The following is a 480,674-nucleotide window of genomic DNA, read 5'->3' as shown; positions in this document are numbered from 1 at the left end:
GTTATGTTTCAACAGTATTCACTCTAGAAAACGACAATGTTGTTGAGGAGAATATTGAGATACAGGCTACTAGACTAGGTGGGATTTAGGTTCACAAGGAAGAGGTATTAGAAATCCTTCAGAGGGTGAAGATAGATAAGTCCCCTGGGCCGGATGGGATTTATCCTCGTATCCTCTGGGAAGCCAGGGAGGAGACTGCCAAGCCTTTGGCATTGATCTTTAACTCGTCATTGTCTACAGGAGTAGTGCCAGATGACTGGAGGATAGCAAATGTGGTTCCCCTGTTCAAGAAGGGGAGTAGAGACAACCCTGGTAATTATAGACCAGTGAGCCTTACCTCAGTTGTTGGTAAAGTGTTGGAAAAGGTTATAAGGGATAGGATTTATAATCATCTAGAAAAGAATAAATTGATTAGGGATAGTCAGCACGGTTTTGTGATAGGAAGGTCGTGCCTCACAAACCTTATTGAGTTCTTGGTGACCAAACAGGTAGATGAGACAAAACCGGTTGATGTGGTGTATATGGATTTCAGCAAGGCGTTCGATAAGGTTCCCCACAATAGGCTATTGTACAAAATGCGGAGGAATGGAATTGTGGGAGATATAGCAGTTTGGATTGGAAATTGGCTTGCTGAAAGAAGACGGAGGGTGGTAGTTGATGGGAAATGTTCATCTTGGAGACCAGTTACTAGTGGTGTACCGCAAGGGTCGGTGTTGGGTCCACTGCTGTTTGTCATTCTTATAAATGACCTGGATGAGAGCATTGAAGGATGGGTTGGTAAATTTGCAGACGACACTAAGGTCGTTGGAGTTGTGGATAGTGACGAAGGATGCTGTAGGTTGCAGAGAGACATAGATAAGCTGCAGAGCTGGGCTGAGAGGTGGCAAATGGAGTTTAATGCAGACAAGTGTGAGGTGATGCACTTTGGTAGGAGTAACCGGAAGGCAAAGTACAGGGCTAATGGTAAGATTCTTAGTAGTGTAGATGAGCAGAGAGATCTCGGTGTCCATGTACACAGATCCATGCAAGTTGCCACCCAGGTTGACAGGGCTGTTAAGAAGGCATACAGTGTTTTAGCTTTTATTAATAGAGGGATCGAGTTCCAGAACCATGAGGTTATGCTGCAGCTGTACAAAACTCTGGTGCGGCCGCACTTGGAGTTTTGCGTACAGTTCTGGTCACCGCATTATAAGGAGGATGTGGAAGCTTTGGAAAGGGTGCAGAGGAGATTTACTAGGATGTTGCCTCGTATGGAGGGAAGGTCTTACGAGGAAAGGCTGAGGGATTTGAGGCTGTTTTCATTAGAGAGAAGAAGGTTGAGAGGTGGCTTCATTGAGACATATAAAATAATCAGAGGGTTAGATAGGGTGGATAGGGAGAGCCTTTTTCCTACGATGGTGACGACGAGCATGAGGGGGCATAGCTTTAAATTGAGGGGTGAAAGATATAGGACAGATGTCAGAGGTGGTTTCTTTACTCAGAGTAGTAAGGGAATGGAACGCTTTGCCTGCAACGGTAGTAGATTTGCCAACTTTAGGTACATTTAAGTCATCATTGGATAAGCATATGGGCGCACATGGAATAGTGTAGGTTAGATGGGCTTCAGATCGGTATGGCAGGTCGGCACAACATCGAGGTCCGAAGGGCCTGTACTGTGCTGTAATGTTCAATGTTCTTTGTTCTATGTTATTTAAGTTATTGAAGTCTAAGTCCTATCCAGTTTTAAACTTGACCTATTTAACTTGCATGATTGACAAATTTAAATCTAAATAATTGAAAATCTACCATATTTGCCAATATTGTCTTCTGCAAAATATTTAGGGCATCTAGCCCAAATGATTTGATCAATACAGAGTTATTCTTTCCTCAACAAAAGTCACAACAGAAGCCTTGTTGGCAGGTAAATCTGTACCTCCTCTCTTAGGTTCTAATCTCACTTGATTCCATGGGTATGAATAAAATAGTCAAGGCTCACACCTCCATATTCTTTTAACCATTTATTTTACCAATTAATGTACAGATGCCAGTACTCTGCTCACTTCAGTTTCAATCAATATTTACACTTTTCCTTTTTACCATCCTTAATCTCAAACTGTCCTCATCCCTGTGAGCACTCAGGTGTGTTGCCAACTTTGAAAATGATCATTCTGCCTGTGGTGATGCCTTGACCCCAAAGATGCGCCTATTGTACAATAATAAAAATAAATCACATTTATCAGAACAGCCGGTGTGACAACTTAAACAATTCCACTGGGTCTGGAGGAAAAACAGAATAGTAGCTCATTTCTGATGATTGACCATTCATAAACTGCTTTTGGGGAACAGTCATTTGACTTCTAATGTCACCTCCATAAATCCGTAACCCTTCAGGTCACATTCATCCTTGAAGGATTAGTCACAACCTGTTTCTGTTCAAGCGATATGATTCAACTTCTATTCTACACTCTCCTGAAATTGCTGTCCTTGTACTTTTAAAGCTTTAAGGTGCAATATGTGCCATAGTGCAACGAGAAGAAGGAGCTGAAAGCTCAGCAAATGCTTCTGGCATGGTTGGTTTGATGGACAATGTTAGGATGCTTGGGTGCCTGTGCTGAGACAGGGGAGTCCCAGCAGGTGCTGGATGCAGCCTGGCCGACACTGTCATGATCGTAACTAATCCTTCAGGCTGATTGGACACACTGTTCACCAATTTGGACCATGCTGGTCCATTCAATGCATTTGCTTGACACGAGCCAAAGAACAATTGTTTAACTACAAGAGAAATCCAGAAGAAAAGGGTGAAGGACCAAATGTGCAAAGGTGTTATTGCAACATGCCTGAAAGTAGTTTGGAGTGCTTTTGGAAATTTTGTAGAGGGTTGTTGGATTTTCACAGGAAATGCAGACAATTTGGTGATTAATCCACACAAAACAAGTATGGGGGCTGCAGCTGTGGTGCATTAGAGAGAGGCTTATTCGATCTTCATGCCAGTGACAGGAGATTGTGCAGATGGACCCGCATTCTCAGTGCATCTGCATGCAAATACACCTATAAGCCACACTGTGAAATCTTTCATCTGAGTCCTACAATAACTGAGCTGATCTAAAACCTCCCTCAGTGAGCTGGCACAGGAAAGTTCCTTTAACCTTGACCTTGCTGCAGTTTACAAATATCTGATTCACCATACACAGATCTAATTCTGTACTAAATTCCAAAGCATGTGCAATGCCAGTGTCTAAGCTAATGACTGCGAGTGTCAGATTAAGTAACCAGATTGTTTTAACAGCTCTGTGCTATTGCTCTCTTTAGGCCCCTTAGAGCTACAGTGATGGAGTAGGTGACACATTCAGGATAGCTCAAAGCCAGAAACCAGAAGGTGAACGCTGGGGTTGAAGACTGAGGTGACGGACCCAGGACTGCATCACTTGTATTTGAGCCACCATCCAGACAGAGGATGTGGGTGAATGCAGGACAGAGGAGCATAAGATGGTAGTAACATGTGATAATCTTTCATGTCCTCAGTGAAGTTAGATGCTGTGAACTCTGTCAGAGCTGGACCCATGATCCCGGGAAACAAACTCTCCTGAAGCACACCGGAAAGCCAGGTATTCTCATCGCCTTCAGGCTTAGCTGTTCGGAGGGAGTGGTGCAGGTTGAGCGATGGAGGCTTTTCATGAGGGAGTGAGATGCATGGTGAGCAATGGAGAATTCATGGATTATCCTTCCTGGGTATCTGTAGATTCCTCTGAGAAGGACTTACATGGATCGGTAGCTCCCATTCCTCTACCCACCTTCAACCCTAAGCCATCCATGAACCTGAGATCCCTGCCTGTGCCCTAGTGCTCCAATCACCATGGTTAGAATTTCAGCAGGCAGCTGTAGCAGAAGTCTTCTCTGGTTTAGTGCAGCTACTCTTTAGAGGACTGTATTGTCTTTAAGAGGAGCTTAAAGAGGAGTAAACTATCAGAATGAAACATTACCTGTGAACACTGCTTTGCTCCTTGTTGAACACTCTGACAGCCATTGGCACTATCTCCCCTCAAACCTACGATTCTATTGTATAATTGAAAAGGCAGCATGGAATTTGTCTGCTGTCTACCTTTACTGTGATAAGCATGACAAGGTTCCAAAATAACTGTGCAGATTCATTACAATCTTTGAACAAAGGATGAAAGCTGTTTAAAATAAATGTTTTGCATCCTGCTATTCTCAACAGCACTATCATTTTTCATTCTGTCCAGCTGTGACATTGCTCCTACGACAATGTACCAACAATTTCGTTATCACTTGTATTTCTGTCCTTAACATTATCTCATGTTTAAACTGTAGCATCTCAAGCATTTTACATACCACAGGATCAATAGAATACAATAGAAAGTGGAATCTGTGAAATATGGGCAACGGAGATTTCTGAGGCAGAATGGGGCAACTAGTGTGGTAAGGCTCACCAGATATTGGGAGCAAATGGCTCCATCTTTTATGCCTCCCATTGTGAGATTCTTGCTAGGTTGCAGTGAGATGCCATTGATGGTGATTAATGCTTGTTAAATGCCTTGTTAAGAGCCAAACTCTCATCATTATTATTCAACCTCCCATCCTACTAAACTAATTAGACATGCTAGATGTCAGAAAATTCAACGAGGAAACCAGACTGGGTACCTGGTGGATTCAATTTGCTGTTTGCACCTAATGACCTCAGTACATGACCATTGCCATCCGACATGTGTCGGTCTCATGGAACCTTCATGGTACCTCTTCAATTAACATAGATTCAATGTTGCATCAGAGATAATGGGAACTGCAGATGCTGGAGAATCCAAGACAACAAAATGTGAAGCTGTGCTGGAGAATCCAAGAACCCAACACCATTCATGACCTCATCACCTCAGGGGACCTCCCACCCACAGCCTCCAACCTCATTGTTCCCCAACCCCGCACGGCCCGTTTCTATCTCCTTCCCAAAATCCACAAACCTGCCTGCCCTGGTCGACCAATTGTCTCAGCCTGCTCCTGCCCCACCGAACTCATCTCCACCTATCTAGACTCCATTTTCTCCCCTTTGGTCCAGGAACTCCCCACCTACGTCCATGACACCTCCTCCAGGACTTCCAATTCCCTGGCCCCCAACACCTCATTTTCACCATGGACGTCCAGTCCCGATACACCTGCATTCCGCATGCAGATGGCCTCAAGGCCCTCCGCTTCTTCCTGTCCCACAGGCCCGACCAGTCCCCCTCCACCGACACCCTCATCCGCCTAGCCAAACTCGTCCTCACCCTCAACAACTTCTCTTTTGGCTCCTCCCACTTCCTACAGACTAAGAGGGTAGCCATGGGCACCCGCATGGGCCCCAGCTATGCCTGCCTCTTTGTAGGTTACGTGGAACAGTCCCTCTTCCGCACCTACACAGGCCCCAAACCCCACCTCTTCCTCCGGTACATTGATGATTGTATCGGCGCCGCCTCTTGCTCCCCAGAGGAGCTCGAACAGTTCATCCACTTCACCAACACCTTCCACCCCAACCTTCAGTTCACCTGGGCCATCTCCAGCACATCCCTCACCTTCCTGGACCTCTCAGTCTCCATCTCAGGCAACCAGCTTGTAACTGATGTCCATTTCAAGCCCACCGACTCCCACAGCTACCTAGAATACACCTCCTCCCACCCACCCTCCTGCAAAAATTCCATCCCCTATTCCCAATTCCTCCACCTCCACCGCATCTGCTCCCACGACAAGACATTCCACTCCCATACATCCCAGATGTCCAAGTTCTTCAAGGACCGCAACTTTCCCCCCACAGTGATCGAGAACGCCCTCGACCGCGTCTCCCGTATTTCCCGCAACACGTCCTTCACACCCCGCCCCCGCCATAACCACCCAAAGAGGATCCCCCTCGTTCTCACACACCACTCCACCAACCTCCGGATACAACGCATCATCCTCCGACGCTTCCGCCATCTACAATCCGACCCCACCCCTGTCGGCTTTTCGGAGAGACCACTCTCTCCATGACTCCCTTGTTCGCTCCACACTGCCCTCCAACCTCACCACACCCAGCACCTTCCCCTGCAACCGCAGGAAATGCTACACTTGCCCCCACACCTCCCCCCTCACCCCTATCCCAGACCCCAAGATGACATCCCACATTAAGCAGAGGTTCACCTGCACATCTGCCAATGTGGTATACTGCATCCAGTGTACCCGGTGTGGCTTCCTCTACATTGGGGAAACCAAGCAGAGGCTTGGAGACCGCTTTGCAGAACACCTCCGCTCAGTTCGCAACAAACTACTGCACCTCCCAGTCGCAAACCATTTCCACTCCCCCTCCCATTCTTTAGATGACATGTCCATCATGGGCCTCCTGCAGTGCCACAATGATGCCACCCGAAGGTTGCAGGAACAGCAACTCATATTCCGCCTGGGAACCCTGCAGCCTAATGGTATCAATGTGGACTTCACCAGTTTCAAAATCTCCCCTTCCCCAACTGCATCCCTAAACCAGCCCAGTTCATCCCCTCCCCCCACTGCACCACACAACCAGCCCAGCTCTTCCCCTCCACCCACTGCATCCCAAAACCAGTCCAACCTGTCTCTGCCTCCCTAACCTGCTCTTCCTCTCACCCATCCCTTCCTCCCACCCCAAGCCGCACCCCTATCTACCTACTAACCTCATCCCACCTCCTTGACCTGTCTGTCTTCCCTGGACTGACCTATCCCCTCCCTACCTCCCCACCTATACTCTCTCCACCTATCTTCTTTTCTCTCCATCTTCGGTCTGCCTCCCCCTCTCTCCCTATTTATTCCAGAACCCTCACCCCATCCCCCTCTCTGATGAAGCGTCTAGGCCCGAAACGTCAGCTTTTGTGCTCCTGAGATGCTGCTTGGCCTGCTGTGTTCATCCAGCCTCACATTTTGTTGTCTTGGATTCAATGTTGCATGTTGGGCACTGGCAGCTATCATTGTAATGTTGCATCAAGGATACTATGCACTCTCTCTCTTTCTCTCTCTCTCTCTCTCACACACACTCACACACACACAGGAATGGACCAGGCTGCAGGTACAGAATCTTTGCTTATTATCTTAGCTCTGAGTCTGCAGAATTCTATCCCTGTTTTGCCTTTTTGTGCTTCACCTGCTCAGCCAGAGATACCAGATTCATATTACCATTGTTTTGCTGTGCCGTTTGGTTCAGACACAAAGCCAGGAAACTTGTCATTGTTGCTAATAGTTCTGAGTCAAAGCAATGGAGATAGCCTTTGCTCAAGGGACCCCGATGATAATAAGCCAAGTTAGTCTCCGATACCAGTCCAGGCCCTGCTCAAGTCAGAGTCAGCATCCCCTCCCCATAAGGGTTAAAGAGCTTGATGTTCCTCAACTAGAATCCACGTCACTCAAACAGAATCCACAGACCACTTTGTGAGCAGATGCAGAGGACAGGTTCATTCTGATAGGAAGCTAGCAAACAAAACTGTTGCATTGATGATTGCATCCACCTACACGGAAGTTTTGCAGAAAGATTTGTTGGACAAATGGAAGACATAGTACCAAAGAGCTATTGAAGGATGCATATCAGTATAAAGGTTAAAGCACCTTACAGGTCTTGAGTACAAATATTACGGTTGACACAAACCCAAAAAACCCCAAACACATCAAGACATGTGGAATATGTGGTCTTTTGAATGCAAACTGGGCATTTCATTTTTGCAATCAGGTTAACAAGGTATGTGGCAGAAAAGGACATTAGCAGAGGAAGTGCATTAGAGTAAAGCCTGATACAGCTACAAAGAACTACACACCATTCCAAACAGACCACAGATAAGGAATACATTTAAGTTATAATAGTGACTACAATGGTATCCATCAGTGACATTTACACAAAGTGATTGAGAAACCAAAATCTGGCAATATGCGCAGTGAAACAATGAGTGAGACAAATATGTTTCACACTGTCAATCTCATAGAAAATATCAAATAAGATCACACAATCCAATTTTATTTTTTTAAGTTCAAATTACCTGCCCTCAGAAAATGGGAAAAAAATCTTTATTGGCTAAGACTGATATGGGGTAAGTGCCACTACCTTACCTTTGCCATGACCTTGAACTTGTAAAAATCCGTGAAAAGATTCACGTGTTACAATGTAACAGAAACTGCAGCTGACTATTCAAGAAGTACTTGCAGAACCTAATACATGAATATACAAATATATAAATCTGGGTCAAGCGTAGGGCATTCAGCCTACTAAGTATATTTCAACATTCATTAAGCTCATAGCTAATCTGATTGTATCCTCAAATTCACATTCCTGCCTACCCTGATAACTTCTTGATAAGCAAGTGGCTGAAAGGTATCTCCCTCTGTCTTCATAATATTCAAGGACTCTGCTTCTACCACTTTTTCAGGAAGTGTTTCTAAGTCTAAAGAACCACTCAGAAATGAAAAATACACCTAATTTCTGATTCAAGTGTGTAATACCTGATTTTAAAATAGCGACCACTAGTTCGAGATTCTCTCATAAAAGGAAATTTCCTGTCCATATCTCCCGTCACAAGACTCTTCAGGGTTTTTATATATTTCAGTCGAGTAGCTTCTTATTCTTCTAAAGCCTGTCCAATCTTTTCTCATAAGTCAATCTATCCATTACAGATATTAGCCTGATAAAGCTTCTCGAGCTGCTGCCATTCATCCCTAAACATGGTGTCCAATATTGTACACAGTATTCCAGATGTGACCTCACCAATGCCCTGCATAGTTGAAGAATAATCTCCCGACATTTGTATTCAATCCCCTTCATGATAAATGATAACATTCTGTTACTTTAGCTTACCTAAGTACTTGTTGTACTTGCAAACTAATGTGATTCATGCACAAGGGCGCTCAGATCCATCTGCATGTCAGAACTCTAAAATCTCTCAGCATCTAGATAATATGCTTTTTTAATCTTCATGACAAAATTAATAATTTCACATTTTCCCACATTGTACTCTATTTGCAATATTACTGCCCACTAACTGATCCTGCCAATGTCCTTACATAACATGCTTGTATCATCCTCACAACTTACTTTCCGATTTGTCCTTGTGCTGTCAGCAAATTGGCAACCACGCTTTCTGTCTCTTGGTACAAGTCATTAATATAAATTCTAAACATTTGAGTTCCCAGCACCTATCCTTATGGCATTCTACGTATTACATCTTGCCAACATGAAAACGACCAATTTACACCTACTCTCTGCTTCTTATTAGCCAACCAATCTTTATTCATGATAATATGTTATACCAACACATTAGGTTTATTCTCCACAATAGCCTTGATGCAATACCTTATCAAATTCCTCCTGGAAATCTAAGTACAGTACATGGATGGTTTCCCCTTTATCCACAGCACTATACCTCCTTAAACAATGTCAATAGATTGATTAAACATAACTTCCTTTTCCCAAATTCATATTAACCTAGATAAATTCAAGGTAATTAAGCAAAGAGCCTTGATATAACTTTTTTTAAAATAACAGCTTAATAGATAAGGGAGAACCTGTGAATGTGGTATAATTGGAATTTCAGAAGGCTTTTGACAAAGTCCCTCATAAGGGATTAGGAGACAAAATTAAATGGGATTTTGTGTAATATAATAGGCTGGACAGAGAATTGGTTGACAGATAGTAAACAGAAAGTGGGAATAAAGAGACACTTTTTCGAAGTGTCAGGCAGTGACTGTTGGGGTCATACAAGGATTATCACTTGAGCCTCAGCTCGTCACTATATATATATAAATGACTTAGGTGAGGGAACAAAATGCAACTTTTCCAAGCTTTCTGGTGGTACAAAACTGGATGATATTGTAAGTTATGAGGGGAATGTAAGGAAACTTCAAAGTGATTTAGAGATGTTGAGTGAGCAAACAAATGGCAGATACAATACAGTGTGGCTAAATGTAAAGTTTCACACTTTGGTATAGAAAACCAGAAAGGTAGAGTGTTACTTAAATGTTCATACATGGGAAATATGGATATACAAAGGAATCAAGGTTCCCTTCGTACCAGTCAGTGAAAATAGGCAGGCAGGTGCAGCAAGCAATTAGAAAGGTAAGTGGTATGCTAAGTACTTTGCAAGAGGACTTGAGTTCAGAAATAGGAGTATTACTACAGTTATATATAACATTGATGAGACGACATCTTGAGTATTGTGTGCATATAACTGCCACAGACAGTGCAGCAGAGATTAAATAGTCTGGTGCTGGGTTTGGTAGAACTGTCCAACGAAGAATGATTGTTTTGACAAGTCTTGTAATCATTGGTGATAAAGAGATATGAGGAGGATCTGTTTGTATAAAAGTCTAACAGGCCTGGACAGAGTAGATGCAGGCAGGATGTTTCCCTGGCTGGGGAGTTTATTTATCTTTATTTGTGCTCTCCCTTCATTTGTTTTGTTTCAAATGCTGCACGAAATCAGATATAGATCCTTTAGTTGTACACTTTTACTGTCTTTGTAAATCCTCATCTTATCTTTAGGTTGACTCTTAACTTCTTACTCTCAATCCCTCCACGTCACTTTATCATTTCTTGTATGAATGCTATTTACTTTGGACTTGAGTCTACTCTTTGATTTATCTGACCTCTTGCTCCCATTATTCAGTTTGAAATCCTCTCTATGTCATATGCAGTTGGCAAGCACACTGTCTTGAGGACTGTTCACATGGAATCCATCCCAGCTGTACAGATGACACTTTCCCCCGGATTGGTGATATTGTCCAATGGACCCCGAGGTTCTGCTTCTTAATTTGGCACCTATCTCCTCATACTGACTGTGCAAAATCTCTTTCTTTATCGTGTCTATGTCATTGGTACCTACATGGATCATGATGAGTGGATATTCCCTGTTCCAATGTAAAGTCTTCACCAGCCCTGAGCAGATGTCCCAGACCATCCTACTGATATGGGCACACCCTTTGCTGTAAAGAATAGTGTCAATCCCCCTTCACTAGACAGTTCTAGACTACCATTACATTCCTTCTCACTAAGCCCTCCAACTGCCATGGTCAGTTAGTCACCCACCTCCTCCCACCATTCTCATACAGACAAGCTGAACGTACCTCGAAACTGTTGGAAAGTTATGAAAGCTGAGGCTCATGCTGTTCTCCCCTATGTTCCCGTGCCTACCACATTGCAGTCACACTCTCATGGCCCTAAACACTGACCAAACCAGATGATCTAGCCCTGAGAGGTATGACCGCCCCCGGTACAAAGAATTCAGGCAATCTCCCTCCTCTCCCCACAGAGTTGTAGCTCAGCTTCCACTTCAAAGTCTGAGTCAAAGGCTTTTGAGCTTCCAACACTTGCCAGAGACTATGTTTTTTTCCCTCAATCAAACTGGTATCCAGGAACTCCCACATGCTGCATTTGTGATACATCATCTGTCCTGTTTTCTTAATGTGTTCTAAAGAACAACCTAATTATTGTCTTCAATTTTATATTTAGTTACAAACACAGAGAACACTAGAGAAAATTCAACAGATCTGGTAGCAACTGAAAGAACTGCAGACCTTAGAAAGCAAAACTGAGAAAGGGTCACTGGACCGGAAACATTAACTCTGATTTCTTTTCACAGATCTGGTAGCACCTGTAAAGGGACAGAGCTAACATTTTGAGTCCAATATGACTGCTTCATAATTGAAAGGTGTTGTGAAATGTTTTTACTTTCTTTTAGCAGAGATAGAGGAAGAGCAAGAGGACAGATGGCTTGGAGATCCTGTGCAAAAGATAAAGGGATTGTTAATGGTGGGGGGAAGAGAAAAAGTGCTATAAAATAAGTGTAAATTGTGGTGAGAATGGGTCCTCTCTGGCTGAGTAAATAAGACAAAAACGAAACAACACTATGGGGAGGACAGAGCAGGGGAATGGAGAATGCAAGGCAAATGGACGACCAACATCAGGCAGTCATTCTCTGAAGTTGTAGAATTCAATATTGAGATATTGAAGCAGTAAAGTGCCTAAGTGGAAAATGAGGTGGTGTTCCTTGCATTATGTTTTATTGGAACATTGCAGCAGCTTCAGGACAGAAATGTTAGCCCGAGAGCAAGGAGGTTTATCGAAATGGCAAGGAACTGGGAAGTCGAGTCATTTCTACAGACAGAACAGGGGTGTTCCACAAAGCAGCTCCCAGTCTGTGTTCGGAGACTGCATTGTGAACAGCAAACACATTTGACTAGATTGAGACAAGTACAAGTGAACTGATGCTTCACCTGGAAGGTGTGCTTGGGCTTTGGAGAGTGAGAGGGAGGAAGTGAATAGGCATACGTTACACTTTCAACAATCACATGGTAAGGAGTGCAAAGAGTGATGGAAGAGTGCACAAGGGTGTCACAGAGGGAACAGTCTCTGCAGAATGCTGACAGTGAAGGGGAGGGGAAGATATGTTTGGTGGTGGCATCTAGGGGGAGGTGCAGAAAGATCCTTTGAATGTGGAGACTCGTAGTGTGGAAATTAAGGACAAAGGGAACTATATCATTTTCTGGAAAGGATGGGAAGGGACAAGGACTGAAGTGGTGAGATGAGTCAGAAATAGGTGAGGAAATGTCAATTTCAACGTGGCTCGTCAATTGGGGAAAAAAGGAGGTCATGTTGCAGGCAGCCCAGTGAAGGTGGCATTATTAGAATAGATGTGACAGAGTAAATTAATTGATTTCAACTGTCCTCTTATCCAATGGACAGGTAGAGTCAAAATTACCCATTTGTCTGACCAATGCCATTCAACTTTATGTACGGATTTAAGGACTTTTTAAAACTCTGTATTAACCCTTAGATAGTTAAATTCAATGAAAACTTACAATCAGAGAATCCTGACTATGGGAGCAGGCCATTCGGTCCATCGAGTCCACACCATCCCTCCAAAGTCAATCTCACCCAGACCCACACCCTACCCTAGACACCAGGGACAATTTAATGTGGCTAATCCACCTAACCTGTACGTCTTTGGACTGTGGGAAGAAACTGGAGCACCTGAAGGAAACCAATGCAGGTACGGGGAGTTTGTGCAAACTCCATATAAACAGTCACCTGAGTCTGGAATCTCACCTGGATCCCTGGTACTGTGAAGCAGCAGTGGATGACAGGTGAAATTGTGAGACTAGTCAAGAGAAAAAAGGAAGCATACATGAGGTCTAGGCGACTGAAGACAGACGAAGCTTTGCAAGAATATCAGGAATGTAGAGCGAATCTGAAACAAGGGATTAAGAAGGCTAAGAGAGGGCATGAGATATTGCTGGCAAACATGATTAAGGAAAATCCCAAAGCCTTTTATTCATATATAAAGAGCAAGAGGGTAACTAGAGAAAGGATTGGCCCACTTAAGGACAAAGAAGGAAAGTTATGCGCTGATTCAGAGAAAATGCGTGACATTCTTATCGGTATTCACCAAGTAGAGGGACATGACGGATGTTGAGGTTAGGGGTAGATGTTTGCTTACTCTAGGTCAAGTTGACATAAGGAAGGAGGAAGTGCTAGGTATCCTAAAAGACATTAAAGTGGACAAGTCCCCAGGTCTGGATGGGATCTATCCCAGGTTACTGAGGGAAGCGAAAGAGGAAATAGCCGGGGCCTTAACAGATATCTTTGCAGCGTCCTTAGACACGGGTGAGGTCCCAGAGCACTGGAGACTTGCTAATGTTGTCCCCTTGTTTAAGAAGGGCAGCAAGGATAATCCAGGTAATTATCGACTGGTGAGCCTAACGTCAGTGGTAGGGAAGCTACTGGAAAAGATACTGAGGGATAGGATCTATTCCCATTTGGAAGAAAATGGGCTTATCAGTGATAGGCAACATGGTTTTGTGCAGGGAAGGTCATGTCTTACCAACTTAATGGAATTCTTTGAGGACGTGAAAAAGTTGATTGATGAGGGAAAGGCTGTAGATGTCATATACATGGACTTCAGTAAGGCATTTGATAAGGTTCCCCATGGCAGGCTGATGGAGAAAGTGAAGTCACATGGGGTCCAGGGTGTGCTAGCTAGATGGATAAAAAAACTGGCTGGGCAACAGGAGACAGAGGGTAGTAGTAGAAGGGAGTTTCTCAAATTGGAGACCTGTGACCAGTGGTGTTCCACAGGGATCTGTGCTGGGACCACTGTTGTTTGTGATATCTGTAAATGATCTGGAGGACGGTGTAGGTGGTCTGATCAGCAAGTTTGCTGATGACGCTAAGATTGGTGGAGTAGCTGATAGTGAAGGGGACCGTCAGAGATTGCAGCAGAATATAGATAGACTGGAGAGTTGGGCAGATAAATGGCAGATGGAGTTCAATCCGGGCAAATGCGAGGTGATGCATTTTGGAAGATCAAATTCAAGGGCGAACTATACAGTGAATGGAAAAGTCCTAGGGAAAATTGATGAACAGAGAGATCTGGGTGTTCAGGTCCATTGTTCCCTGAAGGTGACAACACAGGTCAATAGGGTGGTCAAAAAGGCATATGGCATGCTTTCCTTCATTGGGCGGTGTATTGAGTACAAGAGTTGGCAGGTCATGTTGCAGTTGTATAGGACTTTGGTTTGGCCACATTTGGAGTACTGTGTGCAGTTCTGGTCGCCACATTATCAAAAGGATGTGGACGCTTTGGAGAGGGTGCAGAGGATGTTCACCAGGATGTTGCCTGGTATGGAGGGTGCTAGCTATGAAGAGAGGTTGAATAGATTAGGATTATTTTCATTAGAAAGACGGAGATTGAGGGGGGACCTGATTGAGGTCTACAAAATCATGAGGGGTATGGACAGGGTGGATAGCAAAAAGCTATTTTCCCCAGAGTGGGGCCTCAGTTACTAGGGGTCATGAGTTCAAAGTGAGAGAAGGAAAGTTTAAGAGGGATATGCGTGGAAAGTTCTTTACACAGAGGGTGGTGGGTGCCTGAAACACGTTGCCAGGAGAGATGGTAGACACAGACACGTTAGCATCTTTTGAGATATATTTGGACAGGTACATGGATGGGCAGGGAGCAAATGAACACAGACCGTTAGAAAATAGATGACAGGTTAGACAGAGGATCTTGATCGGTGCAGGCTTGGAGGGCCAAAGGGCCTGTTCCTGTGCTGTAGGTTTCTTTGTTCTTTGTTCTTTCTTCTAACCACTGAGTCACCATGCCTAACAATTAGTTCTGAACTAATTAGATTTGCAGAATTCTCAGTTGACCATAGTGAGATGCTGTGCTTGGAATGCATGGCCAAAAGGGTGGTGAAAGACATTTCAATAATGGCATTCATAAAGGAAACTGAATAAATACTTGAAAGGAAAAGAAAATGACAGTGTCATCATTTAGAAGTAAAGTAAAATTTATTGAATAACTTTACCATAGATCAAACAAAAGCTTGAGGGGCTGAATAGGTTCATTTGTGCAGTATCATTCTCCAATTTTGAGGTAAATGTATATAAGTGGTATTGGATTTCTCTCCCAGCTGACAGGCCAGAAGTTAAATGATTTAACAAGACAGTCAACTCCATTGTACTTGTAATATGCAAAGCCTGCTAATAAGCTTTAATTTCATACAACAAATGTTAACAATTCAACAATATGCAAATATTCAATTACTGTCTCAAAGCATTTCATTCACTAAAAAAGGAGACAGTCACTTTTTTAAAAAACATTTAATATGTAAATCATGCCCATATAAACCAATTTCCTACCCCAAACAAAAATGCCAGAATCTTAAAATTAGAGCAAGACCATTCGGAAGTGAAAAGAAAATTTCAATTACAACGATGATGAAAATTGAGAAAATTCTGTTCCCCTTCCACCGCCTAAATGCTCTTGACCCTGATTCAAATGAAATTTTAAGAGTGAGATTGAGAGATATCATTGGCTACGAAGTAAAGACAGGTAAATAGATTTAAGCTGTAGATCAGTGGCGGTCTAATAGAATGGCAAGATAGTTTCAAATCTGAATGCCTTTTTCTGTTTCTAAGTTTGTATATTTCCATAAGTATTTTCATCATAACTCATTTATATGTCAATGTGCCTACTAGGCACATTTATACAAAGCTATTGCATTCAGCAATGTTTCCTGGAGAAGGCTACAATGGGCTCAGACATCTAGTTGTAGTTAAAAAAGAAAACTGTCCTGTGATTAATGAATAGGAAATTTCCAATGAGCTGTAACATGTGTGTTCTTTACTTGCTATGAAGCCACCTATTATCCTGCTGGTTGAAATATAATGTAGCTTTATGCCTCAGTTGGGAGTCCTGCAAATGAAATTTAAGGTTTCTCATTCAGAGCATTTGTGATTAATAGACAAGTTCAGTATTTCTGTTTTGGCAATATTAACTTTGGAAAACTTAAATGGAAAACAATTAATCAGACTTAATGTCTGGAAGACTAAGTTACTAATGTTGTTAACAGTTTTCTCTCATTTACTGTCTCTGTCATCTTTAAACCTGTTGTCACTGCTCTTCTCAAATAAACTTTGACCACACCATCTTTAGAAACTTATCATCCTATCTCCAACTTCCCTTTCCACTTCAAAACCTACAAAGTTCCCAAGTCTGTGCCCATTTTTCTCAGAACTCTATGTTTAAATCCCCCCAAATAGATTTCTGCTTCTATCACAAATGACAACCAAAATAATTGTGACAATGGTAAACCGTCCCTCCATATCCTTCTCAACCTATTTGCAGTCATTGAGAGAATTGACCACATCATCCTCCTCCAATACTCCTAATGGTTGTCCAGCTGGCTGGCACTGAACTTGCCTGCTTTCATTCTTACCTCTCAGATTGTTGGCAGAGTATCATTTCTTCCTTAGCTTCCACACTGTTACCTATGGTGACCCCAACCGTTTATCCTTGGCCTGCACTTAATTCTCATCCACGTAATGTCCTTTAATGAAGTCATCTGGTGGCGTGCATTAATCTTCACATATATGCTGAAGAAATCCAGCTCCACCTTACCACTGCATCTCTTGATTTTTCTGCTGTTACTAAATTATTGCAATGTCCAGCATAGAACTTCCTTCTTTTAAGGATTTGGAAGATTGAAGCCATTTTCTTTAGTCCCCAATCCGAGCTCCATTCCTTTGCAACCTAATTGTAGGTTACACACCTACAATTTCTCCCACTCACTTACCCATTCATTCACACACTCATTCACCAACACAGTGTGAAGCTTTCAAACTCTGCAAGAATACTAATGCAGTAAACAAAAAGGGTGTGTTTTGTCTCTCCCAACTTAAAATCCCATGCCATAAAGAAGGACTTTGACCAAATTCAATTGAAACACTACGCATTTCTGAAGAAATCAGGATTGAAAGACCTAGTCAAAAGTACAGAGCTGCATTGGGCATAATAAAACAGGAACAGAAGATGAGGACGAATGTAAGGTAATCAAGTACAACTTCATAACACTGTCTGCTTCCCACAGTTGAGTGTCTGCTTTAACATTCATCAACAATCAGCCATGACCCTCAGTATATTTTCCATGTTAAATGATTTTACTGGATGAAATTCCAATCTATTTCATGAAAGTGGATACTTTTACAGGATAATATCATGAACTCATCCTGACTCGTAATGGTTGTTTGTTTATGAGCAAACTAGATGGAAGTAACACGCAAGGGACAAATAACATAGTTTAAACTTCAGTGTTGGCTACAATAGCAAACAGAAATTTGGGACCAAAAAAATGTTTTGGTTCACTATCCAGCTTTTGAGCCAACTGCAACTTACAATAGTTCACTGTGAAGAAATTTGTTTAACCTCTTTGTATAATATACTATCTCTTTGAATGTAGTGCTCCCAAAGGGCATGCTGGTTCACCAGTACTATCATACCCCCAGGCCACTTCCTAGAGCTGCAATTAGGCCTGGGGTTGGAGCAGGACTATCCACATGCAACCAGAGAGTGGTCAATATAATTCATTGAAAGGTTGATTGAGGATGCCAGCAGGAATTTTCCTGCTGGACTCAAGGTCCCTGCAGGCAGCAAGGCAGTTTAACTGCTTGAGCTGATAGCAGCATGCCCAGTGTGAAAAGGAATTCCTCCTGAAAAGCTTGAAGACCATTGGACTGCTCTATAACGGGCTTTCCCTACATCCCATTCCCTTCTTCCCAAAGTGGTGGTCTGTATTGCAAAGCCTGTTTCTCTTAACTCTAAAAATTGTGCAGTTATGCAAAACCCTAGTTAGAACACTGCAAGGAGCACCACACCTTAGGAAGGATGTCTTCAGCCTAGAAGGAGTTCAATGCAGGTTTTCAAGGATAATACCTGGACTTCAGAGTGTAAGTTATGAGGACAGATTTGACAAATTAGTCTTTATTCATTAGAGTTTAGAAAGCTAAGGAATGATCTATTCAAGGGTTTCTGGATATTAACAGGGAAAGGCAGGATGGATAAACTATTCCCACTGTTTGAAGATTCTCGAACCATGGGGGCATAGTCTACAAATTAGGGTCAGGCCATTTAGGAAAGATGTTAGAAAACACTTTTACATGCAAAGAATACTGGAGGCTAGGAACTGTCTTCTTCAAAAGGCAGTCAACGCATGGATAGACAACTAGCTGATTGGCAGAAGGTAGAGGGTAGGGATAATGGCGTCTTTTCCAGAGTGGCAGCTGGTAACTAGTGGATTTCTGCACTAGATAGAGTTGGGTCCTCAGCTATTCATGTTAAACATTAATGACCTGGGTAAAGGAACTGGGGGCATGGTTGCTGAGTTTTCATATGACACAAAGATAAGTGGAGGGGCTGGTGGTGGTGAAGAAGCTGGGAGACTGCAGAAAGGTTTGGATAAGCTAGGAGAGTGGGTAACGAAATGGCAGATGGAATACAAATGTGTTAACATGTGAGATTGTGCACTTTGATGGGAAGAATAGGGCATAGACTATTTTCTAATTGGGAAAATGCTTCAGCAATTTGAAGCACTAAGGGACTTGAGAATCCTGCTTCAGGTCTATCTTCACGTTGTCAGGTAGGAATACAAATACAATGTTAGTGTTCCTAATTTTGCTCCTATATCTTATAGTATTATGGATGCTAACTCCATTGTTAAATGTAAATGTGAGGTAGGCATTTTTTTAAAGCAAGGGTATCAAAGGGTAGGGGACCAAGGCAGGCATATGGAAGTAGTTATTAAATGGTGGAGCAGGCTCAGGGAGCTAAATTTCCTACTCCAGTTCCTATGTTTGAGAGAGCATGCCTTCATAGTGAAGTTGTCTCTCTGTCTCTCTTACACACAGACCAAACTTCCAAACTAGCAGTTACCGTTCTAGTGCCTCAGCTTTATGAGTGTGTCTACTGAGCTTAATTGGACGGCAAGCCCAATCTCTGACCATAAATTGGCCAGATGTGGGAAAATCATTGATCGTCTGTTGCTCACATTGTGTTGGCTTCTGACCTCAATTTGAGCTTGATGGCAGGGTTCAGGAGTCCATACAGAGCAAACTGCCTGTTGTGTCAGACTTGACACTTCTGCATGTAGTTTAATCTGAATGACAATATACAAAATATTTAAGTTTTAGTGATCACAACATTTTGTAACAATGATAGAAGTGTATATAGCAAGGTTTGAATTGAATTGAATTGAATTGTGAACAGCTGCATACAGGATGCTGGGTATGAAATAGAACCAACTTCCCTGTAATAGTCATTATGGCTGAATAATCCGCGTAGATTTGCTCATGACACACAAATATTAGGGTGAGCTACTAGGTGACTAATGGACTACAAGGAAGTTTACTCCATCAGGAACCCCCATTATCAGACAGCAAAACAGCAAACATAGAGTACCAATTTTTTGGCTTTGAAGTCAGCTTATTCTATATTCAGTGATCCAGGCTGACCTATGATGTTAGATCTGTGTGCAGCTCAAACCTGATTCTCCTTCAGCAAAACCCCTATAAGGAAATACCAAAATGCTACATAATATATTGCGGAATGAACAAGGAAAAGGTAACACCTTGTCGGCATTTGAATGAAGCAATTTTCATTTTGGTTCTCAATGTTTGTGCTGAGCACCAGATTGCTGAGCATCAGCTGTGGGCGTGCATAAAGTTCATTTTCCCATCTTAATACATAACACATTAGCTCAGTCTCATGACCTCTGTCTGAAACTTTGTTTGCTGCAGAGGGTGGTCCTGTAGCTTCTAAATGAAAGAACAATTTGTAATGTTGAATTACCACCCAGCAGACTTCTACTTAACATTCTCCTCCACTGGAGAAAGACTTGAGATTACTAACTAATAAAAATCATTTCCCATTTTATACATTGTCCTACAGTGAGGTAACACTGAGGGTCTATATCAAGGAATATTTTTCATTGCAAGATGAATTTAAATTCCAGATTAAAATCTGTTCAATTACACTGGAAAATGAAAGAATTTAACACTTGTAATGCATATAAATTTGAGGAGACACCTGACCTATAGCATCAATTCTGAAAATTGGAACAATTCCTGATTGAGCCCAAAGCTAAAACTCACCCGACATCGATCACAATCTGCCTTAAAGCTCTTTCTGGATGAATATAAATAGCACAGAAAACATGATAGTTCCAGGTTGACATTTTCTCTGCCACAAATTGAGGCTTTTTCTCCTTTAGCTGATAATGCCAATGTTTCTTTATAGAAAAATGGCGCACAAAGGGACAGTAATCTATAATTGTTTTGGCTAGGTTAATCTAAGTGTAGTACCAAATATCGCCAAACTGTAAACACAGCAGGATTATTACTATTACATCTGGCAGTTTACTCCATCAAGATCCTGACAAGGAAGGGGCTCATTTTATCTTTATTTCTCAGTGTCCATAAATTGCATGATATGCAGTCATTAGATGCATTGATGGCCTAAGCACTATCTGTTCGAACTTCCTGGTCCCTGAAGCAATAGGAGGTACAAAACGATATTGTCAATGGATAATGGACAATATCATTTATGATTCTATACTTGTGGTTCTGGATCAACTTCATGTTAATAGAGAGGAACCTCTTTTTGGTTTATGTGACTTTATTGTATGGATTGTGCAATTTAGATATTAATATTTGGGAAAAAAATTGTCATTCGTGCTACTGACTATTTTTAATGGGAAGATGTTGAAATTATTACTGAAACAAACAAAATTTCTATCAGTTGAATAATGGATCTGACCACTACAAATTGAGTTTTGAAACTTATCTCTAAGATTTGCTCAAAAACGTCCAACAGCCCAAGCATTCAGAGAAATAGGCACATTCAGTGCTCCATAAAGGAACAGTTCTTGCTCTGAAGGTAGTTTCCATGTCTGCCACCAAGAAATTGGCTATCTTTATCAATGATTGCTTGGGGAAATCAAAATATCCACATACAGGTTTCCTCAAACATATCTGAACATATTATGTTTGGTCCACATATGAATGACGGTGTAAGCTTGTCCCTACTTTGAACACCTAGGTTCTAATTAAATACCTCCTTCTATTCTCTTCCTCTTCCTCCAGAACCTACAGTGGAACCAGTAGGGTCATCATTAAAGTTTGCCACCATTTCAGGCCATTTGGACATCAGCACCAGAATGCAGCTTTAAGAAGATTTCAAAATACTTTTATAATGAAAGGAAAAGTAAACATAATAGTAAATTAGCGACGATGTTTTTGGATCAATAAACATGGTCTAGCCTTAATTATGAAGTAGACAGCCATTTTAAAATAGATCCTCATAGGATTGAATGGACCTAAAATGCAACAGCTATTTTACATGTGCCTTGAGTATCTACAGCCCTCAAGCACTTCAGAAGCATTGAGATAACAAAGTGTGGAGCTGGATGAACACAGCAGGCCAAGCAACAGCTTAGGAGCACAAAAGCAGATGTTTTGGGCTTAGACCCTTCTACTGTGTTCACCTCGCTCTCCACTTTGTTATCGCGGATTCTCCAGCATCTGCAGATCCCATTATCACTCACTACAGAAGCATTTTTGGCTCTTTTACTTTCTTTTATATTTGAGTGAGGTGGACAAGCATACTTAAACTTGTGAATTTTGATGTTATTTTTAATGAACATATCAATGTAATCTCCAACAAATATATGCAAGCATAATTGCAAATAACATCTTATTAATAGTAGCTATATTTTTATTAGATCTGTGAGAAATGATGACAAGAGTGCACCATCGCCTTGTTCCACAGGAAGGTATCATAGAATTCATAGAATGCCTATGGTGTGAAAACAGGCCCTTCGATCCAACAAGTCCACACTAACCCTCAGAGCATCCCAACCAGACCATCCCCTATAACCCACCTAATGTACAAATCCCTGAACACTACGGGCAATTTATTATGACCAATCAACATCGCCAGCACATCTTTGGACTGTGGGAGGAAACCCGAGCACCCGGAGGAAACCCACGCAGATACAGGGAGAATTTGCAAACTGAACAGACAGTCGCCCGAGGGTGGAATTGAACCCGGGTCCCTGGTACTATGAGGCAGCAGTACTAACCACTGAGCCACCGTGCCGCCCAAAGGTATGTGTGTTCATTCAATTGGATTAAATAAGACCAGTAAAAGAGAACACAAAATGTTCACAGGAGTGATTAAATCAGTTTGTGTGGCCAGCATATTGGATGATACACAAAAAATTTATAAAGTACTGCTTGTACTTCAAGATTTTTTCCTCTGGAAAATGATAAAGGAGAAAAATTTATTAACTGTTTTAACTGCAGACATTCATTAATCAACACGATGCTAAATAAAAGGCTCAGTTATGCTAAAGCCTGATAGTGTTGGCCAAGCACTTAGTTGGAAGTTTGAATTCAATAAAAAAAAGCCTTGAATTAAAAACCTAAGCAAATGGTAACTATGTAACCGTTGTTAATTGTTGTTGAGAGATATTGATAGGTTAAATAAATGGGTAAAAGGTTGGCAAATTGGGTATGATGTGGGAAAATATAAAGCTTATTCATTCTGGAAGGGAAGGAAAGAATGGAGTGCTACTTAAATGGAGAGAAACCACAGAAAGCTGCACCAGAAAGGAACTTAGACACTGTGCATAAAACACAGAAAGCTAGCTCACAGGGACAGCATGTAACCAGGAAAACTAATGCAATGTTGGCCCTTATTTCAAGGGGGTTGGAATTTAAGAATAAGGAAGTCTGATTGGAAGTGTACAAGGTGTTGGTGAAACCACATCTGGAATATTGGGATAACAAAGTGTGGAGCTGGATGAACACAGCAGGCCAAGCAGCATCTCAGGAGCACAAAAGCTGACGTTTCGGGCCTAAACCCTTCATCAGAGAGGATGAAGGTCTAGGCCCAAAACTCAGCTTTTGTGCTCTTGAGATGTTGCTTGGCCTGCTGTGTTCATCCAGCTCCACACTTTGTTATCTTGCATTCTCCAGCATCTGCAGATCCCATTATCTCTGGAGTATTAGGCACTGTTTTGTTCCCCTCATTTAAAGAATGATATCATTTCATTGGAGGCAGTTCAGAGAAAGTTCACAGGGGATGATCCCTGATGTGGGTAAATTGTCTTATGAGCAAAAGTGAAGCAGGTTGGAACTCTATTCACTGGCATTTAGAAGAATGTGAAGTGATGTAATTGGATTCTTAAGGGGCTCGGCAGGGTTAATGCTGAAAGGATGTTGTCCCTCACGAGTGCGTCTAGGACCAAAGAGCAAATCTCAGAATTAAAGGACGCCAATTTAGATGAGGAAGAATTTCTTCTGTCAGATGGTTGAACGTCTTCAAAATTCCTTACCACAGAGAGCTGTGGGGCCAGAGTATTGTGCATATTTAAGGCTGAGATAAACAGACTTTTGATCAGTAGGGGAATCAAAGGTTAGAGGCGCAAAGCAGGAAAGTGGATGAAAGGAATACTAGATCAGCCATGATCCTATTGAATGGCAGAGCAGGCTTCAGGGGCTGATTGGCCTGATCTTGTTCCTATTTCTTCTGGTCCCTCTGGAAATACTATACCAGCCACTCAATACTAGTTTAATAAAGTAAACTTGTGATATTTGGAAAATAAAATTTAATGTTTGTTTTACTTTGTGCAAATAGAAACATTTTTTCCGATGAACCATAAATTACTGGAGGTTAAGCTCATTAGGCCCCGGGGTATCCAATTTAATAAGCTTAGCTTTATTGACTCAATGTAGGGACCGTAAACTCACCCTTTATACAGGGAATTGCCGTTCCTGTCAATTACTGATGCAATTTTAAAAAGAATTCTTTCCATTTAGCTTATTTCCGAAAGGAAGAAAACAATTCAAGGATTTTCTACACAGTTTTAGGACCTGCTTAAAAATGCAATTAAAGCTTGCCTCTCCTAAATGTTTAATGTTTTAATCACATTGAAAAATGTGAAAGGCATCAGAATTAAATTTTCTACTGAATCTAAGAAGGGAAACTGAACTTCTAGTGATTTTGGAGGTGCTGTTTGTGATTGTTGTCCAGTAAGTTACATTTTTATGTTACGCTCCTTGGGTTTGGTGTTCTTGTCACATAAATAGACTGTGAACTAGAGTCAAACAACATCTAGGTGCATTAAGCAAAAAACCCTTTTCAACGTCCTCTGGCTTTCATTATGGTTTGAGCCACCAAATAATCTTGACTCTGTTAGATTATCTGCACTTCAACTTATCAAGTAGTGACTTGTATTCTAAACTGACATGCAAATTTATTTTTATTAAAGATTTATTTGACATTAAAAATGCAAAAGAACAATGCTCCATATGAACAGGCTGTACCAAGCCTTCTAAATGTCAATAACAGCAAAGATACAACTCCTGCACAGACAGCAATTTTCAACACAAAGTTATTATTAAACGCAATTCCTCCCTATTCATATGCACATCATCTGGTGAGGTTAATAACCTGTGTGTTTCAGTCAGGTCGTTGAGCCTTTGATGCCAAATACAGCATTAAATTTGGCTACAAAGCTATCTATCAGAAGAATTACAAAGAAAAATAATCATGTTCCTCTCTTGAACCTGAGGTAGGTCATTGGTATCCATAACATCTCAATTAGAAAGGAAGTATACATGGAAGAGCTTAACCTTATTTCTGGGAAACCCTTTAATGTATTTTAAACAATCTGAATAGTTTATGATTGCAGGAAATTAACACTTTCCAAACAGCCTTTAAGGTCATTGCTGGGGCAGAATATTATTCAGAACCACACATTTCACAAGCGTTAGCATATTTCATTATCTTTTGTTCCAGCTGGGCCAAGCTACAGATGTGAAATAATAGCTTTAGCATACCAGACAGAGACATACATAAATTCTTTGCAGACTGATGAAACAAAAACCCCACTTACTAAAAAAAAAATTTGTGTGTGTTATGGGCATAGAAACTGGAATAGGTCAATCAGCCCTTTGAGCCCACTACTCCATGTAACATGACCATGGCAGAACATCCAACTCTGTATCCTGTCCTAGTATTCTTTTCATACCTTTTGATCCCTTTAGCCCAGAGAAGGATATCTAACTCCTTCTTGAAAACATTCAATGTTTTGGCCTCAAACACATTCTGTAGTAAAGGATTTCACAGGCTCACTATTCTTTGGGTGAAGAAATTTCTCCTCGACTCAGTCCTAAATGGACCATCTTGTATTCTTACACTGTGACGCTTGGTTCTGGACTTCTAGTCATTGCAAATATGCTTCTGGCATTTATGCCATCTAGGCCTGCTAGAATTTTATAGGTTTCTATGAAATCCATGTTTGCTTCCCCCTCACCCCTTGTTCTTCTAAGTCTAATGAATATATTCTTAACTAATCCAGGTTCCCTTCATATGTTAGTTCTGCCATCCCAGGAATCATTCTGCTAAGTCTTTGTTGCAATCCCTTCATAGACAGAACATCCTTCCTCAAAAAAGTAGACTATAACCTGCACAGAATACTGCAGGTGCGGTCTCACCAAGCTCCTGTATAACTGCAGCAAGACATCCCTGTTCCTGTACTTGAATCACCTTGTTATGAAAGCTGACATACCATTTACCTTCTTCACTCCCTGCTGCATCGACATGCTTACTTTCATTGACTGATGGACAAGGGCACCCAGGTCTCATTGCACCTCCTCCTTTTCTAATCTATGGCCATTCAGGTAATAATCTGCCTTTCTATCTTTGCTGCCAAAGTGAATAACCTCATATTTATCCAGAGATAGTAGGAACTACAGATGCTGGAGAATCTGAGATGACATGGTGTGGGGCTGGATGAACACAGCAGGCCAAGCAACATAAGAGGAGTAGGAAGGCTGCTGTTTCGGGCCTAGACCCTTCCCCTTCCTGCTCCTCTGATGCTGCTTGGCCTGCTGTGTTTATCCAGCTCTACACCTTGTTACCTCATATTTATCCACATTTTATTTCATCTTTCACACATTTGCCCATTCATTGAACTTGTCCAAATCACACGAAAGCATTTCTGCATCCTTCTCACTGTTCATGCTTCCACTCAGCTTTATATCACCTATAAACTTGGAGATGCTACATTTTGTTTTCTCAAATAAATCATTAATATATATTGTGAATCAATGGGGTCCAAACGTTCATCCCTGTGATACCTCCACCAATCACTGGCTTCAATTTGGAAAATGACTCATTTATTTGTGCTCCATGTTTCCTGTATCAACCATGTCTCTATGTCAGTAACCAATCCCATGCACTTTCGTATTGCATGCTAGTCCCTTACATGGAACCTTATTGGAAATCTTCTGAAAGTCCAAGTAAACCACATCCACTGACTCCCACTTATCAACTCTATTAGTAACATGCAAAAATTTCCAGTAAATTTGTCAAGCAGAATTTCCCTTTTGTAAATCCATGCTAACTCTCTACAATCCTGTCACTGTTTTCTAAATGTTCTGCTATTAAATCTTTCATAATCTACTCCAGCATTTTTCCTCCTACAGATGTCAGCCTAACCGGTCAAGGGAAGGTCAACTAGTTACAATTTAGGTGTAACATTGGATGTCATAAAATTTTATTCAGAGGTTCCAATCAACTTTCACAATAAACTATTGGTCTGATACATTATTGCTCTGTAAGGATTGCATTTGTAATTATTTCACTAAGAAAGTAGCCGTTAGTCCGCCAGGCAACCTGGTGTATTTATACCAACGATGGGATTATCTACTGGACTCAATAAAATGGAGAATTGCATAGTTAATTGTGAGACTAGGGTCCTGAATTTAAACAAAGTAAATTGCAATGATGCGCAATGTGAGTGGGCTGTGATAAACTGGGATAAGTTACTTAAAGGGGTGATGGTGGATAGTCAATGGCAAGCATTTAAGGAGTGCATGGAGGAACTGCAACAATTGTCCATTCCTGTTTGGCACAAACAGAAAATGGGCAAGATGGCATGACCCTTAGTAACATTAGGGATAGTAATGGGTCAGAGGAAAGGGGCGTAGATGTTGGTCTAAAACAAAGGCAGATCTGAGGATGGCAAATAATTTAGATTATAGCAAACGAGTTCAAAATGATGGATGAAGACGACAAAGTAGAGTACGCTTGTGGGGAACATGCAAACTGTAAAAGCTACTACAGGTATGTGGAGGGAAAAGGATTAGTGAAGACAAATGCCCGTTACAGTCAGAAACAGAGCAAGTTATAATGGGGAGCAAAGATGGCAGACTAATTAAATACATATTTTGGTTCTGCTTTCATAAAAGGAGGGGAGTTGCAACCGCCTAGTAGTGTTATCGCTAGACTCAAGAGACTCAAGTAATTTCCTGAGGGCTCAGGTTTGAATCCCATTGTGGCAAATGGTAAAGTTCGAATTCAATAAAAATTTGGAATTCAGAGTCTAATGATGACTGTGAAACTATTGCCAATTGTTGAAAAAGTCCATCTGGCTCACTACTCTCCCACAGGGAAGGAAATCTGAAAACTTTACCTGGTCTGGCCTCCACGTGATGCTGGACCCACTGCAATATGATTAACTCTTAACTGTGCTCAGGGCATCAAGGAATGGGGAATATATGCTAGCCAGCAATACCGGAGTAGCTTAGTTGTAGTCAACTTCTTCTCCACTCTCCTGTGCACAATTTACCATCATCCTAGCTTCAATACAAGAAGAGTTTACACCTACCAAGGACATAGTAACTACAAAAGCCACGGGATTGGAGGTAAATAGGAAAAATTAGCCTTATTCCAATGAAGAGCTGGAAGGTAATCAGGAGGCAGGGGCAGAAATATAAAAGGGAACATGAAGAAAAGGGGGAATTATCGTTAGTCTCAGGTGGAGACTGCAAGTCTCTTACAAGGACACAGAATTAAAATCTTGTCATCATTGCATCAAACACAACTACGCAAAAAGGAAACAAAATGGCTTTCACCCTATGTAGAGTGGATAGAAGAGGTTACTGCTTCTCTCTTCGGGGGCAGGATGCAATGATTTGTGCATGAGGCCCTGCTTGGGGCAATTGTTAATCAGCATCCCACCCAGATGCATCTTTGGAGGGTCAGTGCGGACTTGATGGACTGAATGGCCTCTTTCTGCACTATAAGGGTCCTATGATCAGTGGCTTTGGGGCTTCTGTCAGCAGACGGGTACTGAATGAGATGCAATGCAGTCCCTCACGATAGGCAGCAGGTTGTGAGAAATTGTGAGCAAGCTCCTTTTCACCTTTCCATCATTGGTTCACCAAAAGTTTCAGAATTCATATAGACCACTAAAGTGCCCTGAAATGCTTTGAGCATCCTATAGAACAGCATTTATACTGAGAGAGGGAGTGCTTTCTGCAGCTTATCCCAGCAGGCCTATTGTATACTTCTCAGCCTTGAATGACAATGCACTCCTTGAAGACAGCGACAGAATGAAACATTGCCAACAGAGCTGTGTGGAATATCACTGCTTCTGTGCTCCCACTCACAGGGTTGGTGTTAGCGTGGATGCTTTGTACAGGGCAGAACCTGGCTCAATCCCACACAATAATGGAGACATTGATGATGCTACAAACAAAGTGCACCGCCTTAGGCTGCGTGATGGTTCAAGTATCCTGAACACTTGAGGCCATCTGCATTCAGGGAGATTGCTTGTGAGAGATGAGCAATGCCTTTCATTATTGAGATGTCTGAAAAGGTGGCTCATCTCTCAAACAGTTATAACATCTCCAGATATGACAGGTATCAAGAGACAAAAGCAGATATTTTCAGAGAATCAGTGAACATGTACATACAAAGGTGCAGGATTCTTTTATTCATTCATGGGATGCAGGCATTGCTGGCTTGGCCAGCATTTATTGCCCATTCCAGAAGGTAATTAAGAGTCAATCACGTTGCTGTGCGTCTGGAGTCACATGTAGTCGAGGCCAGGTAAGGATGGCAGTTCCCATCCCTAAAGGGCATGGGTAAACCAAATGGGTTTTCCAACAACGACAATGGATTCATGGTCATCATTAGACTCTTACATCCAGTTTTTTTTTATTGAATTCAAATTCCAACATTCTCCATGGCAAGAGTCAAACCAGAGTTCCAAGAACACTACTGGGTCTTAAGAATAATATCCACTGATAATTCCACTAGGCCTTTGCCACCCTAGGATTAATGTCTCTCTGTTCAACACCATCAACCAGGGCCCTACAATTAATTGTGTAAGATTCTTCCTTGTTTGTTGTATAAAAATGCAATACTTCGCATTTATCCAAGTTAAATTCCATCTGCCACTCCTCAGTCGATTGATCCAATTGATCAAGATCTCTTTGTAATCTTGGATATCTTCTTCATTGCCCACTCGATCAGCAATTTGGTTGCCATCCATGAACCTAGTAATAACGTCTCCTATATTTGCATTCAAAAAATTTAGATAAATGACAAAACAAGGGTTGACCCAATGCCGATCCCTGTGGAACTCTTCTGATCATCACTCTCCAGTCTTAAAAACAACCTTCCATCACCACCCTCTGACTCCTACCTTAAACACAATTTTGTATCCAATTGGCAAGTTCACACTGAATCTCATGTGATCTAACTTTATTAATTAGTCTATCATGTGGAACCTTATAAAAGGCTTTAATAAGTCCAAGTAAACAATGTCTACTGCTCTGCCCTGATCAGTCTTTTTGTTACTCCCTCAAAAAGCTCATTCAAGTTTATGAGACATGATTTCCCTTGTACAAAATCAAGCTGACTATCGCTAATCAGTCCTTCCCTCTCCAAATGTACAAAAATCATATCTTTCAGAAACACCTCCAACAATATACCCACCATTGATAACAGGCTCACAGGTCTACAGTTCCCAGGCTTCTCCTTACAGCCTTTGTTAAGTAAAAACCAGTTTACGAACTGTCTCCGATAACCTGCCCACTGCTTCTGATCATTTCTCTGCATTTTGATGAGGCCATAAATGACAAAGACCAAGGGATTGTCTTCTGTCTGAGGCTAATCAGGTGCCTGGTCTTTGGCAGTCCTCTTAGTGACAGTCACCTTATGTATTTCTTCCTGATCATCTGCAGAAGCACGCAAATGATGGTTCTGAGTGGATGCAGGTGAAATTCTTGCTAGGTTATCCTCCACAAGTTGAGTGGCTTCCTTCTCAGAAAGGTGAGCCTGAGCTCAGAGTGGATGGCACTAGTTTCCTTCTCACTCCAACTATTGCGTTCTCATGTGGACTGGCCAGGTCACAGTTGGAGAAACAGGGTAGTGGGTTCCTATTTTGCACCGTTTCTTAAGTTTGAATGGGTTGGAGGGCTTAGCGTAAGGGCCAGTTCCCAGCTTGTAGCATGTGAAGTGCTGTGAAGCTATGGTTCCAGCATCCTGAACGTCACAAAGTTGCTGCATCATGTACACCTCCAATTCTCCTGCTACATAATTCCCTGTGATGGGTACAAGAGACAACTGTTGAATAATTAATGAGCAGAAGAGCATGAGGAAAACTTCCATGGGTAATAGTGGGCCACTGGTATGAATCCTACCCAAACAGACGCTTCACTAAAGAATGGGAAAATTCATCCCCTGGCTTTACACAGGGGCAAGTTGAGGATGGTGGGATATAGGAAGTGGTTGCGGAGGAGAACTTTTTGTTGATTTTTCAGCTTTCTGTATTTTATTCTTCACAGACTTGTACTTTTCAGGATTTGTGATCGTTGATCTTTGATTTATCCCACAACTCAGTATGCTGCAGGAAATGTTGCAAAATTAATAACCTGGGGTTTGAAGTTCATTTAAAAATTTACTCAGCCATCCATTTAATTTTCCAGCATCTGTTCCAAAACCTATTCATTTCCGAATTAAGGTTTTAATCGCAATTCAAATCTTCCGTTTGTTTCATCTCTTTATCGCAAACACCAATCTCATTCTATTTGTGTCCCCTCAGGAAATTAATTTCTAACTTAATTAAGGAAAACAAAAGCATTTTAGTTAATGACAAGCTTCTAATGAAAATAAACGAGTCTCAATCCATGATACAAATTGGGCTCAATCGATTCTGTTAATCAATTTGCCACGCATGACTAAATAAACTGTCAATTAGGGGAGATGATGAAAAGCAAGTCACAGAGTAAAAACCAAAAAAACTATGGATGCTGTGAATCAGGAACAAAAACAGAAAATGCTGGTAAAACTCAGCAGATCTGGCAGCATCTGTGAAGAAATAATCAGAGTTAATGTTTCAGGTCTGGTGACCATTCCTCAGAGTCACAGAGTAGCATCGGTACAGATTTTTCCACTAACACAACAATGGGCTGGTGGCCTGGCAGTTATTTAATATAAGTGGCATAGCAACTTCAGATGAGGGATACGTTAACGGTTAAATAATAAAATCCAAAAGTTTTTGCCTGAAGTACGCTGCTCCACAGAAAACTACTGTTTGCTGTTTCATCCTCCATTGAAATGCGTTGAATTGCCTGAGGTGGCTGTCCTTGTATACTAGTGAGCTCATGACAGATATTTGAGTCCAGCAATCTGAACATCAAATACCTTTACATTATATCATCATTGTTGATTACTGACATTCAACTTCTCTAACACTGAAAATAAACTATTTCAAGGGAGTCTAATTTATTCAGGTTTTATTTATTATAAGCATTTTCACAAATATCAAATTAAAACATTTTCTAACCTTCTTTCTTTCTCTCTTAGCCCAGTCTTTCTTCCTCCTCTTTGTCGGTATGTGATTTCAAATTGAAGGCAGTAGTATAGTGATAGTGTACTTATACTTGTAACACAACGGCTCAAGCTAATGCACTGGGGACATGGGTTTAATTCCCACCTTGGCAGTAGAACATAGAACAGTACAGCACAGTACAGACCCTTGGGCCCACAATGTCGTACCAAACTTTTGCCCTAATCCTAAGGTCTACCTAACTTCCACCCCTACCTTATACTATCATGTATATGCCTATCTAACAGCCACTTAAATGCCCCTAATGAGGCCAACTCCACCAAGCTCCCCAGCAATGCATTCCATGCCCCTACCTTACTCTGAATAAAAAATATACCTCTGATGTCTCCCTTATATCTACCTCCACTCACTTTAAAACTATGCCCCCTCATAATTGCTACCTCCACCCTAGGAAAAAGTCTCTGTCTATACCTCTGATCAGTTTGCACACCTCCATCAAGTCACCTCTCATCCTTCACCATTCTAAAGAGAAAAAAGCTCTAGCTCTCTCAACCTTTCCTCGTAAGACCTTCCCTCCATTCCAGGCAACATCCTGGTCAATCTCTTCTAAACCTTTTCCAACATCTCCACATCTTTCCTGTAATGAGGCGACCAGAACTGGACACAATTCCCCAGATGTGGCTGAACAAGGCTTTTGTATAGCTGGAGCATAACTTCACAGCTCTTGAACTCCATCCCTCTGTTAATGAAAGCTAACACACCCTATTCCCCTTAACAACTCCATCCACCTGGGTGTCAGCTTTCAGGGAATGTTGAACATGAACCCCAAGATCCCTCTGGTCCTCTTCACTGCCAAGCATCTTTGCGTTAACCCTGTATTTTGCTTTCAAGTTTGCCCTTCCAAAGTGAATCACCTCACACTTTTCAGGGTTAAACTCCACCTGCCACTTCTCAGCCCAGCTCTGCATCCTATCAATGTCCCTTTGTAACCTTGAACAGCCCTCCACTCTGCCCACAACTCAACCCACCTTTGTAACATCCGCAAACTTAGTAATCCCACTCATCCAAATCATTTACAAAAATTACACATAGAAGAGGACCCAGAACATATCCTTGTGGTACACCACTCATAACTGAGCACCATGTTGAATATTTCCTGTCCACTACCACCCTGTGTCTTCTAAGGGTCAGCCAATTCTGAATCCAATCTTCCACATTTCCTCCTAGCCCATGCCTCCTTACCTTCTGCATGAGTCTACCATGGGGAACCTTATCAAATGCTTTACTTAAATAAATTGGGAAATTGAATTCAAATAAGAAAATCCAGAATTAAAAGCTAGTCTCAGTGGTGGTGCCCATGAGCTAATGCTGTCAAAACCTAGTTGGTTCGATGAAGGAAATCTGCAACCCTTCGCTGATCAGGCCTGCACATGATTCCTGCCACATGGTTGATTTTAAAGGGCCTAGCAAGCCTCCAGTTGCACCAAACAATTACAAAACAAATAGTCTGTTACGCAAACCCAGCTCTCTGTACTAACAACATGGAAAAGAAAATTACACCAAAATTGTGCAATCTGTCTCATAGACTGGTCAAGCAATTGGCTAACAGTTTTAATCATACATTAGAGAAAACATTCCAATACCACCATCATCATCCCTGTGTACATCTTATCTCACCAGTGACTGAGATAGCTGCACCCTGAAAGATATAAATGCTAGTTGGGGCTGTGGCAGATCACGAAGGAATCAACAAGAGAGAAAAAGACACTTGACCCTGTCCTAGCCAGTTTGCCTATTGTATATGTGTCCATCCATGACATTATCAGTAGGAGGGATCATTGCACACTGTGATTGTTGACAAATCTGTTTGATACTGTGGCCATGAAAAATGAAATCATTTTCAGAACAATCTGACTCATCAAATTTGGACATTCATTAGGTGCTGTGGGCCAATTTTGGCTTCCAGAAGTACCCGTGCCACTCAAATAATGGGCACTAGTGATCCCAACTTGTTGCCCAGTACTTCCACAAATCATTCCATGTCAGTTCAGGAATACAAGGTTTCAGTGAGTACTTTGTAAAACAATCGTTTACTTATAAGCCAAATGCTGATCATTAATCCATAGATAAATTCAACAGCAAGAAGTAAAACTAGTAAAATTGGCATAATCCTGCAAGTTATAAGCAGCAAAAAGTAGGTGCATGGTGTGTTGGCTTTCATTGGCAGGGAAATTGAGTTCAAGAGCTGCGAGGTTATGCTGCAGCTCTATAAAACCCTGGTTAGACCACACTTGGAATATTGTGCTCTGTTCCAGGCAGCTCATTATAGGAAAGATGTGGAAGTGTTAGAGAGGGTGCAGTGGAAATTTACCAGGATGCTGCCTGGACTGGAGGGCAGGTCTTATGAGGAAAGGTTGAGGAAGCTAGGGCTTTTTTCTTTGGAGTGAAGGAGGACAAGAGGTGATTTGATAGAGGTGCACAAGATGATGAGAGTCATAGATAGAGTGTATAGCCAGAGAGGGTGCAAATGACAGTTATGAGGGGGCATAATTTTAAGGTGATTGGAGGAATGTATAGGGGAGATGGCAGAGGTAGGTTCTTCACACAGAGAGTGGTGGGCGTGTGGAATGCACTGCTGTCAGTGGTAATGGAGTCAGATACTTTCGAGACTTTTAAGTGACTCTTGGATAGGCACGTGGCTGACAGTATAATGTAGGGCATGTATGGTAGTTTGATCTTAGTGGGATAATAGGTCAGCATAACATCATTGGCCGAAGGGCCTGCACTGTGCTGTGCTATCCTATTCTATGTAAAGAGGGACATTGTTTATTTTCCTCTTGAACTAATTTGGACTTTTCTTCCTCCTATACCACTATAAAGCCACATTCACAGACCTTTTCTACATTATTTGGCATTTGGTTGGTCATCCTCTCAAGTCATGCTTTGGATGGTAGCAATTTCAAAAGATAAAAGAAAAAAACGTATTCATGGAGCGTAGCTTCAATCCACGCACAGCCCCCATTTGACAATGGCCCACAATCCTGTCTATCCCCAGAGAATCAATGTAGTCTGTATAATACTGTGCTGAGCAGGTACCAATCAAACAAATCTTTCCCTTTTAAGTATTTCCATCACAATAATGTACTTGTGTCCAATCCATTGTAGCTCTTCAGCACATTTGCTATAAATGCAAAATATCAACATCTCAGTAGCTTTACAATATAATGCCCATAAAAAATGTGTATTAGTCTAACATAAGTGCTAATATTGTATACTTGTTCATAGTCAAACCTGAATTGAACTGAAAATGTCTCGATCACAATCTGTCCATAGTAATGAAATCCACAGTAAATGTTAAATTTATTAACTTCTTATATTCAGCTGTACAGATCCTCAACTATTGGAATTCCTTGCCCAAACTTCTCTGCCACTTGGACAGTCCATCTCCTCCTTAACTAGTTTCCTTTAATCTGACCTCTTTAACACAGTTCCCCTTTCTGTACCCTATAATGTAATTCTAAAAAAACTTAATGTTGAGCAATATTGAGCTCCAGATTTGATGAAATCGTATAGGTTTTGGATTTAGATAGGAGTTCTACACATGCCTTCCAATAGTTCAGGATACAGCTTTTGAAAGTCAGTAATAATTACTCATGACAGAAATGTAAATTTTACTTTTATTCTATCATCTTGATAACTAAAATAAGTTCCTGTTCTGGTTATGTGCACCAGTGATCTATCCTCTGACACTGATCATTAGTCAGGCTCTAAATTCAATACAGACAAAAGAGAATTAATGGCGTTAGTAACTACCTCAAACAACACTTACCGTGTACTTCATACTAACAGAGGTAGCAAAATACCCAGAGGTGTCAACAATGGCAATGAGGGCAAATTTCACAATGATCTGTTTTAGTATCTTTAAGTGGCTTAAAGTGAAACTGTAACATGGCTTCTTAATTGGGTCAAACTCCTGAAGTTAGCTTCATGCTGTTCTCTTCAGTACAATATTTAGTTTTTAGTGGTTACACAAGTTCCTCCTTTGACCAGTGTGGGAATTTACAAAGTGGCCTCAAAATTACCCAAAATAACCTCACCGTTTAGGCAACTAGCTTCCTTATCACAGTTCAACATAAAAATGACGAATATTGTTACTTTGTCCTTTGATTTGCAATTAACCCTCTGACATTATAATAAAGCAAGTTTCTATGTGACTTTGTTGATACACCAATAAGTAGCTTTCTTTGTCCTTATTCTTATTGTTCATTGCAGTACAGTAATGAATATTTCTATGTCAGCCAGTTACAGAACAACATTAACCTACTTTTAAGAATTTGAAGGAAATTGATTTAGTAACATTCCTCCATATTTTCCATTTGTTTCTATGGGCAAAAGTTGGGACAAACAATCTGTATTATAGCTGCAGTCAGTAAAGTATATAATCATTTGATAACTTTACCAGGAAAATGTTCAACATAGCTTTTTATAAAGAGACATTTTCCTGAAGTAGAGCCAGAAGTAATGTAATGTCATCAGCCCATTTACTATAAAACCATTTCCAAACAATTGGCAGCTCTTTGTTATATTACTATCAGAGTATGTCATTACTCCACAGATTGTTTTAAAGTCATAACAGCTACGCCACAATTTGAAATACATGGTTTAGATTGGTTTTAGACATTATCTGGCCACATTCTGAGCCACAGACAGGTTTGCATTCACTATACTATTTGTACAAGTGTATATTTCAGTTGTCAATGTGGGTCAGTGTTAGTGCTCATGCCCAGATCAAGCTGATTGTGGGTTCAAGGCCCACTCCAGAAACTAACCACATATTTTCAGTTGACTCCTCATGCAATAGTGAGGACCACACTGCACTGTCAGAGGTTCTGATTTTTCACAAGAAAAAAGTTAAACTGAATTCCAACCTGCCCTCTCAGATGGTCATAAAAGATTCCATGGCACTATTTCAAGGAGAGCAGGACAACTTTTCTCAATGTCCTGGTTATAAATTATCCTCATTACCTTGTTGTTTGCTGCGTATAAATTAGCTGCCATATTCCCCATATTGCAACTGTCACAATACTTTTAGGGACAAGATCATTGACTATTTTAAGGCAGAGGTGGATAAATTCTTGACTGACAAAACAGTCAAAACATATTGGGTCAGTCAAGTCTGGAAATTCTGAAACTGATGTAAAGCATCAGAAGGATTGTGGGTGCAAGTGGGAAGGACAAGGGAAAAGCAAACAGAGTTGAGATAGGAAGAGAAGGGATCCGTGGGGCAGGAGCAGGCCAAAACAATGGGTCTTCCCTGGCAGTCCTGTATATGGATCTTGGAAAGGAGGTAAGGGCGAGTTGTGCAGGGTTGGGAGATTATGAGCCTTAATGCAGTAGGGGGGAAGCAATCGCTACACAAAATAGGATTATGACCAGTGCAGACACAATGGCTTGGTGTTCTATGGAGCAGTCATGGTCCAGTAGAGGAAGGAGGTGGTAACTGAAAGCTGGCACTCAGCCTCTGCAATGTAGAAGTCAGTACACTAGACAACAGTAATAGCATCAACCTTGCCAACAGGCTTAATAACAAAGTCAGGGTTGGATCTGAAAGCATGGAGTGCAGTCAGTTCAGAAGGAGATAGGTCTGAGTAGGTAAGGGAGGGGCAGATAAGTTAAGGTGAACAATGTCATGTCTACCATACTCAAGGAACAGGTTGAATGCAGGTAAAAGGCCAGAGGGAGGAATGCAGGTGGAGGGAGAGTGTTGAAGGTGGGTGAATGCATCTGTGGGACGCGGAGAGGTCTATTATCCAAAGAAACAGATACAGGCAAAAGCCATGGGAGAAGATTTTAACATCATGTAGTGGCTGAAATCATTAAGTTGGGAGATCAGAGGAATAAAACTAAAAGGTTTGCCAAGTACATAATGTCAAACATCAGACAGTAGAAGGTCAGAAGGGATCTCCATCTGTTGTTTACTTCATCCCCATCCCCCACCTTATCTTTATCATCTACACTAAATCTGTTCTGAAAGAGGGCCACTGAACCTGAAACATTAAGTCTGCTTCTGAATTCACAGATGATGCCAGACCTGCAGAGATTTTCCAGCAACTTCTGTTTTTGTTCCATTTATCCATGCCAAAACCTTCTTTCTTATCTAGCCAACGTTTCCCCTGCCTTCTGGACTCTCATAGTAACGTTTCAACTTCTAATTTCATCTCAGCTTCACTCCCCTCTGAAGTCTCCACTTCCAGCTTCAAGTCAGAGACAGTGCACAGGGTCTTGTGGAACAGGTGAATTGGCCTTTGGGAGATCAGGCTTCCCAGGCAATTTCCAGAGAGGTTGGGATCCCAATTTGCACCTTTAGTTGTATGAACAAATTTGGATGATCTAGAGACTGGAAAATTTGCCCCCTTATTGCCACTGATGAGAGAATCCAATACAAGGGGGCATCGAGTAAAAATGTGAGCAAGACCAATCTGAAATGAAGTCAGGCTATACAGGATAATGATAAGCTAGAATTCTCCCTGACAAAACGAGATGAATGTTAATACTTTTTCTTGACATTGCTCTTACTCATTAGATAAAGATCAAGGCGTCAGACACAAGGGATTGGCTAACAGAAAAATAATTATTCTTATTTATTAAGGATTTGAGAAGTTGGGTAGGTGATGGCCTAGTGGTATTAACGCTAGACTATCAATCCAGAAACCCAGCTGACGTTCACAAACAATGTTCCAGACACCACCATCACCATCCCTGGATATGCCCTGTCTCACTGGCAGGACAGACCCAGCAGCGGTGCTGCACAGTGACATACAGTTGGGAAGGAGTTGCTCTGGGGGTCCTCAACATTGACACCGGACCCCACGAAGTCTCATGGCTTCAAGTTAAACATGGGCAAGGAAACCTCCTGCTGATGACCACATATAATCCTCCCTCAGCTGATGAATCTGTACTCCCCATGTTGAGTAACACTTAGAAGAAGGACTAAGGATGGCAAGGGCACAGAATGTACCCTGGGTGGGTGATTTCAATGTCCACCACCGAAGCTGGCTTGGCAGCAGTGCGACTGATCGAGCTGGTCGGATCCTAAAGGACATAGCTGTAAGACTGGGTCTGTGGCAGGTGGTGAGGGAACCAACAAGAGGGAAAAACATGTTTGACCTTGTCCTTACCAATCTGCCAGCTGCAGTTGCATCTGTCCATGACAGTATCAGTAAGAGTGACCATCACAGAGTCCTGGTGGAGACAAAGTCCCACCTCCACATTGACAATAACTCCCATTCTGTTGTGTGGCACTATCACCGTGTCAAATGGCACAGGCTTCACAAAGATCTAGCAACTCAAGACTGGGCATTCATGAGGCACTGTGGGCCTTCAACAGCAGCACAATTGTATTCTAGCACAATCTGTAAGCTCATGGCCCAGCTTATCCCCCACTCAACCATTACCATTAAGCCAGGGGGTCAGCCCTGGTTCAATGGAGAATGCAGGAGAGCATGCCAGGAGCAGCACCAGGCATACGTGACGATGAGGCATCAACTTGGTGAAACCACCAAACAGGATTACACGCACGCCAATCAGCATAAACAGCAAGGTGATAGAAAGCTAAACGATCCCGCAACCAACAAATCAGATCTAAGCTCTGCAGTCCTGCCACATCCAGTCATGAATGGTGATAGACAATTAACCAACTCACTGGAGGAGGATGCTCCACAAATATCCCCATCCTCAATGATGGAAGACCCCGATACATCAGCGTAAAAGATAAGGCTGAAGTATTCACAGCAATCTTCAGCCAGAAGTGCCAAGGGGATGATCCATCTCAGCGTCCTCCAGTGGTCCCCAGCATCACAGATACCAGTCGTTAGCCAATTCGATTCACTCCATGAAATATCAAGAAACAGTTGGAGACACTGGATACTACAAAGGCTACAGGCCCTGACAACATTCCGGCAATAGTACTATAGACTTGTGATCCAGAACTTGCTGCTCCCTTAGCCAAGCTGTTTCAGTACAGTTATAATATGGGCATCTATCTGACATTGTGGAAAATTGCCCAAGTATGCCCTGCATGTAAAAGGCAGTACAAATCCAAACCTGCCAATTACCACCTCATCAATCTCCTCTCGATATCAGTAAAGTGGTGGAAGGTGTCATCAACAGTGTTATCAAGTAGCACCTGTTCAGCAATAACCTGCTCAGTGACCCCCAGTTTGGGTTCCACCAGGACCACTCAGCTCCTGACCTCATTACGGCCCAGTTTCAAACATAGACAAAAGAGCTAAATTCCAGAGGTCAGGTTAGAGTGACAACCCTTGATAACCCTTCGACCGAGTGCGGCATCAACAAGCCCTACCAAGGCTGGAATCAACAGATATATCGGGAGCAAACACTGGTGTTGGAGTCATACCTGACACACAGGAATATGGTCGTGGCTGTGGGAGATCTATCATTTCAGATCCAGGACATCTCTGCAGGAGTTCCTCAGGGTAGTGTCCTCGGCCCAATCATCTTCTGTTGCTTCATCAATGACCTTCCCTCCATCACAAGGTCAGATGTGGGGATGTTCACTGATGGTTGAACAGTGTTCAGCACCATTCATGACTCCTCGGATACTGAAGCAGTCCATGTTCACATGCAACAAGATCCAGACAATGTCCAGGCTTGGGCTGACAAGTGGCAAGTAACATTTGTGCCACACAAATGCCAGGCTATGACCATCACCAATAAGAAACAATCTAATCACTGTCACTTGACATTCAATGGAGTTACCATCACCAAATCCCCCACTATCAACACCCTGGGGGATACCATTGACCAGAAACTCAACTGGACTCACCACATTAACAGAGTGGCTGCCAGGGCAGGCCAGAAGCTGGGAATACAGTGGCGAGTAACTCACCTCCTGATCCACATAGCCTGTCCAGCATTGACAGGGCACAAGTCAGGAGTGTGATGGAATACTCTCCACTTACCTGAATGAGTGCAGTCCCAACAATAAAGAAGAAGCTTGACACCATCCAGGACAAAGCAGCCAGTTTAATTGACATTACATCCACAAGCATTCATTCCCTTAACCACAGACTCTCAGTACACACTGCTACTGCTATCGACAAGATGCACTGCAGAAATTCATCAAAGATCTTCAGACAACGCCTTCCAAACCCACGACCACTTCCATTTAGAAGGACAAGGGCAGCAGATAGATGGGAACACCACCATCTTCAAGTCACTCATCATCCTGACTTGGAAAGAAATCGCTGTTCCTTCACTGTCACTGGGTCAAAATCCTCCCTAATAGCATTGTGGCTCATCCCACAGCAGGAGGCCTGCAGCATTTCAAAAAGGCAGCTCACCATCACCTTCTCAAGAGCATCTAGGGATGGGCAAGAAATGCTGGCCAGCCAGCAACGCCCACATCCCATGAAATGAATCAAAAAAATTAGTTAGTGGAAGTATTACGTAGTCAAAGAGCTTGTACTGATGTTTGAATTGGTAGCTTCTTCAGAACAAACTGCCATCAAATCCAAACTGTGTTTCATCTTCCGTCTGATGACCACGTGCCAAAAACAAAACCCACTTAAATGTTTACCACAACAAGAAGAATGGAAACTTTCAATAATGAGGTTGATTTACGGTACCAGCTGTAAAGCATTGGCCCTGGCAGTTAAAGCTTGGTTTTGTTAACGAACTGTCAGTTATCATAAACCATACTATTCACACAATTTCATGTTTTTGAGCAACTTGAAAATTGCTCCATAAAGAATAGAATGTGCCTTAACCCCAATAAATGTGGAAATGATGACTTAATGTTGCTCGAAACAAACCAGCCTCTCCCAATCTGTCGATGAATGATGCTACAATCTGACATCATAATACTGTCAAACAGTTAAGTATGTTTATTCAGACATATATGAAATAGGATACATATCTCAGATATATTGTGAAAGAAACTTGCAGCAATCTGTGTATGTTTCAGAAGCTGAAACACCATTGCTTCTCAAAAATGATCTTATCACTATATGGATAGCAAGAACTGCATATGCTGAAGTCAGAGTTAAGGGTCCCAATCTGAAATGTCAGCTTTCCTGTTCTTCTGATGCTGTGTGGCCTTCTGTGTTCCTTCAGCTCCGCACTTTGTTATCACTACATCTTTTGTTTAACTAGTATTGGATTATAGGGCATCTGCACTGTCAGAGAGGCCAAAAAGCACCAATGCCAGTCCATTGCAGCTATTCAGAAAAGGATGCACAAAGTCATTCTTAGAAGAAATTAACATAGTTAGCCAGATCCCCTACAGGATTATGACCTAAAGCCACTCAAAAACAAATACATCTGACTCTGATCCTCTTACACAGATCACTCCAAACTTCACTAGACAAAAACAAAAACCAAAAGAACTGCAGATTGTGGAAATCCGAAACAAAAACAGCAATTGTTGGAGAACCTCAGCAGGTCTGGCAGCATCTGTGGAAAACAGAGTTAACGTTTCAGGTCCAGTGACCCTTCTTCAGAACTGTTAACTCTTATTTCTCTCCACAGATGTTGCCAGACCTGTTGACATTTTCTGTTTTTCGTTCCAAGCTTCACTAAGCATTACCTGCAGACATCTCAGTGGCTATCAGCAAAGGAACCCAAAATACCCAACTGAATTAAAATGTACAGTGACAAGGCTAAAGAATAACGCAACACTATACCTCAACCCCATATTCAAAAAATCCTCAAAAGGTATAAAACTTTGAAAGCTGATAAAATTTAATTTGCTGGATGGGCTAACAATCAATTTGGCACTTTGTTGTGGAATGTGTTGAGCTCCTCAAATTGAAGCCACACAAATCTAGGCTAGTGTAGAGTATTCCATCACACTACTAACTTGTGCCTTGTAGATATTGGTCAGGCTTTGGGAATCTTGAAAAGGAGTTATTCACCACAGAATTCTTAGTTTCTGATGTACTCTTGTGGTCACAGCAATTATTAAGCTACTCTTGTTTAGTTTCATGTCAATGGTAACACAAAGTATGTACTCAAAAGAGATTCAGTGAGATGGTCAGATTCTCAATTGTCACAGCAATTATTAAGCTACTCTTGTTTAGTTTCATGTCAATGGTAACGCAAAGTATGTTCTCAAAAGAGATTCAGTGAGATGGTCAGATTCTCAATTGTTGGAGATGGCTGTTTTGTTGTAATATTGTTGAGCTACTCATTGACAGCTGGATTTTTGGATGTATCTCTCTCAAGGAGACGCTGAGGGTGCTGGGCCTGGCTCTCCATGCCAGCTGCCAACCTATCCACGGATACAGACAGTCACATGACTCACTGCACTGCTGCAGCTTCAGGACAATGACAGCCATTGCCTCCCACATCCCTGTCTGCTGCTCTTGTTCCTCCCTGTGCATCTGGGTGAAGTCCCCGATCGCTGACCCCACAGGAGCCTCTCCTGTCTGGGACAGAGCAGGTACCTGATCTCCAGAAGGTTTCGGAGTGCCAGCAGCTTCAGCCAGCTTGGGATTTGTTTCAGAATTTGTGGTGTGGGAGCCTGAGGGGATTGATGAGAGCAAGTGAGGGACATTGCTGCCATCAGTAACGAAAGAAACTTAGCTTGAACATTGGTGGGAGGTGTAAGATGTGGCAGAGATAGAGTGAGTGTAAGGTGGCAGAGAGGAGGCATGTGGCACCTACCCTGTCATAGCAGAGGAGGCCATTGGCATTCTTATGGCATTGCCATTCCCGCAGACAATGGTAGGGCACTGACCCAGATGCTGACCTTGGACCAGCGTGCTAGGGCTTTTTGGTGTGGTCTCTATACTCTGCACTTGGCCCTGAACCTAGACATTTAGGTCCCTGTTTGAGAATTATGGTGTCATCTTTCCCTCTTCCAACAACTTGCAAAAAGATCCTTAGGCAAGTTTCAGAAAGCCAGTGCTCACCCAGGTGCATAGTGGCGCAACAAAGAATGGCATGGGCACAAGGGATGCCTGTGTTTTGGAAGAAACCTGCTGAGAGGCAAGTCATTCTGGAACAGGGTGTGGTAAGACAGGGCTCAAATCAAACCCGAGGGACACCATGGGGTTAGATAGTTAATGGAGCACGTTTGGTGAGAAAACTCACAGGCCACTGGGGTGAAAAAAACTCTCCAAAAATTCAATGCAACTTAGACTTACCCAAATAAAATACAAGCTTCAGCCCTTTATCTCTACCAGTAACTGTGGTTCACAATACAGTGAGTAAAATACGATGTTCTCTCCCACAGTTAACAAACTGGGTAACCATCTCTGAACATCACACGAAGAAAGATATATCCAAATAATCATAAATAATAAATCTCTCCTGTATCCTTTGAATTGAATTGTAGAGTCGATGAAAGAGAATGAATGATTGAGAAAGCTTTCTCTTTTTCTGTTGTCTGCAACAAAATTAGTAAATCTATTCTTGATAATTGGATGTAAAATTTAATCAGATTTTGCTTTCATCTCAAGGGTGTTGGAAACAATATAGACGTGGAAGAACTGTACCAGAAATTTTTGACATTGTTTTTGCTAACAATGCCCTTAAAATAGTACAGGTCTCGGTTGGCATCAAGTGTTCTTGTTTGGAATTAATGAAACACATGAAGAGTGCTGGAAGACATCTTAAGCCATTAATATTGAAGCTCTCCAATTTGTACCAAGGATTTCATTTAGGCATTAAACCAAAGCTTTCAAATCATTAAAAAGAAGCTTTCGAAGATGTGAAACTTTCATTAACTGAGTGTGGCATCAAGGAGATCTAGCAAAACTGGAATCAATAGGTATTTGGGACAAACTCTCCAAAGTTTGCAGTCATGCCTGACATGGAGAAGGACGGTTATTGAAGTCAGTCATCTCCAGGACACCTCTGCAGGAGGTCCTCAGGGTAATGTCCTAGACCGAGCCATCTTCAGCTGCTTCATCAATATCCTTCCCTCCAACATAAGGTCAGAAATGGGAATGCTCAGTGACAATTGCACAATGTTCAATACTATTCACAACTTCTTAGACACTGAAGGAGCCCATGTCCAAATGCAACAAGATCTGGACAATATCCAGGCTTGGGCTAACAAGGGGCAAGTAACATTTGTGCCATACAAGTACTGGGCAATACCCTTGTCCAACAAAAGAGAAGTGCCCCTTGACGTCCACAGTTGAATGCTCCACTATCAACACCTTTGGGGTTATTATTGACCAGGGCCTGAACTGGATGGGTTATATAAATACAATGGCTACAAAACCAGGTCAGAGGCAAGATATCCTATAGCAAGCAACTCATCCACTGACTCCCCAAAGCCTGCCCTCTATCTGCAAACACAAGTCAGGAGTGTGAGGTAATACTCCCAATTTACCTGGATGAGTGCAGCTCCAACAACATTCGAGAAGCTTGACACCATCCAGTCCAAAGTAGCCCGCTTGATCGGTACCACATGCATGAACATCCACTCTCTCCACCACTGGTGCTCAGTAGCATCAGTGAGCACAATATACAAGAGGCAGAAATTGATAAAGCCTCCCTAGACAGCAGCTCCTAAACCCAGGACCACTGCTCTCTAGGAGGACAAGAGCAGCAGACTGAAGGGAGCACCACCACCAGCAAATTTCTAAAGTCACTCACGAATCTGACTTGGAAATATGTCACTGTTTCTTCTCTGTTGCTGGGTCTAAATCCTGGAATTCTCTCCCAAAGGGAATTGAGAGTCAACCCACAGCACATGGACTTCAACAGTTCAAGAAAGAAGCAATCACCACCTCCTTGAGGAAAACCAGAATGGGCATTAATTGCTGGGCCAGCAGCTACACTCATGTAATATGAGAAAGAAAATGCAGTACAAAAAAAAACCTTCCACTCGACATGCACTAACGCTCTGCATAGGTAAGTGCCACTACCTTCTCTCTGCTACCTCACACTCGCTAAGTCTACCACCAGTCACATCAACCACTAGGAGACATGGCCTACCCCTCTCACTACTGCAAGTAGCATCTTTCCTCAACAGCTCACATCCAGCCCATTTACAAATTATTAACTCTGCATGCTCTTTGTACTTCCTGTTCAATCACTCAGGACATCTCACCATCTCTCCTGACAGAGGATAGACCAGGCCCTGACTGATCATAGTTCGTCTTGGCTGGACTAAGGACTTTCAGACATGGTCATTTGGTTGATGCATAAGCAGTGTATTTGCTAAGTAAGCTGCCAACAAAACCCTGTAGGTGAGAGATTGGCACAGCATAATGCTGTACAACAACATATTTGCCCCTTGGCTGATCAGTGTTCTCAAGCATAACAAGGTGCCTGACTTTATTTCTGCGCTAAAAGGCAAGGCAAGGCAAGGCAGAGGTGCTATGAGTATCCAAATAAATGCAAATTGAGGGAATGCTAAGAAAGCAAGCTAAGTGTCCTGAGATGCACCCTGTTCCCAATGCATGAAATGGCCTGTCCCTGTGCACCAAATGACCTGGTAGTAGCATTGCAGTGGAAAGTGTTGGTAAACTTCAAAGTAGAGTGATGAAGTGCTGAACTCTACTGTAAGTTTATCTGAATTGTGCCATGACACTGTGGTGAGGCTGGCACGTTATTGGTGCTGACTTCTGTGGATAGTGGGCACAAGTAGTCATTACCCATAGAGCCCCGAGGAGTGTTGGACTGACCATGGAGTCCCAGAGAAGATGACAGCATGCTGCCGTTATCAGCAGCATTCCGGCTAATTTACTTCCAACTACACGGAACCGGAAGTCAATGCTGTGAATGGTGTCAGCACGCTGGTTGCTATGCTGTGTCCAAGCAGAGCTGAGAGGAAGCATTAGCTACTGGGTTTTCAATCTGACTCTTAAGTTTAATTTCATACCAACACCTGGGACAATAGTAACCTCCATATAAATGAGGTGACATTAAGCAATAATAAGATGTTAATGCAAGCAACAAAGCCTCTTGCTCCTAACTACTGAAAACCTCATACAATCATTGAAGCTTTAACTGAAAATCTCATCCTTTCTTCTCAATACTGAGAATCTCTTTTGTTTCTCCATTCTCACCATATTATCCCAGCTTTCTTGTCATTGCCCGTGTCTTCAGATGCTGGGAAAGTTCCACCCATAAAACCTAATAAAACAATAAATCATAAAACCAACAAGCATAAAAAAATTTATGAGAACCATTAAAAACATCAGAACCCTCATTAGTTCTTAATTAGCTGCATACCTCCCATTACTTCACCCTAATCGTGTTGAATGCTGGGCAGCCGTCCGATGTTTGTACAAGAGCTTTTGATGCTGCGGTTGAGTTCCAACTCACTCATCAATGGATGCCTCATGAAATGTGCAAATATCTCAACAACCCCATCCCACTCCTTCACACCCCCAACAATTTCTCGCTTCCCTTCTCTCTGTCTGTCTCTCTTTCTCTATAACCTCCCTCCCTAGCTCTCTGTCTCTCTCTCTCTCTCTCACCCTCCTCTTTCTTGCCCTGTTAATTCCTGTGGAAAGTGCCACCGAGGTCAAATTCAATAATGGCCATCATTACCAGCACTGTTGCCCCAGATTCATTTCACAGATGTTCTAGATTACTGCGCAATGACTCTTTGCAGTTCTTTCTGCAGGATAAAAAAAATGCTGACTTCTTCAGTTCAAACTTCATGCCCATTACCCAAGCCTCTGACACCCCTTACAATTCCTGCCCTCCCCAGAACGTATGGCATAGCTGCTAGCCTGAGAGCTGGGCCACGTAGGGGCAGAATCGGGATGGGGGTGTGGGTGACCCGTGGCAACATCTGGGATAGGATTGAAGCTAGGAGAACAAAGGGAACATAATCCAGTGGGATCTCAAATTTAGGGTGGAAAATTGGAGGGAACTTTATGCGGGACAGAGGATATTTAATTTTCAGGCCAAGTCAATACTTAGTAAAATTGATTATTGCTTTATAATTCTTATATTGTTCCCACAATTTCCGTAAATTCCTCTAATGCTTAAAAAGTCTCCTGGTTGAGGATTAGGTAGGCAATGAGATTGACTGGATACATTAACTTGGGAGGAAGAGCTAGTGAAACCATCAACAGAAAGAGGTTATATAGGGTAGCTGCCATCCAAAAATAGAAACTGTTAGAAACTAAAATGGGAGGCATACATGTTCACACCCCTAGTGCCCTCTCAAACTGTCTACCTGGTACACAACATATTGGTGGCACAAAAAAATCCATGGCTAATGGCTTCCAAATTCAGAAGTCACTGCAGCATATAGATCTGTGAGCTCCAGGTAGAAGGGAAAAAACAGTACAGGATCACTAAACTGGAATGTTGCAAAGGAATCTGGGTTAGTGGTGACTGTAGCTTGTTGGAGCCTTTGCTAGGCCATGTCAACTAATGAGGGGAACTTAGTTGAATTTGTTTGTTTTTGTTCAGCATCTAAACACAGAAGATAACTGAATTATGTTAGCCGTAAATGTTTATGTGCTGTGATATTCCATTTGATGCTAGTTGATGACAATATTGCCAGTTGATAATCACCTGGGGTGTCAAATTACAAATTTGTAATTGTTCAAGTGCAATTGATATCAAACAACAGTTAAATATTTGCATGAGTGCAAATATGATAACACAAAATCAAGGATCACTTGAATGATTTGTTTTTGAATGCAAATTAAAGCTGTCGAAAACAAATGCCAACAGTTCTTCTACACAAGGAAATAACCATACTCTTAATTTTGAGCAAATGCCAAAAGATACAAATCTGTGAAAATATATGTAGAAGAGTCACATGGTTAAAAAAAAACAAGTGTGATACAGAGAATCACTTACCTTACAACTTGATTTATCTGGATGAAAATGACACCATGAATAGCATTTTGCAGCAAATCTCAAACAGGCAAAAAAGATTTTTGCAGCATCTTGCAGTCTCCATTAGGCTATTACAGCAAACTCAGTCCATCTTAGATGCTAAAGTAAACCTTTGTGATCCATGAACCCCAATACTGAGCTTGACTTTCAACCTTTTATTCGTGGAGGACTCTTAACAAATGACAATTAACCAAATAAAATCATACTGCCAGTTAGTGGCAATGATCATTTTGTACAAGAAAAAATCCAAATCCGGTATGTAAGAATTTTGGAAATGCTTTTGTTATGTCATTTCAAAATTGATGTTGCTCATTATATTAATCACATCGAAATATCTATTTTCAGGAACTCAGCGATTCAAATAAATTGATTTGTTTTCACCTTCCTTTTCTTTCTCCTTTGCCTGTCCTATCTCTGTATTTAGAGTTATAAAGTAAAACCCAGGAGACAGACCCTTTGGTCCAACTCGTTCTTGCCGACCAGATGTCCTAAATTAATCTAGTTCCATTTTCCACCATTTAGCCCAATTCCCTCTAAACTCTTCTTATTCATGTAGCCATCCAGATGCCTTCTCAATGTTGTATTTGTAGCAGCCTCCACCACTTCCTCTGGCTATTCATTCCATACACATACTATGCTTTGAGTGATAAAGTTGCCCCTTAAGTCCCTTTTAAATCTTACCCCTCTCATCCTAAATCTATGCCCTCTAGTTTTGAATTCCCCTACCCTGGGTAAAAGATCTTGGCTATTCACCCTTTCCATGTACTTCATGATTTTAAGGTTACCACTCAGTCTCCAACATTCCAGGCAAAGTGACTCCAGCCTATTTAGGCTCTCCCTACAGCTCAAATCCTCCAACCCCAGCAACATTCCTGTGAATACTTTATACACCTTATCAAGTTTCACTTCTTTCCTTTAGCCAGGAGACCAGAATTGAATGCAGTGTTCCAAAATAGCCTCAATTTCCTGTACAACCACAATATGGCCACCCAATTCACCACTCAACTGTACTCAAAGCAAAATATTCTGTATTCTGTAGATTTGTGTAGCCTCCATTTCATTCTTAACAAATAGATTTTATTTCCATGCACAATTTGCCCACATTTTATAACAAGTTTAGAATGAAATTATAATAATGTGGTTGCTCCATAACAACATCTATTTACCTAGTACTTGACTAAGTTGGCTTGCCTGATTTACTTAGAAAAAAATTCTCAACATAGCTAAAAGATCAAGCCTGAAGGAGTTAGTGGCAAAGGAGACTTCTGACTGTTATTTCAGATTGAGAACCTTGATAGGAGGCGCCGCCAATGGAACAACAGATATAATTAGTAGCTTAGATTAGCTAGAATTTGTTATTTTTGACAATCTAACCATGGGAATGTTAAAAATCATTTTGATAAAATACTAAAAAATAATTAAACACCGCAATATTGGTTCAGCAGCTTTAAAAGTAGCTGACAATTTGTTGGTGAGAGCGAATAGGTAAGGAAGTGCATCTTAAACGTTGCATACTTGTTTATTTACAGTCTTGAATATGGAAGGGACTAAGGAAAGCCTAAGGGGGAGCATACTGAAGAGTGAATAAGGAAACTTCATTTAACCCATTTCTTCCATTTGGCTTTGAACAATTATGGGTTTTCCTTCATCTATGTTATCTTATTGTGGAGGGGAATTACATTTCAAGAAGTACAAACTGTCATCTTAAGTTCTGAAGTCAGTTGAATAAACACAGTAATGTGCTTATGAAGTTGTCATAAAATTGCAATGTAGAAATGTTAAAAAAAAACAAACTCAGTCCATCCAATCCATACCATCACCCAATTCCATTTCAAGCTTATTGTTTATAATCGTCCACTGTAAATCAGGGTTTAGCGTATTTTTTTTCTTTCTGGATGAGTAATCAATCCAGTTGCCTCAGGAATGCTTCAAATAAATCAATATTTATTGCACCAGATGGCAGGCTATTCCATAAATTATGTTATTCCTTAAATTACGTTAAGCCTGTGACTTTACAACAACCTGTAGAGACTTTTTTTAAACCCAAGTTGTTCATATGTATTGTAGATTTCGACCCACTAACTATAAAAGAATGGCAAGTGAGCCATGGAAGGGAACTGAGTGGTGGTGAAATTCACATGCATTTGCTACCCTTGTCTTTCCAAGAGCTAGTCTCTAGTTTAAGGTAGTGCTGGGAAAGAAATGTTGGTGAGTTGTTACAGTACATCTTGTATTGTACACAAGATGTGGGAGAAGAGAGCGGATGTTTTGGTTGTTTATTAAGTTACAATCGAGCAGATTGCTTTATTCATGATAGCACAAGCTGCTTAGGTCTTGTTACGTCTGCACCCAAGCAGGCAATGGAGAATAATCGATCGCTTCTTCTATGTCCCTTTGCATTCTCTCAACTTTTTCTGTTTTGAACATTTCAAGGGAAGAACAATCAAATTATATCAAATTACAGAGAGTTGTGTAAGCTCTCCAAATTTTCTGATCTTTAAAGCTGGATCATGTCATTTTTGGTTTTACAAGAAGTTGGTTCAAGAATTTAAAGTACACAGATAAATGCATATATCCTGAATATACATTTCAATGTCAGAAGAATGAGATGTACACTTTTGATTTATTTTAAGATAATAAAGGAAACCCATCTTAAAATTTTAATGAAGTAGAGAAGACTATTTTCTCATCCTCCAGTTATCATGACAGCAATGCAACCCCATGCAGTTAATTTGCAAACTGTCACATTGGACTTTATTTCAGAATAAATGTTGTCACACTAAAAATGGGTTCTAACGTGACGTCCAACGAGAAATCAGTTCTTTGAATTTGCTTGTTTTCTTTTTCTACATTAGCAGCTGCAAGCCATAATTTTAAAAAATGCATAAAATCACAAAATGCAATTCACCATTCACTGAGATGCAGAGAGTGGAAAAGAAAACAGACCCTCTGGGTGTACATAGGTAACTTTTGTTTTAATTACATTATACATTTGTTGATGTATGTTCACATTTCACCATCAGCTGTGTGAGTGAATGTCTGCATTCGAAAGTACACAGCCTAGCCATCTTTAGTGGTATGTGAGGTTTTATGGTCCAAGCTGTGAAGTGAACAGCTCCCATATCTTGTGCAGATTATGACAACTTGAAAGTGATTGCTTGCATGGCAAATTGGTTGAGGCACATGAGGTGTGTTTGCTGCATATGTTGTGTGCACACTATAGAGATATATGTAGCACAATAATGTGTAGCAATGCAAGAGTAGGAGACAATAGAACATGAGAGCAGCAAGCCACCAGGCAGTATAGGTGCTGGGGGAGTCTTCGGTGATCAAGGAGTTTGACGAGGTGGCTGGGGCAGTGCTGGGGGCAAGACAGTGCATGGTGATTGAGGTGTATGCCCGAGATTCAGGGGGTAAAATGGAGAGATGAAGACTTAAGTAAGAGAGTTTGTTGGGAAGGTGGGGAAGATGAAAGCCACGGGGAGGTCAAGGCAGAAAAGAATGCCAAAGTTTGGGAGGTCATGGATTGTGAAGCTAAATCTGTGTCTCATTCCATGAAGTAATAACTGTATCACCCTCTACCCAAACCAAATCACAAGTGTGCAATCAAAATGAAAGATGGTTGCTCCACACCCTGTGTGAGTGGAGTAAGTTTCACAGAGAGAAGCAGCCTGTACTGTTTTGTGATATGAAGCTCATCAATGGCCAATGACATCAAACAGATACTGACAAAGTCCAGGTCAATGATATCTGTTATCACCTACTTCTGTATATGGACCTTATGGATTGACTATATGTCTCTTGGCTACAAGCAGTCTGACCATATCATTCAACATTATCTGTTAATCCCAGTAATGGCTGTGAAGCAGAAGTAATGTTAGGTGCTCACTAAGGATTAGTCCTAAAAGTTTCAATCACCTTTCAAAGCTTTACAGCTCACAGAAGGTGTGGGAGTGTACTCACTTCATGCTTTGATCTACTAAGCAACCTTATATCTTTATTTTAGCTGCAAAGCTGCTTTTCTTGGTTAATATGTGGTTTTGGACACAGGGAAGAGGTTCTAATTTCTGCTGCAAAAACAATCTCATACTGTATTTGCGTCCAAATGCTTGAGCAGCATACATCCGAATATGGTCAAGGACGTACAAGATCAGTGTAAAGCCATCTCAGTGGCCTCTAGTCAAAAGATTCATGTCCCAGTGTTTGGATGACAGTGTTTAAATGTTTTTGTTATGTGCTGTGACTGCTGAGTGATCTTTACTGAGGTGCTGCTTTGTTTCGGACTCATTTGGCATTCTCCACCAAATCCATATACAAAAGCTGGAATTATCTGTGTGACCACAGAACTGGATGACGAGTTCAGCATCTGGAAGCCCAGGACCAGGATCAACCGCCAACAGTTGCGCAGAAACCTCCTTATGAGGAATTTCCAACCCTCTGAGCCCTCATGATATGGCAAGATGCGGAGACCCATAGCCATGTCTTTCTGGAATGCCATGCAGATGTAAGATGGACACTGGCACTAGACACCATTTAGAGATGGAGGTCAGACCAACCATCATGATGCCCATTGTATCTGTATTACCTGAGGCCAACAAAGCCCATTCAATGCCTCTTCCACAACAGGCTCCCACATAGGTCATGACTGGGGCTTTGTTGCACTATGACATACTACAGTACAGAAGATGCTGCTTAATTGTTGGATTCTCTGCTACAGATAAGTGGAGGATACGTTGAGGCTGTGTGACAGACAATTAAAACCCATGAGAACCTCAGCATTGTACTGAGCAGGAAAATAAGGGCATTTGTAAGACAAATAGCACCCTCAACACAGTACCGAGCAGCAACATTGCCCAAAGAAACATGGGCAGGTCTTCTTTCTCAAGATCATTCATTGGAACTGAGTCACAAGAAGTCATCTTTCACTGACTGTAAATATTTTGATGCTGAAGACATGCAGCATCCCCTGTAGAATCACAACTGCAAAAGTAGCTTGAAGATTTGATCATCTCAACCTTTTTCTGCCAGAAGTTAATGCTATAAACTAATGGAAGCCTTTGCAACATTCAACCGTGATCAAGGTGCAACGAATATAGGCTCTATGTGAACGACAGCTATCATGTAAACAAGGTCAGGCACTGGGGATGGTTAGTCTCTCCACCATCATTTTCTAATTACAGCTAAAATAACAGCTGTTCACACAGCTGATGATAAAAAGTAAGCATATTCTTATAAATGTGATTACTTATTTATAAAGTCTCCTCAGAAGGTTCTCTTCTGACCTCCACAAAACTCACTAGAATTGATACTCAGAATTTTTTGTAAAATTCAGCCCCCGGGGCAAAATTTTAACCAGCCTCCAAATGAAGTGTCGATGGTAAATGTGGAAAAATACGATGACAGTAAGAATTCTGCTTCTTGGCAGTGAGAAGAAAATTCTGATTTTTCCCTTAAGGTTTCAATGGTGTGGTCAGAATTTTGCTAAAAAGCAGCTATTACCTTTATTTACATGCATTTGTATTTCATTAATGCCACAACTAGACTCACTTATATGCAGCTTACAGTTTCTCCTTTCCTCTCCCGAGAAAGTAGACAGAAACAATGCCCATCTTAAATGTCTGAGTGATTACATAGCAGATGCAGCTTGCTGCTTGCTTCCCTGGGCCTCCAGTTTATTGTCCCTTCACCATATTATTAAATACTCATCAGACAGCATTCTCCTGCATCCATTATCCACTGAAGTCAGCATGAGCAAACCAGCAGTCTCACCATATTACAATTGCTGATATTAGACTAACTCAGAATCCACATCACCTCTGCAGAACTTCACTTTGGAGCTCAGGGTACCTTCAACTTTGATGGTCTTGCCAGATCACTTTGTGCCCAGAGAGACACAGGCATCTCATACATCGACACAGCATGTACCTTATGGGTCTTAGCTTCATTTCCAAACATACGCTCACTTTGCTCCCAGTTAGAGGCTGCACACCTCTGTGGATTGCATACCATCATAGTCAGAGTAGTTGTGAATGATAAGGGAGTGAAAGCCATGGAGGGAAGATGTTGCATTCAATAATAGGGTTGGAAGCCCGTGAGCATTGGTGAGGTTTGTGTGCAGTGGCAAAGTTAGAGTGAATGTGAGGTAACAGAGAAAAGATGGAAGCTTTCACCTTAGCAGAACACAGAGAATCATTGAAATTACTCCTGGCAACACTGCATTCAGTTTGACCCAAGCGATGATTTGTCCAGGCTAGGTGTGTCTGATAGCTTGGCCTCCTCTGGTCATCTTCCAGGTGCAGAATGACCCTTCTCTCCACCACCATGAGGACTTCTCAGTCCCTATCTCGAAGACGGGGTATCAGCTTCCTTTTCCAAAAACAGCATTCTGGCTCCTGACAAAACCAAACACTGTTATGACCCACTTGAGAAAATGTGCTGAATTATTCCTGGTGTCAGCACAAAAGTTTAATCAAAATTTATGAAGTCCCCAAATTATCAGTCAAAAAACATTGACCTGATCATCATACCTAAGAAGAACTATTGTTAATTAGAAATAAGTTTTAGCCATAGGCAAGCAAAACTATTACATGCATTTTTCCTCATTGAAATTCTAACCCCTGTTTAAGCTCCGACACACACGTATAGAAAGACATAGTAAACAAAAATAAAAAATTGTTTTCTGGGTGGATGGTCAAAATGAAACTGGGAAACTCATACCAACAGCTCCAACCTACAGTGTTCAATGAGATGCGCCTTATGCTTTCCTTGACTTTTTGTTATTTTATCCAATTTCGACAGTTACTTTTTCTTCACAGGACAATTGGTACACTAATTACAAAGTCTCTTGGTTATTGGTTAAAGAGCAACTGGTGAAAGAAAATTACTGCCTTACTTTAGGCTTTAGGTACTTATAACGGAAAGCGATAGTGTCACGGAACATATTCTTCCAGCAATCCAGAAGCTTCTAGCCCTCTATCATAAAGCCCCATGTACTTCACCCGCCCATAACCCAATTAGAGAGCTGTCATCATGAGTATCCACAACCGGTCACAGTTGCACAAACCAATTAGCAACCTGTTACCGTCCAAATCACATCCTTGCGCTGTCTTATCTCTCCTGCCCCACTGTTTGCAAAGCAGAATTATGAACATAATTTACATGAGTTCCAGTGAATTACTTTCACACTGCAGCAATTCTTTCTCCAGCGCTTGAATTTAATAACAGTCCTTTTCAATTTTAGTGCATAATCAATGTTAATTCCGGACCAAAGAGATATCATGGCATCAAGTCAAACATAAGCAAGGAAACCTTCTGATAACTATCACTTACTCCCCCCCTAATTCCATAACCTGGCCCACAGACAAAACCAGCCTGGATAACATGTCAGTATTCCTCCATGTTGAACATTAATTAAAAGAATCTCTCAGGGTAGCAGGGTATAGAATACGTTTTAAGATAAATCACCAAGTGTAGCTTGGTAGCAGCACTACTGACCAACTGACTGAGTCATAAAGGCCAGAGCTGCTAGACTTAGTCTGCAGCATGTGGTGAGGGAACCAATGAGAGTGAGAAACCTACTTGACATCACCAATCTGTCACAGATACATCTGTCTATGATAGTATCAGTGGGAGTAAACATTGTGTAGGCCTTTTAAAGATTATTGTGCTTTTCCAAGTAAGAGAAATGAAAGGGAACAGGAATTGCCAGATCACTTTGTGCCCAGAGAGACACAGGCATCTCATACATCGACACAGCATGTACCTTATGGCTCTTAGCTTCATCCAGGAATTCCTCAGAGAACTGGGCCCAACCATCTTCAGTTGCTTCATCCTCCAACATGAAAACAGAAAATGGATGTTTGTTGATGAATGCACAATGTTTAACACCATATATCATTCCTCAGATATGAAAGCAACCTGTATCTATACACAAAAGACTTGGGCAACATGGCAACATCCGGGCTTAGGCTGATAAGTGGCAAGTAACATTGTCACAGAAATGCAAACCAAAGACATCTCAAACAAGAGAGAGGGCCTCATCAACTCCATTTGATAGTCAATGGCATCACAATTGCTGAAATTGCCATTATCTATAAGGGCTACCATCGACCAGAAACTGATCTGGGCTAACCATACATGTACTGCAGCTACAAAGCAAGTCAAAGGCTGGGAATCCCGGTTGCGAGTAACTCAGCTCCTGACCACTTAAAGCCTTTCCATCATCTACAAAGCACATGTTAGGAGTGTGATTGAATACTCTCGACTTGGCTAGATGGGTTTATCTTCAACAACATTCAAAACGTTCAACACTAATCAGAACAAAGCAGCCTATGTGATTGACAACACATTTGCCACCTTCAATATTATGCCCCTTCACCCACCGAACACAGTGACAGCAGAGTGTATTATCAATAGGTTGGACCGCAGTAACTCACCCAGACATTTTCAGAAGCACCTTCCAAACATACAACAACTACTATCTATAAGAACAAGAACAGTGTATCCATGGGAAAATCACCACTTGCAAGGTGCCCTCCAAGCCACACACCATCCTCACTTGAAAATATATTGCCATTCCTTCACTGTTGCTGGCTCAGAATCCTGCAATGTCTTTCCTAACAGCTCTATGGATGATCTTCCAAATTAAGAGCAGCAGTGGTTCAAGAACGCAGCTCACCACTACCTTCTCAAGGGTAATTAGGGATGGGCAATAAACGTTAGCCCAACCAGTAATACTCACGTCCTGGGAATGAACAAACAGAATAGGAAATATGGAATGGACACAAAGAAAAATGAACAACTACATATGGATAGTCTACAGTAAACCAATTGAAACACTAAATCCTTCAGATGATGCATTACCTAAAAATGCTGAATGATTTCTCCAGCAATCCACACAGTGCTCAATCTGATAACAGAAGCTTCTGGTTTCTATGATGCAAGCTAAAACCATTCATAAAATTACAAGGCTTTAGTACAAGAATTGCAGGACTGCATCACACTGGTTACAGTTTGAAAGAGAATTATATTGTTAGATTCGGATTTTTTTATAGATTTATAGAAGGCTAGGGAGAAGTGCGTGTCTGTACTTAAAGAGAAGCCCAATATTGAAACTTCTTGAGCCTGTTCCCTTTCATTTCTCTTACTTGGAAAAGCACAATAATCTTTAAAAGTGATGCAGAATCTTTGAGAGGATGATTAGATGAATTCTAACTATTGATTTAAGAGAGTTAGATTAAAAATGAGGACCTCACCATCAGGGGTCAAGATTAAAATGTTACAATTTGAAGATTAAACTCTCTTTATTTTACAGAACATAAACCGCAATGACCTCATTAAATGGGAAGTGATACTTAACTGTGGCCCTCTTCTTATTTGTTTGATTTTGGTCTAAATTATCTCTCATACCAGGACAATTACAAACACAACTTGACCAATAAGGAGTCAAGCCTTCTTTTGATGATATTAAAGTGAATGGTCCAAATTGGCAGAAAACTCAGTTTTCTGCCATTACATCTTCCTTCATTAATGTTGTTTATTTTACTGCGAATGGAACGTTACTATAAACTGTAAGGCCTTAAGTGTTTAAACTAAAGCAGCTGATGCAGTAGCCGTTGCCAAAAACCATGTGATAACAATGACAAACTTAATTGTTTTCGAGCATACTAGTTCTACAAGAGTGAGTTATTTTTTAAACACTGTCTGAAAATATAAGGGTTGTTTGTCTTTCAATTTCATTGATATGGCTCCTTAATGCAATAAAGGAGGCCTGGACTTATAGTCTTTGCCCCCATCTAAATCATATTCTTGCAAACTTAACAGACAAAGGCAACTACAGATGGGCAATAAATACTGAGCCAGCCAACCAGCAATGCCTGTAGCATGTGAACAAATATGAAAGAAAGAAAGACAGAAAGAAAACACATCACAGAAATGGCCAAATACATTTGGAAGTTTGGGCAATTCATTTTTTTTTGGGAGCGGGTAGATGTTCTTCTGTCCTCGCTTTACGCTTTTTAAGACTCTGCAAATTGTGCAAGTTCCATCTCAACAAGCTACATACACAGGAAGAAGTTTCTGCCAAGCTTAATCCTGCCTTTTTGCCTCCTTCACAGCAAAGCTGGTTCGAACAGTTGATGGGTTGCCACAGCTGTCATCAACTAACTCAATATCGACCAGAAGTTGAAAGAAGGAAGTTGTGGCCTGTACAAGTTTAGTACCACAACACCCAGGAGAATACCAACAACGGAAGAGTAACTTTTAGTTTTCAAATGCAATTCCACTGCAAGGTTACAATTGATTTTTAAATGTAAGGTGCATTTTTGTGGAAAGAGTCTCTGAAAATTAGGTATTGTATGTTAAAAATGTTAGTGAAAGCAATTTTTGTTATCAGCAACAACTTTTGAGTTCATTTAAGAATTTATTTCATTATTTTCATAAGAATTTGAAGTAATTTCACAATGCAAAACTTTATTAATGCTGGAAAAATACATTTTGTCAAAACTTTTTGTTTTATACTGATCAGGACAACTTGCAAGAATGCCAATTTCAAGGAAAATCAACAAATTGCATGAGTGAAGAGTGACTGGTTAGGAACATATTGTATTTTAACTTCATTACTGAGTGTAGCAATTGGCAGTTAATATTCTTGTGACTGAACAGCGACAGGTTAAACATGGCTATAAACAAAGAGGGGATGAGAAAGGAGAATATATTATCTGGGGGCATACAGTCCAGGCTCCAGTACCATGTGATCTGATGACAGTATGACAGAGCTCCATTCACACATGCTCAGTAGGTATCCCTAGAACATATGTAAACATCCCTTGACTCTACAGTTAAAATAACACAGCCGGGATGTTACACAATGTGTTCTCACTCAAAAAAAAAGCTGCTTGCATAATTCAGATCACCTTCAAGCTTGGGGTCGATTCATATCCCATGCCTTGGAGTGTAGTAGAGTAAGGAGCGTAATAGAAGTTCAATTCACATCTCAAAACCCCAATAATATGTATACCATGGTACATCACTTCTTGGGAGCAACTATATATTATCATTTCAAGAAAAATTGTTTCCACGTGAAAGGTGGAAAATAAAACCATCTCTGCAGGATCTACACTTTTATTACAAAATGCTAGCTTATTTCACTTGTAGTGTGGTACAATTTGAAGAGAATACCAGAGCAAGTTGAGAGAACAGATTATGTTATCAACAAAGATAACATAATTGCTGCTCTGTTTTATAATATTCAACACAAAGACAAAGATCCACTACCTAAACCACAAGAGATGAAAGGCAATACGAAAACAAAACACTATGAAGGAAAGCATTCGCCAACAAGACTGCATAGATAAGCTGGTCAGATGGGCTAAAGATTGATAACTGAAATATAATCCTGAAAAGGCTGAGCTGATGCATTTTGGGAGGACTAACAAAGCAAAGGTTGCATAATGAATGGTAGGACCCTAGAAAGTACAGAGGATCAGGGTGCCTTGATGTCCATGTACTTAAGATGTGGGGCATAACAGTTTATATTAGTTGAGGCACCGAATACAAAAGCAAGGGAGTTATGATGAAGTTGTATGAGACATTAGTTAGGTCACAGCTGGAGCACTATGAGAAGTTCTGGTTCCCACACTGTAGGAAGGAAGTGATTGCAGTAGAGAAAGTGAAGAGGAGATTTGTTCAAGCAAAGACTGGCTAGATAGGAAAACAACGTGAACCTTAGACCAGAGAAGGTTGGGCAGGGATCTGTTTCAAGCACAAAATAATTCTGAAGGGTGTAGACAGGAAGAAACTATTCTCCTTAATAGAGGAATCAAGAACCAGAGGAACGTATATTTAAGAAAAAGAGCAGAAGGTTGAGAGGTATTTAATGAATAACATTTTCACCGAGAAGATTGTGGGTGTCTGGGACTCACGGCCTGAAAGGATGTGAGTGGCAGGAACCATCACAACAATTAAGAAATACTTCACTGATCACTTGAAAGGCCAAGACAAATAAAAATTAAAGGCCAAGTGCTGGAAAATGTGTCTCAAACAGGCGCAGAGATGATAGGCCAAAGATCCTCTTTCTGTGCTGTAAAAAGTCGATGACTATATGAGTAGGAATCTCCAAACTCAGAAATAAAAGCAGAAAATGCTGGGAAGACTCAACAGGACCAACAGCTGTTATGACAGAATTTGTAGTTAGTCATTGACCTAAAATTTTAACTCTCCACATTTTATCCGGTCTGTTGAGTGATTCCAGCATTTTTGTTTGTCATCATTGAAAATTAAGTGTCTTTTGATTTGTTGTCAAAGGCATTTGAATGTCCACAGAAATCCTTTTTAAAGATGTCAGTGTAGCTCGGTTGGTAATGTTCTCATCACTGTATCAGAAGATTGTGGGTAAGTCTCCTTCTTGGAAATGAATAAACATCTAACTTGACACTCCAAAGGCATTCATTTGTTGTCAGAGGGATTTACGCATCACTGGTGGTGCAGGCTTTTGTGTGACATGCAAAATAAGGCTCTGTCTGTCCTTTCAGATGGGCACAAAAAGATCCTATGCTACTCTGTTGAATAAGATGAGAGAAAAATGCTTACCCTTCATTGACAGAGGGAAACATTAACTGGTCATTATTACATTGCCAGAAAACAAAGTGTGAAGCTGGATGAACACAGCAGGCCCAGCAGCATCTCAGGAGGACAAAAGCTGACGTTTCGGGCCTAGACCCTTCATCAGAGAGGGGGATGGGGAGAGGGAACTGGAATAAATAGGGAGAGAGGGGGAGGCGGACCAAAGATGGAGAGAAAAGATGATAAGTGGAGAGGAGAGGAAAGTGGGGAGGTAGGGAGGGGATAGGTCAGTCCAGGGAAGACAGATAGGTCAAGGAGGTGGGATGAGGTTAGTAGGTAGGAAATGGAGATGCAGCTTGAGGTGGGAGGAAGCGATTGGTGAGAGGAAGAACAGGTTAGGGGAGCGAAGACAGGCTGGGCTGGTTTTGGGATTCAGTGGGTGGAGGGGACAAGCTGGGCTGGTTTTGTGAAGCAGTGGGGGAAGGGGAGATTTTAAAGCTTGTGAAGTCCACATTGATACCATTGGGCTGCAGGGTTCCCAAGCGGAATATGAGTTGCTGTTCCTGCAGCCTTCGGGTGGCATTATTGTGGCACTGCAGGAGGCCCATGATGGACATGTCGTCTGAGGATTGGGAGGGGGAGTTAAAATGGTTCGTGACTGGGAGGTGCAGTTGTTTATTGCGAACCGAGCGGAGGTGTTCTGCAAAGCGGTCCCCAAGCCTCTGCTTGGTTTCCCCAATGTAGAGGAAGCCAGACTGGGTACAATGGATACAGTATACCACATTGGCAGATGTGCAGGTGAACATCTGCTTAATATGGAGGGTCATCTTGGGGCCTGGGATGGGGGTGAGGGAGGTGGTGTGGGGGCAAGTGTAGCACTTCCTGCGGTTGCAGGGGAAGGTGCCGGGTGTGGTGGGGTAGGAGGGGAGTGTGGAGCGATCAAGGGAGTCACAGAGAGAGTGGTCTCTCCGGAAGGCAGACAAGGGTGGGGATGGAAAAATGTCTTGGGTGCTGGGGTCGGACTGTAGATGGCGGAAGTGTCGGAAGACTGACCTATCCCCTCCCTACCTCCCCACCTATACTCTCCTCTCCACCTGTCTTCTTTTCTCTCCATCTTCGGTATGCCTCCCCCTCGCTCCCTATTTATTCCAGTTCCCTCTCCCCATCCCCCTCTCTGATGAAGGGTCTAGGCCCGAAACGTCAGCTTTTGTGCTCCTGAGATGCTGCTTGGCCTGCTGTGTTCATCCAGCTTCACACTTTGTTATCTTGGATTCTCCAGCATCTGCAGTTCCCATTATCACTCATCATTATTACACTGCCACTTGTGGGAGTTAGCCAATTTGCAAACAGCAATCATATTTCCAACATTACAGCAAAGATTATGATTTAAAAATGCACCATTGGCTGTCAAATGCTTTGGAACTTTTGAAGCTGGGGATAGGTGCTATGCAAATAAAAGTCATTTTTTTTCTTTAACAACTCCTCAGTGCAATGTTTCTCAACTATTTGTTGAAACCACAGGCTAGGTTTGCATCGCCCGTTTGTCAATTGATGCTCGAGCAAAAGCAAAACAAGGTGTGTATTGTACAGGTATTTGAGGACAATTTGGGCTAAAACTGGCTGATAACTAAGCAAAAAAATTGCACAAAAGGAAACAGGCAGAAGTTCAGGTTCAATATGTTTCTTTCAAAGGGAATTAAACTTCTGGTGTTTTAACATTTTTTACATACCAGGAACACCTCATTTCCTAAAAGAACCACTCCATCATTTGTAGGAAAGTATCTCAGAAGATTGGCAGTAAGTATCGTTTGGTATTTTATAAACTTTTCCATTGAGACTACTTTCAGATGAGCCAGTCTGGAAACCTAATCCCCACTCCAGTCATTAACTTTTCTGCAACCTTTCTTCACAGTCTCACTCAGTGCAAAATAACTCTCCATTCAATCCAACAGGATATTTTAAGCTGTTTCTGTTCACTTGTATTTTGTTTTACATTACTGTCTCATTCCAAAATATATTCACAGAGGCCCACAGCAATTCTTGTTCCACAGATATTTTGTGGAATCTGCACACTGCAGCTTTATGATCACCTTCTTAAAAATTAAGCACAGCTACCAGAGAGTTTGAATGAAAATATAATCAGCTCTCTAGTCAGTGAAAGCAACTTCAAATCATCTCTCCCCAGTCACAAGAGATGGGATCAGACCATTTTTTTCATTCATTTCAATTTATATACCTAAATAAAATTCTATCCACAAATGAAGATGCATATTGTCTGAATTTCATTATTTATTTATAACTAAAACTGAGCTGAGGGTCAATCCTAGGACCTTGGACTCATTTCAGTCATTTCTTACTCTCTTCTGAAAGAAAAAGGAGGAACTTATGAAGTGCCTATCAGGAACTCAGGTTGCCACAAAGTATCTAGTTACTTTTGAGGTGCAGACATTGTTGCAATGTTGGGAAGTATATGGACCAATTTCTGCAAATCAAAGTCTCAAACAGCACAGATATAAAGGATCAATGAAACGGCGGTATTATTTCAGGAAGTAGTCATGCTCAGGACACCAGAAACCACCTACTATTCTTCTGCAGCATGAGATATTTTCTGCCCATCTGAGAGAAAAAAACAAATTCCTTGTTAAGCTTCTTATTGCAAAGATGGTATATTTAGCTAACTGCACAACTTAGCCAAGCTTGATGAACTTAGAATAACCAAAAATATCTAAACTGAAATTAACATTTATCAAACGACAGTGAAAACTAATCTACTCAATTAGGTGTGAAGGACCGTTCATTTCCTCTTTCAATAAGTCTTTTCTTATTGGAGATAAAAGACATCACCCACAATATTATCAAGCTTGGAAAGAAAGAACTCAAATACTGGGACACCCAACCAGCTGTATTTCAGGGAGCTGCTTTTGGCAGAGCAGTGGGGAAGGATTTGCAATAGGAATGAACCGGAGAAAGCTTTCTGTATTTCAGCCTCTCAAGAAGGAAAGGTGCCAGTAACAGAGCTCATTGAAAAGAACAACAAGGGTACAAAGGACAACTAAAATAGTAACATAAACAATTTTAACCTCCAAGGGCTCTCTAAGGATTTTAAATTGTGTCTTATTTAATCCTCCTTTCATAGTGAATACTATTCCCCCTAACTTTGTACCTGTGTGTACGCATGCTTTTCATCAGGTCATAGCATTATACCGCACGGAACCACACACTTCATACCAACTCATCCATGCTGACCAGATATCCTAAGTTAATCAAGTCCCACCTTCCAGTATGTAGCCCATATCCCTCTAAACCCTCTCTTGTCATGTCCCCATCCAGATGCCTTTTAAATGCTGTAATTGTACCAGCCTCACCACCTCTGCTAGCAGCTTGTTCCATACACACTCCACCACCTGCATGAAAAGATTGCTCCTCAGGTCATTTTAAATCTTTCCCCTCTCACCTTGAATCAATGCTCTGGTCTTGGACTCCTCTAACCTAAGATAAAAGATCTTGACTATTCACCATATCCATGCCCCTCATGATTTTATAAATCTCTATAAGGTCATCCCTCAGCCTTATTTGCTCCAGGGAAAATAGGCCCAGCCTATGCAGCCTCTCGCTATGACTCAAACCCACTAATCTCACCAACATCCTTGTAACGCTTTTCCAAATCCTTTTAAGTTTAACAAAATCTTTCCTATAGCTGGGAGACCAGAATGGAATGCAGTATTCTAAAATTCATCTCACTACTGTCCCGTACAACTGCAACATCACATGTCAACTCCTATACTCAATGCACTGACCAATGTTTACCAGGATGATTCTGGGGACAGTGGGACTGACGTTTGAGGAGAGATTGACTACGTTGGGATTGTTTTTGCTGGTGTTCAGACGAATGAGGGAGGGAACTCATAGAGACTTATAAAATTCTAACAGGACTGGACAGGGGTGCTGCAGGGAGGATGTTCCCAATGGTGGGTGTATCCAGAACCAGGGGGCACAGTACAAAGATTCAAAGTAGATGATTTAGGATGGAGATGAAGAAACATTTCTTCACCCAAAGAGTGGTGAGCCTGTGGAATTCATTAACACAAGAAGTAGTTGATGCCAAAACATTGAATGTATTCAAAAAGTGGCTAGATATAGCACTTGGGGCAAGTGGGGCCGAAAGTTATGAGGATAAAGCAGGAACAGGTGATTGAGTTGGACGATCAACCATGTTTGTGAAGAATAGCGGCGCAGGCTCAAGGGGTCAAATGGCCTCCTCCTACTACTACAGAATCCCTACAGTGTGGAAACAGGCTTTTTGGCCCAACAAATCCACACTAATCCTCAGAGCATCCCACCAGGGCCCATCCCCCATAACGCACCTAATATACACATTCCTGAACACTATGGGCACTTTAGCGTGGCCAATCCACCTAACCTGCACATCTTTGACTGTGAGATGAAACTGGAGCACCTGGAGGAAACCCATGCAGACTTGGGGAGAACATGAAAACGCCACACAGACACAGTCACCCAAAGGTGGAATTGAACCCCGGTTCCTGGTGCTGTGAGGCAGCATTGCTAACCATTGAGCCATTACATTTCTATAAAGGCAAATGTGCAAACACCTTCTTTCCTACCCTGTCTACCTGTGACTCCATTTTCAAGGAACTATGCATCTGTGCCCCGAGGTTCCTTTGTTTGGCAACACTCCCCAGAGCCCTACATATAAATCCTGCCCTGGTTTGCCTTTCCAAAGTGCAAGACCTCACATTCATCTAAAATATACTCCATCTGCCAGTCCTCGGCCCATTGGCCCATCTGATCAAGGACCCATTGTATCCTGAGATAATCTTCTTTGCTGTCCCCAACACCATGAATTTTGGTGTCATTTGCAAACTTACTAACAATTCCTCCTGCATTCACAGCCAAATCACTGAAACAAATGATGAAAAGTGGAGCATCCAGCACTGATCCTTGTGGCACACCAAGGGGTCACAGGGCTCCTGTCTGAGAAACAACTCCTCACCACCATCCTCTGTCTCCTACCTTCAAGCCAATTTTGTATCCAATTGGTCAGTTCCCCCGACCCCCCAAACACCGGTTTCCGTGTGTTCTAATCTCACCATGCAGAGCTTTGTTTAATGCCTTACTCAAGTCCATATAGACAAAAGGCCACCACTCTGCCATCAATCTTCTTTGTCAATTCTTCAAAAGCTTCAATCAAGTCAGTGAGACATAATTTCCCATATACAATCTAATGTTGGCTATCCCTGAATCAGTCCTTTTGCCTTTCCAAGTGCATGCAAATCCTAACTGTCAGAATTCCTTCCAACAACTTGCCCATCACCAATGTCAGGCTCACCAGTCTGTAGTTCCCTGGCTTTTCCTTACCACCTTTCTTAAATAGTGACACCATATTAGCCAACCTCCAATCTTCTGGCACCTCACCTGCAACTTTTGATGATGCAAATATCTCAGCAAAGCACACAACAATCACTTCTCTAGCTTCCCACAAAGGTCTGGGATACTTCTGATCAGATCTCAGGGATTTATCCACTTTTAAGACCTCCAGCACCACCTCCTCTGTAATACAGGCACATGGATGTATCGGTATTTATTTCCCAAGTTCTCCAGCTTTCACATCCTTCTCCATCATAAATACTGAGGTGAAATACTCATTTAATATCTCACCCAACTCCTGTGGTTCCACCTGTTGATCTTTAAGGGGCCCTATTCTCTCCCTAGTTACCCTTTTTCTCTTAAATGTATGCATGGAATCTCTTTGGACTGTCCTTAACCTTATTTGCCAAAGGTATCTCATATCCCCTTATGCCCTCCTGATTGCCCTCTCAAGTATACTCCTACTACTCTTACTCACTGAATCCCTGCTGTCTATACCCAACATATGCCTCCTTCTTTTTCTTGGCCACAGCCTTCATTTTTGTAACTATCCAGCATCCCTGAGCCTACTGGCTTTGTCCTTCCCACTAACAGGAACATACTGTCTCCGAACTGTCATTATCTCAGTTTTGAAGACCCCCTACTTTCCAATCGCCCTTTACCTGCGAATAGCGTCTCCCAATCAACTTTTGAAAGCTCTTGACTATTATCGTCAAAATTAGCCTTACTCCCTTTTAGAGTTCTAACTTTTAGATCTGGTCTATCCTTTTCCATCACAATTTTATAACCAATAAAATTATGATCACTGGTCCTAAAGTGCTCCCTCACTGGCATCTCAGTCACTTGCCCTACATTATTTCCAAACAGAAGGTCAAGTTTTGCTCCTTCTCTAGTCAGTACATCCACATGCTGAATAAGAAAATTTTCTTGCATACACTTAACAATTTCCTCTCCGTCCAAGCTTTTAACACTATGTTATTCCCAGTTAAAAGTTAAAATCTCCTACCATTAAAATCCTATTATTCTTACAAATATCCATGATCACCTTACATATTTGCTTTCAGTTTCCCACTGAGTATTGGGAGGACTATAATACCATCCCAAAAAGGTGATAATCCCTTTCTTATTTCTCAGTTCCATCCGTATAACTTCACTAGACATTCTTCCAGGAATATCCTCCCTCATTACAGCCCTCATGTAATTTAACCAAAAACGCCACTTGCCCTGCTCTCTTGCCTCCCTTTCGATCCTTCCTACAGCATCTATACACTGAAACATTAAGTTGTCCATCTTGCCCCTCCTTGAGCCAGGTTTCTCTTATAGCTATGATATCCCAGTCCTATGTTTCGAACCATGCCCCGAGTTCATCTGCCTTATCTGTCAGGCCTCCTGCATTGAAATGTTTAATTTATCAGTCTTCCCTCATTCTCAGATAATAAAATGTGAGGCTGGATGAACACAGCAGGCCAAGCAGCATCTCAGGAGCTCAGTTGGCCTGCTGTGTTCATCCAGCCTCACATTTTATTATCTTGGAATTCTCCAGCATCTGCAGTTCCCATTCCCTCATTCTCAGTCTTGGTTCTCACCTGCCTTGATTATTTAACTGGTTTCCCTTCTTTACAGTACCAGCTTCTGACTTACCTCTTTTCTCATTCTTTCCTTGGGCTCATCCTCACACCGTTCCACCCCCCAACCCCCTTACAGTTTAAAGCTTCCCAAGTTTCCCCAGCTAATTTCCAAGCCAGATTATTGGTCCTCTTCCAACTCAGTGCAATCTGTCCTTATACAAATCACTTTCACCCCAGAAGAAGTGATCCAAAACTTGAATCCCTGCACCCTGCACCAGCTCCTCAGCCATGCATTCATCTGCTCTATCCTCCTATTCCTACTCTCAGTGTCACATGGGAGTACTCCAGAAATTACTATCCTTGGTAAACTAATTTTTAACCTCTGTATTCTCTCTACAGAACTTCATTCCTTTCAATGCCATTGGTAACAACATGTATGATAACCTTCTGCTGGTCACTCTCCCCTTTCAGAATATTCTGCACCATCTCTGAGAAATCATTCGACCCTGGCACCAGGGAGGCAACACACCAACCTGATATCTCACTGACGGCCGCAGAAATGTCTGTCTGTGCTCCTGAATAAATAACCCCCTATCACAATCAATTGCTTGGAGCCTGACATACCCCTCATTACAGTACAGCCAGCCCCAGTACCAGAAACCTGGCTTTCAGTGCTATATTCCCCTGAGAGGGCATCACCCCCTACATTTTCCAAAACAGCATACATGTTTTGAGATTGGGATAGCCACAGGAGACTACTGCACTACCTACCTACCTGTCCTAGCAGTAACCCATCTACCCAATTGTATCTCCTGAGATGCTGCTGGGCCTGCTGTGTTCATCTAGCCTCACATTTTATTATCTTGGATTCTCCAGCATCTGCAGTTCCCATTATCACTACCCAATTGTATCTGCAGTTTTTCTACCTTCCTGAAACTGCCATCCATCACACCACTGGCTCCTGTAAATGCCTCATTGCCTCTAACTGTCGCTCCAACCTATCTGAGCAATCCAATGTCTCGATTATTTTTTCCAGGGTCAACAGATAAAAGAACTGTTCTTTCACTCAGGAAAGCCTTGCAATTGGCGCTTTGCGGTTAAAATAGACTCAGAGGTATAACCTCATGCTGAAAAGAACATTAATCTTTGTAGCCAACTGAAGAGATTGACAATATGAACACCGAATCCCCTCACCACCAGTTTGAATTTTTCAGGGTAACTGTTTGCCCCTCCTTTCCGAAATCCCATTTCACCTTCCTTCCACAATCTCGTACAAGCTGTTGCTCTGGGAGTGTATACCCCTTGCATGCAGACCTGCTTCATGTAGCTGAATGTATGCTAAACTGTGAGTATTTAGGATTCTGTAGTAGCATGCAAGATTTTCAATGGTATGTTGGGCAGAGAGTCAGAATTAGACCCTTACTGACATTGCAATACACCCACTCTGCATGTTTCCACCACCTGCATGGAATTTTCACTCTACTGTCATTCCTAATGTGGAGCAGGTTAAGCCAGAAGTCAATGAGAGCAGACACCATTTCACTCCTACATTGATTCAACCTTCAGGTTCCCACAGAACCAGAATCAGTAGTGTTACAGCGCTGAATTTTGTGACCAAAATCAGTAACAGTGAGATCATACATTCTTCACATTTTACTCTAATCAACTCAAATGTTATAGACTAAGGACACTTAAATTTCAATAATTGTGATGTCTTAAAGAACAACTTCAAATAATTTGTGGAAGTCAAGTGATCATGTTATATCTCCAGGGTTGTCTAATATTTTGTAAACTCTCATGAATTGATGTCAATTGAAGGTCAACTGTCTAGGTCATGTTTGACATGTTGGAATTTGTATATAAAAAGCCAGCAGACTAATCTGTTCCTGTGGAAAGTACTGTTTTTGTTCATCACATTTTTCCCTGTCCCTTATTATTTTGGGTTCTGTGGCCACAAAATTCAGCTCCACAATGCCTAGTTGTTTGATGCTACATTTACCATTTTATCTGCAAAAAATGGCATATGCATCAGATGTGCAGAATATTGGTTCAAGTTGTCTTGGATGCCACTTTCGGTAAATGTAGGAACTGGTCACTCGAAGTGCTCAGGCTGAACAGATCATCACCTCAATCAACATAATTTGACACCATTTCAGACAGTTTGTAGCTCAAGACTACAGATTGTTTTAATCTCAAATGCAGGAGGTGGTGCCATTCTAATGTGATTTGACCAGTAGTCTATGTAAACATTGCCAACTGTCAGAAAAACTTACCTGGTTTCACTGTTGTCCTTTAGGGAAGGAAATCTGCTGTCCTTAACTGGCCTGCCCTACATGTGATTCTAGACCACTGTAATGTGGCTGACTCTTAACTGCCCTCTGGGCAATTGAGGGTGGGTAATAAATGCTGGCCTAGCCAGCAATATCCTTATGACATGATGAATAATAATAAAAATGTTGAACATGTACTCAACAGTAGGAACGATATACGCCATTCATTCCCCAAGCACACTGACCTCTCACTCGCACCAATGGTTTTTCAAAGGATCATCTACTCCTGATTTGTCAGCTACTGGCTGACTCTTATTGCATTGTCACATTCTCTTTGGTAATTTCTAGAATTGTTTGAAGTTAATAAAACCCACAGGAAGTGGTGATACTTGTGGTGGACTTTGTTTTGACTTCAAGGATTCTACATAAATCAATATGTTCCAAGGTAAGTGTACAATAGCACATGATCCTCTTAGAATATAGCAACACTGAAGAATGAACAGGGTCAACAGTACAGTCCTGGAAGAGGGAAGCAAAGAATAAAGGCTCTCAAGAGGCAGTGAAATCCAACTGGAAATTCAGTTTGCATTTTTCCCATCACAATCTCAGTGAGGAGCAATATATCGAATGTTTCTTCCTGAAATTTCATTTGCTGCAGACAGTATTACTGGTGGCAATCAGTTTTAGTGCATCAGACTCTTTCCGGCCAGGACAGATGATATGTCCAACACCCATCTGTTCATCCTCCATCTTTACTGTCAAAAGCTCACAGTGACTCTGTATTTCGCTCTCATTTTCCAGTAGGAAGCTGGCAGAGTGACTATTCATAACACATGGTATCACTGATTCACGTGCATCACTTTTTAGGAAGGGAAGGCAATGACCTCGTGGTCCTATCACTAAACAATTAATCCAGAGACCCAGTTTATGTTCTCAAAACCCGGGTTTGAATCCAGCCACAGCAGATGGTGAAATCTGAATTCAGTAAAACAGTCTAGGATTAAGAGTCTAATGATGAATATGAATCTATTGTTAATTGTTGAAAAAAAAACCATTTGGTTCACTATTGCCCTTTAGGGAAGGAAACTGCCATCCTTACCCAGCCTGGTCTATATGTGACCCCAGAGCTACAGCAACGTGGCTGATTCTTAAAAAGCCCTCTGGACGATTGGAGATGGGCATAAAATGCTGGTCTGGCCGGAGACTTCCTCATCCTTTCAATAAATAAAAAGCTACAGCAATTGGGACATACGACAACTGGAAAGGATCCCATTCCCTCAATGTACAGCTGAAGAGTGACCATACAGTTTTACATTGCAGGTCAGTACCTGATATCCTTGCAGAAATCTTGCCTTCATTCTGTGCCAGCTGTATTTGTGCCACAATCGTAAACCAGTGGTTAGTTTCTGAATAACACTATCCTGAATGAAAATGTTGTTGGTGACTCTCGCATGCAAACCACACACATGGGCAGCGCATATGTCATGAGAGTCACGCTGTCACATGAAATTGAATGATGCTTCAGCAATGTTCACTCTGCTTGGGCAGCTCTAGAGAAAGACTCCTGGGTGCTGCACAGCTTTGGTAAAAGCAGGGCAATGGAGTTTGAAGAGGAGGAAGGGAGGAAGCAACAACCCACAGTCTAGTTCAGACCAGAGTGTCAATGATCAGCTCATACAGATGTGATACCAGTAACCACGTGCCCGAATCACCATTCATCGAAAAACTGTTATTGGGAATGCAAAATAAAGACCAGCACAAAATAAACATTCCACAGCTAATATCTAAGTCAAACTGCCTAAATTTCTGTGCAAGCATCTTGCTTACTTTTGATCTTGCTTCCTTTGCCTAAACTAGTGCTCGTTAGTGCTCGTAACAGTGCTTCCCAAAATGCTGTAGGATAGCTAGTGAATGGTTGCAATTGTCAATGAGTGAGACTGCAGATGTTCTTGTAGGATGCCCAGGAGCAGTTACAAATGCCAGGCTGTGCACTGTACCACCTTGGCATGGGTAACTCCATTTTGAGCTGGCTGCCTGTCCCATTAATTTACTCGGGGAAAGATATATGGGCTGCTTTGGCATACTGACAATCCCTTCCAATGCTGATAGCTTGTTTCCACAATAGCAATGCCTAAGCTTGCAGGCAATACACTGAATTTTCATAAGTTCAGTCCAAGCTTGCAGCATTAGATGTGAGGTAACTTTTGCTTGTACTGCAATGGATGCAGAGTCTTCCAGCATCAGACAGTGCATCAGGGATGAGACCATGTACTAATGATATGGGTCATGATGGCCACATTGGAAAACTCAGTGCGAAGCCCTGTGCTAAGTCTCTCTGCTCTTGGTCAGAAACTGCAAGTTTCCAATGCACCAAGTATTTCATTGCGCAGACCCACAAATATTCTTCTGTAGTCTGCCTATCAAACAACTCAGAGTGTTTTTGCAGCAACACTCCTGTGTGACCACACCATCCAATCAGCTCACATCTATTATATCCACATCTCCTGCTCTGGTTGCACACCATCCAGGCTAAGTACACATCACCACCTGTAAATTTCACCTCTACATTACTCCCTAATGTGCATGCAGTTTCTGTATCTGAGCTAGTATGAGAACAAAAAGATACTGTTTCTTTTTCATCACTGTCTTCCTGATTTTTATCACTTGCTTTTTCAACCACTGTCTGGCTAGATTGCAGTTCCTGGGTATCCAAAAAGAGAAAAAGTGTGAGATTGCAGTAAGAGGGATGACTCAAAGCAAGACATGCACCTTTCCCCAATCTGTAGACTGTAAATCAGAGAGGATGATAGACTGAAAGGGAAGTGATGAGTATGATGTATAAAGCGCAAATCTTCAATACTTACAGTCCTGCTCCTTGCCAGAATCTCAAACATGGTAGCTAGCAACCACCATATTCATGATGGTCAGGAAATGCAGTTGTGCCTATCCCCCACCCCCTTCCCAATTAGGGAATACCTCATCTCTAGTTATTTGCCACCTTGCGCTACAAGGGGCAGGAAAAAGTCAGCGAGTGTGTCGGGGTGATATGGATGAATAGCTGGCAGTGTTTACAATCTGTGAGACATGGGTGCGACGTTTGAACAGTGCAAAGTATATGACGGTGGGGTAAAACTATTAATGGAGGTATGAAACCTGAACAACATGCGGAGCTAATGTTGTTGCTCGGGTATGGCATTTGAGGATGTGGTCACTGACCTTGAACCCTCCAGGTTTTTAAACTTCTTGTGACACTGCATCCTGACATTAGGTCAGATTCCTGAGTTTGATTTTCAATTTGGAGTCGGGGAACCATACCCAGCCGATTTCTGTTTTTGATCCATCAAATGCAAATAGCCAATATGGGCCAAGGTGAGATGAGCATCTGATTAGTGGTGCCAAGTTTTTCCAGGTGACTAAAACGTTTGTGTGCTGCCTACATCCGAATCAAAAGGGCAGAGAATAATCTCACATCTCAATCTCAGTTTTTAGCCCCATTTGATTATGAACCTCTTTTTATTAAGTTTCTTGTCACTATGATCTCTCCTTGGATATCATTGAACTATAGAATCTGGAGTTTGTGCAGCAAGATGAAACCGAAATAGGAGATCAACCTGAGGAACTTGTTCATTGGTACAGCAAAGTCAAATTCCCAATCCTAGCTCCTATTTATTGTGCTCTAATTTCATAACTGTTTTGATTTTAAAACTACCAAATTATTTAGCAATACAAGAGCTATTGGCTAGCAATGGCTGTACACTTGAAAGTTCACTGAAATAAATACTATTTAACTAACTCACAATGTATGCAAAATTGCTTGAAGTTAAACTGGCTTTGTGTTTAAGAAAATGCTCACAAACACTAGTGAGGAATTAATATTAATATGCATTAGTAGGGAGTGTAAACAGCAGAATTTTCATCCACTTCATAATTTTAAACTTACCCAAATTTAAAGCAGAAATAAGTAACTATTCTAAGGGTGAGCTTTCATTTTTACTTTATTCTCGATCTCAATACATTATTCAGTCATGGATTGAATCTAGTTTTTTCTACAGCCACAAATTATAATTTTGTAGAATCCCTACAGTGTGGAAGCAGGCCATATGGCCCATCAAGTACATGCTAACCTTCCAAAGAGCATCCTACCCTATCCCTGTAACCCTGCAGTTCCAATGGCCAATACACCAAGCCTGCACATCTTTGGACTGTCGGAAGAAACTGGAGCACCCAGAGGAAACCCACACAGACACAGCAAGACCATGCAAACTCCACACAGGTAGTCACCCGAGCGTGAAATCAAACCTGGGTCATTAGCACTGTGAGGTAGCAGTGCTAACCACTGAGCCATCATGTCATCCTCTTCTTGAAGTACATTCTATCGCTCCCTCTGTATGCTTGTTCCCAACTCTCATCAATAATATCACAGGAAAACTACTGCGAAGGAAGCTAATGTTTGCCTTGCTTTCCTCTAAATTCCTCAAGTATGCAGTTGCCTCCTAAAATCTGTGTCCATTTTATCTGGACCTACCACTTGAGCATACATGATGTGAGTCACTTCTCTATAGGCCATACCTTCGGTTGCTAAGACACTAAAACCCTAAACTGCCATGACAAAATTCTACCTTTCAATTTTCCTTTGGTCCTTTAAGATATTTGGTCAAAATACAAAATGTGCCCTCATGTCTACTAAAGTGACTTGATGTTAAATTTTGTTTGCGTATGCTGCTGTGAGACACTTCCAGGCGCTCTGTGACATTATCACCCCTATATAACTGCAAGCCCTTGTTGTTGTTTATTAGGCGACAAAAAGGGCAAAATTCGTAAAACTGTTTTTCAGCAGGGCTATCACTGCATTTTGAAATATGTAAATATTTATGTAATTTAAGAGTCAGTCATTGGAAGCTTTCCCTATCGATGTTATCATGAATTACATAACCAAATTTGCTAATGCAAACATGCAGTTGTCTCTCCATCATTAGGTTTGTGGAATTTAATTTTGTCTATTCTGCAAATCAAAAGTCATCAGTTGTTAACAGAGATGACATATTGCTTTCTTTTTATGCCCTACAGCTTTAATGGCAGCAGCCCTTTAATTCCACCAGGACTTATTTTCTATCTGAAGACAGATCTAACTCTACAATTATTTTAGCTAAAATAAATACAGCCACAATAGGAAAATGAGATTCGAGGCAAAGGAAGAACTCAATTACAGAAAATGTGCAATAGTTTTATCTGTTTGTTTTCAATTTTCAAAAAAAAAACTTTCCTTGAGCAAATCTTTCCTTCCAAATGAATATTGTCTTTATGTGCACTTTCAAAATATTTGCTTCTTGAATTGGATTCAAACAAGCAGGTGAACCAGCATAAGAGATGCTTATTTTCAAATGCAAACCGGTGTGAAGCCACAGCTTTTTGTCTGCACTAGCTTTCTCACTGCACTTTCAGCAGCATTCAACAAAGACATTTTTTGAAAACAATTACATCATGTCACTGGTAAAAGGTCAAAAATAATTAGTTTTAAAATGTTAATTATCCTGATTCCAAATTTTAGTTACAGCCATTTGAGGTACGTCTTACTTGGAAACACAGTCCTGAATAAACCTTGGAAGATCTTTTATAATTGACAAATAGAAATACGACTGATTCTTATCGGCTGACTATAAACTCTACAAATCAGAATGAGGAAGGAAGGAAATGGAGAAGTACAGGACTCTCTTACTCAAAATATGCTCACAAAAGTCAGTTTAAAGGGAGAGTTTAAAAGTTCTGTATTTACACTGAGAAAAACAAAGTATTTGACTGCTTCTCTGCCATTTGGCAGATTCTGATGATGAGCAGCAGCAGTTGGCCGGTGTTTTTTTTTATTTCAAACTTTCAGACAATGATTAATAACATGATTGCCTTGCTTGAAGACAGTTGAAGGCCAAGGGCAGTTGAACATAGCCCAGTATCAAAAACGATGCATAGTTTGAACTTTGCCACTCATTCCTTGTTCAATGTCACTCTATCAGAATCTGCCAAATGTGACAACAGTAATTTACCTTGAAAAACAATATAAGTACAGGAGAACTTCTAAACTGTCCCTTGTTTTAGATTCTTGCGAATATTTTTGAGTGGCCAATTTTTGTGACACTCTTGTTTGCCTTGCTGTGTCAAACCAGTCACATCAGTCAGATGTGTCTCGCACCATCACATTTACCGAACTCTAGCCTTAATGGCGGCACAGTGGCTAGCATTGCTGCCTCTCAGTGCCAGGGACCCAGTTCAATTCTAATCTTGGGGAATGGTCTGTGTGGAGTTTGCACCTTCTCCCCATGTCTGCATGGGTTTCCTCCAGGTGCTCTGATTTACTCCCAGTCACAAAGATGTGCAGGTTAGGTGGACTGACCATGCAAAATTGCCCATAGTGTTCAAGGATGTGCAGGCTAGGTGGGTTAGCCATAGGAAATGCTAGGTAGGGCTATATGTCTGGGTGGGATGCTCTTCAGAGGATTGGTGTCGACTCGAGGACCAAATCACCAGCTTCCACACTGTGGGGATTCTATGAATTAAAGCCACAACGAGTGACCATGTACACACTGATGGACAGTCATTCTATATAGAAAGATAGGGTGAAAGCGGCAGTATTTTCACAACTGCATTCGTCACTAGTTCTCTTCACAAGCTGGCAATCTCTTCTACTTCCGAACAAGTCTTTTCCTGTTCTAGAAAGAATTGTTACTTTTCACAGAACACATTCGATCCCATTAGGCTGACTAGTATAGTATTCTATGATTTTGATCAATTATAAATCACACAAGTTTACTTCGCTACACAATGATCCCACTTTTCCACTGTTAAGCAATAGTGAATAGAGTTTGTAACAGGAACCTTCATCAGCTACAATAACATCAAATGCGTAATGTTATGCACCGAAGGAAAAGTCAATATGTATGTTCCTATTTGTTTCATGAAGTATTTTCCTAGCTTTAAGTGACCTGTGTATTTCTGATTATTAAGGATGACTAAACCTGGGGTATTGACAAACTTTGATAATGATATTTCTGGTTTATTATGCTTTCTTCACATTCACCATGTGTCAACACTTCTTATTTCTGCTTTTATATCTATTTGATAACACTCTGTCTACTGGAGAGGCAGATACAGCAAAGAAGATCTGTTTCATTAACACCTAGTGTTTGGAAAGAGATTGAAAACAGATTTGGTAAGGTATTCTCCTGGGAATAACAGCATTTGGCAGCGCAGACTGACATTGCAACCTGTTGATGTTTATAATTAGGGATCTGAAAGTTGCCATTCATACAGAAGGCATTGTCTCATAGTGGGACCTCCCTTTCACTACCGCTTACGATAATAGTGATCGCTGATTTTTACAGGCTCATAACTAGCTTCTGCTGACTCTGCAGTTCAGTCGATGAGTTCCCTTATGTTATATTTAGCGTTGTATTTGACAAGGCATTGTATTTCAGCCTTATCCACCTATGACTGAAAACTCAATTGGCAGCCTGTCTGCCTGAATTCGAGCTGCCCTGTATTGAGAGTATGCTGGGGGCAACATGTATTGTTTCGGAGTGGAATTTTTGCACCTATCCAGAAGGATTTCCTCCTTTGGGAGTTGTTGGCCAGTGATTGGCAGCCAGCTCTGAAGTCCAAGCAGCACCAACATCGGTCACTGCTGGAACTACAGGCAGTACCCAAGAAAGAAGACGGATTAGAGACATAAAAGTGAGCTGAAATTTACCATGTCACCCTTCTCATCCAATGTAGTCCAGCTCTCTCACTTTCCATAGCCAGAAGTACACACCTCTGCAGGGAATTCCCAGGATCGCTGGAGCCAGAATTGTTTTGGACTCCTCGCTACGAACCCGAAGAAGCATTGCCACCCCAGAGTTGCCCTTCTCCGCACACAGTGGCACAGCAAACACAGTTCAACCCCTCTCACAGCACATGGGTTGCATGGCTGATACTTTCTTGCATATACAATCGCACACACAATTATGCACAGATCATTGTTTAAGTGCAAGGACAAATTGCCCACTTGTCTTAGCCATATCCAATCTGATAATTCTAAATCACTGCTACTGTGGTCTCAGGGCCCATACAGCCCCGGAGCTTACTATTGTTCAACATGGGACCAACTCATTCAGGGAAGCTGTCAATCACTTCAAAAAATTCACTTTATTCATCCACACCAAAAACAAACAGAAATCAAGTAAACAGAAGTTGCATTTGCCTCTCAGAACAGAAGCAAACTGCTAGCACATTGACTGTCAAATTGTTGGTGTTCCCTGGGTCCAGCTGTCATCTGCTGGAACCAGACATCAGTCTAGTTTCGTTTAGAATGCACCATGATGGTGAAGGTGATGTCCCTTCTCCTTTAGTCATTCATGCGATGAAGTCATCACTGACCATTCCCCTGACAATTAACAATGGATTCACAGTCATCATTAAACTGTTAATTCCAAGCATATATTGAATTCAAATTCTGCCATCTGCTGTGGTGAGATTCAAACCAGGGTCTCCAGAATGTTACCTGGGTCTCTGGATTAACAGTCCAGCGATAATACCACTAGCCCTTCACCTCCCCTGCACAAGGTCCTCACATTCCTCCACTGAAGACTTCTGCTGCTCTCCTAGCTCAGCAGCATCCATCACATCCTCTCTTTCTCTCTCCACAGCACCACATGACTGTACTATAAAACCATCCTAGATCAACGCAAGCAGTGGAGCCTAATCTTGAGGAGGCCGATCACTTGCTCCACCATGGACTTGGTCAAAGAATGGGCTGCACTGTATCTGTCTTCAGACTCAGTCAGGGGGTTGCATAATAGAGACATTGGTCATGGTCACAGAGGATAATCCAGGTCACCCAGTAACCATCCTTATAAGCAGATTTGCCCCTTGAACACAACAGGAACATAAGAGTTCTTGAGGATATGGATATCATGGCAGCATCCAGTGTACCGGATAGAAACTTCTAAGAAGCGGCACCAATTAGCATAGATGATTTGCACTTTGATGGAATGGAGGCTGTTTCTGTTGATGACCTCACATGTGTTATGATATGGCCCTCTCTTTGAGATGTGTGAACAGTCTACAACAGCCTTCCCCTGGAGGCCGCCAGCTACATGGCTAAAACTTACTGCCTAGGCCATAATGTTGACTTTGTCACAGGGAAGTGAGGTAAAGTGCTGTGATCTGACACAAATTGCATTGGTAACAGTCCCCTCTGACTCCTTGGAAAGAGCCAGTCGCATAATAGTTCAATGTAGCTGTCACCTTGATGGCCACCCATTCCTTCATGTTGCATCTTCTGCTCCAGTAGTTGGCACAGTTCAGTGACAGTGTCCTGGGATAACCTCAGCCTGAGCCACTGCTGTGCCTCATTTATCCTGAAGAAATGGCATCAAAGATGACAAACTCTGGCTCTTTTGCACATCCTGAAGGGACCATCAGCTGTGACCTATTCACGTCAAGGCTATTTGTGTACCACTGGAGGTTGTGGCTGTCCTGGACTTTTTGGTGCATTGGTCACATTCCTGTGTGTTTTTCTTGCGCTCCAGCAATGGCAATGATAACCTCAGCTGTGGCTAAATCCATCAGCCATGTTTGCTACAAGCATTAGAATCAGGACAGGTCCTTCGCAAGGTGAGCAGTCACCATTCACATCACTTAAAAATGACATTTTAAAATATTCTCCATAGGAGAAGTATATACTGCTCCTAATTCTTACGTTCTTGCATGCGTCTATATGAACCGGTGTTGTAATTTAGCAACATGATCCTCAATGGTCTCTACACACCAGCTACCTTGTCCTTGCCTAGAACAGGGTAAAACAACAGGTTCTCAAACAACTACATTACTGCAGGATAAAATGGATTCGGGGAATTTTCAGTCTGACCCCTGAACATACATACAATTTACGGATAGCAGGTGGCCATTCAGCCCCACAAACCTACTCCATAATTGATCTGATTGGAACCTTAAATCCACATTGTCCCCAGGCCTGACAGTTTTTCATGCTCTTGTTTCACAAAAACCTGTTCACTTCTACCGGAAAATATTCAAGGACTCTGCCTTCACCATTTTTTCCAGGAAGAGTGTCCCAAAGACTCACAACCAATTCACAGCAAGCATTTTTCCCACTTGCTGTTTTAAATGGGCGACACCTAATTTTTAACAGCAATCCCTGGTTCTAGACTCTCCCTTTAGAGGAAAACATTCTTTCCCCAGTTAACCTGATGAGACCCCAAAGGCAATCGGAAATGAATGAAAGACAAAAAGTGATCACCAGATAAATCACCCAAAATTGCTTGTATTTGCGTGAAGCAACATCAGCCTGCTCCAGGGAGGTGTCCAGATTGAAATATTATTTGCCAGAATCAAAACTACATTCTTATTATGTCTAGATAAAGTTGAGCTTTCTTTTTCTCGAGGCCTTGATTGTAAAACCAATACAGACCTTCAGCTTTTCTTCAGTCACTGGGTATGATCCCAACCATCAGTCGGCTATTAAGTATATTAATACAGAGTTGAATTAACACCACTGATGTTTCTTTGAGCAAGCACCCCTGTGTAATAACAGTCTGGTCCAACAGCTCAATTCAATTTGAAGGTCCATATTCTGCCTAGGATTAGATCTTAGGCTGTGGCTGTCTAAGGCCCTGGTCACATTTGGTTTATTGTAAGCCGTTTTGGGCCCTGTATCTAAGGAAGGATGTGCTGGCCTTGGTGGCAGTCCAAAGGAGGTTTAGTAGAATGATCCCAGGGTTGATGGCCCTGTTATTTAAGCAGTTGAGGATTCTGCGTTGTGCTTAATGGCTTTTAGAAGGATTGAGGGAGAAATCAGATTGAAACATACGGAATCCTGAAAGGCCTCGATAGAGTGGATGTGGAGAAGGTGTTTCCACTAGCAAGTGAGGCTAGGACCTGAGGGCACAGCCTCAGGGTGAAGGGGTGGCTATTGAGAACTGAGATGAGGAAGAATTTCTTCAGCCATAGTGGTGAATCTGTGAAACTCATTGTCACAGAAGGCTATGGAGGCCAAATCATTGAGTATCTTTAAGACAAAGATAGATAGGTTCTTAATTAGTCAGAGAATCAAGTGTGACAGGGAGAAGCAGGAGAATGGCGTTGAAAAACATATCGGCCATGAATGCTAAGCAGTGAAAACTATGTGGGCTCAATGGTTTTATCCTGCTTCTATGTCTTATGATCATTTTTAAAATTTACAGCTTTAGTGTTGATGACGCTTTCCATTAGTATTAATTGACTGTGGTGTACAGAAGTGAAGGCTGATTTGAAGTAGTCATTTCAAACCAGTCTTATCCTGGGGATTCCATCTGAATCTTGGCTGAGGGGATGCTTGAATGGTCCTATGCAGTCCTCTGTCAGCCCCTGGTTTCTTACAAAATTGAAAATGATTTGACTTTAGTTCTTATTATTATCTACAGTTTTCTTTCCAGCCGATATTGTTGTATCTGATAACTGGTTTTGTTCTAGGTACATTACCTATCCTGGCCCTCCTGAGAGGGATTTTCTTTTGATCAACAAAACATCTTTGAACTCAACAATAATTATATCTTTCACAGGGTCATATAGCCACATTGGCTTTGTTCTGTCTTGTTTTCCTTTTACTTTGGGAACAGTGATTGGACATAATTGACTTTCTTTAGCATTAGAGTTCTTTTAGGATGTTTCATTTTGTATCTATATTAATGTTATCACGCCTCCCCCACCTCGCAAGACTTCCATGATTTTTGTAAATGCAACCTTTTGAAATCTGGAATGAGCATATTTTATTGGTAATTTTTGTTTGATCGAACTGAATCTATTGATCTCCTGGTCAATGTTACTCTACATCTGCACTAAAAACTGAATCAGTCACAAAAGGGGGTGAATGCAGGTTTAAACATACAACGAAAAGGTATACACATTGAGGACTTCAAATGGTATCTGATATATTGAATCACAATTCAGTTTTAAGAGGGTGGAAGCCAGGGTTCTGTTTGCCCTGTTGTGATCCTCTAGAAGCTTAGTAACAAGATGGTGAGGGCCAATAGGTGAATTTGAAAGAGTGGCAAACCTACACAGAGTACATGGAGATCTACTGCGCAGAAAAATGCTCTTTGGCCCATCGTGTCCATGCCAATCAAAGATAATCATTTAACTCTCTAATCCCTTTTTCCAGCACTTGGCCCATAGCCTTGCATGCCTTGGCATTGCAAGTGTACATCTAAATGGCTCTTAAATGCTTGCTGCCCCCAACACCCTTTCAAGCAGTGGGTTCCAGATTCCCTCCATCCTCTGGGAGAAAAAAAGACTTTTCCTCACATCTGCTCAAAACCTCCTGCCCCTTACTTGAAATCTCTGGCTCTGATCATTAATCCATAGACCAAGGGAAAAGTTTCTGTCTACCTTATCTATGCCCTTCATACATTTTACACATCTCAGTCATGTCCCCTTTCAATCTCTTCTGCCTTTCGGAAAACGATCCCAGTCCATCCAATTTCTCCTCAGAACTGAAACTCTCCAGCGCAAGCAACATCCTAGCAAATCTCCTCTGCATCGTCTCCAACGCAACCAAATCCCACCTTTGATGTGGATTCTAGAAGTGCACACTTTCCTCTTGCTGTGGCCTAATTAACATTTTATACAATACCAGCATAAACTCCCTGCTCCTATACTTCATGCCTTGACCAATAAAGGTAAATATAATATATGCCTTCTTAACCACTTTATCCACCTTTACTCATACTTAAGAGACTGATGTACAAGCATGCCGTCATCCCTCTGGGCCTACTATTCATCGTCTATTCCCTTAGCTAGTTCATCCTAAAGTCACAATAGTCCCAGGAGACCATAGGGTTGCTCTCTCATTAAAGAGAGATGACTGGTAGTGGTTTAATGTGTCATCTCAACTTCTCCCCTCACCTGAGGCATAGGGGAAAATCCTTCATGGTAAGGTTGGCTGATGTGGGAATTGTCCCTCTAAAACCTTCATATTCATGTACCCATCCAGATGCCTTTTAAATAGTGTAATTATATCACCCCCTCTAGCAGCTTGTTCCATACATGCACCATTCTCTGCGTGAAAATGGTGCCCCTCAGGTCCCTTTCAAATCTTTCCCCTCTTACCTTAAACCTATGTCTTTTGGTTTTGGGCTCCTCTACTCTGGGGAAAAGACCTTGGCTATTCACCCTATCCATGTCGCTCATGATTTAATGAACTTCTGTAACGCTAGCCCTCAGTCTCCGATGCTCCACGGAAAATAGCCCCATCTATTCAGCCTCTCCCTTTACCTCAAATCCTCCAATCCCAGCAACATCCTTGTAATTCTCTTTTGAACTGTTTTAGGTTTAACAACATCTATCCTAAAGCAGGGAGACTAGAAATAAATGCTGTGTTCTAAAACTGGCCTAGCCAATGTCCTGTATAGACATATGTCCCCTACATCCCAATTCCTATACTCAATGCACTGACCAATAAAGGCAAGCATATCAAACTTCTGCACCACCCTGTTTACTTACGACTCCACTTTCAAGGAACTACAAACTTGTGCCCCTAGGCCTCTGTTTGGCAACACCGTCCAGGCCCTGGTTTACCTTTCCAAAATGCAGCACCTCACATTTCTCTAAATTACACTACATCTGCCACTCCTAGACTCATTGGCTCATCTGATCAAAGTCCTGTTGCACTCTGAGGCAACTTTCTTCACTAAATTACCAATTTTGGTGTCATTTGACACCTGGGGCTGGAGAGGGATGAGACCACAGAAGACTTTGAAAAAAAGAATGAGGTGTTTTACAATTGTGATTTGCTTAATTGGGATACAATATAAGACATGTATGCTGGGGAGTGATGGTTGAATGGGACTTGACGCAAGCATAAACATAGGCAGTAAAGCATTAGGTGAGCTTTTGGAGATGCTGAGTGAAGAATGAGGTAGACCCAATAGGGGTACATCAGAAGACAACAAGGGTATGAAAGTTCTGATGAAGGGTCTAGGCCCGAAACGTCAGCTTTTGTGCTCCAAAGATGCTGCTTGGCCTGCTGTGTTCATCCAGCTCCACACTTTTGTTATCTCGGATTCTCCAGCATCTGCAGTTCCCATTATCTCTGAAAGGTATGAATGAGTGTTTCAGGAGTAAATGTACTGAACTGACATGTGACAGCAGCCCATCTGGTCATTTCATAAACTACATTTGACACAGTGGATTTTTGTAATATCTGCAAGTGCACACCCTTTGCAGAAGGGCCTTGAAATCAATTAAGAAGTAAAACGAGCTTGATAGATTTGTGAAAACAGAACGCCAACAATCTGTTGTACAGAAGAATTACATTGTGTATGCCTTCAATCACAACCCAAAATGACCACACATTTTAACTGTAGGGCCCTGGTCACTTCAATGCCACAAGTTATGCCAGCTCTGGTGGTGAGATGCAACTTTTGTTTCTAACCTGCAGATCTCTGTGCTGAGCTCTTATGAGATGGAAGATCTCCACTTTTGGTTCCTCAGGGCAGGAAATAGCTGTTGCATGCAATTCTTCCCCTTCCTGTGTTCCTTGCAGGGCCAGCATAAACAACAAGGATTACACAATATCACTCAAATCCTGCGAAAATGTAAACATCTCAATGTGATAACAAAAATAGTTAGAATTCCAAGACAAGTTAAAGGAAAACTCAAGATCAGCCAAAGTGATTTCTGCAATTCTCATGTAGCTATGAAGCGTTAAGGTAAAAGAAGAAAATACTGCGATGTGAAATGATGGCAAGAGAATGACAATGAAGGGCCAAGAGAGAAAAAAGATAGTAGGAATACATCAGCAATCAGGACTAGATGTTACAGAGATAATAAAAAAGAATTAAAGGCTCTGTATCCGAATGCATGTAGTATTCATGATGTAACTAAATTGAGAGCACACAACGAAGAAAATAAATATGATCTGATAGCTCCTATGAAGTCATGGCTTAAGAATGAGAAAGATGGGTTTGTGAATACTGAGAGGTAGTGGCATTTAAGAAGATTTGGAAGTTAGGTAAAAGGTGACAGATTCACATCGTTAATCAGGGATAGCATTTTCGCAATAGTTCAGATTACCTTGTATCAGGAGGAGATCAGCATATTCTAGTTGTGATGTTATTACAATGATATTGCACTTCATGTCTGGACTATACTAGAGGAAGCACCCGGATTGATCCAAACAATGAAACTACAATTTCAACAGCCCCATTGTTTGCTCCAGCACCACTCTGGTCACAGCGTGTGCACTTAACTTGGTGAAGATACCACACTGGTTGACTAACCAAAACATTACATCAAAAAGAGACAAGTCAACCATTCAACTTGTTGTTGATTCTACAGAATTCCATCAGAGCATGTACATGACAGATGACGAAGCACAGTTTGCCTCCTCACTCAGCACCTTTGGAAATTTCACAAGTGATGGGACACTTTTGGCCAACATTCACCCCCTTTTAAGTTTAAGTTTTAAGACACACTAACTTCTGCGTTCTTGATATGCTGGTGTTAGATTTGCAAATACCAGTAGCACAACATAAATCAATTGTCAACACTACATGAATCCTAAATATGCTCATTCCGCATGCATTACAATTGGACACAAAAGAAATTGCAAATGAAATGTAGCTGCAGTTTGCAGGAAATAGCTGTTGCATGCAATTCTTCCCCTTCCTGTGTTCTTTGCAGGGCCAGCATAAACAAATGAAAATCACACTGACTCCACAAACCCTGCACACTGTCCCAGTTATTTGCCAGTTGTAGTTAACATCTGGAAAACACCAGATTAATGCAGAGAATGTAGCTTGTGGTGTACACCATCAGCACTGAACTCAAACTTTTAGTTAAGCACCCCCACCTCTACCTCCAACCTGAGCTTCTATTCCTTTTTACCTCACACAACCTCGACAGTCCATTTCATACTTCCCCTGCCCCCTGCCCACCCAATCTGGAGACCCACCACATTGACCTTTACCTCTTTGCTGTGCTCCCTGCCTCCTGAAACCCAATACTTACACGTTAAAGACACCTACCCTAGTCCTCTATGCTGCTTCTATGGAGGCCATAGTGGTGGTCACTGCCAACAGCGCCCTCTCTGGTAGATTACAATGCCTCCTGATGCTGTTGTATCAACCTTTCGTAGCTTAAGTTTCGTCCTGCCATCATCACCTCCACACTTAGTAGAACAACCACCCAGTTTCCAACATGTACGGCATTTAATTGAACGAATGCGCAGCCACCACGTACTGGAGGTGTTAGACTGATTCCTAATGTGCAGCAAACTATTCCACCACCACTCCCAGACAGATGTCTACTAATGAGCAAGTACAAGGGGTCTGTATGTGTGTGCTAAAGACAGACAAACACCACAGTACTGACAACCTTCAGGTTCTGTATGTAAGCACGCTTGAACTTCAGACGTGACATGGCATCACAAAACAAGGCATGGATGCTGCAAGCATTCAGATCAATGCTAAGTGAGAGAGCATGAAGACCGTAAGGGAGCATCCCCGAGATTCAGCCTGGTCCAGTCCACGAGACTGCTCCCTGTCCTTGCAACAGTCTTGTGGTCTGCCTTACAATTGTAAGTCTGTGCTTCGTAAACATCTTGGAAGTGGATTGCAGAGGTGCATTAAAGAAGGGGTTGGAAGATCTCAGATCCCGATGTTCCTGGATTATGGTTGCACATGGCCAGTGTTCGTGGATCATGCCAAGATCCTGCTGCTTTGTGAACAACTCGGAGGCTCCTTGCAACCAGCAATGAGGTGAAGTTAAAGACCAAAAGAACTGGGGATGCTGTAAATCAGGAACAAAAACAAAGTCGCTGGAAAAGCTCAGGTCTGGCAGCATCTGTGGAGGAGAAAACAGAGTTAACGTTTCGGGCCCAGTGACCCTTCCTCAGAGGTGAAGTTGCCAGGTACACACTGCAATTTCCCTTTGTTTGGCTTATTTACTAAGATGGAATAATTAATTTGTTAAGTTGTATCACTAATAAGGCATTTAGCAAGCAAAAATTCCTCCTGAATCTGCAACTCACTGTTGCCTAGCGAGAAACTCAATTTGCAGTCTGGCAAAAGCACAAAAGATGCAATGAGTTGTGCCTGAGTTGGATGGGTGTCACTTTAGTGCCATTCTACTACAACTTACATCAGTGACTTAGATGAGGAGAGTGAAGACATGACAGCTAAATTCATAGATGTACGCAGAAGTATTTATGTAGCTCACTGATAAAGCAGTGACCTACAAACTGATTAGAAAACAGCTTATCTTGTTTTCAATTGTTGAAGCCTATGCACAAGGTACAATTGATGAGGTGTGTTAAATGCCAGAAAATAAGTCGATATTCAAAATACTGCTACTTGATTCATCACTTGATGTGGAATTTATCTTGTGAGTTTGTAACAACTATAGTCAAAATAAATAAATATGCAGACAACTGCTTACTAAATTCAACTATGCAAACATATTGGAGTAGTTCTGAAGTCAGGAGAATCACCAATTCAAAGGTGTGAATGCAAAATGAATTAGAGGATTCAACATGGAGCTATAACATTAGAGGTTAATTTTCCAACTATTTGTTCCTGGTATCAATGACAACCCCCAAAAACAAACTGACTTGATCTCCTTCAGTCAGATCTTTGATATTTTCTTTCACTGAAGATGTTCTGCTCATCAGACTATGCTTTTCCCAGGGATAGATTGTTATCAACAAATGTTCCTCTGGCATCCAGCTCTTTATCTCTTTTTGGGAAGAGGATGTGTGATTTCCACAACAAGCTGTCAGGCGATGTTATTCTTGGCTCAATATGTGCTGAAAAGCATATTTGCTCTTGTCCTTACCTCTTTCAGGAATCTTGTCATGTCTTTATTCTTGCATTTGAATGCAATACAGTCGCTAGGGAAATGAGATTTGAGGGATGATTTTAGCATATTCTGTCAGGCAGAAATGAAGTCATTACTGCCACAAAATTGCAGCACTACACTTGCTGCTAAGGGGCCATTCCAATCTCAGCTGCTGCCATTATGCTTGAATTGTAATTTGAAACCAGTTTCAAAACACCATATTCCAAAATAAGTAGCGTGCAGCATTAGAGAAGGATGGCCCAGTGACTGAAATTTGAAGAGGCACTCACTTGCAGGTACTCAGGCTAGTGAATTCCACACTGGAATCAACTGGCTCTATTTCATAAACCTATCCATTCCAACTTGCTGATTCTCATTTAAATTTGCCATTAAACCTTTATGAAGCTGGGGTGCCAGACTGAAATCACCTTAGCTGCTCAATTACAGTGGAAGGAAAAGGAATAACTGGAGTACCTTTAGGTCAGGAAATCTTGAGGAGTTGCTATTAGTGCTATGAGGTGTCCATGCAGGAATTGAATGACTGGAAGGTGTCGTTAACCTCCCCACAATGGCTATGAGCCTAGAATTCCCAGTGGAAGCAGGCCATTTAGCCCATCAAATCCATAATCTATACCTATATTCCTACATTTCCCTTGGCCAATCCACTTAGCATAGCCAGTCCACTTTAATCTGCACATCTTTCGACTGTGGGAAGAAACCAGAGCAAACCAACACAGGCATGGGGAGAATGTCTGTGTGGATTTTGCACATTCACCCCAGGGTGGATTTGAACCTGGGTCCCTGGCACTGTGAGGCAGCAGTGCTAACCACTGAGCCATTGATTTAGAGTTAGTGAGCTCTAGTTTTCCAGTATAAGTGCGTCAGAACACTATGTTTCACCTGAGAGGTTGGCTTTTATGAAAAGGACTGTGATTTACCTTCCCTGCTAGTCGTACATTGACTATGATGGTCAAAGTGATTACAGTCCCTAATATTTTCACCTTGGGCTCTTTGTAAATGGCAACAGGGGAACATGACTCATTTTAGCTGTTTACAGTGCAAGTCACTGATGCCTTATTTGCCAATGTTAAAGATTTTATCAAATATTCCCAGATGACAGTAGTCAACAGGAAAGAATGTGTGTTTTATTGTATTTGGAGGTTCCCATATGTTCTGACAGTTATTGGCTGTGTGAACGTAACTATCAGGCTACATCTTAATAAACCAGCAACTTTCACGAACAGCAAAGAGTTCTACTCTGATCACCATCGGCAAATTGTGCCATTTTTCCATGACTCCCTGGCATCTTGCAATGATATCCATGTACGCCAGCAACCCCTCACTCTTTTACCATACTCAATAAATCAGACGCTGTTTGCTTGGTGTCTATTTACACATGGAACATATATACTATTATATAGGCCATGTACTTCTGCTAAACAAAGACACAATCAAAGTTACAGGACTACAGGAGCGATCAATAAGCTGTTGTGGATTGTTCATTGCAGCAGAGCCTTGCAATGGAGCTGCCTGGCACATTACATCCAAAGTGGTTGTGAAATGAAGACAGTTAATGGATCTATCACAATGAGACCGCATTTCCTATTGAGAGGATGATGACAGTGAGGAGGCACCGTGATATTACTCTGTTTGCAGTTCTGAGTGTTCCAGACTGAAATAATTCACACTAGACCCATATTTTACTAGTGCAATCAGCACTTCCTAGGTGTTGATTCATCTTGTTCAGCAAATGGCAAGATCCAACATGGGCATTGGTAAGACAATTGGAAAAATAGGGTGAGATCAGCAGAACTGAGATTTTCAACATCAAGAAAGTCTGATTCTGCAAACGAGTTTTGAACAGTGAGAAAAGAATCTTGCCAGTGTGCTGCAAGACAAAAAAAATCTTTCATTTGCCATTATAAGTTAATTTCACATCATTGATGTGTAGTTTCCTATTTTCCCACCCATTTAAGAGGAACTATGCATCAAAAATTCATGACATGAAAGTCAAACTGGGTACCTGGTGCCATCAGCTTATTGTGCACTCCTTCAGCTGCACTGACAGCCCAGGGTGCCCTCTATAGGAAATAACCACCAACAGCCCCTGTGTACAGAAGTGTCTTTCAAACATGTACCAGCCTCACTGCACAATCAGCATATATCTCTGAGCCACTTATAATCAGGCTCTGCATTTCAGTGCTGCACTTTGGAAGGTACCGACATCGTTCATTGTAACGTTGTTGACACACAGGAACAGGCACCTATTGCATGGATTTGACCTGGGTGTACCTTAGGGTTACTTGCCTGCTCACTTAGCACTCATTTGTTTTGGGCCTACTTGGATGCTCACATCTTAGCTTTACTGTGCCTTGCCTTGCACTTTGCCCTTCAGCCAGAGCTTAAAGACTCTCAGTATTTCTTTCTTGCTTGGATTTTTGTGCAGGCAAAGTCAAACAGGTTGTCATAGCTGTGATAATGGGAACTGCAGGTGCTCCTGCGATGCTGCTTGGCCTGCTGTGTTCATCCAGCTTCACACTTTGTTATCTCAGGTTGTCATAGCTGTCAGCAGATATCAGGCAAAGGGTATGTTGCTGTGCAGCACTGGACTATGTCAATCTCATATCTGCACCAATGTACATGGCAAACACACTGCATGTGCATTAACTCAATTGTCAGGACTCAAAGTCTAAGGGTAGTGATTCTCAGTCAAGACCCTTCAGTCAGAGAGATCCATCAATATCAAGAGGGCAACACACCATCCTGGAGCCATATCTGCAACTGGAGGAGTGCCTGTCTACTGCCCTCACTGACAAATCCCCTCCCACTACTACCCTTCCTCACTTCCTCTCCCCTCCTGAGCAGCTGGACCTCTCACAGTCACAAGCTTGACTCTGGCTGACCTCCACAGAGAGACCTGCCCCTGCCTCCATTTACCAAAGCTGAGAAAGAGTTTGTGAGCAAGATGCATGCTGGGGATTTCCTCACTACTTGCCTGATGCCATTCTTCTGTCTGATAGTCACCAATTCCCATGTGTGCCTGCACTTCCTGAAAAGGAAGGGACGACCACCTCCAGAAAAATGCTGTCCACAAACCTTTCAGTCTCGTGCATGCACTATCATGCCCCACTGCTGCACGGAGTGTGAATTGTTTCAGAGCTCACATGGTCAACCTGACCACCAGGTGGATCTAGGATTACCCACATAGGGCTGGATGTGAAAATCACAGGCCTGAGTTCCCAGACAGACCTGAATTAAATAGAATATGGCGAATCAGATATAAACGAAGAAAAAAATCTTGCACATGTTTATGGTCTGAGTCCCATTCAGATCAGTTTGCTTCTCTAAGGTCTTAACCCTCCTCATTCCTCACACGGTAGATACACTGGATCTGCTCATGGTTCAGTGCCAGGTCTGTCATCATTTTTGATGTAACTTGGACTTGGGATTTCAGAGCACAATTTTAAAAGTTGTTGATAGCTCAACACATGGGAGCATTATAAGCAGATGAGAGTTATGAACTTTAAGAGGAAGTAGTCAGCCTGGTGGAACGGTCTTGTGATACATTTTGCTAAGAAGAATGAGCTCAGGTAATACAGAATAAACGGTACAATTTTACAGAAGTTCCAGGAAGATGAAAACATGGAGGTATTAACAAACAAATTTTTGAGGGTGGCAGGACAGATTATAAAGCAATAAATAAAACCGATGGAATAAGTTTCATTGGGCAGGATGTTATATTAAATCTGTAAAAGACATTAGTTTTCACCCAGCAGAAATATTTCATCCAACACTGGGCATTATACCTTAGGAAGAATCTGAAAGCACTGAGAATGCAGAGGGGATTTACTGCTATAATTCGAGGGATTAGTTGTGAAGAGGGATTAAGATTGCAAAAAATAAATGGAATAATTGGCTCTCTCCTCCAAAGAGAACAATGAGATTATTTAATAGAGGTAACTAGAATCTTGAAGTGTTTAGATAGAGTAAATAAAGAGAAACTGCATTCAATAGCTGATAGTTCACTGATTAGAGGGAACAGCTATGACACAATGCCTCTGGTATTTTTATCTATCATGAGAAAAAAAGCTTGATATGCAACACTTGGTTAAGATATGCAATGTGCTACCTAATAAGGGTGGTGTAAACACATTTAATCGTTACTTTTAAAAGGGAATTTGGTAAACATCTGAAGGAGAAAAAGATAAACAGGAAGATGGAGAAGAAACAGGAATGGAACTCGAACTAAATAAATGCTCTTTGACAGAGATGGTAGAAACTGCAGGTGCTGGAGAATCTGAGATAACAAGGTGTGGAGCTGGATGAACGCAGCAGGCTAAGCAGCATCAGAGATGCAGGAAGGCTGATGTTTCAGCCAAGACCCTTCTTCAGAAATGGGGGAGGGGAGGGGAGTTCTGAAATAAATAGGGAGAGAGGGGGAGGCGGATAGAAGATGAATAAAGGAGAAGATAGTTGGAGAGGAGACAGACAGATCAAAGTAGCGGGGATGGAGCCAGTAAAGGTAAGTGTAGGTAGGGAGTTAGGGAAGAGATAGGTCCGTCCAGGGAGAACGGATAGGTCAAGGGGGCGGGATAAGGTTAGTCATTAGGAGATGGGGGTGGGAGGAGGGGATAGGTGGGAGGAAGGACAGGTTAGGGAGGTGGGGACAAACTGGGCTGGTTTTGGGATGCAGACAGGGAAGGGGAGATTTTGAAACTTGTGAAGTCCTCATTGATACCATGGGGCTGCAGGGTTCCCAAGCAGAATATGAGTTGCTGTTCCTGCAACCTTCGGGTGCCATCATTCTGGCTCTGCAGGAGGCCCAGGATGGACATGTCGTCTAAGGAATGGGAGGGGGAGTTGAAATGGTTTGGGTATGGGAGGTGCAGTTGTTTAGTGCGAACTGGGCATAGATGTTCTGCAAAGCGGTCCCCAAGCCTCCGCTTGGCTTCCCCAGTGTAGAGGAGGCCACAATGGGAACAGTGGATGCAGTATATCACATTGGCAGATGTGCAGGTGAACATCTGCTTGATGTGGAAAGTCTTCTTGGGGCCTGGGATAGGGGTGAGGGAGGAGGTGTAGGGGCAGGTGTCGCACTTCCTGCGGTTGCAGGGGAAGGTGCCGGGTGTGGTGGGGTTAGAGGGTAGTGTGGAGCGGACAAGGGAGTCACAGAGTGGTCTCTCCGGAAAGCAGATAAAGGTGGGGAGGGAAAAAATGTCTTTGGTGGTGGGGTTGCATTGTAAATAGAAGAAGCGTCAGAGGATGATGCATTGGATCCGGAGGTTGGTTGGTTGGTACTTGAGGACGAGGGGGATTCATTTTTGGTTGCTATTGCGGGGACAGGGTGTGAGGGATGAGTTGCGGCAAATGCAGGAGACACGGTCAAGGGCGTTCTCAACCACTGCGGTTGAGGCGGGTGGGGGGGGTGGGGGGGTGGGCAGCGATGCTGCGGCCCTTGAGAAACGAAGACCTCTGAGATGTACAGGAGTGGAATGTCTCATCCTGGCAGCAGATGCGGTGGAGGCGAAGGAATTGGGAATAGGGGATGGCATTTTTGCAGGAAGGTGGGCGTGAGGAGGTGTATTCTAGGTAGCTGTGGGAGTTGGTGGGCTTGAAATGGATATTGGTTACTTGCTGGTTGCCAGAGATGGAGACAGAGAGGTCCAGGAAAAAGAGAGAGGTATCAGAGATGGTCCAGGTGAACTTAAGGTTGGGGTGGAAGGTATTGGTGAAGTGGATGAACTGTGTGAGCTCCTCGTGGGAGCATGTGGCGGCGCCATTACACTCATCAATGTAACGGAGGAAGAAGTGGGGTTTAGGGCCAGTGTAGGTACGAAAGAGGAACTGTTCCACGTAACCTACAAAGAGGTAGGCATAGCTTGGGCCCATACGGGTACCCATGGCTACTCCCTTCGTCCGTAGGAAGTGGGAGGAATTTCATCTAAGTAACTGAGGAAGAGATGGGCTTTAGAGCCATCCTACAGCCAAAGCGGGTGGCCATGGGTATCCACATGGGCCCAAGCTATGCCTGCCTCTTTGTAGGTTACGTGGAACAATCCCTCTTCCGCACCTACACTGGCCCTGAACCCCAACTCTTCCTCCTTTACATTGTTGAATATGAGGAGCTCGAACAGTTCGTCCACTTCACCCACACCTTCCACCCCAACTTTAAGTTCACCTGGACCATCTCCAATACCTCTCTCTCCTACCTGGGCCTTTGTCTCCATCTCTGGCAACCACCTGGAAACCGATATCCATTTCAAGCCCACTGACTCCCACAGCTACCGAGAGTACACCTCGTCCCACCCACCTTCCTGCAAAAATGACATCTTCTATTCCCAATTCCTTCGCCTCTGCCGCATCTGCTCCCAGGATGAGGCCATCCACTTCCACACATCTCAGATGTCCTCGTTTTACAAAGGCCGCAACTTCTCCCCAGTGGTCGAGAATGCCCTCGACTGTGTCTCCCACATTTCCTGTAACTCATCCCTCACAACCCATCCCTGCAACGAAAACCAAAAATGAATCCCCCTTGTCCTCACGTACCACTCAACCAACCTCCAGATCCAACACGTCATCCTCCGACACTTCTGCCATCTACAATCCAAACCCACCACCAAAGATATTTTTCCTTCCCCACCCTTATCTGCTTTCCGGAGGGACCACTCTCTCCGTGACTCCCTGGTCCGCTCCACACTACCCTCTAGCCCCACCACACCCGGCACGTTTCCCTGCAACCGCAGGAAGTGCTACACCTGCCCCTACACCTCCTCCCTCACCCCCATCCCAGGCCCCAAGACTTTCCACATCAAGCAGATATTCACCTGCACATCTGCTAATGTGATATTCTGCATCCACTGTTTCCATTGTGGCCTCCTCTACATTGGGGTAACCAAGTGGAAGCTTGGGGACCGCATTGCAGAACACCTCCGCTCCGTTCGCACTAAACAACTGCACCTCCCAGTCCCAAACCATTTCAACTGCCCATCCCATTCCTCAGATGACATGTCCATCCTGGGCCTCCTGCAGCGCCACAATGATGCCACCCAAAGGTTGCAGGCACAGCAACTCATATTCTACTTGGGAACCCTGCAGCCCCATGGTATCAATGAGGACTTCACAAGTTTCAAAATCTCCCCTTCCCAGTCTGCATCCCAAAACCAGCCTAGTTCATCCCCACCTCCCTAAACTGTCCATCCTCCCACCTACTCCTCCTCCCACCTCAAGCCCCACCCCCATCTCCTAACAACTAACCTCATCCCGCCCCCTTGACCTGTCCGCCCTCCCTGGACGGACCTGTCTATTCCTTAATTCCCCACCTGCATTCACCTTTACTGGCACCTTGCAGCAACCTCCTTCTGTGCTAAACCCAGAAATATTCTGGCAAAAGCTTGGGAACAATTTATGATTTAAATATGGCTCACTCGTTGATCTTCACTTTATCTTTGAAACATAGTAAACTTTCACCTTTGTGTCGTTTATGAATAAGTCACTCTGTGGTCTTCAAAAAGATGAAAAGATCTCAACTTCATACAACAAACAGAATCGCTAATTGACAGACAACATTTTCAATTAATATTATCCACAAATTTGGATAGCAAGTTTCAGAGAGCATTTCCCGACAACCTCAATGATGCCTCACCATCTCTAATTGCTTGAACCCAGCACTTCCTCAACTTATCAGCACACTGCTGACAGAAGTGAACAGGTTGATTCGGGACAATTACAGCGTGAGTATTTTGTTGTATCAAAGATGCAATCTCAGCAAATCTTGGCTGTTAAATGTAAACTCCAATTCCTTCGCCAAGGGCACAAAAACATTGGTGATCATTAGCCTATTAGAAAGGAATACCCACATCTTCCATTTAATGCGATCCACAGAAATAACAATCCAGTATCTCACCCCACTTTTTTGCTAAATGGAGTCACTCGAATATTAATAATATTTTACACAGTATCCATTTGTATAGAAATCACCAACAAAATACAAGTTAATAAAGATAGGAGTGAAGTCTTCCTCTTGCACCAGAACTTGGCAGAGGAAACATGAGAAATAACCTCAAAGTTTATGCCATTCATTCTTACAGACCTCCCCTTGAAGTTTGAGAAAATGAATTGGAAGACAAGCCAGAAATTGTCACCCGCTTCCCCAAACCATACAAAATGTTAATTTTAAGCATTTGAGAGAAATACTAGTTAACAGTGTTAATGGTGCTTTCTCTCTGTAGGAATTTAGTAGAAATTGATTCTGTAAAAAAGGTACAACAATAGTTCTTTGTATTTGATTTGTATTATGTATGTGGGCACTATCAAAAGTGAAGCTGCTTTGATTTCCCACTATGTGGCCGAGCTGGAGTTCTGCCGTGTACTTCAGAATAAAGGTTTCACTGAATTAAAACTGTGATCTCGTTGTTTTTGCAACTTCATGTTATTATGATTGTATCGTGGTCTGTTTTGTTTCAATTTTGAACATGGTTTGCTGTATAAACGTTTCCCCTTGAACCATTTGTATGGTTGCAGTTTAGTGCTGTGTCGGTTCCATATTAAAATGGAGGTTAAGGCCACTGTGAATTCCACGTTGACACTGAAATGATTTTCTGGGATTCTGCCAGGACTTACTAGCTGGTTGGATTGTTCCATTTTAGCTAGCTATTTATTAGTGATAGGTATAATTATTTTTAAGGTGGTGTTCATCGATAGAGGATATGTAACCGTTTCAGTTTAGATCCTTTACAAATCAATTTGCTTCATTGATTTTATTAACATATTGCTTGATGCAATGGATTAAGTTGAAACAGACGGAGCTGTTATTGACAGAGTGCAATGACAAATGAAATACTTTATGCCGCTTAAATTTTACTTCAGAGCTCAATTAAATTAAAGACCAGTCACTCAAGAAGGAATGTTGGTAGGCTGCCCATATTTATACTTTTAATTAGACAGATGAGCTACAATGAGCTTTAAGACACAATACAAGTCGGTCCAGATTCAGCCTAATTTTGTGAGCCAGAGATGAAGCTGAATGTTGCTTATCCATTCTATATGAAATATACATTTAATTAAAGTGATGGAACCAAGAGTTACTTACAAGGCCATCCTATTAAAATATTTCTATTTGAGTACAGCACCTCAGACACAATAAAAATGCCCCAAAGTACTCTGCAGGAGTGGACTTTAGGCATAAAATGACAAAGATATGAAGCAGGAATCATTACAAGAAGCAACCATCAACTTGCTGTAAAAGGAAGGTTTTAATAAGGAGCCAGAGTTCCAGAGCTTAGGGTCTGGTTTTGGATGAACTCTTCACGAGGAATGAGTTAAGATACTAGAACTTGAGATTTGATGGTATTTGCATTTGTGGAAGACAGAGGTGAGGGATCTTACTTTCTCTATTGAGTTGAGTGCTGCTGGCAAGGGTAGCATTTATACATTCCTAATTGCCCTTCAGAATGTGGTGGTAAGCCATACCCTTGACGATGTGCAGTTCACATGGCAGTGATAAACCTACAGTTCTGTTAGGAATGGAGTATTGATCCAGCAACTGTGCAGAAAGAACTATATACTTCCAAGTTAGGAGGTCCTGTGAGTTGGACAGAAACCAGTAAGAGATGACATTGAAACTTGGAAGTGGTAGTGGTTCTTGTCCTTCTCAGAGACAGATGTTACTGATTTGGAGAGTGCTATCACAGATGCCCTTTTGTGTTGCTGTGCAGTGCAAGTTGCATTTGGTTCACACTGTTGTCACTATGTGCCACTTGTGGAGGAAGCGAGTGTTCAAGATAGTGAGTGGACAATCAAGGAGAACATTAAAGTAGTTAACTTTGGGGGTAGTGAAAGCAAGATTGAGGATTTCAGCAGAATGGCCAAGGTAGGCACGGAGACAAGAGACATGGCAAATGTGGAAGAAGGTGTTCTTGATAATAGAGATGTCCAGGGGCCAGGAGCTCAGTTCAGGTTAAAATACAATTGAGCGTAATAGGAGTGAAATTTTACAGATGTTAGAGTGTTCTATAACCATGCACTTGCAAAGGACCTCAGTCAATTAGGGACCCTAAGGGAATTTAAATAAAGTTGATTTAACAACAAATCTCTGATCCAGTCTCCTGCCCATATTTATGCAATCAACAGTGTATTTGGGTTGATTGTTTTCTTAACAAGCTCAATTGTTCACTAATTATTTAAAAATGGCAGGTGGCTATCAATTTCAGTGCTTATCTGCTTACACTTTAAAGGGGCAGGGCGAAAGGAGGTTGGTGCGTTGATCAGCTTCATATTTTACATTGCTCTCCTACCAACTAATACATGCTTATGAGGGCCTTCATTAAATTCAGCCTTTTATATCAATAATTAATAAGTTCTTTAGTGACACTTATTAACTGCAGTACCATTAAAAGAATGGACCTTTGTTCAGTTTGCCTATTCTTCCAGCTTTTCTTGCTCCTCCTTCATTGTTAAACTTTACCTTACTGTCCGTGGTGTTTCTATTATTTATTGCGAACACACTTTTTTCATTTTATATGTATAGATTAGACATTAGATTAAAGAAGTGATAGTCCATTTCATTGTTGAAGGAACCAGAGGGGTTCCAAACTTTTGCATTTCTCCAGACCTCCCTTTCCCCTCACACCTCATGTTATAATGAAACATGATGTTGAAAAATGGAGCTGTGCAGCTGATACTCGAGAAGTCTGGAGGCCAGACAATATAAGACTTAAGCCTCAAAACTCTTATCTTAATAACAATGTGATGAGTTTGGCTCTCTGCCACTTTAACATAAATTGAAAAATGCACAACTGCATAAATATCACTGATTTCATGGAAAGAGCCATAAATATTTATTCCTTTCTTGAAGACAGCTGTCCAAACCATTGTTCCCACATTTTAACTTCATAACAGATGGAGTTTACAAATCTGTATTTCTGCAAGGGTCAGTGCAGGAGAGAGCTTTCCTCTTTCCTCAGGACCGCCAAGGGAGATAAAATCACCAGCCTCTACCAAGCTGGTCTGAAGTTGCCACCTGGGATATTAATAATCAACAGTCCAGGAGAATGTGCAACATTTCAGGAATAAGGTCATTGATCTTCCCTACTCTATGAGGGTAAGTGGTACCTTTTTCTCCCCCTCAGCTACTGACCAAGCCATCAAGATGGCAGCGCAGAAGGACACTGCAACCAGAGTTCCTCCAGTCCTTCTGTTCAGTCCCCACTTTCTTCTCTATTTTTTCTCCCTTTCGGTGTTTTCCCCCCCCCCCCCCGCTGAGGTAGACCAGGCTGGTAGCTTGGAGCGGAGTGGGCTGAAGGCCCAAGTGGTGCGGTGATGGCCAATGGGCCACAGACTGCTGCAGGTGGGGGTTGGTTGGTGGGCTGAAGGCTCAAGCAATGCAGGGACAAGTGGGCTGGAGGCTCGAGTGATGCAGGATGGTTTTTGGACTGGGACCCGGCCCGAGTGGTCAGCAACTTGCGAGTCCATTTAAACCATTTGTGGAAGCACTCAGCACTGATCTCCTGCAGGCCCTTTGAAAAAAGGCTGTAACGCTAGTCTTTATTAACTTTATTTCTCATTTTTTCTTATATTGTAAGTAAGTGTAAGTAACATAACGTTTGCCTTTCTTTATTTCCCTGTTTTGTATCTTAGATCTGTACCTAGATACTTTGAACCTTAGATGGTGCCATATGGGGTGACATTTGTAAAATTTCTGTCTGTGTTGAATAGCAAGGCAGGACAGAACTACTGTGAGCCTTTAAGGTCAGCCCCAAGGGACAAAGCATAAAAAGGCAAGGCAAATATACGAACAAGAGTAGGTCAGTCGGACTTCGAGCCTGCTCTGCCAAGTCATTGGAAAAGCTTTAAAAAAGGAGCAACCAAAACAAGCTGCTGTTAGCCTCTGATAAAGGGAAGAAAAACACACTTTGGACTGAAATTTCCAGCAAAGTCAAAGGAGCTACCTGAAACTAAGCTTGGGATGGAATCTTATTGGGGTCTAAGCGATGTGGGCTATGGCGAGATACAGTGGCAGAATCATGTGAGAATTCCAACAAGGCTTATCACAGCATTGGGAGCATTTTGCTCTATCTTTTATACTATTGACAAGCTGTGTGGTGTGCTTCTTGCTAGGTAATGACAAGTTTCCGATTAAGAAGGTCAGCTTTTTCATTCAAGAAAGGATTTAACTTCAGAGAGAACTGTTCAAATAGAAATGGATGTAGAGTCAAGAAAATTGTTCAAGAAGCATTAGACGGCAAGAAAGTTTCATTCAATGCCGAATGTTCTACAGAGAATATTGACTATACAAAATGCAGTAACCTATCTGATCAGAAAAGAAAGACCGCTCACCAACAATACACCATTTGTGAAAAATTCAACGTAGATTCCTAAATAATCTCCTACTACAGAATGCTGTCATTGTCGCTGTTCAAACATTCTACATGGTTGAAGAAGAAACTGTCCAGCCTTCCACCAATGTATTCACTATGAGGGGAAAAATGACACTTCAAGGTTTTGCTACAGCCTGAAGAACAAACCAAGTGTCAAATCAAATCATTTTCAACCCAAACGTTAGACGACACTTGGAATATTGTGTTCAGTTCTGGTCACCTCATTAGAGGAAAAATGTGGAAGTTTTAGAGTGGGTGCAGAGGAGATTTACCAGGATGCTGCCTAGGCTGCAGGTCACATCTTATGAGGAAAGGTTGAGGGAGCTAGGGCGTTTTTCATTGGAGCGAAGGAGGAGGTGATTTGATAGAGGTGTATGAGATGATGAGAGGCTTAGATAGAGTGGATAATCAGACACTTTTTCCCAGGGTGGAAGTGACTATTACAAGAGGACATAATTTTAAGGCGATTGCAGGAACGTATATGGGAGATGTCAGAGGTAGGTTCTTCACACAGAGTGTGGTGGGCGTGTGGAATGCACTGCTGGCAGTGGTAGTGGACTCAGATACTTTAGAGTCTTTTAAGTGACTCTTGGAAAGGCACATGGAGGATAGTAAAATGTAGGGTATGCAGGGTAGACTGACCTTAGTAGGATAATAGGTCAGCACAACTTTGTGGGCCATAGGGCCTGTACTGTGCTGTACTGTTCTCCGTTTAAATCTGCAAAAAGTATCTATAAAAACATTGCAATTTTGTTTCACTCCTGCAGTTGCATCAGCACATGGTCCTTCAGCAAGTTTTGTTAATTTGATTCAAGCTAGCTGAGAAAATGGAAGATAATTGACTTCACCTCAAGTGTTCCTGTATCCGCTAATAGATTTGCTGGCCCTCCCTTCAATAAAGATGGATCAATTCAAAGACTTTGGAAGGTGTGCAAGATACAAGGAAAACGCACTGCAGATTTTGCGAGAAGATGTAATCTAAGTAATGCATCTGAAAATGTATAAACACTAATTAATGTTTGTGTCATGAGGCAAAAGCAGCTTGGGGAAGGTGTTGTTTTAAGATAATGAGATGTTGGAATACCTTGTCATGAAATCATGGAGCAACACATCATTGTGCATAAAAACCACAGTGCAAATGAAGTTGGAACAGTTTTAAAAACCAATGGAAGAAGTACATTGGAGTGAGAGACTTTCTGGAAGACATGGACACATAGATTCTATTACCTCGAGACTATGTGAACATGTACACTCAAAATAGATAAATTAATTTAAAGTAACAATAAGTCAGGGTCTGTTTAAGATTACCATGTACAGTATTAAGTATAAGAAATATTATTACTTTGAAAAATAAACCTGAAGATTGTCCTTAACCAGTCTGTGACAAACCCAAAGCACATCATCTGGCAAAAAAAAGCATACCACAAATGACCTTGCATGAAATACAGGAGAGGTTTATGGTAATATGTATCTTTTCATTTTTATTCACTTCTGGGAGTTGCGCATCACTGGCTGCCCTTAAGAAGGTGGTGATAAGCTGTCTTCTTGAACAGCTGTAGACCATCTGCCGTAGATAGACCCACAATGCTATTTGGAAGGGAATTCCATAATTTTAACCGAAAGACGGTGAAGGAACAGTGATGTATTTCCAAGTCAGGATGGTAAGTGGCTTGAAGAGGAGCTTGCAGGTATTGGTGTTCCTATGTATCTGCTGCAATCATCCTAGATAGAATTGGTTGTAGATTTGTGAAGTACTATTTAAGGATCTGAAGAAAATTTCTGCAGTGCATCATGTAGATAGTACACACGGCTGCTTCTGGGTGGTGGAAGGAGCAAATGTTTGTGAATATCATGCCAATCGAACAGGTTACTTTGTCCTGGGTGGTGTCAAGGTTCTTGAGTATTGTTGGAACAACATTCAACTAGGCATGCGGGGATTAGTCTATCACACTCTTGACGTGTGCCTTGTAGGTGTTGGACAGGCTTTGCAGAGTCAGAGGGTGAGCTAGATGCTGCAATATTCCATGCCTTTGACATAGTATTGTAGCCATCAGATTTATAAGCGTAATCTGGTTGACTTTCTGGTCAAGTGAAACCCCAAGGATATTGATCGGGGGATTGAGGGATGGCCATGTCATTGAATGTAAGGGTTGGTGGATATACGGTAATATGACCTTGAAAGATGGCTTCCCTTCTATCATCATAAAGCCTCCAGATTCTGAAGCTTATTTCTTATGAACTTCTGATCCACTTCAGAGTTATTTTCTTCTTCCTGACTGCTTCGGAGACTGCTAAAATACACTGTTGCTGTTTCAAGCCTTTCTTTTTTGAATGACCTACTTCTCTCAGAAAGAAACCTACATACAGTGGTCTTGCAGACAGTTCTTTTTCCAGCTTTTTTTAAGATTCTAAATTTTATTTTCACATGTAAGAACACATCTGTTAAACCATTCCTATAGCAGATGGTGAGAACCAGCAAGAATGAAAACTTGTTTGTTCTCATCCTCACCAATCTACTTCTTGCCAATATTATCAGTCTGCGACAATATAGATAGTAGGGACCACTGCACAGTTGTGGAGACAAAGGTACTCGACAAACATATGGATAATAATGGAATAGTGTCGGTTAGATGGGCTTCAGTTTGGTTTCACAGATCAGCGCAACATCGAGGGCCGAAGGGCCTGTACTGTGCTATGTACTTAAGTGTTGCCACACATAGCACTGTCTTAGGTACCTAGATATGATAAAAAGCTTAGGTACAAAGTAGTAAGAAAAACAAGGGTTAAAAAGTTAAGATAACATGGTGTGAAGCTGGATGAACACAGAGGGCCAAGCAGCATCAGAGGGGCAGGAAAGCTTGACATTTCGGGTCAGGACCCTGCTTCAGAAAAAATTTTTCTGAAGCAGGGTCCCGACCTGAAACGTCAAGCTTTCCTGCTCCTCTGATGCTGGTTGGCCCACTGTGTTCATTCAGCTTTACACCATGTTATCTCAGATTCTCCAGCGTCGGCAGTTCCAATTATCTCTCTTAAAAAGTTAAGCATTAATTGTCTACTATTCAATGAAGTAAATAAGTAGGTAATAATTTATATTAAAATCTTTCATAGTTTAAACTAGGAAAATAAAGGAATAACTTAGAAGTTCAACAGACGTTTACGAGTCCTCCACTTATTGATTGATTGGTTTATTGTCATGTGTACCCAAATACAGTGAAAAGTTTTGTTTACAAGTGGTACAGGTAGATCACAGCAAGCAAAGGATGTACAGGTGCAAAAGACTTAGAGGCTCTGCTGCCTGTTTTCAATGCCCCTGCCACAGATACTGTCACTGCTACTGAAACTGCGGCCTGTCCAATCTCTCCTGGTGCCTCAGAAACACGTTTGGGCAGGATCTACTCTCACGCTAGCTGAGATATTGCAATGAGCCACCAAGATACCAGGTTGGGACCTGCCAAGATTCCTGACTGAGGGCTGGCTTTTTTGGGGTTTCTATCTGTTGCATCATACTCACCTTGTTTCTGGGCAACAACCCATTTTTTCCCTTTTCTGTTCGTTACAATCTGAAACCCTGAAATATTCACCTCAAGTATTTTTGGAATGGCTTCATTTAACTGCATGCAGGTACATTTTGATAGAGGCCTTCACCACTCATAGAACCCAGAACACGAAACAAAGTCTGTCTTCACTTCGGAACACACAACATAGAAATAAAAATCAAAGTTAAAGATTTACATGGACTGTCTACTTTAGAGCGCAGATTTCTAAATAATCATAAGATATCACAAACCTTCCTCATAAATACTCGAATGGAGAGAAAGGAAGCACAATTTGTATCTTTGTTGCATTACAATGCCAGCTTGCTCTCATAAAATAAGTTGAAAATCACTTCAATATTCAGACTCAATGTACCAACAAATTGTACATTTTAACCCTGGGAATAATACATGCTTGAATTGAAACTTACTATAGTGCATTTAATATTGTCATAAATAGTCAAGATTGATGACATTACCTGCTCCAATTTGGAGGCATTACAGTATGCACTTTCAAGATAATTATTTAAGATTTTGTGAAATATTTTGAAGTTTATTGCATGTGTTTTCTCTGTCCAAAGCAACAACTTCAGGGCATGCAAGAGTAGAAACCAGCTTTAAGTTCTGGGATGTCTTTCAGGAGGAAATATATAGTCAGCGTGATTTGGCGAAATTACAGCATTCAATTATTGTGAAAGGACAAAACCGATCAAAGAGAAGAAGCACTTAAGCAACTTGTGACATTATTCACAAACAGACAGACTGCAGTTAGCTTTCATAAACATAGCTAAATGTTAATACAGTAAGACTTGTGCTACACATGCTAATACTCGAAACAAAAATAACCATTGTAAAACTGTTTATTGATTCAACTAATTTGATATAATTCCATTTTTAAAAAAAAAACAGGAAATAGTTATGCAAAAACAAGACAGTTTAGTAATTGTGGGCCTCTGGCCTTGCATTGGCCACAGCTGCACTTATTCAGTAACCATGATGTTGTAATTGCAGCTTCCTTATCTTCACAGCAGGACAGTCCACTGAGTGTTTTTTTTCTCCAATGCCTGATTATGAGACAAGTTAATGAGGCTAACGTACTTAGGACTCCAACTTTAGTTGCTTCATAGATTCTAACTATTTACATTTTCCAAATCCTCAGAGACTGCCTGCTGTTTCAATCCTTCATGTTAGATCTTGAAATATTGAACTAAAAAGTTCTGAGTGCCAAAAATTAAGTTTCAATATTTTAGTCACTAAATTTTACAACAGCAGAAATATATACTTCCTTGTCCTATTAGATCACGTTAATTTTGTGAATGGCCTTTTCAACGGTTTATGATTGCACTGTTAACAAGTAAAATATAAAGGGTTAACACAACTGAACTCTTTTACTGGCCCTTATGATATATCTCTCAGAATCTGTCAATTATTTAACTTGATGAGTTAAGAAACTGCCCTGTGTCACTCACAACCTCTTGAGCGAGAAGCAACATTTTCTTAAAAGTCTCCCAATAATCCTCAGCAGGGAATTGTGTAAGGAATAAGTTAATGCTTTCATTTCCTTCCTCCCATATTACACTTTTCACAAGATTCAGCTAAAAGTGCCTTGCAGTGGACAGTCAATTACACAAACACAAATTTTAGAATTCCACAATGCAATGGCATTGATAAATGTGATGCATACCATCAATTCTACTGAGTGAAATCTTCTTTCTGAATCAAGGGCCCCATTGATGTGCCTGGAAGTGAGCTCAAACTCAGAGTAAGTGACTAAAAGCAATTGCACAAAAAACAGCCAATTGGATTTGCAAAGGGAGGAGCCCCAACCAGTCACACGGATGGGGATGTCACCAGCTCATGATGGGAGTAATCATCATGGGAGTCAAAGGTCAAAACACCACATTTAAATGGTGCCCAGGCAAACACCCACTCCTTTCAATCCAGTAGTATTTATCACTTATTTGCAAGGATTTTATAATTATTATACTAGCTAGCACTTATACAGCAATATTTCATAAGGTAATCAAAAGATCTTCTGAGGTCCTTGTTCTTGCTGAAATTTGGATGCAATATGAGTGTTGCTGGTCTATCTGGAATTCAATTGCCCTTTCTCTCCCTTCTGAAACCGTCAACTGACTCTCAGAACTCTCAGGCAACTATCATTAATCCTAACATTTACTTTCATCACTGTCAGTCAGGCTCCCAAAGAGCACACTGAAACTGCCACCCACTATCCCGGGCTGACCAACAATTAACCTCGATCTTATCACTATCATCTTGACTTGCCGCTGTTACCCTCAACTCTCTAGACCTCCCAATTGACCCTCCTTTTATTTCTTTTGATGTTTATTCTCACAGTCATGCTTGACTCACATACTGTGGACATTGATCTTCCCTGTATAGTCCTGCTGACTCTGTCTTTGATAAGCTGAGTAGGACATTCCAGCTGAATTTCCTCTGTTGGCCAGCTCTTCCCCTTTCTGTTCTTATCTCTTGTGGTTTTTCTGCTATCTAAATGGAGTCAAGTTATCTAAAGGGGAAGTACAACGAGATCTAGGTGTTTTTGTACATCAGTCAATGAAAGCCAGCATGCAGGTACAGCAGGCAGTGAAGAAAGCTAATGGCATGCTGGGCTTCATAACAAGAGGAATTGAGTATAGGAACAAAGAGGTCCTTTTGCAGCTGTACAGGGCTCTGGTGAGACCGCACCTCGCGAATTGTGTGCAGTTTTGGTCTCCAAATTTGAGGAAGAACATTCTTGCTATTGAGGGAGTGCAGCGTAGGTTCACGAGGTCAATTCCCGGAATGGCGGGACTAGCATACGTTGAAAGATTGGAGTGACTGGGCTTGTATACACCTGAGTTTAGAAGGATGAGAGGGGATCTGATTGAGACATATAAGATTATTAAGGGATTGGACACTCTGGAGGCAGGAAGCATGTTCCTGCTGATGGGTGAGACCAGAACCAGAGGGCACAGTTTAAAAGTAAGGCGTAGGCCATTTAGAACAGAGTTGAGGAAAAACTTCTTCATCCAGAGAGTGGTGGACATATGGAATGCTATGCCCCAGTAGGCAGTGGAAGCCAACTCTCTGGATACTTCCAAGAAAGAGATGGATAGAGCTCTTAAGGATAGTGGAATCAAGGGTTATGGGGATAAGGCAGGAATAGGATACTGATTGTGGATGATCAGCCATGATCATCATGAATGGTGGAGCTGGCTCAAAGGGCCAAATGGCCTACTCCTGCACCTATTGTCTATTGTCTATTCTTACACCCTGCCCTACAAATGCAACTTTTAACATTTTAAGTACATTACCTGGATGGAACAGAGAATGGAGACTGAGTCAACCTGGCATGGGAGATGAATTACAGCCAGAGTAGGACTAATATGAGGAGAAATTGTCTGATATCAGGGGGTTGTGAATCTTTGGAATTACCTATCCCAAAGCCCATCAGTTGATGAGTATATTAAAGATCGAAGCCAATCGAATTGTGGCATTATGACGATTGAGGAATGTAGGGATTGGGTGTAAATCAGACTTCAGAGAGATGGTCTTCTTCACTGATGAAAGCAGTTCAAAGGACTGTGTGACAATTCTTGTTCTAATGACTTTTGTTTTTGTCACTTGGGCCCTTGAATCTTTATTGATTGATAAGATGCAGATCTAAGATAACTTACCAAGGGTGGTTCCAAGGCTCAAATCTTTACTTTCAGACATATTTTCAGGAAGCAAGATCCTTGAAGCAAGTTGGGCTGAGATGGAGTGGTGTGGTGTAAAATCCAATTTACATTCCGCTTATATAGAGCACCAGTGTGGGGCTGGCATTCATCTCACCTTTTAATAACAGTATCATTGATAAATAACACCTTATATCTGAGGGGAGTGAAGGGGGTCTTGTACAGGAGGATGTATATTTTAAAGGTGCCATAACAATCGCAGTGCTTGTAGTTTAATGGAATGATTTTCACAATATCCAAATGGGTGTTGGTTAAGATTCTTTTCTCTTAGGTGTTGAGGAGTCAAATATTACACACACACCACCTGCCCTGTTGTGGGCTGGTCTTCTCCCAGAATGAGAGAAATGGAGAGACTGAGTGATGTGAAAGCAAGTGACATGGCTATTAGTGTTGGTGTAAGTGGAGGAAAGATAAATACCACAGAGGCCATGTAGTGCAGTGAATGTGGGAGGCTGGGTGGAAATCACAGTGAGTGAGGAAAGACACTGAAGGCAAGAGTGAGAGTGGCAGAGCATGAGGCTTGGTAGAAAGTGGTGGACCCTGTCAGAGAATCAAAGCACCATCTTCCCTCTCCCTGATATCTTCACGCTTTGCCTGTTCTCAATCAGGGCATCTTTGGAATGATCCGGGTACACATTGGCCTTTTAAGGTGGGGTAGGCGCCAAGAATGCTGGTCCTGTGGCATATGTCAGTTGAGAGGCAAGATCTTTCAGGAATGGTGCATTGGTGAGACGGGCTAGTATAGGATATGAGGGATGCAATGTGTATCAGGTAGGTAGTTAATGAGGTAAATTTGATAAGATTTGGCTGTACATTTTAATGAGTCCCCATGATGAAAAACCCTCTTTAAAACTCAACACAACACACTTAGTCAAAATACGTTAATGTCCAGCCCAAAGTTTTTATGGTAAGGGCGATGGAGTGCAAAAGTGGGCATGTTTTACTGCAGCTGTACGGGATCTTGGTAAGACTACATGTGGAGTGCTGTGTGTTATTTTGGTATTCCTCATTTGAAAAATGATATGATTGTTTTGGAAACAGGTCAGGGAATGTTTGTTCAACTTATTCCTAGAATAAAGGCATTAACTTATGAAGAAAGGTTGTATAAATTTTCCCTCTCTCTGTTGAAGTTCAGAAGAGTGAGAGGTGATCTTATTGAAACATGATCTTGAGAAGATAGGATAGTATGGATACTAGGAGAATGTTTCCTCTTGTGGGGATGACTGAAACTAGAGAGACTTGGTTTAACATAAGACATGCCATTATAAAAGGAATCTTAATTGGAAATGAATGTACAGATCATACTGGAGCCTTATTTTAAGGTATGCTTTTCTGTCAGTTTCAGCTGAGTGTGAAATTTACTCCCTGGAAGGTAGAGGAGGCTGTGCCTTTAAGTTTATTCAAGAATGAATTGTATAGGTTTCAGTTGACAAATAAGTCCTCTAAAGTTCTGTGTCATCATCTGTTCCTAATGCTATGAAGATTGCTTTGTCAGGGGCACAAATTTTGGATGGAATTTTCAACCAAGGCCCTCTCTGTATCCATCAGTAGCAGTGAATATAATATGATTGAGTTGAGGAGTGTGTGGAGTATGAGGGATGGAGACAGTCAGATCTCTTTCATTATAACAGGGATGGAATCCCATAGCATTAACATTAGCCCTTTTGGACAGGCTGACACAGCCTCCAGTCCTTGGTTGCCTATGCACCTTTCCCCCTATTTTCCTGGTATTTTCTCTCAAGGCAGACATCTTGTGCAAGGAACTTGCCTGTGCTCCTGCAGTGTTTGGTCAATGTTTGCCCTTCTTCAACATCACTAAAATGGACATTATCGCAATTCTATTTTTTGTGGAAGCTTGCTGTATGCAAGTTGGTGGTCACATTTCTTATATTCTAACTTTGCTAGCACTTACAAGGTATTTAAATCGCCGAGAATGTGACTGGAGATATCCTGGCATTGTGAACAGTGCCATATAATCGCAAATTTCACAAGGGCGGGAAAGTAAAAATATCTTGGTATCCTTATAAACAAATTCTTAAACATGACAAAGCAAGTTAATATGGTTGTTGAAAAATGGTTTGGGTTATTTAAATTTGTAAATGGAGGAACATACAATCTCTTCTTGAATTTTATCTTCTGAGAACTTTATCAAGGATTCAGGCTCAGGTGAAATGTTGCAGTTAATTCTGGCAATCACATTTGAAGAATTGTGAGGGTCTTAGAAAAGATACAGAGGAGGTTTACCAGAGGTTACAAGAATGAGGGGCTTCGGTTATGAACAGACTTTGGAAAAGTTGGTCTGCTCTCTCTTTGGAAGACAGAATGTTAAGAGGTGACCAGCGTGAGAAGATGAGAAATTTTGACTGAGAAAACTATTCCCACTTGAGAATGGATCAATATCCAAAGGTAATACATTGAAAATCAGTGGCTCAAGATACAGAGAGAATGTTCAAATTTGTCCAGATTTGGAATGTTCCGATTGAAAGTGTGGTGGAGCTGATTTCATAAATAATTTTAAAAGGGAACTAAACAGGTTCTCAGATATGAAAATCTTAAAGTTATGGGAAAAAAATAGGTTAGTGGAACTAAACACAACAGGTCTTTTTGACAGTCGGCACTCGTAGGTGAGCTAAATATTCTGCATTGTAAGTCTCTCAAGCTTCCATTTGAGATTAAGCCTTTGTTAAAAGATTACTTTTCTGAATACTGAGTAACAGGAAACATTATCAAGTAGCCATTGTGTTTAAAAAGAAACACAAGTTTACGCGTGCATAAAAGTTCAATTATTTTCGTTCACTCAACAAGAACATTAATTTTTTTTCTGGTGTTGCCTCCCCACCTCTCACGCAGTGCTGCAACTCTAAAATCTCCTGACTAATCATAATGAAAAATCTTTACTGAACCCCACGTCATTCTGTACCAAGAAGTGGTGGTTAATATAAGGCAAGGTTATATATTTTACCCATCCATCTACAGTTACTTCATCAGTGGTCATCCTTCCATCTTAACAAGTTAAAACCAGACTCCAAGCAGGGTCCTCCAACCTGTTACTGTTCCAGATGGGGTACTCCAAACTGTTGAGCTCCCGGATGAGCAGGGATGAGCTGTCCATTTTTATTGTTCACACGGCCACTCTTTGTTCACACCAGGATTAACTCAACTGGATCCCTTTTCTTGTGATACCTTCCTCCCAGACTCAAATGGACTTATACTTTAAAAGGTGCCAATTTAATCATTCTTTGTTGAAATAACATAAGAAAGTAAGAACTAGGAGCAGGAGTAGGCCATCCGACCCCTCGAGCCTGCCCCCTCATTCAATAAGATCATAGCTGATCTTTTTGAGACTCAGCTCCTCTTACGCGCCTGCACACCATATCCCTTAATTCCTTTTCTGTTCAAAAATTTATCTAGCCTTGCCTCAAACATGTTCAGCGAGGTAGTTTCAACAGCTTCACTGGACAGGGGATTCCACACATTCACAACCCTTTGGGTGAGGAAGTTCCTCCTGATCTCAGTCCTACATCTGCTTCCCTTTATATTGAGGCAATACCCTCTAGTCCTAGTTTCACCTGCTAGCAGGAACAACCTCCCTGCCTCCACCTTATCTAGTCCCTTCATAATCTTATATGTTTCTATAAGATCTCCACTTATTCTTCCGAACTCCAATGAGTATAATCCCAGCCTACTCGGTCTTTCCTCATAATTCAACCCTCTCGACTCTGGAATCAACTGAGTGAATCTCCTCTGCACCCCTTCCAGTGCAAGTATATCTCTTCTCAAGTAAGGAGACCAAAACTGCACACAGTACTCCAGGCCTCACCAGGACCCTATACAGCTGCAGCATAGTCTTCCTGTTTTTCAACTCCAATAAATAGACTGAGTTTATTTATTACTACATGTAAGAATTAAGAGACACACATATACACAGTAGAAATAAGTGGTGAGTGTGAAAGAATAAAAGCTGACAAAATGTATGGATCAGTCTTTGAACTGTTAACAAAGCTTCAATGGCTAAACATTGTGGCTGTTACTATAAAGGTTACTATTCGCAATGGCTTTGGTAACTGAATGACTGACTTCACATACCTTTGTTTTGCAGGCTGTTTGAGTCTCTGTGGTTCTGGTTCATTTCAATTGTGACTGAGTTCCAGCATACAGGCTGGCCGTCTTTTTGTTGGCCTGTTTCCTTTTTAACCAGTTTCCTTCACTCAGTGTAAGAGAATGTCTTTATCTGCGACACAGGGTTAATTAGGTAATAGTTCTTTGACTGTGACTTTCACAGTACACAGACACTCAAACCCAGCTTGGCCCCCATAAGACCATATAGTACTACTGGTACACTCCAGAAGAGGTGAAAATAGCTGTTTGACCCTTGTCCTTGTGTATTCTTGTAGTCACAAGAGATCACAGTCCAGTCCACTAACAAAAACTCTGGAATTAAGAGTCTAATGATGACCATGAATCCATTGCTGATTGTCAGAAAAACCCATCTGGTTCAAGAATGTCCTTCAGGGAAGTAAACTATGATCCTTGATAACAAGGTGTGGAGCTGAATGAACACAGCAGTCATTTTGCAGTAACTTGGCAATGTTAATCACCATTGTAGCACTGCAGTAGATTGTTCACCCTCATCTGCACTACTCTCCTGTTCTGAGGAGGGTCCTTCAGGTACGGGCTCTCTTTCTCACTTCCATCCAGGCTGCACTGGACAGACAAGAGACCTTCTGCTGCCATCCTGGGCAATGTGACTTTCTAGCTTCCCCAACAGCCTAGAGGAGAGCCTGCATTGAGGAATGACGATTGTATTAGCCACAATGAGACATTGTTGATGCTGGAGAGAGAAGTTAGGCTTCCCACAGTGTTGAAATGGTGTCAATATCTCCAGAACAACTGCCAGACTAAAATCCTAGGTTCTTGCAAATGAATGCTTGTCCAGGTCCCTTTTAAAAAAGCCGCCTAGACTTTCAACCTGTGAGGTTAAAACAGGAGTGAAAACTTCCTGCCTGCCCCCACCACCTGATTCACTGCACTCTTTGCCCATGTTTTGCTAGCATGTGATCACATGTGGTCAGCCATTCTGCCTGCCATGGTAGTGCCACTCACTTCCCGTCCTGGCACCAACAAACTTACTACTGGATAGAATGATTAAATTTAGAAGAGGTTTGGTTTTAGTACTTCAACAGTTTAATCAATAACTACGTTCAGTTTTAGGAATGCACAGTTTTGCTTTGTAATGTGCAAAATTGGTAACTTGCATTATTTCATCCAAGATATTAGGTGAAAAAAAATTGACACAATCAAAATCGCTCTTAATAATTTAACTTTCAGGCTGAGCATCTGAAGTTCCAAAATCCTCACGTTGCTTGTCCCAGCTGGTTCTGCTTTTATGTTTCAGATGCTGGCATTTCTTTGAAAAACAATGCTTCATGTTGTTTTTATTAAAGTTGGCTGCAAATGTTTGAGTAATGTGATGTAAATCTATGATCTTAAGTTTGGCACAAAATCATACATCTGCTTGACTGCCACATGGGGAACATTTAATTTTGTATATGTCATAATGCATTGCGAGAACTTATTTATTATATCCCATAATGTGCAAATATCCTCAGCGGTTACCTCATTGGGAGGACTAGTTCAGGATAAAAATGGTACGGACATTAAGTTTCCGCTCTGATCTCATATATAAGAAGACTAGTCCTATTAGATTCTATGTCTGTTCAGCATGACCTTTGCAAATTGGTTGAGTGCTTATTAGATATCCATACATTATTTATAAGTAGTTTAACAAAGAAGGAAAATGGTTTCACAAGCTAAAAGTGATCTCTTTACTCTTGTCTATACTTAGATGTTCAAGTCAGATTTCAACAAAACAGGCCGCATTGTAAATGGATTTATATTTAAAATGATATGATTCAGTAAATCATGTTAAAGTCTTGAAAAACGTTTTCAAACCTCATGGTTGTAAAATAGGTTTTATCAATTCATTCAAGGATGAGTCACCTAGCAGATTCTGCTGATTTAAAGAACAAGTTATTCTGTTGTACCTCAGGTTAGGAAGAAGCTTTGAAATTCCGGTATTTCTATTTCTAGAGCCTCACAAGGTACTGAATGAGTTAGATCTCTAACAGAAGTGAAAATGTCAGATACTACTTACATGAGGCTGAAACAATATGATATAGATCATCTATAGTGGAAAGTTCAAATGATTCATTATATATCCTCTAAAATAACAGTAACCTTTCTGTCCATCTTGAAACATTCGGAATATCAACCATTGCTTTAAACAAATCTGCATAGCATTTCTGCCACACGTCAGTCTCTGAACAAACACTCATGTACTTAGCACAGAGATCTCTTCACTGAGGCTATTTCAAAACGAAAAATGGTTCATATTTTGCTGTAGAAGGAAAATTACAATGACAAGTTACTTTCTAAAAGAAACAAATTATATAACAAATTGCATCCTCTATATTTCTACTAGTCTGTGAACATTTGACAACATGAAAATCTTTGCTTCAGCACTCATAACTTTGCCAAACATCAGGCAATGCATCAATTATTCTGATGGATCAGAAATATATGAGTGTGCTCTTCCAAGTCAAATGATCAGCATCGAGTAAACAATCTTTCTTTACCTTAGAACAAATTAGGTACCAACATTATTAAATAAAATTTTCTGGAATGGACTTTTTTGTTACAGTCAATGCACTTAGTTGAGGAATTATAGCTTTAACTGCTAAACATTAGCTGCTTGGCCTGTGCAAATTACTTTGCTGTCTGTATGTAATGGAAGCAAGGAACAGCAAGTGACATCTAACATATCATTCTGTCTTTTGGGTTTGATACATATTTGTTAAACAATTTACAAAGGTAGAAAAAGTATCCCTTCTACTGAAGCCAGACTATATAATATTTCAGGGCCAGCGGTGAGGTTTGAACATTACTGCCTGGTAAGTCAACAACCCTTCAACAGATGGGACTGTGGAAAACACATGGCTAACTCATGGCAACAATTCACTGAAGCAAATCCAAATCTTATTATTGCTTTTTTTAGCTTTATATAGAATGTACCCGATGTCCATCCTCAACAATAATTCTATGCAGCTTTGCATTACTGTAAAGAATCTGTTCTACGAGTTTACATATTTCTGTTCTAACTATGGTCATTGTGTTATTTTTGTAAAATATTCCATCAAGTGTTTGTAAATACTCATTCCCAATAAAAAAAACGGATTATGTAACATAGCAGATACATTGGGCAAGGGCATTAATACAAAATGAGACACGGTATGTACTTCAAGCCCAATATTCAATTTCATTAAAGCCTATGGAATTGAACATTTCACTTTCTGTACACCAGACAGCTGATGTGATTCTGCCTGTCTTGTCCATTTTAAATTTCTATTGTTGAAACCCAATGTACTCCTATTGTTGCACATTACAACTTTACATCCATTCAGGCCAACAGAAATTTTAATGTCTTCCTGTTGCAGAAAAAGCCTTATGTACCATGACGTTAACATTCTAGTTAGTGACTAGTTTGTGTTTTGGTTCCTCTGCCCTCAATATTTAGAACACTCTTTGGTCTTTTGTGGCTCATCTCTACCAAAGACTAACTAAGATCTCACTTTGGTAGATTTCTGCAAAACTCCTTCATTTACACTGTCAGACTGCCTACACTGTAGTGTAAATATCTCTTTCTCTGGTACAGGCTGTTTGTTCATTCTCATTTCTCAGTTTGCAAAGCATGACTGCTGATGGCACTGTTACATCATCAAATCCATCAGTTACCATTACTCTACACCATTTGTCATCCAGGAATTGTTGGCAAGGCCAGCTTTTCTTGCCCATTCCTAACTGTCCTTGAGAAAGTGCTTTGAGTCACTTTCTTGAACTGCATCAGTCCGTAAGATGTAGCCACTGTGCTTTTAGGAAGTGATTTCCACCTGTTGACCCGGTGGTAATGAAGGAACAGCAATACAGTTCTATGTCAGGATTGCATGATGCTTGGAGGAGAACCTTTGGTATTTTCATGCATCTGTTGCACTATCTAGATGGTAGAGCTCAGGGTTTGAAAGGTTTCCTCTAAGGAGATTTGCTGAGTTGTTACAGTGCAACTTATGTACAGTATAACTGCTGCTGATGTGTGCCAGAGGTAGAGGGAGTGAATGTTGAAAGTGACAGATGGAGTACAGATCAAATGGGCTCCTTTATTAAGATGTTTTTGTATTTTTTGAATGTTGTTGGGGCTACGCTAACCCAGATAGATGAAGAATAGTCTGTCATTTTCTTAACTTGTGCCTTGTAGATGACGGACAGGAACTGATGAGTCAGGAAATGTATAAGTTGCTGAAGAATTCCCAGTCTCTGAATCTCCCGCTCATCTAGCCATAATATTTATAGGGCTTGTCCAGTCAAATTTCTAATCAATGGTAACTGGCAGACATTAATAATCAGGGGATTCAGTGATAGTTGTGTCTTTAATTAACAAAAGGCAATGGTTAGTTTGTTTCTAGCTGAAGATGGTCATTGTAAGGCACTTACGTGTTGCAAGTGTTACTTGTCACTTACCTGCCCAAGCATTAATGTTTAGCAGATCATGTTGCATGCAAGTATATTTAGCTTCACTACCTGCAGAGTTGTTATGAGGTTGCGTACAGTACTTGTGAATTGGAAGGCAGGAGGTTAGAATTTATTTATAAAAATGACAGGAGGGAAGAGTGCACAGTCTCTTTAAGCGATGATGTGCTTTTGTAAACTTGGAGATTTAGGCAAAAATGTCTGCAAGCAGCTGGAGACATACAGACAGTTCTGAAATTGAAACATATGTATCAATTTGGCTATGTGGTTGGAAAGCTAGACATGTTTTGATGTTACGGCAACTAGCTTGAATATCAGTAAAGTAATTTAAAACAGGCACTTAGAGACTGAAAACGAATTGAATTTTAATCTGATGGTATTGACAATCTGGGACCAACCCTATTACAAGAAAATTGACAGGTCACTAACGGTATATAAGAAGAGGTTTTTTGTTTGCAAATCAGGGTGAGGGTGAACTGCCATCTGTGGAGTAAAACTTTGGTTCTCACAGAATTCTTTAAGCTCTCCGATTAAGCACCATCTAAAAGGTACCATGGCACTCTTAGCTCATGTTCCTGGCATCAGAATTCAATCAAGAGGGGTGTTTGGATACCAGAATTCGACAGAGAATGGTGTTCCTCGCTCAGGTTCAGCAGAGACGGCATGGAGGATTCTAGAAGATGCATCCTGACTGTAGTTTTGAGAGTCTAAGTTGTAATTTTTGTTTTTATTACTTTGGCTTATATAAGTGGTTCTTGTATTTATTGGAACAGCATACCATTAGAATTTTATTTTACTTGGGATTAGCTGGTAGTTAATGGGGAATTGTCCAGTTTGATATTAGGTCTGTTAATTTTTCACTGTTAAGAGTTAGATAAATAAATCGTTACATATTGACAAGAGAGTGAGTGAAAGGATTTCATTTCATTTAAACATGCCTTTATAACAGGTTGGGAGGTGAAAGGCAGGTTGTACTATTTTTCCCATTTCCTTTAGCAGATTACAAGATGAGGCAAACTTCTCTGGATGTTTCGGTTTTAATTATCAGAGGGTTTCGAACTCCACACCCTAACGGAGTTACAACTGATGTTGAATATTATGCATTAATCAACTAACACCACCTCTTCTGACCTTCCGGGAACAGATCACTGATAAGGAATTATGAACCTTGAACATTTCCATGAGGAACTCTGGCATCACTGTCCTGATACTGTCGTTATTATTTTCATTTATTATTCATTCATTCATTGAAGGAGAGAACCAACATTAATTTTCCAGTCTTAATTGCACAGAGAAGATGGTGGTGAGCTGCTTTCTTGAACTGCTACAATCCATTTGGTGCAGCTTGAACACATTACTATTAGTGAAGTAGTTCCAAGAATTTGACTCAGCAACAATGAAGGAATGGCAATATAATTCCAAGTCAGGAATGTGTATGGTTCGGAGAGTGACATGCTGATGGTGGCATTCCCACGTATCTGCTGCCATCCTCTTTCTCGTGGTCGAGGTTGTGGGATGGAAAGTGCTATTGGAGGAATCTGTCCGAGTTAATGCAGGGCATCATGTAGATGGTATGCACTGTTGCCATTGTGCATCAGTTGTGAAAGGTCTGATTGTTTAAGCTTAGAGCTTGGGTGCCGGTCAGATGGATTTTTTGTCCTGGAATGCGTTGAGTTCTTCAATGCACTTGGAACTTTGCCCATTCAGGACAATGCAGAATATTATGTCACATTCCTGACTTGTGCATGAAAAGTTTTAGGGAATCGGTAGGAGAGTTGCCTGCTGCAGAATTCCTAGCCTCTGAGTTGCTTTTACTGCCACTGTGTTTATGTAGTTGGTTCAGTTCAGCTTGTCATCAATGGTAACACCCAGGGAATTGTTAGTGGAAGATTCAGCAATGGTAATAACCATAGTTGGATTCTTTTTATTTTATTCATGATGGTCATTATCTGGCATTTGTGAGGCACAAATATACATTACCATGCATCAGCCCAAGCCTGCTTCCTGTCTAGAACTTCGTGCATATGAACACAAGCTGTTTCACTCTCTAACGTGTTGCAAACAATGCTGAACATTGTGCGATCATCAGTGAACATTCCCACTCTGACCTAATGATGGAGGGACATTAGTGATGAAGCAGATGAAGATGGTTCGGTTTGGGCACTACACTGAAGAACTCCTGCAGAGAAATGCCAGGCTAAGATCATTCACCTCCAACAACCACAAGCATCTTCCAATGTGTCAGGTCTGATTCCAACCAACAGAGAGCTTTTCCCTGATTTCCATTGACTCAGTTTCTCTCAGGCTCTTTGATAACATAATCAGTCAAATGTAGCCTCGATGTCATAGACACTCTCACCTCATCTCTGGAATTCAGCTCTTTGGTCCATATTTAGACTAAGGCTGATATGAAGTCAGGAGCTGAGTAGCCCTGGCAGAGCTGAGCTTTAGTGAGCAAGCTATTCATGAGCAAATGTTATTTGATAACATTGTGCTGATGGTGTCTTTCATAATTTGGCTCATGATCAGGTGGTAACTGTACCGATTGGATTTGTCCTGCTTTTCTAATGTGCAGAGGACATTACTGGGCAATTTTCCACATTGTCAAGTAGATTCCAGCTTCATAGCTGTGCTGGAACAGCTTGAATAGGAGTGCAACTAATTTTAGTGAAGAACTCTTTAGTGGTGTTACTGCAATAGTTTTGGGAATACTGACATCGTAACCAGTGCCTTCAGCCATTTCAGGATATTATGTGGAATTTACCAAATTAGCTGAAGGTGACCAAATTTGAGGCTGGAAGCCTCAGGATAAAACAGAGATGGATTATACAATAGGCATTTCTGGTGGAAGATGGCTGCCAATATGACAGCCTTGACTTTTGTACTGATGTGCAGTTTGTCCCCATCATTAAGGATAGGGATCTTTATTGTACCTTCTCCAGAGAAACGTTTGACTCTCCACCCTGATTCAAATTGCATGTTGCAAGATTGCAGAACTTTGCTTTGATCCATTTGCTGTGAGATTGCTTAGCTCTGTTGGTTGCTTGCTGCTTCAATCGTTTAGTATGCAAGCAGCCCTATCGTGTAACTTTATCAAGGTGACACTTCATTTTTAAGTACCACTATTTCTCCTATAACATGATAGTTGTGTTCTTGTGTGCCCTCACCCTATAGAAAATCACCATCGAAAATTGTGTTACAGGGATATCGCTATAGAAAATCACTGTACTGAGAATAGAACATTCATATTATCCAAATAGCATCACTTTTCATCATTCATGTTACAGCCAATTCGTGTTAATGAAACAAGTATTATAGCAGAGCTACAAGTATAGCTAGAGCTATTCCTAACATACACTTACACGCTCCTCAATGAATCAGGATCGACTATTAGAGGAGGAAGATTATTGTAGGATGACAGTGAGATTGATATTTTGTGATTAGCTCTAACAACACAAATTATATTCTTTAATTAACCTAACATTGTGTTATTTTGCTAATGTAGACTTTAGGAATTTAATATGATGTGACTCTGCTTGGTTTCAATTGAGAAATGCATCATGGGATTTCACAGAGCTAGATTGTGAGAACTTCCAACTTTTGAGATTAATTGAGCTTCTAGCTGCCTTTCTCCTTGAATCGTCATTCAAAAGGTTTAGTGTTATCAATAAAACAAAGCTGGAAGGAATTTTACTGGAGGAAGGGAGAGAACAGCCATACGAGGTATGTACTACATTAGCCTTGTTTTAACTTATAAGGTTTTAGAAAAGAAGCAAGCATGTTTGGCTAAATGTAACTTTCATGCTGTTTGCTTGATGATCAACAGATCAGTTTGGATAGTCACTATGAGAACATTGGTCAGAAGGACAACTACCAAAAATAGTCTCCAAAGTCAAATATTTGTCAGAAGGAGTTAGTCATGAAGAAATGGGATGATTATAAAGGAAAGCAGGGAAGGCCAATGGAAAATATATAAGATGGAGAAATGTACAGAATGAGACACAGAAAGTTAGGGCCAAGAATAGCAGTACAAAGATGCAAAGCGAGGAAATGCAGTGTAACTTCAAACAGTGGATCCAAGAGTAAACATGTGCCTGGAAAGAAATTACAAACCACGAAAAGAAATTCTATTGATAGGAAGGGGAAGTCCAACAGTCACCATCAGAAAAAGATGAAAGACAAGATAGAGGATGCATTATAACAAGGACTAGAAATATCGCAAAAACCAAGATTACGACCAGGAGCAGAAGCCTATGTGATGAGAGGTCTTAGGGGCCATGAACAGGCTAGAAGACAAGTTAATAAAAGATGCCAGACAAAGCTGGGCACAAATTGGGGTGCACACAGAGATGCCAGATAAGGGTCAACAAGCCCTGTCACACAGGTGAATACACACCAAGAAGGAGTCCCTTGATGGGAATTGCAGATTTTTGGCAGCAGTGGGTTCGGAGCTTGGACTCTTGGAGGTGTTGGAAGGCCTGGAGCCTGGACTCTTGGAGATGTCAGACAGCAGAGGGGCCAAGGACGCCTGGGGCATTGGCATCATCATTGCTGTTCCCAGAGTGGGACTCCTTGAGGGCCTGAACACCTTCCAGAGCCTTTGCAGATGTCCTGAAGCAGTGCTTGAGACCCAATCCGAACAGAAGATCTTCAAGTAAGAGACAGTAGGAACTGCAGATGCTGAAGAATCGGACATAAAGCGTGGAGCTGGATGAACACAGCAGGACAAGCAGCATCTTAGGAGCAGGAAAGCTGATGTTTCGGGCTGGGTCAAGGCCCGAAACATCAGCTTTTGTGCTCCTAAGATGCTGCTTGGCCTGCTGTGTTCATCCAGCTCTTTTTAAAATAATTTCTTTTTATTTATTCTGTGACTCAAAATAGCCAAATTATGGAAACAAAACAATACTGTAACTTCAAGATATACGTGACATTAAAATAGATATGGGACAATAAAAATAATTTTATTCATTCAGTCATTCATGGATCAAGTGCCACTTTGCATCAGCAATTTTATTTGCAAAATATTAAACTCATTACTAATAGTCAGAGTACAGCCTCACAAAAAGATGCAGCGTCTTCCAAAACTGATATGGAGGAATTATGAAATCTGGTTGGACAGCTGTAGTGGCTGAGTTTGCAAACAAGGCCAGATGCCAGTTGTGAAGTATTAGACTTTAGTACCACTATGAAAAATATTATTTGGGCATACAGAGCTTTGAAAATTTAAAACTGGAACATTGTTTGGAAATTGAGAGATGCCAGGAACATGAGAATCGTTTTTTTTAAGTGATGTTTCTATTGCCAATCTCCAATGTGTTCTGAAGTTGGAAAGTATTTATAAATATTCTTACGTGAAAATGAGGTAAATGTTGTTGATTGGCTTGGGAAGCTAAAAGGATTGGTTAAAAAAATACTTCAATGCTGGAGATTCTCGTCCTTAGTGAAATGGTATTTTCCAGGAAAATATTGGAAGAAATTCTGTAAAGGGATTCGCAACATTATCCATGGAGCGCTAAATCACTGTGAAATAACGTGAAGTCAGTGAAATGTGTGAAAGAAAAGAGACTGAGAATCAATATTGCCATTTTAAAACATGATGGAGAATGGAGAGATCTCCAAACTGAAATAGATGGATTGCGGTTGGCACCGATCTGATTGCTTCCTACATAAAACAGCAAATTCCATGAAACTTATCGATGTATAGATAAAAGGATGCTCATAAAATGTAATATGCAAAGCAAGATATGGGAATATAACCTGTTGTCATTTTGTGCTTTTTACATCTAAAAAGAGAAAGATGAGTTTGTTATAATCTAATATGATCAGAATGAATTTCTGGGACCTTAGGGAATAAAGGGATTAAATGATCGATGTATTAATTAACCATTGATTGGGTGCGATAACAAAGGTGTAGAGCTGGATGTACACAGCAGGCCAAGCAGCATCAGAGGAGCAGGAAGGCTAACGTTTTGGGCCTAAACCCTTCAGAAAGAAGAAGGATCTGGGCCCGAAACATCAGCCTTCCTGCTCCTCTGATGCTACTTGGCCTGCTGTGTTCATCCAGCCCTACACCTTGTTATCTCAGATTGTCCAGCATCTGCAGTTCCGACTATGTCTGAGTTAATTAGGTGCGAATTGTTTATATAGATTTGTGAGGTAAGGCAGTGACATCATTGGACTGATAATCCTGAACTTCAGGCTAATGTTCTTAGGGTATTTGTTCAAATCTTACCAGGGCAGATGTGGAAATTTGAATTCAGTATAGAACAGTCTCATGCATTTAAGTAATCAGTTTCAAGTATTGTAAAAAAAAATCTGGTCCATTTACTTTCTTTAAAGAAAGGAAATCTGCTATCCTTATCCAGTCTGGCCTACACTCCATATCCCAGATCCACTGCATTGTGGTAACTTTTAATTAGAGATGGGCAACAACTACGAGCCCACCCAGTGATGACAAAATCCCAGTGAATATGAAATAAATATGGAGAGTCGATAATCAGTAGTGTGTGAGTTATTGAAGTGTGGCTAGCTGAAATAAAGCTCTCTGATAAAATGTGTGGACTTGAATGCTGCCTCAATGTAATTTAATCTCTGAGTAGATCAAGGATGAGCCATGATTGTGTTGAGTGGAGGAGTGGACTTGCTGAATGAATGTCCTCCTTCTGCTGTCATTTTTTAATGTATTTGTATTTGGGACTATTTATCTTGAAGAGGCAAATGTTAAGAGGAGATTTGATAGAAGTTTTCAAAATCCTGAGGAATTGGGACAGAGTAGATTGTGAAAAACTTGCCAATTGTAAAAAAGAAACAGAGCACACAGTTCAGAAGTGTTTAGCCAAAGATGCAAATGTGGAGAGAGGAAAGGAACCTTTCTACACAGTAAGGAGTTAAGGGAAGTGCGGTCGAGCTAGCATCGTTTGAGGCATCCAAGGACGAACTGGATAATTGTTTCTATTGAAATAATGTGCAGGGTTACAGGAAAATGACAGGCTCTAAATGAAAGCGCTCTGTTAGCCATTGATGACACAATGAACCAAACTGCTCCTTGCTGCTCCATATTAATTCCGTCGAGTATGGATATGTTTCAAGCTCCAGGCTGAAATGGAGAGCTCAGAGGAGACCTACGTTGCTGTACTCATCAAGAACCTTATATCTTCAGTTTACTGAGGAACAGCACAACCAGCTGTATTGTCCATTCAGTTTTAAATTGTTCTAAAATGAAAACAGGAAGTAAATGGGGACCGGAGATTACAATTCTGAGCTATTATACGGTGTATAATATCTGAAGTGCATGCAGCAGTTCAAAGGTTTGAAAAAATAATTTATGACTGCATGTTTTACAGATTACAGTGTATTTTCAAGCTTTCATGATTGCAATGCCAGTGTTTTACCCTTTTAATGGTTGCCAAAGAACCAGTGCTTTGTTGTGAAATTCTCAACACTTTCTCAAGTACAAAGATTACAGATAAATGGTTGACTCCTGTTAGTGCAGCTGTACAGCTGGTTTACAGTGTCTCAGGGCCATCTAGTTAGTGAGGGCTTACACTCATCTGTCACACATCTGTGGGTATTTTTTAAACATCATTTACTTATCAGTGCTGTCTGTTTTTCTTAGAAATAAGCTAAATTTCAATCAACATTTGACGCAAAATACTTAATAGCATAATCTGACTAAAAAAGATTGTGGCAGGCTGAACATCACTTGGCCACCTAATTGCAGAAATACCCCAAATTAGCTGAAAATGAAATTACGAAGGGGAAAGATAAGCCAAGACACTTGGTAAATAACAGCCTGCAAGCAAAATGATCAATCTTTGTAAATTAGAAGTTTCAGTTGCTTGGAGCAGGAACCTTTTATAAGCAGATAAACAGAGGGTAATGAGTAATTCATCTTGTGGGAATGGTCAGTGGCATCTATGCCTTTGCCCGAGGATCTTGGCTGTCAGAGCTGGTTTTAAATTTTAGATTAGAAACTATTTGATCCCATCCACTTATTAAAAACCTGCTTTTATTTAAAAGTCAACAAACATTTGGGTCATCATGTGAGGGATTGACCGCTGGACACAGTGCATTATTTGCAGTCACTACCACTATTGTGAATATTGTATTGTGAAAGGTGAAATGGCATTTTTTTTAAACCATAAAAAGCAGAAAATGGAAGAAACATGCAGCAAATAAAATCGGCATCAGAACTAATGAAGACAGTTAATGTTTTGGATTGCAGTCTTTTGTCAGAAATGATAGCCAGCTTTTTTTTGAATTATGAGAGCAGAGCACTGGAAGAAATAAGGTCAAGCGTGATGTGCAATTACATTTGCAGAAGTAGCTAAAGTGAAGAGAAAAAGAAACTTACATTGATGTAGTGTCTTTCATAAACTAAAAATGCTACAAAACGCTTTACAGCTATTGAAGTACTTTTGAAATGCAGTCATTGTTGTAACATACGAACCTGGCAGTTAGGTTGAAGGTTTAATAAATAAATTCACAGAATCGGAGAATTGCCCACAGTGCAGGTGAAAGTCATTTGACCCAATGACTCTTCTCTCTGCCAATGAGCATCTCACTGAATGCCATTCTCCTGCCTTCTCCCTGTAACACTGCACATAGTTGAAAAGAGACAGAGACAATCTAATTCTCTTTTGAACAATGGATAGAATATGCCTCCATGACACTCTCAGGCAGTGTAATCCAGACTCTAACCACTTGTTGCATGGAAAAGATTTTCCTCATATCCCTTCTTTTACTAATTACTTTAAATCTGTACCCTCTCATTCTCAACTCTTTCACAAGTAGAAGCATTTTCTCCTCATTTACTCTGACCAGATCTCTCTTGATTTTGATAACTTTGGGCAGATCTCATCTCAGCCTTCTATTTTCAAAGAAAATTCCCAGCTTCTTCTATCCAACTTCATTCCTAAAATTCTTGGAAGCATTCTTGTCGAAGTTTTCTGCACTTTCTAACGTCTTCACACCATTCATGAAGAGTAGCACCCAGAACTGGATGCAATATTCTAGCTAATGCTGAGCTAGTGTCTTGTAAAAATAATGTCTAGTTCATCATATGTTCTTGAACTCTGTGACCGTATTAATAAAGCTCAGGAGATTGTGTGCTTTAATAACTGTTCAAGTTGTCCTTCCATCTTTAGTGGCTTATGCACAAATACACTCAAGTCCTGTTTCTACACTCCATTTAGAATTGTACCCTATATTTTATATTATCTCTCATATTTACCCTACCAAAATAGATCACCTTATCCTTCCCCACATTGATGTTATCCGTTACCGATCAACTCATGTATCAAAACTTGTCTACGTTCCTTTGAAATTCTACGTTATGAATTGTGAGAAGGATAATGCTTCCAAGTTCTGTATCGTCCACAATTTTTTTTATACTGAACCCTGTATCCCAAAGTTTAGACCAACGTTTTGAATACTTCAGTCAGCCTTCTCTTTTCCAAGATGAAATCTAAGAGGAGATTCGCTAATATGATTGTATACCAGGACGAGCAACGGTCCCAGCACTGACCTCTGGGGAACCCCACTACAACCCTGGTCTCCTGCAGGAAAAAATTAGCAACTAACCTTGTTTCCTATCAAATCAACCAAATTTTGTCAGTGTTGCTACTGTCTCTTTTATAAATACAGAGGAAGAGGTGAACAATGCAGGACCAACACTGCAGCTAAAACTGAAAGAAGGCGATTTTAAAAGATACAGATTTTAAATTTCAGACAGTTATACAAAATGCAATGTCAAAGTGAAGTAGAAAGATTAGATTGGACTTACCTAAATACTTGGTTCTCTTTAACATACCACCAAAGCATTTCCCAACAGATGCTGTTGTATCCATCCCAGCCAGTGAGAACGGAGTAGGTCGAGGACAGATGAAAGTGACTTTGGGAAATTTTATTGCCCATTTGTCTGGCTTCCTTGGGTAGCATCAGAAAGAATAAAAACTGTCACACTTGCGTCGAACAAAAATTATGTCTTATTTCTCTCTACTGTGACCTCCACACTCCAGTCACGTTCATATGGTTCTAGATTTACTCCAAAGGAATGACATCTCAGTCATTGCTATCTTCTGTGTCATAGATATTGCTAAATTTTAAAGACTTCCTCTTTAGTTATTCTGCAAAGACTACTTGCTGTGGCACACAGGTTGTATATGAGCATTCCTTCTGCAAAAATGGCATTGGGCCTGTTTGAGAGTGCTATTTTTGTGCTCAATATTTTTCCCAACCCACCTATTACAGTTAGTTGGCCTGGGTTATGGATTCTTTTCCTGTCTCCCCTTCATTTGTATGGCCATCTTTCTGCTTTGAAATTCAGTGTTCTCCATTGAGTCAGTTCAGGAGTATGGATCTCCCTGTTTCCTGAATCACATTGATTTTGCTTCCGCTTCCTAGCCTCAGCTTGTTTACTCAGGTGAATTGCCTTTATTAGATTTAAATCATCTCTTGATTACAAATATAACAAAGCATCAAGACTCAAACAATTCTATCACTGTTTTTTTTAAAGCAGCCACATTCACAGCTCTCACCAAAACCAGACAGATTATTTATAAATGCATCAATGCTTTCTCTTTTGTAGGGAGCTCTGGTCTGTGCGATCGGTAACGCTGCCAGAACTCTCAGGCAGCCGGGATCACCAATAGGTTCCTGGTTTGACAACAGACTTGGGTTAGTAAAAGTGGAGTAAAAAAAAAATCAGGAGGCGGGTGTTTTAGGGCAAAGAATCTCTGCATTTATTAAATACAAAAGGCATGTATCTCACAAAAAATGAAAAGGCAACAAGCAATAAACAGGGAAATAATACAAATGTGAATAAATCACAAGAGCCAACAAAAAGCTGTAAAATAATGAAACTGACACTATTATTAATGATTGACACAGGCCAGTTATAAACTAACTTGTATTTTTTGCACAGACATTTTTAAAAATCAGACTTCCTGAGTTTGGAGCGCTTTACACTGTCATCAACCCACCTTCCCCTCCCTGCTAGGCAGGTTGGATCTAAAGGAAAATAAGCTCTTTGGAAGACTACATCATGTAATACAAGGGGTTAATTGTAACTGATATTGTGCTAATGAGACAGTGTATATCACCACATGATGTCATGCAATATCACAATGATCTTGCTCTCTTGTAGAACCTCTTGGCAAGATTAAGTCATAGCAAGACGTTTCTTGCTAAAGTTTGTCTTTTTCCTCATAAGTATTCTGTATTAGCACGTTGACACCATGTAATATTCTTAGTTTTAATGAGTCAAAGAAAATAAGAATTTCTCGACCATAACAGGAAAGCTTCCAGTTTGTCCCAGGTCTCAAACAAGCAGCAACACAGATAGTTTGGTGCTGAAAATTTGCACTGCATCAGGCCTGACTGTGAAGTTGAAAAGTAAGCAGGTCTGTTGTAGGAGATGGGTGCCTGTGCAGATGATATGCAAGCCAGTGCGGGGGTCCATGAAGAAATCATCATGTACGATGATGTAATAAGTCAACATACCAAAGAATACAATAGTCGAGCAAACTAAATTAACATGCTACTCCAATTGCAAAAATCCCTGTCATTTAGAATACAGGACCAAAACCCTTGGATTTTTAACAGAACTTTTAAAACAAAAAGAAAAGGCAGCTGGGCTATGCTCTGTAATACACAATCATGGGGCGAGCTGTCTGGAACTGTGGTTCAGTCAGAAATCCTATTCATGCCTCAGCTCTGAAGAAACAATGAACCAGACCTTTGCACTGGAGATAAAGAAGTTTTGAATTGCAGCTAGACATTCCCACTTGCTGTTGCTGGTGCTTTGGATGATAGGCCTTCAGTCTGGGTTGAGACCACTGATGCGGTAAGACATGTTGTGGATGCATTGGATGATAACTTTTGTTTTCTTCCTATTGTTGCGTTTTGCAAGCAGGTTTTCACCTCAGGATGGGTCAGAGGCCTTGTGCTGTTGATTGGTCGGTGGCTCTCGGAGGTCATTGAATGTCTGGTCTGCAGGTCGTGGTCAGTCGCCAGTGTTTGTAGGTAAGTGTAGGGATCATTCTCAGTGTGGTAGCTCTTTGGAGTCCCTCTCCTTTCGGCAGCTGCACTGAATTGCTTGAGGCAGATCTTCTACTTTCCCTCTCGATTTCCTTTTCTCTCCCACTAGATGAGATTGGGGCCGAGAAACTAAGTTGTAGGTCTCTTATCTTGGTGCCAAATCTGGCTTTGGCAATAGTATTACTGTTGCTCTTCTGGAGGTGAATTGGCTTCCTGATCTTTAGAGGATGTGTAAATGGCTTTCAAAATCGGACGTGAATAGGTTTCCTGATTGTTCAGAGTAAGTGTAAATGTATTTCAATTACATGTTATGTCTGGTGTTGTCTGATTGAATATTAATTGAAGTTGAATGCCTTGATACCTCTGAAGAGTCCAAGATGTCTTAAGATGTTGTCTTAGGTCTGGTTCATTGTTTCTTCAGAGCTGAAGCATAAATAGGATTTCTGACTGTATCATGGTTCCAGCTCGCCCCGTGATTGTGTATTCCAAAGCATAGCCCAGCTGCCTTTCTTTTTGTTTTAAAAGTTCTGTTAAAAATCCAGGGGTTTTGGTCCTGTATTCTAAATGACAGGGATTTTTGCAATTGGAGTAGCATGTTAATTTAGTTTGCTCGACTATTGTATTCTTTGGTATGTTGACTTATTACGTCATTGTACATGATGATTTCTTCATGGACCCCCTCACTGGCTTGCATACCATCTGCACAGGCACGCATCTCATACAACAGACCTGCTTACTTTTCAACTTCACAGTAAGGCCTGATGCAGTGCAAATTTTTAGCACCAAACCATCTGTGTTACTGCTTGTTTGAGACCTGGGACAAACTGGAAGCTTTCCTGTTATGGTCGAGAAATTCTCATTTTCTTTGACTCATTAAAACTAAGAATATTACATGGTGTCAATGTGCTAATACAGAATACTTATGAGAAAAAAGACAAACTTTAGCAAGAAACGTCTTGCTGTGACTTTATCTTGCCAAGAGGATCTACTAGAGTGATCATGTGATATTGCATGACATCATGTGGTGATATACACTGTCTCACTAGCACAATATCAATTACTTGAGTAGTGAAATGTGGCTAATTAGTAGATGTTGAAGATTGCCCATCTGCTTTTATCTCCTCTTCATAAGGAAATCATCCTTCCACATTGGTGATACAAAATATAGGAAGTGCTTGTTGTAAAGGTCACTGCTGAGAACATTTTGGCTTCAGCTTCCCACTGCATTTTGGCCCGTATGCAACTGTACTGAGTTGATAGGATTCAGTTCCTTTAAGAGCTTCTTGATGGGCTCTTTTAACATAATTGTTTAGTCTAATGTGAGCACAAGGAACACCAGATACTTAGAGTGCTCAAGGATTGTGTTATCCTACTGTCTGAGGTTTTTGCTTGGCCTGACAGCTTATTAGATGGGAGGCTGGTGCTTGAATCTTACAAGGATTGATGTTCAAGTCTGGTAGTATGTTACAAATAGTCTGAGTGGGTTAAATGTCCTGAAATCTTTCAAATTCCTTTCTTTCCAGCGATTAATAGGATTTCTCATACCAAACATTGCACTTAGTTTAAAAAAAACTCACATTATACCTTCAGAAATGACGACTTCCACACTCATTACTTTCACAGGCAAATCATACTGTACAGCTTTCCGACAGAATCTGGGTGCTTAAAGTAATTTCATACACTATTAGACACATTAGCAAAAAAGAAACAGAGTCTAGTTTTGACAAAGATGTCAACTGAGTGTTAAAATTATAATCGCATATATTGGCTCTTGGTAGATTTAAGTGCACACTGACCAGTAATGGAACTAAACAGGAATCAAAACAATCATAATACTCATCCCAATCCAATCCCTTTGAAGTCCATCAATTCTGTCATGAGATCATAGCCAAGAGATACTACAAATAATGCATTCACTTCACCCGTAAATTATTTGTATATCCATCCTTTGTTAGTTGTTCAATGCGATAAGTCTTCAGTTTGTCAAGCGAATATTTCTGGAACACTTTCATCGGTTTGGATGTGACTATTAACTACGTAATTCTGTTTGCAAGATCTGCATTTGAAAAAAATAAAGCTTCCTCTGCATCTGTTTACAATGTGATCTATGGATTCTATAGATTTCTGTCTAAGTCACATGAACTCTAGTTGAGAAATATTAAAATTTAATCTGGCTTTCTGTTGGTTTACTAAAGTTGACAAAAGAGATCTTTAAGATCATCAGCTGTTACTCCTGATGTGTGGAATCTGTGCAGACTTTCATTCCCAGTTGCTAACCAAACCTTAATGGTTTGCTTTTCTTTGTTGGACATATATATTTCAAGAAACCATGGCTCTGAATGCTGTTTAAATATTTTGAATTATGTTGTTAGGTGATCTGACGTGTTCCAATATCAATGAGAATGTTTTGTGGACATTTTGACAATCTTGCCTTTCACTTTCCTTGTTTGCTAACAATCCATCACAAACCCCAATCATTTGCTTTTTTCAAGTGAGTTAAGTGGTCTCTCAGTATAGATGCACTTAGTTATCAACAAGGTTTGCTTTCTACTGTCTGTGTTGTAAGAAACAAAGTCATTGATGGGTATTTCCTGGACTTTAGCATGATTTAAGACTGTCAACTATCTGTTTCACATGTGGATTAAGAAGGTAAAGTCATCACAGTCTTACCAGACCACAGGGCTGCTCTCTCATTAGAGAGAGATGACTGATGATGGTATAACCGGAGGGTCACTACACCTCAGGTAGGGGTAAGGTTGAGGAGAGCCCTTCATAATAATCTCAGCTAGTGCACAAATTGAACACACACACACACGTATATCACTTCACATTACAAACCAGCCATCCAGCTGACTGAGCTAAACCAAAACACAACCAAAGGCTAACTTAGGTAACAAGGTGTGGAGCTGAATGAACACAGCATGCCAGGCAGCATCAGAGGAGCAGGAAAGCTCGTGTTTCGGATCTGGACTCTTCTTCAGAACCCTTTCTTTTTCATCCAGCTCTACACCTTGTTAACTCAGACTCCAGCATCGGCAGTTCCTACTATCCCTCAGAGATTAACTTACTTGTCGTTCAAGTGAACTAGGTCTGCAATCATAGCATGATGTTTTTTTTCATGGTTTGCCACCATGTTAATGCAAAAGTGTCGTGATATATCAGCGATTGATTGATTGACTCTATGATTTAGCTTGTTTTAAACAGTAACACGTTATAAAGTAATGAAGCAGACATTACAACAACCAACTGGTTTTTATGTATGCAGCTTATAGTCTCACAGTGGACTAACTGCCAGGCAGAGTTACATCATTGTATAACACATGGAGTCCTTAAAGGGGAACTCTTAAAGGCAAGGTGCAAATTCAACAATGACTAACAATACTAATAGTTCTGGCATTTCCAAGGATTATAATTTGGTCACCCAGATGTTACTGTAAATATCATCGCTGAGGAAAGGATGCTGAGCTGGTCATGACGCAAAATGTGAGCTGGGTACCAGTGCTCCACGTACATAGGATCACCATAGATCATAGATTCACTACAGTGCGGAAACAGGCCCTTCAGCCCTGCAAGTCCACACTGACTCACAAAGTATCCCACCCAGACCCATCTCCCCAAAGCCCAACGAATTTACACATGCCTGAACACTACGGGCAATTTAGCATGGCCAATCCACCTAGCCTGCACGTCTTTGGACTGTGGGAGAAAACTGGAGCACCTGGAGGAAACTCACACAAGCATGGGGAGAATGTACAAACTCCCGCAGACAGCCATCAGAGGCTGGAATTGAACCTGGGCTCCCTAGTGCTGTGAGGCAGCAATGCTAACCTCTGAGCCACTGCGACATAGGATGTAGAATGTTCACATTCAAAAAGTACACTATTGCCCAGGTAAATGTGCATCTGGGAACTTTTGATTCCCATCAGAAGTATGTGCTCCACTAAATGTGTGGAAAGCATTTTTTTTTAAAAGAAAGAACATGTACAAATGTTTTATAAAGGTATAGTTTCCATACTTTTTATATATGATTAAAATTCACTTAAGGCATTCTTGGTTTGTATTAAATGTGGTGTGGTGCTTCAAGATGCATTGAAAATGTGAGTAAACTTACTTTTCCATTCTTTCAGCTATGAACATATTTTCCTAGATAACAAAGTGTGGAGCTGGATGAACACAGCAGGCCAAGCAGCATCTCAGGAGCATAACAGCTGACATTTCGGGCCTAGACGCTTCATCAGAGAGGTTTTCCTTACATATTTTCCTTACTTGTCCTCATATTTTGACCTCCCAAGCTTTCTCCATCTGTGCAGTTTACATCCTCTGCGTTTCTCCAAGATTGCCTCTGCTCTATGGCCTGCCCCTTCTCTTTGTTGTGCATCATCTGGCAGGATCTCCTAGGCAACGGCCAATAATTTAGTTTTCCCAATTTTCCTGCCACCGATTGTCCCAAAACACATGTATGAAGACTTACAAAGAAGAACCACTAGCTGTAGCTGACAAAGTCATTTACCACATTCAAAAAAATGCACTTTCACTTGAGGGAGAATAGCAGTGTTTTAAGTTCCTTTTCAAGGGAGACTATTAAAATGAGAAGGAGATGTTAACCTTACAAAGCTCAGCAATGGCAGTTTCCATCTCAGGTGTGTGTGGGCTGCAGCTTGCTGCACCTCCTTTTTTGCTCATGTTGTAATTTGGAGGGGTATCTAACTTTATCATGCTCTAGAGTAGAAAAAACAACGGCTGAATGTTTAACAACAAAAATAGAAATTGCTGGAAATGCTCGGCAGGTCTGGCAGCATCTGTCGAGAGAAATCAGAGGTCCAGTGACCCTTCTTCAGAACAGATCCGAAATGTTACCTCTGCTTTCTCTCCACAGGTGCTGCCAGACCTACTGAGCTTTTCCATCAATTTCTGTTTTGGTTTCTGATAGCTAGCATCTGCAGTTCTTTTTTTTAAATTCAATGTTCGCCGCACTTGGTGTCATATAGATTATTGATGTGGACTGAATAAAATTAACGAGAAACAATGATTCATACAAACGTTAAAGCACATTATAAATGAGTGGGTGCAAGTCAGCAGTTAAAATAAAATTCAAAGTACTCTGCAATTTAGTTTTAAATTTTTAAACAGTAATAGCTCCATGAATCTCGAAGTGAAACTCATTGAGTACAGTGGGAGCCAAGCAAATATAGTATTTTCTGTGTATCCATTGTTGCTTGGACATAGCAGATTATTCTCCTGAAATGGACTTTATTGCACATTTTCCCTATGGACATAAGTTCCAATTTTGTTGCCTATGGCTTGAAGAAAGCTTGGTGAGAAAGATGAAGCTGGAAGAACAAAAATTCAGACAGACGAGACAAAAGAAAATTGTACATGTTCGAGGGTGGAAGTCAAAATATTAATAATAGCAGCATTACTGCTCATGATGACAGCTGTTGAAAGGTAGATCTGGAACATGACTATATGATTGCTAACCTGTACACTTATATTTTTCTTTAATTTTGTCAAGTCAGATTAAGTTTGCAATAAGCATCATTAACCTTTGTTTAGGGCTTAAATTAAATCACAAGTAAGATGCTGATAATACACAGATCTTTCCTGAAAAGCGCACACTGCTCTCCCTTTGGGGAATGAAATACAACTTTGTACATCTTGTTTTTTCTTGGCTGTTGTTCTAAATCACAGAAACAAAGAAAATGAAAGACTTACATTTATGCAGTGCCTTTCACAGCCACCAGGCATTGCAAAGTATTTTCCCACCGATAAAGTAGTTTTGAAATACAGTCATCTGTTGTAGTTCAGGGAATACCACATCTAATTCACACACAGTAAGCTTTCACAAAAATCAATCTGCTAATGACCAAATAATCTGTTTTGTTGATTGATTGAGATATAAATATGCTCTTCTTCAAAACAGTGATGTTGAATTCTCTACCCGAAAATGGTAGATAGCATTTTGGTTTAATATCTCACCCTCAGTATTGCACTGAAATCTCAGCAGTTTTTTAATGAATCAATTTCAGCAAAGGAACTTGAACCTATGACCCTGAACCTATGACTTCCTGAGTGTTACTAAATGAAGGACATGGCAATGTAAACATGAGCAATGTGCAGTAAGATATCTAGATCATTTACACAGGGACAATAGGTAGAATTGGAGTATTTCTGAAAAAAAGAAATTTTGTCAAAGCTTTCATCTTGGACCCATCAGGGCAATTTGCAAGAATGTCAATTCAAGGGGAAAACCAATGTGCATTCTTCATGAAAGGACAGGCCTGATTGGTTGGTAAGTGGACTCATGCCTATGGTAATTCTGATTAGTTGAGATATTTCCATGGAAAATGTACAAACTAATGAATAATGGTAAGCTAAACAGCCAGGATTTAAGTTTTAAACAAAGCAGGTTGACTGATGTTTTCAGGGCAACAACCTAACCAACAAACTAGCAAATGGTTGTCACCTATTTTGTTGATTTGAAACAAGTGCAGTGCATGTACGTGCTCTCTCTAGCTACAAAGACCAAGGCCCTGGGCATTACTACATGTAGTTTCCCGCACACACAATGGTGGCAGCCTGATAGCCCAACCAAGAATCCTAAATAAGTTGAGTGATTCTTTGCACACACAGGATTATCCAGCAAATGCCATCCAATTGTAAAATCATATTCAATGTTGGACACAGCTTTGTGATTTTTGCAAGCTTAGGCTAATTGGGTACAGTCAGTGCCTAGCCTGTCACAAACAGATGAGAGGATATGCTATTTGATACAATCCACCAGATGTTGGGAGGTAGAGTCTACATACCTGGCATCACATCAACACAAAATTGTTTCCACATTAGTCATTTGTGTCATAGACTAAGGGCTGAGTCTTACTTTTGTTGGCGAAGAGTCATGTTATTAGAGTTTTTAGAGGATTTTTTGCCACGAGGCTTACTGAGATCTCTCATTTTAACCTACCAAATTCAGCTCATTAACTGCTTACACACTCACTGTGGCACCGCTCTCACCAAATTCTAGCCCTACCTTACCATGTGCCTTTCCAGAACAACTTGCCAGTAGGGTATCTGCCAATAGCCCTTGTATCCATGCTATGAATAAAAAGCCACTGCCAAATGTTGGCAAGCTAGTGTTTTCCCTCACCAACAACATAATGATACAGAAGCCACAAAATCCACAAGGTTCATGGCACATAACTGATCTGGCAGACACTCCCTCACACACAAACCCTAGTGCCTCACCTGAGAGAGGCTGTTTCCACACTAGGCCTGACACTTTACTCCATCACAGCTACATCCCTAAGCTTCACGTGTTCAGGAAAAGGAGATCACATCCTGAGATGCTTCTGGGCCTGCTGTGTTCATCCAGCCTCACATTTTATTACAGTGAGACACTACCTGAATGAGGATATAGTTTCGGGAATTTAGAGACAATGTAGTAATTCAGTAGAGAGAGATAATGGGAACTGCAGATGCTGGAGAATTCCAAGATAATAAAATGTGAGGCTGGATGAACACAGCAGGCCAAGCAGCATCTCAGGAGCACAAAAGCTGATGTTTCGGGCCTAGACCCTTCAGAGAGGGGAATGGGGAGAGGGAACTGGAATAAATAGGGAGAGGGGGGGAGGCGGACCGAAGATGGAGAGCAAAGAAGATAGGTGGAGAGAGTATAGGTGGGGAGGTAGGGAGGGGATAGGTCAGTCCAGGGAAGACGGACAGGTCAAGGAGGTGGGATGAGGTTAGTAGGTAGATGGGGGTGCAGCTTGGGGTGGGAGGAAGGGATGGGTGAGGGGAAGAACCGGTTAGGGAGGCAGAGACAGGTTGGACTGGTTTTGGGATGCAGTGGGTGGGGGGGGGGGGGGGGGGGAAGAGCTGGGCTGGTTGTGTGGTGCTGTGGGGGGAGGCGACGAACTTGGCTGGTTTAGGGATGAAGTAGGGGAAGGGGAGATTTTGAAACTGGTGAAGTCCACATTGATACCATATGGCTGCAGGGTTCCCAGGCGGAATATGAATTGCTGTTCCTGCAACCTTCGGGTGGCATCATTGTGGCAGTGCAGGAGGCCCATGATGGACATGTCATCTAGAGAATGGGAGGGGGGAGTGGAAATGGTTTGCGACTGGGAGGTGCAGTTGTTTTTTGCGAACTGAGCGGAGGTGTTCTGCAAAGCGGTCCCCAAGCTTCCGCTTGGTTTCCCCAATGTAGAGGAAGCCGCACCGGGTACAGTGGATGCAGTATACCACATTGGCAGATGTGCAGGTGAACCTCTGCTTAATATGGAATGTCATCTTGGGGCCTGGGATAGGGGTGAGGGAGGAGGTGTGGGGACAAGTGTAGCATTTCCTGCGGTTGCAGGGGAAGGTGCCGGGTGTGGTGGGGTTGGAGGGCAGTGTGGAGCGAACAAGGGAGTCACGGAGAGAGTGGTCTCTCCGGAAAGCAGACAGGGGAGGGGATGGAAAGGAAAAATGTCTTGGGTGGTGGGGTCAGATTGTAAATGGCGGAAGTGTCGGAGGATGATGCATTGTATCCGGAGGTTGGTAGGGTGGTGTGTGAGAACGAGGGGGATCCTCTTAGGGCGGTTGTGGCGGGGGCGGGGTGTGAGGGATGTGTTGCGGGAAATGCGGGAGACGCGGTCAAGGGCATTCTCGATCACTGTGGGGGGAAAGTTGCGGTCCTTAAAGAACTTGGACATCTGGGATGTGCGGGAGTGGAATGTCTTATCGTGGGAGCAGATGCGGCGGAGGCGGAGGAATTGGGAATAGGGGATGGAATTTTTGCAGGAGGGTGGGTGGGAGGAGGTGTATTCCAGGTAGCTGTGGGAGTCGGTGGGCTTGAAATGGACATCAGTTACAAGCTGGTTGCCTGAGATGGAGACTGAGAGGTCCAGGAAGGTGAGGGATGTGCTGGAGATGGCCCAGGTGAACTGAAGGTTGGGGTGGAAGGTGTTGGTGAAGTGGATGAACTGTTCGAGCTCCTCTGGGGAGCAAGAGGCGGCGCCGATACAGTCATCAATGTACCAGAGGAAGAGTTGGGGTTTGGGGCCTGTGTAGGTGCGGAAGAGGGACTGTTCCACGTAACCTACAAAGAGGCAGGCATAGCTGGGGCCCATGCGGGTGCCCATGGCCACCCCCTTAGTCTGTAGGAAGTGGGAGGAGTCAAAAGAGAAGTTGTTGAGTGTGAGGACGAGTTCAGCTAGGCGGATGAGAGTGTTGGTGGAGGGGGACTGGTCGGGCCTGCGGGACAGGAAGAGGCGGAGGACCTTGAGGCCATCTCCATGCGGAATGCAGGTGTACAGGGACTGGACGTCCATGGTGAATATGAGGTGTTGGGGGCCAGGGAATTGGAAGTCCTGGAGGAGGTGGAGGGCGTGGGTGGTGTCACGGACGTAGGTGGGGAGTTCCTGGACCAAAGGGGAGAAAATGGAGTCCAGATAGGTGGAGATGAGTTCGGTGGGGCAGGAGCAGGCTGAAACGATGGGTTGACCAGGGCAGGCAGGTTTGTGGATTTTGGGAAGGAGATAGAAACGGGCCGTGCGGGGTTGGGGAACAATGAGGTTGGAGGCTGTGGGTGGGAGGTCCCCTGAGATGATGAGATCGTGAATGGTGTTGGAGATGATGGTTTGGTGCTCGGGTGTGGGGTCATGATCGAGGAGGCGGTAGGAGGTGGTGTCGGAGAGTTGGCGTCTGGCCTCGGCGATGTAGAGGCCAGACAGGTGAAGGTGTGCTTTTTGCTTGATTTTCCTTTGGCACATATATTGCAAGGAATTTTTATTTTAAGAGCACAATACATTGAAGCCTAGGATTAGGGGTCCAGCACAAAAGATTGACTTCACAGGTAAACCATAGGTTAATTGATTCGGTGACAGGTACTAATTTGTCTATTTATTTTAGGCTACTTTCAGACTGAAGATAATTAGGGGAAATATTTACACAATACAAAGACTAGTATGATTTTTATAAAATCAAATAAAGAACTATTTAATTAATATGGAGATGCTGGGCCAGGTGATGTGTTATACCTGCTGGTGGGCCCCATGGGTGTTCATTTTGACGATATCTGAAACGAGTGTTGGTTGCTTGTGGAACTCTGGCTCAGAGTTGATGAGCTGGAGTCTGAGTTTTGAATTCTATGACACATCAGGGCAGGGGAGAGTTACCTGGACGCTTTCTTTCAGGAGGCAGTTACACTTTTTCAAATAACTGTCATGAATTCTGTCATTGGTCAGGAACAGGAGGGTTTTAACTACAAATTATACAGGTCGAGGCAACCAGGAAGTAGTGCTGAAGCTGCACCAGCCCTTAAGCTTGTCCAACAGGTTTCAGATCCTTGCTCCTTGTATGGATAAGAGCAGGAGCTAGAGGGAGGATGAGCAAACGCACCATAGCACTATGGCACAGGGGCCCATTCAAGAGGGGGGTAGAAAAGAGAAATGTAGTTGTAATTGAGGGTAGTATAGTCAGGGGAATAGTCACTATTCTCTGCGGCCAGGATCAAGAGTCCTGAAGATGTGTTGCATGGCTGATGCCCGGGTTCAGCTTATCTCATCTGAGCCAGGGGAATGAACCAGTTGTCATAGTCCGCATAGCTGCCAATGATGTAGGAAGAAAGAGGAGAGGTTCTGGTGAAGGATTATGAGCAGCCAGAGGCTAAATCAAAAAGCAGAACCAAAAAAGGCTGTAATCTCTGGATTTCTCCCTGAACCATGGGCACATTCGCACAGGGTCAACAATATTAAAGAGGCAAGTGTATGTCTCAAAGATTGGTGTGGGAGAAAGGGGTTCAAATTCATGGGGCATTGGTGCCAGTACTGGGGAAGGAGGGAGCTATTCTGATGGGATGGGCTCCACCTGAATCATGCTGGGGCCAAAGACCTGGTGAAGGGGTGGCATGGTGGCTCAGTGGTTAGTACTGCTGCCTCAGAGCACCAGGGAGCCACGTTCGATTCCACCCTTAGGCAATTGTCTATGTGGAGTATTCACATTCTCCCCATGTCCACACGGTTTTCCTCCTAAAATCCAAAGATGTGCAGGTTATGTAGATTGGCCATGTTAAATTGCCCATTGTATCCAAGGATGTGCAGGCTAGGCGGGTTAGCCATGGGAAATGCAGAGTTAAAGGGATTGGGTCTGGGTGGGATGATCTTTAGAGAGGTGGAATGGACCTGATGGGCTGAGAGGCCTCCTTCCACACTGCTGGGATTCTATGAATTGCATAACTAGGGTTGTAGATAGCACTTTAAAGTAAATACCGGAGGGGTGGGTTCAGTGGCATGGAAAAGATTGAAGGGTAGGGTGGGTGGGGGTGGGAACAGCAGAGGTTATTGAAATTTCCAGAACATGTGAAATGGACAAAGAATATGGAAGGGGTCAGGAACTTAACTGCAGGCACATCAGATAAGGGGACAACTCTGGAGAAGTCATTGCAGGGCTGAGTATGTTGCACTTAAATGCTCACAGTATGCACAACAAGATAAATAAGCTTGTAGCACGATTTGAAACAGGCAGATACAATGTTGTGGGTATCAGAGATGTGGCTGTAAAGGAATCAGGACTGGGAACTAAATATCCACAGACAGAGTCCTGTTGAAAGGACTGACAGATGGGCAGGGGGTAGGTTGCCTTGTTGGTAAGAAATGTAAAGAAAATCGTTAGCAAGAAGTGGTACAGTGTCAGATGGTGTAGAATCTGTGTGGGTAGAGTTAAGGAATGACAAATGGGAAAAATAAAAGCCTGATGCCAGCAGTAGTCAGGAAGTAAAAAAGAAAATAAATCAGAAAATAGAACAGGCATGTAAGAAAGGCAGAATTCCAATGTTTATAGTGTATTTCAATGTGCAGGTGGATGAAAAAAATACCAAGTTAGTTGTGGGTCTCGGGAAAAGGAATTAGTGGAATGTCCATGAGATGTATTTTTTTTGGAGCAGTTTGTGGAAGAGCCCACTGGGGAACAGGCAGTCCTGGATTTGTTGATGAGTAATGAAGCCGACTTGATGGCAATGGAACCCAAGGGGGCAGTGACCATAATATGATAGAATTCACCCTGCAGTTTGAGAGGGGAAACGCTGAAATCAGGCGCAATGGTATTACAATTGAATAAAGATAACTACAAATACATGGAGGTGTTGGCCACAATTGATTGGATCAGAACCCCAACATGGAAGACAGTGAAGCAACAATGATAGGAGTTTGAGGATAATTTGGGAGGCACCACAAAAAAGCATCCCATGGAGAAGGCAACCATGGCTGACAAGGGAAGTCAGGGACAGCATAAAAGCAAAAAAAGAGAAAGCATATAGTGTGGTCAAGATTAGAGGGAAGCTAGGGGACTGGGAAGCCTTTAAAAATCACCAGAGGATAACAAGAACTATAAGGGGGAAGAAGATGAAATGTGAGAGTAAACTAGTTAGTGAGTTTTTTTTTAATTAGGTATCTGAAAGCTAGGAGAGAGGCAACGGTGGATATTAGACCACTGAAAAATGAGGCTGGAGAAGTAGTAATGTGAAACAAAGAAATGGTGGAGGAACTGAATGTGTAATTTGCATCAATTTTTCACAGTAACAGACACCAGCAGCATACAAGAGCTTGAAAGAAGTTAGAGGGTGGAGGTGAGCATCGTAGCAATCATTATGGAGAAGGTGCTGGCGAAGCTAAGAGGTCTGAGGGTGGATAAATCACCCGGACCGGATGGGCTACACCCCAGAGTTCCAAAGGAGATAGCAGAGGTATTGGCCGTAATCTTTCAGGAATCACTGGAGTCAGGGAGAGTCCCAGAGGACTAGAACATAGATAATGTGACACGTGTGTTACAGAAGGAAGGGAGGCAGAAGTGAGGAAACTATAGGCTGAGTAACCTGACCTCAGTCACTGGTAAGACTTTAAACTCCATGATTAAGGATGATTGCAGAGTACTTGGAGGGGCATGGTAAAATAGAGCTGATTCAGCATAGCTAGGGGATTGGGGGTTGTGCAATGTGATCACCGTGGGTATCCCTTGCTCCACCAACAGTCAGCACTGAAATGTACACGAGTGCTCAAGGATGTAGGAGTTGCAGTAACCACCAGAGTAACAGGCACAAAGCGCACGTATAAAGTGGTGACAAGTGACTATAGATCACCTAAACAGTAATAAAATGAACCCCTTCTTGCTGATGAACTCTGTAATGTTGTGATGTAGCCCTCAGCGCCATGTATGTGAAGTCAATAGCACCCTGTACCTGGGAACCCAGCTATGTTCCAGAAACCTACTGCCTGAGCTTCATCATTGACCTGCTCTTGGAGCTCAAAATGAACCAGTGTGGCTTTGCCCACATGGCATTTAACCACTGTCCTGTTGCATTGTGAATGCCCAACTGAGAGATCTCACACAGGTTACTGCCATTCCCTAGGCTGAGCTAGTCGCTTTGAAGCCTGAAGTAGTTTTCACCAGCACAGCCACCAGGAGGCGATGGGCTCCCACTCCTGCAGCCCTCAGGTCATTCTCAAGCATAGCTTGGCTAGTGCCCTGGGACATACACAACCTGTGCCAACACTGCGCCTCGTTCATCGTCAGGAAATGAAGTCAGGAGCAAAACCCTCTGGTCATTCTTCAGACCGACACATCCAAAGGGGCCCTGAGGCTGACACCACTCCCTAAGGTCGGTGATCCTCAGCCTCCAGTGCTGCTCCCAGGTTTGCTATCAGTCTTGGCCTTCCTACAACTGCCTTCACATTCTCAGGAAGGCAGCCACAGCAACTAATCTCCCACGAGCAGCTGTGTGCAGGACTCTCACTGGAAATGACCGCTGTTGGCAACATAAGGAGCAGAACAGGTTCTTTGCTCTGAAAGCTGGCAGTGGTGGCATTCCTAGCCAGTGAGGACTGCACATGTAGAGTGACATACAGTGCCCTGATACCTAAGGAAATGTCACTATCCTTCATTCAGCTTCAGCCTCAGCACATGCACCAAACTGGTGAGGGTGCTGTATGAGACCACTAACCAACATATTATGTCAAAAGGGAGTATCTCTGCTGACCTCATTCCCATCCCGGCCCCACATCAATTGTTCGACCTGTCATTGCATTCAGTAGAGTCAATTGTAAAAATAATATGGCAGATGATGATGTGATTGTCTCCACCTCCCACTGCATCCTGGGAAGTTGGCTTTGGCCAGCATTGACCTCTTTCTCAGTCATTGATGCTAAGTTCAGTATCATTGAGATGCCAATGTCTGATTTGTAGGGAGAAATGGCATGGTATAAATTTCCTTTAACTACCATTTGAACTTGACGTTGTTCACTCTGTGTGCATTGTAAATGGATGATGAACTGATTGCAGCTGCACATTGCAAGTGTATGCTTCATGTATTTGCACCTTCAATGTTCTAACATCTAGTAAATGAGGAGCCTGCACTTTCACTGACTCTGCCCACCCTGAACATTGCCCAAGCGTTTTCCCGTTGCAGTTAGCATCTGGTGAATAGCAAACAATGGCAGGAAATGCAGCTCACAGTGGACACCATCAGCTCTGAGCTCCACTTGGTCACGAGGATCCCCTCTGCCGCCCCCCCACACCCAACCAAACCGTGTATATCCATGATACCTTTCAACTGGCACTAGCCCGGAAGTCCAATTCCACTTCTTCCCACCCCTTCCTCCCCAAATGGAGGCCCATCATATTCAACGTCCTCTCCAACTGTCCTCCTGAGTTCTGACGTTACACCTTAACGATGCCCCCCTGGTTTTCTGTGCTTCCCCGGCAGAAAGCAATGGTAGTCACTGTCAGTGCCCCTCCCACAACCTAACAGATCCGCTGATGCTGCTCAATCTAGGTCCCTTAAACTTTGAATTTCCCCTGTCACCGTCACTGTCCCACATCAACACATGCTTCTTCCTTTACTTCCCACCCATGCGCCCCAGCTTTGTCTGCCCATCCATTTTAGCAGCAATCACCATTGTCCCTACAGACCACTGCCCCTGCACCCTACTGAATGATCAATGCACGACCTCCCTGGGCTGTATTAATCCTAGAAATTTGACCAACTTCAATGAGCAGCCCTTGCACATAACTGACTACACCCCTGACCTCTGTTTGTCCTCTGACTTTTAATACACAATTCCCCAGATGCTGGTGACAACCTGGCAGGACTGTCCAGTAAGTACCCTGGACTATATTCACACTGATCTCCTGTCTGTGACCTGCCTGGTGAATGACTGACTGTGGCAAAGGAGCTGGACTGTGGGTGGCTGCGTGGGAGGAGAGTGCCTGTTTTAAGACTGGGGCCCCCTGACCAACAGCACCCCCTCCTTGACCAGCCTGAGGATTAGGTCCCACCTACTTATTGACATGGCTATTTGGTTGTCAGAATATGCCAGTATGTTTGCCATACAGGCAGGTGGCACCTACCATATGTTTTAGACCGACGTCTTGATGCGCTGTACAGGAAGATGTCCTGTCCCCTAGACCAATCCATACTGACAGACTCAACAAGCAGCCTATTTGTGTGTCTGTGCAAAAATCACATCAATACAACAGCACCAACGGCCTTTAGACCCAGACCGAAGTGCCAACTTGTCAATATGCAAGGCATGGCAATGCATGGCATGGCATAGATGCACTAAATGAGCGAGTGCTAGGAGACCAAAGAGGCAGTCCTAGGGTGCAGTCTGGTCCAGTCCATGAGCTGGGTGCCTGTCCCTGCTTACACACAAGTCCTTGCAGCAGCCTTTTAGTGATGGTGTCTCATAATTCCTTCAGTGCAGGTCTGTGATTCCAAAGCAGACTGGAGAGGTGCAATCAGGATCCAGATGTGTTGGCAAATATCATATCACAATTTCCGTGGGTGAGGAGTGTGTTTTTTTTTTGGGAGCCTGTGTCCTGAGGTAATGTTGCATGGTGAGCAATATGGAGGCTCCTCATAGCCACCAGAGAGTTCTGTGTCAAGAATTCTCAGCATCCAGTTTGCTTATACAGCCATTAGCGTACAGTAATCCCACGCACAAAATATGTACCTCACCACTGTCTAGCAAGAATCTCATTGTAAGGCCAGGAATGTTCTCAGCTACAGTGAGTTGCTCCCAACATCAAAATAAGCCTCACCGGACTGATTCTGCCACAGATCTCACTGTAGTCCACATCATCCAGTCCCCCTGTAATATTCCACCAAAATTACCTTTATGGCTTATCTACAATACCTGTAAGTGGCAAAAAGTAAATCACTCATGTTAGGACAACAGAGTAGCATGAAGCATTTGCTTACCTGTTGCTCAAGCTTTTGAGATGCCCTTTCAAGGTAATCTATGCTAGTTTGGGCTCTTTTCTGGACCAGGAGAATTTATCTAAACAAATATTAAGACTGAAATCAATCACTTTTCTCAGGAGTGCTTTGGAAAGCTGTTTGTGCTTTCTATAAGAATTGAAAATGATTTACCCCATTAAGATAGTTGACCTATTGGTCACACTTAGCAGCTGTATCTCACTTAGTCCCATTTCCTAACTTATTCAGCTGGAAAACCTAAAATGTTTGCTGTCACAATGACGAGACCTTCTAGCATTGTGCTCTAAATTGCAGCTTCCAACAGCAAAGCACCAACAGCTGTGCTGGACTGAACATCATTGATGAATGCCCTTTCTCCCTCACTCATGGCTAAATTAAATCATGTCACAAGCACAGTAAAAGACAATACTATGCAACAAATGCCAGTCAGATGAAGGGAGCTATTGTATATTCAAAGACTTGCTGTAGTATACTTAGGACCCTGATGTCCACTGACAAAGAAATAATTAAAATGTTGGTGTAAATATCTAATTAGATCCAGCTGCATGAGTTTAACTTTAGCATGTGAGCAAAGAATCAATCCTAATATTTCGATTGATGTAATGAAGGGAAAAGGATTAATTTCTAAAAGGCCTGAAGGAACTCATTAGGAAACTATCATTGTTTCATCAAGCTACATTTCACCTGTGTGTCAAATTCATGGAATTGTTTGTATCCAGGAAAAGTTACGTTGACTTGTCAGTGAGAGGTTGAGAGTTCTTTTTCCTCACAATGTAAGAATAGCATAATCTTTCTCGATCCCTGAAGCGCTCTGAGAGAAAGGAGCAGGCCTGAGGTTGTGCTTTACATTAGTGCTGAGAATCACAGAGGGCACTACAACAGTGCCACAAGGTCATAACTCGGGAGACCAGTATGGAAATAGAACGGAGAGCTTAAAAATTAGGGCTTACTTGATCAATTAAAATTAACTTAAAGAAGATAAATAAAGAAGCAGCTGGGGAAGAAAAGGAAGATAAATGGAATGAAAGGGACCTTTCTCAGTAGGCAGTGATGGAAATTGTGAGATTGAGAGAAAGGCTGTGCCAACGATTATTGTTTGTTACGTTTATATTCTTCTGAGTGACAGCTGAGGCGTGAATGTCTAGGAAACTTGAGAATTTGAGTTTGTTTTTAAAACATGCTGTGTGTATTCTCTAGTATTTCAGATACCGTCAGGCTTGAACACCTAGCATTCTGCACAAATCGCAAATATAACAGTTAACTGCACTGGATGATTTGTGATCTGCCTGAGAACAATCTATTGGGTATGGTATGGATCTCCAATGTGTGGATGAAAAGTTGACTTTTATAGATGTTCCTATTCTGCCCTCTATCTGCCAAATCTGGAAATGATACTCTCCGGTGGCATTTCCAATGTTGATGAGAATAATTATTTAATCTTTACTCCTACTGTTCTCTAGACTCCTGTGCCAAGATTTGTGAAGATCCCAGTTGTGATGTTATAAATGCAATGCAGCATTTGACCCTCCAATAACAGAGGAAAGTTTAATTAAGACTTATTTAGAGGATGCCATGAAATTGTTTGCTCCCAATAACTCTTGACAGAGCCAATAGAGCATTGATCTTGCTATCGAGAAACACCTGTTCCTGTCTTGACAATGTCCATGTTCCTCTTCCTCATTTGTAGGTGGCACACCATTTGACATTCCTTTCTCAAATTCATTTCCCACATACAACAGATTGCTAGGATCAGTGTTCTAGCATTAGTAGCAAAATTCTATAATGAGGTTCTTCTGTTGTTGTCTTGGAAAAGCATTGTGAATATAGATTAGGATCTTTAAGCAATCATAGTATGAGCTGTCTATCTTCATGATTGGAGATTCCATCGTTTTAGATGCAGCAGTATGAAAACAAGCATATTGTTTCAAATAAGTTGGTGGAGAAAGAACTGTGTATCTATATCAATTCATAATTCACTCAGAATCCCTACAGCGTGGGAACAGGCCATTCAGCCCAACAAGTCCACTCTGCCCCCCCAAAGAACATCCCACCCTAACTGATTCCCCTACCCCTACCCCTACATTTCCCCATGTCCAACCTAACCATCCGCAAACACTATGGGTAATTTAGCATGGCCAATCCACCTAAACTGCACATCTTTGGACTGTTAGAGGAAACCCACACAGACATGGGGAGAATGTGCAAACTCCACACAGACAGTCACCCGAGAGTGGAATCGAACCTGGGTCCCTGATGCTATAAAACAGCAGTGCTGGCCACTATGCTACCCCTCACTAATTCTATAAGATCTCAGCTTAAGTTCTTGAGTACACTTCTATGTGATAAATTAAGTTGCATTAGCCTATCTCCATATTTTTGGGAGCTACAACCAGCTTTTTAGTCAGCTACAGCAACTACAGCAACAACTTCAATTGGTGACAGTTGACACTGAACCATATAGAGAGAATGTTGGAATGAACAGGATTATAGAAAATTTTATTTATTTAATCATATTTAATGCAAAAGTCATGATTAAAATACCAGTTTGAATACCTTCAGTGCCTACACACCCACACTTCGCCTTTTTAAAGATACAACAGCTCGTAAAATGTTTGTGGTGTAATAAGAATGAAATATTAAAGCATTTCCATACCAGATCAAATCCTTATTCAAGATCTTGTTCAAACAGTTTTGCATTACCTTCAGCAGGTTGACAAAGAAAGCTTTTGAGTAACAACAGCAGTTTAACAGCAGCAGTAACGACTCATGCTGCGAGAGGAGGTTTGCTTTAGTGTGAAGGGGCAATGTTTAAGCCTAAGAAGGATGCAAAATTATACCCAACACTGGCTCAGACATTGGTGAAGAATATTGACAGGTTCAGACAGAATATTGCTGCAAAAGACTGTTGCACACAAAGGCATGACTAGCCAAGGCATTGAAAAACAAATAGGGCATGAGAGTTTGAAAGTGTGTTGTTGTCACTCTCTGGGGAGCAAACCCAACTTCCTAGTCTCACTGTTAACATCACTCACTCTTTATGACTGTAAGGGATACGTTCCACAACAGTAGCATAAATTATTTCAAAAAATACTTGAAAAAATTTGTTTAACCAAAAGCGAGTTGATATCCTTAGTCTGTTCTATTGTGCACACCATTACTTGATCTATTTAAGGATAACTTCCTCTAATTTTTCACGTGTCATTTCCCTCATGCCTGAGATGAGTGGTTATGCATTTGCTGCCATAAGTCTTAAGGACATGCCAAACGCTCATGACTTCTCTAAAACAGGTATGTTATTTTGGCCTTGCTAATTACTATAGAATCCCTCCAGAGTGGAAACAGGCCCTTTGGCCCAACAAGCCCACACCAACCCTCAGGGCATCCCACCCAGACCCATCCCCATACCACCTAATCTACTCATCCCTGAACACTATGGGCAATTTAGCATGGCCAATCCACCTGACCTGCACATCTTTGGACAGTGGGAGGAAACTGGAGCACCCGGAGAGAACCCACGCAGACATGGGGGGAATGTGCGAGCTCCACACAAACAGTCGCCCGAGGGTAGAATTGTACCCGGGCCCCTGGAGCTGTGAGGCAACAGTGCTGACCACTGAGCCACTGTGCTGTCCACGACAATTTAAATTTAATTCAATTTAATTAATTAAATTTAATTACTCTGGCTCATTTTGACTGAGAGCCTCATTAACCCGGCATCCTGCATTCTACTGGGGTTACGAACAGCAGTGTTCCCTGTTTAGACTAAACAATTTCTCTACCCTTTAATGATTACATCTTTGAAAGAAAGCTATTTGGCTGTTAAAGAGAGAGAAAGGGCAATTTTGGAACATTTGGAATGTTGATTTCTATGGTACTGTTTCCAGTGTGAATTATGATATTGTTGTCCAGCTGATGCGTAATACATTTTCATTTAGTGTTGATCATTCCCATAGAAGAAATGGATATGAAAGAAGCAGCAAAATCATCAATATCAAGGTCAAACTGTGCAGAATTTTTAAGAGTTTTTCAGAACAAAGTTGTTCTTAAAGAAGGAGGGTGTGTAAACTCTTCTTTATATTATTATCTTGGATTTTCCAGCATCTGCAGTTCCCATTATCACTTTTATAAAAACAATGTTGCCTCCATTGTGAATCCACTACATAGCCTTCCATCTCCTCACGGAGAAGAGTCTGTTCTCTCCCAAAATCTTGGTCCACTCCATTATTAGTGCCAACCCCACCTTCTTTCTGATAGCACCTTGAAAATTTTACCAATGGAATTGGTAGATTTTTAGACAAAAGTATTAACTCTTCTTGAAACCTAAGGCAATAAATAGAGTTGGGATACAGATCAGTCATGATCCAAATGAAGGTATATTTTTTTTAAAAAATTGAGGGACTGAATGGCTAACTCCTGATTCCATGTTACAGTTCTCTGGGTTCTGAATTTGATTTTTTCTTTGACTGCATTGTCTGCAAAGTTTCTTAGTTGAAATGAATGTGGTTACATTTCAATAAAGGCAAAGAAACTGTGGATGCTGGAAATCTAAAACTAACACAGAAACTGCTGAAGAAAAACAGCAGGTCTGACAGTATCTGTGGTCATAGAAGCAGAGTTAAGGCTTTGAGTCCAATATGACTCGATATGGTGTAGTTCTGAAGAAGAGTCTTACCGTCTCCATGCAAGTTTGGAGGGCTGATGGACCTGTTCCTGTGCTGTAATTTTCTTTGTTCTTATTTTCTTTGTTCTTTGTCTCATATTGTTAACTCTATTTCTCTGTCTACAGATGCTGCCAGATCTGCTGAGTTTCTCTAACATTCTCTGTGGTAACAATCCAGCATCTTGTAATTTCACAGTAGGGGAAGTGCAAGAGCTCCAGATGAATTTGGGATTACACCATAGGGGGGCCAATGATAAGTATGCAGTGTCCATCATCCTTATAAATATCGGTGTACACATCCACATTAGCAGGCCTGAGATTGGTCATGAATGTATTACGTGGTAATAGTGGGGAAGGATTTATGTCCTGCTGCACCGAGCATATCTTATGTATGTTAAGTGTGTTAATGAGATCCTTGCCCCAGAATATAGTGTCAGAATGTATGGGAATCCAAGATGTTGTAACATTTGGACTATTTTATTCTGTTATGACCAATCTTTGGATAGATTTCTCAACTTTTTCCAATTCCAGGCACAATACTCCAGATTGTTATTCTCCCAGGTGAGGACAGATGAACTGCCTCCCTATCTTTGTTGATCTGTCCCTTGGTCAGTTGCAACAAGAGCAAATTAATTTATGTTTTAAAATGAGCCAATGAAATTTGGTTTCCTTGAGTCAACAAAAGAGTGAGTTTACTATTTTCTAAACATGAAAAGATACAATAGAACATCGTGTACACAGTAGAACCTAGAAATGAGTTTGAATTGAAGGTGAATGTTGAAAAAAATAGAAAAGCCAGTCTCTCAGTTCTGTGAAGAGTGGGTGGAAAAATTTTTCATCAGTTAAATTGGGTGATACCAATGGCTTTGATGTTTCGTTCTTGAGCAGCCAATGCAAAGTCTTTACAGGTTAACCAAAATTATTTTGCCCTGTTTCCTTTTGACTATGACTGACTTGCTGCACTCAGAGCAGAAGAGTATTCTTTTCTTTTATATCTGCAGATCAGAGACTGTCCTCAATGGCTGTCCTCAAGCTGTGACCTTCACAGCACTTTAATCCACTAACACAAATAACTGAAGGATTGCAATGGTTTTTAACCCCTGTTTTATCAATTGCAGGAAAGATAAAATACAACATGCCTGCAGTTTGAGACATGACCTGCAGGCAACAGTTTTCTACTAAATTGAGGGAAAGTTGCCAGCACCTGGTTAAGATTGCAAGGGATCACAGTCCAGGTCCCTAGTGACTTGCCTCTCTCCCTTTGAAGGTTTGCTGTTTGAAGTTCCTTGGGCATCTTCAGATATAAACTCCCAGGATTTTTCTCCAGATAGCCACTAAATTTATATCCACTGTCATCTTTTGGCTCTATGTTCTCAAATTGTGACTGGCAGGAACAGGGAATAGCAAGAAATGGATCTTTTTCTGGGCAGGAGGCAGTGACTCGCGGGTGTACTGGGCCCTAACTATTTACAATATCTATAAATGACTTGGATGAGGGAACCAAATGCAATATCTGGCAGTTTGCTGATGGCACAAAACTAGGTGGGATTGAGAGTTATGAGGAGGATGCAAAAAGCCATTGCGTCAATCTAGACAAGTTGAGTATGCGGGAAAACACATGGCGAATGCAGCAGTACATTGATCAGTGTGAAGTTAGACAAATCAATGTGAAAAAGTGAAAGGCAGAGTATAACTTAAGTGGTATTGTATTGGGAAATGTGGGTGTACAAAAGGATTTGGAAGTTATTGTACACTAGTCAATGAGAGTAGACAGGCAGGTACAGCAACTAATTAAGAACGCAAATGGTATGTCGGCCTTCAATGCAAGAGGATTTCAGTTCAGATATACAAACACCTTACTGCAATTATACAAGGTTTTGATAAGACCATTCCTGGAGAATGGTCTCTGTGCCTAAGTGGTGATACACTTGCCATAGAGTGAGTGCAGCAAATGTTCACTAGGCTAATATCAGGGTTGGCAGGATTGTCGTAAAAGAGAGATTGATTCAATTGAGTTTGTATTCGCTAGAGCTTAGATGTATGAGAGGGGATCTGATTGAAACATATAAAACTCTAACAGAGCTGGGCAGACTAGAAGCCGGGAGTCTAGAACCGGGGGTCTTAGCCTCAAGATACGTGCTAAACTATTTAGAACTGAGGTGTAAATACTTCATCACTCAGATAGCGGTTAACCTGTGGAATTTCTGCCACAGAAGGCAGAAGTCACTGATTAAATTTGAGAAAGAGATTGATAACTTTCTTTTAAAAATTCGAGGCATCAAGGAGAAAGAGCAAGAATATGGCATTGAGATAGGGGTCAACCATGATTGCATTGAAAGGCAGGAGGGATTCAAAGACGCAAATGACGCCCTCCAACTCTTGGTTTCTACGTTTCTTTGTAAAGTGCACATGTTGTAATTTAAAGTTCAATATGTACATAAGTACTTTTGAGATTCAGATCGAAGTTATGACAATTCCACTGACTAATTTAATGTCTGGGAATTTCATTTGAAAGAAAACAACTTTAAATAGCCAGGACCCTTTGTTTTAAAATAGCAACAGAAGCTACCTACACCTCAAGGTGGCTAAATTCCACAGGGAATTGCAAAGTGGAAGTGAAAAGAGCATTGTTACTAAGGCTGCAGATACTTTGCCAAAGCACCAAGTTTAGACAATGACCTTCTCAAGGTGTGACTAACCCCTTTCTATCTTGATGGAGAACAGATCATTCAATGGCTGAGACATTTAATAATCAAACACTTTTGGCTTTTACCACAGGTCACTGGATACAAAGGACTCGTTGACTGTCATTGTTGGAGACAACCGTTTAACTGTAGTGCTTCTAACAACAGGTATCTGAGAATCCTGATGGGACACCTACCATCCAGGTTACATGCCAGTCACACGACTAGAACCACTTTTCAGACAAATTGTGAAAACAACAGGAAAGCTGTTGCTTAAACAGGAATATCCTGGAGTGGCTGCAGATAACATAACAACATCTCTCTCTCATTCTGGAAATCAAGTCTGGTACCATTTCCCTGTTTCATTTTTCAAGGATAGCAATGTTATTTGAAAGGAACTTTAAGTGCTGTGGTCCTCAAGCTGAAAAAGGACAAAGTCCAGTTTCAAAAAGACTTCCTCCAGAATGACAACCAACTTACATGTACCACAACACCACTGGACCTCAACATCTCTGAATTAAGATCAGAATATAATTTATTTTACTTGTGGACTTTACCTTTATTTTCCCAGCTCCTGCTTCTAACGTGTTCTGCTTTTCCAAGCAAATATGTGTGCATGTCATGGATGTGGGATTAGTTTTACCTTTCTAATAAATCAAATAGTTTACATGAATAAATTTTTACAATAAAAATAACTCCTCATTTTTGTTATTTTGAAATCTGGCTGACTTGTTTCATCATTGCTTCACATAGTCTAGTTCATAATGAATTGAAAAAAGTCATAGCTTTTTAAAACAGAAGTTAAACTGTTTGTGACCAACCTCAGAGCAGAAGAAAAAGGAATTCATTCCTTCCTTTAAACTTGGGCTGTAACAGTAAATAAGGGTGCTGAATAATTGGACTAATTGCCTATCTGGATCGTTGCTCCTGAATTGTGATTCATCAAGTATATTCTATGTCAGTTATTTCAACATTTCTTTCAAAGTGCTTTTGTGTTTCTGAAAAGAAAATTGTGCACAACTTCTTACTGATGCACGCCACATGTCATTTGTACATTGGGTTATATGATAGGCATTCCACACTCTACTGCTGTGTTCTGAACAAATAATGGCAGGATCAGTGAAGTTTATGCTGTGTAAAACAATGTAAGTATCTGCTGCTTGTCAAATACAAACTTGCCCTGCAAAGAGTTCTGTGATATCAAACAAATGATGAAGGGAGTCTGTCTCGGCCTGTGACAGAAGAGGATATTTGTTCTCAGGCATGTATAGAATTTTTCTGAAGTAGGAACTGAAATTTTACAGGGGCATATCGTTGTCAAGATGTCCCAAAATACTTCACAGCCAAGGGGTTTATCATTTTTTTAATGGCAATAGTGACAGCCACTTTACAGAAAGTAAGCCCCAACAAAGACCAAACAATATGATTGAGCAGTAAACCATTTTTAAGTTGTGATGATTGAGTAGGCATATGCTTTGAAGAATGCACCAGATCCTTCATGCTTAGCTGATCAGACAGACAAGGCCTCATTCTAACAACTCTCCAAGAGATGGCACAACAGCTCTCCTCCAGTATTGCACTCAAATATCGGCCCTCTTGATGTTCCCAGGAGCGTGGTGATGCAGTACCTTGTTTAGTTGCATGTGCAATTGTAACATGCTGCACCCGAGAAAGGTTCAATGCCCTGAATTTGCCCACAATAACAGTAAAAGTTTAGGGTGACTAACAACTCTTTCAGAACAGCTCACAGTAGACAACGTGTTCCTCTACTTTTACACTACAAATTTATATCTGTAGAGCAGCGCTGCTGCTGCCTGGCATCATCTTCGCAACATAAAGACAGCATGCAAAGCACTGCCTCTCAAACATTAAATCTGAACAAAACATCCCCACTCGCAATTCTTCAGCAGTCTTTGTGGCTGGCATAGAAAATACTTCCATCTTATGCATAACAATTGCATACTCTAGCACAAAGTCCAAATTCCACCCAAGATAATGGTGTAATCATCCTCCACATAGACTGGACATTGAGGTGACTCATTGCTATTTGTTAATACTGTGCTAAATTTGTCAATTTTTTTATTCCAAAATGTTTAATGCTCTGTTAAAATCACTGGTGTTTACAAAATAGGCTTAAAGTTATAATTTTCACTTTTAAATACATTCTGTTAGTGTCCTACTTATTTACAGCAGAAAGCAAATCCTTTCATCTGCTTTTACATCATAACCTAACTTCAAGCATTCAATAAAATTAAAATAAAACACTGCAGATGCTGGAGATCTGAAACAAAAACAGAAATGGTTTGCAAAACTCAGCAGGTCTGACAGCATCTGTGGGAAGAAAACACAGCTGAGACACAGCAAAAGAGTGAACTGAATGCCACAACTCAGGTAAATGTGGTCATTTTAAGAAATGTTATAATTCTAAAAATGCAAGTGCTAAAAATTAAAATAAGATCCAAAAAGTAGGAGAATCAAGACCAGAAATGTTAGACATCCTCAGAGATCAATGGGACAGTAAATATAGGTCAGTAAGTCTTTATATAAATTAGACACTGCACATGAGACAGTATCTTGTCTGACAGATTGAAATGGTCAAAACAGGTCAAGTTAAACCTTCATCAGTTAAGCAGCAAGTTCAATGAGAACAAGTTTGAAAGGCATTGGTGAGATCATAACAAGATTAAAGTATAACAGCAGAGAAAGAACAGAATCACATCAGAAGCAGAATTCACATTTTATAGAATCCTAACGATTCACTTCTAGCTGGTCAGCATGCTCAAGATTAAGGCTGATCCATTGTGTAGACCAAGTTGTTAAAGGCGATAGCAATACAGATTTCAGAAAAAAATTTCCTAAATTAGCTTCAATTCTGGATAATCTGAAAAATGAGTACTGCATTACATGGCAGCTATATCTACTAATGGATTTTGTGAAAGCAGCAATTGAAAGAATACAACAACAAAGGTAATTTCATCAATTAGCGTGCACACTAAATTTTTTCTCAGATATGGTCACTATTCCTCAGCCAAATAGGAAGATCTGAATTTGCATAGATCTGAAACAACTTCAGCTTAGAGAAATTGACACAGAACATACTGTTCACCAAATCACATGCAAACTGCAAATTCCAGCAAGAATCATTAGACTAGAAGTCAAGATTGTTAGCCATTCTTATAACTTCATTTAGGTGGTGCTGTTTTACTTCACTGGAATAGCACTAGCATCTGAAATACTCAAGTGAGCATAGAACATAGAAGATAGAAAAGTACAGCACAGTACAGGCCCTTCGGCCCACGATGTTGTGCCATGGAATAATGCTAATTCAAAAATAAAATAACCTAACCTACATTCCCCTCAATTCACTGCGTCCATGTGCATGTCCAGCAGTCGCTTAAATGTCACTAATGACTCCACTTCCACGACTACCACTGGCAAACTATTCCATGCACTCACAACTCTCTGGGTGAAGAACCTCCCTCTGACGTCCCCTCTATACCTTCCTCCTAACACCTTAAAACTATGACCCCTCATGGCAGTCAATCCTGCCCTGGGGAAAAGTCTCTGGCTATCGACTCTATCCATGCCTCTCATGCCTCTGAACATGTCTAATACATTCCAAGAAAGAAAGGAACAGGGTGCTACAGGGATGATCTCCTCATACACAGTTCTGCAAATAACACAATTTTGGAGTTAGAGGCATTCTGAAAACATTACAGGAAACAGGCTCAATGCTAAACAGTAATTGTGAATTTGCAAAACCCATGAACAAATTACCAGGTTACATGTTGTTGATACATAGAAAATGAAGGTGATCAGAGAATTTCATCAAACCAAGAAAATTGCAGAATTGCAATAATTTTCATGAATGATCAGTCCAGTCGAGAAATTAATTCTTCACCCTCCTGTCATCAATGATCTGTTGAGATGAGATCACCAGTGGTGCTGGAATGTTGATCGCATAAATTATTTTGAAAGCATTAAGTAAGTTTTAACTTCCTTAACGATACTAGCACATTACAACCCACGGTTACCAACAATAATAGGACTGAATGCATCATCTAATAAAGAATTTGGCGCAATATTTCTACAAATTCTGCAAGATGGTAAATAAAGGCTAATATCCTTCAAGGTCCCTACCATAAAGTGAGAGAAGGTATGTCACTGTTGAAAAAGATGCCAGAGGAGTGACTTGGGTATATGAAGGATCTTTGGATCATGCCAGAATAAGGTGTTCAAGATTGGAACAGGCAATAAACATGTAGATTTTTTCTCAATATAGAAAAGGTTGCAAGAATGCCACCATATATGCATGTGAAGAGCGATGGCTCAACAACTCTGTATTGACAAGATTGCAGTGAAAATGGATAATATCCAACTTTCATCATTTGACTTTAATACTGAGATAGTCATGGACTGAAAACGGTTTTAAAATGGTCTAATACTCAAAATGGCTGTTGTGATCATCTGAGAAGTTTGAGCTAAGGACTTGAACCCATCTGTAAGCTGTGATCAGTCTGAGCTGACATTAACTTTGTTATAAATGGGCACTAAATCTCAGAAATGTCTGATTCATATTTCTGGAAGATACACGTTAAGATGAAAGGTTGTCCGTGGAGTTTAAGTATGCTTGTCAGGAATACACAAATGGATCTGGCAGAGACGAGGAAAAATGGATTTTTGAACAAGAAGTGGAGAAACACTTTTTCTGTCTCTCTCTCTCTCAAGCTCAAACACAGATGGTGGCAAATGTAAAGCAACTTAGAACAATAGAAGGGTAGGAAAGTCACCATTTTGGTTCCAGACCCTTCTTCAGCCCAATTCTGAAGAAGGGTCCCGACCCAAAACATTGATTTTCCTTCTCCACTGATGCTGCCTGGCCTGCTGTTGCTCCTTCAGCTCCACACTGTGTCAGACTCTGACTCCAGTACCTGCAGTTCTTGCTATCTCCTTAGAGCAACAGAAATAATTAATTCAGAATTCTGGAAGATTTACAGCTGCTATTATGGAAGAAACAAGACAACAGCTAATCAGTTGGACTCAAGGTGTATTCTTACAACTCAAAAATTCAAAATAAAACCACAAAGTACAACTATATTCATCTTTCTGTCTTTACCCAAAACAGCTCCCAATCAGTCCACCCTTTATAAGCTTGTGTTTCATGTATGTTTGTTTTAACTTCCCACTTTTTTTGGTGCGGTTGGTTATAAAAGTCTGCTAACTCTCCTTGGAGTTGACTTTCCTTATTTCTGGTCTGGTTATTAAGTTTAATTGAAGTATAATAGGGAGTGAGTGACTCACAATATTCCTGACATGGGAGTATCTGACAACAAACAACAATTTGCAAATGAGCTATTTACAGAATTTTCATGTGAACATAGATACATTCATATAATGATTTCAGCAAACTACCTATAAGCAAATGGTGAAGCAAAAGGAGGGGCCACAGTAGAATTCCTGAAGAACAATAATGACATTGATTTGTCTCCACTGTGTCACCATCGCAAGATTAATTGTCACCAGAAGAATTGCTAATGGGGAGAAATCCACAAACGCAGCTTAGATCATCGTCCAATAAATTAAAACCTCATTTTATCAAGGAAAACTGAGATTAAACAAGAAGAAGTTCAAAGATTGAAACATATCAGGAGCTTCAGTCATTGTCATCAAGCAAGAGCAGTGTCAATTCTTCAGCCAGAAATTCAGTACAGCCCAAGAGGTACAGCAAAAAAGAAATTGTTGTTGAGGAGATGGAATAGCAAAGATCGTTGATGAAACCATCATCAGATGTTTTAAGGAGAAATCAAAGAGCCTTCATATCGTTAAGAGAGAACAGTACGATCAGGGTCAAACTACTTTGATCGTGAAGAAAACTGAGAAGTCACTGAAAGTTCCAGATAAGACAAGGGAAAGTGCACTCAAACAGAGCAAACGGAAAGTTTAGCAGATCATCACCTTTAGATATAAGTACAAACCAGATCGGTGAGAGTTATCAAGCTGTCCCTTTGACACTTTTGGGGCAATATTGTAAGTAAAGGGGGAAAAGAAAGAATGAGGAAGGATGAAACGTGGTATGGTCTAACATGGTTTAACAGCACGAGCCTATGGGATCACGGTGTAAGGATTATGTAACATTATATGACTAAGAGGGAACCAGAGAACGATCTCATGGAATAGACACTCTGAGCTAGTTTAGATCAATAACTTTATACAATGTTGGCATACGAATAAATAATTCTTATTAAAATATACATAGTCAACTTCAGAATTGTTTAACATACAACAAGACTCCCTCATTGCACCGACCAGAAGATGAAACACCCAGTTCAAGCAAGTAATACGTAACTGCGTCAACTACCGTATTCAACACTTGGGAATTGAGTTCATGTCTGTGAAATAGATGCAGCTGTATGGGATTTCTAGGCTGTGACTTTCTTATTTTGGGGGCTATTTAGACCATTGGATCAGAAGACCATAAGATGTGCGAGCAGAATCAGGCCATTTGGCCTATGGAGTCTGCTCTGCCATTCGATCATGGCTGATACGTTTCTCAACTCCATTCTCCTGCCTCATTGCTGCAACTCTTGACACCCTTATTTATTATTAATGTGGAAATACAGATGTTTATACAACTGTAGCCATCTGGTTTTTTTTCTATTTTACTGGCTGCAGGCAAACAAAACATTCTGCGGTTGTAGGTTCCAGAATTGATGATGCAGGAGTTAAATAGAATTGGTGGTGAATCTCACTTACTGTCACAGCTGTAGTTTGTATTGAAGTTTAGCCAAAGACTGAACTGAACTTTGAATAAATGTTGGAGGTTTTAAAGAGCTGCCATAATTTAGTTTTTAGTTGTGTGTTTTTTTGAAGCAAAAATGCTTTCAGTTCCTTTCTCTTGGTAAAATTGTTTCTTTTATGAAAAGCCTGCCATTTATTTGCTTATGAATAATTTTATATCAATTTATTTGTTTTATCTAACACCTGCGACAGAAACAAGCCACGAGTATTCTGTTCCAAAAATAAATTAACAAATCAAGTACACATTAGATTCTATGACTTCATATTTAATTTTTTGGCACATTTTTGTTAACAATTTTTCACTTTTTCCATCTTTTCAATTCAGGAGCTGAAGTTTTCTGAATGAGAAATGTACCTCTGAACCTTGATTTATGCAAGCTAAAACTAACTGCCTTCATCCCAGACTTACCTAAGTCAAAAAATTAAAAATAGAACATATTCACTCCATGGCCACTTTCATGACTAAGGTTAAAATGGAGCAGGATTGCACGATTAGCCGCAAACATTCTACGAAGCTACCTTATTTAAAATAATAAGGATGCAAGCACAAGATCATTTTGAAAGGAGAAAGGAAATGAAAGGCTATCATTTCTCAATGGGTTGATGTTTCATTTAACTTTTTAGAAAGACGACTAACATGGGGAAGTAGCCAAAACTATTCTGTTCAATGATAAAATATTCTGTGGTCTACTGAGGTGCACCAGAGGAGACTAGTCATATTAAACCGGCGTTGTACTTTCATAGCTAATTCACTGGGCAGCATCCATGAGCAATGAAAGTAGTTGTGAATGACGGGCCATTCCTTTAGAGCAGTATCAATGTGAGGTTGCCCACATTTTGATGGTATCATTTTGACAATTTTTTTTAAGAATTGTGTAATGCTACATGGTGTTATAATCCTTCAAATTTGCAAGCCAAAATATTATCCAGTCATAAAACAAATTGTGTGGATGGAAAAATTGTGCGACGCGACACATATCTGCTGCCTTTTGCAACTCCAAATTGAAATTGCATCTGAAACCCAAGTGTAATATCCTTCTACATTTGGAGTGGGATAGAGGCTGACTATTGTGGTAATGGAATCTGTTACTCCTAAACACTCAGTGTGTAGGGATTAAATTGGAAGATGACAATATTTAAGCAACAAGAAACGATAACTAAAAAGTGGCTGACAATAAATGAAGTAGATACTTAGTACATTGTGCATAGTTCTACTCATACTAGGCAAAGAATACAGTGGCACTGGAGTAGGTGTTAAGAAGATTTACACCAGAATAGAGTTGCCAGCTATGACTAAATATATTCTTGGAAGGATCACGATGATTTGGTCCCACATTCTAGCCAACAGTCAGCCAACACATGAATCTTTGCAGGACATTGCCTTTATACACTATCTGAAAAGTAGCAAAGGGGAATGAGATTCCATGGCGAAAGGGCGGGGTACAGTCCACCCTCGGCTGAAAAAGTGGATCTTGCTTAATGTTCTATCCTGGCAAGGGAGAAACAGAGAGTTGGTGTTCCGGGCATGGTTAATGTCTGGAGATATGTCTGGTGGTACTAGGTCGTAGACGGTATGCTTGCAGTCAGAGTGGGATATGGTAGGGTGGGAGATGGAGGATCCTGGTTGAGAATAGCACGGTCTCATGGGTGGTGGGGTGCAGTTGGGTTTTGAGGAGGCAAAGTTCTGAGTAAGGAGTGATTTTGGGGCCTGGATGATTGGGTTTCCAGGGGCAAAAGTGGGAAGTCAACATAAACATCAATGGGTTGGCAGGAAGTGGGAGTGCTGGCAGCAGAATGTTCAAAAATGGAAGGGGGCAACAGGAATTAAATTGAGTTTGGGATGTAAGGAACGTAAGAATCTCACTGCGTGACAAGGGAGAGTCAAATATGTTTGTTTTAACAACCTATATAAATTACACCATCTTGGCTGTTATTATGCCGGCATAGAGCTGTTCTGGTGCAACCCGTCTTGAAGAGCAGCTGTCTATTGTTCACAGGAAGGTACATTGACGTGCTTTCAAAGTATGACCCATGTGTAACATCTTCATGCAAATAAATGTTTGGTTGTAAAGTGCTGTCCTGTGGCAACACACGTGAACGTTACCATGGTGAGCATACTGTTTTATGGGGAGGCCAGATGGGGAGCCTACCTAGAGCTCGTGGGGAAAGTTGGATGAGAAAACCTCAAAGAGAATGATAACTGTCTTCACAAATCTCCTGAACCTGAGAGCGGTGTGGCAAACAACACCTTGCCCCCTACCTGGCTTCCTTGTAGTTGTGGAAGATGCAGTACAGATGAAGGCAGAGACAGCAGCAACAGCAGGAACGGGCTGTAGTCCAGCATACAGTGATACAAGATCCACAACAACAGGGACTATTTCGACAATGAGCACTGGCCTGGAAATGAATGGGACCTGGGACGTCAACGTTGCGGCCATTTCAGACACATGGATACAGCAGGGACAGGAACGGTTGTTGCAGGCTCCGGGATTTAGATGTTTCAGAAAGATCAGGGAAAGTGGTAAAAGAAGGGGAGGTTTGGCATTGTTAGTCAAGGACAGTATTACGGTGGTAGAAAGGACATTCAATGAGGCCATATGGGCTGAAGTTAGAAACAGGAAAGGAGAGGTCACCCTGTTGGGAGTTTTCAAGAGGCCTCCGAAAAGTTCCAGAGATGTAGAGGAAAGGATAGCAAAGATGATTCTGGATAGAAGCGAAAGTAACAGGGTAGTTGTTATGGGGACTTTAACTTTCCAAATATTGACTGGAAATGCTATAGTTTGAGTGCTTTAGATGGGTTAGTTTTTGTCCAATGTGTGCAGGAGGGTTTCCTGACACAGTATGTAGATAGGCCAACAAGGGGCGAGGCCACATTGGATTTGATACTGGGTAATGAATCAGGCCAAGGTGTTAGATTTGGAGGTAGGTGAGCACTTTGGTGATAGTGACCACAATTCAGTTACTTTTGCTTTGGCAATGGAAAGGGATAGGTATATATCGCAGGGCAAGAGCTATAGCTGGGGGAAAGGCAATTATGAGGTGATTAGGCAAGACTTAGGATGCGTAGGATGGGGAAGGAAACTGCAGGGGCTGGGCACAATTGAAATGTGGACTTTGTTTAAGGAACAGCTTCTGCACGTCCTTGATAAGTATGTACCTGTCAGGCAGGGGGGGAGTGGTCAAGTGAGGGAACTGTGATTTACTAAAGAATTTGAATCTTTTGTCAAGAGGAAAAAGGAGGCTTATGTAAAGATGAGGCATGAAGGCTCAGTTAGGGCGTTTGAGAGCTACAAGTTAGCCAGGAAGGACCTAAAGAGAGCTAAGAAGAGCCAGGAGGCAACATGTGAAGTCTTTGGTAGGTAGGATTAATGAAAACCCTAAAGCTTTCTAAAGGTATGTCAGGAATAAAAGAATGACTTGAGTAAGATTAGGGCCAGTCAAGGACAGTAGTGGGAAGTTGTGCGTGGAGTCTGAAGAGATAGGACAGGTGCTAAATGAATATTTTTTGCCAGTATTCACAAAGGAAAAAGGCAATGTTGTCGAGGAGAATACGGAGATACAGGCTATTAGACTAGACGGGACTAAGGTTCATAAGGAGGAGGCGTTAGCAATTCTGGAAAATGTGAAAATAAGTAAGTCCCTTGGGCCGGATGGGATTTGTCCTAGGATTCTCTGGGAAGCCAGGGAGGAGATTGCAGAGCCTTTGGCTTTGATCTTTATGTCGTCATTGTCTACAGGAATAGTGCCAGAAGACTGGAGGATAACAAATGTTGTCTCCTTGTTCAAGAAGTGGAATAGAGACAACCCTGGTAATTATAGACCAGTGAGCCTTACTTCGGTTGTGGGTAAAGTGTTGGAAAGGATTATAAGAGATAGGATTTATAATCGTCTAGAAAGGAATAATTTGATTGGGGTAGTCAACACGGTTTTGTGAAGGGTAGGTCATGCCCTACGAAACGTATTGAGTTCTTTGAGAAGGTGACTAAACAGGTGGATGAGGGTAAAGCAGTTGATGTGGTGTGTATGGATTTCAGTAAAGCATTTGATAAGGTTCCCCACTGTAGGCTATTGCAGAAAATTCGGAGGCATGGGATTGATGGTGATTTAGCAGTTTGAATCAAAAATTGGCTAGCTGGAAGAAGACAGGGGGTGGTGGTTGATGGGAAATGTTCATCCTGGAGTTCAGTTACTAGTGGTGTACTGCATGGATCTGTTTTGAGGCCACTGCTGTTTGTCATTTTTATAAATGGCCTGGATGAGAGCGTAGAAGGATGGGTTAGTAAATTTGCGGGTGACACTAAAGTCGGTGGAGATGTAAACAGTGCAGAAGGATGTTGCAGGTTACAGAGGGACATAGATAAGTTGCAGAGCTGGGCTGAGAGGTGGCAAATGGAGTTTAATACAGAAAAGTGTGAGGTGATTCACTTTGGAAGGAGTGACAGGAATACAGAGTACTGGGCTTATGGTAAGATTCTTGGTAGTGTGGATGAGCAGAGAGATCTCGGTGCCCATGTGCATAGATCCCTGAAAGTTGTCACCCAGGTTGATAGGGTTGTTAAGAAGGCATACGGTGTGTTAGGTTTTATTGGTAGAGGGATTGAGTTTTGGAGCCATGAGGTCATGTTGCAGCTGTACAAAACTCTGGTGCGGCTGCACTTGGAGCATTGCCTACAGTTCTGGTCACTGCATGATGGGAAGGATGTGGAAGCATTGGAAAGGGTGCAGAGGTAGATTTACCAGGATGTTGCCTGGTATGGAGGGAAGGTCTTATGAGGAAACTTGAGGTTGTTTTCTTTAGAGAGAATAAAGTTAAGAGGTGGCTTAGTAGAGACATGCAAGATGATCAGAGGACTAGATAGGGTGGACATTGAGAGCTTTTCTCCTCGGATAGTGATGGCTAGCATGAGGGGACATAGCTATAAATTGAGGAGTGATAGATATAGGGCAGATGTCAGAGGTAGGTTCTTTACTCAGAGAGTAGTAAGGGCGTGGAATGCACTGCCTGCAACAGTAGTAGACTCGCCAACTTTAGGGGCATTTAAATGGTCATTGGATAAACATATGGATGATAATAGAATAGTGTAGGTTAGATGGACTTCAGATTGATTTACAGGTCAGCGCAACATCGAGGGCCGAAAGGCCTGTACTGCACTGTAATGTTCTATGTTCTATGAATCTGTAGGTGGTACTGCAGCTACCCTCCCCTTAGAGAGTGACAATGTAGAAGGTATCTTGGGACGTACATATATGAGTACATGAAATAGAAACAGAAATGGATTATTCGATTGCTAGAGCCTGCTCCATCATTCAATTAGATGATGGCTGGTCTGTTTGTGTTTCAGATTCTATATTCCCCATCTACCCACCAAAACCTTTGATTCAATGGCCTAACAAGAATCAATTTACTTCTGCCTTTAAAAATTTCAATGATCCTGTCACTCTACATTTTGAGGCAGAGTTCCAAAGATTCACAATCCTTAGAAAAAAAAGTCCTCAGTTCTGCACTAAAAATGTGATTCTTCACTATAAGACAGTTCCCCCTTCTCCTGTACTAACCCACAAGAGGGTTAATCTTTTCTGCGTGTACCTTGATAAGACAATTCAGGATTGCACACTTTTCAATCAAATCATCCCTCACTCTTCTCAATTCCAGTTCAGTGAAAAGCCAGATTGTAAAAAAAAATGTTCAAGCCTTGAAGAAAAATAACACCCTGTAATTTTTAGAAGTTAGATGCTGCTTTCTACTCTGGACTGATATTCTAAATTGTTGCTGAATGTCACTTTGTGAATGCTTCAACTAGACGCACATTTTCATCTTTTTCTGGAAGACAGGTTCCAAGTCACAGCCCATAAAATATAATACTAACCTTAACACCCATGCTTTGCACTTTGGAGACTACAATCTCAGGCATTCAGTGTAATTGTCAACAATGTAATGTAATACAACTGCAACTTAAAATATATCATGTCCAAAAAAAAGGTCTTTATCCCCTTTCACTTTAGAAGTGCAAAGGAAGAGACCAATATTTTTCAGAAGACATTTGTATCAGATGTGCTTTTCTGGCTTGGCCAGCATTCATTATCTATCCCTACTTATCCTGAAGAAAGTGGACTTGAGTTGTTTTCTTAAACCTCTGTAGCCCTTGGGAAGTAAAGGACATCTGTACTGCTCACTCCAGGATTGTGACCCAGTGACAGCAAAGGAGCATCATTACACTCCATGCTAGAGTGATGTATAACTTGAAGGGGAATTTGGAGTTGGTGGTGTCCCCTGTATATACTTGTTTTTTCTTTCAAGAGGAGTTGTGATCAATTGTACGACTGGGTTATAGGCCATGATTTTAATCAGCTGGTGGAACTGGAATGTCAGAATTTTCGTGGCATTATAACCCTGCCATTATCCTTGTGTTGCCGGCTGGTGGGATTTTTATCTACAAGCTATGGAAATGACCTGGAATCAGGTCTGAAAGAGCCTTACTCACTTTGATAAAACGTCAATCCAGTTCTGCAGATCAGTACCGAATCCCATCACATCCTGGCCTCTTACTACAGTCATCCTCACTTCAGCACCACTGAACCCCTTAAGCTCCCCTTCCCCTGCTTCATCCATTCATTGCCTCAAATCCTTCACTCCTTCTCACATTGTGCAGATTCTCGTATCCCTCTTCATCTTCTCATTCTCCATCCCTTTGCCTTGTTTCATTACCCTTCAACACCCCTTAAACCCTCCAAACCCCATCCCCCTTACCTCAGACTGTCCAACACCTACTTGTCCAATATCCACTTTATAAACATAATTCATGAACCTATAATAACATATGAATGCTAATAAATCTGTCAAAATAAAAACCATCACTTCCACAGGCATTGGAAAAATGAGCACCTTCTTAGACACCATAAACTTTTCAAAATAAACAACCGTACAATCCCCAGGACAGCTATTTAAACAAACTACACAACCACAATCCATCAATGCATTTGACGAGAGCTAAAATCTCAAATATTTTTGTAAGTTTTCAAACAGCAAACAAATGGCTTAGAGATAATAGGAACTGCCAATTCTGGAGTCTGAGATAATGAGGTGCAGAGCTGGAAGAACACAGCAGGCCAGGCAGCATCAGCGGAGCATGAAAGCTGACATTTTGGGTCTGGGCCCTGCTTCAGAAACTGTTTTGTAAACCCATGGGTACTCTGATCATTGATCTCATACTCAGCTACATTTTCCACATTGCTGACTGTAGAATAGTGCTTAATTCAGTGGATGACCTATCCTAACACATCCAAAGACTTTCCCACTTTTACAATGCTATCCTTTCCCTGATATCTTATCAGATGTCAGACATAACACTCTGACAATCTCATTAATTAGTGATCACTTGCCTTTGCCAATCACAGTGCTATCACCAATTGCTTTACCAAACACAAATATAACCCTGGCTGCAGTATTTCATGATGAATTCTAAAATGGGTGGTACCTTTTTTGACTCATCTTTTAAGCTCTTCCCAACTCTCAACATTTCCATTCATCAGGTGTGATTTATGAAGGCCTCCAAAATATGGTGACCTCACTGAGAATTGTCAAAGTTCTGAAATACCCAAATGGCTCCAGCAACTTTCTTACAACTGGGAGTTGGGTTCTTAAACGGCTTCCTTTCCTGCTCTGCTGAAGGTAGCGAGAATGAGAACCGGAAGCAGGATGTCAAATCCATACACCGGCTATTGATGTTTCCCCTGCTTGACCCCATGGCTAAGTCGTAGCCCTAATTTCCAAACTGTTTAGTATTGAAACATTGAGTCTTAGAGATTACAGTAGTTTTCAGGTAAGCCAATGGATAGATAGACTGAAATAAAACTGTATATGGCTTTCCCTTTGTGAATCTCCTGGTGTTGGAAAATCAGTTTTTCAATACCAAGGAGTACCGAAAGAAGCTTGTGACCCCCCGAACATCCTCCGTTACTGGCAGAAGGAAGAGACACAAAATGAGACAAAAATATTTCTTCAAGAAATACCAGAAGTTCTGTTTTCCTTTAAAAAACTAAAGTACTGTTTTAATTAAAATAGCGCAGCTTCAGGATATGTGGAAATTGGCAAGAAATATTACCAAAAATGTTACCAGGGAATTCTGCCGTAATAAATCTGTCAAAACCAAATGGGTTTCTCAGAAGTGAATGCATTCGTATTATACAAAGCTTTTAAATTGCAGGTAAATTTCAAACTGTTTCTGACTACTGCAATAACCTTTGGTAACTTCAAGCGCAATTCAGCTTCAGTTACCTTACAGGTATCTCTGTATTATTCACATTCGAAGATAAATATATTCAGAAAATACTCCTGTGGGGCAAATATTTTGTTTAACTGTAGCAAAAACACAAGAATTTATTTTGGAAACCCCCTTTCCTCCGTAATTGTCTAATTAATGCTCTGTCCAATTTGTAGTGAAAATAAAGGCCAGAAACAGGGCTTGGAATGAAAACAAAGAACATGAGAAGGTTGTCAGATCTAAAATATAATTAAAGAATTATTACAAAATAGCTATGAAGGGATTATAGGATTTATTTCTTGTTCTTGGCTCTTGAAGGCTAATTCGTTTGAACAGCTCCATTTTAATCAACTCAAATGTCTTAAGTTATTTGATTTTGTTTGCTTGAAAGGAAAATGTCAATTTGAACAGAGTTAGAATTCAAGCCTAAATATAATATAAAAGCAAGTATAGGTTTTCAGCTTAAGTTTGGTTTGCTAAGAAAGAAGATGTGTTAGTATGTATAGTATAGGAAACATTAGCCATTTTCTGAGAGCTACACAAGTCAGAGCGTGGTGCAGATTTAACACCTAAACCTAAGTAACAAAGCTGTTACACAGTAATGGTTCAAATAATATGCATACTTTTCAAGTTTATCACCTAGACGGTGATATCCAGGGCTGACCGCTCACTCCTTATCAGATATGTCCAACTTTCACCCAACTGCTGTCAAATAATTAATATCAAAACCCTGTCAAGCTATAAGTGAATAGAGTCGTTTATTTTCTTTCCTTCCACATTTTCCATTCCTGTTGAAGTTTAGTAAAACAGTGTCATTTGGTAAAATAGAGGTACCTGTAATGGAGTTAACAGGATAATTGAGGCAAAAGTTAGCTCGTAAAGGAATTGAAACCTGCATGATTTGTACACAAGCAAGGATTGTTGCAACTTTATAAAAAACTTCAAAAGGTGGCCCAAGGTGTATCTAATGAACATCATGTCTTTCATTCTAACATTGTGCTCGATGATGAAGGTATGACAAGCAGTATATGATAGACCTTCCCAATCAGCCTAACAAGTTCTTAAAATCACAGGAGACAAACAAGTTGCCTTAACTTGCAGAACTGCTGGATGTGATTACACACAGCTGGAGAGATCTACAGTTCTTCAAGGAATTAAATTTTTTCTTGTGGTTGGATTATGGAACTGGGCATGAATTGATGGACCACAATTTCCTGGCCTAACTGAAAATGTGATGCAACTTTTGGCAAAACCATCAAAATAATCTGAACAGGATGAGAATTAAGATTAGCCAATTCTGTGGAATGTAATTGATGCTAATAACAGATTTTCCTTCTCAGAAAAAGATTTATAGCATTGCATCTATTCACTGATTCAAAAGTAGAGTGGATTATTTTGGTCAGCCTAAAGCAAGGCTGTGTTTCAGAAAGAAAGATATGAATAACGAGGAGAGAAAGTATAAAACAACATAAAGTGAGAAAAATAAACATTGGAAAAATAAGATCTTCTTCTTTGGACTTTGCTTATTCTCACAATTTATAAACCTGATGAGCCACATTATTCATGACATTTTGGCATTTTAAGAAATAGAATATGCCTCCTTTTAAGTGCTGAAGTAATGAAAAAAATGACAACCAATTCAAACCAATTTGTCTAAGGGAGCTCATTACAGAATGACCTTTTTTCCCACTTATTTATCTCTTCTCTCTCTCTAAGCAAGCTCTATTTTGAACAAGCTACATGGTTTACAACACCCACTTTTAACAAGCTGGCAGATCCTTGCCTGTGAATGCAAGTTTCGGCTAAGTGCAAGTGTTCATTTGTATCTCATGTGGCCATTCTCTGCCCACATATTTTTAGTCCTTGGGAATGTAGGGTTGTGAGAGGAATTCAGATGAGGTGAAAAAGATATTTTACTTTCCAGATTTCAGATTGTGCCGTCATAATCATGGGAAAACTGTCAGCTATTTGTTTTATTGCAACTGTGCAACTGATAGCAAGTTGTGTCAGCCATCCATGTGCAGTTAAATGGGGAAATCCAAACCCTAATGTCAGTGGTTCTTTGCCCCATTAGAGAGTGCACTGTTAATAAAAATCTACACTCACATGATTTTTTACTTTTTATGCTTTTAGTATCACTGTAAAAGTCTTTAAAGTATAACGTTGTATTTTTCAGTATTGAAAGCCAAAATTACATTGGAATAATGACTTTGACTCTGTAAAAAAACTGACTGTATATTTGTGGAATGCCAAAGTCCTGCATTTTGATCAAAATTATTATAGATTTTTAATCTTTCTTTAATTTTATTTTATTTCAGCCTCTTCCCGTGTGCATATGTAAAGCATGCATGATAATTCTTCCTGGTTTGCTGTCTGTTAGATTCCTTCTCTACAACTGGTTGCTTAATGTTGTTGAACGCATCACTGCTACCAGAGGCAGGAGAACTGCTATTGCTTACACAGATTGAAATTAATGTCTGTACCACATAGGTCGCTAGAATTTTGTTGACTCTTTTCAATCAGTTCACTGGGAAGCACCATCATATTGCTGCTGACCACAAAATCTAAGCCCTTACATTTTAGTTTTTGCATGAGGTTTTCATTAAAAAATGGTTCAGCTGTAAAATATATTTTCATAAGAAAAGTGGATAGACTTGTCAAATTTGCTTAAAATGTACTGTAGGGTTCTTTTTAAACCAAATGATTTATTTCTGTTTTCCTACAATCTAAGCATAGTGGACAAAGGTTCACTGTAAATCACAGTTAAATGATGGAAGAATAATGTGGGAAAGATCATATTAGCATTCTTACTGCATTACAGATCATATACTGTATTTGAAAGTGTCACTTTGGCACGCTAAAATATTTGTAGTTCAACTTGTATAGTATTCAGTTCCAGTTTTGAAGGTCACGTCTTATCAAAATATCAAAGACTATTGCTACAGGAATTAAAAAATACATTACTCACACAAATCTGAACAGATCTGGTGCTTACCTGTTGTTGGTTTTGATACATTTTTAATCAACCATCAATTAATTATTTGCATTCGATTCAGTCACACAAAATATGTCCCTTTAGATGAATATATTTTTAATATTTCAAAAGTGAGACAGAACAGAGGTTTTTGTTTGTGTGAGAGAGAAGCATGAGGCAGGGGTGGTGGAGAAATAGTTTAGAAACAAGACCTTAGACAGGAAACAAAGAAGACAGTCCCAGAGTGCCAATCTGAAAGGTGAGCAGTTGTGGAAAGCAGAAATTGGCACAAGTAATGATTTTGTAAAAAATGAAAAAAACCCATGCCCAAATTGCTACAAAACAAGACTTTTTTCTCTTTTCCCAACTCTTCCTCAAAAATCAGCTCCCTCCTCCTCCATTGCTGCACCTACACCGCAAGTCCTTCTTGTAAAACTTGACTCCTATTACATAGATGTTTCAGTGCGAACACATTGCAAGAATTAATCTGCTCAGTTTGCAGTGTTCCAGCTTTTCTCCCAAATTTGTTTTAATTAGGAGAAAATCTGGATTTACATAAGGACACATGCACCTACTTGGCTTGCAATTCTGATTGCAGTGATAAAAACTTACATAATTCATCCACAAATTACCATTAAATATTTTTGTGAGTGATATGCACCATATCATCAAGGGCAGGGAGACAGTGGCATTGTGCTAATATCACCAGACCAGTAATGCAAAGTCTCATTTTAGTAGCACAAACAAAAACATAAATTGCTGGAAAAGCTCAGCAGGTCTGGCAGCATCTGTGGAGAGAAATCAGAGTTACCCTTCCTCAGAAAACTCATTTTAATGTTCTAGAAACACATGTTCAAATCTGACCATGGATGCTGATGGAATTTAAACATAATAAAAGCCTGCAACTTAAAAAAAAGGTCAGTCTAATGGTCACTATGGAACCATGGTCAATTATCATAAAATCCATCTCATTCACTAATGGCCTTTAGTGAAGGCATTCTGTGCAGAGCTACATGAAGGCCAGGATAGCAGATCACCTTCACTAAAGAGCATTAGCGAATGAGATGGATTTTATATAATTGACCATGGTTACATAGTGACCATTAGACTGACGTTTTTCTTTAATTACAGATTTTGTTGAATTTTATTGAACCCACAACAATTTCATTAAATCTTAACTGCTATCTGGTAATTATAAATTGCCACTAAATGTTGGCCTAGCCAGTGACACTCACATCACATGAAAGAGCAAAAAGATAAAATATTTGGTTTAATAACTGCTGACCATGCTAGTGGTGCTCCCATTCTAAGAATGAATTCAAAACACCTACAAATAGCAAATTTGCTATAGTAATAACAAAATGTGGTGGAGAAGTGGGAAAACTATTGAATAATAAATTTTATCAACCCATTCACAGCATGGGAATTGTTGATGTAAATTTTATCAAAGTTAGTAAAAGCTTTATTTTCCTTTGCTGAGGGAGATGTGCTGATGTTATTCATAGTCAAGTACAGACATTCTGACTGTCGTTTCCATCTTGTTTGTGGTCATGTGATTGGCTGCTGCATTAGATTGGCTGATTAATAAGGGTAGGTATTTATTTGTTTCGTATCCATGGGCTTTAATGACTAGTTCTATATTTGACAGCAATAGGCATGTTTGATTCATCTTTAAACAAGGTGCTGGTCGGTTCCTCACAACCTGCAAGCGCAGGTTTCTATCTGTGAGAATGTTTGTGAGAAATCAACATGAGAAACATTTCACGTGATTTGTTTCATATGCTGGTGAACATTTTTTTTCTGCTGGAGAGCTAAGAAGCTACTTTCTGAAAACAGTCAAGAAGCCACTGGCACTGTAATCAGAAGCCAACACATTTTGTCATTTTAAAGTTCTACTTCCGGTAAACTGTCCATTCCGGTATTGAATGTCTTGTGCCAGGTTGTTTTGTGTGGCTGCAACTTTTTTTAAAGGAAAGCTGACCCTTTAACAAAACTTTTACTCCTTTTCACAGTGCAGATGCTCACTGTGAGCTTGGCAGTGAATGCTGCCACTCAATGGAAATCTGAGGTACTGCTGGTACATTTGCCAATTGAGGGATTTGCACCATTGGAAGTCAGCTTTTGAAATGCCATTTATCTAAATTAATCAAGTAATTGGTTCAGTGGGTGCCCCAGCAAGGCCTGTGCATAATTACATTACAGTGGTGAACACAACACCCTCATATGTAATTACTCAATTGTACTTTTCGTCAATCCTCATTGTCTTCTTCTGCAGATATATTGGATCCTTCATATTGACATTAGAAAATTTTTCAACAATTATGCTAGCTTAATTGGATTTTTTACTGCTTGAGAAATATTAAACGATTGTAATTATAATTTCAGCTTGATTGTTTTGTTTATTTTACTACTGATGAAAATGTCACCTCCCTCCAATTTCTTCTCAACTGTGACATATCCCAAAAAAGCAGGAGAAAGCAGAATAACATGCTATTTTATTTCTCATGTACAGGTGCTTAACAGTTGAAATATTTAGATGAATAGAAGGGTGTTCATTGATTAAAAGTAAGACAGGACATCACAATTTGTAATAGTGCGGAGACTAGACATGTTCATCTGGGATCACTGCATGTTACTGCCATGATGTATCATCCTTTCAGAGGCTGCAAACAAGTTTGCAATGTTAAGAGTTTTTAAAACCATCACGTGGGATCTCAGCAAGGGATAGGTTTTCTCAAATAATGTGATGATTTTAGCATTAAATACTAGGATGCTCATGATAGACAATTCAAATATTTATATGTATGTCTCAACTCTGCATGGATACATAGAATCAAAAAATGTAATGAGTCTCAAACAGCTTCATCACCACCATCACTACCATCCTGCTCAAACCCATCCTTTTCCAGCAGTCATGCAACTTAATTCCCCTTCAGAGAAATCCAAACTTGAAGCGAGTAATTGAAAGCCATGATAGAATTTGCATTGCCTTTAAGTAGAAATTTTTTCCCAATACTAACCATTTGCTGTGCAAAGAAGTTATTCTTCATGCCATGAGATAGTAGGAACTGCAGATGTGGAGAATCTGAGATAACAAGGTGTAGACCTGAATGAACACAGCAGGCCAAGCAGCATCAGGGGAGCTGGAAGGCTGACGTTTCGGGTCAAGGCAACCATTGAGGTTGTTCCGCCATTTGATCATGGCTGGTATGTTTCCTAATCCCATTCTCCTGCCTTCTCCCTGTAACCTTTGATCCCTTACTGTTCAAGAACCTATCTCAGTCTTAAATATACTCAATGACTTGGCCTCCACAGTCCTCTGTGGTAATGAGTTCTACAAATTCACCATCCTCTGGCTGAAGAACTTCTTCCTCATCTCAGTTCTAAAGGGTCATCCCTTCACTCTGAGGCTGTATCCCCAGGTCCTAGTCTTCCCTACTAGTGGAAACATCTTCTCCACATCCATTCTATACAGGCCTCTCAGTATTTTGTAAGTTTCAATGAGATCCCCCCATCGCCTTTCTAAAATCCATCAAGTATAGACCCAGAGTCCTCAAATGCTCCTCTTGTTATAAGCCCTTCATCCCCGGGATCATTCTTGTAAACCTTATCTGATTCCTTCCAATGTCAGCACATCTTTCCTTAGATAAGTGACACAAAACTGCTGACAGTATTCCAAATTCAATCTGACCAGCAGCACCAATCGTACACCTTTGTTCTTGTGTTCTAGCCCTCTTGAAATGAATGCTAACTTTGCATTTGCCTTCCTAGTTGCCAACTAAACCTACATGTCAACTTGAAGAAAAACCTGAACTAGGACTCCAAGTCCCTTTGTGGTTCAGATTTCCAAATCATTTCCCCATTCAGAAAAAACAGTCTATACCTCTATTGTTCTTACCAAAGTGCATAAACTCATGCTTTCCCACATTGTATTCCATCTGCCACTTCTTTGCCCTCTGTCCTAGACTGTCCAATCTCCTCTTCAGTCACCCTATCTTCTCAACACTACCTGTCCCTTCACCTGTCTTTGTGTCGTCTGTAAGCTTAGCAATAATGCCTTCAGTTCCTTTGTCTAGATTGTTACTGTATGACATGAATAATTGTCCCAACACTGATCCTTGCAAACTTCATCAGTCAGCAGCTGCCATCTTGTGAAATACCCCTTTATCCCCAACTCTCTGCCTCGTGCCAGTTAGCCAAACTTCTGTCCCTGCCAGTACCTTGCCCCAAACACTCTTGGCTTACTTAGCAGCTTCTGTGCCACACGTTGTCAAAATCCTTCAGGAAACCCAAATAGTTCACTTTCACTGCCTCTCCTTTGTCTAACTTGCTTGTTACCTCCTCAAAGAACTCAAACAGATTTGTTAGGTTTGACCTTCCTTTGAAGATGCTGTGCTGATACAACCTTATTTTACCAGGCACTTCCAAATAACCTGCAATTTCATCTTTAATAATGGACTCTAAAATCTTACCAATGACTGAGATCAGGTTAACTGTCCTGTAATTTCCTGCCTTCTACCACCCACCCTTCTGAAACAGGGGTGTCGCATTCACTATTTTCCAGTTGTCTGAGACCCTCCCCGACTTCAGTAATTCCATGAAGATTGCCAAAAAGCTAATTCATTCATTCAATTTATCACCAATGTCTCCAAAATCTCCTCAGCTATCTTTTTCAGAAATCTAGGGTGTAGTACATCTGATCTGGGTGGTTCATCCACTGTTAGACCTTTTAGTTTCTCCAGCACCTTCTCTTCGGTGATGGCCACTACACTTACCTCTGCCCCTTAAATCGGTTGAAGTTCTGATGTGCTGCTGGCGTCATCCACTGTGGAAACTGGTGCAAAGTACAGATTCAATTCCTCCGCTGTTTCTTTGTTCCCCAGCCAGGAAAATTTTTGCTTGATTAATGATAAAGAGAATTAGATCACTGGTAGTCCTGAATATTTTCTCTCAAAAGGAGGGAGAAGAGGGACTGTTATCAATCAGGATGCCCACTACAGTCAGTCAGAGCAGTGTCTGAAATCAGACAGGGGCATGAACATGATCAGTTGCTTTAACCAATCAGGGTCAGGGTTCCTTACATGTACCGTCCAGGGAATGAGGCACAATCAGTCCTGCAGGTCCAGTGCAACTGGAGGAATAGTGATGGGTCACTCTATGAGTTGCATTGAGTTCTGTCAAGGGTCTTTCCAAGACTGTCAGTGGTGAGCAATGATCAGTCCAGAGAATTTTTTTACTGTAAGTCAAGGGATAGGTTATCAGAGTGGTGGGAGGCTGGGGAAATCATATGCGGAGATTGCTGGGTGGAGATTGCTGGGATGCAGAGCGGACAATAATTGGGAGTAATTCACTAGAGACAAAGAATATCATAAGATTTCACTGCCCCATCAGTTTCACATGGTAGTATATCTGTTGGTTTATTGCAGTACAGTATAGGCAGAATACACATGCTTAATCATTGTATTCTTTGCTTCTGACAACTGCAAGATGCAACAAGGTGATGGGATGCACAATAAGGATCTGTGGGGCCACAGCATTGTACCAAGTAAGAAAGGCCATTCTTCATATGGATCAGCACCTTCAGCATTCTACAACTCTGCAGCCAAAGAAACACAGAGAGGACTTCATTGTGAACTGCATTCAATAGAATGGAGTTATATGTCATCATCTTTCACTGGCTCTAAATGTTTTGATTCTGCATAGATCAGCATTGCCTGTATAATGCTAACTGTAAGTGCAGCTTAATGTAATTATATCTTTATGCTTTTCATGCCGTTAAATAAAAGGCTACAAACTTGTGGGACTTTCACAATATCCAATGCTCCTTCAATCAAACATGACAAATTTTCATGCTACAATGGGTAATGGAAAGTTAAACTTTCACTCAGACAGGGTTAGAACATTATGTGGTGCTAAGGATAGCTAGCCTCTCTATGCTTACTCTTGTTTTAGCTACAATGACAGTCACTTGCAGAGCTGCTGAAGTAAACATATGTTTAAAAATGCATTTAAAAGGAAGTTTCACGCATGTCACCTATGCACCCTTAGAAGATTATTTTTCTTTCCCTCCCATTATACTGTGGTACAATCCCAGCATCCACAGCTAAGATTCAGGAAGCCTGTTCTATATTGTAGCCTGTTAGTTTTGGAGATTTAGGTCAGCATGCAACAGATTTGGGCTGGCCAGATGTTTCCTTGGAGGTCTCTGTATCCTGGCTGTCTGAGGTCAAGGAGGTGACTCTTACGGAGCTGGCCATTTCACCGTGCAGGGACGTTCCACAGGTGGTACCTGCAAGGCACAAGAGAGAGAAATTATGAATACAGAGCAAGCAAATGGCCTGGAGATGCAGCTTGGTCTACTCTATGAGCTGGGTGCATGTATGAATGCAATGAGGCCTTACTGCAGCATTACAATGATAGTTGCCATTGCACCAGAGGTGCAGCACTAAAATGCAGAAGGGTATTGAATTGGATCAGAGTTGTGCCATGCAGTCTTTTAGATGGTGTATCATATTAGGTGTTAATGTCCTCGGACATAGGGCTCACAGTTGGTGCCTATGGAACATTCTTGAGATGTTGGCACTTAATGTCCAACACAGGAGTCATTGGAGCAAATGGCAAGCTGAAGTTGCCAATTACCTGCTCTGGCTTCCAGGTCAAGAATCTTCTTCATCTCGCCAAAGAGTGTTTGGTAAGACAGGAGGCTACAAATTAGTGAGGTGTGATGTGCGGTTAATAACTTGATTAGCAAGCAATAATCCCCTTGTAGGCAACTCACTATTACCGAGCAAGAATCTTGTCTCACAACAGGAACTCAGTTAAAAAGTGCAGAGAGTTGTTCTTGATATTGAGATAGCCTTTACTGGAGTTGCCACATTTCTCACCATAGCGCATGTTGTTCAGGCCTCATAAGGCTCTCCACAGTCAGTATATTTACCTTATTGAACCTACTTCAAATTGCTGACATCTCTTTCAGGTTACCCCTTGACTTCCTCTTTTCTGGAATTAAAATCTGAGCCTGTTCAGCCTTGCCTCATTGTTATTATCTCTCTATTTTGGAATCATTCTTATAAATCTATTTTGCACCTTCTGCTCAGCCATTGTAACCTCTTGGTATTTTGATGACCATTATATTCTAAGTACGGTCTCCACATAAGGTGAATATAACTTCTCTGTTTTTCAGTATATTTCTCTAAAAATTAAGCCTGTGGTTTTATTTACAGTCTTACAGCCTTATTAACACCTAGTTCTATTTACAACATTAATTTTCCAAGAAGGACATGATCTTTTTATTCTTCCTACCAAAATGCAAAAGCTCTCAACTACGAACATTGAATGTTAGAACTGAAGGTTTTCAAGTCTGGTAAAGTGCAGTGGATGAGTTTAAATCACCCCTGAAAAGATTTGGGTGAATTCAGAACTTTAAATTTTGTTGATTGTAACCAAGAAAATTTGTAATTTGTGATATCGATTATATCACAGTTATAACTGGCCTATTTTTAATGTTGTAGTGCCTTGTTCATTTATTAATCAAAAAGAGAGAAAAAAAATGTGGGATTACATATACCAACAGAATGTTTTTCTGATCAGCCATTGTTACATATTTGATATTAAGAATGGATTATCCCGTAACTTTGCTTTTGGAGTTGTCTGAAGCTGGACTGATTTTTCACAGGTATACTTGACCTGTAATGCTTTTGTAGGATATTCTTCGAAACAATTTAATAGTTTTCGTAAGCTTGAGAAATAAGTTGTTAAATCCAAAGTGAGTGAAGTTTGGCACATAGTCTCGTCCTAAACCATTTTTTTTGTAATTCTATAAAGCATCAATCATTTTTTCCCAAAGTCTGCCATACCATCAGCATCATTGTTGTGGCTTGTCACCTTAAATGCAGACCGCTGGTTGGGAAAAAGAAGTGGGAATTTCAATTTTCATTCAACCTATTAGATAATATTCCATTATGTTTTTTAAAGAAGGCATGTTAAAAGAAGATAAAGCACGGTATGTGAAACAACTGCAAAAGAGTTGTTGACTGGCTGCATCTGTTTTGAACTTGATTATAGTCCCACTGCCAAATAACTGCAGAGGCTCAGTGGTTAGCAGTGCTGGCTCACCATGCCAAGGACCCAGATTTGATTCCACATTTGGGCAACTGTCCAGCACACAATGGGCAATTTAGCACAGCCAATCCATCTAACGTGCACATCTTTGGACTGTGGGACAAAGCTGAGGCACCTGACAGAAACCCACGGAGGCACAAGGAGAATTTGCAAACTCCACAAAAACAGTCACCCAAGGCTGGAATTGAGCCCAAGCCCCCGGAACTTTGAAGCAGCAGTGCATACTACCATGCCTCCTTACAGCTGAGCCATGCAAGTCTGGGGAAGATGTTATATTTATATGCCAGCTGACTTCACAGTTTGGGCTATGGCTCATGATGAAGATTACTGCTAATATCCTTGTTAAATGCAGGAAACCATTGGGCTCCCCTGTCCAGTGTAGGAGAGAAAACACTTCCTGGTTTAACTGGAATAGTTTATTGCAGAGAACAAGATGTAATTTATTGTTTGTTAGCAGCTAGTAATAGGTTCCATTGATGCGATAGACCTTGTCACAGAGCTTTGAGATGGACTTTGAGAATTTGTAGGCATTCCCATCTGTTTAGTACCTCACCACACCTCACTGATAAGCAGTTGCCTATTCTCCTACACACCGGATAGAAACTCATACTCACTGTTGACTTCAAGGTCTGCCAGTGAGCGGTGGACAATGATGTGGACAGTAGACTGCAATGATGCTGTCAAATTCCTTCATTTCAAGCTTGAGCTGTAAGTGAAATGATCTGCCTCGAAGGGTGTGAAAACTGATCCAAAAGTAACTTGCCTTTGGATATGAGGTAGATATTTGAAATGGGAAAGAATTGGAGGACAGCAGGGAGAGAGCAGGAGAGAGGGACAAATGAAATTGCTCCTTTGAATAGCCGGAGCCGATAAGGAACGCTGTCTCATCTCATGTACTTTGTCAGTATGTTGTTCCATTCACTTGATGAGGACAGTGCTGGCTGGACCAGCATTTATTGCCCACCCTCTTATTGCCCCCTGGTGGTGCTGAGCTGCTGCCTTCAACCACTTCAGTACTCAAGGTTTAAAGGACCTCCACAAGGGTCTTTTCCCTAGGGTGGGGGATTTCAAGACTGGCGACATATTTTTAAGGTGAGAGAGGAAATATTTTAAAAAAAGGGGCAGTTTTTTTTCATACAGTGGTTATTGTGTGGAATGTGCTCCCAGAGGCAGTGATGAATATGGGTACAATTACAACATTTAAAAGACATTTGGATAACTACAAGAATAGAAAAAAATTGGAGGGACATGGACCAGGAGAGGGCAGATGGGACTAATTTATTTTGGGATTATGGGCAGCATGGACTGGTTGGACCGAAGGGTCTGCTTCTGTGCTAAGTGACTATGACTCTAAATGACCACGATTCCCAACATAAAAGTCAGAGTGGGTATCCGATGCCTCCAACTCACTGCTTGCTTCACTGGGCTCCAAATTGGTCAGCAGTCCTCAAATCTCAGCGTATACTATACGGTAGTACATGTCTTCAAAGCACTGTTCTTCATACCATAAGAGAACGTCAATATTTATTTACCATATGGCTTTCCCTTTAGACTCAGCCATTACAAATCATCAGCATAAAAACCCATGTATTTTCTTTCACTAATCTACCCTGTTCAATCTTAAACTAAGATAAATGTATAAGGCAGAAGATTAACTTATGATTATAGAAATTGTTTCCAAAGCAATTTCAAATCAGAATAACAAAAAAAGAAATGTGATGTGATGTATCAGTTTGTAAAACAGTTTTCTTCTCTGTTAGATTAAAAACAGCTACGAATTAAGTTATATGGAATTATAATTAATATATTAAGCACAAATACAATGACATAAAATGATAGTGTTGCCACTAATTTCAAGTTTAAACGTCTTTAATATTGCAAGCCTATTGTCCAACTCTTTCTGTTTTACCGAATTATAACATCTAAACCTAACTAATGTCTTTGTGGCACCATTTGTATATAACATTTCTGCTCAAGTGCTATGATTACGCTAGAAATGGAGCGATGATTATGACTGCAGAGGATCTAAAATTGAAACCCTGCTTTTATAGACTGTGACACATTAATTAATCCATCTCCCAATGTTTCAGTATCTCTTGATGAGATGCCACATATTTCAGAGTGTAATCACAGATTGATGGAAAAGCAACAAGACTTGTTACTTAAAAATTCTGTGAGAAAAAAAAGTCTCACTAGATGATAGCCCTGTTGATGACAACTTCCATCGCTTTTCTGATGATCGAGAATAAATTAATGGTGCAGTAATTGGCCAGGTTGGGTTTGTCCCGCTTTTAGTGCACAGGAAGTAAGTGGGCAATTTTCCACATTGCTGAGTAATTGCCAGTGTTGTAACTGTACTGGAAGAGTTTGGCTTGGCGAGTAGCATGTTCTGGAACACAGTACTATTGTCGGAATGTTGTCAGTGCCTGTAGTCTTTACAGTATCCCGTGCCTCCAACTATTTCTTGGTATTGCTCAGAGAAAATCAAGTTGCCTGAAGACTAGTATGTGTAATGCCAGGACCACTGGAGGAGGCCAAGATAGATCACCCACTCAACACAGTTGGGTGAAGATTGCTGTGAAAGCTTCAGCCTTCTCTTTTGCACAGATAAGCTGAGCTCTTCCATCATTGAGGATTGGGATACTTATGGCCTCTCCTCCTCCAGTGAGTCATTTAATTGTCCACTACCACTCATGGCTGGAGGTGGCCGGACTGTAGAGCTTAGATCTGATCCCTTGGTTGTGGTATCACTTAGCTCTATCTGTCACTTGCTGCTCATGCTGTTTGGTACTCAAGTAGTCCTGTTAAGTGGCTTCACCAGGTTGATACCTCATCTTCAGGTATGCCTGGTGCTGTTCCTAGCATGCCCTCCTGCACTCTCATTTGAACCAGGGTTTATCTCCTGGCCCGATGATAACGGTTAAGTGGGGGATATGCTGGGCCATGAGGATACAGGTTGTGCTGGAGTGTAATTCTGCTGCTGTTGATGGCCCTCACAGAGTTGCCAGATCTGTTTGAAGTCTGTCCCATTTAATACAGTGATAGGGTCGCACAAAATGATGGAGGGTATTCTCGATATGAAGGCAGGACACTGTCTCCACCAGGACCGTGCAGAGGTGACTCTACTGACTCTGTCATGGACAGATGTATCTGAAGCTGCCAAATTGGTGGGAATGAGGTCAGGTAAGTTTTTTTTCCTTTTGTTGGTTCATTCACAACCTGCTGCAGACCTAGTCTGGCAGTTAAGTCCCTAAGGACCTGACCAACTTGTTCAGTAGTATTGCTGCCAAGCCATGCTCGATGGTGGGCATTGAAGTCTCCCAGCCAGAGTACATATTGTGCCCTTGCCATCCTCAGTGCTTCCTCTAAATGTTGTTCAACATGAAAGAATACTGATTCATCAGCCAAAAGAGGACGGCACATGGTAATCAGGACAATATTTCTGAAGAGGGGTCCCAACCCAAATCGTCAGCTTTTCTGCTCCTCTGATGCTGCCTGGCCTGCTGTGTTCCTCCCGCTCCATACTGTGTTCCTCCCGCTCCATACTGTGGTATCTCAAGATTTCTTTGCCCATGTTTAACCTGAAGCCCTGAGAATTTTTGACGTCAGGAGTCAGTGTTGAGGACTCCCAGAGTAGCACCCTCCCGACTGTAAACCAATGTGCTGCCAGCTCTGCCGGGTCTGTCCTGCCAGTGAGGCAGGATATATCCAGGGATGGTGATGTTGGTGTCTGGAACATTGTCTGTAAGGTGTGATTCTGTGAGAATGACTATATCAGGCTGTTGCTCGACCAATCTGTGAGACAGTTCTCCTATTTCTGGCACTAGCGCCCAGATGTTAATGAGGAGAACAGGGTTATATCTGCCATTTTGCAGTGCCAGGGTCGATGCCACTGTGGTTCATCCAGTGTCACTTTTTTTGTTGAGACTTTGTAATGATTGCTATGACTGAATGATTTACTGGGCCATTTCTGAGGGTAGTTGAGAATTAACCGCATTGCTGTGGCTCTGCAGTCATATGTCAGTCAGACCAGACAATTTCCTTCCCTAAGGGACATTTGTGAGCCATATGAGTTTTTTGACAACAATTTCATGGTCATTGGCAGATACCTAATTGAATTGAAATTCCACCATTTGCCATGATAGGATTTGAATCCAGATCCAGAGCACTAGCTGAGTTTCTGGCTGAATAGTCTGGTGATAGTATCACTTGACCATTATGTCCCTGTAAACCGAGGGTGAGGTGACCATTGCATGCAGTATTTTATATCCTAATTGTGAGAAACACAAATTCATAGTTTTCAAAGATAAGGAAACACCAATTCATCCTCCTGTACTTAATTGTCTTTTCATGCACCTGAAGCAGCTAATGAGGCACTTAAATCCTCCTAACTTTAAACTGGTTAACAATGTAGCTAGGAATTGTTCACACAATAATTGCAACAAGCTGGTATCATAGAGGAGGCTCTGTAAGTATTCATGGAGCTTATAAATCTGCATTTTGCCCTCTGTGTGTACCAATACAACACTGGCCATGCCAATGTTGCAACCTTGATATGGATACCCAAAAATATAAAAGGAAAAACAAATGTGAGTACCAATATCACTGCAAAATAGTGAATAAGCTATAACTGCAAAAACTGTTTTTGCTCTGAAAGATAAATGGTGTAAAGCATATCGCAAGTGAGACGTTAGGAAAAAGCAGTGGGATTGTACAAGTTCCACGACACATGCTGTGACGAGATTGGCCTGTAGGAATGCACTTCCATGGACTAAATTTTTACTTCATTCATTACAAGGCTGTTACCTTTCAAAACAGAACTTAAATAGTAGGAGGGCCACACACGTCATCCCCTCAGATCTTAAGGTACTCATGCTGTGTGAGAAAATTGTTGGATTGGTTTAAAAGGGAGTCATTAATGTGCGAGAGAATTACAAAACTGCACAGAACTCAAGGGACAGGCACAGTAATCAAATGCTCAATGGGCGAAATGTTCATTTTTGACAGAGACAGGAAGTGGTGGATCAGCCATCCATTATACATTCCATAGAATTTCTCTATGTGTACTTTTGCTATTGGTCATTTTCTGCCAACACAAAAAGGAGGATTATCCTCTGAAACTTTCACAATTTGTTAAATAAACCTTTCTATTTATATCAAATATGCAAAAGACATTGTGATAACAGACATTCTGATAATATTGTGCACAATGGGATATTCCCCACTTGCTTGAATAAGTGCAGCTCCAAAAATAATCAGAAGCTCAACACCATCGGCCACCTTCAACATTCATCCCCTTCAACACCCATGTACAGTGGCAGCTGTGTACCATGTATGATAGTAACTCACCACGATTCCTCCGACAGCACCTTGCAAATCTGCAAGTTCTACCACTTTAGAAAGACAAGCACAGCAGACGCACTGGTACACCACAACCTCCAAATTCCCTCTAAGCTATACACAATTCTGATTTGGAAACATGTCTTGAATTTAACCAAAAATCGGCCAAGAGTCAATTTTGAGGAGTTTCTCGGAGGGTTTTTCTCTGTGAACTCCAGTGAATTCCATCACATTGTTGCTTCTATTATCTGCTGGAATTGTATATCATTTAAATCCTGTGTGGCTCGTTGTGGCCAACATTGCACTGCTCTGTTTTGGTAAAGATGATGTCCCTCCTGCTCAAAGTCTTCAGCTTCCCTCTCAGATGACTGATTCTGCTCTCTTAGCTCTTCAACACCCATCACACACCCACATTTCCCAATCCAACTGTGCGGAACGCAAATGTTGGGATTATGTGGCACACTGTGCCTGGACTGTAATCCATGGCCATCAACCACCACCTCCCACGTCCCAACTAAAGATTGCTCCGAAACTTCAGATTCTCATCTTCAGGAGGCCTATCGCCTGCCCAAGAAAGCCATGATGAAAGATCAGGCTGCATTGTATTTACACTCAGCCTTGATCAGGGGTTTGTGTAATTGAATCATCAGTCATGTTTGCAAAGATTAGCCCTTCTTTCTCAGCAGCCATCTTTGTAAGGTATACTGCTCTTGAATGGAAGCAGGAAACTGAGAGTTATTGAGGATATAGTTATCATGACAACTTCCAGGGTATCTGGAGCAGACCTTTAAGATCTGGCAGCCACCGTCACAGATAACCTGTTCACTAAATGGTGACTAAATGGAAGAAGCTTCTAATGATAAAGTCAGTCACATTATGACATGGTGTTTACAATGTGATGTGTCTACAGTCTGTTGGTAAAGCCCACTGCCCAGGCTACAGCATTCACCTCGTCACAGGGAAAGGAGATGAGGTAGTGCTAGCCCAGGGCATACTCAGTCTGTAGCAGCTCTGCACCTCATTTTGAGGAACTGACCTCCATGGAAGAAATAAGCCTGGAACTCCTGTACCTACTCTGCATCCTGTGAGGGCCATCAGCTGTGAAGCTTTCATGCAGAGGCTACTGCTGGCCTCAGACTTGCTGGAGAATTTGCTCCTCCTTGATTTCTCTGTGTCTTTGTTTCACCTCAGTGATGGTGACCATAACTCCTGCTTGTGGCTGGATCCATTGGCCATGGTTCCAATGAATGTGTATGGGGAACATTAGAAAGAAAACAGCACCCTAGTAGAGGCAGCAGTCAATATTCACATCACGCACAAATGAGTATTTACCGTAATCCTCAATACAGTGGGGCATGGAGGACTCTGACAAGGTGGGCCATGAAGAAGCTCTAAACAGACATTGACAATAGAGGACCTTATTCCAATGAATGTAACATGTCATTATAAGTGCATGAGGATCTATCAAACCTTGTCAGACAAAAAAAAATACTCCACCTACTCCCAGTGTGGTGGCTACCACTTTCCATTGCCATTGTGCATTTGTGATTGGGATTTGGATGGAGGGAAATACAGCTAGTGCTTCACAGTGTGAGTATCAGGCTTAGCCTGTCAATCGGAGTGGCCTCTCCTTCTTCCTTTCTCCTTTGAAATCTCTGATGACCCGGTCAGGTTTGAACTTCTGTCTCATCTCACCCAAAATTTGTTGAGGTTGGCTGGCTCGCCGAGTTGGTTCCTTGTTTCACAGGCGTTTTGTTACCGTGCTTGGTAACATCCTCAGCGCAGACTCTGATGAAGTGTCGGCGTGTTTTCCCGCCTGGCTTTTAAACTCTAGGGACCGTTGAGGAGGATTGCCTCACTTCTGTGTTTTCTTCATAGTGGAATGTATATATTTTTATAACATTTTTTATATCACCCAATATTTTTACTTACCTGCTCATCTCCTCACTGACCCCTTGATACCCAGGCAATACACCTTGATTATGACACAATGACCCCCATTAAAGGAAGGTGGCAGTAGCCATTATAGATTCTCCTTCAGAATCCCTTGCCCCTCAGTGCTCTGTTGTCTTCCCCACTTATGCATTCAGTTGCACCCCCCCTTTGTAATTATTATCCAGTCTGCATCCAAATATGTTGCTTCCAATCTCCACAGTTGACTTCCCCAGCTTGTCCAAGCAATGGGCTTCCTTTTTACTTTCAGTACTGGATGAACTATGGCCCTCTCCCTCAACTTTAATAATGTGTAATCCCTGATCTGGACCACCCCATTAGAAGACAGATTGTGTCTGAGCTCCTGTACTGAGATCAGATACTGACTTTGATTGACTGGCAGCTTGATAGAGCTGCACACAATGGTAGCAATTGGCTTGAGAGTACTTCTGGGTACAATTCTTTTTCCCCTTCATCTAGGGATTTAAACATTAAGCACCCCCAGACGCTGTCCATTTTCAATCTGTCAACTCAGTGAAAGAAGCTCTGTAGTCTGCCTGAAACTTATTGCTCTTCCAGCCCAAACAGATGACCTCACCCAAATGTTATCGACTGCCACATTCTAAGGTCCAGGGCTACATACTGAGGGATGTGCTAAAGCTTGGAACAATCACTGCAGAGGCACAAAGGGAAAAGGTGTTGTTTGATTCTGAATGTCTCAGTCAGAGCAGTATTAGTAATACTCAGATTCAGGTTTTAGATGGTTCTAGGTGGTGCATGGGCACGGGGAAATCAAGGACAAAAAACTTGAAGAAAGGAAGTTCATACTTCATTTATGAAATATAAAATGATTTTACTGTATTGCATGTTCATATGTCGAAAGTTATAAAAATTGCATTTTCACTTCTCCAGTTCCAAAGAAGAAACATATTGGACTTGAAACAATAACTCTGTTTCTTCCCCATCCTAATGAATATTGCCAGACCTGCTGAGTTTCTGTATCACTTTCTAACCTCACTTCATGCCTCTAGAATCTGCAATATTTTACAGGCATTTATTTATGTTTTAAAAATACTTCGTCTTTACCAGTGGAACTATAGCACAAGTGAATGCAAAAGCTAAGTATATGGCTCCCTCTGGTGGTAATGCATCTATTCGACAACAACTTATTGATCCACTGTGAAGTATGCTGAAGATTATGGTAGAGCTCACAAAATGGTTCTTGATTTTAAACACAGCCACCCAACAATATTAAAACATAATATAAAAAATACTAAATTTGCATGTTGTCAGATTACTAATTTTGCTTCTACCTTTTTCAGATGTTTTCTCCACTTTGATACTATGCTGTACACTGAGCTGGAAGGTTAGTTTTCAGACGTTTCGTCACCATTCTAGGTAACATCATCAGTGAGCCTCCGATGATGATGTTACCTAGAATAGTGACGAAACGTCTGAAAACTAACCTTCCAGCTCAGCGAGCAAACTCACATCCAGAAACTCAACCTGAGCTACAAATCTTCTCTAAACTCGCTAACTGTGCTGTACAGTACACCGTCTTTGAATTAAGAAGTTACCAAGACAACTTACTTCTCAATATCTGCCGTATCTCTCTGTAGTTATTACTGCTGATGTATGGATGAACTGACATAACCTGAAATATTTTATTATTACATTGAACTTTTCAGTAGAAGTGGTTGAATTCTTTTTTTTAAATGGATGTACAGTTCAGAAATGGCTGTGAATATAATCCAGTGACACTGTCATGAAAATTTCTGTGTGGATTTGCCCCAGTCTCAAGCAAAACGCTGAAAAGTCACACTTGGAACAGTGTCAAGGAATCAGGGAAGAGGAGGAGATACAATGCAAAACCCTGAACTATCTCCTGTGTGTTACATCAAAAGAAGCCAAAAGACATTTCTCTGCCAGGAACACACAAGAGGAGTTAAATATAAACTATACAGGTGGTGTGCGTTTATGTTAATTTAATGTTATATTGATTGTATGTTAGTCTGAATTTGTAGAGTTAAAGTGCTACTACACTGTTGCAGTGCTAGTGCTAGTGTGTTAGATGTTGAAATGCCAGTGTGATAGCTTGATATTATGATGCTATTATGCTAAAGTGTTACTGTGGTGCTAGTGAGCTAGTCAAAAGTCACAGTTCAGAGTGCTAATCTCATGTGGTAGAGGTAGAATTCCAGTGTGTTATTGTAGTTCTAGTGTACAAACATGTTCCTGTAGTGCTAGTGCACTATTCAGATGTTATAGTCCTTCTCTGCTAGTCTCATCATTTTGTGGAAGTGTTTGAATCTCTTGTTATGCTGCTAGTAGGCTAGTCTCTAGTTCTAGTGCCAATATGTTTGTCTGCTTTAAAATGCTTGTCTGCTAGTCTGATTTTATAGTGCTGGAGTACTAGTCTGTTTAGATAGTGCTAGTGACTTGTGTGATTTTGTAGTGCGAATGTGCCGGTCTGATCTTATAATGTGAATGTGCTTGTCTAGCCTTATAGTGCTAGCCTGCTGGACTGATGTTGTATTGCTCGTGTGTGAATCTACTGATATGGTGCTGGTGTGTTTTGGTAGTGCTAGTATGCTCATCTGGTATTACAGTGCTAGTGTACTTATATGATGTTATAGTGACTGTGCAAACCTAATGCTATAACTCTAATGCTGTAGTCTCAATTTGTAGTGCTAGTATGCTATAGTGTGAGTGTGCTGGTCTATTCTTATGGTGCAAGTTTGATAGTCTGATTTTGTACTGCTAGTGTGCTCATCTGATATTATAGCACTAGTGTGCTTCTCTGATATTCTAGGGCTACAGTGCTAGTCTGATGGAAACTTTTGAGAACATCTTTCGAATGGAATTTAGCAGGACACACCATTCCTTTAAATATGGCCATTCAATGCACTGAATTCAAAAGCAATGGATTGTGAGCATATGAAGGAATCTTGCTTCATAATCTACCATCAAAACAGACAACATTTCTTATTTAGCAGAGCAGCACAGAGATTTAAAGGTCAGCTGAATTTGTTTTTATTTAAAACGGTTCTAAACTGAGCAACTCTGAAGAATGGTGACTGGACTCCAAACGTTAATTCTGCTTTCTATCATAGACGCTACCAGATTTGCTGAGTTTCTCCAGCAATTTCTGGTTTTGTTTCAGGTCTTTGTTTATTTAAATAGATGTCTAAACTAACTCCTTGGCGCTCCAAAAATGTTGAATGCTAAACACAGTAACTTGCTGTGGTCGTGATATGATAAGCAAGTGATCCCACAGAGGCTTTGACTGGGCTGCAGGAAGTGCTGACACTGGGCTGGAGCTACCACATTTCGATTCACGCTTTGAAACTCCCTCCCTGAGCGGCGCAGCCAATGGGCGCTGGCTGCTGTTGGGCGAGCGCGGCCTTCTGGGAGTTGTAGTCCAGGCTCCCGCGGCTGGAACTACAACCCTCGGGGTTGGGTGGGGGCGCGAAGGGACACAGGCTGCGCATGCGCCTCTGCTGAAGAGTCTCAGGTAAATGGGGGCTCCAGGTAAAGGTGGAGATTGGCTTCTCTGACCTTGATGTCGTTAGTAACGGTGACAGGGAGGCAGTAACACAGCGGGAGCCCTGCAGGGGAAGGGACTAACTGGCCGGTTTGAAGTTGACGATGGAGGAGGCTGAAGAGAAGTGGTGTGAGTTGGAAAGTTCACTTTGAGCTCCGACAGTGTTTAAGAAGCTCCATCCAGGTCAGGCATGTCGAGGGGCAGGTTCATCATCACCTTCATTAAAGGCAAAAACAAACGAGGCAGGGAGGATGAAACCCACGAGGAACAGAAACAAGACATCTGTAACTTCGAAGAGCAGCTGAAAAGGGGTGAGATCTCCGCCTCTGCCATACCAGTGACCTCCAGTGGACCAGGTGGGACTGCTTCAGGTGTTTCTGTAACCAGGGGTAGCTATCTAACCTTCCTGTAACTAAGTTAGTGTTAATTTAGCTCCTAGTCAGACAGTTGTGGATTCACAGTCACATCCCAGAGATGGGAGAAGGAAAATTTAAGTCCTGGAATCACTGTGGCACATCTGTGTTTCAGGGGACTATGTGGATGGCACAAATTAGGAAAACCAAACATTTTTTAAAAAAAACTGCAGCTGATGGAAATCTGAAGCACAAAATGAAATTGCTGAGCAGATACATCAGGACCAGTTGCATCTATCTGAAGAAGACCTGAAGTGTTGACTCTGTTTTCTCTCTACAGATGCTGTCAGTCTTGTTGAGTTTCTCCAGCAGTTTCTGTTTTTGTTGGCACATGTAGAGAGGTGGTCACACTGAAAGTTAGAAGTATGCAGGCAGTCTACCAAAGCTAGGCAAGAGGTGCAGGAGTCCTCAGAGTCTTTTATGCTTGCCAATTATGTTCTGTTTTGAAAAGTAGTGAAGGTGATGGTTCATTGGCCAAATGTAGTCAGAGATGAGTCTCTGCTATATAGAGTGATACATAAAAGAATGAAAGGGCAATATGATAGGGGATTCCATTGTCAGAGAATCAGAGAGATGTTTTGTGACACTAAATATGATTTTTTTTTAACATGGTATATTAGCTCCCTGCAACTGGATTAAGGTGTGATTAGTAAGTTTGCAGATGACTGTAAATTGGTGGTATAGTAAACAGTGAAGGTTTTCTAAGTTTAAAAAGGGATCTCAATCAAATGGGACAGTGGGCTCAAAAATGGCAGATGGAGTTCAATTTAGATAACTGCAAGGTGTTGCATTTTGATGCAACAAACAAGAACAGGGCTCAATACAAGTAATTGTAGGACTTTGGGATGTGTTGGTAGAACAGAAGGACCTAGGGATGCAGGTACATAATTCTCTGAAGTTTGTATCTCACATAAACAAGGTGGTTAAAAAGGTGTTTGGCATGCTTGCCTTAATTTCTAACTCCTTTTGAGAACGGGATTTGGGAAGACATGCTGAGGTTGTACAGGACAATGCTACAGGACATTGTCTTCTGAAATACTGTGTCCAGTACTGATTGCCCAGTTAGAGAAAGGGTAGTATAAAGTTGCGGAGCAGTTAGAAGAGATTTATCAGGTTGTTGCTGGGTATGGAAGGCTTGAGCTATCCAGGAAAGGCTAGGATTTTTTTAGGTGGAGCACAGGAGGTTGACAGGTGACCTTTTATAGAAGTTCATAAAGTAACAAGAGGTGTAAATAGAGTTAGTGGTAATTGTCTTTTCCCTGGGATTGGGGAATTTCAAGACCAGGGGCACATTTTTAAGTTGAAAGGACAAAGATTTGAAAATAGATATGAGGGGGACAATTTTTTTTTTTACACAGGGTAGTTCACATGTGGAATGAAATTCCTGAGGAAGTGATGGATGTGGGAAGAATTAGAACAATTAAAAGACATTTGGATAAGTATGTGGAAAGGAAAGGTATGGGCCAGGAGCTGGCAGGTGGGACCTGTTTGGTTTGGGATTATGTTTGGCATGGACTGATTGGACCAAGGTCTGTTTCTGTGCTGGTATGACTCTCACTGTGCCAAATGCCAAAGAGCATAAGAACAGGAGGATCAACTGATTGAATGAATATGTGGCTGGAGAACTGGTATGGAGGGGGCGGGGGGGGAGGCGGGCAGCGAGGCTATCCGATTTCTGAGTAATTGGGACTAGTTTTCAAGTTAGTGCTGTTTGGTTAACTAGTAGGCAGTTAACCAAATTGGAAGAAAGCAAAGTTTGTTACAGAAAGTAGGAAAGTGAGCACAGTATGTCAGAATTTTATGTTTGAATGTGAAGTGGTTCAATCTGAAGCAAGGGTGTTAAATTTGACTGGGAAGTTATGAAAATGTGAGACAGGCTGGGCTGGTTTTAGAAACTACATTCAAAGACACGACTGTATCTAGGATTGGACAGCCTTTAATGAAGTATTACAAGGCTTAAAGCAACCATATGTTCTTTCAAAGTGCAATAACTGCAAGCCAGTCAATTATAGCTGTTTTTAAAAAAAAGTTAATGAGCAAAAAGAGTCAAGGATAAGGCTTAGAAATGTGGCCAGAAAGTCAGAAATCTGATGATTGTGAAGTTTTCAGAACATAGCAAAGTAAACCAAGAAATTGATAAGGAAGGGAAGAATAGAATATGTACGTGCTCTAGCAAAAACATAAAAGTAGACTGTAAAAACTTATACAGGTATGTAAAAGCAAAACATGTAGCTGAGATGAATGAGTGTTTGTTATAGACCGAATCAAGGGAATTTTATAATGGAAAAAGGAGGAATGTTGGAGAAGCTAAATTTAATACTTTGTGTATCTTTGCACTAAGGAATTACCCAAAATTAGATATCCAAGTAACCAGTGACTATGAAGAATTGAAGGAAACTAATATTAGTGTAAAAGTTAAACTATCATCCCCATTAATTTCTGCAGTATAAGTGCCCAAGAATTGAAACCTACCTCCTTTGATACCCTGGGATATAAGACTGTAGACAGAATCCATGCTTTCATGATCACTTCCAAAATTCTCTTGATTTGAGAATGATTCCTGTAGATTGGAAGCTCGTCAATGTCATTGTACTATTTAAGAATGGGAGACTACAAACCTGTCAGCTCTATGTCCATAGGAGTGAAAATGATAGAATCTAACATAAAGGATGTGATAAATGGATGATTGGATAAAAATGATGTGGTCAGGTATAATCAGAAGATTTGAAATGGAAAATGGTGTTAGACAAACTTGGGTTTTTTTGACTGTTTCTGACAAAATTGATTAAGACAGGTCGATGGGTGTAGTGTACTTGGGTTTTCACAAAGCTTTGGATCAAGTTCCCCATTGTAGGTTAGTCAGTAAAATTATAAACATGTGGGATTTCAGGCAATTATCTAGGCATGCGTTCAAGATTGCCTAACGGGCAAACAGTAGGAATAAATGGGTCATTCTCATGTTGGTAGTCTGTGACTAGTGAGGTACCGTGAGAATTGTGCCTCGAGCCCCAGCTGTTCACAATATTTACCAACGCTTTGAATGTGGGGATCAAATGTAATGTTTCCAAATGTGCAGGTGGTACAAAGCTATGCATGGGTGTGTGTTGTGAGGAAGGTGTAAAGCAACTTCTGGAGGATTTTGACAGGCTTAGTGAGTGGGCAAGAACACGGTACATGGAATTTCATCGGAAAAATGTGAGGTTATCCATTTTAGTAGTAGGAACAGATGCACAAATATTCCTTAAATGGTGAGTGTTGGTGTGCAAAGGGACCCGGGCATCTTTGTAATAAGTCACTGAAGGCTAATATCAAGGGACAGCAAATTATTAGAAAGCCGAATGAAGTGTTAGTCTTTATCACGAGCATTTGAGCACAGGAGGAGAGAAGTCTTGCTTCAATCGTGTTGGAGCTTTGTTAGACTGTACCTGGAGTACTGTGTGCTATTTTGGTCTCCTTACTCAGGAACAATGTTATTCCCATGGATGTAGTGCAACAAAGGTTCACCAGACTTGATTAAGAAGGCAGAATGGGCAAACTGGGTGTGTATATCTGGGGTTTTCAGAAATAAAATGTGATCTCATTGAAACCAATGCCATACCTGAAGAAATAGACAGAGTTGATGCAGGTAAGATATTTTCTCAATGCAGACTCTTAAAGCAGGGTTCATAATTTTAAAATAAATAAAATAATATTTGGGGCTCAGATGAGGAGAATTTATTTTACTCAAAAAGTTGTAAATCTTTGGAATTCTGTACTGCATTGGACTGTGGAAGTCTTTCCCTATATGTATTTTTAAAGTAGAGTTAGTAGATAGTTAACAAATGGAATTAAGGGTTATAGGGATGGGAGTGAATAAAAGGTCTAGAAGAATTTAATCAGTTGTGATTGTATTAAATGGCAGTACAGTTTGAAAGGGTGAATGGTCTGCTCCTCTTCCTGCGTTTGTAACATTCCACTGCAGTATTGATTTTAAGTGGTATAATATCCAAAATGGTGTCTTTTGAATGAGATATTAAACTCCTATCAGCCCTTTTGAGACATGATTTTAAAAAACCTTGTAGCATTGATGCTTTTAAAGAGGAGGAGCAGGATTATCTTTGGCTATGTTGTTTAATCATTATCACAAAAAGAATCGTCCGTCCTTGTCACTGTTGTGTTGCTGCCATATTTTCTATGTTACAATTGTGTTTGCATTTTAAAAGTACTCTGATTGTAAAGTGTTTTCTACATGCCCTAGGATTTATTTAAGGTGTTTTAAAAATACAATTTTTTATTTATAATCCAGGCTGGTAATTCAGTTCGTGACTAAGATAGTGCTCACTATTGGAGGTGCTGTTTTTTTAAATAGATGAAATTTTGAAGCTGTCTGCCTTCTGTCACTGAAGCAAATTGTGCCAGATTTAACTGAGAATGCTAGTTAGGCTAAAGCGAGCACTACTCATTATTTATATAAACATTAGACTTCTAACCACTAACTGAAGCTACACACAAGTTGACCAGTGGTCCAAGGTTTGTATAAGTACATCTCATGCTGAATCACAGTTGCCACGTAGTGGATAGAGTGAAGTTTTTGTGTTTGTCATAGATACAGAATAAATCTTCCAAATAGTTTATCCATTCTGGTCTAAGAACACTTTTTAATAGTGTAATATGTGTTATTTCCTCCAAGACACCTCTCTTTTTGAATTGAAAGTTGTATTAGTAGCGTTAGAGATTTAAAGACTTTTTTTTCTCATTATGCTTTTCCTCTTTTTTTTATTCTTAGCTTCACTAGCTGATTTGGCACTTAGTGTACTGGCTGGAGTAGTGAACCAGCAATTATTCAGTCTGTGGCTATAAGCTATACTGTGCTTGCCCTGTTCACAGGAGCAGCAGGTGCTCAGGAGAGGGTGTTGTGCCATTTGAACCTTTGACTGACCATACCCTGCTGTGTAAAGTGTCAGTAGCTTTCTGGTCAAGTGTAAATCCAGTGGACCGTACCACTAAAGCAAAATCTGGGCTATTATGCTTTGCCGTTTGTAGGAGCTTGCTATGTACACATTGAGTGTTGTATTTCCCAATATTACAAGGGTGACAGCATTGTCAAGAATTTAATTGGCTGTAAAGCATTTTGGGTACATGCAATATAAATCTTTCACTTTCCTTTTTCTCTTCCTTAATTTATTTCTCTCTTTTTTTTTTCTATTGAAAACCATCGAAAGTACCAAATGCATCTATTGTCATTTTCTGTGTGGTCATTATCTGTACTGTCAATATATTCAGCCCCTGTTGCAATCCATTTATTGTGGTCATTATTCTGTGGTCACAATTTTTTTTCTTTCATGGTGTTGATACTGGCAAGGTAAATTTTAAAATCTAAATAAATCTACTCAGTGTTTATAGTAACTGAGCATTACAATAACTTTTCTCCTGCTACTTCATTCTGATGTTGTAAATTATTGCACGTTACTTGATTTGTTTTTATATGTATCTATATGTCTATTTTTAACCTCTGGAAAAAGTTCTCATTACCACTGAATTTCAATTTATTTGTTTATTTTTAACTTTATAAATTCAGTAATGTAAGCAACTTAAGGCAAAGCATTCCTTCCCAATTAATGAGGAAATCACTTATTTCTTCTTATGGTAAGAAAATTTCTAAAATGAATTCCCTTTCATTCTTTAAATAGCATTTCAGATATTTGTCTATTGATTTGAAATAACATATGTTTAATATCTTGCAAAGATCAAACTGGTCAACTAGTTATTTCCTAACACCAATTTCTTTAAAATCTTTTATTTTTCCTGTTACTGTATTTGTTTTGAGTACATTTAAAACAGGTCACAAAAATCACAGAATATTCAAAGCACAGGGAAGATATTTTTACCTTTTTTTTCCCCCCTATGCTGGCTGTCTGCAGTATTATTTTAACTAGCCCATTTCCCCCAGCGCTCTTCCATAGTATTACAATTTCTTTTCTTTTCTTTTCAAGTACTTACACAGTTAACTGCATTTGTCTACACAACACTGTCGAGTCATATATTCGAACCCAAAGGGTTTGCTGTTTTTTTTTCTTTAAAAACAAAATTTTCGCTCATGGCATCTCCTGGTCCTTTTGTCAGTCCCTTTTTAAATTGGTCTTCTAGTTCTTCTCGTTCGTTCTTCCTGTAAGCGTTTCTCCCTAACTACTCTCTCCAGACTTCTCATGCTATTCAACATCCTCATCAAATCTCCTTTTCAACATGTCTTTGCTGAAGAACAACTCTAATTGTTCCAATCTATCCACATAACCAAAGTGCCTCAACCCTAAGCCAATTCTCACAAATCTTTTCTACACAGCTTCAAAAGTTCATTCACTTCTTTCCTAAAGTCTGGTGTCTAGAACTGGAGACAGTACTCGAGTTGAACCTGAGTTAGTACTTCGTAAGGGTTTGGCATAACTTTTCTGTCTTGTACTTGTGCCTTTTTAATGAAGCCCAGGATCTTGTGACTTTTCATTCTTGTGACTGTTACATTCTCAATCTGCATTGTCAAATTCAGCAATTTGTACTTGCATCCCCAGTTGTCTCTGTCTTGTATCCAGTTCAGCATTGTAACCTTTATGTTGCTGCTCCATGTTCTTCCTACTAAAATTCAACATTTCACACTCCACTGCATTATCTATTAGGAAGAACTCAGAATGATGATTATTATGAAAAAATGTGTCATGCAAGAGAATAGATGTGAAGTATTGAGGTGTTGTATACAAGAAGTTATGTATTGTAATGGGGATTGAGGGTACGATGAGATTGTATTTCATTACCCTGATTTGCCTTTGCAGGAAGGTGTTCTATTATTCATGTGGATCATTTTTATGGCAAAAGTGAAGTTTGTCAGATATACTGTAAAGATCACTCCTTCTTCTCCTTTGGTTTTGTATTTTACATATGCAGGAATGGGCTACATTTGTTACCTCCTTTTTTATGCGTGCTTTGCATGAAGTCATAATTGATGTGTCTGCTGCGGGTCTTACTTATGTTTGCCACAGTTAATTATATGCCTACTGAATTGTCAACTTCATGAAACCCAGTAGTGATGTTTCAGTTTAGTTTCCTCAATCTGTTATGATTTGTACCAGGAGACCTTTCACAATAGTTATATCCATGTTGCACAGAGATTCTCTCCATCTTGCTGAAGGAGGCTACTTTTTCTTGTTTTAACTTTAAACAGGACCTAGGACTCAGTGTGCTCATGAGATGATTTGGTGAACTCGTCTGGAGAAGTCATTGTGTCTGACAGTGTGAATGAGGTGAATTTCTGTATTCTTATTGATGTGGCTCTTGTGGTTGCCTTGTTAGTTTGATAACTAAGCACTCTGACACCACTAATATGAAATTAAGTTTCTGATCACCTTTGGACCTGGGTGATAAATCTCTTGAACGTTACAGTAGTGGCTTAATATTGGCAGAGCAATGCAGTAAACTAGCATGTCCCTGTTGCCAAAAGTGCCCTGTTTAAACTTTTGCAAATTTGAAAGAAGTTGGAGCATTGCACATGTGTAACTGTTGGAAAACTTTGTAGTGACATGTAAGTATGCATTTATATTGCAAGTGTACAAAATTAATTTGAAGAAAGTTATACTTTGTGCTGGCAATGTGGCTCAGTGGCAGCACACTCTCCTTTTTTAAGCTCAGAATGTCCTGGCCTCAAATTGCATTCTTGAAATTTCAATGCAAAAATCTTGTGCAATCCTATGGGAGTGCTGTGCTGTCAAAGGGGCTGTCTGGTGCATGAAATGTTAAACTGAAGCCAAGTGTTCCTGGAGATGGACATAAAAGTTGTCATGATACTATTTCGAAGCAGAACCCTGAGCACTCTCTGATATCCTGGCCAATATTTCCTCCTAACCACCATCCTCGACACACATTTATCTGCTCCTTTACCTCTTTTACATTTGTTATAGTGCAACTAAGACTACACTTCAAAAGTGTTGTGTATTTGCTTTCGGACCTGCAAAGTTTGTAAAAGGCATTTTATGAATTTTAAATGTTTATAAGCTTGCAGTAGAAATCTTAAATGGGATTTGACCTGAATTTATACCAGTGAGAGATATTCACTGTATTGTCACATTTCAATCAAATCAGTTTCAGTATGTTTGGGCACCTGGATGCTTCATGTATTTAGAAAACAACAACACTTCTCCATTCCTTGGTTTTCAATTATTTATGTTTGCTTACTTTTGAATATGCATCCTAAATGCTTGGACTACTGTCTTAAGTAGCATAGTGAAATTTTCATTAAGATAATGTAAACAGAATTTTACAACCAGTTAATGATTGGTGGCCATGATGTAAATCGTTGCTAAAGTACTTATATATTGTCTCAGGATCTTGGGATGTGATTAATGCTTACTATGACATAGTTGAAATTCTCAACCTACACCTTACCAAGTTATTGTGGTTTACCACCTCCAACTTTGGACTTGTGCAGTACTCGGTGACAAAAGCAGCCAGTAGAACTTCCCAAGAAGCTAGTATGCCAGATTTGGATTTATTGAGCCGAAAGCATTAGCTTGCTGGTGCATGGCATCATGCCACTCAGTGCCAGGGACCCGGATTCGATTCCAGCCTTGAGTGACTGTGTAGTTTTCATGTTCTAGCTGTGTCCTCATGGGTGTCAGCACAATGCTCCAGTTCCTTCCCACAGTTCAAAGATTTGCAGATTAAGTGGATTGTCAATGTGAAATTCCCCGTCTAGTGTCTAAAGATGTGCAGGCTAGGTAGATTAGCAATGGTAAATGTAGGTTTACAGGACCAGATGGATTGGGAGACTGCAATGACCTTCCGAACAGACTTGGTGGGCCGAATGGCCGCTTTCCGCACTGTAGTGATTCTGTGATCTTTCTGTAACCATTATGCGCAAGAACACCAAGAAACTGAAGTCATCATGCCATGATCTTTAAATTTAATTTTTTATTTGTTCACCAGAAGTGGGTGTTGCTCGGCAGTGTTTATTTGAACATCTCTGCTTGTGGAGAGGGCATTAAAGAGTCATCGGCATTTCTGATGGCCTGTAGTGATGTATAGGCCAGACCAGCTAAGGATGACAGTTTCCTTTCCTAAAGGAGGGACGTTAAAGGGCACTAATCCATAAAATGAACCAGACTGGTTTTTACGACATTGACAGTGATCACTTGGTCACTATTTGGGGCAACTTTTTATTCCATGTTTTCATTAGATTCAGATTTCACTATCTACCATGGTAGCATTTGAACCCATGTTCCCAGATCATTAACCCTGGGTTTGAGATTACTGGGCCAGTGACATTTGTCATACACCACTACCTACCCTTTATTGGGCGGAGACATTTGTGTTTGGTCTAACTGTGCTTTTATTATTAAGCTTCTCTTTGTGTGTTTGCAGCAGTGCAGATTTAGAGGAATATGGGTCAAAAGCAGGCAAATGGAACTAATTTAGTTCAGGAAACCTGGTCAGTATAGATGACTTAGACCAAAGGGTTTGCTTCTGATCTATATAACTCTGACTGTCTAACTTGTAATTATGTAAACACAGTTGAAGATAATATTAGAATGACTAGATAAATATTCTTGACTTGGATGTGTTGTAATCGTTTTCTTCCTTAAAGAATGAACTTCAAATAAAACTCAATTTTCTAAACTCAATTAACCATTACATGGAAATCTGTGTGGTGAATTGTTAACTGAAGATAATTTTATGGAATTTGCTGAATAAACAGTAGGGGGCTCTAGGTCTCAATTCTGTTGTAAAACTACAGGAAACAAACCGGCCCAAATTTTGTAGTTAAAAATAAGCATGAGACTAGATTTAGCCATTGTTTCTAAGAGAGCAAGTAAATAACCAACTTTGCTTTTTAAAATTTAACTCTATGAAAACAGAGCTATTCCAGTGTAGTAATTAACCACTGTTTGTGTCCTTAATACTTTGAATCTTCTAAACCACCTTCTCCTCCTTTTTATGGCTTCATCTAGATTACTGCAGCCTAACTATCAGACACCCATACTGATCTTCAAGTCAAAGGATCAATTGACACAGATACACAGTTACACATACGTCATTTCTTTTTGAGTAGAAGTACTTCACCTGGTTTATCCGTAATCTATCTTCACGACATTGTCAAATTAAGATGGAATTTTAAAAAAGCGGTTACAAAAGCAGTGACTTTTTAAAATAGCATTTCCGTGTTAAAAGAAGTTGACACTAAGTTAGTAATTGCAGAGATCTGTGATCATAAAGCTCTTTCAGAACTTCCACATTTTCATTGACTTTACTCATTTTGATTGATAAACAAGATTGTAGTAATGATTTAACTCTGCAAGGAAGCTGGTCTGCCAGCTAATTGAATGATAGTTGTCTGTGTACTATCCGTGAGCACAAACACATGTTCCATCTCCTTGTATCCTAGTTGACTGAATCTGGACTTTTGTTGCAATAATATTAATGCCTGCTCCCTAATTAAGGCACATCAGACAATGCTGCCTTATTTTTCAGCTTCCTTTGGCTGCAGTTGTTGCTTTCCCTGAAAACCCTTGGATGCCATATATCTACAATGATGCCTCATGAGGTCAGCTGTACTTGTCATCCTATTATGAAGTCACTTTGAGCATATTAATTTCATACTTGATAGCAAATTAATAGTCTCTGTACAAATGTTGACATCTTACCAGTTTGCAGTGTAATGATGCAGCATCTTTGACTATGCTGCTTAGGAGAAAAACGTTTGTTATATTACATCCCCATTGAATGTGGTTTTTTTAAATTTATTCTTGTAAATATTTTCTTCAATGCCACTGCATAGGCTATGAATTTTGCAAAACTTGGATTCTCTAAATATTGAAATTGCAAATTATCTAATAACGTATAAAACTTTGTCATCACACTGGCTATTCTGTGGTCCAAGTGAAGCTTTTGAGGTTCAAGTCTGCTCCCGAGCAAAACCCAAACAAGAATCCTTTCTTCCAGTAGCCTTGATGCTGTCCTGTTGGTCTCTTCCTCAGATTCATTTCCACAAAAGTAGCTTGTTGATGTTGAACCATATAATGCTGTGGAACCACTAATGAGGGGAGTACCTTAATATAAACAACATATTTTTGTTTTTCTTGGCAAATATTTATTTTCTAACGGGAATTAGCTAATTAATGTAATAGTGCATTACTTTACTGTCTTGGCATGCATTCTGTATATCAGCACACAGCAGTAGCATGAACCTGATGTTGAAGTAATAGTGGTATATTGTCAGTGGTGCTGCTTGACATAGAAGTGATGATGTTCTTACAATATTACTGTTCTTGCCCCTCTCAAGGTAGAGGTCATTGCAGAAGAAGAAGGTGCTTTTGATGTAAATATATTGTTACTGTATGTGTTATAGATCACACCAAGTCCCATTTGCCCATCAGTCACCCAGTCCTTGTTGTGTTACATTGTCTGTCTAGTAGCATTTCATCTAAATTTCACATCGTGTTCACATTGTCTAGTTTCAGTCTAACTATTCAGTTGTAGCCAGAGAATTGCTTGCAGTGTCTTCTCTATGCACTTCCACATGGTTTTCACTGGTGTCACAAAGAAAGGAGCAGGAGTAGGCTATTCAGCCCTTCGAATTTGCTCTGCTATTCATATGATTATGGCTGAATATCTAACTTAACAGCCTGTTCTTGCTTTTGCCCCATATCATTTGATTTCTTGAGTCCCAAGAGCTATATCTAACACTTCCTTGAAATGATACAATATTGGTCTTGACTGTTGTCTATGGTGGTGAATCCCATAGGCTCACTACTCTCTGGATGAAGAAATTTCTTCTCATCTCAGTCCGAATGGCTCCCTTTCAGTATTCACATTGAAATAGAGATGCAATGGCCCAGTGACATTATCACTATACTATCAATCCAGAAACTCAGCTAATGTTCTGGGGCAGATGGTGGAATTTGAACTCAGTAAAGAATCTGGAAGTAAAGGCCTAATGTTGACTGTGAAACCATTGTCAATTGTTTGGAAAAACCCATCTGGTTCATAGATTTCCTTTTCCTGAAGGACATCTTTACCTGGTCTGAAGAGCATGTGACTTCAGACTCCCATCAACGTGGTTGAGTCTTAACTGCCCTCTGGTCAATTAGAAATGGACAACAAATGCTGGCCTAGCCAGAGACATCCACATCCTGAGTGAATTATTAAAAAAAATACAGTTTCCCCCTGCAAAATAATATGAACAATATATATCAAATTCCATATGTTCACTAATAAGCCATTGCTGTACTTCACTTGCTGTATCTCTCAACTTCCTCACACCTTCCTTTACCCTAATTTGGTACCCAAATGTTGGGCAAAAGCAGCATGCATGGAGATTTCTTCCAATTAAGTATTAAGAAGACTGAAGTCAATGTCTTTGGTCCACACCATAACCTTCATTCCTTAGTCACTGACTTCACTCCTCCCCAGGTCACCGAGCCTGAGCTAGTCTCTTCTCCAACATTAGCTCCTGTTTGACCACAAATGAGTTTCCCACTCCAAGTTGTCTTCATCGCCTGTTTTCACCCCTGCAACGCTGTCCATCTCATCCTCTATTTTCACCTGCTGATAACCTTTATCCATGTTTTAGTTTCTTCTAGATAGAATTCTTCTGAGGCTGTTGTGGCCAGCTGAAAATTTTCCCCCTTCAGAAACTTTAGTCATCCCAAACTCATCTGCCTATATTTGGCCTTGTATCCATTGCCCTGGTGTTCACTGGCTTTGGATCCCTGCACAAAAGTATTTCATTTTAAACAAAAGAAAATCTCATCCTTTCAAATCCTCCCATGTCTTCACTTCCTCCCTACCTCTTTTAACATTCTCCAGTTCTGAAAACCTTAATTCTTTGCATTCCTCAAATTCTACTTCCAACCACTGGAGACCAGTGACTGTTTGTTTGAAAATGAGCTAATTTCTACAGTGCCATTGAAATAACCAGAGAACAAAGTTTCACTTTTTAAAACTGTTATTGTTACAAAGTAAAGTCAACCAGGGTGGCACAGTGATTCAGTGGTTAGCACTGCTGCCTCACAGCGCCAGGGACCTGAGTTCGATTTCACCCTCAGGTGACTGTGTCTGCCTGTGTGGAGTTTGCACATTTTTCCCCGTGTCAGCATGGGTTTCCTCCAGGTGCTCTGGTTTCCTCCCACAGTCCAAAGACATGCAGGTTAGGTGGATTGGCCATGCTAAATTGCCAGTAGTGTTCAGGGATGTGTAGATTAAGTGGTGGATTATAGGGGGGATGCTCTGAGCGGTGGTGTGGACTTGTTGGGTCGAAGGGCCTGTTTTGATACTTTAGGGATTCTATATCTAATTCACACATTAATAAACAAATCAGCTAATACATCAAGTTAAAAATGAAAGTCTTGCATGAATTTAAGACAGCCAGAGCTAACCTTTTTTAAAAGGAGATAGTTACTTTACCCCATCCTTCTGTCCAGTATGAAGCACTGAAAGGACGATCTCGGTCACTCAGTTCTCCAGAAGAGGTTCACCATTCCCTGCCCCACCTGTTCAAAACTTCTAATAGCCTGTGAGAATAATTCCACACTCCGAGGTTTTCTGGAAATGATGATCCTCAACAGCTTGATGCTTCCTTCAGATCTCAACAGACCCGATGATCCAAAATTCCAGAGACGCGCTATCTGATTCCTTCTAAACTGATTAGTTGACTCTCGTAAAACTCTCTTCCTCTATCATTTCCTATGGAGCAAGACAGCATTCCAACTTTTTTCTCTTCATGCTTCTCAGCAGCAGCTTTTTCTCAGTTTTGTGATTCTGTCAAGTGCTATAAACTGCACTTCAGTACCTCAATGGGTTTCTATTTGAGTTTTTCTCTCCCCTTCGTTTCCATCTCCATGGCAACCTTGAGCTACATGAGCATGTCTTCAAACTGAACTGGTTGCCACGAATTCACCACTCTCCCTTTTCAGCCATGTGCTTTACCTTTTGTGTTAAAAGGAAATTTTGAAGTGTAATTGTCTTGTAAAGTTCAGTGTTCGTGACACCTTCTAATGCCAACTTAACTCTTAAGTTTTTTTTTAACTTCACTGATCCCTCCAATTTCCATTGCTTGCACTACAGAGCCAATTTTACGATTCTTTTGATTCTAATGGCATGAATTCTTTCCACTTCTTCTGATGGTATAAGATGATTCAATTCTAACAACTTGAAGTTCCTATCCCAAACACACTCTCTTGGCTTGGACACTTCAGAACTAGAAAAGGACTTCTGCTGAAGTGACTAGTTTTTTCTCAACTGAACTGCGCTAAGCTAAAGTCTGTTCCCGTGTTGGGAGAGAAACTGTTCTCTTCTCAACTGAACTCATGATTTCCTATTCTGAAGTCCAAAAAAAAGCCAAAGGCTTAATATTTTAACACTACCTGTCATAAATTCCAAAAATATCAATAGCTTTTCCACTAACACCTGTAGGAGTGGTGTGCCAGGCATGTGACTGCAGTCATATTTCTTCTTGGAGCTGACATGTTTGGGTCACGTTTCAGAATGACTGACTTTCTCAATTTTACTGTGATCGATACCTTCCTGCTCTTGGATCCAATTTGTATTTTTTTGTTCTCCATCTGATTGTTAATAGAGTCATACAGCACAGAGACAGAATCTTCAGACCAACCAGTCCGTGCCAAATATAATCCCAAATCAAACTAGTCCCACCTGCCTGCTCCCGGCCCATATCCCTCCAGACGTTTCCTATTCATGTACTTATCCAAATGTCTTTTAAACGTTGTAATTGTACCCGCATCACCACTTCCTCAGGAACTTCATTCCATGCTCAAACCACCTTCTGTGTAACAAAAAAAAGTCTGTCTTCTCGCCTTGAAAATGTGCCCCCTATTCTTGAAATCTCCCATCCGAGAGAAAAGACAACCACCATTAACTCTATCCATACCCATCATTTAGTTTTAGAAGCTTTTTTTTAATCAGGTCACCTCTAAACCTTCTGCTCCACTGAAAAATGTCGCAGCCTATCCAGCTTTTTTTTTTGGTAACTCAAACCTTCCATACCCGGCAATATTCATAGACAGTCATAGAATTCTTATAGTGTAGAAACGGGCCATTTGGCTCACCAAGTTACACCATCCCTCCCAGATCCATTTCCCCAAACCCTATATTTCCCAAGTCTAACTCGACTAACCTGAACATCCCTGGACACTATGGGTAATTTAGCATGGCCAATCCAGCTATCCTGCACATCTTTGGACTGTGTGAGGAAAGCGGAGCAACTGGAGAAACCCACGCAGACGTGGGGAGAATGTGCAAACTCCACACACACAGTCACCTCAGGATAGAATCAAACCTGGGTCCCTGGTGCTGAGAGGCAGCAGTGCTAACCACTGAGCCACAGTGCTGCCCATTCTGGTAAATCTGTTCTGAACCCTGTCCAGCTTAATATACTCTATATAACTGGGCAACCAAAACTGCACACAGTATTCCAGAAGAGGCCTCACCAATGTCCTGTACAGTGTCAACAGGACGTCCCAACACCTACACCTCAAAGAAGTGAACCATGAAGGCAAACATGCCAAACACCTTTTTAACCGCCCTGCCTATGAGTGATACAAATGTCAAAGAATTATGTACCTGCATCCCTAGGCCCCTCTGGCCTACAACACTTCCCAAGGCCCTACCATTAATTATATAAGCCCGACCCTTGTTTCTTGTATCAAAATGCGATACTTTGCATTTATCTAGATTGAACTCCTTTTGCAGATTTTTCAGCCCATTGATCCATTTAATCTAGATCCTTAGAAAATCTTCTTCACTATCCAGTATTCCACCAAATTTGGTGTCATCTGCAAACTTACTACCCATGACCTTTATGTTCTTATTGAAATGATTTGTACAAATGAGGACCCAGAATCGATCCCTGTAGTACAGTGCTGGTGACAGGCCTCCAGTTCGAAAAGCAACCCTCCACCATTAGTCTGTCTTCTGCCATTAAGCCAGCTTTATATCCAATTGGCAAGCTCACCGTAAATCCCATGTGACCTAACTGCTAATTAGTCTATCATGCAGAACCTTGTCAAAAGCTTTACCAAAATCAAAATAAGCTAATGTTTATTGTCTTTTCCTTGGTCATGACTGTGGTGGAGAATGACACCACTTAGACAATCGGCCTTGCCTCACTTTGTAAAACAAAGTTTTACAGTGAGAATGTATCTGAACAAAAATGTTGAGTTCAATCTAAAATTTATGGCAAAATTTGAGGTGTTTTAAATGCAAATTACTTGCGCATCTATATTTTGAAATTGGGACCAAAATACGATGGCTGTAAGAATTTAGTTTTTGTGTGAAAAGCTGTATAATAAAGATTCCAAGGATTGAAATTCATCTAGCAGTATGTTAATGAAGCCATACTATATCTGCCAGATTCTGTGAAACAGAAGTGAATGTTGGGCATTACATTATAAAGAATAGCTGGCTGATCCATTATGGCCAGGAATGAATTATTACCTCCAAGATCTTGTCTTCTAAGAAACGAATTCCTTTGAATTTTGACCATCTTCGATGGATCAAAAATTATGGCATGACTTACCTTAGACTTAGATAAAGATAGAATTCTAGCTTCTGGTTCTGAAACTAATTTACCTATCTAAAGGGAGAGTAGCGGGAGTTTAAATATGTTTCATTTTTTTTTTTCAAAATTCAATTTGGGTTATTTTACTGAATGGGTGAAACTTCATGTTTAAATAGATGCTGTGCTAATTAGACACACCTATTTTGGAAGTCAATTTTTAGCATGTAATTTTGATTCTAATTACTGACTTTCATAAATTGAACTTGCACTGACACCAAAATAACTGCAAATGTCATGGAAAGGTTTGTAGGCTGCATTGTCCCACTTCTGTTGATTAATAACTTGTATTCATACACAACTTTTTATTTAATATCAACCTGGAATAGTAGACTGTGTTTTAGCGGCAAGAGTATCATGTGATAGTATTTGATTAAATCAGTAATCCAATTGATGTCTGTATTTTGTTCACGTCAAAATTCCTTGAACTTAAGAAAGTAAGGGGTCTGGTTGGGATAAACAGGAGAAAGTTTTAAGTGAGGACGATAGCATCAAAACTGCAGGTGAGGCAGCGTCTGAAGTAATTCATTAGTAAAAATATATTGTGAAAGGGGGGGGCCTTAAAAATAGAAGGGAAAAGTCAGGTAAAATGTGCAGCCTAGATGCATGGCTTGTATCTGGACGTGGTTTGCTAATGGGTAAAAGTGACCTGTCATTTAGCAAAATAAACTCTTCCCAAGGTTATAGGCCTTGCATAATTCACATTGTTTTAGCAAGACGACAGAGAAGTTCCAAGGCCATTGTAATTTTGCACAAAGTTCAAGTCTGAATTGTTAGCTATGCATTAGCCTATGAGTTCTTGGAAGTTTTTGAAATAAAAGCTTTGTTGTCTTAGACTCTTAATGTACATTTCTGGTGTTGTTCAAACTTGCAGAATTCCAGTCAATCTTTTTTCCTTTTGTGGACAAGTTGAAGCTGGATTGGATTCTCCTTTTATGTTTAATGCTGTAACATTATCTTGGCACATTGCATTCTCTGAAATCTTACTCCAACTAATACAAGAACAGACTTGAATAGTAATTTGATTTTTTTAAATTTAAAAACATATCTACGAATATTCTTGAATGAAGTTACAATGGTAGATTTTATTTCTCACAATATAAATTCAAATTTGAGGGACAAGTGTGGGAAATGCTCTGATGAAATCCATTACAATTTTAATAAAGAAGGCTGACATTCTCTAGCAAGACATATGGTGGGGAAAAATGTATATTAAACAAATTGTTATGTAACTTCAAGAACACGGTTGGTTTTTTGTATATGTAGCTAATATCATATATGGCTAAATTAGAAAATCACAATTTTGTAATCCAAGTTGCCACTTCACTAACGGACCAGCTCGGGAAATTTTACTGATAAACCTGGACACAATTAAATATGCTTAGAGATGTTGACTTGTTCATCCGCAACTATAGTTGTTAGGCCTTCTTTTTAATTCATTTGAGTTATTGGGCTCACAGAACAGGTTTCAGCTGATAAAATGGATTACATTGTCTCTATTACTGTGAGCCTTAACAACATACCAGCAGTAGGCATGAAAACATTGGCTTCAGAACCAGCTGTTCTTCAATCCAAACTGTTCCAGTACAGTTGCAATACTGGCATCCACTGACAATATGGAAAATTGCCCAATTATGTGCCACCCACAGAGACCATATCCACCCATGCAATTGCGGTGCAAAAATTCTGTTCCAATCATCAGCCAAGCATTGGAAGGTGTTGTCAGTTGTGCTACCATTGTGGCATTTATTCTGCAATAACCTGCTCTGTATGGTTCCACCAGGCCTGCTCAGCTCCTACTCTCATTTCTTGAGATATTGCTGAAAAAACTGAAATCCAGACATGATATAAGAATGACTGATAGCAAATGCAGTCACCTCAATGCAGTATTTTACATGAGTATGTCATCAAGGAACAGTAGCAAAACTGGAGCCAATGTGGATTGGGGTGAGTGGGGTGAAATTCCACACTGGTTGGAGTCACAGCTAGCTCAAAAGAAGATAGTTGTGGTTTCTGGAGGTCAATCATTTCTGCTCAAGTCATCATTGCAGGAGTCCCTCAGGATAATGTCCGAGGCCCAAGCACCTTCAGTGCCTCAATCATCAATAATCTTCCTTTGTTCATAAAGTCAGAAATGGGAGGTGTAGCCCATTCGTGATTCCTCCGATACTGAAGCAGCCCATGCCCAAATGCAGCAGAATCTTAACGTTCAGGCTGGAGCTGATGTTTGGTGCAAATGTTGTTTACTACATCAGTACCGTGCAATGATTATCTCCAGTCAGAATCTAACCATCTCCTCTTGATATTCAATGGTATTGTCATTGCTGACTCGCCACTGTATATATTCTGGGATTTAGCATGGAGCAGAAACTGAATATGGCCCACTGCATAAATACTGTGGCGACAAGAGCAGGCCAAAGGCTCGCAATGCTGTGGTGAGTAACTCCCTTCCAGACTCCTCCAGAGCTTGTCTGCTGTTCACAAGGTACAGTCAGAGGTGTGATCATATAATCACCACTTGCTTGGATGAGCACAGCTCCAACAGAAACATAAGATCCCTGATACTGTCCAGGGCAAAGCTCACTGCTTGATTGGTAACTTAACGGTTTCACAGTTTAGTCCCTTGCTGTCAACATAGGAGGGACAATGTGTGCCATCTACTAGATACACTGCAACAACTCAGCCAGCCTCCTTAGATACTCTCAGTTGTGGTGACTGGTAAGAAATGAACAGCAAGTCTGTAGGAACACCACCATTAGCAAGTTACAGTCCGAGCCACAGGCCCTCCTGTCTTAACTGTATCATTGTTCCTTCACTGTCACTGGATCAAAATTCTGGACCCACCTCCCTGATAGTCACTATGCTCCAAAGAATGCAAAATTTCAAGTAGGAAACTCACCTTCTCCAGGGAAGTTACAGCTGTGTAAGAAATCTTGGCCTGGTAATCAACAGTCCGAATACTGTGATTGAAAATGGTGACGGTAAGGACTGCAGATGCTGGAGGCTACAGTCCATAAATGTGGAGCTAGAAAAGCACAGCGGGTCAGACGGTATCCGAGGAGTAGGGAAGTCAACATTTTAGGCCAAAACCCTTCGTCAGGACTTGAAAGTAACTATTTGTTTGGGTTATTAGTGTGTGTCTGTTCTTTTTCATGCCGCTGTAAATGCTGTCCTAAATCATTGGATGTGGGAAGGAGCAGTTTCCTCCCAATGTGCCTTGGAATATTGTTGATGTCTTGGTGGACACATCTGTGATACTTACGCAGGATATTTAATTTCTGATCACCAGTTTTGACTGAATTGATGCAAAATTCACGTTTGACAATGGGATAATCAGCTAGCCGGAATGATGCAGACTTGATTTTATGCAGGGGTCTAGTCAGAACAACACTTAAGTAATGTAAAGCCTGCTGAGGAACACGTCTGTTGAATAAGCCAATATACCCATCGTGGTCAGCTCTCCAATCAACTATGGATAATACTGCCACTACCTAGTGCACGTTGACTGCATGAAGTCTCTCTTGATATTCTGTTTCAGGAACCTCCAGCAGAATTCCCCATGTCAGAAGGGTCAGGAAAGGGTGAACATTAGTAGTGGGCGTGCATGCAGGTTGGGGGTTGTCACTGCCACTGGGTGAAGTGGTGTAGCGTTGGAGATTGACTGCTGTATTTTAAAGCAATGAACTGATGAACTGGAGACAAAGCGGCTTGTCTTTAGTTCATGGCATGATAAAGGGACTGGGCTGGGCTGGACACGTAGCCCAGCAATTTGCTTCACGATGGTGCAAGTTCCCACATCCCCAATGGAACCAACATCATAATGCAAAAGTTCCAGCAAAAATTTGCTAAATAGGCAGGTTAAATTGCAGTCAACATTCATTGTACCTCTCCGACTGTGACTTGAAGACCCAGACTTCTGTGGTGTCAAAGAAATTCATACTTCCCCATGTATTGTGGCTCTAAGTTTATTGGGGGTTATTTGTGATGGATAATGAAAGATTTGATAAATTCTTCTAATTCTGCTTCTTTAAGTCCAAATACTCCATATCTTCACAAATACAATAGATGATGTCATGGTAATTACATCAGCTAATGGAGTTAGAATGATAGAAGATCCCCTGATTTGTGGCTTCCAGAAAATCTTGAGTCCTTAAAAAAAATTGTTTTGACTCCTTGGCCTAATTACTGTTAAAACATGCATTGCTATTGTTTAGAGAGGTGCCCCCACCCCTGCCAAAGAAACTGCAAGGTTCTGATCATTTTAATTTTATCACGTAATTGCTTATTACTCTTAGCACACTAATATTCTGTGCATTACATCCATAAAAATGTTTTAAAAAGCATGAGGTGTGCGTGCGTGTACACATCCTAGCTGCGAGACTGGAATTTTGGTCTGAGATCTCTTTTTCTCTTTCTCTTTCTTTCTCTCTCTTTTTCTCTTTTTCTTTTTCTCTTTCTTTCTCTTTTTCTCTTTCTTTTTCTCTCTCTTTCTTTCTCTTTCTTTTTCTCTTTCTTTTTCTCTTTCTTTTTCTCTTTCTTTCTCTCTTTTTCTCTTTCTTTTTCTCTTTCTTTTTCTCTCTCTTTCTTTCTTTTTCTCTCTCTTTCTTTTTCTCTCTCTTTCTTTTTCTCTCTTTCTTTTTCTCTCTCTTTCTTTTTCTCTCGTTCTTTTTCTCTCGTTCTTTTTCTCTCGTTCTTTTTCTCTCGTTCTTTTTCTCTCGTTCTTTTTCTCTCGTTCTTTTTCTCTCGTTCTTTTTCTCTCGTTCTTTTTCTCTCGTTCTTTTTCTCTCGTTCTTTTTCTCTCGTTCTTTTTCTCTCGTTCTTTTTCTCTCGTTCTTTTTCTCTCGTTCTTTTTCTCTCGTTCTTTTTCTCTCGTTCTTTTTCTCTCGTTCTTTTTCTCTCGTTCTTTTTCTCTCGTTCTTTTTCTCTCGTTCTTTTTCTCTCGTTCTTTTTCTCTCGTTCTTTTTCTCTCGTTCTTTTTCTCTCGTTCTTTTTCTCTCGTTCTTTTTCTCTCGTTCTTTTTCTCTCGTTCTTTTTCTCTCGTTCTTTTTCTCTCGTTCTTTTTCTCTCGTTCTTTTTCTCTCGTTCTTTTTCTCTCGTTCTTTTTCTCTCGTTCTTTTTCTCTCGTTCTTTTTCTCTCGTTCTTTTTCTCTCGTTCTTTTTCTCTCGTTCTTTTTCTCTCGTTCTTTTTCTCTCGTTCTCTCTCTCGTTCTCTCTCTTTCGTTCTCTCTCACTTCACCCTCCCTTTCCCTCTCTCGGCTTTCTCTTCTCTCTCTGGTTCACGTTCTCTTCTTTCACTCTCTCTTCTTTCCCGCCCTCTTTTTTTTTCCTCTCGCTGGCTTCACCCTCCACCCCACGTGCGCTCTCGCTCTCTTTCCAAAACGATCTGCTGCTTGGCCTGCTATGTTTATCCAGCTCCACACCTTGTTATCTCGGATTCTCCAGCATCTGCTGTTCCCATTATCTCTAATTATTTCTCAACTTGGTTATTGGCTACTGCATTTAACATAAAGGACTGATGCATTCTGCTAAACTATCAGTTTGCACCTTGCCGAAAGAAGAATACTTCGTCTATGTTCCAGTGGTTGTAATTCTGTTATGTTAGCCAGGAGATTACGCCCTAGCGTATTTTAATGATATTGCATGAACATGTGAGGAACATTCTGTGCATATGTCATCACCATACTTGTCTTTCTGGCTGTCAAAATGTGTATGGAAGCTGTGAGAATGATGTTGTATGCCTCTACTGCCTCTAAACAAGTGTTAAAGTTTCTGTTCAGTTCAGTATTTGGCTGCAAGCATACAGCTGTTGCATATGAGGTCATAAAGAAAATGGTAATATTTCTTGGAAGCAACAATAAACAGATACATAATTTTAACAGATCATTTGAAATTTGATGTTGCTTAGAATGTTAGATTGTTCCCAAAATTGGAAGGACAGTCTGCTTAGAGAAGCTCTTTGTTTCAAATCTTGTTTAGTCAGGTTTGAGAAGGCAGAGTTAGATCTGTGTCAAATATATAACTTCCAAAGGAACATGCTGGAGTTGTTGTTCTATTTTGCATTTTACTGTACCTGTTTGAGTCACTTCTCAGAAGTTATTAGCAGCTAAGTACAAAGTTGAACAGTCAGTTGCCAGAATTTCAGGCAAGTCATTGAGCTTTCCAGCTCAAATTTTGGGAGGAGTTCAGAACCTAGTAATTTCCTTCCAGAGGAAGTGACCGCACAGTGTTGGTATGCAATCTTAGCAAAAGAGTCCTTTCTGTTCAGCTCAGGCAGAAAAAAACAGGCACAGATTGGGCTGGGAAAAATGCATCACTTTACTGTAGTCCCAGTAAAAGACCAGCAAAAGTCAGATTATGAAAGCTTTGAAGGTGTGAACTGGGTTGATTACAGAGAGGCTGGGTACAGTTCAGGAGACCCAAATGATACAGTGAGCTCTGATGGTAAGTTTGAAAACTTTGAATCTCTTTTCTGCTGCTCCTCTGTTGTGCTGTTTTGCCCTTCCCTCCCTCTCCACCCCTGCCAAACAGCTCCCAAGCTATTTACAAACTGACGATTGATAACATGAAATCTAACAAAAATCGTGCCTAGATTGCGTGGTTTCTTTCTTCAAGTAGGAATATGTTATCTATTGTTTTAGAAGTACACTAAAAGCAAAATCACATTCAGCAATCCGTTTTGTTATGTAGTCTGCGGTAAACCTGGGACTGAATTCAAATGAGATCATGACTAGCTTCTTTCTAATGAAAGTGGCATCTGAAATAGCAATATGAGCTTTAGTCTGTCTATAAGCCAAATTAGCTGTGATTTTGTACAATTTTTTTAATGGTCTTTTATATTAACCAAGCTTTATGTGCAATTAAAACAAAAGGGCTAAAACTGTTATCTGTGGAGGAAAATGTTACTACTCTATTCCACTTTGTTAAACAGGAAAATGTGCATTTCTCTTAAGATCTGCGAAGTTGAAATGCAGAAAAACAGTATACCCAAGACTTCACTTTAGAGCCAATTAAGTACTTTGAGATGTTTTGTAGTCTTTGAAAATGTACATAATTTGCAAGTGTGTTTATAAGCTTAATGAAATTCAACTTATCAATTTATTTTTATGGTTAATTTTAAAGTTATAAAGGAACCTGTGGCCTTTTTAAATTTGGTAACAGACTGTGTCTGTCTGCATGAGTAATTTATTTTTCTTCAGAAAACCTCTATTTAGTAGTGATACTGTTGTTTTAGCATTGCATGAATGTTGGTTAAAGCTGTATTCCCTTGGTATAACAAGAGTACACGATATTTTAGACAAGCAGATTGTGTATTTTAAGTACAAGTTGATTGCAGTGAAGGCATTACTACCATAGAGCATGTTATGTGTGAAGTCACTTTATTAAGGTCAGATTTCATTCTTCTGAACTACATGTCTCTGGTCTATTTATGCAATAACTGTGATGTGTGTATAGTTGATTTCGATGAGCCACACTTTATCACAGCTCTTCTCAGTGAAGATGATTGAGTTTTTTTTTCAATAATGACTACTTAGTTTCTGCAAGCAAGATGACATCTTGCTGAAATTCGCAGTTGACACCACAGTTGGCTAAGTAACCTGATAGTGATAAGGATGGCTGTTGATTGGAGGCTGATATTCAGCAGTTTGGTAGATTATAGGGAAAAGTGGCAAGTAGAATTCAGTCTGGAGAATTGTGAGAACATACATTTTCGGAAGAGCGAGCAAGGCAAAAGGACACAAAAACGGTGAGGGCTTTGAGAAGAATAGAAGAAATGAGAAGTTTTGGAGGTGCACGCCCACACGTCCAAGAAAGTGGTAGGACAAATAGATAAGGAAGTATATAGAACACTTGGGCCACAGCTAGAGTTTTTTGTGTAAAGTTCTGATCACCACATTACAGGACAAATGTAATATATTGACAGAATGGATTTACGAGTATGCAAACCCTGGCAACACAAACTGCAGATATGAAGAAGGATTGATTTGGCCAAGGATGTTTGTTTTTCTGAGAACAGAAGTTTGAGAGGGACTCAGTTGAACTGTATAAAGTAATGAGAAGCTGGGAAGCTGTAGACGAGGAAGACTTGTTTCCTCCAGTGGAGAGATGCGTTACCGAGGGCACAGAATTAAAAAGATCAGTGGAAGACTTAGAAAAGGAAATGATGGAAAACATTTTCACCCAAAGGGTGCTAGTTCTCTGGAGTTAGTTGCCCAGTTTGGTGGTTGAGGTGGAAACCCTAAACTAACTTAACAGGAACTTTGATCTGTACCTGAAGCATGTGACCTATAAGTCAATGGACTAGGTCTTGGTGAGTGGGATTAGAATGAGCATCTAGTTTATTCAGCCAGCTTGGATCAAAAGGGAAAATGGCCACTTTCTGTACTGTGACTTTTATTTTTCTATGGTTCTAATGTCAACAGTTGGCGGATACATTGTGGAATGAATATTAACCAGAAAAATGGTAGAAGCCAGACATTTTTCTCAATGCCATTGGACCTGCCTCCCTGGGAGGGTATTTAATGCCATTGGGTTGAATGTTTCATTTGAAAGACAACACAGTATTTTCACGGTCCTGCACTGAAGTTTTCACCTAGATTATGTGCTCCTTCCGGGAGCGGAACTTAAACCCAGAACATTCAGATTCAGTGCGAATGCCACCACTGGGTCCTATGTTTAAAAGCATGATCATCATTAATTGGTGCAACCTGTTCTCCAAGTAATGAGAAGTAACAATTTTTTAGTGAATTTTATTACCTGCTTTGAACCAGAATGATTCCTCTACATCCTGTTGTTCATCTTGGGGCAGACCCAGTCCCCTGCATTCTGTTTTCTTTTGCTGTCTGCTTACCTCCCTACAGCCTGGTATCTTGTCTTTTTTTTTGTTCTTGAAGAAATTCTCACACTTTGTAAAAAAGCCCTCTGTTTTTATGGACTTTGTTTACCTATTCATATAAGAAGGCCATTGCTAACAAGCCTGGTATTTATTGTCAGCCAAGCAGCGTCAGAGGAGCAGGAAAGCTGACGTTTCGGGCCTAGACCCTTCTTCAGAAAAAAAGATTCTTCTGAAGAAGGGTCTAGGCCCGAAACGTCAGCTTTCCTGCTCCTCTGCTGCTTGGCCTGCTGTTTTCATCCAGCTCTACATCCTGTTATCTCAGATTCTCCAGCGTCTGCAGTTCCTACTATCTCTGGTATTTATTGACTATCCTTTTTGCTTTCTTAACTCAATTCTTCATGGGGTCTGATCATCACAAGTGATCGGTATTTGTTGCCCTTCCCTGTTTGCTTTGAATTGAATGGCATGCTAGATCACTTCAAAGAGCAGTTATGAGTAGAGCACATGCAGTCCAGACCAAGTAAGGATGATCGATTTTTCTTTGCTTAGGAGCATTAGTGAACCAGATGGGTATCTTTTGAAAACCAATGGTAGTTTCCTGGTCACCGTTACTGAGACTACCTTTTTAAATTCAACTAACACCATTTGGAATTGAAGTTTCACCATGATGGGATTTGAACCCAGCATTATCCTGAGCATCTGAATTACTACTCCAATGACACTATCTGTACATCAAACCCCACCCCATTGTGCATAGGAAATTAGTGCTGTGCTGTCTTCTAAAAGTAGCTCACTTGCTGGATTGTTTTGGAGGAAGTTGACAGTCAACTACATTGGTTGGGTCTAGAGTTAGAAAAGGTAAGGGTGACATCTTTCCTTCTCTAATAGATATTTGTGAACCAGATCATTTTTTACAACAATCTGGTAGCTTTGTTGTTACCATTACTTACTAGAGGTTCACTTAATTCATGAAATTTAAATTGTCAAAGCTTGATTCATTGGATGAAAGAGCTGCCTTTTTCAAGAAGAGTTGAACAAATAAGGCTTGTATTCACTTAAGTTTAGAAGAATGTGAAATGATCTTATTGCACCATAAGATTGTAAGAGGTCATAACAGGATGTTGATGGGAAAATCTAGAACTAGGGAGTGTAAAAGTGAGCTGAAATAACTCCACAGGGGCTGATATCCTGTCACCAAATTACCCTTTATTTACACTTGGAATGTCCTTGACACTGATCCACCTTCCTCTGAACTAGTTGAGTGAACAGAACCCCGGACACGCCAGTTTATATCTGCCAGCTAGGGATCCCTGATCGGGGCTGTTAATTTGGTCCAATCAGGGGACATCTTTTCTATAAGATCCACCTGGCTGACCTCATTACAATTACCATATGAGGCATCACGTTTAAGAGAATTATTGTTGTTTTTTTCCCTGAGGGCCTTTTAATCTTGGAACTTTCTACTTAAGAGAGTGGAGGTGGATAGACATTGACTGCATTCAAGACTGTATTGGACAGACTTTTGACTTAAAAGGAAGTTTCGGTTATGAGGGCTGCCAGGAAAGTGGGATTAAGGCAGGAATTAGACCAGCCCTGATCTTGGTAGGCTTGAGCGGTCAAATGACCTACACTTCTCCTAATTCAAACGCTCTGCCATGGTGGTGTTTGAGCTTATCTCCAGAACAATGCCCAGGCTTCTGAATAAGAAGCCGAGTAACGGTGACTAGCTACAGTATCCTGTAATTACATGGATCAAAGACCTTTGCATCACAATCGAGAATGTTTGTTTGTTTTTTTTTCTGAATACCCTGATAAATTTGAGAATTGTAAATTAATTTGGTATCTGAATAAATAAATTGAACACATTTTGTTTACATGCCTCTATTTTAAACTTGGAATAAAGATTACTTTAAAACGGGATATTGTCACAATTTACTTGTATGAAAGGAGTTGAATCATCAAGGAATGTGACAGAAACCTAAGCTGTCAATTATTATCCTCGTCCAAGGGTCATAGATATTGATTATAACATGTAAACCTGCCAGCAGGCTCTTTTCTTGATAGAAATTTTTTTACAAACTAAATAAAATGGAACTAGTTTGTGTTTAAGTGCATTCTGCTGGTGCCTGTAGACTTATCTTTTGCTCTCGCACCATTCATGTAATCTGTCAACTGAAATTCAGTTAAATTACCTGTTTTGTATTGGTATGATCAGTTTTTAAATCTTTATGGGTCAAAAGCTGAAGAATGACATAATGTAATATAACAAAGTGAGGAGCTGGATGAACACAGGCCAAGCAGCACCTTAGGAGCACAAAAGTTGATGTTTCGGGCCTAGACCCTTAGTCAGAAACCCTTTTGTGCTCCTCTGATGCTGCTTGGCCTGCTGTGTTCATCCAGCTCCTCGCTTTGTTATCTTTGATTCTCCAGCATCTGCAGTTCCCATTATCTCGAATGACACAATGTACTTTGACTCACAGATAGTTTGATGACCCGCAACATAACTGTTTTCACCCAATTTCTAAAGCTGTTTAATAATGTGTCAAGATCCACAAATGATATCACACAGTCCATAAAAATGAATTTGGAGCAGTAATGGTAATGCAAGCAGGATCTGAATAGTGTTTAATGAGTTGTTAGTGGCTGTTGGTTTGACTTTTTTTTAAGACGCTGCATATAAGTAGCCTACAAACACTTGTTCAGAACATTTTTCTCTATCTATAATTTGCACACTCTATATTTCACTTTCATCATTTTTCTATTATTTATAAAATGTCAAATATCGTTGATCCACTCACATGTTTATATTCATTCTCGCAATCTGCTCATATCATTTTTACAAGCTTTCCCATCAGAGAGAAACTTTGTAAAATAACTTGAAAGGTGTGAATTGTTGATAGGTCAGGGACTAAGTTTCTTAAACTCGAGCCATTTTTCTCTTTTTTGCTTTTAATTTTCAGAGATCACACATTTTGATTTCTTTATCATCTTCTTCAATCTTTTCTTGCAATTCCTCAAATATTCTGATTTTCACTTTGACTTTCATTTAACATCCTTTTTGGGAGCAGAAATAGGCCATTCAGGCCTTTTAATTGACTCAAGGAAGAAGCCTAATCAGTTTTTGTCTTTATTCTAACTTCATCTACCAATCTCAGTTCCATAATCCTTTAGTATACTTGCCTAGCAAGAATCTTTCAATGATAATGGGAACTGCAGATGCTGGAGAATCCAAGATAATAAAATGTGAGGCTGGATGAACACAGCAGGCCCAGCAACATCTCAGGAGCACAAAAGCTGACGTTTCGGGCCTAAACCCTTCATCAGAGAGCTCTCTGAAGGGTCTAGGCCCGAAACATCAGCTCTTGTGCTCCTGAGATGCTGCTGGCCCTGCTGTTCATCCAACCTCACATTTTATTATCTAAGAATCTTTCAATGTCAGTTTAAGATTTTTGTTTTTTGCTAACTGACCTTGAATAGCTTCTTGGAGGGCTATTCCAGATTTCAACTACCCTTTGTTTAAAAAGATGTTTCATGACCTCACTTCTGGAATGATGTACCTCTAATAAGGTTATACTATATTGTTCTAGACTGATTCAGAAGTTAAAATTCTTTAATACTCTGAAATACTTCATTTTGCATTTTGATGGCCTCTTACACTTTTGTATTCAAAGGGTTACAAGGCTAGTACATACAAACTATTCTCAGAATATACTCTGGTTTCATTCTGGTGCATCTGGCTGCTTTCTCCCTTTTTAGGCAAGTTATCCTTCTGGAAGAGTGGCACCCAGAACTAAATGTGAAACTCCAGATGAAGACTAACAAGAGCTTTGTACAGCCGTAACAAGATATGAAATCTGCCTCGTTGTAATCCAATCTTTTATAAGATAAAAGTCAACATTCCATTAGCTACTTGAAAGATTTTTTTTGTGCTTGTCTGCCAATTCTTTACTTGGACCTTTAAATCTTTCTGCTTATCCATAGTTCCTATATTCTCATTATTTGGAGGTGTTCATTCTGGTCCTTTTATAATGTGGATTCAAAGTGAATGGCTTCTTAGATTCCCACAGTGAATTCAATCTGCCACATCTCGCCCACCCACTTAATCTATCAATATCCTTTCACTCTCATCTGCAATGTTTACAGTCTCACCTGAAGTAGCAGTATTTTTGTCTTCAAGCTTAGATGTATGACACTTTTTTTTGTTTGATTCAGTGAAATCATAGTTAAATATATAGTGAGGAACTAAACCCTAATACAGATCCTTAGGAAACATTGCTAGTCAAATTCTGACAAATTGAAATTGTGCCCGTTGTCCCTGTTTACCATTTCCTACGTCTTAATAAATTTTCTCTTTTAACAAATGGGTGGTCTTCACCTCCATATGCTGCCATTTTTGTTAAGTCTTTTTGTGAAACTTTGTATATATGAACAACATCCATAGACATGTCTTTTTGGTTTTGGGTAACCATGTGTCTTGTTTTTAAAAAGACAGTCCCATATTAAACCCTAGGGGCAAGAATCCTTTTACCCTTTTTTCTGCCTTCTGATACCTACTGCTTTTCAAATCATCCAGTTTTTCGTCAAAGCCCTTTTTTTCGAATACATCTTTGAAGCCATGAAGACAAAAAAAATCACTGTTTATGCCGTAAAGACAGATATTTTGTTTTGGAATATACTGCAGTTTGTGATGAGTTGCTGGGGAAAAAATGTCTTTTTTTAAATTGCTTCAATTGAGAAATATAATTTGTAATCCTGCCTTGTGGAGGAAAGACAGGGCAGACTCTACCGAGGAACAGTAACCGTTAAATTGTCAGTAGATACTACTGTTATTATCAACATAATAATGCATTTTTTTCCTTTTTTAAAATGGGGTTTGAATGTTGATACATCATACTTCTAACCATTTAGAATTCCTACAGTGTGAAGCAAGCCATTCAGCCCATTGAGTCCATACCAACTTTACAAAGAGCATCCTATCCAGACCCACCCCCACCCCCACCCTCTCCCTGTATTCCCCATGGCTGTCCCACATAGCCCACACATCCCTGTACACTATGAGCAATTTAGCATAGCCAGTCCACCTAACCTGCACATCTTTGGACTGTCGGAGGAAACCAGAGTACCCAGAGAAAACCCATGCGTACATGGAGAGAATGTGCAAACTCCACACAGACTGTCACCCGAAGATGGAATTGAACCCATGTCCTGGTGTTGCGAGGTAGTGCTTAATCACTGAACCACCGATCAATTGTCATGTGAAGTTGTTTGAATACAAACACTTTTACCACGTGTCCTGCATTTTATCCTCGTTATTTTCTCAAAATTCAGCTAGGTTTATTATAACTTGCCCTTTACAAACCTGCGTTGTTTTAGACCATGCCATCAAATAAATGTTCATTTTACTACATTAGACTTTGTAGTTATCCAGAGTTGTGTAGATTGTGCAGTTGATGATTTTAGAATGACATTTTTCACCTATTAATGATCAGCTTCGTGACAGAATTTCACTTCTGTTCAAAACATTGTGGCAATACAGCTTCCTAATTATGTTCATCTTTTGCATTTTACCTGCAGTCTGACATGTAACAAACCTGAGGTACTCAATCCATGTAGGAATAAAGTCACACCAATTCTACTATCTATCCTGGCCATGTGAGCTCAATAATTTCAAAACAAGTTTTTGCCTAGTTAGATATTTAAATTTAACGTGGTACACTTTAGCCAACTTTTGAAGAAGTGATACATGTATTCCCAGTTTACTTCTAAGCAGCTTTATTTCTAATCCAGCATGGTAAAAGTATTTAATTGGATGCTAACTTTTCATTTGAGTTAAAGTATTTGGTACACTTTAGTGACTCTTTGCATAGTTTGCACTTGAGCATGTGAACCATTCATAGTTTAATGGCCATAGCTGAGAACTGATATTTTCTATATTAAAATAAATTTATACTGTAGATGGAGTGCCATTTTAGCAAACTCTTTGCTAGTATCTGTTCCTGTTGTCGGTGGTGCTGTTGAAGTTGTCATCAGCATCGAAGGTATGGTATTGTATTAGATGCAGAAACTTCTATTTTGTAGTTTATAGTATTCAGATTGGAAACCCAGCAGTCAGATTGTGTATTCTAAACTTTCACTTACCACTTTTCCTCCAATTAAAGTTAATATCAAAAGTAAGGGTTTCAGCAAAATATACAAACACTGATTTTTTAATTTGAATTCTGTTTTTATGCTTTTTGTAATACCTGTAAATTTTAACATCTTAGGGACTTCAGCTTGTCTCTCAATCCTCAACTTTTATGGATTAATTTTATCCTACCATGATTGGGAGAACTTCTGAGTTATTGAATGCAGTAACGTAGCGAGTGCATTATCGGAATAGGAATCCAGAGGCTATGACTTTAGCTTTCATCGTGCTAGCTATAGAATAAAAAGCTGGTATTAATAATCATGAAACAACCAGATCATCATTAAAAATCTTCTGATTTATTAATGTTCTTTTGCGGGTTGATATTTTGTGATAATTTCCTTGTATAGCCTATATATGATTCCAGATTCTCAGCAATGCATGTGACCAAATGGCCAAGTAAGCTGTCAGTTATACTAAAACTGTCGACTGAGTAAATCTAGATCAGTCAATCTAGTCACGCAAGAAGACAATGGCATACCCAACCTAGTCAACCCTGCATAGTCCTTTTTAATAACATTTGGGGAGTTGTGCCAAAAAAACGGTCTGTTTAGTTGAGCAGCAAATGATATAGCCATACATACAAGAATGATAGATTTCAGACAGTATTCCTGACCCGTCTTTCACTATGCATGAGAATGTCATGTTCTTCTGGCAAGATTAATTTGTTGGAGCTGACAGTGTAGTGGTATCAGTCAGGAGGGCACAGCTTATTGAATGTTTAACATTAACCCTGCACCATGGATGTTGTTTGAGTCTTAAAGCATGTGGCTGAAAGACTGAGTTATTGGCAGGTGATGAGTGAACTGTCACAAAGAGAATCCTTCTTACTCACCAATCAGTCTGCCACAAATCCATCTGCCCGTGCTAGTATTTGGAGGAAAGATCTTAGCATGCTCCTTTTGTTTTTGAAACATACTTCTGTTGTTACACGGGTAGTCCCTGTCATGTTTGACATCGTGTAAAATTTTTATTTTAATTTAGAACAATATATAGTAGTGAAGCCAGGGGATCAGTGAAGTGCTTTAGGCCATTAGCAACTGTGGAATAGCATTCAATATAATCTGTAATCTTGAGGAACCAAATCACACCCTCTACACTAATCAAATCAGGGGTAAACATTTTGTTAAATAAGGAATGCAAGAGAGTAGCATGCCAGGTGGGCCTGCAAATGACAAATCAACACAACATAGGACTCCATGCAGAAGCAGTATGCTAGAGGTAGCTAAACAGTTTGGTAACCACCAGATAGGCCAAAGCTCTGTCAACCTGCTACATTCAATCATGAATGATTAAAAAAGATTAAATTTCTAACCAAAGCAGTTTAATCAAGGCATCACATATGACCCCACCGTAAATGATAGCAGAACTCTGCATTTTCTTTTTTTAAGAAAAAGTGAAGCATTTCCAGCCATTTTCAACCAAATTTGGAATAGAGTAGTAATTCATTGTATTTTTTGTAAAAAAATCAACTGACAATGAAAAGAGTTGAAGTAGCCATATTCTATCTCACTGACTTATTGTTGTGCCTAATCAGTATTCAGTAAATTCAACTCATTCCATGTGATATGGAGAAACATCTGAACACACTAAATATAGCAATGAATGTAGCCCTGACAATATTTCAGCTGCAGTGCTGATGACATGTATTCCAAAATTAATTACCCATCTAACCAAATTGTTTAGTAGAGTTAACATGCTGGCATCTGCTCCACAGACTGGAAAATTGTCCATACACGTGCACAAGATGCATCACCAAAACTGCCCTACTAGCCTGTTGTCATCAAGAAGATATGGTTACCAGGGCTATCAGCAGTATACATTCACACCATTAATATAGCACCATTGAGTATGTTTGTGTTCTGCCAACATTACATTCATCCACAGACTTCCTAAAGGCTTTTGTCCAAAAATGAACAAACAGCATGAATTCCAGATGTCAGCAAAATGACATTTGATCAAATATTTTATTAAAGCTCTCTAGTAAAACAACCCAACAGCAATTGAGAAAACTCTCCACTGGTTGGGGTAATACCTAGCTCAAAGTTGGTTGTTTGTCAGAGGTCAATCATTTCGGTCCTTTGAAATATTGCTGCAAGAGTTCCTTAGGGCAGTGTTGCCGGCCCATCTATTATCAACTGCTTCATCAATATGCGGTCGATCATCAAAAGATCAGAATGCTAATGGTTAAGCAGTGCTCAACTCTTCAGAATGAACCATTCTGCCTGCTTATAGCAAGATGTAGACAACCTTTAAACTTGGGCTGCTAAGTTCACAAGTAAAATTTGTGCCGTACAAATGACTATTTCCGATGAAGATCTAGCCGTTGTTCCTTTTTTAGTTAAAAGCATGACCACAGCAAATTTCTACCCCACATCAAAACCATAGCCTGCGGGAAAGTGGATAGGGGTTTATCATTTAACATAACTTGAGCAGTTGATTACACAGGATCAGACACTGAGTATTCTGCAGTAAGTAATTCACTTCAACCTCCAACTCCACAAGCCACAGTCATGATGCACCATGGTAGCAGTTGTCAGTGCTTAAAAAATCTACTGCAGCAAGTTCTCTGACAGTGCCTCCTAAACCTATGACCTTCAGTCACTCAGAGTTTGCATTTTACATATGCATTTGCATGCTTCTCTCAATTTTGTAGCATAACTAGACCCTATTTCTAAGGTCCGAGGCCTTTGGGTGGTGTCCAGGAGGAGGGGTTGTGTTGGAAGTGAGGGAAGGGGTCTGTAGAGGGAGGGTTAGGCTCATGGTTAAAGTAGTAAGTGCGGAGGCGAAAGCCTCCTACCCTCCCTCGACCTCTTCACCTCTAAGTGCCGTCGAGACATCAATCGCCTCAACCTATCCACCCCTCTCACCCACTCCAACCTCTCCACCACAGAACGTGCAGCCCTCTGGTCCCTCCATTCCAACCCCAACCTCGCTATAAAACCCATGGGCAAGGGAGGTGCAGTTGTAATATGGTGCACTGACTTCTACATCGCTGAGGCCAGATGCCAGCTCTCTGACACCTCCTCATACTACCCCCTTGATCATGATTGCACCCCCAACCACCAACCTGTCATCTCCCAAACCAACCACAACCTCATCACCTCAAGTGACCTCCCACTCACAACCTCTCCACTCCATCATTTCCCAAACCCGCACCGTCCGTTTCTATCTCCTTCCCAAAATCCACAAACCTGACTGCCCTGGTCGACCCATTGTCTCCACCTGCTCCTGCCCCACTGAACTTCTCTCCACTTATCTCAACTCCATTTTCTCCCCCTTGGTCCAAGAACTCCCTACCTATGTCATCACCCACGCCCTCCAACTCTCAAACTTCCAATTCCCTGGTTCCCAACACCTCATCTTTACATTTGGGTACACACAAGGGCCCAAGTTATGCCTGCCTCTTTCTAGGGTACTTGGAACAATCCCTCTTCCAAAGCTACACTGGCCCTATTCCCCACCTCCTCCTCGGTTACATCGATGACTGTATTAGCGCCTCCTTGTGCTCCCATGAAGAGCTCTAACAGTTGATCCACTTTACTAACACCTTCCGCCCCAGCCTTAAGTTCACCTGGACCATCGCTGCTCTCGCTCTCGCTGGACCCCTCTGTTACCAGCTCTGGCGTCCATCTGGAAACCGATATCCATTGCAAGCCTACCGACTCCCACAGCTACCTAGAATACACCTCGTCCCACCCACCTTCCTACTAAAAGGCCAATCCCTATTCCCAATTCCTTCGCCTCCGCCACATCTGCTCCCAAGATGAAGTATACCACTCCCGGACACCCCAGATGTCCTCATTTTTCAAGGACTGCAACTTCCCCTCCATAGTGGTCCAAAATGCCCTCGATGCGTCTCTTGCAACTCATTCCTCACATCCCCTCCCCTCAATAATATCCCCCTTGTCCTCACGTACCACCCCACCAACCTCCAGATCCAGTGTATCATACTCTGACACTTCTGCCATCTGCAATCTGACCCCACTACCAAAGACATTTTTCCCTCCCCACCTTTTTTTTAATCTGCTTTCCGGAGGGACCACTCTCTGTGACTGCCTTGTCTGCTCCACACTCCCCTCCACCCCCACCACCCCTGGCACTTTGCCCTGCTACTGGAGCAAGTGCTACACCTGCCCCTACACCTCCCCCTTCAGCCCTTGAGAAGACCTTCCACATCAAACAGATGTTCAGCTGCACATCTGCTAATGTGGTATGCTGGATCCGCTGTTCCCGATTTATGGCCTACTCTACATCGGGGAAACCAAGTGGAGTCTTGGGGACTGCTTTGCGGAACATCTACGCTCGGTTCGCAACAAACAACTACACCTTCCCAGTTGCAAATCATTTCAACTGCCTTTCCCACTTCTTGGACGAAAGGTCATCCTGGGCCTCCTGCGTTGCCACCGTGATGCCACCCGAAGGAGATGCAGTTCCTGCAGCTTATTTCGCTTGGGAACTCTGCAGCCCAAGGGTATCAATGTATTCTTCACAAGCTTTGAAATCTCCCCTACTCGACTGCTTCCCAAAACCAGCCTAGCTCACCCCTGCCTCCCTAACCATTCCTCCTACCTCTAGCACCACCCCCATCTCCTACCCACTAACCTCATCCCACCTCCTTGACCTGTCCATCCTCCCTAGACCAACCTATCCCCTCCCTAACTCCCCACCTACATTCACCTTTACTGGCTCCAACCTGGCCTCTTTGACCTGTCTGTCTCCTCTCCACCTATGTTCTCCTTTTATCCATCTTCTATCCGTATCGCTCTCGCGCGCTCTCTCTCCCTATTAATTTCAAAATCCCCTTTCCCTCCCCCACATCTGAAGAAGGGTCTCAACCGGAAACGTCAGCTTTCCTGCTCCTCTGATGCTTCTTGGCTTGCTGTGTTCATACAGCTCTACACCTTGTTACTTTTGTTATTATTCCTCTTTTCTATCTTGTACCTCAAGTGGCACCATAACAGCTGACATTGGAAAACTTTTCATTGTACCCCTGTACTTCTGTACACATGACAATAAAGGATGATCTATTCTATTCACCCTGACTTGTATCATTGTTTCTGGATTTTGAGGCAGTGACAGCTTCACCTAGTGCTGCAGTGATTCATGAAAGCAGCTTGCCATCACCTTCTCGAGGACAATAAATGCTGTCTTTACCAGCAGAACCCACCTACCATGAATGAATAAAAGAAAGTTATACTCTGTTGGTAAAAATTTTCCAGTTTTCAATCTCTGCATCAATAGTATTAATTGCTGTGTCCTCTTTTCCTATGGGTATTTGAGTTTCTCTGTTTTTTTTCAAAGGCTATAAAAGACACAACTGATGGAATTCTTGAAGCATATACTTCAGACACATAGGGAATATATGTTGTTTTTGCTGTGAACTTTTAGAATAATAGAAGGATCCCAGCTCACTAACAGTAGATTTATTGGCTGAGTGTTTCGTTGTATACAAATTTATTTAAGGGCGTTTTATCAAGTATTCTTTAAGGACCAAGAGGCATAGTTTTAAGGTGAAAGGACAGATTTTTTTTAAAAAATGAGGCGACAATTTTTTTTTACACAGGCTGGTTTGCATGTGGAATGAAATTGTGATTGAGGTGGGAAGAATTACAACCATTAAAAGACACTCTGATAAATATGTGGATAGGGAAAGTATGGGCCAGGAGCAGGCAGGTGGGACTAGTTTAGTTTGAGATTATGTTTGCCATGGACTGCTTGGACCAAAGGATCTGTTTCTGTGTTGGTATGACTCTTTTAAAATTGTGCACATTTAGTAGCTGCATTCTTCCAGTTCAGTCCAGGAGAGCATATTGGAATGCTGTGCACTTCAAATTGTGCAAATCTGTGATGTGTTTTCTGCTGGACCATACGATTTCCTTTCTCGGACCTTTTTTTTCACTTTCCCCTTCATCAAAGATCCTGTGATTCCACACTCTGTACTTGGAAGTCTTCAGCCTGCATATTTCTTATCCATGAACTCCATAACTATCTCCAGTGATTCCAGACTTCAAGAACTCCTTCTTGGTGTCTGAACAAACCAGAGGTCCCTCTTCTACTGTTTGTGGGCCATAGGAAACAAGTTTCCTGAAAGTTACAGTATGGCAAGATACTGAGACTCCATTTCAGTATTGATCACAAATACCTTTTCAGTAACCTCTTTTCATTCATAGGATATGAGAATCTGTGGTTAGGCTAGCATTTATCGCTCATCGCTAATTGCCCTGGAGAAAGTGGAGAGCCACATTCTTGAATAACTGCATTCCTTGGGCTGTAATTACCGTGCTGTTAGGGACTTGCAGGATTTTGACTCAATGAGAGTGAAGAGGTGATGCAATGGTTTCATGTGAGGATGGTGTGTGACTTGAAGAGGAACTTCCAAACGGTGGTGTTTCCATCATCTGCTACTTGTCCCTCTAGGCTGTGGAGGTCACAGGTAGGGGAAGTGCAATCAAAAGCACCTTTTCATGAGTTGTCTTATACACACACTGTCAGTGTGTTGATAATGATGCCATTAAATATTGAAAGGGGTGAATGAGGTGCTAGTCAAGTAGTCTGCTGTCTCCTGGATAGTGTCAAGCTTCTTGAGTGTTGTTGGAGCTGCACTCATCCAGGTAAGTGGGGAGTATTCCATCACACTCCTGATGTCTGCCTTGTCGATAGTGGACCAGCTTTGGACAAACAGGAGATGAATTACTGACTGTCGAATTCCCAACTTCTGACCTTCTGTTGTATCTGTAATATTTTATACAGCTGGTCTATTTCAGTTTCAGTTTCAGTTCTGTGGTAACCCTCACAGAATGTTGATAAATAGGTGAGGTTGAGCAATGGCAATGTTAATGAAGTCAAGAGAAGAAGGCTAGCTTCTCTGTTGTTTTTGAGGTGGCATTTACCTGCTATTGTGGAGGGGTGAGCGTGATTTAGTTATTAATCTGCAGGTTTCCTTGCCCCTCTTTGACCTGATTCCATGGGACACCATGGGGTTCAAAGACTATGCTGATGAATTCCAGGCAACTTGTATCCATTGTATAGCATTGTGCTGCTATCTGCATTAGATCTGTCTTGCCAGAGTGACACTATATAACCTGGAAGGGTGATTTGAGATCTGGGCATTATCTGTAAGGTACAATTCCATGAGCATAACTGTTGTTACTTGACTGGCCTGTGGGACAGATCTCCAAAATTTGGCACAGGCTTCCAGATGCTGGCAAGGAGATGTTTAGCGGATTGACATGGCTGTATTTATCATTTCAGTTTATGCTGCCAAAATCGATGCCTGTTGGACTATCTGTTTTGTTCCCTTGTTTAGATCTCATACTGATGTGATACAGTTGAGTGGCTTGTTAGCCCATTTCAGAGGGCAGTCATCCAAATTGTTCTGAGAGATAATGGGAACTGCAGATGCTGAAGAATCCAAGATAATAAAATGTGAGGCTGGATGAACGCAGCAGGCCAAGCAGCAACTCAGGAGCACAAAAGCTGACGTTTCGGGCCTAGACGCTTCATCAGAGAGGGGGATGGGGTGAGGGTTCTGGAATAAATAGGGAGAGGGGGGGAGGCGGACCGAAGATGGAGAGAAAAGAAGATAGGTGGGGAGGTAGGGAGGGGATAGGTCAGTCCAGGGAAGACGGACAGGTCAAGGAGGTGGAATGAGGTTAGTAGGTAGATGGGGGAGCGGCTTGGGGTGGGAGGAAGGGATGGGTGAGAGGAAGAACAGGTTAGGGAGGCAGAGACAGGTTGGACTGGTTTTGGGATGCAGTGGGTGGAGGGGAAGAGGAAGAGGGGAAGAGCTGTGCTGGTTGTGTGGTGCAGTGGTCAGTTCGTCCCCTCCTCCCCCCCCACCTATACTCTCTCCACCTATCTTCTTTGCTGTCCATCTTCGGTCTGCCTCCCCCTCTCTCCCTATTTATTCCAGAACCCTCACCCCATCCCCCTCTCTGATGAAGGGTCTAGGTCCGAAACGTCAGCTTTTGTGCTCCTGAGATGCTGCTTGGCCTGCTGTGTTCATCCAGCCTCACATTTTATTATCTTCTATCCAAATTGTTCTCTTGTCTCAGGTCATATGTAGGCCAAACCAAGTAATGACGACAGATTTCCTTCTCTAAAGAACATTCATGAATTGGATGGATGTGAAATTTTTGAACCACAAATTAAAAACTAAGTCATTGTTTAGGTCATTTTATATTCACTCTAGCACTTGGGCGTCACTGGCTGGCCATCATTTACTGCACGTCCATACAAGCCCTTTAGAAGCTGGTGATGAGCTGCCACCTTGAATTTCTGCAATCCATGTGTTGTAGTTTGACCACAGTTCCCTTCGGGAGGAAATATCTGGATTTTTGACCCAACCACCATATTTCCAAATCAGAATGGTAAGTGACTTGGAGGGAAATTTGCTGGTGGTCTTGTGTGTCTGCTGCCGTAGTCCTTCTAGATGACAGTGGTCGTGGGTTTCAAAGGTGCTGCCTGGAGATCTTTGGTAAATTTTTGCAAGGCATCTTGTAGACGGTACACACTGCTACTGAGTTGTGGTGGGTACGGACATGGCCTCAATCAAGCAGGCTGCTTTGTCCTGGCTGGTGTCAAGTTTCTTGAGTGTAGTGGGAGCCACACCCATCCAGCCAAGTAAGGACTATTCCATCACACTCCTGGCTTGTGCCTTGTAGATGATGGACAAGCTTTGGAGAGTTGAGAGGTGAGTTACTTGCTGCAGTATTCCTCACCTCTGACTTGCTGTTGTAGCCACTATTTATACTTGGAGAGTTTCTGGTCAATGGTAGCCTCAAGGATGCCGATAGGGAGGATTTAGTGATTGTGTTCGTGTCTGTGTCTGTGTGTGTCGCGCTCGTGCTCTTTCTCATACTGCAGCTCGCGCGCGCTCATTAGAGATGGTCATTGCCTGGTATTTGTGTGGTGCGATGCCCAGGTCCCATGAGTGAACTTAAAAAAGGCTGCGTTAGCATTTACTCATTTAGCACCAACCTACTTCTGTGCGCATCTCCACCTTGTTTGGCCATGCTCTGCCAATTAGTGCAGTTACATAAGCACGCAATCTGCCTTGCTGCTAAGCAGCTCCCAGTATGGGGCACATACCTTGCTGTAAGGCAGTGTGCTACACTGATTTCACACCCACACCATGAGCCAGCAATTTACACAGCGCCAACATTCTGCATGTGCAGAAAACAGGCAGGAATGGGCTGCAAGTGAATTCTATGGAGACACTGGTTAGTCAGGGGTCTTGCACAGTAAGTCAAGGGCAACTTCCCGTACTTGGGACTTGGCCAAGATCAAGTTGTGGGGGCCTTGGTTAGGGCATCAATGGCTCTGTCTAGGGAGCGGGATGCAATTAGCTCTGGCGCATTTAGTCTCTGGTTAGGGTATATGCAGTCGGGGAGATGCGTAGGCTTTAGTCAGGAGCTGGACATGTCTTTCCTGGAGCTTTCCAGTGATACCAGTGGAGGGCTGGCCCTTGGGAACTGAGGAGTGGTAATCAGAGGTTAAAGTGTGGCCACAGCTGTGGAATTGAGCATTGGCAGCTTAGCCTTTGAGATAAGGGCTGCAGAGTCTAGAGAAGACACTGAAGTTATGAAGGGGTCATCAGGTGGTGGGGGAGAGCATAGATAAACAGCCCCTGAAAGGTCTATCATACAGACACATAGGTTGTATGCTCCCTGGCCTATTCTACAGCATTGACCCTCACCGTTTACGACACCTCCCTGGCACAGCCACTGGTGGACAAGTGTGTGGCAGGTACACAGTTGCTCACAGAGGGATCCCATCACTAGGGATCTTCATCCAGGATGGCTAAATGTGTCAGCAACACTCAATTGCATATGTATGTATTCTTCCCAATGCTTGCAGCTTATGTGGTAAGATCTCAAACTGATCCATGAAGACTGTTGTATGCCCGTTAACGGCTGCTGGATGGTGTAACGAAATGTTGTGCACTTAGCTATGGTGACTCAAAAGTGCATGCATGAAGGGCTGATGTGGCACAGTGGTAGTATCCTATGTCTGAGCCAGGGGGCTCGGTTTCAGCTCCCACCTACTCAGGATGTATGCAATTACATCACTAAACAGGTTGATTTTAAAAATATCTGAGTTAAAGTCAATCGTTTATGTTCACAATTCCAATAATAAGACATCCTTCCTTCTTCACCTGTGCCACCTAAGTGCACTCAATATATTTTCTTTCATTCTCTGTCACCATCTTTAAGAGCACTGTCTGTCTGGTTCTGCAGTTGATATGGAAGGAGCCTGCTCTGCTGTAGAGGCTGTTGACCTGGAGATTTAGCAGGGTGCTGGAAACACTTGCTTTTTTTTTTCTTTTTCTTTGTCTGGGTGAGCCGGGTGAGCCAGATATGCCGAGAGTTGCCTTGTTCTAGACAAGTTGACCATCCTCAGGCGGGGTGAGGTGGAGGACCCAGCCGCCACTATACTGTCCTGAATGCAAACTGACAACGGGTTAGTGTATGGTTGCTCGTCTTGGTGGCTGACTGCTAGCACTGTGCCGCTCCCTTGTGAGGAGGATTTATCTGGAAAGGGATCCCATTCCCCTGTCGATATACCTTCCATCCTAGGGACTATTGGATGATGTGACAGAGCGTTGATGTGTGCAGCTCTCCAGCCATCCCAGAAGGTGCTGGACCTGACTCCCACTGACAACCACCAACCAGTTATTAGAAGAAGACAGATGATAGCTTTCTCAACACACAAATAGAGGTTCTGGGAAATGAGGACTATTGCATCCCAAATGCCCCTGTTGTTCCTCCCTGTGCATTGTCTCTAATCCCTGATTGCCAAAAGTACAGGGTCCACTCCTAGGAGTTAAGCAAGTGTATGGTCTCTAGCTGTCCTCAGAGATCCAGTAGCTTGGATGTTACTTTTTTTCAGTCAGCGACAGGGGAGTTGAAGTGAGGTGCTCACCAGATTACATATTCTCCCTTCCAAACACTGCAGTTCCCACCACAGTCAGTATTTGGGCTGGTAGGGGATGTGGGAGGCAACTCTATTGATGCTTCTTCTGACACCTCTGTACTGTCATCCTTGGAGGTTGAGAATGGGGCTTCTATTGCTGATTGTTCCCACAACTGCCCTCCCCCTCCCAGAGATGATACTGACCTGGGTGATTACTTTTGTCCAAGCTGGCAGGATTTCATGGCACAGCCTCCTCTGCCTACCCACCACCAGGAGAAACAAGGCATCACCTTCACCTGCTCTATTGACTTCCAGCTGTGTTCGTGACCAAGCAGGGCAGCTATGAAGTGCCTTTGCTCAGCCAGGCAGACTGCCATTTTAAAAGCTGGTGTGGGTGCAAGGGATGTAAGTGTTTTGTTGGATATCTGGTAATGACACGTTGTGGGAAGGCCCTGTATTAAGATGGTGCAGAAATCATACATGAGTGACATACATGGGATAGCCAATTAAGAAGGTGAATTTTTTAAGAGAAGGCAAGAAAATGCACTAGTGCTCATGGCGACAAATCCTCCAAAAACTCATTGCAACTTTGACTTAACCAATAAAACACAAAATTTAGCCAATTTAAAATGCAAATGTTGTCTTATATCCTCCATTTAGAAACCTATCCATTCACCAATACTGTTTTCTATACTTGGCCAACTTGTTTGCCATATTTCCGCACTGCCTTCTATCAAGAAGTATCCAACATAGCATCCTTTACTTTTAAAGATACCTCTGCACAATATGCACCAAATATCTATTGTGCAATTCTCTTATTTTCTCTTTAATATTGGATTTCAGCTACTTTTATCAGTGTTCATTATTCTTCAGTTTTTTTTTGTCTTTTGTCTTAGCATGAATGAATAGCTAACTGTATGCTACAGAAAAGCAAGTTTACTTTACCTACTTTGATAGCTTTTAAGATTGTGCTTGGAACTTAATCCCTAAAATTTTACGCAGTAGTTATCTAGTTGTGACTTGCCTTCAAACTGCACTGTTGATCATAACATTTGCTTCATGCTTAAGTGTGGAATTAAGTTATGCATTCAAGTTCATTACAAAAGCTAGGGAAAATGAATGAGAATATGATTTTATAATGTTTTTAAAAGTATATTGCAGACAGCACTGATCATATTTGTCTTGATTTTCTATCATTAATTTTGCTATTTATATTAAAACAAATCTCTTTGTTATCCTGAAAGTAGTTGCTTGATAAATTAGTTGCAAATCTGTCTGTGGGCAGATTTATTAGTTGAAATTTTAGCACTTTGTGTCAGCCAGTATAGAAGGCTGCAGCAGAAAAATAGGTCATTTGGCCCCATTAGCTTGTGTCCTCCTTTTTCCATGAGTCTAATTCTGTTGGTCTGCTTACTTCCCATTTCATTTAATCATTTTATTTTGCAAATGTGTATCAAATTTATCATTAAGTATTTGTGATATGTATCTTTTAGAGAGATTTGTTCTATTTTCCTCCTCTTGAAGAGTGGGGGTGTGGGGGGGGGGGGGGGGGGATCTTGTCAATCTGGAGTCCAGCTATCTACTCCATGAGGAAAAAAAGAGTAAATAGCTTGGGGCTTTTTTTAAAAAAAAGAATAAAAGAAGACTGAGTGGGTGGAGTGACGCAGACCTCTGATTGTAGTTTTGCTTTCAGTTGTTGAAGTTCCGGTTTTTGGAATTGAAGCTGCTAGATACAGCCCTTTCTCTGTCCTGGCAAAAAGAAACCTGTGTTCTGTCTCTGCTGCTGTATTCATTCTTTTCTTTTGTTTTGTTTTCCTTTCATCTGGACTGTAGGAAATAGCAAGTGAGGGAAATCTGTTTTGCTGAATTTGCTTTTGCCTAGGGTGTGTTTATGAGATGCAGCTTTCTTGGAACAGTTGATGAGTAGTAGTTAAAATAATATTATTTTATTTAGACTTTTAATAGAGTTAAAGTTATGCTCATTTTTGTTTGTATTTTAACCATAGTGTGTTTTGCTTAAAGGCTTATATTTTGGCCAATTAAAATCACATCTGGAACACAGCACCTTGCATTTGCCTTGAAATAAGATAAAAGTTAGGATCTAGGCTATCTCCATGATATATTTTGAGAGGTTTTGGTCTGGTCCATAGCATGCTTTCCTGACCCTTACTGCTGGAACATTTCATACTAATGACTTATTTTTTGTTACCTCCCATTTAACTTCTGATAAATATGTTATGTAACCTATCAAACTGCCATTTATTGCTTTCTAATTATCTGTTATAACTTTGAAGAGCTACATCTGGTTACCCATAGGCTATCTAATTGGGTGCATTGGCGGCTGCAGTGGTGGGGAGAGAAATTCAGAGTTTCCTTCTGAATCTGTGCTGCACTTTACTTTGCTGTCAAGGCATTCAAAATTACACATACAGCAGCATTATAATCTTCCTAGATTCCTGCTCAAGTTGAACGATTATGTACTGGTACATTTCTTTCTTTTTAAAAGTCGAAACCTCAGTTTTCTGTTGTTCTGGGACTCATTGAATGGCCCCACTTAAAATGTTGTTGTGAATGTACATGTTGTTTCCTTCTTATTAATTGCAAAATATATATTTCTGTTTCTGCGATGATTGATTGCATCTGCTACTTACTAAATACTTCTGTGTCATCTCTTCCATTTTTATGATGCAGATATCTGCCTAATCTGTAAAATTTGAAGCAAAATGTGTAATTTTATGTCAAATATTCTATAATTCCCTTGCCCTCAAGTAGTAGCTTGCCCTCTTGATCGCTTGGGAATTCTCAGTCTTTAATCATGACTTCCTGTGATTGTGACTTTAAGAAAGCCTTATTGATTTCCATTTTGCTCATTTGATTTGTGTAACTTATAATTTGCATAGAGTTATTCTGCCTTTCTGCTTTGTCAAATGAATGCTAAAATAGCAATGATTAATACTTAAAGGAATGAATGCCTCAAATATGCTCTAGACACAAGTTCTCTTTTTCAGTGCTTTTCCAAAAAAAGTACAGATTTCTTTATCTATTTAATAGTTTGAATCCACTTACATTATAACTAGCTAGCTGTAATTATAAGTACACCATGCATTCTACAATGCTTGCTCAGTTACAAGCCACAAGTAAAATTGGAGTTCTATGCAATACGCTTCTTCTGAATAGATCACAAGTCTGTGTTGGTAACCAAACTCCTCCTCACTCGGTCGGGGTTTGGGGGGGGGGTACACTTGAGAGAATTTGTGTTGAAGTTGAGGCAAATATTTCTGAGAGTGCAAGCTATACTGAATTATTTCATAATTTTAATCAAGTTAAAATGTTTTGTGAACAATTCTGTTTCCTTTTGAGCTGTTTATTAACAGTTAAATATTGATTTTAAAGGAAAGAAAAATGTACTGTCTTGGGGAATTGATTGGCAGCTTTCCATCTCATGGGATAATATTTGCTCCTTGGTATGGCTTGGGAGACTCACTCCAGCATAGTTGTCTTTGCGACACCTGTTGCAGGTTAAGACAACGGTTCATAAGGTGTAGGATTCACCGGCCACTGCTTTCCCTGTCCCTCTTCTCAATCAAGTGAATTTTGTCTCTCCTCATTTCTTCTGACCAACCTCCACCTACAACCAAACAGTCAGCTTCCAGAGATCTGAGCCAGCACCAGCCATCTGCCATTTGCCTGCCACTGTCCACTGTTAACATAGCTTGCTTGTTATGAAGGTAAAGGTTTAAGATCTCAAGGTCTGGCAAATTTGTGACTATTTCCTATACCCTTCAATCACTGCATTCAGGAGTAGTTGGATTTTTATTCTGTGATTTGTTTTGATTTATTTAATACTGTCTTCAATATATTTTGCATTTTCAAAGTAGAACTTCCTCCCATTTATATGTAGTCAGCAGTATGACTGACTTAGTCAAATTACACACTTTACAAATGATAGCCTATCATTTGTAAAGTGTGTAATTTGGCTTCCTTTTTAAAGTCCGTGAAAGCCACGAGCTTTTAATGTTAGCTTTGAAAGGATCTTGCAATTCATTTTCTAAACAAGAAATAATTCTTTTTTACTCCTTTTCTGTTAGTGTTTGGTTTTACTGTGATATTTACTTTGGCCAAATTCATGACATTTTAGTTCAAAGTAGAATGTGATCGTGCAGCTGCAACTGGAAAACAACAGAACCAATGACAAACTGCAACGATTGTAAACAACTTTCCATTATACTGTGTCTGCTTCGATAGACTTCTGCAAATAATTAAAGGAAGAAAAGCATAAGCTTCTTGGTGGAACTTTTAGCATCTTTTAATAACTTTCATTATGGATTGCTTTTAAACTTTATCAAATGACAATGAATTAAATTCAAAGTTTTGGTGAATTCAGGATAAGTCGTGGGATTGGATAAAAAAGTAGATAAATGATAAGAAACACTTCTCATTAGAATAGTTATGACAGATTTTAAGGGGAATACAGTAGGCTCCATTATGAAAGTGATTTAGATTCAGAAACTGGAGAAATTAAGTTTGGAGTAAGATCCCCGACATTGCCTGTTTTCAGTCCAAATTGTTCAGATTTAAGCATCTATTAATTGCTGGACCTGGCTGGACCCAAGGACTCACTGGTACTGAATGTTTTGTAGGTCCCTTGAGTGTAGCCCTACTGTCGGATAGAGTATAAATTGAAGAATTAATGGGGACTTGGAAGAAAAATAGCAAATTATTGGTGGGCAATTTTAATATTTTTAATTATTTAATTGAATCAAATTGACAAAAGTGAAGTGCGAGATGAATTCATAGTATATTTGGCAAAGTTTCTTAGTACAGTAAGTTCTGGAACCAACTGTAGAATAGGTTGTTCTGGCCCTGTTAATATGTAATGAGACAGGATTAACAAAAGATCTCATTCTAAAGGATGCTGTCAATAAAATTGATCATAACATAATAAAATTCCATATTCAATTTGAGAACAAGAATTTTACCTCCAAAACTAATGTCTTGTACTTAATATGATTTCTTGTGTTTGAAGGCAGTTTTGACTAAATTGGAATGGAAAGCTAGGTAGAGAAGCAATGGCAGGCATTTGAGGTAATGTTTAATTGCGAAGATTTATTCCTTTGACGAAGAAAGATACTGTGAGTAGTTTTAGTCCCTTGTTTAAGAAGATATCATTTCATTGGAGCAAGCTTAGAGAAGGTTCACTAGGCTAGTCCCTCGTATGGAAGGATTGTCTTGTGAGCAAAGATTAAAAACTGGACTCTACTCAAATTTAGAGGAATGAGATGTTATTTTAACATACAGAAGTCTTAACTAGGTAGACAAGATAAATGAGAGGATGTTTCTCCTCTTGGAACAGTCAAAGACCAGAGGGTATAGTCTCAGAGCAACAGTCAGCAGTTTAAGACTGAGGTGAGGAGGAATTTCTTCTCAGAGGGGTGTGGGTTTTTTGGAACTCTTTGCCACAGAGAGCTGTGGGAGCAGAGTCCTCGTATAATTAAGGCTCAGATACATAAAATCTTGAGCAGTAGGGATTCAAGATTTACTGGGAAAGAGCAGGAAAGTGAACACGAAGAATGTCTGATACAATAAAATGTGAGGCTGGATGAACACAGCAGGCCCAGCAGCATCTCAGGAGCGCAAAAGCTGACGTTTCGGGCCTAGACCCTTCTTCAGAGAGGGGGATGGGGTGAGGGTTCTGGAATAAATAGGGAGAGAAGGGGAGGCGGACCGAAGATGGAGAGAAAAGAAGATGGGTGGAGAGGAGAGTATAGGTGAGGAGGGGATATGTCAGTCCAGGGAAGACGGACAGGTCAAGGAGGTGGGATGAGGTTAGTAGGTAGGAGATGGAGGTGCGGCTTGAGGTGGGAGGAAGGGATGGGTGAGAGGAAGAACAGGTTAGGGAGGCAGAGACAGGTTGGACTGGTTTTGGGATGCAGTGGGGGGAGGGGAGATTTTGAAGCTGGTGAAGTCCACATTGATACCATTGGGCTGCAGGGTTCCCAAGCGGAATATGAGTTGCTGTTCCTGCAACCTTCGGGTGGCATCATTGTGGCACTGCAGGAGGCCCATGACGGACATGTCATCTAAAGAATGGGAGGGGGAGTGGAAATGGCTTGCGACTGGGAGGTGTAGTTGTTTATCGCATCCCAAAACCAGCCCAGTTCGTCCCCTCCCCCCACTGCATCCCAAAACCAGTCCAACCTGTCTCTGCCTCCCTAACCTGTTCTTCCTCGCACCCATCCCTTCCTCCCACCCCAAGCCGCACCTCCATCTCCTACCTACTAACCTCATCCCACCTCCTTGACCTGTCCGTCTTCCCTGGACTGACCTATCCCCTCCCTACCTCCCCACCTATACTCTCCTCTCCACCTATCATCTTTTCTCTCCATCTTCGGTCCGCCTCCCCCTCTCTCCCTATTTATTCCAGAACCCTCACCCCATCCCCCTCTCTGATGAAGCGTCTAGGCCCGAAACGTCAGCTTTTGTGCTCCTGAGATGCTGCTTGGCCTGCTGTGTTCATCCAGCCTCACATTGTATCATCTTGGATTCTCCAGCATCTGCAGTTCCCATTATCAATGAAGAATGTCTGATTGGCCACAATCCTGTTGAATAATGGAATAGCGGATAGTGAGTATTCAAGAAACAGGATAAAAATGGTAAGCTGATTCTTTCAAGGTCTTTGTTACTTAGTTAATTCCACCAGTCATGATCCATCATGATGCCTTTTACTGCAGCTCATATTTTGTTACATTCATGAAGGCCCTCCTTGGGTAACTTGTCAGTATTCTTTGTCTACTTCCATCTGACCATGTCCAATGTGGCTAGCCAATCTATTGCTGAATCACGTGCCTATGTCTGGGAGGTAAAACATGTATCTTGCCAGGCTGGACTACCTCTTTGTAAAGGTATGCATTGGCTGCTTTTGGCACGTTTTCTACAGCACTTTTTCATTTGGATCTTGATTTTTCAAGCGATGCCCAGGGTCTTGCTTCAGCAATACTGATGGAAGATAGTCAACTTATGCCATCAAACGTTATTTTCCATATCTTGATGGCATAGATTGCTTTTGATACCATTACAGACATGAACAGTCACAGCTTCCTGGTTATGTTGATAGTGTTGGATGTTCAGTGAAACCATTGAAAGATTGCTGTTTTGCCAGTCCTTCTATGCATGTCAAACTCTGTTGCCCTCCTGCTCACGGTCTTGAAGAATCTCCTTCCTAGCTAAGGGAAGTATATGATGTCCCTCTATAGGAGCAAATGGTGGAATCTGTGTATTGAAAATAACAAATGCTGAAGATCTCAGCATGTCAGTCAGCGGCCATGGAGAAAGAGCAAGCTAATGTTTTGAGTCTAGATGACTCTTCCACAGAACTGTGGAAGGGCAGCATTTACACTATAGTTTTAGAGGGGAGGTGGGGTGTAGAGTGCTGTTGGATAAAAGATGTTGATATTTTGGATTAAGTGATTGGAATGTGAGAATGGCAGAACAGTGATGTTGAACGAGAAAACAGTCCCATTGGGATGGGGGGGGAGGAGAGAGACGACATGTTGATAAAGAATGAAACAAGTAAAACTCGAAAAAATGGGTGTTGGTTCACAATTTCAAGGTGTTGAACTCAGCACCCATCTGGACTTAACGCCTCGTCTGATGATTTAGATGTTGTTCCTCCAGTGTGCGCTGTGATTCACTGGAGCACTGCAGCATGCAGAGGACAGACGATTGGACATGTGAGCAGGAAACTGTGTTGAAATGACCAGCTACGTGAAGGTTGGGGCCGTGCTTGCTTACAGGCCAGAGGTGTTCTGCAAAGTGATCACCCAGTCTGAGTTTGATTTCTCCACTGTGGAGTAGGCCACATTGGTTGCAGCGAGTATAATGCATAAGATTGCAAGAATTGCTGCTTCACCTGGAAAGACAGTTGGTTTGTTCTTGTATGTTCTGTTGCCTGAATGGAATGCAAGCATTTTTGCCATCCATTCATCATGGTCTTGGTCCTGATGCATAGATTGACTTTGGCATCAGCATTACTGCTCTCAAGATGGTGGACATGGTCATGGCATGCACCATTCTCCAGCCTAAAAGGCAGTGTTGCCTGAAAATCAAGGTCCATCAACCAGTGTTGCCATAAGATTCCAAAAGTCTGTACCTACTTCCTGTTCCACCATCTTCCTCATGGTGAAATCAATACGCCACAGGAAATGAATAGAAAGAGTATGCTATACTCCTGTGGTAATTCTGATGGAGTTTATGATGCCCTTGCTGGTTTTTAGCAGCAGCTGGAAGCATTCAAAACATTAATATACAGTTCCAGAAATCCATAGGGTAGAACAGAGTGCCTGCCAATAGATGCCATGAGAATTAATTAAATTAATCATGGAAAGCAAGGAAATGCTAGACTGGTAGAAGAGACATGAAGCAAACGAAGAATCAAAATATAGTGGAGTATGGGAGTGATGAGCTTAAAAACAACCATCGTCTCTGAGGAAAGCTTATAAGGAATGCTAAGGGAATTAAAGGGTTGATGGTTTTCAGAAACTGATGGACTGCATTCTAGGGGCTTACAGAAAGTTGTCAGGATAGTGGATATATTACATAGAACGTAGTACAGTATAGCTCAGGAACAGGCCCTTTGGCCCACCATGTCTGTGCTGACCACAATGCCTTTCTAAACTAATCCTATTTGGCTACACGTGGTTCATGTGTCAGTCTAAATGCCTTGGTTGTAATTTTCCAAAATGCCTTCCATTCTGGATGGCCCCAGTAGACAATAAAGCTGTAAATATTCATTTGTTAATACAGAACTTGAGTATTGCTGGGAAAAGATATTTTATCAAAGGTTTTTTGATATTGCACTAATCAGGATAATTAACTCTACTCCTCCTGCCCGGCAGTTAAATTTTAAACCAGGCCTGTTAATTAACTGCCGATCTGCATTAATTGGTATACTCCCCATGGCAACATTTTCACAAATCAGATTCCACTTACCAACTAATGAGTCCACTCCTCTCCACTCCTCTCCACTCCTCTCCACTCCTCTCCACTCCTCTCCACTCCTCTCCACTCCTCTCCACTCCTCTCCACTCCTCTCCACTCCTCTCCACTCCTCTCCACTCCTCTCCACTCCTCTCCATGTTGTTGATCGTCCCCTTGTGTTGTTGTGTTGGTATTCCCGTGATCGTCTCCTGATGAGTCATAGTCATTCAGCATGGAGTCAGAACCCTCCGCTCTGCGCTGACCGGACATCCCAATCTGCCCTAGTCCCGTTACCCAGCATTTGGCCCATATCCTTCTAAACCCTTCCTATTCATGTTAATAAAATGTGAGGCTGGATGAACACAGCAGGCCAAGCAGCATCTCAGGAGCACAAAAGCTGACGTTTCGGGCCTAGACCCTTCATCAGAGAGGGGGATGGGGGGAGGGAACTGGAATAAATAGGGAGAGAGGGGGAGGCGGACCGAAGATGGAGAGTAAAGAAGATAGGTGGAGAGGGTGTAGGTGGGGAGGTAGGGAGGGGATAGGTCAGTCCAGGGAAGACGGACAGGTCAAGGAGGTGGGATGAGGTTAGTAGGTGGCTTGGGGTGGGAGGAAGGGATGGGTGAGAGGAAGAACCGGTTAGGGAGGCAGAGACAGATTGGACTGGTTTTGGGATGCAGTGGGTGGGGGGGAAGAGCTGGGCTGGTTGTGTGGTGCAGTGGGGGGAGGGGATGAACTGGGCTGGTTTAGGGATGCAGTGGGGGAAGGGGAGATTTTGAAACTGGTGAAGTCCACATTGATACCATATGGCTGCAGGGTTCCCAGGCGGAATATGAGTTGCTGTTCCTGCAACCTTCGGGTGGCATCATTGTGGCAGTGCAGGAGGCCCATGATGGACATGTCATCAAGAGAATGGGAGGGGGAGTGGAAATGGTTTGCGACTGTGTACCCATCCAGATACCTCTTTTTAACTATGCCTGCCTCCAACACTTATTCCCCACACACGCCACTCTAGAACATAGAACATAGAACAGTACAGCACAGAACAGGCCTTTCAGCCCACAATGTTGTGCCGACCATTGATCCTCATGTATGCACCCTCAAATTTCTGTGACCATATGCATGTCCAGCAGTCTCTTAAATGACCCCAGTGACCTTGCTTCCACAACTGCTGCTGGCAACGCATTCCATGCTCTCACAACTCTCTGTGTAAAGAACCCGCCTCTGACATCCCCTCTATACTTTCCACCAACCAGCTTAAAACTATGACTCCTCGTGCTAGCCATTTCTGCCCTGGGAAATAGTCTCTGGCTATCAACTCTATCTATGCCTCTCATTATCCTGTATACTTCAATTAGGTCCCCTCTCCTCCTCCTTTTCTCCAATGAAAAGAGGCCAAGCTCAGTCAACCTCTCTTCATAAGATAAGCCCTCCAGTCCAGGCAGCTTCCTGGTAAACCTCCTCTGAACCCTCTCCAAAGCATCCACATCTTTCCTATAATACGGCGACCAGAACTGGACGCAGTATTCCAAGTGCGGTCTAACCAAAGCTTGAAACATTTATCCCTCGGGTCCTTTTTTTTAATGAAGCCTTTCCCTATTCTCTTCTCTAGTTTTGGAATCCTCCACCCTGGAAATGTTTTAAATTAATTCAAGTCCTGGGATCATGATTTGGTCACTCCTGACCCTCACTGCCTCCATAATGTTCAATGCTGTGCTTCCTTGCTGTTCACCATTCCGTGAAGGAAGATGGTGAGTTGGAGAGAGGCAGTGAGGGGTCACGAGAAGCAACCAGAGAAGAAGCGAGTGGGGTACTGTGCCTTGTACAAATTGATATCCCTTTAGCCACACAGAGGTATGAGGGAAGGAGGGAATAGAGTATTGACCCCAGTAGTCAGCCATGATCAAAATGAGTAGTAGAATGGGCCTGAGGAGTCCAGTGGCCTACTTCTGCTCCCAACTCTTACATTTCTATGATTTAGCAAGTGTGGGAGGCAGAGTTGCTGAGGAAGTAGAGTGGAGTTAGAGAATGAGATGTTGAGTGGCGCTGCGAGCAGTATGACGGGTGGGGAGTTATGGAGTAAGGGTTTCTTAGGCAATAGTGCACTGTACATATGCATATAGGCCAAGTCAGAACTATCTTCCAGTTTTAGTTGTGCATGGATAATGTCAACAACGCTAAGAATCTGTGCCAGTGAGATGGCTGTTCCTAAGTTTTAGCTGCTTTTTTCAACTGTGAACTGTGCTTTGTTAGTCACTGAATGCAATTGAATTCATCCTGTGACAGTTGCACTATTACTTTGTGAATGTTTCCATCAGCAACATAATGCTTGATGACAGAAACCAAATGAATGCCTGGAGGATGATCACACTCAATTATCTCCTGTGAAGAGGCAGATTAGATAGAGAAAAATGTCTGGAGGATAGAAATAAATGAAAAATGGAATCAACAAAATGTGTATTTATCCTTTTAAGAGAATCAGTGTGATTGTTAAACGTGCTCTATATGATAACTCTAAATCTCTGATTTTAAATTTTTTTTAAGTTAGAGCAGCTGCAAGATTTGTCATTGTAGACTTATTGTAAAAACAGTCGTGCCAAAGTCTATTTAGTCTCGTCTCGTCTATTTCCGGTAAATGGCAACTGTACAGAATTGCAGTCTGAATCATTTTTGCGCTCCAGAAAATATCATAGAAGCAGGGATTTAAAACACCAAGGCTATAAATTTTAAATGTCTGTCCTGATTAGTGACTGTGAAATTAAATTGCAGATATTCAGATATTGTTGCAGCTTTTGAGTCAACAAAGATTGCAACTAGATGGTTACAAGAATAAGGATTTGAAGAAAGCAACTCTCTTCCTATCCCTCAAGGTTGCAAAATCATTACGGCACCATTGTGCTGACATTTTCGGATTCGTGCTTTGCAAGTAAATAACATGTTATTGATGCAAATGTTCAAACAGAAACTGCATAGTTGTCAGCAAAAAAACTTTCTGAATTTGTTGCTGATTTTTTTTCCCCATTACCAGTAGCCAACAGATTAAAAATGTTTTGCATATCTTTTACAGGTGCAGATTTAAAAACAGCAGACAAAGTAATGAATATTTAGTACTAGGAATTTATAAATGGATAGCTCCTTGCTCTGGTTCCTCGAATCATAAATCTGAAAGAACTTTTTGAGCGACCTTACTAGTACAGATAATATATAGCCTGTGCTCAACAATGTTACAAAGACTTTATATTTAATATTGCTCAGAGGGCATACGCTTTGAAAGATTGTGGAAACTGGATTTATTTGAAGTTTTGTTGAACTGCCTGCATTTGAGACATCTGAGCAGTAACCATTGAAGGAATAATCTGGAGTTGTCAGTGCAAGCTTCAATAAACGCAAGGCTGAGACTAGTGATTCTCTGGACATAAAAATAGACAATCTTGGTGCTGAGATAGTAGGAACTGTAGATCTGCGATAACAGGATGAGCACAGCTGGCCAAGCAGCATCAGAGGAGCAGGAAAGCTGATATTTCGGGCCTAGACCCTCTAAACGAAACAACAGCCTTCCTACTCTTCTGGTGCTGCTTGGCCTGCTGTGCTCATCCAGCTCTACACCTTGTTATCTTGAAGCTGAATTGAATATAAAAGTTTGAATGTTAGCTTCAACTCAAGCAGGACAGAGGATGCCAACCAGCAGGTTGAGTTGGAATGGCTATTTAGGTAGGTATTTGTGAACTAACAGCTATCGTGTGAAATTTTTAGGAGAGCACCGCCAGAATGGCTTCATTCTTGCCGCAAAGCTTTAAGATAAAAAGAAACGTTTTTTTTAAACTTATGGGCAATTGGATTTGGTTAGAAAGCCTCATATTGTGGTAACTGACAGTGAATCAAAGGTCAAGCTGAAGACAGAAAGCTGGGTTGATGCAAATTTTATAGCTGACCTGAGCAAACTCACCAGGACCAGTTGGGCTTGTGGAAAGAAAAGCAGAGTCAATGTTTCAGGTCAGTTCTGAAGTAGGGTCACTGGACCTGAAACGCTAACTCTGCTCTCTCTCTACAGATGTTGCCAGACTTGTTGAGTTTTTCCAGCAATTTTTGGCTTTTGTTAGCCCACGTAGAGAGGTGGTCATAATTCACGTTAGAAGTGTACAGACAGAGAGGGAATGGGCGACTACCAGGCCGTCTACCAAAGCTAGGCAAGTAGTGTGGGAGTCCTCCCATGCCAATTGTGTCCTGCTGTAGAAACTGGTGAGGGTGATGGTTCATTGGTGGCGTGCAGTCAGAGATGAGTCTCTGCTGTATAGAGGATTACGTAAAGATATGATCGAGGATTCCACAGTCAGAGGATCAGACAGATGATTTTGTGACGTTGTGTTTTACCATGGTTTATCAGCTCCCTGCCTCCAGGATCAAGGGCCTCATAAAGCAGCTACAGGACGCCCTTTTGAAGGAGAAAGAATCAGATGGAAGTTGTGATCCAAACAGCATAGATTATGGAATAAGGTGCTGATTCTACACAGATCAGTTCTAGGTTCTCTTTCAATTGTTATGCCTATGTAAATGGTTTGGATGAGAATATAGAAGGCATGGTTAGTAAGTTTGCAGATGACACCAAAATTGGTGGCATAGTAAACAGTGAAGAAGGTTTTCTAAGCTTACAAATGGAACTCGATCAATGCTGTAAATCAGGAACAAAAACAGAAGTTGGTTAAAAAGGTGTTTGGTATGCTTGCCTTCATTGTTCAGTCCTTTGAATACAGGAGTTGGGAACACATGTTGAGGTTGTACAGGACATTGTTGAGGCCTCTGCTGGAATGCTGTGTGCAGTTCTGGTCGCCCAGTTGTAGAAAGGATATTGTTAAGCGGACAGGGTTCAGAAGAGATTTACCAGAATTTTGCCAGATACGGAAGGTTTGAGTTTAAAGAAAGGCTGGACAGGCTGCACATTCACTGAAGCATAGGAAGTTGAGGCAACCTGAGAGAATTTTATAAAATAATGAGGGGTGTGGATAGAATAATGGTAGTTGGCTTTTCCCTAGATGGGGGATTTCAACCCTCGGGTCACATTTTAGGTGAGATGAGAGATTTTTTTTAAAAATTGAGGCAAATTTTTTACGCACAGGGTGGTGCGCCTGAGGAAGTGATGGACGTGAGTGCAGTCACAACAATTAAAAGACATTTGGATAAGTACATGAATAGGAAAGGTTTGGAACTACGTGGGCCCAATTGCAGGCAGGTCGGGACTAGTTTAGTTTAGGATTATGTTTGGCATGGACTGGTTGGACCGAAGGGTCTGTTTCTGTGCTGGTGTGACTCTATGAACTAGACTTTTGAATGCAAATGTACAGGTAGATGTTAAGCTTTGCCTGATTGGATATCAAAAGGGGTTGATAGAGCTCAGGCAGTTGAATGGACAACATCAATTTCGTTATTGAGAAGTTTATGGGTAAATTGCTCTGGGACAGCTGTTTGATATATTCCTACAGGCTACTTTGTTTTGCATTTGGATTCCTACTGAACTGAGGCAGGCAACCAAAGTTACCATCAAGGCCCTGATTAGCTGTGATACTGCTGACTGGGAAGCACACTGACCCCTCCTTTCATTCCATTGGGAAATGACCCATACTGCAGAGGTAACTTTGCAGCAAGTGGGGGGCCATCAAAACCTCCAAAGCAGGAACTGATGCCAAATACTGCCACTGAAGACTGTCTTTGCCCTGATGGCCTGGCCTCTGAATTTACTGACTTTAAAAAAGTCCTGTTGAGGATACCTGCTTGCCTCAGCAATGCCCACCTGTCCTGCTGAAAATCTAGAAATAGACCTGCAGCACTTTTTTTTAAAAAATTCATTCACAGAATGTGAGCATTATGGCTGAGCAACAAGGATATTAGTGAGCTGGATGCATTTTATAACCATCAACAATGGTAATATGGTTGCCATTTGAGTAGCTTCTTTTATTCCAGATTTTTGTTCATTTAAAATTTCACTATCTACCATAGTGTATTTCAACCCATCATCCTGATTTCCACCATCTACAAGGAATGAATCGGGAGTATGATGGAATATTCTCCATCTGTCTGGATGAGTGAAGCTCCAAAGCTGTGTGAAAATCTTGTCATTATACTCTACAGCCTGTTTGCATCCCATCCACCACCTTTTCAACATTTAGTCCTTCCACAACTAATACAGAGCACACTATATAGAGGATTAAGTGTGTTAACTACCTGAGGCCTGCTCAAAATCACTGTCCAAACCCATGACCGCACCATTTCGAAAGGAAAGAACAGGAAATGCATGGGAACACCAGCACCTCCACTTTGCCTTCCAAGCTATACTTCATTCAACCTTGGAATTCTATTGTTGTTCCTTCACTGCTGGATCAAAATTCTGTAAAGCCTTCCCTGACAGCACTTTGGGTGTGTCTAGAACTGTAGTGATTCAAGAAGGCTACTCACCACCATCTTCTCCAGGACAATTAGAAATAGGTGATAAATGCTGACCTAGTCAGTAACACACTCATTTCTATGAACAAATAATAACAAAGTAAGGTAGGAATGGAAGAGATATAAAATCGTCTTACTGGCAGCGGGAAAATTGATTACTTTCCAGCAAAATGACAAATGCTACACTGGCATAAAGGAGGGAAATTGGGAAGAGGAGGAGGAGGATGAATGATCAAACGTAGTACTTTAAGGTAAGTATTAAATTAGGAGAGGAAGATAAAGATTTAGAATAGTTTATGGGGGGTAATAAAGATGGTCGGTTGCAAATTCCTAGCAGCAATAATGTTTAAACCCATGGTTACAGTCTACTTCAAATGTGAATTTTTTAATTGCTTTGAACACTGTTGGGAGTTAGAATCTATCTTTGTGATCCACTCCTCCCTCAGTTCAGTAATGGACTGGAGCCAGCTGCATGACTACTTTTGCCACCCGTTGAAATGCTTTATTTCTCCTTTTTCCAATTCTGCATATTGTACAGTAATTTTTATCCTAGTGACTAGTACAAAGCCATCTGAATGTCCTGTCAATGGCAAACCACTCTATCCTTCCATGTCTGGAAGACATCAAGAAGCTTGACACACATCTGATACAGCCTGCTTGTTTGGCACCACCTCCATGAACACGCACTCCTGCTATCACTCAGTAGTGGCAGAGTGCATCACCTTCAAGATACACTGCAAAAATTCACCAAGGTTCCCAAGACAGCACCTTCCAAACTTATGACGATTGCCTGTCTAGAAAGACAAGGGCAACAGATACATGGGAACACTACCAGCTGCAAATTCCCTTTCAAGCCACTCAGCATCTGCACTCGCAAATATGACTGTTCCCTCAGTGCCACTGGGTCAAAATCCTGGAACTTTATCCCAATGGCATTATGCATTTTTACAGAGAAGGGTAAGTTAAATGAAAGAAAATCCCTGATATTCTCCCTCTAAGTAACAAAGTAACTATTTATTTAACCTTAACTGTGAGCAAATTGACAGAATTCCTAACAAATTGGAGAATTCCTCCCAACTCCTAACTATTCCCTAACTGAACAAAATTATCGTGGTATGCTGTTTCAATAAACATAAGTCCCACTTACACAAACCCAAGTAATAGGAAAATAAATTAAAATGTAGTCTGTCAAAGTCTACACACCTATCTGCTGCTGCCCTCAAGTCATAAACGCCTTTCTTCCACTGATCTGGCTGTCAAGGATGTTTTCTCTGTGGAGTGTTCAATGAGGACTCTTAGCTAGAAGTGCCATGGTATCTTTTATGGATAGATGGTGCTTTCTTAGAAAGCTTAGCAATTTCTCGGGAGAGCTAGATGCTTTGTTCTGGTGGGTTGCTCTCACCCCGATTTTCAAAATCCCTATCCTTATTTACATTGGTTGCCATATCAACCTTCTTACAAAATCATTGGTCCAAGATTGTAAAACCATCAGATTTAACTTCAGTCGCTAAGTGCTTGGTTTAAATTAATTGGCTGATTCCATCTAGTTGCCAAAACGTCAAAATAAACTGAAGGTTTCCAATCACCGTATCCAATTGATACGTTTCAATTTCAGAATTGTCAGTACCTTTCGGCTGCTTACAGACGCAGTTTCATTTAAAAATCTCTAAGCTTAGAAAAGTTCATCGCCTCTTAAAGGGCCGACACACTCTTCTCCCTAATTCTAGTTTCTTGCCTTTCAATTCACGAATACTGTACACAACTTTGTAACAGTATGTACCTCCACGAATCGATCTGTAGTGAATCAAGAATGCAACTCACCAACGCCTTCTCAAGGACAAATAAGAATGGACAATAAGATCTGATAACTGAGATTCCATTGATTTGGGAGCCGAATAGAATTTCTATGATTGTTTTTCTGCTAACTGAGCTATAAAGAATGCTAAGAATAGGAGAAATTTTGATCTAATTTATGATAGCCCTCATTTTAAATGTACTCCAATTTTCAGCAAATTGTATTCCTCAGTAATGGAAGTAATCTAACTAAATAAAACTTCAGACTTCTCCCAGAACATCAGAGAAAGAGATGTAACCACTGAACCAATCCCAACTTCAATCCTAAACAAACTCCTTGTTTATATTATGTATCAAGCCAGCTGAACATTCCACTTTGATTCCCACTTGAAGAGTTTTCTGCAGATTGTTCTAATTATTTTAATCAAAAGCAAACTCTTGAATATGCATGAGTTGGTACTAAAAAATTTACTGATGTCGTATTACAAAGCCCTGTTAGACTGGTTCTTAGCTTGTTGTTTCAGTTCGTTAGAAATGTCATTTTAAAGTAATAAGTCAAATTCAACAGAAAGATCTTTAAATAAAGGGCTTATTTACAACTTGGTGATAAACATGTTACTATTATATAATGGATCTGTTAACTGCTTCAACTTTTCTGCATTTGTCAAATTTTCATGTTGATTTGTTCTTGATCATTTGTGAAGTGATCTTGTGATCTTATGAAACATAGCTGTAAACTTGTTCAGATTGTTGAGAAAACATTGGACTGATGTTGATTTTGAAAAGTATGAAATTGCATAAAACTATTTGATAATGTTAGACATGGTTTCTGAAAAGAGCCATTCTCAAGTATCCACACTGTAACCTATAGGAATCAAGTTACATGTAAATGTTTGCAGAACGGCAAAGATAATTGAGCAAAATTAAAGAATTTTGATTGACCCTTGTGTCTTTACCAACTTCGGTCTGTTAATTTGCTTGAATCATCTTCCAGCTGCAGAGCCCTTGTGTAAGGGCTTTTTTAAATCTTGGGCACTGCACAAACTTGCCAACTTGCTTCGCACCAGGTACTTACTCTAATCCTTTTAAAAGAGTGAAGTGAATCATTCAGACTGCTTTTTCAGGGTCTTTACTCCGCACATCCATTAGTGACTGCAGTAGATTATTCTAACCTGCAGTCAATTGAGATTTGTTAATCTTGAATCCGTTGCTCCCCGGTTTTGTGCTCACAGATAAAATCAAATAGTAACAAGGTGTGGAGGTGAATGAACACAGCCGGCCAAGCAGCATCAGATGAGCGGGAAAGCTGAAGTTTCGGGTTGAGACCCTTCATTGAGGTGTGTAAAATCATGAGGGGCAGAGATAGGATGAGTGCATGTTGTCTTTTTCCCAGGGATGGGGAGTTGAAAACTAGAGGGCATAGGTTTGAGGTGAGAGAGGATAGATTTAAGAAGGATCTGAGGGGCAACTTCTTCATGCAGAGAGTGATGCATATAAGGAATGGGCTGCCAGAGAAAATGGTTGAGGAAGGACAATAACAATGTTTAAAAGACATTTGGATAGGTACATGGATGCGAAGGGTTTGGAGGGATATGGACCAAATGCAGGCAATTGGAGCTAGCTAAATTGGTAGCAATTTGTAGGAGTGTCTAATGTCTTTTTTTTCAAGGAAAAGCTGTACCAGTGAGTGAAATTCATGGCAAACTAAGACACTCACTGCGTAATTGTGTTAAGTGGTAACTCAAAGAATGATGGGAGTTTTATATAGGAGGATGAAGTGTGTCTGTTTTTATCTGGTAACGGGGCCAAAGGTCGTTATTCATGATGATGCATGTAGATTTTTATTTGTTTGTGTAGTGGGAACAGCAGACTTGAAAATCTTGTCATAAATTGACTTAAAGTTAAATTCAAAATTAGAGGTCAGGCTTCTGGAACTTTAAATATATTATAGATTAGAAATCAGGAAAAATGGATTAAGTGTCTCTTTGCATTGGCATCTTATTTGGGAAACATTAGTCCATTGCTATTAATTAAAAAAGGGCCTCTAAAAGAAAATGCTTTCCAAAACTGAAGTGAAGGAATTGTAAAGTCTCGTTGGATAGCTGGAATCAGCTAGGCACCCTGACAAAGCCAGATGCCCGTTTTGAAGTATTAGACTTGAGTACAACTGTAAAAATACCCAAGGTGGAAGATATTATCCAGATAAACAAAACACTGAAAAAAATTCAAGATGGAACTTATTTAATATTTCCATCATTAAAAGATGGCAGGACCCTGAAGCTTTTCATGTTTTTCCTGAAGCTTCTTACGCAACTCTCTGTGGTTAGCTCATAAGTGCAGGAGGGTTTATCAATTTTCTTGTGGGAAAGGGAGTTAAATGTTGCACTTTTTTGGGAAGCTTAAAAAGAACAGAACAGTAAGAAAATGTATCTTAATGAAGGATACCTCCTGCTCTAAGTGAGGTGATGGACATGGCATTTTTCTTAACGAAAATATTAGGAAGAAATTCTAAAAGCAGATTCAGCAGCAATACCCATTCGGTATTAGATTAATGATAAGTTACAATAGGATAACATATGCTCAACTATATTTGTGAATGAAAAAGACAAAATTGATAATACAGTTTTAAAACAGTTGGCAGAAAATGGAACAATCTCCGAATTTGTAATGGGTGTTTACCAGCAGTTGATTCTTTGATTTGTTTTACATAGAAAGCAGCAGATTCTATAGAACTGTTGAATATACTGGAAATAGGTGCTTGGAACTTTAATGTGTGAAGAAAAACTGTGAATAAAATGTTATAATTAATGATTTATTAATTGATTTATTTCAAAACAACAAGAGAAATTTATTATATCTAATATAGTCAGAAAACATTCCTAAAACCTAAAGGAAAGACTTAGTAGCCGATAAACACACTACTTAAGAGTTAGAAATAGTAAGAACTGCCGATGCTGGAATCGGAGATAATACAGTGTGGAGCTGCAGGAACACAGCAGGCCAGGCAGCATCAGAGGAGCAGGAATGTTGACATTTTGGGTCAGGATCCTTCTTCAGAAATGATTTGTTTTTGTTTTGCCGCCTTGTTTTGTTCAGAACTAGGTGCCAATTTTAATTAGCTGGTTAATGGTTGAGAAGAATTGCTGATGTGAGCAATTTTAGAACTATGCTGTCATGTAATAACATAGTGTAATGTTTTGACCATAATGTAGCTTTTGTCATTATTTGCAGTTCTAACTGTAGACTGACAAATTCCAAATTTACCATGATGGCAGAGCAACCTTCTCCGAATGGAAGTATTTTGAAAATTTTAGCTGAAGTTAGTCACTAACGTTTTTTTTATTGTTGTTAGTATGAGTATGAGTAAATGGGAAGGAAATGTTGGATGTAATAAAACCTAGTCACTTCCTTTTCCGGTCAGCAGCAGAAATTACTTGAGCAAACAAGAAATAATTTTCCAGTCTTCCAAAGTAACTGTGTTTTGCCAGCAAAGCTCAAAAGCTACCAATATTTAACTGTGTATTTTTACATTATTTAAAAAATACACCAAGCATAAGATTCTGTTAGTATGTATTTTTTGTACAAAATTGAAATGGGCTGACAATCTTCTAGCAATCATAGATTTCTGTTTTACTTTCAATGAGAAAGCTCCAACTTCTGAACGTTAGCTGAAAGATGAGCTATTGTGGATGAAAAGTCCAATTAGGTCTGCCCCACCAAAGATGATGTTTGTCTTAGGCCTAACTTTCCACTTTGGTGCCCACTTCTCACATTCCTTGATTCTGAGAGACCAGATGTTTGTTCAGCTCGATCTTAAATATATTCAAATATACACACCATCATTTCAAACTTTCAACCCTTTGGGGAAAGAAGTTTCTTATAACCTTAGTTCTCAATGACTGACCCTTATCTTAAGGATATGCTATACATTTCTGACCAAATCCAGACTAGCCTCCAATCACTCTAAGTATAGGTGACTTGAAGTGAGCCTGACAGATTGATTAGGATATTGCATGATAAGTACAAAGTTGACAGTTCACAATAGCATTGGTATACAGAGATAATGGGAACTGCAGATGCTGGAGATTCCAAGATAATAAAATGTGAGGCTGGATGAACACAGCAGGCCAAGCAGCATCTCAGGAGCACAAAAGCTGACGTTTCGGGCCTAGACCCTTCATCAGAGAGGGGGATGGGGGGAGGGAACTGGAATAAATAGGGAGAGAGGGGGAGGCGGACCGAAGATGGAGAGTAAAGAAGATAGGTGGAGAGGGTGTAGGTGGGGAGGTAGGGAGGGGATAGGTCAGTCCAGGGAAGACGGACAGGTCAAGGAGGTGGGATGAGGTTAGTAGGTAGCTGGGGGTGTGGCTTGGGGTGGGAGGAAGGGATGGGTGAGAGGAAGAAACGGTTAGGGAGGCAGAGACAGGTTGGACTGGTTTTGGGATGCAGTGGGTGGGGGGGAAGAGCTGGGCTGGTTGTGTGGTGCAGTGGGGGGAGGGGATGAACTGGGCTGGTTTAGGGATGCAGTAGGGGAAGGGGAGATTTTGAAACTGGTGAAGTCCACATTGATACCATATGGCTGCAGGGTTCCCAGGCGGAATATGAGTTGCTGTTCCTGCAACCTTCGGGTGGCATCATTGTGGCAGTGCAGGAGGCCCATGATGGACATGTCATCAAGAGAATGGGAGGGGGAGTGGAAATGGTTTGCGACTGGGAGGTGCAGTTGTTTGTTGCGAACTGAGCGGAGGTGTTCTGCAAAGCGGTCCCCAAGCCTCCGCTTGGTTTCCCCAATGTAGAGGAAGCCGCACCGGGTACAGTGGATGCAGTATACCACATTGGCAGATGTGCAGGTGAACCTCTGCTTAATGTGGAATGTCATCTTGGGGCCTGGGATGGGGGTGAGGGAGGAGGTGTGGGGACAAGTGTAGCATTTCCTGCGGTTGCAGGGGAAGGTGCCGGGTGTGGTGGGGTTGGAGGGCAGTGTGGAGCGAACAAGGGAGTCACGGAGAGAGTGGTCTCTCCGGAAAGCAGACAGGGGAGGGGATGGAAAAATGTCTTGGGTGGTGGGGTCGGATTGTAAATGGTGGAAGTGTCGGAGGATAATGCGTTGTATCCGGAGGTTGGTAGGGTGGTGTGTGAGAACGAGGGGGATCCTCTTGGGGCGGTTGTGGCGGGGGCAGGGTGTGAGGGATGTGTCGCGGGAAATGCGGGAGACGCGGTCAAGGGCGTTCTCGATCACCGTGGGGGGAAAGTTGCGGTCCTTAAAGAACTTGGACATCTGGGATGTGCGGGAGTGGAATGTCTTATCGTGGGAGCAGATGCGGCGGAGGCGGAGGAATTGGGAATAGGGGATGGAATTTTTGCAGGAGGGTGGGTGGGAGGAGGTGTATTCTAGGTAGCTGTGGGAGTCGGTGGGCTTGAAATGGACATCAGTTACAAGCTGGTTGCCTGAGATGGAGACTGAGAGGTCCAGGAAGGTGAGGGATGTGCTGGAGATGGCCCAGGTGAACTGAAGGTTGGGGTGGAAGGTGTTGGTGAAGTGGATGAACTGTTCGAGCTCCTCTGGGGAGCAAGAGGCGGCGCCGATACAGTCATCAATGTACTGGAGGAAGAGGTGGGGTTTGGGGCCTGTGTAGGTGCGGAAGAGGGACTGTTCCACGTAACCTACAAAGAGGCAGGCATAGCTGGGGCCCATGCGGGTGCCCATGGCCACCCCCTTAGTCTGTAGGAAGTGGGAGGAGTCAAAAGAGAAGTTGTTGAGTGTGAGGACGAGTTCAGCTAGGCGGATGAGAGTGTCGGTGGAGGGGGCCTGGTCGGGCCTGCGGGACAGGAAGAAGCGGAGGGCCTTGAGGCCATCTCCATGCGGAATGCAGGTGTCCAGGGACTGGACGTCCATGGTGAATATGAGGTGTTGGGGGCCAGGGAATTGGAAGTCCTGGAGGAGGTGGAGGGCGTGGGTGGTGTCACGGACATAGGTGGGGAGTTCCTGGACCAAAGGGGAGAAAATGGAGTCCAGATAGGTGGAGATGAGTTCGGTGGGGCAGGAGCAGGCTGAGACGATGGGTCGACCAGGGCAGGCAGGTTTGTGGATTTTGGGAAGGAGATAGAAACGGGCCGTGCGGGGTTGGGGAACAATGAGGTTGGAGGCTGTGGGTGGGAGGTCCCCTGAGGTGATGAGGTCATGAATGGTGTTGGAGATGATGGTTTGGTGCTCGGCTGTGGGGTCATGATCGAGGAGGCGGTAGGAGGTGGTGTCGGAGAGTTGGCGTCTGGCCTCGGCGATGTAGAGGTCAGTGCGCCATACTACCACTGCGCCACCCTTGTCTGCGGGTTTGATGGTGAGGTTGGGGTTGGAGCGGAGGGCTGCCCGTTCTGCGGGGGAGAGGTTGGAGTGGGTGTGAGGGGTGGAGAGGTTGAGGCGGTTGATGTCTCGACGGCAGTTGGAGATGAAGAGGTCGAGGGAGGGTAGGAGGCCTGGGGGTGGTGTCCAGGAGGAGGACTTGTGTTGGAAGCGGGTGAAGGGGTCAGTGGAAGGAGGGTTGGGTTCCCGGTTGAAGAAGTAGGCATGGAGGTGAAGACGGCGGAAAAACTGCTCCCCTTCCCCTACTGCATCCCTAAACCAGCCCAGTTCATCCCCTCCCCCCACTGCACCACACAACCAGCCCAGCTCTTCCCCCCCCACCCACTGCATCCCAAAACCAGTCCAACCTGTCTCTGCCTCCCTAACCGGCTCTTCCTCTCACCCATCCCTTCCTCCCACCCCAAGCCGCACCCCCAGCTACCTACTAACCTCATCCCACCTCCTTGACCTGTCCGTCTTCCCTGGACTGACCTATCCCCTCCCTACCTCCCCACCTACACCCTCTCCACCTATCTTCTTTACTCTCCATCTTCGGTCCGCCTCCCCCTCTCTCCCTATTTATTCCAGTTCCCTCCCCCCATCCCCCTCTCTGATGAAGGGTCTAGGCCCGAAACGTCAGCTTTTGTGCTCCTGAGATGCTGCTTGGCCTGCTGTGTTCATCCAGCCTCACATTTTATTATCTTAGCATTGGTATACAGTCAGTTCAATTGAATAAAATAGACATACAGGAAACAAAATAGGCACCTTGAGGGTAATTTATATCCCCACTGATTCTTTGCGTAATTTATTGACCTTCTACCAAACTATTATTTTTGTCAGCTTTCCCTTCTGGATCTGATGTACCTCTCCCCTTATTCTGTTCTGTCAATCAGGAACAATTAGTAATGCAAATGTAAATTATAGATGCTTCGTCTGAGCCCTTGTCATCTTCCCCTACTAACAAGTTGATATAAAAGCCCAAAGAACTGCGGATACCGTAAATCAGGAACAAAAACAAAGTTGTTGGAAAAGCTCAGCAGGTCTGGCAGCACCTGTGAAGGAGAAAACAGAGTTAACATTCTGAGGAAGGGTCACCAGACCTCAAATTTTAACTGTTTACTCCTTCACAGTTGCTGCCAGATCTGCTGAGCTTTTCCAGCAATTTGTTTTTGAACGGGGTGATATAGTTTGCCTGGGCCTCCAGTCCACTGTCTATATCCACCAGATGCACCTTTTTATTGTTTGATCCACATTTTAGTTCTCAATCATCTGCTTCATTTATCTTAGCTTATTCCTAACCTTAATAAATGTTTTGTTTTGTGATGTTAAGTACTAACTATTGGCTGAAGAAATCTCCATGTTAAAAGTTGTAGCTATACCATTCGCAAGACCTTTGTACTTCTCCTGGGTCTCATTAGGTCTAGATCTGTGCAATTTTTAAATCTTCTAGTTACTCTGCTTTGTCATTCTTCAATCAACCTGTCCATTCCCAGAATTATGCAAATTTTATCTACAAATTCTAATCCATTGAAATCTCAGTAAGCGCTGGACGCCAGCTTGGTCAACCCAAATAGATCATGTTTATAGAGAACCATCTGAGTAGGAATGTCTGTCTGTCTGTCCATTCTAGGGTCTGGGTAGGGGGCACTGAATGCCTTGGTTCTCCTTCAGCTTGGTCTTTCCTGGGGGAAGTTTTGTTTCGCTGCTGTCATCGCCCACGTGGGGAAACTTTGTTTTTCGAGACACTGGTTGGAAGGACCCATTGAAGTTCTGTGAATAGGTGCTTTGGGTAATACTGAATCGCTACAATGGAACATTTTTACATTCACTATGTGTGTCTCCCAGCCCCCTCGAGTGACCTGAATTATCTGTTGCTTTACTTTCCTTGCTAAGCATTAGACAGTAATCCAACACAGGAACCTAATAACCGAGAGGAGGATGATCCCATTTCCACTTAAGTCCTGATGTAACAGCATCACTATCTAAACTCTATCATTGTGGCCAGTGTAAATTGTAGTCATTTGGAAAGGTGAGTTTTTGTACGGTGTTGGGGAGGCAATGGCCTAGAGGTATTGTTGCTAGACTGTTGATTCAGAATCACAAAAATGTTCCAAGACCTGGGTTCGAAGCCTGCCACAGCACACAGCGGAATTTTTATTCAATAAAAAAACGTGGAATTTAGAGTCCAATAGTGACAAGAAATCCATTGTTGATTTTGTCAAAAAAAAATCCATCTGGCTCACTAATGTCCTTTTTAAGGAAAGAAACTGTCATCCTTACCTGGTCAGTGATTACATGTGACTCCAGATCTACAGCTATGCAGTTGTCTCTTAACTTCCCTTTGGGCAGTTCTTGATAGACTGTGAATGCTGGGCCTAACCAGCAATGCCCTAATCCCTGCTTATGAACAAAAAAAGGAGGTTGGAAAATGTCCTGATAAGAGTGGAAGAGGGTCCACATTTACCCTTAAGCTATTGAGGGAAACAAATGATTAAATTATTATTCTTGCTAGGGTCAGTAGTTGGGATGGTCCAGTTGCTTGTGATTGCACAACTGTAGAGCTTACCCCATGAAGTGGGCTGAGGATCAGGGCATTCCAGGTAAGGTCAGGCCATGACCTGACTGTATGGCGACAAGGGATTTTGAACCTCTGATAAGCCTGGACCCAAGCTATGCCTGTTCTCGGCTTCTGTGGTAAAGAAATTCCACTGGTGCAGCTTCCTTTGCCAATGTATCTGTAGTATTATTGCTTGCGGCATATTTACCAGCCTTTTCCTAGCTACAATCAGTTCTGAAGAAGGGTCACTGGACTTGAAAATGCTTACTGTGATTTCTTCCCATAGGTGTTGTCAGACCTGCAGAGTTTTTCCAGTAATTTCTGCTTTGGTTGTTTTTGCATTCTTGTCCCCTTGGTTTTTCTAACCAATTGTCTATCTGTGTTAATATATTAACCCCAATTCCATGAGCTCTTGTCTTGTATATTACCTTTTGTATTTGGAAGCCAAAACATCAACTGGTTTCCCCTTGCCTTATTATTTATATCCTCAGAAAAACCCTTCTGTAAATGATGTGATCATATTATGACTTCCTAAATCCTTCAGAACTTCTTATTAATAGATTTTGGCACTTGCCCAATGACTGACAGTAATCATTACTAGCTTGTATTTCCCTTCGTTTTTGAAGAGTGAAATTCCATTTGCTAACTTCTGAACTGCTGAAAATATTTAGGATCTAGGGAATGTTGGAAAATCATCAGCAGTATTTCCACTATTTCTTCACTTGCCTCTTGGAACTCGAGGCATTTGGGTCTTGGGGTTTTGTTATTTGTTCCCTTCATACTTCTTAGGAATATTTCTCTCCCTCTCTCACCCCGCCAGTGCATCTGTTGAGCTGACTGTAAAGAGAGTATCTCATTTAGCAGAAACCAGTCAGATTGCACATGTTGACTAGAAAATATGTGAATCCTAAAAAGTAATGAGTTGTTACAAAATGCACACATTTCCAATAATACGTGCTTTTGCTAATTTTGTATTTGTCTTTGAATGGGAGAGTCAAGTAGCATCTTTTGAAGGTGATAACCTTGTTTTCTGTCTCTTTAAATCTGATTCCAACATTTGCTTCTAAAACATGGAAGGAACACGCTTTGTCACCAAGGTAAATTCCATTCGTTCGGCTATCTCAAATATTTCCACCTTCTGACACTCCTTCACCTTACCTCATTTCTCCTTCCTACCAGGCCTTCGCTTTGCTCTGCTTGTCTCTTTTGCAGCCTTTTACATGGTCAAGCACAATGTCATTCCTCCTGCCCCACTAGAAAACTTTGGACCTCAGTTTGACCAGACTTATTCTCCACTACTGCGATGGCACTGGATCCCTATCTTTCCTAACTTTTATTAGGGAACATTGATAGGCCCTCAATGGGTTAGTTGCTTTAAAAAGTAGTTGACTAGAACATTGTTCTTTCACTTTTGATTTCTATTCTAACCCACTGCAACTGGAAGCAAAATTTTGGTGTTTCAATGGTAGCATCCTATCTTGCTCGTTTTTCCAGTTTAAATTCTGTAAAGTCTATACTCGTTGGAGGAAGCAGGAGAAGTGCACATACTATGCAAAAACTGCACAGTCTGCAATTAGCATATATACTATTATAAGTAGATCTCGTGATTTTGACTTTTTTAAAAGCAAGGGGTGATTTCTCATATGACTTGTGTAAACCTTGACCTTGCTTTTTTTAGGTATCAGAACCAAAGTAGATATAGTCTACAATTGCATCAAAAACCAGAATTCATTATCCCATTCAAAAAAAGTTGCACTTACCATATTTCCTCCTGTTCTAAGATGGGAAGAAAGTAGAATTTTGATTTTTGGGGGCAGTCTATAACCAACCTGAGAAGAAAAATGAATAATGCATGTCTAAATGGAATGCAAGGACAAACTTCTAGAGTGGACATTGAATAAGTGAACAGTTAGGTCTTAGGTCCTCCAACTTGCCTGGGAAGCGACAAGGAGGCTTAGTAAATACCAAACAGGCCCTTGCAAGTGCAACCTCATTGCGGCTCCCTGAAAAACAAGCACTAAGATAATGGCTGGGGACTATCAGAATGAGTTTTTCAGAAGGTATAGCTGCTCTCTTTCTTTGCCCCTGAGCATTATTGAAACTGCATGCATAGCTGATGCTACTGTTTCCTCTCTAAACATGTGTACGGTTTGCTCCTGAATAAAAACACAGAAACAGAGAGAATTAATAGCTGATGTGTACACTTTTTTTCCCCATTACCTTGTGCATTTCCTTGAGCACTCTGTAATGTGTGCTATGCAGGTGTATTTCAGTTGAATGAAAGTCTTAAGCATTAAGTGTTGGAAAGTTGATCCGTCAACTATTTGTCCAATAACTGATATCTTCTATTTTTATTCAAAAGTCAAATTTATGGTATATTTGAAATATTGTTCAACTAACTCTGAAGGATGGGGATGTAGGAATTCTGTCAGCTGCAGTTGGTTGGATTTTGAAGCAGAACAACAGGAACTTCATTGTACATCTTTCTCTGACATAATAAACCAAATAGAAGCACATTTTACTTCATCTATTTTATCCATCTTTTCTCACATGATGAAAATGTGATCCCTTTATAAACTTTTATAAACAAGTTATAAACATTTCCGCCTATAAATTGCTCAGTTGTTTTTCATTGTAAATGGTTTTTCACAAGCATTTTTAAGGTAGCCAATTTCTATTTTAATTTTCCTTCTGCGTGACAAAGTGCTTTCTTTTTCAGGTCATGGATATCACAAAGAAGACAGTCCTTTCCTAAACAAAACTGATAGCATAAAAGGAAATGAATATTATGACAGAAATTTGGCCTTATTTGAGGTAACATTTTTAAAGAAAATCAAATTGTGCTTAACGTTCGAAATGCTCTGCTTTTCTTTGAAATTTTGACTTCAAGTCCACACTGGTTGCCTGAAGTGGGATTTGAATAGTCCCATTCCTCTATCCTGTGGCTCTGCAAGTTTAATTCTCTCAAGTGCTTACTCAGATTCCTTCTGCAATCGGGAAAATGGCTTATCCATGAGTTCCATTTCATCGTCATCATTCAAAGCGTGGGCAAAAAGCTCTTTTCTCCCCCTACATCTTTTCACCAAAACCTTAAAGATGTGTCTGTTGCAGTCATTGTAGCATTAGCTAATGGCAACAACTTTTCTAAACCTGCCATAATTTTATATGTCTCTTTCAAATCTATTCCAAACTCCTTTGCTCCAAGGAGAATATCCGCAATTTGTTCATAGTAACCATTTGGCCAAGTTACCTCATCCCTATAATCAATCTGATAAACTGCCAATGCACCCTATCAAGGACCTTCACATTTTTCTTGAAACATGATAACTATAATTAGGTGCAGTACTTTGGTTCTGGTCTAACCACAATTTTGTAAATGTTCACACCTTCCCTGCTTTTGTACACAATTCATCTCTATATGAAGCCCAAAATCGCATATGTTTTGTTAATCGTGCTAAAAATGCCCTGTTACCATCAAATGTCTAAGATCTCCTCTGTCTTTACCCACTCTTTTAGAATAATAATATAAAAAATAAAGGTAAGTGCCACCTTAGAATTAGAAGACCATATGGGCTGTTCTCTCATTAGACAGAGACACAACTGGTGGTGGTTTAACCCGAGGGTCACCACCTCAGATGAGGGAATAGATTGAGAAGGTTAAAGACCTTCATGGTAACCTCAGCTATTACAGAAATCAAACTTGCACTGTTGGCATCAACCTGCAACACAAACAAGCCATCTACCGAACTGAGCTAATTGATTATAAATATATAGCTCAGTCTAACTCGTTGCCTTAAGAAAAGCTTTGGATTGTATTGTTCTTGGAGGCTGTGCTCTTTTTGTAATATTCTAGGGCTTTTCAATGGTAATCTGATGTAAATTCTTTGTGCTTGGACATGTTGTCAAAGTTATCAGACCAAAACATTCATCTATAAGGAGCAAACCTTTTCCTAGATATCTGATTGTGACGGAATTACTGAGTAATTTATTCCAATAGTGCCCCATAAATATGCTGGAATGAACCATGATTGGTATTCTGGCCATTATCTTAATGATTGCCCAAAATTTTACTTGTTGCAGTTTACAATTCAATCAAAGAGTGCAGCACAGATTCTTTTTCCCATGAAAGAACACACTGTTTCAACACATGAATATAGTTGAACCTGATTGTATGATGTGGATTTTTTTTTTACTTTTACCTGAAGTTAAACCACTAAGTTTGCAAAGATTTAAGCCCATTTCACCATCAGTGTAATTTATCTACATTCAAGGAATCAATGGAAAAATCAGACAGAGAAACGCAATGACAAAAGATTGCTTGCCCTAATAAGGAAAATCATTCTTCCACATTTCTGTTTTAAATTGCACCCTAGCAAATGCATTTTTGTTCACTGGATTTTGTGGTGGTTCAGTATGCATGGTTTAAATTTTCTGTCTCTTCTGCAGGAGGAACTGGACATTCGACCAAAGGTATCATCGCTCCTCAGCAGATTGGCTAATTACACAAACATCACTCAGGGTGCAAAGGAACATGAGGAAGCGGAAAGTGCAGAAAGTTCAAAGAAAAGAACACCTAAGGTATTTATGCCTCAGATTATTTTGTTGGCATTAGTATTTTTACTGAAGTTTTATAAATATGAATGTTGCAACCAACCATGGATCTTGAGACTGCTGATAAAATTGGGTGCCATTGTGACTCATTGGTTAGCACTGCTGCCTCTCAGCATCAAGGACCTGGGTTTGATTCCGGTCTCGGGCAACAGTCCATGTGAAGTTTAGACATCCTTCCTGTGTCTGGTTGGGTTTCCTCTGAACGTCCAAAGACATGCAAGTTAGGTGGATTGGCCATGCTAAATTGTCCATAGTATCCAGGGATGTGCAGGGTAGGTGTATTACCATGGAAGTGCAGGGATACAGGGATAAGGTAGGGGGCGTGGGTCTAGGTGGGATGCTTTTCGGAGGGTTGCTGTGCTCTCGATGGGCTTTCACACTGTAGGGATTCTAGTGTTACGAATGAGCTTAATGATTGATGGTTGAAGACATACTTCATGCCAATTCTTCAGAACGCAGGTTTTGTTTTAATAAAATGTACTTCAGCATAACATGTCTGTTGTTTTTTTTTGTATATATTTGTATGTTTGCACAATTGAATGTTAAATGTGCAGCTCTTTGTTTCTGTGTGGATATATTCATTGATTTTACATCTCCATCTGTTTCAGAATTGAGCTTTCATTCAGTGCAGTAGGGCATTCACTAATCACAAGTTTGGAATTATTCATATGATCTTTGATAGGTTCTTCAGTCCTTACTATCAAACTGTGGAGGAGTTGATTTGGCACAGTAAGCCTTCGTGGTCTGTCACAGGATATCGTTAGTAACCTTAAGTGAACTAGGGAAACTGAATATTAAAATTGTTTCTAAAATCTGGTAAATCTGTGTACCCAGTTGCTTAGCAGGCTTTCTATATGTAAAAACATCTCTCTCCCCACTACTATAGAAATATTGTATGTTGTGGAAATTCAGATACTATTTTGCAGTCCAGTGTTTCATAAACATTGTGCCTTCAGAAATGTGACCACACTTATTCCCTAGCTAAGTGGACCATAGCTGACTTTGACAGAATGAATGCACACACTGTGAAGTCCTGCTAGAGATCTGAGCATTGAAACTGCATTATCTTTTTATAAGGTCCAAACTTCTATGATTGTAAGATAGCTAAATTTCCATGCACAATCTCTTCCCATAAAGTGTAATTTTGCTAACCACTACTTTTTGGTCTGAAACTTTCAAATTGGGTGGGCTGCACTCTATATTTGGAAGAAACAAGTAAGCCTGGGCTTTTAAGGCTCGCCTTTCATTGGGAAACGCATTAGGCAATTTAACAAAAGTAATTGAGTCATGGTTTCTTGGATCACTCACCGATTAAACATTACTGAAAAGAGACATGAAGCCGCTGCCCAAATAAGTGCATATTCAGAGGCATAGTCATTATTCGATATCTTCAACAAAACCTGGACCTGGGTGGAATTTCGTGGATCTGAAGTTAATAATCTGGCCATTGACTAATCAGCTCTGGCATTGCTAGAAGCATCTGGAGAAAACTTAACATTATACATCTTTCAGAAATAAATAAAAGGTGAATAAAAAATGTTTAGGATTGTATGTGGAGTGAAAGGCAGCTCTGGAATGACGTGTAAGAGGGTGTGAGCACAGCATGTGCTTGAGGCAGCAGGATTATTATTTTTGTTAAAAACATCCAAACTCTGTCTCATATTGATTCTGCTTCTGTCTAGAATAATGTCAGTGCAAGAAAAAAAAGCAGTTAATTTTAAACAACTGTTATGTACATTAATAGAAATTCTCATTTTAACACTTTCTTCTACAGACCTTCTATATTTGGCCCATGAAAGTGTACGTTAACACCCCAACTCATTTGCAGTGTAATTCTGATCTACTTAAAGACAGTGTCTAGAATATACTGAGAAGTGCAGCTTTTATTTCCCATTTGCTAGCAAGGATTTGTGGCAGACAGAGAAATGAAAAAGACACAAAAAAATGAAAAACAACTAATAAAGTATGCAGCTTGTGAATACAAATTATTTTGAACTGTAATTTTCTTTCCCCGCTCTTAGTCTCCCAATATGGGAACCCTGATGGGAGTATACTTACCTTGCCTACAGAATATCTTTGGAGTGATCCTGTTTCTACGTTTGACATGGCTTGTTGGAATTGCAGGGATCTTGCAATCTTTCTGTATTGTGTTCATGTGTTGCTGTTGTGTAAGTATCCGATATCTGTACTTCATTGTAATGACTTGTTCAAGACCATGTTGATAATTGTGAAAATAGAACTAAATTACATTAAATTCTTCTTTTCTGCACTTGCGTAAAAATAAATATTACATTAAAACTGTTCTTTGTATATGACAGCATAATGTACTTATACTTTCTAGATTTTGAAGTTACTTTTGGTTAATTGGCAAAAAATGTGTTTAAAAGTTCCAGATTCATGGTATTATAGTATTTATTTAATCAGAATATATGTGGTGTTAATAATTGAGAATTTTCTGTTTTGGTTTAAAGCTATATTATACTAAAGACCTAAAAGAATCCATGATTTTTGTATCGCAAAGTTTTTCTAGCTTTAAGTTTTTTTTTGTTTACTGACTTGATTCACAAATTGCAAAGGCATTCAGTTTCTTTTAAGAATTTGCTTGTGTATGATCTATTTTAGCAACAATTTATACAGCCCAGGGGATTTTTCAAGATTAGGTCTGTTGTATGCTGAGTTAATCTTTAATGGGATACCAGTGGAGAATGGGAGGGAGCGGCGGTGGGGCCTAGACTCAGCACTTCCAGATTAGGGAACAGGGAGAGTGGGCAAATCACAGTTTCCTGTGATTGTAGACTATCAGCTACTTTTACTGGTGTTTCCTGTCTCATAATAAATTTAATTGTTCACTTATTTTACCATTCTAAAATACTCTTGAGAGTCTCCTTCTCCCAGAACTTCCTGTAAAGTACAAATGCTGTTCTCAAAAAATATATTTTGCTGGCAATTCAAAGCTTAAATGTGAATCCAAGCTTTAGTGAATCGTTTCAAGTATTCAAGTAACTGACTTTAGTTTTAACATGATTCTGCATTGCACAGCCACTTCTATACAAGCCATAGAGCCAGTTATGAGGATAACTTACTGAATAGTCAGGAGCCCCTAGTGGGAGATTGGCATCATTGTGTTTATTTCCTGTATTTTTTTAACCTAGCAGCAGGATTACAAATCCCTGAAATACATCAACAGTTGAAATTCAAGAAGGTTGTTCAAGTACACCACTAGTGTAATAAATTAGCAGCAATGTAAAACTGTATTGCGATTCCTTCATATGATTTCAGTTATTCGCTATCTACCACTAGCTCGCTCATCTGGTATATATTTGCGGTCAGCTGTAGCAGTCTTCCCGTCTCAGATTAAAATTCTGATCATAAAATAATTCATCTAACAAATAAATTGGTGCTCAGATAAGTGCTAATTAGATAATTAGATCTAAATTTTTCTAGAATTCTAATTTTCTTGCCATGAATTCATTTGCTAGCTGGCCTGGTTTAATGAACAACATTTGGGTGGCACGGTGGCTCAGTGGTTAGCATTGCTGCCTCACAGCGCCAGGGGACCCGGATTTGATTCCAGCCTCCAGCAACTGTCTGTGGGAGTTTGCACGTTCTCCCTGTGTCTGCGTGGGTTTCCTCCGGGTGCTCTGGGTTCCCCTCTCAGCCCAAAGATGTGCAGGTTAGGTGGATCAGCCATGCTAAATTGCCTGTAGTGTTCAGGGGTGTGTGGGCTATAGGCGGATGGGTCTGGGTGGGATGCTTCTAGGGGCGGTGTGGACTTGTTGGGCCGAAGGGCCTGTTTCCACACTGTAGGGAATCTAATCTAATCTAACGTTTAAATGCAGAGATAATGGGAACTGCAGATGCTGGAGAATCCAAGATAATAAAGTGTGAAGCTGGATGAACACAGCAGGCCAAGCAGCGTCTCCGGAGCACAAAAGCTGACGTTTCGGGCCTAGACCCTTCATCAGAGAGTTTTTGAATGCAAAGGTTTTTGAAACTCTGGTCATTCACTCGCAGTAGCCACACAATATGTCTAACTACCAACCCCTCTTCCCCGTTCTAAGTTGGAAAACTATTTAATTATGTCTCTAATTCCCCTATGATCTTCACCAATTTCACTGCCATTGCTTACCAGTTTACTGTTCAGTCTGTTTTAACTACATATGCTTGACTCATGGAATCTACATTCAATTGGATCGCAATTGGATCGCTGATACCTTCTATCAATTTTTCTCAAAAGAAAGACTTGCATGTATATTGCATCTTCCACAACCGCATGATCTTCCAACACATTTTAATGCAAATGAAATACTTTTGGAATGTAGGCTTTTTTTTCGATTCACCCATAGGATGTGTGGGCGCTGGCTGGCCATGATTTATTACCTCCCTTTTTGCCCTTGAGAAGTGGTGGTGAGCTGCCTCTTCGAACTGCTGCAGTCCACATGCTGTAGGTACATCACAGCATGGGAGAGATATCCACGACTTTGACCCAGCTGCACAGAAGAAACTGTGATATATTTCCCAGTCTGGATGGGAAGTGACTTGGCCAACTTGCGGGGTAGTGGTGTTTCTCTGTATCTGCTACCTTTGTCCTTCTAGAAGGAAGTGGTGTGGATTTATAATGGTGCTGTCAAAGGATCTTTTGGGAATTTCTGCAGTGTGTCTTGGAGATAGTATGCATTGCTGCTGCTGAATGTCAGTGATGGACAGAGTGGATGCTTGAGGATGTGGCACCAATCAAATGAGCCACTTTGTCCTGGATGGTGTCAAGCTTCTTGAGTGTTGTTGGGGCTGCACCCATTCAGGCAAGTGGGGAGTATTCCATCACACTCCTGACTTGAGCTTTATAGACGATGGACAGGCTTTGGGGAGTCAAGAGGTGAGTTACTCACCACAGTTTTCCTAGCTTCTGATCTGCTTTTATAGCCACTGTATTTATATGGTAAACCTGGTTGAGTTTCTTGCCAGTAGTAATACCTGGATGTTGATGGTGGGTTTCAGTGTTGGTAACGCCATTGAATGACAAGTGACAGTGGTTAAATTGTTTCTTGGAGATGGTCATTGCCTGGCAATTGTGTGGTGTGAATGTTACTTGCCACTGGTCAGCTCCAGCTTGGATATGCCAGTTGTAGTGATGTATCTCTTGCCAATGAACTTGAACAGGAGGCTGGTGCCATTGACGTCAATATTGTGTCTGCATCTCAAAGGAACTAGATGAGAAGTATGCATCCTTTGTTGCTGTCTCTCCCTTGTGCCCTGTCTTCCACACTTGTGCCTGTTCTAATTACAGCTCTTATTGTCCCTTTCCGGCTTCATTCACTGGACCTGCAAGGTAAATCATAGCGTCTGCAGCTAAACTTTTTAACTCCTACACTTTTAACAATATGTACAAATTTAAGCATTTTAAAGAACGGAGAACAAAGAAAATTACAGCGCAGGAACAGGCCCTTCGGCCCGCCAAGCCTGCGCCGACTCAGATCCTCTATCTAAACCTGTCACCTATTTTCCAAGGATCTGTATCCCTCTGCTCCCTGCCCATTCATGTATCTGTCTAGATACATCTTAAATGACGCTGTCATACCCGCCTCTACCACCTCTGCTGGCAATCCGTTCTAGGCACCCACCACCCTCTGCATAAAGAACTTTCCACGTGTATCTCCCTTAACCTTTTCCCCTCTCAACCTTGAAATCGTGACCCGTAGTAATTGGGTCCCCCACTCTGGGGGGGGGAAAAAGCTTCTTGCTATCCAACCTGTCTATACCTCTCATGATTTTGTAGACCTCAGTCAGGTCCCCCGCCCCAACCTCTGTCTTTATAATGTAAATAATCCTAATCTACTCAACCTCTCTTCATAGCTAGCGCCCTCCATACCAGGCAACATCCTGGTGAACCTCCTCTGCACCCTCAGAGTGCAGAATATTATTGGATTGCTTATATCAACATGTTTAACAATGCTGATTTTGAGACTGGATGGTTGTGGAATTCTCCTAAAAGTTGTTATTGAAAATATTTCTAATAGAATGCAATAATGTCACGCACACTGCAATTGTGTTTGCAAAGAATGTGCACCGGAAGTTGTATTGACAGAAACTAGTTTTTCAGGAAATGCAGCATTATCAGTTTGTGCATTATCAGCTCCCATGTGATGAGAAATGCGATTTGAAGGATAAATATTAATCAGGGCACCAGGAGTTAACTTCTCTAATTTTTATTCTAAGTAACAACATGGCATCTTTTGCACCAACATGACAGAGCAGATGGGATTTCAGTCCAAGGTCTTATCTTTGAAAGAGCACCACAAACAGCAGTGCATAATCCATTCTGCACCAGGGAGTCAGCTTTGTCTTTTGTGTTCAAATCATGCAACCTAAGTCACTATCTTCCTGTTGAAAGTGCAACCAATTTAACCCATGGCTGACACTCAAGAACATTAATAGTGGAGGATGGTTTTGAGCCATCAACCTCGGCTACTTGTAACCAACCTAAATGAACACCAACCAAATTTCTGGTCTAGTTGCAATAACCTCTACCAGCATACAAGAGAGGATTCCTATGCTGGCAAGATTTTAACATGAATGAACAAAAACGGCTGATGTTGAATGTGAGACTGATTAGTATTCCACATCTTGTGATGTCTTTATGGGGTCTTTTGAATGAATGGTTGATTTATTATCACACATCTTGAAGTCACAGTGAAAAGTGTTTTGTCATCAAATCCAGCACCGTTTTGAGGTACAGTAAGGATAAGAAGAAATTACTTAAATAAGAGTTTTTATCATCTTTCCAAATTGGGGTTTCAAGCATGGTGTCAGGGCTTCTGCAAGGTCTCTTCAAGGTTTTCTATTCCTAAAGGAGTCTTACTGTGGGATCAGCAGCAATGATGTCAATGCTCCAGGAGACCTTATCTCTGTTGGTGTCTGACATTACCAATAGAACATAGAACAATACAGCGCAGAACAGGCCCTTCAGCCCTCGATGTTGCGCCGACCTGTGAACTAATCTAAGCCCATCCCCTACGCTATCCCATCATCATCCATATGCTTATCCAAGGACAGTTTAAATGTCCCTAATGTGGCTGAGTTAACAATCCAGGCTCTGGGCACTGCCACTGTTGCTAAGGGTCCAAGCACCAGGGTTCTGCTGCCAGGAGTCCCCGCTCTGGGTCTACTGCCACTGAGAGTCCAAGCTCTGGGCATTGCCACTGTGCCAGGAGTCCTGACCAAGCCATGAATACTGTAGCCAGCACCCCACCAACACCACTCCAGACTCAAGGAAGAAGAAAAGATGAAAAGTACATAGAGAAAACGACACTTCAGCCTGGAGCAGATGGGCTGCAGCAAGCCTGAACACTACCTGCAATGGCGGTACAATCTTGGATCTTATTCCTGACTGCAGACTTGGTTTACAAAGTTTGGCTTTTGATTTGGTGATCCAAGGTTGCTGTGAGTACTGGGCCCAGATTTTCTGAATCGTTCACTCAATAACTTCCTCCAATGTGCTTGTGAGTTTGATTGTGTCAGGTTTTTGAAATTAAAGGCAGAGCAATTGATCCACGGATCCCCATGATTCATCTGTTAAGTGAAAAAACTGGGGTTTTAAATTTCAAAGTAGCAATTATTTGGTTCCTTCAGCTGGTAAGGCAAGAAACTGATTATTACTGTAATATATGGGCATTTTCAAACAATTTAAAATTTTTAAGAACAGATTGAGTTTCAAGATAGAATGCTTGAAAAGACAAGTATCAATCTTTGGATCTTGTGTTTTTCAGACAATGTTAACAGCCATCTCAATGAGTGCCATCGCAACAAATGGAGTTGTACCAGGTAAAAAGAAATGTCTTAAAATGTCTACATGGGGCAGAAAACAGTCCACATTGTTAGCGCATGGTTTTAATTTTTAATGTATCTGTTTTTAAAAAACAGCTACATTGTGTACAGGAAGGACAGTATTTATTTTAGCCACACCTTTTTTTTATGTATTTGACATTACTGAGTAGTGGTTATTTCTAAGACTATTTTAGTAGTGGATTTATTTTGACCTAAAGACTATAGGAGAATGTGTAACAATAAAACCATCCAATCCATGATCCATCTCTTAGAATTCTACTTCACCTGATTCCTGTAATAATGTAGTCTTTCTCTCACTCCCCCACTCTCCCATTTTGTGAAACTTTTTGCAGCTGGAGGTTCTTACTTTATGATCTCAAGGTCTCTTGGTCCTGAATTTGGAGGTGCTGTGGGCCTGTGTTTCTATCTTGGAACGACGTTTGCAGGAGCCATGTATATACTTGGTGCCATTGAAATTCTACTGGTGAGAGTCCAGATAGTAGTTTTGATAAGTCTTGAAATATTGCTTTTTATGTAACATGTCAGGCTTACAGATCTATAGGTGCTGCTTCACAAAGGAAGAATACACAACATACGATTGTACTGTCATATTCGCCTTTCTTGATATGGTATATAAATTGGTATAACTCCCGGTCACTTTTGTGACTGTGTCAAGTTTATTTCAGTGTTTCTACTGTTGAACTTCTCTCAATGTTAAATATTTCTTTGAAATTTCATCTTTTCGCAAAGGTCAATATATTTCAGACCTGTCAGGTTATGTGTTACAGCCCTTCCAACTATGAGTGTTCAGTGACTTCAGTTAGAAACATACTGTGTGCTATCAAAAATGGCTCTATCCTTTAAATAAACTTTCGAGTGTATTAGCTATTGTTATGTAATCATACCCAGTAGATTTTTTTTTCTCTATAAAAACCATGATGACAAGTGACCCAACTAGTTTGTTTTTGGTGTTGTTAATTGAGCAGGCAGTATTTGATTAAAGTACCAGAATTCCATGTTGTTCACAAATTACCATGAGATTATAGTGCACCTGAATTTCTCAGGATCAGCACAAAGGTTTAATGATTTGTCTGAATAATGGCACCTCCAATACCACAACACTATTTTAGCTGTTCAATTTTACCCAAAAATAGTTCAACTCCAGAATTTTCATATTAACAGCTGCCTTTTCTGACCAGAATTTTGGTCCAGCTAATAAATTATTTTTAAATTGTGCATGGTATAGTCTTAGATGTCCAAATAAAAGCTGTTACCAACTAACATTTCGGCCTCAACAAATCTCATGAGTAGAATTTTGCTGCGTGATTTGGAGAATAACAGACTTCTTTTTAAATACCAGATTTTTAAAAATTTAATTTAATTTTCACCATCCGTTAAAATCCTATGACAGCAGATGTCCCCAAAAAATTTCAAAAACAAAAAATTGCTGTGCAGAGAAAGCAAAGTTAATGTTTTAAGTCCAGTCACCCTTCTTTAGAACTTGCTGGACCCAAAAGGTTAACTCTGCTTTCATCCAAAGATGTTGCCAAATCTGCTCAGTTTCTCCAGCATTTTTTGTTTTAGATTCAGATGTCCAGCATCTTGCAGTTCTTGGTTCTTTTTTATTCCCTCCTCCCAGAACATTAACCTAGAGTTCTGGATTACCCATCCAGTGACAAACCACTATGCCACTGCCTCCCTCTACACTTAAGAATGATCATTTGTGTTTCAGACTAATTTTAGCTGAAATAAATGTAACACTGACTATTTGGTGTGTGTGTGTGAGAGGGAGGTGGTGGTGGTTGTGGTGGGGAGGTGGCAGGGAACAGTGGTTTTGGTAGAGGATGGAGACAGGTAGAGTACTACATAGAACATAGAACTGTACAGCACAGTACAGGCCCTTCGGCCCACAATGTTATGCTGAATTTTTACTCCAAACCTAAGGTCTACCTAACCTCCATCCCTGCATTATACTATCATCCATATGCCTGTCTAATAGCCGCTTAAATGCCCCTAAGGAGGCTGACTCCATTACCCTCTCCGGCAATGTGTTCCATGCCCCTACCACTCTCTGAGTAAAGAACCTACCTCTGACGTCCCCTCTATATCTACCTCCATTCACTTTAAAACGATGCCCCCTTGTAATAGCTCCCTCCACCCCAGGAAAAGGTCTCTGGCTGTCCACCCTATCTAAACCACTGATCATTTTGTACACCTCTGTCAAGTCACCTGTCATCCTTCATCGTTCTAAAGAGAAAAGCCCTAGCGCTCTCAATCTTTCCTTGTAGGTCCTTCCCTCCATTCCAGGCAACATCCTGGAAAATTTCATCTGCACCTTTTCCAACCCTTCCACATCTTTCCTGTAATAAGGTGACCAGAACTGGACACAATACTCCAGATGTGGCCGAACCAGGGTTTTGCAGAGCCGGGACATAACTTCACGGCTCTTGAACTCAATCCCTCCATTAATGAGAGCGAATGCATCATACCCCTTCTTAACAACTCTATCCACCTGGGTGACGGCTTTCAGGGAACTGTGGACATGAATCCCGCAATCCCTCTGCTCCTGCACACTGCCAGGAATCTTTCCATTAACCCTGTATTCTGCTTTCAAATTTGTCCTTCCAAAATGAATCACCTCACACTTTTCAGGGTTAAACTCCATCTGCCACTTCTCAGCCCAGCTCTGCACCCTATCAATGTCCCTTTGTAACCTAGAACAGCCCTCCACAATTCGACCCACCTTTGTGTCATCTGTGAACTTAATAATCCCACTCCTACATCCAAATCATTGACAAAAGTCACAAATAGAAGAGGACCCAGTACAGATACTTGTGGTACACCACTCGTAACTGATCATATTGAATATTTCCTGTCCACTATCACCCTTTGTCTTCTAAGGGCCAGCCAATTCTGAATCCAATCTGCCACATTTCCCCCGAGCCCATGCCTCCGCACTTTCTGCATGAGCCTACCATGGTGAACCTTATCAAATGCCTTACTTAAATCCATGCATACCACATCTACTGCTCTACCTTCATCCATGTGTTTGGTCACCTCTTCAAAGAATTCAGTAAGGTTTCTGAGGCATGATCTACCCCTCACAAATCCATGCTGACTATCCCAAATCAAACTGTGCCTATCCAAGTGATCATATATCCTGTCCCTCAGAGCCCTTTCCAATAATTTGCCCACCACTGAAGTGATACTAACTGACCTGTAGTTTACTATTACTTTCTGCACTTCTAGAATTTTTTTTAAATTGTAAGGTTGAAAAGGGTGAAAACGCAAATGCTTGAGCGTAGACTTTTCTTCCCATCTGGAGAATATTGTGCCTTCTCTGAATAAGGAAAAGGAACAGAGACCTGTATAATTAAACCTCCATTCACCTACAGCCTAATAGAGAACAGGATATTAGTTGTGAGATAACACGGTGTGAACCCAGATGAACACAGCAGGCCGAGCAGGAAAGTTTCATCTTTCGGGTCGAGACCCTTCTTCAGAAATGGGGAAGGGGAAGGGGATTCTGAAATAAATAGGGAGACAGGGCGAGGCAGAAGATGGATAAGGGAGAAGATAGGGTGAGAGGCGAACCAGATAATCCCCAATGCACTAAAGTCTACATGTAAACCTTCCAAATTTAGCCCCAACCGCGACGACCACTACAATCAGAATGTTGATTTCCTATAGAAGCGTTTCTCACTGCAACTTCTAAAATACACACTTGCTGCAATGCGCCAGCATCTCCAAATACTACAGTCAAGCCTACCTCAGCTCAGAGCCTCCCTCTCCCAGACCTGCAAAGGACCTCTCCTGTTTATTTATCCTTCAAGATCCACAACCTGAAATCTCAATTTTACTCGACTTTATTAGATACTAAAAACCGAAAGTACTTTAAAAGTACTGGTGCTTGTCACCATACCCAGAACCTTCCCCACCATGTGCCCGCCGCCGTTAGCCATGTGGCCACCTTTGGAGCATCAACAGTTTCCACAGATGACATCACATCCGCTGACACCCAGTATGCCACTTCCAGTACAACCGATGTCATCAACACCGCTGCTGATGCCACCGCTTCCAGTTCCGAGGCCGACACAGACATCAAGGACGCTGCTGCTGCCAACACGCTCGATTTGCTGAGCGACGTCGCTCCGCCCACTGCCTTCACAGCCAGCATCTCTCTAGACAAGACAATGACACCCAGCCCTGCCGAGTCTTCACCATCCCCCTCGACCTCCCCCTCACTGAGGACGACGGTCAGTCCTCAATAAAGGACTCACGTTTGTCCCCGTCCACCCACACATCTATGAATACGACTCTCATTTGGACAGTGAGCAGTTTTTCCTCCGCCTCCGTGCTTATTTCTTTAACTGTGAGCCTAACCCTCCCTCGCCTGACCCTTTCTTCCACCTCCAACGCACCCCCTCCTCCTGGACACCACCCCAAGGCCTCCTACCCTCCCTCGACCTCTTCATCTCTAATTGTCGTTGAGACATCGATCGCAGCGACCTCTCCACCCCTCTCACCCACTCCAACCTCTCCCTGCAGAACGTGCAGCCCTCCGCTCCAATCCCGACCTCACCATTAAACCCGCAGAGAAGGGAGGCGCGGTTGTAGTATGGCACACTGGCCATCACATTGCTTTGACCAGGCACCAACTCTCTGACACCACCTCCTTCTGGATCATGACCCCACCCCCGAGCACCAAACCATCATCTCCATAACCATCTACAACCTCATCACCTCAGGTGACCTCCCAACTACGGCCTCCAATCTCATCCTTGCCCAACCCCGCACTGCCCGCTTCTATCTCCTTCCCAAAATCCACAAACCTGATCTTGGAATTCTCCAGCATCTGCAGTTCCCATTATCTCTGATACTATTTTAGCCCTGGTTGACCCATTGTCTCCGCCTGCTCCTGCCCCATCCCAGGCCCTAAGAAGATTTTTCGAATCAAACAGATGTTCACCTGCACATTTGTTATTGTGATATACTGTATCCACTGTACCCGGCGTGGCCCCCTCTACATTGGGGAAACCAAGCGAAGGCTTGAGGACTGCTTTGCAGAACACCTACACTCAGTTCGCAAGAAACAACTACACCTCTCAGTTGCAAACCATTTCAACTCCACCACCCACCACCTGCGTTGCCATAATAACGCCACCTGAAAGATGCAGGAACAGCATCTCCTATTTTGCTTGGGAGCCCTGCAGCCCAAGGGTATCAATGTGGACTTCACAAGTTTCAAAATCTCCCCTCCCCCAACCACATCCCAAAATCAGCCCAGCTCGTCCCTGTCTCCCTAACCATTTCTCCCACCTCAAGCCCCACCCCTATCTCCTACCCACTAACCTCATCCCGTCTCCTTAACCTGTCCGTCCTCCCTAACTCCCCACCTACATTCACCTTCACTGGCTCTAACCCCGCCTCTTTGACATCTCCCCCTGTCTCCCTATTTATTTCAGAAGTCCCTTCTCCTCCCCCATTTCTGAAGAAGGGTCCAAACCAGAAACGTCAAACTTTCCTGCTTGTCTGATGCTGCTTGGCCTGCTGTGTTCATCCAGCTTCACACTGTGTTATCTCAGATTCTCCAGCATCAGCAGCTCGTACTATCTCTGTAACAAGGATATTAGTTGTCCCCATTGATGTTGACTGATACATGTCAAATTTAATTGTGTTTACATTTTGATCTAGTGTTGATTTCTTGAATTCAATTCTAATTGGCTATATAGGGTATCAAGTTAATGTGATTTTTTTCTGTTCATAGATCACTGTGTCTAGACATTATGATTATAAATACTATGGTACCTGCTTGTAATAGTCTGTTGCTGTTTCACAAACAAGAAATTGGGAGTTAGCATAACAATGCTATTTGCAACTACACTAGTGGATTCTTTTTTAAATGGGGCAGATCCAGAAACACAGGAATTATCTCAGGGTAGATTCTTCTCAGTGAATCAAGAATCTGCGTTCTGTGAAAATGGAAAAGAAGCAGATGTCTCTAATAAATGCCTCAGTTTCTCAATAATGCTCATTGATTTTCTAAACCCTTTCCTTGGCACAGAGTAATAGACACTTGGCCATTGATCCCTCCTCAAGTGAAAATGTTTATTCCTGGTTTTTTTCTGTGCCCCTCATAATTTTATATATCACGGCCATGTTCCCTCTCCGTCTCCTCTGCTCTAAGGAAAACAACCCCAGTTTGTCCAATCTCTTTTTTCATAACCGGAACTCTTCAGCACAGGCAACATCCTGTAAATCTCCTCTGCACCCTCTCCATTGCTATCACATCTGTCCCATAATGTAAATTCCAGAACTATACACAATACTCCAGCTGTGTCTGAACCAACATTTCATACAGTTCCAGCATAACTCCCCTGCTCTCTCAAACTCTAAGCCTCAGCGAATAAAGGCAGATATACTACGTGCCACCTCAACCACTTTATCCACTCGTCCTGATACCTTAGAGGACTGGTGTACAGGTGGACCAAGATTCCTTTGATACTCAGTGCTTCCCAGGGTCCTACTGTTCATAATGTATTCCTTTGCCTTGTTTGTCCTGCCCAAATGTTTCACCCCATATTTATTTCTGAATTAAATTCCATTCGCTACTGATCAGCCAATCTGACTAGCCTGTCTATCTCCGCCTGGAATCTAAGGCAATCCCCCTCACTGTTTTTTGCCTCACCAATTTTTGTATCATGTGCATCCTTGCTGATCAGGCGACCTATATTTAAGTTTGAATCATTGTACAAACTTTATATAAACCTGTATAAACTTGTGATGTAGTAGATGCAAGTAAAGCCCGTACAAGTTGTAAGTCCAGTTTCCCATTTTAGCTTATTACTTTTTTCAATGTACTTGTCTTATTCTATTGGCTGCACAATTTATCTTAATTGTACTGGGTTTTTTTTTGCAGGCCTACATTGTTCCTGCAGCAGCTATATTTAAACCTGTTCAACCACATGAAGAAACCAGTGCTATGCTTCACAACATGAGAATCTATGGGACAATCTTCCTCACATTGATGTGTCTGGTTGTTTTCATAGGTGTCAAATATGTTAATAAATTTGCCTCTTTGTTTTTGGTATGTGTGATACTATCCATCCTGTCCATTTACATGGGTGTTATCAAATCAGCAGTTTATCCTCCAGAATTTAAGTAAGTAATAACATTTCTGTTAATTGTTATTTTGAGTAGAAATGCTAGACATCATTTTCGCTGTGAAACAATATTTAGAACGCATGTAATTGCTGCTGTAAGAATATTTTTTGCATGTACTTGGGCAACTAAAATATGAAAGTATAGCATTCTGCAGCAACTTTTGCCACAGTTATAATAATTGGATCTGATGTGAATATTTAATAGTATGAGAGTCTGTTGTCACGGTAAGTCAATCTTTTCTAGTTTCGGAAGTATCAAGTAAAAACTGCAGTGAATAGCTCAGATTGAAACAAACTACATGGACAAAGGAACTGAGGGCTTTGTTGCTAAGTTTACAGATGACACAAAGTAGATGGAGGGACAGAGAGTGTTGAGAAAGTGGGGAGGCTGCAGAAGGATAGACTAGGAGAATGGCCGGAGATGTGGCAGATGGAATACAATTTGGGGAAGTGTGAAGTTATGCACTTTGGTAGGAGGAATAGGGGCGTAGTCTATTTTCTAAACTGAGAAAGCCTTCAGAAATCTGAATTACTAAGTGGCTTGGAAGTCCTAGTTTAGGTTTCTCTGAAAGTTAACATGTAGGGTCATTTGGCAGTTAGGATGGCAAATGCAAGGTAAGTGTTCATTTCAAGAATACAAAAGCAGAGATGTACTGTTGAGGCTGTATAAGTCTCTGGTCAGACTGTGTTTGGAATATTGAGAGTAGTTTTGGGCTCTGTATTTAAGGAAGGGTGTGCTAGTATTGGAGGTTTACAAAAATGATGCTGGGACTAGGGTTTTTCATAGGAGCAGTTGAAGACTCTAGGTCTGTACTTGATGGAGTTTAGAAGGATGAGGGGGATCTGATTGAAGCCTACAGAATGCTGAGAGGCCTAGGAAAATAAAGTGAGAATGAAAAGCTTCTGATTCCCATTGTTGAGAAAAATGTTCCCAATTTTTCCCTTTATCTTCAAGTGGAGAATTGAGAATTTCACCATTGATGTCTTCCTATTTTCATGTTAGTATCTCATTTAAACTTCAATTCATCCTTTTTATCCCACTTCCTGTTCTTTCCTTCACTGAAAATTGTAAACTTCTGACACGTACTTAGTGGGTATCTGCCAGCTGCAGCTCAGAGTTCTTGTCTCATCTATTATTCAACTGCTTCTTCAGAACAATATCCTCCATAGCCACCATTTTCCTCAAATGTATGTCCACACATCAGCATCAGCAAGTCACCAGCCTCACGATATCACGCTTGTTCTTAGACCAACTCAAGACAGCAACACCAAATAAGACATACGCAATACCAGCTTCTACAGAGGCTGCATTTTGGTTTGCTTACCTAGCTCACGTTCACCCTCCTACTTATTTGGACTCTGCCAACCTCGGTCTGTTTCATGTTGCTTTCTCCAAGCATACTGATTTAACAAGCTCCCAGCCTATATGTGTCATATCCCATTCTCATTGCACAGGGCCTTTAGTGCTTACTGCTGTCAAACAACACAGGGCAAATTACTGGCTTGCGGTTTCTGAAGCAGTGTTTAGCTGGGCTTTAAATATGATGCCAGGAGCATCGAAGTTGTAAGTTCCCTGCAGTTGAACACTTGTGTCTCTCCAGCCACACAATTCCCCAAAAATGATGCCCAAGAGTCTCGTTGCATAATTTAATCATGTGAAGAGCTGGAGGTTGCAACAGAAATATTGCTATGAGCCACGGTGGACTGGGTGCAATGTTTGTCACTGAGCAAAACAGCTTTTAACGCCAAATGGGGAAAACTCCATCCGTTGGACTGTTTGTGTGCAATTACTTACAGTTGCAAACCAAGTTAATAAAGAGTATGTAATCCATATTTGATAAATAGGGGCATAAGAGTACAAAAGTCAAAAAGCATACTTCCAATCCTTGATTAAACATTATTTTAGCCTCAACTGGAGTGTTGCATTCAGTTCTGGGCGCCACACTTTAGGAAAGATCTATGAATTATGAAGAGGGTTCAGAAGAATTTTTTTATTTGTTCATGGATTGTGATCATCGGTGTATGAGGGTTTCTTATTGCTCATTCTACTTGTTCTTGAGAATGGGATGCCAAGCTACTTTTATGAACTGATGCACACCCACAGAACTATTACAGAATGGGCCTTGGAATTTTGACCCAGTGACTCAGGAACAGCTGTAGAGTTGCCCTTTGCGATGGTCTTTGACTTGAAGAGAAATTTTGAAGTGGTATTTCATTGCACCTTCCATTCCTCCTAATCAATGGAGGTTGCACATTTGAAAAGAGCTGTTGAAGAATCCTTGGTGTATATCTGCACTGCATCTTGTCTTTATGATGCACACTAGCCACAGCGCAGGGATGGTGGAAAGTGTGAATATTCAAGGAGTAGGACATGTTGTGGTTCCAATAGAGCAGGCAGCCATTTTCTTGATGTTGTTATTGGAACTGCACTCATCCAGTCATTTACTATGATGGCTCCAGGGATAAAGGACTAGTCATATGGGTGGAATGGAAAAGCTATTCTCCCAGAAACACAGAAATGGAGAAGGTAATTTAGTAAAGATGCTCAAAATTCTGGAAGTTTAGTAAGAGTAATAAAATAAGTTTCCAGTGGTAGAACAGCAAGTGGAAGACTAACTTCAGGTGTTAGGGAAAAAAATCAGAGGCGACTAGAGGGAGGTAAAGGACCTAGTGACTTGTCCAGATCAATGCTTGAAAAGCTGATAGAAGTTGGTTGAGTAGTAGCTTTCTAAAAGGTAGTGGCTGTATATTTGAAAGATGAGGGGCATGTTATAAGGCTATAGGTGAAGAGTACAGGAGGGGGGGGAACAAAAGCCCGTAAAGAAGTGAGAGGGGCCAAATTGTTTCCTTCAGTGCTGTATTATCTGATTCTGTTATTGGAGTTAGTAGAAACATAATGAAATCAGTACTATTTGATAGAATAGTTTTGTGAGCATTTTTTATTGCTGCATACTGCTTAAAAGTATTGTGCAGCTGTCAGCAAGGGTAGTTTTTAATTTTTAAAAATTTACTGTCGGTCCAGGTTGTGAACAGATTCCAACTCTGCAAGTTTATTTTACACAAGTTGGAACACAATGCAGGGCAATATAAAATAGCCCATTCTTAAGTATTGTATCCATTCATATGTTGGATTTTTAAAGTTATGCGCCAATATGAGATTGAATTCATATGCTTTTAAATTGGAAACCCCCCCCCCCACCCCACCCCGTACGACAACATTAAAAAGTACTATTGAGATAACAGTGTGGAAATTTTTTGAAGGGTTGCGACCCAAAACGCCAACTTTCTTGCTCCTCTGATGCTGCCTGTGTTCCTCCACCTCCACGCTGTGTTATCTGTGACTCCATAGTTGGCAGTTGTTACGATCTCATTTAAAAACACTTTTTTTTCAGGATATGCATGTTAGGAAATCGAACACTTTCTCGAAATCTATTTGATATTTGTGCCAAAACCACAACTGAAAACAATTTGACAGTGACAACTAAATTATGGGACCTGTTCTGCACTTCTAAAAATCAGACAGACACTTGTGATGAGTATTTTATGCAAAATAATGTCACAGAAATCCAAGGAATTCCGGGTGTAGCAAGTGGCAGAATAAAAGGTTTGTATGAGTTTATGTTAATGCATTTTGGAATATTTTTATAAATAGTGGAATCATTTGTGCTCTTGAAATGGTGAAGGATATCATTTTCAAGGCTGGATTCTAATCACTAACTCAAACATTTCATGAAGTTTATAATGGTGAAGGATATCATTTGAATTTTTACCTTGACTTTATTTCGAGTAATTTTTTAAAATCTAAAATCATGTTTCAAACATTCTGAATCGCATAGATTTTAATTTTAAAAACACCAGCCACATCAGTGAAACAAGACCTAAAGGATACATTTTTCCAATTGTGAATGTGGTGAATTTGCTTCTTTACAATCTGCTGTAATTAAGATTTCACTGTCTAATCTTTGTCAATTTTGTAGACAATCTGTGGAGCAGCTACATGACCAAAGGAGAGATATTACAAAAGCATTCTTTACCATCAGTTGAAGTTTCTGGATCAAGAAGGAATCTGCCTGTCTATGTGTTTGCAGACATAACTACTACGTTTACAATGTTGGTTGGCATCTTCTTCCCTTCGGTAACTGGTGAGAAAACTAGAATTATTACAGAGGAAAGATGATTTTAGAACGTATAGAAGTTTTGCTAGTGCAGCCCAAATGCCATCCTCTGCAAGTTAACGAGAGCTAATAGGAAAGTCACACTTCAGTTGGTGATAAATCTGTGTAATTCTGGCACACTACACTCTTTTTGCCCATGCCAGACATATGTTTTTATAAAGTGTTCTGTCAGCACGTGACCCCTTCTACTTGCTAACATTTTACCGTTTGCTTTCAATTTAAACACTTTGTTTTCCCATGGAATTTAGAAATCAATAATAATGACTGGGTATGGTATTGTTTACTAATGCACAAGCTCTTTGAAATGCAGAAAGCAATTCAGTTGTTATAACGTCATTAGAAATGCAGTTTTAACTTGTGAATAATTTCTCGACTTTTCCAAGAACTGACACTAGGAAGTTGCTTTCTATTATGTTTGTGCATAAGTATTAAATATAATTTTAGCACTGACATCAAACACAAGAAAGTCTCAACTGTAGACTGAGCAGTTGGTATATGGAAATTGTGCAGAACACAGTTCTATACTTAATGTTAGCTGGAATTTTAACTCCTGTGTACTAATGCGTCGTTAATAAAATACGCTAAGAGATAATGATAATTGCACTGTACCATTGGAAGTTTGTTTATTTATATAATTGTCATTATCATAGACTCATTCCCTTACGTTTCAATGGTTTTCTAATGATTTCTGTATTCTTAGAGAAAATGTGACATTCTCTGTAGCTCCCAGATCAATTCAGGCCGAGTTCCACTTTTTAAAAAGATCTATAAACAAAGCAGACTCTCAGTCACTTTATAAGGTGAACTACCTGTACCAGCGCAGATGCAAATGATGAAACTGTCGCCAATGTAAAACATTCGCACAAAATGTCTCTTGTTTCTGTTTCAGTGCTGATTACGATTTCTAGTACATCAAAAGGGATGTCTGCATGTAACTGCCCATTATTTTGAACTTGTGTTTTTTTTCATGAGGAATGTATTCCATACAATGAAGTTATCCCTGGTATTTAATATCCTATATCCATTACCACAGTGTCTCTGAAGGCAACAAAGGACAAAGTAGTTTTGAACAAAATATGAAAACTTCCAAATGCTGGCATTCTGAAATAATGGAAATTTAAGAGGTCAGCCAGCATCTGTGGTGGGGAAAAAAAAACAGCTGTTTGATATTTTGGGTGGAAGTTCTTTAACAAGATTAGTTTTGTCCCCTGCTTCCAGAAAAACATGTTGACCAGGACAGTTTTAGCATTCTGTTCTTGTCATTGACTCGGACAGAGGCCCTGCAACATACAAGGTATAAATCTCTCGGGTTTTTCTTTCACTGGGGTACAATAGCTGTCACTGAAGCAGGTGGAATATTTCAATCTGCTTTACAGTAGCGACATAGATATTTGCCACTGGGAATTTGTGCCACTATGAATTTCCTCTGTATTGGACGGTGATTTTAAAATACTATTAAGTACTACATCCTCTCCCTCCAATAAGCTATTTTATATTTGTAGATTCATTGCAAAATTTATCCTTGTAATCCATATTTACCATTGTGTTTAACAGAATACAATTGAAACTTGAGTGAAATGAACAAGGAGCTAAGTACTTGTTCATGTAACATAATTATCTGCTTTTATTTATTAGGTATCATGGCTGGTTCTAATAGATCAGGAGACCTGAAAGATGCACAGAAGTCCATTCCCATTGGTACTATCCTGGCTATTGCTACAACCTCATTAATTTGTATCCTTTTTATTTGATTAGTGATTTGTACAAAACTGCTTAAAATTGAAGCAAGTCACATAGTACAACCTGTAGGTCCATGTTGGGATGCTTGTGAGGCTTGTTAGATGCAGTTTGTTTTCCTTCCTGTAAGCTATTTTGCAAGTTATCAAACCATTTAATGGCAGGCCACGAAGAGACCTGAACAAAAATTGAGTCCCCGATGCAGTGTCAAAGAAATCCACACAATGAGTCTGATCTGTCAGATAGTGTTGTTTACATGAATACGAGAGAATCTCCCAAATATCCTGGTTAATAGTTATTTCTCCACCAACATAACTCAAACTGCTATTTTTTTCCTGGTGATTTCATATTGCTATTTGTGAGGATCAATCTTGGTACATGTTAATGTTTTCAACATTCTTTCACTAATAATATTTCAAAAGTGTTTACTTGGCTTTAAAGCACTTTGAGATGGCTGAAGTCCATACAGGATGCTACGAAAATACAATTTAGTTTTTTTTGGCCCCATCCTTTTTAAGATAGGGGACGGAGAATGACTTCACTTACGTCATCAATACGCCTCTGAACCCTGAGTAAGCCTTCAGCTGCAGTAGTTGAAGTTTTGTTAACACAGGATTCTTTTTCATAAAGTGTATAAAGCTTGCTGTGGAGCATGTTGTTGGAATGTCGATACACAGACCGAGACACGAAAACATGCTCAAGACCCCACCCCCAGCAATGCTTAATTTCCCAGGCAGCACACATACATAAGCAGCGTTCGCCTTCCCCTTCAACACCCCCTTCCCCCCGCCTTCCGAAAAACACTCCCATACACTCAGTTCACTTCCGACCTCCTCCTCAATCCCTTCTCCTATCAGGCGTATATCAGCAAAGTTGACTGTCAGGGAATGCAGGTCGAGAGGTTGAGCATTTTTGGGAATGAGGGAGAGAGTTAGCACCAATTGTGAGGAGAGTTTATGCACTTTCAGGAATAAGTGTTCCACTCAAAATTGTATAAGTCAATGAAATGAGGTCAGACCTTCCAGTTGGATCTTTTAAGACACAAAATACAGACGTGACTTAGCCACTGCCTTTGAACACTTCATCATTTTATCCTGCTGGAGCCAGCACTAGAAAGTGCAAAGACTCCAGGGTAAAATGGTGAGTGGGCAGAGTAGATTACATTGAACAACCAACACATGATCTCATTCTTCCATGAGTAGCCTATTCCATGTTCCCTTTATAAGGTAAGTACATCTACTCAAGCTTAGGTTTGTTTACTCTTTTGGATTTGTTATTTCCTCAAGAATTTTAGACATCTCCCCTAAGCCTTTTCTTCAGGGTAAATAAACCTAGGTTTTTGAATTTTTTTGTATCTCGGATGCCTTAAACTGGATATCAGCATAGTGACCCAATGGAATACTGCCTCTTTGAGCAGCCGTGAGTTCTAAACCCACTAATTTCCTGTTGGTGGCACGACAGAATTATTGAAGAATGTCTGGCAGGGTTTCTGACTAATTTGCGTGCAATTTAAAATCTATAAAATGAGACCCAGTCAGTTTTTAAAACTTATTCCCACCTTCTAGGTCTTGTATTGTTGCTCATTGAGGAACTGAGCCAACAAAATATATCTGAACAAAAATCTCAAATTATTCTGGGCTGTATTCTTATTTTACTCTGACTTGTTTCCTTGATAGTAACAGAAAAATTGGCCATATGAAACAGCCATACGCAATTTAATTGAAGAGTGAGGGGAGCATATATTAAAAGGTTGGATGGTTACTTCTAATTTTTGTTATTCTGTTTATTTGTACACCTGAGTTTTGTTGTTAGTTAACTCTTGAAGCACATTTTTAGCTCTCTACAAAGTTCAGTTTAGTTAAATTTTATTTCACTTGACTGAAAATCAGACTTAAGCAGTGTTGTGTTATTTGGAGCCTGTATTGAAGATGTTGTACTCAGAGATAAGTAAGTACCGAATCAATTCGAAAGGAATAAAAAATGTTCTTCTGTGAAAAGTCTGTCTGCAAATGCATTTGACTAGTGTAATATTTTTAAGTCTTCTTAGAATAATATGTAATTGAAGTATTCATCTCTGTCACTCACTCTCTAACTTCTGGACTCCCCTGTCGTCAAAAATGTCCTTTCTCCATCTATTAAAACTTTATAGATTTCTGAGACCCCTGCTTATTCTTCTAAACTCTAGTGAGTATAGCCTTAATCAATCCAGTGGCTCCCCATTAATCAGTTCTACCATCCTAGGAATCAGTTTGGCAAAATTTCTTTACACTCCCCCAATCACTAGAATACCTTTCCTCAACCAAGAAAACCAAAACTGCACACAGTACTCCAAGTGTGGTTTTCCTATACACTTTTATAGCAAGACGTCCCTGATCCTGTACCTGGATCCCCTTACTATGAAGGTCAGCATATCATTTCACTTCTTCATCACCTGCTGTGCCTGCCTTACTTTCAGCCACTGGTGTACAAGGACATATGCAAATCTTGGTGCAACACCCCTTTCCAAATCTCTCACTGCTCAGATTATAATCTGCCTTCCTGTTTTTCTACCAAAGTGGATAACCTCACATATACGCACATTGTATTGCATTTGCCATATATTTGCCCACTTATATAACTTGACCAAACACTAAATTTTCTCTGCATCCTCTGCAGCATATCCTCTCACCCAGCTGCAAGTTTGGAGGTATGACAGAGTTTGTGTCACATCATTAATATGTATCGTGAATAGCTGGGGGGTCCAAGCGTTGACCTCTACAGTATCACACTGTTCCTTGTCAATTGGAAAAATACCTATTTATTCTTACTGTTTAATTCCGTCTGCCAGCCAGTTCTCTAAAAGTTGCGCACTGAAATGGATAATCCCACACACTCTGACTTTGATGCTTATCTCATTGGTGGGATCTTTATCGAAAGCCTTCTGAAAACCTAAGTAGATCACATCTGCTGGTCTCTTGCTATACACTCTACAAGTTACATCCTCTAAAGATTCTAGTAGATTTGTCAAGTATGACCACCCCTTCATAAATCCATGCTAACTCTGTCCAGTTCTGTCGCTGTCTTCCAGTGAATGTTTTCAACATTCTATTGTTGATAATATTTTGAAAGTTTATTTGGCTTTAAAGCACTTTGAGATGGCTGAAGGCCAAGAGGATGCTGTGAGAATGCAACTTAGTTTTTTTTTGGTCCCATCCTTTTTAGATAGGGGATGGGAAATGACTTCACTTATGTCATCAATACGCCTCTGAACCCTGAGTAAGCCTTCATGGGTGCCAACTCTGCAGTAGTTGAGTGATAATGGGAACTGCAGATGCTGGAGAATCCAAGACAACAAAGTGTGGAGCTAGATGAACACAGCAGGCCAAGCAGCATCTCAGGAGCACAAAAGCTGACGTTTCGGGCCTAGACCCTTCGTCAGGGTCTAGGCCTGAAACGTCAGCTTTTGTGTTCCTGAGATGCTGCTTGGCCTGCTGTGTTCATCCAGCTCCACACTTTGTTATCTGCAGTAGTTGAAGTTTTTTTTTAAACACAGGTTTCCTTTTCAGATTGTATATAAAGCTTGTTGTGGAGCATGTTGTTGGAATGTCGATGCACAGACAGACTCTCAAACACGCTCTCGACCCCACCCCCGGCAATGCTTAATTTCCCTGGCAGCGTACACACATGAGCAGTGTTCTCCAGTGTTCAGCAGTCACCCATAATTACAGCCGTGCCTTTATTTCTTACAGATCTAATTTCCTTTTTCATGCCTTCCTCAATATTACATTACTGTTTAGGGTTGTATATACAACCCATGCTGTCATTTCTGCCCTTGGTGTTTCTAAGCTTACCATACAAATTTTACCTCATCAGAGCGGATATCCTTCCTCACAATTGCAATAATTTTATTTTTAATCAACAGTGCTAACTCATTTCCTTGTGCTTTTTGTCTGCCCTTTCAAAAAATTGCAAACCTCGTATTCAGTTGCCATTCCTGGTCACCCTGCAGCCATGTCTCTAATCCCCAAGATATAAACCTGTTTAGATGTATTTGCTTGACTAATGCAACCATTTTGTTGCAAATGCTCTACATGTTGAAGCATAATATGTTATGGCTTGTCTTCTTAGCATTCTTAATGCCATGCGTTGGGTCCTGCTTGATTCTAGTCCTTGAATTCTCTGCTTATCACCTTCATATTTCCAATTCCATCTTTTGTTTTAGCCCTTGCTGCCCCATCATTTGTCTACCTGTACAGATTTCCATTTTCCTGCCATTTTAGTGTAATCCCTCCCTGACCACACTCTCAAATACAATCACCTACGGCATGCGTTCCAGTCCTGCCAAGGTGCAACCCATCCAGCCTGTACTGGTGCACCTCCCCCAGTCCGGTCTCAACACCCCAGGAGTCTGAAAGCCTCCCCCCACCCTATTTCTTTACCCATGTGTTCATCCAACATTTCTACTTTGCAACTGATCTTACTAGCTAGTTAATCCCAAGATCATTACCTGTTCGAGGTCCTTGTTTTTAAAAAAACTTCCTACTAAACCTCTACATGCTGCTTTTAGAATCTCCTCTATTTTCTTACCTGTGTCACTGATACTGATGTGTACCATGACCACTGGCTGTTCACCCTCCTACTTCAGAATATCCTGTTGACATTCGGAGACATCCTTGACCCTAGCACCTGAGAGGTAACATACCATCCTGGAGTCTCATTTATGGCCACCGAACCATTGCATCTGTTTCCCTTACTATTAAATCACTTATTACTACAGCATTCCTGTTGTTTTTCCTTCTGTCCCTTTCAACAGAGGCAACTGTGGTGCAACGACTTTGGTTGCTGACACTTTTTTCTCTAAAAGGCCATCCCCTCCAACAGCATCCAAAGCATTTTGGCTGCTTTCCAAAGGAATGGCCAGAGTGCGGCGTGGTCCTGCACCACTTGGCTAGTTTTTTTACTCAGCCTGGTGGTCACCCATTCCTTTGCTGCCTGTGGACCCTTAGTGTGTAGAGTGACTACAATGTGTAGGTGCTATCCATGGTACTCTCCATCTCGCAGATGCAGTGCAATGTCCCCAGCTGTTGTTCCAGCTCCGCAGCTTGGCGTTTCCAGGAGCTGCAGCTGGAGACAATTCCCGCACACATGCTGATGCCGGGCACTGAAAATGTGCCTGACTCTCCAGAGAGAGTAGGAGGAGCACACCACGGCCTTGAGTTCTCCTTCCATCTTTTATATCTGTAGCTAAATGTTCAGATTACTCTTTACTCAAATAATGTTAATCCTAGAGCACTTCTACCTTGGATCTCTGAAGGATAGTTCCTATGTACTTTTAAACAAAAGTAAAGACTTCTTAAAACCTATCACCACTGAAAACTAATGCCTTCAAGTTAACTTCAGTCTGCTTATCCTGTGACTTTTACATACCGCTGGTGCTTCACAGTCAATCCCATAATAATAATAAAAACACTTTTCTAATTAATCACTGCTATTTAACACTAGTTCCTAAGAGGTAGGGTTCCTTACCAGCAAAACAACTCACTGATTTCCTGTGACATGCCTCTGATCTATTTTTCTCTCAGTTCACCTGTAAACAGCTGAATAAGTGAAATCCAGGGCCCTGTGCTGACTACCCATGCTACCCTACCTTACCCCGCCCCCCCCCCCAACACGTACACATGCGCGCACACAGAGAGTCTGGATCCACCACCACTCATCGTTGCAGGACTGCTGTGGCATATCTCTCAGGTTCTTTGCTTGTCATGGAGCAAGAGCCAATTCCTACAGGGCAAGGTGATGGACAGGCAGTAGAAACATCATTTTCCCCACTGGTGTGACTCAGCTCTGATCCATCTCCAGAGACTTGCACTGGATGTGAAATTGCAGAGCTTCAAGTACGCACAGCTCTAAGATTCTCAACTTCTCTTGCTGCACTATTATCAGCTAGCAGTCTAAACAACTTGCAGCACAAAATTTCCCTGATAATTAATGTAAGTGCAAGGGCATAATTAAATTCTGCTCGTTGCCCTGTTGTGGCAATTTATGGTCCATTCTTCTAATTTTACTAATTTTTTTGCATTTCCTTGTCTTTTTCAGATGTTCATGCATTTAAACCCAAAAAGCTATTAAATTTGATGTTGAAAATATCCTATATATATATATATATAGGGATTTATTTCTTCTTCTTCTTCGTGTCCAGGTATGGTGATGCTGTGAATAACAATCTGGTCATTGGAACTCTGGCCTGGCCTTCTCCATGGGTTATTGTGATTGGTTCCTTTTTCTCAACATGTGGTGCAGGTTTACAGAGCCTAACCGGAGCTCCACGGTTGTTGCAAGCCATAGCTAAAGACAATATCATACCTTTCTTGAGGGTTTGTATGCTATATTTGTTTTGATTGAACCTTCTTGCTGCTAAATTTGATGTATGATATAGCTTTAGGGAGGTCTTTGTGCAACTTAATTCATCCATTGTTGTGAATTATTAAAACCAACTAAGACCAAACTTTTGGCCCATCAAGGGCAACATGTGGACATATGTCACCTGTTTAATAAATTTAAATTATTTTCTACAAGCTTTGCGGAGTTAGTTTTTTCAGTTACCCCTTCTGACAGTGTTTCAAGCTGTCACTGCAGACACTTTGGCATATTTGTACTTTGTTCCACATAGTCTCATTAATCTTAAAATTATAACTGTTATGTAACAGTTTTTGCAAAGAAAGAAATTAAACCAGATCATTATAAACCAATGACTTATTCCGAATAGAGATGTTTTGTTAAAAAGCTAGCCACTCCTATTCAGAAATCAAAAATTTTGCTGCGGAAATCAAGGACAAAGGGTCAACTGGACCTGAAACGTTAACTCCAATTTCTGTCTGCGGATGCTGCCAGACCTCCTGAGTTTTTACAGCAATTTGATTTTGTAGCCACTTATATTCCACTACCGATTTTTGGATCCTATTTATATTATTGAAAATAATATCAGAGAGTGCTCATAAGCTGCCTTCACCAGCCTTAAAAAGCACCAATGCATTTAAATACCACTATTTCAAAATGCTTCCCCTCTCCTCTGCTTTTTCTGTTAATTTGTGAATGTCAGAATTAAAACCTTGGTGTCAAACTTTAGTTTCCTTCCAGCCTTGTTGTCATTTCTAATAATTACACTTTTTTAAAAAAAAGCTACTGTCCTTATAAAACAGAACTGCGGATGCTGGAGATCTAAATTTAACAAAAAACAGAAATTACTGCAGAACCTCAGCAGATTTGACAGCAGCCCTGGACAAAATCAGAGTAAAGTTAAAGTTCGAAGTCCAGTCACCTTTTGTCTGAACTGAAAGTAGTTAGGAAATTGATGGTATTTATGCTGGTTGTGGGGAAGGAGTGAATTGGATATATGGGGACAGTGTCCAGAGAGAGAGTGAGAGAGAGATAGAGAGAAAGGTAGTAAAGCAAAGCAGACAACTGGACTGTTGATAGTAAGTGAGGGAAGAATAACAGGGACTGTGGGTAATTAAAAATGGGTTGGCTGTTTAAAGAGCAGCCCAATCAGGACAGTACCTAGGACTGTGGGGGAATGAACAGGATGAAGGTGTTCATGGTTGGCAATTATTAAACTGAATGTTGTAGAACCTGAAGGCTGTAAGCTGCCACTGTCGTTTGTTTGACTCACAGCAGTTATTTGCATAATGATAAATTTTGATTAATCATTAAATATCAAAATCTTGATGCATAACAGTCCATGTTGAGAACCTTTTTGAAGGCCCTTTTATGTTCACTCCTTTTATCATGTTATGGCCTTTGTTTTTCTTACTGTTGTTTTGGTTTCAATTTTAAATGGCAGAAATTTATAGTCTCTCATCAGAGGAATATTCAAACACAAAATGTAATGTTTTACAGGAAATTCTGCCTACACTTCAGGAAATGTATCTTAGAATTTATAGCTTCACTACAGGAAACACATATTTGAAGATGTGAAAACCACCACATAAATATCTGATTAGCCAGCAACTATTTTCATATCAAATTTCTCATGAAATGTCACCTCCCTTTTTTTCAGCTTTTTGATGTGATGAAATGAATTATTAATATAATAAAGATTTTAAATGTTAAAGTTTTATTGGTATATTTTAATATTGTAGGTATTTGGCAATGGAAAGGCTAATGGTGAGCCGACCTGGGCTCTTCTTTTGACAGCTGTTATAGCTGAACTTGGAATTCTGATAGCTTCACTTGATATGGTGGCTCCCATTCTCTCAATGTAAGTGCAACTTGTAAGACCTTTTGAATCGATAGCCATTTTAAATTGTAATCTCTCAACAGACATCAGTTTTGCTGATTTCTGCATCTCTTCCATTTTCAAAAGGATATTTTTCTTTCCCCTGCATATTTTTCTAGATTTTTTCTTAAAGAAAAGAAAAATCAGATTTAATTGACAGATATCCAAAGCCTAATATTAAACATTGGACAGAACATGTGCATCATTGGAAATAAGCAAAGGCTTCATGAATCACTTCCAGGGTGGTAATTCAACATTTGTTTGGTCACTTCTGATTTATTACCATTTATGCTGATAAATGAGTATAAACAAGAGAAATTCTTCCAGTATTCTGTGCTGTGCTTTAGATCTATAGCCTTAATGATTTAAAGTGATAATTCTTGAGATAAATGACAGGATCTAAGGTTCAAAGTTTGTTGTAATTTAATGTTATTGCTCTAACAGATCTTTCTTCAATCAATCAGCTCACCATTTTCCAACAAATTTCATCATACATTTTCCAAGCTGTTTCATCATTTCTGATTTGATTTGGGGAAAAACATGAAAATATGAGTTGCTAACCAACTCTGAATCCCTGTATTTTGCTCTTTTTTTTTTTGACAAGTTCTTCCTCAGGCATTTCTTACAGAAAGCCAGATGAGTATGATATTGAAATTAAGCTTCGAAACGTAACTCTAAAATAGAAAAAGCAAAGAAGTCCAGAAAAAAAAGTAAAGTTTTTTTTAAAAATAGGGAAAATGAACAAATGCAAACAGTGATGAAATCAAATACAAATATGGTGAAGTGAGGGAAAGGACCCCAATAACCAAAGAACTGAAATTCGAAGAAAGGAGGGAAAGTTTGTGTTGCATTACATTCATTTTTTGATTTCTCCTATAATAAGTTTGAAGTTTGGATGCTATGCTGCTGCATATGATTCTAAATAAATGGTCAGTAACTCTGACTCTTCTTGTACCTGTGCTTCACTTATGTGGCTTTTTACTGAAACCCCTTAAGTTTAATTAATGCATTATAGATTTAGCTCCAAATGGCTCTCTGTAGGAAACTGCCTTTAGAGCATCAGAGACTGAAGGGTGACTTTGTATGGAGATTTATGAAATTGTGGGGACATGATTGGGTGAATGGCCAGGGTCTTTTTCCTAAGGTGGTGGAGTCCAGGACTGAGGGGCATAGGTTTGGGGTGAGGGGAGAAAAGTTTGAAGGGGCCCTGAGGAGCAACTTTTTCACACAGAGGGTGGTACATGTATGGAGCAAGCTTCCAGAGGAGGTGGTGAAGGCGAGTACAATTACAACATGTAAAAGGCATCAGGATGGGTATATGAATAGGAAGGATTTAAAGGGATATGGGCCAAATGCTGTCAAATGGAACTAGTGTCAATTTAGGGTCTCTGGTTGGTACAGATAAGTTGGACTGAAGGGTCTGTTTCTGTGCTTTATGATTCTATAACTATTTGTCTTCATTACTTCCCTGCCACATTGCTTTTTATCTTATGCTTTTCACTTATGATTGCTTTATACCAGGTCTGTGGACTTGTTGGAGTAAAAGGATCCTTCTAATTACCTATTATGTTGTGCATGTGACTTTATCCTGAAATAGTAGCTTCAGTTCTTTTTATGTGTACTTAAATAAATTTACATGTTTTTTGACCTGATGATTTGGAAATTCTTTGGACAGTGTTATTTAAAAAAAAATCAAATCTGACTTCCTGTAACTGTCGAGCAAAGAATGTGAAGAAAGTGAAAATAGAAGACTAAGAATAAATAAAACAAATAAAAAAAAATCTAGCACTAAAGCTGGATAATTAATACATGCAAATGGCAAATAATTTTAAATTGTTTGTGAGCACAGTGTGAATTACTAAGATGGTACACAACTTAGCAGTATTATGAACTGTAGGAAAGCTTAGTGATGGACTTCAAGGCAACATTGCAAACTGTTGGAATGGGCATGTACGCAGTAGATGAACTTCAATGTCGAGAAGTATAAAGTGACATGTTTTGCTAGCAAGATTGAGAAGAGGTAATACTTTATTTTGTATGCACTTCTAAAGTAATTATAGAACCAGAGACACTGAGGGAATATGCCCACAAATTACTAACGGTGGGAGGGCAGATTGAGAGAGTGGTATAAGGCATACCCGATCCTGTGAATTGTCAGCAGAGTCTTAATGTACCAAGAAATTTATGATGGTTCTGTCTAAAACACTGGTTCAGCCTCTATTGGAAAATTGAGTGATGGTCCAGTTCAGGGTATTAAACATAAAGAAGAATGTGAAGGCATCAGAAAGGGTGCAGAAAAATTAACATAAACTATTCTAAAGATGAGGAATTTCAGTTACTTAGATTGGAGAAGCCAAGGCTGTTTTCCTTTGAGAGGAAATTTGTTAGAGGTACTTAAAATCATGACGCAGCAGGAGAGACTAGATGTTGCTAATGACAAATAGTTGAGAACCAGAGGACATTCTCTTAAGAGAGAGACCTGGGCTTTTTCTGAAGAAGGGTCTAGGCCTGAAATGTCAGCCTTCCTGATCCTCTGATGCTTCTTGGCCTGCTGTGTTCATCCAGCTCTACACCTTGTTATCTCGACATTGGCTTAAGGTCAGTTGCTAACAAACCATTCTAAGGTTCAACATTAACAGCATTCACAGATCATGTTTTTTTCTCGTTACTATTTTTAAAATTGTTCACTGCTATATGGGGGAGAAGGAACCACACAGTTGAGTACTTAAAAACAGAAATTCCATCATGTTATCCAAACTTATTCTTTACTTTATAAATATTTAAGTAAGATTCCTATTCATATTTTCCAGGTTTTTTTTAATGTGCTATCTGTTTGTAAACTTGGCCTGTGCGGTGCAAACACTTCTACGAACTCCAAACTGGCGTCCACGGTTTAAATACTACCATTGGTAAGAACAGATTTAAAGCCTTAAGGCTATCTTCTAACTCTACATGAGTTTACTTATGTTTTGTTTTATATTTTTTAAAGACTTGAGGAGCCCATGTAAACATTTCATTAGTTCCATTAGCCCTGCAGTTCACACCCTTTAACTGGAGGAAAGGAGAAGTCAAAGCTTCAGGTCTTAGCTTCCTACAGGTATTACCCATCTTCAGGACTGTCCTGAAATGTTGACTTCTCCTTTCCGCCATATGCTGCCTGACTTGCTGTGTTGTTCCAGCCTCCTGTTTGTCTACCTTGGATTCCAGAACCTGCAGTTTTTGTCTCTAACATATTTTAACTGTTAACCTCTGGCTTCACATGTCAATGACTTGTAAGATTCATGAGCAACACCATTCCGATACACAACAGTTTTTTCAGTTGGGCACAACAGAATTGGATTGAGTTTGATGTATTTTTGTCAGGCCATCTTATGAATGCTTCATAGAAGTAATTTTAAAGTACTCGTTGCACCATGAATTCTCCCATCTTATGATCAGCTGTGAAATTTGAGCCATCTAAATGCACAACTACATAAATGTAATTTTAATTTGTTTTTCTTCTGTAGGGCTTTGTCGTTTTTAGGTATGACCATGTGCATTGCACTAATGTTCATTTCTTCATGGTATTATGCTCTTGTGGCGATGTTAATTGCGGGAATGATATACAAATACATTGAATACCAAGGGTGAGTGCTTGAAAGCTGATGGTTTTTCTTATCTGCATAATGCTTGAGGGTTTTTTAAATTCATCCCTAAGTTTAATTTTTCCGGAGTTATTTTTAAAGAATGATGGAGTTATAAAGACATACGTAACTTTAAGGATAAAATCAATTAGACTCTGGAGCTTTGCTGTTAAAGAGATGGGCCAGAATTTTAACCATAATAATGTTACACCAGACAGCACTTACTTTTTATGTATCCGGGAAGTTGTGGTTTGACTGATTTTGCTGATGAGAATCATTTAAACATTACCCACAATTTTCTTGACATTTATTTTGCTGCACACTTTGCTGAAGGGTATAAAGCATTGAATTGTACTCCAACTGCAAAATTTTAAACTAAAGCTCAGTCCTCATTTGCTCAAGTTGCAGAGATCACCTCTGCTGATTAGATTGTTTCAGCTGGCGGACTGAGTGAGTGTGAATTTGAAAAGAAATGTGTTTAGATGGACAACGTTGATCCTGGGCTTTTTAATACCGTCGCACTCTAAATTCTACATTTTCTTAGTTGGTTTCATCAAAGATAGCTTATGTTGGAAGCTTAATTCAATGAAAGTAAAAATGCTAATGTTTCTCACAATACTGTCATCAAGGAAAACAGAATAATCTTTGAGCCATTGAAATTGCATCTTGCGATTTTCTGCATTGTTTCTAGCCTAACCCTCTGATATTAATAAGGCTGAAATAAAGCAGTCATTGTAAAATCCACATTTTCTGGCTGAAGTCATATGTTAGAGTGTAAGGTACCAAAAATCTGTTCTTGTTTCTCTCTCTATTCAATCACAACAAGGGGGTTGTTTGTAGTTTCAGAGATAATGGGAACTGCAGATGCTGGAGATTCCAAGATAATAAAATGTGAGGCTGGATGAACACAGCAGGCCAAGCAGCATCTCAGGAGCACAAAAGCTGACGTTTCGGGCCTAGACCCTTCATCAGAGAGGGGGATGGGGGGAGGGAACTGGAATAAATAGGGAGAGAGGGGGAGGCGGACCGAAGATGGAGAGTAAAGAAGATAGGTGGAGAGAGTGTAGGTGGGGAGGTAGGGAGGGGATAGGTCAGTCCAGGGAAGACGGACAGGTCAAGGAGGTGGGATGAGGTTAGTAGGTAGCGGGGGGTGCGGCTTGGGGTGGGAGGAAGGGATGGGTGAGAGGAAGAACCGGTTAGGGAGGCAGAGACAGGTTGGACTGGTTTTGGGATGCAGTGGGTGGGGGGGAAGAGCTGGGCTGGTTGTGTGGTGCAGTGGGGGGAGGGGATGAACTGGGCTGGTTTAGGGATGCAGTAGGGGAAGGGGAGATTTTGAAACTGGTGAAGTCCACATTGATACCATATTGTTTGTAGTTTGTTGCCTTTGAGAAGGTGGTGGTAAACCACCGACTTGAATACAACTGAGTAGTTTGCTAAGTCAGTTCAGAAGACAGTTAAGAGCCAACCTTACTGCTGTGGGTCAGGAGTCACGTATTTTCCTGAGTGAGCTAAGGCAGTAAATTTCCTTTCCGGAAGCTTGACACTATCCAGGAGAGAGCTATCTGCTTGGTTGGCATTCCTATGTACCAACTCCAAATTGACACCCTCCACCACTGATGCACAGCAGCAACTTTGTAACTGCAAGATGAGCTGCAACAGTTCAACAGTACTCGGCACCTTCCATGGCTATGACCTCTGTCAGGTAGAAGAACAAAGGCAACAGGTACATGAGCACCACCACCACCTGCAAGTTCACCTCTAAGCTACGTATCATCCTCACTTGGAACTATATCCCCTTTCCTTCATTGTCATTGTCATTGTACCAAAATCCTGGAGTTCCTTCTGTAACAGCACTCTGTGTCTCTACACCTCTTGAGCTGCAGCAATTGAAGAAGGTTAACTTACCACCTTCTCGAGGTAATTAGTTATTTGCAATAAATGCATACCTGGTCAGCAACACCCATAACCTGTCCTGTGATAGGCTGAAGAAAATCTAGATGGGATTTTAGAATTAGCTTTTATTTAGCCCAACACTATTACTGATACAAACGTAGTATTCCAGACTTGTTTAATTAGTTGTTGCATTTAAATTTTTAATCTGCTGTCATATTCAGTGGATTAATGTGACTGTTAATCCATGTTTTTGAATTACTGTTGAAAAAAGTAGCCACAATGTCACATTGTCTTTCTTGGAACATTAACTTAACGTTTTTTTTTAATATTCAGCAAATTACAAAATTTTAAAAAACTGCATACACTAGATGAAAGCTCCCATAGTAGTCAGCTATTGAAATAATTTCTTAACTATACATTAGCCATGCCATTGTAAATTCTGCATTTGATTGTTTGGTACAGTGACCAATAAAAGTCTCGTTAAAAATTCAGTTACATAAACTTAGTTGGCTAAATTGTTGGTTTGTAACGTACTGTAACGCCAACAGTGAGAGTTCAATTTTTGCATCAGCTATAGTTACCATGGGAGATTTCTCAACCTCTTGCCTCGCCTGAGACATAGCGACCCTCGGGTTAAACTGCCACTAGTTGTCTCTCTAATGAGAGAACAGCCCTATGGTCCAGTAGGACAGTGGCGACTTTATCTCATTATCTATCTTATTAGTTGGCTCTCTTGTTGAAAACTCTTACCTTTAATGCTTTTAAACATTGAAGTTCAAGGATGATATATATGTCAATTTACTATTATTTTAGGTATTTCAATGATACTGGATTGTGTGACAAACCAGGTTACTTATGTCTCTCTACAGTGCAGAGAAGGAGTGGGGTGATGGCATTCGGGGCCTGTCCTTAAGCGCAGCTCGTTATGCCTTGCTCAGGTTGGAAGAAGGTCCTCCTCACACTAAGAACTGGAGGTAAAATAATGCAGTCAATTTGGTGCTTACATTGTGCAAGCTCAAAGTTATTAATAAAACAGAATGAAGCTTGAATGTGCGACAGCAATACATAAGCATGATGAATTTATTTGAAATGTGACACAAATCTTTTATGTGTATGTAACCAGAATCTGAATTGACTGTGAATTGTAATGACTGTGTGTGCCCTTAAGGTATGGTATGTTTCATGTCATTCCCCATTTTGCAAGTATTTTACTATATCTGATGTAAGCATTTGAGGAAAAATAGTTGTAGAGTCAATGATAATTTAGAAAGACAAACTAGATTCCTCTTGCCTAATTAAAACCATACATTTAATAAGTAACCCAGTGTTTTTATGTTTTATCAGTTTCTTATTGAGGAAAAACTTAAAAATTAGAGGTAGGCCATACAAGAAGGAAATTAGGGAAGATTTTTACACTCAAATTAGTAGGAGTTTGAAACCCCCATCTACAAGTAGTATTTTATTGGTAATCAGTTCACCTTACAGTATTTCCTTTCTGTGCCTGAATAATACCTGGGGAATATCTTTAACCAGATGAAAGGTCACTGGACCCAAAATGTTAATTCTGATTACTTTTTTCTTCACAGACGCTGCCAGACCTGCTGAGCTTTCCCAGCAACTTCTGTTTTTTTTGTACTTAGCTTGCAAACCTCTAATACTAGGCGCATACAGAATCTCCAAACGACATCTTTCTGCTCCATCCACAACTGTCAGTTCTTAATGAACTTAAAATAGATTCTTAATTTTGCTAAACCTTATCATCTGGTAATTTTGTAGGACTTTAAGTCCGAGGATACATTTTTTTGTCTTGCCGTTCAGTTTTAATTTAATTGATATCATTACATTTGGAATGATTACTGACCCCCAACACATGCGTATCTGATTTTTTTATGATAATCTGAGAAACACAATGTGTTGTGTTCTGGAGTTAATAATTGACAACACAAATTAAATCTGCAGTTTTGGTATTCAGCTTGAGCGAAGCCTTTCTTGAAGATCAAAGGGCACTTTTGTCTTCCTCAGCAATCTTGCTCTGTCTCTTCATCCTGGCAACGTTCAACATTATCTTACGTTTAGTTATGTTGCAATACACCACTAAATCTTCAATGCTTTCTTTCCTAGGCCTCAGTTGTTAGTTATGCTGAAACTGGATGAAGATCTCCATGTGAAGCATCCCAGATTGCTAACATTTGCCTCTCAGTTAAAAGCTGGCAAGGGTCTTACTATTGTTGGTTCTGTTATTCAAGGAAATTTCCTGGAAAATTATGGGGAAGCGCAGGCTGCTGAACAAGTACGTCTTAATTTTTTTTTGGGTTTAAATAATTGCTTGGTAATGCAGAACTTGAGAGTTTGATTTGATTTGCCCGTTAGACCACACATTGAATGCTGTGAGCACGTCTGGGCACCGTGCTTCTGGCAAGATGCATTGGCCTTGGAGGGAGTATGACATAGGCCTACAAAAATGATATCTGAACTTTAAGGGTTAAGATATGAGGAGCAATTATACAGATTAGGCTTGCTGGATTTAGAATTTAGAAAGTTAAGGGGTGATCTGATTGACGTCACCAAGATATTGTCAGGAAAAGACAGGATAGATAAAGATAAATTATTTCCCCTGGTTGGGGATTCTAGAGCTATGGGCATAGTCTGAGAATTAGGGCCAGACTGTTCAGGAGAAATATTAAGAAGCACTTCTGCACCAAAAGAGTGTACATGTTTGGGACTGTCATCCACAAATGGCAGCGGATGCTGGATTAGTTGTTAATTTTAAACCTGATATCAATAAATTTTTAAGATGAGGGATATGGGCCAAAGGCTGGTATATGGAGTTAGATCATAGATCAACTATGATCTCCTTGAATAGTGGAACAGGTTCAAGGGGCTGAATGGCCAACTGCTGTTCCTGTGTTCATTAATAATACCATAGGAGAAGAATTCCTGGAATATGTGTGGGATGATTTTCTGGATCAGTACATTGAGGAGCCAACTAGCGAACAGGCCATCATAGATTGGATATTGTGTAATGAGAAAGGAATAATTAGCTCTGAAAAGCCCTTTGGGGAACAGCGAACATAATGTGGTGGAATGTTTCATTAAGACAGAGTTATATAGTTGTTTCTAAAACTAGGATTCTGAATCTAAATAAAGGAAGCTATGATGATAGATCCTAAGAAGGCTATGATAAATAGGGGAACATTACTTAAAGGAATAGGGTTAGGCAGTTGGTGGGTAGACAGTTACAAACATTTAAAGACCTCAAGGAGAAACTGAAACATGTTCATTCCTGTCTGGCACAAAAATAAAACCAGAACAGTGGTCCAACCATGATTAACAAGGCAAGTTAAGGAATAGTGTTAGATCTAAGGAAGGTTACATCCAAATTGGCTGATCAAACAACAAAGCTAAGGAATGAGAGTAGTGTATTTTCAGAAAAGGAGGACAAAGGGATTGAGTAAAATTTAGAAAATGGAATGCGAAAGTACTCTTGTGAGGATCAGATAGACTGATTAGTTGTAAAGTCTTCTGCATGTATGTGAGAAAAAGATTAGCTAAGACAAATGTATGGCCCTTACTCTCGTAAGCAGATGAAGTTTATAATAATAAAAGGATGATCGATCAATTAAATGCATATTTTGTTTCTGCCTTCACAAAGGAGGACTCCAATAACATTCCAGATATATAGGGTGATACTGGGTCTAGTGAAAGGCAGGAACTGTAAGGAATCAGTATTGGTAAGGAAATGGTATTGGGGAAATTGATGGGATTAAGGGTAATAAAGGCCCTGATAATCTACATCTGAGTATTTAAGGAAGTGGCTCTTGAAGTAGTCGATGCATTGATCATCCCCTTTCAAGATTCTATAAACTTTGTAATAATTTCTATGGATTAGAGAGCGGTTAATGTAATCATGCATTTTTCTTTGTGGATAGAGTGAAACAAGACGAGTTAGCCTGACATCACTGGTGAGGAAACTGTTAGCTTCAATTATAAAAGATTTAATAGCAGAGCACTTGGAAAACAGTGACAAGATTGGACAGAGTCAGTATGAATTTATAAAATGCAAATCATACTTGACAAAATTATGGAATTTTTTGAATAGATTTGGTTTGTAGACCAATAGATGTGGTTTGCTTGGACTTTCAGAAGCCTTTCAACAAGGTCCAACATAAACAATCTGCATGTAAAATGAAAACGCCTGGGATTATGTGTAGTGTACTGACATAGATGGGGAACTGGTTGACTACAGGCAATGAAGATTCCGAATAAATTAGTCTTTTTCTGACTGGAAGGCAGTAACGTGTGGAATACTGCAGAGATCAATGATTTGCCCCCAGCTATTCATTGGAGGGAGTGAAAGATACTGCCTCTAAGTTTGCGAACATCAATATTGGTTTGGAGGCTGAACTGTGAAGAGGATTCTTTGTGATTTGGGCAATTGAGTGGGTGGGAAAATGAATGGTAGTTGAAGTATAGTGTGGATAAATGTGAGCTAGTAAAAACAGACAGGCAGATTATCTAACTGGTAATAGATTGGAAATGGGAGATAGTCAATGAAACTTGGGTATCCTTTACGCCAGTCACTGAAAATCAGCATGTAAGTACAGCAGGCAGTTAAGGCAATTGGTGCATCAACCTTCATAGCAAGAGGATTCGAGTACAGGAGCAGGGATGTCTTGTTGCAATTGTTCAGAGTCTTAGTGAGACCACACTCGGAATATTGCATGCAAAAGGTCTCTCTATCTGGCTATTAAGGGACTCCAATTAAGATTCAATGCCTGGGATGGTAAGACTGATGTATGAAGAGATACTAGATTGTTGTATTCACTAGCATTTAGAATAGTGTGCAATCTCGTAGAACCTATAAAATTCTGACAGAATGAGACCGGGTAAACGCGAGAAGGATGTTTCCGATGACCGAGGAGTCCAGAACTAAGGATCACTGTCTAAGAGTATAGGACAGGCCATTTAGGACTGAGATGAGGAGAAGATTCTTCATCCAAAGACTAGTGAGCCTGTGGAATTCTCTGCCACAGAAAGCAGTTGAAGCCAAAACATTATGTTTTTGAGAAGATGATAGATATAGTTACTAAGTCTAAAGGGATTAGTAGGGTTTGGGGAGGAGGGAGGAAGCAGGTACAGGGTACTGAGTTGGCTGATTTAGTCACGATTATATTGAATGGTGAAACAGATTCAAAGGTGCCAAATGGCCCACACCTGCTCTTATTTTCTAAATTTCTATGAAATTTACACTTTGATGAAGGAGGCAAGACGTTGAAACTTTTTCTCTTGCACTTATAAGAACTATGACATGAGAAACAATGTTGAATAAGAAGACGCCTTTTGATAGACCCAGAGAAGAGGATGCTGATTTGGTTCAGCCATACATCCAATCAACTGGTGGACTGTATCAAAAAATTTAGTTGACCATTCTGGCAACATTGGCAATCATGCTCAACCAGCCCTTGTTTGCAAGCCTCAGAAACATATATTCATAATTAGATGTGAATCGGCTGGTGGAACACATTTATTAAATAATCCAAACTATACTAAGAGTTAAACCAGATATAAATTTAAGATCATCCATTGGGCTTTTTAAGTGCATATGTGTGTTGGAATCTAAATACATAAGACCCTGTTTCTAGAGGCAAAAGGAATATTTTAACACATTTCACCTTTTTAGAAGAAAAGGTCATGGCAACAGCCAATCCCTGCTGCTTCCTCATGACAACAGTCTGAATAAGCAGAATCTACTCGCCTCGTCTGAGCATCAGGACTGACTGGCAATTAATTGTTCTTGCTGTATCTCCATACCAGTGTTTGGCCCAACCAGTCAACATCCGCTTCTTACACTGTACAAAATTTGATTTGGTTTGGTTTGATTTACTTATTATCACAGTGTCTCTTTCATTCAGCTTGTTTCTTGTGTGCCCTGGTTTTGAGTGCATGATGAAAAGCTTCAATGACTTGTCTCCTTTTTAGTAATTTTTTGAGTGTTCTTGCATTAGTTACTGTGTTTATCAAAATGAAAATTGAACCCCTCATTGTTGATAATAAGTGTAAACAACAGTTTTTATTTTGAAATCTAGTGTCAAGAAAGATAAATAGTATCCCATTGTTTTACTAAACTATGAAGGCCATGACTTGGCTCTTCCAGTATAGTTCAGGATCTTCCACTAAATGGGAGAATTAGGATATTATTTTTACAGCATCAGCTGAAGTTGGCAAACATAATGTTCGCCAATGTGGTGAAACCTCATTCAACTAAAGGAAATAAATTTAGTGCTGTCATATTCCAGACTCCACAACTTTGTCTAATTGCTTGTCCTCACATAGTTTGTAGGCACATTTATTGTCCTGTGAATATTCAAATATTTTGTTACGTTACTAATTCACTCATGGGATGTGGCCATTTTTGAAAAAGCTAGCGTAAATTGTCCTTTTCCTGACAGTCCTTTAACGTTGTGGTGAGCTGTCTTCTTGAATTTCCGGTCAGTGGTAACCCCCAGGATGATGATGTAGGATTTAGCAAGAGTAATGGCATAAAGTGCCAAGGGGCAGTGATTAGATTTTCTTGTTGGAGATGACCTGGCACTTGTGTGGCATGAATGTTCCTTGCCATGTACTGTTCAGTTCACTCTGCAGGGAGCTGGTGAATTTCAAGTTAAGCTGAACACTCGCATCACCCGCAAATATTCCTACTTTTCACTTAATAATGGAGAAAAGCTCGTTGAGAAAGTAGCTGAAGATGATTGGTTCTGGGACACTACAATGAGGAATTCCTGCAGCAATTATTGAGGTTACTGGTCATCAATGACCACAAATATTTTCCTCTGCTGTGTGTAACGTCAAGAAGTGAAGAATTTTTTTCATGATTGCCACCACCAACCCCCCCCCCCCCCCACTCCCCCCCCCCCCCCCCCCCCCCCCGCCACACACACACAGAACAATTTTGGAATTCAGAGACTGGATTCAATGTTTTTGAGCTGTTTTATTTCTATGGACTTTTGTAGCACATGTCACATCATGACTCTCAGCAACCTTTGTGATGCAACCTTCTGTTCCCCATCTCATTAATTATGCAGCCAGTTTCTTCTGTATCATTCAGAGATAGTAGGAACTGTCGATGCTGGAGAATTTTGAGATAAAAAGGTGTAGAACTAGAGGAACACAGCAGGCAAAATAGCATCAGAGGAGCAAGAAAGCTGACGTTTTGGGTCTGGACCCTTATTCAGAAATGGGAGGGCCCAGACCCGAAATATCAGCTTTCCTGCTCCTCTGATGCTGCCTGGCCTGTTGTGTTCATCCAGCTCTGCATCTTGTTATCGTTGGTATCATTCTTGTGCGATTAGGAGGCAGGAAAGGTGATATTCCTGCAGCTACCAGGACCTTTAGGCATATAAGCCCTAAAATCCAGCTTCACACCAGTAATTAAGGATTCAATTTGTCTTTGCAGCAGTATACCAAGCCTTTTTCGTTTGGAGGTGTAGTAAAAGGGTGTATTAGATCAATCTTCAAATGAAAGCATTTTGGAAACATGTATTTTTCCACCTTGCATGCAGGTGCACGTGGCTGAAAATGCAGTCTAAGAAGATCCAAAGAGTCTGGTTTTCAAATACACAGAATAAATAGCAATTTTTCCTATCACGTCCTAGATTTTTTTGAAATCTGTAATGTGTATATATTTCATAATCGCTTGCGTAGAACTTTTCAAAACTGCTCTCGGAATGACTGCAATTATCTTGGTTAAATTCTCATTTGTAGATATGTATGGCTAAGTACATAAAATGTAGAAAACTCCTCCAGAGTATATCTAATCTGGTTCATTGAAAGGTTTTATTTGGAAATCACCGTGGTGGAAACCAAATAGGATATCTGAGCAGCAATTTACATTTGTAGCAAATGGTATAGGCATGCTTTATATAAATTTAACTGTTGAAATCCATTTGTTGGCTCAGTTATCATTTGCTTCTCAATCTAGACAATCAAAAACATGATGGCAATTGAAAAGGTCAAAGGATTTTGCCAAATAGTAGTTTCTTCAAAGGTGCGAGAGGGTATTGCACATTTAATTCAATCGTGTGGTCTTGGTGGAATGAAGCATAATTCAGTTGTTATGGGGTGGCCATATGGTTGGAGACAGAGTGAAGATCCCAGGGCTTGGAAAACTTTCATAGGTAAGATTTATTAATACCATTTTTTTAGTACAATATATTTCAACATCATCCAAAAGCATAGATTACCACAGATTGCAAAGTAAATTCTATCATCAGTTTGAAAATACTACATCCTGTGACACATTATGGTAATGTTTCCACTTCACTCAAATCTTAGCGAAATTTAAATCACAAGATATGTATGGTTCAAATTACATTTCCTCATCTTTTGCGCCATGAAACACATTTTGAGGGGAATTTGGCAATGCCCAATGGCAATACTCCCAGATCAAGTCAGTCGCCAGGCTGCACTTAAGACCATGAGATATACTAGTAGAAATAGGCCATTCAGTCCATCGCATCTACTCTGCAATTCATGAGATCATGGCTGATCTGATATTGTTCAATTTCCCCTTCCTGCTTTTTCCCCATAATCCACAATTCCTCTCCTGATAGAATATTCTTTACAAGACAGCCTCCACAGCTGACCACAATGAAAAATTTCACAGATCCACTACTCTTGAGAGAAGAAATTTCTCCTTAGTTATGCCTTAAACCATGACTGAGATTTTACCTCTGGTAATAGACTCTCCCACAAGCAATGAGGCTGCCTTTCATTCTTCTTAATTCCATCAAGCGAGTATAGTCCCAACCTATTTAACCTGTCCTTTGTAAGACAGTCCGTCCATACCTGGGATCAACCAGTGAACCATCTCTGGACTGCCTCCAATGCGGATATATTTTTCCTTAGATAAGCCATCCAAAACTGATCTCAGTATTCCGGCGAGGGCCTGATTAGTGCTGCCTTTATTTTTAACAAGACCTCCCTATTTTTATACTCCGTTCTCTTTGAAATAACAGCAACTATTCCTTTCTCCATCCCTATTATGTGTATGCTAGCTTTTTGTGATTCATGTTCTGAAGGACATAGCTGAGGACATTGTGGGAGTTTTGGTGTCATCTTCCTGGAATCACTGGAAAATGGTGAATGTAACACCCTTGCCTAAGAAGGGAGGTAGGTAGAAGACAGAAATTTATAGTCTGGTTAGCCTGACCTGAGAAATTAGTGAGACTTTAGAATGCATTATTAAGAATGAGATTGTGGAGTACCTAGAGTGCATGGTAAAATAGAGTTGAGTCAGCACAGCTTTATCAAGGGATGTCAAACCTGGCGAATCTGTTAGAATGGTTTGAGGAGATAACAAGTAAGTTACATAAGAGAGAGTGGACGTGATCTGTTTGTATTTTGAGAAGGCCTTTGACAAGGTGCTGCCAAGAAGGCTACTAAAAAACCAGCAGCCACACTAACTAAGACAGCAACTGACCAGAGTTAAAGACCCAATAGCTACCATGGACAGAATGAATGTGGTCTACAAGATACCATGCAGAGACTGCACAAAACACTACATGGGACAAACATGCAGAAAACTAGCAATTCACATCCATAACCACCAGCGAGCAACTAAATGACATGACCAGATGTCCTTCGTTTCAATACACACCAACAAGAAAAATCATACTTTCAACTGGGACAGCAGTACTATCATAGGACAAACCAAACAGAGGGCAGCCAGGGAATTTTTGGAGGCTTGGCATTCATCTGCGAACTCCATCAACAAATATTGAATTAGACCTAATATTCTGACCACTATAACGCACAACCAGAACTGGCACCTTCCAGAAGCAGTGGAAACCAGACCGTATAAATTCAAGCCGGCACAAGATCATAGCGCTTCACCAGAGGCTCCACAGCTCTGAGGACGTCACATAGTACGGGGACAAAATGTCTACTATCAAACCTCCCAGCTCAGCGAACAGCCAACATCTACAACCTGCAGCCTAGCTACAAATCTTCATTCAAATATTGAAACATCAGGGAGAATGCAGGAGGATTTTCTCAGGCAGGGAAAGTGGGTAAAGAAGTGGCAAGTGGAATACAAATGTGGGGAAAGTATGAGGCTATCTGCTTTTTGCTGGGTAGAATAAAGGTGTAGAGTATTTACTAAATGCGGAAAAACTTCAGAAATCTGAAGTGCAAAAGGATTTTTCAGTCCTGGTTCAGGATGCCCTTAAGGTTAACATATTGGCAGTTAAGAAGGCAAACACAATGTTAGCATTCATTTCAAGAGGGCAAGAATACAGAAGCAAAGACTGAGACTGTACACGACAGCATTTGGAATATTGTGAACAGTTTTTGGTCCCTGTACCTAAGGAATGATGTGTTTGTGTTGGAGGGGGTCCAAAGAAGGTTTACAAGAATGATCTCATGAAGGGCTCATATGAGGAGCAGTCAAGGACTCTGGATCTGTATTTGATAGTCCTTAAAGGATAAGGGGGGGATCTGAATGAAACTTCCAGATTACTGAGAGGCCTGGATACAGTAAATGTGGAGAAGATATTTCTACTAGCAGGAGAGACTAGGACCTGAGGGCACAGTCTCAGTGAAGGGGTGACCCTTTAGAACTGAGATGAGGAGGAACTTCTTCAGCCAGGGAGTGGTGAATCTGTGGAACTCATTGCTCTAGAAAGCTGCGGGGGCCTTTAGTGTCATTGAGTATATTTAAGACCGAGGTATGCTCTAGATTAGTAAGTGAACAGTGGGTTAAGAAGTAAAGGCAGGAGAATGGTGTTGCGAAACACATCAGCCATGATTGAATGACAGAGCAGTCTCGATGGACCAAATGGCCTAAATCTGTCTCTTTAGCTTGTGGTCCTAGAGATCCTGAAATCCCCCTTTCTGTGCAGCTTTCTGTTGTATTTCTCCATTTTAAAATAATATTCAGCACCTCTATCCTTACTACTATGTGGCGTAACCTCACGGTTTCCAACATTATACTCCATCTGCCAGGTTTTCGCCCATTAATCCACCTATAACTCTCTGCAGACTCTGTCATCCTGACCACTTGGCTTCTAATCCTCATTTTTGTGTCATCTGCAAACTTGACTGTAGCACATTACTGACTTTAAGGACAGTGAATGTGTTTGGTCAATAATTGTGATCCCAGCATTGATCCCTACAGCAGTCTACTAGTTGCAAGTTACAGTTTGCTATCCTGAAAATGACACCTCCTTATCTCAATTCTGTCTTCCATGGATTAGCAAATCCTCTATTGATGCTACATCCAACACCACGGGTTCTTATTTAAACTAATCTTCCGCACAGTACTTCTTATTGAATGCCTTTTGGAAGTCCAAATGTATTGCATCCAAGGGTTCCCCTTTGTCTGTCCTGTTTGTTACCACCTCAAAGATTTCTAATAAATTTGTCAGGCATGGTTTCCCCTTCATGAAGCCATGCCTACTCTGCTTGGATGTACTGTGTATTTCTCAGTACTATACTATAACGTCCTTCATGATCGATTTAACATTTCCCCAATAACAGATATTGAGTTAACTGGTCTATAATTGCCTTCTTTTTAAGCCTTTGTCCCTATCTGAAAGGGTTCTACGTTGGAAGATTTCCGCTCCTTCTAACGCTTCTGCTAGCTCAACTATTTGTTGCTGAGGAAGCCCCTGAAATGTAGCTTTTGTTTGGTACAAGCTCATGAATAGGCACCTTCTAAAAGCTTACATTTTTTTTTTTGATCAAATGTACTAAAAGTGAGCTTATACTCAACTGGAATTTAGAAAGCCAAGAGTTCATCTGATTGAAGCATACAGGATTGTTATGGGTCTTGTCAAGGTAAATGCTAACACAGTGGGCTGTATTTTGCATGTTTGTGTCAGTTATGTTTTCAACCAGGAGAACACGATTAAATAGGGTGTGTGTCCAGGCTATCGCCTTCCCATCCACCCCTGAACTCACCCCCACAGTACAGAGATGGTTGAAATAAATATTCCAGCCATCATATATAGGTAAATAACTACATCTCAACTGAGTTCGTCAAATTTTAAATTGTCCCAAGTGTTACCCTGCCCAAGCTGTAATATGGTTGGCACAGGCAGCTGGGGAATGTTGGTAGCTCTCTCTTTTTTTGCAGAAAAGGGTTTTAAAAAGGATGGTAAGGATTGGGAAGGGACTGTGCCTGTGTGGGGCATTGCTGTTTATGCTTTAAGCAACCACGGAAGATAGTACCCTTTCTTTCATTTCTCCATGCCTGAAATTTTAACATTCACCCCTACACTATTTCCCCCAATACACCCTTAACTTGTACACCCTCCCTTAGAACATCAATGAATCCTCTCGCAATGTCCTAAACTTAACTGGGTACAGGAATCCATTGGCCCACTTTCTTGAGACTGATGCACTCCCAGCAGTGCCCACTACCAAGCACTGGTGCTACCAGGACTACTGGAGCTGTCATCCACACTAATTGGCTGACAGCTCCAGAGGGTACGGACTACCTCCCCCTGAAAAGTTGGAAATCCCACTCTGCACCAGTTTAGCCCACACGTAGTGTGTTATGTCTGTGGCATCCTAATTTAAGTTTGTCAGCTGGTGGCCAATTTGCTTTCCAGGACAGTGCAAACAACTTCCTTCATGTTCTCAAAGTCACTCTCCCTGTCGATCTTTGTCACGCCTTCGCCCTCCCTGTCATTCATTCTCGTTTTCACTCACTCTCACTCTTTGTCACACTCTTGCTTGCTTTTGCTTAGGCGCGTGCTCTTGCACACACTCTCACTCTTGTTCTTGATCTGGCCCTCATGCGCTCGCTCTAGTTCTCGTTCTCGCGCTCGCTTTCTCTTCACCACCTCCCCACCCCATGTTAAGTTCTGTCTAAAGATTTCCTTTGCTTGGAATCCAAGAGAGAGAGTGTTTCAGATCAAGGGTTTCCCTTGTCTAACACTGAGATTTACAGGAATTTCTTCTTTGAGGATTGCTCATGTATGGAATTGTGCATCCCAGAGATTAGTGGAGGCTGGAGCGTTAGATATATTTGAGGCTAAGTTAGCCAGTTTTTTGATTGAGGAAGACTTGGGTTTTGGTGGACAGACGGCCAAGTGAATTACAGCCATAAACAAACCAACAATGAATTCGATGCATGGTGAAGCCAGCTTGAGTGGCTGAATTGCTTATTCTTCTGTTTCTTATGTTTTTAACTGTATGGTTGTTCCAAAGTATTTTTCATTTAAATTTTGATTGAACTCAACACATTTGCTAAAATATTAGAACATAGAACAGTACAGCACAGAACAGGCCCTTCAGCCCACAATGTTGTGCCGACCATATTAAAAGAAAAGAAATCACTAGTACTGTTCACTTGCATTGGTTCTTGCCAGTTCTTTTGTGACTTAAATTTGTAAATTAGTATGAGCAGAAACTTAAACAATGTGCTAATTTTACAAAATGAAATCAATCTGCAGCCAGATTTCTAGTTATCCCCAAGATAGGGGCTGTTAGGGCTTCACAAAAAAAACAAGTATCAACATAAAGCTTGGAATAAAAATGAGGCAGATGCCAATTAACAATATTTAAGTGTCGAATATAATTTCAGTGGCCACTGTTTTGAAAAGTGCCATTTAGTATGAAATTTTAGTATGACCTGTGTATTTTTGAGAAACTCTTTATATGAATGTCTCTCAATTTATTACTATCTAACTCAGCAGAATTCTACTGCTAATCAACCCTCATTTTAGGCTAGTGAAATGAATTTTGATGCTAGTAATACCAATTTTACTACTTAGACACTGTGAGAGTCACGACGGCTGGCCATCTAGCCCTACTGGTGCCAAAAAATGTTTCTTTCTACCCAAGTAATCACGAACGCTTCACTGAGGGCCACATTGATGTTTGGTGGATTGTGCATGATGGAGGCATGTTGATGCTGCTTCCATTCCTCCTTCGACAACACAAGGTATGACTCATATGTATGAAGTATACAGATCTTGAAGTGCATGAACAGATAATAGAAACACAAAAAACTGAAATCTGAAAGGACCGAATAAATTGTATACAATCTACAATTATGAACATAACTTGGGTGATACAAGTGTCGAGTTTATGTTTCATGTCAGAAACCTGCCACATGCTAAGATAGATTTGGCAATGAATGAATGAATGAGCTTTGTCAGCTTCATTGTCACATGTACTCAAATGATGACTGTGAGCGTTTATAAGTCGCCACTTACAGTGGTCATCTTCGGTACAAATGTACCTAGATACAAGCCATATTTACAAGATAGAGAAATGAAGAAAAAAAATTACGTTACATCTGTACACACTATATGATCATATATCAGAAAAAACAAAAAGCAAAGTTACAAAGATAAACATCACAATTGTCCTGCAAAGACCAAGACAGCAGACCGAGATTTGGGGGTGCTGGCATTGGACTGGGGTGAACAAGTTCAGAAATCACATGACACCAGGTTATAGTCCAACAGGTTTATTTGAAAACACAAGCTTTTGAAGCCTGAGTCCTCCATCGGGTGTCAGTGAGAGAGGATAGTATCAGACACGGAATTTATAAGTAAAGGATCAAAGGTTCAGACCATTCAGAATCTACTAAACGAAGCTAAGATGTTGTTAAATCTTTAATCCGTTAGAGGGTTTTAATTGATGAATATGTGTATGTAAAGCCCCAAATTCATTACAATGTCACAATCTGAAATAACTAAAGGTTTTATCAGTGTAAAATCAGAAATCACAACACAGCAGGTTATAGTCCAACAGGTTTATTTGAAAACACAGGCTTTCATAACCTCAATCCTCCTTCAGGTGCTGATGGACAACTGAGGCTCTGAAAGTTTGTGTCTTCAAATAAACCTGTTAGACTATAACCTGCTGTCATGTGATTTCTGACATGGTCCAACCAAGTTCGATACCAGCAACTTCATGTCACGGTTATCAGTGTAAAGAACAGATGACATTTTAGCTCAGATGGTGCATGTTCGGTGTGAGACCTTGTTAACAATCAGACTGGTTTAATTTCGAAAGTAATTTACAAAACAGCATATTGACTGACCTGAGATAACAAGGTGTGGAGCTAGATGAACACAGCAGGCTAAGCAGCATCATAGGAGCATAAAAGTTGATGTTTCAGGCCTAGACCCTTCATCAGAAATGGGGGAAGGGAAGAGGGTTCTGAAATAAATATGGAGAGGGGGGAGGTGGATCGAAGATGGATAGAGAAGGTAGGTGGAGAGGAGACAGAAAAGTTAAAGAGGTGGGGATGGAGCCAGTAGAGGTGAGTGTAGATGGGGAGGTAGGGAGGAGATAGGTCAGTCTGGGGAGGACAGACAGGTCAAGGGGATGGGATTAGGTTAGTAGGTAGGAAATGGAGCTGAGGCTTGAGGTGGGAGAAGGGGATAGGTGAGAGGAAGAACAGGTTAGGGAGGCGGGGATGAGCTGGACTGGTTTTGGGATGAAGTTGGGAGGGAAGGGGAGATTTTGAAGCTCGTGAAATTCACATTGATACCATGGGCCGCAGGGTTCCCAAGCGGAATATGAGTTGCTGTTCCTGCAACCTTCGGGTGGCATCATTGTGGCACTGCAGAAGGCCCAGGACAGACATGTTGTCTAAGGAATGGGAGGGGGAGTTGAAATGGTTCACGACTGGGAGGTGCAGTTGTTTAGCGCGAACTGAACGTATAGCAAGAATTGCTGATGCTGGAGCTGAAATAACAGCATGGAGCAGGAGGAACACAGCAGCCCAGGCAACATTAGTCGGGAAGGAAAGCTGACGTTTCGAGTTGTGACCTTTCTTCAGAAAGGTCTCTGTGTGTGTGTGTGTGTGAGAGAGAGGTTGGGGAGAGGGAAGGTGTGATGGAGGGGGTGAGAAACCAGAGAGAGGGTGTGGTTGAGGGCAGGGGGTGAGGGGGGTGTGTGTGTATGTCTGGCTGGGGCGGGGTGTGGGAGAGTGTAGTTTCGCAATGGTCAAGGATATTCAGCCTCAGATCTGCAGGTAAACATCCCCTAAAGCACACGCACACACATACAGTCTCTCTCCTCCCTCCCCCACACGCTCTCTCTTCCAGCCCCTGCGAGAAGCGTTTGAGGGCATTTTCAATCACCAGAGGGGGGATGTTATGGTCCATGAAATAGAAAGACATCTGGGATGTGCATGAGTGGAACATCCCATCTCGGGAGCAGATCTGGCGCAGGCGGAGAAATTGGGAATGGGGGATTGCATTCTTGCAGGAAGGTGAGTCAGAGGAGGTGTAGTCTAGGATGTGGGAATCGGTGAGCTTGAAATAGGTGTCATTTTCAAAGTAGTCACCAGAGATGGAGACACAGAGGTCCAGGAAGGAGAAAGCGGTATCAGAGATGGTCCAGGTGAACTTGTGGTTGGGGTGAAAGGTGTTAGTAAAGTTGATTAACTGTTCAATCTCCTAATGGGAGCACGAGGCAGCACCAATACAGTCATCAGTGTAGCCGAGGAGAAGTATCCCCCACAACCTCCCTACTCTGGTGATCGAAAATGCCGTCAACTGCATCTCTGGCATTTCCTGCACCTCTGCCCTCACGTGCCCATCCCCCAACAAAAATAAGACACAGAATTTAGCTCTTCTCTTTCTCTTCTCAATTCGAGTTAGAGTTTTTTCATTTCCATTCTTAAGAATTCAATTATCATCTCCCTTTTCTCCTCACTCTGTGCCATCTCTAGTTACTTCACTTCCTTCTCATGCTGAAGCTGCTTTACTCATAACTGAACATCACCTGATTCTGCTGTTTCCCTGCCTGGTCTCTTTTGTCAGAGACAATAGGAACTGCCAATGCTGGAGTCCCCCTTGTCCCTGCCTCCTTGACCTGTCCATCTTTTCTCTCACCTCACTGACCAAACCCCATCCCCACTTCCTACCTACTTATCTCATCCCCATCTCCTTGACCTATGCATCTTCCCTCCCTCACTGACCAACTCCCCCCCCATCCCAACTCCCTACCTATACACCTTTTTATTGGCTTCATCCCCGCCTCCTTGACATGTCCGTCTTCTCTCCAGCAATCTGCTCCTCTATCCACCTTCCATCATCGCCTCCCCCTTCTCTATATTTATTTCAGAGTTCTACTTTCCACACGCCCACATCTCCCCCCCCCCCCCCCCCCCAAATTTCTGAAGAAGGGCCCAGACCCAAAACGTCAACTTCCTGCTCCTCTGATGCTGCTTGGCCTGCCGTGTTCATCCAGCTCCACACCTTGTGGTCTCTTTTTTTTTCTCAAAGCCCAATTATGACCCACTGACCTATAACTCCATTCATTAAAACTTGAATCCCCTTACATGCACATGCACATGCACACACACAACACGTAAAAGAAACATGCGTATGATGGGTAGAGGAAAAGTCAGGACTCTATTAGAGCCACCATTTCTAGCAGCTGCTGAGGAAAAAATAAACCAGCTTTCTTCAGGCTTCAGGTGATTTTTACTACAGAGAAAAGAAACCGCTCCTCACCTTTCAACAATCTGATGACTACTCCCAAGCAGTCACAAGCTGTTTGGCTACCTGGGAGCAATCACATTCTTGTTATCACAGAGTCCTTTTGCGGTTGATCTGTGGCCTAGTGAGCATTTATCAATCAGCTGCTTGTTACTAGTTAATCCTCTGTTGGCACACAGCCCACTTGCTCCAGCACCTAGACTATTACCATCGTTTGAACAGGAATTGTGTGAACAGCACTGAAATGAAGCGACAGTAGGAACTGCAGATGCTGGAGAATCTGAGATAACAAGGTGTAGAGCTGGATGAACGCAGCAAGCCAAGCAGCATCATAGGAGCAGGAAGGCTGAAGAAGGGTCTAGGCCTGAAACGTCAGCCTTCCTGCTCCTCTGATGCTGCTTGGCCTGCTGTGTTCATCCAGCTGTTATCTCAGCATTGAAATGAATGTCATATTATTTGCTTTTAAAATGTGAGGCAATCCTTCCACAATTCTTCGTTCTTAAAACAATTCATTTCCCCATTTCAGTTCACGGTCAAAAATACATAGAAACAAAAATGTATAGTCTTTCCACTAGATATGGATTCTACAACATGGAAACTACTTTTTTTTTCTAAAACCATATGAAATATCTTGGAAGAGCGATGTAAAAAGAAATATGGTGTTTAAATTCATTGTACTAAGTACAAGATACAGTGATGCCCAAAATGGAGAAAACTGTGTAGTGGTTTGACTGTTTTAAATAAAGCTTTTTAAATAAAGAATACAATCATCTGATTGTAATGCAAGTTGCATTCTCCTTTTTATCAGAATTCAACCTCACTAATGGAAATAGTTTCACAATTTCTCGTTGTGAACTTGCTTTTTGTTCTAGTGGCTGCACTGAAATTGAAGCTAATTTGATTGTAATTCTGCACAGGTCTGGAAAAAATGTAGGATGCGCATTTTCACTGTCGCCCAAATGGATGACAATAGTATTCAAATGAAAAAGGATCTTGCGACTTTTCTTTATCATCTACGCATTGAAGCAGAAGTTGAAGTTGTTGAAATGGTAAGGAGCAAACCTGGGAGGGCATAGTCTGCAGCAATAACATATCATTTTTAATAATACAAATAATGTGCTCTTACAGTAATATAACATCACATTCTGTTCTCAGCATGGCAGTGATATTTCAGCTTATACGTATGAAAGGACTCTCATGATGGAGCAACGGTCACAGATGTTAAGGCAGATGAGGCTATCCAAGACGGAGCAAGAAAGAGAGGTAAACTGCTATAACTTTATTAGTTTAATCTTAACTAAGTTTCATGATTTACAGACATCTATGGAGATTTCATAAATCATGAAATCAGTTCTTCTGGCAATCTCAATTAGGTTGGAAATAATTATTCCCAAGTGAAGTTCATTGATTTTTGTCTTTGTTCTTGAATTTGTTCTGTGACTTTCAGATTTTAAAACAATCTACCTCTTTGAAGATGTCTTTAAAATATTATGATCTCAGCTGATGGCAACACTGGACAGATCAGATCCTAGAGTGAAATCTGGCTTGACAACATATTTATTATTATGTTTTAATTTTTGCAGTAGATTATCATGATGGTTAGTTGCTGAACCTTTCATGTGAGGCTGACGTTCTTAACAATGTGTAATGTAAGTTTATTGCACAAAAGAAAAGATAAGCAACAAATCCATGTATATAGAAGGCAGTTAGAAAGATCTTAACACTAATATCAAATCAAAGTTTCTACCTGTTTCCCAACACCACCAGTATCCATCTAATTCCCAGATAGAAAAGTCCAACATAGAGAAAGAAACCTTCGTCCACTGCATCCGTGTTGTATTGCTACAATCTTCATACATTGTTGTGGAGAACCAACCCTAGAGATATATCAGAACTAACAGTTGAGTTTTTTTATGATTGCTTTGAGTCTGCTGAGATGAGCCTCTCCGAATTCTAGGATTTAAACTTTCTCAGTTCTAATGTGACAGTTTCTAACCCAGCTGTCCTGGCTTGAAAACTGCACAGACTATAAACCACTGCTGCTCAGGTAACTGGCTCCCTTGAAATGACTTGATTCTCCTGCTAGGATAAATGATTCTACCTTCAAAAGTGAGCTCTAGATCCTTCTGAACTGTAAGCTTAATTCTGTGTTGTAAGGTCAAAGCTTAAACTAATTGCCTTAATGTGTTTACTCATTATGATCAATGCAGTATTGCTCCAAATAAATTGGAGAAATTTAACACAATTCAAGGCCAAGCAACCTACCATGTTTTATTTCAGAAAACCAGTATATATCGCTAAGCACACTCTAAACACCTAATAATAGATAATTAACATGCCTAACTGGCATCCTGTCCACACCTTAAACATTAATTTCTTGCACCACTAATGCACTGTGGCCGCAAGACATGATATAACATCACCCTACAGCAGCTTCAGTAACACCCTGCAAACGAATGGCCTCCTAAAGTAACAGGGTAAACAACCATGTCGGAATACCACCATCTACAAGTTGTCGTCTTCAGTCATGCACCTTCCTGATTTACATTGCTGGTCTTTCACCTGTCATTGATTCAAAAACTGAAGATCCCCAATCTCTGTCCCTGACCAACATCTCCATCAACCTAGCATTGTGGGTGCCCCTGCAGCATTTCGAGAGACAGCTCATCATAGCCCTCTCAAGAATTTAGGAATAGGAATAAGTGCTACAATTGTGACAGTTATTTAGAAATCCCATTTTACTTTCTTCCAGGCTCAGTTAGTAAAAGACAGGAATTCAATCATTCATCAAGGCAATGTTTACTCGGATGAAGAGGAGGAGATACATGTTGACCCTGACAGAATACAGATGACGTGGACAAAAGAAAAATGTGAATCTGAAAGAAACCGCACTAGAGCCACCACACCAAACAGTTTCAGAGAATTAATCAGTATTAAACCGTAAGTGTCAGTCATGTCCCTTGGGACACTATTTCCGTGAATTATAATTGCCAAGTTTCTTCTTAATGTACTGTTGAAGCAACAGCTAGTTATACTTTTTTTTTCTGGCCGTTAATTTAGAACTGCGAAACAGCCACTCTTCTGTTAACATTCTTAAACCACCTAGTAGTATCAAAGCCATTAATAAATTATACTGTTCAACAGTGACACCAAATTTCATAGAAATAAGATAAAGTTCGATTATCGTGGTTGCATTTGAACCTGACAGTTTTAAAACAAAAACTATCACGTGACACTTGTGAAAATGTCGGCTGTACTTCCCAAATGTGATTTTAACCCTTAGTTCAGTTTATAGGTTGATTGCTGGAGCATGGGTTATGGAAAATGAGGAACTGTCACATTAACCATGATGCATTGATTTGATTTGTTGGTTTGCTTTCTTTATTTGTTGGTTCTTTAATCCTAGAATGCAAAGTTTTCAGCCATTGCCCTGTTTTAGTGGATGATGTTTGGTAGCTTGTCAAGTTGTAAGTTTGAGTAATTTGGTAACAGCATGTCACCAGGTTATTTTTCTCCTGGGAGAGAGAATCATAGAAGATTATAGCACAGAAATATGCCATTCAGCTCATCACGTTTAGGCTTGCCTTTTCTTTCATAACTCATTACATCCAATACCGCTCCCTTGTTCTCCTAATCTAATATTTTACATTTTATAAACATTTATCTAAGTCTCTGTAAATAGTATTTATGTACTCCACCTCAGCAATAGTTTATATCTCAATTTGATTTTTAATAATATCAATATGAAAAAAAACTACAAGCTCTAATTTATTGTCTGATTATGTAAATCTGTGGTGTCTACTTACCATCTTGCTGACCAACAATCCATCACTCTCTTTTAATCAACTTGTTTGGACGTGCTATGACACACTTCCATGGCAAGTGCAACTTGAACTCTGAACTTTAGGCTCAGCAGTAGGGACGCTACCATTGTGCCGCAAGAACCCCATGCATCACTGTTTATCTTTGTCACTGTAGTCATGAATGCCTCCATGAGCTCAAGAACAAAGAACAAAGAAAATTACACCACAGGAACAGGCCCTTCGGCCCTCCAAGCCTGCGCTGAACGAGATCGTGCTCATCCCTTACTCCTTCCAGTTTCCCTGAAAAAGGGATTAAGTTCTCACCATCTATCTTTTTACCAGTAACCTCTCGTTTCAGATAAAATTTAGAATATTGACATCTTTTAATTTTATTTATATTTCTTTGATAAGGTTCCTAAAACCGTACATAGTATTTCAATTAATGTGCAATAATCTGACTGATCAATTAACAAAAATTTCAAAATTAGGAAAGCCAATGAAAGTGCCAATAACATGTTACTACTTGTTTACGTTTTTGAGGTGAGAACAAATTTTATTTGCTGTTAGTGCTTCTGGATGGGAATTAGCATAATTATACCTGGCTTCTGAATATCACAGAAGCATTTTTATTTTGTAATTCTTCTTTAAGGTTAGCTGACACCTCAGTTCAGTGCTATTCACTACTCTTTACACAGTTAGGAGGCTGATTCACTGAACCTGTGGTTACATTGCTTTAATTTATTATCCTTCGTTCTATTTCTTGCTGCTTTTCATTGACTGAAGTCATCTGAATTGTACAAAAAATAGTTTCAGAACCGTCCTTCAGCCTTTTCCTGTGTGCAGAATTTACCACACCCAAATAACTTGAATGTTATCATTCAAAATCCTGTGTTCCATAAGCATTCAATAGAAACATAAATATAAACCTTCCACAAGGCACAACAATGATTTTCACATGTATCCTGATAGTATCTCTCACCTCACTCGTCCAGTGTTGCTAAATTAAGAACATTGCTGACATCCAATGCTGGACAAACAGAAATCTCCCTGGTAGCATTCTGAGAAACAGCTAATCAGTTTGTCACCTTGGTGTCATATTTGAATATGTAATGAACTCCACCATTAAATGCAAGGATAACAACGTGTAGAGCTGGATGAACACAGCAGGCCAAGCAGCATCTTAGGAGCAGAAAAGCTGATGCTTCAGGCCTAGACCCTATCTCTCTCTCCACTTTTGAATGCATCTGAATCAGCACACTGAAGTCACCTCCATCTTCACTCACCAACTGAATCTGCAGACTTGACTATGCTAACGCACTCCTGGCTGGTCTCCCATATTCCGTCTCCATAAACTCAAAATCATTCAAAATTCTGTTGCCTATGTCTTAACTTGCACCAAGTCCTTTTCTTCTAATTTCCCTGTGTTCACTGACCTAGGTTGGCTGTTGGTTAAGCAACATCTTGTTTAAAAATTCTCATCCTTGCAGTCCCAATCTCTCCTTGCCCTTGTTCTTTCTAGTCTCTTATAGTTTTCTACAGCCAGTCAACTCTCCGAGATGCCAGTATGCTTTATTTCTGGCCCCATAAGAACCTCAGATTTATTTGCTCCACCATTGACATCCTTGCCTTCAATTGTCCAGGCTCTAAGCTCTAGAATAACCTCTCTGTATCCTGCTGCCTCCCTACCCTCAATTTCCCCTCAAACTTAGAACCAAAACCATGGTCAAAGCTTTATGACCTGATGACCCCTTACTGTGTTTTAATGTTTCATATACTCCAGTGAAATGTCTTGGGATGCTTTTTAACATTAAAGACACTTGTATAACTGCAAGTTGTTGTAGTTGTCAGAAATTATAGTTTCATTGTAGTTTTTGGAACAATGGTTGTTTTTAACTGAAATGATTTCTTAACTTTATCTTAGCATGATATCATTCGCATTATTTCTAATATGTTGAACCAGGATGATGGTTACCTTTTTCAGGGACCAGTCAAATGTAAGGAGAATGCACACAGCAGTGAAACTGAATGAGGTCATAGTAAATAAGTCTCACGACGCCAAGCTGGTTTTGCTAAACATGCCTGGTCCACCAAAAAATCAAGATGGAGATGAAAACTGTATCCTTTGTGTTGCATCTTTTCTGCAAACAGACCTTGCTAGAATGCTTTTCCAAAGAATGAAATGGGATTGTTCAGTTGAGTTTTTTTATGACTAAACTGATAGAGCTGTATATTTAACAGAACCATTTAGTTTTTTTTTCAGAAGATGTTCTAAAAGATTCCAATGATGTGCTCATCCAAATTGAGTTGTCCAGTTCTTGCTTGCTTTCCTTCAGCTTTAAGTGCGGTACGTAGGAATCAACCACATGTCTTATGATTGCATGGAAGATTGATTGGACACAGTAAGCTGTCCAAATAAAGTCGAACAAATTGGTCTTCCAACAGGAAGAGTCACCAGGCTGACATGTTAACTCCGCTTTCATCCCCCAGACACTGCCAGATCTGCTGAGTTTTGTCAGTAATTTAAGTTATGGTTTAAGTTTGCTTGCAGATAATGAAAAATTATACTCTAATTTTGGAATAATAAATTATTCAAAATCTGGAATACATTGAAGGCAAGGAACATAAGACCAGTTGGGTATTCTGTCATAGTTCGGCTTCAAGTGGGTTGCAGTGTAACTGTGTCCAATGTAAAATCGCACCAGTATTGGTTTGGACTTGTTTTACTTAATTCGATGGAGTGACGAGAATATCACTGGACCAGTCATGCAGAGACCCAGGCTAATGCTATGAAAACATGGATTCAGATCCCACACAGAATCTGGTGGAGTTTAAATTCAATTGATAGGTGTGGAAAATTGAGCTAGTCTCAGTACTGATGACCATGACCGCCAACATTGACTGTTGTACTTCTGGTTCAGTGTATTTTAAGGAATGAAATCTGCTGTACTTGCACGTTCTGGCCTGCCATGTGGTAGAGTCTTACCCAACCACTGATTTGGTTTAGCAATGCACTCCATTCAAGGAATATTAGCGACAGTGAACATGAGTTGGTCTTATCAGCAATGTCCACATCTTATGAAAGAATTCTTTAAAAGTTGAAACTTCCAGCTGCTCTCTTCCTACATTCAAAAATCAATTTGATGCTAAAATCAATTTGATGTACAGCCTGCACTGCAAATTGCATGCTAAGTGCACATTGCAGTCTGCAGAAATCATCCTGGTAATCGGATAAGTTAATTTTGAAATGTCAGTTAAACTAATTTGTGGCAGCATGTTTACATTTAATTACATTTCCAACTTACAAGTCATTCAGTATTTTTTTGCAGAAGTAGACTTTCATTTTAATTTGATGCAAATCTAAAGAACAGTTGTCAAAGGAAGGCTGGTCTGTTTCATCTTTCAGCGTCTCAAGTAAAATCTCTGAAATTGTATTCAGAACTTCTACCCATTTTAAACATGTAGGTTTGTAGGTTTCTATTCTCAATCTGAATTTCCTGATTATTCTAGCAGAGTATCTCTGTCTACTCTTTTCTTAGATCAGTAACTGCAAACTTTCAATGTTCAGTCAGGAAGTATAATAAGTCAGAGTTGAAGCCCACAAAGGGAAACCTTCTAAAATAATTTCTGTTGGACCTGTGGATCTTGCTTTGTGGAATGCTTTGCCTAGTAGGGCTGTGATCCAGTCAAATTTTCCACCTGTGGCCTGATAGTTGCTTAGTTAGGTAACACAATATTATCATTCAATTTTAACAGTATTTGTTCATTTCACATAATAATTGATTTGATGGTGTACTTTTTACATCTGTGACAAGCCTTGTAATCTTAATCACGTCTGTGTAATGCCTGTTCGTGCATGTACTTGACAACTTGTCTGGACTAAGTCTTAGTGCTATCCAAATAGTTCCGCACCCCTGCTCTTTATCTGTATTCCTACAATTTCTTTCTGAATGTTTCATTTTTCAGTGCCCATCTTACATGCAAATTTGTGCTTGAAAGTCTCCAATTTAGTTTCCATCCTATGGCAGAGCTGTAATGACCTTAGGCAAACGTATGAATGCATGATCATTGGACTGTGATCGTGATCTACAATCCCGCCATGTTATCCCAAGCTGCTCTCGAGTCAACTGACATCATCTGGAAACATGCATTCAGCATCCACATGCAAGTTGACAACCAGTCCTTACCTTTCCACTACCTATGTCAACCTGCCCCTGTGATTTGGATAACTATGTAAATATTCAATCATAGATGGAAGCTAGTTTGCTCAAGTTAAATTAGGGAGCACCAACGTTATTATCTTTGGACCTCACAATAAGCTTTATTTCCTTGCCCCTGGTTCAGTCCCTATATTGGGCTAGATCCACCTGCAGCCTTCATATTCAATTTGAATATAAGATAAGCTAAGCAAAGCCCATAACCTGTTCAAACAGAGATGTCCAACCTCCACTATAATATCACCCAGCTTCACACCTACCTCAGTTCATCTGCACTTGAACTCATGTAGAGTTTCTGTAATCCCTAGAGTATTATTCTGTTGCTTTCCTTGCTGACCTTACATCTTTCATGCTATGGAAACTAAATTCACCCAAATATTTCCTAACTAGCACCAAGCCCTACACGCCAATCATTCCTCAGCTTTCTGCTCTCTGTCAGTGCCTTTCGCGTTCAAAACTCTCTCTTCTATTTACTTAAATCTATTCACGTTCTCCCAGATTCCTTTTTCTAGAATCTCCTTGAAGCCCATGGGGTTCTTCAATCCATTGACACTCTTTGTCAGGCTCTGGTCTATGACCCCTTGTCCCCTGCATTCTTTCTTTTATCAGTTCATGGGTTGTGGGCTTCATTGCTGAGATCTGTGTTTATTGCTGTTCCGATGTCACCTTTGGTGATCTGCTGTCTTGAAAGACTATTGTCTCTGTGACAAATATCCAGAGTCAGAGTCAGCAGTGCAATTACACAGAATCTTGGGATTCAAACTTCAAGACATTGAAGTAAAGATTATATATCTTCAAGTCAGGACTGTGGGTGACTTTAAGAGGGAAGTAGAGGTGATAGTGTTCTTGTGCAGCTGCTGCCTGTTTCATCCAGGCCACAGAGTTTAGGCATTTGGGTGATCCAGGCCATAGGGATTAGGTATTTAGGCAAATCAGGAGTATGCCATCAAATGACTGTCTCAAGCTGTACAGGAGTCCAAGATAAGCAAGTCACACAGAATACACAGCTCCAACCTACTCCATAGTAACCAAAGTGTTCAGAGATAGTAGGAACTGCAGATGCTGGAGAATCTGTGAAAACAAGGTGTAGAGCTAGATGAACACAATAGGCCAAGCAGCATCAGAGGAGCAGGAAAGCCAATGTTTCGGATCTGGACCCTTCAGAAATGAAAAATCAGCCTGCCTGCTCCTCCGATTCTGCTTGGCCTGCTGTGTTAATCCAGCTCCACAGTGTTTATGCAGCTCTTCCAGTTAAACTTTTGGTTATTGGTGATTTCTCACTTCCTTCCCACACCACACCCACCTGGTCATCCCCCAGCATGTTGATGGTGATGCTATTGTTTCAGGGTAAGTTGCAAGACTCTACTGTTAGAGATGGTTATTGCCTAGCACTTCTATGGCAGAACTGTTACTTGTGGCATATTAGCCAACCCTAAAGTTGCCCAGGTCTCATGCATGTTGGGACAGATTTCATTATCTGAGAAGTTGCAAATGGCACTAAACTTGGTGCTATCATCAACAACCTCATGGTTGAACCCCTCCTCCACATCATCATCATCATCATCATCGAATCCCTACAGTGTGGAAGCAGGCCATTCAGTCCATCGAGTCCACACCGATCCTCCAAAGACAAACTCCCCTACCCGACCCCTGTAACCACATTTTTCCCATGGCTAAACCACCTAGCCTGCTCAACCCTGGACACTGGGCAATTTAGCATGGCCAATCCACCTAGCCTACACATCTTTTGGACTGTGGGAAGAAGCTGGAGTACCTAGAGGAAAACCATACAGACACAGAAAGAATGTGCAAACTCCACCCATACAGCCGCCCAAAGGTGGAATTGAACCCAGGTGCCTAGCACTGTGAGGCAGCAGTGCTAACTGCTGATCCACCATGCCGGCCTAAACAGAACACCAGGACTCTCCCAGCATCTGAAACTGGGGTGTATCACATTGAATCCATTCACCAGAAGCAAGAACCACACCTCCAGACCAATGAGCCAGCAACTTATGCTGGGAAAGTCATTGAAGCAACAAAAAATGGTTTGGCCTCCCCTGCCATAATGTTCTGAGCACAAGTTAGACTAGTTATTTTCGTTGTTGTTGAAGTTAACATCCTCTCTAGTTCCGTTGCTGCCAATGTTTCTTCTGAGCCTCTTAGTTGTAGTTGTCTATAAATGCAAAAATGCCCAATTCTATTGAGGCACAGCGCTAAAATACATGAATATGCAGGACAATGTTTTCAAATGGACTGTGTTATGAGATTTCCTTGACATATTGTTTGAAGATATGGAATTTCTGGAGGTACTTACAGAAGGTCTGGAGAGGGTACTGCTGGTACGAGGTGGTGGTTGTGAAGTCATCACTATTTATTCTTGAACATAACTACCTTCTGAAGACAGATGTGGTGGAAACCTGACCATAGAAGACATTCAGTACACTGTGCGCTATTAAACAATTCTCTTGTTGTTCAGTGCCTCAGACAAAGATTCCCATGACTCATCTTCCAAGCTCAGACTGTCAGTTGACACAATAAGTGCTGTTCCAGTTAAATGCAATTATCTTCAAAAGTCCTGCACTACAACCAAAAGTTAAAATGTGACAGCTGTTACAAGTGTGGTAACAGAAGAACGGGTGTGTAAAAGTGCACTGTTTTTAGCAATGCCAGGAATAAGCTTGGGCTTTGAGTTTGGAATCCTTGTTTGATGTCAGTATTGAGCTTTGCACTGCTTTCTTGGTCAGTTGACAATACATTTATTGGAATTAGCTGCTAGAACAGCTCAATTGTAATGCAACTTTATACAATTGTACTTAAGGACACAGCTCGCAGAATCACAAGTTGGAGTGATAGCTCCAGCAGTACATTCCGTGTATTGCAGAATATGGATTTTAAAATATTTTGACAAGTTTAACTGTTTGTTAATGGATAGCTTCTAACAGTGTTTTTCGCAGTAGACACTAATTATGAAATAGTGAGATCCAAACTGTCTCGCTGTATCTTCCAAGGCTTGTGATTGTGTACTAGGCAGAAAAGCCCTATTTATTTTAGTATTTATTTTTTTCATATTGTCCAGAGTAAAAAGCACTATATGGCTTTTCTTGTAGTATTACTGAAAATAATTAGGCCCATCAGTTCGTGGACCACCTTTTGAAATAAATGTATTACAGCCTCGCACAGTGTGTCCAAAATTGGTCCCGACTATGGTAAGCTTGTAATTGCACAAGAAAAGGAGCTGCTATCTGTTCAATTGAAATTTTTTGCAAAACTATTGTCAGCTGTTTAAATTATTCTTTATAGTTTGGAGCTTTTCCTTTACTATAATGTGCTTTTGTTTATCATAAACAAAATGTTATTTTTCTCAATAAAGCACTGTACAAGGTTTCTCAAACCAGACTTTGCTTCGATATCAGGGATGTTGCTTGGTGAGCGTTGGTCATGTGTGAAAGTTCTGGTTTCAAGCGATGCTCAAATGTGCAAGTTGTATGATAAGTTTATGACATTGAATAAGGTGGCTGAGTGCAGCTGAATTTAGAAAAATTAACAGATTAGTATAGTGTGTTAATCCTAACCCTAATTGCCTTCATTTCATCAGTGTTGCATAGCAATTTACAAATCCAATGATACAGCAAACCTGCTAATGTAACACAGCAGTGGTGTTTGAAACATGCTTCAGACAAGATGGCCCAGTGTTAGCAGGGCACATAATATGTAAACTTGGTGGATGTGAAATGTTCTCCTTTTTTATCATAGAAAAGTGATCATTATCTTCAATGTTTTTGATTTTTTTCTTCATTTGGCACTTGCAGGTAAAGCACTTGTTTTATATTTCTTGGACTCTTCTCCACAGCAACCACCCACCATCACTAATCCCTTTCCTCCAAAATAAAGATATAAGTTTACAACTGAGATACAGAGAGAGGGAAAGTAATGAAAATTCTGATCATTGTCAATATCTTAACCCCAAGTGGAGGAAAATCTAATTATTCTGCAAGGATTAGAGACCAGAATCCTCTCTTTTCCATTAATCCCTCTGCGGCTAGATGTATCTATGCATGTTCACTTCTCAAATCCTATACCAGATGAAGTTCAGTGTGAACTCTCTTTCTCACTAAAGAGATTAGAATTGAAGAATAGTTAAACATTGCAAGAAACAAATCAGAAAGGTTCGTGGAATGTTGGCTCTTATTTCAAGGGGGTTGGAGTACAAGAGTGGGGAAGTCTTCCTATAACTGGACTAGGTGCTGGTGAGACCATAATCTGAAAACCCATGAGCTGTTTTGGTCCACTTATTTAAGGAAAGCTATCACTCCAGTATAGAGGTCTTATCAGCAAAGGTTAAACAGGTTGGGACTCTACTCATTGGAATTTAGAAGAATAAGCAGTGATGTCATTGAAACATATAGAATTATGTTTTCTATGAACAATTATTCTGTAGACTTCTCAGAAAACGTTATAATCATTGATGTCCTTTTAATACAAACAGTATTAGAAAAGAGAAGCAGTACAGCCTAATACACAGCTGAGTGCAGAATTGGAACACAGAACAGACCCCTCGGCCCTCGATGTTGCGCCGACCTGTGAACTAATCTAAGCCCCTCCCCCTTCAGTATTGCCTCCTGTATTTTTGGGAAAAGCCAAATTTTGTACATTTCTGAAATATAGTCAAACTTAAGTTCCCTTTTATTCTATCCTGATTTCTTAGACTGTAGAAAATAGAAAAGAAGTAGGTCATTCACTCCCTCCAGCATACTCTGCCAAACAATAGGATTGTGGCTGATCTGACACTCCTCCTGTCCACTACCCTGCTGTTTCCCCATAACACATGATTACCCTACTGATCAAGAATTTATCTCAGCCTGAAATATACACAAGGATTCTACTCCTGCAGCTCTCTATGGCAGGATCCAAAGACACTCAACCTTCTGAGAGAGGAAATTCTTCTTCATCTCAGTCTTAAATTGCACCCTTGATTTTGAGCTATGCCATCTAATCCTAAACTCTCCCATGAGGGGATTGAGGGCATTTACCCACCTAGCCTCCTTAAGAACACTACATATTTTTGTTTCGAGCCACAACTTTTGTTTTCAGCCCCATTCACTAAAGAAACACAGGGAAACAAATGGTTAAGAGATAAATAAAAGAAAGTAACACAACTGGCAAGATAATTTGTGGTTTTCATGATGTGTTGTTCCACAGGCCTAGATGATGGTTGATTTTCTGAAGATGGTGTTCAGGGCCACCTTTACAGTTCCCTGACACAAGGGTAGTAATACTCGTCTATTCTCTGAGCTTCCAAGGATGTCAGGCAGGGAGCGTTCAAGTCCCTGTGTTGGAAGACCAACAGCCAGATTCATTTTCCACTGAAAACACAGTCCAAAATCCAATCCAAACTCTGATCATTCTCTGAAAGATAGACTGTCTCCTCCAAAAGGTCCAAGTTACCATTTCAACTTCTGCCATCTGTTTGAACATAAGGTCTTTTCCAGACTTGCTCGAACCAATTCCCTGGTACTAGCCTCTTGAAAAGCAATCTTCTGTTTAAATATAGTGCTCTTGCTTGGTGACTGCAGAACCTTGGTCAGGAATCAACTTGCAATTAATGTTCAGGCCTGGCCTCAACAGAAGTTGTTACCTACAGTCTAAAAGTCAATTTTAGCTCTGCCACCAGTTCACAGCTCCAAACCCAAATTGATAAAAGGATAAAATGCACAGTACTTCAGATGCTGTCATACCAATGACATGTATAACTGAAGCTTAACCTCCTACTCTTGTCTTCAATTCCCCTTGTAATGAATTAACTATTTTTTTTCTTCATTGTATGTTGTCCTGCATATTAACCTTTGGTGATTCACACATGTGGGTACCCAGATCTCTCTGCATCTCAGTGATCTGCAGTCTGTCACTATTTAGATGTTATGCTCTTTCTTATCCTTCCCACAATATGGACAATTTTACATTTTCGCACATTACACTCCATTGTCAGATCTTTGTCCACTCACTTAACCTACGTGTATCTTTTTGTAGCCGTTTTTATATTATCATTGCAATTTAATTTCCTGCCAATTTTTGTGACACCAGGTAACCATATCTTCAGTTCTGCCACATCGTTCCCACTGTTGGTGGCCCATAGTCTACATTGAACAATGTAATTGTACATTTTCTGTTCCTTGGGTAGAACCAAATCGATTCTGTCCTTCACCCTTCTGGTCATGCTCTTTCTCGGGCTCTGCATTGCTCTCCTTAATCAATTCCACCACCCCCTCCCTATTTTTATTATTTCCTAAATGCAAGGTGTTCATAAAAAATAGGAATACTTTAACACCCCAGTTTTGTCGTCTCAAGCCAAGTGTCTGGTATAGTCACAACATTTAACAAGTGCCAGAGTGAAAACTAGTCATCTTGTTTATTGCACTGTGCATTCTGTTTCTCATAAGTTTGCCTAACCCTAATATGGACTTTGTAACTTTCTTACACTGGCTCCCACCTATTATGCCACCATGGTACTCTGCAGCTGCTCAGCTCTGTGCCATCCTGTCGCGCCAGGGACGCGAGATATGATCTTGCTGCTCATCTGAAATCATTCTGTTGCAGATGTTATTTCCTTTCATTTTATGTGTTATGCCTTTTTCAAAATGCAGCTTTGAAACGAAAAAAGCAGTTCACTAATGAAAGACTAAACCTCTGACCCATTTATGCTATGTTGAACAGAAAGGATGTTAGTGAATACCTCAAAAATTTTACCAGATGGTCTAGAGTAGTGAGTATGTGTATTTGTTAATTTTTTTTTGAGTTGCTACATTAAAATTTACTTCAGTTCTAACACTGTTTTTAGACGTTTTTGAAATCACATGAAATCTGGTTTTACCTGAATGCTCAAGTTTTCTTTAAAAACTCCATATATGTTGCCAAGACTAATTTGCATAAAACAGAGATAAATAAGCTGCATAGAAGTTTGCGAAGGCATTTTTATGCAATGTTTAATATGCTGCACTATTTTGTATTGGTTTGATTATTGTCTAACAAGCAAATCTAATTAACAATCTTCCTTTACACAAATAATCACACTGAGACAGTTGAACTTAAAGTTGAATCTGTTAACTAGTTAACATAACAGTCAACAACCGATAAGGTGAATAGACAAGGTCTTTTCCCTGGTTGGGAGGGGGGGAAAGAGTCCATAACTAGAGGGTATATAGGTTTAAAGTGAGAGGAAGGATTTAAAAGGGATAACCTTTTCATGCAGAGGGTGGTGTGTGTATGGAATGAGCTGCCAGAAGTGGTGGAGGCTGGTACAATTAGAACATTTAAAAGGCACCTGGATGGGTAGGTGAACAGGATGGGCTCAAAGGGCTATGAGCCAAATGCTGGCAAATGGGACTAGGTCAGATGGAGATGCCTGGCCAGCATGAATGAGTTTGACTGAAAAGTTTATTTCCATGCTGTATGACTCTATCTGCAATCCCCTGGTGACCATTGTGATACCTATCTAATACACCAGTCCATTACTTAGGGAGCAAAGACTTCCATTGCCACCAGCAACTAGCATTAGAAGGCCTTAGAAGGAACTCTTTGCACATATGGATCAACCTTCCAACTCAGTTTGGACCAGGCTCCATCTCAGTGCCATCTACCTGCTCTCTTAGTGCTTGTTGCTTTACTGCATGCTCGCAACAACCATGCCCTACCATGCCTGTTAGTATTTAGACACTTCAGCCAGAGGAAAAGACTATAAGAACTGCCATATTGAGGTGGTCTTTTGTGTAGACATACTGCTTGTCAGTAGGGATCAGTTTTTGGGAAGAACACATCTTGATAGCACACCAAGGCATCATTCTAACACATACAGCATATGCCAGCTGCCTGCATAGCAAGCATACTGCCAAATGGTCATGTCCAAAACTGGTGGAACTAGTCCTCAGCACAGTTAATGGGAGGTCTCTTGTTGGTCAGGAGATCCTAGCCCTGTCAGGAGTGGGCACAGATTGCACAAAGGTTAGGTGGAAGAGCCTGGCAACCAGGCAGAGCCCAGTGCTGCAAGTGCCTAACGGAAGCTGTGGCCCATGCAAGCACTTTCCATTCTCTAGATATGAAGTGTTGCTAGAAAGCGGCTGGGGCAACACTGAGGGTGGGTGGAGTAATGCCATTTCGATGGGCAAAAGCGTAAGTTGCAAGTTTGCTGAACACCACGATATTGTAGCAACAAATGTTGCCGGCACATTGGCCCAGTTGTTCGCACCACTGCCTCACAGGGCCAGGGACCTGGGTTTGATTCCACCCTCAAGTAACTGTCTGTGGGAGTTTGCACATTCTCCCCATGTCTGCATGACTTTCTACTGGGTGCTTCAGTTTGTTCCACAGCCTAAAGATGTGTAGGTTAGGTGGTTTGGGACAAGTAAGCCATAGCATCCCAGTTTTTCTACACTAGGTAGATTACCCATGGGAAATACAGGGTTACAGGGATAGGGAAGGGGGGTGAGTCTGGGTAGGTTGCTCTTCAGAAGGTCAGTGTGGACTTGATGGACTGAATGACCTGCTTCCACACTCTAGGGATTCTTTGATTCAAGGGATTCTATGAAATAAATGAAGCAGCCGTTTACACACCCTTGCTAGTATTAATTTGCATCATTTAATTGTCCGTTTGCTATACATGTAGAGTGAGAGGGCTTAGGAGTCAGTCTTGGTTGAAGGCAATTTGCTACATGCCATTACAGCTCAAAAAATCTCAATGTTGAAGTTAATGACATTACTAAAGACTAACACTGACAAAAATGGAACTACTATTCGTGCTACTCCCCAGGGTCCTGTGTGAGCCACACAACATTGCTTCATCTTTTTTATAAATATAACAGTGGTCTGTACTGAGAGCAGAGTATTGAGCTTATCATGTGGGGCTGGGTGGGATGAGTAAAAACAGACCATGTGTCACAGTACCATGGAGATGAGTTTGGAGAATTTGCTTGTTTTAATGTATCTTGGTTGTTTTCAGTAGGTGGGCTGTCGGCCTGAGAACAGTTTATGTCTATCGTAATTTTTTCTGAGAGTGACTTTCAGAATTATCAAAGTCAGACTGTGAATCTGAGGAGAATTTAAGTGAATTCCTGTAAGCTGTATATACATTGGCATGGTGCCACGAGAATTGAACACACACAAAACCAGTCTGAAAAAAGCGATTCTGAGTTAAGGAAGCCTTGACGTAAACACATCCATGTTACTTATGCAGAAAGTCTCAACTTCTGATTTCCTGCCTTACCCTGTCAACACAACTCAGTGATTGGCCAGAATCTCAGAGGTCTCTTTTCGCTTTATTGCCCTGTTTTATAAACTGATTTACCTAGGAGTCCAAATGTTCTGAACATCGTAAAATTTGTGACACTGGATACTTTGCTAAGTAGCTCTTGAAACATTGTTATTGCCAAAATACATTTTGCAAAGTGAATCGGCAGAGTTGAACTTAATACAAATTAAAGGAAAAGGCATTTAGATCTTGACACATTTATTTTTACTGAAATTGAAGAAACAAAAATTACAGCAAATGGGTGACTTTTACTCAATTCTTAAGTGTTGCATCTTCTAATTTGTAGTGAAATTTGGATCTTGTACCTTTTTTACATAAAACTGCCTTCTACCACCATTGCAACTCTGACGTCCCAAGGGTCCACTTTTCAGTAACCTTCTATAGTAAGAATTAATGATAAGAATTTTTCAGGCATATGACCTTTTTGACTTCTTGCAGACATCGATGCAAATTTCATTAAATGAGACATCATTTAGATCTGTTAATTTAGATTCAAAATCTTATTTTGTTTCTCTTGACAGTGGAATTTTAAATAAAAGTTAAATACTTTCATAAGGACTGAGAGGCTGAAAAATCCTGACTACAAGTATAATGAATGCATACCTTAAAAGGAAAATGAAGTGTTCGTGGACGGAATTGTTGGCTGTCAGTTTATGTATGTATACATATAACTGTTTTTACACAACAGAAGAGTTATCTTATTCACTTGATAAAAAGGACATGTAATATTTAATTCTACATCATTTAAATCAAATGCATCTTTTGAGAAATAAAGTTGACAGTATGTAAAGGACCCCATTACTAAGTGGTGAATTCTCTATATTTGGCAGTTTTCATCAGACAGCATATAGTCTCGTTTGTAACTGCTTCAAATGAAGCAGTACAAATTACTTGCAATCTAGTTTTTGATGTGGGAGCAAAAATATTTTACTTGTACATAAGACTATAAATTTTACTTACTTGTTGTGCCAGATCAAATAGGGGAAATTGACAGCTTACCCGATAAAATAAGGTTTTTTTTAAGCGTTAGAAAGAGGGTGTAAGAGGTGGCAGTATTGCCACCCTTTCAAATTGATAACAGCATGATGTGCATCATGTATTCTGACAACAAAAATGCATATTAATTGGTACGAAATTTCCAATACCTAAAATCTGTGCAATTATTATCATTTGAATCCCTTTTGCTTCCATAATGTTTGTTATATTCTGAGCAAATATGTATGGCTGTTGGATTAAATGTTCCTTCGCCTTAAGCAAAAATGACTATTGACAGTGCAGAGCTTGAGTAGTGCTGAAAAAGGCACACTCTGTTGAAGCTTTTCATCTTGCGCTCATCAGGACAAATGTGTAAAAACACCAATGTGAATAGAAAGCAATATTTATACTTTTTGAAGTAGTGTAAACTGGATTGCTAAAGGCATTGCATAGAGAATGGGGAGTGACAGTTAACTGCCAAATTTTGTTTCAAGTTTAAACCAGGCAGGTTGGTTGATTGGTCAAGGTAATTCTCTGAGAAATGAACCAGAGAATGTTTGTCTGTTTCAATTCAACAAAGCAAGGGACACAGTATGGTTGCATGTTATTTCTGTCTGTAAAGGACAAGGTCCTGGATGTTATTATACATAGGTCTATGTACGTGCGGGTGCACTGCACCACAAGCCAAACGGACAATCTTAAATTGTTGTTGGCGTAATTCTTCACACTCAGAGTTAATGTTGTCCATTTCCGAATCACATTGAATGTTGGACACAGTGTATTTAGGTTTTGCAAGTCAGACTATTTTTTGAATAGGGCCCCGTTCCTGACTGAAGGAGCATGTAAACACATTGTGTCTGTTTCAACTCAACAAAATTGGTGACAGCAATTCCTGGTTCATTTCCCAGGGCAATGCTTGAACTAATCAGAGTCAACCTGACTACTTTGAAATGTAAACAAAGCTTAACCGCTAACTGCCAGTCACAATCTAACTGCTGCAATCACTGTAGCAAGACCTCTACCAATAAGAGTCCACTTTCTAACTAATCAATGCTTTCTTTACCAAAATAATGTTGTTTTCCCTGTACGTTGATATTCATGGAAATTGTCTTGATGAATGCAAGAGGAAAGGCTGCATCAAAATGGTTTTTTTTTTCAGCAATTTATAAAGTGATTTGGTTTCCACCCAGATGACTACCAACAATGGAGCTGTGACATTCCAGGTTTAATGGTCAGAGGGGTGGGCAACTGCCTTGTTAACCTGGACTAAGCAAATGCCTTTGACAATATCACACACCTACATGATGGATGTGCTCTCCAAAGTGGGTTTGGAGAGAGATTCAGCATTTGGATCCGGCTGCTCTACGTGCGTATCAATGGTGGGTAGAAAGCTTTCCAATCGAGTCTGGAGTGATAGAGAGCTGCCCTCTCTGCCCTCTTCCCCTCTCCTCTTAATGCATTATATAGAGCATTGCCAAGCCATCAGGAAGAATGCGAGCATCAAAGCAGTGTCTCTGCCAGGTTGTGGCATCATTCAGGTCAGAACCTCCCAGTGCATAGACCACAATGCTGTTTTCTGCCTGGATCCACTGTCAGTTCACAGTCTGATCAGCAGATTGTTCAAATGGGCCTCTGGTCCCACAATAAATCATGACAACCAGTAAGGCCATGTTCTTTGGGAATTGGGCTGACTGTTCATTTGCCACCTTCCCCTTCAGGTCAGATTACCCAAAGATAAGATACGGTAGGAGCTGGAGGAGGTGTTTAAAACCAGAAGAAGCAAATAGCCATGGTCATTGAAACAACCTGGCCATATGGGAGTGATGGTCCCTCTCCACTGCAGGTCAGAAGATTGGTACCAGATGTAGAGCGCTCTTATCATTGCTATACATCGTGCGAGACTAGCCATTCCTCATTCCTGTACTATGGTGATAGGTTGAGCTACCTTCTGATTTATCTAGAGATCCAAATGGACTATGATCACTTGAACATTCTGGATAAAGGGAAAACATGTACACCACACGGCCTTATCCTAAAGGCCACCTTTTTTGTGTGTGGCTGCATGAAGCTGTGTGCAGGTCCTCAGTAACCAAACGCCCAAGTGTTACTTTATGCTGAGGTTTTACCTGTGCCCAGTGTTCTGAGGAAGGGCCACCTGACCTGAAACATTGACTCTGATTTTTTTCTTTACAGATGCTGCCAGACCTGCTGAGCTTTTCCAGCAACTTCTTTCCCAGCAGCTCAGTGACTCTGTGCTGTTTGAGCTGTTACCAGGGATACACACCGATGTACATCGGCAGAAAGATCAAGGGCAACGGGATCAAAAGATCATACAAACTGGAGTGTCAGATAAGAAGTCTGCAGGTGGCCTAGGGTGTTAGATGCTGTTAAAACGTTTATCAAGTCAAACAGGCAGAGCTATAGTAATATACAGGAGGTGACATCTTAGGTCAGACAGTGAATTGTAGGTGTGAGGCTTTGTTCAAAATCTGTCTCAGAATTTTGACCTCGAGTCAGGCTGGTTTTATTCTAAAATCTGGAATTTATAAAATGCCACACTGAATGACTGAGTACAAATTGCATTTATTTTTGAACAAAATAGAAAGTATCTACAAATAAACAAACACCTTCAATGAAACGATTCACCCCGTAGTGTATATGGGGAGAGAGAGAATGTATGCGTGTGCATGCATGTGTACGGGAGATAGAGTGAGTGAGTGCATGCGTGAAAGTGTGTGTGTGTGTGTATTGGAGAGACCATGCAGACACAATGACAACGGATGAATAGATGCGGTGCAACAGTTGCTAGACAGGAACATTCCCTCCCAGTCAGGGAAACACTTCAGTGGTCAAGGGCAATCAGCCTCCGACCTTCAGATAAACGCCCTCCAAAACAGACTTCAAGATACACCAAAACACAGAATCGCTAAGCCGAGACTGGCAGCCAATTTGAAGTTGAACCTGTGACGATGGCCTCAACTGTGACCTGGGTTCATGCCACACTTCAGGTGACCCACTGCACAGTTCCGCATCTGTAAAATCTTCCTGACCGTCCTGTTTTGTCACCATCACCTTGTTAAATTGTTACGATCTCTCTACCTTAATTAATTTTGAATTACTTATTGCACACTCTCTCAGAGGCACGCATGCACAGACACACAGTCTTGCTCGCGCGCACACAATCTCTCACACACATGCACATGCATACACTCACTCACACATTCTCAATCACATACTCGATCACAGACACTCGCTCACACATTATCAATCACACTCATGTACACACTCGCTCACGTTCTCAATCACACACTCATGCACACTTGTTCACGCACATTCTCACTCTCATAATCACACATACACTCTCTCATACACACAGACACACACTTTTCAGGTTGTAAACTTGACAAGGAATATTAATTGTGCTTTCAAGTATATTGATATTGTATTGTGGATGCCATAGCCTGTAAAGAATTTTTGCCATGCAATTTTCTAAAATTTAAATCTGAAATGTTTTGCCTTCAGGCTGTATGTCTGATAGAATATATATTATAAATATTAAGACTATTACAACTGCCTAAAATATGGTAGATGTGGACATGTTGAATTTTGTTAATTGTTCAAGTGAAAATGGTTTGTAATGAGCTTTTACAAACTTTATAAATGAATGTATTTTGAGAAAACAATATAACTTCCAACTGAAGAAGGGTCTCGACCCAAAACATCAGCTTTCCTGCTCCTCTGATGCTGCTTGGCCTGCTGTGTTCATCCAGCTTCGCACCATGTTATCTAACTTTCAACTGTCACCAGTTGTAGAAACTGGACAACAGTACTCTGATTATCTACCTTACATCTCTGCTTCGTCAAGAAAATGGATGGAAGTTTTAAACAATCTCGTCATTAAGGATGTGCATGACTCATGAATGTCATGGTCTAACATGTCTTGACCCTGAAAGATCATTATTGTATAGGTAGAGCATGGTTAGGTCTGGAGGACCTGAGTGGACCAAACCTGATGTCTGCTCTGCTCAGGGCAAGCCGATTTCCCAGATATCTCCAAAAAGTGGTACAGCTCACTCGTGGATCTCAAAAGGTTTGAAGACATTTCAAGTGGTCGTCATGGAAGTTCAGGTTGGCTATATGTCAGACATCCTTAAGATACAGAATCTTCCATCTTAGAAATGTACCTCAGTGCACCCATTTTACATTCATTAAAAACTTACAATATGGTCCAATTTCTTTCTATAATCTATAGAGAATTATTTGGCCATGAATGAAAATATGAGTGGATGGAATACTGTACTATTTGAGGTGTATATCTCAAAGGTTTAACAATAAGTGTTTGGCTTATATATAAAATTGAGCAGATGGTCATGTTTCTGTTCCTAAAGAACACAATGGCTGTCTGTGGCAATATGACTTCTGTACATGGAAAGAATGTCTAAAGCAATCAGCGATGCAACTACTTAATACCAAATCCCCTTGTTCTTTGCACACCAAGAGACATTATTGTAGGTACTCTACGCAGCAATATTGTATGTTTACAACTAAAACTGGTGACTTCTTTGAGATTTATTAACACTACAGGATGTGGTTGCTAAGGCTTGAAGCTGGCTGAATAGTGTTCTTATTCAGGGCAATATTAATCATGCGCAATATAAGAGACACTTGCTTTTCTATAACTTGATTTTCTGCCTTTCGTAACCTCCAGCAGACTTGTCAGAGGGCTTGAACTCGGTCATGTACATGTTTTCCTTTATGAATTGGTACATGGACGTGTAGCAGTTTCAGGGCAATCATCAGTTTTAAGGGGAAAGACTGAAAGAAAATGGCTTTTTGTAAAGAACTGGTCAACCTGGCATCTGTGCAGGCTTCTGGTGACAGATCTTCAGAGGTATGAGACAACTCAATCAACAAAACCGGCGCCCACCTGACATCGTATCAAGGGACAGGCATAGAAATGGTAATGAACCCGAAACTGAACAATGGAGCCTATCTAGTTAATGGGATAACGATTTACACTAATCTGAAAACAGTTTGGGAGGCTACATGAAGTCATCAAAATTTCAGTTGTGAATTTGGATGGTATCGACCGTTCGGTTTCCACGAATGATGTGATTAAACCGGCCCCAGCAATTACCAGAGATGTTTGTGAAATTGAATTCCCCGGGGGGGTGCGGGGAGGAGAGCCAGCCGGTCCTTTGAAATCGCAAGGGTAAAAGGGGCAGCAGGGCCAGCTATTGGGAGCTCTTCTTCTTTTCCACTCTCCTCGTCCTGAGCTCACTGCTCCTCTGGACACCAACCCCTTGGGGCTGAAGACATCAACCCTGCCTGCAACCTCAAACTTTGGAAGTCCTCAACAACAGCCGAGGCAGAGAGGGAGCTCCACCGGACCTGCAACAAGTCCCTCTGAGACAGTAAGAACCCTTTTCAGGCCTGAGACACTCGTACTCTGACGTAGTTGGTTAGGCATTGGGGGGAGGGTTTTGTGTGATTCTTAAAGTATAAGTACCCTGTAAATTGTGTAAGGTTAAAGATTTACGTTGTGTCCGCTTCAGTTTTCTTATACTCAACACTATGATACAAAATATAAGTTTTATTGATGTATTGTGCAGATTGGGCTAATTGAGTTTTCCTGTAATAAAGTTCACTGGTAATTTTGAACTTATTTCAGTCCGTCTGTGCTCCTTCTGGGTACACCAATTTTGGCTGAGTTCACAGCAGATCCCAGACTATAATTCCAGTGTCAAGGACCAGAGGGTGATCCGGGCGATTCGGACTGCCCACTCAAGGGGATTGCTGGCCAGGATAAGCAGTTTGATTCATCTTTTTCTTTCTCTTGGGGGTCCAGCCCAAGTGGGTAGGTACCAGGTGGCCGTTGTCCCACCAACAAGAGGGGGAATCGCCCAGGCATTGGTAGCGGTCGCAATTACTGTGTGGAGATAAGTTCCAACTTGCTGGTCAGACTATAAGCAGTGAGTTCGGTTCAGCACTCCAGCAGAGTTGCCCTAGTGCGGCATTCCGGGTCTTTCAAGTTTCAGAACTTGCTGGAGAGAGATCACCACAGTAATCTGGGAACCCCAGACACCGGCCTGAGTGCGGAGTAAAGGAAAGAGACCCTCTACAGGCAGGGTTACAAAAAATACTGGAAAAGGGGAGGTTTTTTAAAAATAAGAACTGAAGTGTTGATTGTTTTGGCACAATAGCTGTGATTGTTTAAAACCTTTGCAGTTTGTTTTGTAGTATCAGACTAATGCATGAGAATAATGAGATGGAATAGAGACAAAAATACTATGAAAGAATTGCACATTCATACTGTTTTCTTGGAATCTTCAGTTAATAAAATGTCCAAAAGGCACTTAGTTAGTCATAAGAAATAACAAAACAAAAACAACACCTAGTCATATGAGGATATGTTATTTCAGATGACCTAAAGTGTGGGCAAAAAGGTGAGATTTAAGGAGTATTTTAAAGAGGGAAAGCAAGGTAAAGAAATACCAAGAGTAAAGCACAACCATTAACTTCAGAACCAATTCTTGTCAAGAGATTTTTCTTCTTAATGTTAAATGCTTAGTGGAGGTATTTAAGGTTTTACATTGGTCACAGTTTGTTAGGATATCTATAATGGTATCTTTTCTTCTTAAAGAACTTTTTTCATTTTTTTTTATGATGATGTCTTGCTTGATCAGCGAAGCAATGTACAGACAAGCTGTATATATTACCAAAAGTAATTGTTCTCAGTTATTTTCAAACTTTGCATCTCATTCTGTAAATCAGAGATGAATAAATTCCAGTCATCCTTTATTAAGGATTGTTAAGTTGATTTATCTCCACCTGTTATTCACACTGCCAAATAACAAGGTTATTACAAGTTTTTAGCCCCAGCTCCATAATTGCTTGGACTCCATCTGGCTGCTTAATGACCTTGAACTGTATTCACTAACCGATCAAAATAATGGATACGATATAGAGTGTAACTGTATACATAATGTTAAAAGCAGACGGCATTGTTTCACTTAGCGAAAGTCCTAAATTTGGAAAGGGTTTCTTGAGATTCAGGCGACAGGCATTGTTAACTTCCTCAAAGGGGATCTCCATTTCACTGGGTGAATTGTTCTCCAGTTCCTCCTTCACCTGTTTGAAGCACAGAATTTTGTTAGCTATTTAAAGTTTTGTTTTTGATTGCTATCCTTGCAGCTAATTAATAGTTTGTCCACTTGAACTGAACCAATTTTCTAATAGTTAATGAACACTGTGGCACCACTACAGTGTTGAGCACTTTTCACCTCTGTCTGTAAAGTAGGAGGTTTAATTCAAATCTGAAACCTAGGGGTAAGATACAACATTGGGAAACTGTTATTGCTAAGCACATCCTTCTTTCAGACAAGATGTTAAAGACCATAAGACATACGAGTAGAAATTAAGCCATTTGGCCCATTGAGTCTGCTCTGCCATTCAATCATGGCTGATAAGTTCCTCAATGCCATTCTCCAGCTTTCTCCCTGTAACCCTTGATCCCCTTGATGATCAAGAACCTATCTGTCTTAAATGTACTCAATGACCTATGGCAGTGAATTCCATAGATTCACCACTCTCTAGCTGAAGTAGTTTCTCGTTATCGCCGTTCTAAAAGGTCTTCCCTTTACTCTAAGGCTGTGCCCTCGGGTCCTAGTCTCTCCTACCAATGGAAGGATCTTCCCAACATCCACTCTGTCCAGGCCATTCAGTATTCTCTAAGTTTCAGTTAGATCCCCCCTCATCCGTCTAAACTCCAATGAGCATAGTCCTAGAGTCCTCAAATGTTCCTCATATGTTAAGCTTCCCATTCCTGGGACCATTCTCATGAACCTCCTCTGAACCCACTCCAGGTCCAGTACATCCATCCTGAGATATGGGGCCAAAAACTACACACTATTCCAAACGTGGCCTGACCAGAGCCAATAAAGCCTCAGAAATACATCCCTGCTTTTATATTCAAGTCTTCTCAAAATAAATGCCAACGTTGCATTTGCCTTCCTGACTACTGACTCAACCTGCAAGTTTACCTTGAGAGAATCCTGGACAAGAACTCTCAAGTCTCTTTGCACTTCAGAATTCTGAATTTTCTGCGTTATTGATTGAATATTGTATCCTATGACACTATTCTAAAAAGAGGTATGGAAGGTTTCTTAGACAACTTTTTAGATATTTTTTGTTATTAAGTTCAGACATTTTATAACACACCTCTGGAACACATGGATTTCAACCAGAGCTATGGACACTACCACTTTGCCACAAGGGCTCTCTTGGCCAACTTTTATATTCAGCTCATAACTTAAATGATGAGATTATTTGTTTTATTTATTTCAATACCTTTTGTGCAACTGGCTAATGTATTTGTCCACATTGCAACAGTGACTACATTTTAAAGAAATGCATTAATTGTGGGCACTGCATGATGTGAAATACTCTATAAATATGTATTCATCTTTCTTTAAATGTTTCAAGCCACTGTCTTATGCATTAAGCATGTATGATAGAAATTAATATTAGTAATTTTAAGTTTTGCAATAATAAAGATGAGGAATAGCGATGCGAAGGAGTGAAGCTCATATCTTTTCAGGTGAACAATGCAGATTTGGCAAAATACTGTGAATGCTGGAAATACTTAATAAGTCAGGCAGCATCTCTAGCGAGGAAAGCATTTGATGGTCCAGGTTTGTGAATTTTCATCAGATTAGGCACTCTATCAATCCGGATGCTGAATAAAACTCTGTCTATTCTTTCCTCAGATTGAGCTCTACCTTGAGCTTCAGATGAATCCTGCCTTGTAATATTATATGTGTAATTTCTACTTTCATGCTAACCAGATATTGAGCAGACATTTGATTTTTTTTTATTGGAACTATGTGATAGAAACCGGACCAATGTCCACGCAATTCACAGAATCCCATTAAAAAGCCTTTCAGAAGTTCAGAACTGGTTGTGAACATTGCTCTCCAAGCATTGAATTTTTACCCACTGCTTCATCATAAACTACAAATCAAAACTGATTTTTAAAGAAAGAGAATATAGTATAAACTAAATGGATTACAATCACAAAGCTATTTGATAATCAGATCCGCGTCACCTAATTACTAGGTCAAGTTGCTGATAAATTATTGATACCTACTGAACAGCACAAGTTTTCTTTGTGCTCACAGACATTTCAAATGTGTGTTTTTAATACTAATTCCAAAGATTAATTGAACCTGTCAGTCAGACCGAGTTTTTTGAGGATGTAACCAAAAAGATTGGGGGCAGAGTGGTGGATATTGTCGACAATGGACTTTAATAAAGCCTTTGACAAGGTTCTGCATGGTAGTCTGGTTAGCTAAGTTATATTATATGGGATTCAAGGAGAGATGGTCAATTGGCTACATTGATTTGACAGAAGGAGACAGAGGGTAGTGGTGGAGAGTTGTTTTTTAAACAGGAAACCAGTGACCAGCTGTGTTCCACAGGGATCAGTGCTGGGTCCACTGTTGTTTGTCACTTTTATATAAGCAATTTGGATGAGAATTTAGGAGGCATGTTTAGTAGGTTTGCGGATGACACCAAAATTGTTGGTATAGGTGACAGTGAAGAAGGTTTTCTAAGATTTAAAAAAGCATCTTGAACATTTGGGTCAATGGGTTGAGGAATGGCAGATGGAGTTTAATTTGAATAACTGTGACATTTTGCATTTTGGCAAAACAAAAAAGGCAGGACTTATAAAATTAAAGGTAATGCCTTGGGTACTGTTATTCAAAAAGATAAACCTCAGAGTTCATGTACATAGGTCTTTGAAAGTTGTGACACAGGCAGACAGAGTGATTAAGGCATTGATCAAGTTTGCCTTCATTGCTAAGAACATTGAGTAAAGGACTTGGGACATCATTTTGTGGTTATACAGGATGTTCGACTATTTTTGGCATACAGTTCTGGTCTCCCTGCTATAGCAAGGATGTTATTAAATTGGAGAGGGTTCAGAAGCGATTTACCAGGATGTTGCTGGGGCTGGAGGGTTTGAGTTGTAAAGAGGGACTGGACAGGCTGGAACTTTTTCATTGGAGCTGTAGGAGGTTGATGGATAGCTTTGTGGAGGTTCATAATATCATGAAGGTCATAGAAAAGATGAATAGTAAAGATCTTTTCTCTAGGGTGGGGGAGTTCAAAATGAAGGGGCATATTTTTAAGATGAGAGAAGAAAGATTTTAAAAAAAGGACCTGAGGGGCAATTTTCTCTCTGTGGGTGGATCATATGTGGAAGTGAGGTACAATTGTAACATGTAAAAAACATTTGGACAGGTACATGAACAGGTTTAAAGAGGTATGAGAAAAGTGTGACTAGTTTGGAAAACTTCGTCAGTGTGGAGGAGCTGAACCGCAAGATCTGTTTCCATGCTGTCTCACTCTTTGACCTAAAGTTATATATAAATAGGACTTTCACAAGCACAATATCAGTCTCATTCTTTTGCTTTGTTTAGACCGTCTTGATTTTTTGGAATTACACAGTCTCATTGCATTCTAAACAATGAGGCTGTAATTTGGAAAAATCAAACCTCAATCTAAAACCCGACAGATTCACCTCCTCCCACCCACCCTCCTGCAAAAATTCCATCCCCTATTCCCAATTCCTCCGCCTCCGCCGCATCTGCTCCCACGATAAGACATTCCACTCCTGCACATCCCAGATGTCCAAGTTCTTTAAGGACCGCAACTTTCCCCCCACGGTGATCGAGAACGCCCTTGACCGCGTCTCCCGCATTTCCCGCGACACATCCCTCACACCCCGCCCCTGCCACAACCGCCCCAAGAGGATCCCCCTCGTTCTCACACACCACCCTACCAACCTCCGGATACAACGCGTTATCCTCCAACACTTCCGCCATTTACAATCCGACCCCACCACCCAAGACATTTTTCCATCCCCTCCCCTGTCTGCTTTCCGGAGAGACCACTCTCTCCGTGACTCCCTTGTTCGCTCCACACTGCCCTCCAACCCCACCACACCCGGCACCTTCCCCTGCAACCGCAGGAAATGCTACACTTGTCCCCACACCTCCTACCTCACCCCCATCCCAGGCCCCAAGATGACATTCCACATTAAGCAGAGGTTCACCTGCACATCTGCCAATGTGGTATACTGCATCCACTGTACCCGGTGCGGCTTCCTCTACATTGGGGAAACCAAGCGGAGGCTTGGGGACCGCTTTGCAGAACACCTCCGCTCAGTTCGCAACAAACAACTGCACCTCCCAGTCGCAAACCATTTCCACTCCCCCTCCCATTCTCTTGATGACATGTCCATCATGGGCCTCCTGCACTGCCACAATGATGCCACCCGAAGGTTGCAGGAACAGCAACTCATATTCCGCCTGGGAACCCTGCAGCCATATGGTATCAATGTGGACTTCACCAGTTTCAAAATCTCCCCTTCCCCTACTGCATCCCTAAACCAGCCCAGTTCATCCCCTCCCCCCACTGCACCACACAACCAGCCCAGCTCTCCCCCCCCCCCCCCGACCCACTGCATCCCAAAACCAGTCCAACCTGTCTCTGCCTCCCTAACCGGTTCTTCCTCTCACCCATCCCTTCCTCCCACCCCAAGCCGCACCCCCAGCTACCTACTAACCTCATCCCACCTCCTTGACCTGTCCGTCTTCCCTGGACTGACCTATCCCCTCCCTACCTCCCCACCTACACACTCTCCACCTATCTTCTTTTCTCTCCATCTTCGGTCCGCCTCCCCCTCTCTCCCTATTTATTCCAGTTCCCTCCCCCCATCCCCCTCTCTGATGAAGGGTCTAGGCCCGAAACGTCAGCTTTTGTGCTCCTGAGATGCTGCTTGGCCTGCTGTGTTCGTCCAGCCTCACATTTTATTATCTTGGAATCTCCAGCATCTGCAGTTCCCATTATCTCAGAAACATATTCTCTTGGGTTTAGATGAATAGGGGCATCAAAATGGACACAGAGCTGTTGTGACAGCTAAATGCGCTGCTTCTGTGTGAGGTATTCCATCATTCAGTGTAGAGTGTAGTTTCCTGTTAGTTTTGACCACAGTTGCACAGATTCATTCAAAGAATGTTCTGTGTCCCAAAACATACCATTTCCTGGTTTAAGAACATCAGGCATGAGTGGAACAACAGGAGGCAGAAAAATCTTCCAGCTACTCATTTACTGTAACAGTTATGGTTCCAGAAGATCATCCTCCTCATCAGTGGTCCCTTGCAGACGAGGATGACTCTCTTCCACTCTCGGGGTGAGTCAGTAGGTAGCTGCGCAGACCAATGAGTCTACCGCAGGCTCTGTTACACTGGGGGCAGGTGGTGGTCACGGGAAGGGGTGGGTGGGGCATTGGTATGGCAGCACACATGTTTCACTGTCTTCACCTAGCTTCAGCTCTTTCCTGACAGCAAGTCTTGAGGTGCTCAAGGCCCTTCCAGATGCTCTTCCTCTCCTTTGGACAGTCTTGGTCCAGTGATTCCCAGGTGTCTGTGGGAATGCTGCACTTCGCTAGTGAGCCCTTGAGGGTATCCCTTCCTCTGTCCATCTGGGACTTGCCTGCCCTTTCAAAGCTGAGAGTACAGCACCTGCTCGGGGAGTCTCCTGTCAGTCTGACATTGTTGGTCTGGATCACCCTTTTCCTCAGATGGCTGAAGGCTGCACTAGCACCCTGGAGGTGGTGCTGGATCTCTTCATCGATATCTGCTTTGGTCAACAGGACACTCCTGAGGTATTGGATATGTGCAACATTCTCTAAGGCCTCCCCATGGACTTTGCTGATCGGAATTTTGCATCATAATGCCAGTGGAGGTGGAGGACCTTTGTCTTGAGGATGTTCAGTGTAAGACCTGTGCTCACAGTCTCCATAAAACGTGCTGACGACGATCCAGAGTTCATTCTCGGAGTTTGCACGTATGCCAGCATCATCCACATAGTGCAGCTCAATGACACTGGTCGGGGTGGCTTAAGGGTGGTGGGGGATGAATAATTCCCATTGGTTCTGTAGGTTAGCTCCTCTCCAGCAGGGCGCATTGCAGTGTGGTAGATCAAGAACAGTGTTGGGGCAATGACACAGCCCTGCCTGACACCAGCACAATTGGGGAATGGGTCAGTAATGGAGCCATTTGTCATTACCACAACTTCCATGTCGTCGTGGAGCAGGCAAAGTATGTTCCATAATGCTTGCCAATTAATGGTGTCAAAGGTCATGGTAAGATGGAAGAAGGCTGTGTAAAGGGGCAGTTTCTTTCCTCTGCATTTCTCCTACAGCTGTCACATGGTGAACATCACGTCCGTTGTGGCTGCATGCCTACACTTTGACTCCGGGAGGAGTTCCTCAGCCACAGGGAGGAGATAGTTGAGGAGGAGCTTGGTGACAACTTTTCGGCATCAGGGAGATTCTGCTGTAATTACCGCATTTGGACTCGTTCCCTTCTTTGAAAATGCTCACGACCGTGGCATCTCGGAGGTCTCCTGGGATGCTGTCCTCCTTCCAGATAAGGCCAATAAAGCTGTGTAGCTGCAGGAGGAGCTCTTTGCTTCTGCTCTTCAGTGCCTTCAGCGGGGCTACTGTCTGCTCCAGCAGCCTTGCTGTTATTCAGTTGGTGGAAGGCCTTGTGTACTTTGTGCAAGGCTGGAGTGTGCTGTGCAAATGTAGTCAAGGACGCTCAGATCAACGCCAGAGGCCTGGTTGAGGAGGTCTCTGAAGTGCTCCCCCAGCATTGTTTAATGGCTTATTTGTCTCTGATAAGAGTGACTCCAACCTTGGCCAGCAGCGGTGTGGGGTTTTGAGTGTTTAGCCTGTACGTGGTCTTGACAGCACGGAAGAAACCCTGCGCATCACGGCTGGCCACTTGTTGGGCCTCCGGTGATTTCTCCACCTACCACCTGTTCTTTAGGTCGTGGGTTTGTTGTTGGACCTCAGCCTTCAGTTGCCTGCAGGCCTGCCTTTTGAGTGCGGTTGCTATTTTATGTTCAGAAATGCCATGCACTTCCAGCTTATCAGTTCTTGGATCTCCTGGTCATTCTGGTCAAACTCGTCATAGTGTTTCCTGGTTAAGCAATTGACCACATTTTTGCTGGCACTGATGACGGCAGCCTTGAGGTCGGACCACAGACTGTTGGGATCCTGCAACTCAGTGTTGCCAAGGGTCACTGGGTTTGTGGAGAGGAGCTGCTTGAATAAGGCTGTCTTTTCTGGGTCTTTGAGTGCCTCAGTGATGAACCTCTTGTGGCATTGCTTCTGTCATCTCCCCTGTGGCAGGGCTATAATTTATATTGATTCTGGCTCCAATTAGGCGTTGATCCATCCAGCAGTCATCAGCTTGTGTCATGGTGCGGGTGCTTTAGAACACCTTTCTGATCCTTCGCTCTGTTGATGACATAGTTGAGGAGGTTCTGGTGTTTGGGGTGCGGGTGCTGCAACGTTGTCCTGTATTTGTCCCTTTGGTGGAGCAGTGTGGTGGTGATGAGAAAGTTGTGTTCATGGCATTTGGTCAGGAGAAGGGTGCCATTGGAGTTTTGCTTCCCAATTCCTCTTTCCCGATGCCTGCACTATCTTCTAGAAGATACAGATCAGCAGAAGTGCATGTCAACTGCAGGAAATGCTAACTGCTACCATCTTCTGAAACTTTCAAATTTCAAAGCAACACTTCCACTTTCTTTCAAAATACATTAATTATCAAAAACATTATTTTGTAAATTTCAATTATGTCGTGAATGTGTTTCAGCTAAAAGAAACTACATGCATAACCATTCTTATGCTACGTTTTAAAATGAATTAATGGTCTACTGACACTGACCATAGTAAAATATTTATGATTAAAATGTTAAACCAGCCCACCCTACTCTGTGTGAGTTCAATTTTTTTAACTATTGAATTGCAATACTGATTTTGCATTTGTTTCACAACAACCCCTCCAGTCCAATATCAGCAATCAACCAGTTATTTCAGGACTTAAACCTCTTGTGAATTGGATCACATTGTTGAATAAATCCCCCCGTAAGTCAGCGGTTTGTGTCACTGGAGCTGTGCTAAAATATGGGATCACACCAACCAGTTACTGCTAAATGAATTTCTGATTTCAAGCCACACTGTCTTTTGGATGGTGGTCACAAAACAAAAGGGGGATGGAGGCAAAGTCAACCCCACTCTGTCTTCAGTGTCAATCAGATGTTGTCCTTGGTCAAAGAAAGTTCTGTATTTTACGGTTCTGCTAAAGTGGGGATTTGTTTATTTTTGTAATTCTGTGGTACTTACAATTTGAACTAAATTATCTCTCAGGCTCAAACATCCACTACTTGTTAACTAAATTCAGTTGCTAAAGTATAATCATGCGGAAGTTACTGATCGGGAATCAAAGAGTCCACCAAAGTAGCAAGCAAAGCCAATCACAGGATTCCCTGCATGTTATAATGGGAAAAGTAACACTGGAACAGGATTAGACTCATTAACCCCTGGAACTATTCCCCATTCCATGAGATTATGTCTTGTTGCTTCAACCACCCTCCAACCAAGATTCTATTTCCTGTGGTATTATCCTGACCTTTTCTTAACAATCCTATTATCATCCCACACTTCCTCCTTTCATTAATGTGCCTGCAAAATATTTTGTTATTTTCTTATCAGTTGCTTAATCATTTAATTTCAGAGTTCGTATTTTCCTTCATAATTGTTTTGTTAGCTTTGTTCCTGAACTTTGCACATTCTCTCACATCATAAATTCTTTTTCTGCCTATGTGTTTAAATATATGCTTTTCTCCTTGTACTCTATTGTGTTTTCTTTCTTTATGATCCCTGGAGTGTCATTACCCTTTAGACTTTTCTCCGAATTGTGTTAATATAATTTTCCTGCACATCGAGCACAGTTTTATATGTTTTCCGTTGTTGCTCTACGTCATTGTTTGCCATTAGAGTTGCCCATTTTATTTTCCCAACTATTACATTCACCTGACAAAAGCAGTTTTACATACATCCGTTCCTCAGGTTTTTATTAGACCTGTGTCCATTCCTGTTATTGTCTTAAAGTGCTATTTTGTGTGAGTTTTAAAAGTGTTTCCTACTTTTATTCCTCTTATCTGCTCTGTGTTGTCCCTATTACTCGATCTAATAGCAAAATTTCAGTTTTTACATCTGAGGCAAAAACAGAGCCACATTCTCACGGTAGGAACTTCGTTTCCTTCTCTCCTCCTTTTCCTACTTCCCCTGTTCAATTGTTATTGAAATAGTTAAAATCCCCCAGAAGAATGATTCTATGCTTCTTATTCAATCCTTAATTTGAAAGCAAATTTCCTCCTATTAAAGGGCTTTAGTGAAGCAGATGACAGTCTGGCATTGTGATAGGTCTCAGGTGTTACAACAAAGCAGAAAAATGTTTTATACAAATGTTTTCACAAGTCTTGGCCTTTCAATTTTATAGCCAATCCTAAACCTGGGCTTGGTTTAACCTCCCATCTAACAATGACACCTCTGACAGTACAGCATTCCTTTAATACTGCAGTAAGTACAAATCCATATCATTTACATTTTCTCCTTTTAGCCATATGCACCTTAGTACTAAATACTTTGAATAGTACACTTTGAATTTGCATAGAACATACATCATGGAAACATGCTAATTGGATGAATAAGTCTAAGCTGGTGTTTGTACTTCACAAAAGTAACCTTTTATTTCTATCTGCACCATCTCACTCTTTCACCGTGACTTGAAGCATATAACAAACCTTCTCATTTTACTGAGATAACACAGTGTGGTGCTGGAGGAACACAGCAGGCCAGGTGGCAGCAAAAGAGCAGGAAAGCTGACGTTTTGGGTGGGGACCCTTTGGAAATCAACTCCTCCCACCTCACTGACCAATGACACTGCTATGATATAGTATGGAACAGACCTTTTGTTTGACTCATCCACATCGACCAGATATCCTATAAAAATCCAATCCCATTTGCCAGCATTTGGCCCATATCCCTCTTCAACCCTTCCTATTCATGTACCCATCCAGGTATCTTTTAAATGTAGTAATTGTACCAGCCTCCACCCCTTCCTCTGTCAGCTCATTCCATACACACACCACCCTCTGCATGAAATAATTGCCCTTAAGGTCCCTTTTAAATCTTTCCCTTCTCACCTTAAACCCTCTAGTTTTTGACTCCCCTAACTTGAGGAAACGATCTTGACTCTTCACCCTATCCATGACCCTCATGATTTTGAGTTTTTATAAAGGCCAGCCTTCAGCCTCCGATGCTCCAAGAGAAGTAACCACAGCCCATTCAGCCTCTCCCTGTAGCTCAAACCCACTGACACTGGCAACATCCTTGGAAATCTTTTCTGAACCCTTTCAATTTTCACAACATCGTTCCCATGGCAGGGAGACCAGAAGATTGACCCGCTTTATTTTTATTTTGGTCAAAGGGGAACACGTGGCTTAAACCCACATTTATTTGGTGTCCTGGTAAGAGCTAAGGATTAGGATTGAATCCTGATGTTCTGCTATTTCCCACTAGAATGTTACTAGTTACCAGTTAAAGCAGTGGTTGTACTGTATTGTTCAATCCATTGTGCTCTAGATTCCAATGTTGAACAGATCATATTTAAAATATCTTTGTACAGAAAGCCTCCCGACTGTCTCTACTGCCTTACTAGATTAAATAATCAGACTACAGTCAGAAGATCACTGTTTGGAAGTTTGAACAAGATGATGCACGGAACAATAAATGACACTGTAATACATTCACATAACTGCAGCTATTTGAAATAATAAAAAAAATATATTTTTCATTTAAAGTAACTACATTCACAGCTTTCAGCAAGGTTGTTATCTGTGCTGCTTCCGAACTGGCATGGTGTGAGGATGGATCTTGCCATTGTTCCCCCTTATTCTAAACCTTCCGCACTACAGCACGACTGACAATCTTGATATGTTGCCTGGAAAACTTCCAGAGGCCTGTACCTAAACAATTCATCTGAGTGCGTACTTTTCTTGTTTTAACCTTGAATATTTGCCAACTATTCAGCTAAGGCAATTTTAATGTCAGCCAGCTCTGTCCACTCAGTGGTCAAAAATGTGTTTTTTTTCCATTCGAGATAGTTGGATAATATTTAGAAGCAGGAATGCTGGCTAACCTTATGACTCAGTGTCAAAGTATATGGTCACAGTGCACAATTATCTTGAATGACAAAGTGCAGATCTGAAATTAATCAAAATATATTTTTGTTTAATCCTTACCCTTAACTTCCCACTGCCTTAACAAACTAAGCTATTTCAGGAACTTGGTGAAAGTATACATTAAAACAACATAGAACATTACAGCGCAGTACAGGCCCTTCGGCCCTCGATGTTGCGCCAACCTGTGAAACCAATTTGAAACCCATCTAACCAACACTGTTCCATTATCATCCATATGTTTATCCAATGACCATTTAAATGCCCTTAATGTTGGCGAGCCTACTACTGTTGCAGGCAGTGCATTCCACGCCCTTACTACTCTCTGAGTCAAGAACTTACCTCAGGCAGCTGTCCTATATCAATCACCCATCAATTTATAGCTATGTCCCCTTGTGCTAGCCATCACCATCCGAGGAAAAAAGGCTCTCACTGTCTACCTTATCTAATCCTCTCATCATCTTGTATTTCTCTACTAAGTCACCTCTTAACCTTCCGCTCTCTAACGAAAACAGCCTCAGGTCCCCCGGCCTTTCCTCATAAGACCTTCCCTCCATACCAGGCAAGATCCTGGTAAATCTCCTCTGCACCCTTTTCAATGCTATTCAATGCTTCCTATAATGTGGCAACCAGAACTGTACGCAGTACTCCAAGTGGGGCTGCACCAGAGTTTTGTACAGCTGCAACATGACCTCATGGCTCCGAAACTCAATCCCTCTACCAATAAAACCTAACACACCGTACACCTCCTTAACAACCCTATCAACCTGGGTGGCAACTTCCAGGGATCTATGTACATGGGCACTGAGATCTCTCTGCTCATCCACACTACCAAGAATCTTACCATTAGCTCAGTACTCTGTATTCCTGTTGCTCCTTCCAAAGTGAATCACCTCACACTTTTCTGCATTAATCTCCATTTGCATCCTCTCGCCCCAGCTCTGCAGCTTATCTATGTCCCTTTGTAATCTGCAACATCCTACCGCACTATCCACAACTCCACTGACTTTACTGTTATCCGCAAATTTACTAACCCATCCTTCTACGCTCTCATCCAGGGCATTTATAAAAATGATAAACAGCAATGGCCCCAAAACAGATCCTTGTGGTATACCACTAGTAGCTGAATTCCAGGGTGAACATTTCCCATCACCCACCACCCTCTGTCTTCTTACAGCTAGCCAATTTCTGATCCAAAGCGGTAAATCACCCTCAATCCCATACCTCCATATTTTCTGCAATAGCCTACAGTGGGGAACCTTATCAAAAGCTTTACTGAAATCCATATACACCACATCAACCGCTTTACCCTCATCCACCTGTTTGGTCACCTTTCCAAGGAACTCAATAAGGTTTGTGAGGCATGATCTACCCTTCACAAAACCGTGTTGACATTCCCTAATCAAATTATTCCTTTCTAAATGATCATGAATTCTCCCTCTTATAATCCTTTCCAACACTTTACCCACAACCGAAGTAAGGCTCACTGGTCTATAATTACCAGGGCTGTCTCCACTCCCCTTCCTGAACAAGGGGACAACATTTGCTATCCTCCAGTCTTCTGGCACTATTCCTGTAGACAATGATGACAAAGAACAAAACCAAAGGCTCTGCAAACTCCTCCCTAGCTTCCCAGAGAATTCTAGAACAAAGCCCAGCTGGCCCAAGGGACTTACCTATTTTCACATTTTCCAGATTTGCTAACACCTCCTCCTTATGAACCTCAATCCTGTCTAGTCTAATAGCCTATATCTCAGTATTCTCATCAACAGCACTGTCTTATTCCTGTGTGAATACTGATGAAAAATATTCATTTAGTGCCTCTCCTATCTCTTCGGACTCCACGCACAACTTCTCACTACTGTCCTTGACTGGCCCTAATCTTACTCTAGTCATTCTTTTATTCCTGACGTACCTATAGAACGCTTTAGGGTTTTCCTTGATCCTATCTGCCAAAGACTTCTCATGTCCCCTCCTGGCTCTTCTTAGCTCTCCCCTTAGGTCCTTCCTGGCTAACTTGTAACTCTCAAGCACCCTAACTGAGCGTTCACGCCTCATCCTTACATAAGCCTCCTTCTTCCACTTGACAAGAGATTCAACTTCTTTAGTAACCCACACTTCCTTCGCTTGACAACTTCCTCCCTGCCTGACTTAAGAGTGTGTTTAGAAAACCGCAACAGCTATAATTGTCCTGTTTACACCAGCTTATGTGATGTTTTATACTCTGTGCAGCCTTTTTAATTCTGTAATTAAATTGTCAACCTCTTCCTTGTAATTGGGAAATGGTTTATAATAGTGATCTACTGGGACCTTTGACTTCTTATCTCCATTAGTAATGAACAAGTATCATTGTCAAATATGATCATTAATCATACTTGTGCATTTGGTAACAGTCACTGGTATCTATGCTGTTCAGTTGATATAACTTGTTCAAGTGTCAGGAGATGGAGTTCAAACTTTTAAATGTTTCACGCAGCTTTTCAAGTGCAGATTTTCTTTAAAGTCTGTGAAATCTGAGGATAGGGAAGAGTCTGGCATTTGTGTGGAGTGAATGTTACTTGACGCCAAGCCTGGATGTTATTCAGACCTAGTTGCATCTTGAGGGGCATGGATAGGGTGAATAGCCAAGGTCTTTTCCCCCTGGTAGGGGAGTTCAAAACTAGAGGGCATAAGTTTAAGGTGAGATGGGAAGATTTAAAAGGGACCTAAGGAGCAACTTTTTCACACGGAGGGTGGTGCATGTATGGACTGAGCTGAGAGAGGAACCTGTGGAAGCTGATGCAATTACCAAATTAAAAAGCATCTGGATGAATATATGAACAGGAAGGGTTTAGAGAAATTTAGGCTAAATACTAGCAAGTAGGACCATATTAATTTAGAATGTCTGGTTGGCAAGGACAAGTTGAACTGAAAAGTCTGTTTCCATGCTGTGCGTCTCTATGACTCAGTTGCAAATGATGCTGAACATTGTGCAATCGTCGGTGAATAAAGCAACTGAAGATGGTTGAGACTAGGATACTAGCCTGAGGAACTCCTGCAGAGATGTCCTGCAGCTGAGATGACTGACCACAGCCATTTTTCTGTATGTCAGGTATGATTCCAACCAGCAGTTTTTCTCCCCTTTTACCCACTGATTTTAGTTTTGCTCAGGGTCCTTGATGCCACATTTGGTCAAATGCAGCCTTGTCAATGACTGTCACTCTCACCTCACCTCTGGAATTCAGCTCTTTTATCCATGTTTGAACCAAGGCTGTAATGTCAGGAGCTGAGTGGCCCTGGCAGAATCCCAACTGGGCATCACTGAGCAGGTTATTGCTGAGCAGGTTCTACTTGATAGCACTGTTGATGATGACACCTTCCATCACTTTGCTGATGCTTGAGAGCAGAGAGTGATGGGGCAGAAATTGGCCAGGTTAGGTTTATCCTGCTTTTTGTGCATACCGAGATGATTCTCCAGATTGTTTCATTAGGGGAGTGGCAAATTCTGGCACATGAGTCTTCAGTACTATTGCTGGAATGTTGTCAGGGCCTGTAGCCTTTGCAGTATCCAATATCTCCAACTGTTTCTTGATATCACAAGAAGTGAATTCAATTGGCTGAAAACTGGCATCTGTGATGCTGGGGACAACAGGAGGGGGCTGAGATGGATCTTCTGGCTGAAGATTGCTGCAAAAGCTTCAGCCTTTTTTTTTGCATTGGTGTGCTGAGCTCTTCCATCATTGAGGATGGGGATATTCGTGGAGCCTCCCCCTCCTCCAAATGAATTGTTTAATAGTCCACCACCATTCACAGATGCATGTGGCGGTACTCCAGACCTTAGATCTAATCCTTTCGCTGTGGGATTGCTTAGCTTTATCTATAATTTGCTGCTTATGCTGTTTGGCGTGCATGTAGTCCCGTTTAGTAGCTTCACCAGGATGACACCCCATTTTTACATATGCCTGGTGCTGCTCCTGGCTTGCCCTCCTGCACTCTCCATTGAACCAGGGTTGATCCCCTGGCTCGATGGTAATGGTCGAGTGGGGAATGTGACGGGCCGTGAGGTTACAGATTGTGCTGGAGTACAATTCTGCTGCTGTTGATGAACCACAGTGCATCACAGAGCCCAGACTTGAGTTGCTAAATCTGTTTGAAGTCTGTCCCATTTAGCATGGTGATAGTGCTACATAATACAATGGAGAGAATTCTCAACGTGAAGGTGAGACTTCATCTCCACAGGACTGTGTAGTGGTCATTCTTATAGATACTGTCATGGACAGATGCATCTGCAGCCAGCAGATTGATAAGGGCTTGGACCAGATGAACCAATGGCCTGTTTATGTACAGTAAATTCTCAGTAATGTTTTGTAGCATTGCTTCACTAACATATTAGAGAGAAAAATATAAAATGTTCAAGTGTTGATGATGCAATATCTATTTTCAAAGAGGAAATATCCAGGACTGTTTCCCACTTTGACAAGAAAAGGTTTCAATTTTGATTTTATTTAGTGCTACTTCCAGAGATGTGGAATTTATAATGAACATAAGACTTTGATTTAAGAGGAAAGTGTTTTCATTAACTTTATTTAAAACTACTCCCAAGTTGTCACTTGGAAATTCATTATTTATCTTCAATTTCTTTCTCCCAATAGCACCACACAAAATCTATTTTATGGGGGAAAGAGTGTCAAATCAAGTTTATTTATAATTTTTTAAAACTGCTCAATAGCAAAGAGAATATTATGCTCATTTTTATTGAACAGAAAGTAATTCCAGTCAGAGCTGTGTTGAAAATCTAAAACTGCCTTTGAAATGCTTCCCACCCATCCTTCCAATGAAAATATTTCCATCTGGGCATATGTCCCGACTGCTATACTTCTTGATCTTAAATAATTGGAACTCGGACAGACAGTGTTGTTCATTTTAATTGGGTCTTACTGAAGAATGTTGCACGTATTTACAGGTTAAAAGATGCTTATCTAGATGAGAGAGAAAAAAGACTGTCAATAAACGTGGTGAGAGATAATGGGAACTGCAGATGCTGGAGAATTCCAAGATAATCAAATGTGAGGCTGGATAAACACAGCAGGCCAAGCAGCATCTCAGGAGCACAAAAGCTGACGTTTCGGGCCTACACCCTTCATCAGAGAGGGGGATGGGGAGAGGGAGCTGGAATAAATAGGGAGAGAGGGGGAGGCGGACCGAAGATGGAGAGTAAAGAAGATAGGTGGAGAGAGTATAGGTGGGGAGGTAGGGAGGGGATAGGTCAGTCCAGGGAAGACGGACAGGTCAAGGAGGTGGGATGAGGTTAGTAGGTAGCTGGGGGTGCGGCTTGGGGTGGGAGGAAGGGATGGGTGAGAGGAAGAACCGGTTAGGGAGGCAGAGACAGGTTGGATTGGTTTTGGGATGCAGTGGGTGGGGGGGAAGAGCTGGGCTGGTTGTGTGGTGCAGTGGGGGGAGGGGACGAACTAGGCTGGTTTAGGGATGCAGTAGGGGAAGGGGAGATTTTGAAACTGGTGAAGTCCACATTGATACCATATGGCTGCAGGGTTCCCAGGCGGAATATGAGTTGCTGTTCCTGCAACCTTCGGGTGGCATCATTGTGGCAGTGCAGGAGGCCCATGATGGGCATGTCATCTAGAGAATGGGAGGGGGAGTGGAAATGGTTTGCGACTGGGAGGTGCAGTTGTTTGTTGCGAACTGAGCGGAGGTGTTCTGCAAAGCGGTCTCCAAGCCTCCGATGGGTTTCCACCATGTAGAGGAAGCCGCACCGGGTACAGTGGATGCAGTATACCACATTGGCAGATGTGCAGGTGAACCTCTGCTTAATGTGGAATGTCATCTTGGGGCCTGCGATAGGGGTGAGGGAGGAGGTGTGGGGACAAGTGTAGCATTTCCTGCGGTTGCAGGGGAAGGTGCCGGGTGTGGTGGGGTTGGAGGGCAGTGTGAAGCGAACAAGGGAGTCACGGAGAGAGTGGTCTCTCCGGAAAGCTCTCTCCGTGACTCCCTTGTTCGCTCCACACTGCCCTCCAACCCCACCACACCCGGCACCTTCCCCTGCAACCGCAGGAAATGCTACACTTGTCCCCACACCTCCTCCCTCACCCCTATCGCAGGCCCCAAGATGACATTCCACATTAAGCAGAGGTTCACCTGCACATCTGCCAATGTGGTATACTGCATCCACTGTACCCGGTGCGGCTTCCTCTACATTGGGGAAACCAAGCGGAGGCTTGGAGACCGCTTTGCAGAACACCTCCGCTCAGTTCGCAACAAACAACTGCACCTCCCAGTCGCAAACCAGTTCCACTCCCCCTCCCATTCTCTAGATGACATGTCCATCATGGGCCTCCTGCACTGCCACAATGATGCCACCCGAAGGTTGCAGGAACAGGACCTCATATTCCGCCTGGGAACCCTGCAGCCATATGGTATCAATGTGGACTTCACCAGTTTCAAAATCTCCCCTTCCCCTACTGCATCCCTAAACCAGCCTAGTTCGTCCCCTCCCCCCACTGCACCACACAACCAGCCCAGCTCTTCCCCCCCACCCACTGCATCCCAAAACCAGTCCAACCTGTCTCTGCCTCCCTAACCGGTTCTTCCTCTCACCCATCCCTTCCTCCCACACCAAGCCGCACCCCCAGCTACCTACTAACCTCATCCCACCTCCTTGACCTGTCCGTCTTCCCTGGACTGACCTATCCCCTCCCTACCTCCCCACCTATACTCTCTCCACCTATCTTCTTTACTCTCCATCTTCGGTCCGCCTCCCCCTCTCTCCCTATTTATTCCAGCTCCCTCTCCCCATCCCCCTCTCTGATGAAGGGTCTAGGCCCGAAACGTCAGCTTTTGTGCTCCTGAGATGCTGCTTGGCCTGCTGTGTTCATCCAGCCTCACATTTGATTATCGTCGATAAAAGTGGTGTTGTATTTCTACCCGGTTATTTTTGTCATTTTTTTTAGTAATAATTGCTTGTTATGTCTCACTGCCAGACAAGAGACTGCCACTAAGCCATTGAAAATACTACCTTGGGCTGAGCGTTGACATTGCCTCACCCTTTGACCTTTCCTTCACTCTTTGATATTGCTAAGACTGTGGGTTGAGTCCTACCACTCATGATAGTTATGTGGCATACAACTGCACATTTCCACATTCACTGCAATGATGTACGAGGGTTGGAAGAAGGAAGGACATGTTTTCATTGTTGAAGTTTGCTCCTAATGCTGGTTTTTTCTGACAATTTTGACTCTCAGCAGAATTCTCATCATTTAACTAACACAAACAGTGAAAAGGTGATCCAGCCCTCCAACCTCTCAGTGAGCCTTCTTACCTTTTCTACTCTGCGGAAAACCCGCAGAAAGTTGTATCGAAGAACAGCTTTTAATTCAGTTTGTGTCCACTTGCGTCTCAATAATTCCTCAATGAGGGCAGGATATTTGGACACATCTTCTAGACCCTGCGGGAACCTGCAACCCACCATAATTGTCAGGCAATATTAGGCAACATAACAAAAGAAGAAGTAACTGTTGGATTACAATTGAATACAAACCCAGTGACCCCATCATAGTCTCCACCAATTCCAACTGACTCGTATCCAGCAATCTTCTTGATGTGGTCAAAATGATCTGCAAGAAAAGGCACAAATTGTAACATCAACTGTGACAAGATGGTTCAATATTCCAATTTGTATCCTTAGTAAGGTTCAAAATTCAAAATGTTAACACAAAGGAATCAAAAGCAAGTACATTTGTTGTTAACAAAATGCATTCTGATTTTTGCCTGTCATTGAGGATAAAAATTCAGATTTTTAATTTGCTTGTAACAATTTACAGCTGTTACAGACCCAGCTCTTAGAGTTTACAGGACAGCCAGAAACTATTCAGCCCAATTGCACCATTTCTAACTCTTCACACCAGTGAAACCACTTCCCCAACACAACACTTGTGTGTTCTTTGTTTCCAAATACAGATCTTGTTCTCTTTATTGAGGCAGCAACTGTAACGTCAGATACTGTGATGTGGAATTGAGGTTGATTTACATCTCAGTGGGGACAGAAACTCTGCACTTGCTCTACTCTCTTCTACCCTTAATACAGCAACACAGCCATTCATTATAATCCATTACTAATCAGTCTCAGTATCTTACGTGCAGGTCTAATCAGGAGCAGGGAACAGAAATCTCAGGTCCCAATCAAAACTGGAGTTGCCTTGTAACTTCCAACCCTGGTTATTGCGTTGTGATGTAGCCCCCTTTTCCCAGGACTTGGCCTGAGGTATATCGACCTCTCTCTGAGGGTGGATTAGATTGCTAGCTGTTTATGGCCAGCATGAACATGGTGATTCAAATGTCCTTATTGTATATCCTGAAATTTTTAAGTTTCTATGTGATCTGTACTGATTAGAATAATGCTTAGTTTTTGAATTCATCCTATACCAATCCCCCAATGATGTTCTACCTGATCAGGGACTTAAGTTCTTAGAACCATAGAATCAATACAACTGTTGTGACTGCAATAATGCTCCAAATGAGCAAATTACTTTGTGTCATTCTGCCTGAAGTCAAAATCATTCTTCCTTTTTCTAATTCCTAGTTCCCTGAAAGAATGCTTCACATGAACGTAACCCTAGCACAATTTCAGCCAATGTATTGCAGGCTTTAACCACTCACTGACTGAAAAAGCTTTTCATCATGTCCCTGTTGCTTCTTTGACCAATTAGCTTAGGTCTCTGCTGTCTTGCTCTTAATCTTTTCCTGAGTAATGTTCCCTATCTGTTCAGTGCAGATTGCTGACTCCCTATTCATATTTCACTCCATTAAAGAAAAACAACTCAGCCTCCGTCATTTACTTGCTATGTTCCACATTTTATAGGATGTGACCTTTCATTTTAATCTCAAGATATTTAACTAAAATTAAAGCATAGCTTTTCTTCATATCTTCTTAGTATCCAGTGAGTTCTTCCACCCTGAAACTTTTGTGAGCAAGTGCATAAGCCATTTATTTCATTCAAAGGAACAATTTTATAACTTGACTGCAAATATTGGAATATCAAAGACTATATATCTTTTAAAAGGGCTTTGGGGCAGAATAGCAATAACACCATTGCTTTATCTCAGTACAACTGTTCAAATCAATTACCTGCCACTGTAGAAATATTGGAATGCTTCTGACAGGCCACAAAACCAGAGTAGAAGTTCACCATTACTAAGCCTTTGTTCTTTTTCTGAAAAACATGTCGCGAAGAAAATCACAACTGATCTGAACGCATAATTCCTTATTTAATTGTCATTTTTAAAGCTGTGGTTTTTTTTTACATAATCTTCAGATTTTCCTGGATTCTCTAGCTGAGAGATTAGGATGGCTGGGACAATGTTTCCGATGTGTCTTCATTTGTTGTAAACATCGACTGCCTCCCATTTCACGCCTTGCTTCTGATACGACAGCTGAGAAAAGGGACTCACTGTGTGGGGACGTGACCACTGCAGCAGCATGTTGGCCTAGCAATGATGCACCGAACAATCATTGCAGCGCAGAAGAAATACATCAGAATGATTCCAGGGATTAAGAATGTGAACTACGAAGTTTTATTAGGAAAGCTAAAGGTTTTTCTCAATGAAGCAGAGGAAGTTGGGGGACAGAGGATGGGGGATAGGGGCCTGGAGAGGTGGTGGTGAGTGTTTTAATAGATGTGTGTAAATTTAGGGCTGTTTTAGATAAATTAGACAAAACACTGTTCCCTGTCACCCATGATACAGTAACCTGTAGACATAACTTAAGATTTTGGGCAAGAGATATAGAAAAGAGCATTTTTTCACATGGTAAGCGATAATGATCTGGAATTTTGCCTATGAGGGTGGTGGGATCCGACCGATTAAGAATTTCAAAAGAAAATTAGACGGGCATTTCAGCAAACTGACCTTGCAGGGCTAAGGGCATCAAGAGGGGGAATGGAATTAACTCCGTTGCTTGATAGTGCTATGAACTCAAAAGGCTGAATAGCATCCGGCTGTTATGAGCATGAATCTAACCATATTCACAATCTGTAACCTCACAATCCATCATACCATCCATTCTGTCTTTCCCACCAAGCCAGGAGACCATCCCTGGTTCAATGAGAGTGCAGGAAGTATCTCAGCCTCTTCTGAGGTCCCCAGCATCACAGATGTCAGGCTTCAACCAATGTGACTCCCTCTACGGTGATATCAAGGAGGTGGCTGGAGGCACTGGATACTGCAAAGACTACGACCCTGACTTCATTTCAGCAATAGAGCTGCAGGCTTGTGCTCTAGCAATAGCCATGTCCTGAGCCATGCTATTCCAGCATAGCTATAGTATTGACTTTTAACTGGCATTGTGGAAAATTGCTCAAGAATGCTTATTGGGCAAATCCAAACCAGCTAATCACCACACTGTAAATCCACTCTTAATCATCAAAGCAATACTAGGTGTCACCAGTGCTATTAAATGGTATCTGCTCAGCAATAACTTGCTCGGTGATGGCCAGTTTGTCTTCCACCAAGGTCACCCAGCTCCTGATCTCAATACAGTCTTGTTTCAAACATTAACAAAAGAGCTGAATTCCAGAAAGGATGCGAGAGTGACAGCCCTTGACATCAAGGCGGCAGTCAACCGAGTGTGGCATCAAGCAAAATTGAATCAATGGGATTCAGGAGGTAAACTCTCTGCTGGTTGAAGTCATATGTGGCACATAGGAAGATAGTTTTGGCTATTGGAAGTCAATCAGCTGACCTCCAGGATATCTTTGCAGGAGTTCCTCAGGGTAGTGTCCTGGGCCCATCTATCTTCAGCTATTTCATCAACGACCTTTTCATCATCATAAGGTCAGGAGTGGTCACAATTCACAACTCCTCAGATATTGAAGCAACCAATGTCCAAATGCAGGAAGGCATGGACAACATTCAGGCTGGGACTAATAAATGGCAAGTAACATTTGCATCACACGAGTGCCAGGGCAGTGACCATCTCAAACAATAAAAAAGTTAATCATCTCTCCTTGATGCTCAATAGTGTTACCATCACTGAAACCCCACTATCAACATCTCAGGGATTGCCATTGAGCAGAACCTGAACTGGAGCACCCATATAAATTCTGTAGCTACAGGAGCACTTAATGTATGCCGTGAGTAACTCCCCTCCTGTCTCCCCTGCCTGTCCGGCAACGTCAGAAGTCTACTTTCCACTTGCCTGGATGAACGTACAAGACTCTCCAGGACAATGCAGCTTGCTATCCAGCACTTTCAACATTCACACCCTTCACCACAACGACAATGGTGAGTACCATTTACAAAATGCACTGTACCAACTCAGACAGACTCCTTCGTAGACACTTTCTAAACCTGCAACCTCTACCACCTGGAAGGACAGAGGCAACAGATGTATTGAAACACCGCCATCTGCAGTTTTCCCTCCAAGCACATGGTATCCTATCTTGGAACTATCGCAGTTTGCCTTCACTGTCTCTAGGCCAAAATCTCAGAATCCCTCCCTAACAGCACTGTGGGTGTTCCTACCACCCTGATGGACTGCAGTAGTCCAAGACGTGGGCTCACCACAATCTAACTAGGGATGGACAATACATTTTAGCCTAGCTGCATCACCCACATACCATGAATAAATAAAAGTGAAACCACCCAACACTAACAGATGACATTTTACAAAATCTGTACTATAACAGCTTTGTTCTCATAGGCAAGCCAAAACAAATGAGCTGCCATAAAATGCAAAGTTTAGTGGTGCGAACAGGTTGCACTCATAGTGAAGGCATGGTGGCCAAACAGAAGAAATTCAGGAAACACTTCCATTCGATGTATTACCAGGTTTTACAGTGGTACCTGCTGGGCCACATTATGGTAATTTCTCCTTTGTAAATGTATATCACTGCTCCTGGAATAACATGATAACATCAGTAACTTGTAAATTATGTTCTCTGAACAATTATTAAAGAGAAAAGTCATCATAAAATTGAGTTTAAATTGCTTACAATCATCTTGAGAAGTTCATCTGGAACATTCCTGTGATGTTGGCAAATAGCATAAGCAGACGAGTGGCTGAAGATAACTGGTGCCATGGAGATTTTAAGGACCATTTCCGCTGTGTCACTGGAAGTGTGTGACAGATCTATTATCATTCCCAACCGATTCATCTCCTTCACAACCTCCTAAAATTCGATATTAAAGTTACACAGTTTATTGATGTCAGTCTCCTTCATGAAAATCTGCTGACTTTCTTCTTTCATGCTCATCAGAGTGCGTGTCAGAGCTAGGAATTGAAACACTTTGCATTTTAGGCATTAAGCACTCCCAGATCAAGTAAATCCACGGCCGGTATTACACACCTCCTCCCCAGCCTCAAACAGCCATCCTTCCAATGTGACAGTTTTCTCATTGCCCCATTCATGCTCCTTAAGCTGGAGGAAAGTTGCCAAGTATCACTGGTGGCTCATTCGCAGTCGGACCTAGACTGATACATCCAAGACTTGTTGCACTTAAGACACTTCCAGTCACCAGATAGGGGATGCATCAATTCTTGCAGCCTGGGTAGGATCTGAACCTCTTGGAGGTGGAAACGTCTAATTGTCCCACGTGGGTAGAAATGATGCCAGGGTACTAGTTTGAAAAGGGACAGAGGGCTTTTGTTACAGGTCTGGGCAATAGTTTCCCACAAACAATACCTAAATAACAGATGAACTGGCCATTATCATGGTTACTTGTAGTAGCTCACTGGGTAAAAACATTCCACTTTGCTCTACAACAGTGACTCCCTAAGACCCGAGAGACGTGGCAAACAAGGTGCAAGCTTACACCCCTCCATGTTCCAAGGGGGCCCAAGCTTACTCCCAAATTAACAGCAACCATGGGACAAAGTAGCCTGTCAAATGGGCTCGTCTACCCACCAGACTGGCCGCTTCGGACATTGCCAGTGGCTGGGTAAAACGCACCAAGTTCCCCGGTCCACCCTTTCGCACTGGGCTCACCAGAGGAGGGGAGTTCCATTTGGTGGCCATTGGTGGTGAGTTTTATTGTAGCCGAGAGGATGGATATGCAGAGCTGGAGCACAAGATATGCAAAGCACCAGCCTCTTTGTTCATAGAAGTGTGACCACATTCTTTACGAAGCAGCATGGGAATGTAATTGTGCTGAGACATCATAGGGCTTTACTGTTAAACATCGCCAGTAAGATGGGTTATCAAGTGATTGCACAATTGAGTGGTTCAGTGACATGGCAGTCTGAGGATGTGCCTCTATAGTGGGTGCATTTTTATACCTCTAAGCTTTTCCGAACCCCTGACAACCACATTACATATAAAGGTGTACAAGTTGATTGGTGATTTATTTTCCCCAGGGGATTGCCACTTGAATTCCCTGTTTTAGTCCTTTTGTGTTTGAGATGTGTGTTGCAGAAGGCATATTCAAAGCTTCCTTGCCGTAAATTGATGGCAGAATATCTAACATTAGAAGCTTGAATTCAGCAGTAAGGATGCAAAAATTACTCTATTAGAACAGCAATTAAAATGTTAAAGCTTCCATTTATATCAAACTACAAAATAGACAGAAGGTTTGCACTGGTGATAATGGGAACTGCAGATGCTGGAGAATCCAAGATAATAAAATGTGAGGCTGGCTGAACACAGCAGGCCAAGCAGCATCTCAGGAGCACAAAAGCTGACGTTTAGGGCCTAGACCCTGAAACGTCAGCTTTTGTGCTCCTGAGATGCTGCTGGGCCTGCTGTGTTCATCCAGCCTCACATTTTACTATCTTAGAAGGTTTGCACTGTGTGGATGGCTAATAAGTAGATAATGAATAAAAACTAAAAGAGAAGTGAGGAAATGTATGGTATGGTATATATGGTAATACTACCTAGTGTATTTTCAGCAATTCAAAATGAAAGTGTCAGGAAGCTGATTACTTTCATTCTGATACAGCAGTCAGGCTGTAGTTCATTACATAGAAGTAGCACAGTAGCTCAGTGATCAGCACTACTGCCTCACAGCAACAGGGACCTGGATTCGATTCCACCCTCAGGTGACTGGCTGTACGGAGTTTGCACATTCTCCCAGTGTCCGCATGGATTTCCTCTGGGTGCTCTGGTTTCTTCCCACCATCTAAAGATGTGCAGGCTAGGTGGCTTGGCCATGCTAAATTGCCCGTAGTGTTCTGGGATGTGTAGATTAGATGGGTTCTAGGGGGACAGGTCTGGGTGGGATCCTTTGCAAGTCGGAGTGGACTTGTTGGGCCGAAGGACCTGATTTCACACTGTAGGGATTCTTTGATTCAATTACTGAAATGCAGATGCTAGCTCTCTGGCTAGAAGCTTCAGTGCATAGCAGGTATAAGCAATTGCTGCCATTATAACAGTATTGCTGTTAGAATGGATTTTTGATAAATTTGTGTTACAGTTTCCTGCCTTCACTTCTCCATCTATAGCTTAATATCTCACCTTAAAGGTATCCCAGAATCAAAAAAAAGGTTGATTGATGCTGCTACTTTTGTAAGGAAGGGAGAAATGCACAGTGCCAATGTAACATAAGATACTGAGTGCACAAAAGAAATTACCCTTTAGATACTTGGCAGAGAGCTGCTCACACCAGTTTGAGTCCCCAGAATGTCCAGTATAAATCTGTCTATTTCACATAAACAGACAATTTCAAATTTCTGGCATCCACAGTGTTTTTTTTTCAGATCTGTTTCCAGACCTCTGACAACAAAGACGATCCACAAGTATAATCCAGAAAGAACACGAAGAAAGAGACAAATCAGCAACAAGAAAAAAATCAGCCTCTTGAGTCTCTCTGCCATTCAACAACATTAGGGCTGATCAGATTATTTGACCTGCTCACCCCAATAACCTTTCACTTCTACCCACCACCACCCCCACTCTGTTTATGAAGAATCTATGCACTTCTGACTTAAAAGCATTTAAAACTTAAACTTCCTCTGCCTTATCAGGAAGAGAGTTTCAAAGATCCAAAAGTGAGAAAAATACGTTTCCTTATCACCATCTTAAATGGATGACCTCTTATATTTAAATTGTGACTGTGTAATTTTAGAATCTTCTACAAAAGGAAGCACCCTTTCCATATCAACTGTGTTAATGTTAAGACTGCTCAGGTTCTGATATGTTTCAATCCAGCTACCTTTTCAATTCCAGCAGTTACAAGCCTAGCCTGAATAATTGCTCTTTATAAAGATAATCCAACCATTGTAGGTATTAGAGATAACAAGGTATAGAGCTGGATGAACACAGCAGCCAAGCAGCATCAGAGAAGCAGGAAAGCTGACGTTTCAAGCCTAGACCCTTCTTCATTTTCTGAAGAAAGGTGTAGGCCCGAAACGTCAGCTTTCCTGCTCCTCTGATGCTGCTTGGCCTGCTGTGTTCATCCAGCTCTATACCTTGTTATCTCAGATTCTCCGACATCTGCAGTTCCTACTACCACTGCAGGTATTGTTCTAGTAACCCTTCACCGAACCACGTCCGATGCAGTTGTATCCTTTATTAATAAACAGACCAATACCATACACAGAAGTCCAGATGTGATCTCAATAATGGCCTATATAACCTCCCTACTCTTGTATTCAACTCCCCTTGGAAAAACATGCTGTTTGCTTTTCTAATTACTTCCTGTATTTGTATTCTAACTTTTCATGATTCATGTAACACGACACCTAGATCCCTCTGCATCTCAGAGCTCTGCAATCCCTCACCAATTAATATGCTTTATTCATTCTTTCTGCTAAATGGATAATTTCAATTTTCTTATATTGTAGTCCATTTGATAAGATTTTTGCCCATTTAGATTTTCTGTATCTTTTCTTAACCTCCTTATATTCTCTTCACAATTTACCTCCCCACCAGCCTTTGCGACATCACTGCACTTTGCAACCATACTTTCAGTTCCTTCATCAAAGGCATTTATACAGATGGGTTAAAACTGACACTCTGGCATTTATACCTGTGGCAGTTAAATCATTAAGCCTAGCTTCTATCCTATTCTGTCACTCTCTATGTCTTTACTCTATTTTCCACAATAATCCTTGATGTAGCATTTAATAAGCTTTCTGAAAATTTAAATACAGTAAATAGAATGTTTACCTTCATCTCAAAGAGAACAGAGTATAAAAATAGGAAGGTATTCCTAAAACTATACAAGGCATTAGTCAGACCACAGCTGAGAATGGTGCAAGAGAATTTTGGGGCCCTTATCTAAGGAAAGATATACTGACATTGTAGACAGTCCAGAGAAGGTTAACTAGATACCAGGTATAGAGAAACTGTCTATAGGGTGACACTGAGTAGGATGGGCCTGTACTCACTGGAATTTAATAGAATATAAGGTAATCTTATTGAAACATACAAGAGTCTTAGGCACAGAAACAGAAATCCTGAGAAAAGCTCAACAGGCTTGGTAGCCTCTGCATAGAGAAAATCAGTATTAACATTTCGGGTTGAGTGATCTTTCCTCAGAAAAGTTTCTCTCCGTATTTTTTTTTAAATTAATTAACAGGATGAGGGCATTGCTGGCTAGACCAGCATTTATTGCCCATCTCTAAGCGCTCAGAGAGCAGTTCAGAGTCAACCTCATTGCTGTGGGTCTGGAGTCACATGTAGGCCAGACAAGGTCAGTATAGCAGTTTCCTTCCCTAAAGGACATTAGTGAACCAGATGGGTTTTTCTGTCAATCAGCAATGGATTCCAGATAATTTATTGAGTTCTAATTCCACCACCTGCTGGGGTGGGATATGAACCTGTGTGCCCGGAATGTCATCTGGGTCTCTGGATTAACAGTCCAGCGATAATATCACTAGGTCATTGCCTCCCCAAATACTGCCAGACCTGCTGAGCTTTTCCAGCAATTTCTGTTTTTGCTTCTAATTTACAATATCCACAGTTGTTTCAGTTTTTATTTAAGATTTCTAGGGGGCTTAATGCAGGAAGGTTGTTTCCACTTATGGGAGAATCGAAGACCAGATGGCATAATCTCAGAATAAGGGGTTGCCCATTTAAACCAGAGATGAGGAAAAAAATCTTCTGCTCAAAGGCAGTGAATCTGTGAAATTCTTCAACACGAAGATCTGTCAAGTTGGGTCCTTTAATATATTTAAGGCTGAGATACACAGATTTTCAATCAGGAAGGGAATCAAGGGTTATTGAGAAAGTGAAGATTATCAGATCAGCCATGATCTCACGGACAGTAATAGCAGAATTGATGGGCTGAATAGCCTATTGCTGCTCTTGTGTCTTATGGTCTTAAACCCACCAGTTTCTCTTTATACAACAGCATGTTACATCTTCAAAGAACTCCAATAAATTGATTGAACATGTTTTCCCTTTCAGAAAATCAGGCTGACTCTGACTGATTACCCTGTATTTTTCTAAGTGTCCTGTTATATCATCTTTATTAATAACCTCTAACATCTTCCCTAGGTAGGTGTTAAGTGGGCTGCAGAGCCTTGATTTCTGTTGCCTTCCCCTTTTGAATAAAGGAGTGACTTTCACCATTTTCCAACATGATGGCACCTTCCTTGAAACAGGAAATTTTGGACAATTAAAGTCAGTGCATCAGTCATCTCATTAGCTACATCTCTGAAGACCTTACATAAAGTCTGTCAGGAGCCAGAGACTTGTTACCCTACAGCTGTAGCAGTTTTCTCAGTGCCAATTCCACAACAGCTGTAACTTGTCTGAGATCCGCCCTCCTCCCTCCCTTCCTTTCAATTCCTAATTGACAGCAATTTCTGGGAATATAGGAACATTGGGGCAGGTGTAGGGCATCCAGCCCCTCAAACCTGCTCCACTACTCTCCATCATAGGCTGATCACCTACCTCAGTGTTACATTCCCACACCAGCCCTAAATCCCTTTGATGTTGTTTGCAACCAGCATTGCGAGTGAATAAGCAGCAATGAACAACAACTTGTTTTGCCCACATGTGTAGAAAGGGAAAATATGTGCACCATCCCAAACTATTATAGGGGTGCCTTAGTATGTATCATTAAACCTCTGGAATGTTGGTCTGTGCACCATATGAGCTAGCAAGCCATTTAACAGTGCGCATTTTGCACAATAGTGGCTGAGCAGCTGAACCTATTCGTATTTAATATCCGAGAAAAGGTATTGTCTCGGCCTTGCTGCATGTGGCCATAGAATGCTGAAGAGTTACAAATGGTAGGGCACTACGCAACTCTCTCATCTGGGGCTAAAAATCTTGCAAATCACAGTGAGCAAAAACAGGGGCAAGAAATGTTAGTCTTCCCTCTGAATGATTGCCTTTCAAATTGAACAGCAGCTACTCATGACATTGCAAAACTGCTTGCGATTTGACATAACAAGCCCACAAACACAAATTTCTTCTTCTTTCGACTTCTCCCATTTTATGTGGGTTCATCACAATGCTGGTTGATCACTCCTGTCAGGTGCCCATTGCTCTCCAATCCTGGTGTGTTGAAGACTCGTGCCAGTACCACTTGATCTTAACTATTGCCTTTTTCCGTCTTTTTGCCTGACCCATCTCCAACACTCACCTCACCACATTTTCTCCCTTGCTCTCTCTACAACAGATGACCAAATCACTCCAATCATCTTCTGTTACTTTTTTCAACACTTCTAACTCTCCTGATGAGCTAGATATTGATTTTATTCTTTCTCCTTTCGCCACACTATATCCACCTCAGCACCTACCTTTCACTGGTATCCCATCACTGTTCTTGTCTTCTTCACTATATTACAAGGTCAGTCTCTGAAATGCCTTGTGATTCTCCCTTTTGGTTTCAGCAACAGTTTTCTATCATGTAACATTCCACTGTATTTCTTCCAAATACTCCAAACAAAGCTCATACATTGAAAATTTCTCTTTTCATACTTCGATTTCTGCCACTGCTAACCCCAGGAACTTGAAATCATTCTTGTTCTCCATGCCTTCACCTATAATCTTCACACCTTCACCACGATACTTGCCCCTTTTTTAAACCCGACTGTCTATGAATTGGTCTTTGTTTCACTGATCTTCATACCCCATCTTCCAGTTTTTGTCTCTCGTTCTCCAGGTATTTGATCATTTTCTCATCAGTCCACCACATCACTTAATGTCATCAACAAGCATCATTTTCTATGTCACTTCCCATCTCAACTGCTGTAGTTACAATATTCAAGACAATCAGAACGAGAAAGGAGCTCAGTGTTTATCCTTGAGGGAATCCATCTCTGGCTCTGGAATTGTCACAATCCTCCACATTATTTCTCACTGTATCTCTGGGACTCCTTGTATACGTTCAATAGTTGTTGTAAGTATTTCTCAGGGACTCAACAAACTTGAGAATATCTCCAGACCTCCTAGTGAAGCATCTAGTCATAAGCCATCTCTAGATCAAGGAATAAAATCTCCATGTTAGATTGATCTTTCTGAAATTTCTCCATCAATTGTCTCAAAACAATAATAAACATAATTGTGATTCCTGCACTGATCCCTGTGACACTCCACTAGTTCTGAAGACACAACCTGAATATCCCTCCCTTACCTAATTCTGTCTTCTATTAGTTAACCAATTCTTTATCCGTGCTAAATGAACAGGAGGCTGGAAGAACACAGCAAGCCTGGCAGCAACGAGAGGAAAGGAGCAGTCAACGTTTCGGCTATTACCAGTCCCGAAGAAGCGTAATATCCAAACCATTGACTGCTCCTTTCCTCCTGTTGCTGCCTGGCCTGCTGTGTTCTTCCAGCCTCCTGTCTCTCTACCTTGGATTCCAGCATCTGCAGTTTTTTTTTTGTTTTTATCCATGCTAATGTGCTACCTGCAAAACTAAGTCCCCCTCATCTTAGAAAGTAGCTTTATGTGTGGTTCCTTATTGAATGCCATTATGTCATATCTACTGGTTCCCCTATTTATATCCTGCTGCCACCAAAATAAGAACAGAAGTGGGCCATTTGGCTCCTCAAAAGTACTGCAACATTTAGTAGGATCACGGCTAATCAGACATTCCTCACACCCCCAAAACCTCAATTCCCATACTGATCAAGAATCTATTGATCTCAGCCATAAATATGCACAAAGACTCTAGCCTCACAGTTTTCTGGGGCAAGGAATTCCAAAAATTCAACAGGCTGTTAGAGAAGGAATTCCTCCACATCTAAATCTTAAATTGACATCCCTTTATTCTGACATTATGTCCTCTGGTCCTAGACTTTCCCATGAGGGAAAACATCATCTCAGCATTTACCCTAGCCAGCCCCTTTAAGAATCCAACATGCCTCAATGAAATCACATGCCATTCTTCTAAACTCCAGTGAGCAGCTTGTTTAGCTGTTGCTCATAAGACAATCCCTCCATACCAGGGATCATACCAGTAAACTTTTTTTTGAACTATCTCCAATGAAATAATATTTTTGCTGAAAGAATTCTAATAACTTTGTCAGTATGATTTCAATTTCACGGAGCCATGCTGAACCCTGCTTGATTATATTCCATTTTTCTAAAGGCCCTGCTATTACAATCTTTGTAATAGATACTTTCCCTTTGATAAATGTTAAGCTAACAAAGTAAAGTCATTATAGTTTTACCCGATCCATAGAGTTGCTGTCCCAACTGAGAGAGACAACTGGTTGTGGTCAACCCGAGAGTCACCATGCCGCAGGAAGGAATGACATTGACAAGGACATTGTTTCACAGTCACTTCAGCTGCTGTGAGAACTGAACCCACACTGTTGATATCATTCTGCATCACAAACTAACCATCCAGCCAACTGAGCTAACTGTTATAGCTAAGAGCTTTTGTCTCCATCCCTTTTTGATAGAGCTTGCTATATTGGCATTTTTCCAGCTTTCAGAACCTTTCAAAATTAGAAAGATTTTTGGAAGATTACTATCAGTGCGTCCATTATCTCTGTCACTACTGCAAGTAATAATCTCGAATGCAACCTATCAGGTCCAAGGGGCCTATTGCTCTTTAGCGCCATTAGGTTCCCTTGTGCTTTTTTGTTAGTGGTACTTCCTCATTTCCTCCTTCTCGAGCCTCTTTTGCTCTTGATTATTTGAGGTTTTGAAATACTACTGTGTCTTCCACCGTTAAGACTGATGGAAAGTATATTTTCAACTCCTTCTCCAATTTCTATTTCCCCATTATTACTTCCCTACCCTCATTCCCTTAGGGGTCAATGTTCACTTTGCCTCTCCCTTACTTTTTACATATTGAAAGAAGCTAAAACTATTTTTTTTTGTATTACATGAAAATGTTATGCTCAACTTTTATTTTCTCCCTTTCAATTTTTTTTTGGTCAACTTTTCTTTGAGAAGATCCCCTATCCTCTGGTTTATCAAATTTTACCACAACGTATGACATTCCCCTTTTAATTTAATGGTATCCTTGACTTCCTGGTTAACTGTCATTGGCTCATTCAGTGCTGAGAAACCTTCTTCCTTCCTGGGATAGATCTTTGTTGCAAAATCATGAACTATTTTCTGAAACATCTGCTACTGCTCATCGATAGTCTTTTCTGCCAAACTCATTTCCCAGTCAGGTCCAGTAAATGCTGCCGTCATTCCTTTCTGATTATCTTTGTTATTCAAGAAGCTTAGCCAGAACAAAGCAGCCCACTTATTTGGCCCCACATCCACAAACACATGCTTCCTCCACCCAAACACTCTGTGGTAGCAGTGTTTTACATCTACAAGAAGCAGTACAGAAATTCACTCCGGCTGCTTAGACAACACCTTGCAAAACCACAGCCCCTTCCATCTAGAGAGACCAGGGTAGCAGGGTCATGGGACACCACTGCTTGCAAGTTCCCTCCCATGCCAGTCATCATCCTGACTTGGAAATACATCACCCTTCCTTCAGTGCCACTGAGTCAAAATCCTGGAACACCCTTTCTAATAGCACCACACGTGTGGCACATGGACTGCAGCAGTTCAAGCAGGCAGTCTACCATCACCCTCTCGAGGGCAACTAGGGCTAGGCAATAAACGTTGGCCCAGCCAGCAACACCCATATCTCATGAATGAACTTAAAAAATAAGTTTAGCACAGCTGTCTCCAAACCAAGTTTCTTATTCTTAACTGGAATTCTAAATTTTGTCATGTCATGGTCAATTTTTCCTAGGAGATCATTTACAGTGTGATTATTTATTAAACCTGACTCCTTACACATTACTAGATCCAAAACAGCCTGATTCCTTCATGAATCCAACGTATATCTTTGTAGGAAACTATCCCAAAAACATGTGATGAGTTCTATCCATAGCTGCCTCTGCTAATTTGATTTTCCCAATCGAGGATTAAAGTTATATATAATAAAATGTATGGCCATTTTCATATGTCCTCATCATCTTTTGATTTATTCTCTGATCAACAGTATATTGGCTGTTAGGGACCCTGTAGAAAATGTACACATTCTTCTCCTTGTTATTTCTTACGTCAACCATACAGTTGTACATTTTCTGATCCAAGATCATTTCTAGCTATCATATTTATTCTATCCCATGCTAACAACATCACCTCATCAGCCTTTCCTTCCCGTCTATCCTTTTGAGAAGTCACATTACACTGAACATTTAGTTCCTAGCTTTGAACCCTTTGTACGCTTGTTTCCGTAATGGTTACGAGATCAAACACAGTAAACACTATCTGTGCTATCAATTCATTTATTTCATCAAAATACTGAGTTCATTTGAGCGAAGAGCCACTGTGTTTGTCTTCACACCATTTCTTCCCCCTTTGTTCCTATTTAGTTCATTTTGTTATATTTGTACACTCTACTCCTTCCTGCCCCATACTAGGTATCATTGACGATGTAGCTGAGCTGCAGGGTGACCATGTATGTCCTACCTCTCTACCTACACTCACATCTACTGGCTCCATCCTCACCTCTTTAACTTGTCTGTCTCCTCTCCACCTATCTTCTCCTCTATCCATCTTTGATCCACCTCTCCCCTCTCCCTATTTATTTCAGAACCCTCTCCCCCTCCCCCATTTCTGATGAAGGGTCTAGGCCCAAAACGTCAGCTTTTCTGCTCCTAAGATGCTGCTTGGCCTGCTGTGTTCATCCAGCTGTACACTTTGTTATCTATGTGTGTCATTTTGCTTTGTAAGCCTAAGCATCTGCTATTTAGTTTGAAGCCCTGTCTCCAGCCCAAGCTATTCAGTTTGTAGGACACTAGTCTCAGCACAGTTTAAGTGAAGTCTGCTCCATTAGAACAGCTCCCTTTCACCCTTATACCTGTGTCAGAACCTGTAAATTGAAATTCATTCATTCCCATGTCAATTCTTGAGCCACGCACTTAATTTCTCAAATTATTTCTTCCATGCCAGTTTTCCCATGGTTCAGATAGTAATTTCAGGATTATTAACTCGCAAGTTCTGCTTTTTAGCGCAAGTCTTAATTGTTCAAATCCTTTCAGCATCATTTCCTTTCTAGTTCTATCAATATTGTTGGTACCAACATGAACAATGATGGATCCCTCCCTGTCACTCCACATTCCTCACCAGCCCTGAACAGATGTTGTTTACCCTGGCACTGGAAGGGCAACACAGTCTTTGGGACTCTCACTCATGGCTGCATGGAACAGGGCACAGCTTGCAAGAACCTCGTGACTGTTGGACAACTGTAAAGGCTGAGGTTCCTTGAAAGCTGCCCCCTTAGATCTTCATACTTACCTCACATACAGGCAGAGCCTTCTGTCCTTGATCACCAAACTGATTTTGAATTACATACTCCGGGGGAATGTGACCACCTGTTAGAGCCAAGTGTCTAGGTAATTTTCCCCTTGCCTGATATGGTGTAATGTCTGCAGCTCAGACTCTAACTCCACAAGTTAGATCTGAAGCTCCTCACGCTGCAAGACATTTACTGCAGATGTGTTTGCCCTGGATCGCTTTGATATCAAACAGTGGCTGTGGTATTTTATTTGTTTTGAAATAAGTACACTGTACCCCATCACTTCACACTTAGCTGTACTTTAACTTCAGTGTTAATCTTATATGTAACAAGCTATTTTAGGGAAAGGAGAAAAAAACCCACAAATCTTATCACGAACTAAACACCTTAGTTTTGTTTTGAAGAATACAAATCCTCACCAATCTTATTGATCAATTATCTTCCTTCCCTGCACTCATTTCAACTTGTGGTTTATGATATCACGCTGCTGCTTTTGTCATTACAAGTAAACCCCTCAATCCACGTCTTTCACTCTCTCCAGCTCACCCCTTGTTCAGGAGACTATACTCCATGGAGTATCTTTCCTTCTTAAAGCACACTCCCATAGACTTCCACACTCCACACCCACCCCAGGTACACTGAATTTACCATTTGAACCAAATTCCCAGAAATGCTCATGCAGCTTCTCACTCAAGCAAAAGCTTCTTCACACTGACCATGCTCCTTAATGTGCAGGTATTTAAAATGATAAGAAAAATTCAGAGTCACTTGCAGTGCACTAATCGCAGAGATAGCTAATAGAATATCATAGAAACAAATGGGAATTAAATAAATCAAGCCAATCAGGTTAGGCTGACAGGAACACTTCTCAGTCACATACAACAATGTATTCAGTGTTTGTCTGTGTATAACAGCAACATCTATCTGGATACTCCATTGAATACACTCACTAATTGTCGCCTTAGTACCAGAGGACCTTTGGGCTGCTCTCTCATTTCAGGGTGAGTTTAACCTAAAGGTCACCTCCACCTCAGTCCAGGGGCAATATTAAAAAGGCATGACCTTCATGGTGATCTCAGCCACTGTGGGAATTGAACTCATGCTGCTGGATTCAATCTACATTGCAAACCAGTGTACCTTAACAAGTATCTGACTGAAACAGTTAATTGTAAACACTATCTAAATTACCTCCACCCAGCTTGATCCAGAGTTCTTAGATTCTAGAGTTTTTGACAAGGCTGAACATAGCAGTAAAATCTAAGTCCTGTATTCTGTTAACAATCTTTAGTACTTGACAGCAGAGCGAAAAGGCCGAGCCCAGTGGTGGAACGAACGGGCCGATTCCCAGAGCAACGGTAGAGTGAGTCCTGGATGCAAGCCAGACTGTGGTGGCAGCAAGGCCACATGCCCTGGGACCCGCAGGCATGGATTGTCATTCTGGACTTTGTCAACTGTTCCCATGCTAATCTTATTTTTTATTCTATAACAACATTTTTTTAAACTCTGTAACTACACTTAGAGGTATCTGTGCCTAGGTCCTCTGAACCTAAAATGACACCAAAAGGCGAATTACAAACTTTTCACAAAACTCATTGGAGTGCACGTGACAATTAAGGTCATTCTATTCCGCTCCATAACCACCAAACCTGGACTCTTCAATCTTGCATCAGATGCCTTCAGCCAAAAATCAGTGTGCTTGCTCTTCTCTGCATTGTACGGTTCCTGGTTGGTCTTAATAGCTGAAATTCCAAACAATGTTCTAGATGCGCCCATACAGACACTAAGGCAGGAGGTCTCCTGACTTGGCAGACCTGACCCCAACCAAAACAATGCCCACTCATGATTTTTGCTTTGAGGGGATGAGAGCATGATCAAGAAGGTTGAGAGGTGACTTAATTGAGACATATAAAATAATCAGAGGGTTAGATAGGGTGGATAGGGAGAGCCTTTTTCCTAGGATGGTGACGGCGAGCATGAGGGGGCATAGCTTTAAATTGAGGGGTGAAAGATATAAGACAGATGTCAGAGGTAGTTTCTTTACTCAGAGTAGTAAGGGAATGGAACGCTTTGCCTGCAACGGTAGTAGATTCCCCAACTTTAGGTACATTTAAGTCGTCATTGGATAAGCATATGGACATACATGGAATAGTGTAGGTTAGATGGGCTTCAGATCGACATGACAGGTCGGCACAACATCGAGGTCCGAAGGGCCTGTACTGTGCTGTAATGTTCTATGTTCTATAAGTGAGTGAAATTACAAGTGATTATCTTGAATTAGTTAGTAGTGCAATTATTAGCAAATTCAAGATTGTTAAGTAAGGGCTGCCCAATTGTGGAATTGCATCAAATGTTGGGCATTACATTCTGAGTATTGTAAACATTTGCTGATGAGCACAGTCACCTGTTGTGAAAATCCAAAGGGATGTGCTGTTTGATTCTGGTCTCTGAATTACAGTTATGAACCTAGAATCACAGGCACTGAAATTTGCATTACTCATTTGTGTAGATGGTAGAGAATGTTTTCGGCTTGACAGCAGCATCCTGTTAGAGGAGAATACCATGATTTCCACACTGCAGGTTAATGTTCTTGAAACAATGACAATAGAATCCCTTCAAATTCAGCACTCCCTTTAACCAGACTGACTGAGTTTGGTTTCCCAGCCATTTGATTCAAGGCCTGTTCCCCTTCCCTAACAAAAAAGTGATTATCTTTTGGAAATGGGACTGGAACTTCCACATCTAGGTCCCACTTGCTACTTTTTAAGCCTTTTGAAATCGGCTTGGCTCTAGGAAAATCCAGTCCCCCCCCATCTGTCTGTGCCTTAGACGTATACTATGTTCCTTGGGTAAAATTTACTTATAAAGAAATGCTGGAGCACAAGTGCAAAATGATTGTGATGGATTTGCATTGGCTAATCAGAGAAATTAATAATAGCTGTAAAATGCTGTAAACAGAGGGCAAAGCACAAAAACATGTATCAAATACAAAATCTTACCTGACCAAATTTAGATAAGCTGGCATTTCTGCGAGGCTTCCTGCTATATATCTCTACTGCACTCTCTGCCCTGAAAATGTAAATGTCAATGATTGTGTTTTACAATTTTGAACAGAGGTCAAACCTATATAATTGCTCACAGAAATTTACACATTTCTAAATGTACTTCATGTTGAAATTGCTCAATCAAATATGATAACGTACAGTACCCACATGGGCACAAACAGATGTGCACTCTGATAAAATTGAGTTAATGATATTCTATTGTACTCCCTTTCTTTCTTTCACTATATTGTGGGGTTCAGTTAGTGTTCCGTCATAGAAAATATTTTTAGTATTCACTATAAAATAAAGGAAGCAGACCTAATGTCTAGGAAACCAAAATGGAAGTCACAGTCATACAGACCCTTCAGTCCAACCAGTCTATGCTGATCATAATCACAAGCTAAACTAGTCCCACCAAGTGCTTAAAGAATATATACAAAGTAGGCAGGAGCTCAAACAGGTAGTTAGGAGAGCTAAAAGGAGCGATGATATGTCTTTGACCAAGAATGAAGGAAAATCCCACTGCATTTAAAACATATATTACAGAAAGAGGGCGGTTAAGCAAACAGTAGGCCCACTCATACTGATAAAGGAGGGAGGTTATACGTGGTGATGGAGGAAATGGGTGTTATCCTTAACGAGTACTTTACATCAGTATTCAACAACAGAGGGGGACAGGAGGGATGTTGAGGTTAGGGAAAGTTGTGTGAATACTCTGTGGCAGGTCAACATGATGAAGGAGGAAGTGTGCAGATGACAAAATTATGAGAGGGATAGATAGGGTGGGTAGTCAGAGGCTTTTTCTCAGGGTTGAAAGGTCAACTACAAGAGGGCATAGGTTCAAGGTGAGAGTGGGTAAGTTTAAGGGAGAAGTGTGGGAAAAGTTATCACACAGAGGGTGATGGGTGCCTAGAACATATTGGCACTGGAGGTTGTGGAAGCAAGCATGTTGGCAAGGTCTCTGGTATATCTTGATAGCTCATTAAAGGGAGATGAACACAGGGATAGAAACTGCTTATAGGGCTCTAAGTGGTGGGTCTAAATATGGATTAGGAATTGGTGTAGGCTTGGTGGGCTGAAAGACCTGTTCCTGTGCTGTATTATAGTGTATTATTGTATTGTATTAGTATAATGATAGTATAGATGATCTAATGTAAATGATAGAGAGACAGATGTATATACTGCCCACCCACCTATTCACCTTCAGGTTTTACATTCACTCCCTATTCCACAATTTGTGACCTAAAATTCTCCTGTCCTAGTTCTCTGCCTCTGATTTCTTTTGCCAACCCTTTTTTCTCGTGACTCTGTGAAGCGGTTTGTGACATTTTTGACAGTAAAATGCCACATCTAGTCTGAGTCCACGCTATCTGTCTGATTTACTATCAAGTTCAGGGCAGAAGCATTTTGTTTTCAATAATTCAAAAAAGAAGTAGTGTAATCTGTGAGGTTGCTATTTATTTACTATTTCGATATGCTTTATCCCTTTTTGTTCCATTACTTTTATTCATACTTTAATTTCAGTAAGACTTCTGGCAATCTCATTCTTTTTGGCTTCCCAAACAGAAATTCTAAATAATTCCCTACTTGCACACTCTATCTGGATCCAATAAATATTGGGGCTTTGGAATTAAAAAACAATGTATTTTTCTTTACATTACAACACACAACATGTAATGTTGCTGTACAGTTGGACCTTTTGGCTGGAAAGTGCAAAAGCAACCATCATTCTGCACTTCATGGGGGAGATTTAGCATCAACTAAAAGGAAACAGGAAGGTCTGTGGAATCATGTTGAAGAAAATACTGCACCCTGTAAAGGAGATTCTTTATATGAAATACTAAATCAGTTCTAACATAAGCGCTAGTTTGCATTTTCAGTGACCAATTACTGCATGTTTCTATCCACTGATTTTTCCTACTTGCATTTTATTGACCACCGCCTGGAGTCCACAAAGGCGTACCAAAAGACAACAAATTTCATAACCGGTATCTCAGTGATTTCTTTGGAGTCATTTTGAGGCGTATGCTGGGTAAATTACCTTCACAAACAGTCGGCATAGGCGCAAGAGGCTGAATGGCCTTATTTTTCTAATCATTCTCCAATTCTATCATGTCAATGTCTATGTACCAACACTGTGACTGCAAACATATGTCGAAATCAAAATACATGCACCAATTCAAGTACAAGGAGTTTGTACTATTTTGAGAAGTAACATATCTTTGTAGTGTTTTTCATGATTTCAAGATGCAGAATTTTAATCCTACTTCGCTTAGTTATGCTGGACCAATAACTGATTAAATATCTTGTTAGGTAAAATATTAACTTTTATGTGTGAACCAACATTAATACAACTCAATTTACATTGTTACTAGCTTATGAAAAGATAAGCCCAGCAGCATTGTATCAGCAGAATATTCTTTTAGAAAAATATGAATGATCTATGTAACCAGCCAACATTTCTAAATAGAAGTATGTCGCAACCAGGTTTCACCGGAATACGATATCTGTGGGTTTTTGGTTGAATTTATTTCGTTACTTGCAATAGAGTGATACTCCAAATAATTACGAAACTGGCTGTCAGGACAAGGGGATTGCCTTGTGATGAAAATCTGAGTAAATTATGTATATACTCTCTACAGTTTAAAAGAATAGAGTGGATCTAATTTTAAAAAAAACAATATTCTGAAGGGGCTTGATAAGGAAAACACATGGAATCAGTTACAGTAGCAAGAGATGTCCTTAGCTCAGAAAATCAAGAAGTAGAATCAGTTTGGGTAGAGATAAGAAATAGAAAAGGTTAGAAGTTACTTTTTGGGAGTTGTTTAGAGACATACCCATAGCAGTTATATTGTAGGACAGAATGTCCAGGAAGAAAGATACCTCAGTAACAATGGAATGATTTTAATCACATATATAGAAGAGATTAGACTGGTAATCACAAGTGTATTAGAAAAATAAGTTAACGAATAGGACAATTGAAAATTGCAGCAACATTTAGTCTGAGCAAAGATGTATTCTTGTGCAATAGAAGGGCTCAAAGAGATAGATCATAAATTCACAGAATCCCTGCAGTGTGGAAGCAGGCCATTGGCTTATCGAGTTCCTGCCTCTGAAGAGTGTCCCACCCAGACACACCTTCCTACTCTATCTTCATGGCTAACCCATCTAGCCTGCACAACCCTAGATACTATGGGCAACTTGGCATGGCCAATCCACCTAACCTGCACATCTTTGGACTGTGGGAGGAAACTGGGGCACCCAAAGGAAATCCACACAGACACGAGGAGAATGTGCAAATTCCAAACAGGCAGTCGCCCGAGGCTGGACTCAAACTAAGTCCCTGGGCCTGTGAGGTTGCTAACCACTGAGCCGCTGTGTTGCCCTAGTAATGATGAGAGTTAATAGAATATAGATTTTGCTACTACCTGGAGTGTGGGGGATCAAAATTAATGCACCAGGATGAAGGAAATAGAAGATATTTAGAAGAGTTTAACGAGAAACTCAGGAGGCATACTCATGTAAAACATGAACACCATCATGGGCTGAATGGCCCATTTCTTTACTGTATGCACTGTAAGATAGACTATTTTTCAGAGATATGCTTTGTGTTAAATCATTGAGCAATAGTTCTTTATCAAAACACTTTAACAAAAGTGCCTTTAAGATGAGATGAAAAAAAATGGGACCATCATCAGGAAACTAGTGAAGATTCTAAAAGCCAATCAGGCTGTTACAGAAATTCAGTCACTGTATAACAAGATATCCATTAATTTTTTATGTCATAATGTGGAATAATTATCTATAACAAAACTGCAGAATAGAGATTTTCCATGAGATTGGTCAGGCAGGAAAACTGGAGGAAATGGGTCATTGTAAACTCAGCCTACAACAGTCAGATAAAAATATATCCTCCTTTCCCAAGGCTTAATGATTGTGGAAAATAATCTAAACCTAGTTCCAGACCGAGATCACAATACAAATTTGTTCATGACCTGGAAACTGTGGTTTCAAACTCTGAAAAATGGAAATAAATTCAGTCTATGGAAATTTTATGGGACTGCAGTTAAGATATCTTGTTATCTCTCCAGCAGGGACATAACTCCAGCTTCATCCAGCTCCACACAAGTTTGAGGTGTGTTCAATGCTGACAGTCCGTTTAGATTGGAAAGCCTTCAAATCATGTTGGCAGCATTTACGAATTCAAGCACAGAGGAATATCTCTTTCTCATTACACTACAAAAGATGTTAAACAAAATATCTTACCATGGTGTGTGGCAGTTGTGTGTCAAGGACATAGAGCGCACTCCAAGTTCGTAAAACATCCTTAAGGCTGCCAGACTACTGTCAATGGAGTGTCCTCCTTCAATGCTGATTAAACAAGCTATTTTTTTAGTGTTATTAATGCCTAGAATGAAAGAAGTTCACAAATTGATTGATCATTATTTATTATCACACATATAAATGCAGAAATGCTCAATTTCCAGTGAGATATTCACAACTGGTACCTTCTGAAGTTGTAACCAACTCAAAGTCTGGATATTTCCTGCACATCCGTTTGATGACATCTATCTGTTCCAGGGTCAGGCGGACAGCATCTTTGTACTGGGCCGAACACAGTACAAATGCAGACCACAGCTGTAATGAATAATGAAGTCAGGTTGTACTTATTGCATGCTTTGTGACTTTTCAGAATGCTGCTCCTTAAGCAAGAGGAAACGGTGAGGTGAAACATTGTCCTTTCTGAGCAATGTATGCATACAGTAGACACCCTGAGAAATCATTTGATTCAAATATTGGGAAGATCAAAGCCATTGTCTTTGGTCATCTCAATGCATCCTGTTTCATGGAATGATAGAAATGTACACAGATGTATGCCATTTGACCCATTGTAGCATGCTAGCTAAAAACAAGCAAAATAGCTTAATCAACTTTCCAGCTCTTGGACTGTAGCACTATAGGTTACAAAACTTCAACTGCATATCCAGGTACATTTTAAATACCATTTGGGTTTCTGTCTCTGCTACCCTTTCAGGACATTAATTAAAGACCAACCCTTGGGTAAAAAATGAATCTTCATTACATTTACAGTAATTGGTAATTAAACACCCTCATTAATAATCCTTTGCTAAGGCCAATTTGATGGAATATTGGTACTACCATGGTGCTTTATGATAGGTGGGTAAACATTGACAGCTATCCGCTTGTTTTCAAGTCAGGATAATCAAGGATTGATTTTGGCTTAGAAAACTCATAGGTTGAAAGTTTTATGCAGTGCAGAGAATGACTAGGGTCAGAATCAAATATAGTTTCTATCTTAAAAGTGTACAGCACCATTACCATGGAAGAAAATATTTACCTCATGCAACTTGCAGACCAAGAATATCTGGTCAGTCATCTGCTGGTTAATAAACACTGGGAATGTCTCGGTTCTCAATTTTGTGCATATTCATGTAAGCTGACTTCACAGGAAGAACGGGGTTATTCAGCAATGTCAAACTTCCACGTTTTTGCAATGCAAGACAACTTTTCTGCTATCAAATTGCTATGCAGTAATGGGAATAGGGAATAGTTTGAAACTTTGTTTTATTTGACATTTTATATTCTTTTGTGCTCTATACCTGGCTAACTTGGTTTGTTTATCTTGTTTTTTATTTCTTTGTGTAGAAAACTCCTGGATGTTTAAAAAGAACTGCAGCCTCAAGTGAATATGTTTCAATCCCTGACCATTAAATTAGCGCAAAAGAAAATTACCGATCAAATCAGGTTAGGTCTGGAATCTGTCTTGTCCAGTACTATCATTGGAATCATACTATATTGTGTTCCTCATATCCCTGTTTATCATTGCATTTTCTATTCCTGTTTAGCTTTTATTTCTCCTGTGTTAAAGCCTCACCCCACAACATAAAAAAGACTTTGTTTTCTCAGATAATGACTGAACTGCTATCTGCTTCCTTTTCTGTTGTTTATTTTTGATAAATATCTCATTGGTAACAGGTTTGATGGTTATACACTTGTGCTGTGATAAGAAGAGAAATGTCAATGTTAAATTGTTGAGACAGGAGATCTGATAAGCACGTAGATGTCTGACAATTATTTTTCAAAATCGGGAAGTTTATATATTGAAAATTTTGCCAGAAGATCACATCAAAGGTGAGATTGCATTGAAGCAAATTATAGCTGATGCTTGAAATCTGAAACAAACACAGAACACTGGAAAAATCTCAGCAGGTGTGGCAGCATTTGGGGAGAGGGGAAATAAAGTTGACATTTTGAGTCTGGTATAACTCTTAACAACTTCTCATTCTTGAAAAGACAGTCTTGAAATGTTAATTCTGGTTCTTTCTCCACAGATCCTACCAAACCTGCTGAAGGATTGAACTGCCATTTCTCATTCTATAACTTTCTTATAGATAATTAAAAGTATATAATTTTGTTTCCATTTTGCCATGGTGGTGGGGTGGATAGAAGATGGATAGAGGAGAAGATAGCTGGAGAGGAGGTCAAAGAGAGGGGGATGAAGCCAGTAAAGGTGAGTGTAGGTGGGGAGTTAGGGAGGAGATAGGTCAGTCCAGGGAGGATGGACAGGTCGAGAGGAGATGGGGGTGGGGCTTCAGGTGGGAGGAGGGAATAGGTGAGAGGAAGGACAGGTTAGGGAGGCGGGGATGAGCTGGGCTGGTTTTGGGATGGGGTGGGGGAGGGGAGATTTTGAAGCTTGTGAAGTCCACATTGATACCATTGGGCTGCAGATATCCCAAGAGGAGAATGAGTTGCTGTTCCAGCAACCTTCAGATGGCATTATTGTGACACTGCAGGAGGCCCAGGATGGACATGTCGTCTGAGGAGTGGGAGGGTGAGTTGAAATGGTTCACGACTGGGAGGTGCAGTTGTTTAGTGCGAACTGAGCGTAGGCATTCTGCAAAGTGGTCCCCAAGCCTCCGCGTGGTTTCCCCAGTGTACAGGAGGCCACAATGGGGACAGTGGATGCAGTATACCACATTGGCAGATGTGCAGGTGAACATCTGCTTGATGTGAAAAGTCATCTTGGGGCCTGGGATGGGAGTGAGGGAGGAGGTGTGGGGGTAAGTGTAGCACTTCCTGTGCTTACTGGGGAAAGTGCTGGGTGTGGCGGGGCTGGAGGAGAGTGTGGAGCAGGCAAGGGAGTCACGGAGACAGTGGTCCCTCCGGAAAGCAGATAAGGGTGGGGAGGGAAAATTGTCTTTGGTGGTGGGGTCGGATTACAGATGGCAGAAGTGTCGGAGGATGATGCATTGGATCTGGAAGTTGGTGGGGTGGTATGTGAGGACGAGGGGGATTCTTTTTTAGTTGTTATTGTGGGAACGGGGTGTGAGGGATGAGTTGCGGGAAATGTGGAAGACACGGTTGAGGGTGTTCTCAACCACTGCGGGGCGGGGGGGGGGGTTGCGTTCCTTGAAAAACGAGGACATCTGGGATGTACGGGAGTGGAATGCCTCAGCCTGGGAGCAGATGCGGGGGAGGTAAAAGGAATTGGGAATAGGTGATGGCATTTTTGCAGGAAGGTGGGCAGGAGGAGCCGTATTCTAGCTAGCTGTGGGAGTCAGTTGGCTTGAAATGGATAACGGTTTCTAGGTGGTTGCTGGAGATTGAGACAGGGAGGTCCAAGAAGGAGAGAGAGGTATTAGAGATGGTCCAGGTGAGCTTAAGGTTGGGGTGGAAGGTGTTGGTGAAGTGGATAAACTGTTTGAGCTCCTCGTGGGAGTACGAGGCAGCACCGATACAGTTTTCCAGGAAGGAGAGAGAGAGATCCATTTCAAGCCTCCATCTCTGGCAACCACCTAGAAAATGATATCCATTTCAAGCCCACCAACTCCCACGCCTGCCTCTCCTCTCACCCCCAATCACAGGCCCCAAGAAGACTTTCCACATCAAACAGATGTTCACCTGCACATCTGTCAATGTGATATACTGTATCCGCTGTTCCTGTTGTGGCCTCCTCTACATCGGGGAAACCAAACGGAGGCTTGGGGACCGCTTTGCAGAACACCTATGCTCTGTTCGCAATGAACAACTGCACCTCCCAGTCACGAACCATTTCAACTCCCCCTCCCATTCAGATGACATGTCCATCCTGGGCCTCCTGCAGTGTCACAACGATGCCACCTGAAGATTGCAGGAACAGCACCTCATATTCCGCTTGGGAACTCTGCACACCAATTTTATCAATGTGGATTTCACAAGCTTCAAAATCTCCCCTCCCCCTACCGTATCCCGAAACCAGCTCATCCCTTCCTCCCTAACCTGTCCTTCCTCCCACCTATCCCCTCCTTCCACCTCAAGCCCTACCCCCATCTCCTGCCTACTAACCTCATCCTGCCCCCTTGATCTGTCTGTCCTCCCTGGGCTTCCCTATCTCCTCCCTAACTCCCCACCTACGCTCACCTTTACTGGCTCCATCCCCCTCTCTTTGACCTGTCTGTCTCCTCTCCACCTATCTTCTCCTCTATCCACCTTCTATCCACCTCCCCCTCTCTTCCTATTTATTTCAGAATCCCCTTCCCCTCCCCCATTTCTGAAGAAGGGTCTTGGCCCAAAACATCAGCTTTCCTGCTCCTCTGATGCTGCTTGGCCTGCTGTGTTCACCCAGCTCTAAACGTTGTTATCTCAGATTCTGAAGTATCTGCAGTTCCTACTATCTCTGAAACAATATTTTGATCCATACAGCTTAGCTGCTTTCTAGGTAAACTTACTGAGCTAAGCCAGGGATACCAGCTTACTTAATGGGAAAGCATTGGGCTACACATAACAGAAAGACAGATTTGATCAGTTAGCTTAAAATTTACCAAAAATGGTAAACTGCTTCCCGTATGTTCTCGAGACTGATCAGTAGTTTTTTTTGGCTATTAAGAAAATTAAGATATTGCAGCAATGTGAAGTAGAAATAGATCAACCATGATCATATTGAAATGGGACTCAAAGGGCTGAATAGACTACTTCTGTTCTTACTTTTTATATTCAGAATAAGGATTGATAAGTATGGTCAATTAAACTTACGTAAAATTTCTGTTATAATTTCCATTCATACTTTCACTCAAAACTCTAAATCCATTTGTAAAATGTCAACACCATACTTTGGTTGGGTTCTCACTTCCATCTTAAATAAATGCAAATTAAAACTCAATATTTCTTTTGCAATTGGTTTTTAAAAAAAATTAAAATGTGTTTCACTCAGTAATGTGTATACTTAGAATGATTCACAGTGAGATGCTGCTGCTACTTGCAGCTATTCCTTCCTCCCTGTCGATCAGTCATGTATGTTTCAACTATCTGTCTTGAGCCATTTTCACATGACAAGATACTCATCTGCAACCACCCTGTGACATCCATCATCTGACATTGTCTAGGTTGAGCTCTCTTTCTGCTCATGTCCACTTTGCCCTACAGAAGATATCTCTGTAGCTCTTTTACTCCAACAAAATGACCAAGTTACTGACATTTTATTTTCCGGGTCTCATTTTTTTGAGTTCTATTTTATCTAGAGTGTCTTTTCATTGGTCTTAAAAGTGTATATATGGAACTTTTAGCCTAAGCATTAGCACTTCACACTTCAATCAGTTTTATTTTCTGCCATAGATCTTTAATGTTTAATTCTAAGGCATACGCCTAAAAGACAGAAAGTAGTATTTTGAGTTTTATGTCTTGTTACAAGCTTGAGTTTCTTTGTTGTTAGCTTGGTCTTCACCTTAATAAAATTACTTGTGGCTATCTCCAGCCTTCAAACTTCTCCATCATACAGAACAGTACAGCACAGAACAGGCCCTTCAGCCCACAATGTTGTGCCGACCATTGATCCTCATGTATGCATCCTCAAATTTCTATGACCATATGCACGTCCAGCAGTCTCTTAAATGACCCCAATGACCTTGCTTCCACAACTGCTGCTGGCAATGCATTCCATGCTCTCACAACTCTCTGTGTAAAGAACCCGCCTCTGACATCCCCTCTATACTTTCCTCCAACCGGCTTAAAACTATGACCCCTCGTGTTAGCCATTTCTGCCCTGGGAAATAGTCTCTGGCTATCAACTCTATCTATGCCTCTCATTATCTTGTATACCTCAATTAGGTCCCCTCTCCTCCTCCTTTTCTCCAATGAAAGAAGTCCGAGCTCAGTCAACCTCTCTTCATAAGATAAGCCCTCCAGTCCAGGCAGCATCCTGGTAAACCTCCTCTGAACCCTCTCCAAAGCATCCACATCTTTCCTATAATAGGGCGACCGGAACCGGCGACAGAACTTCTCCATCATATCTGCTATATTCTACAAACAAACATTGAGAAAATTACCTGCTTGTTCCAATGTGATACCGTCTATTTTAATCTTCTGCTGAGTTTCTTTTAATTCTCCTACCTACTGCTGTTCTTGTGTAATTATGATGGAACTTCATTAAAGAATATAAAAGGTTCATGTTGCATAGGCCTGTGCGATGTAAGCTGATGGCATAACAGATGTCAAATTGGGGACTCCAAGATAATAAAATGTGAGGCTGGATGAACACAGCAGGCCAAGCAGCATCTCAGGAGCACAAAAGCTGACGTTTCGGGCCTAGACCCTTCATCAGAGAGGGGGATGGGGGGAGGGAACTGGAATAAATAGGGAGAGAGGGGGAGGCGGACTGAAGATGGAGAGTAAAGAAGATAGATGGAGAGGGTGTAGGTGGGGAGGTAGGGAGGGGATAGGTCAGTCCAGGGAAGACGGACAGGTCAAGGAGGTGGGATGAGGTTAGTAGGTAGCTGGGGGTGCGGCTTGGGGTGGGAGGAAGGGATGGGTGAGAGGAAGAACCGGTTAGGGAGGCAGAGACAGGTTGGACTGGTTTTGGGATGCAGTGGGTGGGGGGGAAGAGCTGGGCAGGTTGTGTGGTGCAGTGGGGGGAGGGGATGCACTGGGCTGGTTTAGGGATGCAGTAGGGGAAGGGGAGATTTTGAAACTGGTGAAGTCCACATTGATACCATATGGCTGCAGGGTTCCCAGGCGGAATATGAGTTGCTGTTCCTGCAACCTTCGGGTGGCATCATTGTGGCAGTGCAGGAGTCCCATGATGGACATGTCATCAAGAGAATGGAGGGGGAGTGGAAATGGTTTGCGACTGGGAGGTGCAGTTGTTTTTTGCGAACTGAGCGGAGGTGTTCTGCAAAGCGGTCCCCAAGCCTCCGCTTGGTTTCCCCAATGTAGAGGAAGCCGCACCGGGTACAGTGGATGCAGTATACCACATTGGCAGATATGCAGGTGAACCTCTGCTTAATGTGGAATGTCATCTTGGGGCCTGGGATGGGGGTGAGGGAGGAGGTGTGGGGACAAGTGTAGCATTTCCTGCGGTTGCAGGGGAAGGTGCCGGGTGTGGTGGGGTTGGAGGGCAGTGTGGAGCGAACAAGGGAGTCACGGAGAGAGTGGTCTCTCCGGAAAGCAGACAGGGGAGGGGATGGAAAAATGTCTTGGGTGGTGGGGTCGGATACCTGTCCGTCTTCCCTGGACTGACCTATCCCCTCCCTACCTCCCCACCTACACCCTCTCCACCTATCTTCTTTACTCTCCATCTTCGGTCCGCCTCCCCCTCTCTCCCTATTTATTCCAGTTCCCTCCCCCCATCCCCCTCTCTGATGAAGGGTCTAGGCCCGAAACGTCAGCTTTTGTGCTCCTGAGATGCTGCTTGGCCTGCTGTGTTCATCCAGCCTCACATTTTATTATCTTGGAATCTCCAGCATCTGCAGTTCCCATTATCTCAAATTGGGGACTAATTGGCTCGAGTGAAGTGCCTATTGTCCTTTTACTTTGTGTTAAGTATAAAGGCCCTATTTAAAATGATTTTAAATACTGTAAGGAAATTATGCTGGGTCTTCAATTGAACTGAGAGTGTTAACATCTATTGGGATCACGTTCAATTATAGTTAACCCTTTATTGTGTTAACATTTCACTTTGTAACCATTGAGAATCACGTTAAAATTTCATTGTACAAATATGAGACCAGTGAGGGTCCACAAGACATTAATCTCACACGTTTTAAACTGCTCATGTCTTCCTAAAGAGCCTGGGCGACACAGTGTCTCAATGATTAGCACCAGGGACCCAGGTTTGATACCAGCCTTGGAGGACTGTCTGTGTGGAATTTATACGTTCACCCTATGTCTGTGTGGGCTTCCTCTGGGTAGTCTGGTTTCCTCCCAGAGTCCAACGATTTCTAGGCTAAGCAGGTCAGCCATGAGAAATGCGGGGTTACAGCGATAGGGTAGCAGGTTGCGTCTGGATGGGATGGTCTTCAGAGGATTGGTGCAGACACAATGGGCTGAAAGGCCTTTTTCTGCACTGCAGGAATTCCATGAATTAAAGTATGATTACATTTCGTTAACCCCAAATTTTAATTGTGTTATCAAGAAGCAATGGGACTTTGCTTAAGTATCATTTTTGGATACCTAGGACTGCTGACACAGGATGACAGCTTAAATTAATACAGGAAAGATATTTGAATGTGCCTCAGTTCTGTGGGGACAGTACCTAAATATTAGATTTTATATTTTGGGCATTAAGCTTTTGGTAACTTTTTGACCGAGAACTTTATATCTACCTGAAATATCTTGTGCTGGCTCAAAAGAAATGATCCATCTAACTGCAAAAGGAAATCAAACTGATCTAAACTGAGAGATTGCATGTGTCACATCAGCCCTGGAACAGACCAGCATAAATCACACCATGTGCAATCACATAACACGAAGAAAACCAAGGCACTGGAAAGCATATAAAAAGGGCAGTAACAAAATCCCTAGTTGTGTTAGAGAAGGAGTCCATTACAAAAGGGCAGTCTAACAGCACTGTGAAGATATACACAATGAGCAAGATGAACAAAGGCAGAAAACATTTGGAGACTTTTAATTTCTTGATGCCTGACATGGATATTACTTTTAACATGATATAATTGGCTATGGTTGGCCGGACATTCAGATCTACACCTCTTTTTAAAGATTGCAGTTAACCAACCCACTGAGGATTTAGATAATCACCATTCCAACTTCTTAACTGCCCTGTGAAAGACCTAGCAAGCCATTTAGTTGTATTTGAGAAGGCAGCTCATCACTACTGTCTTGAAGAAATTAGAGGATACCAATAAATTGCCAGTGACGCCTATATGCTGTGAAATAATTGTGAAAATAAATTCCCAGCATGCAGTAAGCCAGCATACGGAGACAAGTATAAAATGGCTTCGGCTAGGTCATGGCCTAAAGCTGCAATATCCAATTAAAGCACTCGTTAATGTGAAATGATAAAATTGTTGCTCATTACAAAAGCTCAATATACTCTACCAGCCACTTTATGCTCTCCATATTTCACACCTTGCAGAATGTACCAGGCATTTTGGTTCCAGACAAGGCTTGTTTTTTCTATTCATTCATGGGATGTGAACATCTCTGGCTGAGTCAGCATTTGTTCCTCTGTCCCAAATTGCCCTTGAGAAGGTGCGGGTGAGCTGTATTCTTGAGCCACTATAGTCCATTTGATGTACATATACCAATAGTGGTGTTAGGGAGGAAGTGCCATGATTCTGATCCAGCAACACTAAAGATACAGCCATACATAATCCAAGCCAGGATGGTATGTGGCTCACAGGGTTGACATGTGATAGGGAGGGAAGTGAAGGAACGAGCAATGGAAGGAAAATGGATGAAAAAAAATTGAGAAAAATACCTGGGCTCCTACATTTCCTTCTTTTAGTTTGTTAATATTTGTATATGTCTTGTTCAAAGTTTTCAAGTCAACTGCAGTCAGGTTGTTGTTAAAGTGTCTTCTCAGTTGTAGTGCTAAATCATTGTGGCTAAGAGCAATAACAAATGATTATCAGCTTATTCAAAATACTATTTGTGGAAGTTCAATTGTTCTGTTTCTAGTAAACATTGTTTGGTCAATATTTGTTCATCCAACTTACAGTCTCCCATCATTGAAAACAATCATTTCTTGAACAATGATTTTGACTTCATTTCAGAAGCATATCTCACATGTTGGTCATTCGTTGTTGATCTTATCTCATTCCATTCCTATCTAACCACGAGTAGCCAGACAACAACCTGCAAATGGGTCTCAAATCACCCCTGCACCAATCCTCCTTGTACCCAAAGGATTTATCCTTGGCTCCCTCCTATTTCTCACCCGCATTCTCAACATCATCCAAAATGCGAGTATCAGCCTTTTGCACTTACTCTGACAACACTCAAGTTTGCCATCTTTCAACCCCCTATTGATTCCTTACACTCTTGTCTGCCACTGCTTGCAGTTATGAATTTTGTTCAACTAAACACTGGGAAGATAAAATTCAGTGCGTTTGTTGCTTGCTATGAACTCTATTCCTTATCCACCCCTGACTTTCATTGGTCACTACTGGAACGAAGCAGATTATTCAAGCTTGATGCTTCATTTGAACTTCCAGCCTCAAATATACTCCATTACTCACCAAGCGTACTGCCTACTTCTACCTCTCTTTATTGGTTTCAGCCTCTGTTCCTTTCTGTTATTATTACTACTTATTTTATTTAGTTTTAGCAAGCTCTGTTGTGACCTTTCAATTCATTTCTCATTTCTAAATATTTTACAATGCAGTAAACTTAGTTTTTCAAACAGTGACTATGGAAGAAGGAAGAAAGGTAAATATAGTTAACATACCCATCAATTAAAGGTGCAGATTCCATGATTTCAATTACTTCCTTGTTTCTTTGGGCCATCAATTTGGTGGAAAGTTGTAAGAGTGGAAACAAAACTATGTAGTATGGCACCCAGAAACCCATCTTGTTGGAAACAGTATTTCTCTCAGAATTGTGGAGATACGATAAATAACATTCCATATACCAATCGACCCAATAAATGGCTAGGAGAAAACAAGACAAAAGGAGGAATTAAATCTGTTCCAAAACTCATTCATTCTGAGACAGTTGCTGCACTGACGCTGTTGGAAAGAGTTGCTTTTCTTTCTTGTTGAAGGGTAAGTGTATGTATGTGTTTGGGCGGTGGGGGAGGACAGAAGATTGAAAACAGAGTTTCGAGAAGAATTCAACTGAATAGTGGATGACAGGCAACAACGATATTTCTGCTTCATGCTATCTAAAGTGCAGTTTACTCAAGAGCAGTTCATAGGGAAGAATGGAGAAAAACTTACATTTATCAGTTCTCTTCAAGACTCAAAGCACTTTAGGATCAATAAAATCTTGTGCAGTACAGTCACTGCTGTAATGTTGGAAACAATACAGAAAAATCACACACTGCAATATCTCACAGGAAAAAAAATTACCATATCATTGTACTTTTAGCAATATTCTTTAAGGGATAAATGTTAGGCACAACACTGGAAACATCATAGGAGAAACAGTGGAATAGTGAATTTTACTAGAGTAGCAATCCAGAAACTCAGGCGAATGCACCCAACGAAATGAATTCAGAACCAGTGCAGTAACTGGTGACATTTTAAGTTTAATGAATTAATAAATCTGGATTTTAATTTTAAGGCATCATTATCCAGAAAAATTATTGTCCATAATTATCCATTAATGGTTCACTAGTGTCCTTTGGAGAAGAAAATTCATGTCCTTGCCTGAATTATTCAACAAGTCGCTCCAGAACAACAGCACTGTGGTTGATTCTTAACTGCCCTCCAAAATGGTCTGGGGCAGGCTATTCAGTTATACCAAAATGTGACCAAAAATTTAGAAAGGACATCTCTGCAGCTGAAATGGCAATGAAACATTGGCCCAGTCAACACGGCGGGGCTCTCCTTATAAATATCTGGGGGGCTTCTGCCAGAATTGGAAGAGTTGAACCACAGGCTAGTCAAGTAACAGCCTGACATAGTCATATTCATAGCATCGTACCTTATAAATGTGCCAGACACCATCATCACCGATACAGGGTATATCCTATTCCACCAACAGGACAGGCCCACCAAAGGTGGCAGTACAGTGATATACAGTCGGCAAGCTATTTCCCTCAATATTGACTCCAGATCCATAAAGCACAGTGGTAACAGGTCAAAGAATGGCAAAAGAAACTTGTCATCAATGATCTTCATGCTCCTCCACATGGAGCCCCTTTTACCAGCAGGAAAATCCTTGTGAGTTACATTGACTGATCCAACTCATTTAGCATACGTCAAAATGGGGTTATGGCACATTCAAAGTGTGACATTATTTAACGTTTCTTTTTCCCCCTCAGTGTTAGAACAGGAATTGACAGCAGCAAAGGCATATAATGTGCTCTTGGTAAGGCACTTCTATAGCCACCGCCAAGTGTAGCTCAGCACATCAATGATCATCTGGCCAAGTCATGAACAGCATTAATTTTCTGACCAGGCCTACAGCAGGTGATGAGGGAACTAGTGAAAGGACAAAACAGCTAGAATTCATCCTCACCTAGCTCCCTGCCACAGAGGGGTCTGTTCATGGCAGTATTGATAGGTATGGTCAGCACATGGTCCTTCTCAAAAGGAAGTCCCATCTACATTGAACCACAGAAACCATAGAAATATGATACAGCACAGAAGGGGAGCATTTGGCCCACCTGTCCATGCTGACCCAAAGATTCCAAGATACCTTTTCTAAATAGATCGCGAGAAATACACATTGAGGGTAGCCTCCATTGTGTTGTGTGGCAATTACCAATAAGCAAAATAGGATAGATTTTGAACAGACTCAGCAGTTTAGAACTAAGCACCAACAAGGCACAGTGAGCAATAACCAGCAACAGAATTGTATTCCATCACAATTTGCAGTCTTGTGGCCTGGCACACTTCTCAACCCACCCTTCCGATCAACAACACATCAACTCTGGTTCAATGTGGTGTGCAGAAGTGCATGCCAGGACCAACACCAGGCAGAGTTCAAAATGTGATAATGGGAACTGCAAATGCTGGAGAACCCAAAATAACAAAGTGTGGAGCTGGATGAGCACAGCAGGCCAAGCAGCATCTTTGGAGCACAAAAGCTGTTTCGGGCCTAAACCCTTCATCAGAGAGATGAAGGGTCTAGGCCCGAAATGTCAGCTTTTGTGCTCCTGAGATGCTGCTTGGCCTGCTGTGTTCATCCAGCTCCACACTTTGTTAGCTAGAGTTCAAAATGTGTTGTCTATCTGGGGAAGTCACAACACGAGACAACAACTGTGCTAACTTGCAGAAACAGCATGCAACAGCGAGCTAAACAATCCCATAACTAAATGCAGTCTTGCCACAACAACATCCCCGTCATCAATGATGGGGGAGCGAAGCACAGTGCAAAAAACAAGTCTGAATCATTGGCAACCACCTTCTATTTTAGCTACATCCTGGGACTGACAGCATACCAGACACCAAACAGTCATTGAGTCATAGACTTATACAACATGAAAACAGATCCTTCAGTCCAACTCGTCCAGGCTGACCAGGAATCCTAAATTAATCCAGTCCTATTTTCCAATGTTTGGTCCATATCCCTCTAAATGCTTCCTATTCATATACCCATCTAGATGTCAATTAAATGTCATAATTGGACCTGCCCCCACCACCTCCTCTGGCAGCTCATTCCATACTTGCACTACCCTCTGTACGAAAGTAGTTGCCCCTTAAATCTTTTCACCTTAAACCTATGCCCTCTAGTTTTGGACTTCTCTACCTTGTGGAAAAGATCTTGGCTATTCACACTATCCGTGTCCATCATGATTTTATTAACTTCTATAAGGTCACCCCTCAGTCTCTGATGCTCCAGGGAAAATAGCCCCAGCCTATTCAGTCTCTCCCTAAAGCTCAAACCCTCCAACCCTGGCAACTTCCTTGTAAATCTTTTCTGCACCCTTTCAAGTTTAACAATATCTTTCCTACAGCAGGGAGACCAGACCTGAAGACAGTTTTCCAAAAGTAGCCTAATCAATGTCCCGTACAGCTGCAACATGGCATCCCAATTTCTACACTCAATACTGTGACCAATAAGGATAAGCATACCAAACGCTTTCTTCACTATCCTGTTTACTTGCAACTCCACTTTCAAAGAACTATTAATCTGCATCCCATAGTCTCTTTGTTCAACAACACTCCTCAGGACCCTACCATCAAGTGTATAGGTCCTGCTCCAATTTGCCTTCCTAAAATGCAGGATCTCACATTTATCTAAATTAAACTTCATCTGCCACTCCTTGGCCCATCTGTCCATCTGATCAAGGTCCCGTTTTACTCTGAAGTAACCTTATTTACTGTCCACTACACTTCCAATTTTGGTGTTATTCCCAAAATTACTAACCATGCCTCTTATATTCATACCCAAATTCTTTATATAAATGCCAATCTTCAACCAATTTAATTCACTCCATATGATATGTAAAAAACAACTTTGAGGGAGCTGTACTGAAGACTTGCAACTGACAGAGCCCCTTTGCCAATCTGTTCTGGTACAGCCACAACTCTGGCATCCCCCTGAAAACCAGGCATGTCCTGTCAACAAAAAGGCAGGAAAAATTCAATTAGCATTCAACCAGTTATCCCCAAACATCAACACTATGATGGAAAGTGTAATCAAGCAGTACTGACACAGCAATAACTTGCTCAGCCTGTGTTCCACCAGGGCCACTCAGCTCCCGATCTCATCACAGCCTTGGTTCAAACATGGACAAAACAGCAGAATTCCAGAGGTCAGGTGAGATTGACTATTCTTGACTTCAAAGCAGCAATTGATGGAGTGTGGCATGAAGGGGGCCCTGGAAAATTTACAGTCAAGGGGAGCTTGCAAAGAAAACTCCGTTGCTCGGAATAATCATCACCAGCACAAGTGAAAATACTTCAGCCTGTCAGCGATTTCACGCTTAGGATATTTCCGCAGGAGGTCCTTAGGGTAGTGTCCTAAACCCAACCATCAAAAGCTGCTTCAACACTGACGTTCCCTCAGTCATAAGGTCAGAAATGTGGGTGTTTTGCTGATGATTTCACGACGCTCAGCACCATTTGCTACTCAGAACCTGAAGCAGCACGATCTGGACAGCACTCAGGCTAAGACTGACATGTAACAAGTAACATTCACAGTACCAAAATACCGAGCAATTACTATCTCCAGCAGGACAGAATTTCACCTTCTCGTCTTGATTTTAACAGCACTGCCATTGTTGAATCTCCGATTATTCTGTGGGAGTAGTCATTGAATAGAAACGTAGCTAGAGAAACCATTTTGCGGCTACAGGAGTAGGTCGGAGGCTGGGAATCATGCAGTGGATAACTCACTTCTTGCTTCCCCAAAGCCTGTCCACCTTCTACAAGGAGCGAGCCAGGACTCAGCCGTACAGCACGGTAACAGGCCCTTCGGTCCACCTCGGCCCAATCTGACCCAGTCCATCTGTCAGCGTTTGGCCCATGTTCCTCCGAACTTTCCATGTGCCTGGATGAGTGTAGCTCCAAACGATCAAGGATCGACATCATCTAGTACAAGGCAGCCTCCTCAATCAGCAGCGCACTCACCTACGCTTAAAACGTGTATTCTCTCCACGAGCGACGCACAGTGGCAGCGGTGTGTTGTACACAAGATGCACTGCAGCAACTCTTCAAAATTCCCTCAGCAGCACTTTCCAAATCTGCACACTCTGGGATAAGAGCAGCAGATGCATGGCAAGGGCAAGTTCCACTTCAAGCCATCGCATAGTACGTTCATTGTGGCTGGTTCGGAACCCTGGAACTTCCTCCATCATTGCACGCTATAGCTGTACCTGCCACACTACCCTCTGACGGGCAAAGACGGGTTAAAAATATTAGCATTGCCAGCGACACTCACATCCCAGGTCTTTTCTTTAAAAAGTTAAGCTCCTACGTTTTATTTTGAAGCAGAACCATAGAATCTTTCCAAGAAAGATGCACAGTTCTGCTTTAATATCTTACCCAAAACAATGCACCCCCACAGTGGCCAGCAGTGTCTGCCGGACTTTGTGCTCGGATCTTGCAATGGGACAGCGAACGCACAAAATGTAACTGAGCCGGCAACACAGCACCCGGCTGGTCTGAGTGTTTACACTATTTTGTCCCATTCAAAGTTCCAGCGCTGTTTCTAACTGAACATAGAGATGGACAGTATGGATAAAGCAGCTACGCAAGATGTTCTCTGACAGGAAGAGAAAAGGAGGTATAAACTTTAAATTCTTTCTGGTTTGGGGGTAGCAGAGCGTCGTTAAACTATTTGCACCCCGTCTGCGAGTTACTCTCCAACCACTATTGTTCCTTAGGTTATAAAGACGTCCCGGGGCAGAGAGCAGCGTTAGACCCCAAAACAGTCACTTTAAAGACAGCGTCGCGTTTTGACAAAGATATGGTCAGGTACACTTACGCTGCCCCGTATGTAGCCGTCCCGCTCACACACTAGCACGGGGCTGACCACTTCTCCCTCACCTTCCCACAGGCGCTGCTCCTGTCCACTGGCAGTTCTTTGTGACACTGTGATCCCCGGGGCTGGCAGGACAAGTTTCTGCGGTGTATAACGCCTACATTTCCACTGACATCACTCAGCTCAGCCCCGAAGCAGGGCTGATTGCAGCAATGCCTTTAATGTGTTAACACCAGTAGCCTGAGGGCCTCAAGACAGGCGCCCTGGACATTTCATTGAAGATCAGTTGGACTGCCAAGAATTAGCTCCAAGCCCTTGACAAAGACAAGGAGCATTCATCATAGGGCTTCATCTTTATCTGGGAATCTTGCTAGATTGGGAATGTTAGTGAAACCAGATTGAACCACAGGAACAGGCTTGACAGTAAACTTTCCCACCAACTACATTCAACATCTAAGGCCACATTGAAAAGAATGATCAAAATTTATAAAGCACAGAGGATTGTTGATATCAGCGACTGCAGAGCCACCTGCCAATTTTTATAAAGTACCTTAGAAAGTATCCTATCCTGGAGCATCACTCCCTGGTATATGCTCTGCATAACACTGCAAGAAATGAGAGTGCTGTACCAGCCCAGTCCATCACAAAGACCAGCCTTTCTTCCGTTGTCTCCATCCATACTTCCAGTCACCTGGGGAAAGTGGCCAACATAATCAAAGAGCTCTCACAACCCAGTTATACATATTTCCTCCATCTTCCATTGGACTGAAGATACAAAAGTTTTTTAAAAATGTACCAACAGATTCAAGAACAGCTTCTTCCCTAGTGTAGCCAGACTTTTGATCCGACTTATCATTATTGAAGTTGATCTTTCTCTACACCTTCTCTGTAGCTGTAACACTATATTATTCATTCTGTTCAATTACCCTGGTGTACTTAGCTATGCCTGGATAGCATGCAAGACAATAGTTTCACTGCATTGCACTATATGTGACAATAACAAAATCAAATCAAAGTAAATCCCCACAGCCACAGAAACTTCAAAATACCAGGAGAGAAAATGGGAGGGGGTTGGATAACTTTAAAGAGAAGTTAGATTTGACAGCACCTAAACTATAATCCACAGTAACAATCTATAAACTATAAAGAAGCATATACAAATTGAACCATTTATTTTCAAAACTATTAAAGATAATAAAATTATTACACATTATTACAAAACATTTTCTGGTTCAACCTGTTTTTCCATCAGCTTCAGTATCTTTTGTGTACACTCCTGACAAAGATTGTTTGAAGTGTGTGTTGAGATATATTGTGCACTAACACTCAAGATACTTACCCCATAAACTGTATTGTTTTAAAATTTTCAACACAAAGACAACATTGCGAGAGATTTAGAATTCCCTTCTGTTTTTGTTTTAATTTACATTTCCACATTTACATGTGTGTACATTTCTGTGATAGACAAATTTGCAGTAATCTTGTTTCAATAAGAAATTCCCTATTTGGTTCAAATATTTCATCTGACTCACTAGCACTGATGCCAATTTTTTTTGTCCCTTACAGCTATAGCGAGTCTTGTTGTGGCAGGTTGGTTAATTTCTCACCAAGTTTCTTCGTAGGCATAGATCAGGAGGGGTTCATTGAGTGGGAGCAGAAGTATGTTGTTCACTGATGTCAATTTGTCTTGAGTTTTTACACAGAGACAGACACAATTTCATGAACTAAACTGACAGCCTCATTCAGTGAAGGTTGTAACTGAGGATACCTTGTCCCATATTTTGTCCTTCTCCACTTTGGGGAGTTGGAAGAACAGACAGTCCATAAAAAATGCAGCACCACAAAGTTGCACACCACTCTGCAAGTTGTAGATGGTGAGTTTAAGGAAGAACACAGGTCAAAATGAGGAACTGGTTGTGCTAACCAGCTAAATATTGACTGTGGGCCCAGCACACTATCTACCACCATTGTAGCCCTACACTTTTGGAACACAAGAGATCTGCTTCCAAAGTAAGATGACCTACAAATCATGAAGTCTCTGCAAAATACATTAAATTTTGGCAAATAGCTTGGATGCGTGCAAGCAAAAGCAAATGGTTCTCAGCCATGAGCCTGCCATTGAACAGAAAATACAGATATTGGAGTATCTCTCATCAACCCTTAAAAACCTGACCTAGAAATCTTGTCCACCTGTCACCAAAAGGATGTGGACACTTTGGAGAGGGTGCAGAGGAGGTTCACCAGGATGTTGCCTGGTGTGGAGGGTGCTAGCTATGAAGAGAGGTTGAGTAGATTAGAATTATTTGCATTAGAAAGATGGAGATTGAGGTCTACAAAATCATGAGGGGTATGGACAGGGTGGATAGCAAATAGCTTTTACCCCCCAGAGTGGGGGACTCAATTACTAGGAGTCATGAGTTCAGAGTGAGAGGAGCAAAGTTTAAGGGAGATATGTGTGGAAAGCTCTTTACACAGGAGGTGGTGGGTGCCTGGAACGCGTTGCCAGCAGAGGTTGTAGACGCAAACACGTTAGCGTCTTTTAAGATATATCTGGACAGGTACACGGATGGGCGGGGAGCAAATGGACACAGACCCCTAGAAAATTGATGACAGGTTAGACAGAGGATCTCGATCGGCGCAGGCTTGGAGGGCTGAAGGGCCTGTTCCTGTGCTGTAACTTTCTTTGTTCTTTGTTACATTAAGATACTGGTGATTAATTGGACTCTGTACTCCCCCACCGAACCCTCTGCCACCTCTTGACATTACATGGCCACAAAATGCTCAAAAACAGGACATTAACTTACACTTCTGATGGGAGATGTGCCAGGCATCATCTTCATGACTGTGCACTGAAAGACTGCTGAAACAAGTTGCTTCTAGAATTTGCATAGCCTTGTAACCCTTCCTTTGAGAATTAGCCAGAACCGGCAGAAAGAAATGAGGTTTCATAGAACAGGTAAAGCTGTTTAAAGACGAAGAAAAATGAAAACAGACCTCAACACAACAGGAGACAAAATCTGCCGAGTGTATTCAGAGTGCAATTCTCTGAAATCATTGGGGACCAAACACAAAATGACAGAGATTCTGACTGAAGTCTGGGAACAGCTGGCCACAACCATAATTACGACTTCAAAGCAGCACAAGAGTAATATTACTTGTGGCAATCAAGGCAAATTGTCTATTAACTTTTATACATCTGACTCCTTCCAGGTCGCCTTTAGATATCTAAGTAAGAATTCTGTTGCATTTGGGAGGCACTGAGTCAATTTGCAAAAAGAAACAATTTAATCCAACTCTCTTTTATCCAAATCAAACAGACAGCATGCACAAGAACTTACTCTCATTGCCATTGGTTACATATGCAATGTTTTGGATGCAGTTCATGTCATCTTGGTCACTTCCTTTCTTTAAATATGCGACAAGGCTATAATCACCCATCCCCAAACTGCCCTTCAGGTGGTGGTTGGGAACTGCATTCTTGAACTATTGCAGGCCACATGGTGTAGGTACATCTCCAATGTGAGTTCCAGGGTTTTGACCCAGTAACAAGAAGGGATGATGATATAATTCTAAATCACAATAGGGTGTGACTTAAAGGTGCATTGCAGGAGGTGGGGTTCTTATGCTGTATTTTGCAATGGTTAATGCTATCTCAGGGATTGACTAATTCCATATCTTAATTCATTTAAAATAGGAAAATATATCAGAATTTATAAAATGTACATTACACAGAGCAAACAGTTTCAGTCCATGTTGATTGCACATCCAATGTGCCATCCAGGTGACGTGAAAATGACAGCTCTCGACATAAAGGCTGCATTCGACAAAGTGTGGCATCAAAGATCCCAAGCAAAACTGGTGTCAATGGGTTTCAGGGGGCAAACTCTGTCCTGGTTGGAGTGAAACCTGCTACATAAGAAGATGATAAAATGTGAGGCTGGACGAACACAGCAGGCCAAGCAGCATCCCAGGAGCACAAAAGCTGACGTTTCGGGCCCAGACCCTTCATCAGAGAGCCTCTCTGATGAAGGGTCTGGGCCCGAAACGTCAGCTTTTGTGCTCCTGGGATGCTGCTTGGCCTGCTGTGTTCGTCCAGCCTCACATTTTATTATCTTGGAATCTCCAGCATCTGCAGTTCCCATTATCTCTGATACATAAGAAGATGGTTGTGGTTGTCAGAAGTAAATCATTTCAACCTAAGGACATCTCTGCAGGAGTTCCTCAGGGTAGTGTCCTTGGCCCAACTGTCTTCAGCTGCTTCATTAATGACCTTCCTTCCATCATTGGGTCAGAAATGGGGATGTTTGCTGATGATTGAACAATGTTCAGCACTGTTCACAGCTCCTCAGATACTGAAGCAGTCCATGCTCAAATATAATAAGATCTGGACAATATCCAGGCTTGGGCTGATAACTGGCAAGTGATGTTCGCACCACACAAATGCCAGGCTATCACCATCACCAATAAGCGACAATCTAACCACCGCCCCTTGACATTCTACGGTGTTACCATCACCGAATCCCCCACTATCAACATCCTTGGGATTACCATTGACCAGAAACTCAATTGGACTTGTCACATAAACATAGTGACTACCACAGCAGGTCAGAAGCTAGGAATACTGTGGCAGGTAACTGACCTCCTAACTCCCCAAAACCTGTCCACTATCTACAAGGCATAAGTCAGGAGTGTGAAGGAATACTCCCCACTTGCCTGGATGGGTGCAGCCCCAACAACACTCAAGAAGCTTGACGCCATCCAGGACAGAGCTGCCCGCTTGATTGGCACGGCATCCACAAGTATCCACTCCCTCCACCACTGACGCTCAGTAGCAACATATCTACAGGATGCACTGCAGAAATTCACCAAAGATCCTTAGACAGCACCTTCCAAACCCACAAATGCTTTCATCTAGAAGGACAAGTGCAGCAGCAGATACTTAGGAACAGCATCACCTGTGAGTTCCCCTCCAAGCCATGCATCATTCCTGACTTGGAAATATATCACCATTCCTTCATTGTCACTGAGTCAAAACTCTGGAATTCCCTCCCGAAGGACATTGTGGGTCAACCTACAGCATGTGGACTGCAGTGGTTCAAGATGGCAGCCCACCACCACTTTCTCAAGGGCAACTTGGGATGGGCAATAAAAATGCTAGTCAGCCCGCAATGCCCACATCCCATAAGTGAAGAAAAATATTTAGACTAACTGGCAGGTAGAGTCATAGCCTTATATATACACAGCACTGAGTCCTAAAAGGTGAAGCCTCTTCACAGCAACATTAGAGATAAAACTTTTCCACTCTTCCAAAAGAAACTTTAATAATTTGCAAATACAAGTGAGACTACGAGCCTCTATAATATGCAGGCAAGTTACTGATACATTCATATGTTATGTCAGTGAGTATATTTAAAGATGCTGTTGATCTTCAGGGTCGCCATGATATTGCCCATCATTCCTGTTTGTCAAGTGTTCTTTTGCTCCCCTGGAAGCCTGAGCCTCCACTAGTGATGGTTGTTCAGTTTCATCTACATCCTGCTGAGGTTCTTTAAATGTAGCATCATCACCGGTAATTGTTTCTGATAACTATCTCCTGACTGATTTGCAATTGCTTCCTGTGTGTTATGATTTTTTCTGTTATTGCAGATTTGACACTTCTTTCAGCATTGCTTTGAATTTCAGCCAAATGTTCTCGTGAGTTAGAGTCACAGAGATGTACAGCACAGAAACAGACGCCTCACTCCAAATCGTCCACGCTGACCCAGGTATCCCAGATGAATCTAGTCCCATTTGCCAGCATTTGGCCCTTATCCCATTAAACCCTTTCTAGTCATATACCCATCCAGATGCCTTTTAAATGTTGTAATTGTGCTGTGATTTGTACTCAACATTGTGGAATCACCAGTGAGCAGCCCCAGTTCTGAGCTTAAGATGGAGAAAAGGTACTTGATAAAGCAGCTAAAAATGTTTGGCCCTGGAGCAGCACTTTGAAACACTCCTGCACAAAGCTCTGGGTAGAGAGGCAATGGGTTTCTCGTGACCACAATCAGCTTTGTGAACTGAATTGAATTCCACTTCCTGACAGTGCAGCCAGTGTACAAACACAAGCAGTGTACCATGTAGGTGATTATCCTGGAAACAGTTTCAATTCCTTCATTCTGCAACAGTCCTCAGTGCCATTTGTATCTGTACCACGATGACAAATAAAAGATAGGGAGAAAGAGTTATTTACCGATGATGTTTCTCTTGGTTTCAGTGTGGAACTCATCCCCATGCACATAGCAGGTTAATTATGACAGCCTGTGTTCAGGACACAGAAATAGCTTTCAGTATTCATCCTTTTCCCTCGCAACTCACTGAGCTTCCTTCTGCAGCAACTTCTAAACCGTCTCCTTCTATCACCTGAAGGAACAAGAGCAGCAGGCTCACAGGAGGACCACCATCTACATGTTCCCCTCATTAGCCTGATTTGGAAATATATCACAGTTCCTTCACTGCCGCTGGGTGACATTCCTGGAACTCCCTATCAGCATTATGGGTAAATATACACAATGTGGACTGCTATGGTTAAAAAAAAACAGCTCATCATCACTTCCTCAGGTGATTTGGATTGTACTATAATGTTAGCCTCGCTAGTGAAGCACATATCCTTGGAATGAATAATGAAAAATAAACGACATAAGCATCCACAAAGAACAACTCCACTGCTCTGGAGGAGCCCTGTTGAGCGGATATTAAGATTTGTAGTAGTGTGCTTCATGTTGCAGAACCTGGCCACCTATCAGAGTAAGACATTGACGGGCCAGGACCTGAGTCACAGCATAGCAGAATTCTTATTTACCAGAGAAGGTCATTTGCCCCCAGATCTTCTAAGGAGCATCATGACTCCATGCTATCCTCCTGACCTTTCCCCTTCACTTTGTACATTGTTTTGATTTAAGTAATTACCAAATGCCCTTGGGAAAGCCTGGATTGAACCTGCCTCTACTGTAGCAATTGGAATGGAGGTCAGCCAGGTGGACCTCCTAGAATGAGAGTTTCCTTACTGGGCCTGTTAATCTGGTCCAATCAGGGAGCCCTGGCTGACAGATATAAAACAGGAGTGTCAGAGATCCTGTTCACTCTAAGAGCTGGCTCTGAGAGAACTGGATCAGTGTCAAGGACTCTCCATGTGTAAATAAAGGGTGACTTGGTGATGAACACTGGCCTCTGAGGAGTTATTTTACCTACTACACTTCCAAGCAATACATTTCAGACCAGAGCAGATTGCTACATACTTTTCTTTTCGCATCATACTTACTTGTTTTACAAATTAGTTTCAATCATGTTCCTGATTGCTGCACAAGTTAGATCTATTTCTCCCTGACTACCCTGTCCAGATCTCTCCTGTGGCCTAGGACAGGAGAAACACAGCACAGAAATAGGCCTTGTGGTCCAACCAGTCCATGCCGAACATAATCCCAAACTAAACTAGTCCCACCTGCTTGCTCCTAACCCATATCCATCCAAACCATTCCTATTCATGTATCCATAACAAATTCCCCAAGTCCCCATTCATTATGGCCGGCAACTTCAATCCAGCCAAACTCAAGCACGTGATGCCAAAGTACAACCAACCCATCTCCTGTCCCACCAGGAGATCGAACATTCTGGACCACTGTTACACAACATCAAAGACACCTACCGCTCCATCCCCTGCCCACACTTTAGAATATTCCTCCTCCCAGCTTACAGATACAAGCTGAAATGGGAGAGCGGAAGACCATCTCAAGGAATGCTTGGAATCAGTGCATTGGATCAAGCTGAAGTGTTCAGCGGAAAACCTAGACAAGTATGCCACCATATTCATATACTTCATTAGCAAATGTGTTGGGGGACTGCCTACCAAAGAAGTCATTTTGTGTGTTTCCCAACCCGTAAACCATGGATGAATCAGGAAGTCCACTCCCTACTGAAGACCAGGCATGCAGCATTCAAGTCAGGTGACCCAGACCAATACAGGAAATCCAGATATGACCTCTGTAAAGCCATCAGGGAGGCCAAGAGGCAGTACCTGAAATAGCAAGGCATTTGATAGTAATTGTCACATTGGGCAGACACAGCATGGGCTCATGAAGGGCAGGTTATGCTTGACAAATCATTTGGAATTCTATGAAGACATTACGAGCAAGGTGGGCAATGTGGACCCAGTGAAATTGGTGTACATAGATTTCCAAAAGGCCTTCAACAAGGTGCCGCACAAGAGGCTGCTGCATAAGACAAGGATGCGTGGCTTTAGGGGTAAAGTATTAGCATGGATAGAGGATTGGTTGACAAACAGGAAGCAAAGAGTGGGGATAAATGAGTGCTATTCTGGCTGGCAGTGTCTAGTGGTGTGCCTCGGGGATCGGTGTTGGGACCGCAATTATTTACAATTTATACAGATGATTTGGAGTTGGGGACCACGTATAGGGTGTCAAAGCTTGCAGATGACACTAAGACGAGTGGCAGTGCAAAGTGTGCAGAGGACTGTGAAACTTTGCAGAGGAACATAGGTACATTGAGTGAGCGGGCAAAGGTCTGGCAGATGGAATACAATGTAAATAAATGTGAAGTCATGCATTTTGGGAGGAGAAATAGTAAAAGGGATTATTACTTGAATGCTAAAAAGCGCAGCATGCTGCATGTCTTTGTCCATGAATCACACAAGGTTGGTCTGCAGGTACAACAAGTAATTAGGAAGGCAAATGGAAATTTTGTCCTTCATTGCTAAAAGGGATTGAGTTTAAAAGCAGAGAGGTTATGTTGCACTGGTGAGGCCACACCTGGAGTACTGTGTGCAGTTTTGGGTTCTCTACTTGAGGAAGGATGTACTGGCACAGGAGGGAGTGCAGAGGAGATTCACTAGGTTGATTCCGGAGTTGAGGGGGTTAGTTTATGCAGGAGAGACTGAGTAGATTGGGATTATATTCATTGGAATTCAGAAGACTGAGGGCGGATCTTAAAGAAACATATAAAATTATGAAGGGAATAGACAAGTTAGAAGTAGAGAGGATGTTCCCACTGGCAAGTGAAGCCAGGACAAGAGGGCATAGCTTTAAGATTAGAGGGAGCAGATTTAGGACTGAATTGAGAAGGAACTTCTTCACTCAGAAGATTGTTAATCTATGGAATTCCTTGCCCAGTGAAGTTGTTGACGCTACTTCAGTAAACGTTTTTAAAGCTAAGGTAGATTTTTTTTTGAACAATAGAGGAATTAAGGGATACGGTGAGGACGCGGGTAAGTGATCTGAGACCATGAAAAGATCAGCCATGATCTTATTCAGTGGCGGAGTGGGCTCAAAGGGCCGAACAGCCTACTCCTGCTCGTAGTTCTTATGTATGTTCTTATGTACTGGACAAAGTTAGAGGCTCAAACTTACCAAGCAGACTCCTGCCACCTATGGCAAGGCCCAAACCACAATACAGGATACAAAATGAAAGTGTAAGATAGCGGTCAATGACACATCCCTCCCTGACACGCTCAATGCTTTCTATGCTTGCTTTGAGCAGAATGCCAGCATCACAGTCATGCCTGCCCTGACAGCCCCAAACACTGTTGCTTCCATCACTGCTGTAGGTGTCAAATTGATCTTCCTGGGGATCAACCCAAGGAAAGCAATGGGCCTGGACAGTGTCTCTGGCCGAGTGCTCAGATCCTGTATGGACCAGCTGGTGGAGGTATTCAGCGACATCTTCAACCTCTCCCTCCTATAAGCCAAAGACCCCATCTGCTTCAAGAAGACCACCATCATCGCTGCACCCAAGAAAACACATGCAGTGTGCCTTAATGACTACCGCACAGTGGCTCTGACCTTAATAATCATGAAGCGCTTCGACAGGCTGGTCATGGCCCACATCACCTCCAGCCTCCCAGTCTACCTCAACCCCCTACAGTTTGCTACCAACATAATAGGTCCACAGCGGATGCTATATCATTAGCCTTGAACTCATCCCTGGAGCATTTGGACATCAAAGACAAATAAGTCAGACTCCTGCTCATTGACTACAGCCCCACCTTCAACATCATTATCCCCTCCAGACTGATCTCAAAACTTGACCCTCTGCAACTGTATCCTCAACTTTCTGACCCATAGGCCACACTCCACAAAGATAGGTAGCTTTTCCTTCTCTACAATAACACTCAACTCTGCAGCCTCCCCAAGGATGTGTCCTCGGCCCCACCCTGTACTCTCTTTACACCTATGACTGTGTTGCCAAATTCCAAATGAACACCACCTACAAATTTCACTGACAACACCACTGTGGAGGGATGGATATTTAACAATAACAAATCAAACTAGAGAAGGGAAGCGAGGGCTTGGTGACGTGGTGCAATGAAAACAATCTGTCTCTCAACATTAGCAAAGCTGAAGAACTGATCATCGATTTCAGAAAGAAGGGAGGAGAACACAGCCCCATCTACATCAATGGAACTGTGGTTGAGAGGGTGAACAGCATCAAATTCCTCTGAATGATAATAACCGACAACCTGTCCTGGACTTCCCACATAAATGCGATAATCAAGAAGGCACAACAGTGCCTCTTCTTCCTCAGGCAGCTCAGGAAATTTGGCATGTCCACAAGGTCCCCACCAACTTCTACAGGTGCACCATTGAAAGCACACTGTATGGGTGCATAACAGCCTGGAATGGCAACAGCAGTAGAAAAATGCTTTTTCAGTCCTGGTTTAGCTCAGATACAACCTGGCTTCCACAAGTGCCATCTCCTCCAGCACCAGTTGCACTGTGCCAGAAATTTGAACCCTACCTTCCTGCAACATCTTTTCTAGCCACACATTCATCTGTCTTATTTTTGTACTCACTGGAAGTAATCCAGAGATTACAACTTTGACATTCTGCTTGCTAATTTCTGACCTAGTTCTCAGAATTCTGATTGCAGGGCCACATCTCCCTTTCTATCTATATAACTGCTACCAACGGAGGCCAACACCTCTGGCCTATCATCCTTCCCTTGCAACCACTCTGACATCCTTGATCCAAGCAAACGTAAGAACACAACACCCACGAGAAGGAGTACTCAGTTCAGCCCCTCTAGTCTATTCCACCATTTGATACAGTCACAGCCAACCCCATGTCAACATTAGGTCCATTTTTCTGCCCACACTCCATAACTCATCCACTCATACTGATTAAAAACCTGTCTATCTCCTCACTAAACATACTTAATGTCTTGGCACTCACCCGACTCTGGGGTAGTGGGCACAGATTCATCACCCTTTGAAAGAGATCATTCCTCCTTATCTCTATTTTAAATCAGCTACCCTTAATTCTATAATTATATACATCTCATTCAAGGTTGTCCCCATATGAGGAAACATCCTCCCTACATCTACCTTCACCATCCTGGAGTCATACCTGTGACCACAGAAATACCTACCTGCTGCCCTATCTGATTGACCATCTATCACAACTGGACTCAGACTCTTTTCCTTCATATTCAGTTGGCCCGCCAGAATTACGATGGGTCAAGTGTTTGCTGCACTCCTTTGAAGAGCCATCATCTTCAGCACTATCCATAATGGAAAACCCATTCTCAAGTGGAACTTTGGAGGAGTTTGGTGCGACCTGCTTGGCGCTATTGAAACATTTGACACTATTTGCCTCCTTGGCCCTTATCAAATGTGAGACTACCTCTCTGAAGATGTTATTCACATAGCAATCAGTCTCATGACTCCAGTGGCCTCTCAAGTTCCAAAATGTTGGCTCTAGTTTCTTCAGCCAGTGACACTTCCTGCATGTATTGATCTAGATTGTGTGAAATGTCTTCAATATGTCAGATGTTGGGCATTCTGCATGAATGAAATGCCTTGCCATTACTTGAGCTTACTTTTGTATTAATACTAAATGAATATGAGATTAGTGCATCTGCTGTTCTCTGATGAAGAAGGGTTTTCTGAAAGAAGGGCATTGACCCAAAACATCAACTTTCCTGCTCCTCTGGTGCTGCCTGGCCTGCTGTGTTCCTCCAGCTCCACGCCGTGTTATCTCTTACTCCTGCATCGGCAGTTCTTGCTATCTCTCACTCACTCTCTGATGGTTTGTTTTCAAACCCAGCTGTCTTGCACAACTTCCTGTCATCTGACAAACATCGAGAAGAACACCCCTCTCCTTTCCCTCACTGAAAAAGCTCACAGTCATTCCATTCTGTCTCTCAGCACTCTACGCACTGCACTAAACCTTTCTTATTTATACAGCTACACATCAAATGAATCTACCATCTGGAAATACAGAACTAGCTTAGGGCTATCAGTTAATTAGCTGATATCACTTATACTCCAGCAGACAGTTTGATTAGCCCCACCTAAGGCTAGAAGCAGCTTAAAAGCAGGAAATGTAAGACATCAGTTGCAAGTGAGTATGTTTAAATTCTAAGAGTAATTTATTTATTACTCTTAGAACTTAAACATACTCACTTGCTCACCAAATGTACAGTGATTCCACTCTGACTCAACTGAACTCAAAGTGCGAGAAGTGAATGAGAGGGAATAACGCAATAGGAATTAGAGGAGCTGTAAAGGAATTTTGATTAAGGGATAAATACCAGTAGAATTTTATTACTTTTCAGCAAATAGTGTCATTGAGTTTTTTATGGCTACTGCAGAATATACACCCAGTCATGGTTACTATCTCAATCAAAAAGTAATACATTTTGGTGGGAAGATCGGGAGATAATTCAGCGCTTGGAATGTAATTTCAGATGGTGCAGATGAACAAATATGAATACACCAATCAGTAAATGTTGTGCCACAGTTTAGCAAGGTCTTAAAAGAACACAAACACTCAGCTTTATTTCTAATGGGATAGAATTGAAAAATGAAGAGCCTGTATTGAACATTGATTAGGCCAGAATACACAATACAGTTCTAGTCACCATGTTCCAAAAAAATGACAGGGAGGCATTGGAGTGGGTGCAGGGAAAACTTCAAAAGAAGTTTCCAGAAACGCGTGAGTGTACAAATATATTTTGTTTTAAAAAGAAGACTGGGGTTGACCTAACAATTGTCATCAAAATCATGAAAAAGTTTAATTCAGAAGATATGGAGAGAATGTTTTTTGATTTTGGGGAACAGCATGCCTACAGTCCAAAATATAAGGTAACAAAAATGTGGAGGTTCATCAGGCCAAGCAGCATCAAATATAAGAGATAATGGGAACTGCAGATGCTGGAGAATCCAAGAGAATAAAGTGTGAAGCCGGATGAACACAGCAGGCCAAGCAGCATCTCAGGAGCACAAAAGCTGACGTTTCGGGCCTAAGCTCTGATGAAGGGTCTAGGCCCGAAACGTCAGCTTTTGTGCTCCTGAGATGCTGATTGACCTGCTGTGTTCATCCAGCTTCACACTTTATTATCTCAACATCAAATATAAGATCATTTCTAAGAAGTCCAAAATTGACTTGCCCAGTTTAAATATAAACAAAACCTTGGCAATCAGTTTTCTGTGGTGCATTTTTCATGCAATATCTCGAACGAACAGAGTCCACTGCTTCATACGGTAAATTATTGTTTCCTTTAGAGATCTAGTATTCTTGTGATTCTGACTCTATGAGGGCCAGATGAAAAGCTTTTAACATCATGTTTATTTTTAAACAATGCTCAAATTCTGTATCACCCAGCATTGCCTTTATAAAGGCAATACTTCTAGCTGGACAGCACCCTCACAATACTACTTTGGAAAGTAAGCCAAATTTTGTGTTCAGAATTCTGGGACAAGACATGAACACACAAGTGATACTAACGGAGCCATATGCTAACACATCATGTTTTCAGCTGTCAGGTGTTGCCTTGCTAAACAAGGTATTGGTAGTATGGCGCACTGACCTCTACATCGCTGAGGCCAGATGCCAACTCTCCGACACCTCCTCATATCGCACCCCCCCCCCCCAATCATGACCCCATCCCAGAGCAACAAACCATCATCGCCCAAACCATCCACAACCTCATCACTTCAGGTGACCTCCCACCCACAGCCTCCAACCTCATTGTTCCCCAGGCCCGCACCACCCACTTCTATCTCCTTCCCAAAATCCACAAATCTGCCTGCCCAGGTCGACCTATTGTCTCCGCCTGCTCCTGCCCCACCGAACTCATCTCCACCTATCTGGATTCCATTTTCTCCCCCTTGGTCCAGGAACTCCCTACCTATGTCCGTGACACCACCCACGCCCTCCACCTCCTCCAGGACTTCCAATTCCCTGGTCCCCGACACCTCATTTTCACTATGGATGTCCAGTCCCTATACACCTGCATTCCCCTCTCAGATGGCCTAAAGGCCCTCCGCTTCTTCCTGTCCTACAGGCCCGACCAGTCCCCCTCCACTGACACCCTCATCCACTTAGCCGAACTCATCCTCACCCTCAACAATTTCTCTTTCAATTCCTCCCACTTCCTACAGACAAAGGGTACCCGCATGGGTCCAAGCAATGCCTGCCTCTTTGTTGGTTATGTGGAACAGTCCCTCTTCCGCACCTACACTGGCCCTAAACCCACCTCTTCCTCCACTACATTGATGACTGTATTGGCGCCGCCTCATGTTCCCACGAGGAGCTCGAACAGTTCATCCACTTCACCAATACCTTCCACCCCAAATTTAAGTTCACCTGGACTATCTCTAACACCTCCCTCACCTTCCTGGACCTCTCGGTCTCCATCTCTGGCAACCACCTAGAAACCGATATCCATTTCAAGCTCACCGACTCCCACAACTACCTAGAATACACCTCCTCCCACCCACCTTCCTGCAAAAATGCCATCCCCTATTCCCAATTCCTTCGCCTCCACCGCATCTGCTCTCCGGATGAGGCATTCCACTCCCATACATCTCAGATGTCCTCGTTTTTCAAAGACCGCAACTTACCCCCTGCAGTGGTCAAGAATGCCCTCGACGGTGTCTTCCGCATTTCCCACACCTCATCCCTCATACCCAGTCCCCGCAATAACAACCAAAACAAAATCCCCCTTGTCCTCACGTACCATCCCACCAACCTCCGGATCTAATGCATCATCCTCCAACACTTCCACCATCTGCAATCCGACCCCACCACCAAAGACATTTTTCCCTGCTACACCTACCCCCACACCTCCTACCTTACCCCCATCCCAGGCCCCAAGAAGACTTTCCATATCAAGCAGAGCTTCACCTAATGTGGTATACTGCATCCACTGTTCCCGTTGTGGCCTCCTCTACACTGGGGAAACCAAGTGGAGGCTTGGGGACTGCTTTGCAGAACATCTATGCTCGGTTTGCAATAAACAACTACACCTGCCGGTTGCAAACCATTTCAACTCCCCCTAACATTCCTCAGACGACATGTCCATCCTGGGCCTCTTGCAGTGCCACAATGATGCCATCCAAAGGTTGCAGGAACAGCAACTCATATTCCACTTGGGAACCCTGCAGCCCAATGGTAGCAATGTGGATTTCACAAGTTTCAAAATCTCCCCTCCCCCTAATGCATCCCAAAACCAGCCCAGCTCATTCCCGCTTCCCTAACCGGTTCTTCCTCTCACCTATCCCTTCCTCCCACCTCAAGCTGCACCCCCATTTCCTACCTACCAACCTCATCCTGCCCCCTTGCCCTATCCATTCTCCCTGGGCTGACCTAATCCCTCCCTACTTCCCCATCTACACTCACTTCTACTGATTCTATCCCCACCTCTTTAACGTGTCTGTCTCCTCTCCACCTACCTTCTCCCCTATCCATCTTCGGTCTGCCTCCCCATTTCTCCGTATTTATTTCAGAACCCTCTTCCCCTCCCCCATTTCTGATGAAGGGTCTTGGCCCAAAACGTCAGCCTTCCTGCTCCTCAGATGCTGCTTGGCCTGCTGTGTTCAGCCAGCTCCGCACCTTGTTATCATTGGTAATCTTATATGTTCCTCTCTTGAATACAACTCAGTTCTGCCTTTCCCTTTGTTTTGAGGCTCAATTTCTGAAGGCAATGATCTTCAATACAACAAGCCACATATCTAACAATGGGGAAGCAATGAATGGAATAACCGATCATATTTGTCACTTGACTCTCTGTACATTCTCTTCTGATATTGTTGATGTTTTGCAGATGTACTGTAGGATGACTGTGCATTTTCTCTTGCATTGGACATTTGAATACACTGAATCACATTCATGCAATGATATATTCACAGTTAAGGAAAATCCTACACGAGAACACATTACAGCAATTATAAGTGAAACTTGAGCCTTTTAACCTGATGGACTCACTAAGATGCCTGTAATCCATTTAAACTAATTGACCATACTATGTACATGTGTACATATGTACAGTATGCTGTAAAAAATTTTCGTTGGTATAGTACAAGAAAGCTGCTTTCCATCTGCAATAAATTTGTAACATTTTCTAAATGGTTGGAAAACATGTTTGGCTTTTGTCCCCACAACAGATTCCATTCCCTAGCAAACATTCAATCATTTTCATGCCAACTGTCTGTGGCTAAATCAGATATGGTAGTGTATTTGATCCAGAGATGACTTAGGACTATACATTTGCACCATCATAAACCCCATCCACTTCCACCTTGCTAACATTGTCAGACTGACCTAAGCCTCAGCTTATCCGCTGCTGAAATCCTCACTATCCATGCCTTTCTTATTTTAAGAACAGCTACTGAACATCTGTGTAAGGAGCTATATCACTGTGGCATCAGATCACATGGAGCTGGGCCAGAGAGTTTTGGTTTCAGTATTTACTTTAATTCTGCTACCATTGATAGCCGAACTCTCAAACATTTTCATTTTTTTTTAAATTATACATTCACAAATTTGGGCATCATTGACTAGGCCAACAGTTATTGCCCATCCCTATTTGCCCAGAGAGCAGTTAAGAGTCACCCACATTGCTCTGGGTCTGGCATCATATGGAAGGATGACAGTTTTCTTCCCTAAGGGACATTAGTAAAGCAGATGGGATTTTCCGATTAGCGACAATGGACTATGAATTCCAGATTTCTTTTTACTGTTGAATTCAAATTCCACTATCTGCTTTGGCAGAATTTGAACCCGGGTCACCAGAACATTTTTTGGAAGAGTCTTGGCCCGAAATATCAGCCTTCCTGCTCCTGCGGTGGTGCTTGGCCTGCTGTGTTCATCCAGCTCTGCACCTTGTTATCCCTAGAACATTACCTGGGTCGTTGGATTAACAGTCCAGTAATAATACCAGTAGGTCATTGTTTTCCCTTTGTCTCCTCTTCCATCTTGTAAGATGCACTTTTTAATTGTGTGTCCTAATATTTCCTGTGTAACTCGGAGTCAAATTTAATCTGATATTTTAACTTGGCTAAAAGGTGCTGTATAAGTACAGGGGGTTGTGGTTGCTGCACCCCCCCCCGCCCCCCCCCCCCGCAAGATTACTTCACATTGCAACACAAACAGTGTAGGTGTTGAAGATAATACCCAGGAAATTTCCAGATAACGATGTTCAAAAAGTAAAAGAAAAATAAATGCAAACCCTCTGTTTAAGGGCCACTATAATGTCCCATTCAAGTTGGTGTTTACAATTTTTGGGGAGCAAGGAACTGTATAAAGTTGCTTCACCAATGAGAGTATCAATTATTAAATATTTCACCTTATAAACCCTCTATATAGCATGTAACTTCAACTCTTCCATGCTTTTCAAAACATGAACCTCAGCAAATCATTGTATAAAACTTTTCTGATAGCAAATCCACATTGTAAAGTCCATTTTGGTATAAGCCCTACTTTTTGTTTAATTACATGACAGGAGAAGGTTTTGACTTATATCCCCACGGGGTGCAAACAATCCGCATCAAATCCGTGCTGGTGTGAAGGCTAGATTTATATAGCAAATTCATTTACGAAGCAATGACAAGCTTGGACCTGTACACAGAAGGAAATCTTTCCATTAGAAATCATGAAGAAATTACAGCAACAGGAAATTGAGTCTTAAGAAAGGATTTACAACTTAGTAAGTTTTTTCCCCATGACTTCTTGAGACCACAAAGCAGTGCCATATTTTGCAAGATCAAATTTAATTCAGCATTCTTTAACTGTTTGAAAAATTCCGGATTTTAATGAGACAATCAGAATCAGGTTCAAGATTCCCCCAGAAGAGGATCTTTTAAAGTCTGTTGTAACAGTCTTCATATCAAAGAGCTTAAGTTCCATTATCATCTCTGAAGTTGATTGCTACAGTCTAGCTGTACACACAGAGAAGAATAGGTTATAAATGATGTGACAACATTCAGTTAACCCACAAAAATGGGATTAAAAAGTGCAAAGAGGTGGCAGAGTTTTTGGCCGTGCCTATGAAAGAACTAATATAACACAAACGTTGTCTGGGCAAGGACTAGGAATGGGCAAACTCTGAACAACAAGATAGTCACAGCAAAGAACATGACATGGGAAAACTCTGAAGGACAACAAAGGATAATTGTATCAATCATATCGTAGAAATTTGGATGCAAGTCACTTTGCAATTAGTAGGTCATCTGAACATCGGAATTAAAAGGGAAAGAAAATGTCACCATAGTCGCATCGGATCATAGGCTGCTCTCTCATTGGAGAGAAGCGACTGGACATTGTTTAACCTGAGGGTCACCACAAGTGAGGAACAGGTTAGGAAGGAGTGTTCTTCATGGTCCTTAATTTTTTGAAGAAGGGTCTAGGCCCGAAACATCAGCTCTCCTGCTTCTCTGATGCTGCTTGGCCTGTTGCGTTCATCCAACTGTACACCTTGTTATCTCCTTCATTGTAACTTCACTTTGATACTGTCAAATACATTGTAATCATTGTTCAGGGAGTCAGAGGTGTGTCATTGCTTTGTCCTTTTGTTTCCCTGCAAATGCTTGAATAAAGAAAACTGGTAAAAGATACCTTGAGCATCTGGACTGGATCATTCCTCCCAAAGCACAACACCTGTAATCATTACTGTAACTGTACACATTGACTTTGCTACAGCTTAAGTTCACCTGGAGGAAATTGGATACTATGCACAATCCTGTATAGCCATTGTACGTACCATCAAAACTCAAGCAAAAATTGTGTATTAGCAACAGAGAAAATAGAGTTTTTAAAGCTGCAAGAACATTGCATTCAGACGTGTCAACACTGACGAATATTTGCAATTGTTCTTAGAATATAAACTTGCTTAAATTTCTTGTAGGAACAGCACAAGGGGGAAATTCTCATCTTAAGTGGCTTTTGAACAGATGTTAACAATTCTATTGACAAGTTTTGAGTTCTGAGGACAGGTCACCAGACCTGAAACATTAACTGAATTTTTTTCTTCGCAGATGCTGCCCGACCTGCTGAGCTTCTCCAGAAACTTTCGTTTTTGTTCCTGACTTATAGTATCCACAGTTATCTTGGCTCATGACAAAGGCATCAGCTTTTTGTGAAGAAAACGCACAATTTCTTGATTTTGGTGGGTTTCTTCATAAATTTAGAATAAGTTCATTCATTTTGAACATTTCCTCCAAAGCCCAACCCTTTCTTTTTAAAGAAATTGAAAAGCAATTTAATCTGGTTTAACAGATAGCAATGGGAGATTAATAACTTATTTAAATGAGAAAACAATTCTAAAGGGGGTTAATTGGCAATGACATGATAGACACCTCATTGCTGAGAGAACGCTCATCAACTTGACCAGTTTGATAGAAATAAACATTACCTGAAAACCAACTAACACAAAACCAAAGTGCAAGATCAGAAATACAAATCAAATCAACTACAGTTACTGAGAATCTGAAATATAAACTGAAAATAAACAGAGTTAATGTTTTGGGTCCAGTGACCCTTTCCCAGTTCTGAGGAAAGGTCACTGGACCCAAAGCGTTAACTCTGTTTTCTGCTCCACAGATGCTGCCAGAGCTGCTGAGCTTTTCCAGCAACTTTGTTTTTGTTCCTAATTTACAGCATCCACAGTTCGGTTTTTATAAACTGAAAATGTTGGAATTGATTAACAGTTCCTGCAACATCCAAGGAGAGGGGGGTAACATTTGACTTGAAACATTTATTCCTCTACCATCTGAAAATCCTTGCGAAAACTACAGTCTGTGAAAACTGTAATATTTAGGTGCCAGAATCTGAAATACATTTTTAATATTGGATGACATTAAATTGGGAGGAAGTGTGGATTGAGGGTTGGATGTATCTTTGCGGATTTTGTTTTGAGGAGTTTTCTGTGCTTGAGTTTTAAAATTGGATATAGTTTAACCTACATAAGTTAATTTTTTTTAAAAAAACTATCTCTGTTAAAGCCAAGAGTCTTGCAATTATTTTGTTTTATAAAGGAAAATGTGGCTTGCTTTTATCCTGGGTAGCAATCAGCCCAAGGCAAGTTGAGATTCATGGTAATTTCATCAAATCTTCACATTTGTCTGGCTCAGAGAACAGTGGGCTACATTACCAGCTCACTATCATGACACACTCTCACTTCCTTCAATCCTCGAATGCATTTCATCTTGTCCAAGTGCCTCTTCAACTCAAAGTCCCAGCAGCATATCTGATACTGGCTGCCCATCATTTGAACTCTTTAAATGACTGAGTTCCCTCTTTTGTCACCATGGCCCGGGTGACATCTGCTTCCTTGGTAAAAGCAGATTGCAAAAGATTCATTTAACATTTCAGCCATACACCTGGCTCCACTTGAAAATCCTTTTAGTCCTCAATTGGCTCCACTCCTCGTTTTGCACCCTATTATAGTTCAAATGCTTACATATCGCTTTGGGCTTCCCTGTTATGTTAACTGCCAGTCTTTGTCATATATTCTCTTATCAGATCATAACAAATTGCAACAGGCATGGGTAATTCAATCCCTCGAACCTGCACGCCCATTCAATATGATCATGGCTGATCTGACATCCCTGACATTCACTTTCCTATGTTTTCCCCATAACCTTTGATTCCACTACAGATCATCTATCTATCTCAGCTTTAAATATGCACAAGGACTCTGCCCCCATAGCTCCCTGTGGAAAGGAGTTCCAAAGACTTACAATTCTCTGAGAAGAAAGTCCTCGTCATCTCAATCTTAAATTGGTGACCCTTTATTCTGAGGCTATGACCTCATGACCTTCTTATTTCTTTTTTCCACTTCCCTCTGAACATTGTGTGTTAAGGTTAGCTCTCAATTGTGTTTTCTGCCTGATACCTATGATAAACACACTTTCTTCTTTACATCAATTTCTCTTTCCCATTTTCATCTAAGGAGCTCTGATTTATTTGCCCTATCATTCACTTTTGAGGCAATATATCGTGACTATACTCAGACCATCTCTTCCTTGTCGGTAGCCTATTCTTCCCCCACAAAGCTTTGGCTCCAGTCTATGTAGCCTAGATCCATTCCTGTGCCATTGAAGTTAGTGCACTCTGTTTAATTATCTTGCTCTGCATTGTCCATTATCCTTTTACACCATCATCTTAAAAACTTATAGTGCAATGATCACTGTCCCCAAATGTTCTTCCCTTACACTTTGTCTACTTGGATCAACCAATTTCTAAAAACCAGGTCCATTAGCGCCTCCTTTCTTATCGGACTGAACACATACTGCTGTAGAAAATTCTCCTGAAAAAATCTAAAATGTCTTACATCTGTCCATAACTTCCTCACAGATGTATTCCTCTATATTCTTCCGATTGGTTGCTGGTCTGTAATGTAATTGCCTTCTTTTTCTTCCTTAGCTCCAGCCAAATCAAGTTGGACATTGAATCCTCAGAGATATCCATTTTCTCTCTCACTGCAGTGCTGTCCTTGCCTAATTCCACCATCCCTCCTTCTTTGTTTCCTATTCTCTCTTTTCTGAACACACTGGAACCAAGAATACTTAACACCCAGGCTCGTGCTTCCTTTAGCTGGGCCTCAAATATCATCACTGCGTTGCAATTCCAAATGACAAGCTGTGCCTGTAGCTCACCAATGTTAATAAGTATCCATCATTCATTCACATGTATTCAATGTAACCCTAATTTAGAAAATTTACGTTTCTTCCTTTGTTGCACCTTACTGAAGTAACGAACTGGAAATCAAGCCTTGCTATTCCCAGATTTGCCACAGAAGATAATTTTTTTTAAAAAGCACAAAGAACCCCAATTTACATCTCTGAAAGAATCAGGTTAGCAAAAAACATGGTGCTGTTTCTGTATTAACTGCCATTTATTACAAATGAATAGATTCTTACCACAGGTAAACAGCAACATTCAACTTCACTAACCAGAAGTTATATTTCCTTCTACAAATCTTGCTTTGCCCCTGCCCCACTATGCTCACACACACACACATATACAGACAGACAAAAATAGTTAAGTTTTGTGGAGGAGGGTTTAAAAAAAATACTGGCACATTGAGGGTGTGCCTTTGTCAATCAATCCCTGTGTCTAGGCTGAAGCTGGCTGCTCTCTCCAGATTTGTTCTCATATGACTGCCTCCCCAAGAATTATTTCATATTTGGTCAAAACCCAAGGCTTACAATGAATGTTAAGTAAGATTTTAGAACTGTGTGCAAGAACAAATGTATAAATGGTGTAAAGACCAGCATTTCGCCACAATTAGGAGGTGATATTGGGAAATGAGTCAGTGACTCTGACTGGAATGGATCTAACTAGATCTTCAAACTGAAACAAGCGAAAGCAGACACTGTGGATTTCAAAGTCAGTCCTAGGTGGTGAACCAGGCTCAAGAAGAGAAACAGGTTTGGACCGTAGCAGTAAAGCAAGTACCACCTAGCGGAATCTAATGACAGGGTTATCACATCTCAGCTGTTTGTACTCTAGCACTGAGGAAAAGACTGGACACAGATTGGTCAGGCACTGACAGCATAACTGGAAACTGAATGGAAATATCTATGATGATCAAAGTGTTCAGTTGTAAGGCAACCACAACCATGTGTTATAGAATAAGCAACAAGAAGTGGCCATGCTCACACAGGACAAGCCATAAGAGGACGTCATCACTGTTTTTATCTGTTCCTTTTGTCATCAAAATTTCGTTCTTGGATTAATTAGAAATGTGAACAAAACTCAAAATGAACCAAACCAAATGTATGTCAACACTTTCTTCCTGTAAAAATTAAAGCTCAAGTGATTATAAATGTTCAAACAATGCAGCATCACAGATTTAAGAAATAAAAATTTAACAATCAATTTAAATATATGCACTGGAATCACAAGAAATAATAAGCAAACTGAACACACAAATGTATTTCACAATGTTAATGCTGAGAATTTGTGTACCACCTAATATATCGATGCCATAAGGGCTCAGGCAGGGAAAACAGCTTCAGACCTTGAAACAGTGAGAGCTAACATTCAGGTCTCCCTCACAGTCTCAGCAACAACTTTGTGAACATTACATCAGCCATCTCAGGAAGAGATATTTAAGTTCAGTTGGTGAACCTGTGACTTGTGATTGGCATGAAAGTAAACTGGATCACCAACATCAAACTGAGGGGACTGTTGTTACTGTCCAGGGGGGTTTTGTATTTGGCAGAACCAGTGTTGAGCCTCAATAATCCTATTGTTGGAGAGTCCTAGGAATCTGTCCATTGAAGAGCTAACATTAGTGTGTCAGTAACTCTCCCTGCAGAGTTTCTCAGAGCTGTGTACAGATGTTTGCATTCAGTGAAGACATTAGAGCTGTGCTTGGACTACACAATATGTGAACTGAAGTACTTAATAGAAACTACAATGGACAGAGCTCCGATATCACAAGGCAGCCACTCAGTGTGCCACTGAAATAGAACAGCAGGTTGGAGTCCATAGGCCATAGGACTGTAAGATGACTCAGCCCTTTAAGCCTACTCTGCCATTCAATAGGATCATTGCGGATCCAACATACCTCACATCCTCATTCCTGCCTTTTCCCCATAATCCGTGATCAAAAATCCATCGATCTTAGCCTTAAACATAGACAAGGACTCTGCTCCCACAGGTCTCTGTGACACGAGGAGAAACGTCCTCTCATCATTTTTTGCCATCAAACTCCTTAAAAGTCCTATGTGATTCAAATGAGATCATCCTTCAAACACCATGTGAGTAGACTCTCATGCTGTTTAGTCTTTCCTCAGAGGACAATCCCTCTGTACCAGGAAGCAGAACCTTTTCTGAACAAAGCTAGGAGAAATTATATCTTTTATTAAATGAGGAGACCAAAACTGCCCACAGTACTCCATGTGGTCACTCCAGAACCTTGCACAGTTGCAGTAAGACTTCCCTATTCTTGTACTCCACTATCCCCCCAACATTTCATTAGCCTTCCTGGTTACCTGCTGCCCTTGTGAGCTAGCTTTCATGTACAAGTCACACACAACTAGCAAGCTTCATCAAGCCAGGACTGCCTCTGGATTTTCCTGGGCTTTAAACTAGTTCAGTAGTGCAAAAGAAAATACTTGTTGAGAGCTTTCAACATCCAGTCTGTTGTTTAAACCATTAGTTGAATGCTGACTTCGTGAGACCTTCACAGGCCTCAGACATCCCTGAGCTTTCACTACACAAGTGCCAAACTAGTACTTCTAAAGCTCCAACGACATAGAATCAACATGGATGATTTGCCCTTGACAGCACAGCTAGCAGCACTCCTGTGTAACACAGAGTCTGTTTCTTTCTCTGAAACACACACACACACACACACACACACACACACACACACACACACACACACACACACACACACACACATATACATACTTACCTGCATCCTTTGAACTGCTCTTCAGTGACCCATGAACTTTCATAACTGATCTATTGAAACCTATCTAACGTACCCTGCCCCTGTTCCTAAGCAGAATTGCAAGTACTATTACTCTGAAATAGTCAAATGCCACATAAACTTTGAATTCTCTATTCCTTAAATATTACCATTTTTACAAGAAAAATTGCATCAAACCAAAATGGTTTTCATCGCAGGTCTCCACAGTGATCCATACATCTTCAGATCAATCAAAGATCCGAATGCCTCAGGGTCATCGAATCTTTGTTGTAACTAAACCACGTTTAGCAATCTGGGAAAGATAGCATTTGCATTGAAGTTCATCAAGAGTCATAGAATTATACAGTCCACAAGAGGAACTTTGGCCCTTTGAGTCTTCACCGACGTAAACTACTCTAAATCTACCTTTGTCCCACGTGGCCCATGGCCTTTAACACTACAGCACTTTGAATGCTAATCCAAGTACATTTTAATAGTTGTGATGTTTCCTGCATCCACTGTCCTCCCAGGCAGTGCTTTCCAAACTCTCCTGCACTCTGCAAGAAAATATTTCTCCTCAAATCCCCTCTAAACCTTTTGCCTTTCACCATAAAATTATGTCCTTTTGTTATTGACACAACAGTTAAGGGGAACAAATGATTCCTATCCACCTTGTCCTACCCCAAATCAGACTTTGCCTCTCCAACTGAGGATTAATTTAGAATTTTTTTCCAATAGTTTCCACTTCACTGCTGTATAAATCCCTGGTTTATCCCTATCACTCTCTTGGAAAGTGTAATCACATTGGCTGTTCTCCAGTCCTCTAGCACCTTCCCTGTGTCCGGAGAAGAATTAACAATTTGGCTCAGAGCTCCTGTAATTTCTTCCCTCACCTGCCCCCGCAGCCTGGGATACAACTCACCTGGGCCTGGGGGTTTCTTCACTTTTAAGTCCACCAAAACCTCCAAAAACATCTCACTCCTTTATGTCAAAGTGCTCAAGAACCTCATCATCCCTCTTTCCAAATTCTGGTCCTACATATATTTTTTTTTTAAATTGACCTGTTCAGAATTGTTATGACACACATCTGGAGCAGGTTGGACTTGAACCCATGTCTTCTGGATTAGAGGGAGGGATACTACCACAATACCACAAAGTCCCCTCAGTTCCTCAGAGGTAGCTGCCCTGTTTTTACTCCTGAATGCTACCCACAAAGCCTCTTTTGAGACCTTTTCAAAATACCGTCCTTCCTTAAAGCAGTAACTTATTTCTTAACTAATAATGCAACACCACTTCCACTTTTAAATCCTCTCCTACCCTGTCTGAAGATCTTATTCCCTGGAATGCTGAGTTACCAATCCTGCCCATTCCTTGCACGATGGCAACAGCATTGCAATTTCATGTGTCAATCCATATCAGTAACTCATCCGTCTTATCTCAAAAATTCCTTGGACTAGAGACCATCCAGCCTTGTCTTACTCCTTTGAAACTCAATGTGGCTGAACTGCCTCAGCCTTACTTCCTCTACTAAAGTATGCTATAACCCTATTTTACTAAAACTCTGGGTCTCGTCCCCCATCCAAATAATTTGAAACTCCTCCAAACAGCACTAGCAAACCTACCTACAAGGATACTGTTACCATTCTGGTTCAGGTGCAGAGGGTCCCACTTGCTCAAGTCCCACATTCCACAGAAATGGTCCCAGTGATCCAGGCATCAGAATCCCTCCCTCCTTCACCAACTCCTGAGCCATGCATGCATCTTCCCTATGCTCCTATTTCTGTACTCGCTAGCACATGGCACTGGGAGTATTCCAGAGACGTTTAAGATAATGCTCTTTAGTCTACTGCCTAGCTCCCTGACTTCCTAATGCAAGACTTGCTCCCTCATTCTACTTATTTTGTTGGTATGAATGTGGGCCATGGCCTCTAACTTTTCACCCTGTCCCTTCAAGATGCCCTGCAGCCATTCAGTGGAATCCCTGACACTGGCACCAGGGAGGCAGCACACCATCCTGGAGTCTCATCCGCAGCCACAGAAAGGCCTGTCTGTCTAAAGTTTTGGCAAAGATCTACAGCCAAAGGTTGAGTGAACTCAATTCAGACAATGTCTCTTGTCAGTCTTCCACAGGGATCATTCCTTCTGGGACACCGTGGACCACTCCTCCTCCACTAGCAAACACCTCCCCACATCCCTTTGGCACCTTCCCATGTAATCGCAGAAGATGTAACACCTGCCTGTTTATTTCCTCCCTCCTCACTATCCAAGCCCCCATACACACTTACCGGGCGAAGCAGAGATTTACCTGCACTACGCTCGATCAACTGCAATCGCTGTCCACAATGTGGCCTCCTGTACGCTGGGGAGACAAAACATAACCTGGCTGACCACTTTGCACAACACTCACATTCAGTCCTGAAGATGACCGTGAGCTTCTTTTGCCTGCCATTTCAACACACCACCGTGTTCCCTGGCCAACATCTCTGTCTCAGGCTTGCTAGTGCTCCAGCGAAGTTCAGCGCAAGGTAGATGAACAACACTTCAATTTCCAATTGGGAACCCTGCAACCTTCTGGATTCAGTATGGAATTCAGTAACTTTAGGGCCTGAGGCACCTTCTCCATGTCCCCTTTGACCGTCCTGCCCCCCCCTCCACCCCACTTAACCGTATTCAAGCATCTCCTCTCAGAAGCTATCAAAGTGGTTTCAGAGCATTTACATTCTGAAATATGGTTGGAATTGACATAAAGAGGAGCACAGTTAAAGTGTTGACCTAACTCGCCCGTTGGCTGCATGGATTCCAGGTAACTCCAACTGGGAAAGCTCCTCACCCACAGGTTTGCCTGCAAAGGTAAGTCTGTATTTTGTTTTCGTCCACTTTGTTGTGGTCAGCAATCAGGCTTTGCACCTTGGGCCATTGATTTGCATTGAATGCTGCCCCAATGCCTACTGCAAGTTAGGTAGGTGGTTTGCCTAGAGGGAGCAGATGTTGAACCGGCTGCCCCTAATTCTCAGGGTGCAGGTCTCAATGGAACACAAGGGGCAGATGAAAGGGGAGGAAATCTTCAACATTTCAGCCATCTGAGGCAGTTTAGGGGAAACCTGGACTGCCCCAGTCCAACCAAGACATCTGGTCACCCTAATGATAGCATATTACGGGGATAGTTATATACCACCATTTTTTTGACATGTTTTAGTGAGCTGAACACAAGTAGGTATTTTCTAATCAACCTTTCAGAGAGATTATTACACAACTCTGGAGTGATATGGGATTCGAACCCAGGTCTCCTAGCTCAGAGGTAGGGACATTATCACTGTGCCACAAGAACATATTAGTTATAATGTTAAAACAAGGAAGATCATTGCAACAAACTTCAGCAGACATGGACAAACTAATAAAATGAGCAGAGACAGGAAGAACAGATAACTGTGAACTGACACAAAAATAGAGGTTACTGGAAAATTTCCAGCAATGTCTATTTTTGTTTCAGATTTACAGTATCCGCAGTTCTTTCAGTTTTTATTAAGTATGAGCCTGATCTGTCAAGAAAAATTAGGCAAATAAACTAAATGATTTAATTTTAAAGGGGATACAGCAACAAAAAGACCTGGTATGGCGATGCATGAACGTAAAGCTTTGAAGTGGAGAAGTCTGTTTAAAACATCTAATGGGATCCTTATTATTATTTATAGGATAAATATTGGTAAAGTTTTATACAACACTGGTTAATGATCTCAGATGGAATATCTTGCTCAAATTTTCATATCATGCTTTGTCAATAATGTCAGGGTTGTTGAATAAGGGTGTAAGGGTTTGAAAGGGTTAAAGCTGAGGCAGGCATCAATCCCCACCCAGTATGTTGGCATCACATGCCTTCAGACAGGAAAACAGCCTTGGATCTCTAAGGAGTAAAACCCACATTGAAGCTGTCACCATAAATTTCATTACAATTGCGGAATTTTCCTAGAGTTTCAACTACAAAGTCTATAGCGAGCAGGTGCACATCTTATGGATTTGAACAGTGTGCACCAAATTGTTCTTTGCTTTCTTTCTGAGTGCTCATTTTTTACCTAGTTTTTCGCTTGCAGCTTCACTGCCTTGCCTCGTCTCGCCTTTGTGTGCTTTGCCACCTCATTTAGAGCTTATAGCCTCAAAATAGTTCTGTCTTCGCTTGCTTTTTAGCACAGACACATGGCTAGGCAGCATGTCATGTATGCCAGCAGTGCAGCCAACAGGGTGGGCATATTGCTAGATCAGCTGCAATGTCATACCTATAGCGTGTGCCAACAGGTTACATGATGGGCACACTGTCTGTTCATCAACCAAATGTCTTTCTCACCATTTAAGGGGAGTAGTCCTCAATCAAATCAAGAGGGGAATGTGATTAGTCATATGTACTGGCACAGTAAGACAAGGACAGTATCCAATATCAGCCCAAGGGCTTGGATTTGGTCAGTGTGGAACTTGGGCTGGTCAGAGTCAGGAGGTTCACTACACCTGGGTAGTGGGCCACAGTCAGTCCTGCAGCTCAACCAATGCGGAGCCAGTCAAGGAAATGCATAGAGATCAGTTTGGGATCTGGTCACTCATCAGTCAGATTTGTCTTTGTGAGTTAGTCAGGGAGGTAGGCCATGGTCCAGAGAAAATAAAGGAGGGTTATCAGGGGCTAGTGCTGTGATGGGCAAGTTGGAAAAGTCATTGTAGGGATTGGAAGCAGTATGATGAAAGACAGAAGGGATAATATTTGTGAAAGGGGGTAACTTATTCAATATGACCACAGTGCTTAACTGTGCTTGGATGACAAAGCTGGGGAGATGTAGAGTTAAATAAGGGTTGGGTGGGAACATGAGGAAGATCAAAGCCAATGGGTTTGACAGGGAGAGCTACATAGAAAGGAACATTTGTGAGGGTTGACATTGGGCTGGGAGGGGTGTGGTCACTTAGACACCAAGATTGAGATACTGAGTTTGCAACCCTAATCCAAATCACAAATTTACAATCTAAATGAAAAAATGGCTATCACCACACCAAGAGTGGATGGAGTATGATTTATCACGGAGAGAACAGGTGTTTCATTTGTGCAATGGGGTGCATGTCTGTGTGTGTGTGTGTCTGGGTCTGTGTCTAGCAGACACTGAGTATGGTGGACTGGGCTGTCCTATTGCCAGTCTGCCCATAAAGGCAGCATTGAGGGGTTATTCAAATCTCTGACCCAGTTTGCCGAGTGCCTCTGACAAACCAGCCTGCTGTTCTTGTGTCTGGTTGTGTATTTCTGTGAAGTTAATGATAGTTGAGACCACGAACTCCTCTCTTGCTCAAGGCTGAGCAGGTGCCTGTCTCTGACAGTCCTCCTGAGGTGTTTCACTTATGGCCAGCCACTGAACTATTGCAGTGAGGTGTTCATCAGGTACTGGTCCCAATTCTAATCCAGCTAACATACTTACCAAGCTGCCAGCATCTGGGCTAGTGCAGGGTGCAGGAGGCAACCTTGCCAGTATTTCCTCTGAAGGCTTGCTGGCTCTCTCCTCAGAGGTGGAGAATGCTTTCCTGATACTTTCCTTGTGCTGGAAATCACACAGATACCACTGGAGACAGGAGTGAGAATGAGTTGTGAAATAGTGGCAGAGGCTAGGGAACATTAAGACATACTCACAGTGCTGGGGATGGGAGAGCAGCACAGCATTTGACAACAAATGTCACTTTGTTGCCCAGACAAGGAGCTCTCAGCATCTCTACACGAGCAGTCTCTGTCCTATCCCATTAAGGCGAGGATTCTCTTCTCAGAGGGGACAAGGAGATGAATGCCTAGCACTCTGCCAGCCACCTTGGCCTTCTCTGCCCAATTGTGGGGTGTTAGTTTCCCAGAAAGAGACAAAAGGAGGGATTGAGCGAGATGAAAGTGGCTGGTTCAGCTGTCAGAGTCAGGGCTGTTGGAGAAAAGCTGGTGAGAGAGCCTGAGAAATGAGTAGAGTGCGCAAAGGGCAGCCAGAGTTAGTGGTTTGTGGAGAGGGAGCGATTGAGGGAAGGTGCTACATGCAGCAGTGGGAGTGGCAAGCCATGAGCCTTGGTGGGAGGTGGCCCCCTGGTAGAGTTTGAGTGAGTGTGAGGTAGCCGAGAGAAGTTGGTGGCACTTGCTGGCATAGAAGGTCATTCACCTTTTTCTTGCATCACTGGCATTCCTCCAGACTAACAAACTGGCAAGGACCGGCGCTGGGGTGTCCTCGAGCTGTGCTGAGGAAAGAGGATGACCCCCCGCCCCACCCCCTCACCACCATCACAACCAGTATCTCCAGGCCCCTATCACAGAAGCAGGTTGTCAACTTCCCTTCTTCAACCTAGTCTCTTAAAATTGTGTGGCCACACATGGTGAATGGCTGTTCCTGGCTGACTTGCAACGAGTGTCCTGGTGCACCATTGCAATCAATTCCAGAAGGCGCTGGCAGCTGAGATTGCTTCCACCACTGGTGAGTGCCAGTGGGACACTGTAGCGAGGCGATGCTCACATAACAGGCTGAGCCTCGGAGAATTGTACAAGAAAGCCACTAGCACTTGAGGGAGGAATGACTCCATGAAATTTCCCAAAATTGACACTTGGCCAATTTTTTGTTAAAATTTCATCCGATATCGATCATAATAATGTAACTTGTACCTCACTGCTATCATACAGTAAACTACATCTTGTTTAAAATATGAATCTTTTCTCCTTAAACTAACAAGTGGCTTTCCTCTGGGTACTAGAACGAGCAGTGCAAACTGTACTTTCCACTTGCCAAGGTGATGGTAACAGAAAATCTCCCAGATGGAACCTATATTCATGATGAGGTCTGGTCTTGATGCTCGAGTAATTTATCATCATGGTTTAAACAATAAGTTACATGGAGATGCTGGAGAAACCAGAACTGTTTTCCTCAGAGCTGCGAAGTTTCGGAGATACTTTTAGAGAGATATTTATAAATAGTTTTGATCAGGGTAAATAAGAAGAGTTATTTATAATTGCAGCACCATTGATAGATATGGGAAACAGATCTAAGGAGATTTGCAAAAGGATGCAAGGCACAATATGGAAACATTATATTTTTATACATCTGGAAAGCTCTGTCTGAAAGGGTGGTGGAAGCACATTTATTAAATAAATACTTGAAGGGGAAGGAAATAAAAGATCATGGACAAAAAAAATGATTAATTATAACCAAATATCTAGCACAGTTGCCAAATAGTCTCATTCTGTGGTCTATGATTCTAGGTGAATAGGATACTGGGTAACTAAAAATAAAATTCATTTCCTACGTACCAGAAAGGATGAATTGTTGTTATTTTTACATACTAATAAGTTATTCTCTTGGGTCAGAGACCTTCAATACTCAACAAAATGTTGGAGAATGTGGGATAATTTTTTCCATTGAGCTGGCAATTTGAAAGGTCAAGACCCATAAAAGCAGGACATTAGCAAATCTGAAAGTAAAAGAGGAGACACAAAGATAATGTACGAACTAAATAATACGTGATAGTAGGCCTCTAACAATATTCCTAATTGGACTTGCAGCCTTTGTAGTTTGCAATTTTGACAGGAGCAATTCTAGCATCACCAAATGCTGTGAACAGTTACACCAGTAAGTATAGTGTGTCACCATATAATATCCACAGACAGTCACCGAAAATAAGGATAAACTTTAAAAACAAAACAATAGATTGTAATACAAGCAGTTCACTCTCAGTTGTCAGGGACCATATATAAATGTAAACTGAATTGAATTCAGAGCAAAATTTGTTATTGATGCTTTTCTTCACATAGATCATTAATAAACAGCAAGAGTTACATTTTGACAATACCAAAATTGAGTAAGTTTCAGACTTTGACTTGACACACTTTATTACACATATACTTGAATTCTTTCCAAACCTACATCCAAGATTTCACCACAAAATCTGTCCTGTTAGCAGCCCTATGATCCTCTGGGACTATATATTGACTTTATCTTTGGGTGTCAATGCAGTTTAACACTAACAGTGTGTGTTCAATTCCTGCTCTGGCTGATGTTACTGTGAAGGACTCTTCTTGTCAACCTCTCCAGCTTGCCTGAGGTATAGTAACCCTTAGGTTAAGCCAATAATCAGTAATCTCTCTAATGCAAGATTAACCCTATGGTTCAGCTGGATGATGGTGACTTTACTGACATATAGTAGGAAGTGATTAAAGAAATAATACATGCCCCCATCCATTCTGAATGTATCACAACAGCCAGACTCAAAGATGCAAGTGCCTATGTTACATGCTGATATTAGGCAACTGTTTTATTGTACAACACACATAGCTAGGAGTTTTAAAATAATGCATCAATTCAGTTTCAGCAGCAGACTACTCAGTTTTTTGGAGATGAAGTTGTAACCTATTACTTCAAGGGAATTATCCCTGAAGTAAATATAGGTTCTTCCATGTGAGAATGCATTTAAAAATAGTCTAGAACAACTACTGAAATCCTTTGATTGTCTGCTACTTAAGAAATATGAATGCTATTTTGCACATGTAATTTATCAGTTAATATCAACTCCATTGTTGCAACATATCCTCCATTGTTAGCCAAAACTGAAGGTTCATACAGCACACTGACAGTACACGTATGTACTTGGGTAGGTTAACTTAACAGTGGGGGAGTGGATTTTCCCAGCAAATTTCTAATCTGTGGGTTATTTCGCTTAATGGTATGAAAGGTAGCAGAAATTGTGGAGTGCAAGGTTTTCTCTGTTTCCCACTCATTGTTTGTGAGCTCTTACAACAACATATGGAACTATGGAAGCTTGATTATGTCACACCATATATAAACAGTTGTAGAGCTAGTATGAGACTTGGTGGGGCTGTAGATAACATCCCAACCTGCGCACCAGAAGCTCAGAGGTGAAGTCATACTTCATGACTTCATAGCCAAGGAAGGGTCATTCATAATGTCATAATCAGGTTGAGTGTCAACTTTGTTACAACCAGTTCCCAGGTGAGGTTTCCCCAATTTATTACAGTTCCAACTGAGATGCCGAAAATTGTCGCATTTCCAAATAATGGGGGATGATTTAGTTCCCCTTCTTTATTCACCTGTCCCTCAGTTGGTTGCAATAAGGTTACTTTAAAAATAAACCCACCCTTTGCTGATGTCTTTCTCTCAGACAAAGTGAATTTATGTTTTCAAAGGAATGAACTTAAGCAGGCTTTCTTGAGTTAATGAAAGAGTGAGAGTACTAGCTACTAAACAAAAGACATAATGTTGCACACATACAAAGATTAGAAATGAGAGGCAAGTCCAAAAGGATAAAACTTAAGATATATGGAACAGTCTCCGTGTTCTGTGAGGAGGAAACATTGTTGCCATTATACTGGATGAAAGCAATAGCACAGATACTGGTAGGCAAAACGATTGATTTCAAAAAGCTAAACATTGCAGGTTCTGCTTCGTTTTGACTGCAGTTTCCATTGCATATTCCACACACACCAGACTTACTCATGTCCCCCGTCTGGAATGTAACCCACGGAAATGTTTTCCTGCCAAGGGAAGGTAATTAGATTGCCTTTGAAATCCTGCTGTTTGAATCTTCCTTAGCATCATGGAAGACGCAACATTTCAGAGGATATTTTTGAAGGCACTGAATTCCGTGCTCAGAGATTATGTTATCAGGAATGGCTTGTGGTCTTTGTTTTAAGAAAAGCATGTTTAATCCAAAAGTTCAATGTGTCAGTATGTTATGTGAAGTTGTGATCTTCATCATCATGACAGCTTGTAACTGCTTCCAGCACATGTTAATGGCAGATAGTAAGAATGAGACAGAGCCCTGATCAGCTACATGACAAAGAAAATTGGATACTCTACCATCACAGTTCCAAAGCTCCAGGCTACAACATGCATATAAATGTGTATACTGTGTTGCCACAGTAACTCAAGCTCTTTGCTGGGTCAGTGTGCATGAGATTCAAAGGTAGCAACTATATAACATTTCCATTTCCCTCATCGTCTACATGCAACCTTGAAGCTGCTCAGTATGAAACTATTGTACTCATGTCCGTTGGCGCTAAATTCAATGTTTCTGTTTCCATTCAACAAAACCATGCCAATTTCTTTCATACTACAGAACATAAAACTCTCATTGAGTGGTTAATAAACTTCAGCACCAATTGGCCAGATTGCAGGAAATTAAACTTTGATGACTTGAGTTATAAGGCATCCTGATAAAAAAAATTGTATCCGTTCAGCATATTGAAAGTTTTGAAATGAAGGTTTGTCAAATGTCTACAACCATGTTATGGTTTAACTGGAGTTTGCGATTCACATCCATTTAGAAAATTCCATCTTGCTCTCCCTGTCACCTGGACCATCTCAGACTCTTCCCTTCCCTTCCTTGACCTCTGTGTTTCCATTTTTCCATGGATAGACTGGCCACCAAAATCCACAACAAACCAACCGACTCCCACAGTTTCCTTGACAATACATCCTCACACCCTGCTTCCCGTAAGGGCGCTATTCCGTTCTCCCAGTTCCTCCATCTCCATTGCATCTGTTTGGATGATGCCACTTTCTGCCAGGCGGCCTCAAATGCCCACTTCTTTCCTCAGCTGAGGATTCCCTGCTTTCATGGTTGACAGGGCCCTTAGCCATGCTCCATGCATTTCCCACATGTCTGCCCTCACCCCTCCTGCCTTCCCACAACTGTGACAGCGAACCCCTGGTCCTCACTTTCAACCTCACCAGCTTTCACATCCAAAGTATCACACGCTGTCATTTCCACCATCTCTAATGGGATACCACCACCACCTAACACTTATTCCCCTCTTATCCCATGACAGCACTTCACAGGGGCTATTCCCTCCAGGACACCCTGATCCATTTCTCCTCCATTCTCAATGCCCCCTTGGCATCTTGCAATCACAGTGATGCAATATTTGCCCATTTATCTCCTCACTATCCAAAGCTCTAGACATACCTTCCAGGTGAAAAAATGATTTTCCTGCTCAGTCTAGTCTGCTGTGTTTGCTGCTCACAAAGTGGTCTCCTGTACACTGGATAGACAAAACAAAGACTGGGTGATTGCTTTGCAGAACACCTATGTCCTGTCCATAAACATGGCCCCAAGGTTCCTGTTGCCTGTCACCAAAACACACTTCTGTGTCCCTGGCCAACATTTCTGCCAGGCCTGCTGCACACTGGAGAAACCTTTCAGCCTTCAGAACTCAATATCCAGTTCAATTATTTTAAAGCCTGAACACCATCTCCCATGTCTTTTACTCACCAACACACCCCATGTCCTGTCATCACATAATTTGCTTTCAGCACAGCCAAGTCATTTTCACTTTCATAGTTCCAATTATCATCTATCTCGCTTTTTTTCTTCACTGGCTTACTATCAGTCATCCCTTTGTCTGCTTATTTTTCTTTCTCTCTCTCTCTCTCTCTCTCTCTCTCTCTCTATCTCTCACACTGGGCTCCATCTATGCCGATTCACTCACTTTCTTACCCATATCCCATGCCACCAAGTGTCATCAGCATAAATACGGCATTCCCTTAGATGCTATCAGTCCTGAAGAAGAGTTATTTCACTGGAAACATTAACACTGTTTTCTCTGCACACATGTTGCCACACCTGCTGAGTTTCACCAGCAATTTCCATGATACAAGAATACTCCTTTTGTTGAATTGGTCTTTGTTGATCACTGCCTTGCTTCCTAAATGAGGAAACAAATGAGCTTGGGGAGTATAGAAACAAAATCACATTCAGGAACTTTTGATTTCCTTTACAATTCGTAGCGGGGTGTGATATCTTAACATAACATTCATTAAGATTTGATAGCGGCTGGGGAACAAACTACACTAAAGAAATCACCCTGAAAACTTTTTACATTAATCTTCCCCATGTTCTTGCAGAAACTATACACCAGATAGAGGTTTGCAATTGGTATCTGTCATAGAATGTGCCTATTTTTCAAGAAGTGTACACATAAATTCTTATTCTTCACTGACGTATAGTTTCGACCCAATGGAAAATGAAAGGAAAACCTTGTACTTGTACCACATAGTCATGACCACTAGATGTCTCAAAGTGCCTTAAAGATGGTGAAATATTTTTGAAGTCACAACTACAATGTTTAACACGTGACAGCCAACACCTGCACAGCAATATCATAATGACCAGATAATCTGTGTTCTTGTCACTTTGATTTAGAAATAAATAAGATTATGAGGGATGGCTCCCCATTCTTCTTCAATCCAGCACCCTAGGATCTCACTTCCAACACAGTAGATAGACTGCGTCTTGGTTTAGCATGCCACCCAAAAGATAGCACTTTCACCTGTGTAGTACAGTGTAATACAGTGTAGTTCCACAGTGAGCAGAATGTAAATGTGAAATCTTGCAGAGATGGGGGTGACCACTAACAGAGCCCCAGCAGACACATCAGCTATGTCACATGTACTTAAGGTCAAAAAATACATAGGCCGATATTAGTGAACTGCTTTGTATTTTAAATGGATTGAGTAGCTTGATTCACTGCTCATGTGACATCATTCCACAATTGTCTTCCAGCAGCTCCCAATCCCCACTGAGAAGCGAAGGAAGGTCCAGGCCCGAAACATCCGCCTTCCTACTCCTCCGATGCTGCTTGGCCCGCTGTGTTCATCCAGCTCTACACCTTGTTATCTCAGATTCACCAGCATCGGCAGTTCTTACTATCCCCAAGTCATCAATCTGCCCGAGCTTCAAAATATTCAGTTCTGATCTTTTGTTTCATTACTTAAAACATCATCCCTTTTCTTATTTAATCTCTCTAGCCCTCCAACCCTATCCTTTTTGTTCTTTCCTCCTTTAACCCCTTTTCCTGCCTCTGAACTTGCTATAAACCCTACTATATCTCCACCTTTTCCAGATCTGATTGAAGGTCACAAGCCTGAAACTTTGGCAAAGTTTTGTTGCAGATAAGGAACTACTGACATCAGACTTGTGTAAAAGTGGGTGATGTAGCAGAGTTGAAAGGTGATTTGATCCAGGCTTCTCAATTAACAATTGACAGGCTTGGAAAGCAGCCAATAACATGGAGTGACTGGAACCAAGAGCTGACACTGGAGAGGTATCTACTGCATTTAAACTGCACTCCATTTTAAGACGGAGCAAGCAGAGGACATAAAACCATAAGATGTAGGAGAAGTTCACTGTGTTTACCCGGCTCCGCCATTCAATGAGGTTATGGCTGATTTAGTAATCCTCAACTCCACTTTCTTGCTTTATCTCCAGAATGAAAAGAGAGGCCATACATGGCTGCATTGTCTCAATGACAGCAGCTAAAGGTTGAGTGGCACCCCCTGGAGATGACACACATGATGACTTTTGTGTTAAAACCTAGTTCCGCTGCCTAACAATGCAGGAGCATGTGAGCTCTAAGATTGTGGCATCAGGTTTGAAGACCCTGATGGACTGAAGCTAATCTAATTGACAACGTTGAATACTGTACTGTGACCTGGTGTGCCCAAGACTTGCTGTGATTGCAGAAATTCTCTGGACTGTGGGTGCAGTGTTCTTGAGCTAAGAATGCGCTGCTGCCTGAGAGGGGGCCACTTGATTTTTGCACTGCACCCACAGAAAAGCATATCAAGACCACCTGTATCTGGTTAGGGCATGGGGCTGACCTTATAAAGGTTATCGTGCAGTCACAGAACTGAGGAGGAAAGGAAGTCTTCACAAAAAAAAGGCAGCGACAACTTTAGAAACTCACTATCACAGCAAGAAAGAAGATCCTGACAACTGAGTCAGCAAAAGGGAACTAGATGGTTTAGGTTCCGGACAAACTTACATTTCCTGGGTAATAGCCAGGCCAGGTTGTGTGTCCTGAGCTTATTTGCGAACAGCGTTCATGTAAGCGTTCAGTAGGTGAGGAGATGGCCGAGTGGTATTATCTCTGGACTGTTAACCCAGAGACCCAGATAAATGTTCTGGGGACCCAGGTTTGAATCCTGCCACAGCAGATGGTGGAATGTGAACTCAATAAAAATATCTGGAATTAAGAATTTAATGATGACTATGAATCCATTGCCGATTCTCATGGGAAAAATCCATCTGGTTTACTAATGTCCTTTAGGGAAGGAAACTGCCATCCTTAGCTGGTCTGGCCTACATGTGACTCCAGACCCACAGCAATGTGGTTGATTCTGAACTACCCCCTGGGCAATTACAGATGGGCAATAAACGTTGCCTAGACAGCGACACCCTCATCCCATTAAAGAATAAAGACTAAAAGCTTAGTGATAGTTGATTGTCTGTCTACTTGCTCTGATTCTGTACTGATTTACAGTTGACTTAACCAAGAGAGAGTCAACAAGTAAAATTAGATGATGTAGCTCCTCGAGTTTGCTCTGCCATTCAAGAAGTAAATGAGAACTCTTATATCAATATGTTCAGCTGTCTGATTCTCTCAGAACCCAAATTCTATCTCAGTCTTGAATTTACATAACGACTAAATAACCATATCTTTTTGAGTGAAATAATTTCTCCTCATCTCAATTCTAAATGCCTGAGATTGTGCCTTCTTTTCTAGGTCGCCTGCCAAAAGAAGAATGTTTGACGGAATAAATGCTGACAGCATTCTCAATATCTTAGGTATTTCAAAGAGATCACTGTTCATCTTTTAAATTGTGAGCCTAGGCTTTCTATTTAATTTCAACCCTTGGGCAACCATTTATTTCACCAGACCCAATATATTAACTGACTTTTTTTTCTTCACAGATGCTGCCAGCTCTGTTGAGCTTTTCTACCAAATTCTGTTTTTGTTTCCAATTCATGGCATCCACAGTTCATTTGGTTTTTAACCACTTATTTCATTTTGTTCCACAAGAACATAAGAACTAGGAGCAGGAGTGGGCCGTCGGCCCCTCAAACCTGCCCCCCATTCAATAAGTTCATGGCTGATCTTTTTGAGACTCAGCTCCACTTACCCGCCCACTCACCATAGCCCTTAATCCCTATACTGTCCAAAATCTTTTCTAGCCTTGCCTTAAAAACATTCAGCGAGGTAATTTCAACCATTTCACTGGGCAGGGAATTCCACAGATTCACAACCCCTTGGGTGAAGAAGTTCCTCCTGACCTCAGTCCTACATCTGCTTCCCCTTATTTTGAGGCAATGCCCCCTAGTCCTAGTTTCACCCGCTAGTGGAAACAATCTCCCTGCCTCCACCTTATCTACTCCCTTCATAATCATATGTAAGATCTTCCCTCATTCTTCTGAATTCCAATGAGTCTAATCCTAGTCTACTCAATTTCTCCTTATAATCCAACCATCTCAACTATGGAATCAACTGAGTGAATCTCTGCACCACCCCACCCCCCAGCGCTAGTATATCCCTTCTCAAGTAAGGAGACCAAAACTGCACACAGTACTCCAGGTGTGGCCTCACCAGGACCCGATACAGCTGCAACATAGCCTCCCTGTTTTTAAACTCCATCCCTCGAGCAATGACAGACAAAATTCCATTTGCCTTTTTAATTACCAGCTGCACCTGCAATCCTACTTTTAGCGATTCATGCACAAGGACATCCAAGTCTCTTTGCACAGCAGCATGCTGCAATTTTTTACCATTTAAAACATAGTCCATTTTGTTGTTATTCTTACCGAAATGGATGACCTCACACTTATCAACATTGTACTCCATCTGCCAGACCTTTTCCCACTCCCTTAGACTATCTCTACCCCTCTGCAGACTTTCAGCGTCTTCTGCACATTTTGCTCGAGCACTCACCTTAATGTCATCTGCAAATTTTGACACTCTACTCTCAGTCACCAACTCCAAATCATCTATGTAAATTGTAAAAAAAAATTGTAGTGAACAACAATCCTGTTATTGTGCTTCTCCCATTTCCTTTACTATTTCTGTTCTATTTCTATTAAAACATTTGAGATCAGAAGTACCTTCGGAGTTTTGCTGCATTTTGTAAGCTGGGAGTAACTTGACTACTGTAAAAGAAAAGCAGGCCATGATGTTGATACAAAGTATAAAACACATAGAACAACAGCATCAGCCTCACTCATTCAGAAAGTATGGGCTTGTTGTGTCTGTTTGGAAAAAGTTGCTTTTTTTGGGAGTGGTTAGTGTAAACTTTGGTGCCAAATCAGCATTGATGTTGACGATATTGTTATAACAACAGGTCAGAACCCTAAAATACAGCGGACATATTAAATCATAATTTCAATTTTTTCCATATAAAAAGAGGGCTTCTACAGAGACAATAACTGCAGGGGTAACAGCATCTGTGTGGGACTGATGGGACGTAGTACCCAATTTCAAAATAATTTCACACAGCTGAGATTGTGATCTTGTGTGACTACAAAGATAATGAGGGGTTAACAGCCCTCATTTAAGCAGCAAGACACCTCCTACGCATTACAGACAATAGGTGCAGGAGTAGACCATTCGGCCCTTCGAGCCAGCACCACCATTCATTATGATCATGGCGGATCATCCACAATCAGTTCCTGCCTTATCCCCATAACCCTTGATTCCACTATCTTTAAGAGCTCTATCCATCTCTTTCTTGAAAGTATCTAGAGACTTGGCCTCCACTGCCTTCTGGGCCAGAGCATTCCACATATCCACCACTCTCTGGGTGAAGAAGTTTCTCCTCAACTCTGTTCTAAATGGCCTACCCCTTATTTTTAAACTGTGTCCTCTGGTTCTGGGCTCCCCCATCAACAGAAACATGCTTCCTGCCTCAAGATTGTCCAATCCTTTCATTATGTTATATGTCTCAATCAGATCCCCTCTCATCCTTCTAAACTCAAGTGTATACAAGGCCAGTTGCTCCAATCATTCAACATATGATAGTCCTGCCATTCTGGGAATTGACCTCATGAACCTAGGTTCCCAAACTGCAGGCACATGTTGTATTGTTCCCTTTCAACAATTCACGAGGAGAAAAATTAAGAAGCCAGTTTCATCTCTACTGGAGTGCACAAATGGAAATGAATGCTCTCGCTTATACTAACTTAAATCCAGCAGCTGTCCACCAGTCACCTTGTGCTGCAGGTAAAGGTGAACCTTCTCACATTCTAAATGTTACACATCGATTAAAAATGGAACCAGGGCAAAGGAATATCCTTCAGCCGACAACACCAAGAATTTTAAACATCAGCCATTCAATGAAAAATGTCAGCACCAGTTAGGTAACCTCCAGTTCAATGGTTACGATGTTCAACCATCCATCCTTCATGAACAATTCAGAGGCTGATACAGATAACATTTTTTATCTTTTCTCTTCTGGAACCTCTTATTATTTCTGATTTGTGTGTACGTGTCTTGCACTACAAATTCTTCACACACTTAGTGATTAATAAACAAGTTCCTGTTAATTAAACAAAGCCTGATTTAATTAGCTTCTTTCAACGCAGAAGTTCCCATGGCTCTCAAAGTAAGGCATCAACAAATGAAGATATCATTTTTAAAGTTAGCCTTCTTGTGACCGAATGAGGGGGCATGAGTAAAGAACAGTAACTAATTCATGGATAAAGACAGAAGTTGTTGGAAAAGCTCAGCGGGCCAGGCAGCATCAGTGATGAAAAAAAAAGAGTTAACATTCCAGGTCCAGTGACTCTTCCTCGGAACTCAGGGTTCCTCTTGGAATTTTTCTATTATGCTGTAAACAAGTGTGAAAGAGACAAAAATCATCCTTACAGTGCTGTTGTACCAATCCCTTTATATTTCCTACTAGAGTGCAAATGAGACACAATTTTTAATCACTTGTTAATGAACAGTTAAAGCTGCTACAAAACTCTGATGGTGCTCTCTGCATTTTGGGAAGGATTTATAAGAAAGTATTGCTACGAACATGTATGTAATACCTGAACCTATGTAGCAGTTTTATCTTGATTTTACATAAAAGTGTTTTAATTTGGCATTGCCAACATCATTGTAGGGCAAACTGGTATGAGTTTAGGTTGCATATTTCAGGGTCTGTTGTGACCTTAGTTTGCTTATGGACTTGTCCTATGCAAACATAAAACAGACAATTTAAAAAGCAAACAAACAATCACTATCAATCTATGAGCATCAGTAACATCCTAAAAGTAGCAGAAATTCTTGGACCCACTCAGAAATGAATTTAATACACAGTTAATTGACAGCCCTATTAGTTATAGTTCAATTTGACATAGTTCAAGCAATTAGGTGCCTGAAGCTGTGAACCCCAACCTTGTGACAGGATGCCCCACCTTCTAGAGCTACTAGGCTGTAGTCAGATGGTTGACAGCCCTTCAGTCCCAGTGGCACCACTTGTACAGAGACATGTGAATATTTAAGGTCTTTTCTCCCCCCAAGAGTAGGGGAGTCCAAAACTACACAGCATAGGTTTAACGTGAGAGGGGAAAGATTTATAAAGGGTCCTGAGGGGCAACTTTTTCACACAGAGGGTACAATGTGTGTGGATCAAGATGTTAGAGAAAGTGGTGGAGGCTGGCTCAATTACAATAATTAAAAGGCATCTGGATGGGTATATGGATGGGAAGGGTTTAGAGGGATATGGACCAAATGCTAGCAAATGGGATTACATCAGTTTAGGATATCTAGTCGGCATGGATGAGTTGAACCAAAGGATCTGTTTCCATGCTGAATAACTGTATGATTCTAGGACTCTAATACACTGCTCAAGAAATCAATGATGCGAAGAGTCTGATCTTTGAACGATCACTAAAAATGGGCAGAAATTACAGCTTGCTGAATCAGAAGTTCTTGACAAACGTTATCAATGAGTGTTGATCCTTCCTAGGAATAGCAAATCTATGATCATTCCTTAAATGTGTATTCCTTAAACTGTAACAAGGACAACTGGGAACTTCGTTCCAAATGCATGCAGTCAATGCTGGGTCAACTTGACATTACGGTAAAATTAAAATTCCAGGATTACAGTATGTGCTAAACAATGTTGGTATTTATTGTTTCCATACCAAGGTAATGTAGAGTATTCATGTAATTCCTACATTGTTGAAACATGTAGCAATATTGTTTCCTTAGTTTCAGACATAATAGGAACTGCAGATGCTTGAGAACCTGAGACAACCAGGTGCAGAGCTGGATGAACACAGCAGGCCACGCAGCATCTGAGGAGTCAGAAGGCTGACGTTTCGGGCCTTCTTCAGAAGAAGGGTCAAGGCCCGAAACATCAGCCTTCCAGCTCCTCTGATGCTGCGTGGCCTGCTGTGCTCATCCAGCTCTGCATCTGGTTATCTTTTGTTTCCTTAGCGTTTTGCAGGACATTGTTTTATTTGCCGATGGATATAGCTGGAGACGTCTATTTATTTATCATGTGAGTGTGGTTCAGTGAAGAATGAGGAGCATCTCACTTTGCAATCATCTGTTATTACCTTCCTCAGGGCTGAATTCTGAACACCAATTGGCAATTTCGCAGAAAAGCTTTTTGAAACATGACAAAGGCATGGATTTTGGAATCCTCAAAAGAGCTATATTATAAAATGTTGGCTTTGATAAACTCAATAAAGCATTATATAATAAATGTAGCATTTTTTAATCTATTTTAGTTGAATTGGAGAGCATGTATAAAATTGAGACTTCAAATATGACTTGCAAATTAGCTAAAATCAATTTTCTATTTGCTTGCAGCTTTCTGATATTACTGTTGATTATTTAACTATCTTGTAGTGTAATCTGCCCGATCATCAGTGTATTGTCCAGAGGTCCTTCTCTTGATTTTCATTCTTCTTACTTCAACCATCCTTACTTTTCAGATTAACTTAATTTTCACGCTCATAGAGGGACTGAGTGTTATCACTAGACAATGAAATATTTTCTTAGTTGAAGCCTCCGGCATCAGCATTGAAGACACATGGTTTAGAATCAATGTGAATCAGTTGAGAGTAAAGTCACGAACAAAGGTCCAAGGGTAGCCTATTCAGCTCATTCCACCATTCACTGAGATAGTGGCTGATCTATAGCTTAAGTCCATATACCTGCCTTTGGCCCATATATCTTTCATACCTTTGCTTATCAAAAAGCTACCTGTCTCAGATTCAAAATTAACAACTGATTCTGCATTCACTGCTGTTTGTGGATGAGAGTCCTAAACTTCTACCACCCTTCTAACATTTTTCCTGATCAGTCTGTCCCTAATTCTCAGACTAATGCCTTTAATTCTAGAATCTCTAACAAATGGAATTTACTTTTACCTACCCTGATTTTTCATGTTAATATCTTGATGATTTAAATCAGATCATTGCTTAACCGTCTCAATTCTGCAGAAACCAAGCCTAATTTGTATAATGTCTCCTCATAACTTCACCCCTGAAGTCCAGGTATCATCCTTGTAAATCTAAGTTGTACTCCCTCCAAGGCCAATATTGCTAAGGGGTAGTGTCCACATCTGCTCACAGTACTCCAAATGGGGTCAAACAAGGGTTTTATATTGTTGCAGCATAACTTTTGCATCCTTACACTCCAGTCCTCTGAATATAAAGGCCAGCATTTTGTAAGCTTTCTTGATTATTTGCCACACCTATTTGTGATATTTTAACAATCTATTCATCTGAACTCCAAGTCTCCCTGGACATCCACTGTATTTAACATCACACTGTCCAGAAAGCACCATAATCTGTTCTCTTTCAGTCCAAAATGGGTAACCTCACACTTGCTTCCATTGACCTCCATCTGCCACAGTTTTGCCCATTCACCTAGTCTATCACTATCCCTTTGTAATTTTAAACATTCGTCTAAACTGTCTACAGTGCTGACTAACATTGTGTCACCAAGTGAGATTTTATGCCATTATTCAAGTCTTTAATAAATAATGTGAACTGGAGAAGTGGTTGAGTGCAAGAGACAGAAAATAGGGATAATGGGTAGGTACTCAAAATTGGCAGGATGTGACAGCACTGCCCCATAAGGAATTGTATTAGGGCCTTAGTTTACGGTTCTGAATAGTGACTCTAATTACGTCCTTTTCTGAGCCATAAACAGCAGACAGTTTGTCAACATCTTCTGAAAGGCAACTAGAAACGGGCAATGAAAACTTGCCCAGTCAGTGACGTTTACGTCCCCTGAATGGATTAAGCAGTCTCACTGGACTAGTAATCCAGAACCACGGGATAATGTTTGCAGAACATGAGTTCAATTTTGAATTCAATAAGGAACCAGGAATTAAAAGCTAGTCTATTGGTGATAACGTAACCACTGTTAATTGTTGTGAAGACCCAACTGGTTCATTAATACCCTTTAGAGAAAGAAACTTGCTAACCTTACCTGGTCTGGCCTACAGGTGGCTCCAGGGTCAAAACAACATGGCCAACTCTTAAATGCTCTTTGAAGTGGCCGAGCAAACCACTTGGTGGAAACTCTAAAGAAAAAAAATGAAACTTGATGGACCACTTTTATTGACTTAGGCACCTGAAACAACAACTCCAAAGTTGGGAGAGCTGTCCCACAGATGGGTCAAGCAAAAGCCTGGCTTCATTACACTCAGAGAATCATACCTGTTAACAATGCCCAATACCATCATCACAATCCCTGGGCATATTCTGCCCCAATAGAAGGGCAATCCGCTGGAGGTGGCAGTGCAGTGGTAAATAGTTGAAAAGAAGTTGCGTTGTTGTCCTCAAAATTGATTCTTGACCCAAGGAAATCTCACGGATGAGGAAACCTCCTGCTTAATGCCACTTACTGCCCTTGCCTCAGCTGATGAATCTTCCACGATGAACATCAGTTGACAGAATCTCCAAGGCTGGTAGAGACATAGAATGTACCTCAGTTACAGGACTTCAATGTCCATCCCCAAGAGTCACTCAGTAGAAGCAGGATTTGGATACACAGAAAGAGAATGTCTTTAAAACATATACAATTCTGACAGAACTGAACAAACTGGATGCAGAGACAATGTTTCCCCTGGCTGGAGTCCTGAACAAGGGGGCTTGGTCTCAGAATACACGACAGACTATTTTGGATTGAAACGAAATGACATTTCTTCACTCAGAGTGGGAAGCTTGTGGAATTCTCTACTATAGAAGAATGTGGTGGCAAAATCACTGAATATGTTTCAGGAAAAGTGAGATAGATTTCTACAGACTAAAGTTGTCAAAGGGTATGGGAAGAGAATGAGTTGGACCCCAAGATAGAGGGATCAACCAATGATACACACAATGGCAGAGAGGGCTGACTGGCCTTCTCCTGCTCCAGTATTCTATGTTTCCATGTAGCAACACGAATGATTGATTTAACCGAGTCTAAAAGGACAGAGCTGCTAGGCAGAGTCTGTGACAAATGCTAAGGGAACCAACAAAGGGAAAAATCCAACTTGATCTCACCCTCACCTACCTGCCTGTTGCAAATACATCTCCTTGTCAGTCTCAAAAGGAGTCAACAAAGCATTGTCCTTGTGGAGGCAAAATCCTACCTTCACATTGAGGATACTCTCCATGATGTTGTATGGCTCAAACACCATGCCAAATAGGACAGAATTTCAACAGATCTTGGCAACTCAAAACTGGACATCAACTGAATTAAATTTCACCACAATCTGTAACCACACAGCCTTATATAGATCATCAAATGAAAACTAGGAAATCTACCTTAATTCAATGAAGAGTGAAAGAGGGCTTGCCAGGAGAGGCACCAGGGGCACCAAAAAAAAGGTGTCAACCTGGTGAAACTACAAAACAGGACAACATGCATGGCAAACAACTTAAGCAGCAAAACGATAAGCCCAAGTGATTCAACAGCCAACAGATCAGATCTAAACCCTGCAGTTCTGCCACAGTCGTGAATGGTGGAGGATAGTCAAACAACTATATGGACTTCAGTAAGGCATGCGACAAGGTTCCTCATGGTGGACTGGTTAGGGAGGTTAGCTCACATGGAAGTGTGGGAGAACTAGTTATTTGCATACAGAACTGGCTCGAAGGTAGAAGACAGTGGGGGATGGTAGAAGGCTGCTTTTTATTCTGAAGACCTGTGACCTACGATGTACCACAAGGATCAGGACTGGGTCCACCGCTTTTCATCACTTATATAAATTATTTGAATATGAATATAGGAAGTATGGTTAGTAAATTTGTAGATGTCTAAAATTGGATGTGTAGTGGACAGTGAAGAAGGTTACCTCAGAGTACAATGGGATCTTGATCAGTTGGGCCAATGAGTAGCAGATGGAGTTTAATTTAGATAAATGTGAGGTGCTGCTTTTTAGACAGGCAAATCAGGGCAGGACCTACACGCTTCATGGTAAGGTTCTGGGGCTTGTTGCTGAACAAAGTGACCTTGCAGTGCAGGATCATTGAAAGTGGAATCACAGGTAGATAGGATCGTGAAGGCAGCATTTGGTACGCTTGCCTTTATTGGTCAGTGCATTGAGTATAAGAGTTGGGAGGCTATGTTGCAGCTGTACAGGACTTTGGTTAGGCCACTATTGAAATACTGCAGGCAATTCTGGTTTCCCGATTATAGGATGGATGTTGTGAGACTTGAAAGGGTTCAGAAAAGATTTATAAGTATAAGTATGTTGCCAGAGTGGGAGGGCTTAAGCTATTGGGAGAGGCTGAATAAACTGGGGCTATTTTCCCAGAGCATCAGAGGCTGAGGGGGGACCTTAAAGATGTTTATAAAATTATGAGAGGCATGTATAGGGTAAATAGAAAAGGTCTTCTCACTGGAATGGGGGAGGCTAAAATTAGGAGGGCATAGGTATACTGTGAGAGGGGAAGACATAAAAGGGACCTACGGGGTAACTTCTTCATGCAGAGGGTGGTGCATGTATGAAATGATATCGCGCAGACTGATACCTTTTAAATGCTATGATTGTATCTGAATGAGTAAATGAATAAGTAGGGTATAGAGGAATATAAGCCAAATGCTGGCAAATGGGGCTAGATTAATTTAGGATATCTGGTCAGCATGGACGAGTTGGACGAAAGGGTCTGTTTCCATGCTGTATATCTCTTATGTCTCTGACTAACAAGAGGAAGAAGATCCACAAATATCCATATCTGCAGCTGTGGGAAGCCCAGCATATCAATGCAAAAGACAAGACTGAAGTATTTGTATTCATCTTCAGCTAGAAGCGTCAAATGAATAATGCATCATGGCCTCCTCCTGAGGTCCCCAGTAGCACAGGTACCAGTCTACTACCAATTCAATTATTTCCATGTTATGTTTTGAAAAGACTAAAGGCACTAGATATTAAAAAAAGGTATGGTCTGTCAAAGTATTTCAGCAATAGTACTGTAGAATTGTGCTCTGGAAGTAGGCTGTCACCCTACCTATGCTGTACAGTACAATTACATTTCTGAAATCCACTTGATAATGTAGAGTATTGTCCAGGCCCAATGTGCATTCCAAAACTAGAGTGGGGGGAGAGTAACTAACCTTGAACCAAGGCAGCATTTGATCGAGTGAATCAAAGAGCCCTGGCAGAACTGAAGTCAATGAACTCCAGAGCTCCAAGGTGTTTCAATACAATACTGGCATTTACCCAACAGTGTGGAAAAATGCCCAAGTAAGTCCTGTACACAATAAAATAGTTCAACTAATTACTACAGCAACAGTCTACTCTCAATCATCAGTAAAGTGAAATCATCAACAGGTGCTATCAAGCAGCAATGGCTTAGCAATAACCTGCTCACTGTTGCCCAGTTTGTGTTCAAGTGGCTATAGTACTGTGAAGCTTGTGATGTTACAATATCCCAGTGCACCAAACTGTTTGTTAGTGTCAGTTAGGAAATTCTTGGGAAAGCGTGCACCCAAAGAGGTCAGGCTGATAGGAGTTTGTGGGGTGTTTTTAGGAGACTTGGTATATGAAGTATACATTAAAACTGAGATAAGTGAATTAAAGTCAGAGAATGTGGACGTACGGTTAGAAAATGCAGAGTTAAGGCTTCTAGTTTTCATTTTAACTGCATTTGAAAGGAAAGGTTAATGGATGGCCAATCAGGAGAAGATAGTTTAAAACTCAAATTATGAAAGTCAATTGAGACAGTGAACAGAAATGCTGAGAAGGCACAGAAGCAGGTTCAGGATCAGAAGTCAAAACTTAGGAACTTGAAAGCAAATATAAAGATCTCCAGGCAGCACTTAAAGTTATCAAGCACACCTTAAATGACAAGTGCAGAATACTGATCATTCCAAATGCCAACAAGAAATTGATGCCTAGAAGTCACAGCTTTCCAGTCAGGGAGACTTTCTCTCTGCTTTCGCAGCCATATAGAGATTTAGGGACAAAATTGGTGATTGGGAATCGTTTGAAGCAAGATGCTCGTCAGATGGGGGGGAAACATGATTATAACCCTGATTCCAGTATCCTTCTACCATATGTACATTAAGGTTCCCTGACTCCATCCATATCTACAAGCACAAAGAAAAGATACAGATTTAATGAAAATCCAACAACATAATTGAGGATAGAGGCAATCAACCAGTAATTGGGTCATAAACCAGATGTTCTGAAACGTGAGACGAACAAACTGCAGAATTTGAAACTAGGTTAGTTAAGCATATGGGTAAATTCGAGAGTTAGCCATGAGAAGGGCTAAGACCGATCTCCTCGAGAATCAAAGGGGTGCAACCAGCTTTTCCGATACGCCACAGACTTAATGGGAACTGGAACAGGAAGTTAGTGAAAGCCAGACCCATCTCCAATCGATTCCTGTATGTGTGTGACGTACCCTAGAGAGACAGAACAAGAATAAAGAGGAATAAAACTGAGTTTGAACCATGGTCCTTTGTTTGTCTCACAAATAAACAGGACCTGGGTAAACTTGTTTTTGGAGTAATAAATTGGTCAAAGTGACTACAAACATTTCACAGGCAACGAGATCAATGAGTACAAACTTTGGAAGAACAAAATTCAGAATAAGGATCTCTATAAGCTGTATGTAAGAGTAGAAACTATCTTGATCTTTTGTTTTTGAACTTTAAATAAACTCTGAAGCTGATGAATGGAATTGTATTGCTGGCTTTCACAAGTGAAGTACAGAAACAACACTCAGTGGAAGTGGACACAGTGTATACAATATAACCTTAAACCTCTCTGTGAGGCTCATGATACAAATATAGATCAGGAATGTAGAAGTGCACGCATCCAACTGATTCATCTGCAGGACTCATTACAGTCATATTAATAAACCATGTGAGTTATTCTACAGGTGACCAAATACTGATGTGTTTGGGCCAGTGTCAGGAGACATTGCTCTCTCAACATCCTGTATTACAATTTGCACAGAACTTCCACAACACCATTCTCACTTACATCAGAAGTCAGAAAAATCCTTTTGGGTGGGGAGAGGGGCGGTGGTGAGGGGACAAAGACCCAAATGAAGGGTAGTTATGTGGAGAGATAACAAGGTGTGGAGCTGGATGAACACAGCAGGCCAAGCAGCATCAGAGGAGCAGGAAAGCTGACGTTTCGGGCCTAGGCCCTTCATCAGAAATGGGGGAGGGGAAGATGCACGTGTTTTGTACGAAATGTCCATCATGAATTGGTACCGTCAATTCTGAATCTCAGTTAACCACATGGTTGACCTAACATTTACAGGGATTTATAGAATCCCTACAGCATGGAAGAAAGCCATTTGGCCCATCAAGTCCACACCGACCCTCTGAAGGGCATCCTATTCATTCCTGCAACAATACACTATCCCTATAACCCTGCATTTCCCACGGTTAATCCATCTAGCCTGCATATCCCTGAACACTATGGGAAATTTACCATGGCCAATCCACCTAAGGTGCACACCTTTGGATTGTGGGAGGAAACTAGCACACCTGGAGGAAATTCACACAGACACGGGGAGAGTGTGCAAACAGACTGTCAACAAGGGTGGAATCAAATGCGGGTCCCAAGGGCTGTGTGGCAGCAGTGCTAACCACTGTGCCATTGTGCTGCCCCATGGTGGCTGAGTGGTTACTGCTGGTCAAGGTCGTGTTTAATTGAGAGGGTTACCAAATAGTGGGGGGAATAAACAGGAAATGAAGAAGTTTGATACAAAGTGCTGCAGACATTTACGGTTCAGGAGTTTCCATATTAATAGCCTAGCCACCTGTGCTCTAAGTGATCGATTAAATTAATTAACTTCTCATGTTCAAGGTATATTAGATTCAGTGAGTGATGATACAGTAGTCAGGTGGAAATTTTAAGTAAAATCTCAGTGAGTTAAGGTGGTGGACAAACCTACGGACTAATATGTATGGACTCGTGTATCAGAGGGAGCGGAAGGGGCCTCATGGTAGGGATACATGTTATTCTGAAGGTGAAAAAACACTAAATGTTACAACAGTGAAAAATATTGGAATGACCCAAGACATCATTTGGATGACAGCCAAGGAGGTTCTGCGTTATGCAGTAGAAAACAGGGGAGATTTGTTGGGACAGAATTTAAAAGGAATGTCAACAGACTGATAAAACCATTGTTCGTCCCTATCCCATCAACATGCGGTTGTAAGATAACTGCACACTTGAAATTTCAAGTGTCACTCAGGTAGATGCAATCAGAGTTGGACATTCAGGCAAAGGTGGCGACATGCAATAAAGTTTAAATGATTGCTTCAGTATTTGATTATCTATGAGATTTCTTAAACAGTAGCCAAATTAAAGATTGGCTGTGGTAACTTATCCACAACAATTAACAGCCCATCTACCACCTTCAACATTCAATCCTTACACCACAGATGCTCAGTTGCATCAGTAATGCACTATCTACAAGATGTACTCCAGAAATTCAACAAAGATCCTTAGAAAGCACTTTCCAAACCCACAACCACTTCCACCTAGAAGGACAATGGCAGTAGACACATGGGAATACCACCTGCTTCAAACTCCCCTCCAAACAATTCATCATCCTGACTTGGAAAAATATTGCTGTTCCTTCACTGTCACTGGGTCAAAATCCTGGAACTCTCCTCACTTGTTCCAACACTGTAAATACTTCACCAATTCACAAGGCAGCTAAACGCCAGCTTCTCCAGGGCAATTACAGATGGAGAAAGAATTTTGGCCAAATCAACCTGCCTCCCATTCCTTGAACCAGTAAAATCAAAATTTATTTTTCAATGCTTCCTCCAAATGCATGCTTTTCAGTGATATTCTCAAAGTCCACACGAGGGCACTGTCAGTGTAAGCAATAGAGTACGTTGCCAGCTTGGAGCTGGATGAACACAGCAGGCTAGGCAGCATCAGAGGTGCGGTAAGGTTGATGTTTTGGGTTAGGATCCTTCTTCAGCATTTCTGAAGCAGGGTCCCGTCCTGAAACATCAGCTTTCCTGCTCCTCTGATGCAGCCAGGCCTGCTGTGATCCTCCAACTCCACGCTGTGTTATCTCAGAGTCCAGCATAGGCAGTTCTTACTATCTCTGAGTACATTGCCATTTTTGCCACCAAGTGGCAGGATTAAACACTTTCAGATATAGAAAAGCTGTTCACTACATTATGAAGCAAAAGAGTGTGCTATATCTTCCCAGCTTTTGAAGTACTGAACCAATATACTGTTTACATATCTCCTTATAGCCTTTCCAAATGCAAATTAAATATCGAACAGTGAACACTTTGATGCTTTGATTCCTCGAGGCTAGAAGTCCAATGTGATACACTGCAAAGGCATTTGGTATCAGGGCCTTACCACTAAAGAGCAGATTTACTTCCCTTTTGATTGCTAAAGAATTCCAATTTATCTTTCAGATAGGTATAAAACAGTTTTAAAATAGAGCACTTCTCAGTTATGTTTATAGCGAACCTTCATCCTTTTGATACTGTGGATAAGGAACATAAACCTTTAGCTCCATTGAGTGCTGCTGGGAATTGTTGCTGGAACACAGGATGTGTGGATTGATTTTTGGCTGTTGAATGACCCTGAGTTTGAGTGCTAGGTTCATCGTTATACTGTCATTTCATTAAGTATCGTTGCATGCATTACTGGTTAGGGACGATGGTTCCTATTAAGCACTTAAAAACTAATGCAGTACCAGGGATAAATGCTAGGTACAAAGCAGAGTTAGGAGGATATGCCTCACCAGTAGCAAAAAATTCCCTCCAACTAATAAAAATCAAATATTCTCTCTACAAAGGTTTAAGGACAAACACAATCATACCCTTGGAGATACAGTAATACTTTACTATTCTTCCCCCTGATAAATCCTGTGTTACATAACACGGTCATGTCATTTTACAATTAAATTTATCCTCAACAACACAAAGCAGCAACTACATAATGTATTGAATGCAGCAAAGGTTCATCCCAATGACCCCAGAGATACTCTTTGAAAACTTGGCTTTGTGTTGAAGAAGATGATATTGAAAAAAAAGATTAAAAGTAGAATAAAGAGATAGAGGCTAAACAGAGTGAAAGGGCTTGGGGAGTGGACTACATGATAATACAGACATGGATTGCAGAAGGATAGATACACAAGAGGCCAGAATCAATAGAATGAAGATATGGAATTGTGTAGAACCAGAGGAGGTTTCAGGCATAAACATTTAGAAACTTTGATTGTTAAATATTTAATAAAGAAGGAATAAGGAATAGCATGATTTTGATCTTTACACATTTATTCACTTCCTTTTCTTGATGCAGAAGAATTATCAAAATATAAATGTGGCTGCACCATTTCTGGAAAAGGTTGCTTTTGTGAAAATTGACTGACTCACTTTAATTTTCTCTGATGGGAATTTCAAACATGGAATCAGTCCATTCATCCCTATCTATAGGATATTGCTAAAAAGAGAATGCAGCACATGGGAAAAACAAGGGAGTCAGGTCAGAAAAGTAAAACTAAAAGCTATCTTCTAGAAGTCTCAAAGAGAGAATGTCATGACCACCAAGCAGCAAATGACAACTGAACCTAGAGAGCATTTCAGTGCAGAAATCTTCCAGTATACACCTTTTTTCAGCAGCAAGAATACTACACAGACTGAGCAACAACAGCTGAGATCCCAAGCACTGTACATTTGGACCACAGAGCAAGAATCAGCCTGGGAGGTAAACATAAATGGGCCTTGGAAGGTACCTTCAAGTAGAAGGAAGTCGGGATTGACCTTGGAGAATACAAAACCCGTTGGTAAGGATTCAGAGCCAGGAGATGGGGGGCAGTGATCTAAGAGTTGAGAAATTGATTTCTATGAAATAACTGGATCAATTCATGAATGAGCACATATTAACCACAGAGTTATTATTCATTAAATAAGTTTTTTGATTGATGTAGTCAGCTGTTTCTGCAAGTAATACAGTATTTAGCACCTGAGTGGTTACTCTAGAGCTGGCTACTATGGATAATAATCTGCAATTTTTGGCTGGCTTAAATTATCGATTAATTTAAATGTGGTCATTTTAATTGTGGATATACGTGACCATAGTGGTCAAGATTTTCATTGGCAAGAAAACATTGCAAATATGAATGAATGTATTTATGGTGATTAAAGTACACACATGCTAACATATGAATGCATTGGAGCTTGAAGCTGCAGTGATGGCAACAAGGTCAGCCAGGTGGACCTCACAGAATAAGAGTTCCCTAATTGGGGATGTTAATCTGGTCCAATCCGGGAGCCCTGTTTGACAAATATTAACAAGAATGTCAGCAGTTCTGCTCACTCTGAACAAGTTGGATCACTGTCAAGGACTTTCTGCACAAAACTGAAGGGTAACTTGGTAACAAGCTACTGGCTTCTGTGGAGTTATTTCAGAAACCATACTCAGGTAATTTCCTAACAACTTGCACCCAAGGTGGAACTGGAAATGTTTTCTACTGACCATACATGATTTTCCAGCTTCTTGTAATAATGGGCATAAATATACATGTGATGTACATACAACTTTCAAACTTGTGCTCCTGATGAACAATTAAGACTTGCTGCACTAACTGCGAAGTTCGTAAACGGAATCATTCATACCCCCCGATGCAGGCTTTCCTTAGTCTCTGCCATCCTGAATATTCGAATTTAGATTACTGGTGAAGGCAAACTAGAATATCAGCTGGCAGTAATGTTAGGTGAGGCTTTGTATCAGAGATAATAGGAACTGCAGATGCTGGAGATTCTGAGATAACAAGGTGTGGGGCTGGATGAACACAGCGGGCCAAGCAGCATCTTAGGAGCAGGAAAGCTGACGTTTCGGGCTTAAGCCCTTCATCAGAAAATATCAATCATTAGCTGATGAAGGGTCTAGGCCCGAAACATCAGCTTTCCTGCTCCTAAGATGCTGCTTGGCCCGCTGTGTTCATCCAGCCCCACACCTTGTTATCTTAGATGAGACTTTGTTGGGTTAGAAGTTGTTTTTCAATTCTGTGAGAAATTTGAATTAAACTGGGAGAAAACTGCTGAGCTTTGTATTTGAGACAAGAACACAAGTAAATTCTATTACTGTTCATGGTGGTGCTTACCGGAAAACATTTTATTTTCTTATTGCAGCTTTATTAATGACAATTAGTCAGCATTTGAGATTATAGCCTCACACCAGCCCTCAGGTACTATTATCAATTTTGACTGAATTTATGTTCTATTTTGAGTAGTCAGGTTTAAAGATAGCAGATTTAAGCATTGCATTATTGATCTTTTAAAGGGGTAATTTCTCCACAATGATAAAGGCGATTTTTCAGTTCTCATCCTTATTCAATCCCACAATTTGCTATGCCCCGAGATACTCTTTGCAAAGAAAAAAAAACCAACCTATGAAATGCTACACAGAGCAACCGAATTACAACAACAGACGCTGTGAGATAAACCTCTCCAAAACTTTGTTTTGAACACAGCCTTTGGTCCCAATTCCATTTATCTGTCAGCTTGTAATTGCAGGCAAGGCACCAGCAACAGTCTGGCATGGTGACATTAAGACATCTTTGATAATATAAACACCAAATATTTACCACTGAGCCAGTGACAGAATTGGTAGGCATCAAATCAATACAGCCATCGCTAGCTTGCCAAGTGAACATAATTTACAATGCCACTACAGTTTTATTATTGCAATTGCTACTGATATTTTAAAGGGCTAAAGCGTTGAAAATTTACAAACCTCAATTCACAGAGCAAAAGGGTCGGGGCTGCGCAGTGGCTCGGTGGGGAGCATTGCTGCCTCACCACATCAGTGACCAGGGTTAGACTCCAGCCTCAAGCGCCTGCCTGAGTGGAGTTTGCACATTCTCCCGGTATCGGCATGGGTTTCCTTTGGGTGCTCCAGTTTCCTCTCAGTCCAAAGGTGTGCAAGTCAGGGGGAATCGGTCATGTTAAATTGTCCCATGATCTCTTATGTTTACTTCCTCAGTGTAGTATTTTCCTTCTTCGAGTCAGATCTGGCCTCATAATTGCTTCAGCTTGTGTTTTCTTGTTGTAGCTAATATTATATGGAAAACATGGGCTTACTTCACTGCACGTCTTTAATTTCTCTAATCAGTGCTGAATCTTCCTTTAATGTTATCTCACACTTCAGGTGAAGGTCCAATAAATGTCGCCTATAAAGTCCCTTGATCCAGTCCATGCAATTCCTTCCAGTCCCGTGTACCGAATTATCTACAGCAGTTCGAGGTGTCAGCATTTTTAAAATGTTTGCTTCCCCCCCTTCCACCCCCATATATCGGGAAGTGTTATAACACACAAGTGAGTGGCGTCTTTCCAACTGCCAAATCACCAGTAGAACTTTTCACTCAATATCCACTGGGGGGCTAAATAACACGTTTTCAATCAATCACTAATTTACATGCAGAGCCTATTGAGGGCAACGCAATACCACCAAAGCTCAGGGGGCAACAGAGGATGGAGATTAAAGTCAATACGGAATTGAAGGGGCAAAAAATAAACAAGGCTTTCCAATTCCTGTGGAGCCCACGTCTCCCTTTAGGCAGAGAGTGTATTGGTGAACGCCGCATGCTCCGTCTCCGAGGACACCCCACTCAAGAACCTTTCTGTGGAACGGGAGGTCGTGTCAACAGGTGAGGGAGAGTTAGGAAGAGGGAGGAGTCAAAATCAAAATGGAATGAAAGGAGCGATAAAACACCTCACCCACTCCAGTGCCCACTTCTCTGTAAAAGGCATTTGATGGTCATTGTGTGCTCCCTCTCCGAAGAAACCCGGCCAACAACCATAACCATGGAAGAGCAGCACACGGTTCCCACCTAGAACTTCCTCCAACGTCCACTTCGCTGCATGCATGCGTTAAGAACTCAGCTCTTATTAGGAAGTCCAATAAGCAACATGCGCTTCCAGTCGACTCTGGAGCTGTTCTGTTTTGACCTTAAATGGACCTGCATTTCAAACACTGATATAGTTGTAATTTCCAGTCGCGTTTCAGTTTTTTTGTTGTGTGCTTTGAGGATCTTGTAATCTTAATAAAACAGGTTTTTCTTTCTTGTTTGTGGATTTTTACTTGTATGGCTTCGGATTTCATATGCATCAAGATTTCCATAATCGTACATAGGCCAACTCATCCCTCGTGTACCAGCAAACAGGCCAAAGCTGTAAAGGTGGCGATGTATTTGTCACTTCCGACGAATTAACATTTGATCATGCCAGCAACCTGTTCAAAAGAACTAACTTCACCTAGCATAAAAAGGATGAACTGTAACAACAGAATTCAGGTATAAATTTAGGTATACAGATTTTCTTTGTAAATTTGTGCCTTTGATGTTCTCATTATTTCTCTAAGACTCATTTCAAAAAGGAAAGCAGCATCGTATTCAGTCATATTTCACTGTTCTCTCACTCTTTTCATGAGCAACAGTACACTATGTGCTCTGTTATCTGTGACAGGCTTCATTGAAATAGAAGATGGTTCAGCAGTTGTGTTAATCCAGAGGAGTGCTGATCATATAGTTCTTCCATGTCTGTTAAAAAATATACAGTGAGATCTTAATCTTGGCTACACTTCAGCCTGCAGTCCTGCAAATCCTGATCTCCACTAAATAAGTAAGCGATGTAGGGTCAAGTATGAGAATCTCTTTTGTGTGCCCAATTTGGGAATCATTGTGTTAAAATTGAAGTTGCTGGAAAAGCTCAGCAGGTCTGTTCTGAGGAAGGGTCACTGGACTCCAAACGTTAACTCTAATTGATATGTTTTTCTTCGCAGATGCTGCCAGACTTGCTCGGCTTTTCCAGCTGGCCTGGCAGCATCTGTGAAGAAACAAAATCAATTACAGTTAATGTTTTGGGTCCGGTGAACCTCACAACAGACCTGCTGAGCTTTTCCAGCAACTTCTGTATTTGTTCCTGATTTACGGCATCTGCAGTTTTTTTCTCCGTTTTTATATTGTACTAAAATTCTTCCTTATTGATAAAAGGCACCCACTGGTACTTTTTAACTTTTTGCCTCTTCCATGTGCAAGGTAAGCAAATGTAACACAAACATCATTCATAAAATGAGAACTTGAGAACATCAAGTAGGCCATCCGGTCCATTGATCCTGCCCCACCATTCAATTAGACCATGGCTGATCTTTTTGAAACTCAGCTCCACTTACCCACCCACTCACCACAACCCTTAATTCCTTTACTGTTCAAAAATTTTTCTAGCCTTGCCTGAAACACATTCAGCGAGGCAGCTTCAACCACTTCACTGGGTAGGGATTTCCACATATTCATATCCCTTTGGGTGAAGAAGTTCCTCCTGACCTCAGTCTTGCATCTGCTTCCCTTTATTTTGAGGCAATGCCCCCTAGTCCTAGTTTCACCTGCTAGTAGAAACAACCTCTCTGCCTCCTCCACCTTATCTATTCCCTTCATAATCTTATTTGTTTCTATAAGATCTCCCCTCATTCTTCTGAGTTCCAATGAGTACAATCCTCATCTACTCAGTCTCTCCTCATGATCCAACCCTCTCAACTCTAGAATAAACTGAATGAATCTCCTCTTCACCCCCTCCAGTGCTCGTATATCCCTTCTCAAGTAAGGAGACCAAAACTGCACACAGTACTCCAGGTGTGGCTTCACCAGGACCCTATACAGCCGCAGCATAGCCTCCCTGTTTTTAAACACTATCCCTCTAACAATGACAGACAAAATTCCATTTGCCTTTTTAGTTGCCTGCTGCACCTGCAATCCTACTTTTAGCGATTCATGCACAAGGACACCCATGTCCCTCTGCATAGCAGCATGCTGCAATTTTTTACCATTTAAAACATAGTCCATTTTGTTGTTATTCCTACCAAAATGGATGACCTCACACTTATCAACATTGTACTCCATCTGCCAGACCTTTGCCCACTCACTTAGACTATCCATATCCCTCTGCAGACTTTCAGTGTCTTCTGCACACTTTGTTCTACCACTCATCTTAATGTCATCTGCAAACTTTGACACATCACACTTAGTCCCCAACTCTAAATCATCTATGTAAATTGTAAACAATTGTGGTCCCAACACTGATCCCTGAGGCACATCACTAGCCACTGACTGCCAACCAGAAAAACATCCATTTCACCTACTCTTTGCTTTCTACTGGTCAACTAATCCTTCATCCATGCCAATACGTTACAGGTAACACAGTGCAACTTTATCTTATGTAGCAGCCTTTGGTGTGGCACCTTGTCAAATGTCTTCTGGAAATCCAGATACGCCACATCCACATGTTCCCCCTTGTCCACCACGCAAGTAATCTCCTCACAGAATTCCACCAAATTATTTAAACATGACCTACTCTTCATGAACCCATGCTAGGTGATCCCAATGGAACAATTTATGTACAGATGTCATGCTATTTCTTCCTTAATGGTAGATTCAAGCATTTTCCTCACTACCAAAGTTAAGCTAACTGGCTGATAGTTAGAGATGATGGGAACTGCAGATGCTGGAGATTCCAAGATAATAAAATGTGAGGCTGGACGAACACAGCAGGCCAAGCAGCATCTCAGGAGCACAAAAGCTGACGTTTCGGGCCTAGACCCTTCATCAGTTATCTGCTTTTTGCCTACCTCCTTTGTCTATCCTGGGATGCATTTCATCAGGGCCAAGAGACTTTTCTACCTTTAGCCCCATTAGCTTGCCCCGCACTGCCTTCTCATTGATAATTATAGTTTCTAGGTCCCCACCCGCTATAACCTTCTTCCATCAGTTTTCGGCATGTTATTGTGTCTTCCACTATGAAGGCGAACACAAAATAACTGGTTAACAGTTCAGCTTTTTCATCATTCCCAGTTGTTAAATTGGCCTTCTCATCCTCTAAAGGGTCAATGTTTACCTTTGTCACACTTTTACGATTTATATGTTTATAGAAACTTTGGCTGCCTGCTTTTATATTTCGAGCTAATTTACTCTCATTCTCTATCTTACTTTTCTTTATAACTTTTTTTGTGGCTTTCTGTTTTTAAAGATTTCCCAGTCTACTAGTTTCCCACTACTCTTTGCTTTTTTGTTTTTTTTTAATCTGATACTTTCCTTTATTTCCTTAGACATCCATGGCTGGCTCTCTCTTTCCATACAGTTCTTCCTTATCACTGGAATATACTTCTGCTGAGCACTGTGAAAATTCTTTCTGAAAATCCTCCACTGTTCCTCAATTGACCCACCATAAAGTTTGTGCTCCCATTTTACCTTACCCATCTCCTCCCTCATCTCATCATAGTCTCCTTTGTTTAAGCACAGGACGTAGGTACTGGATTTAACCTTCTCACGCTCCATCTGTATTTTAAATTCGACCATACTGTGATCGCTCCTTCCGAGAGGATCCCTAACTGTGGGATCATAAATTACTCCTGTCTCATTACACAAGACTAGATCTAGGATTGCTTGCTCCCTCATAGGTTCCATTACATATTGTTCAAAGAAATTATCGCAGATGCATTCTATGAACCCCTCCTCAAGGCTGCCATGACCGAACTGGTTTGACCAATTGATATGTAGATTAAAATCCCCAAAGATAATTGCTGTACCATTTTTACATGCATTTGCTATTTCTGTGTTTATTGCCTGCCCCACCACGATGTCACTATTTGATGGCCTATTGGCCACACCAATCAGTGACTTCTTCTCCCTGCCATTCCTAATTTCCACCCAAATGGATTCAGTGTATTGTTCAGTAGAACCTATATCATCTCTCACTACCGCCCTGATATCATCCTTAAAACTCATAGCAACACCACCTTGTTTACCTTCCTGTCTGTCCTTCCGAACAGTTAGATACCCGGATATTTAACTCCCAGTCATGCAACCATGTATCTGTAATGGCCACTAAATCACACCCATTTGCCACGATTTGCGCCGTCAACTCATCCACCTTGTTTCAAATGCTCCGAGCATTCATGTCAGTTTTTGTACCTTCTTTTTGGGTCCTATTACCTCCATAACTAACAGCTCTTGAGCTCTCCTTCCCTTTAACGTTTTTCCTAATTTTCAATGGAGTTGAAGCTTCTTCATCACCTGCTAAGCTGCTGCTTTGCCTTCCATTAACTGTTATACTCCCTATACACTCACTCCCCCCTTCCTCCCTACTTACTAGTTTCATGTCCAGTTGACCACCCTAATTACCCTTTTCACCAGTCCCAGAACTGATGCCAGTGCCCCATGAAAAGGAATCCCTCTTTCCCACACCACTCTCTTAGCCACGTGTTTACTTCCCTGATCCTCACCTCCCTATGTCAATTTGCACGTGGCTCGGGCAGCAATCCAGAGATTATGATACTTGAAGACCTGTTTTATAATTTTGTTCCTAGCTTTTCATAATCCCGAAACAGGTCTTTTTTCCGAGTTCTGCCTATGTTTTTGGTCTCTACATGGACCACAACACTAGATCCTCCCCCTCCCTCTCTGGTATCCTCTCACGCCGGTCAGTGATGTCTCGCACCCTGGCACTGGGCAGGCAACACACCATGCGGATTTTCTATCCTGCTCGCAAAGGTTACTGTCTATCCCCCTGATGATTGAATCCCCTACAGCTACAAACTGCCTTTTAGTCCATCCCCACTTGAATGGCTGCCTGGACCATGGTGCCACGGGCAGTTGAGTCATCCTTCCTGCAGACCTGCTCCTCATCCACACAGGGAGCAAGTGGCTCACACCTGTGGGACAATGACAAGGGCTGCGGCTCCTGTGTTCCTGTCTGCAGGGCCCCTCTACCTGCCTCACTCGCAGTCATTCACTGCTGTCCCTGTCCACTGAACGAATTAATATTAGTTAATCTCCCAGGTGTGACTGCCTCCTGGAACACAGCATCCAGGTATTTCTCCCCCTCCCAGATGTGCCACAGTGTTTGGAGCTCAGATTCCAGCTCATCAACTTTGAGCTGGATCTCCTCAAGCTGCCCACACTTGCTGCAGATGTGGTCACTGCCGTTTTCAGTGGGATCTGCTAGATCCCATATCATGGGACCGAGCCACTGACAATTCAAACTCCATGAAAGGTGTGGAAGCATATAAGGTTGTCTGAAAACAACACTGTGTTTTACAGCTTCACATGTTCAATTTTGTAAGATAATTATGGTGATGACCAGTTCTTTTTATGAAAAGCCTACAAATAGCGACATGATCTGAGGTGGAAACTTGAATGACTGGTTCTATTTACACTTAGGAAAATGTGATTGTTTAGTTGGTGCACATTTGCTTACAGCAGAAAGCCTGGTTTTAAAGCCTTGCCACACCTGTGTGTAAAATACATGAACAAACACAGATAAAATCTCAGCTCATTAAAGTCAGACATTCCCCTCAGCTAAACATCCTTTCTGGGAATTAGGAAACTGTGCCTGGTACCAAACTTTTATAACAGGCATTTGGGCTGGTGTCTTAGGCCTGAAATAACATGGTGGGAAATCTGGAAGGACTGTTTAAGAAGTCAGGAGAGGTCTTTCTCACAGCTGTGAGTAGCTTGCTGCAGTTTTGAAACAGATCCCCAAGTGTTATGATGAAATTTCTGCTAGAGAGCAGCGAGGTGTCTATTAATGGGGTTTATAGCTTGTTAATAATCTCACTAATATTAAATCTTGCCTCATTAGTATGCAGCCTTTTATTCTACTAGCCACTGTGAGGAAACTAGATGTCAACAATTTCAGACATGAAAGTTCCAACAAGTACCTGGAAACTTCAGTTTGCTGCTGATTCCTCCGAGCTGTGGTCTTGGACAGCCAACAATGTCTCAGAGCATCAGCGGTGCACACCCCATGTCTCCAGATGCTGGCATCTGGTAACTGCCAGAAGGCCCATAGCACCTCTCTTCATCCACTTGGAGGAAGCCTCTGAGCTACAAAGCTATGCCTCTGTGCACAGCAGGAGCTAACTCTGAAAGGCTGCTGTAGGTTCACAGCGCATGCAGAGACACACACCCAGCTCATAGAATGGACCAGGTTACATCTTGTAGAATTTCAGCACTTAGCCCGTAGCCTTGGCATCGTAAGTGCCCGGCCAAATGCTACTTTAATCTTATGAGAGTTTCTGCCTTGACCATTCTTAAACCTAGTGAGTTCCAGATTCCAACCACCGTATGGATGAAAATATTTCTCCTCACGTCCCCCGTACCTTAAATCTGCGTCTCCTGATCATTGATCTCTCCATCAAGGGGAAACATTTCTCCCTGTCTACTTTATCTATACCCCCCATAATTGTATACAGGTCGTTTGCTCTGAGTTTACTGCTGGATGTCCTCACAGAAAGATCAACTCCTCTTCACTTTCGCACCATATTCAGTTGCAAAGCCTTTACCTTCAGAGACTATCAACTGTCTTTATGGAAGTAGCTTTAAAAAGTGAACCTCGTGACAGCAAGTAACGTAGTGATAAAGGAGGTCAAAGAAAGCCACAAGATTTGCATGTGTTCCTTTTGTTTGTGGAGAACAAGAAAGTGCCAATAATTATGTGAACAACCAACATAAGATAGGCTGGACTTGCAGCCACCACTCGGTGGAGCACCATGCCAACATGTACAAAGTTGGAGCATCACGTGGTGTGATGCCAGTTAAATAGAAACAGATTTATTAACATTTAAAAGTTTTGTTGATAAAATAGATTACCTTAAAACATTCTCTTTGCTCTAACTGTCACTAGCGCTGTAACATTTTGGAGTTAGTGGATTAGTGAAAACCTCCTTCAGATAGCAGGCTTTTAGTCCAGAATGTAGTTTGTATTACATAGTGAAACTGAAGTTGATGGAGAACAATGAAAAGAATTGTCAATATACCAACCTCCAGTAACTCAAGACTATTCCTATAAATAATTGAAGAAGAATTAAAATCCTTTGCTTTGGCAGTCTGGCAATTATGCTGTTAGTTGTCAGTTTGACAGAGAGATAAAATTGGAGTGAATCCATGCATACAACTGTTCAGATCTTTGTTAAAAATCAGTTCTTCTTTCTCTCCCGCTGAAGGCATAACATCCTGGGCTCACTACACATGTGAAGATGGCAAACACAATGGACATTTTTGATGATGGCCCTCTGTCCCATGCACTGAGGAAATACAGTCTATTCCAGATGATCAGTTGAGCTTGTACTCTGGCTCATTTACACTTTTTTGAATCAACCTACATCTCCCAAAATCACAGAATTGTTCCAGTGCAAAAGAAAGCTATACAGCCCATCATGTATGAAACGGCATGTTGAGGATTTTAACTTATTGCCAAGCTACTATCATTTTCCCATAAGCCTACAAATTGTCTCCAACTAAATAATCATCTAATGCCCTCCTGAACACCTCAATTAAACTTGCCCCTGCCATACTTCAAGCAGTGCATTCTATACCCTAACTATCTGGTGAATACAAAAGTTTTTCTCATCCCATATCTAGAAACAATTATTTGGGATAGAATTTGTAATCACATGGGTTGATTGGGAAGAGGCAATTTTGACTTCTAGAGGGAAAATTTTGTTTAATTCAGTTGCTGGAATTTTTTTGAAGTGGAAACAGAAAGGATTGATCAGGGCAATACTGTCAATGTGGTATATATGGGTTTCCAGGAGGCACTTGATACATTGCCACACAGCAAACTGATGAAGAGAGTGATAGGTCATATTACAAAAGAAACAACAACATCGATAGAAAATTGGCTGAGTGATAGAAAACAGAGCTTAATGGTCAATGGATAGTTTTGGGCTGGTTCAAGGTTTATGGTGGAGCTCCCCTGGGGCCAGTACTGTAACCTCATCTGCCTCCTATCCACTCACTTCACCAACTCGTCAATATCCATCTGAAAGTTCTACACTGTCATCTTCGCTGTTTATAATTGTCCCAAATGTTGTGGTATCTGCCAACTTTAAAATTTTCGCCACCACTGTAGATTATAACAAAGATCCCAATATTAACATGTGGGAATTCCACTACAGACCATCTTCCAACTTGAAATACCATTGACTATTAAGGTCCATCTCCTATCCCTCAACCAATTTACATCTGCATTGCTCCTATCCCTTTTATTTCATGATCTGAAACTTTTCTCACAAGCCACTTGTGTGGCTTTGTATCAAAGGCCTGCGGAAGCTTGGGTACAACACATCAACACTCCTGAGTAAATATTCAATGAACTCTATACTTACCTCACACACCCCTCCCAGATCACTTTTACCCTCACAGACACTGATCTGACCACGCCCTCTTTACCCCAGAACATGATATCCCACCACATCAGCTGCCTTGACCTCAACTGCTGTCTGTTACACTTTCAAAACAAATCCAAAAGTTAGAACTATTTTCCCTGAATAAATCTTCCAAATTAACCCATATATTTCCATGTGACTATTAACTGTATCCTAAATATCTGGCTTGGATTTTCCACTGGTCAGAGAGTCATTATCCGATGTAATTGGAAATTGTACATGGGGCCAGTGGAATCTCTGTTGTAGCTGATTCTGGAGGAATTGCTGTGGAATTAAAGAATCTGCTGGACAATTCTTCTTTGCCTGCAAACCTTTGAAAGAGCATTCAGTAGGTTCTGATGAAATTAAGTAAATAGTTACTCAGGAAATGATGGACAATTAAACACATTGTCTGACTTCTGAGCAACTCTTCAAATACTTACCTTAGACACTCCTAACTACATTTTCCCCTGACTGCTTTCACCACATCCCCAGACCCTGGCCTGACAATGCTCTCCCTCCACCCACCCCGAGGAACTGAACCCCTGTCCTCATTGTGTCTCTAAACCCCTGGTCCCTACCTCAACGCTAGACCAGAGCCAACCCACTACTGGACCAGGACTCTGCGGCTGAAGAGGAGGCAGCTTTACCCCACTCTGCCCTCAATAATCACGCCCCTTTCCATTGGACTGGACCCATCCTGACCACCCACCACATCAGTGGGCCAGGCTGACCACACTATCCCTGAGCTGACTGGAATCCCCATCCTTACCGCCTCCCCCCAACCCCACCACCCCCCCCCACCCCCCCCCCCACAACTCTGCCACTGGATCTGCCCCAAACTGACCACCTCCACCAACTCCCACAGGACCCGCACTTGGGGAGCCTGTAGAATCATCATTGTGGCAGACTCTGAAATTGACAACTGGGCAATTTCTCCCCACTTAGAGCCCCTCAGAAGTATCCATTTAAATGGAAGGATTTGGAGGGTTCCAGTGAATTTAAGTAAACAGTTACTTGGGAAAAGTTAAACTATTAAACACATTAACTAACTCTTGAGTAAAAATTCAACAGACACTATACCTACATCTTACACCTCTCCCAGGTCACTTTTACCCTCCCAGACCCTGACCTGACCAGCCCATCTGTCCCCCACAACATGAAAACCCACTCTATCTGGACCTGACGCCCCCCCCCCCCACCCCCACCCTGATCTACCCAATGTGATCTGCCTGCCATGACTCTGCTCCCTGCTTCCACCAGTATGGACGCAAACTACCTCGGCCTCCCTACCCCCCACACTCGCTATTCTGAGTCCAGACTCATTGCTCCCAACCCCTGCTTCAGACTTGACATGCCTCTGCCCACACACCCCAGATCCAACCTAATGCCCATCATTCCCCAGTCAAACATGATCCCAAGCTCCTCCCCTGGTTTTGACACCACCACATCCTCCCCTAAACACTTCATCACTTACCTGGACACCTTGTCAACTTCACCCTGCTCCTTACATACTTGGCATTCAACCTACCTGGTACCTAACATCTGCCCACTTGGCATCCTGACACCATGTTCCCTGGCCAGGTGGCACCCTGCCCTTATGGCATCCTAGCTCACAATTACCTAATGTACCTACCATTGGACAGCAGCTAAAAAAGTCTCTATCTGTGATCCTGGATCATTGCAGATGTATGGGTGTAGAAACAGAGTGTAGTTTGCCATCACCCAACAATTCTGCACTACACCAGAACTATCAGAATTGAAGTATAGCTCTGCATTCCTGGTGGTGGCCTGATCTGAATCTCTTGCATGAAATGCAAAGCTCTCTCTTTTAGGACAAAAAGAAGGGGCAGGGTGGTAATTTGCATGATGTCGCCATTCCTTGAAAAATCCAGCCAAAAGTTTTCAATTGTCCAGTGTTCTCCAAGTAGTTCCGTGATTTACTCTATTTCAGCTCAGTGTATCTGGCCATTGCTGGAGCTCTGAAGCCTAAAACTCAAACTTGTGTAAAATGCAATGACACTTCCCACACATGAGGCCTTCTAGCTCAGGAGAAGTATGCATGACAGCTGAGATGCCACAGTGTGGGCATTCCACTTGGCCAAGCTGCCTGCAATTGCCTAACTTTATAATCTTATGTAACTTTCCCTGCTTTAATATTAGTTATTTTTGTTTAATTTAACTTGCTTTAATTATACTCTTGTACTTTTAACTAGAAACTAGAGATTAACAGAATTCACCTTCACAACCATCTCCCTCCCGTGTGCTGAGAAATTCTTACTTTCCTTTTGCTGCTTTAGAAATATATGTTTTTCAAAATTAGTGGAATTGAAACTCTGTGCTAAGAGCAGTTGTTCAACAACAAATCATCTCCCATCTTTCCTATGATGTCACTTAGATTTTTGTTAGCTCTCCTCACACTGCTTTATCTGGTGCCCCCCACCACTTTCCCTCTCTTCATACTGTTTCATCTGGTGCCCACTCTCTCTTACCTCACATTAAGTTACTAATGATAGTAGGATGTTAATGAAACATTAATTGTTCAGTTTATTATTGTCCTTTTTTAATTATAGAAAGGAAATGCCTGGGCAATTTCCACACATACTTAATTGTCAGTTTCTTGCAACATTGAAAAAGTTAAGACATAGAGAACAGCCAGTGTTGGCTATGCACAGGCCTTCAGCATTACAGCCAGTATTTTCTCAGGACCCATAGCTTTTTCAATAAGTAATGAACTCAGCTACTTCTTAGAATCATAGAAAGTGAAGAAATTGGCTGGACGCTAACATCTGATTGTTTTGGATATTGGGATCTTTTGACTGCAGAGTCTTTCAAACAATCCCTTTCATTCTTTTCTGGCTCCAGCACAATTAAGTTTGAGGATCTTTAAGAAGTCCCCTTGTGTTTAATTGCCAAACTGTCAACAGATAGTCATAACTGGATTGAGCAGAGTTACAGGGATGTGCTTTTATTTACTAGTTGTGTGATGAGTTCATTCAGGTTGGCATCTCATGTGGATTTTACAATTTATCCAAACAAGAACTAAGAGTTTCCATTTCAAACGTGCACTCAAGTTTTATTTAGTAAGTTAAGATCTGGTTTTCAGTTCGATGAGATCAGTTTCAAATCAACAAAATATATTGGTTTCTCTTTTATCGTGTGGTTTGATGTCACTCAATTAGTATGTGTCCCAGAAAAATTGTTCAAGGGTAGGACAAAACCAAGAACTGACTTCAAGGCCTAAACTTCAAAGTAATATAATTTAATTCTCATCAATACAAAATATTGTTTTACATGGTAATCATAAAAATAACAAGTTCTAACCCTACAGTTACATTAGGTAAGGACTAATCTGTAAACTTTGTGAGTTCATGTTGTGGTCAGATTTGGTGCAGCATGTTCTATCCGTGCCCACACTGTTATTTATACTCAGTAATGTGTAGCACCACGACACTATCACAAAGTTAATCCCAGGGTCCTGAAGCCTTTATACAACAATTTTTCACTTCGTATTTAAAGAGTGAGCAATGTACTTTTGTCCAATCAGAAAGAAATATTGTATTACATTATTGCAAACTATAGATATGTAGTTGTCAAACTCATTACACATTCTCAACATTAATTGTGTTGGAGCCCGAAAAGAATGAAAAGGATTGGGCTGAAATGTTTGAAAGACTCTGCAGCCAAAGAATCCCAGTGTCTAAATCCATCAGATGTCAGTGTCCAGCAGATTTCTACACTTCCTATGTCACTAAGAAGTAGCTGAGTGCATTATTCATGGAAAAAGATATGGGTTCTGACAACATATTCAATATTTACAAAACATTAAACCATGTTTCAACAGAATGGGCTGTAGGATTGTGGGCAGAAAGAAAGAAACTTGGTGATGAATGGCATATGATGTTGAAGATTCAGCAGCATAATCTGAATGATTTGTTCAAGAAGAGGATAAATCAACCATAAGAAGAAGGAGTCATGGAGACAAAAAAAACAGTGGCTTTGGGATCTGTGATTTTCAGGAAATACGCAATAATTATACTGACACTATTTGTCATGGAAGTACTTTAACAATCCCTCAAAGTTTATTGAACTTCCTCATTATCTGGGAACTTCAAGATACAATGTGACATATTGTATTTGACATTTGGATTGTATTTACATTCTTGCAGCTAACATCCACTTGAAAACTCAGAGATTGATGCTGACTAATTGTATGTCCAATAACAATTCTAAAATTTAACCCAAGTTATTCAGATGCAAAATAAATTGAACGCTTGTATTATATTAGGAAGAAAAAGAATAATGAAAAGGTTTATCTTGATTCTATTCATAAGCGAGCACATATAAGGAAGAGCACATGATTTTAAATATAGTCATCATAATAGACCTTCTAAATAGAAGACCTTTGTAGGTCATTAACTATTCTCCTGTAGGCTTTTACTATTGATAGTTTGGAATACTATGTCAATATCAATCATAGGTCATTCTGCAAACTGCTTCTCTTGGTCAAAACAACTGGATTACAAAACTGCAAGTCAATAAGATCTAGATAGATCAAATTGAATTACATTTTCAGCCTTTCAGTTTCTTTAAAATCATTCATAAGAATGTCCTTCTTTGATCGTGAAGGTAACCAGTTCCCCACTACACTTTAATAAAATGTGAGGCTGGATGAACACAGCAGGCCAAGCAGCATCTCAGGAGAACAAAAGCTGACATTTCAGGCCTAGACCCTTCATCAGAGAGGGGGATGGGGTGAGGGTTCTGGAATAAATGGGGAGAGAGGGGGAGGCGGACCGAAGATGGAGAGAAAAGAAGATAGGTGGAGAGAGTATAGGTGGGGAGATAGGGAGGGGATAGGTCAGTCCAGGGAAGACGGACAGGTCAAGGAGGTGGGATGAGGTTAGTAGGTAGATGGGGGTGCGGCTTGGGGTGGGAGGAAGGGATGGGTGAGAGGAAGAACAGGTATGTATGTATGTCTGACTGTCTGTTTGTGTCTCCTTCTCTACAAATGCTGCCAGACTTGTTGGGTTTCTTCAGCATTTTCTGTTTCTGTTTCAGATTTCCGGCACTTGCAGTTCTTTGTTTTATTATTATTGTTCTTAAGGTTTTTGCAGAATTTGCTTGAGTTGGGACTCAAAGCAGGATGGAAAGTTTGTATCCTCAATTTGTCAATTTATGTATATTTGTGAATGAATCTATGAATGACTGGTGTGAAAATTCCAAATACAAGTTGCAGAATAGGAAGATATCTTATATGTCAAAAGTCTCATGGGACTTAAGTCGGTGTGGTATATATCACAGATCTTCAGTAGCTACAGAGTCAGTATTGTGGAGGTTGGAGCTTCTGTTCACTGGTTCATGCAATGAGGATGCTTTTAGCTGCACCTAACCACCAACTGTAGTCATTTGCCACAAATGTTACCACCTCATTTCTAATACAATTCAATTGCACCAGAGTTAGGGCATGAAACCAGGTATATAATCAATAAGCTGGGAGTTTCAAAAGATGATTCCAACTCTTCTGTTCATTATGATGCGATAATGGTTGATATAGCATAAATTAGATTAGTCTGTACATGAATCAGGAGAGAGATGTTTACTATATCTGGTGAAATTCGCAGTCGTGATATTACCTGATTACTTCTAAAGAGGTTCTTTGCTTTCAATTTGATGTTTGATGTTAGGAGGGCATTACAAATAGTTATTGATTTGTGGGACTGATAGTCCCTGTTATTACTCTCTTTGATGATCTAGATTTGAACGGAATTTTTCAAAAATAGGTAGGAGCTTGGTATAGGCCCACAGGGTAGCAGCAAGTTAATGACAAAATGCAAAGTAGACTAAATTGTACTATTTGCATTTGAAGCATTTTGTCCAGTGAGATTCGTGCCTTGGAGTGATTTTTCTCATGCAGTCTTTCAGTAATGTGTGAATTGAACAAATGGACAGCACCAAAGATCAGGGAATCAAGATTGTTTTCCCACTGACATCAGGTCATTACAAAATTGGAGGGAAAATAAGATTAAACATGGAAAGCACGGTTTTTACATTTGTGGTTTATATCTAATCAAGAAAAACCTATATCAGATCCTTCTCCCCATGACCCTTTCTTCCCCCAAAGACAGCCTTTCCTCCAGCAAGGGTAAGCTGCCCTGCTCAGTGCCTTCCTTCAACCATCACCAGCTGCTGCTGGACCTCCCAGCACAAGGGCTCAAACTGCCAGCTACTGTTGAAGTTCTTGAAAGAATTGCTCAAGCTGACCTCCCTCACCATTACCACCTACTGCTGGAGGTTCTATTACATTTTATCCTTCAGTTCATTTATTACACAAATTTGCTTTTGGGCACACAGCTCAGGGAATTAGGCAGCTGTAGAAACGAAGGCCATTGACAGTGCTGGGACCTTGCAGCTTTTATATCTCCAGTACCATATCTAAAGCTCAGCTGCACACTACTCCAGGAGTGGCTCCACATCTAGCCATGCTCAAGCTTCAACATTTAGTGCATTGCACAGAGCAAAGGAAAGCTTGCACGTCCCTTTGTAACAGGGACCTGGAGATGTTGTGGATGCTGACAAAGGAGGCAGTCTGTATTCCTCCAAAGCACTACAGGTGGCCAATCAAATTGCAGCTCGGGTCAGTACCGTGTCCCATGTGAGGAGGAATGTCTGGCAGTAAGGAAGACTGTCACTACCTTCTGTGGCCTACAGCTGTAAAGGCCACCATCTTCTCTCAGCTACCTCATACTCACAGGAGCATCATTCACTCTGCCACATGCCTCTCATTAAGACTCGTGGCCTACAACTCTCACTACTACACATATCATGTCCACTTAAATGCTTCTTACTCACATCATCCTTCCCAAAGACTAACCCTTCCTGCCCTCTGAAATTCCTATTCACTCAATGGAAACTTACCACCTCCCCTGTTCATGCGTCTTCTTCCACTATATTCAAACCCTCCCTTTGTCTTATTAGAGGAAACAGGCCCGTTGAACCAACTCATCCATACTGACTGGGTTTCCTAAACTGGACTAGACCCATTTGTCCATGTTTGACCCATGTCTCATGCACCTGTCCAAATGCGTTTTAAATGTTGCCTATGTACCCACCTCTACCGCTTCCTCTGGCAGCTCATTCTACATACAAACCACCCTCTGTGTAGAACAGTTGCCCCTCAGTTCCCCTTTAAATCTTTCCCTCTTACCTTAAACCCACGCCCTCTGGCTTGGAAAAAGACTTTGGATGTTCAACTTATCTATGCCCCCCTAATGATTTTATAAGCCTCCGTAAGGTCACCCCTCAGCCTCCTGTGCTCCAGGGAAAAATGTCCCAGCCTATCCAGCCTCTCTATCACTCAAAACCTCCCATTTCAGGGTTTAATTGTATTTTAAAAATTCCTTTAAGGAGTCGGGCGTTGCTGGCTGGCCATTGGTTATTGCCCATCCCTAATTGCCCCTTGAGAAGATACTGGTGAAGTACTGCAATCCATTTGGTGTGGGTTTATCCAACATGCAGTTAAGGAGGGGGTTCCAGGATTTGGATTCAGTAACAGTGAAGAAACAGGAAATATTGGCACATCCCTCACATTAATGTTTCCACATCACCCAGAGAGGTGTGGTACCTGGATTGATTGCAGGACTGATCGTTGCTAAGTCCTGGACTAGAATTGGATGAGCTCCTTGATTAAATGTGGCAGTGTCCCCCCCGACTGACTATTGATGCCCGTCATCCAATGAAGACTGCTCCCCTCTGACTTTCACACCTGGTCATTTGCTTGAAGCATAGGCAGTGTGTTTGCTGTGTAAGCTCCTGGCCCATGCTGCAGGTGTGATACTGATACAGCACAGCTCCATACAAACACATACCCAGCCTCCACTGCTTGCCTCATTGATAGACTGAATGTTCAGTATTCCCCACATCACAAGCTGCCTGTATCTGCCCTTGCTAAAAGGTGTTGTGACCCACACAGAGGATGGCAGCCCATAGCTGAGCACTAAAGATACTATTTATTAAGAAAGAAATGTGACCAGCTCAAAGACTGGTGACCCAAATTCAGTATTGAAGAAAGCAATGTGAAGTATACAGAGGCTGGCAGCTTTCAAGTAAGTAACAAGGTGACTGCTAAGGAAATAAGCTAAGAGCCACAAGAAACAATCTAAATAGATGCATAAGTCCCACTGGGTTGCACGGTGACTCAGTGGTTAGCTCTGCAGCCTCACAGCGCCAGGGGCCCAGATTTGATTCCAGCCTCAGGTGACTGCCTGTGTGGAGTTTGCACGTTCTCCCCATGTCTGCATGGGTTTCCTCCGGGTGCTCCAGTTTCCTCCCACAGACCAAAGATGTGCAGGGTGGGTGGATTGGCCATGCTAAATTGCCCATAGTGTTCAGGAGTGTGTGTGTTACAGGGGGATGGGTCTGAGTGGGATGCTCCAAGGGGTGGTGTGGACTTGTTGGGCCGAAGGGCCTGTTTCCACATTGTAGGGAATCTAATGTGTGTGCCCATGCACAGAGAAACTTGTTTAAAATACGTAAATTGTAAGTGTCCCTGAGCTCTGAGGTAAAGTCCTGAAGGGCTGAAGTGAGTCTGAGTTGTTCCAAGAGGAGGTAAGATGATGGGGTGAATCTGCTGAATTGTTAACGTAGAATTGCATGGATGAAGGATCAAAGAGGACGCTGGACATTGCTAAGGAGCAGTTTGATGATGACCAGAGTAATTATTTGGTAATCTGTAGCTGCCAGGAACCAGGTCTGAGTTACGTGTTGGAAATTTGTGTTGTATAACTTCTCAGGGAAGGGGAGAAAAATTAGAAGTAGCTGGCACTACAGTCAGATGCCGATGCACAGAAATACAATGCTCACTACTCAAAGGTAAGATTCAGAATTTGCCATTTACAGTTTGATGGGAGAATTAGAAAAGCTTCTCTCATTGATTTTGTTTTAAATGGTCACTGTATTTTTCCACTTTTCAGCCATTGCTTAACAGCACCAGGAAGGGCAAAAATCAGCCCAATATTCACAAGTTAGTTACCAAGCCGACCTTGTAAAGAGGCACTTTCTGATCTTCATTTTCTGAGTTACTTTGGTGATGTTGATGCTAGTGTACAAGTTACGACTACTCTTTGATATGCTAGGCTTGTAACATTAACAGATGATGTTCATTTAAAGAGCTGTTGAAACTTCCTGAAACATTTACATGATTAAACTGTGTGCATGGAAGTGTTGTCTTTGACATCCTGAGATTAATATCTTACCTTTTTATAATAATCACTGATGGTTGTGACGTGGCTTGATGCAAGCTGTTCCCAAGCGTATTAAAGTTTCAGTCTCTTGAAGACAGGTATCAAGATATCTGGCTATTCTTTGAGATTACTGGAGGTGGGATGTTTGTGTAGCCTCTACACAAATATCAACATATCACACATCAATGGTGTTTCTATGCTTTCTATGAAAATTGGAGCTAATTATTTTACAGTTTACTGGCAAAGAGGGAAAAGGCTGGCATTATTTCTCAGAGATCAATGTTATTGACTTCCTGAGAGGCCAGAAGTTCTCTGTTACTGAGCAATTTACTGCTGTCAGTCTGCCCATGTTAAAATAAAGGATGTGGCTCGCTCCAATGTCAAGGTAACTAAGATCATGGTTGTCTGAATTTGATCTGCGGCTTCACCAATTCCTCAGAAATACATCCATATCCCCCCTCATAAACATGTGACCCCTTATTCTAAGATTATGCCTAGACTGTCCCACAATGGGAAACAACCTCACTGCATCTAACCTGTCAAGTTCCCTAAGAATCTTTTATGTTTTAATAAGATTGCCTCTCATTCTTCTAAACTCCAAATGAGTGCAGACACCACCTACTTAACCTGTCCTCATAAGAAAATCCCTCCATGTCAGGGATGCTAATTTGAATAAGCCAATCTATATGAAGAATAAAATTATGCCTTCCCTGATGTGGTGCATTGTCTGAAGCTCAGATTCCAGCTACCCAACTCAGATCTGAAGATCTTTGAGCTGTAAATATTGATTGTAGACTTGTTCTCTGTGGGTCACATTGGTGCCCAGCAGCTCCTACGTGCTCAGAGTGAAGGGATGAGCGTTTAGAGCTGAGATGAGGAGGAATTTCTTCAGCCAAAGGGTGGTGAATCTGTGGAACTCATTGGCACAGAGGACAATGGAGACCAAGTCATTGAGTGTCTTTAAGACAGAGATAGATAATTCTTGGTTATAAGGGAATCAAAGGTTACAGAGAGAAGGCAGGAGAATGGGCTTGAGAAACATATCAGCCATGGTTGAATGGGATAGCAGACTCAGTGGCGTGAATAGCCAAATATTGATCCTCTATCTTTTGGTTTTATGCTGCAGCTGTCACACATCTCACATTTTGCCATTACTATGGTACTGAATTGATTTATAACTTAATTACTGTAGGTTCTCTGCTCTTTACACTTTACTGCAATCAATATTTTGATTTTAAAAAATCACCAGTATCAAACTAATACTTAATCAGATAAGAAAAGAAAGAATAAAAATATTGGATACCTAAAGACAAACTGAAGATCTAACTTCCAGATTAAAAACTAGAAATATTCACCAATCCTACTCACCAAGCAGCTTCTTTCAGTGCAGATGCCGTGGTTCCTGAAATCTCTCTGCTTCTTGTCTCACTACAAGTTGGTCATTCAACCCAAGCCTTTTATCCTCTCATTCTGGAACATTTCCTTCTTGCAGAAGAATTAGAATATTGATATTTAATAAGTATGTCAAAAAATCTTCAATCCATTCATTAACAGCTTAATGTCCTTGCTTTAATGATTAGTGTATCCATTAAAAGAAACAAATTAAGTAATTTAAATCACATACATTAAGGATTGGATGCTAATGTTGACAATTATATGGCAGGGCTGTACGTTTTAGTGAGGTAAACACTGTACAACTTAGTCTAAATGAGAAACTTTAACAGCTTCCCAATGCTCTCCGACAAAATATTTAAGAAGTAATTATGAAGTCACGCAAAGCATCTTTCAAATAGGATGTGAGACTGGGTTTTGGTTACCTATAGATACACTTGGAGGCCTAAATTTGGGAGGAGTAGTGTTGACCCCGGGGTTATAGAGGACAGAGCTAAACTGCTTGTCTGTGGAGCTAGGCTGACACATTGTTGTCGACCAGCTAAGGATGGCAGATTTCCTTCCCTAAAGGACACCTGTGAATCAAATAATTTTTTTAACAACCAACAGCAATTAAATGGTCTCTATTGAAATAGTTTGTTTTGAATCAGATATTTAAATCTCACCATCTGCTATAGTGGAACTTGAACCCATGTATCCAGAACATTAGCCTGGGGGGTGGGAGGGGCTTGGGGGTTGGTGAAGAGGGACCTTCAAGTGGGTTACTGGTGACATAATCATTACACCACCACTTCCTTTTGTATAGTCCACAAGGAGGTTCAGGACAGTGTCTTCTCTAGAACAGCCCACCTCCAGGGCAATGTGCAGAAGGCATGTTGGAATGATCAGATAATATAGGTCTTTTTCACCACCAGCCAAACCATATCTCAATGCTTGTTTCTAATTTCTGGCAATAAGGCATTCTGCCAAACAACTTTGACAGTCTGTTCAAAGATAAAGTCCAACTGGATTGATTATCTCCATTTCCCACAGGGACATGAGGACATTACTTGCTGACAACAGCCTGATAGACTTGTGTTCAACATTGTTTCTCTGCATAAATGTCTCCATGAGGGACATAGTGTGACATGGACCGGCTACTCAGAGAGTATTGTGTTATTGTGGCCAGACTCACCAATCAATGAAGATGAAGATAGGTGAGTGAGGGGTAGCACTCACACAGCTGTTGGCCCAGAAGGAGTGCTATAAAAGCACTTCTATAATCATGGATGTAAGGTGTCTGTAATGCATATTCTAAGGGTAACTTCAGTGGTGGCCATTTTGCAAGTATTGGTATAAAATCATTTCTACATTCAGTTATCATTACAGAGAAACAATCTAATCATACCCACCGGCAATTATTATGGCAAATGTTTGACTTGATCATGGATATTTTAGAGGTGGGAAATTCTCTGCAAGATTTTTAGCCATGCCTGGATGTTCTAATAAAGGAGAAGGAAAAGAACATTCATGAATAGATGTAAGTCTTTTCATGCCTTTGTTTACTTTTAAGAGCTATTGTAAGCTGGATACACGAGATACATGTCCTTCAGTACACAATGGTAATTTCTCACTCCTGTATCCTTCAACTTCAGTGACACAGAGACATCTTAAAACCAAAGTGACATGATATTTATGGACACTTGGACAGATACTTGTGCTGTAGTACACTGAGACTACAGTCTATGGATCTTGTGGGGTTGTCCAACGTTATTATCTTTTTACTGAGTTAAGAACAGAGTTATCACTTTCAATGTCACTGCCTAGCCTTTATGTTTAAAACAGAATTTTTAAAAAAATCTACTTTTGTTCTGTAAGAGGACTGATAGCTTTACAAATATACCTTAGATCTGTTTTCACTGCCATCAGAGAAGTTACAATAAATTGTATGAAGGCATATTGATTTCCAGTACTAATTTTTGATTCATTGGCTGGAAATAGGTATTGGATTTAATTACAAGGACAGTTTTTAGCAGAATTAAAGACACTGACTGAAAGTAAAAATGGCTGCCAAAATTCACAATTCTAAATAATCCACATTCCACTTGATTGGGATGGTGATGCTGGGTCCGTGAGGATCCCTCCAGAGATTAAATCTCTGGTAATGTGTAAAGAGGTTTCTTCGTGCTTTGTAAAAATGGTGATGTTCACTGTATTTAACTGTGAAAAAATTGAACTTTGCTTGAACTAAAATCTTTGGCTGGAATTTTTCCAGGCACTGAGCAACACGGGCATTGAAAAGAAAGTTGGTCAAATTATGTGAGACATGCAAAAAGGAAATTCTTGACGTCAAGAGAAAAATGTTCAATTTTCCAACCAGTGAGTCAATATTCTCAATAATGAGTAATGGGAGGCCTATTTACTTGTATAAGCATTAATGCCTCATTATTAGTCAATGTCATCTGACTTACATGCATTTCACTCCTCTTCCAACAGCTGGATAGAAGCTCGTTAGGAAAAATAAACAATAGACTGAGCAGTTTACTTTGGAGGACACCAGCATCTTCTCTTGACATGCTGCTGCACAGTTACTTTCTTTGTAGGGACAGATGGGTGTGTCGGCTACAGGGGGATGAGACTGGGTGGGATGTCCCAATAGGCGGTGTGGACTTGTTGGGCTGAATGGCCTGTTTCCACACTGTAGGGAATCTAATATATAATACACCCATCTCATGGATTCAACCAGGCTGCATCTCGGGATCGCCTGCTCTCTTTAGGTCTCCCTCACATTGTGCCTGCTTGGATCCTCACTGCATTTTTGCCTTGCCTTGGCTTTTTACGCAATGCCTCCTCAGCCACAGCTTATGGGTTCGCAGTCCTTCTACCTTGCTTTTCTTTTTACTGCAAACACTTTTTAGTGTACCAGATGTGTTCCTAAGATGGTGGACAGTCTTACAATGAGAGGCTGGTCAAACTAGGCCTGTATTCTCTAGTGTTTCAAAGAATGGGATGCAATCTCATTGAATCTTACAGAATATTTAAAGGGGTTAGAATAGATTCAAGTACGATGTTTCACCTGGTCAGGAGTTTAGAACCAAGGAGTACAATTAAAAAAAAAGGGAAATGCCACTTGGTTCTGAAAATGAGGGTTCATTTACTATTTTACTGAGGAGTCTGTAAACCTTTGAATTCTCTACCACATAGGGATGTGAAGGCTCCTTCTTTGAAAATGTTTAAAGTAAAGACGAATAGATTCCACATTACCAGTGGAGGGCAGGATAATGAGAGTGGTGAGGGCAAAAAGTGCTGAAATATTTGATCAGCCGTGATTGTACTGAATTGTGGAGTAGGTTGAATGGGCTAAATGACCTACTCCTGTTCCTATGTTCATAAAAGCATCTCTGGACATCAAAACATGCCTCGCTAAACTTCTCATATGATTCCATCACATTTTTTGGCAAAGTTCACATCATTCAGACCACTATAAGATTCCAACCACAGTCTTATAGGTAGGAACAGATACCCATCTCACAGACCATTTTAATTACCGTTACCATTACAACCATCAATTTATCATCAAATATTACGAAGTTATGAGAGTTTTATATTGTCAGTGGGCACAAGGGGATCAATTTGAATTTGCTAGCATTTAGATTTATTTATAAGTGGAATAAACTTTAATCCTTTCATCAGTCTCCTTGAAGTAGCCTATGATTTATCAGTATGCAAACTAACTTCCAGTGATTTCTGTGATCAAAATTAAGCTGATTGTTAACAAATACTATATTAGTTCCCAAGCATTAAAATGCTCCCTCTCCAAATCAAAACTTACTCACTAACCTCCAGCATTGCTACTAGAAATATTTCCAATGTTCTTAAGATGAGACCAACATATTTAGATTTTTCTTAATAGACAAAAAAAGTACTTCTTACAAAACAAGACAATTCCATTTGTGTCAATATGGTGAATCATATATCTCCAGTAGAATGAGAGCTTGTGTTTTCTTTTGAGTTGAGCATTTGTTAAGAACATCCATATGGAAGGCATCTGAGTAACAATAACAGAGATAATGGGAACTGCAGATGCTGGAGAATCCAAGATAATAAAATGTGAGGCTGGATGAACACAGCAGGCCCAGCAGCATGTCAGGAGCACAAAAGCTGACGTTTCGGGCCTAGACCCTTCATCAGAGAGGGGGATGGGGTGAGGGTTCTGGAATAAATAGGGAGAGAGGGGGAGGCGGACTGAAGATGGAGAGAAAAGAAGATAGGTGGAGAGAGTATAGGTGGGGAGGTAGGGAGGGGATAGGTCAGCCCAGGGAAGACGGACAGGTCAAGGAGGTGGGATGAGGTTAGTAGGTAGATGGGGGTGCGGCTTGGGGTGGGAGGAAGGGATGGGTGAGAGGAAGAACAGGTTAGGGAGGCAGAGACAGGTTGGACTGGTTTGGGATGCAGTGGGTGGAGGGGAAGAGCTGGGCTGGTTGTGTGGTGCAGTGGGGGGAGGGGATGAACTGGGCTGGTTTTGGGATGCGTTGGGGGAAGGGGAGATTTTGAAGCTGGTGAAGTCCACATTGATACCATTGATAACAATAACTACGCCTTTCTCAATTGAACTTGATTGACCAAACAAAAGTTAACAATATTCCAATTTTTGTTCCACATTTCATGAGGGCTAGATCTACAGAGATAATTCATAACTTAAATCTGGTTTGCTTACTCTGTGAGGAATGGAAATTACCAATGGAATACTTATAAAGACATACCAATCCCAAAAGAAACAGTGCATATCCTTGTTTCAAAAATAAGCACCCTTTAAAAACACAATCCTGCCTGACATTCCTGATCAATACTAAGGTAGCCTTGTCTTCAGAAGAGATTTCAACCTAAGTATTCTTCTGCCCGCATTAGTAGTTGGGAAAAGATCCTTACATACTATTTCAAAGAAAATGAGAGATTCCTCCCTTTTTTGCCCTGGCCAACATCTATTCCTCAACCATCATCACTGAAATAAAAAGCAGATTATATGGTCATTCCCCATATTGTTTGGAGACCCGACCTGTGGATGCTGCTTTTCATGTGGAACAACCATGTCCAGACTTCAAAATTCCCAACTAATTGTAAAGGGCTTTGGGATGCCCTGATGTTGTGAAAGACCCAACATTAAACCAAGTCAATTTTTTAAAAGTCAATTTGCTTAATAAAATTTAAATGATGCATTTACATAAACTAAAATAAATTTGTTCTGGAAAGAAGAGGGATACAGATAAAACTCAGCTAGGCAACAAAATCTGCTACACTGGAATTGGGAGGTCATCTGAGTAGAAATTAGTGG

At 41.3% G+C, this 480,674-nt stretch overlaps 2 protein-coding genes across 10 annotated transcripts; one reads left to right on the top strand and one right to left on the bottom strand.

Annotated features, from left to right (window-relative positions):
• Positions 1-212,550: 212,550 nt before the first annotated feature.
• On the top strand, positions 212,551-326,511 carry slc12a4 (solute carrier family 12 member 4). Its single transcript, XM_048546568.1, has 24 exons — positions 212,551-212,754; positions 261,069-261,163; positions 262,796-262,927; positions 264,982-265,128; positions 270,727-270,781; positions 271,138-271,268; positions 277,704-277,945; positions 281,340-281,551; positions 281,925-282,089; positions 283,758-283,856; positions 285,749-285,806; positions 290,038-290,212; positions 291,977-292,095; positions 294,924-295,022; positions 295,620-295,739; positions 298,499-298,603; positions 299,751-299,919; positions 305,608-305,803; positions 311,408-311,577; positions 316,018-316,149; positions 316,256-316,363; positions 317,853-318,040; positions 320,885-321,018; positions 325,407-326,511. The coding sequence occupies exons 1-24, from the start codon at positions 212,619-212,621 to the stop codon at positions 325,496-325,498; spliced, it is 3,279 nt and encodes a 1,092-aa protein (XP_048402525.1). The 5' UTR covers positions 212,551-212,618; the 3' UTR covers positions 325,499-326,511.
• A 9,466-nt stretch (positions 326,512-335,977) lies between these two features.
• dpep2 (dipeptidase 2) lies at positions 335,978-456,371 on the bottom strand. Of its 9 annotated transcripts, none has more exons than XM_059651650.1 (11): positions 456,246-456,371; positions 392,918-393,119; positions 391,949-392,075; positions 382,746-382,875; positions 382,504-382,645; positions 378,193-378,262; positions 363,534-363,710; positions 360,671-360,755; positions 359,084-359,159; positions 358,865-359,000; positions 335,978-340,521 (listed from the first exon to the last, which is right to left on the bottom strand). In XM_059651650.1, the coding sequence occupies exons 2-11, from the start codon at positions 393,094-393,096 to the stop codon at positions 340,327-340,329; spliced, it is 1,317 nt and encodes a 438-aa protein (XP_059507633.1). In that variant the 5' UTR covers positions 393,097-393,119; positions 456,246-456,371; the 3' UTR covers positions 335,978-340,326. The 9 variants fall into 9 exon arrangements, with proteins under 9 accessions (XP_059507633.1, XP_048402158.1, XP_048402159.1 ...); XM_048546201.2 differs by lacking the exon at positions 456,246-456,371 and adding an exon at positions 398,569-398,681; XM_048546202.2 differs by lacking the exon at positions 456,246-456,371 and adding an exon at positions 398,631-398,674.
• Positions 456,372-480,674: the final 24,303 nt, after the last annotated feature.

The sequence above is a fragment of the Stegostoma tigrinum genome, chromosome 16, assembly GCF_030684315.1.
Source record: "Stegostoma tigrinum isolate sSteTig4 chromosome 16, sSteTig4.hap1, whole genome shotgun sequence".
Lineage (NCBI taxonomy): Eukaryota > Metazoa > Chordata > Chondrichthyes > Orectolobiformes > Stegostomatidae > Stegostoma > Stegostoma tigrinum.
Note: the sequence above shows the minus strand (reverse complement) of the source record. Positions and strands in the feature narration are given on the sequence as shown.

What these genes read in the sequence shown, in the direction of transcription:
- dpep2 (XM_048546199.2), bottom strand. Translation starts at nt 397,590, where the DNA reads ATGGACTGGGTCAGATTGGGCCGAGGTGGACCGAAGGGCCTGTTACCG. An exon ending in AAGGAAATGTAGGAGCCCAG is followed by an intron (nt 382,876 to 391,948) that starts GTATTTTTCTCA and finishes TATTCATTACAG; the next exon opens with CTGTGGTCTGCATTTGTACT. An exon ending in GCTTATCTAAATTTGGTCAG is followed by an intron (nt 363,711 to 378,192) that starts GTAAGATTTTGT and finishes ATCGAATTTTAG; the next exon opens with GAGGTTGTGAAGGAGATGAA.
- slc12a4 (XM_048546568.1), top strand. Translation starts at nt 212,619, where the DNA reads ATGCATCACTTTACTGTAGTCCCAGTAAAAGACCAGCAAAAGTCAGAT. An exon ending in CAAAGAAAAGAACACCTAAG is followed by an intron (nt 262,928 to 264,981) that starts GTATTTATGCCT and finishes CCCCGCTCTTAG; the next exon opens with TCTCCCAATATGGGAACCCT. An exon ending in GTGGCTCCCATTCTCTCAAT is followed by an intron (nt 292,096 to 294,923) that starts GTAAGTGCAACT and finishes CATATTTTCCAG; the next exon opens with GTTTTTTTTAATGTGCTATC.